Source organism: Schistocerca nitens, chromosome 3 (assembly GCF_023898315.1).
Source record: "Schistocerca nitens isolate TAMUIC-IGC-003100 chromosome 3, iqSchNite1.1, whole genome shotgun sequence".
Classification (NCBI taxonomy): domain Eukaryota; kingdom Metazoa; phylum Arthropoda; class Insecta; order Orthoptera; family Acrididae; genus Schistocerca; species Schistocerca nitens.
In genome coordinates, this window is record NC_064616.1 from 571,590,037 (window position 1) to 572,166,752 (window position 576,716).

Genomic DNA, 576,716 nt, shown 5'->3' on the forward strand with positions numbered 1-576,716 from the left:
TGTGGTTTTGTGGTTAGGAACATAGGGTTATAATGTCGAAGGTTGTAGGTTTATGTCTTGCTTTCGGCAAATATTTTTTCCATTTTCGCTCTTGCAACTGATGCTGATTCTTTCTTATACATGTAACAGAAGTGCGTTCCCCAATATTCGATGTTATTTACATATAAGAGCGTGCTCTCACATAAACGAGTTTCTTTGATCATGTGACTCCAGTCTGATTAACCCTTTTGGTCATGTCTCGTCGGGTAAGGACATACTAAAGAAATGCTTAGTATATTGAAATTCGTTAAATTTTATCATTTGTGATTGCTATACTCATATTATCACAAGCAGAGAGTTTATTTGAGAACAGTGTCGACATCTTCTGTCAATCTGTGGTACCACAAAAGAAAACTGAATGCGCGAAGTCACGGATGCTTCCCTGTAATCTTTGTACCTTCCATCAGCCGGTTAATATCTTCTGAGTTTAGGTAACAAAAATTTATTTGTGCATAGAAAGGTGCATTCGTGAAGGTGAAAACTAAACGTGTCTTTCACAACGAAAGGTAAGTGACATATTTATAACTTTATACATGTTTCCAAATGAGGACATTGTGGTTGCAAGGTTGTAATAGAAATTTGGGACATTAATTTGCTGTCTTTTTAGTCAGATTACGGTGATTTCACAATGCCGCGAGTTTAAGACAGACGAAGGCCACTTACAGAAGAAGAAGAAGTTATAGAGCTCCTTAATTCATCTGAAACTGACGATCTATTCGATTATCCTGGCGATAATTATGATCAAGAGGACAATGATGGAAGTAATGTTAGACATTTTATACCATACAGTATAGTCTAAGCTGAGTAGCCTAGACGCAAAGCCCGCTAACTGTATGATAAGTGACACTGAGATAATCACGAAACACTCTTCCCATCCAAACGACAATGCACTGGCAGCGAGAACGTTATTGTTGCGTACAAATTTGTTACAGTGCAGCCAACCTAAAGCTGAATAAGATAAATACCCATTCTAGTCTTAACAGCCTAAAAGGTAGCTTTGAATGTCCAGATTGGTAAGTCTGATGTCTGTTCACGTGCTTGTGTTCCGGACATGGCATGGCACAAGCCATGCCTATTGGACATTTAGCGGGCTTTGCATCCGAAGACAACATGCAGTTAGCTGCAGTTACCTGACACGTTCCACATCATTACGAAGTGTCGTATTCACGATCTATGGAACAAGAATTGATCTAATCTAATCTAATCTACCGAACACGATTTTCGACAGTCATGTTTGTTCATGCAATTGATATTGCATGTGTAAATGCATGGACTGAATACAAGAAACCTGCATCAGAATTAGGTGTACCTAAAAATAAGACACTTGATTTGCTTCACTTTAGGCCAAGTGTGGTCAAAGTACTGACAAAAATAGATAAGCTACCTGCCAGGAAAAGTGAGAGTCCAACGCCATCTCCGAATCAATGTGGAAGTTCAACCCAAAGCTGATGTTCATTTGGACAACGTCGAGCATCTTCCAGTGGTCAGTGACAAAAAATCGTTTGACAGGCGCAAGAAATCGGGTTGCAAAGGCAGTATCAAATTTTGTTGTGTAAAATGTAATATTCACTTATGTCTGGATAGAAAAAATTGTTTCTTTGATTATCATTCTTCACAAGAATAAAACCATAGTTTATGTATATAATAATTAAGTAAGCTTTGTGTAATTTATGTATTTTGATGAAATAAAAATCAAATAAAATACTTTGAGTTTTTGACTTATACTGCACCCACTTGACCGCAATGCCCTCATTTGGGGACGCGGTGTATGCCCCCTTGGGGGGCACCTCGGAATATTTTATGAATCTGAAAAATCATAAATTAATTCCAAGAACTGGATCGCAAAGCCATCATTTATTTTCAGGAAAAAACTAATTCGTGACTGAAAGGTTTAAGAAACGAAACATGAAACTCCTGCAAGTGAAACAACCAGCAATGTAACTTATATTCACACCTGTTATGAATACTTTGCGGTGTATTCCGAATATGTCGCAATTTCCGAGAGTGTGGATGGGCATGAACCTAAGAGGACAGCTTAAATTGCTGCAAGTGGAACAAGCGGCAATCGTATTTCTAGGTTTGGTTGTCAAAAATACTTTGCTGCTTATTCTGAATATACCGCGATTTCCAATGGTCTGGTTAGGCAGGAACCTACGAGCAACAAGGAGTAGTGACATTTACATTCTTGCTTGTCAAAAATATTTAGCTGTGTCCGGATTGTTAACAACACTTCCGTAAATTCAGCGGTCAAGACAAAGATAGCATCACAAACCAAGTTACAATGATTTTTGAACATAATATAGAATGGAGTTTATGGTGTCTGACTGATTTGTCCCATAATTTCCATACTTCATGTTTTACATCTCTCTAAATGATCATTTAAAGACAACATATACTTAATTGCAGCAAGCAACACTATTCACCAAGAGAACTATTCAGTACACTGACTGCTACAAATTAAAAAAAATCCTTGAATCTTTACAATATGTGAATGTTCCAGAAGCAGAAGCTAGTAACATGAGCATTCATGTATTGAAAATATGGACCAAGTTTTACTCTCCTTCCCTTTTTCACAAAAATAGCTACACTAACAAAATACATTATTTCATGAATCATTTGCAGACAATTTCTTTCCCACAATGTTTCAGATGTAAAAATTCAGCTTTCGTTATGCCTTCCACAGTGCCCACAGAACACCAAAGCTAATTACATCTCTGGCAAACCGCACTCAGGCTCATCTGAAATGAAGCAATACTGTTGACTCTCGCTACCCCCAAATGCTATTGGTTATTCACGTGTCTCCAACCCTAAGTCTGAGCTCTCTTGTCTGTGGATTACGTCTTTGTGTTCTAACGTGATGTGTAAATATCCAGCCCTTAAATGGTCTAAACAGTAGCACATCCTGCAGGTCCACGACTGTTCGTCATTCCTTGACCGTACTATATGGCAGGCAGTTTGTTCCATGTTCTGTAGATCACACTGAAAATTAACATTATGATGTGAAATGTGTCAGTTGATCTAAAGATTGCAGAGGCTATTAGAATATATATAGCTACATGCTGACCATTTACAGATTTTTAACTGACTAATTATTTCTATCCAAGAATTCCTCTACAAAATAGAAATACTTGTGAAGGATAAAGAACTTTAATCTACATTTGAAGACATTCCTTCCGTTTGTCATTCATGTTATTTCATTAGGTAGATTATTAAAGTGTATTGATCTCCTTTCTATGTCAAAGCTAGATTCCCTAGAGGGAAGTGCATGTCACTTTTCCTTCTATTGTTGTTTTGGTGAATAGTCTCACAATTCTAAGGCAAATTTTTTACTTTAAAATGCTAATTTCCTTGCCATTTCACCCAGAATGTTTGCAGGTTCATATTAACATGGGTGACTGTTTGCATTATTTAACTTGGTTTGACTTCAATAGGTAGATCAAAAACGCTGACTGTTATTAGACCTAACCCTTCATAGATGATGACAGCTGTGTCAGCTTCTCCTTTAAAATTACAGAAGTTCGAAAGTGGATTAAGTTTTCACCAATATACAGATTTATGGAACATGTTTTATGCTCAAGAATTATGATATTTTTGGAAAAATGAACAGCTCCTCTGTAAAAATCAATATGGAATCCACAAACAGAGATCCTGCTTGCCTAGGTGCTCCATGAGATCCACAGCACAGTGGACAATGGAGCTCAGGTTGACACTGTGTTCCTTTATTTCAGTAAGGCATTGGAACCATCCCACATTTCTGTTTAATGAAGAGATACAAGCTGACAGAGTATCAGAGCAGACTTGCGATTGGATTCAAGACTTTCTTGCAGACAGAACTGAACACGTTGCTCTTAACGGAACAAAATCGACAGATGTTGTAAGAATTTGCAGAACGACCTGCAAAGAAGTGATGATTGATGAAGGCTCTTGTAGTTAACACTGAACGTAAATAAATGTAACATATTGAAGGAAATGTAACCCATCCACGAAATAAGTGGCTTATAAGGCGCTTGTTCGCCAGATTAATGAGTGTTTTTCATCTATCTGGGATTCCTATCAGGTAGGACTGATAGGGGAGTTAGAGAAGATACAACGAAGAGTGGCGCGCTTCTTGATGGAATCGTTTATCTGGCGAGAGATGCTAAACGAACTCCACTGGTAGACATTACAAGAGAGGCGTTGTGCATCACGGAGAGAGTTACTATTGAAATTTCCGGAAACCATTTTTCAGGAGGAGTCAGACAACATATTACTCGCATACATCTCATGTATTGACCACGAGGAGAAAATTCGATAAATTAGAGCCAATGCAGAGGCTAATTGACAATCATTCTTCTCACATACTATTCGTGAGTGGAACAGGCTTGGAGGGATCAGATAGTGGTACAGAAATTACCCTCCACCACACAGCATTAGGTGGCGTGTGGATTATGATGTAGATGTAGATGAATATTGGAGTACACATGTCAGAACACTGATACTCGATTTGAACTGAAATTCTAGCTATACATTTTCATGTCTTGGTTTCTGCTGTGTTACTTTGACCTGTACTTAACAGGCTACAACAGACTGTGATCATTGGTGAAACGAATGTTGTGCTGTAATCTCGTGTTTACTGGGTGACTTTGCGATGGATTTGCAATTAGGTTGTCCATCACACCTATAGAGTCGACTCAAACCTTAGTATCATTGATGTTACACTTCTGATTTTTATGAATACTACATCTGAACTTTCTTTCATGTGATATGTGATGATTGCACTTCTGCAGGAACGACAGGTATGTTGGGGGAGCCGATAGGTACCTCACTCCAGGATGCTTAATACCCATAGGAAGATGAAACTCACTTCACTAATGTAGTCAACCCATGGCAACTGAAAATGTGTGTGAGACTGGGATTTGAACAGGAACTACTATTCATCGCCGTCAGTTGTGTTAAGGTTGATTCACACTAGACTTTAATAGAACAGAACAGTAGATAATGTCACCATCAAATGGTGTTGTGTATACACTTCAGGGACATCAACATGTCACTTTACTTAGCCCAATACCAAACGACAAAAGTGAGGTTATGAGATTTGATCAATGAAAAAAGCAAAGTCAAAGAGAATTAGAATTAAGAAACTAGCAACTACAAAATTTATTAACAAACGCAGCAAACTTTATAATAGGTGTTCTTGATAAAGTCTGTATGGTAAATTGCTGAGAACAGAAGCAATAATAATCGTTTTGTCCAAATACTCCAAAACATTGACATTTACTTGCTGGCAAAAGTATACACATACTAGGATCCTGTCCTGGCTTCGCACAGGTATGGCTGGCTGACGTGTGTGGCATAGTATAATTTTATTTATGGACCACTGTGTAGAGTTATGATTAACGTTGAGAGAACACCATTAGGCAACTGAATAAATGAGTTAAACGATTTAAGCAATACACCAGGAGGCACCAATGTTGTGTGTTCCATATTGAATTGGCAGCTGGAGTGATACCTCATGACAATGATGGAAAATGTAAGCTACGATGTCATCTTGAGTCAGTGTATCTATTAGTGGAAACCATATCAAAAGCATTACAGTATTTCCTGAGATTAGCCTTCCTGTATAGACACAAAAACACAGCAGGTGTCTTAATTTACAAAACGTGTACGTGAAAAAGATATGTACAAACATATAGGTTCTAGTAATAATAGTTTTGTGTGGCTTTGTGGCAGTCTTTCAGTCAGACACCACTTCATGCTTGCAGTGGGCAACATTTACTTGATCCATGAAGATGCACAGGCAGCACAAAATGTGCAAACTATGAAATGGAAAATGACAATAGGTCACATGGCTGCAAAACTCGAGCAACATGAGCATTTTCTATAAGAATTTGGCCTTAGTAATAGAGAAATTGAGAATAAGACAATATCATGGTCTCTGAATCTCTGCTGACTTTACAAATTTTCTCTCAGATAATAATGACCATTTATGCTTTAAAAAGCTTATATACTGCTTTAGTTTTTATCTGAAGATTAAATCTCTAACCAGGCTAATATATCATAATGTAAGTTGTGTTGATGAAGTAGTTAGTGATATGTAGGGCACTGTATATTCTGTAAACTTAGAATTCTCTGACTTCAAGGTATTAGTTGTACAGATAAATGTGCCACTGAGCAAGCTTGAGCACAAAAATACTCTAAAAAAAGCAAAAACTTCTGTGGAAAACCATGTGCACATCTTTCTGACTCATACACAGTGAGAAAATTATCTGACTGTATATCAATTCCCAACTGTAGATAGCAAATTTGAAGCTGTCTCTTAAATACTTTCTACATTTACAGTCCATTACAAAACAAGGAGTATATGTACAAGCAGGGAATCCTGCAAATGGATCACTGGAGGTATCACTACATCAACTAAAAGGAAGAGAAACCTTTTTTCCTCAGAAAAACCAAGTTTGGCAATAATGAAGAATTTAAGAAGTGCTTCACTAAAAATTAAAATCTCTTTAAGAATGTAGTTAACACAGCCAAAAAACCTCTAACAGAGAACCTGCTCAGATCATCATCAAACAAAACTAAATGCATGTGGAAAGTTATTAATACAAACCCTGATAGAAACATACAGTTGTCAAATAAATGAGACATCAGTTTCCAACTAAAAAGAAATGACTGACTAATTTAAATCCTTCGTCATGCACTGACTCACTGTTCTTCGCACCAAGATCAGGAACAGGGACACAAAAAGTAATTAATGCCAAAATAAAGAAAAAGGAACAGATATAATCCCATGCTGCCTTCTCCATATCTATTATTAGTAAAGCACTGTCCCATTTATAACCTTCTTGTTCCTGAATGGCACAGTTTCAAATAAATTTGAAACTGCAAAAGTCATATCGTACACAAAAAGGGAAGTGAAGAAGATGCTAGCAACTACAGGCCAACTGCAGTTGTCCAAGTATTCAACAAAGTATTTGAATACACCATGGCCATCAGACGAAATTCAGTTTTGAGAAACAGGAAAATTTAGTCTTCTGCACAGTTTGGCTTCCATGCAAAGAAAGCTACAGCTGATACAATACAATAATTCCTAGATTATACTTTAAGTCTTCTTGAGAAAAAGCTACCAATCTGAGGCAGTTTTCTTGATCTAATCAAGGGCTTTGACATGGTTATTCACAATATCTTGCTGCAAACGTTTTATTCCTATAGAATAAGAGGAACTGGCCATGACTGGTTTAAAAGTTATTTCAAAGGCAGGAAACATTACGTTTAAATATGTGAGATCAAGCAATTCACTTTCATGGCGTTCCGCAATGTTCAGTTTTAGGCCTCTTCTTCCTTTGCACAAAGGACCTTCCCTTAAACTTGCCCACCAACAGAACCTCTCATGTAATAGTATAAAAGTACACTCGTGGAAAAAAATGTCTATGTCTGTGTCGTGATGGGACCTCCACTATACCGCTCGTGAGTGCGGTGAAAATAGCAGACGACGACACCGTCTCCTCCACGTTGACCCCAAACGTTTCTTCCCGAGGAAGTTCAAAATTGGCTTCCCATTCCAACCTCTTCAATTTCGTTGACGACTTCCGTGAATTCCGACATTCAAAATGGTATGACGCTCCTTTCCGCCCCGTCCCGTTCAGTCATATTGGTGAATTTCTACAACGATCGAAGCTATAATCGATATCTCACCAACTTTTGATGTGATATCGATACCTATCGTTGACTGACTGTATGCAGACTATGCACACATAGAACTATACATGTGTTGATTTGTTTACTTGAGAGGAAATGGTAGGTTTGTGTGAATAGGGAGGTGACCATATCGTTCCGGTTTCCAAACGTTTAGGGAAATTTTTTGTGGTAATTGAGTAAATGAAATTTTAGTTGCAAAAGAAAGTAACTGTTTAAAGGAATTAAATTTTTCACTCGTCAATAGTGCGTAACCACGTGCAGTAAGTGTGGGCGTGTACAGCAAACAAGAAATGGTTAACACGAAAGATGAAACCACGTCTTCTGCACAGGAAGGGTAAGAGTGTTTATTACTAGATTTTAACTAGACTTGTATCAAAGTTCTCGCCGTTTATTGCCAATGCGTTCATGCTTCAAAATAAATCCCTTCTAGCTGTTACACATAATAAGTCATGTAGTTGAAGAGTTGTGCTCGTACTAATTTTTCTTCTGGTTTTGGTCGCTAATAAAGATGTGAAATCACTGTGGGCTTTAGGGAATGTGTTCACGTCTTATGGTTATGTGCTTGTAACTCATAGAGTTTGATGGAAGGCGATTTTAACACAAATTTGAATTGAAGTATGTAGTGGACCCAATTATAGTGTTTTACCAGGAACCATGTGATATTGTTGCAATTTTTGTTTCTTCAGCTTCATTTATTTCACGAAACATGTCACTAGAATGTCATATGTAGGCCTACTTTACATGATATACATTAGCTGTCAGTATCAGTACAGAGTAATGTAATGTAGGTACTTACCATAACATTTCGTCCCGCTCGATTATCCACAATGGTCTTAGTTTGCATTTGTTGATCTGTATCATGTGTCAGACATTTCGTTGTAGTATGATTTCAGAGCAACTTTTGGATCACAAAAATTAATCATTTTAAACTGTTCACTGTTGATGTAGATGTAGGCTGTAACTGTAAAAGAAATGTGGTGCAAACAGGCATATATTAAAGGTTTTAAAGCAATTTTGTCAAATGGTGCACTACATAATTGTACCTCTTGTACTTATCCCTCCAATTGTTTTTCTGAAGTTGATGGTAATCTATATTTGTATCTTGAATCACTTGTTCCTTAGTGAGGAGCGTCAAGCTCACTCTGTCCATAACAGCTTTCAAGTAACACACACCTCATGACTGACAGTGCCAAATGAGAAGCACCTCTGGTGGCTGAATTTGGTGATCATAGTTTTCTCAAGTTTTGAGTGAATCTTAGTGTCCATGTGTTGATCAATTGGAAGTGTTTCCTTCACAACACATTAGTGGACATTATGTGGTTGGGACTGCTGAATCTCCATGTAAAACCACTGCTATTGGGTCAATCCAAATGAAGTGGTCCAATAACAATTAAGTTGGTTGCTTGACCATTTTTAAATATTTTTTTTTTTTTTTATATGTGATTACCCTATAATTGAGAATTTCAAAACAGTTTTTTAATTACCTTTCACCTTTACTGAATGTCATCCATTTTCGTTTCTAAGCGCGCAATGATGTTTCAGTTTAGAGACGTTAGCAAAAATATGAATATCTCTGCGCTGGTTTGCAATTTGCAATTGACATGATTGTTTTTAGAAAAGTGTCCTCTACAACATTGTCTATTACACAAAATACCCTAAATTCATAAATAACCAGTCAAAATGACCTCCAAAGTTTGGTATCCAAATTTTCAAAGATCTACTTTTTAGGCCCAAAAATAACAAACAAGGAGTGATTTATGAGAGCCTATTTTTTTCCTATAGTTATATATCATACACTACTAGCCTCATATAAAGTAAGAATACTTACAAATGTTATCTTAATTTTTTATGAATTCTTGAAATTTGAAAGTTTTCATTTTTTGTAAAGTTTGGATTTAGTTATCTCAGGTGGGTCTCAATATAAAAATATAATTTTTGCACAGTTTGTTCACCTATATGATAGCAACGTACTGTAAAAATTTCAACATTAATATCTGACCGAAGAGATAATACACATTACTCTACAACTGGTCTTATTATATTAGCGGGATATAATCAATTGTTATTGAAGTTTGGGACTGAATTATATACAAAAAGTGGAAACATCACTGAAATTAACATTTATATTATTTTGACGTACTTAAAAAATTATTTTCAATTAACACCCTTCAAGATGCGACTGTTCCTAAACCTTGTGGTGAATGTTAAGAACACTTATTTCTTCAGACAGCTTCTGTGATATAGAATAAGACCTCCCAGTTGTTGTGATAAGTTCAAGCACTGAAAGTTTCTTTAAAACATTTTTCATTGGTATCCAAACTTTGTCACTAGTAGATTTCTTGAATGATGTTCTTGGGGCAGCCAGGTGGTAAAAATGCACAAAAATATAATTGTTTTCCAATCTTATTCTTTCAACCACTGTCCATCATACACACATGCCACTATGTCATTCAATGTTAAAGACAAGATGTAATTTTACTGACACAATGATCTTCATAAATTTTGGTTTCTGATGTTACATAGCATCGAACTATGTTTTCTGCAATGCCAAGGAATTTGTGGAACTGCCTTGTTTCTTTTATTGCTATACAGCTTTCAAATCTGGTTTGAAGTGTTGTTTTAATATGCAGAGCCCCTTCTTCTTTCTTGATCAGAAAATTGGTAATGCCTTTAATATTATGCTTGCAAAAGACATGCATTTCCTGTACTGTGAGAATTTGGTCTGTGGTTGGTCTTTGTAGGCTGGCTTTACTTGCTTCACGTTTTGTTGTACCTCCTACTCCATCACATGCATTTTTACCATGGCAAGATTCAAAAAAGTGCCATTTAGCCTCCAACCCAAAGTGTACTTTGTGGTTGCACAGATTTGAAAAGTTCTTTTTGTTCTTGTACTGACTATCACTTCCATCTGAAAAGTATATCAGCTTCTCAACCTCGGTAACATTTTCTTTTGTGTAATTTGTTACATACTTTTGAAACACATGGACAGCCAAAGTGTTGTGCTCAAAGTAGTCACTTAGAATGCAAACTGAAGAACTGTAAACTTAATCTTTCTCATTTTTAAAGTAGAGAATAAATGGATGCACTGTTGCCTGGTCATTGACCCAGTGGTACCCTTGTATTGCATCCGGAATCACAAATGTAAAATTTTCTGCAAAATCAGCTAGCACTATGCATTAAGTTTCATGAAATTGTGCTTTTTTTTTCTTTCAAAAACTTACTTTGGATTTTAGAAACATAGTGGTGACTTTTGAGTTTCTGTAAGTTATCAATTAAAGATTCCAAGTGCTGTTCCTGAGATTTAACCACTGTTATCATTTCCGCCGTGTCAGTTGTGACCCACTGTTTGAAGGTCATACTGTCTGGCATTTCCTCCTCATATTCATGAAACAATTCAATAATGGTTTCCTTACCAGTGCATTTATTACACAAACTTGTCATACAATCATAACTGTTAGTGTCACAGACCATTAAATCTAGTAACTCTTTGTAGTTAATATCACTGAGTTTTGCACCCGCAATCATCAGTTTGACATTTTGATGATATAAACAAACACATACGGAGTGTGTCCCTGAGGATCCAGCCAAAATACACCACTTAGGGCAGAGGTCACAAAATTTTGACCTTCCAATTTTGCATTCAGGATGAGAATTTTTGAGAGCTACATGACGTTCATTTAAATTTGACAGCACTAGTTGTTTCTGCTTTATTACTTTAACTGCATTTATAACAACTCTTTTGCTATCTTTGCAACCTGGGCATATTGTACTGTTTTCATCATCTTCAAAAAACTGCTGGATCTGTTTAATTGTTTCTTCACTTATACCTCATCCTTTCTTCTTTCCTAAAACTGGAAGAATGCCTTGCTCTTTCACTAATTTTTGGGTTAGTTTAACCAAACGATGAGAAACATTGAATTCATGAACTATTTTTTCTCTTGACCATGAGTCAGGGAGCAAACTGAAAATTTTAACTTTTTCCTGTTTAGCTGTCACTGAGCATTTAATTTTTAACTTCTCTATTAAGCTGAAATATTCAGTGTCAGATGATGCTGGTGGTAGGTTTTCTTCTTCTTTAGAAATAATGTTGGTATCTGTATTATTAAAGCATGATTCCAAGGCTTTTCTGATTTTGTCTGTAATTTGTTGTACCTAATTTTCAATGGCTACTTAATTTTATTATTTTCGAAGCAGGAGATACATCTAACTTAGAACAAGCAAAATCCAATATGCTAACTGCTTCCTCATTAGTAATATAAATGTCATTAACAAGGTTACATGATTCTGATTCTGGATTTACACAAATATATGTGAGTAACAATTTGGGCACAGGGAATTTCCAGGAATCACATTATGTTTCACTTGGGAAGCTGATTCTATCTCACATAACAAGGACAAATGTTCAAGTTTTATTTCCTGCAAACCCTAGTAATAGGCTTTTTATGAACTTTAAGTGGATCACAGCAATTTCTTCCAAAAATGTGGTTGTACTTCAGAATATATTTCTTCTCATGATAATCACACACTAATGTTACAGAAGAACTTACTCGAAATTTAAACAAAGTTTTTCTAACTTCATCAAAGTCTCCAGAATGAGATTTTCACTCTGTAGTGGAGTGTGCGCTGATATGGAACTTTCCTGGCAGATTAAAACTGTGTGCCGGACCGAGACTCGAACTCGGGAGCTTTGCCTTTCGTGGGCAAGTGCTCTACCAACTGAGCTACCAAAGCACGACTCACGCCTCGTCCTCACAGCTTTACAGAAGGTAGGAGATAAGGTACTGGCAGAAGCAAAGCTGTGAGGACGGGGCGTGAGTCGTGCTTGGGTAGCTCAGTTGGTAGAGCACTTGCCCGCGAAAGGCAAAGGTCCTGAGTTCGAGTCTCGGTCCGGCACACAGTTTTAATCTGCCAGGAAAGTTTCATCAAAGTCATTGACATTTTTCAAGATTTTTGAAACTGAACCGTAAACTGTTTTGTGACACACTTCACTTGCTATCTGTCCAACAGAGCACTGTTCATCCATGGTATTGCATTCCAGCTAATCTCTCAAAATTAATTACAGATTACACACAGAACAAAGCACATAACACATTCTACACTCTCTATGAAGTATGTACATCCACTCTAACAGAGGTTTCAGAACAGACTGGCTACAACAATGCCTCACCCAGCAATAATGTACTTCTACAATGCCTCACCCAGCAACAATGTACTTCTTTATTGACAATAAACCTAAATATAAATGAGCATTTTTATTACCATAGAACAAAAGTGAAAGCTCATATTGTTTAATATTGCATTATTAAAAATAAATAAACTAAATGAATATTGGGTGATAGTGTTAACTAAATATATGTCACAATTCAATTTTATTACAGCGAAACAATAGACCAGTTAAATAGGCAACAGCCATAAGATCAGTTGTAGAGTAATGTGAATTATTTCCTCATTTTCAAAAATTCATATCTTTGTTCGCTGTCAGATATCAGTGTTGAAATTTTTACAGTACGTTGCTATCATGTAGGTGTACAAACTGTGCAAAAATCATATTTTTATATTCAGTCCCACTTGAGATAACTAAACCCAAACTTTACAAAAAATGAAAACTTTCAAATTTCAAGAATTCATAAAAAACTAAGAAAACATTTGTAAGTGTTCTTACTCTATATGAGGCTAGTAGTGTATGATATCTAACTATAGGGGGGGAAGGGGGGGGGATAGTCTCTCATAAAACACTCCTTGTTTGTTATTTTTGGGCCAAAAAAGTGGGTTTTTGAAAATTTGGATACCATAATTTGGAGGTCATTTTGACTGGTTATTTTTGAATTTAGGGTACTTTGTGTAATAGACAATGTTGTAGAGAACACGTTTCTAAAAACAGTCATGTCAATTGCAATGTTGTAACGTAACCCAGTTCAGAGATATTCAAATTTTCACTAATGTCTCCAGACTGAAAAATCGTCGCGTGCCTACAAATAAAAATGGCCCCCACCCAGTTAAGGTGCAACATAAATTATTTAAAAAAAACTGTTTTGAACTTCTCAGATATGGTGCAATCAACATATAAAAAAATTAAAGTATTTAAAAATGGTCACGTAACCATCACTGGCCCTATTGTGAGGAGAAGTCACTTTGGCCACTTTCATAGGCTTTCTTCTTATTTTTGACATTTAGTATGTTCTTTGAATAGCTAAGATGTTCGTATGTCGCATATTTCCTCTGTTAACATACTGTAATTAAACTTCTCCATTGTATCCTCTACACAACCAACACTAACAGCAGTGTTTTACAGATAACACACTCAACAAATTTCTGGCATCTATATATTTCACAAGCAAATTACCTGCTTCAAAACACTCTCTTCTCACACACCAACTTTCAACTATGTCGATTATATGTGATGTCACAATATCATTATGTCTTTAGAAATTTTGTTAGGTGGCATCATGGCAGATGTTTCGCACATGAAACATGTTAAATTACACCAGAACAACAGCTGTTCTGATCTGACCATCTCTTCAGACAGGAATTGAAACTTAAGTGCTGACAGTTATAACCCTACTGCTTTCCCTGCCCTGGCTACTCCATGGGAAGAGGGACAAGCCAGATTTGTAGGAGCAAGACACTTTATTCATTACATCATATGTACTTGAACTGATGGGGATACTTTATCTGTTACAAAACCATTATTTTTTGTGGAACAGTTGAAAAAATGTGGAGAACTTGAGTTGTTAGGAAAATACATCAAGGATTACAATTGATTAGTGTGTCTCCTGCTGCACATGCTGCAGCTCTTCCAGCATGTGAATGTCTGGGTGATATACCAGTGACCATGGCCACACAAAAGATGTTGAATATGATCCAAGGAATCACCTTGCGCTCGAAACAGATGAGGAGGTATGGGCTAATCTTGAGCGGCGAGGCCTGCATGTTGTCCGACATGTTGAAAGGGTCCCAAGGATAATATAATACATATAGGCACTGTTGTGGAAGTCTTTGAAGGAGTTAGTGACAATGTATATATGTGACATGAAACCTTATGCCCCACCACCTGTGAGGTGCTTTCGATGCTTGTCCCTTGGTCACATGTCATCCTGCTGCATGGTGGACACAGAATGTGGCAAGTACGAACGATCGCCCCAAGTAGTTAGTTGTGTTGAACAAGCACCTTCATATGTCAACTACATGTAATACCATCCTCCAAATTAGCTGGTTTGCCCAGTCTTCAAGAAATAAAATAAAATACAGGAATGTAAACCTATTGATCACCTGTTGTATACTGTGGCATGTAAAAAATATCAACGCCCACACCTATTGATACGAAGTCAAATTATGTGAAAGTTCCAGCTATCACTACCACCGCCATTACTGTTTTAATACAAGTTCTCTCACTGCTGTTGTCTCCTGTGATTCCCATGGTACTATCTTTGTGAACCACTTCCCACACCTGGTTGAGGAACAGTTTGCCTCTCCAGCATCTATCAGTTACAAGACACCCTCTTGGGACCATTCTTCCTGGAAAGGGACAGATCAGAGGTCCAACGCCAGCTGATGGTTGAAAGGACTGTGACCTGTGGGTGTCAGGGGTTGCCTAATCTTCACCCATCCCTACACTTGTTGCAGATAGGCCCTCACAAGAAATCCAGCCACCAGAAGCTGCAAAGGAGCAGAAGAAGAATTTTGACAAGGTTACCCTAGTGACCTTGGAGGTGCCATATCCCCCCCTCCTCCCCCTCCACATTATTGGATTTTAAACCTGATGTGATTCCACCACTATCAGTTACAGGCAGTGATCCTGGGGGCATGATCAGCCCTCCTTGCCTCTTGATGCCTAACCTGGACACCTGTAACATAATCATTCAGTGGAACAGTAATGCCTATTGTTGTCACCTGCCAGAACTATACCACTTTATTTCCTCCTCCTGCATTTTGTATTATGCTGTAAGAAATACACTTCACTGATAACCATTCCCCAATGCTCTGTGGTTATTGTACATTCTGTTGGAACTGTGCTGACCCTGAGAGGGCGTCTAGAGAATTCCTTACATCCATTGGCACAGATGTGGTCACTGAGTGGATTCCCCTTTATTAAATGTTGGAAGCAATAGTGGTTTGAGCACTAATGACCTCAGCGATCACCATTTGCAACATTTACATATCTCCAGGCAAGTCACTGAGTACATTGAGTTGACCACCATAATCCAGCAACTCCCCGCCCCACTTTTCTTCTACGTGGGGGTTTTCAGTGTGCACTATCCGCTGTGGCGGAGTACCACTTCATGCTGCACCACCACCCTACAGGGGATTTACATCTCTTTTGTATGTACTTGGCCAACAACGGCCCTAGCCCTGGCCCTTGCAGCACTACTTTCCTTTCCGTGCTGCAAGTCTATCCTTCTACTATTCTTCTTTCCCCTCTGCCTTTCTGTTGGATCGTGGTCTCGGTACCGACCCTGCTTGGATCTGGTTTATAATTTTGGACACTTGGTTGTGTTCTCTCCCATGTCTTTCTTCTGGCACTTTATACAACATTTCATCCTTCATTACATGGTCCCCCTTGTTGACTTTGACCTACCATTCCTCTTCAAAATTTCACGCAGCTGCAGATGGTCTACATCTACATTCATACTCCGCAAGCCACCCAATGGTGTGTGGCGGAGGGCACTTTACGTGCCACTGTCATTACCTCCCTTTCCTGTTCCAGTCGCGTATGGTTCGCGGGAAGAACGACTGTCTGAAAGCCTCCGTGCGCGCTCTAATCTCTCTAATTTTACATTCGTGATCTCCTCGGGAGGTATAAGTAGGGGGAAGCAATATACTCGATACCTCATCCAGAAACGCACCCTCTCGAAACCTGGCGAGCAAGCTACACCGCAATGCAGAGCGCCTCTCTTGCAGAGTCTGCCACTTGAGTTTATTAAACATCTCCGTAATGCTATCACGGTTACCAAATAACCCTGTGACGAAACGCGCCGCTCTTCTTTGGATCTTCTCTATCTCCTCCGTCAACCCGATCTGGTACGGATCCCACACTGATGAGCAATACTCAAGTATAGGTCGAACGAGTGTTTTGTAAGCCACCTCCTTTGTAGCTGGACTACATTTTCTAAGCACTCTCCCAATGAATCTCAACCTGGTACCCGCCTTACCAACAATTAATTTTATATGATCATTCCACTTCAAATCGTTCCGCACGCATACTCCCAGATATTTTACAGAAGTAACTGCTACCCGTGTTTGTTCCGCTATCATATAATCATACAATAAAGGATCCTTCTTTCTATGTATTCGCAATACATTACATTTGTCTATGTTAAGGGACAGTTGCCACTCCCTGCACCAAGTGCCTATCCGCTGCAGATCTTCCTGCATTTCGCTACAATTTTCTAATGCTGCAACTTCTCTGTATACTACAGCATCATCCGCGAAAAGCCGCATGGAACTTCCGACACTATCTACTAGGTCATTTATATATATTGTGAAAAGCAATGGTCCCATAACACTCCCCTGTGGCACGCCAGAGGTTACCTTAACGTCTGTAGACGTCTCTCCATTGATAACAACATGCTGTGTTCTGTTTGCTAAAAAATCTTCAATCCAGCCACACAGCTGGTCTGATATTCCGTAGGCTCTTACTTTGTTTATCAGGCGACAGTGCGGAACTGTATCGAACGCCTTCCGGAAGTCAAGGAAAATAGCATCTACCTGGGAGCCTGTATCTAATATTTTCTGGGTCTCATGAACAAATAACGCGAGTTGGGTCTCACACGATCGCTGTTTCCGGAATCCATGTTGATTCCTACATAGTAGATTCTGGGTTTCCAAAAACGACATGATACTCGAGCAAAAAACATGTTCTAAAATTCTACAACAGATCGACGTCAGGGATATAGGTCTATAGTTTTGCGCATCTGCTCGACGACCCTTCTTGAAGACTGGGACTACCTGTGCTCTTTTCCAATCATTTGGAACCCTCTGTTCCTCTAGAGACTTGCGGTACACGGCTGTTAGAAGGGGGGCAAGTTCTTTCGCGTACTCTGTGTAGAATCGAATTGGTATCCCGTCAGGTCCAGTGGACCTCTGTTGAGTGATTCCAGTTGCTTTTTTATTCCTTGGACACTTATTTCGATGTCAGCCATTTTTTCGTTTGTGCGAGGATTTAGAGAAGGAACTGCAGTGCGGTCTTCCTCTGTGAAACAGCTTTGGAAAAATGTGTTTAGTATTTCAGCTTTACCCGTGTCATCCTCTGTTTCAATGCCATCATCATCCCGGAGTGTCTGGATATGCTGTTTCGAGCCACTTACTGATTTAACGTAAGACCAGAACTTCCTAGGATTTTCTGTCAAGTCTGTACATAGAATTTTACTTTCGAATTCACTGAACGCTTCTCGCATAGCCCTCCTTACGCTAACTTTGACATCGTTTAGCTTCTGTTCGTCTGAGAGGTTTTGGCTGCGTTTAAACTTGGAGTGAAGCTCTCTTTGCTTTCGCAGTAGTTTCCTAACTTTGTTGTTGTACCACGGGGGTTTTTCCCGTCCCTCCCAGTTTTACTCGGCACGTACCTGTCTAAAACGCATTTTACGATTGCCTTGAACTTTTTCCATAAACACTCAACATTGTCAGTGTTGGAACAGAAATTTTCATTTTGATCTGTTAGGTGGTCTGAAATCTGCCTTCTATTACTCTTGCTAAACAGATGAACCTTCCTCCCTTTTTTTATATTCCTATTAACTTCCATATTCAGGGATGCTACAACGGCCTTATGATCACTGATTCCCTGTTCTGCACTTACAGAGTCGAAAAGTTCGGGTCTGTTTGTTATCAGTAGGTCCAAGATGTTATCTCCACGAGTCGGTTCTCTGTTTAATTGCTCGAGGTAATTTTCGGATAGTGCACTCAGTATAATGTCACTGGTGTGTGGTAGTTCGCCCATTGTGGTGTACCTTCCACCTTTTGTGTCTTTCTTCTTCCTTTCTGGCAAACGTGAAACACTAAGAACCCAACTGGGAAGCCATTCTGATGGGGGTAGGCGTAGAGGTTGTCAAGTCAAGTACCTGCACAGTGGTGGCCCCCTGGCCGCACAGGGATCACACTATTGGTGCCTGAGTATGTGGCCATCATGGCTGGAGCATGGGGACTTTGTCCAATGATTCACTGGCCAGGTAGCTGTTCCTGTGGCTGGGTGGCACCTGTGAGGAGAGTCCACGTTCAGAGTGGGTGGCACCAGGGAGAATGACTTGCAAATAAAACAGCTCAAACTTTATTCTGCTTGTTTCTCTATGGCCCCAGCAACCTCTTCTCAAGGAAAGGATTACTTCAGTGTAGAGAGATGTGACACCACAGTTTCCTTCCCTGGGTATGCAATGGGAGGAACACGGGATAAGGGACAAACTGAGAAATGCTTCTCACAGTACTAAGTTTGCTCTAGGACTGACAGGAATTCCTGTTTGTCCATAAAGCCATTATTCTATGTTGAACACCTCGAGGACTTGTTTGAGGAAGTGGCAGCGATTTTGAATTTGAAGATTGGTTCACTTCTGATTAAAACAGCATCCCATGCTCAGTCACAGGCGCTGCTTGCCTGAGACAAACTGGGTGACATTCTTGTAACTGTCCACCCCTCGTAAGTCTCAGTATGGTACATGGTATTATCTTCCACCACAACCTCCTTTTACAGACCCATGGTGAGTTATGTGCCAATTTGGAGAAATAGGGTGTGAATTTTTTTTTGTCCATCATGTCAAATGGGGACCAAAGGACAGTAGGGTTGATATTGGGGTCATCACCTTGGCCTTTGAAGGTGACTCATTGCCTGAAAAGGTCACTGTGGTGATGTATTGATACTACTTGAAACCATATGTCCCCAAACTCCATGTGGTGCTTCAAATGTATGTGATTCAGGCACGTCTTCACACTGTAATGTTAACCCCATCTATAGGGATTGTGGACGTCAATTACAGATGAAGTTCCTCGTGTATCTCCCATGACCCCTAGCCATCCCCCCTTCCTCCCCCTCCTCCCCCCTCCTCCCCCCTCCCCCCCTCCCCCCCTCCCCCCCTCCCCCCCTCCCCCCTCCCCCCTCCCCCCCCTCCTCCCCCCTCCTCCCCCCTCCTCCCCCCTCCTCCCCCCTCCTCCCCCCTCCTCCCCCCTCCTCCCCCCTCCTCCCCCCTCCTCCCCCCTCCTCCCCCCTCCTCCCCCCTCCTCCCCCCTCCTCCCCCCTCGTACCCCCCTCGTACCCCCTCCAAGAAGACCAAGAATACCAAGAAGAAATGTGACTGACTGCATTCTGTGCATATGACGATGACCTTTGCTATGGCTGTGACAACATTATCCACCCTAGTGACAGTACCCTCGCCCTTTGTGCTTTCTACATCAGGTCTTCGGGGCCACTCGACTATATCTGAACTTCTTGTGGTTGGGACCCTCCTACTGTCCCCCCCCCCCCCCCCCCCCTCCCACACACACACACACACACACACACACACACACACACACACACACACACACACACATCTCCCCCCTCCCCATCCAACCCCCTCCAATGTCCTGTTTACAGCCAACTCGTGCAGGCTGGAGTACCTCACTACACAGCAGGTACCAATAACTGCTCCTCGGCTATGCAATACACATTTGCTGCTCACGTGAGCTTTCGAACTAACGTCTCCTTTTTCTCGCAACAACGGCCCAGGACTGGAGTCATGATTCCAGTTTGCATGCCGTGTCTCTACTCTGAACTCCAACTTCTTCCACTGTCGCTGCTTGTCAGGGAGCAATCGTGTAAGCCCCCATGTTGTGTACCCCACCCTAAGATCTGTATTAACTTTCCTTTTTTACCAAAAAACTGTTGACCCCATGGTTTTTCGCCACCTGTTCCTGACCATCCTTGATGCATTTCCGGGTTCAAAAATGGTATATGGTCACGGCCTTTGGTTGACAGATGAACCAAACTGAATTTGTCTATCCATGCAAGGTGCAGCGAACAGTACTCCCCGCTGAACGGATGTATTGCATTATCTGCAGAATTGGTAGCCATCACTGGAGGCCACAATCAAGTTTGTTGTTACACCGGTGAGATATTCTTAATCGGCAGTGACTCCCTGAGTATTCTTTAGGCTATCAACCAGTGCTGTCCTCAACACACGTTAGTTGTGAATATCCAGGGTCTCCTTTCTGACCTCGTTGAAGCTGGATGTTTGCTCGTCTTTGTCGGGACCCCAGATCACATTGGGCTCCCAAGCAGTGAATGTGCTGACCGGTTGGTCAAGTTGGCTACCAGGATGCCAACTTTGGAAACGGGGATACCAGAACTGGATCTTCTGTCGATTCTACACCATTAGCTGTCGAAGGCTTGGAACATGGGAGTAGTGTGCCCTGGTTTCTTCGAACAAACTGCGAGTAATAAAGACGATCACACCCATGTGGCAGTCTTTCCTCCATGCTTCTGGCAGGGATTCTATTGTTATGTCGGCTCCATGTTGGCTGCACTTGGCCGACCCATTGCCACATCCAACGACGTGAGGATCCCTGCCACTGTCAGTGTGGTGCCTGTCTGTTGGTGGCTTACATCCTGCTGTTGACCATCCTATGGCAGAACCTTGAACTTGCTGACACACTGACTTTGGTGCTAGTGGATGGATGACATCAGTGCGGTGCTAGGGGAGGAAATCTGTGTGGTTGATCTGGTTTTACATTTTACCTGTGGAGATGGTTTCTACTCCTCTCTGTGGGGTAGGACACATTGGCCTTGTTGGCCACTTGACGGATTGCAAGAGTGCCCTGTTGCATGCTCCGACCCAGGGGCCTATGGCTGCCCTTTCTCAGTGGTCCAGCTCCTTCCCTTCCCATCTGTTTGGTTCTCCTTATTCTTTTACGCCTGTCATTGGTTTACTGTCTCATTGCCATTGTTCTTTTCCTGAGATTTTATGAACTTGGCCACATTACTAGTTTTCTTGTGGTAATGGCGGATGAGGGACACTGATTGTATGCAGTGAATGAGTCTCCCATTGCATCATAGGGCTCTTCCTGGCTTGGCGCATGTAAGATGGAGGGACTGATGATCTCATAGTGTGATCCTTTTAACCCCATCAATCCAATCCAGTTGAATCCACTTCGTGTAGTAGAGGCCTTCTACTTGACCAGCTTCTTACCAACTATGATCTGTATCTCCTCAGTGTGGTACTCCTACCCACTTCAGTGCTGCCCATGGCACCTTTCCAGCTATCGATCTAATGAGATCTTCCCCCAGTCTCGTGGCGTTACTACATTGATCACTATGTGATCACCTCTGTGACAGTGACCACTTTTTGATTGTCCCGTCACTTCTCTGCCACCACAAGATGGACCGGCTACCGTATTGTGTGCCTCACAGAGCCAACTGGCAGTTGAATACGTCTGCTGTTACCTTTGTCCTCTCTGTCGGATTGCATTGACAAGGTTGTGCAAGACGTCTCTGATGTGACCATCCATGCTGCTGGAACTGCTATTCCCCTTTCTACAGGCCCCCTTCCCTGCCGCCTGGTGCCATGGTGGACCGAAGACATTGCAGCAGTATTTCAGGATCACTAAAGAGCCCTGCAACATTTCGAGCAACATCCTTCACAGATCAACCCAATCACTTTTAAGGAACTCTGTGCCAAGGCATGCTATCTATTTAAATGTAGTAAGAAGGAATGCTAGGAGCACTACGTTCCCTCCTTTGGAATGTAATGGATATTCATCCGAGGTGTGAGCCAAACTCTGTAGTCTTCTGGGTTGCCAACAATCAACAACTTTCCCGGGTCTTGTCCTTTAATGTGCTCTTTCTAATGATGTGTCACTTCTCGCTGAACACCTTGCAACCCATTTCGAGACGCCATTGGCATCCTCTTCTTATCTGGCTACCTTTTTACTGCAGAAATGACAAGTTGAAGATGCCCCCCCTATGTTTCAGCTCTCACCAAGCCGGATCATATAATGAACTTCTCACTGACAGGGAACTGCTTCAGGCTCATCCCTCACCACATGATATGTCCCCATTACCTGATTTAATTCATAATCAGATGATCCGACACCTGAGTGTTACTCAAAGGCTACATCTACTTGGGGCCTTGAACAGCTCAAAGGTGTCTTCCCTTTGCAATTGCAAGGTAGTATTGTTGTCCCAATCCTTGAGCCAGGCAAAAACCCAATGTCTCTTGACAGCTATGGACCAATCAGCCACATCAGTGTCATTTGCAAACTGCTTGAGAGCATGGTTGCTCACTAGGTTGTTGAGTCTCTGGAAGTTTTGTTCCCATATCATTGTTTTTTGGGAGACTGTACAATCCACAACAAACCATCTGATCCAGTTGGAAACAGCTATCCAACAGGCTTTGCCAACTGCTCATTGCAGTGTTTTTTGACCTTTATAAAGCATATGATATCACCTGGTGTGATCACATTTTACTTAACCTCCACGACTAGAGCTTTCAAGGCTCCGTACTGATTTTTAAATGTTAATTTTTATCCCACCATTTGTTCATTTGTACTTCGCTTAGCTCTTCATAGATTCAAGAGAACGGCATCCCATAGCGCTCTGTCGTGTGGATTACATTCTTTCTCATCACAATCAATGGGCTAGTGACTTCTGTAGGGCCACAGGTCACCCTGCGCTCTATGTTGATGACTCTTAGATTTGGTACAGCTCCTACATGGTTGAACTCCAGTTCCAGGGTGCCATCAGACAGGCCTCTGTGTGGACCCTTTCTCATGGTTTCCAGTTCCCTCCTGCGAAAAAGTAGCTGATAATTTGTTCTCATACTATGGTCCATCATGACCCAGAACTCTACTTGGTCACCCGACATTTGAAAGTTGTTGCTTATTTCTGTTTTACGGGCTTCCTTTTGATAAAATGCTGACTTGGCTGCCCTATATTTGTCAGCTAGAGACTAGGTGCATGAGGAAGCTTACGCTTTATGCTTCCTTGCCCACACAGTTTGGGGTGCGGATTGTACTACTCTACTTTGTATTTACGAGGCTCTGGTCTCATCCCAACTGGACGATGGTTACCAGTTTTATGGCTCAGTGGCACCTTCAGTTTTGAAATTACTTAGACCCGGCCCATCATTGTGGAGTTCGTCTGGCCACTGGCGCCTTCCAGACTGACCTGTAGTCAGTGCTCTTGCTGAAGAGGGATCTCATCTCTTCAGTTCTGAAGGTACCACCTCTTGGTCTCCTATGCAATCGCCATTCAACAGTTCCCTGATCACCCAACATATACCACTCATTTCATGTATGAGGGGCATTGACCTCCTGATACTCGCTCTTGGGTGGGATTACCAGTTGGAATATGCCTTGCAGCCATCGGTCAGGGTCTCCGTCTCTGCCTCTTCTTCCTGGAATGTGCTACCTACCCATGCTCCTTCACTCCCCCCTCCATCCCCCCCCCCCAATCCCAACATCCCCATCTCACACCCTCAACCTCCCTGGTAGGTGCCCAAGCCATAAATTAAGCCTGATCTATTTCAAGGTGCTAAAATTTCAATTGCTATCATGATGTTTTGGGGTCTTCTTCAGGAGTTTCAGGGTGCTACCATCTTTTACGCTGATAGCTTTAAAACTGCGGATATGACATGATATGCTTTTACATCACCTGTATCTGACGTCCAGGCTAAGTTCAATTTTATGACCAGCCAGTTTAGAGCTGTTTTATGCTGTCACAGGTGGCAGCTCTGTGCAGTAGATTTTGCACCTTCAGATCACTTACAAATTTAATCATGTAATTTTCCTGCTGTACTGTGTGCGCACAATCAGTAAAATTTTATTATTTGCTGCCCTTCCTGGTGGTGCTACTTTAATGATCAGTAGTGAATTTCTGTGAAATTACTGGTACAGCACCTGGCCTCTTGTTAAAAGAAAATTGGAATTTATCTGAGCTACGCTCAGTAACTCAAGTAACTTACTGAAGAAACCCAGCACATCACAAAGGAAGAAATTAAATTAGTAGTTCAATAAGGTTTTGCCCTGGCTCTCCATCTGTTCCTTATATGTGTTAAGACCACATCCTTAAGCCAAATAAGAAAGATTTGTGAGGGGGGGAAATGGTAATCTTAAGTTAAAAAAAAAAAAAAAAAAAAGTTGAGCTTTCCGAAAATGAACTTGGTCTGAAATTCTAGAAGAGACTGTTGGTTCAGTTTTGTACAAAAAGACACCAGTAAATATAGTAAACTGACAGGAGCTAATAAATGATAGAAATATATGTTTTTCTAAGTCCTTACTGATTAAAAATAAATAAATCACGGTGAGAAACTCTTAACCTTTTACCTACCATCAGCCCTCAGAGGCCCATCTGTTATGTTTAATATCTTCTCTATTAGTGACTTACATTTTATTTTACTGAGTGAGGTGTCATAGTGGTTAGCACACTGGACTCATATTCGGGAAGACAAAAGAAGAAAACCCACATCTGGCCATCCTGATTTAGGTTTTTCCGTGATTTCCCTAAATTGCTTCAGGCAAATGCTGGGATGATTCTTCTGAAAGGGCATCCAATGGGACTAATGATCCTGATGTTTGGTCCCCTCCCACAAAACCAACCAACCAACCAACAATTTATTTTAATGAAATTTTATGACTTTCCCCAATTTGTCAAGTTTGTCACAATTTTGCAAAAAAGAAAAAAAAAAAACAATGGCTTTATGTTGAAGTGTTGGTGCACATTTCCTCCTGTATGGGTCTTGTGGGCCCATGTGGTTAGAAGAAATTTTGCAACAATGAGATGTCTGTCTGTGCAGGGCCTGGTACGTCCTTTGCCATTGTTGACTCACTGTCTTTATTTCAGTGTTCAACAATTCTCCTTGTGATAAGCTCATTTTTAATTCGGTGCATTATTTCATAACAGTTGTCTGTTCTGCAGACAGAAAACGTTAATGGAGAAGAGGACTATCAGGCGAGGAGATAAGGGAATTGTTGGAGCAGTCTTATAATTCTGAAACCCCCCCTAGTGAATGTGAATTCTCCTTTGATAATGATGATGAGGAGGTAGAGGTAGATGTCGCTGAAAACTCAGAACTACACAAAGGTGGCGATCATGAAGGAACCCTTTATGAAGATGGAGAACAATTTAGTGGAAATTCTGTTGTGTGTGACTTATTGTTTTCTCATAATGGGAATAAAATATGGACTACAGCTCCTCAAGCTGTTAGACGGAGCAAAAAGAATGTATTGAAAGAAGACCAGGGACCTAAAAGTTATTCAGTTAGTAACTTTGATAATGAAGAAGCTTTTATATGTTGTTCTTTTGTGTATCCTTCATTGACAAAGTGTGTATTGGACCAACAAGAAAGGTTGAATCGTTGACAAGGACTTGTGTATATAGATACCAGTATGCCTGAAATGAAAAAGTTTCTTGGTTTTCTGATCCTGACTGGAGTTTACAAGTCAAGAAATGAAGATATCAGTCAGCTTTGGAATGTTGAGAATGGCTGATCACTGTTCAGTGAAATTGTCTCACAACTGCTTCCGTGCTATTCTGAAGGTGTTGCACTTACACAGTGCAGCAGCCCAACATGAGCATAGATCAAGTGACAGATTAGAATCATTCAGAGAAGTTTCTGAATTGAGGAAATTACCCGTAGGGATGCCTACTTTCCAGTATGGTGCATGATCGTGAATGGACAATTGGTCACATTTTGAGGTCACTGTCCATTTTGACAATACATCCCATTAAAACCTGGTTGAAACAGAATAAAGTTCTGAGGAATTTGTGACAGTGTGACAAGCTACAGCTGGAAGATGAAAGTGTATTTTGGGAAGGAGGAAGAAACCAGAGCCATGCGATGTGGAGAGAATGTTGTGAAAACCCTGGTGATTGAACTGAAAAGTCTGGACGTCATATCACCTGTGAACAAAGGTGAACTGCTTGCTGATTTTATTACACCTAAAGGATGTGAAGTATACTGTACATTATTTGGTTTTCAACCAGATGTGATGACAGTCTCTTATGTTCCTAAGAGAAACAAAGTTGTTACCATCCTTAGCTCTCTCCATGACCAACCAGTGGTGTCGTCATTGCAAGTAAAGAAGCCTGAAGTTATAATGACATACAGTGCCACAAAAGGCGGCATTGACACGGTAGACTAGAAGACGCAATGCTATTGTCATTATTGTTATATAGTACAATATTTTTAGACAGATTTATGTGGAGGTTGACAGAATTTATTACTCAAAAGAAAGTAGTTAGAATAATACGTGGAGTCAACACATTGTATCTCATTATAATCTGTTTCAGTTTTAGGAATACTAATAGCATACTTTCTGTATATTTAGTTTCTAATGTGATCTGCTGTCAACAATCTGTTTCAATTGGAGAACAAATTACTTTCACAAAATAATATCATAAAAAATAATTGTATCTGTTGACATTTTAATCTGTCTTTAATTCCAAGAGTGGTATTGTGTACCATAAAACTATTTGATAGTATAAGGGGGAAAAAGTTTCTGTTTTAGGATGTTGCTGCAGCATAATGCAACTAGCACGACTCTGATGTGGCTATATAACCACTGACACATAGGCAAGACATTACTGTGACATTCATGTGTTTCTAACATGCGTGCGATAAATGTGGAGACATGAACTATGGCGACAATTTTACCAAATGTGTCCAAACAGGGTAAACATGTTGTTCTTTTCTTGGCTGCCAAAGGACAAACAAGAAGAAACTGGAGAATGAAGAATGTGTATGGGGCAGCACTTCTGTCGAAAACCACCATTGTGTATAAGGGGCACTGCTGGTTCATCATAACGCACGTCCCCATATCACAAATGTTTTAACAGAGAATTTACACCCACTCAAGTGGAAGACATTCAAACGATTGCTTCAGTGCTAACGGTGGTTTTGTCTGATTGGAATACCGATTCTGGACTGTGTGTTCATCAAACGGAAATTTACTGATTGCCCCTTATATGTCTAGTGAATACAATACCTCTTGACAACTGTTCATACACCAAAGAGGAATATTTGAATGAATGAAAAGACTGATAAACTATGTCCCAACAGATAGCTAGCAAGTAGTGTAACATTTCGTGAAATAAACTGAGTATCTACTGCTGAATGACTTGTTTATGATAGGAAATAATGTAGGCAAACCTTCTTTGTCAATCAGTCTGTCTATTAGTGAGTACCATATCAAAATGCCCACAGTAGAGCCTGAGATTAGTCTTCACATGTAGACAGAAAAAACATGGGGGGGGAGGGGGGGGGAGGGGCTTTAATTTATAACATCTTTAAATTATGGTCAAGCTTTGCTGCTCTCTGATATTGTCGTGACTGTGTACTGCACTGCTTGTCTCACCAACTCTCTCTAGTTGACTATCTCATAGCTCCCATATTGCCATGAGGTGACACTCTAAATGCCAGCTAAATATAGAACAGATGACAATACGTAATTTGCACATACATCGTTGTTGTTGTTGTTGTTGTTGTTGTTGTTGTTGTTGTTGTGGTCTTCAGTCCTGAGACTGGTTTGATGCAGCTCTCCATGCTACTCTATCCTGTGTAAGCTTCTTCATCTCCCAGTACCTACTGCAACCTACATCCTTCTGAATCTGCTTAGTGTATTGATCTCTTGGTCTCCCTCTACGATTTTTACCCTCCACGCTGCCCTCCAATGCTAAATTTGTGATCCCTTGATGCCTCAAAACATGTCCTACCAACCGATTCCTTCTTCTAGTCAAGTTGTGCCACAAACTTCTCTTCTCCCCAATCCTATTCAATACCTCCTCATTAGTTACGTGATCTACCCACCTTATCTTCAGCATTCTTCTGTAGCACCACATTTCGAAAGCTTCTATTCTCTTCTTGTCCATACTATTTATCGTCCATGTTTCACTTCCATACATGGCTACACTCCATACAAATACTTTCAGAAATGACTTCCTGGCACTTAAATCTATACTCGATGTTAACAAATTTCTCTTCTTGAGAAACGCTTTCCTTGCCATTGCCAGTCTACATTTTATATCCTCTCTACTTCGACCATCATCAGTTATTTTACTCCCTAAATAGCAAAACTCCTTTACTACTTTAAGTGTCTCATTTCCTTATCTAATCCCCTCAGCATCACCCGATTTAATTTGACTACATTCCATTATCCTCATTTTGCTTTTGTTGATGTTCATCTTATATCCTCCTTTCAAGACACTGTCCATTCCATTCAAGTGCTCTTCCAAGTCCTTTGCTGTCTCTGACAGAATTACAATGTCATCGGAGAACCTCAAAGTTTTTACTTCTTCTCCATGAATTTTAATACCTACTCCGAATTTTTCTTTTGTTTCCTTTACTGCTTGCTCAATATACAGATTGAATAACATCGGGGAGAGGCTACAACCCTGTCTCACTCCTTTCCCAACCACTGCTTCCCTTTCATGCCCCTCGAATCTTATAACTGCCATCTGGTTTCTGTACAAATTGTAAATAGCCTTTCACTCCTTGTATTTTACCCCTGCCACCTTCAGAATTTGAAAGAGAGTATTCCAGTTAATGTTGTCAAAAGCTTTCTCTAAGTCTACAAATGCTAGAAACGTAGGTTTGACTTTTCTTAATCTTTCTTCTAAGATAAGTCGTAAGGTTAGTATTGCCTCACGTGTTCCAACATTTCATACGGAATCCAAACTGATCTTCCCCGAGGTCCGCTTCTACCAGTTTTTCCATTCGTCTGTAAAGAATTCGCGTTAGTATTTTGCAGCTGTGACTTATTAAACTGATAGTTCGGTAATTTTCACATCTGTCAACACCTGCTTTCTTTGGTATTGGAATTATTATATTCTTCTTGAAGTCTGTGGGTATTTCGCCTGTCTCATACATCTTACTCACCAGATGGTAGAGTTTTGTCAGGACTGGCTCTCCCAACGTTGTCAGTAGTTCCAATGGAGTGTTGTCTACTCCGGGGGCCTTGTTTCGACTCAGGTCTTTCAGTGCTCTGTCAAACTCTTCACGCAATATCATATCTCCCATTTCATCTTCATCTACATCCTCTTCCATTTCCATAATATTGTCCTCAAGTACATCGCCCTTGTATAGGCCCTCTATATACTCCTTCCACCTTTCTGCTTTCCTTTCTCTGCTTAGAACTGGGTTTCCATCTGAGCTCTTGATATTCATGCAAGTGGTTCTCCTTTTTCCAAAGGTCTCTTTAATTTTCCTGTAGGCAGTATATATCTTACCCCCTAGTGAGATAAGCCTCTACATCCTTACATTTGTCCTCTAGCCATCCCTGCTTAGCCATTTTGCACTTCCTGTCGATATCATTTTTGAGACGTTTGTATTCCTTTTTGTCTGCTTCATTTACTGCATTTTTATATTTTCTCCTTTCATCAGTTAAGTTCAATATTTCTTCTGTTACCCAAGGGTTTCTACTAGCCCTTGTCTTTTTACCTATTTGATCCTCTGCTGCCTTCACTATTTCATCCCTCAAAGCTACCCATTCTTCTTCTACTGTATTTCTTTCCCCCATTCCTGTCAATTGTTCCCTTATGCTCTCCCTGAAACTCTGCACAATCTCAGGATCTTTCAGTTTATCCGGGTCCCATCTCCTTAAATTCCGACCTTTTTGCAGTTTCTTCAGTTTTAATCTACAGTTCATAACCAACAGACGGTGGTCAGAGTCAACATCTGCCCCTGGAAATGTCTTACAATTTAAAACCTGGTTCCTAAATCTCTGTCTTACCATTATATAATCTATCTGATACCTTTTAGTATCTCCAGGATTCTTCCAGGTATACAACCTTCTTTTATGATTATTGAACCAAGTGTTAGCTATGATTAAGTTATGCTCTGTGCAAAATTCTACCAGGCGGCTTCCTCTTTCATTTCTTCCCCCCAATCCATATTCCCTACTATGTTTCCTTCTCTCCCTTTTCCTACTGACGAATTCCAGTCACCCATGACTATTAAATTTTCGTCTCTCTTCACTACCTGAATAATTTCTTTTATCTCATCATACATTTCATCAATTTCTTCATCATCTGCAGAGCTAGTTGGCATATAAACTTGTACTACTGTAGTAGGCATGGGCTTTGTGTCTGTCTTGACCACAATAATGCGTTCACTATGCTGTTTGTAGTAGCTAACCCGCACTCCTATTTTTTTATTCATTATTAAACCTACTCCTGCATTACCCCTATTTGATTTTGTATTTATAACCCTGTAATCACCTGACCAAAAGCCTTGTTCCTCCTGCCACCGAACTTCACTAATTCCCACTATATCTAACTTTAACCTATCCATTTCCCTTTTTAAATTTTCTAACCTACCTGCCCGATTAAGGGATCTGACATTCAACGCTCCGATCCGTAGAATGCCAGTTTTCTTTCTCCTGATAACGACGTCCTCTTGAGTAGTCCCCGCCCGGAGATCCGAATGGGGGACTATTTTACCTCCGGAATATTTTACCCAAGAAGACGCCATCATCATTTAATCATACAGTAAAGCTGCATGTCCTCGGGAAAAATTACGGCTGTAGTTTCCCCTTGCTTTCAGCCGTTCGCAGTACCAGCACAGCAAGGCCGTTTTGGTTAATGTTACAAGGCCAGATCAGTCAATCATCCAGACTGTTGCCCCTGCAACTACTGAAATGGCTGCTGCCCCTCTTCAGGAACCACATGTTTGTCTGGCCTCTCAACAGATACCCCTCCGTTGTGGTTGCACCTACGGTACGGCCATCTGTATCGCTGAGGCACGCAAGCCTCCCCACCAACGGCAAGGTCCATGGTTCATGGGGTTAACATTCCTTGTGAATCAGTCTATCAGTGGGAAACATATCAAAATCTCTATTCTAATTCCAGAGAGAGCCATAACATAAATCAGAAAAATGTGCTGGATGACTTTAATTTATAGTATGTACTAAATCATATTTTTTTCATTAATATGGTGTGTGGAATATATAACTGACTAATTAGAAACTAATTGCAACAATTGATAAATATTACTTTTCAGAAAAAATGGTCATCTAGACAGCATATACCCATTTGAGACACACACATTCTTACATGATAGTGTGGCAAACATTGATGAAAAAAACTTCGCTATCGAGGTGGTATGTGGTTCTGTGATGTATTGGTCACCTGGGTGCCATGTTCTTTGACTTCCAGAAGGCGTGTGATACAGTTCCGCACTGTTACTTAGCAAACAGAATACGAGCTTACTATCGGAGCAGATTTGTGGCTGAATTCAGAATGTTCTAGCAGATATAATGTCGTATGATGAACTTAATGGGTTCAAATCAAACAGGTGTAAAGATAATTCCTGGAGTACTCTAAGGGAGTGTTATAGATCCATTCCTGTTTAAAATCTATGCGTATTATAAATCAAAGTCTCTAACTGCATTTTTTTCATTCTCTTTGTTACAGCTAGTCTCAGGAACTACTACAGGGATTTTGATATAATTTATTGTTTGTAGTAATGATGAGTGTGTAATGTGTATGTTATCTGTTCCATATTTAATTGGTGTTTGAAGTGACATCTTGTGGCAATGATAGTAAATAGGAACAGTTCTGTTAGACAGGAGGTGGTACCTGGGAGGCAAGCAATAAACAGCCGCCACAACTCCAGAGAGCAGCAAACTTGACCAGAATCTATCTGTGTGTAAAAAAATAAAGTCCCCAGCTGCATTTTTCTGTCTGCAGGTGAAGGCTAATCTCAGGAACTAAGTAGGGATTTTGATATGGTTGTCACTAATAGATGGACCGATTCATGAGAAAGATTTGTATATGTCAATACATATTTTAAAGAAGTCATCTGGCCATACATACATAGTGCTATCCATGCAAAGCTGGGGCAGGTCTCTAGTATAAATTATCTATTGGATAACTTGGGAAGCTCTGTAAATCATTTTACAGACAATCTTGTTGTCAACAGGTAGGTTGCAAAGCCAGAAGACTGTAGTGAAATCCAGGGAGACCAGTAGAGGATCAGTCATTGGCGCAGTGACTGGCAGTTAACCCTGAATGCAAATAAATGTAACATATTGTGTATAAATACATGAACAGATCCATTACTGTTTGATTACGTTATTGATAAAAAATTACTGTAAACAGTAACAGCTGTAAAGTACATTAGAATAGCTGTCTGGAGTGACTTAAAGTGGAATGGCCACATAAACCGATTGTAGGGAAATCAGATGCCTGGCTGTGAGATTCACTGGAAGAATTTTAAGTAAATGTAATTCATCCATGAAAGAAGAGGCTTATAAAACACATGTTCAACTGATTCTTGAGTATTTGTCTAGTGTGTGGTAGTGAACACCCCCACACCTGCTCCCTCCAAAATCTTCACTGTATTGACAGATTGATCTGTAGCATAGCCTGAGGTCTAGGTTAGGTTGGAAGGTGTTGAAAAGTTGGAAAGTCAACAAATGTGAATGTGAAATAAAAGTTGTGGTAGCAAATTGATGAGTGGTGTAGCCTTGTCACCGTTTGCACCTTATTTAACACACTTTGCCATATTTAACCCACTTTTCATTATAAAAACAAAAACTGCAGGGTAATTTCAGAATAACTGTATTATACGATGGACAAAACTCTGACAAGTATTTTAATGACTATTATGAACATATGAGAAATACACCGAGGCCATGACAAGATTCGCTTCTGCCTAGAGCGCAGGCACATAAAGGGCACAAAAGCTGAATTATAAAATGAAGGACATTTTAAGAATTAACCAGGAGAGATACATGAATTCTCCAACCCCACATGGTCCTATCTTCTACCTGTGAGAAAAGGACTTCCCTTGATCCCAGATACGAACGCATGCTGTTGTCACAGTGTCTTTTCGTCCAAGTACCATCATAAAGAAATGGCTACTGACAAACAGGTGTCACATAATTGTGTACGAAGAGTGCACTTGCTTCATACAGCTACTGCCTACTCGAGTGCATGTTCAGCAGTGGAGTTTTTGCTGCTACTTTGCTATGGCACTGTAGGATCTCAAAGGTTTTCGAGTGGGTGCTGAAGCAAATATGCTGTTTGACCGATGGCTTCTGATTATTCTCAGTTTCTGACAACTGAGGACTGAAGTGAAACTATTTGAGCTAGACGTCTTCAAACTATTTCATAGAATAATAGATGAAATGGGAAACAGATCTCACTTGTGAATTGACTTGTCTAATGTCTTATGCATTAGATGCTTTGTAGACAACAGGGCCAATAAATACAATACAATGAGTAAAATTCCATCTCACTTTAATTTCCTGTCAGAAACACCTTAAATGAGAGCTCTTTATCGTATTTTCAAAAATATCCAGCAGATTTTGGTGGCAAATATAGCAGGAACATCGATAAAGCAGAGCTAGTTAATGAAATAGCAGCTTTCAAATTCCAGTAGAAAGAGCTGATGACACAGCTTCCCAGTAGGCTATGTTGAAGTTGTTTTTTCTTTATTTCTCTTTCTTCCAGAGCACGGGTTATGAGATGCTTATTCAAACATCGAAATAGTTTTGAAGTTTTTTATTACAATTCCAGTGACTGCAGCATCTTGTCAATGCAGTTACAGCAAATTAAAGACGATAAAAAATGATTTAAAGTTGAGTGTAAGTGATGTACTGTGTCCTCATTCAACTCTCTTGGTGACAGCATATGACACAGCTGCTAAATTTGACTTCAGTGACATAACCAGTGAGTTTACTCCACTCAAAGCAAGGGAACTGAAAACAAAATTATAATAAAAATGTAATTCTTGGCAGGAATATCTCTTTATTTATAGCCCTTTATCTTGTATTTCTAGCTAATAATTTATGCACTAATAATAATTTGAGGAGCAAATAAAACATTTCTTTACTATACATGTCACTAAAATCAATCTGCAGTAGCTGACATAAAAAATAAGACATACATTTTGTTTTACTTTCAATTTTTATATAATTTGTAATTTATTACTACAACCATACATTTAATTAGTTGTGTGCAATATTTTGCATCTATTGCTGTAGTGCAACCAACTGCTTCCTTCTTTTAATCAACTTGTACGTATATTTCTTTTTCCCCAGTTTGATTCAGTACCTCCTCATTAGTTATTCAATCTACTCATTTCATCTTTAGCATTCTTCTGTAGCATTGCAGTATGTGTTGTTGGTTTCCGCGGTAGGCTTGTATTTTGTAAAATTAGCTTTCAAATATTTAGTCAGCTTTTCAGATTAATGTGTCTCAAAATAATTTCAAATAAATATTGAGGAGATTCCTTTCCATTCCTCTCAGGCAGAGGAGGTAGTCACCCACTACTAATGGTATCATTGGCAATAATTTGTTGAATCTCCTCTGGGTAATGTAGCTCTACCTGGAGCTGCATTTACATTCACATTCACACTCCACTCTGGCAGTGGAATGTACTAATATTATCTGATGATCTTAATTCCCAGTCATGGAAACTATGCAGGAGAAACAACTGACAGTTATTCTTGCATGACATTTATAACAATAATACAGGCTGAGACATGATGTTTGGTTCTCACAAGACCTACACGTGTGACAATAATTGTCTTGTATATTCTTCCTTTGCTATTTTTTTGGTCTCTCTATGCCATTCAGTTTTGTTCCAAACTATTCAGCAAATTCCAAACACCATTTTAGACACACAATTAGTACGCTAATCAGATTTGAGTATTCTGCTATCGTGTTTATGCTTGGCCAGTACACAAGTGCTTCAAACTTGATCATGGGCTGTAATATTCTTCAGATAACATTTCATTCTGTTGGTGAAAAAGAAACATACTTTAGATTTTATTTTATTTTTTCCCCATTTTTTATTATTGTAAGTGTTCACTAGCTTCTGTTCAATAAGCTTAGAAAGAATGCCATGAAGAAATGACTGTAACCTGTGCTGTGTGTCTCACATTTTATACAAAATCTTTATATCAAATGAAATTGTTTTGTTAACTACACACAAAACTCATCCTGATCCAAAGCTAAATTCACTGGATGATGATGATGATGTATATATTTTTGATTATGGTGCTCTGTTACCAATGATCAATGTTATTCTGATCTTTGACAGTTTTAATAAGATAATTAGCGTACTGTGAATCCATTATAAGTATTTCCAACTGATAAGATGAGTGAGGTAATGCAGTCCTAAGGTGCTGGACACACTTTCTGGGTGAGTACAGTTCAAATTCCTGCTTTCCATCCTGATTTAGGAAAAGACATCACCAATTCACTTCTCCAGTCTGAGCTTTTACTCAGTCACTAATCATCATTAACAGGACATTAAGCTCAAACCTGCTTTCCTTTGTTTGTCTCCAACTGGTGGAATAAATGTCCAGAAGAGTACACGTGCAAACCCTTGAACACACTTGTCTTTTCTGGAATGACACTTTGTGCTTAACTGAAGAACCACTATTTCCTACAGAGCTTTTTAATGTCGCTCATAATTAGTTGTAGGAAAGCTGTTTCATGCCATGATAAAAATTTGACAGAAAATTCGTTAAATTTAACATTAACACCTACTTCCTTATCGGTTTCCTCACTCTGCCACCCACCCATTACTTTTAAAGAATATTTGGTCCTGGTAACAGTAATTAGCCTCACTGATTTCCATGAAACTTTCTAGCTTTTTTATGGTAATACATTATTTTAGCTCCTGAGTACTATCATAAAATTGTACATGCCTGAGGCTTTTGTATGTCATTGCTTCCTGTGCAGCTTGTGCTGAGAACCTGAGTGTTGGCTTCCTGTGGTACTGCTTTTAGATAATGAGATTTCTCCTCTGTGGTCTAATGCTCACCATTGCTGGCCTTGAGTTTGAGTCCCAGTGACCATTTCAGTCTTTTAGTGAGGAAAAGGTCTAGAAGAAGATTCACTCAGCCTCACAAGACCAAAAGCTGCTTAATATAATTGTTAGTATGCAAGGCCCCAGCGTCAAATTGAAGGGCTCCTGTCTGGCTGGGGTCATATGCCACATGCCCCACCCCCTTTGTATTGCATGATGGTAAGCATTGTTAAAGTTACTCAAAAATTCTGGACAGTTATGGACAAGTTAGTTCAAACTGTGATTCTGTGTAATTTGGGTTTTTGTGGTTTATGGAAATCACCTCTTCTTTTCCATAAATTGGGCAACTGCTCTGTTTACAAACGTAATCTTGTGTTGTATGATCCTTTAAACTCTCTTTGAAAATAACTCACTCTCTCTCTCTCTCTCTCTCTCTCTCTCTCTCTCTCTCTCTCTGTGTGTGTGTGTGTGTGTGTGTGTGTGTGTGTGTGTGTGTGTGTGTGTGTTTTAGAAATACTCTCATATATTTTTATCATGAATCTATCTGTAACATATCGCTTCTGCTAGTTGGATCTAAAAAGCTGACAGTTATTTATCATGCATTTGACATTTTTATAAAGATGCACATGTTGCTACAACATAGTGAATGTGTGTGCCTCAAACCCTCGTTGACATTCTTGATAGCTGATGAAATTTGTAATTCACAGATCACCAGAAAAATCGAAGCAGGCATTAAAGAAAGAAGCTAAAGAGGCAGCAAAGAAAGCAAAGAAAGAAGAGAGATTACAGCAAAAGGTATGGTATTTTCAGATTCTTTGGTCTGCAAAAGTTTGTTTGTGTATTAATACAATTACACTTTCTTTGCTGCCATTTTAATGTTGAAACTTTTTTGGGGGATGTATAGTTGTACAGCAAGCATACTATCTGCACTATATTATACATGCCCAGTTCAGAGAGTGTGTGCAGAGGCTGGTGAACCACCACTCTGGATTCGACGATGTATCCTTTTGGCTCGACAGGCACTGAAAATCTCAGCGTCACCTCAGTCATTGCAATTTGGTTCAGTGATCCAACCCACCTTCGAACAACTGTTCAGGAATCTGCCCCCAGCGACCAAGCCATTTAGTATACGTGCTACAGACTGTCTCAAAGATTTGGATCTCTCGGGCATGCAAATAGACACCCAGGGATGGAATGCACTGCCGCCTTGGTGTCTTCAGAAGCCCAAAGTGATATTAAGCTTGACACAGTACACGAAAAGTTGTACTTCAGATTTGGTTTTTACAACTTTGTTTTCATCTATTTTAAGTATGTACCATAGTTTGATTGTTATTTATACAGATGGATCCCAACAGGGGAATGCTCTCTTTGTTCTGCAGTTTTCCCTGACATTGTTTTTAAAGTGCGTCTTCCAGAACAATTTACAAATTATGATGTGGAGTTATATGGCATTGTGATGGCACTAGAGAGGGTTCACAGACATCACCGTATGAGTTTTCTTGTGTGTTCCGACTCTCTTAGTGCGCTGCAGGCACTTCACCAAATGTATCAGGTAGACCCACTGATTCAGCTCATCCACGACTCCTTAGAGTGGCTCCAACACCATGGGAAGGAGGTGATCTTTTGTTGGGTACATGGCCACATTGGGATACAGGGTAACGACGTGGCTGATAAAGCTGCCAAGGAAGCATGTTAGGATGGTGCTGTCCATCAATGTCCCATCCCATTGCATGCCATTATCTCATTTTCTGACAGATGCATCATGCGTCAGTGAGAGTCTGAGTGGTTGCAGGTGACAGACAACAAACTGCAGTCGCTCAAGCCGGCCGGGGTGGCTGAGTGGTTCTAGGCGCTACAGTCTGGAACTGTGCAACCGCTATGGTTGCAGGTTCGAATCCTGCCTCGGGCATGGGTGTGTGTGATGTCCTTAGGTTGTTAGTTAGGTTTAAGTAGTTCTAAGTTCTAGGGGACTGATGACTTCAGAAGTTTAAGTCCCATAGTGCTCAGAGCCATTTTGCAGTCGCTCAAATCGACCACAAAGGCTTGGCAGCCTCACCACTCGAAGGAGGTTTTGCTTTCCAGACTGCGCATAGGGCACAGTCCTTTCACACATGGCTTCCCCCTCTTTCAGGAGGATCCACCATTCTGTGAAGTTCATGGCGTGCTGCTTTCAGTTCAGCATATTGTGGCTATGTGTGTCCTGTATACTGATGTTAGGGCAGCCCACGGACTCGCTGGAGATCTCTGCCCACCATTCTCACAGATACCAGTGTTGCAAACAAGAGTGGTGAAATTTTGTGAACGGTCAGGCCTCATCCCTAAACTGGTGGGCTTTAATACATTATAAACTGCTCTGCATGTGGGGACAACCGTTGTCCCCACCCATGAGATTTGCATGTTGACTTTTTGTCGGGACGCTGATAACCATGATGTCGAACACCCCGCCACCCCAACTCATCATCATCATCATCATCATCATATATTATACATTTTGAGATTTTGTTGCTGCAGTGTGCAGGATGTTAAAGTGGCACATTTGGTATAGTAATAAGTAACAGAATGTTGTTTGCAGATGCTGCCTTTAGCATTATATAAAATGGAATTTGACTGTGTGCAAAATTTAGCTCTGAGAGACCCAGGTCAAAATACTAATTGAAATGTGGCATGGGTTGTTCTCAGAAAGAACTTTTCTGGTTCAGTCCATAAACAAAACAAGGAAATCATATCTACTGGAGGTAATGTAACATGCAGGAGGTTTCAAAAGTGGCTTTCCAACGATGTGGACAACCTACTGGTAATTATGCCCATAAATAATGATGAATAGGAGGGCAGTAAATCTCGTGAGTGATGCTGCTGCTTTGACAGGTGACTTGACCTCTTATGAACTGTGAAATGCGTGTGATTAGTCTGGAGCAAGATACAGTGGGTCAGTGTATGGGGCAGTTTTTAAACCTGGATTGTTTGTAGGGGTTTGAGTAATAATTCTGGTGTTCTTGAATGCTAGTTCCATATGGTGTTCTAGGATGTTATCCAGATTGAGTGGGCAGTGATATAACAGTTTGATGGGTGCAGAAAGAGCTTTGTGAAAGATGTTTCTCAGTAAGGGCCATGGCAAAAATTTAAGTGAATGTATGTTAAATTACTTAAGTCTGCAGGAGATACCGAGCAATAAAGGAAATACTTCTTTGTGTCAGGTTTGCAGAGTAGAGCTTTGAGTGCAGTAAAGTTAATGTGGGACTATGTTTGGAGGAGGAGGAGATTAGTATTTAAAATCCCATCAATATTGAGGTCATTAGAGGTGGAGCGCAAGCTCGGATTAGGAAAGGATGGGGAAGAAAGTCAGCCTTTCCCTGTCAGAGGAACCATCCCGACATTTGTCTGAAGTGATTAAGGGAAATCGCAGAAAACCTAAACCTGGATGGCCGGGCACAGGTTTGAACTGTTGTCCTCTCAAATGAGAGTCCAGTGTGCTAACCACTGCGCCACCTGATTATGTTTGGGTTGTTACTGCTTTTTGCTGTAGTTACTATTTATGCAGAAACCAAGTCTGTAAGAGTGAGACTCTTTGGTTTGAAAGTGGCAACATGTGGAAAAATGAAGATACTTTAGTTCAGTGGTTGGTGTGTTTAATGTGGTCAGGTATTTTTATCTAGCCATCAGAGTATTCAATATCAAGATCAAAGAATTTAGCATGTTCGGCTGAAGTAGGTGAATGATACTTGGAAAACATTGCAGTTGAATTGACAGAAGATGACTTTGAGTCACTGTAATTAAGATGTTAATGGCCTGACTGGACCAGATGAAAGCTTTAAGTTAGTATTAATAGGTTATGCAAAGACATTGTAGAAAACTCTTATGTCACTTCCATAGTCATACTAGTCCATTTTTATATTGAAATTGTGGACTTTGTTTCATTGTATATGTAATATTAAAGTTGTGTGTTTTTATTGAACGTTAATAATTCAGTCAGTTATCAAATTCCTGTTTAAAAATCAAGTGGCTATGCATTTTGGAGGAGGAGGAAGAAATTTGTGTCTAACGTCCTGTTGACAATGAAGTCATTAGAAATGGAGCAGAATCTTGGATTAGGGAAGGATGGTGAAGGAAAGTGGCTGTGTCCTTCCGAAGGAACCATCCCGGCACATTCCCTAAGCGATCTAGGGAAATAGCTGAAAATCTAAACCAGGATGGCTGGACACAGGTTTGAACCATCGTCGTCCTGAATGCGAATCCAATGTGCTAAACACAGCACTACCTCCCTCGGTGCTATGCATTTATCAGAGTTATGATGCAAAATGTGTAAAGGAACAGAATGTGTAAAATAAGGGCAAAAATTCTTCATAATGTAAGACCATAAGATGTTCCCTTCATGGCCACAACTTTTAATGACAAAATTATTTTCAGTCTTTTAAACACTTTTTGTTAATAGGTATTACAACAGTAATTTGATTGATCTGTTGCGTTTCAGTATTTTGCGTGTTCTGTTGCAGTCTTTTGTAACAGAATATTGAAAGTTGAAACAGAATGTTATTAGTGTCTTGTGTTTTTTCTCCAAATGATCCCAAATTTTCTTTTTAAAGTGAGAATTTTGCTTCAAGCACAAAAACCTATAAGCCCTATTTTCAGCTTCTCTTTTCAGTAAGAATATGCGTTGCTTAAGCTAAAAGAAAATAAACAGAAATCCATTTCCTCAAAATGTAGCTTACTTTGAAGATAAATTTCTGACTGAAATCGAAAAATTGTGTTGACACAATACCCACTATGAGAAATATACAAATAAAGGAAGTGTTGTAGGTTTAAATTGCAGTACTGAACATTTAGAGATATCACATTTATGGTCTTGAAAATTGATTTTTCTTGGTATGAGATCTGATGTTTTCCTGACATATTTGTAATTTATAAAATTCTCAGGTGCCTGGTGGGTTCTTGTCATAATTACTCTATGATATTTTGGCAAACAGACTATTTGCCATCTTCAGGTGGTTTCATCTGAGCTACCTGAAGATGACAATGAGTCTGTCTGCCGAAATTGTGATGTACCCTTTCTGGGCACCCTAGAATTCTACAAATTGTGTCTCTATATTATGAGAATGGAAGTTTGCTACTCACCATATAGCGGAGATGCTGAGTCACAGACAGGCACAACAAAAGACTCTCTCAATTAAAGCTTTCAACCATTGGCCTTTGTCTCTATGTTGTGCCTATCTGCGACTCAGTATCTCCGCTATATGGCCAGTAGCAACTTTCCTTCTCATAATATTGTTACATTCTATTCTGGATTTTCCATTGCATTTTTTTTATTTGTGTGTGTGTGTGTGTGTGTGTGTGTGTGTGTGTGTGTGTGTGTGTGTGTGTGTGTGTGTGTGTGTGTGTGTGTGCAAGAAACTGATTTTACAAAGGGAAACTTTTATACTTCCTAAGATTTTTGTAGGTAATTTTCTTGCAGTTTCTTGTACCCACATATTTATGCAATGCTGAAAATCCTTTATTATGTGTCTTTTTGTTACAGGCAAGCCAAGATGATGCTTCGGAGCCTGATTTTTGTGCAGGAAAGTATGGTCAGCCTCCAATGATTCAGAGTGCGGAAAAGACTCAAAGGAACTTTGTCCATGTTAAAGATATTAAGGATGAGATTGCTGGTCAGTGTGTTTGGGTTAGAGGTCGTTTACATACTAGTAGAGCTAAAGGTAAGTAATAAACTGACCAAAATTTTGTGTCAGTATCAGTAATATGTGATATTAAGTCCCTTCACATAAACAGGGTGGTCAGAAGCAGTCTGAAAAGCTTGTAAGGTGTTGCATGGTTGGTAGTGCTGAGAAATAACTGTTAAGAAAAAAATCCGTACAGTGTGCCATTTTTGAGTTGATGAGCATTGAATTTAGCCAATCAGGATATTGCGCATGCAAATTCAAGAGGTCCACCAGATGCAGTTAGCGTCAGCTGTTCTCATAGCAGTGATGATAGTGCATAAGACTGCTCAGCCTTTGGCTTGGGTACGATCCTTACTACAATCAAATTTTCAATTATTGTAACAACCTGATTGGCTAACTTCAATGCTAATTAACTGAGAAATGGTGCACTGTATCAATTTCACAAGCACAACTTACCCTGCAGCACCCTTACAAACTTTTCAGATTGTTTCTGACCACCCTGTATATTATGTTGCTTTGTATTGTGTTCCAACTCTTCTTCTTCTTATTCTTCTTGTTATGATTATTATTCTTATTTTCTTTCTTCCTGTGCACCAACTGACTGAGCAGGCCACATGCCTTGCACTCAACTAACACAGCTTAGAAAGGTGGCTTGCTTTCCCTCTCCATATTGACTGTACATTTGATTTTTGAAAGTACATCATTCATATTATTCATGAACTGCTGTCGTGACAGTTGAATGCAATATCATTTTAAGCTGGAATTGTCAGTGTACCAGATGGGTGAAGTTGTGTGGAGCTGAGAACATATTCCTGGGAATGATCCCTGAAGAAATTTCTACTGGTTGGTGAAAGTGGAGAGCCCATCAGTGTACCATTCATCATTTCATAATATTCACTGTCCCATTAAAGGTGACATTGGTCTTAGAGAACAAAGAGAATAGCCACAAAACACTATTTGAGAAGACAAAGATCTTGGTACATGTGGCTACTTAATGGGATTTCACTCTAAGAAAAAGCAGTAAGTTTCACTTATGGCCCAATAACTTTCAACAGAGAAGAGAGCTACACACCTTATGAGGCATAGTGTGGCCTTGGACACACAGGAAAATGCTTAACTGTCCCAGGTCAATGGGAGTAGCCGGTTTGAATGTAGTGTTGGCCCCTTGCACCTGCTAGCACCATTGCATCCACGGTGGGCTGATGCTGTGGCAGGCTGCTTAACTTACCTTTCTACACCTGTGTTAATTATGACCACCTCTGGAACATATTGAATGCTGCTCTCTTGCTTATATGTGGCTTACATCTTAGTTATTTTACCTGTCATAAGATTTAACTCTTGAGGATGATGGCTGTGAAAATTGTTGAAAACATGAGAATTTTATCTCCCTTGCTGTTGCTTGAAAACTGAGAAAATTTTATCTGCCTGTAGTCTTATTTATTAAAAAAAATGTTTTTTATCTGTAACGGTTTGCAGTGGCATTCCTTTTGTGGGTTGATAAGTATCAGTCATGATACAAAATAATCTTGTTCAGTTGCATGTGAGGACAATGAATAATTAATACTCTTTGTTCACTTTCCCCCTCTGTAGTAGAGTTATTCTTATACCTTTTTCCTAAAATTAAAGAAAAGTGTACCAAATGTGATTCAATTTTCAAAATTTTCCTTGTATTTTAGGTGATATGAAGGTTTGCATTAACACAAAGGACATTTCTTAGCTGAGGCTATATTTGTAGACATTATCATTCATTGATCAGTAGTGTAGTCTGTGAAGTGACCTATATTGCAATACTGTGAGCTTAAAATGTTTTATGGATGTAACCTTGAATCATGTATCTGGTTCTATGTCCTACTTTTACCACACAACATATCCCTCATAAACCAATGTTGAGTGTCCACTTACACCTTTCTGCTTCCTGCAATAAGAGCACTCAGTGGTATGCATTACAATTGGTGTTTTGATACAGTACATTGTGTTTACTGATGATGAAAGGACAGCCTAGTGTTTGACAAGGACCTTGTACATTACGCTGGAGGAGAACATAAAAAGTGACTTGGTTAAATACCTCATGGTTGTTCTCAGTCCATCGGTCAGAAAATATGAATAGAATATATCGAACTCCACTGACTTAATACAATTTTTACAAGTATTGCTTATTTTGGGCAGAGACATTATAGTCTGTTCCAGTGTTGTTGCCTCTCACAGATGGGTCTGTGACAGATTTGCAGCTTGTTACCTGGAAATTTGATACACCTATCGCTAAACTCTTGAAACATTTGCTTACATTTGCTTATTTTCTATTCAGTGGAGAGTGAACAAACTGATGACGTAGCTAGGGGCAGCTCTTTGTCACCTGTGGTTGTCAGTACTTTATGTTCACGGAGAACTTCAGGAGAAACTCACTACCATTGAAACCAACCTGTTTATTTTCATATGTAGACAATAACTTCAAGGTATGGATGCAGGGCAAGTGGGATTCAATAAGTATTGTTATCTTAGCTCTATACATCTAGATATTAAGTGAGAAAAAAGACTGACAACTACTGTTTCTCGATTCTGGAGGGATGCAAGAATGCTGCATCACTTGGTCATAATGTTGGCAGAAAGCCCACTCACATCATTCTCTATATACATGGTTTGAGTTGTCACCATATAACATGTAAAAACAATGGACAGGGCAAGCTCGTGCATGGAGCCTCCAGTTTTTCTAACCAGGAAAATCTAACATGCATTACAGTGTCTGAAAACTATTTTAAAGAATGATAAAGTAAGTGCCAGAAAGGCCTGTTTTCTGTCCCAGACCGTGTTGCAGACGAGTTTGCATTGGAATGACTGTGTGGTTCTCACTATATGCTGGTTCTAAATCCAGATGTTCTAGAAAAGAATATCAAATTTTTCTTTTGCGTATGACAACTCCATAATAGACAGAGGTGTTTGTAAGTTATGAGAGTCAATACATCTCATCAACAATCTAAAAGTAGCATATGGTACTGATCTTTGAACCTTCCTTCAGAGTTTACAGCAGAGAAGTTCTAAAAGTTTTACATTAATCTGGTAAAGATGATGGTGGTAGATAGCATAAGAGCTGAGTTGTGATTGCATAATTATATGCTATTTACAGAGTGTATACGACCCGGGACAACCAGGAAATCCGGGACAAACCTGGGAATTTTTTCATCTGGGAGAAAACTGGGAAAAACCCAGGAATTTTTAGAATTCCAGGAATTTTTCATTGTTTTAGTTTTCAGTGAAATTTTTGTCATTTTGGCTGGTAAGAACCGATACTCTACCAAAGGATATCACTGTATCCCACTACTGCAGAATAACACTGCAGTAACAAAACATGAACGAGAGAAAAAAAGAAAATGGAAATGAAACGTAAGTTGCAAAGAAAATGCGCCATATACAACAACAAAACAGTGCTCATACAAGCGTCTGCCAACAGCAAAGTGTGTCAAAGGCTTTATAAAGTCTATGCAATGCTTCATAACAAAAAATTGCCTCCAATGAGCGTGACATGACAACTGTTTAAATTAGATTCGTTTGAGCAGTTGTGGGTGGGCTCTTGCACATGTGCAGTTGCTTCTAGTTGCAGAAGTGTGGCTGGGTGCCACTATCTAGTATTGCCCCGGTTTGGAAATATCGTAGATCTGGGGCTGATGCACAGAGCAGTTTGAGTTGAGGTGGGGAGGTGGGTCGTCTCCACGTGACCTGTGTTTACGTTCAGCGATTTTGTTGTTTCCTCTTTGTTTATTGCCCTCATGTTACATGAAAACAAAACCGATTTTTGTGGTCAGGTGCTAGCAAATGAATTAAAATACATTTGCATAATTACAGAAGGCTGAAATATGTTATTAGTTTCAGATTTTATTTCCACCTTTCTGGCAGTCAAGCATTAATCGCCTTGCAGAATGATGAAGTTATTTTTGTTGGTTTGCTAAAGAGATTTGGCTTTTATTAATCTTTTCCACTGAGGCAGTCAATTTCTTTGAAATGAAGTGTTTAATTTACACTATTTGGCTAGTTTCAACTGTTTGCTGCATTTCAAGTGCACATATGGCATTATGCCATAATAAAGAACCAAACATGAGATAATACAGTACTGGCACTCCAAGAGTGACATGAGCTATGACTGGTCTACAAAAGCGCATCACAATCTCTATTTCAATGCTTTGGAAAGTAACATCTGTAATATGAAAATATGCAGTGTACATGTTGCTGCACATCAAAGTTTCATTCAAAACGTATTTTGTCCCCCCCCCCCCCCCTTCCCCCCTGTTACGTTTTCTGGAGTGCCGGAAAATTAAATAAAACCATAACCATTCAAATGACTGAGTTTTACAGTGCTGAGTAAGAGAATACTGTCACTTAACGTGGAAAAAGTGTATTTTCACCTGGAAGAAAGTGTATTTTTAACCAGGAAATCTGGGAATTTTTTTTTCCTTGTCCATGTTTATACCCTGTATTTAGCACTAATGGGTTAAAATGAACAGAATCACAATAATTTGCATACATAAAATCGTGTACTGTTTAATTTTTTGAGGCTGTCATGTCTTGCGTATTCAGTCACATTTGAACTTAATATGTTTACAGAGATAAGGCAATGAGTGAATCACCAGTATGCAGGTGAATGTGAGTGTTCAGTTGATGCTAAACCAAAAGATGGTTCACATTGAAGACTGGAGTGGGTGTCTTAGGTGTAATTGACAAGGATTAGTGCATCAGTTGTAGAAGACAGCCTTTCATTGTCACAACTTTCTCACTCCAGCATCTTTAAATTTTGTGAACAACTCTCCATGAAATCATCTCTGCCAGTTGTAGTGTAACTTTGTATGTGTCCAAGGGGTTACTGATAATGCAGAAAGACTAAAAAAAGAAGAGCTTTGGGCTTTCATTTGACTTCTTGACCTGGTACGAAACTAAGGTGATGGATGTGAACAGCCATGCAGTGCGTGTGTGCAGGGAGGGGGGGGGGGTTGTGTAGGTATAGGCACAGGCGCAATAGTTTTTCGTTTGTGGTGTCAGATATCATTATTTCTAGAACAGTATCTTGTACTGGGTAAAGTTAATTTTACGCGACTGTATTTGAGCATTCAGGCTACTGTATTCATGAGTGCCTTTGTGGTATATGTAGTAAAAATTCTTTAATATTGCTTTCAGCGTTATGGAAGGTGTTGTTATGATTCTGTTACAGGAAAACAGTGCTTTATTGTTGTTAGACAGCAGGAGTACACTGTGCAATGCCTGTTTGCCGTGGGAGAAAAAATTAGTAAACAAATGGTGAAATTTGCTTCAAAGTAAGTCATTCATCTTCAGTTTTCTGTTTCGTAATTATTGACACTCTTTTCCTTTTGTTGTCATATAAAATCATTTTACATTGTGGAGCATGCTAATATTTAGTTATCAATTATTTTGTAATTGCGGAGAAGGTTGTTAATTAAATATGTGAAAGTGGCAACCTAAAAATCATGCCAAGCACCTATACCACACGAATGCCTTATTTTTGATATCATGTTCATAAGTATTTTTGCCTTCTAAGTGTGCCACTACTTCAGTGTCATAGTCACATATCAGTCCACCAGTGATAGTGCTATTCCAGATTCCTCTTTAGTCTCCCAAAACCTGAAATTAATCGAGTCCAAGATGTATAGAAGTTGGTCAAGCAGCTCCAAAATCGATTTGCTATCTCGGAAAAAAAAAAAAAAAAACTGCTCTTATTATTAAAGAAGAATTTGGCATTGGGCTTTAGTGTGATTTTTATACTTTGAAGCTTGTATTTGCACTGTTACTAGTTTCATCAAAATCAATCAACTCAGTAGCAGTGCATGAGCAGTTAACAGCAGATATCTTATTGCCTTGTGGCAGTTAATGTTATGGATGGAATTGATACAAAAATGAGACTGATGCTGCAAGTTTGTGTACCTACTACATATGTTTAATTAGTTTTTGACATCATTTGAATTTACACATACCTACATTTGTTCCTTCCACTGCTCAAAACATTTCAGCATATTGATGAAAAGCTCTCTGGGTGACTAGGTGGCTAGCAGGGTCAAGATACCATGACATTTTGATGGTTGTCATACTAATCATTTTCTGGTACCAACAGATGATGAGTATGACACTCGTCGAATTGTTTTAACATCTTAACACTATCACCCGGCTGGAAACCTTAAAAATTTTCGTCAGTAGTGTATGGTGGGAATGTCTAAATTTAACGTGTTTCACCATATTGTTCCCCATTTAGCTGCACGGAAGCAGATCTCTCTTAACCATCGAGTGGAGCATAAGAACATTAATAAACTGTTTGTTTACTCGCTCTGACATGATTTATTTGAAATGCTAGACCTTTTGTATACCTAAAACTGTGGCAGTGGTCAAATTCATTACAGTGGTTGAGGTGGATTATCTTTGTATTTTAACACATTGTTAATAGGGAAAAAAATTGTGAAAAGAACTTTCAGACTGAAGTTGCAGGTTATTTTCATCTGTAATAATCATTTTTATTTTTTGATAAATAAGAATTTTTGCAGCAGAGATCACGTGTTTAAGTATTTTTATTTCCTCAGTGACTGGTTTTCACACAGTCTTGCTCCCATCTTTGGATTTACAGTATACCAGGAGAAAAACATTACTGTGACATCTGAATAATTGTACAACCAAGATACAAGTGGAAGAACATAATAACCACATCACTATATTTGTACATACCTTCTGGTAATATTACTGTGCATGAATCATGCAACCATAATGAGAGCACACTCCATTTATAAAACAAAGACGCCACATTGGCTTGTCAAATACTTAAAATGAGTAAATAAAGAGTCCATAAGACCCACAGTGCACACCAAAGTGGAAACGAGTTTGTTTGTGGAGCTGTCATAACTACGGCCCATCAGGAAAGACTCAGCAGGCATGCAGCTTCAGTGTTAATGGGTGGTTATGCTCTTGGTCAACAGGTGCTTGAGTGGTAATGGAAAATTATCTAGTGGTGTAAGGGAAAAAAACCATAAGCATTTTGATAATATCCCACAATAGGGCACAGACTGTCAGTTCATCTGTATCAACAGTACAGTTATATTGTACACTACTACATTTATAGCTTATTTATCCAGGTATATAAATTTTTCTTGTTGAAGGTACCAACACATAGAGACCTAGTTCCTACACTTACAGGATCATCCACAGACTATACCAGAGATGTGGCACACAGACATTCGAAGTGTAAGCCAGTGTCAGTTGACTGAGGAGATACTTTAAGGCCAAACTACCTTAGGATTACAGCTCCAACTCTCAAATATTCTTGGAAAATAATATTGACAGAAAAAATAAAAATGAACAAAAAATAAAATAAAAACATAATATGCCCCAAAACTGTGAGCTGGTGGTATGAAGCACCCATCGATAGGATACCATAGATGTGAGAGACCTGTTTTTGTGACCTGTGCCCAATCAAATGTAACATGAACATACTTAACAAGTAGTATATAAGGCAGGCTGGACATTTTAATTCATCAGTTTCATAGGCATTATACAACCACAACTATTTAAGGTGACGAAGTGTAGGGCAGTTGCTTTGAATTATCAGAGGCACCAACATACAGATGTATTAGAGAATATGACATACTTAGCAAGTAGTATATAAGGTATGCAGTACATTTATACATCACTTTCACAGCTATTCTTAAAACACAATTAAGACTATCAGGTGTAGGGCAGCAGCTTTGGAGTATCAGAGGAACCACCATAGAGACATACTTATTAAGAAAGTTAGGTATAGGGGTGTGTGCCCCATTGGATTAATGACGAATCCAGTAATGATATCCTGGTTATATCGGTGGACTGCCTACTAATGTGCAACAGTAAGGAGCACTACTACAAAGGAAAGAAACATGCTAACCTATTGGAGTACATAATTGAGTACCTAATGGATAAACTATAAAAATCACCCAAAAAGAGCAATGCATCTATAATAATTTATCCACCATTGGGTTCTATGGTGCTCAATTACGTGAGAAGAGTCTTATGTTCTACATCACATTGTTCCAACACTGGCTCACTGTAGAAAAAAGTGTTCTTCATATGTGTCAGTTTCAGTTTTTATACATATTTTATGCAGTTAATTTAAGTTAGCTGACAAGGACCATTCAACTGATGCAGCTTTATGAGCAAGCTCCAAAGTTGCACACAATATTGCAAGAAGTGTTGTGCAATTTTCAGTGGGACCCGTATTCAAATCGTACTTGCTGGCCATAGCAGAGGACCAGAGCCAGGAGGGATAAGAAAACTTGTAAGAGTTTGCCTCTCCAAGCAAACAGTTTCTTGTTGGATCCAAGACGTATGTGGCTCTGGAAAACCAACTGAAGAGAAACGTCAGACTTTCATTGCTTATTCATTAGCACTTTATGAAACTACCAATGTAACTGACTACCTATGCACAGTATGCAATATTTGTATGGGCTGTTGACTCCAAATTACAGGTATTCAAGGTACCATTAGATGTTATACCTGTGGATTACACAACCATATGTTTGAGGTGGTATGTGAATCCAATAAAATCTTGTCTGCCATGGGACAGGCTCTATTCTGCAGTGACGGATGGAGCTCCACGGATGGTTGGGAGTCAGCAAGAATTTGTCTCTCGTGTGAAAGAAAAAAATCAAGACCGAAGCTGAGAAAGATTTATCAAGTGTACACTGTTTTATCCATCACGAGGCCCTTTGCATTGAAAGTGTGCAATATGGCGACATCATGAAGGTCATGGTACAATGTGTGAATTTTGTAAGACATCATGATGTCAATCGCCACCAGTTCAAGGGATTTTTGTAAGACCTTGAAGCAGCATATGGTGACATACCCTATCATTGCACGATACAGTGGATTAGTAGAGGCAAAGTTCTCAACATATTTTTTGCTATTCAGAAGGAAATCACCCTACTTGTGGAAATGAAAGGAGAAATGCAGCCATCGCTCAGTGATGACAGACTTTGCCTTTCTCACTGATATCACAGGATCCTTAAATTTGTCATTTCAAGTAAAGAATATTTTTATTGCTCGCATGTATGACGAAATAAATGCATTCATGGACAAACTATCTGCTTGAAAGGCAGCTCACTGCGCAAAATTCAACATTTTTCGAAAGCCTTTCATTGCTGTAATTACCTCCTTACTCATGTTTTGTGGGTTATCAGCAAAATGTTTTACAACCCTGTCAGTCTTTCTAGACCAGCTTTAGAGACCTACGTAACCAAGAAAATGAATTCGAATTGTTTTGCACACCATCTGCTCAAGGACAGATATTACAACACAACCAATTTGTTAAGGTGGTCCCATGATCTTCATGCAGAAAAGTGTCCAAAGCTATACAGGAATGCTCCTCTATATGTTGTTGTGAACAATTGTTTTTGTTTTGAAGAGGGTAAAAACTACAGAAAGATTTCAGCTCCACGACCCAACACTGAAGAATATTCTGCGTCTTGCAGCAATAATGGGTCTCACTCCAAATATTTCATATCTTGTAATAAAAAGAAACGTCTTGTGATTCTTGAGTTTCTCGTAGTGTAGTTGTTGACTGAACAGTCCACGTGTGTACTGCCAGTTCGTAGTGTCCAACAAGCACAATATTTTGGTGATCAGACAGGTCACCATTATCAGGTGTGCTGACAAACTGAGCATCTGAGGGAGCATGGCCTACTAATATCCCCTGGCCCCGCGAGCCTCTCCGTCCGTGGCCACATATCGGCGGTCGCAGAGACGCTAGGGTTGGCATCTGTAATGGCGTTAATGTAAGTTCTCCGTCCACCCTGGCCCTCAGATGGGTTTGTTTGTTGAGAGTCTTCTTAATTAAACTCGGTGCTGGTTTCCAAGCCTTGCTAAGATTATAGCCACAATCTCAGTTGATGAGATCATCCCTGGTATGATTTTCTATGGCCCCTCTAATGATGCTGTCTCAGTATTTGAAAGTCTGTGCCAAGATACTGGTACGTTCATACTTCATCACATGTTCTCAGATGGACAGTGCTCTATGACTGCTGACTTGTTGGGTTGCATCAGTTGAGTGTGCCTCTGGTGTTCTCCACAACAATCTTCAACTGTGCGCTTTGTGTGTCCAATATACATCATCCCACATTGACATGGAATCTGGTATATACCACCCTTCCTCAAACCAAGATCATCTTTGACAATTCCCAAAGATGCTCGTGTTTTATTGTGCAGGAAAAAGACAGTGTCTACTCAGTGCTTCTTCAGTACGCGTCTGATTTTTCCTGATAGTGCGCACATGTGTTGTATAAAGGCAGTGGCTGCCTCTTCCTCTGTTGCTTCTTCCATCTCCACAGGCTGTACTGTTGTGGTGGGCTGGAGAGGATGCCTAATCTACCATTCTGGGAGACTTTTTTTTGAATACAGTTCTGAGGTGTTCCGGCTCATGGGGCAGTCACTCTGCGTCTGGAAACATTACCAGAAGAGAGAAGGCAGCGATTTGGGACCTGTGTGAGTGCCCTGAGATTGTCGTCATACCTGCTGACAAAGGGAGTGCTACTGTTATCCTTTCCTTCAAGAACTACACTGAGAACATGCAGATCCTGCTAGGTGACAACTCTTACAGGAAGATCAATGCTGACCCCACAAAAAAGGGGGAGAACAAGACAAGGAATCTTCTCAAGGGTGCAGATCCACCAGAGGGTGTCACCGAGAAACTGTTACCTCAAGGACTTATACTCCATTGCGCTCCATTGTCAACAGCATTAGGGCACCTCCCTCTTTACTGGCAAAATATGTGACAGAAATACTAAGCCCGTATTTGGGTAAATACTCTGATCATATTCGCAATTCTGTAGATTTTGTAAAACAGCTTGACAACCTCAGGGAGAAAGGCTTAGATATCCTGGTGAGTTTTTGTGTCATTTTGTTATCCACCAGGGTACCTCTATGACAGTCACTAGAGTTTATTGATGAGAAATTTGATACCAAGGCCACTGATCTTTTCAGGTGTGTCCTGACTTCCAAATATTTTCTGTTTAATGGAGAATACTATGGAAGAAGTAACAGTGGGCAGCCCACTCTCACCTGTGGTCATGAAATTGTATATGAAGTACTTTGATGAGGAAGCTCTAGTGTCAACCAAATGGAAATCCACGTGTTTTTTCCATTATGTGGTTGACATTTTCGTCATCTGGCCCTATCGAAGGGACAAACTCTTGACTTCCTTACATGTTTGACTCCATACATTCCAACATCAAATTCAGTATGGAGATTGAACCAGAAGGAAGATTACCATTCCTATACGCCATGGTCAAAATAATAACTGATGGCACTGTGGGCCATGGTGTGTATCAGAAGAAAATGCACACTGACCTGTATTTGAATGTAAATGCTGCCACCACCCTTGGCAGAGGAATGGGATACTAAAAACACTAGTACACAGGCTGTGTACCATTTCAGATGCAGTGTGTCTGCCCCAGGAGCTGGAACGCCTCAGAACTGTATTCCAAAAAAATGTATGCCCAAAATGGACGATTAGGTGCGCTCTCCACCTCACCACAGCTATACAACCTGTGGAGACAGAAGCAGCCACGGAGAAAGAGGCAGCCACTGCCTTTATACTGTACACTGGCACATATTGAAGGAGCACCAAGTAAAAACTGTCTTTTGCCCACCCAATAAAACAAGAGCATTATTGGTAAATGTCGAAGATGATCACAGTTTGTGAAAGGCTGGTGTGTACCAGATTCCATTGTCAATGTGGGAAGACATATGTTGGACAGACAGTGTGCACTGTTGAAGATCGTTGCCAAGAACACCAGAGGCACATTCAACTGACGTATCTCAACAAGTCAGCGGTTGCAGAGCACTGTTCTGAGAATCACGTGATGTAGTATGAACATACCAGGACCTTGGCACATACTTCCAAATACTGGGGCAGCGTCATTAGAGAGGCCAAAGAAATTCATCGCTGAGATGAACTCATCAACCAAGATTGTGGCTATAATCTTCACAAGGCTTGAGAACCAGCACTGAGTTTAATTAAGAAGAACCTTAGCAAACAAAACTATCTGGTGACCAGGGCAGACAGAGAACTTACATCAATGCCATCACAGATGCTGATGCTAGTATTCCCGCAACTGCAGACACCGATGCATGGCCGCAGACACGGCCACGAGTGTGGACCGTGGTTGGAGCATCTTGCGGGGCAAGGGATTATTAGCTGGCCATGTGCCCTCAGGAGCTCAATTTGTCAGTGCACCTGACGATGGTGACATGTCTGATCACTGAAATATTGTGCCTTTTGGACACTGTGAACTGGTAGTACACCCATGGACTATTATAAAGTATTACTATTTTTCACTTAAACTGAATTCTTTTGTTACATGTATCCTGCCACAATGCATTACTTGGTTATAGTCTCCTCATAACTGGATTTATAATATAAAGTGTTGACTATACACCCATGACTATTTTCCCATACATTTAAGCATACAGCAGACTGCTTCACTGCATGTATGTGCACAGTCTGTGCACCCTGCCTGGTGGGCACGGCTGTGCCTGTATGTGCCCAGCTGCCCTCCAGTGAGTGTGCTCACTGGAACAGCATGTTCTACGTCATAAGATACTTTGACAGAATACAAAGTTGTTCGTAATGGTGATAAAATACATGAGAAGGGTATTGTGCTCTAACTCACAAGACATTTTGACAGAATACAAAGCCATTCAGGAGTCATTTTACTAACAGTGCATTATAGAAAACTAACAGTATTTGTTCCAGGAATATAAATAAAATGGCATAACAGTAATGATACAGTCTGTGGATGGCCTTCTTACCTTCTTATGTAGTATTACAAAAGGGGGGGGGGGGAGGTGTGTTTGCTGGCCTATTTGGGTAAGGTACTGCACAAGCCTTAGTTTTTGCCACCAGAGTACTATCAATACTGTAGTGTGAGCATGAGTTGCCATGCACTGTATTAAAAATTTTTTCTAACGAAAAACATCTTAAGAACTTCCTTTCCTTTTTTTATATGTTAAGTCAGACTGTACTGTATATCAGTAGCACAGGTGGGTTAGCTATGTGGAGTTATTAACATCTATAAGTTTTCTTTATATAAAAACAGGATCAGTGTGACTAAGACAGATACAATTTAATGTAACTTCTTGGGATGACCTACCAAAAAATAAGTTAATTGTATACTAAATGAGTGTATCATATGGGTGCTAGTCATGAAAAAGATTGTATGCATATCGAGACGTATTGACAAATGATTTAGCTGTATTAATTTACGAGATGAAAATGTAGCATAAGTCATCTATATGAAAAGCAAAAGGGAGACATAGTGGCCATATATAACAGTTCATGTTAGAAGAAACTATGTATTGACTATGTATAGGGAACTGCAGCAAAGGAGGCAGGCAGGGGGAAGGGGGAAGAATAAGGACTGTCAATTCTTGTAAGAAAATTGCTTAAAGAGAGAAGCACAGGGGTGGGAGGGTCATAATGGATAGTGGGAGGGGACTGGGGGAGGGAGAACGGGAAGAGGGGATGACAACCTCATCAAAAATGTTGAAGTTATTGTCTGCTGATTCTAATTGGTCATTGAGAATATTTTGATGGCTGAGTGAGGTGGCGCAGTGGTTAGCTCACTGGACTCGCATTTTGAAGGACAACGGCTCAATCCAGATTTAGGTTTTCCGTGATTTCCCTAAATTGCTGCAGGCAAATGCCAGGATGGTTCCTTTGAAAGGGCACAACACAACACAATCTGATATTGCGCTACATCTCTAATGACCTTGATGTCGGGATGTCTTCCTTCCTTCCTTCCAAACATATTGACTTTGATGCTTCAGATGTTTGTATATTTGCATACACTCTAAAATGTGTATAATAGCTCCACAGATGAACTCACTTCCACTGTGAGGCACACAGTTTGTGTTATTGGCTTTTTATTTACTCTGTTTTATATATATTTGACAAGCCAATGTGGCATGTTTGTTTTATGAATGGAGTGTGCTCTTTTTACGGTTTTGTGATTCATACACAGTAATATTATTTCCAGAAGATATGCACAAATATTGTGAGCTGTTAATTATATTTTTCCACTTGTATATTGGTTGCAGATGCCATAGTAATGTTTTTCTCCTGGTGTATTGTAGATATGAAAATGGTAGCTAGCCTCTGTTGAAACTGGTCATTGAGAAAATAAAAATATTTCAATACATGATATTGGTTGCAAAAATTCTTATTTATCACCAAAAATATGAACGCAGCCAGCAACATGTGCAACCTAAATTTTTATTTGTAACAAGTTCATGTAGGGACAGGAAGACAATGTAAAGTACCTCTCTTTGTTATCCAGAATCTTGAATACACTGCATTGCTTTGAGACTACTTTTATACTTTTTGCTCAGACTGTTTTCTTACACATGTGACATATGTCGCCATGTTCTCTGCAGACCATCTACGGTTCTTACTTGTTGTTTCATCTTCATTATTTGACCCACTACTGATACAGGTAATATTTGATCCTGTGCTGTTTACAGGTAATACCTTTCTGTGTATATACACTGAGGTGACAAGTCATGTGAGAGCAATATGCACACACACAGGTGGCAGTAGTATCGTGGACACACAGTATAAAAGGGCAGTGCATCGGTAGAGCTGTTATTTGTACTCAGGTGATTCATGTGAAAAGGTGTCCGATGTTGTTATGGTCATACCATGGGGATTAACAGGCTTTGGACAGAGAATGGTAGCTGAAGCTAGATGCATTGGAAATTCCATTTCAGAAATTGTTAGGGAATTCCAGGACTCATAGGTTTAAGAGTGTGCCAAGAATACCAAATTTCAGCCAATACCTCTCACAACGGACACTACAGTGGGTAATGGCTTTCACTTAATGGCTGAGACAAGTGATGCTTATCTAGAGTTGTTAGTGCTAACAAAGAAGCAACCGCAGTAATTGATGTGGATGTTCTATGAATGTATCTGTCACGACAGTGCTGTGAAATTTGATGTTAATGGGCTATGGTAGTAAACAGGTGATGCGAGTGCCTATGTTAACAGCACGACATTGCCTGAAGTGCATATCCTGTGCTTGTGGCCATATCAGTTGCAATCTAGATGACTGGGAAACCGTGGCCTGATCAGATGAGTCTCGCTTTCAGTTGGTAAGAGCTGATTACGGGGTTTGAGACTGTTGCAGACTTCACAAACCCGTGGACCCAGGTTGTCAACAAGGCTCTGTGCAATCTGGTGGTGGTTCCATTATGATGTGGGCTGTATTTACACGGAATAGACTGGGTCCTCTGGCCCAGCTGAACTGATCATTGACTGGAAGTGGCTAAGTTCGGCTATTCGGAGACCATTTGCAGCTATTCATGGACTTAATGTCACCAGACAATGATGGAATTTTTATGACTGACAATGTGCCATGTCACTGGGCTACAATTGTTCATGATTGCTTTGAAGAACATTCTGGACAATTTGAGTGAATGATTTGGCCACCCAGATTGCCCGACATGAATCCCATCAAACGTTTATGGGACATAATTGAGAGATAAGTTCGTGCACATAATCCTGCACCGGCAAGACTTCCACTGTTACCGGCAACTATAGAGACAGCATGGCTCAATATATCTGCAGGGGACTTCTAGCAACTTGTTGAGTCCATGCCACATTGATTTGCTGCACTATCCTGAACAAAAGGAGATCTGACAACAACATTGGTAGGTATCCCATGACTTTTGTCACCTCAGTGTATTTCACGTTCATAGTGTGTCACTGAGACGGTAAAGATGCTAGTTTGCCTGATATCTTTTCTTGTAACTACTCTATGAAGAATCCATGTATTTATTCCAGTGAAGTGCAATAAATTGTAAAAATCTTGTACAGGTATCACTGTGAAGCAACTTTTACTGAATATTTTCTAGGCATCTGGTCCAGTAAATACACTCAGTATTTCTTTTTATAATGAATTTTATGGAAGATGTTTCAACTCATTCCTATTTCCTACACTTGAAGGAAGCATTCTGAGAAAAAATTTAATTTTTTTGCCTCGGTAAGTGGATGAGGTTTTCATCACATTTTATCATGACAATTTCAAATAGTGATACTTCGTCATTCTTACTGATGTTGGTATCTCTCTTCTTGGGTGGTTCACTGTACCCACTGGACCTATTTCCGTACTCTTAAATATTTTGATAAGGTGCAAATGTGAGGAGAAAATGCATTGTACCATTCCTTCCGTTTGTATGGAGTGGTGCTATAAGCTTCATAAAAGCAAGTTTTCTGCTTGTTTGGAAATCCAATGAATAGTTGTTTGGTATCGGCATCCATGCTGATGATAATTTAATGTCAGATTTATCTGCCTTACTAGTCATGTATGGTGTAAATCTGCATCTGACCTAATTGGGAAAGAGCTGTTCATCAATTTTAATGTTTTGTCTCAGACTGTGTATTAGAGAAGGATTTTTGATGAAATTATTACAAATTTCTGTGCACCAAAGTTAACTTGTCTATTTTAGTGTTATTGATAACACAGGCCAATGATGAAAAACTGTTTTGCTGAAAATACCTTATTCTTATGTTTTTTTTAGGGTGGTAAATCCAAATATGATATTTAAAAAACTATGTCACCCACCATTTCTTCACATTTTACTGTTAAATTTATTAAATTATGCGATTTTTTAAAGAATTTAACAGCTTTTATGTAGTTAAAATAAATTAAAAGGGAGGTGTAATGAATGTAGATGACGTTGGTAGCACTGCTGAAAAACATTTGCTGGCAAAAAAAGTTGGGAGGTCGACGGTTCAATCCCGCGTCCGGCCATCCTGATTTAGGTTTTCTGCGATTTCCCTAAATCGCTCCAGGCAAATGCCGGGATGGTTCCTGTGAAAGGGCACGGCCGACTTCCTTCCCCATCCTTCCTTAATCTGATGAGACCGATGACCTCGCTGTCTGGTCTCCTTCCCCAAACAACCAGCCAACCAGGCAAAAAAAGGTAGACTCTATTTTTGTGTTAACAAATGGTGTTTTGTTTACTGTTAACCTAACCTCACTTTCCCATCTCCTGTACATGTGCTCTGTACAATTTCTAATCGTGGTTGTAAAAGCTCTGCTGACAGTTTTTGTTATATTTGTGGTGAATTTGTGAGTAAAAAACACCAAAGAAGCATTACAGACTTTGTGAAAAAGGTTTCTCTATCATATTTTGTATCTAAACTTGGTGATCAAGATAAATCTTGGGCGCCGCATAAGGTATGTTGTGTGTGTTGAAGATCTGAGAAAATGGTCCAAAAAGGAGAAAAAAGCCTTCAGATTTGCTGTTTGTATGATATGGAGGGAGCCAAGAAATCATTCCGATGATCGCTACTTTTGCAGTGTTGATATTACTGGTCATAATTCGAAAAACAAGAAGATAATAAGCTACCCTAACCTTCCGCCCGCCATCGACCAGTAGGGCATGGTGTAGATTTGCTCGTTCCTGAACCACCAGATGATTTAAATTCTATTCCAACAGAAGTATTTTCTGATGTACAATCTGATTTAGATGAACCAGATGATGATGAATTCCATTGTAATACAGAAAGTCTACAGCCCAAAATGTTTACTCAGACAGAGCTTAAGGATTTGGTTAGGGATCTGGGCTTAACAAAAGAAAAAGCTGAGTTGCTTGGCTCTAGATTAAAAGAAAAGAACTTATTGGCAGCATATTGACTGACTTATTTCCTGTTGTTCCTGTTGGATCATAGGGCAGCAGTAAAGACCTTCCATCTGGTTCTGTAGGCAGCCAAACATTTCACTTCACTCCATGTTTTACCAGCTTTCATAGCTTCTTCTTCCACTGTTCTTTTCCATGTCTTTTTCGGGTGGCCATGTGTACGTGTTCCTTCTGGGGTCCAATCCACTGCTGCCTCTTCAACAGCTCCTTGTTGTTTGCGTATTGTGTGACCAATCCACCTCTGTTTTCTTTCCTTTATTTGTTCACAGATTGGTCGCTGGTTTGTCATCTCCCACAATTCGTCATTTGATGTAACATCTGGCCACCTCACATTTATAATTTGCCGAAGACACCGGTTTATGAAGACTTGCAGCTCGTTTACAATCATGTTTGTTACCTTCCATGTTTCACAACTATACAGGAGGACTGACTTTACGTTGTTATTGAACAAGCACAGCTTGGTTTGTCTTGAGATGTTCTTTTTATGCCAGACAGGGTACAGTTGTACAAAGGCTCCATTTGCCTTCCGTATCCAACTCTTTACATCCTCTTCGACCCCTCCATCTTTACAGATGGTACTTCCTAGATATACAAAGGAGTCTACTTGTTCAAATTCCTTTCCATACACTGTTAGCTTCACTTGTTTCTCAGATAGCATACTCATTTCCTTAGTTTTCTGAACATTTATTTTAAGTCCTGAAATTTCTGCTTCCTCTTTCAGTCTTTCCATCTTTTCTTCCATGTCACGCAATCTTTGCGAGAGCAGACAGGTATTGTCAACAAAGTCAAGGTCTTGAAGCCTGGCTTGAATTCCCCACTGAATACCTCTTCTCCTACCATCAACAACTCTTTTCATTGTGCTGTCGAGTACCAACAAGCACAAGGTAGGTGACAGAATACATCCCTGCCTCACTGCAGCATTTGTTTGGGTTCCCATTGTGTAGCACCCTAAATTCATTCCCATCATACATGGCTTTAATAATATTTATTATCGTTGACGGTATTCCAAGGTATGCCACATAACTCTCCTATTATAAGAGAGTCAAATGCCTTTTCAAAACCAATAAGGTTGAGTGTGTTCTGCCATTCTGCACTCTGCTGAAGTATTATACGCAGTGTGTCGATGAGATCGACACAACTTTTGTGCTCTCTAAACACAGCTTGCTCTTTTCTCAGTTGTGCCTCGGCTGAGTCCTTGATATGATTTAGCATCAATCTACAGAGTACTTTACTTGGTACAGATAGGAGGGTGATGCCTTGCCAGTTATTACAGTTGGTAGTATCCCCTTTCTTCGGCAATTTAATAATCAGCCCTTCTTTCCAATCCTTTGGTATTTTATCTTCTGACCATATCTTCTCAAACAATGGATGCAGTAGATTTAAGGTGGTGTCAATGTCTGCTTTTAGCACCTCAGGTGCAATATTATCCATTCCTGGAGCCTTCCCGTTCTTCATCTGTTTGAGAGCTATTTTAATTTCGGTCTTAGTTGGTGTGACATTGATTCTGTCACTGGCATCTGGAAAATTTCATCGCCTCTCCTTCTCTTCAGGTTGCTGTCTGTTTAAGACTTAAGAAAAATGTTCTCTCCATCTTCTAAGTTGATCTTCTTTCATCATCAACTGTTGACCCTCCTTGCTTTTGACAGGTCTGTTCTTTTTGAAACCTTTTTTGGACAACATTCTAGTGATGAGGTACAGTTCTTTTGCATCGCCCCTTGCTGCGGCTGTCTCTGCTCTCAAAGCTTACTCATTCATCTACTTCCTCTTATCATTCCTCACACTCCTCTTTGAGAGTCAGTAGCTGCATACTCGGCTTGCATTCGAGCTGATCAAATTCCATGTACACTCAGATGTCCAATCTTTCTTCAAATGGTTTTTAAAGCCAAGGACCAGTTTGCTCAAATTGCAATAGATGTCCTTAATCTGAGTCCATGTATCATCAACACTATTTTCACCATTTTCCTGTGCTTCTTGGAGTGCCACGTAGAGGTTCCTTTTCAAACTTTCTATTTGTAGCCATGATTTTTAATCTAAAATTTGCAACAATAAGGTGGTGATCACTGCCAACATCAGCCCCACGTTTATTTCTCACGTTCATCAGCGACCTTCTAAGTTTTTTGCTTAGCGCTATATGATCAGTTTGGTTTTCCGTTCTGTGATCAGGGGATACCCATGTAACCTTATGGCAATTATTGTGTGGGAATAATGTACCTCCAATTACCAAATCGTGACTGGCACAGAAATTTGAAAACATATCCTCATTTTCATTCATTACTTTGATACCATGGACTCCCTTTACATGCTCTAGGCCTTCATTGCTCTTTCCAACTTCTGCATTTAGGTCTCCCATAATAATCAAGATGTCTCTCTTAGTGGTACTTTTAATGGTGTCACTTAAGGAGAGGTGAAACTCTTTTTTTTTTTCTGTTCAGTATCCGAGGTTTCTGTAGGAGCATAGCATTGGATGACTGTGATATTTTGAATGTTTGTCTTAAAACGTGCTGTCGGTAGTCTTTCTGAAACTGGTTTCCATTCCATAAGATTCTTTTTTGCTCGTTTTTGACAAAAGTCCAACTCCATTTCTGTGCTCTGCATCCTCTCCAGTTGGTCTAGAGTATAAAAGGGTGTATCCATCTTGTGTTTGGATTTCTCCAAAGTCTAGCTATCTCACCTCACTAAGTCCGAGAATGTCCATCCTGTAACTCTTCATCTCTTTTGTAACCTGTTTGTCTGCTGGCTTCTCTCAATGTTATAATATTCCAGAAACCTATTTTCGTTGTCCTTTTAATGCAAAGGTCGTCATATTTGAGTCTGTCTGGCTCTTCTTTTCTGCTGTTTCTTTAATCATTTGTTTTTGGGAGTGCCGGTGATTGGCCCACAGCTCCCTAGTGTGGTGGTGGGACTGCCACGGAAGAGCCTCCAGACTTGCCCAATTTTCTTTTAAGGGTTTACTCCCCTAGGGCAGCTGGCTTCCCTATGCCTAAGAATCCCCCCTACTGTTTACTATGATTTGAGATGGCAGGAAAAGGACAGGGTAAGGACAGGCTTGGGATAGGTGAAAAGGACCAGTGAGCTGTTGTGGGACACACTTTGTCTGGCTCCTCCCCGTTGGCCAATCCGACATGGGTGACCCTGCTGGTAGCTAAGCTACTGCCGGCATAGCCCTCAGGATCCAGAGCAGAACCACCATATACATGTAAAGAAAGAGAGAGCAGCAATTTCCAAGTTTTTTTCAACAAGAAGGTGATTTAGTGTACTGCTCAGACATTTCTGGTCTGATGAATGAGTTTGGTATTGAATTCAAAAGGAAGACTGGAGGCTGTTTATTGATTCATCCAAAAATAGTTTAAAGGCTGTTTTAGTACACAACAGTAACATGTATGCATCTATACCTGTTGGAAATTCTGTAAATATGAAAGAAAGCAATGAAAACCTAGAAATAGTGCTAAATAAAATAGGCTATTCTGCTCATGGTTGGATGATATGTGGTGATCTAAAAGTAACATGTATACTCCTTGGTCAGCAAGGTGGCTTTACCAAATTTCCATGTTTCTTGTGTAAATGGGACAGTAGGGCTAGGGATCAACACTGGTGCAGAAAGAACTGGCCTGTGAGGGAGTCTTTAAAACCTGGTGAGAAGAACATTCTATGCAAAAACATTGTAGATTCAAACACATACTCCTCCCATCTCTACATATAAAGTTAGGCGTAATGAAACAGTTTGTAAAGGCTTTGACTAAAGATGGACCATGTTTTAAGTATTTCTGCCAAAAGTTTCCACACATTTCAGAAGCTAAACTAAAAGAAGGCATCTTTGTCGGACCTGACATTAGAAAATTGATGTTTGATGTTAACTTTGAATCCACAATGATCTTAAATGAGAAAGAAGCATGGATATTATTCAAGCAAGTCGTTAACATTCTTAGGACTTGAAAAAGACCCAGAAATTGTTTCTATTACAGCTAAAATGTTAAAGAAGTTTAAAACTTTAGGATGTTTAATGAGCCTGATCGTTCACTTTACGAACAGTCACTTTGATTACTTCCTGGACAATATGGGAGATGTTAGTGAGGAGCAAGGAGCGCATTTTTACCAGGACAGTAAAGGGATGGAAAAACGCTACCAAGCCCCAACACCAACATGATGGGGGACTTCTGTTGGTCACTTCACTGAGAAGTTCGGCAGGCGACTCATCGTAGAAAAAGCTACACAAGAAGCTTCAATGAAAAAAAGAGAAAGAAAATACCAGCCAATTCCAGGTGACAAGTGAAACCTCTATTAACACATATCATTGTTTTAAGTAGCTTACTGTAAATACAAACCATGCTTATGTTGTAACAAAGCGTTTCATTAATTTTCTCGTTTACTGTATAGCATAGGATCTTTATACTATATAATAAAAAGCATATCGCTCGAAAACTATGTGTGATACAAAAAAAAACTAAGGCTAGATTTGGATTCAGGTCATAAAAATCTATAAAGATCAGCTATCAAAGTAAAAAAAGTTTTAAAAAAAATCCTGAGTAAATTTTTATATCAGAATTTAAAAGTTTCATATTTTATCTGAACCTGTCTGTTGTCATTATATCACAAGAGAACTGTGAGCTTTTGATCAAATAAAGGACATAAATTTCATTTCAGAACATGCACATAAAATTTCAGTGAATATGTCTAGCTCAGAAAGGAAGACACACCAGCTGTTGTTTCGACATTGCATATGTGCTTCTCTCTCTGTGGACCAGTTTATATATTTTTAGTGTTGTGTTGTCTATGAACAGCTGCCAAAAATTAGCTGCATTGTGAATTATGAAGTTTCTTGTAGTTTTCCAGTTGCATTTCAGGTATGCACCTAGCACCTAATCTCTCATCTTTTCCAAATTCAGAATGGCCCACAAAAAAAGGTGAAGATAATGGATATCTACCTCTTCCTTTATTGTATTCACATGGCATCCCTACGTGAGCAATGTGTTTTTTTTTATGAAGAATTTTGTCTTGTTACTGTACCAGTTCTTGGTGTAACTTCCGCAGATGCATCAGGACTACTTTCACTTGATTCAGTGCTGTCTGGAGTGCGAGTGTCACTATTAGTTTCTACTTGTCTTTGAGATTCACTACCTTTGGACTCTTACTCTGTAACTTGTTGCAGTTGCTCTATTACTTTCTGCTCAGACAATGTATGAGCCATTTTCGGTGGTTGTATTGTGATTTATACACAACCAAACACTTCAAGCATAGCAAGATGCAGTAATCAGCTCAGAGGCTTCAGCATACATTGTAACATCATATCACACTAAAGTGCAACATCATTGAGGATGTGCAGTGCTCTTGGATGGTATAGGTGCATAAAGAAATGTTAAGTGGTCAAAAGCTGCTGACACAGCTCTAAATATTCAGTGAGAGAAAAAAACAAGTACAGTAACATGTCATTAATTTTTGTAATGTAATCTCCGTTGAAAAGAAATAAGACACAGAAGAAAGTATTGTTGTTGTAGACAAATAAAATTTCAGAATGGTCAGTTTGACAGCTTCCATGGCTCTAGAGTTAATGAAACTTGTAATGTCAAAACAACGCACTTTGAAATTGAAAACAGTAGTGCACAGTAAAGCAAAGCACCCCTCAACCTAAAGGTTGGTTTCAACACTCCATTGCTTTACTTGACCTAGTCCCATTGGAGATGGTACAGACTTGCCTTCCTCCAGCCTTTGAACTGATTTATCTAACCATTTTGGGGGGGGGCTAAAATTTAATGATGTGATTTGGCATTTTTTGTGTGAATTGCCATTTTTTTTTACACTGATGAATAATTCCCAGAGGTGAATAAAATATAAGTGACAGCAAAAAATCTCGGGTGCAACAAAGGGTTGAATCCTAAGCATTCGGCAGAGAACTGGAAAACAGTATGCTGCTTGATATTTTGTTTTAGTATATAAGTTTATTTCAAATGTATTGCCTTCACTAATACATGTCCTGACATTGTAGGTGGACTCGAGTCAACTTTGAGTAAACCATTTTTGCTGTCTGTAGTTGTTGGTCATAATATTATTTTCAGCAACGCTTTAAACTTGTTTGATAATTTGCTGTTGCACGTATAATGTTTTTTACTATCTGACAGATAGTAACGTCCATCTACAATGTCAGCACATGTACTGATGAAGGCAATAAAGCCGAAATGAGCTTATATACTAAAATAAAATATGAACCAGCATACTGTTTTCTAATTCTTTGCATAATGTCCTCCTGTGACGTAATATATGCTGCAGGTTCCACAATAAACTAACTAAACATTTGGGTTTGTTGTTGGACACTTACCATCGTAGCCACAAAGCACATTAATGTGGCATAGCAAATAGTTCTTTCATAATGTGAGTAGTATCATTTCTTTAATGTAAAGGTAGTATATTGCTGTGAGTTGTGTGTTGTAGAGATTATCTTGCAGCAAAACAGTATATTCAATCAAGTTTCTGGAATGGCTCAAAATAACACTAAACATTTAAGAATGTCATAAACTTATGTTTTCAGTTGGCTCATTAATGGCTCCGGAAGTCAGACAACTTGGAGATCATCTTGCTTACAATTGGGTAGTTCTGAACTCTTGAGGGTATAACAACATTTGGCATTTCTAGCATGTAAGATGATGTCAGGTCCGACAAAGATGCCTTATTTTCTATGATATTAGACTTATCTGAGAGAATTTTGGTACCTACTTTGCGCACACGTTATGGTACAGCAATTAGCCATGGACAGTTTTGTAGTGTGCTGATAGAAGGTTCTGAATAATAGTTTCTGCTGCTACAACATTTTGTTCAATGATGACATTATTGCAGTGGACAGGAAATAGATGATTCTCCATTGTTATTTGTTCTAGTTGTTATTACTGTGTAATTTCATACACTTGTGCAACTAACAAGGCAGTTGTTCTCAACACCTTTTTCTTGCTCCTGCGAAAACACCCTTTTCAGCTAGAAACCAATCACAGTGTGTTCCAGATATTTGGATGCACCTGTCGCTGTGAATACCACCTTTGCTTAGCTGCCGGTTTTCATTTGACTGAAATGCAGAATAGGGGGGATGTTTTTCACTGTTCAGTATGTGCTTATGTCTATTAGAAACAGCTGAAACAAAGGAATATGATAATTTCCAGTTTTTCATAGTACAGACAATGTATTAATAGGTATTGAGCAAATGAACAAATTGTCACGGCAGCTATACATAATATTTCAACATGATAATGAGTGTTATCTCATCAGATGTGCTGCTGAAGCTGCCAGTAAGATGAAGTGTGTTCACTTAATGCTTATGGGATTCCCTCACTTCTTGCACCCAAAATTCAGTGACTGGAATCTGACGATCAGACAATAGAATTTAGGCTACTTAGGAGAGTTGGGAGTGCTCGAAAGAGAGAGTAGCAAAGTGAGTGTGGCATCATGGTATGCAGATCGTGGATAGAACACCTGTTCCACTTGTGCAGTTCAAGAAAGGAATGAAGTAAGTCCTTGGCTATAAAATGAACATATTTCTGACAGCAATCAATCATCAATCCACTGGATAATGACAACTGATTCTGTTTGTGAAATACTGTACATGTCTACCATGATAATGTGGCGTATCACTCGAGAACTCTTTCCTATAAGGTCTTGTACACTCTTAAACAAGGAATGTTGGAAATGGCAGTATGTCTAGATCACTCTGATTTCTGTTCTATACAGTGTAATGTAAAAACTTGTAAATTATAGATTGCAGCGATCAGTTGTCCTTTTTAAATTTTATTGTGCAGATCTAGATTTCGACTAGAAGCTAGCCATTCTCAATGCGCTATTATTTTTGGTCAATGCATGTAATTCCCTGTTGGTCGGGCTTCATTCACAGTTCAATTCAGTTCAATGCATGAAATTCCCTGTTGGTCAGGCTTCATCCACAGTTCATTGAACTGAAAATAATAGTGCATTGAGAATGGCTAGCTTCTAGCCGAAATCTAGATCTGCACAATAAAATTTTAAAAGGACAACTGATTGCTGCAATCTAGAATTTAGAACTCAATATAACAGTCGCTGAGTGCAACAGCTTTCTGAATGGAAGGTTCCATGAGGGTAATGTAAAAATGTAGAATGTAGCTCAGTCTGTCCATTTTTTGCTGTTGATAGTGACATACATAAGTTTGAAGTGTTACCATGTATATTTTTTGTATGCTTTTTCCTTTCTTCATTTTTCCTTTCTTCTTTTTTGCTTACCTTGCATGATGATGATACTAGTGTCAGAGCTCTTATTCTACTTCAGTATATACCTTTGAACAATTTCTGATACTTTAAATCTTTCAACTATGGCATTCTTACTGCTGAGATTGGTGCAGTTTCCTCCTTTTCATCCTTCGCCAGTAAGCTCCTGAGATTATGGCTGTGTGGCTTGGTTAATGCTAATAAGTATGTTAGTTACATATTTTGTATGTTGAATTCAGGATCAGTAGTTGATTGTATGACATTCACATGAAACATACTCACTTCATTCATAAAAAATTAGACAAACTTTGTACCTTATGTTGAGATACTGTAATTTCTTTTCTTTTTAGCATAACAAAAGAATCCATAATAGACGTTGAAGCTGTTGTTTCTAAAGTCCCACGTACTGTTGACGGTTGTACTCAGAAGACAGTGGAATTGCATGGATTACAAATTTTTGTTGTCAGTGCTTCTAAAAGTCAGCTGCCTTTGCAAATTGAAGATGCTGCTCGTCCAGTGAAGGATGATGACAACAGTGAAGTAAGTGTAGGTTACACTGAAGCTATGAAACAAATCTTTTGTGATTCAGTCTTAATACACTGGTGCTGTGATGCTGTACACAGGAAAACATTATGGCTGCAATAATAATAATAATAATAATATTTTAGAGTATTCAATTGTTGTTGATTAATCAGGTCTTCTGCCTGTATGGTATGTTGTTGATATATGTTCTCAATGATTTTCAGCAAATAATGTTGTTAATCAATCTTTCTCTAATTGTAAGTCAGAAGGTGGCTTTGAGAGAGAGAGAGAGAGAGAGAGAGAGAGAGAGAGAGAGAGGGAGAGGGGTGGAGGTGTGATGGTGTGTGAATAATGTCTTATGTATGGTGGCCTCTCATCATGAGGAGATACTTCTAGCTAGGCTGTGGATTGGGCACTGTTGTTTCAGTCACTGTCATTTGTTAAGTGGAGATCAGACACCACTCTGTGCTTACTGCAACCAACAATTAACAGTGCACCATTTTCTGACCCAATGCCAATTTTATAACCGTTTACATTTTAATCACTGTTTGCCATCTGAATTATCAGATATTTTAGCAAATACAGTAAGAGCTGTAGATCATGTTTTACTTTTTGTTCATCATAGTGATGTGTTGAAGGAAATTTAATTTTCGACTTTTTGAGCAGCCTGTTCAAAGGGGAAGTGATTATTTTTAGCTATCCCTCTACTCCAGTTGACTAGGCTCTGAATATTATTGACTTCAAATTCGTTCGGTAATTTACCTTTTTAAGTTATGACACAGGCGATTATGACAGCTGCTTTGCGCCCTAAAGCAACAACAAACAAAGAATCAAATATATGGTGGCAGGAAGGGGGGACAAACATCATCCACATTTCCAAGTCTTGGAGTGTTGTTGCAGACAGCAGTGAGGTTCACTTAGTGATAACACATTAAAATATGAGGAAGATCACAAATGTTCTAACTGTTTTCAATTAACTCCTCAGACAACTGTGCATTTGAAAGAAAAATAAAGTTCTTCTATGACACTGCATTAAGTGCTCCACAGCTATAGTTCCAGGTGCTTCCGCTATGCTGAGTACGGTACATGGAACAGTTGATGCTGAGCTGAAGTCATGTTGGTTTGTAGTGTAGTTATAACTCTTATGTGGCTAAGTGATTTTGGTTTTAATGACCATTTTGTGTTTATTCTTCTTAATTTTGGCATTGTGGGCATAAAGTTCTCTTCCCAAATTTATAGAATGTATTTCTTGGATAACTCTGTCACAGTCTCATAACTGCCCCCTTCCCCCCTCCCAATTTGTAAAGGAAATGTGGATTCATATTCATCCAGCCATTTTCCATAATCCCCATAACGGAATAGACCAGGAAAAACAAAGAGTTTATTGCAGTAGTACTACAAAAAATGATGTGATTACAGAAATAGATGTTCTACTAGATAGGTAGAACTAAAAGTTGTAGATAATTTTTTGCTTATGTAGCCCGTGGATCACTCTATCAGTATAAACAAACAGGTACAGAGTTAGTATGTGACTCAAATATCTGGTGCATTTCACTGATACTGCACTTGTAACCAACCCTGCATGCAACAGGCAGCTTACGTATGATCATCCATCATTTGCAGACAGGCGTGAACTGATTTTATAAACGTTATTCCTCATGTTGAAGCTATTAAAATGAATGTTGTTGTTTCAACAATTGATTGTTTCAAGCACAGATGTTGTTCAGAATGCTGCGGGGAAAATGCCAAATCATGATTGTGGTTCTCTTTTCTTGCGCCATTGATTTCACATATCCTTCTTAGGGCAATTTCATGTTCAAGTAACTGGGACATGAACTGAAGATCAACTGCAGTGACGATTTTTTCATCCAAGGAGAAAGGGCCTCAATTTAAACTATTGCTTTATTAGTGCTGAACATGTTTTATGGAACTTCCTGGCAGATTAAAACTGTGTGCCCGACCGAGACTCGAACTCGGGACCTTTGCCTTTCGCGGGCAAGTGCTCTACCTACATGCCTTGCCATGTCTCCACAGTATCCTTTCTTTCAGGAGTGCTAGTCCTGCAAGGTTCGCAGGAGAGCTTCTGTAAAGTTTGGAAGGTAGGAGACGAGGTACTGGCAGAAGTAAAGCTGTGAGGACCGGGCATGAGTTGTGCTTCGGTAGCTCAGTTGGTAGAGCACTTGCCCGTGAAAGGCAAAGGTCCCGAGTTCGAGTCTTGGTCGGGCACACAGTTTTAATCTGCCAGGAAGTTTCATATCAACGCACACTCCGCTGCAGAGTGAAAATCTCATTCTGGATGTTTTATGGAGTTTCTTGGGTTAATTTATACACACATATAAACAAATCAGTTCATTCATTCTATTGCCTTTTTGCAATCCAGGATTTCTTACCATTATGATAATATTATTCATTCTTGGTTTTTACCTCCTTTGAAAAATAACTGGACTGTTTCTATTTATGTTTTGAAATAAAATGTGAGGCTGCATGTTTTCTTTTCACTAAATAATCTGGAATTCCTTTGGAGTTCTGTAAATGACCAGTGAAACTTGAAAGGATTTGTAAAATCTTTTTTTAGTAGTTCCTTGTGTTAAAGGTTTCAAAATTTTGTCAATAGTTTGTCATTTATTTATCTCCTCTATATGAAATATTCTCTTTTGTTTCCACAGGAAGGCCTGAATATTAGAGTTAATCAAGATACTCGCTTAGATAACAGGGTATTGGATCTACGAACTCCAGCAAACCAGGCTATTTTTAGATTGGAAGCAGGTGTATGTAAACTGTTCAGGGACCTTTTATTCAACCAGGTATATTGAACAGTGCCTTTTGTTGTACAAGTATAAGTAGTGAACTTTACTGTTAAAGGAACTATATAGTATAATGTGAAGGAAAATTACGTATGTAAGTTTCCAATAAAACTGACAAAGCAAAAAGTAATGTGAAAATTCATGGAAACTACTCAGTGTCTGTAGAGAAAAGGATGTCTAGCAGATTCCTGCGTCCTGTATTAATTGTATATGAATGTGCTAAAATTACACTGTTCTTAGAAAAATAATACCATGAACCATATAGCAAAGAGTATTTTGCTAAGAAACAAATGTCAAAGGTATTCATGAAACAAACAAGTTTACTTTAGATTGATAAGATTTCAGACTACTGAAACACTATAGGCAAGTAAACTTGCTGCCTTGATTGTGAGTAGCTGTCATTGATGTATAATATGTTCGAGACTTTTGGAATTAGAATAATTAGGATTACAGCTCATGAAGCTCAGCCTGTAAATTTGGTAATGAAAATGAGTGTGGTAATTTATGAAAGATGTTTCGTGCGGAAATAATTTTGGCTTTTGTAAATGAGTGCATTCATTGTAGCTGGACATTTTTGATAAATTTTGTCTTTTTTTGCAGGGGTTTGTTGAGATACATACGCCAAAAATAATTCCAGCTGCAAGTGAGGGTGGTGCTAATGTTTTTACTGTTTCATATTTTAAAAGCTCAGCTTACTTAGCGCAGAGCCCTCAACTTTACAAACAGATGGCTATTGCAGCGGATTTTGACAGAGTGTACACTGTGGGAGCAGGTGAGATGTAGTTGTGTTGTTACATTTTATCATGTTAAATTCTCAACATCTTGTCAAGAACTAGCCACAGTTAGTATTTAAAATGTTATACTTAGTGTTACTTATGAGTAGCTTGGTGATGTAGCTGTGTAAAGAATCAAGGTAGCAACCTAAAGATCTCTGGTTGGAATACTGATATTCAAATCTAGCAGCACTTTTTGTGTGTGTAAAATATAAACATCCACTAATGTTTGGGTCTCTTTGTATCTGACTGTGTTAAGTTAATTCACATACTTTTTCAAAATAAAGGCATACTTTCTTCATTAGCAGAGGACCTAGAAAATCAGCCTGTAGATTTGACAACTGAAAAAGTCATTATATTCTTACATAACTTTCATGTAATGCATGTCTCTTAATGTATTTTATATGAATGAGACTATCTGCAGAGTCATGTAATCTGCTGTTTGCCAAGGAAGATAATATTTGGCATGATAATGTATAATATATGACAGCAAGAAGTTATTTTGGAAGCGTTTTCCAATAAAATATGGTTTTCAGTTGTAAGACAGGGATATTAATCATTAGGAAAGTGTACTGGACAGACTGATCAAAGCAGAATCAACAGTCATGTTAGTCTGTTTTCATCACTTCTTTCCAAAGTTGTTTGACTGCTTGTAGTTGAAAGAAAATAGTTTTCAAACTATGTTACAGGTCTGCTTGCAGTTGATGAACTAATATAATTGTCTTATTATGTTGTCTTCAGAAAACAAGCTTCCCCCCTCCCCCCCCAACCCACCCTCCCTCCCCAAAAAAAAATTAAATAAATAATGAAAATATTAACTGGTCATACTGAAATCTTTGTTACAGTTTTTCGTGCTGAAGACAGTAATACTCATCGCCATTTAACAGAATTTGTTGGACTTGATTTAGAAATGGCTTTTAAATACCACTACCATGAAGTGATAGACACTATTGGGAACACTTTCACACAGATCTTCAAGGGTCTACGTGACAAGTAAGTCAACTATTGAAGGGATTTATGTAGTTGTTTATAACAATGTTAATGTTTCTGTATAACATTGGTATTATCCATTTGTGTGGCTATAGTGCTAAAGTTTTCACATTACTTGCTGCTTCAGCAGGTATGGTATCTAAAACTGTGGTCAAATTTGAGACAATCCCCTCACTGATAAATTGAACATTGTAATTGTATAGTAAGTGCCTGTGCTATTCTGGAAAGCACAAGGCCATTGATGGCAGTGCTAATTTCTTTTTTCCATTCCAAAAAATCTCAAGAGGATACCGTACATTAAGTAGAGATCACTAATTTTTTACCATTATTATTGGCAACTTAATTTAGTTTTCATTTACTATATATTTAGTTACCTACAGTATAACATGTGTGTGTCTGTATAGTGTGTTTATAAAATAATTTGACCTGTTCCACTTGTGTGAGCTATAATTTTCAGGTCATAAAATATGGTTACAGTGTGGAATGCATCATATATTGTAAAACCAAGTACTTAGTCTAACTGATTTTACAACGTGTGGTGTGTTACACTCTATAACAATATTTTATGATCTCAGGATGATTTTTAACACAATCGAAAACAAGTCATATCATTTCCGGTGCCCAGTATTTAGATTTTCCTAAATTGGTCAAGGTAAATGCTGGAATCGTTCTTTTGGAAAGAATTCAGCCAATTTCCTTCTCTGTTCTGACTGACTGATCTAGCCTTGTCAGTATGGCCTTGCTATGTTGGTACTGTGAACGGATGATAGTATTGCCAAGGGCACACAGTTCTATTGTATGGTTAAATAATGATGGCGTCCATTTGGAAAATTCCAGAAGTAAAATAGTCCCCCATTCAGTTCTCTAACCAGGAACTACTCTGTAGGATGTTATCATTGGGAAAAACAAAACTGGTGTTTAGGAGTCTGAATGTGGAATGTTGGTGCCTTTAATTTTGTAGGTAGAATAGAGAATTTGAAAAGACACATTGGCAAGTTGAAGCTAGATATAGCGGACATTTGTGAAATGCGGTGACAGAAGAATGGGACTTATGATCAAGTGGGTACAAGATCATCAACTCAACATTAAACAGGAATAATATAGAAACAAGTATAATAATTAATGAGAAAATAGGGTTGCATGTGAGCTGCTATGAACAGCAGTGCGACTGCATTATCACAGCCATGATAGGTACAAAGGCAACATCCACCACAATAGTATAATTTTTGAAAAGATATTTCTGCAATTTGACTGTATTCAATGTGTTTATGTCACTATCTTTATTTCAGCCTTAAATCATTTTCAGGTGTTCAGTGTCAAAAATTGTCTGATTTCACACATCTTGGACAATTTTTGAAATTGTAACACTTGAAGATGGCCTAAGGCCAAAATCTAGATAGTGAAATAAACACCTTATTTACAGTCAAATGGCAGAAATATCTTTTGAAAATTTTACATGACTATGGCTCCAGAAATAGAAAAAAACAACAATAGTATAAGTTTACATTCCCACTGATTGAAAAAAGGTATGACTAAGGAAAAGAAATTATTCAGATTTTTAAGGGAGAAGAAAATTTAATAGTGATTGAAGGCTGGAACTCAATAGTAGGAAAAGGAATAAAGGGAAAATAGAAGAAAGCAGACTGAGGCAAAGGAGTGAAATTGGGACACCACCTGGTATAAACTGAATGGAGCATAATTAGATTTAAGAATCACGAAATAATGTTTTGTATGTGGAAGAGACCTAGAGACATAAGACGGCCTCAAATATATTACGTAAAGGTAAGACAAATTTCAAAACCAGATTTTAAATTGCAGAAGATTTCCAGGGGCAGATATGAACTGTGACCATAATTTATTAATTATGGACTGTAGATTAAAACTGAAGAAATTGCAGAAAGGTAAGATATGAAGGAGCTGGGACTGGATAAATTGAAAAAAAAAAAAAAAAAAAACAGATGTTGTTGAGAAGTACAACAGATGATTAAGTAACTATTGATTGAAACTGGGGAAAGAACACTAAAGAGCAAAAATTGTCAGATTTGAGTGAGGATATACTGCAAACAGCAGAGGAACAACTAGGCAAAAAGACAAGGTTGAATAGGTATTCTTGGATAACACTCAAGATACCGAATTTAATGGATGATAGGAGAAAATGTAAAAACACAAGAAGCTGAGCAGGCAAAAGGGAATATACACTCCTGGAAATGGAAAAAAGAACACATTGACACCGGTGTGTCAGACCCACCATACTTGCTCCGGACACTGCGAGAGGGCTGTACAAGCAATGATCACACGCACGGCACAGCGGACACACCAGGAACCGCGGTGTTGGCCGTCGAATGGCGCTAGCTGCGCAGCATTTGTGCACCGCCGCCGTCAGTGTCAGCCAGTTTGCCGTGGCATACGGAGCTCCATCGCAGTCTTTAACACTGGTAGCATGCCGCGACAGCGTGGACGTGAACCGTATGTGCAGTTGACGGACTTTGAGCGAGGGCGTATAGTGGGCATGCGGAAGGCCGGGTGGACGTACCGCCGAATTGCTCAACACGTGGGGCGTGAGGTCTCCACAGTACATCGATGTTGTCGCCAGTGGTCGGCGGAAGGTGCACGTGCCCGTCGACCTGGGACCGGACCGCAGCGACGCACGGATGCACGCCAAGACCGTAGGATCCTACGCAGTGCCGTAGGGGACCGCACCGCCACTTCCCAGCAAATTAGGGACACTGTTGCTCCTGGGGTATCGGCGAGGACCATTCGCAACCGTCTCCATGAAGCTGGGCTACGGTCCCGCACACCGTTAGGCCGTCTTCCGCTCACGCCCCAACATCGTGCAGCCCGCCTCCAGTGGTGTCGCGACAGGCGTGAATGGAGGGACGAATGGAGACGTGTCGTCTTCAGCGATGAGAGTCGCTTCTGCCTTGGTGCCAATGATGGTCGTATGCGTGTTTGGCGCCGTGCAGGTGAGCGCCACAATCAGGACTGCATACGACCGAGGCACACAGGGCCAACACCCGGCATCATGGTGTGGGGAGCGATCTCCTACACTGGCCGTACACCACTGGTGATCGTCGAGGGGACACTGAATAGTGCACGGTACATCCAAACCGTCATCGAACCCATCGTTCTACCATTCCTAGACCGGCAAGGGAACTTGCTGTTCCAACAGGACAATGCACGTCCGCATGTATCCCGTGCCACCCAACGTGCTCTAGAAGGTGTAAGTCAACTACCCTGGCCAGCAAGATCTCCGGATCTGTCCCCCATTGAGCATGTTTGGGACTGGATGAAGCGTCGTCTCACGCGGTCTGCACGTCCAGCACGAACGCTGGTCCAACTGAGGCGCCAGGTGGAAATGGCATGGCAAGCCGTTCCACAGGACTACATCCAGCATCTCTACGATCGTCTCCATGGGAGAATAGCAGCCTGCATTGCTGCGAAAGGTGGATATACACTGTACTAGTGCCGACATTGTGCATGCTCTGTTGCCTGTGTCTATGTGCCTGTGGTTCTGTCAGTGTGATCATGTGATGTATCTGACCCCAGGAATGTGTCAATAGTTTCCCCTTCCTGGGACAATGAATTCACGGTGTTCTTATTTCAATTTCCAGGAGTGTATGTGTCTAAAAATTGAGATTGATGGGAAGAGTAAAATAGCAAAGCAGAAACTGCTAGAGCAGAAAAGCAAAGCTGTTGGAGCATGCATGACGATGAAAAAGAAAGATGTCACCTACAGAAGTAAGGAAACCTTTGTAGAAAACAGAAGCAGCAGTACAGATATTAAAAACTAAGGTGGGGAACTCATATTAAGCAAAGAAGGCAAGGCAGAAAAGAGAGAGGAATACATAGAAGAACTATACAAAGGAAACAAACTTGAAGAGCAGAGGAAGTGTATGAAATTGAGATGGTGGAGCTGACACTGCAAGAAGAACTTAATGAGGCTGTGAAAGACCTTAATCAAAACAAGGTATTTGGGGTGAACCACATTCCCTGATAACTATTAAGATCCTTGAGGGAACGTATCATGGGAAAACTATTCCACCCAGCATGCAAGATACTTGAGACAGTTGCAAATACCCAAAGACTGAAAGAAGATGATGAACGTATTACTTTCAATTTCAGAGAAGGTTGGTGCTGACAGGTGTGATAATTACAGAACTACCAATTTAATAAGGCATGGAATGAGATTTTCACTCTGCAGCGGAGTGTGCGCTGATATGAAACTTCCTGGCAGATGAAAACTGTGTGCCGGACTGAGACTCGAACTCGGGACCTTTGCCTTTTGCAGGCAAATGCTCTACTGGCAGAAGTAAAGCTGTGAGGATGGTGCGTGAGTCTTTTACAGAAACCAGACAGCAGTTATAATAGTTGATGTACATGAAAGGGGGCTGATAGTTGAAAGGGAGAAAGAGTGTGGATGACATAGTACTGCCGCACACGCGTCACTTTGAAAGGATGCGCACGTGTCACTGCTGCATCCCTCCTCTCTTAAGGAGATCACGGATTCTTAAGAACGTCTGTGCTGTCCTCTGTGTCCACTGGGCTCTGGCTAAGGGGTCACGCTGCAATGGGAGTGTACTATGGTTTGGAGTGCTTCGGGTGTGAATGGATTCTGTGCCCACCTTCCCGTGTCAAACCATACAGCAACACCAGCGACATTGTGAATTTTTTCCATGTTGACATCGTACATTGGCTCCGGTGCTGGTGCATGCGGTGTTGATGATACTGGTATCAGCTGCTGCTCAGGAACAGGTGACGGAATCCGTGACGATGGTGTCAGAAGCAGTAGAGGAACTGCTGGCCACAGAGGATGGATGCCATTGCCTGCACAGAAGTGGGGAACCAGCAGTTGCAAGTGATCTGCTGCCCAATGTGGATCACCTCGGAGGTGATGGTGTGACATAGGGGGGGGGGGGGGGGGGGGGGTGCCCAGCCGTCCAAGCAAAGTTGAAACTGATCATGGTGCCTTGAGCAGAAGTCATCCTCCATGCTGATGTCGCAGAGGTGCTGCCCCGAGCATTTGGCGATAACAGCTCAAATCCATTTAAAATGATGTCCGAAACTGTATGCCCAGGCAGCAAGACCCATCTGCAAGAGGTGCAGCGATTGCACAGTTTGATGTCCGGATGGAGAGTGCAGGCAGTGTAGCAGTTGACACGTGTGAAGTAGCTGCACCAGTCTCTTCTCACTGAATGGTGTGAAATGAAGCAAGGAGAGAAACTGACTTAAGGCAATGTGGGACGAAGAGTTGGCAACATACTTTTTCATCTCAGTTTTGAATGTTCGTACTAGGCGTTCCACCTCACCATTAGATTGTGGATGGAATGCCAGGGTGAGGATGTGACAAATACCATGGGAATGACAAAATGCCGCAAACTCTTGCAATGAAAATTGTGGACCCTTTACGGACATTTTATTTTGTGGACAAGCCTTCGCGTGAAACGAATTTGGATGAGGCTGGGACAGCAGCAGTTGTGGATGTGGAAACACGGTGAATGCCATATTGAAAATGAGAATATGCTTCAACGGTCAACAGCCAATAAGTGTTAAGAAAGGGGGCAGTGAAATCCACGTGTATATTGTCCCGTGCATGCAATGGCATCAACCGAGGAGGCAGTGACACCTGGGGAGCTGCTAGGTGTGTCGCACACTGTGAACAGGAGACAACCAGGTGGGTAATGTCACCATCAGAGCCAGTCCAAAACACGTGTTGATGGACCAATGCTTTTGTGTGTGATACACCCCAACGATCTGCGTGTAATAAATGGAGAACCTCTGAACAATGCACTGAGGGAATCACTACTCGAGTGGCCGCGTGATCCATGTCTAAAAGCAGAACACCATCCACAACAGAGAATCAGTGTTGAAAGATGTAGTAATTATGGAGTGGTCAGACACATGAGAAGGTGGGGAATCCAGCCATCCATGTTGTACAATTGTTATGACCTTCTGCAAAATGGGATCCGCATGCTAGTTACAGGAAAACCATCAACTGGCTGCTCTGCGGTGACGTCACTGTGGGAACAAAGCCATTCCAACACATCAAATCTTGGGTGCAGATCAACCGGCAGGTTGGGCAAAGCATCAGCATTTGCATGTTGATTTGTAGAGTGGAAATGAATCTCGTAGTGTGAAATGAAAAGAGCCCAATGTTGAATGTGATATGTTGCTTTATCTGGTAATGACACAGGTAGTCTGATTAAGGAAACCAGTGCTTTGTGATCGGTGACCAGGTGGTACGTCACTAAGAAGGGCACAGACATCAACATGGTCTTAAGGGTGCAAAACGCAGTTTGACAAGCCGTTGACCAGTGAAACTGAGTCCCTTTGCACAGCAATGCATGTAATAAGAGCTGCACAATTGCTGGTGCTCCAGGAAAAAATTTACGGTAGTAGTTGACTTTGCCTAGAAAAAAATGGAAGATCCTTGGGTAAAGTAGAACGTGAAAGTGACACAATATTGGAAACATTGATGCAGGGGTTTGAGACCCTCATGAGAGACTTCAAACCCAAGATAAACAATAGAAGGTTGAAAAAATTGACATTTCTCTAAATTGCACTGCAACACAGCCACCTGGAAGACAGAAAATAAGACTACAGAGATTTTGTAAATGTTCCTCAGTGGAGGCACTGAAAACTACAGTAGCATCCAAATAGTTTGCACAACCTGGCACAGACACTGAAAGTTGTTCCAAAAAATGTTGAAAAGGCAACCACAAGTATTGGTACAGGCCAAAAGGGGTACTGACGACTAACATATGGTATCTGACAAGTCAGTTTTTGAGAAATATTGACCACTTGATAACTTCTCAAAGAGTTCATCTGGACACAGTATCTGGTATGTATCCACTATAGCTTGTGAGTTCACAGAAACGTTAAAATCGCCACAGCAGTGAAACCGTCCCAATGGTTTCTTTACTGTAACTAAAGGGGTAGACCATCACTTGATGCAATAGGATGAACAATGCCAGATTGCGAGAGGCGATCTGATTCATATTTGACTCGTTCTCTTAGTGCCACTGGAATCAGACAGGTCCAAAGAAAACGAGGCCGAGCAGGTGGCTTCATGGTAATGCGCGCTTGAAAATTGTTAGCACACCCCAATCCAGGAGAGAACGAAGAGGAAAACTCAAAACATAGTGCATCTAACTGGGTGTACAGCACTTGTTCAGACATTAAATTCATTTCATCTGAAATGGTAAAACCAAACAACTTAAAAGCATCTAATCGAAAAGGATTCTCTGTATCCACATTATCTACAATAAGAAATGTAAGTGACCAGACTACTGACTTGTTGGTCAATAAGGCAGAAAACTGCGCGAGACTAGGAATATTCTTTTTTATTGTAATATACAAGGTGTATTCAAAAAGTAAGGTGACTTTATATTTTTATGAAAAAGTATTTATTCATCAATATTCATGTTATCCCTTTCAAAGACAATACACTTGTGCCAACACTGCTTCCAATCCTCGAAGCACTTCTCGTAAGCACGTTTTGATACAGCCTCGAGTACTTCCAGCAATGTAGTTTTTTATTTCCTCAGTTGTTGAAAATCTTCATCCTTTCATAGGTCTATTTAGTTTTGGGAACAGGAAAAAGTTGCAGGGGGCCAAGTCCGGTGAATATGGTGGCTGAGGCATGATTGTTGTGTTGTTTTTGTCCAAAAAATCTCTCACAAGCAACGATGAATGAGCAGGTGCATTGTTGTGATGCAAAAGCCATGAATTGTTTTTCCACAACTCCAGGTGTTTCTCGCGTATTGCTTCTCGCAAATGGCACATAATGTCAATGTAATACTCCTTTTATTGTCTACAACCTTGAGGCAAAAATTCATGGTGCAGTACACCACAGTAATTGAAAAAAACAGTGAGCAAAACTTTGACGTTCGATCGATCTTGGCGTGCTTTTTTCGGTCTTGGCTATCTGAGATGTTTCCATTGGGACAACTGGGCTTTGGTTTCGATGTCATAACCATGAATTCATGTTTGGTCACCAGTTATGACCCTTTTGAGCACATCAGGAACATTGATGTCATTCAAGAACTCCTCAGCGAGGATGCTCATGTGACGGCTCTTCTAATCAAAGTTGAGAAGTTTTGGATCAAACTTCGCTGACACACATCTCGTGCCCAAACATCCGAAAAAATTGCATGAAACGAGGCAATCGATATGCCAACATCCTCAGCAACATCTCTTATGATAATTCAATGATTTTCCTAAACAATTTTCTTCATAGCTTTGATGTTATCATCTGTTATTGATGTGCTGGGGCGTCCAGAGCGAGGTTCGTCATTGGCACCTTCTTGGCCATCTTCGAAGAGCTTGTACCACTTTTAAAATTTTTTTTAACTTAGAGCAGACTCACCATATGCCACTGTCAACATTTCAAGTGTTTTTACAGCACTGATTTCATTCTTCACACAAAATTTGATGCAAATTCTTTGCTCCATTTTTTTATAATAATCAAAAATTGCCGAGCACATTAAAACACGTTAACCTTTCCATATGTCAAAAACAAATGAAGTTTGCTGTACACTTGAAACTGTGATCGAATGTTCGGGACATGTGTACCAACATAAAAAAAAAACATCGATAATCGAATCTACATTGCTCATGCAATTTGAAAAGTCGACTTACTTTTTGAACAGCCCTTGTACTAACTTTTGTGCCACAGGGAGAAGCGGAGGGGAGTCGGAATCCATATAAGTTTGCGAGTTTAACAAGGTTATCGCAGCTCCTATATCCACTTGTATGCTGTTTACTGGCCTGTTTTCGTTGTTGGTGCGGCTGCTGCTGGTAGCAAGACTGGCCGCCTTGACACTGTGATCGTGTGCAGACTGAACCATATCTTCCACCTGCGAACTATCTGAAGCTTGGTGTGGAAGAGGGGGGTGGATTGCTGATACCTCACACCATGACTCAGTTTGGTTATCCATAGCTCGCAAAACCTCAGACAGCTGTGCAGTAGCTAAAAACTCGGAAAGGTATCGATTTTCACAATGGAGGGCACACTCTCGCGCCTCACGACCCGGAGCTAAACAAATTATAGCATTTCTCACCACCTGATCAGCATACAGCTGTTTATGCGCATCGGACAGAAAATGACAGTGACAACTTAACCCATGGAATTCAGCGGCCCATGCTCGATGGGATTGATGTCGTTGCTTCCTCCAGCTGTAGAGCTCAAACCGGGATGCGTTAACATGGGTGTGCTTATTGTAGTATTTTGGAAGAAGTTCACAAATTTGATCAAATGTTAAAAAAGCGAGATCCTGCAAAGGGGTGAATTGATACAGGCATTCATACATTCTTGGTGATATCAATGAAATGAGCAAGGCCCACATGGAATAGTGTCAGTAATCCCAAAATCTTGAAAGTGTTGTCGCAGTTATTTCTCGTATACATTCCATTACTCAACGGACTCATCGTGCATAGAAAAGGGAGGCGGATAAACCTTGGGGGCTGCGGAGGGCAAAACAGCAGCAAATGCAGACTGAGGAGCGTGCCGGCTAGACAAAACAGAAGCCAATGATTGAAGTATCTGAGTTTGATTGTCTGTGATAGGTGATGTAACACCATGGCGAATGATTCTTGCCGTTTGACGAACTTACGTAAAATGTCCTCTGTAACACCGTTAGCAATTGTGACCATTCAGCAGGAACCAATACGTACACAGATAGCTGGAGCAATACACATAGAGAACTGAGGCCGATCGTAGTTCGGCTAGCCTTAAATAGACTGGGGCCTATAGTGGGCTCTGCTCTCTATCTCTCTCTCTCTCTCTCTCTCTCTCTCTCTCTCTCTCTCTCTCTCTCTCTCTCACACACACACACACACACACACACACACACACAAACAGAGGTTATAATGTAAGGTTATAATGTAAATATCTACAAAAGTAAGAGGGGAAGGAAATGCAGTCAAATTAAATCAGGCGAACCTGAGGAAATTGTGTTAGGAAATGAGACATTAAATAGTAGATGAGTTTTGCTATTTGGGCAGCAAAATAATTGATGGTGGCTGAAATAGATATAATGTAAACTCCAGACTAGTAATATCAAGAAATGTATTCCTGATAAAGAGAAATTTGTTGATATTTAATATAAACTGTTAAGTTTTTCTGAAAGTATTTGTCTGTAGCATAATCTTGAACAAAAGTGAAAAGAGGACAACAAACATTTCAGGCAAGAAGAGACTAGAAGATTTTGAAATAGGGTGCTGCAGAAGAATATTTAAGATTTTCTCGGTAGATCATATAACTAATGAAGTGGCACCAAATCAATTTGGGAGAAAAGAAATGTGTGACAACATTACTGAAACAAAGGAGATGTTGATGGTACACGTTATGAAGCATCAGGTATTCATCTATTTCGTAATGGAGAGAAATGTGGGAGGGGAGGTGCTTGACTACAGCTTGCTGTTTCAAGTAGATATAAGTTGCAATAGTTGTGCAGGGATGAAGAGACTTGCACAGTGTGGAGGGTTGCATCAAACTAGTCTTTGAACTTAAGACTACAATGAAAACAGTTCTGTTCTGTGAAAGCTTACCTCATTGTAGGTGATGTGAGCCCATCCTTATGTGTAGAAGTTTTACCAATGAAGCACCACGTGTATGACGCATGTGTAAAATTGAAGAGTTGCAATATTATGCTTTATATTTTTGAAACTTACAACCAGAAATTAAACAGTTGACGAAAAATGAAAAAAAGACAGTCAGTAACTATATATAATATTTGTGTGTGCGTGTGTTTTTTCTAATTTACTGAAGTTAAGACACAAAGAATCAAGATGTGTAGCACCCTGAATCAAAACACTTTATTTATCAGTCCTGTATCATTCTATTGAATGCTGTCTCTAATTGTGTGTAGAGGGAATTGTAACTGTGTGTACCACCTCTATATTTTTATAAGTTTAAAATTACATACCATTAATTTAATTGTTTGCAATCTCTCACAGTTACGCTGATGAAATAGCTGCTGTAGCACAACAGTTTCCTGTGGAACCATTTCGGTTTATTGATCCACCTCTGAAACTTGAATTTAGTCAAGGTGTGAAGATGTTACGTGAAGCAGGAGTTGAAATGGGGGATGAGGATGATCTTAGTACTACTAATGAGAAATTACTGGGACGCTTAGTTAAGGCGAAAGTAAGTTTGTATTCTATTATTTCCAAAAACATATTTGCAGGCATACACATCCTTTGTAAAAGTGAGATGTATTGAAAATTATTTTTTGCATCTTAAATGAAATAGTATTTTTATCTGTTCTCGTATGTGTGTTATTTTATCAGTTCTGTTTTATTCAGTTAGCTCACGCAAAATAATTTTAACCATCATATTCCTCTGTAGTTACCTCTGCTTCTGTATTTTAACTTCTCTCCCCCCACCCCCCACCCCTCCTCTCTCTCTCTCTCTCTCTCTCTCTCTCTCTCTCTCTCTCACACACACACACACACACACACACACACACACTCACTCTTGGCTTGTGTTGAATGACATGGGTTGTACTTTGAAGTTGCCAACCACCAGTTGAATGTATTGAAAAGTACACAAATTTGTAGCACCAGTCTAATTTCGTTTGTTTCAGTCTTGTACCATTATCTCACTGAGTGCATGAACGGGTCTATAGTATACTGTTTGTGAACTGCCATTGTGTTGATCTGTTTTGACAAAAATTGTCCTAGCATTGCATTTTGGTTAACAGTCATGCACTATTATGGTATGGCAAATAGTTTCTTAGTAATGAGAAAAGTTGCATTTCTGTTGCATGGAGATTTGCTTTAGCACAGAGACTTTTGTAACAATTCAATGTATCATTTAAAAATTGTTAGTTTAGAGCACTTTTAAAGGTTAAAATTGTGACTGAAGCCAGGAACAACAAGCAATTTCTTTGCTATTGAACTTTTTTCCCCCCACTTTTGGCTTTAGACTGAAGCCCACCTTTAGGTGACAGCACTAATCATTTGCTGCACTCCACTAAGAAATTATCACAAAATATCAGGAGGCAAAAGGGTATGGCGTTTAAATTAACCCAGATTAGAGGATAGAAAATTAGAATAATAGTTGAATTGCATTGAATAATTGTGAACATCATATATATTTTAATTTTATCATAGATTACTTACAGATTGTAAATATTGCATAGATCTGAAGATGGCCGTGTAGATTGAAACTGCCTATCATAACTGTCGTGCAGAAGAACTGTTTTTAAAAGGAAGGCCGCTAATCTCTCTGAACAGAAGGTGTCCCCTTATTAAATGTAGAAAGTTTTTTCAGTAGTATCTCATTGCTTTTATACTACTCCTTACTAGAAATCCAAGGGTTCTACATTCAAATCTCTGTACATCATAGGGTTTTACTGGAATACAATGTATCTTTCACTTCCAGTAACATTTTTTATATGATGGGAAAGAAGACAACCTGCATTGTGGTTTGAGTTCCATGTAAACAGTAAGTTCTCTTGTAACTGGCTGTGTGAACTTATTCAGTAGGCAGAGGAAAGCTTCACTTTTATTTTTTAAAGTAGATTTTTACTTTTTGTTGACGTTATCACTTAGAGAGCAACATTTTCGATACATCATTGGTTTTGTTATAACCTTTAATCACTAATAAATTGCGTGGATATACAAAAGTAGAAACAATAGCGGGTTACATGCTAATTAACTCCGTATCTGTCATTCGACTGCCGTGCCGTGACATGCGGCCGGTGCCGATCATAGCTCGGTGGCGCTCCCGTGCTCGGCCAAGCTGCGGAGCGCCTCTATCGCCGTGTTCGCGTACTGACGTCGCGGCACTTTTAAATCTCGTGGCACTGTCACAACACTTTTCCCCCCTTGAAAATAAAAAAACACTCACTTCCTTGGAGACACGGACAGTGCGGAGACATCCATGGCCTCTTGGGAGGCCCCGAGAAGATCCCACGGAGAAACACGAGAGTATGGTCGAAAATGTCCAGGACGGAAGCTTGTGCGTGGAATGTGCCTCCTGGAAGAGATGATGGGTGAAAACTCCGGAGCAGCATCCATAGGTGTCGTGGACCTGGGGGTGTGCTCCGGCTAGATGGGTCCCGGAGAAGGCGGCGTCGCGACTGGGGCCGGTTCCAGCGTACTCGGAAGCGGTAGCGACATCGGCTGCAGCAACACGCACGGAAGATCGGCAGCTGCGACAGCAATGGCTTCTCGGGGTGGTGGAGGCGAAAGAAGGGGCGGTGGCATCGGCGTGGCCACCACTCGTGGGCGCATCTGGTCGTAATGGCGAACAACCATGCCATCATCCGTACGTATTTCACAAAGCCGGCGGCCGCGAAGAGCCTGGACCACCCCTGGAATCCATTTAGGGCGAGATCCATACCCTTGTGCCTACACGTCGGCGCCCACCGAGTATTTTCCCGCACTAGGGGACACAGTACAAGGCCTGACAGGGTGAAGCAGGTGCAGTAGAGTGCGCGGTTGGCGGCCATGCAAGAGTTCAGCAGGGCTGCGATCACCCAGACGCGTGAAGCGATAAGAACTCAGAAATTGCAACAGAGCGTCATCTGTGGAAAAATCACTAAGGAATTTTTTCATCTGGCTTTTGAAAGTGCGGACAAGACGCTCGACCTCCCCATTCGATTGGGGATGGAAGGGCGGTGCTGTAACATGATGAATCCCTTGTCCAGCACAAAAATCACGGAAGGCCTGCGAAGAGAACTGAGGGCCATTGTCCGTGACAATCGTGGATGGAAGACCTTCTAGTGCAAAGATTTTGGACAAAGCCTGTGTCGTCGCCGCAGTGGTGGGCGACGGACATCGAACAACAAACGGAAACTTCGAGAAGGCGTCAATCAACAGTAGCCAATAAGTGCCGAGGAAGGGGCCGGCAAAGTCAGCGTGCACCCGTTCCCACGGCTGCACCGGATCAGGCCACGGAGAGGGCATTGTACGGGGTGCAGCCAGTTGTTGAGCACACTGACCACACGCAGCGACCATGTGAGCGATGTCCGAATCAATACCGGGCTAATAAACGTGCCTGCGGGCCAGGGACTTAGTCCGAGAAATCCCCCAATGGCCTTCATGCAATAGTTTGAGAACATCTTTGCGAAGAGAGGCTGGCACCACGACCCGTGGAGATGCGCCATCCGTGGCCAAAAGAACAACACCCTCACGAACAGACAGATGAAGGCGCAAGGCATGGTAGTTGCGAAGGGGATCCGATGCCCGGCCCTTGGTCCTGTCCGGCCAACCCCGTTGAACAAAACCGATCACCTGACGCAGGACCGGGTCCTGCGCAGTGGCCGACGCGACCTGCGAACCTGTAAGTGAAAAACCCTCGACCGCAAGACGTTCTTCCTCATCAATGTGGAAAAGGAGTAGTTCATCTCGATCGAAAACCGGGTCGGGGCCCATCGGCAAACGCGACAACGCGTCAGCGTTGGCGTGCTGGGCCGTGGGGCGATAGTGAATCTCATAGTGAAAACGAGACAAGTATAAGGCCCAACGTTGCAGGCGGTGAGCTGCCTTATCTGGAAGCGACGCCGAGGGGCTGAACAGAGAGACCAGCGGCTTGTGGTCGGTGATGAGGTGAATCTTAGAACCATACAAAAAAAATGCTGAACTTTTTTAGAGCATAAATGATAGCGAGTGCCTCCTTTTCGATTTTAGAGTAACGCCGTTGGGCATCGTTGAGGGTCTTGGAAGCGTAGGCGATGGGTCGTTCCGACCCATCCTCATACCGATGGGCGAGAACAGCCCCTAGGCCATACTGTGACGCGTCAGTCGCCAGAACCAAGTGCTGACCCGGACGGAACGTGGCAAGACAAGGCGCCGACAGCAAATGAGCCTTCAGGCGGACAAAAGCCTGCTCACACTCGTCGGACCAACAGAAAGGAACGTTTTTGCATAACAGCTGATGCAGAGGATGAGCCACCGCCGCCGCGGATGGAATGAATTTGTGATAATAAGCAATCTTGCCTAGAAACACCTGAAGTTCTGTGACAGTAGACGGCTGGGGTAGAGCGGTAATGGCCGCAATGTGCTGTCGTAGAGGACGTATACCCTCACGGGACAAGTGGAAACCAAGATAAACAATGGAGGGTTGGAAGAACTGTGACTTGTCCAGATTGCACTTCAACCCAGCCGAATGCAGAACCCAAAACTGTGAAAGCAAATTGCGAAGGTGCTCCTCAGTGGAGGCCCCCGTGACAACAATGTCATCCAGGTAGTTGATGCAGCCGGGAATGGAAGCCGTGAGATGTTCCAGAAACCGCTGAAAAATGGCCGGCGCGTTAGCGACGCCAAATAGTAACCGCTGGTACTGATACAACCCACAAGGAGTGTTGATGACGAGAAATTCCTTGGAAGACGCATCTAACGGCAACTGATGGTATGCCTCCTATAAGTCAAGTTTGGAAAAGAACTGGCCCCCAGCGAGCTTGGTAAATAACTCCTCGCCCGCATCTCGTGGTCGTGCGGTAGCGTTCTCGCTTCCCACGCCCGGGTTCCCGGGTTCGATTCCCGGCGGGGTCAGGGATTTTCTCTGCCTCGTGATGGCTGGGTGTTGTGTGCTGTCCTTAGGTTAGTTAGGTTTAAGTAGTTCTAAGTTCTAGGGGACTTATGACCACAGCAGTTGAGTCCCATAGTGCTCAGAGCCATTTGAACCATTTGAAATAACTCCTCAGGACGGGGAAGAGGATAAATGTCAATGAGGCTCTGAGCGTTGACAGTGGCTTTAAAATCACCACACAATCGCAGACTCCCATTTGGTTTAGAAACCACCACGATTGGCGATGCCCCTTCACTGGAGGTAAGAGGAAGGAGAATCCCTGAAGCTGTTAACCTGTCTATCTCAGCCTTGACAGGTGCACGCAACGCCATCGGAATAGGGCGTGCCCGGAAAAACTTAGGGCGAGCTGTAGGTTTAAGAGTAATGTGGGCTTCAAAATCCTTGGCACGACCCAGACCAGCAGAGAACACGGACGAGAATTCAGAACACAATCCATCCAGCTGTTGATACGGAATATCCTCAGATATGAGGTGCACATCATCATCAATGGAGAACCCGAACAACTGGAAAGCATCATAACCGAACAGGTTTTCCGTGCCCGCGTGATCCACCACATACAACGTGAGGGGCCAAACAACAGACTTGTAGGCAGTGGAAGCATCAAACTGGCCAACGATAGGAATTTTCTGCTTATTATAAGTTCGCAGATTTCGCGTAACGGAAGACAAGGGAGGGGAGCCCAACTCCAAATACGTGCGAGAATTAATGAGAGTTACTGCAGAGCCAGTGTCCACTTGCATGCGGATGTCTTGATCCAGAACACGAACAGTAACAAACAACTTATTTGTTTGAGAAAGCACACAGTTAACATCCATGTCCGATGCCTCGTCCTCGTCGACAGGAACTTCAGGGGACTGACACACAGAAGCAATGTGGCCTCTCTTCCTACATGAATTACACGTGGCCCAACGTTTTGGACACAAGGCCCTGTCATGCTGTACGAAACAACGTGGACAAGAAGGAAGTGCGGAACGAACCTGCTTCTGTGGTTGCTGTTTTCGTTGCGAGCGGGGTGGCCCAACGCGACGTCGTTGATGCGAGTGAACCGCCACCACATTGTCGTTCCCCTGTGAAACGGGCAAATTGTCCACGTCAAAAGTGGTCTGTACAGCGCCTACATGACACTACGCGTCTATTTGCGCACCAGCAGTGTGAGACACTTCAAAAGATTGAGTGATGCTGAGAACTTCCGACAACGACGGGTTTGGCAGTTGTGAGGCACGTTGCCGAACTTCTTTATCAGGAGCAAGCCGTAGAATAGCGTCCCGAACCATTGAATCACCATAAGACTCATGATGAGTGTCCGTGACAAACTGACATTTCCTACTCAGACCGTGTAGTTCCGCCGCCCAAGCCCGGTAAGATTGATGGGGCTGTTTACGACACCGGTAGAACGCCATGCGGGCGGCAATGACGTGGGTGTTTTTTCGGTAATAGACTATAATTCACACATTTCTTGGAAGGACAGAGAGGCAGGTTCCCGCAGAGGGGCTAACTGAGATAGCAGCTGATAGATCCGTGGGGAAATCCAAGATAGAAATAACGACTTACACATAGGAGCGTCGACAACGCCAAAAGCCAAGAAGTGTTGCCGCAAACGCTTCTCATAATGCTCCCAGTCTTCAGCGGCCTCGTCGTAAGGAGGGAACGGAGGCGGAGAAGAGGAAGACAGACGATGAGTAAGCGACGTCGACAACGCCTGAATAGCAGCCGTCAGCTGTGTTTGTTGTGCCTGAATAGCAGCCGTCAGCTGTGTTTGTTGTTCAATGAGCACTTGCATAAGCTGTTCCATGTCTGCCCCGACACGAACACACAATTCCACAACGCAGGAAAAAAAATATCCGACCTCGTCGCCAAAAAGTGTTATAACCTTTAATCACTAATAAATTGCATGGATATACAAAAGTAGAAACAATAGCGGGTTACATGCTATTAACTCCATATCTGTCATTCGACTGCCGTGCCATGCCGTGACATGCGGCCGGTGCCGTTCATAGCTAGGTGGCGCTCCTGCCCTCGGTCGAGCTGCGGAGCGCCTCTATCGCCGTGTTCGCGTACTGACGTAGCGGCACTTTTAAATCTCGTGGCACTGTCACAACAGCTTTACATTTAATGTAAGTGGCATCATGTATAAGATGATTTGATCAGCTGATTACCTTATTACAGTGATATTAATGCATTACTGTCCATCAATTATTAAAATTTAAATGCAGATTAAAAATGTTTGTGCATCAGTGAGCATTTTATCTTTCTACTTATCCAGAAATGCTACATCTTATATTAATTACTCTTAAAGACAACATTCTGAAAAACGTGTAAATATTGTTGAATCACTATAAGTGCATTTAACATAAGTTTTTATTTTGCAGTATGACACTGATTTTTATATTCTGGATAAATATCCTCTTGCAGTGAGGCCCTTCTACACTATGCCCGATCCAAAAGACAATGTAAGTTCTACAGTTTATATCTGAGTAATTTTAATTCTGATGATTTGTATAATTTTTTATTTTGATTAAAATATTTCACTGTCTTTGTGCAGCTGTATTTAAACTTGTTGAGTGTGCACAACTCTTATGCTCTCTGAACAAGAATAAAGGATTTACCCTTTCTGATAGTGTTTCCTGGGAATTTGTTTAAATCCGTCCTTACAAATTTGATGGAAAAATTCCCTCAATTAAATTGCTAAAATTTTGTTCTATATGTTTCAGTTTGTGTTGTTACTTAAATAATTATTAATCTTCAGGTTCCATGTGACTGCTTTTCTTTTGTCATCTATTCACAAGTGAATTTTTTTCCTTGCAGAAAAAGTCAAACTCTTATGATATGTTCATGAGAGGCGAAGAAATACTCTCTGGTGCACAGAGAATTCATGACCCAGAATTTTTGACTGAAAGGGCAAAACTACTTGGCGTTGGTAAGTTGTAATTATTTTCTGTTGGACAAACTTATTCAGTTTATTCATCACTTTGTTTGATGTTCAGAGCAAAACCAGTTGTTAAGTTTCTGCCTCCATTGATCATGTCTTCTTGTGCAACAAGTGCCATATTTTGCTACTGTTTATTTTTGCTTTTTTGCAGTCTGCCGTGATTGTTATAAGTTACCTCTGTAAAACATCTCTAAATCCCTGTACTCAGGATAGTTGTATTATGAAACTTAGTTAAACTTCATTGTCATATGAAATAAAAACCACAAAATGAAGACTCCCATTTCAGTGGTTTTTTTTTTTTCTATAGTGTTGCAGATTCAGGTGAAATCCTAATATTTTTCTTTTCCAATATTCTTTCAGATATTGAAAAGATCAAACCTTACATTGATTCATTCCGTTATGGATGCCCACCACATGCAGGAGGTGGAATTGGATTGGAAAGAGTTGTGATGTTGTACTTGGGTTTGGATAATATTCGTAAAACATCATTGTTCCCTCGTGATCCAAAAAGAGTAACTCCATGAGGACTCTGTTATAGAAGGTAATTAAACAATGTCTGAAGTGTCCCCATGTTATTGATTTTTCTATATTTTCACATTCTTATGTCGCTACTAAAGTACCTACTGGATATGTTAAGATTGTACTAATAAAGGTGAGATAATTTTGAAAAACATACGAAGAGGAGCGAACACCACGGCAGTGCAGTTTAGAAGTAAAGAATCCTGTACAACTTTTTTGCTAACTGAAGTAGTTAATGTACACTGGTAAGATCAGTTAATGGATTCATGACAATGTTTTAATACATCCTGGTCAGAGATTATTGTGTTTTGGGGCAGCTTGAAGTATGACCACATAGTATTCCTGCGGGCGGAGAAAAAGGCAGCTTACATCACTTTGACACATCGGTTGAATACATTGCTGGTGAGTGAGGCAACACACAAATTTTGCAACCTCAGAAGCTGTAGGTGCCCAGTGCTAGTGTTCAATAATAGAAATATAGTGCTGCAGTAATGTGACATAGCAAAGGCAGTTCGAGTTTCCCAAAGAGTGATTTTTATGACTGTTTGCTTGCTTTTAAACAAAAAGAAGTATATGAAGTAAATTAGTATTACATTGTGCATTGGCACAGTCAAAATTAATGATTCCCTCTTGTGCATAGCTTGTTCTAATAGATGGCAGGATGCAACTCCTTGATTACATTGAGCCTTGCAAGGAATATCAGAATACAGGATATCCGTCAGGAATGTCTGCAGCAGTGTTCATGATGAACCATCCCAATATTGTGATCGTGAGCTGATGAACAAATATCAACTTTGGTGGTTACACGGATCTTTATGTGAAACAGTTGAATGGCAGATAGATGACAAGAAGGTTTGAAATTTTTATGACTGACAGAGTTTTCCACGTAGAACACATTTTGTGGGCTGTGCGTGCCATAAGGCGAGAGTATGACTTATGTCTTGAGTCATACAGACAATAATTACTGCGTATTACATTCATATGCTCTGGTACATTATTGTTTATCCAGGGTGTCTATGACCCGGGACAACCGGGAGATCCGGGAAAAACCCGGGAATTTTTTCATCTGGGAGAAAACCGGGAAAAACCCGGGAATCTTTTTGAGTTCCGGGAATTTTTCATTGTTTTAGTTTTCAGGTAAATTTTTGTGATTTAGACTGGTAAGAACCAATACTGTAACAGAACAATTTACTGCAGCCCACTTCTGCAGAATAATACTGCAGCCACAAAACATGAACGAGAGAAAAAAAAAACGAAAATAAAACTTAAGTTGCAATGAAAATGCGCCATATACAACAACAAAACACAGTGCTCATACAAGCGTCTGCCAACAGCAAAGTGTGTCAAAGGCTTTAGGAAGACTGTGCAGTGCTTCTTAACAACAAATTGCCTCCAATGAGTGTGACGTGACAGTTTTTTACATTAAATTCGTTTTAATGCAAGATCTTTTAATGTTTCACACGTACGAACATGCGGGCTTCCTGCGTCATCGTAGCTGCGCAAGTGCAGTGACGCCTGTTATCTGGCGCGCTCTGGCAACTGCTGAAACATACCTTTCTAATAGGTCATGGAAAAATATTGCCAATATTGCTTTGAAAAGCGTTACTTTCAAAGTAAATTTCCTTTTATGTAAGATAAACTATGTGAGAAAGTGTACGATGAATTTTTTAAATCACAGAGCGTTTGACTGTCATTTAAAAATCAACTCTTTGGGGATGACCATATGAAGAATTTCGAGCACAGAAGATCAGACATTTACGTCGTTATTAAAAAATTTTACTGGCACATTTATGTGATGTATGACGCGCAAAAAAGATCAACAATATATGTGGAAGCTTAGCTTCTCTTGCAGCTTATTAATCTTAGAGACCAATATTATATGTGATAGCTTTGCTTTTCTTGTAGCAACAATTGTACATTAATTTAAGCCATTAATTTTTCTTATTTGTGTGTTCGCGCTACTTAAGAGTGATCTTGCTATTGGCCGACTACCTCACGTGTCAAATGCTGTCATCAGCTGGCGAGATCAGGTGACATGAACTGTGACTGGCTTACAAAAGCGTGTCGCAATCTCGATTTTAATGCTTGGGAAAGTAACATGCGGTGTTTGGTGGAATACGAATTTATACCTTCGTAACAGAGAGATATGCAGTGTATATGTTGCTGCACATCAAAGATCTTTCCAAAAGTGTTTTTTTCCGCTGAGTTTCATTTTCTAAAGTGCTGGGAAATTCTACGCTGGTGTATAAAACCATAAACCATAAAAGGATTGATAAGTGCCGAGAAAAAGTATACTGTCACTTAATATGGAAAAAGTGTGTTTTCACCCGGGAGAAAGTGTATTTTCAACCGGGAAAAATCCGGGAATAATTTTTCCTTGTCCGTGTAGACACCCTGTTATCCTATAGTGTCCCATACTATTGTTTATAGCAGAGTGAATTAAGAGATTATATAAAGTGCATTTTGCCAACTAATTCCTCAACTATTTTGACCATTGTTTACAAATGAACAGTGTTTTTTTTTTTTTTTTACTGTAAATCTGTATTACACTGTGGGTCGACAGCTTACTTTGACAGTGTGTGATGAGTGCTGTCGTAAACTGTTACACAGAATAAAAGGGCATAAAATGATTTGTTTCTTTGTTTTAAAAAGTGATATCCAAATAGGGTATTTTTTGATATTGCTTACTGGTGTTTTCTTTTGTTGTTCCTTACCGTTTAGCTGGCTTGTAGTGTTGTCACTGCAGTGAACAACTATATGTTCATCAACAAAATGTGTCAAAATATTAATCTTTAAATGACCCTGAAGAAGAGAAGTAGAAGGGAATAGCACTGTGAGGTAACACTTCACAAAAGAATTCTGATATACAGTCAAACCTAAGTATAAAGAATTTCATGGGACCATGAAATATAAATCGTTGTACCAGAGTTATAATTCTAATGAGGTTTTTTTATTTTGACTTGGAGCAAGAAGTCACGTTTTCGTGGCTGTGAAGTACATTACTGTAGCACTTTTCTGATGAAAAATAACATTGAAAGACAAATAATGAAACACATTTTGTTTACTTAATTTATTAATATTGTACCTGTAAAATATCTTGAGTTCGTGTGCAGAAAAATTAACTTATTTTCCTTTGTTTCTTTTTTCTTAAAGGTTCTCTTGTGAATATTGTCTATATCTCCTTTAACACAATCATTTGCTGTGCTGAAACACTGGGGATTGAAGATGCTACTTGCTGAATGGTTTCCAACTGACCTATTAGCTCCATCAGAGTGGGGGTCACACTTATAACATCACTGTCATCATCGGAATCTTCAACAGGCGAATTACCCTTTAACACTTTGAAGATAGATTTGTTGGTTTGTGCTTCAAACACGAACACTTCATAATCCAGTGACAAGTATTCAACTGCTGAAACATCTATCATTATACCAGTAACTGCTGAATAAATCTCCAGGTCACTTTGAATATCATCCTGCATTTTTCATCGACCACAATATTCTCACCAACGACTGGACTTTTGGAAATTCTTGCGTTTTTCCATCAGTTCACAATCACATTCTCGTCTGTGTTGTACAAATTTTCAGGACTGTATTTTTTCTAACAGTTTACACATGGTGTTTTTCATCCAAAATTCTGCATGACCTTAAGATGCTGATTTTTCTTCTCCTGAAATTACTTTAAAATGATCCCATGACTTTCCTTAAATCTTTGCAACCATCCATTACTTGCCTTAAAGTTGTAATCACCAAGCAACTTTGTGAAATCTAAGGCTTTTTAACATATCAACGGACCATCAATTGGTAAATTCTGCGCATGCATATCATTAAACCATTGCAGTGTAGCACTGTCCACATCATCAGCAGCAGCAGCCGCAGCCATCTTCATTCTTTTTCTTGGAGGGTTAAATTTGCCATCTACAAAACTTTCTTCAGTTTTTTATTTTTTAGGTAATGTAGCTAACATTGATTGTGCAAGTCCATACTTCCTCCCCATGTCTACTTGTTTCATTCTGTTATCTATGTCTCTGAGAACCTCCTTATTTGTTTCAGAGTTCCAGCCATTGTCCAAATCGTAGTGAAGTCCAAAGTGTTTACATCAACTAAAAATATTCAGATTGCAAAAATCACGGACATTAGCTATGTGTGAGCCCAACAAAACACTTCTGTCTGCTACTGAAGCTCAAAAATGGACAAACTAAACACTCGTTCAAACAAAGGAGCTCTTTGATGTTTGCCGCTCAGCACAGCTCGCCTGCAGCTGTACGCTTTTCTCTTTACTGCTAGAATAAATACAGTACTGTAGTATGTAGTGAAGTTTCCATAGTAAAGCGCTGAAAGTCTAGTAGCTAAATAAACAATATTTACCGCTATAGTGAGCTTCTTAGAAGTAGGAAATAGTAAATACCTCAATTTTGTCTTCGTTATAACAGGGTGTTGCTAAATTTACTTCATCATTGTAATGAGGGGTCATTAACATAGTACATATAGGAACTCAGCCGGTGCCATATAAAATTATCGCTGTACCCGGGTTTATCGTTGTATTGATAATCTTTATATGGAGGTTTGACTGTACAAGGTTTGTTTGAAAAGTAATGCAGTTTTTCTCCAGTGTCCCTATTGGTTCGAAAATATTCAGAATGGCCAAGTTAGATAAAGACGACTCGTAGCTTTGCAGTGCTGCTTACCTCAGTCTGCTCTGAGCTCTTGCAGCATCATTATTGATATTTATGTAAACTTCCTGCTTGTGTCAGTACACACGATGGAGTAAATGTGTGAATAACCATACATGTTAAAGTTCTGTGCTAAACTCTACAGTAGTTTAACCAATATGTACTAAATTATTTAAGTTTCAAGGTGGTTAAAGATATTAAAGTTTGGCAGCAAAGAGGTGGAAGATGAATCCCATCGTGTGTGGCCATCAGCCAACAAAAGTGGCCAAATGTGTGTCATGTTCATCTTATGAAGACTAATTGTTGAGTGAGTGTGCAGATCATAGCATAGGCTCTTGGGGCCAATCGTGTGAAACCAGTTGACCTTAGATTAACACAGAAAATTACCTCATATCAAGATGAACTTGGAAATTACATTGTATAACTACTAATCTCAGGTTATATGATCATGAACTCGGGCCATAACTGACTGGTGAAATGACACAGATCAAGTGATACTCAATTGCAATCATCAGTCACAATGTAATGACTTTACAAAACAATGCTTTTGTTTCGTACAAATGTGAGTTCAAAAGAAGTAAATAATAAAGAAGTTATTATTGACACAAAAATGTTACATAAATATGTGAATAAAACACACACACACACACACACACACACACACACACACACACACAAACTATTTTTTTTTTTTTTTTTATCTGATAAGGTTAGGTAAACGAAATTGTTAGCTTTGTAAGTAGTGAATGCAGATAATAAGTGATCTTCTTGGAGACAATTTGTAATTAATCTGATTATTTTAAAACATTTTATAGACTTTAATGACGTAATAAGAAAGAAGAATTTGAAAGCTTTGCTGTGAGAAGTTTCGTACATGTAGTTCGACAGCAGTCAGTAATGATTGAACACCTCTTACAGAATGTTTCCGAAGCTCAAGTAGCAGTCACATCATCTTTGTTTATATATATGTCTGGACATTTTGTTTTGATCCACCTTCTGCTTTGACATAAGACCAAAATTTCTTAGGATTTTCAGCCAAGTCAGTGCATAGAACTGTCGCATAGCCCTCCTCACACTACATTTTGCTTCGCATACTTTTTGTTTGTCTGCAAGGCTTTGGCTATATTTATGTTTGCTGTGAAGTTCCCTTTGCTTCTGCAGCAGTTTTCTAACTCTGTTGTTGTACCGCGGTGGCTCTTTTCTATCTGTTACGATCTTGCTTGGCACATACGCATCTAATGCATGTTGTACGATGGTTTTGAATTTTGTTCACTGATCCTCAACGCTGTCTGTTCACATACTCATACAATGCATATTGTACGATGGTTTTGAACTTGGTCCACTGATCCTCAACACTATCTGTACTTGCGACAAAACTTTTGTGTTGAGTTGTCAAGTGCTCTGAAATCTGCTTTTTGTCACTTTTGCTAAACAGAAAAATCTTCCTACCTTTTTTAATATTTCTATTTACGGCTGAAATCATCGATGCAGTAACCGCTTTATGATCGCTGATTCCCTGTTCTGCGTTAACTGTTTCAAATAGTTCGGCTCTGTTTGTCACCAGAAGGTCTAATATGTTATGGCCACGAGTCGGTTCTCTATTAAACTGCTCAAGGTAGTTTTCAGATAAAGCACTAAAAAAAATTTCACTGGATTCTTTGTCCCTGCCACCCGTTACGAACGTTTGAGTCTCCCAGTCTGTATCCGGCAAATTAAAATCTCCACCCAGAACTATAACATGGTGGGGAAATCTACTCAAAATATTTTCCAAATTTTCCTTCAGGTGCTCTGCCACAACAGCTGCTGAGCCAGGGGACCTATAGAGATATCCAGTTACCATGTTTGAGCCTGCTTTAACCGTGACCCTCACCCAAATTATTTCACATTTCGGATCTCTGTCAATTTCCTTCGATACTATTGCACTCTTTATCGCTATAAACACGCCTCCCCCTTTATTGTCAAGTGTGTCTCTGCGGTATACATTCCAATCTGAGTTTAGAATTTCATTACATCTGGTTTCAGCCAACTTTCCGTCCCTAGTACTATGTGGACATTGTGACCGTTTATTAATCAGAGCAGTTCTGAGGCCTTTCTATAGACGCTACTGCAGTTTACTTATTCCACATTAATATTGTCATTCCCTGTTGCGTTTTGCCTACTGCTACCTTGTCGCGGCTCAGGAGGCATCTTGTCGGGCCTAGGAAGGGAATTCTCTAACCTAAAAAACCCATATGTGCACTCCACAGGTACTCCGCTATACCCTTGTAGCCGCTTCCTGCGTGTAGTGCATGCCTGACCTATTCAGGGGGACCCTACATTTCTCCACCAGATAGCGGAGGTCGAGAAATTTGCACCCAGATCTCCACAGAATTGTCTGAGCCTCTGGTTTAAGCCTTCCACTCGGCTCTAAACTGGAGGATCGCAATCGCTTCTGGGAACGATACTACAAATAGGTAGCTCAGATTCCACCCCGCGAGTGAGGCTTTCCACCCTCACCAACTCCGTCAACTGCCTGTATGAACTGAGGATGACCTCTGAACCCAGACGGCAGGAGCCATTGGTGCCGACGTGAGCAACAAGTTGCAGTCGGGTGCACCCAGTGCTCTTGATCGCCGCCGACAGGGCCTCCTCCACATCTCGGATGAGACCCCCCGGCAAGCAGACAGGGTGAACACTGGCCTTCTTCCCCGACCTTTCCGCTATTTTCCTAAGGGACTCCATCACCCGCTTTATGTTAGAGCTCCCAATCACTCACTAGTAAACCCCTCCCCCTGTGGGCCTGCTCGGACCTTGCTGAAGGAGCGGCCACATGTCCACTCACAGGCAGAGCAGGCAATGCCACACGGCCAGCCTCCACATTGACCCTCTGCCTCATGTGCCGTGAACGCCGCTGAACCCGCCACTCCCCTTGGGGAGAGGGTGGCCCAACCACGCCTGGTACCCGCGAAGATGTTTCGACAGCAGCGACCATGGGTGAAGCATGGAACACTTGGGGTGTACCATGTGACGCACAAGACTCCCCACTGCCACTACACTACGAGGCAGCAGCCTGAAGATGGCTGACCGCGGCCATCAGCACGCTCAGCTGTTCACGAACAGTGGCCAGCTCCTCCTGCATCTGTACACAGCAGTCACGCATCCTATCCGTCCTAAGAAATCAATTTACTGTAGAGTGTTAATCAACTTTTAACTAGACTACTAATTCACTAAAGTGCGGCTGATAGCTGACTAAACTGTGGTTACTAGACACTTCTTGTTGGAAACAATGAAAATAGCACTACCTGTCTCTGGACTGTATTCAAAACAAACACTACCACTACTGGCACTACAGCTGGCTAAAGGTACTCTCTCTGACTGTATTCAAAACAAAACACGAAATCTATGGAACACTATTACTAGCACTCGAAAATTAAAGCTTCCTAAAAACAAAAACACATGGAAGAACAAGTGACAAGTAAGAAAAATACAGTTAATACTTAAATTAACACAGCTCGCTGCACAGCAGACGTGACACAGACAGCAGTTACGACGACAACAACGTATTTACATAAAAAACAGTTACAAAATTGGAATTAATTTACAAAATGTGTTTGAAAGGCTGATTTACTTTTAATTTCTTTTAATTTCTCTGGTTTCAGTGTTACCATTCTTATTTCATGTTGCACAAGCAGGCCTGTATTTTTATTTTATGTTTGCTTTTAAGGTACTCCAATATTTTTTTTTTGTAAAATTGGCATTTCATATCAAGGACTTTGTTAGGTAGGATTCTAAGATTGTAGATTCTATAACAAAATTGCATCTTGTGTGTTGCATGCCTTCTTGTAATTAGATGTTACTTTTACTTTAAAATATGTTATGTATTGGTGTCACAGGTAAGTTACCCTATTGTCCTTACCAGCTCAACATAAAAATTCTCTGCTTTGTCTTCATTTTCAATGTCACCAACAAGGAGAACAATATTTTCATTTGAAGTTACAGTCAGCTTCTCATTTAATGATGGGGAGCAACTAGAGCGTTCAGTGTTGTTTAAATCTGTATCAGAACAAGAAATGAACAAGAATGTTATGAATAATATTAAAAATTACGTTTTATTTAGCAAATTAGTTAAAAAAAATATCTGAGCACATTAAAATCTATGCAAAGCACCACTGTAACTTCAGCAAGAAAATCTGCATTATCGTCATATCGGTTGTCAATATGAGTAAATTGTGGCTTCAGGGATGCAGTTGGCTTCTGTCCAATTTTTGTAACAGTAAACCTAGTGCAAGTATCACCTCTGTTTTTATGTATTTCGACCTCAATAAGTTTTGACACTGTTCTTGCTTCAGTTTACAACAACACAAGTATCCATATAAAACTGAAATGTAATAACTGTAAATTGTGTCTTAACATTGTAAGTTTTCATGTGTGAATGTTTTCTTGGTCCTTTCCTTGATAATGTCATATCACATTCTCAAACTTTCCTAGTCATGATTTGCTTCAATATTTTGTGAATTAAAGTCAACATTAATTTCTTTTGAGGCTTTTTGTTTGTAGGCTGCAGTAACTTTATCAGCGTTTTGCTTCCTGTTGTGTCCTTATACTGGGAGAGTATAATTTCCAGGTATAAATATTTTTTGACTGAGGAGAAGTTTCAAGATCATATCTTTTTCTGTGTACTTTCTCAATCTTTGCAATATGACACCTTCATTTATAAATAGTATGTATGTGTGATGTAAGATTAATATCTTTGGCTGAAGCATGATACAGTAATCATTTGAGTAACTGCTTCTAGCAGTGTTGCCAAGCATGTTTTGTGCTAATTTAGATCAACACTAAACCTCGTTCACTAGATTCAAGTTTAGTGTTACACAGTAGAGCAGATTTCTGAACAGAGTTCAGTTTCTGAATGAAGGTAAAAATTGATACCCCCCGTCAGTGATATTTATACAATTAGCCCTAAACCAATGTCTATGATATAGCTGGTGACAGTTTGAACGTGAGGAAAATTTTGGCCAAGCTGATCCAGAAACTATTAACTGACAATCACAAGAACAACTGAGTGGTGATCACAAGTGAACTTTGGAATGTTTACAAATTAAACCCTATTTGCTGGACAGTGTCATTACCAGCATTGAAAGAAAAGTGTTTGGCTATGACCCAGAGAAAGGGTGCCATACTTATGAATGGCACACCTCAGGTTCCCCTCTGAATGAGCAAGTTGAAATTGAAACTCATTGTAACAGTCTTTTGTAGCTCACAAAGAACTCGACCTCAAAGGCAGACAGTCAGTACTAAGAAAGGTCTTCCAAACACAGAAAGAAAATGCCAATACCTGACAGTTGCACCACTACAATACCCCCAGCCCCACCCCTCTACATGTCTGGAAGTTCCCGGTTAAGCTCAAATTGGCAATACTATCCCATCCCCCCGAAAGTCCTTGCCTAGCTCTGGCAGAATTTTTCCTGTTCCTCAAAATCAAGACCGGTTTGAAAGCAATCATCTTTTATGACCAACAAGGGGACTGGATATCTACGACAATGTGGATGCGTACACTGCATGGCAAGATTGCTCAGGAGAATGTGGAGATAATGAAACTGGTGTGCCTGAAATAATTTTAAATTTTCCTAACAATATCTTGGTTTTTACAAATATAATTGCTTTACTTTTTGGACACTCCCCATAAAGCTACATTGAATGAGTTTTCACAGAAACCCAATGGCTTCACACTGTGTGAGCATTTTTAGATTACCCCAAACTATTCTGCTTTAGAAACTCCAAATACAGAGAACTCTCATTTCTGGTGTTCAGGAAGGAATTCTTTAAATTACAAAAATTGCATTCTGTATAGAGCTTCAACAGTTCTTTTGAAACCACATTTGTATATAGATTCAGCTTTTGCGCCCAGCATTGAAAACTGCGTAAGTGTCCCCAACTGCTTTTAAAGAGTTGGTGTAGTTGTTCATGTGCAGTATCACTTATTATTGCCTTTTCATTGTTGTATCAAGTGTTGTATTGTTATAGAGTAACCTATATTACACCAGCACACTTGGATTAGTGGTGTCCAGAATGTGTACACCAACTATAAAATTTTTTTGACCTTTGTTTCAGCAATCTTCAATAGCACAGCAAAAACATGATGATCAGTTCTGTCACTTTTCTGATTGGCTTATATTACCACATCCTTACCAGACAGCTCCTCCATCACATAATCTTTGTGCTGTAGTAAAGACACAATAATCTCCCTCATTCTCAAACAAGGGATATTACCTGCATCTTAAAACAAACTATTACCACTCTGCTTATTATTTGATCATTACTCTGTTAAAAATAAAACTTCCGCTTGGAAAATATAATTTGACTTTCATGTTTTTTTACTATCTTGTAATCACAGCTCACATTGAATGAATTTGTTCATCCATTGCAGAAAATTCTCATTTTTCCTGTTTGTGGAGCAGAATATTTGCCTTCACAAAGTTTTCCACAGCCCTTTGAAGTAGATATTGAATATCACTTTTGTTCTTCAAAGTCATTTCAAAGGTGCTGCTAATAGGAGGTTGCCACTTTTGTGGCACATTGACAAGCTTCATTATGTTTCTCTTGCATGTTTCACTATGCACATATTTTAAAATACTATATTCCCAGTCTCACAAAATACTGTTGATTTATCTGGAGCAAAACTCTGACTTTAAGTTCTGGTGCCCTGCTGTCAGCAATCACTGCGTGCTTCTGCATTTTAGCAGTGCTGAACATTAGTTTAATACATTTTTTCTTGATTGAGATAAAATATCGATTACATTTGTTCTTTTGTTGGATTTCTTAAATTTCGATGGTGCTGCATTGTCGTGTGGGCATCTGCGTGAAACTACTCCACCACACGACTAAAAATTTGGCAGTGAAACAAATTGTAGCTAAATAAGTATGGTTAAAAAGAATGAACGTTGAACACAGAAACTTTTCCAAGGGGTTTTCAAGCTAATTTTCACACAGTTCACTTGATATTAAGTATTTTGTTCATTGTGTAGTGTACATTACAATCTGTGTTTGCAATCAAGACTCTTTATTTGCAATTGACTATTTACATGAAATAGGCTTCTTTGCAAATACATAAATACAATACAGATGATTCAGCAAGTACAGATGTTATTCAGAAAATTAAAATCAGTAATGTGCATGTCAGAGAACTCATTCATACTGCACAGTTGGTTGTTTGTCAGAAGCTTATTAAGTTTTCCAGTGATACTGACCAAGCAGAGAGTGATAATATATGGAACAATCTGAGGATTTCTAGCTTTTGGTAGCCTGTGCCCTTGGTATGTTAAAATTTTCCTTACTTCTGCTATTTTTGTGATGAATTTATTTATGGCAATATATTTTCAGATATTATTGATATAGAAAACAGAGGCATAAATATTAAAGTTCACAGTTGTTAGTACCCTGAGCCAGGAAAAAATAGGACAGCAGTATTCCATAGAGCCAGCCCTACACATACGAACAATCTTTTTATTTTTATTTTGTAAATGTTAATGATATGAGAAGAGTGTCCCCACGTCAGTCAGCCATACGAAATATGTGACTGGAAGAGCCCAAAATGTATCACATAATCACTGCTATTCATATCTTTGTTTCGTCTCTAGATAAGAGACCTGTGGTATGTTTTTGCATACCTTATTAACAGGCTCTTCCCAATTAAATTTTGGTCAGTATGAGTTGTGACAAGTTTGGTTCTCTATATCCTTACACAACCAGTTATTTAGTTCTGTTGTGTTATAACCCAGGTGACACTGAAGATAAATATATTTGTGTTCTGACTGTTTGCTACTGTAGCTTTTGAATTGTTGAATGCTAGTAATGATCAGAAAGACAAATACTATATACTATGTAATTCTGTTCAGACTTCTATGAAAGCAGAGGCAACATACATGAGAAATGAATGCTGAAAATTTTTATATAATTGAAAAGGAATTTCATTAAACTAGTCAAAGCTTCAGTTAAATCTCCTGAAATCTGATTTCCATGCTGTAATACTCTATTATATCACAAACACACTCTCTGAAATTTCGGGTATGATTCATTTGATTTTACTAGAGGATGCAAAGACGGGAACTTTTTGGAACATGATAAAGATAGAAGAATCATTACAGAGGAATTCCTACTCAACCAGAATTATTGAAGAATGTAAGTTCATGTTTTATTTCCCCTTTTGGTGAATTTTCAAAACAACAGACATGTATCGCTGTAGTCACTGATATTATTGTATCAGCACTTTCTTCATTAACATGATGATGATGATGATGATGATCATCATCATCGTGCTTGCAATATGAAACAATTATCATATTGTGAAACAGCATAGTTACAAGTTATAAAAGTAAAAGGCAAATGGGAAGTAGAATCATGAACAGTTGACAGTAACTGCAAGTCAGTTTGAAATTTGAGTAAACTACAGTAAAATGAAAACTTGTACCAACTGCCCTAAAGCCACTAAGAGAGAGTTTATTTCAAAGAACTTTATTAGTGGTGGTTAACACAGATACAAAATTCCTATTTACAAGAACACTGTTTTAGTACACATTGATGAAGGTACTGTATCAATGCATCATAAATGTGACATCACATCTGTTGATTGTTAAATAAGGTTGATTGTACCAGAGACAGATTTTAACCCTGATAAAGAAGTCAAATGTTCCTTTCAAAAAAGGAGTAAACATATGACACACCATTCTAATATCTCTTCATTTGCACATAGTGGTGACAAAGCGGTTTAGCAATAAACACGTGTGTATTATTCAGTGAACATGCAAATAATTACTGGACAATCATTACTTAAAAATCAGTTGTATCAAATGTTAAAAGAGCATTGGAGGGGATTTGTTTTCCCCTGCATCAGTTTTTGTGTTGTAAAGTTAAAACATGATCTACCTATTTAGAAGAAAATTACTGCATTAACTTCCAAGGCAAGTAGGTGCATTGGTGATTGAAGGTGTCATACCAGGATTGATTAACTCTGCTATCCAGGAATAATCAAAGGTTGCCCCACTGATCAGTGTGATTATGAAGATACGGCTTTTTTCCCCTCATCTTCCAGATAGTTGAATGGAGGAAGAAATTGGCTCTGGCCATGTTAATGCAACTATCCAAGAATTTGCCTAAAGTGATTTAGGGGAACATTAATTAGGATGCATAGGCAGAGATTTTAACTTTGTTCCATCTGAATACAAATCAACAAGTTCCTGAATTACTATGCAACCTAACTTGTTGTAGCCACACTGTCTTGTTTTTACTAATGCAAGTTCAGATTGCAGGTATAACTGTGTGTCTGTTGTATGTAAAAGGTCGTTGTCATTAGTTGGCTGGAAAAGCTGTGTTGTGTACTGAATGACTGAAATATTAATTTGAACTAGGACTTTTCAATTGGTGAAGCTGTCCCCAGGGGCTCAGCATTCATTTGCTGGGTACGGGCTTGGCGACCCTGGGGTTCCTGAGCTTGAGGACTGGTAAGCGCCGCCAGTCCCCTGTTACCATAAGCTCTGAGCATACTTTAGCGACCACCGTGAGCGCAGCGGTGGAACGTTGTGTGTCTCAGGGAATGGGGATCTTGGCTTGACCGCCTGGGTCGCGAGGATGGAATAAACCTCTATAAACAACCCCTCAATCTCAAGGTGTGCTGCACGCTGATGAGATGCATGGCTGTTGAGGTGGAACAGATGTTAGTGGGCAACCTCTGGGGAACCTGCCGCACCTCAGTTGTATAAGGCTTACCTAGGCATGCGGGGCTCTGTCCAGGTGGACTTCTAGTTCCCTAGCTGCTCGTGGGACCGAGATGGATCCTTCGAAATCCTCTTTTCCTCCTCCCAGCGGAAAGGATGGGCCACTGGAAGGTTCTAACACCCAGTCTCTCAAGAGGGCCCGTGCTGTCAGCCCCCCTGACTCTGGCACATCTTTAACAAGTAAAGTCTTTAGTAACAGAATGCATTCTGGTAATCAGAACGTGTTTTTTCTCATTGTGAAATGGAAGGAGGGTAGTTTTGAGAACATTTCGCCCTTCTATATACAAATGGTTTGGAGGGCATCTGTGGCTCCTTAAAATCAGTGTAGCGTTTGCTACATGGGACCATGCTAGTGGAAACTTCCAATTCCCAGCAAGCAACTAACCTCCAGCTTCTAAATGCCCTGGGGAGTATGCCATAGACACTGAACTGCACAGCACCTTGAATTATACCAAAGGTGTTGTGACATGCCGGGATCTAGTCGACATTCCCAAGGAAGAACTGCAATGTGAGTGGGCAGTGGAAGGTATCGTTGATGTACAGTATATCATGAGGAGGGTTGATGGCAGTCTTCTCAAATCCGACTCCTTCATTCTGACCTTTACTAGCACGAAACTTCCTGAAGATGTTACAGCTGGTTTCCTTCGCCTTAGTCTGAGACCTTATTTCCCGACCCCAATGCGCTGTTTTAAATGCCAGCGTTTTGGGCATACCACCTTAGGGTGTAAAGGCGAAGTGACTTGTGGCAACTGTGGTAAGGCTGCTCATGAAGGAGTTAGTTGCTCATCTCAAGCCAAATGTATCAATTGCACTGGAAACCACCCTGTATGGAGTAGGGACTGCCGAATATTTTTAGAGGAACGCAAAGTCCAGGAAATAAAAACAACCAACCCTATCCCCTACAGTGAGGCCAAAAAGATCTAAAAGTTGATGCAACCTCCCACATTTGCTACATCTTTTGCATCCATGGTTCAGAAGCCTACTCCAAAAGCCGATGACTCTATGCAGACAGAGGTGGTGAGTGTTGGCACCAACACCTGCAGCTGTCAGTGCACATGCAACGCAGCCAGTGTTTCAGAGCCTGTAGCCCTTCCTCGGACGGCAGACAAAGGTAGAGTGGAAAACTTGGGCCAGCCCCTGGCGCCTCCAACAGCTGAGGATGTTCCAAAGCCCGGTATGGCCATCATCACTCCCACATCCGCTACCCTAAAGCCCACCAAACTGCAGAAATCTGCTATACAGCAGCAACAGCGGGTAAAATCCCGTGGTAAACCGTCTTACCATGCAGATGTCGTTTTACATGAGGCTAACTCTTCCCCAGAGCTCATGGAGTATGACGTATGTGTTGGGCAATCATCTCACCCCATGCCTACCGAGCGAGGTGGTGCAGTGGTTAGACACTGGACTCGCATTCGGGAGGACGACGGTTCAATCCCGTGTGCGCCCATCCTGATTTAGGTTTTCCGTGATTTCCCTAAATCGCTCCAGGCAAATGCCGGGATGGTTCCTTTCAAAGGGCACGGCCGACTTCCTTCCCCATCCTTCCCTAATACGATGAGACCGATGACCTCGCTGTCTGGTCTCCTTCCCCAAAAAAACAACCAGTCACCCCACGCTTGCCCCTCCACCTGCTGCAGTGTCCCTACCCCATCGGAGAGACAGGATGAAGGTGCTACCCCCGTCATAGATGGCTCCCATACTTCAGTGGAACTTGTAGGGGTTCAGGACACATGTGGAGGAACTTCGTCTACTCTCTAAGGGTAGACCACTATGTCTGTGTCTCCAGGAGACTCATTTCCATCCATGATACTCCCCTGAGCTACGAGGCTAAACACTCCACAAAAAGGACGACCTGCGTGGAGAGAGAGCTAGAAGAGGCATAGGTATTTTCGTCAGGACGGACTACCACTCCTCTCCTCTCTTGCTTATGACGACTTTACAGGCCGTCGCTGTGTCCGTGCGCGTGCGTCATCCATTGACTGTTTGTTCGCTTTACTTGACCCACATGATGCACTTGATGAAACAGCCCTCACCGATCTTCTTACACAGCTCCCCCCCAACCATTCATTATTTGTGGTGATTTTAATGCCCACAATGTGCTTTGGGGCTCTGCAATTACCTGTCCCAGGAGCAGAGCAATTGAAAGGCTTCTCCTGTCATCCTGTGCCTACTTGCTCAATGGAGGACAGAGCACTCACTCCTGCACATCGACTGGGTCATTCTCTGCCATTGGTCTCTCACTTTGTTCTCCAGCTCTTGCCGCCATTGCTCAGAGGGAAGTGGTTGCTGACTTGCACGGCAGTTATCACTTCTCAATCTGGATTCACTTGCCAGATGGCATGGGCCCCGAAAGGAGACCACCAAGATGGGTGCTCAGTGGAGCCGACTGGACACTTTATAGCCAGTTGGCCCACTTCGAACACTGTGCGAATGTTGAGGCGTGGGTGGATCATATTACCAAAACGGTCCACCACGCCGCTGCAGCATCCATTCCACAGTCCACTGGCTACTGGAAGAGGCAACCTGTCCCTTGGTGGAGTGCTAAATGCCACTCTGCAATCAGGACCAGGCGTGCGGCTCCGCATCGGTTCCAGTGTCGGCCGACTGCTGAGAATCTTGCAGCCTTTCGGGTGGCGAGGGCAAAATGTCGCCGCATTATTCGTGAGAGCAAGAAGAGGTCGTGGCAACAGTTCCTGAACACCATTAATCGTTCCACCAAAAGTTCCGTTGTGTGGGAGACCATCAGGAGAATTTCTGGGAGAGGAGGGAGGTGCCCCATGGCTTCTGTAATGAATAACGGCACTCTCCACACGGATCCGCGAGACATAGCCCAGACTATGGCAGCGTATTTTGCCACAGTTACTGCAACAACCAGTCAGGATCTGGGTTTCCAGCGCCATAGAGCGGTTGCTGAGAGGTGTAGTCTGGACTTCCAGTCCACCTCTCATGAAGTTTACAACTGCCCATTTTCTATGTGGGAGCTGGATTCTGCATTGTCTGCAGCTCGTGACACACCCCCTGGTCACGACAGGATTCATTACAGTATGCTATGGCACCTCACAAGGCGCAACAAAGAAATCCTCCTCGCACTTTTATTTGCCATTTGGGCGTCAGGTCACTTTCCTGACTCGTGGTGTGAGGCAGTTTTAATTCCTTCTTAAAAACCTGGGAAAGACCGCATGAGCCCGAGTAGCTACTGTAGTGTTGCCCTCACTAATTGCATGGGAAAGACCTTGGAGCGGATGGTCAACCGCCGCCTTGTATGGATGTTAGAATCCCGGCAACTCCTTAGTTGCTCTCAGTGTGGGTTCAGGAGGTTTCGTTCCACCTTCGATAACCTTGCCCTCCTGGAGGTGGCTATCCAACAAGCTTTCCTATGCCGTCACCACCTTCTAGGTGTATTTTTTGACATCAAGAAGGCCTAAAATACCACTTGGAGGCGTCCCAACCTGGAGCAGCTTCACAAATGGGGTTTTCGTGGTTGTCTTTTTATTCAGTCTTTCCTCTTGCCACGATATTTTAGATACCGAATTGGTGATGCCCGGTCTGACCGCTTTGGGCAGGAGAAGTGTTTTAAGTGTCACTGTCTTTGCCATCGCTATTAATAGCATTACCTCCATAGTGAAAATTCCTGTCCAGTGTTCCTGGTTTGTGGATGATTTCTCTTTGTTTTGCTCTTCTTCAAGCCTTGCAATGACAACGCGTCAGTTGCAACTTACTCTTAGACGTTTGGGGCGCAGAAGAGCGGTTTTAAGTTTTCCACTGAGAAGTCTGTATGTGTTCTTTTTCACCATTCTCGTTCGATTTTTAACCTTTCCCGAGTTGTGGATGAGGGACACTATCCTTACTTTTGAAGACACAGTGAGATTTCTGGGGCTCATTTTTGACTCGAAGCTTACGTGGTTACCTCATCTTAAAGACCTGAAACAACAGTCACTTAAGGCTTTGAGTATTTTAAAATGTCTTAGCCACAGTACATGGGAAGCCGACAGGACTTGTCTGCTCCAGTTTTACAGGCCATTTGTGCGATCTCGGCTCAATTAAGGGTGCACGGTGTATGGGTCTGCGAGGCCTTCTTACTTAAAGATGTTGGGCGTTGTGCACCATGAAGGGCTTTGGTTGGCCATTGGGGCATTCAGAACTAGCCCCATACCAAGCCTCTGTGAAGAGGCTGGTGAAACGCCACTTCATATGTGGCGACAGCTACTTACGGTGCACCAGGCATATAAAACTTTGTCCACACCATACACACTTGCATACCATACCATTGCTCAGCTTCCTCTGGCACGGCTATTTCATAACCGGCAACATGCGATGCGGCCCTATGGGATTCGCGCACAGGATTGCCTCTATGCGATGGATATGGCTGGTCTTCATGTTTTATGTCGCGGTTGGAACAAATTTCCACCTTGGCTCCTCCGGAGACCCAGACTCATTTCAGATTTGACTAATTTTAAGAAAGATAGTACACCAGGTTTTACATTCCAATCTGTTTTTGAACATTTTAGATGTGCATCACAGTTTTACCATCGTTTACACTGATGGCTCCAAACAGGAGAATTTCCTTGGCTGTTCTGTAGTGTTCCCTGATCATGTTACCCGGATTCGCCTCCCTGTTGAATATACCGTATTCGCAGCGGAGCTCCACACGATCCTGAAGGCACTGGAGCTGATGAATCGTGTTCGGGGCAATCGATTTCTCCTCCGCTCTGATTCTCTTACAGCCTTACAATCACTGCAGAATCTGTACCCAACTGAGGCGATGGTCCAGCTGATATATGACCAACTCTACCTGCTCCAACGGTGGGGTAAGGTGTCCTCCTGCTGGGTGCCTGGTCATGTAGGAATGTGGGGCAATGAACAGGCTGATCGGGCTGCCAAGGAGGCCTGCAGAGAGCAGGATGTGGTCCAGTGTCCTATTCCCTTGCAGTCTGTCATTTCTGCACTCCACAAGAACTGCATGGAGTTGTGGGAGGAAGAGTGGCTGGCGGTGACGGCCAATAAACTGCGGTTGGTGAAGTCAACAACTCAGCTGTGGCGTTCCTCCTGCCGGTTGCTCAGGTGAGAAGAAGTGACCCTCGCACGTCTTCGGATCGGGCACTGTCCTCTCACACACAGCTTTCTATTACGGCGAGAGGTTCCCCCGTTTTGTGATGCTTGTGGTGTGCACATCTCTGTCCGGCACATTTTTAACAGACTGCATTTTATACCGTGATCCAAGGGCAGAAGCACAAGTTGATGGGGTTCTGCCTTGTGGTTTAGCTAACGATGAGACGTGTGTGTCTAGGGTTTTAAAGTTTTGTGATGTGTCTGGACTCTGGCCTAAACTTTTAGGCTGGAGGTTTTAGTGTATTGAAGAATGTCTGGCTCCTCCCTTTTTTCCTTGCGGTCAGCCAGCCACTTCCATCTGCTATATTGTTTTAGCTCCCTCTACCACTTTCTTCCTGTGTTGTCCATGTTTTACTGCTGACAACATGCTTCGTCCCACGCTTCGGTGTGGGTAGGCGCATATTTTTCAAACCTTGTTACCTGTGTTTTACCTTCTGTTTTATCTTAGTGTTCTGAATATTTTCTTGACATCCGTCTCAATCTGTTACTGAGCGGGTGCTGTAGACCTTGCTGCCGTGCGCCCAAAAAAACCCTCTACTACAATTGGTGAAACTGCGGGAGATTATCAGCATGCACCATAATAACACTTTCACCAGAGAATGACTATAATTTGTTCATCGATACAAACATGAAACTATATATTTCAGTCTATGCTGAAGATTATTTTGTTCAACAGTGAAAGTAAATTGAGGATTCTGTGGAGTGGTTGACTATGGGTGTTGTTCAGACTCCAACTGATTTTTATTGTTCGTGTGACAGATGTCATAACAGAACACATCATTCATAAATAATTGTAAACGTGAACATCATATTTTCTTCAATACACTATTTTTTCCATATTCAGTAATTGAAGACATCAGAAATTGTCATTTCTGTTGTTGTGATGATTATTTAAATTAGGCTGTGTCAACACTGCCCATAGTGTGGGTTCAGTACCAGGTGCTCTTCAGCTCACTTGCAGGCAGGCACGCACAGCTAGTATAGGGTACCCACAAGACAGCTCTATTACATACTTATTACACAGCCACTTGGCCAACGTTGCCCGTGTGCATTTGGCTGTGCAGAACTGTCGTACATGCAATGGCCTGACAGCCCTACTGCTCACAAGTCAGGTGTTTTGTCCATCCCTACCCACACCTGCCTGTGGGTGCCAGTCTGCCTGCTGGCAGGCATGCAAGCTGGAACTGTCTGCCTACTTTAGATGTTGCTTTAACAGTAGTCTAGAGTGTACATCTTCTTGTTTTCAAAATGAATGTTGATATGAAATTTGAATAAAACTGAACTATTGAATAAGCTGTATATAATCTTGCTATATAAGTTGAATGATACTTTTTTACATATGAATATTTTTATGCATGGTTATCAGTAATTTCATAATAATATTTATAAGGAATGACTGTAGATAATTTGATAATTTCACAGTAGTTCCAAGAACTTCTCTCTTTGAGAAGATACCAATTTAGAAATTTATTTTCAGTGCTTATAAGAATCATCCAATAATTCATGATCATTTGGTATCTCTCTCTCATACTGTAAACTGAATCTCGAAAATTTAAAATTAGCAGGTGATTTATTAAATTTCTCTTTTTTTTTTTTGCAGGTGTATGGTATTGCTGTTATTATTAATCAGAATTGAGAGAAATTTTAATTTTGTGTGGCTGCGATTTTAAAATTTTGGACTGAAACGGGTTCCAGTGTAGTGTTGTTAACATAAATACTCGTACTGCTGTGGTTTAAATTTCTTATGTGCCTTTTTTTTAAGCAGTCTTGCACATAAAGTTCATTAATATGCCAAGTGTGAAATGATTTTAAAATAAAATTATTTTTGAAAAATTTGTGTTTATTTATTAAAAAATAAGTGAGTACTTACATATTCTTTATATTTTGATGACTAGAAGACCTATCCTTGCTGAATGTTTCTATAGGAAGTTACTCTTCTGTTTGGTATCAGACAGATGGGAAAATGTGAAAAAAAGCATAGTAGGAGTTTGCCACTCCAAAGTTACACACTATCTCTCTCTCTCTCTCTCTCTCTCTCTCTCTCTCTCACACACACACACACACACACACACACACACACACACACACACACACACCTGTTATTAAATTCCCGTCGGTTTACATTTTGTTGCATAACCGAGTTATAAATATATTGTATGAAATATACTTTTTCACTTCAAAATGCACACAATTATTTGTTGAAAAAACTTGAGTTACCACTTAGTCTTCTGAGGGCACCTTTATTTTATTTGCTGTCAAAGAGAAACTTCACAGTTTAAACTATTATATAACAAAATATGTAATTAATTAATTATGTTTTTACTCTGATAAACATATATGTAAAATATGGATTATGAAATATAACACTACAAACCAATAATGAAGATACAAACGTGTATCACACATAAAATTGCAGTAAAGTCTGCGATTTATGTTAAGAAATGGGCTCACTATCTGCACTGAGTTTTTATAGTTCAGGAATACAGTCCCACTTCCTTCTGAGGACACAATGTTTACTGTCAACAGTTTCCCTGAATTTAACATGTTACAGATGACATTGTTTGAACATATATAGTGTGCATTCTCTAAGACAGGCTGTTCCAATGCTGCCCCTTCAGGTGCAAGTAACACTTGTTCAGCCTGTGGAGTTTGATTACATATGCTGTGGCCTAGCTGCAAGACTGCCTGTATGTTTGCTACTTTTCCACCTGTGCTCCTGTTTACTCCACTGCTCCTGGGCCACCATGTGAACTGGAACTGTGAACTCTATGAGGATCTGAATTTCATTTACAAATTGGTGTATCTATTACAATTTAAATCTGAAATCTTTTCTTTTTAAATCCTATAAATATATTGATGTAAGTATGATAACCTGTTAAACACCCGAAAATAGTGAGTTCTAAAATACTGTGCTGGAACTTCCTGCCAGAATAAAACTGTGTGCCAGACTGGGACTCAAATCTGAGGCCTTAACCTTTCACGGGCAAGTGATTTTGCGATTGAACTTTCTAAGCATGACTCTTGACATGCCCTCACAGCTTTACTTCTACCAGTACCTTATCTCCTACCTTCCATACTTAATATAAATTGTCTTGCATACCTTGTGGGACAAGGACTCCTGGAAGAACGGATACAGCTGAGAAATGAGTTGGGTACAGCATATTCGTAGTAACACTTACTGAAGCAGCTCTCACTGAATTCACTGAATACTCCCAAATCAAGACCTGCTATGTGGGGACTTAATGCATGTAATTTTCTATGGTGATGAGAAGCTTCATGCCTTCTAAACATGGGCGGTGCATACGCTTCAGTACTGCTGTGGGATCATTCTTTTTATTTATTTATTTATTTATTTATTTATTTATCTATATGTCTAGTTCCGTAGGACCAAATTGAGGAGCAAATCTCCATAGTCATGAAACGTGTTAGTACATCCAATTACAACATAAAAGTAATAACTGATAAAAAATAAAATGTTTATGAACCAAAAAAAAGTCAAGCCATAAGTTTAAGTAAGTGCAGTCAACAATATAACATAAGAATCAGCTTGATTTTTCCAGGAACTGCTCAACAGAATAGAAGGAGTGAGCCATGAGGAAACTCTTGTGTTTCGATTTGAAAGTGTGTGGATTACTGCTAAGATTTTTGAATTCTTGTGGTAGCTTATTCAAAATGGATGCAGCAGTATACTGCACACCTTTCTGCACAAGAGTTAAGGGAGTGCGATCGAAACGCAGACGATTTCTGACGAGTATTAATGGAGTGAAAGCTGCTGATTCTTGGGAATAAGGTGATATTGTTAACAAGAAATACAATACAATATGTATTGAGAGACCAATGTCAAAATACCCAGACTACTGAGCGGGGGTTCACAAGAGGTTCGCGAACTTATACCACTTACTGCCCGAACTGCCAATTTCTGAGCCAAAATATCCTTTTAGAATGGGAAGAGTTGCCCCAAAATATAATACCATACGACATAAACGAAGAAGAAAAAGAGAGGAAGTGTGTCTACGAGGCAATTTAGTATGTAGGTGTATGAAAAGAGTTGGATCTGCATGTGTGATGAACCACAATGCACCTTTTTTTTCTATTAGTAGTTCAACATTGTGGGGGTGGGGGGAGGGGAGTGAGTGTGTGTGTGTGTGTGTGTGTGTGTGTGTGTGTGTGTGTGTGTGAGTGAGTGAGAGGGGGGGGGAGAGAGAGAGAGAGAGAGAGAGAGAGAGAGAGAGAGAGAGAGAGAGAATCAAACCCGAGCCGATGAATTGCCAGTTTCTGTCCTTGACCACTGTGCCACGACACTGATACAGCAGATAATGTTCAATGCTCTCTCATACTCTACTCATACTTCTTTAGAGTGTGTTTTACCTTTTCCTACGGTACACTCAGGTGAAATATTCTACGAACTTCAAATGGACATCTACCTGCTTCGACTCACATACTCGGAGCCAAATCTATGAGCCCTGCACAATACTTTACAAGCACTTTCAAAGGAAAATATTGACCTGCTGCTGTGAGCAATGTAGCACCTTTAGGCAGGGGTGACATCACAACAGTGCTGCGTTCCTTCTCTGAGTTAATCATGGCATACATAAAAGAGGATGTCTCCAACAACACTGGGAGATATTGCCTAAACAGTGACATATCATTTTGCCTCAACCACCATCACTTTCTGGCATCTATTTGGATTTTTGAGATCAGGGAGCTGCTTTGCTGCTTGCTCTCCTGTGAGTGGGAGAGCTATTAACCCATCATTGACAGCCTGACTGCTGAAAGTTGCCATACATAAACAAAGCAAGTGCTATTACTACTTGCAGGCATAACGCACGCAGAGAATTTCATTGTTGGTGCTTCCTGCCTATACTCATGACCCATTCCAGAACACTGCTTTTTTAAAAAAAATTATTTAACTTGTAGACTTCTGTCTGTCAGATTTGAGCAGGAAAGTAGTGTCCATCGAGTAAGTATCCCTCTTCACCACTACCTTTAAAAGCACAATATGTGCAATAGGGATTTCAGTGAAATGATCCTTATTTGGGGACAGTTATGCAAATTTGTTCGTCCTCCAATCTGGCAACAGCTTTAATTGTCTGAAGTGTTTCATAATTGTCCAACTCTTGTGCATGGTCTCCATTGACTTTGTTGTCAATGAAAAATAAAACCCCAAACTTCTTTCATTTGCCTCTTGCTCACCCAACTATACATTTAGGATTGTCATTTTTGTTTAGTAATGTGTGTCCAATACAGTATTTGTTATTGGCCCATTACTAGCAAAACTTTTCCCCCCTTGTTCAGAAGATGCATCAAAACTGTGCCATCGTTGTTGATTTGTACATAATCTTGTATATTTTTTCCTTCCAATGGCTTGTTCTTTCTGTCTTCCCTCTTTTTTCGTTGTTATTTTTACATTAGACAGTTCAAGAGAATGTTCCCCATTCTGTCACAAGTAAGTATTCTTGAGACCTTATATAATAGACTGATATTTTAATGTTGGCTTTGACTTCTGTGACATCTGTTTTTTCATTCATTTATCTGCTATATCACACTAATGTGCATCTGAACTAGTGACAGGTGCTGTATAAGAGATATAGGAGGGCAACATGTCCGTCATTACACGAATGGAACAGTTCGGTGTCTCAAATGACTAGTATGTTGTGAGATCTTGTACTGATTGCAGGCATGACAGCAAAGTGCAATATGGGTAAAACATGCAATATGAGCACTTAACATCACAGCTAGGTGTGGGTGTTTGTGGAACTCCCAATTCCGTAGGTCGTACCACTGTGCAAAATGTGTACTGTGGATACCTCAATACGGGATAAACAGCCTCTGCCAGTAAGTTGTCATGGGCAACCATGTTTAAATGACTGGGTCACACGGGACCCCTGAGCCCCACTGTCTCTCACAGGTGAATGATACTGAAGCCTGTCACCTGATACAGTGGATGTGTGTCTTTGCCCAGTGTGTCCTGCAGATTGAGAATGTTTTGAGAAACACTACAGGGATGTGCAGATACTTGTTTGGTCTCCACAGGTCACCTTGAACACGTTTTGGATCCAATTCTGACACGTATCTGTGAAGTGAGGGTCAAGCAGTTGTGGATCATTACTGCTCCCTGACACTTTGGCGTATTGTGGAGTCCATGCCAGGGCATGTCACCATTGTTATCATGGTGAAAGAGGATGTTACATTCTGTTAGATAAGTATAACTAATTGACCCTGACTAATGAGGAGGTATTGAATAGAATTGGGGAGAAGAGAAATTTGTGGCACAACTTGACCAGAAGAAGGGATCGGTTGGTCGGAGATATTCTGAGGCATCAAGGGACCACCAATTTAGTATTGGAGGGCAGTGTGGAGGGTAAAAATCGTAGAGGGAGACCAAGAGATGAATACACCAAACAGATTCAGAAGGACGTAGGTTGCAGTGGTTATTGGGAGATGAAGAAGCTTGCACAGGATAGATTAGCATGGAGAGCTGCATCAAACCAGTCTCTGGACTGAAGACAACAACAACAACAACAACAACAACAACAACTAATTCAAGCACTCATGAGAATACATTCCTCTAAGTGTCAGCCAGTGCATTTAGGGGTGGAGTCAGAAAATTTTCTTGTGTATTCTTGCAGCCATGATGTATGCTGGGATCAAACACTGTTGTCAACTATCCAGTAGGAAGACATAAGATTGGTGTCTCTCGTTCACCGATGGGAGATGGAATGATTGCTGCATCAACAGGCAATCAGTTCATGCATTTAGTGAAATAAGGAGACTGAAAGAAGCAGTCCCACCAAGACCACCATGCTAATAGGATACAGAAAAACAGTGTTGTGATTAACATTGTTTTTCTGTGTCCTATTAGTGTGATGAGCTTGGTGTGAGACTGCTTGTTTCGGTCCTCATATTTTTAGTTAAGATAAAAGTTGGATGGTCATTAACCGTCCAGTGACAGGAAATCATCTAGCTTTCATCAGTGACTCAGGTGGCGTCTGCAACTCACTGTGTGTATGCGTAACATAAAGGAGATGGAAAAATGGTTAACGTGTTTGACTAGTACTCACAGAGACTCAGATCTCCCTACAACTTAGATGTTCCTCAGTTATGTCAAACAAACACTAGGAAGATTCTGCAGCTGGTCATTTCCACTATCTTGTTCCACTGTTCAACTTAGCTGGTGGTTTGTCTTATTGACCCTGACAGGTCGTAAAAGTCTCTCACTCTGTTTAAGTTTTTAATTTTTTCAACACGCAAAAACAAATACAAATTTCTACTTCCATTTGTAGTTATTAAACTATGCAAAAATCTCCATTTTTCCTGGTGGACAATGGCCTGTACAGTAGTCACTGTTTCATCTTTTATAAGTGTCAGTGGACTGCTGTATTTAAGTGGTGTGTGATCAGCATACTACCTGAGATGAGCACACATCGTCTAATCTACAACAGAGAATTTACAGTATAGACATAGGTGCTTGAGTGTAGCTGTAACCATAAAAATTAATTTTTTTATTTTTTTTACCCCCCCCCCCCCCCTCTCTCTCTCTCTCTCTCTCTCTCTCTCTCTCTCTCTCTCTCTCTCAATAACAACTAATATGTAAAATATAATCATCCAAAAGTTAAAGCTTTGTAACTTCACATTCTGTGCTAAAAATTAACGTATTGTCATCACATAATTTACACTTGTGCTGCACAGAATGATATATTGGTGCACTCACTTGAATCTCCCTCTCGCCCCCCCCCCCTCCAAACACACACACACACACACACACACACACATTTATGGCAATGTAGTTTCATTAAACAATAAAGGTTTATACGTTACAAAATAATGTTGATACACTCTCTCTAAATATGTGTGTCTACATGGACTGAACTTCCAGTTGCCTGAGCACATATGGGATGCATTGGGAAGTCATATTGCAGCACTTCCACATGCACCACGACCGTCCAGCTGTTGTGAACCGTGCTGGGGGAGGAAGGGAATGCTCGGACCACAAGAACTCCTTACCAACCTTGTGGCCAGCACGAGACTGTGCATTGCCATCCATAGTTATCACTCTCTATTAAGTACTGTGTTCCACTTTTTATAATGTCTAGGAGGCTATCATAAATTGCGATGACTTAAGTGTAATTATTGTTTTTGAATTAAAGTGTCATTTCTGTTTGTCTCATTGTGTATTTATTCCATTTAACTTATGTACCATAGTGTAACAGTTCTTTCTATGTATGATCCAAGTTTCATTGAGCTATGTTACTTGGCAGTGTCACATTGTGCAAAAGTTAATTTCATCTTTCAAGTTTTGGCCACCAGCATATTTGAAATGCAATTATTTGATTAAGTCCACATGTAAGTGGTCTCAAATTACACCCAAGGTGTACCTTAACAAGAAGTAAAATACTGCTTCAGTACCTTACATATCAAAATTTATACTACACTATTACATATTAAAAGAAGTGTTCCACATGTCATCTAATAATTTTGAGGTAAATCTACACTCACATGCAGTGAGTTACAAATTCCTTCAAACACCCCAGATCATCTGGTAAATCTTGACAAGGCAGTAGAATTCACTGCTCTAATTACTCAACTGTATTAATGGGAATCCTGTACACTTAACTTTTGGGATGATCTGAAACAGAAAAGTCCAAAGGACTGAGGCCAGGTGACCTTACAGGCCGAGTCCAGGGTGTGTTCAATATATCCGTCTCGGATGATGCAGACGAGTTAGATGTCTTATTTCAGGCTAGCAATGAAATTTGAGCCCAATTAGATGGGGACTTAATAAACATTTGTACAAGATGGGACTATATTTAATACTGAAGTCTGCGGTGGCTCGTAACGACAGCTTGTCTGTGCACTCACGATTACTCAGGGGCGGTTGGAGATCTTTTTTCCACACAACTTACCGTTTGCCCCTCCCCCACGCCCAACGTCCTTTTTCACCTTGTACCCTTTCAACCACGTCAGTTTTCGCTACTAACTGTGGTACACACTGCATACAAATCTTGCACCTGAACGCCTCTCCGGGCGCCCCAAGTGGCCGCTACTAATTGCGATACATCCTACACAGGAATCTTACAGTTGTGGCGGCTCTGGCGCCCCTGTCAACTGGGCGCTTGGGCCTTAAACCGGTCCTGCGATTACTGGAACGTTTTTGCTTCCGTTGTCGTGTACTTCCACCTGTTAGCTTTCTGTATGAATTGTGATCCTCCCTGCACATGTAACAGTTTTTTTCGCCAAAAACTTTTTAATGTCTCATAAATTGTCTTAAAAAATAGAAACGAGTTGTTTCTCAATATTTAGCACTACGATTAAGACTTTGAATTATTTTGAGTTGCAGTGGTATGTCCATGTAGCATTTGTTTTAAATTAAAAGCCAGTACACTTCTACGATGATTAGAATTGGAAAGGTCGTTTACGACCGTGGGATGAATGGCGGCGGCTGCGGCGGGGGTTGAGGAGGGTGTCAAATGATATGTCGCTTGGGGGGAAAAATGTTCTCGAAACGGCCTTGCGAGTGACTGTTAAATTATAAACGCACCTATCATTGCGAATGCCACGTCGACAACGTTATGAAATATAAAGCCAGTGTGAACGACATGTGGCAAGTGGAGATGTGGAAGAGTGAGAAATCAATATTGCACGCCCCTCGTGTCAAGCGCTGACAGATAGGCCAACACTGTAAAGGTAATTTCCGTTGAAAATCGAGGCAAGCGCGCGCGCGCACTACGCACCCACCCACGCACACTGGACGAATTCGTTAATTGGGAAGAAATAATAAAATTGATAACAATAATTCGAGAAAAAAGTCTGAGTGAGGTGCGAGTGTGTTGTTCCCGCTTATTGATAATGATACTTATCTATCGAAAGCTGTTAAAAGAGTTGGACAGTTTTGGAACTACACCGCCAGATGACGGCGCCGACGCCGTCGCCGACGGCAAGATGGCGAAGCGCTCGCTGCGGCGTCAGGCACGCTCCGTGGACGCTGTGTGATTTTATTGCGCGCTGCAGAACAACTCGCGTATTTGCACCGCTGGGGAGCGCCGACGAACAGAAGGTATTTTTCTCCATTCTACTGCTGTGGATTCTGTTCTGCATTACTGTTTTTCGTGCGTTTATATTGTAAAGAGACGCGGGGACGCAAGTGGAAATCAATAACAGCCATTCAGTGGACTGCCTACATACGCCGCCAGGTGTTCGGCTAGCCGAGCACAATTCTGGTATATTCGCAGGTCTTTGCTGATTTGCGAACCGTTTTACATCTTCATCTTACGAATATTCCATTTATTTATAACTGTTCAATTTATGACGTGTTGTTAGACATTTTCGCCTTTAGTACAGGAAGTTTGTAAATGACAACGGAAATTCATTGATTCTAAGTGAATGCGATTGCTCCTTTCTGCCAAATGCATTTGTAGGAAGAAAATTTTAAATGGACTTCCTCAATTGCTATATGAGTATGTATCCCAAATGGTACTCATTCCTCAATCTGCGGACTCGTAAAAAATTAATAAAGCTACATTTCTTGTTATAGGCAGTGCGTCTGTATCAGTTGTTACAGCTACTGGCCCGTACATTACCGATAGCGAATTTAATTGAATGATTTCCGTGATACTGACTACTTTAAATCTGTTTCGCCCTTCACTTTAGTATACTGTACTACGCCGCAGGATACCCGCTTACGTCCGTTACTTTTTTGTTTTATTTAGCAAAGACCGGTTTCGGATCAAAATTGAGTGGATGATAGTTTTGTTTGGATTACGATTACCTTGAGAATTGTCTGCTTCACACACACACACACACACACACACACACACACACACACACACACGCAGGGGCAGACGCGCTCCAGGTCCACGCCCACTTGCAAGAGCGTGCCCAGGTAGCGCACACACACACACACACACTCTCTCTCTCTCTCTCTCTCTCTCTCTCTCTCACACACACACACAACATACAGCAAGTTATAGCATGTTGGGCTACTGAAAACCAAATCCGCGTACTGTCGTAGTATATTCTGTAATAAATAACCTTGTCGTAAGATTTATGAAGGCACCTGTTAATGTGTTACTGAGCCAACAGCTCCATGGCGATCTCATTTCACCGAGATAATATTGATCCGATCCTGAAGAGGGGAAAAAAATAATAAAAAGAATAATAGTCTGACAGTCCTTGCGCGTGGTGGTTGTGTGCGATGTCACTAGAGTGCAGCAATAATTACTTAGTGATCTTCGAAATTAATTCGTTCTTAATTGTGTACCGTATGTTGCAGGCGCTTAGACTTTTGGCTGAAGATACTGTCTAATGTAGATATTTCGAGTCGCTATAGTTTGTGCTTTGTTCAAAAGTAGCGCTGTTGTCCATGTGTGGCCTGTAGATTCTTTTTCTAAATTTATTTTTTTCAAACAGAGCCCTTACACGTTTATCATAGATTATCTACGAGACAAAAGCTTACGATGTGATTACTCGATTTCATGATAACGGCTAAATTCGGGGCAGACGCGTTTAATATCCAATGTAATGTGTAGAAAAGGAAATATTCCCTCGATTTTGACTCGTTTTGGTTGGGATTGAGGGGTGGGCTCTCAGTAGGCAACAGCTGCTAACGGAATATCTGACAAGAGACTTCGAAGTTTACACTTTATCAGGTAACAATATAATAATAATAATAATAATAATAAAACAAGTGTATGTGCGCGTGCGTGCATATGTGTGCGTGAGCGCGCGCGTCCTTCAGAGAGAGAGAGAGAGAGAGAGAGAGAGAGAGAGAGAGGAAGGGAGGGAGGGAGCGAAGATGACTGTAATTGATTCTGGTTAGCTTCCGACAAGCATTCGCGTGCATCCGGCTGTTTGATGTAGCGGCTTTTAAATACTAACAGCACATTCGGTATCAATTTACAGCAGTTGTATATTGCTGGAAGCCGTTCTGAACAGTCTGCTTGGCAGACATGGACTTCTACTCGAGATAGAGCCAGTGTGCGAAAGAGTTGGCTCACTCGTTAAGAGCGCACATAAGATAGTTTGCAGGGGAAGGGAGTGAAGTACTTTAAATATTTTGGAGACCGAATGGCGACTTGTAAGTAGCCATAAAACGTTCCAATACCGGCCCTGTTAAAAATCTGCGTAATACAGTCTTTTAAATCATTTTCTCGGAAGAAAAACACCCGATTAACTATATTTTTCCCTTTCTCTGAGAGCTGGGAGGGGTCGTGGCCTCCCCTTATGCGCGGGAATGGGCGCCCTTGCGTGAAGGGCGATGGTTGAAATCCCCGCCCAGCCACTCAGATGGAAGTATTTCCTGTTTTCTCTAAATCCATTAAGTCGAGTGTCGTCATGGCTCCTTTGGAGGAGGACCCGCCGATTTTTTTCCTTAGTCCATTCTTGACCTCAGCCTCTAATTACCTCGCAGTTGACCGAATATTAAACCGTAATCTCTCTTCCTAAATTGCTACGGCAAAGGAAGAGGATAAACACCCATATTAGCCCAGGCAGATGAATTGTAGCCTTGCCGTAACATTAAATTCCTATCGATAATTATACAGCTACGACCGAAATGTGAATTTTAGTTAGCTGAAAAAAAGTGTGTAATGTGACAACTGTGGTCTCCAGGAAAAACATACCTTGCATTATTATGAGAGAGTCATTCCATGTCAACTCACCTAAGCCTCCCTGTTCGACCATCACGGATCTCGACGACATTTGATGTGAACTTTAGCACATGTCCGCGATGAACACTGGTAAAGTTTAACGTTCGTCGAAGCAATACCGGGCGAGATATTGTCACTTTTTTGACTCCATGCGCGACTCTGCGCAGAGCGAGCGTGAATTTCTAGCGACTTTGAGCTGTTATAGCTCGGGCTATGAAATTTGGCCATTTTGTACAACGGTATGCGTTCTCTTAAGAATTTTACCGAGCGAGATGACGGAATGATTAGCACAAAGGACGACGGTTCAAACCCGCTTCCGGCCATCTTAGGTTTTCCGTCATTTCCCTAAAACACTAAATGCCGGGATAGTTCCTCTGAAAGGGCACGGCCGACTTCCCTCCTCATCCTTCGCTAATCCGATGGGACTGATGACCTCGCTGTTTGGTCCCCTGCACCCAAATCACCCAACTAATCTCTGAAGAATTATAATGAAAAGAATTTCAGGAGCCATATTCAGCCAGAAAATTTTAGACAGAATAGCCCGAAAAATTTTCAAAGTTTGGCTCTTATATTTGAGGGACTACAGGTATGACGAACGTGGAACTTGGCTTGTAGTAACCTAACGACACAAGCTTCAAATGGCTCAAATGGCTCTGAACACTATGGGACTTAACATCTGAGGTCATCAGTCCCTTAGAACTTAGAACTACTTAAACCTAACTAACCTAAGGACATCACACACATCCATACCCGAGACAGGATTCGAACCTGCGACCGTAGCGGTCGCGCGGTTCCAGACTGAAGCTCCTAGAACCACTCGGCCTCGCCGGCTGGCTGACACAAGCTTCTCATACGTAAAGTTTCATTTGTTTGTTTGCCAATACTGAAAAATTAAGTGCAAAGTTGAAGATTTTGTAAAAAGTTATTTTCGACCTGATTTTGTTGAAAACTATGTTCTGTAAAATTTTTCAAACTGGGCTCATTAGAAAGACCATGGTTTTAACCGGGTACATAAGTATATTTGATTATCCAACGCGGCCTGATAGTGCTAGATAATTTGAATCAAACTTCCATGCGAAAATCACAACATAAAAAATTGTAACTTTTTGATTGTTGTATCTTGTAGAGTAAACGCACACTGAACATGAAACTTATTACGCAATAGCTTGGTAGCACAAGCAGTGGAATATAAAATTTCATTCATCTACTATTTTCCAACATTATGCATATTCGTCGAAAAGATGACGATTTTTGTGAAGGGGTGAAAATGTGTATATTCGGCACTTCTTTTACAAACCGCTTGTTATCGAAGCTTCAAAAACTCTTATTCGAAACAACGTGTTTTAAGTTCCCCTAGAACAGCAGCTAAACTTTTCAACATGGGTTAACAAAGTTACATAAATTCAGGCAAAGTCACCGGAAAAATAGTCCTACAAATACATATTTCGTTTTTGGTTTCATATATCTCGTTGATTAAAGGCATGATAGACATGAAACTTTGGGTACAACAACATAGTAACATATTGTTTTCTAGTATAAAATACCGTTATGTGCTGCTTTCTAAATTTCTACAAAATCAGTTCAAACTTGATTTTCGTAAAAACTAACCGACATATGTTGTCTGCGCAACGAAAACTAGCCCATTAGTTCCGTATGAAGGAATACTGGGCGAAAAGGAAGGCCAACAAATGTTGATTACGCGTGATCCTAAGTGATCCATCCACGAAGAAGAAGAAGATCACATCCAGTTTGCTTTTAGAAAATCTATTTTCCATAATTGATTCCAAACTAACCAAAGATGGAAAGAGCATATTTTCAAGCATTCAGAAAATCACGTTCGATTGTCCAGTGTGCGCTAACAATACCTGAAAATGACGGCAAATTTGAGGGAAAGTTCCAGGGTTTCTATTTTTAAACTGACAAGTAATATCTCATTATACTGCGTTGATCCATGGAGACGTTGTCTCTACCGCTCCAAGAACATGGGCCGGTAACTCCATCGCCACAGGTGTCACGCCCGATAACCGTGCAATACCAGCCACGGGTCGGTTGCTTCCTTCAATTTCCCAGGCCTCTACTTCGCTTTGTTAATTTAGGCTCTAAAGCCATTGTTGTGGTATCTGTCTGCTTACCAAACCATATGATAAATAACTTATCTCCAATTCTCAAATCAGTAGGAGTATATCTCATAGGTGGCAAACAAAAAGTAACATCACTTTTCAAAAAGGTGGAGCACAGCAATCAGTCGTCCTTTCCTTTCAGGCTTTATTAAAGCAAATCTAGATTTCGGCTAGTCAATGAAATGTGACAAAAGCCCGAACAACAGTAGACTGACGTACTAGAACATGTATTGAAACTCTGAAATAGTGCACTGGTAATGGCTAGGCACTAGCAGAAACCTAGATTTGTTTCAATAAAACCTCGAAGGAAAGAATGACTGACTGCTGTGCTCCATCATTTTGAAGGTCATATCACGGTCCTTGAGTGCATTCCACATTCCTAATGGAAGGTAACTTGATAAACATCAATTTTGATTTTAAGTTTCCGAACACTGCAATATTATTGACACATCAACGGAACAAAGAGATGCGCTGATAAAATTTGTGCATCCCCAAGGCCCGGCTCATCCATTTTATGGGCTCGAAAGACATTATGCTTGTTGGGTACCAGAACAATGCCTCTTTTCCACGCTCTCTGTTCCTTCAATATCGTCCTCTGGCTGACAGTATCAATTTCCAGAAAATGAACTGGAGAAAGTGTCTCAAACATTTCGAAAAATGTAAACTACAATGTTGATAGGGTTAAAATCAAAATTTATATTACTTTTTGCTTGCAGCGTGTAAGAAATACTTCTATAGATTTGAGAATTGGAGACAAGGTACTTATCAAGTGGCTAGGTAAGCAGACAGGTACCACAGCAATAGCATTAGATCCTAAATTGAGAAAGCAAAGTAGAGGCCTGGGAAACTGAATGAAGAAACCCACCCGTGGCTGGTATTGCACGGCTGTGGCGATGGAGTTACCGGCCCATGTTCTTGGAGCGCTTGTGACAACTTCTCCATGCTTGTTGGGTACCAGAACAATGCCTCTTTTCCACGCTCTCTGTTCCTTCAATATCGTCCTCTGGCTGACAGCATCAATTTCCAGAAAATGAACTGGAGAAAGTGTCTCAAACATTTCGAAAAATGTAAACTACAATGTTGATAGGGTTAAAATCAAAATTTATATTACTTTTTGCTTGCAGCGTATAAGAAATACTTCTATAGATTTGAGAATTGGAGACAAGGTACTTATCAAGTGGCTAGGTAAGCAGACAGGTACCACAGCAATAGCATTAGATCCTAAATTGAGAAAGCAAAGTAGAGGCCTGGGAAACTGAATGAAGAAACCCACCCGTGGCTGGTATTGCACGGCTGTGGCGATGGAGTTACCGGCCCATGTTCTTGGAGCGCTTGTGACAACTTCTCCATGTATCAACGCAGTATAATGAGATATTACTTGTCAATTTAAAAATAGAAACCACATGCAACGAAACACGGACAACAGGTTGCTACGGGGATGTAGCCTGTTGCCCTGGTACTTTTCCTCAAATTTTCCGTCATTTTCAGGTATTGTTAGCGCACATTGGAAAATTGAACGTGATTTTCTGAATGCTTGAAAATATGCTTTTTACAGCTTTGGTTAGTCTGGAATCAACTATGGAAAACAGATTTTCTAAAAGCAAACTGAGTGTGATCTATTTATGTATTTTTTACGAAAATCAAGTTTTAGACAGCAGTGCATAACGATATTTTATACTGGAAAACATTATGTTGCTATGTCGTTGTATCCAAAGCTTAATGTCTATCAGGCCTTTAATCAACGAGATACATGAAACCAAAAATTAAATCTTTATTTTTAGGGCGATTTTTCCGGCTAGTTTGCCTGAATTTATATAGCACTGTTAGACCATGTTGAAAATTTTGGCTGCTGTTCTAGGGGAGCTTAAAACACGGTTTGTAAAAGAAGTGCCGAATATACACCATTTTCACCTTTCCACAAAAATCGTCATCTTTTCGACGAATTTGCAGATCGTTGGAAAATGGTAGGTGGCTGAAATATTATATTCCACATCCTAGGGCCACCAAGCTATTGCGTGTTAAGTTACATGTTCAACGTGCGTTTATGCTACAAGATATAAGAATCCCAAGTTTACATTTATTTCATGTCGCGATTTTCGCATGGAAGTTTGATTCAAATTATCCAGCATTGTTAGCCTGCGTTGTATAATCAAATATACTTTTGTAGACGCTTAAAAGCATGGTCTTTCTAATGAGACCAGTTTGAAAAATTTTATAGAACATAGTATTCAACAAAATCAAGTCAAAAGTACCGCATTTTTTACCTTTTTACAAAATCTTTAACTTTACACTTAATTTATTCAGTATTGGAAAACAAATAAATGAAACTTTACATATGAAAAGCTTGTGCCGTTAAGTTACTACATTCCAAATTCCACGTTCGTCATACCTTTGGTCCCTGAAATATACACTACGTGACCAAAAGTATCCGGACATCTGGCTGAAAATGAGAACAATTTCGTGGCGCCCTCCATCGGTAATGCTGGAATTCAGTATGGTGTTGGCCCACCCTTAGCCTTGATGACAGCTTCCACTCTCGCAGGCATTCGTTCAATCAGGTGCAGGAAGATATCTTGGGGAATGGCAGCTCATTCTTCACGGAGTGCTGTACTGAGGAGAGGTATCGATGTCGGTCGGTGAGGTCTGGCACGAAGTCTGCGTTCCAAAACATCCCAAAGGTGTTCTATAGGATGCAGGTCAGGACTCTGTGCAGGCCAGTCCATTACAGGGATGTTATTGTCGTGTAACCATTCCGACACAGGCTGTACACTACGAACAGGTGTTTGATAGTGTAGAAAGATGCAATCACCATCCCCAAATTGCACTTCAACAGTGGGAAGCAAGAAGGTGCTTAAAACATCAATGTAGGCCTGTGCTGTGATAGTGCCACGCAAAACAACAGGGGGTACAAGCCTCCTCCATGAAAAACACGACCACATCATAACACCACCGCCTCCGAATTTTACTGTTGGCACAACACACGGTGGCAGATGACGTTCTCCGGGCATTCGCCATGCCCACACCCTGCCATCGGATCGCCACATTGTGTACTGTGATTCGTCACTCCACACAACGTTTTTCCACTGTTCAATCGTCCTATGTTTACGCTCCTTACACCAAGCGAGGCGTCGTTTGGCATTTACCGGCGTGATGTGTGGGTTATGAGTAGCCGCTCGACCATGAAATCCAAGTTTTCTCACCTTCCGCCTAGCTGTCATGGTACTTGCAGTGGATCCTGATGAAGTTTGGAATTCCTGTATGATGGTCTCGATAGATGTCTGCCTATTACACGTCGTAACTGCCGTCTGCTTCACATCTGCTGTGCAGCGAGCTACGTTAATTTAAGTATTAACAGTATTTTTCTTACTTGTCGCTTCTTCTTCCGTGTGTTTTTGCTTTTAGGAAGCTTTAATTTTCGAGTACTAGTAATAGTGTTCCATAGATTTCGTGTTTGTTTTGAATACCGTCAGAGTGAGTCCCTTTAATCAGATGTGGTGCCTTTGTGCTAGTGTTTGTTTTAAATACAGTTCAGAGACAGGTAGTGCTTATTTTCATTGTTTCCAACAAGAAGTGTCTAGTAACCACAGTTTAGTCAGCTATCAGTCGCCTTTAGTGAATTAGAGCCTAGTTAAAAGTTGATTAACTCTCTACAGTAAATTGATTTCTTAGGATGGATAGGATGTGTGACTGCTGTGTACGGACGCAGGATGAGCTGGCCACTGTTCGCGAACAGCTGAACGTGTTGATGGCCGCTGTCAGCCATCTTCAGGCTGCTGCCTCGTAGTGTAGCGGCAGTGGGGAGTCTGGTGCATCGCATGGTACACCCCAGGTGTTACATGCTTCACCCACGGTCCCTGCTGTCGAAACATCTTCGCGGGCACCGGGTGCGGTTGGGGCCCGTGTGGCATCGCCGCTCTGCCTGTGAGTGGACACGGGGCCGCTCCTTCAGCAAGGTTCGAGCAGGCACACGGGGGGAGCTCCAGCGTTAGGCGGGTGATGGAGCCCCGTAGGGAAATAGCGGAAAGGTCGGGGAAGAAGGCCAGTGTTCACTCTGTCTGCTTGCCGGGGGGTCTCATCCGAGATGTGGAGGAGGCCCTGCCGGCGGTGATAGGGAGCACTGGGTGCACCCGACTGCAGATTGCTCATGTCGGCACCAATGACTCCTGCCGTCTGGGTTCAGAGGTCATCCTCAGTTCATACAGGCGGTTGGCGGAGTTGGTGAAGGCGGAAAGCGTTGCTCGCGGGGTGGAATCTGAGCTAACTATTTGTAGTGTCGTTCCCAGAACCGATCGCGGTCCTCTGCTTTGGAGCCGAGTGGAAGGCTTAAATCAGAAGCTCAGACGATTCTGCGGAGATCTGGGGTGCAAATTTCTTGACCTCCGCTATCGGGTGGATAAATGTAGGGTCCCCCTGAGTAGGCCAGGCATGCGCTACACGCAGGAAGCGGCTACAAGGGTAGCGGAGTACGTGTGGATTGCACATGTGGGTTTTTTAGGTTAGAGAATTTCCTCCCTAGGCCCGACAAGACACCTCCTGAGACGAGACAAGGTGGTAGTAGGCAAAACGCAACAGGGAATAACAATATTAATGTGGTAATAGTAAACTGCAGGAGTGTCTATTGAAAAGTCCCAGAACTGCTCTCATTAATAAACGGTCACAATGCCCACATAGTACTAGGGACAGAAAGTTGGCTGAAACCAGATGTAAACAGTAATGAAATTCTAAACTCAGATTGGAATGTATACCGCAGAGACAGGCTGACAGTGAAGGGGGAGGCGTGTTTATAGCGATAAAAAGAACAGTAGTATCGAAGGAAATTGACGGAGATCCGAAATGTGAAATAATTTGGGTGAAGGTCACGGTTAAAGCAGGCTCAAACATGGTAATTGGATGTCTCTATAGGCCCCCTGGCTCAGCAGCTGTTGTGGCAGAGCACCTGAAGGAAAATTTGGAAAATATTTCGAGTAGATTTCCCGACCATGTTATAGATGTGGGTGGAGATTTTAATATGCCTAATATAAACTGGGAGACTCAAACGTTTAAAACGGGTGGCAGGGACAAAGAATACAGTGAAATTTTTTAAAGTGCATTATCTGAAAACTACCTTGAGCAGTTTAACAGAGAACCGACTCGTGGCCATAACATATTAGACCTTCTGGTGACAAACAGAGCCGAACTATTTGAAACAGTTAACGCAGAACAGGGAATCAGCGATCATAAAGCGGTTACTGCATCGATGATTTCAGCCGTAAATAGAAATATTAAAAAAGGTAGGAAGATTTTTCTGTTCAGCAAAAGTGACAAAAAGCAAATTTCAGAGTACTTGACGGCTCAACACAAAAGTTTTGTCTCAAGTACAGATAGTGTTGAGGATCAGTGGACAAAGTTCAAAACCATCGTACAATATGCATTGTATGAGTATGTGAACAGACAGCGTTGAGGATCAGTGAACAAAGTTCAAAACCATCGTACAATATGCATTAGATGAGTATGTGCCAAGCAAGATCGTAAGAGATGGAAAAGAGCCACTGCGGTACATCAAACGAGTTATAAAACTGCTGCGGAAGCAAAGGGAACTTCACAGCAAACATAAACATAGCCGAAGCCTAGCAGACAAACAAAAAGTATGCGAAGCGAAATGTAGTGTGAGGAGGGCTGTGCGAGAGGCGTTCAATGAATTCGAAAGTAAAGTTCTATGTACTGTCTTGGCATAAAATCCTAAGAAATTTTGGTCATATGTCAAAGTGGTAGGTGGATCAAAACAAAATGTCCAGACACTCTGTGACCAAAATGGTACTGAAACAGAGGATGACAGACTAAAGGCCGAAATACTACATGTCTTTTTCCAAAGCTGTTTCACAGAGAAAGACTGCACTGTAGTTCCTTCTCTAGATTGTCGCACAGATGACAAAATGGTAGATATCGAAATAGACGACAGAGGGATAGAGAAACAATTCAAATCGCTCAAAAGAGGAAGGACCGATGGATCTGATGGGATACCAGTTCTATTTTACACAGAGTACGCGAAGGAACTTGCCCCCCTTCTTGCAGCGGTGTACCATAGGTCTCTAGAAGAGCGTAGCGTTCCAAAGGATTGGAAAAGGGCACAGGTCATCCCCGTTTTCAAGAAGGGACATCGAACAGATGTGCAGAACTATAGACCTGTATCTCTAACGTCGATCAGTTGTAGAATTTGGAACACGTATTATGTTCGAGTATAATGACTTTTCTGGAGACTAGAAATCTACTCTGTAGGAATCAGAATGGGTTTCGAAAAAGACGATCGTGTGAAACCAAGCTCGTGCTATTCGTCCGCGAGACTCAAGAGGGCCATGGACACGGGTTCCCAGATAGATGCTATGTTTCTTGACTCCCTCAAGGCGTTCGATACGGTTCCGCACAGTCGTTTAATGAACAAAGTAAGAGCATATGGACTATCAGACCAATTGTGTGATTGGATTGAAGAGTTCCTAGATAACAGAACGCAGCATGTCATTCTCAATGGAGAGAAGTCTTCCGTAGTAAGAGTGATTTCAGGTGTGCCGCAGGGGAGTGTCTTAGGACCGTTGCTATTCACAATATACATAAATGACCTTATGGATGACATCGGAAGTTCACTGAGGCTTTTTGCGGATGATGCTGTGGTATATCGAGAGGTTGTAACAATGAAAAATTGTAGTGAAATGCAGGATGACCTGCAGCGAATTGACACATGGTGCAGGGAATGTCAATCGAATCTCAATGTAGACAAGTGTAATGTGCTGCGAATACACAGAGAGAAAGATCCCTTATCATTTAGCTACAATATAACAGGACAGCAACTGGAAGCAGTTAATTGCATAAATTATCTGGGAGTACGCATTAGAAGTGATTTAAAATGGAATGATCATATAAAGTTGATCGTCGGTAAAGCAGATGCCAGACTGAGATTCATTGGAAGGATCCTAAGGAAATGCAATCCGAAAACAAAGGAAGTAGGTTACAGTACACTTGTTCGCCCACTGCTTGCATATTGCTCACCAGTGTGGGATCCGTACCAGATAGGGTTGATAGAAGAGATAAAGAACATCCAACGGAGAGCACTGCGCTTCGTTACAGGATCATTTAGTGATCGCGAAAGCGTTACGGAGATGATAGATAAACTCCAGTGAAAGACTCTGCAAGAGAGACACTCAGTAGCTCGGTACGGGCTTTTGCTGAAGTTTCGAGAACATACCTTCACCGAGGAGTCAAGCAGTACATTGCTCCCTCCTACGTATATCTCGCAAAGAGACCATGAGGATAAAATCAGAGAGATTAGAGCCCACACGGAGGCATACCGACAATCTTTCTTTCCACGAACAATACGAGACTGGAATAGAAGGGAGAACCGATAGAGGTACTCAAGGTACCCTCCGCCACACACCGTGAGGTGGCTTGCGGAGTATAGATGTAGATGTAGATGTACGAACCTCTTCAACTGTCGGCGGTCTCTGTCAGTCAACAGAAGAGGTCTACCAGTACGCTTTCGTGCTGTACGTGTCCGTCCACGTTTCCTCTTAACTATCACATCGGAGACAATGGACCCAGGGATGTTTAGGATGTGGAAATCTCGCGTACAGATTTATGGCACAAGTGACATCCAATCACCTGACCACGTTCGAAGTCCGCGAATTCCACGGAGCGCCCCATTCAACTCTCACGATATTTAACGACTACTGAGGTCGCTAATATGGAGTACCTGGCAGTAGGTGGCAGCACAATGCACCTAATATGAAAAACGTATGTTTTTAGGGGCGTCCGGATACTTTTGATCACATAGTGTAAGAAGCCAAACTCTGAAATTTTTTCAGGCAATTTTGTCTAAAATTTTCTGGCCGAATATGGCACCTAAAATTCTTTTCATTATAATTATTAAGTGAACGCATACCGTTGTACAAGATGGCCAAATTTCATTTCTTTCAACAAAATATTTCCCGAGCTATAACAGCTCAAAGTCGCTAGAAATTCACTCTCGCTCTACGCAAAGTCGCGTATGAAGTCAAAAAAGGGACCATATCTGGCCCTCTATTACCTCGACGAACGTTAAACTTTAAAAATGTTCATCGTGGCATGTGCAAATGTTCACCTTAAATGTCGTCGAAATCTTTGATGGTCGAGCAGGAAAGTGTTGCGAAATTAGGGGATTTGACATGGAGTGACCCAAGGTTGGGTCATTGTAGCGATGAATTTAATTTGTTTCTCCTTTGCGTCTCCGTTTCTGTGGAACTGTGACATTTTCTCTTGTCCAAAACACACATAAAGATTCATTTGCGATTAGTGGCCGCATGCGGGAACAATGCTTGTCTGCTTTAATGTCAGTGGGAATTCTGTTTCTTCCTGACTTTCTCAACTTTTGTAGACCTTCACGCATTCTACCTCAAATTTCCACAGAAGTTAAAAAAGATTTCATTGTGTTTTACGGCTGTTATGGGCGAAGAAAACTACTACATATGGCACCTGCTGACGGAAACAGAATCGAATAACAACCAATGGAAAACTGAAACACCAACAATGTTTTCAACCCGTTTTTCATCAAAAAGGGGAATCGAGATATATTGCCCCAGCTTAATTTTTACACCAGTAAAAAGATAAATGATGCAGACATTGGTTGCTAGCGTAACGGAAAAAGGGGAACTTGCTGAAAGTTAGCAACGTTTCGGGGGCATATGAAATGTTCTCATCCTTCTCTAAGAAAGGTAGCAGAACCGACGTGCACAACTACATGCCCTGAGCAACACGTTGCAAGGCATCCAAGATATGCTCAATATAGTTCATGTCTGGGGAGTCTGGTGGCCAGCGGAAGTGTTTAAAATTCAGAAGCTGCTGCCTTCATCTTTACCCCATTGCTCTCCCTGAGCTCTACAAGGACTTCGTGGCAGTCTGCCACGATCTTTGATCTTGTTGCAGAGGCTGCCAGTGCTTTCAGGGCTGCTTGGCTGTCTGAATAAATGAAAATGCTACGACCTCTGTAGCACCTCCGCAAATTCTCCTCCATGCACACCCTGACAGCAGATATTTCTGCTTGAAACACAGTGGCCATCTTTCCTAGAGAGATTGCACCCTCCAGCGTTGGCTGCACTCTGTGTACCCTGGTCCAAACACCTTGGTTTGTTTTCGAACCGTCAGTGTACGGTGTCGAAATGTGTTCTCCCACAGCTCTCTTCTTCCAATTACTACATTGAAAGGCTTGCTGAAGCAGCTGGGAGTTATTATATAGTTGGTCAGCATTTCCCCAACCATACCTATGTCTACCTCACTCACTATTTTAGTGTGAGATCCTGAGTGCCCCAGTGAGTTCCAGTTTTTGTCGGTCTCTAACCTGTGTGCTCCAGCTGCTGCTTTCATCTTTACCCACACGAGTAATGGGGACATGTCCAGCATCGCTTCCATTACAGCGGTGTGCTGCTAATTCCGCCTGTAATGGCTAAGCAGGCCAATCTCTCCACCTGCGCAAGCGCCTTAGGAGCTATCTGCTGTTCTACCCTTTTCCACCACACTATACCTCCATAAGTGATCACAGGTCTTACTACTGTGGTATATATCTGGTACATACTCTTGGGGCTTAAGCCCCAGTTTTTACCACTAGTTCTCCTGGTACTCATTAGAGTACCTTTCGCCTTGGAACAGGTGCTCTTTATGTGAGGGGTCCACTATATTTTCTCATCCAGGATTACCCCTAGATGTTTCACTGCCCCCTTCACTGGCAGAGTTCCATCCAATATGTGTGTTGGATCTACTTCGTCGTAAATGGTACTACAACAGTCTTCTTAGGACTGACCCTTAGATCCTGCTTCCTGTAGCAATTCTGCACAATGTTCGGTGCTCCTTGTGCCATAGCTTTGACTGTACTTGAGATTTTGCCAAGTATTACTATGACAAGATCGTCTGCGTATCCCTGGCAAAAATACTGTCTAGAGTTTAATTTTACAATGAGTTCATTCATCAAAAGGTTCCACAGTAGAGGGGGCAGGACCCCGTCTTGTGGACAGCAACTGGTCGTTTTTTTTTCTTGCATCATGGTGGCTTCTACCTTTCTACCACTAAGCATGGCTGTAGTCCACCGTCAAATGGTGGTCTCCAAGCCATGCACCTATGCTGCCTTAACCATGGATTCAAAGGTCGTGTTGCTAAAGGCCCCTTCGATGTCCAAGAAGATGCAGAGGGCTATTTCCTGAAAGTGTAGTGTTTTCTCCACCTTCCCAAAAAGTTGGTGGAGTGCAGTGTCACGCGATTTTCCTGGTTGGTATGCACATGTTGGTTTATGTGTAGAGGAACTCTAGTTGACCTGCTCTCCCCAACATGCACATTGACCTGTTTTTCTAACGTTTTAAGAAGAAAGGAGGACAGACTGATTGGTCTCATATCCTTGGCCTTGGTATGATTAATTCTCCCTGGCTTTGGAATGAAGATAACCTTCACTGCCCTCCAGACATTAGGAATGATTCCTGCTGCTAGGCTAACCATAAATAACCTGGTTGGTTGGTTTGTGGGATTAAAGGGACCAGACTGCGATGGTCATCGGTCCCAAAATAACCTGCATGGGAATAAGTTCACTCCTGCTTGTTGCAGAAACTCTGGAAAAACTCCATCTGGGCAGGTGACTTTGACGGTTGAAGTGTTCCCACCGCCCATTGGATTTTACTACGGTCAACACATTCTCTGGCAGATTCCCAGTTCTCCCTTCAAATACCTGAAAACCGATATCTCACGGGGATCTCGTCTGGGTCTATGTTGTCTGTCAGAGTACATTGAGGAAAATGAGTCTTGAGGAGTAGTTTCAGCGTTTCATGTGCTGTCCTTGTATACTCTCCATCCTCTTTCGTTAAAGTTCCTCCTGGATTACTTCGTATCCTAGTGAGAATTTTGTGAAGTCTGGCCTGAGCAGACGTACCTTCTACTTCCTCACAGAATACCTTCCTGGACGCCTGCTTTGCTTTCTTAATTGCAAGATTGTATTTGACAAGGGCCTCCCAATGTTCTGCCCATTGTCCTTTCCTTCTCACAAGGTTAAGCAGACTTCGTACCTGTTTCCTCTGTGATTACAAGTTGTTGTTCCAAGATACATTCCTATTCGTGCACTTCTTGGTGATTGAGCAGTTGTCATGGTATGAGGTCATGATGGCAGAGGTAGCCTCTGCTACCTTCTCAAACTCTACTGGATTCCTTATCCGATAGGCTTGAGTCGAGGTCCCTCCTATACGCCTCCCAGTCCATTCTCCTGGCGATCCTATAGGACACGGTCTGTCTAATTCCCCTTTCAGCTTCGAACTTAATATACATGTGGCCTGATGAGGATGGCTCTAAAGCCACATGAATCTCCCCTTGGGCTATCGTCTTATAGTGTGATTCCCCATAGAAATTTGAGCTGCGCATGTTAATGCAAGAGCTCCGAATCAATGCTAATGCGGTGAAGCGGAAATTAGTGCTATGGACGCGAAAGGCAGCAAGCAGTGAAATGTGTTGTTCTCCTCCTAGGGGAACCGGACTCAGACCACCGACTGACAGTCGTAACTTTTGGCTTTCTTTTGACTTGCTTACTCATTACTGGGAGGTCACTATACAATGTGTTACAGTTTCTTCGTTTGTGGCGTACTGTCAAAGCGAGCAAGCGCTTGGAGACCTTTCAGCTACTGACAGCTCTTTCATGGGCGTGGTTGAGCTGGCCAGAGTGGCCGAGCGGTTCTCGGCGCTACAGACTGGAACGCGCGACCGCTACGGTCGCAGGTTCGAATCCTGCCTCGGGCATGGATGTGTGTGATATCCTTAGGTTAGTTAGGTTTAAGTAGTTCTAAGTTCTAAGGGGACTGATGACCGATATGGTTCGGTTCAATATGTACATTATCCAAAAAGCAATATACGGTCAGAAGGGAAACATATGTTGATTACCGAATAAGTATAGCAGAGGTAATCTTAAAAAGTGTGCAACTGCCGGACTAGGAAAAGCTTGGAAAACCATCACTAGGTGAAACGTCTCTCAGACTCCAAGACTATGAGCGCAATATTGGGCCCATTTCCCAATACATATCGATCGGACGGCTAAAAATAAGTGCAAAGTTTACATGAAACACTAAGTACGAAACGAAACGACGTGGGAATGCACATAAAAATGGGATTGCGTCTACCACAATGCTTTCGAAACTACCATGTCATGCAGGACTATTAATGTATAGAGTTGCAGGTATTTTCTCCTCATTGAAATTCGTTCAAGGGGAACAATTCTTCTTGTAATCACGTTTTTTGTTGACAATATCTACGTTTAGGTGTCGTGTTATTACATTCCTTCGAATAAGTCACACATGAAGACACCCATGAGGATTATAATTTCTATTAAAATGTTGTTTGTGTGTAAAAATTTATTTTTATATTCTGGAGTACAATATTGTCTGAAATATTGTATTCCAAAAATATACGTAAAAGAAGATAAAGAATTAAATTAACTTGCTCATACTGAGTAGAAAGGGACGATATGTAAATATTCAACTTGAAGGAAGACAACTTCTCAGCCAATATCGCATTTGTAAAACTTTTATTTACGATGACTGGTTTGGGTAAAACAGAGTACCATCATCTTATCTGTGGATAGTGTATACAAAGTGTAAAATATTAAATTCTGTAAAATAGCATACTATGTTGTAACTATAATACATAGAGTGAGTTATTATTAAACATACTCCGGTAAAGGTTAACGCGAGTACCATGTTACAGCCGTAAATGTACTCCGTATCTTACTTAGGTGGATAGTGGATGTAAGATGCATCGGCATATCAAAGTTAAAGCAAGTGTTTACAATACGTCTCACCACGTGCCAAGTGCATCCGTCCTGTATTACAAGTCACTGAGTACATCACTGATACAAGAACGCCGCTGGCCTGACAGGAGGCGAAAGTTACAAGAGAACATGTTGACATTTAGTGCCGCCAGAGATCGCTTGTGTATTCATGTCATCAATCGCAAATATAAAGGTCATTTTAATAAAATGTCGTAACTTATACTTCACCTGTCTTAAGCTGGATTACGCATGGAATAAGCACTAAAAATGTGTAATTTAATGCTATAGCCTACTTAGCGGCTGTTTTGGTATTCATGTGTCACCATACGTAGATCACGATCTATGGATCGCGGAGTGTAATTTACATTTCACGCTACCTTAGAGCTGAACGTCATCTTGTTTCGCCTGTCTTAAGGTGGATTATGCATGGACTAATCATTTTGCTGTGACCTTTATGTACCTGCATTGTATATCTTGTCTTTGCTTATATCCACGGCCATTATAACGCGTAATTCAACGTCATACTTTTGACATACATGCCTGTTTTACATAACACTTCTAGCGTTCAGTGAATTTTCTTTGTTACCACTGCCATATCATCATCTTCGGTGCGAGATTTTAATGTTTCCCATTGTAAAAGTGATTGAGAATCCAAAATCTTACATAGACGTCGGGCCACGATTCATGTTGTAAATATAAAAACTTTTTTGCGCAGATGTTCTCCTGCAATGCGTTCACCGCTATAAGTATACATCGAAGACACTGGTGTTGAATTTATTTAGAGAAATATAGCCCCTTCGTCATTTACATAATGAGATACGTATGTGTCTCTATACTGTGCGATCACGTCGTCTACTAGGTTTTTGTTGTGCAAGCATATTCTCAATAAAGGTTAGACCGGCCGCTGTAGCCGAGCGGTTCTAGGCGCTTCAGTCCGGAACCGCGCTGCTGCTACGGCCGCAGGTTCGAATCCTGCCTCGGGCATGGATGTGTGTGATGTCTTTAGGTTAGTTAGGTTTAAGTAGTTCTACGTCTAGGGGACTGATAACCTCAGATGTTAAGTCCCATAGTGCTTAGAGCCATTTGAACCATCAATAAAGGTTACTATGCGCTTATTTTGTCCTGTCTCTGATGTTGTACATAAAATAGGATTTTGAAATACGACATAGGATGCAGTTTGTAACTAAATGTTGTCTTTTTCGACTTATTGTTTTACGTCCTTATGGTTACGCATACTCCATCTGTTTCCAGAAAATATTTTAGCGTTTACCTGTCACAAACAATTTCATAACTTTTAGACATTTTTGGAAGGTGACTATCAACAGCATCAAGTAATGTATAAAATGCATGTTTGACCATCAGCTGCTTTTATTTTAAACCCAAATATCGACCGATTTAAGTCATAGACCATCTTCACGGATAAGGGTTAAAATAGTTTAAGCCGCATTATTACATTTACCATTACTTAAATAATGTGTAGAGCATGTCATGAATATCAGTATATAACACAGGACTTTCAGAAGCAACCATACTAATACCAAGTGTACACAGAGCAGTACTTGGTATTAGCATGATTGCTTCTAAAAGTCCTGTGTTATATATTGATATTCATGACATGCTCTACACATTATTTAAGTAATGACAGATGCAATTTTGTGGCTTAAACCATTTTAACTCTTAACTGTGAAGATGATCCATGACTGAAACCGGTCGAAATTTGGGTTTAAAATAAAAACAGCTGATGGTCAAACGTGCATTTTATACAATTTTATAACTGGTATCAGTTACCACATTTAATTAAGATTACGTATTTATATTTGCAATTGACGGTGACCTGAATATACAAACGACGTCTAGCGGCACTAAATGTCGACATGTTCTCTAGTAATTTCGACTCGTGTCAGTTGAGCGGCGTTCTAGTACCAGTGATGTACTAAGTGACTTGTAATATAGTACGGATGCACTTCACACACTTGGTGTAACATATTGTAAATACTAGTTTTAACTTTGACATGCGAATGTATCTTACATCAACTATCCACCTAATTAAGATATGGAGTACATTTATGACTCTAACTGGGTACTTTCATTAACCTTTACTGTGGTATATTTAATAATAATTCACTGTATATGTCATATTTATGAAATTGTATGCAGTTTTCATAATTTAATATTTTACACTTCAAGTACACTATGCACAGACAGATGATGGTAACTCAGTTTTACCGAAACCAGTCACTGTAAATAAAGGTTTTACAAGTGTGTTACTGGATGAGAAGTTGTTTTCCTTCAGCTTGAAGAATTAAATTAGTGTTAACGTCTACAAGAGCAATGTCACGCGAAACATATATCCACATGTTGCCTTGTATTCCTATTGTACCGCGTATCACGCTAGCTCGTTTCGCACGCGACGTCTCCAATCACTTGGGCACGGATTTTGTTGAACTAAATGAAATGGCAAGGAATTAAGACACAAGTACTGATTTCGCTCTGGAGCTAGATTGTATATGTGAGGCCGGCCGAAGTGGCCGTGCGGTTAAAGGCGCTGCAGTCTGGAACCGCAAGACCGCTACGGTCGCAGGTTCGAATCCTGCCTCGGGCATGGATGTTTGTGATGTCCTTAGGTTAGTTAGGTTTAACTAGTTCTAAGTTCTAGGGGACTTATGACCTCAGCAGTTGAGTCCCATAGTGCTCAGAGCCATTTGAACCATTTTTGTACATGTGACCCTGCCGAAATACAACGTCTGTACCAGCGGTACAGGAGGGATAGCCACGTGGTAAAAGTATTTGGGATGTATTATATATCTTGATAAAACGTGGACAGTACAAAAAACAAAAGAAGTTGCTGTATGTGAATGCGAACGGGTATAGCAGGAACTGTAATAAAGGTGTCGTTTCCCTTTTATACGCGTTACCTTTCCGAGCTATTAATCTTATTTATTTGTCCTGTTTTTCAGGTTTCGTAGGACCATCCCAACTGTAACTACTCGGTCATAGACTGAGTCATTACATACAATATTAACGACATACTGAGTAACAAAAGATGAGAAGATTTGCGACATGGTTTACTCACGAGTAATATAATACAGCGAAAGGTTCTAAATAACTACTAGGATCTTCTGTACAGAGTGAGAATGATTGTTTGTCATGGAAGCATTTCAACTTAAATTTGGCAATTTGAAGTGGATCTTTTCTCTTGAGTCGGTGCATTGTTATGGAATCCGCTGAATACTGAACTTGCGGAACAGTGTAAACCTTTCTGTGCAATGTTAAGGAGTCGTTGTATAAGAGCACATTTTTTGCCTCGTGATCACAAAGAGATTTTGAATTAGTTTTTGTCATTAATCATAAGTCCAACGAGAATTTAACAGACTATGGGAGCCCTCTCTCTAAAGCTCTTGTTTTATTTGTCATGAATAACATAAATTTTATGATACTTTGTTGATGAGGATAAAAATAATGGTTAATAAATTAATACAACTGAACTGCTGCAAAAATATTCGATGTTTGTGTGATTCTTGGAGCTCCAATTAGGCTTGATGACAAAACAACGAGTCAAAGCCTTTTGATGTGTTTCTGAGATATTTCCCTCCGCGAGCTTCTTCACAATCTAACTTTTGTAATTCTGTGCTATTACATTCTGCAACACAGTTTTAGGTCAGTTCCCAGGCGACACCTAGAAGCCAAGCTGTGTCGATGCTGGCTGCATCGTGGGGGCCACATACAGAGTTTGGACAAAAATATGGAAACACCGCAAGAAATGCATTCTTGAACATACACTAATGGCCATTAAAATTGCTACACCAAGAAGAAATGCATATGATAAACGGGTATTCATTGGACAAATATATTATACTAGAACTGACATGTGATTACATTTTCACGCAATTTGGGTGCATAGATCCTGAGAAATCAGTACCCAGAACCTCTGGCCTTAATAACGGCCTTGATACGCCTGGGCATTGAGTCAAACAGAGCTTGGATGGCATGTACCGGTACAGCTGCCTATGCAGCTTCAACACGATACCACAGTTCATAAAGAGTAGTGACTGGCGTATTGTGACGAGCCAGTTGCTCGGCCACCATTGACCAGACGTTTTCAGTTGGTGAGAGATCTGGAGAATGTGCTGCCCAGGGTAGCAGTCGAACATTTTCTGTATCCAGAAAGGCCAGTACAGGACCCGCAACATGCGGTCGTGCATTATCCTGCTGCAATGTAGGGTTTCGCAGGGATCGAATGAAGGGTAGAGCCACGGGTCGTAACACATATGAAATGAAACGTCCACTGTTCAAAATACCGTCAATACGAACAAGAGATGACCGAGACGTGTAACCAATGACACCCCATACCATCACGCCGGGTGATACGCCAGTATGGCGATGACGAATACACGCTTCCAATGTGCGTTCACCACGATGTCGCCAAACACGGATGCGACCATCATGATGCTGTAATCTGAAAAAAAAGACGTTTTGCTTTTCGTGCACCCAGGTTCGTCGTTGAGTACACCATCGCAGGCGCTCCTGTCTGTGATGCAGCGTCAAGGGTAACAGCAGCCATGGTCTCCGAGCTGATAGTCCATGCTGCTGCAAACGCCGTCGAACTGTTCGTGCAGATGGTTGTTGTCTTGCAAACGGCCCCATCTGTTGAGTCAGGGATCGAGACGTGGCTGCACGATCCGTTACAGCCATGCGGATAAGATGGCTGTCATCTCGACTGCTAGTGATACGTGGCCGTTGGGATCCAGCACGGCGTTCCGTATTACCATCCTGAACCCACCAATTCCATATTCTGCTAACAGTCATTGGATCTCGACCAACGCGAGCAGCAATGTCGCGATGCTATAAACCGCAATCGCGATAGGCTACAATCGGACCTTAATCAAAGTCGGAAACGTGATGGTACTCATTTCTCCTCCTTACACGAGACATCACAACAACGTTTCAGCAGGCAACGCCGGTCAACTGCTGTTTGTGGTTTGTATATGAGAAATCTGTTGGAAACTTTCCTCATGTCAGCACGGTGTAGGTGTCGCCACCGGCGCCAACCTTGTGTGAATGCTCTGAAGAGCTAATCATTTGCATATCACAGCATCTTCTTCCTGTCGGTTAATTTTCGCATCTGTAGAACGTCATCTTCGTGGTGTAGCAATTTTAATGACCAGTAGTGCATATGCAGATGCTAGATAAGCCTGCAGGTTGCGCTGTTTTCTTTGACCACGAACTGCACCTATGCGGTGTGCTAATTATATTGCAAATGTTAGTAGTGGTCAGAACACTGTTCTGTGTCGTTGTGAGTGCGTTACGTGGGAGCTAAGTGACTTCGGACGTGGGCAAATTGTTGGTGCTCACTCATACGGTAGAGACCTTGTGCCTACTCAGCTAACAACCAACAATACAGAAAGGTTATGCGGGTTCAGGCCTTGCAGGGGACAGTTCTTCAGACGACAGACAAGGAATGGCCATGCTCTGCCCGGTCACCAGGCAGCAACACAGGTTCCACTAGAGGCCGCTGATGCCTTGGATCTCTTCTCCTATGTGGGCAACTTGACCGACAGTAGTACTTGCAGTATCCTGGCACCTGGGCAGTATTAATACCAGCGCCCGAGCTTCGTTTGACCAGTTCGCTCTCAGTGAGTTTTCTGGGCCAGGTGGCGATTGCAAAAGCATTCCCACAAGCAGCATCTGTCTCTGGTTCGCCCACTATGACGGCGACACTGTCCACGTTGACCTTCGCCTCTTGGAACTGCCAACTACACTTAAAGTTTAGTCCATCCCTTCGGAACTTAAGCTTTTGATCATCCTCTCAGGACTTTAACTTTAGGATGTCCCTTCTGGACTTTGATTGTGGCACGCTTAGTATATGGACATTGCATTTTGGAACTTTCAATTTACTGCAGTACCTCTTTTTTTCTGGTATACATGGACCCAGACATTTACTGCTTTCTGAAACAACTTAACCCGAAAGTGGAGCCCCACTCTCTGCCCTATGACAGCTTGAAGTCCAGTTCGTTATAATACTTTGACTGTCAGGTGTATGTGACAGCAACCCACACAAGTTTTTGAGGGTGCACTATTGAAGTTTGCGAGTTACGTGCTCGAAACATCGTGCAAGTACAGTGCAGATTACTGGCAGAAATCTCGATTTTCCAAGATGGCAAGTGCCGTTTGTTTGTTCGTCGAATGGAATGCTTGGATCACGTTTTTAGTGCATCTGTCCTATCCCACAGTACACTGAGGTGGTGCAGAAACTTCCGATATCCACCAGCACCAGCCAGCTGAAATCAGTGCTGGGGCAGCTCAATTAGTACTGTAAAGTAATTTCGCATGCAGCAGCCATTGCAGAACCATTACACCGTCTCTTACACAAAAACATTCACTGACAATGGATTCCAGCATGTGCTAAAGGCTTCCAGGACTTGAAATAGGCCCTACTCCAAGCCATGTGCCTCACTTTTTATGACTCTGCCAAACCCCTAATCTTGACATCTGATGCATCAGACCGTGGGTTTAAGGGGGGGGGGGGGGGGCGCTTTCACGTGTGATTGATGGGCTGAAGTGATCAGTTATATTTTTTCTAAGGCCGTGTACTACGTAACCGGCAGAAGCGACCGACAGCGCGCGACAGCTTCAGACGACGAAACACCACCGCAGGTATAGTTACGGAAGTGCCTTACGTGTGCGACGTCCATTGCGCCGCCTGCCCTCGTTCAAGGCCTAGCTATTTTGCACATATAAAGATACATTGGTGCGATATTTAAATTTCAAAACGGCTTCCTTCGAATCAAGTACCACAGTTAGATTTTCGAGAACAGAAAACGCCAGTAAGGCAAATGAGGTGTGAATAAGAATACAATTGAGAAACATCCGACGTGCGTATGAATGACGCTCAAAATCATGAACAGAAAATGAGGTGCATCAAATGCTTCTGTAATATTTTTTATTTTATACTTTTTGACAAATCAGTTCACAAAACATTTGACTTTCGTTTCAAAAATTTTGTATACTCTACTTCTACAGACAATTTAAATTAACTGAAACGTTTGGCCTTAACACTGACTGCTGATGAATTACGTTCGCAACAATCATATATCAAGAAAATTTCATGGTTGTTCATTCCATTTTATAAGGGATTTAATGTGTGTGATATACTGGGATAGGTACGTTTATACTTAAAGATCAAGTACTTTGGCAAGAACTTAAAAATATACTTAGCGATGCAGTGTCAACATTATAGATGAACTTAATATACAGGACTGTAGCTGAGTCAGTTAAAATACAAGAACTAGCTGGGACCGAACCCACGCCCTTACATTAACCACAATCTCAAACTGAGTACACTAATGTTACACCCCAACAGGCTCTTGGAGATCATGCTCATTCTTTGTATTTAAGATAGTCATTCTTCCGCATTTATCGGCTGCTAAAAGTTCTTGATCATTTAAAATCTGAAGCTCTTCAGCTCATTTACGTGTATTCGAAGAATTTGTCTGGTGGTCTTCGTAGTTGATGGGTATAAATTATGAAATTATCCATGAAGATTTCTCCCTTTGTAAATTTCATGCACAGCGCTCATTTTCGCGTTATTTTCCTAAGGAGAGCTAATTTTGTAGCCTTACTCTCGAGCTACAGTATTCTACAGTTTAGGGGCGCCGTTTTGTATTAACAGCTGGTCGACTCTAAGAAGTCATCTTGCAGAGGGAGATGGTCGCTCGCACGCAGGACAGCCGAGCTTCTCCCCGATGCTGCTGCTTGTTACTGGAGTATCGCGTATCCAGACATCGCTCTCTGTCGGTCGCTCCTGACGATTACGTACGACGCAGCCTAAGACTCTCTCTGCTGCAGAGCATAACTACAGTCTGGTAGAAAAACAAGCCCTAGCAGTCATAATTAGCCTAAAAATGTTTCATGTATAACTCTACGGCTCCCATTTCGCGCTGTTCACGGGCCACAAGCCCTTACTCCCCCTTTTCAAAGTGTCGGCAAGTATTCTGACCAAAACAGCATGCCGCATTCAGCAGTGGACTCTGTTACGTTCAAGTTATAATTATGACATTCAGCGCCGCTCCATGACCCAACATGCTAATGCTGACCTCCTCTCGTATCAGCCCCTGAGGTAGGACCCTGCGTTTGACAAGGATCTCGAAGTTTGCTTACACCTGGAGATTGCCACTGAGGTAGCCGTGGCCACAATTCCATTTGACGCCAAGCTCGTCTCACACACCACAACACCGATGACGAAGCGCTCCACAAGGTACTCCACCTGGCGCAATGCTGTTGGCCGTCAGACCGCAAGCAATACTCGGAGGTCCCAGCCTCTTGGTATGACCAGAAGTAGCTCTCCACCCTCAACAATGTCCTCCTACACCAGGGGGACCACGGCCCCACAAGGTCATGATCCTGGCGGGCTTACAGCAGTGTGTCTTTGACAGGTAACACTGTTTGGACTACATAAAAATGATTGAGAATGTATGCAAAATTTAGTTTACTGACAACATTTATTTTCTCAAAACAAAGACAGACATAAATTATGCTAAACAAGTTTTGAGTGTAAACTGTAAGCAACTAACAGTCGGTTTAAAACCACAGCGGACAAGGATCCTGAGTGGCAGAAGTGAGTCAAGTACTCTTGCCCTAAAAATGTGGATAACGCAATCTGAATTGATCTGACGCTGAGCAGACTTTGATTGATAATCTACAGAAGTTTCTCAATATAAGTGCAGCTGAGAGCAAGTGGCGATTGAGATCTGCACGCTCTGACAAGGCCGGAGCGGCAGTATGTTACCCTGTTTGCTTCGTACAGCTGTGTAACTTGCAACTGGCGAGATGGGTGGGGCGGAGGTGAGACGTGAGGCGGCACCTGTGAATCGATCGCGGCCACGAAAGAAATGCAAAAAACTCACGGTCTAGCGATCAGGCAGACGGATCGAAATTTACTCTCTATTAGAGCCCTGAAATCACGGTAGATATTAGTGTGTGACACATCCGTTCGCTGGTCGTACCAAGGACCAATTTGGCTCACTTATACGACACAGCACACAAGAATATCAAAAGTCAAGACTGGTAAACCAAAAACGAATAAGTGTGCCCTCGGCAAACGAGTAGTCCGAGACGTTTGAAGTCACACCGTCGGTACAGTAATAACTTCACCACAGACTCCCCAGTCTAAACTACTTGCAGGTGAAGTCAGTCTCAGGACAGCTCCCAAGCACCAACCACACACACCAGAGCATCCACCAGAAGTCCCTTCTTACCAGAGCAATGTCCAGCACCCAAATGCTTCGCACCTCTTCTTTTTTCCCACAAGTGCACGAACGACACTGCCTTCACGCCATCTTGAGCCACAGCACACAAGAAAGAGGCGCTAAATCTCCCCTCCCACACGACAACACAAACTCATGTCGAACCAGGGCATGAGTTACGAAACTTGCGTCTCTGGAAAAAAGGAAACTGCCAGTTACTGGCTTTTTTAAGTTTTCATGGAGGGGGTAGATGTTTTTCTAAGTCGCGTCGCTTCCCATGGCAAGAAACGAACAGATACAATCTTATAGATCTTTATCTAAATTACCTGTGCCTTGGAGCTTGTTAGTCCTAGCTATGAGGTGTAATAAAGATTCTGTCTCTATACGTTTCTCAGACGCTGGAGTTTCTTATACAACTGAGGCGGCTGATGGAAGTGGGGCACAGGCCTATTTGCAGTATCAGCGAACATGAAAACTTGTAAATTTTTATTACGCGTGGCTATGCACACAATGACCGGTTTATGACTCCACTGTGTAGATGCCTCCCTTCAGTTCGTCGTCCCCAGCCCAGCCTTCAGCTCGCGCCAGTGCAGGTATAACAGCATTATTCTGCTGAAGACCTGTCTTGACAAGGGGTGCTCTGTCTGCCCTGTATGGCTCTGGGCCTGTTGGGCAAGATTTACTTAGGGATGGGCTCACCGCCAATTACTTCCAACTGCAAACATTCCGTTTCAACGAGCTAAGAACCATAAAAATACCTCATGCTTTTAGCGCCCTACCAGGCTCCATCATCTGCTTAGGCCGTTAACTTTCTAGAGTCTCACTCAAGGTGCATCAGGTTGCAATAAAATTCTTAATAATTTTCCGTATACGACAAATAGGTGAGAGAGTAAGGTGTCCTCTCTCATCTTGTTCTCTTGTACATCGAGTACTAGAACGTTGTGTGCACTAGTCGCCTGGCCCGCAACCACGTCTACTGGTGAGGCATGGATGCAGCAATTACCAACATGTTTACCTCCTACTCCACCTGCCAGAGCAAAAAGGCCTCCCCCCACGTCATTCTTTCCGTGGCCAGACGCTGCCCTCTTGTCCCAGATACTGGATTTGTTAGGTTTTTTCAGGGGTACTCCTGGTTAATCGCCCCAGATGCTGATAGTGGCTTCCCCTATGTCTCACGCATGTTCATCATGTCTGCAAGGCAGACCATTCAAGCCTTTCCCGTCTTTTTTCAATTGAACGGTTCCCAGAAACCATTGTCACAGATAACAGCCCACACTTTGCTTCTGCAGAATTCTCCGCTTTCTGCAAAGCAAATGGTAGAGCGCTGATACATACTGCGCCTTCCACCGTGCTTCTGAAGATCTAACCCAATGCTTCATCCATAACTTTAAATCCTGGCTGTCCAAACTCCACCAACATCACCCTTTCGATGAAGCCCTTACGCTCTTTCTGACTTCTTATTGTTCCATTCCCCAGGACAGATCAACCCCAGCAGAAAAACTATGGCTAACAACATCAGTCGCAATTATCTATCATCCATCCTACTTGTTCCTACCTTTCCTCTTGGCAGTCCAACCGCCACCATTTCCCTCTCCAAGATTCTGTGTGCGTCCTTGTCTTCGCAGAAAGCCGCCAGGGTGTTTTCCTGTGATCGTTTCCAATCTTCTGAGCTGGGGCATGGCTGAGGTGACACTTAAAGCCAGCACAGTGTACCATAAGCGCATTAACCAAATGCGAGGTTGCCATGGTCCTCTTTCTGGGCTTGGTAGTCTACCATAATTATTTGTTTCCAAGTGGGAGTCCTCCACAATGCCCATCCCAGCCACCACTTGCCTGTCTCAGCTCAAGCCTGTGGTTGGCCCCATGGAGGGGCCCTCAGTTGCTCCACACGCTACACAAGTGTAAATGCTGTTGGAGGTGGATCTCAGACCCCCAGCCACCCCAACCTCCACCCAGTCCCTTCCAGGAATGTCAAGATGCTCTACCAACTCTTCTTGCCTTTGGGAGGGGGAGGGAGGAATGCTGTGTTAAGGCTTTGCTTCCACTCAGTCAGCAACTAACAACACAGCTAGATTATGTAGACCTTGCAGAGGACAGCATTTTAGACAACAGACAAGAGATAACTGTGCTTTGCCCAGCAAGCAGGCAGCAACTTAAGGACCACCAGAGGTCACTGGCCCCATGGAACTTTTTTCTCCCATGGGCCTCTTGACCGAAAGTAATACCTACAGTATCCTAGCACCCAGAAAGTATTTCGGCTGGTGCCCAGGTTGTGCTCGACCAGTTCGCTCTGAGTGAGTTTCCTGGACAAAGCGCCTATTGCAAAAGCATTTTCACAATCAAGATCTCACTCTGGAGCCGTTGCTATGACGATGCTACTATCCATGTCGATCTTCGTCTCCACGAGCAGCCAACTATGGATCTACTCCATTCTTGGCCCCTACACCGAAGAGGAGTGGCCTCCAACACCGTGATCAGCAACTGGACTTTGTAGTAATTGTCTTTATTTTTCATCGTCATAGTACCGAACTTTAAGTTTTATGCGTTCCTTTGAGGCTTTAGCATTTACTCGTTCTCTCATGTCTTTTGGAACTATCTTTAGACATTTCCAGGCCTTCAGCCATCAGATGTTATAACTGCTCTTTCAGTATTCAAGAAGTGACTTGTCTTCAATTATTGTGTTCCAGACTACTTCCTATCAGAGAAGATTGTTTATATGTGTTACAATAAACTTCATATTCATTTTATGCCTGGGTCTCTTTCTTGGGCCGGCTTTGGTGGACATATCGGCTTCAGTAACCAAGATAGAGGAAGTGTTTGATGTTTCCGGAGGTACCACATCGAATATCTGTACCGCATGCAGTGAAAGCGAAGAAAACAGCATCCGTTAAGTCACAGAGCTGACGAAAGTGTGTGTTGAGTTACAGAGACAGACGGTCACTCAAGAGGATTGTGACGAAAAATAAGAGGACAACAGCTGTAAAACTCATTGCAGAAAAGAATGTCAGACTCGCGAACCCTGTCAGCACCAAAACAACACGAATGGAGCTCCATAAGCAGGAAACTGCAGGGCGAGCTGTAATGTCAAAACGACAAATCAGTAATGCAAATGCCCATGACAGGAACACGTGACGCCGAAGCCAAAAAACCAACATTTTGGAGCAATGGAAGAAAATCATTTGTTGTATAAATCTTGATGCATGTTGTCTCTAACTTGTGGCCGAAATAGTTCAAATGGCTCTGAGCACTATGGGACTTAACATCTGAGGTCATCAGTCCCCTAGACTTAGAACTACTTAAACCTAACTAACCTAAGGACATCACACACATCCATGCCCGAGGCAGGATTCGAACCTGCGACCGTAGCAGTCGCGCGGTTCCGGGCTGAAGCACCTAGAACCAGTCGGCCACCGCGGCCAGCCTTCTGGCCGAGTTAACGTCCCAAAAGTCGAACATTGTAGGAATTCGTTAATGATTTGGGCAACCATGCCGTAGTATTCCATGGGCCCCATGGTTACCCTACAAGATCACTTTACTGCCAAGGTTTACGTGAACATTTTGGTTGATCAGATCCATCCCATGATACAGTGTTTGTTCCGCAATGGTGATGCTGTGTTCCAAGACGACAGCGCCCCTGTTCTCACAGCTCGCATCGTCCAGGACTGGTTCTGTGAGCTAGAGGACGAATTGTCGTATCTCCCATGGCCCCCACAGTTACCAGAGCGTAATATTACTGAGGCTTTGTGGTATACTTTAGAGAGAAGGGTGCGTGATCGCTATCCACATCCTTAATCGTTAGCTGAACTTTCACTGTTTTGGAGGAAGAATTGTATAAAATTCCATTTAAACTATACAGCACCTGTATCTATCCATTCCGAGGCGAATGGAGTCTGTTTTGAATGTCAAGGGTTTTCCTACACCGTATTAGGCATTGTAATGTCTTGTGTTTGTCCAGTTACTGTGGAATTGATTTGTCAACTCCATCGTGTTTTATATTTTCTGACTTTGTCTTCGCAGCTAAAAATTTTGTGATTTTGATGCATTTCATTAACAACGAACGTTGCCCCACGACGATATTTAGCTGATTCTCATCTTGCAGTTTTTCGCGTTTTACATAATTGTTATTACTGGTATTTTCTTTCAATGTTGCACTGCCTCTACTTACACTGATCAGGCGGACACTATGACCACCTACCTAATAGCCATCATGTCCACCTTTGGCACTGATAACAGCTGCGACGCGTCATGGCATAGAAGCAATAGGCCATAGTAGGTCGCTGGAGGAAGTTGGCACCATATCTGCACACACTTGTCACCTTATTCCCGTAAATTTTGGGGAGGGGCGATGAGTTCTGGCGCTACATTCAATCACATTCCAGATGAATTCGATCGAGTTCAGATCTGGCGAGTTGGGGGCCAGCATATCACTTAGAACTCCCCATTATGTTTTTCGAATCATTCCATCACACTCCTGGCGTTGTGACATGGCGCATCATCTTTTTGAAAAATGCCACTACCGTTCGGAAACATTATCGACATGAAGGGGTGTACATAGTCTGCAACCAGTTTACGATACTCCTTGGCCGTCATGATGCCTTGCACGAGCTCCACTGGACCCAGGGATGCCCACATGAATGTTCCCCAGAGCCGCCGCCAGCTTGTGTCCGTCCCGCTGTACATGTTTCAAGGAGCTGTTCTCATGGAAGACGATGGATTCGCGTCCCCCCGTCGACATGATGAAGAAGGTATCAGGATTTGTCAGACCATGCAATGCTCTGTCACTGTGCCGACGTCCAGTGCCGATGATCACGTGTCCATTTCAGTCGAATTTGTCGATGTCGTGGTGTTAACGTTGGCACATGCATGAGTTGTCAGCTGTAGAGATCCATCGTTGGGAGTGTTTGGTGCACTGTGCGTTCTGACACACTTGTAATGTGCCCAGCATTAAAGTCTGATGTTAGTTCCGCCACAGTTCGCCACCTGTCCTGTTTTACCAGTCTGCCCAGCCTACGATGTCCAACATTTGTAATGAGGGGTAGCCGCCCAACTCCACGACGCCTGGACCTGGTTCCACCTTGGTTTCGCGACATGTTGAAGACACTCACCACAGCACTCCACGAACACCCGACAAGTCGTGCAGTTTCCGAAATGCTCGTCCCGAGCCTCCACGCCATCACAAACATTCTCAGTCAAACTCAGATAGATCGTTCGCCTTCTCTATTCTAAACACGGACAGAACGCTCACTGATAGTACATGCACTGCGCGTGTGTCTGACTAGCAGTCATTCCTCGACAGGTGACACTGCTATCTCCTGGACCGTTTTATATCGATAGTAGGTCGGAGATCATAATGTTCTGGCTGACCAGTTTATTTTTGTGTTATACAGGGTGATTATAATTAAAGCTAAACTTTCAAATCGCTGCAGAAAAAACACCACTGGTCAGAATGACCTCAAATTCCAACGGAATATTATCGGAGAAGGGAGAAAACGTATAGCAGAAGAAAAACAAGTAGTTACAAAATGTAGCAGCAGATGGCGCTGTAAGCATCATAGTTTAATAGTGGTCGACTACAAATGACAAATGAATCATACAACAATGTCTAAGGTGTACGTTTGACGTTAAACAATCTGTTCTAGTCAGTTTGCATGAGTGTACAATTGTGAAACTGTTAGTTACGTAAGCCCATCCACCGCGGCAAGGTCATATCACATCAGATGGGAAAAATCGGTTTTTAATTGCCCTGAGACCAAAATCCACGTAAAAAGCATCACCCACATCGGTTTTTAATTGTCCGGAGGCCAAAAACCGCATAAAAAGCAACAATTACATCGGTTTTTAATTGTCCTGAGCCCAAAAACCACATAAAAAGCATCAATCCAAATCAAATCGGATTATTAATTTCCGTGTGACTGGCGCAAAACATGTTCAATATGAAACTTCCTGGCAGATTAAAACTGCGTGCCCGACCGAGACTCACTTGCCCGCGAAAGGCAAAGGTCCCGAGTTCGAGTCTCGGTCGGGCACACAGTTTTAATCTGCCAGGAAGTTTCATATCAGCGCACACTCCGCTGCAGAGTGAAAATCTCATTCATGTTCAATATGCTGTCCACCGTTCTCTGCAACAAGTTGAAATCGAGAAACAGCATGTTCCACAATTGATCGAAGTGTTTCCAGGGTCACGTTCAGAATGTGTTGCGCAGTGCGTGTCTTCAATGCAGCTAAGTTTGCAATCGGAACACTGAACACAACATCTTTCAGATAGCCGCACAGCCAGAAGTCACACGGATTAAGATCAGGTGATCGGGACGGCCAGGCTGTAGGGGAATGGCGGCTGATAATGCTAGCATTTCCGAAATGGCGCTTCGGCAGCTGCTTAACTGGATTTGCAAAATGCGGAGGCGCACCACCTTGCATAAAAATGATCCTATCCACACAGCCACGCTGTTAGAGAGCTGGAATGACGTGGTTGCGCGAAAGACACTCATAACTCTTACCAGTGACGGTACAGGTAACAGAACAGGAAAACCTGTCTCTTCGAAAAATATGGCCTTATGATAAATGATGCCATAAACCCGCTCCACACAGTGAACTTCTCAGGATGAAGTGGTACTGACTGATTTGCGTGTGGATTTTCCGTTGCCAATATTGTTCAAAAAATGTTCAAATGTGTGTGAAATCTTATGGGACTTAATTGCTTAGGTCATCAGTCCCTAAGCTTACACACTACTTAACCTAAATTATCCTAAGGACACACACACACACACCCATGCCCGAGGGAGGACTCTAACCTCCGCCGGGACCAGCCGCACAGCCATGACTGCAGCGCCTGAGACCGCTCGGCTAATACCGCGCGGCCCGTTGCCAGTATTCGACAATTCTGTGTATTGACATATCCTGTCAGATGAAAGTGGGCTTCGTCTGTCCACAAAATCTTCCACAGCCAATCATTGTCCACTGCCATGAGAGCAAGAAATTCTAAAGCGAAGGTCTCTCTTCCTGGAAAGTCAAAAGGAAGCAACTCGTGCACATGGGTAATTTTGAGTGGATAGCAAAGAAGGATGTTTTGTAGGATTTTACGCACCGTGCTCAAGGGGAATGTCCAAGGTTCGGGCAATTCTCCGTGCTCTACACGTTTGCATACCACCACTCGTCTCCTCCTGCATTGCTGTGGCCACTGCTTCTACTGACTTTGAATTAATTCGTTTCCTCCCTCTACCAGGTTGCATACCAAAAGAACCCGTCTTTTCAAATTTCCGAATCTTTTTCTCCAGACACACGGCAGTCATCGGACCAACGCCTTTTTTCAAACCCTTCAGTGTCCGGAACTTCTGCAGAGCGACGTGTGCAGTCATCAGTTTTGAAATACAGTTTTACAAACAGAGCGCGATCCTGCATGGAGACAGTCATGGCGAACGTCGCAGGCGCGAAAACAGGAAAAGCCGTGTACCTGGAGTGTTGATACCAACTTCAATGGGTCACGTGCATGACGGGTGTTTTCATTTACGTATTCTGACACATACAGCGCCATCTATTGATCAATTTTCACACTATTTTTCTTCTTCTGCCATACGTTTTCCCCCTTCTCCAATAATATTCCGTTGAAATCTGACGTCATTTTGACCAGTGGTGTTATTTCTACAGCGTTTTGAAAGTTTAATTTTAATTATATTCACCCTGTAATACGCATCCTCCCATGAACCATGGACCTTGCCGTTGGTGGGGAGGCTTGCGTGCCTCAGCGATACAGGTAGCCGTACCTTAGATGCCTCCACAACGGAGCGGTATCTGTTGAGAGGCCAAACAAACGTGTGGTTCCTGAAGAGGGGCAGCAGCCTTTTCAGTAGTTGCAGGGGCAACAGTGTGGATGATTGACTGGCCTGGCCTTGCAACATAACCAAAACGGCCTTGCTGTGCTGGTACTGCAAACGGCTGAACGCAAGGGCAAACTACAGCCGTGATATTTCCCGAGGGCATTCAGCTTTACTGTGTGGTTAAATGATGATGGTGTCCTTTTGCGTAAAATATTCTGGAGATAAAATGGTCCCCCATTCCGATCTCCGGGCGGGGACTACTGAGGAGGATGTCGTTATCAGGAGAAAGAAAACTGGCGTTCTACGGATCGGAGCGTGGAATGTCAGATCCCTTAATCGGGCAGGTAGGTTAGAAAATTTAAAAAGGGAAATGGATAGGTTAAAGCTAGATATAGTGGGAATTAGTGAAGTTCGGTGGCAGGAGGAACAAGACTTCTGGTAAGGTGAATACTGGGTTATAAATGCAAAATGAAACAGGGGTAATGCAGGAGTTAGTTTAATAATGAATAAAAAAAATAGGAGCATGGGTAAGATACTACGAACAGCATAGTGAGCGCATTATGGCAGCAAAGATAGACACGAAGCCCACGCCTATCACAGTAGTAAGGTTTATACGTCAACTAGCTCCGCAGATGACGAAGGGATTGAAGAAATGTATGATGAGATAAAATAAATTATTTAGACAGTGAAGGGAGATGTAAAATTTAATAGTCATGGAGGACTGGAATTCGATAGTAGGAAAAGGAAGAGAAGGAAACATAGTAGGTGAATATGGATTGGGGGTAAGAAATGAAAGAGGAAGCCGTCTGGTAGAATTTTGCACAGAGCATAACTTAATCATAGCTAACACTTGGTTCAAGAATCTTGAAAGAAGGTTGTATACATGGAAGAATCCCGGAGATACTAAAAGGTATCAGATAGATTATATAATGGTAAGACAGAGATTTAGGAAGCACGTTTTAAATTGTAAGACATTTCGAGGGGCAGATGTGGACTCTGACCACAAACTGTTGGTTATGAACTGGAAAAAAGGTGGAAATTTAAGGAGATGGGACTTGGATAAACTGAAAGAACCAGAGGTTTTAGAGAGTTTCAGAGAGAGCATTAGGGAACGTTTGGCAAGAACGGGGGAAAAAATACAGTAGAAGAAGAATGGGTAACTTTGAGAGATGAAATAGTGAAGGCAGCAGAGGATGGCTGGAGGATAAATGTAAGGATGTAGAAGCATATATCACTAGTGGTAAGATAGATACTGCCTACAGGAAAATTAAAGAGACCTTTGGAGAAAAGAGAACCACGTGTATGAATACCAAGTGCTCAGATGGAAAACCAGTTCTAAACAAAAAAGGGAAGGTAGAAATGTGGAAGGAGTATATAGAATGTCTATACAAGGGCGATGTACTTGTGGACAATATTATCGAAATGGAAGAGGACGTAGTCGAAGATGAGATGGGAGATACGATTCTGCGTGAAAAATCTGCCAGAGCACTGAAAGACCTAAGTCGAAACAAGGCCCCAGGATTAGACAACATTCCATTAGACCTACTGATAACCTTGGGAGACCCAGCCCTGACAAAACTCTACCATCTGGTGAGCAAGACGTATGAGACAGGCGAAATACCCTCAGATTTCAAGAAGGATGTATTAATTCCAACCCCAAAGAAAGCAACTGTTGACAGATGTGAAAATTAACCAGCTATCAGTTTAAGGTAATGGAAAAACTGGTAGAAGCCGATCTCGGGGAGGATCAGTTTGGATTCCGTTGAAATGTTGGATCACGTGAGGCAACACTGACCCTACGACTTATCTTAGAAGATAGATCAAGAAAAGGCAAACCTATGTTTCTAGCATTTGTAGATTTAGAGAAAGCTTTTGACAGTGTTGACTGGAATACTCTCTTTCAAACTCCGAAGATGGCAGGGGTGAAAAAAAGGGAGTGAAAGGCTATTTACAATTTATACAGAAACCAGATGGCAGTTGTAAGAGTCGAGGGGCATGAAAGGAAAGCAATGGTTGAGAAGGGAGCGAGACAGGGTTGTAGCGTATCTCCAATGTTATTCAATCTGTAGTATGAGCAAGCAGTAAAGGAAACAAAAGAAAAATTTGCAGTAGGAATTAAAATCCATGGAGAAGAAATAAAAACTTAGAGGTTTGCCGACGACATTGTAATTCTATCAGAGACAGCAAAGGATCTGGAAGAGCAGTTGAGCGGAATGGGCAGAGTCTTGAAAGGAGAATATAAGACGAACATCAACAAAAGCAAAACGAGGATAATGGAACGTACTCGAATTAAATCGGGTGATGCTGAGGGAATTGCATTAGAAAATGAGACACTTAAAGTAGTAGATGAGTTTTGCTATTTGGGGAGCAAAATAATTGATCATGTTCGAAGTAGAGAGGGTATAAAATGTAGAATGGTAGTGGGATGGAAAACGATTCTGACGAAAAGAAATTTGTTAACATCGAGTATAGATTTAAGTATCAGGAAGTCTTTTCTGAAAGTATCTGTATGGAGGTGAAACATGGACGATAAATACACTCCTGGAAATTGAAATAAGAACACCGTGAATTCATTGTCCCAGGAAGGGGAAACTTTATTGACACATTCCTGGGGTCAGATACATCACATGATCACACTGACAGAACCACAGGCACATAGACACAGGCAACAGAGCATGCACAATGTCGGCACTAGTACAGTGTATATCCACCTTTCGCAGCAATGCAGGCTGCTATTCTCCCATGGAGACGATCGTAGAGATGCTGGATGTAGTCCTGTGGAACGGCTTGCCATGCCATTTCCACCTGGGGCCTCAGTTGGACCAGCGTTCGTGCTGGACGTGCAGACCGCGTGAGACGACGCTTCATCCAGTCCCAAACATGCTCAATGGGGGACAGATCCGGAGATCTTGCTGGCCAGGGTAGTTGACTTACACCTTCTAGAGCACGTTGGGTGGCACGGGATACATGCGGACGTGCATTGTCCTGTTGGAACAGCAAGTTCCCTTGCCGGTCTAGGAATGGTAGAACGATGGGTTCGATGACGGTTTGGATGTACCGTGCACTATTCAGTGTCCCCTCGACGATCACCAGTGGTGTACGGCCAGTGTAGGAGATCGCTCCCCACACCATGATGCCGGGTGTTGGCCCTGTGTGCCTCGGTCGTATGCAGTCCTGATTGTGGCGCTCACCTGCACGGCGCCAAACACGCATACGACCATCACTGGCACCAAGGCAGAAGCGACTCTCATCGCTGAAGACGACACGTCTCCATTCGTCCCTCCATTCACGCCTGTCGCGACACCACTGGAGGCGGGCTGCACGATGTTGGGGCGTGAGCGGAAGACGGCCTAACGGTGTGCGGGACCGTAGCCCAGCTTCATGGAGACGGTTGCGAATGGTCCTCGCCGATACCCCAGGAGCAACAGTGTCCCTAATTTGCTGGGAAGTGGCGGTGCGGTCCCCTACGGCACTGCGTAGGATCCTACGGTCTTGGCGTGCATCCGTGCGTCGCTGCGGTCCGGTCCCAGGTCGAGGGGCACGTGCACTTCCCGCCGACCACTGGCGACAACATCGATGTGCTGTGGAGACCTCACGCCCCACGTGTTGAGCAATTCGGCGGTACGTCCACCCGGCCTCCCGCATGCCCACTATACGCCCTCGCTCAAAGTCCGTCAACTGCACATACGGTTCACGTCCACGCTGTCGCGGCATGCTACCAGTGTTGAAGACTGCGATGGAGCTCCGTATGCCACGGCAAACTGGCTGACAGTGACGGCGGCGGTGCACAAATGCTGCGCAGCTAGCGCCATTCGACGGCCAACACCGCGGTTCCTGGTGTGTCCGCTGTGCCGTGCGTGTGATCATTGCTTGTACAGCCCTCTCGCAGTGTCCGGAGCAAGTATGGTGGGTCTGACTCACCGGTGCCAATGTGTTCTTTTTTCCATTTCCAGGAGTGTAGTTTAGACAAGAAAGGAATAGAAGCTTTCGAAATGTGGTGCTACAGAAGAATGCTGAAGCTTAGATGGGTAGATCACGTAACTACTGGGGAGTCACTGAATAGAATTGGGGAGAAGAGGAATTTGTGGTACAACTTGACTAAAAGAAGGGATCGGTTGGTAGGACACGTTCTGTGGCATCAAGGGATCATCAGTTTCGTATTAGAGGGAAGCGCGGAGGGTAAAAATCGTAGAGGTAGACCAAGGCATGAATACACTAAACAGATTCAGAAGGATGTAGGCTGCAGTAGTTACTCGGAGAAGAAGCTTGCACAGAATAGAGTAGCATGGGGAGCTGCATCGAACAAGTCTCTGGACTGAAGACTACAACAACAACGCATCCCTTGCATGGGCAACCTGCCTACCCACAACGACGAAGGTCAATGAAACGTTTCCTCAGACCATGGGAGAAACTAACATTCACTGATGAAGAAGCCAGGCTGCAACTATGGAGGGCTGAGATATCCTACCCTCCTGGTTAGAAAAGGTTTTCGTAATCTTTACCCCCTGGTCATGATGAGAATTGGGCAATCTGGAAGTCCTTGAATAGGCTGAGGTCAGCAGTGGGCAGATCATGTTGTGGGGCGGCGGGTGGAATTTACTGTTGATATTTAATGTTTGGTTTAATGTAGAAATTATGCAATTTCCCGGCCAATGCACCATATGTGGGGCGGCGGGTGGAAAATTTACTGTTGTATAAATGTTTGAATGTTGAAACACTTCCCTGCCGTTTATCCATATGTGCGGCGGCGGGTGGAATTATTGTTGTTAAATGTTCCTATTATTTATGCTGTCTTTTGCCGTTCTCAACACTGGCTCTCTAACTACAATATTGGCAACCAGAAAGTGATTAGCAAAACGTGAAGCCTGTAATTAGAATTCCTAGTGCCCACTTCATCTGAGAAACACACTTATAGCTATAGCTTATAGCTCTGAGAAATTAGGAGATTGTCTGGGATTCATAACCAAAAACGATTTTCTAAAAATAGTTCAGTATATTCTGAAAGTCACAGATGAAAAAAAAGAAGAATCCACACAATCTGACTAACAGAGCAGTTCAGAGTCTCATGCGCTGATGCAACTATAACTGTCCAAATTAAATGTTTAAGTGAATGCTCGCCATAATTTGATGATAATGTTCATCAAACGCCACGCTAAATAATGGTAGAATGTCTGTCCCGCGACGGCACGTGAAAATACGACATACGCAAACTGAAGATAGATAATTAAAATCATCCCAGAATTAACACTTCACTCGAAAATGATTTCATGGTTACGCGTATTCCGAGTAACTTAATACGGCATCCGAGGCTGTTTATAGCAATGATACCCACGCGACGCGACTCCCGACACAGATGGTGTGTTATTCGGCGTCTGGAGAGAACTGGGGCCTTTCTTCCTTGCGCAGCGTTCTTATATACACTCCTGGAAATGGAAAAAAGAACACGTTGACACCGGTGTGTCAGACCCACCATACTTGCTCCGGACACTGCGAGAGGGCTGTACAAGCAATGATCACACGCACGGCACAGCGGACACACCAGGAACCGCGGTGTTGGACGTCGAATGGCGCTAGCTGCGCAGCATTTGTGCACCGCCGCCATCAGTGTCAGCCAGTTTGCCGTGGCATACGGAGCTCCATCGCAGTCTTTAACACTGGTAGCATGCCGCGACAGCGTAGACGTGAACCGTATGTGCAGTTGACGGACTTTGAGCGAGGGCGTATAGTGGGCATGCGGGAGGCCGGGTGGACGTACCGCCGAATTGCTCAACACGTGGGGCGTGAGGTCTCCACAGTACATCGATGTTGTCGCCAGTGGTCGGCGGAAGGTGCACGTGCCCGTCGACCTGGGACCGGACCGCAGCGACGCACGGATGCACGCCAAGACCGTAGGATCCTACGCAGTGCCGTATGGGACCGCACCGCCACTTCCCAGCAAATTAGGGACACTGTTGCTCCTGGGGTATCGGCTAGGACCATTCGCAACCGTCTCCATGAAGCTGGGCTACGGTCCCGCATACCGTTAGGCCGTCTTCCGCTCACGCCCCAACATCGTGCAGCCCGCCTCCAGTGGTGTCGCGACAGGCGTGAATGGAGGGACGAATGGAGACGTGTCGTCTTCAGCGATGAGAGTCGCTTCTGCCTTGGTGTCAATGATGGTCGTATGCGTGTTTGGCGCCGTGCAGGTGAGCGCCACAATCAGGACTGCATACGACCGAGGCACACAGGGCCAACACCCGGCATCATGGTGTGGGGAGCGATCTCCTACACTGGCTGTACACCACTGGTGATCGTCGAGGGGACACTGAATAGTGCACGGTACATCCAAACCGTCATCGAACCCATCGTTCTACCATTCCTAGACCGGCAAGGGAACTTGCTGTTCCAACAGGACAATGCACGTCCGCATGTATCCCGTGCCACCCAACATGCTCTAGAAGGTGTAAGTCAACTACGCTGGCCAGCAAGATCTCCGGATCTGTCCCCCATTGAGCATGTTGGGGACTGGATGAAGCGTCGTCTCACGCGGTCTGCACGTCCAGCACGAACGCTGGTCCAACTGAGGCGCCAGGTGGAAATGGCATGGCAAGCCGTTCCACAGGACTACATCCAGCATCTCTACGATCGTCTCCATGGGAGAATAGCAGCCTGCATTGCTGCGAAAGGTGGATATACACTGTACTAGTGCCGACATTGTGCATGCTCTGTTGCCTGTGTCTATGTGCCTGTGGTTCTGTCAGTGTGATCATGTGATGTATCTGACCCCAGGAATGTGTCAATAAAGTTTCCCCTTCCTGGGACAATGAATTCACGGTGTTCTTATTTCAATTTCCAGGAGTGTATAAAGCTGCGGTGCGGACGGCTAAGGGAACGCCTGATCAAATCGGCTCTCCCGACTAGCCGCTGGGCTAGTAATGCACCACTTCAAGTTATTGAATAAATCATCGCTTCCTTTGCTGATGGCAGATGAAGCTCTCAAGTAATCATAATAAAAGTTTGACGTGGCTAAGTTAAATATTTTGGGCGAGAGAATTAATTTAATTACACTGCACGAAGTAGAGGAGCTCTGAACTTGCCCTTTGGAGATACGCTATCACTATAGTTTTATAGTTATTCAAATGAAACTTCTCACATCTTTATGGTTATAGCGGATCTCCATTCTACTTAAATATAAACATCCTAGCCTTGTTTATTAGCCTACTTAATCTATCTTGCTTCCTTAATTTTTAAGACAAAAACCAGAAAATTATGAATTTCAACTAAAATCTTAATTTGTGAGATCCAAAGTACTGTTTCTATTAAATTATTATGGAAAAGGAATCTAAATATAAATTTTTAAGTCTCTAGCTCTTTTCTGTTGCGCCAATGATTTTTACAGAAAAACGTCCAAATTTCGAAAATGGTTAAAGTTATCGAACTGATATTCAACACATATTAATTTAGTATTACTCCTGACATGCTAGAACCATTTCAGGTTATTTACTTGATTTTAAAAGTACTGCGCAACATTTATGACGTCAGAGCTAGTTACAGCGGACTGGCTGGCACACAATGGAAAGACTGATGTGAATTTACTACGGCGTGAGTAGGCTGCTTCCCTACAACGTGCTAACCTGGCAAAATAAGGATACATTGAAGGAAACAAAACCCAATCTGACTGTGGGGAAGAACAGATTGTTCAACATATGCTTCAGTCTCGACTATGTCCAGGCACCTGCACAGAAGATGACCTTCACCAGGCAACGGAAAATGCACTGGAAGTGGCCAAATTTTGGTTAAAGATTATATAAGCTGGGTTGATCTGTCAATAATGGTATAAACAGTTTTTATGTATGTTTCTGGTAAGAGAATTGTTGTGGTTGGCAGGAGAGCCAACACCGTGTTACTAGAGGAGGCCGAAAGGCACGCGTTTTAGCTCACGCAGGCTGGCGTGAGGTCTGGAACAGGACAAGGAAATTAGAATTTATAAAAACGGACGTAGCTGGTGGAATATTTAACTTTAATCCATTAATGATGAATGTCGGTCTGGACGGTACATGATTCACAATATCAATAGTAACTGATAATGGCGCCTTACTAGGTCGTAGCAAATGACGTAGCTGAAGGCTATGCTAAACTATCGTCTCGGCAAAATGAGAACGTAAGTAGGCAGTGAACCATCGCTAGCAAAGTCGGCTGTACAACTGGGGCGAGTCCTAGGAAGTCTCTCTAGATCTGCCGTGTGGCGGCGCTCGGTCTGCAATCACTGATAGTGGCGACACGCGGGTCCGACGTATACTAACGGACCGCGGCCGATTTAAAGGCTACCACCTAGCAAGTGTGGTGTCTGGCGGTGACACCACAAGAATAACAATAAAAAAAGTGTATATTTATACTCAACCTTGCCTGTCTTAGATCAATCTCAAGATAATCACATTGTATAATTGCGTAGGCTTCCGCGGCCAGAGTCAGTCGACATAAAAGTTTTCTGGGTTTGGTACCGCGTCATAATGTAAAAACTACTGCTGCTGGAGAAAAACCAACGTTTCGGCCACGATTGCGGTGGCCTTCTTCTGGAATGACCCAGAAGAAGGCGACTGCAATCGTGGCCGAAACGTTGGTTTTCCTCCAGCAGCAGTAGTTTTTACATTATGACGCGGTACCTAACCCAGAAAACTTTTATGTCGATAATCACATTGGTTCAAAACTAGAAACGAAACTGACAACAAAAATATCTTGCGATCAAAGACTGATACAAACTGTACTGTTTCTAACACTGGATGGTTTTACTCTTCACTGTGGCCTTTTCACACTTTGACGTTAGCATTTTTTATACAACTGAACCAAACACACACAACACGAAAATTTGAAAAACGGGTAAAACAAAAATATTGCACATATCGTGTTGACATTAGACTTATGTTGTTGTACTCGTACAACGTGTAGAAATATAACAAAAATAAAACTTGGTTGTGTCAGGCTGAGAAATTTTCAAGCCTCTCTATCCCAAGTGTTTGTAGTCTACGACGTATTAGTTTACAGGAATTTCGGGAAGGAAGACGGCTTCAACATTATGTCAGGGGTTTATGGGAAGTAGGACGTGACGTTGTGCGCTACTACCATCCATATGAAACAACTGCTCTTAGCCACAATTGCTTTCCTTAATCGCCGTATTGACGATATATCCAAGACACACTGCTCCGTCCGGTTTGGCGCTCCAGGTTGTGCGCGACAACACAATAGTTTTTTAATGAGGATTGGCTCCAGTGTAACCCAAGACAAGTGACAGGTATCCGACCTCTTGCCGATCTACTCAACACTGACGGAATTAATATAATGTTCTCAGGTTTCCAGCTGGGTGAGTACATCGGTTAGAAAAATTACTACTTTGTTAGTTAAATTCGCCGGGAATAAAAACAAGATAACCCTGATAACGTACATACGCTTACTGCAGGCGAAGCGTAGTGATTTCGACCGTGCCGCAGCGTTTGATTTTGAAAGTATCCTGGATAAACAACGGTTTAAAAGTTGGGAGCACGATGAGTTAGCAGCGATCACCACACCTTCTAAAGTACCGAGTGCCGATATAGCAACCGCTTGTTCGGGGAAATGACTACGAGGACCTGCTGAAAAGTAATCCCTTAAAATTTTTTTGTGTGAAAACTCCTAAAGCTTTTTAAATAAAAAACGTTATTAACATTCTACATCTTTATTCTTTATCTGTACATATTTATTTCTCAACATAGCCACTTTGGTGATGAACAAATTTCTCCCAACGAGAGACCAGTTTGTTGATATCGTCACTGTATAATTTTTGACTTTATTGATGTAGCCACAACTTCACCTCTGCTAGCACAGCTTCGTCTCTATCAAATTGAAGTCCTCGAAGGTGTTCTTTAAGTTTTGGAAACAGATGAAAATCGGATGAGACCGAGTCTGGACTTTACGGAGAATGATCGATGAGGGTGAACCCATGTAGTCGGATTGTTGCAGATGTCTCATTGCTCGTGCGTGGTCTGGCATTCTCATGCTGAAGGAGAGGGTGCTCCATGTGTGGACGAACTCTTCGAATTCGAAACTCGATTACAGCACGCTGTTTCTCACGCACCGACATTGTTACGTTACACACCACCACGTCACACGCTACAATTAGGAGCCCTCTAGCGTCAGAAGCCTGCAAAGATGTACACATTAAGAATAAAGAAGTAGAATGTTAATAACGTATGTTTTATTTCCGAAGCTTTAAGAATTTTCAAATAAAATATTCGGAGGCGTTACTTTTCAGCGCGTCCTCATAAATCATATCCTTCATATACCAGAAACTGCTTTAAAACAAGACAATGGACATACATTTCGTCAGTTTGACATGCATAATATTCGGTGACCTGGTAACTAGGTAATCTAATCATTAACGTCTGTGGATTCTAATCGAAACAAACAAACAGTCAAGCAATGCTTCAGAAACACGTCCATCATCTCTTTGATTCAGTGTCAGAAGCTATTATTTCATTGATTGGCGACTCCATGTTGTCCTGTGCACCACGACCAGATAACAGGTTTACTTGAAAAAAAGAGACAGCATTGGTCGTATATTTTTTACTATTGCAAAATCGATTTTCTGTCACTGAGTGACCATCTTCAGTGCTAGAAGTTAAAAATTTTTTTCCACATTACGATCAGAGAGTACAACCACTCTCTGATCGTAATGTGGAAAAAATTTTTTAACTTCTAGCACTGAAGATGGTCACTCAGTGACAGAAAATCGATTTTGCAATAGTAAAAAATATACGACCAATGCTGTCTCTTTTTTTCAAGTAAAGCTATTATTTCAGTACGAAGCACCTGACGAAAATACTGATTGTGCTGTTGTCACTTTGATCATGTCTGTCTAAGACTTAAGTCGTTTACTTATGAGACTCCTGGTTGTTTGTGATATCGTCATCGCCGGCCGGTGCGGCCGAGCGGTTCTAGGCACTTCAGTCTCGAACCACGCGACCGCTACGGTCGCAGGTTCGAATCCTGCATCGAGCATGGATGTGTGTGATGTTAGGTTTAAGTAGTTCTAAGTTCTAGGGGACTGATGACCTCAGATGGTAAGTTCCATAGTGCTCAGAGCCATTTGAACCATTTGATATCGTCATCATCCTCTCCCTATGTTTCTTCGCGCTGTTGCATCATCTTGTCCACAAGTTTGGTTCAAAAGTATCAGTAACATTGATTCTGGGTTTTAAAAAAGTGGATGAAAGTAGCAGGTAATTTGTGAGAAGCGGACGATTTACGACTTCGCTGAGTCAAACAGCAAAGCAAGAATGTTGCTGATTGGTAGCATGACCCCAGGTCGTATACTGTATAATAAAGCAATGTCCTGGCCATGTTATAGTGTTATGTCGAGATTTTAACTTAACAGACATAAATTAGGAGACTTGAGTGTTAGTATGGGTTGTAGAGACAGAGAATAATGTGAACCTGTTCTAATTACCTTGAGCATTTAATCAGGAAACCGACTCGTGAAGCAAATAGAAGACTCAGTTTATTGGCAGAACACTTAGAAAATGCATCATGTCCACAAAAGAGACTACTTACACTATGCTTGTCCGCCGTTTTCTGGGGTACTGCTGTGCGGTGTGGGATCCACATCAGATAGAACTGACGGACGACATCGAAAAAGTTCAAACAAGGGCAGCTCGTTTTGTATTATATCGAAACAGAGGAGACAGTCGCACGGATACGACACACAAATTCGGGTGTGAATCATTAAAACCATGCGGCAAGAGCATCTCACGAAATTTCGATCTCCAACTTTGTGCTCAGAGTGTGACAATATTTTGTTGGCGCCAACCTATGTAGGGAGAAATGATAATAATAAAATAAGATAGCCGGCCGCGGTGGCCGTGCGGTTCTAGATGCTCAGTCCGGAACCGTTGACTGCTGCGGTCGCAGGTTCGAATCCTGCCTCGGGTATGGATGTGTGTGATGTCCTTAGGTTAGTTAGGTTTAAGTAGTTCTAAGTTCTAGGGGACTGATGACCACCGATGTTAAGTCCCATAGTGCTCAGAGCCAAAATAAGATAAACTAGAGCTCGTTCAAACAGAGTTAAGTGTTCATTTTTCTCGTGCACTGTTCGAGAAAGGAACGGTAGAGAAATACCTTTGAAGGTGGTTCGATGAACACACTGGTGTGCATTTAATTGTGAATTGCAGAGTAATCATGTAGATGTAGATTAAGATATAGATGCAAGCAGTTTCATTCGCAATTTTTTTAGATGCAAGCAGTTTCATTTGCAATTTTCGCTCGGAAACTGGTTGCGATGAACTTGCATTCACTGATAGCAACAATTTCTGTCGGGTTTGAAACCGACTGTTATTGGAAGGCGTGAATCTCGCCTCTGACCCCTTTCGGTTCGAATCTTTTAAGGTGCGTTTACATTTGCGCGACTTTAGTGCACTTTGGCGCATGCGGCCTTTGCACGAAGAGGCAAGGAGGCGCATGCACCGTTGCAAAGTCATGCAGGTCTCTGAATTGTGCGCACGGGCACCCCATATCAGACGGGGAGACACATGCGTCTCTTGCGTGTGGGGCAAGCACAGCCCCATAGCGACTAGCCGCAAGACGCGCAGGTGTAAATACAGCTTCACGCTTGCTGTTCTTACGCCGTGTTACATGGCTGCGAGTGGTACATCATTATTTGTAGACAGGTTGGACAGTCCACGATGATACACCAACACATCGAGCAGCTTCATTTGCCGTGTGACGATAGGCACGTCCATCACTATCGCTCCATTCTGTCTCGTCTCCACGTCGAACCGTGCTACTGCGCTGATTCCATACAGGCGACTGGCACACACAGACCACTTGGCGAAGGGTCACATGACGACCTAGCACCAGTTGCACGCCACCTTCAGCGCTCAAAAGCTTCCAGTCTGTTCTTTTAAGTCGTGGACATGACGACCTAGCACCAGTTGCATGCCACCTACAGCGCTCAAAAGCTTCCAGTCTGTTCTTTTAAGTCGTGGGTGCAATTATGTCCGGTGAGCTTGTGCGTTGTAGAATGTGGCGATGACTAACGACTGATACGTTAGCGTACAGGCAAAATTCGGTTCTTGTGTATTACAATAGAGAATTGCTGCCATCTGTTGTGGCTGTAGGTAAAGGAAAAAGAAATAAAACATTAAAATCAGAACAATGCCGAGAGGTCATCAGCTGCCAGAAAAATTTTGACCGTTAATGAAAAACGTGGTCAGACTGGTGCTATCAAAGATGTTGCAACCAGAGGCAGTGGAAACGATAAGAGCTTTAACAAGCGATCTCAATAAGTGTGGTCAAGAAGTATTTAGAGTCTCCCGAATAAACTAACAGAAGCATCTACCGGGTGGTTATAATTAAAATGCAGCTACTCACGGAGGTCCAGTCTGGGCTGTAATTATCGAATGGCAGCGAAACTTAGTAGACATAGTAATGCGTTAATTTCGAATCTATTTACCTGGAAAAAATTAGTTCCAATTTTGGTCACCAGGTGCAAATCTGGCGCTGGACAGCATCTCGTCGACGTCTCCGGTGCTCACATTGAACAAATTGTGTATGCGACAGTTAATAATAAAATCGACATTACGTCTTTCGCGCTTGTTAGACCTTCTCTCTCCACGTCCTGTTCCTAATCTATTACACGTGGAAACATTTCTATACGTCTTTCTCGCATTCGCAGCGCCAAATTTGCATCTGGATACCATACCAAAACTGAAACTAATTTTTTCCAGTGTAAGTCGGTTCCGCATTAACGCATTAGAATATCTACAAAGTTTCGCTGCCATACGATAATGGTAGCCCACACTGGACACCTGTGAGAAGCTGCACTTTAATTATAACCACCCGGTATGTATACAGATCTCCGTCTGTACTACGGTGCTATAGTGATCATCCTCAGCTTAATCAATCCGTACAGCAAGTTAATTCGCAGGCAACTGCTGACTTCGGAAACATCATCCATTGAAGACGTACCAGTTGATGTTACTGGATGAGGATGAGGAAACGTACGGCGCAGCATGCACCTTAGTGTGAGTGGGAAAGGTACATTGCTAAGTATTTTATATGAGAAAATAAGAGAACAAAAATCACCCTTCGCGGAATTGCTGTGACTACTAGTATCGGAGAAACATCACTTGCAGGTTACTTTTTTTGTCTAGGCAGGTATTGCTGAGAAATATGAAGATGACTAAAATATCAAACGAACAAAGCTTGACGGATAATATTCACATGAGTCATAATATAATAACTTAAACGGAGGAACGGGGAAAGTCTGTGGGTGCGTGTTTGTGTGTGTGTGTGTGTGTGTGTGTGTTTGTATCAATCAGCAAACAGTTACAGTGCACTATGGTGCTGCTCTTCATTACAACATGACTCATAGACATAATATGGATGACTACACACAGGGAACTGGAAGAAGGACGAAGTGTGACGAGTGTAGCCGAGGAGTTTGGTATTGATACAGCATTGCTTACCGTGCATGGGGGAGAGTTCCGAACTACAGACACTGCTGCCCGAGGGTGAGGAGGTGGTCGGCCATGATCAATTACAGCAGGGGATGACCACTACAGTGTGCAAACGGCAAGAAGTGACCCACGTCCAACAGCGGGTGCAATTGCAACCACATTTAACAGGACTGTGAGGCACGCAATCTCACGCTCCATAGTGGCGTGGCGACTTCATGAGGATGGCCTTTTTTCCCAACGACCAGTACGTTGTGCTACGTTGACACCCACACATCGAGGGCACCGTATGCGATGATACCAAGAGCATAGGGAAAGGACCAACGAGGAGTGGGGTTGTGTGCTCTTCTCAAATGAGAGGAGATTCAGTCAGAGCAGTGATCTGGATGTTCCGTCATATGGCGAGAGGTGGGAACATGTAATGATCCCAGCAACATTGTCAAGCAGTATCGTTTTTGTGTTCCTGGTGTTATGGTGTGGGGAGTCATGATACTGCAATGGCGTACTGACCTCCGGCTCCTTGAACACGGTGCACTGAACGGCCAACGTATTGTAACACTGTACTCCTTCCCCATAGTCGTCTTTTCAGGGGTGCATTCGGCCCTGACTTCATTTTTATAGATGATAATGCGCGAAATCGCGAAGAGTGCAGGTGGATGAGCTCTTGGAATGGGAGGATATTCGGTGAATGGAATGGTCTGCCCGTTCTCCCGACCTAAATCCCATCGAGCATGTGTAATATGTACTGAGGAGACGTACTGCAACACGTTCACATGCACCACGGACCATCCATCTCTTGTCAAGTGTGCTGGTGTAGGAATGGAAAGCCCCACCACAAGAACTCCTTACCAACGTTGTGGCCAGCATGGGAGCACGTTGCAGAACATGTATCGCTGTCTGTGGTGATCACATACCCTATTAAGAACCATGTACCAGTACCTACATCTACATCCACACCCCGAAAGCTACCCGACGGTGTGTGGCGGAGGGTGTCTTGAGTCCCTCTATCGGTTCTCTCTTCTATTCCAGTCTCGTATTGCTCGTGGAAAGAAAGATTGTCGGTATGCATCTGTGTGGGCTCTGATATCTCTGATTTTATCCTCATGGTCTCTTCGCGAGATATACGTAGGAGGGAGCAATATTTTGCTTGACTCCTAGGTGAAGGTATGTTCTCGAAACTTCAACAAAAGCCCGTACCGAGCTACTGAGCGTCTCTCTTGCAGAGTCTTCCACTGGAGTTGGAGTTTATCTATCATCTCCGTAAGTAACGCTTTCGCGATTACTAAATGATTCTTGCCTACTCCGAGATAATTTATGGAATTAACTGCTTCCAGTTGCTGACCTGCTGTATTGTAGCTAAATGATAAAGGATCTTTCTTTCTATGTATTCGCAGCACATTACACTTGTCTACATTGAGATTCAATTGCCATTCCCTGCACCATGCGTCAATTCGGTGCAGATCCTCCTGCATTTCAGTACAATTTTTCATTGTTACAGCCTTTCGATATACTACAGCATCATCCGCAAAAAGCCTCAGTGAACTTCCGATGTTATCCACAAGGTCATTTATATATATTGTGAATAGCAACGGTCTTACGACACTCCCCTGCGGCACACCTGAAATCACTCTTACTTCGGAAGACTTCTCTCCATTGAGAATGACATGCAGCGTTCTGTTATCTAGGAACTCTTCAATCCAATCACACAAGTGATCTGATAGTCCATATGCTCTTACTTTGTTCATTAAACTACTGTGGGCAACTGTATCAAACGCCTTGCGGAAGTCAAGAAACACGGCATCTACCTGGGAACCCGTGTCTATGGCCCTCTGAGTCTCGTGGACGAATAGCGCGAGCTGGCTTTCTGTTTGTCTCATTGCGTACTTGTTCCAGCTACATCCTGTACCATAATGTAGTAGTTGTTTATATGTATGGTTCCAGTTTCATCGAGCTATATTAGTTTGCAGTGACATATCATGCGAAAGTTACTTTCATTCTTATGTTTTCCACACCAGTCTGTTATTGGTCAGAAGAAGAACAACATTTTTGTTAATTTGCGCTTACAGTAATAATAGGATGACTGTATGAAGTGCTTATAGTTAAAACTTTCAGTTTGGTGCACTGTTTATGCACAATGCGTCACTGACTGGAATATAGTTTACTGGTTATTGGGTGTTATACAATTTATTTTCCTCCTCATCGCTATTAGTATTTGTTTGTATTCTGGTAATGTTGTTATTAATTGGGAAAAAAATTCAGTTCGGCGATGGGATTAAAACAGCAACGCGAAAGTAACTATAGTGGACGTTTAGCGTATCCAGTTTTTGAAAAGCGTGTGCACTGGTGTGTATAAATTATCTTTGCTAATCATTAAATTACATGAGAAAGAGTGATAATGCGTGCACAAAAGTAAGTTAAAAACGCTGTAACTCGTGGCAGTGGTACGTATACAATGTTTCTAGCTATGGGCACTATATGGGTTACCCACTGATGGGACGCAAAACATCAACACGGGATGTGATGCACTTGCACGGCAGTATAGGACACTCGACGGTTCCCCATTCCAGACCACGAGTGATTAAACTGAGAAAGCCACGACCGCTTCCAGCTGGTGTTTGGCTGAAATCGGGAATCAGTCAGCTGACGTCTCCTGTTCGCTACTTTAGAAACGTCGTATTGGATTCATCGTATGTCATTGTTTCCATATTAGAACACGCGTGTTGTGACAGTATGACGTTTAAACGCAACGGCGCATTAAAGATTATCACAAACACGTCACTCTAGGGACGATTTGTTATAATTAAATGTCAGTTAATGACAGATCAGCTGCAAAAGTCCTGATGATAATGCCCGAAACTGTAAATTATCGCTTTCGTCATGTGGTTAGAGATGCTCCGTTACGGAGTCGAAAAAAGTAGGTTTGCGTCCTGATCTATATTAATTTTTTTTTCATATTTTCTTTTCTAACACATTGTAAATTGAGTTCATGGTTCAGAGTAGTTTCAGGGGTAATACAAGGCTGCAACCTGTCTCCACTGTTGTTCATATTGTTTATGGATCATATGTTGAAAACAATAGACTGGCTGGGTAAGATTAAGATATGTGAACACAAAATAAGCAATCTTGCATATGCGGATGACTTAGTTGTGATGGCAGATTCGATTGAAAGTTTGCAAAGTAATATTTCAGAGCTAGATCAGAAGTTTAAGGACTATGGTATGAAGATTAGCATCTCCAAAACGAAAGTAATGTCAGTGGGAAAGAAATATAAACGGATTGAGTGCCAAATAGGAGGAACAAAGTTAGGACAGGTGGACGGTTTCAAGTACTTAGGATGCATATTCTCACAGGATGGCAACATAGTGAAAGAACTGGAAGCGAGGTGTAGCAAAACTAATGCAGTGAGCGCTCAGCTACGATCTACTCTCTTCTGCAAGAAGGAAGTCAGTACCAAGACTAAGTTATCTGTGCACCGTTCAATCTTTCGACCAACTTTGTTGTATGGGAGCGAAAGCTGGGTGGATTCAGGTTACCTTACCAACAAGGTTGAGGTTACGGATATGAAAGTAGCTAGGATGATTGCAGGTACTAGTAGATGGGAACAATGGCAGGAGGGTATCCACAATGAGGAAATCAAAGAAAAACTGGGAATGAACTCTATAGATGTAGAAGTCAGGGCGAACAGGCTTAGATGGCGGGGCCATGTTACACGCATGGGAGAAGCAAGGTTACCCAAGAGACTCATGGGTTCAGCAGTAGAGGGTAGGAGGAGTCGGGGCAGACCAAGGAGAAGGTACCTGGATTCGGTTAAGAATGATTTTGAAGTAATAGGTTTAACATCAGAAGAGGCACCAATGTTAGCACTGAACAGGGGATCATGGAGGAATTCTATAAGGGGGCTATTCTCCAGACTGAACGCTGAAAGGCATAATCAGTCTTAAATGATGATGATGATGATGATGTGGGACATTCTTTCTCATGTAACATAAGTATGGCCCGCAATATTCGGAGTTATTAACAAATAAAAGCGTTTTCTCTCAGTATTGAGTTTCTTCGATTTCGTGACTTAAGTCTGATTAAAAAACGGAAGGAAATTGCTGCGAGTGAAACTACCAGCAATGACGTTTATATTTTTTTCTTATTGCAAATATTTTACTGTTTTTTCCGAATATGTTGAGATTTCTGTGAATATAGTTAGGCAGGAAACTAAGAGCACAGCTGCGAGTGAAATGAACAGCAAATCATATTTATAGTCTTGCTTGTCACCTATACTTTGCTGTTTATTCGGAAAACGTTGCGATTTTGGAGACTGTGATATCGCAGGAAACTACGAACACAGCTTAAATCACTGCGAATTACAACGAGCTGCAGTCACATTTATAGGCTTGCTTATCGTAAATATTTAGGTGCGATTGAATCTTCAACACTTTCGTAAATTTCGTGGTCGAGACAAAAGATCGCACCATACAGCGAGCGAGAGACATCACGTGACCGATTTCCGAGTTCGGCCGAACGTCGACAGCACGCCGTGGTACTTCCTCATTTTAATCCATCGTTTCCAGACCACTCAACGCTTTTTTGAGGTAACACATCCCACTGCTGGCCAAGAGCCCTTTGGTCCCCAGCAGCTGTCTACAGTGGCAGTGTAGGACAGGAAGCTTATAGCTTCCTGTCCAGTGCGTCCCATGCATATTCTACATTAAATCCGGGTAGTTAGCTGGCACCGCCAGGGAAAGGATGACATGCTGATGCAGGTACTCGTCCACCAAAACAGGTCTGTGTGGTCTGGCTTTGCGGTCCATCAGATGCAATCCGCGTACATACTGCCTCATAAAAGAGATGAAGCACCCAGAAGACATGGCCGAATGTCAATGCAGCTTCATACACCTATACAACAAGGGCGGGTATGTAAATTATTAGCGTTGTCATTGTCTGTGACAGGTAGAACAGCCACAAGAGTAAATTAGAGTTGTTCCTGTTTATTTTTGTTACTAGGCCTGGTAGGGTACGTAAGGGACGTGAACAATGTCAGATGTTGAGTAATCACTGTGAAGTATACGCAGAGACTGCATACTCATGTGAGACAGCATTATCAGCACCCGACAGATTTCAAAAGAGACTCATTGTGGGGCTGTATTTGACTGGCAGTTCGAATCGTGCAAATCGAGATTTTTGCAGTATTTGAATGTGTTAGCGGTCCGATGTTGGACTGCATGGGAGTGTGAAGGAGGCATAGTCGTCTTCAAGGTCCCGGGTGACCACGTCCGACCACCACAAGACCGGATGGTCGTATTGTGCACCGAGCACATCGTATTCCTCCACATCTGCGCCTGACATCTGAGAACAAGTAATGGACTCCCTGCAGCATCATATGTCATTCCGCATCTTTGGCCAGAGACTAACAGATGCTGGACTAGGAATGGCTGTCCCATGCATAGGCTACAGTTAACACCGCAACACCAATGGCTGCATTTCATGTGATACAGTACCAGAACGGATGGACTGTTGATGAATGGCGTCGGATTGTATTCAACGATGAATCGTGGTTCTGCACTATCGCAGATGACCATCATCGGCGAACATGGCGGTGACCTGGGGTGAGGTCACATTCTTCCAATGTTCTGGAGAGTCACAGCGATTGTATTCCATGGGTGTGAGGAACCATCTGATATGACTTAGGGTCATGGCTGGTAATGATTGAGGGAGCTCTGATTGCACAACACTACTTCACAGACATTCTTCATCCTTAGGTGTTACCGCTCATGCGGCAGTATCGTGGTGCTATTTTTGAACATGACAGTGCTCGTTCCCGCGGGCAGCAAGACCCCCACGTCTATGGAAAAACTGTAGAAATGTTACAAGGGCACTGACGGGAAAAAAGTTGCAGCACCAAAAAATAATTAATGTAGAGTAATGAAATTTTGAGAATAAATTTGTCTAGGTAACATATTCAAGTGATTAACATAGCAAGATCACAGGTTAATGTAAATGCGAGATAAGCCATTTCAAATGTGACATGCTGGTAGAATAATAACCGGTGTAACCGCAATGATATTGAATGCAAGCATGCAAATGTACATGAATTGTTTGTGGAATGGAGTTCCATGTCTGTTGTACTTGGTCGGTCAATACTGGCACTGTTAATGTTGTGTGTGGATGCGCTGCAGTTTTCGTCCGCAGATATCCCATACGTACTCGACTGGAGACGGACTTGGTGATCTAGCAGGCCAAGGCAACATGTCGACACTCTGTAGAGCATGTTGGGTTACAACAGCGGCATGTGGGCGAGCGTTATCCTGTTGGAAAATACCCCCTCAAATGGTGTTCATGAATGACAGCACAACCGGTCACATCACCAGACTGACGTACACATTAGCAATCAGGGTGCGTGGGATAACCACGAGAGTGCTACTGCTGTCGTACGTAATCGCATCGCAGGCCATAACTCCAGATGTAGGCCCAGTGTATCTAGGTCGCGGACATGTTTGCTGCAGGCGCTCACCTGGCCTCCTTCTAACCAACACACGGCCATTACTGGCACCGAGGCAGAACCACCTTTCATCAGAAAACAAAATAGACCTCCACCCAGCCTTCCAATGAGCTCTCGCTTCACATCACTGAAGTCGCAAATGGTGGTGATTTGGGGTCAGCGGAATGTACACTACAGCGTTCTGGCTCGGAACTATCCTTGAAGTAACCGTTTTGTAACAGTTCGTTGTGTCACTGTGGGGCCAACTGCTGCTCAAACTGCTGCTGCAGATGCAGTACAATTACGACACAGTCATAAGCCGTACATGACGGTCTTCCCTCTCGGTAGTGCCACGTGGCTGTCCGGGGCCCGGTCTTCTTATGACCGTACATTCTAGTGGCCACCGTTGCCAGCAATCAAGTACTGTGTGCTACATTCCTGCCAAGTCTTTCTGCAATATAGGAGGAGGAAGTTCCAGCGTCTCGTAGCCCTATTACACGACCGCACTCAAACTCAGTGAGGTGCTGATAATGGCGTCTTTGTCGTCTTAAAAGGCATTCTTGACTAACTTCAACTCACCACGTCCAGCCTCAAAAGTACTAACGCCCACGCCCGTCACCGCGTGTATTTAAAGCAAAAAGACGTCAACCGACTTTCGTTTATGTTGCACAATTCCTTCTTGGCGTTGCGACTTATTTCCGTCAGCGTAACTTGCATCAAATACTGCAATACCTCACTCGATCTCTAAGGTATTGGAATGGAATGTTCCGCTAAACTACAACTGTTCTCAGTACGTAGGATACATCCTTCTCCATAGAGCTGATGGAGGAGGAGGAGGAGGAGATTAGTGTTTAACGTACCGTCGATAACCAGGTCATTAGAGACGGAGCACAAACTCGGATTTAGGTAAGGATGGAGAAGGAAATGGGCCGTGCCATTTCAAAGGAACCATTCCGACATTTGCCTTAAGCGGTTTAGGGATATCACGGAAAATCTAAATCAGGATGGCCGGACTCGAGTTTGAACCGTCGTCATCCCGAAAGCAAGTCCAATGTACTAACCACTGCGCTAGCTCGCTCAGTATAAATGTGCTGTCGATGGAGGCGAAATCGTAAGTGTATGAAGTACAGAGATCATTTTGTTGCTTTCCTGCAGTGTTTGGTCGCAATGCCTGTTAATTATTACAGCACAGTCATCTCGTTATACATTTGCAAACAGCGCCTGCACGAACGTGGCGAAAGTGCGCTTTGTCAGACACTGAGCTGGTCAACCGTCGCATACGTGGGTTCCCGTCTGCACTCTGTGGTGTGTCTATAGGACACAATACTTCGATTATCTGGGGTTTTCAGAGCATTCTGCATTCCGAAATACAATGGGGATGTCGAGATGAACACTTTTAATGAAAGTAGGACTCCTGTATGTAAAAAGACAGAGGCCTCTGATTATACAGAGTGAGTCACTAAGTATTGCCACCATGAATAACTCAGAAAGTATGATAGGAGCTGAAAAGTTTGTGGGACAAATGTTGCATGGGACAATGGGGGCCAAAATATGACGGTTTTTTGTTGCTAGGTGGGGTCACTTCAGAGATATGAAGGTCAACTTTTTTTTTTTAATGTGATGCTATAGTTTGCTACTTATTTTCTGATAGCAGCTATCGAGACGAAACCAATGATGTGTAACAGTAAGGTCTTTGAAGGTCAACGAAGGTCACAAATGTGGCATGAACCTCCATTTACAGAAGGTGTTCGAAGTGATGACCATTGGTATCAATGCAGTACTGAAATCTTCTTGTCATGGATTGAGTGGTATTCCTTATTACATCGGCACTTATCTAAGCACGTGCTCTGACAATTCTCTCTCACATATCTTCAGGTGTAGCTGGAACGTCTTTATAAACAATGTCTTGTACGAATCCCCATAAGAAAAAATCCAGAGACGTCGAGTCTGGCGAACGAGCCGGTCACGACACATCTCCTCCGCGTCCAATCCAACGATTTGGGAATGCCTCTGCAACTTATTTCTAGCCATCAGCGAAAAATGTGCCGGACACCCATCATGTTGATACCACAAATGGTTCAAATGACTCTGAGCACTATGGGACTCAACTGCTAAGGTCGTTAGTCCCCTAGAACTTAGAACTGGTTAAACCTAACTAACCTAAGGACATCACAAACATCCATGCCCGAGGCAGGATTCGAACCTGCGACCGTAGCGGTCTTGCGGTTCCAGACTGCAGCGCCTTTAACCGCACGGCCACTTCGGCCGGCTTGATACCACATTCTGTTCTTTGTTCCTAAAGGTATTTCTTCCAACAGACCTAATGTTTCTTGCAGGAATGTGGCATACTTCCTATCATTAAGATTTCCTTCGATGAAATAGGGGCCCATAACTTTGTCCTCCGGAATCCCACACCATACAGTCACCGACCACAGTTTATGGATTTTCAGTTGCCCAATAACGTATGTTATGCAAATTAATATTTCCATGGTTCCTTAATGTAGCCTCGTCTGTAAATAAAATCAAATTAATAAACGTGTCATCCCTCTGAACCTGAAGTTGAGCCTATCGGCAGAATTCAATGCGACACATACAATCCGTACCAGTAAATCCTTGGTGGAGACTGATTTGGTAAGGATGATATTTATGGCCATGCAGAGCGCGAACAACACCACTCTGGCTCATGCCAGATTCCCTTGCGATTTGACGCGAACTAACATAAGGATCTCTAACCACAGTGGCAAGAATACCAATTTCCGTTTCCTCGTTAATAACTTTCCTTTGCCGGATATGTTTCCGATGCGTTAAAGATCCAGTTGTTCTCAAATTATCATACACGTATTTAAATTTACGACGTGTAGGGTGAGTACGTTGAGGATATATTTCAGCGTATAAGTGTCTTGCTCTCACTGAATTTCGTTGGCATTCTCCATAAATGAAAAGCATATTGACTTGTTCTTCGAAGGAATACATAATTCACATTAGCTTGATTCGAGGATGCTAGTCTTACCGTTCCTACCAGTTTTGTATTGCGAAACCGTCGAATGGTGTTTGCATGTCAATGGCATGTTAGATGGATGCGCCGTATTCGACGAATATTTACTATTCGCACGATATACGTAAGAGAATTGTCAGAGCATGCGCTTCGATAAGTGCCGAAGTGATAAGGAACACCACTCAATCCATGATAAGAATTTTGCAGCACTGCACTGATACCAACGGTCATCACTTCGAACACCTTCTGTAAATGGGTAAATGGACATTCATGCCACCTTTTTGACCTTTGTTGACTTTCAAAGACCTTACTGTTACACATCATTGGATTTGTCTCGATACCCGCTATCAGGAAATAAGTACCAAACTATGGCATCCCATTAAAAAAAAAAAGTTGACCTTCATATCTCTTACGCGACCCGACCTAGTATCAAAAAAACCAACGTCATATTATGGCTCCCGTTGCCCCATACAACATTTGTTCCACAAACTTTTCAGCTCCCATCATACTTTCGGAGTTATTGTAGGTGGAAATACACTCCTGGAAATTGAAATAAGAACACCGTGAATTCATTGTCCCAGGAAGGGGAAACTTTATTGACACATTCCTGGGGTCAGATACATCACATGATCACACTGACAGAACCACAGGCACATAGACACAGGCAACAGAGCATGCACAATGTCGGCACTAGTACAGTGTATATCCACCTTTCGCAGCAATGCAGGCTGCTATTCTCCCATGGAGACGATCGTAGAGATGCTGGATGTAGTCCTGTGGAACGGCTTGCCATGCCATTTCCACCTGGCGCCTCAGTTGGACCAGCGTTCGTGCTGGACGTGCAGACCGCGTGAGACGACGCTTCATCCAGTCCCAAACATGCTCAATGGGGGACAGATCCGGAGATCTTGCTGGCCAGGGTAGTTGACTTACACCTTCTAGAGCACGTTGGGTGGCACGGGATACATGCGGACGTGCATTGTCCTGTTGGAACAAAGTTCCCTTGCCGTTCTAGGAATGGTAGAACGATGGGTTCGATGACGGTTTGGATGTACCGTGCACTATTCAGTGTCCCCTCGACGATCACCAGTGGTGTACGGCCAGTGTAGGAGATCGCTCCCCACACCATGATGCCGGGTGTTGGCCCTGTGTGCCTCGGTCGTATGCAGTCCTGATTGTGGCGCTCATCTGCACGGCGCCAAACACGCATACGACCATCATTGGCACCAAGGCAGAAGCGACTCTCATCGCTGAAGACGACACGTCTCCATTCGTCCCTCCATTCACGCCTGTCGCGACACCACTGGAGGCGGGCTGCACGATGTTGGGGCGTGAGCGGAAGACGGCCTAACGGTGTGCGGGACCGTAGCCCAGCTTCATGGAGACGGTTGCGAATGGTCCTCGCCGATACCCCAGGAGCAACAGTGTCCCTAATTTGCTGGGAAGTGGCAGTGCGGTCCCCTACGGCACTGCGTAGGATCCTACGGTCTTGGCGTGCATCCGTGCGTCGCTGCGGTCCGGTCCCAGGTCGACGGGCACGTGCACCTTCCGCCGACCACTGGCGACAACATCGATGTACTGTGGAGACCTCACGCCCCACGTGTTGAGCAATTCGGCGGTACGTCCACCCGGCCTCCCGCATGCCCACTATACGCCCTCGCTCAAAGTCCGTCAACTGCACATACGGTTCACGTCCACGCTGTCGCGGCATGCTACCAGTGTTAAAGACTGCGATGGAGCTCCGTATGCCACGGCAAACTGGCTGACACTGACGGCGGCGGTGCACAAATGCTGCGCAGCTAGCGCCATTCGACGGCCAACACCGCGGTTCCTGGTGTGTCCGCTGTGCCGTGCGTGTGATCATTGCTTGTACAGCCCTCTCGCAGTGTCCGGAGCAAGTATGGTGGGTCTGACACACCGGTGTCAATGTGTTCTTTTTTCCATTTCCAGGAGTGTAGTTGGTGACTCGCCCTGTATAATTAGGGAAACATGACATGCGGAACTGAGAACAAATTCCTTGTCTTTTTAAACTTACGTCTGTACGTCTCAACAGCCGCTGTAACTTTCTTGCATGAAGTTATTTGTCCGCGTAGGCGAAATCTGCTAATTACTAAATAATGTAATAAGGTGTTTATCCCAAAATTAAGCAACAGCCTACACAGGAAAATGACTTCCTTCAAGAAATTACTTGTCTTTTTTCGGATCATTCTGTGCAGGACATTTCTAGAAAGCTGTAACAGAGTTTCAGTTCGTTAGGAATGATCAAGATATATAGAACTGTACAGACTTCTTGCACAGTAAAGTTGCAGGCCGATGTGATGGATTCACGATCTGTGGCTGACGGTTGGTAGTATATTTGCATTGTGCTTCAACAGCTGTATAAAAGTGAGAGCTTTATTCCCAGGAAGGTAAACTCCTGAAACTTAATGAAACTGTATGTCGTTCAAGTCACTTTCGCCGTGGCATGTTTCTGTGTGACAGTGAAAATTGTATCAGACAAGTGGTATAGTCACAAACATGATTCTGTTGATGTACTGGTGTACTACAACAACCCCTAAGGCATGAGTTCTAACAGCATTTGTTACCAAGTGTTCGCAACAAGTGATTCCTTATCTTTCCATTTTTGATGCCATACCCTGCTGCTACAAAATAACAGGGGTAAAATTTCATAGCATCTTTAAGTTAGATTAGACACCGACATACACCGAAGAGCCAAAGAAACTGGTACAGCCGCCTAATATCGTGTATGGCCTCCGCGAGCATGCAGAAATGCCGCAGCACGCCGTGGCATGGACTCGACTATTGTCTGAAGTAGTGCTGGAGGGAACTGACACCATGAATCCTGCAGGGCTGTCCATAAATCCGTAAGAGTACGAGGGGGTAGATATCTCTTCTGAACAACTCGTTGCAAAGCATCCTAGATATGCTCAGTAATGTGTTCATGTCTGGGGAGTCTGGTGGCCAACGGAAGTTTTTAAACTAATAAGAGTGTTCCTTGAGCCACTCTGTAGAAATTCTGGACGTGTGGGGTGCCGCATTGTCCTGCTGGAATTGCCCCAGTCCGTCAGAAAGCACAATGGACATGAATGGATGCAGGTGATCAGACAGAATGCTTACGTACGTGCCACCTGTCAGAGTAGTATCTAGACGTAACATGGATCCCATATCACTCCAACTGCACACGCCCCACGCCATTACAGAGCCTCAACCAGCTTGAAGAGTCCCCTGCTGACATGCAGGTTCCGTGGATTCATGAGGTTGTCTCCATACCCGTACAAGTCCATCCGCTGGATACAATTTGAAATGAGACTCGTCCGACCAGGCAACATGTTCCCAGTTATCAACAGGCCAATGTCTTGTTGGCTGGCCCATCCAAGGCGTAAAGTTTTGTGTCGTGCAGTAATCAAGGGTACACGAGTGGGCCTTCGACTCCGAAAGCCCATATCGATGAGGTTTCATTGAATGGTTCGCACGCTGACACTTGTTGATGTCCCAGCATTGATGCGGAAGGGTTGCACTTCTGTCACGTTGATCGATTCTCTTCAGTCATCATTGGTACCGTTCTTGCAGGATCTTTTTCCGGCCGCAGCGATGTCGGACAGTTGACGTTTTACCGGATTCGTGATATTCACGGTACACTCGTGAAATGGCTGTATGGGAAAGTCCCCACTTTATCGCTACCTCGGAGATGCTGTGTCCCATCGTTCGTGCGCCGACTATGACACCAGGTTCAAACTTGCTTAAATCTTGATAACCTACCCTGGTAGTAGCAGCAACCGATCCAACAACTGCGCCAGAGACTTGTTGTCTTATGTAGGCGTTGCCGACCGCAGCACCGTATTCTACCTGTTTGCATATCTCTGTATTTGAATATGCATGCCTATACCAGTTTCTTTGGTGCTTCAGTGTAGAACACATTTATCTTTTAACTATATCCTTGAAATGATTAACTTAAGAAAAAATAGCCGTACATCAATTTAATTGATTATCGAATGACATAGACTGCCTGGAAAGCCGCGCGGGGTAGCCGTGCGGTCTATGGCGCCTTGACACTCCTGTCGGAGGTTCGAGTCCTCCCTTGGGCATGGATGTGTGTGTTGTCCTTAGTGTAAGTTAGTTTAAGTTAGATTAAGTAGTGTGTAAGCCTAGGAACCGATAACCTCCGCAGTTTGGTCCCATAGAACTTACACAAATTTCCAAATTTACTGCCTGAAAAAGCCCCAATTGATTTCTTAGTCCACTTTCTTCCTATCCACTATCACCTGTTCATTCAAAGTGACATTTGTGGCTGATGAAATTCAAGCTATTTTCAGAACTCGTCACCATCATAAATACATAAACACAAAGGTTGGACAAAAAATATGGAAACTCCGCGAGAAATACGTGCTTGAATATAAATGCCTGAGGGTTGCACTGTTGTATTTGACAACGAACGGTACCTGTGGAATTCCCTCAATGCGTTTCAAGTATCAGTGTTGGTCAGAACATTGCACGGAGTAGTTGTGAGTGGGGTATGTCGAAGCGGATTTGAACTGGGCAAATTGTTGGTAGCCATATGGTGGGTGCTTCCGTAGTCTCTGTTTGGTGTTTGAAGAGGAGCCGTATTGAAGATTTATATCGCATACAGAGAAAGCGGCGAAACGTCATCCTCTGTGTCGTAACGCGGACGAAAGTGTGATCGTGACGGACGGTCACTGAAGAGGATTGTGATGAAAAATAAGAGGACGACAGTTACCAGAGTCATTGCAGAACTGACTTTCGCACTCGCGAACCCGGTCACCACCAAAACAACACGAAGGGTGCACCAGAAGGAGGGAATTTCAGGGTGAGTAGTAATTTCAGAACCACAAATCAGTGATGCCAATGCCTGTAACAGGAAAATATGATGCCGAAGCCATAAAACCTGGACTATGGAGCAATTGGGGAATGTCATTTGGTCAGATTAGTCTCGCTGCACACTGTATCCAACTTTTGGCCGCGATTTTCTCCCAAGAGTTAAACATGGCGGGGTTTCGGCGATGATTTGGGCATCTATACCATCGTATTCCATGGCCCCGTTGTTACTCTGCAAGGTCGTATTACTGCCAAGTACGATGTGACCATTTTAGCTGATCATGTCTGTCGCATAGTACAATGTTTATTCCTCAATGGTGATGCTGTGTTCCAGGACGACAGGGGCCCTGTTCACACAGCTCGCATCGTCCAAGACTGGTTTTGTGAGCACAAGGATGAATTGTCGCAAATCCTGTGGCCGCGAAAGTCGCTAGATCTCAATATTATTGAGACTTTGTGGTCTACTTTGGAGAGAAGGGTGCGTGATCGCTATCTACCTCCATCTTCGTTACCTGAACTTGCCACCATTTTGCAGGAAGAATGGTATACGACTCCTCTGAAAACCGTCCAGGACTTGTACCTGTCCATTCCGAGACAACTAGAAGCTGTTGCGAGTGCCAACGTTTTCCTACGCCGTGTTAGGCTTGGTAATGTCCTGTGTTTGTTGTGTCTCCATATTTTTGTCCATACCCTGTGTTGTGTATATAGTTCCGTATAGTCAGCGCGTACACAAATTTCCCACTAGAGCGCGCCCCGCTAAGCACAACAGCGCAGGCGCAGCGCTCGTCCGTCTTCGCACTACGAGATGGCACTGCCTTAGAGACGGACCAAATTCTGCTTCCGCCGATCCGCGTATTAATATGTAACGCAGCCAATGAGATTGCTGCTAACGTAGAACTTTTTCTCCTTGCGGATCACACTCGCGCAGTGATACCTGGATGCGCGAGGTATTATAACGAGTGTACAGACCTCCGATTAGTCAGTCTGCATTTGTCTACATTTATCTTCACCTATCTGTACCAGTCTGCATTAGTCTGTACCAGTCTATAGTCAAGTTTCAGACTGCGCCTAATAAGATTACCATATTCCTGTACATAGCCATGAAGATAAAAGTATAGACACTTTGTCAAGTATCAGAGATATGTGAGAATAAGATTAACATACCAAGACCAAAGGAACTTCAGATTGTCAGTTGTAAACAGCATCCAGAATCAAGTTACGTAATTTCTGTGCTTTTTATTATTTTAATAAATGTGTGTGAAAAATTAATCAAGTTCTGATTAAAGTTGGTCACCGTCATTCTGCCACTCTAAGGGTGCAAGTGGCATTTCTATCGTCTGACCTAACGGCAGAAGATAAATACGCCACGATAAGACTACGAGACATATTGCTGACACTCGCCTACTTCGTTAGAGCGACAAGTCAAATAATCTGATGGTGTGTGTACCGAAGGTCTTACAGTACGCACACCACACCCTGTCGGTGTCTGAGCGGCTAAAGGAAATAAAGTCGTCATCCACACCGAACCGTAGTGTCTTATCGGCGTCCGAAAGTCTTTTATTTGCAACCGCACTTATTAAAATTTTGTAAACTCTTCTAACCCATAGATCTAAACGGTAGGGGTGCCACTCACCCAATTTTGTCTGCTGAAGTCAGACCTCGTAATTTACATTCCATAGACTGAGAACCAAGATGCCGATCATGACTAGATTTTAACGCAAAATTTCTTGACACATTCTTGATAAGTTACGCAAGTTACACCTTTCAGTCGTAATTAATGAAACGGATTTTGTGAATTCTTTTTGCGATACTCATCCGCAACATTGGGAAGTCAAATGAAGTCGTGTTAGAATTTATCGCCAAATTCTGCACACTGTTTAAAGTCAGTCATATATTTCATTTATCAAATGTACTTTAACCCGCAATGATTTTACAACATGTTGGCGTGCTACACTTCTCAGTGCAATAAGCTTTGCATTGAGTGCTTGTAACTACACTCCTGGAAATTGAAATAAGAACACCGTGAATTCATTGTCCCAGGACGGGGAAACTTTATTGACACATTCCTGGGGTCAGATACATCACATGATTACACTGACAGAACCATAGGCACATAGACACAGGCAACAGAGCATGCACAATGTCGGCACTAGTACAGTGTATATCCACCTTTCGCAGCAATGCAGGCTGCTATTCTCCCATGGAGACGATCGTAGAGATGCTGGATGTAGTCCTGTGGAACGGCTTGCCATGCCATTTCCACCTGGCGCCTCAGTTGGACCAGCGTTCGTGCTGGACGTGCAGACCGCGTGAGACGACGCTTCATCCAGTCCCAAACATGCTCAATGGGGGACAGATCCGGAGATCTTGCTGGCCAGGGTAGTTGACTTACACCTTCTAGAGCACGTTGGGTGGCACGGGATACATGCGGACGTGCATTGTCCTGTTGGAACAGCAAGTTCCCTTGCCGGTCTAGGAATGGTAGAACGATGGGTTCGATGACGGTTTGGATGTACCGTGCACTATTCAGTGTCCCCTCGACGATCACCAGTGGTGTACGGCCAGTGTAGGAGATCGCTCCCCACACCATGATGCCGGGTGTTGGCCCTGTGTGCCTCGGTCGTATGCAGTCCTGATTGTGGCGCTAACCTGAACGGCGCCAAACACGCATACGACCATCATTGGCACCAAGGCAGAAGCGACTCTCATCGCTGAAGACGACACGTCTCCATTCGTCCCTCCATTCACGCCTGTCGCGACACCACTGGAGGCGGGCTGCACGATGTTGGGGCGTGAGCGGAAGACGGCCTAACGGTGTGCGGGACCGTAGCCCAGCTTCATGGAGACGGTTGCGAATGGTCCTCGCCGATACCCCAGGAGCAACAGTGTCCCTAATTTGCTGGGAAGTGGCGGTGCGGTCCCATACGGCACTGCGTAGGATCCTACGGTCTTGGCGTGCATCCGTGTGTCGCTGCGGTCCGGTCCCAGGTCGACGGGCACGTGCACCTTCCGCCGACCACTGGCGACAACATCGATGTACTGTGGAGACCTCTCGCCCCACGTGTTGAGCAATTCGGCGGTACGTCCACCTGGCCTCCCGCATGCCCACTATACGCCCTCGCTCAAAGTCCGTCAACTGCACATACGGTTCACGTCCACGCTGTCGCGGCATGCTACCAGTGTTAAAGACTGCGATGGAGCTCCGTATGCCACGGCAAACTGGCTGACACTGACGGCGGCGGTGCACAAATGCTGCGCAGCTAGCGCCATTCGACGGTCAACACCGCGGTTCCTGGTGTGTCCGCTGTGCCGTGCGTGTGATCATTGCTTGGTTCAAATGGCTCTGAGCACTATGGGAGTCAACTGCTGAGGTTATTAGTCCCCTAGAACTTAGAACTAGTTAAACCTAACTAACCTAAGGACATCACAAATATCCATGCCCGAGGCAGGATTCGAACCTGCGACCGTAGCGGTCTTGCGGTTCCAGACTGCAGCGCCTTTAACCGCACGGCCACTTCGGCCGGCATCATTGCTTGTACAGCCCTCTCGCAGTGTCCGGAGCAAGTATGGTGGGTGCACCTTTCATCCATATACAAACACTCTCTTGTTCACTTATTTTACGATGATTTCTTGTTCTTAAATAAAATGACTGGTTAGATACAAAATATGACAATCCCAAATCTCTATTATACACTTCTCCAACATGAAAAGTACGGTAAGATATTACATCTCTTGCATTAAATGCTTCCAAACCAGTAACATGGAGGTTCTTTTTTCCATTTCCAGGAGTGTATATTTAAGAGGTATGTTGATCGATTCACTGATTTTATACCGAACACTATTCGTGCCGTATATGATACACAAACTGGAATCAGATCATGAAGCGGAGATTCTAATGGATGGAGTTTCAAAAAATTGTTCAAATGGCTCTAAGCACTGTGGGACTTAACAGCTGAGGTCATCAGTCCCCTAGACTTGGAACTACTTAAACCTAACTAACCTAAGGACATCACACACATCCATTCCCGAGGCAGGATTCGAACCTGCAACCGTAGCAGCAACGTGGTTCCGGACTGAAGCGCCTAGAACCGCTCGGCCGCAACGGCCGGTGATGGAGTTTCCTGGAAGAGTATTCATGCAGCTTTGTGGCAGCTTTTGGTAATTGCATAAGAGATGTCTGTCAGTGTAAATGAAACAGGAATGACTCAGACGTAATCCACTTGCTGGATAATTGTATAATTGTGAGGAAAACCAGGAATAAAGGCATGCCGTAATCTTTAGTTACTGCAGACGTCAACAAAACGTCTACCATCTCCTGGACAGAGAGCACATAAGTCTATATTGTAGCACTGCGCCGCCTCAGATCGTTAACAATTGTGACTTAAAACAATAATAATTATTATCATTATCGATCACATGTTTTACAGACAGTTTTTATTGTGGATATGTGCAGATATACCTACGGATATGTGTATCGGCGCAGGTGTTTATCCGTAAAGTAGTTATTAATACTATGAAACACGAAAGGCCTTCATAATGTTCTGAAAAATATTGCTTATTTGGTCACGCCCCAGAATTAGGCTTCGTGGGCCATCTTCCTGTGACAGCTAAAGTTCGCAAACATAGATAGAATGACGTGCGACTTTAGCTGAAGTTACAAACGATACAAAAAATGATGACATGTAGAGTGTTCACAAAGGAAAGTGTTTCCTTTTAGTCACGCAGCAATAGTTACGATTAACTACAATTGGAAATAAAGCTTTTTACGTGAATATCATTACATATAACAACAGATGAAAAATAAAGTTGGATTTAACGCTACAATCTAATATGTGCATAACTGATACTAAATTTAACAGAGAGGAAAATTAATTTTTAGCTTGAGATACTATATAACAATTCTAAATTCGATTTTATTTTTCGCCTGTTGTTAGACGTAACGAGATCCACGTACACCTTATCTTCATTTCTCAATAACTGGAACTGATTCTGCGTGACATAAAAAGTATTGCTTTCCTTTGTGAATACTCTGTGAGCCATCATTTTTTGTGCCTTTTGTATCTTTGAGATAAGTAATATCTGCGTTTATGCCATTCAACTGTCATCTGGTGATGTCGGCGGCTCGTGGTCTTGCGGTAGCGTTCTCGCTTCCCGGGGTCCCGGGTTCGATTCCCGGCGGGGTCAGGGATTTTCTCTGCCTCGAGATGACTGGGTGTTGTGTGTCTTTCATCATCATTTCATCCTCATTCACTTGCAAGTCGCCGTAGTGGCCTTAAAGGACTTGTGGAATGGCGGTCGAACCGCCCCGCGAGGAATCTCCCGGCCACCAATGCTCATTATTATCCGGTGATGGCCTAAGAGACCGAAAGCCGATTACTTGCCGAAATAATACTTTGCAAAACATAGAAAAGTATTTATTATTGTTTTCGCATTCTCCCATGCACAACAGGAAATTCAGTTAATGCTATATAGTATTTATTTTTGCGCACAGACCTCTAACCATAAAATAAGTGGGCGTTACCAGACGTCTTTGCAAAATCTTACAAGTCAGTTTCTCCACAATGAAGTTGTGAGTTACTACACAACTGTAGAACACTAATGAAGAAAAAAAAAAAAAAAAGCCGCAATTGTAAGTTTAGTCATATATTTCATCATCGTGGATAATGGACTGGATTAACGATGATTTAAAAAAAGCACTTGCAACTGCAGCTGTTTTGTTCCTCATTCAACCTTTCTGTCCATATACCCTTCACTGGTCGCTTTCAGGTGGCCACACATGTCTCAGCGTGCTGAGTGCGCACCTTCGCACTAATTGCATGTGGCTCAATGACCGGGAGCAAGTCTTTCAGTTGGACACTTCGGCGATTTGCGTGTCCCCAATCTACACCAGTTACCCAACCGAGAAAGAGTAATCCGAACTACGTGTCGTTCCTGGCGACTGCTGATATTGTTGAGAGATGAAGGCTGGGTTAAAAGTAGACTGAAAATTTCCGTGGTCCGACCGGTATTCTATTCCGCGGCCTCTCGATTTACAGACATGCGCTTTATTTCCAGACCATCGGGCACAAGACCTTCACACCGGGCGCACAATATCAACACTAGTCGGAGCTGTTTCGAATCTGATCGCTGAAGGGAAAACACGGCATGACGAGCGGCCAGATCTGCGAAGGCCACACCCTGAGTAACATTAGTCCTGCTGCTGCAAAATGTTATCAAGATCAGTAACTGATCAGCACGGGGAGGAGATCAAACAGCGTGCTTTTGCTGATCACGAGCCTGTGTACCTCACTGACCTAGTAGATGCTGAAATTCTCCAGTGGTTCTTCGTGAAAGGACCGACCGAACATTTTGTGTGTTCACCGTTTACATCTTAATGTAGTTGCATGATATTTAGCATCTCTTTTGCTGCGGTTGTATGATTTCTCATTCAATTATTGCGCGATGGGCCGCAGTGGGAACAAACAGTAATTACAATGTCATGAGTCATGTTTCGAGTGGCTGTTCTGTCATTCTGGTTTAAATTTCTGCAAATTACTCATAGAGGATACCAGCATGCTCTCTCACTGCTCTATGACCAGTTCATTGCTCAATCCACATTTCAGTAGCTGTTTCAGCTGTAGCTAACTTGGTGTCAACAGTGCGTTAAATAAAAAAAAATTAAATCCTACGTCGTATACGAATACCAGGATGATTGCTAATAATAGGTCACGCTTATCGCTCTCCTCATTCAGAATCTGATATAAGAAATCTGAAATTACTGTAACCTACAGCAATAAATAAACACTTTTGGATTTACAATATTTACTGGTCATCAAACATTAATATAAGTTAAATAGACGGATACTTATATCCAGGAAAATTAAGGTCACAAGAAAATAAAGAGAGTAGAAGGAGCCGCGCGGAATGGCCGCGCGGTTTGAGACGCCATGTCACGGACTGCTCGGCCCCTCCCGCTGGAGGTTTGAGTCCTCCCTCGGGCATGGGTGTGTGTGTTGTTCTTAGCATAAGTCGGTTTCAGATAGTTTAAGTAGTGTGTAAGTCTAGGAACCGATGATATCAGCAGTTTGGTCCCTTAGGAATTCACACACATCTGAACATTTTTTAGAGTCGAAGGGAGTGAAACTTGAAGTCCATGAAGTCAGAGTCTGTCACATGATGTAATCAGTGACATTTTATATAATGTGAGCAAGTTGAAGGATTTCCACGCGATGTAGACCTCGGTAGCACGAATATCCCGAGGAAATGTTCCCCGATTTCTCTCATGTAGTCGAGTACTGGTGACAAGAGTCAAAGTCCAATAACGGTACAGCAGTGCGAGACAACGAATTCGGCGAGTCGAGCGGGACGGAGCGGTGACGTAATCAGTAGTTCAGACGGTCGCTTAGTTATTCTAACCCCCTTCTAAGTTCCCAAGAAGGTTAGAACAAAGGGAGATGGAGTTACCTATGCTGAAGCCAGGGGGCGCGGCAGTCCGCCATCTTTTTGAAACCAAAACAAGAGTTGCTCCCTTAAAACCTTGTGTGAAACTTGCCCTCTCTATTTAAAGCCACCAAATCGACAGTCACATCTGGGTATGTACTTATACACTACATATTTTCGTGGAGGAATAGACAAAACCAACTAGTTGAGAACTTAATTTGTTGATGCTAAATTTATTTAATTAAGTATTGACTATATCGTGGCAAAACAGACGATATTTTTAATTTAAGTCGAGCTATTAGCGGTACAGATAGCATAAGATCCTTCTGATCATTTCACTACGAAAATGTACGATTTTCAGAATGTAAACAAATGGTTCAATTGGCTCAAGCACTATGGGACCTAACATCTGAGGTCATCAGTCCCCTAGACGTAGAACTACTTAAACCCAACTAACCTAAGGACATCACACACATCCATGCACGAGGCAGGATACGAATCTGCGACCGTAGCAGCAGCACGGTTCCGGACTGATGCGCCTAGAACCGCTCGGTCACATCTGCCGGCGAATGTAAACGCTAAATATTTAGTTTGACGAACACGACAATATCGTATGGATATTCTTTGTTGAGTTTAGGTGCAATTAAGCGTTATCACTAAAATCAAAAGTTTGCACGTAATGTCAGGTGAAGTCTATCTTTGTCTCTCTCTCACACATTTTTCCCTTCCGAGAATGTTTAGGTCATTCTACACACTATCAATTTCGTTTGGCAATTTTGAACAATTGGGAATACATACAGGGTGATTCACAAAGATATGCTTATATTTTAATATGTTATTCTGCAAGTAAAGCTAAAGAAAAAAGTTTGTATAAATATAGGTCCGCAAATGTTTAGTTACGGAGTTACGGCTAATAAAAGATTTTGCCTGAAATTTTGCAACTTCGCTTATATGAAGCCAGCGCAAAACTGTAGGAGGTTAAAGTAAAGCACGATTTCCATTTACTTTGTTTTTATTGATCTGCTGAATCTAATAAAACATGTCCCAGACGTGTATCTGCAGTAGTTTTCCAGAACTTCCAGAGAAGTTCAGAAATAAAGTCTTGTTTAAACACTTACTCATAACTTTACTAACTACTAACTCAAAGGAATTACATGGACATGAATATTGCATCACTCGTAAAACCAGATGCCCCACTTTGCTATCACTTATTGTTCTAGGACGTGGCAAGCAAGTATCAGATATAATCTCGATATAATCATATGCTCTTGTAAACTGAAATTTCAGTGTTAAAGCAAAAGATTTCAAATCTGCGCCAGATTTTATAAATAAGCACTGAATTATACTCTTCATTTCTGTAGTTCTTCTTCTGCAGGACCTTTATCACATAATTCAAGCGACGATTTCGCGGTTTGACAGGCGACAGTTTGCCTGCCGGCACTCGATTTTCTTCCTGTTTTGCATGTTTACTTCACCCACAGCTTACAACTTTTTCTTGAAATGGACAACAGTGACAGGAGGTGGTACGTCTAAAATGAGGAAACGTCTTTTGGCAACACTAGAAAACAAACAGATGCATGAAATTAGCATTACATGTCAAAGTTTTTGATGCACATAAATTATTATTACATTCTGGAGCAGCACTTCCCAAAATAAACTCGTCCAACGTAACAGTTAGTACGGAGCAGAACAATCATACATGAACAAAGAAAAACGATTAACATGTTGAAAATTTCAAATGAATAATTTGTTGTCTAGTCACAACATTCACTCACTGAATTATCTCAGACGTAAATAATTAAGTATAATATATCATGCATAGACAGATGCTATGACATCAGCTGCCGACAACCGAGAAAACAAGCCGAACATCAAATTCTCTCAAATAAATCATACATTGAAACATTACAGTCATTTACATAAAATTTGGAGCAACTTACATTTTGTGTGTATGAGAGAAATGATTTTAAAAAACCGAAAGGTCTCGTGCGATTATGCTGTATTTTACTGATGTGCTACATTTCGTCATAAAGCCTTGATCCACAGGCTTTACCTTGCTCTTTCTTTCATGAGCCTACGACGAGTCCCTGTTTAAACCAAAAGTATTATTTTATCTCAAGCATTTACCTGTAGAAAGTAACAGCAGGCTTTCAGTATCTTTCACAATCCAATGGGCCTGCATCATCGAAGACATCTCTTAGAGACATTATGTAATGAAATACAGACTTTCAATTTCTTTTACAATCCAATGGGCCTGCATCATCGAAGATATCTCTTAGAGACGTTATGTAATGAAATGCAGATTGCGGCTATGGTATTTTAATCATGTATTTATTGTGATGGATCATTTAGGATACAAAGCCACCTTCAGACGATCTCCGAAAGTTACATAATATTATTTTTCACTTAATTATAATGTTGGTTATCGTATTTTCGGATATACAGATTTGATACTTACATCCATATATAATCAGTGGTTGTTGTCAATCTGTATTGTGTAACAAATGGTGTAGATTTAGGACTCCTATGCTATAAGCTGTTGTGCGACTGCTACGGTCGCAGGTTCGAATCCTGCCTCGGGCATGGCTGTGTGTGTTGTCCTTAGGTTAGTTAGGTTTAAGTAGTTCTAAGTTCTAGGGGACTGATGACCACGGCAGTTGAGTCCCATAGTGCTCAGAGCCATTTGAACCATTTTTATAAGCTGTTTTGTGGTTTGGTTCCGTTGTTAATCGTCTTTTTTTTATTTTTATGATTTCGACGTTTTATCGTCGAATTTGACAGATAGACAGTTGTGCCAATTGACCAAAGATGCTATAATCGTTATAGCTGCTATGTCAAATTTGACAATAAGACGTCAAATTATAAAAAAAGAAAGATTAACAACAGAAGGAAACCACAAAACAGCTTATAGCATAAGACTCCTAAGTCTACACCACGTTGTTATACGATACAGTACAGTACCCTATCCACTCGTCAAATAAAGCCGTTTTCTCGGATTGGTACACAACAGTTGAAGCAAATCGTATTAATGTAGTTTATTACAGTGAGTTAAATTGACAATACTTAACTTTGCGTATTCACAAAGGTGACTCGCAAACAAATGGCGACATGCAAATAATCAGTGTCCTTCGGTACAGACAATTTCAATGCAAGCAAAACAATTCAGTTCATAAGTCACATATACACTCCTGGAAATTGAAATAAGAACACCGTGAATTCATTGTCCCAGGACGGGGAAACTTTATTGACACATTCCTGGGGTCAGATACATCACATGATCACACTGACAGAACCACAGGCACATAGACACAGGCAACAGAGCATGCACAATGTCGGCACTAGTACAGTGTATATCCACCTTTCGCAGCAATGCAGGCTGCTATTCTCCCATGGAGACGATCGTAGAGATGCTGGATGTAGTCCTGTGGAACGGCTTGCCATGCCATTTCCACCTGGCGCCTCAGTTGGACCAGCGTTCGTGCTGGACGTGCAGACCGCGTGAGACGACGCTTCATCCAGTCCCAAACATGCTCAATGGGGGACAGATCCGGAGATCTTGCTGGCCAGGGTAGTTGACTTACACCTTCTAGAGCACGTTGGGTGGCACGGGATACATGCGGACGTGCATTGTCCTGTTGGAACAGCAAGTTCCCTTGCCGGTCTAGGAATGGTAGAACGATGGGTTCGATGACGGTTTGGATGTACCGTGCACTATTCAGTGTCCCCTCGACGATCACCAGTGGTGTACGGCCAGTGTAGGAGATCGCTCCCCACACCATGATGCCGGGTGTTGGCCCTGTGTGCCTCGGTCGTATGCAGTCCTGATTGTGGCGCTCACCTGCACGGCGCCAAACACGCATACGACCATCATTGGCACCAAGGCAGAAGCAACTCTCATCGCTGAAGACGACACGTCTCCATTCGTCCCTCCATTCACGCCTGTCGCGACACCACTGGAGGCGGGCTGCACGATGTTGGGGCGTGAGCGGAAGACGGCCTAACGGTGTGCGGGACCGTAGCCCAGCTTCATGGAGACGGTTGCGAATGGTCCTCGCCGATACCCCAGGAGCAACAGTGTCCCTAATTTGCTGGGAAGTGGCGGTGCGGTCCCCTACGGCACTGCGTAGGATCCTACGGTCTTGGCGTGCATCCGTGCGTCGCTGCGGTCCGGTCCCAGGTCGACGGGCACGTGCACCTTCCGCCGACCACTGGCGACAACATCGATGTACTGTGGAGACCTCACGCCCCACGTGTTGAGCAATTCGGCGGTACGTCCACCCGGCCTCCCGCATGCCCACTATACGCCCTCGCTCAAAGTCCGTCAACTGCACATACGGTTCACGTCCACGCTGTCGCGGCATGCTACCAGTGTTAAAGACTGCGATGGAGCTCCGTATGCCACGGCAAACTGGCTGACACTGACGGCGGCGGTGCACAAATGCTGCGCAGCTAGCGCCATTCGACGGCCAACACCGCGGTTCCTGGTGTGTCCGCTGTGCCGTGCATGTGATCATTGCTTGTACAGCCCTCTCGCAGTGTCCGGAGCAAGTATGGTGGGTCTGACACACCGGTGTCAATGTGTTCTTTTTTCCATTTCCAGGAGTGTATATAGCGGTTGTATGAGGACTGGTTTTCCACTGCCCGCGGCTACGCGGCACGGCGCTTATATTTTCTTTGTATAGATGTCACTCCTGTCGTGGTGTCGTCCTAGTCAGCATACTGTTGGCTGACGTCGTTTCACAGCCCTCTCTGCTGTAACGTTTCAGGCCGACGTGCTGGAGCTTGTCGTTACCCAGCAACATACAGACTGACAACGACCACTGATGAGATATGGACATCAGTACCAAATTTGCATAGAAAATACGATTAACCAGCATTATAACAAAAACTATTCTGTGACTTTCGCAAATGGTCTGAATATGGCAACCTAACCGAAAAAAATCCATCAAGAATACATCATTAAACTACTATAGCAGAAATCTGGATTCTATGACATAATTCCCGTTTCTGTTTATACATCCGCAGGTCACACAAGTAACCATTTTTACACAATTTTATTTTTGAATTTCGATGAATAACACTGCAGTACACGCACGCTACTTACAATGTTTTGGTAACAGACATATGGCGGGGTGCGTAAGTCGATGGCTTCACGTTTTCGGAGTTAAGAGTATCTCCATAGATATTAATTTCTTGTTAGTTCCTCAGGCTGCCGAACTGCGTTGCTGGCGGTGACATCGCAAAGCTACTGCCGCTGGTGGCGCAGCCACTAAACTTACACTCATGAGGTGAAACATTATGACCACTGCCCTCCGCGAGGTTGAATGCCTCCTGGCGGTGTAGTGGGCACGTGACGCAGTAAGGAAAGAATGTAAGCGGAAGATAGACGAATGGGCAGTCATTATAGCGAAGATACGGGCTGCAAATGTGGAAATCCACTGAAATAAGCGGTTTTGACAAAGAACATACTGTTATGGCGCTGCAACTGGAAATGAGAATCTCTGAAACGGCGAAGCTGGTCTCCTATTGGCATACTATTGTCGTGAGCTCCTACGGGAAGTGGTTGAAGGATGGTGAAATAAAGAGTAGGCTGTATGGTATTGGACGACCACGTCTCATCACAAAATGTATAGGTCGGAGGATCCCCCACTGTGTAATGGAGTATTGGCAGCGATCTGTGGCAGGTCTGACGACAGAGTTCAATGCTGGAGCAGGGAAAAGTGCTTCGGAGTACTCCGTTCAAAAGCCATTGTTGAACATGGAGCTCCACATCACACTACATCTACGTGTTCCTGTGTTGACCCAACTACATCGTCAGTTATGATTGCAGTGGGCACAACATCACTGAGTTTTCGCCGTGGATCGGTAGAAACGTGTCGCCTGTCGAATGAATCGCGTTTCTTGTTACACGAGGTCAGTGGTGTCATCGAGTCGAATGGTTGCACGAAACATATATTTGGCCACAGATGCAGACCGGTGAGCGCAGAATTATGCTTCGGGGTACATTGAATTGGGCTTCCATGGGATCTATTGTCGTAATGGAAGACACATGACAGTAGTGAACTATGTGAACATTATTCCGGACCACCTTTATCGCATCATGCTCGAAATGACCCGTTTACCGTGACGATATCTTCCAGCAGGAGAACTGTCCGTGTTGCGAGGTTAGAATCGTGCTACATTCGTTGGAGTGGAATTAGAGTGATCTCAGATTGATGACTTGAGCAGCAAATGTGCCTTATCTGTACCCACTGGAACACATATCGGGCGCCAGCTGCGTGCCCGTAAACCACCATCCCGTAATTTGCTGTAATTGCTTAACCTGTGCGAAGACGTCTGGTGCCACATACTTCTGGAATCCTGTCAGGGACTTGTAGAACCCGTGCCATGCAGAATCTCTGTTTTACTGTGTTTCAAAAGTGAAAGAATACGCACGCTATCAAACAGGTGGTCATGATGTTTTGGCTTATTGGTGTATGTGTCAATGGTACCTGCCATAGGCGCATCTCCGTCATGGGTCTTCGTGCATCGAAGGCAAAGATATAAGATGAATCAATATTTTATAGATATGCCTAATCATTATCAGCTAGCTTATTTAATTATTTAGATAATATACACTACTGGCCATTAAAATTGCTACACCAAGAAGAAATGCAGATGATAAACGGGTATTCATTGGACAAATATATTATACTGGAACTGACATGTGATTACATTTTCACGCAATTTGGGTGCATAGATCCTGAGAAATCAGTACCCAGAACAACAACCATCTCTGGCCGTAATAACGGCCTTGATACGCCTGGGCATTGAGTCAAACAGAGCTTGGATGGCGTGTACAGGTACAGCTCCCCATGCACCTTCAACACGATGACTGGCGTATTGTGACGAGCCAGTTGCTCGGCCACCATTGACCAGACGTTTTCAATTGGTGAGATATCTGTAGAATGTGCTGGCCAGGGCAGCAGTCGAACATTTTCTGTATCCAGAAAGGCCCGTACAGGACCTGCAACATGCGGTCGTGCATTATCCTGCTGAAATGTAGGGCTTCGCAGGGATCGAATGTAGGGTAGGGCCACGGGTCGTAACACATCTGAAATGTAACGTCCACTGTTCAAAGTGCCGTCAATGCGAACAAGAGGTGACCGAGACCCGAGACGTGTAACCAATGGCACCTCATACCGTCACGCCGGGCGATACGCCAGTGTGGCGATGGCGAATACACGCTTCCAATGTGTGTTCACCGCGATGACGCCAAACACGGATGCGACCATCATGATGCTGCAAACAGAACCTGGATTCATCCGAAAAAAATGACGTTTTGCCATTCGTGCACCCAGGTTCGTCGTTGAGTACACCATCGCAGGCGCTCCTGTCTGTGATGCAGCGTCAATGGTAACCGCAGCCACGGTCTCCGAGCCGATAGTCCATGCTGCTGCAAACGTCGTCGAACTGTACGTGCAGATGGTTGTTGTCTTGCAAACGTCCCCATCTGCTGACTGAGGGGTCGAGACCTGGCTGCACGATGCCTGTCATCTCGACTGCTAGTGATATGAGGCCGTTGGGATCCAGCACGGCGTTCCGTATTACCCTCCTGAACCCACCGATTCCATATTCTGCTAGCAGTCATTGGATCTCGACCAACGCGAGCAGCAATGTCGCGATACGATAAACCGCAATCGCGATATGCTACAATCCGACCTTTATCACAGTCGGAAACGTGATGGTACGCATTACTCCTCCTTACACGAGGCATCACAACAACGTTTCACCAGGCAACGCCGGTCAACTGCTGTTTGTGTATCAGAAATCGGTTGGAAACTTTCCTCATGTCAGCACTTTGTAGGTGTCGCCACCGGCGCCAACCTTGTGTGAATGCTCTGAAAAGCTAATCATTTGCGTATCACAGCATCTTCTTCCTGTCGGTTAAATTTCGCGTCTGTAGCACGTCATCTTCGTGGTGTAGCAATTTTAATGGCCAGTAGTGTAAGAACAAGTTTCACGAGTGTGTGATTGTCGGTGGCCTTATGAAATAGATTAAAGTAAAACTATAACTTTTTTTAGTATGCAACAGAAGTTTCTTGTTTTCATTTCAGAACGTTACGCTGAGGACGCATCAGTGGAAGATTGGTGCGGCGTAAGACCAGCGTTCGAGGGGCATCTTTTATAGCGTAGCCTACTGCTTTTCCACCAGTACCTACAAGTAGAAGTCTAGCTCGCTGGTGTAACACCTTCGAGCAGGCTTTCAACAGCGAGCTCCGAAGTTTCTTTGTATAGAGTGGGAAGAATTTGATGCCACAGTGAGCAGACGGGAGAAAGGATACGAGAAAATTGACAGTACGGTAAAGAAGAAGCTAAAATTGTGGCGACGTGGAAGCGGAAGCGCAGCCGCCGCAGGCAGCAACTACGTGAGAATGGACGAATGCTCAAAGATACAGGAAATTACGCCCCAACGGGCTTCTGCCAGCGCTGGTTCCGCCCACAGCCCGACGCCGGCGCCGAGGCAGCCCTCGTGCACCAGTTCGCCCAGCTCTTCCGGGCCCCTCGTGTTCCCGACCTCCCCGCCACCTTCGTACGAGCACGTGCTGGCTGAGGTAAGTCCTGCTCTCTTACTCAAAATATACTATTTCTTACTACGTCGGCTCCAAGACCAGGCGCGGTTCCAGAGTCCGGTTATTGGGAGGGAGTCACAGTTCATTATACTTACCCCACCTCCTCCCTCCCAAATTAATCTTACCGTCACCCCTCCCCCCTTTTAACGTGCCACAGATGCCTTAGATTTTAATACCAGTAACAAAACTAACATGAACTGCATTTTCTGCCAGTGTTAGACGGAACATTTCAACAATGTGAAACGGGGAACACTTTCCTGAAGGTCTACGAGGCGGGAGGGGCCACGCGATCAGTGACATGGCGCCTCAAACCGCGCGACCACTCCGCGTGGCGCACCGACATAGTTACGTTACACACCGCCATGTTCCACCCTTCAGTTCGGAGCCCTCTAGCGACAGAGGGCTGCAAATATGCAGACACGAAGAACAAAGATGTAGAATACTAATAACGTTTGTATTATGTAAAAAGCTTTAAGACTTATTGTGTAAAAAAATTTGGAGACATTACTTTTCAGCGCGCTTGTACCAAAGTTTGCACACTATCATTTAATAATAAAAGTAAAATGTGAAATGTTTTAATATAACAATAACAATAAATTGTTTAGTTGCAATAAAATGTATTAAAAGTTTAGCTTGAACATCTCAAATAAGGCTTTGTTCCGAAGCAAAACAAAATATGAATCAAGCAAATGTTGCTTAGCTACCAGGGGGATATTAACCAGCATGCGGATATATAAACATCCACACCTAGGCAAGGGATTATAGTGGCATTCCTTTCTTTCCGACGTGTCTCCGGTGAACGCGGGAACGTCAACTATGGTAACTATATTACCAAATGTGTCCAAACAGGATCAGCATGCTGTTATTATTTTGTTGGTTGGTGAAGGATCAACACTGGTAGACACCCATCGGAGAACGAAGAATGGTTGTGGGGCAGCATGCCCGTCGAAAACCAACGCTGTGGAATGGTGCGACAAAGGGTGCTGTTGCTTCATGACAACGCGCGTCCCTATACAGCAAATGTCGTAATGCAGAAGATGTAGTGTTGGCAGAAGAGCCAACACTGTTTTTTTAGAGGAGGCCGAAATGCACGCGTTTAATTACACGCTGACTGGCGTGAGGTCTGGAACAGGACAATATCTTTAGAATTGTTAATAAAGTACGTAGTTGATATAATACTTAACTTTAATCCACAATTGTAGAACATCTCTCGTTACGGTACATGCTTCATAATATTAATTATCAATTGAATACGGCGCCTTGCTAGGTTGTAGCAAATGTAGCTGAAGGCTATGCTAACTATCGTCTCGGCAAATGAGAGCGTATTTGTCAGTGAACCATTGCTATGAAAGTCGGCTGTACAACTGGGGCGAGTGCCAGTACGTCTCTCTAGACCTGCCGTGTGGTGGCGCTCGGTCTGCTATCACTGACAGTGGCGACACGCGGGTCCGGCGTATACTAATGGACCGCGGCCGATTTAAAAGCTACCACCTAGCAAGTGTGGTGTCTGGCGGTGACACCACAGAAGATACGACAACTTAAATGAGAGACACTTGCCGGCCTTTGTGACCGAGCGGTTCTAGGCGCTTCAGTCAGGAACCGCGCTGCTGCTACGGTCGCAGGTTCGACTCCTGCCTTGGGCATGGATGTGTGTGATGTCCTAGGTTAGTTAGATTTAAGTAGTTCTAAGTCTAGGGGACTGACGACCTCCGACGATAATTCCCATAGTGCTTAGAGCCACTTGAACCATTTTTTGAGAGACACTTGGACACAAGCCCTATAGTCCTCATCTCCCCTCCATCACGCCCCCCTCCCTCCCCGCCCCCATGCGATTATCACGCCTTCAGTCCCTTCAGAAAGACCTTGAAGGCTCGATTATTCCTGTCGGGCAAGAATGTGCAGCAGACGATTAAGGACTTGTTCACATAGTATGACACGGTGTTCTACCAAACGAGTATGTTCAACCTGGTGCATCGGTGGAACGATTGACTCAGTGCTCACGGTGATTTTGCCCACTGTCATCGTGATTCTGGACTGTACGGCCTTTGATCGCCTCTTATATTATTATACGAGGTGTTCCACTTATCTTGATCACCACAAATAACTTATTGCCCAAAAGCAAAATAAATATATCAGGCAGATGTTGTTTAGCTACCAGGAGGACATTAATCAGCGTGACTGGTGTTCTTGTAACTTCGTTCGCTACGAAGATATGAACAGCAGTACGTTTATTTTAAGTAGCACTCTATGTTTTATTATTCGAGAATCCACTTCTTATCCTGAAGATCCGTTCAAAGACATATCACAGAGTGTCACTTACGTAAACATGACGTTGTTAAAAAGGTAACTCCAAATTGTCTTCGGTTTTGTTATAGTAGTACACAATGCAGATATCCCGGGGTAAAGTAACTTGTCCATTTGCCGGAGTTGACAGTAAACAAATGGAAACACAAGGAAAATGCACACCGGTAGTTCAGTCAACTGTCAGTCAAACGCGTACCTGCAACCACTATAAAAGAAAAGTAATGATGATGCAGTTTTTAATCCTGCATACAACACATCGTTTAAAAGTACTGCGGTACTGTACTACATAACGAAACATTACTGCTGTCGCTATTGCCGGCCGGTGTGGCTGAGCGGTTCTAGGCGCTTCAGTCTGGAACCGCGCGACCGCTACGGTCGCAGGTTCGAATCCTGCCTCGGGCATGTATGTGTGTGATATCCTTAGGTTAGTTAGATTTAAGTAGTTCTAAGTTCTAGGAGACTGATGACCTCAGATGTTAAGTCACATAGTGCTCGGAGCCATTTGAACCATTTTTTTGCTGTCGCTATTGTGCTCACTTATATACATTCTCCATAAACGAGTACAATTTCTACCTTCTCATCGCTGCTATACCATCAACTGGAGACGGTGAACTGAATGACCGGCGTCCATTTTCGTTGTACTTCCATTTGCTTACTGTCAATACCAGCAAATGAACGAGTTACGTTACCCCAGGTAGTTGCACTGTGTGCTACTACAGGAGAGTCAGTCAGTTTTGTGTTACTTTTTTAATAACGGCATATTGTCGTTAACAGTTCAGTGTGATACGTTTCTGAACACGTCTTGAGGAGAGGACGTCGATTACCGAATCAAAAATTTAGAGTGCTATTTAAAAAAAGACGTACTGCTATTCATATCTTCAAAGCGAACAAAGTTACTAGAACAGCAAGCATGCTTGTTAACGTTCTCCTGGTAGCTAAATAATATTTTCTTGACACGTATTTTATTTTGGGCAATAAGTTATTAGGGGTGGGGAGGATAAGCGAACTACCTTGTATAATAATATTAAGGGCGATTAAAATGTTTCCCATCGAGGGCCGTACAGTCCACAATCAGGATGCCAATCAGGCAGAATCACCGTGAGCATTGAAGAAATCATCCCTCCGACGCCTCAGGTTGAAGAAAACATTTGGTAGAACACTGTGTCCTACTGTGTGGAGAAGTCTGTATTTGTCTGCTGCAGATTCTCGTCCGACAGGAATCGTCGATCCTTCAGTGCCTTTCTTAAGGAACCGAAGGCGTGATAATCTCATGGGGCGAGATGAGGACTGTAGGGCGGGTGTTCGAGCGTCTGCCACTTGAGTTGGCGTAACTTCTGCGTTACGACTTTTGCAATATGGGGACGCGCGTCATCATGAAGCAACCATTGCACAACGGTGGTGTTGGATGGACACTGTGCCCCACGCACAGTCTTCATTCTACGATGGATGTCTGCCGGCGTTTGGCCTTCGGCAGCCAAGAAAATAATAACAGTACGTTGGTCCTGTTTGGACGCATTTGATAATAACGTCGCCATAGCTCACGTTTCAGCATTTGTCACACACAAGTCGGAAAGACACGAATGCCACTGTAATCTCTTGCCTATATGTCGGTGCTTATATACCTGCATCTGGGTCGCGCTACATCGCATATACGCTGCAGCAACGCCCTGAAACGGAAACTTCTTGATTGCCCCTTATAATTATATTTTGTTGAACTCAGTGCTTGGTAAATCGCATTAGCATTCATTTCAAGATATTGCACTTCAGAGAATTACGCTATTTTAAAATACTTTGTCCGAAAGTTTGAGACGTATTTTATGCGACGTGCAACTGATATAAGTACTATAATAACAACAAATGCTTGAAACTCTGACGGCGTTGTAGTTTACACAGTATAAATTTGTTGTACGCAGTCACCATTCTCAATGACCCGTTACTTTTGTGAACACTTGTCTTTAACAGATAATTTTAAATCTGGGGAAATTACAACTAAAATAATTGTGCTTGGTTGCTAGACAATTCATGAATTGAACAGCATTTAAAAAAATTCAGGGGTTAAAACTATTACGGAAGTGAATGAAATGTCCCATGGTCTGCTGTAGCTGTAAATGTTCAGGTCACTTATAAACCCACACAACCGGTCTCGCAACTTTTAAGTAGCATCTTCTGGTGCAAATATCTATACAAAACAGTTTTCTAAATTAATGCTTTGATAATGAGGAGTTTCAGTTATCAGAGATATCTTAAAATACTGATTGACTAGACTTAAGCAAGGAAGAAAATATTTCGCATCAAGCTATGAACCTGGTGTGGATCACATATGCCCCACAAGAACAGGCTTATATATACTTGATACATACAGTTTGTAAGTTTATACCAAAAGAAAATTACTTACAAATGCTGTCATAGGCTACAGAATACCGCAGAGTAACAATTGGTGTGATAGGGTAAAGTTTTCAGCCCTCCTCAATTGATAAAAAAACCATCGTCAATTGATAAAAATACCATCGTCAGTGATGAATGTCATGTCTAAAAACGAAAGAATGGAATTAGGAATCAGAACTGATCCTTAATTAAGAAACAGTGAAACAGTTACCTAAATGAAATTAGATGGTACCTCTCTACTGATCTACGTCGAAGCCAACGTCTTGCTCCATCAATAGCCTCCCCATCATTCACGTACTGTTTCTCACGGATTGCACCCTTCATTGGGTCAAGCAGATGGAAGTCGGATGGTGCGAGATCCGGGCTGCAGGGTGGGTGAGCAAGAACAGTCCAACGAAGTTTAGTGAGCTCCTCTTGGGTGCGCAGACTTGTATAAGGGTTTGTGTTGTCATGAAGAAAGAGAAGTTCGTTTGTTTCGACGAACACGCTGAAATTGTTTCTTCACTTTCTTGCGGGTAGCACAAAACACTTCACAGTTGATCGTTGCACCATGACGGAGACATCAAAGAATAATCTTTTCAGAGTCCAAGAAGACTGTCCCATAACATTCTCGGCTACGGGTGCTGCTTTGAATTTTTTGGCGGCGGAGAGATGGTGTGGCGATACTCACGGACTGCCGTTTAGTTTTCGGTTCGAAGTGACGAATCGATGTTTCATCGCGTGGGACGATATTCGACAAAACAATCAGCCCTAGTAACGCGCAAGCTATTCCGCACAGATGGTCCTTCGTCGGTCTTTACGGTCCTTTACTATGTGGTGCCCAGTGGGCACACACCTTAGAATACGCCAACAGGTGGACGAGTGTGTCAGCGCTAGCAACAGGGACGTTCAGTTGTGGAGAGAGATGTTTGAATGTGATCCGTTGATCACCTCGAATGAGAGTGTCCGCACGTTCCTACATTACAGGAGTCACAGCTGTGTGCAGCCGGCCGGCATGCGGGATATCAGGCAGGTTTGATCGACCTTGTTGCGACAATGACAGACGCCTCGCCCAACGACTCACCGTGCTTTTGTTCACTGCCAGGTCTCCGAAGATATTCTGCAAGCGCCTATGAATTTCTGCGATGCTCTGGTTTTCCGCTGCTTGGAACGCACCTCCATTACAGACTCCATTTTGATGGTTATTTATAGCGTCGCCACCAATCGGAACTTAATGAAACTATAGGGGCTGAAGCGGGAATATTCTACGATGTCCCGCAACAAAGTTTGCTTTTTTTCAACTGATATTTGGTAAGAAAGAAACGTGTTGCGTTACTGATGCACGCCGCTCGTAGAATGCCTTGGAAGTTTCGAGACCTTCTACTTTATTCTTCAAAAGTTACATGACAAATCTGAAAATTTATGTCTGTAAAAACAAAACAATTTGACTAAAAGTTTTTTTTTTGGGGGGGGGGGGCGGGGGGAGATGTGTCGTGTACCCAGTGACTGCCCCACTCTCCCCCGTTCTCTTGGATCCACGCCTGCCGAAGGCGAGCTACTGTGGTCGCCCCAGGACATGTCTGCTGTCAGAAGGGCAAGGAGCACAATTGATTGACAACGCTTGTTCGAGTTGGAGAAACAGTTTTGTTGAGGGGCGACACCGAAACAGAAATCGCTACTTGACTGCAGCATGAGGAATCAGTCGAAACGGAACTCATAGCAATCAGATTCGGACTGTAATTTGGGAACCCACGCCAACGCGGTAAAACTATTCCAATTTCGTTATCTTGTAAGTGTACTTTATTTAAAATCATCGAGTGTGTGTTATAGTAACATCAGTAAAAAATTTATTTACACCGTGCAAAGTCTAGAGGTGTTCCAATTGACCTATCTCACCATCAAAATTCAAACTTCCCGCAAAGGGGGGCTTGGCACGGAGGCGCGGCACTCTCCCGTGATCTTGAGTAGCGGTACTCACGTCATCACCTGACTTCAATCGCGACACTGTGAGAGGTCTAGTTTTCTGCGAGAGGCTGTGTTAATGTCAGTTTAATACTTCACACAGTCCTCGAAGTCGTGGCAGGGAAAAATAAATAAAATGTTTGACAGTGTACAAAGCGTGTTAGAGCAGAAAAGTTAATGTTTCAAACAACGAGACAGGGTCACAGGGTGCGCCTCTTGCAACTTACAGTATAAACATCAGGATACGATCATTGTCCTACGGTACAGGTGGCGAAACTTTAAACTGAGGTGTGCAGTTGATCAAAACGTGTATATTTAATAGGATCGTCGCATGTGCTCGATGGCTGCACGCATGCGGTATTTTGTTTTCAATGTATGGTAGGTGAGAGATGCGGTGAAAATCTTTTCGAGTTCTATCGGATGAAGTTAGTGGAGCTTTTAAAGTTGGTAATATTTCTCTGTTGGATGCTACAGAATTACGAAGACAGATGTGAATGGACGCAGATCTGTAGTACTTGTATGTAGTTTTGGGGGGGGGGGCAGGGGCGCACTGCAGTACGGTAGAAAAAATCATTGTCCTTCTAACAGTTCCGGTTTCCATTGAATGGTTAAAACACCGTCCTGTCGTAGTAACGCAGTTTCTACATGGGTTGCAGAAGGTAGCAGATATATTTCCCCCCACTCCTACTCAGTTGCGATTTAAATTGGAACGATCAGACTCGTAAAGCTGGAGAAATGGCAGCAGTTGCATGGGGGCTAATTAAAACGAGGTTGGGAATTTACTGTAGCCGATCGGCTCGAGAAAGGTGAGTCGTTTCGAGATATGAGAGTGCTAGAAATTTGATGCATTAGTGTCTATAATAAAGGACCTCGCCGTAGGATCCTACGTAGATATGTGCTTGAATGCTAGGACTTGATTCATTATTGGATGCTGCCTTTGTAGTGGATAGCGTATCACTAGAGATCTGAAAAGCTAGTGTACATTTCTTACGACATCATCCACTGTTTGGGATCCTTCTCAATCAAGCATCGCCTATAGCCCAGTCGATATATCACGGAACCTTTGACATGGCATAGAGAGAAAGCTTTACAAATACTGCATAAATATCTAGCCGTGATGGCTTGAGAGGGTTGAAAATATCGGTTTCATAACACGTTCCTTAGCAGAATAATTTTTTAAATTGGGAACATCTGGTTTATAAAGTATGTGCTTGTGTTCTGAGATGTGTATAAAGGATATGACTATGTCCAGTGGTACGGAAGGCTTGGATTTGACGTGGAATACTGTGACAGCAAAGGGGTGAGTAGACTATGTGAAGTAATAAGAATGGTACAGATATTTCTATTTCCAGAGCCGTAAGAAGGGTATATTTTGGATACTTCGCTCATTGTTGAATGTCATTCAGTTGTAAGTATAGCGATCAAATATATATGTGTTCGATTTGGTTGGATGATTCTGTCTATATGAGGCCTGTGGTGGGAATGATTCAAGTTTCCTGCTGATAGTGGGAGGCCATCTGGACGGAGAGGGCTGTTGCGATGCGGAAATGTATTTGACTTAACCGTGTAGTCGTCTAGACGACCGAGTAACGAACTAATACTTAGTATGTGTTGGACAGCTTTCGAGATCGAGTGGGAATTTGACAAGATTGAATATGGATGTGTGTTTGCGCCTGGCCATTATTCTGTTATCATGTAAATTATTCGCTCGAGTGCTTCTTCGCATTTGACTTCTTTATTTAGTTGAGAGGAGATCGATTGTCGAGTGTGCATCTAGCAGGTGGAAGACACGTTTTCCGGTTGTCTGGATATGAGAAAGACGTTATTAGACTTTGTAAATTATAGGGCGTGATTTGGAATCTGCTAAATCACGGAAATCTGTATTCGTGTGTGGAAATATCGGTTTAGACTTAAATGTGTTCGGAGAGGTGATGAGTTTCTAAGTCGAACGTGAAAAACTATATAGATTTTGACTCATAAAACTGGACTTTGTCTATTTTCGTGAAAAATAGGACATTTATTTTGATCGGAAATGTTTTGCTTTATTATAGGAGTGAAGTTGATGTAAATAATAATCGAACGCTGAACAGTGACTCTCGTCCGGCCCTGCTCGAGCGTACTACGTGACGTAAAAACACAGTCTGTGAACGCGAGGCGTTGTGGGGCTGTGTCAGCGATGATTCGCACGCATTAGAGACGAACAGGATGTACTTGAAGGGGAAAGCGGGGCTTTCGCGGCTAGGCATTTCGGCGAGGCGGGTGCCGTGTGACTGTTAGTGTACTTGCTCGATCACGTAGTTTGTGATTGTATATGGATGAGAAGGCAGTCTTTTCGGACGAGGATGTCCCACTGGCTTCGGTTAGGGTGATTTTTTAGTAGGTGTGTGTAGTGAACTCTGACGTCAAACACGGATAGAAGGTATATGCTTGGAGGTAATACACTTTTTTGAACTCATCTCAGTCGAACAGCAGGATCTAGTGAGTTGAACGTTTTTCCCCTAGCTTGTAGATGTAGTGTAGAGTTTGAGAGTTTCTGTCGCTGGTTTCGAGTGGTATAATTTTTCTCCCAAACAGGATAACACGATGTCAGTTTTTTTGCGTAGTACTGCGGTTCTTGGGCACTGCTATGCATATAGTTGTGTAATTAGGACAGATCTTTGTGATTAATTATGTAATTAGGATGGATATTATGGTTAGTTTCCCGCATCTGGAGAGTTTCCATGCGTTAGGGTGGTGCACTTAGGCTTTCCATCCAGTAGAATCAGGGTTCGAGTGGTTGATGAGTTTTACTTGCATTGAGTATTTGTGCATTGAATTATTTTCAGGTGTTTAAACGTTGTGAGCATGTTTGCATGCATTATTTCAGTGATGTGCATGGTGTGTACTGGATTATTTCGGTTGGGTTGTTTGAGGGTGGAGACCGGACAGCGAGGTCATCGGTCTCATTGGATCAGGGAAGGATGGGGAAGGAAGTCGGCCGTGTCCTTTCAAAGGAACCCTCCCGATATTTGCCTGGAGCGATCTAGGGAAATCGCGGAAAACCTAATTCAGGATGGGGGCCGGACACGGGATTGAACCGTCGTCCTCCCGAATGCGAGTCAAGTGTGCTAGCCACTGCGCGACCTCGTAATTTATGAATTGTTTGCGTCTGTACAGATCAGCGTAATGCATTATTTAGGAGTACTTTCGAGATCTGTAAACTGTATATTGTGACTCCAAGCACGTTAGGGTCAGTGTTTTCGCATCAGCGTAATAACTAAATTACGTGAAATACGTAGCTAAATAAATTGTCCAAAAAATAAATCAATTACGCTCGTTCCTCTCTCCAGTAGCCCGGAACAGGCTGATTCGTTTTCACACCTATTTTCCGTCCGTCCAGACTGCCCGCAGGGTAAGTGTTTTGTATCAGCGTAATAAACAAGGTGACATACGTCCCTCGATGTATGTAGGAAATGCGGTTGGATGACCTTGAAAAGTAGTTGAAACTAGGTAATTGAAAGCGTAACGAGCCCTTTTCTTACCAATGTAAAGCTTTGTGGGACTTCGGCCCCACGTAAGGCTGGCCCAAGGGGACCTTTCTAAGGGAAAGTGAGAATGTTTGTGTTTGGCTGACGTCAGCGTGTGTTTAGGTTAGTCGCCTGTCGATCGTATTATCAGTGTGCGACACACACATACAGCCTGACGACAACGTGACATATCGCGAAGCGCAGCCTCTTGTGGCGGTAACATGACACTAATACTGTAGATAATAAATTTAAATAAATTATATTCGAATTGAATGTAAGCTCTTAGAGTAAAATTGGTGAACTTTTTCTAAGATTATGGCGAGGACGCTTGATGGTGGTACTTCGTATAATTGTTTAAATTCGAAATTCCAAGAGGATGGCGAACACACTTGATGGTAGCACTGCATCTAATTGTTTAAATAAAGAATTATGTCTACTTCCTAGGAAGAGGTGACTGAGGTTAGCGGAGGTAGCTCAAGCGCCCTTTATTTCCGGCGATTTTCTTAGGTTAGTAGAGGTAGTCCAATTGATTTATCTTCCTGCCAAAAGCCGCAATTTTGGACAACGGCCACACACTTGATGGTGGTAGTGGCTCTAATTGTTTAAATAAAGACTTGTGTCCAGAGCTGAATGAGTGTATGTAATACAGCTATCGATATCTCAGCCTCTTGTGGTGGTGAAACGACACTAATGCTGTAGGTAGATAATAAATTTAAACAAAATTACAGACATTTATAGAAGTATAAACAAATTTAAAGAAATTTATATAAATTATATTGGAATTGAATGTAAGCTATTGGAGCAAAAAATTCGAAATTCAAGGATGATGGCAAACTCATTTGATGGCGGTACTGTTTGTAATTGTTTAAATAAATACTTATGTCCAGAGCTGAATGAGTGCATGTATTAGAGATATTAAAAGACTGAGAAACTGATATCTCAACCACTTGTGGTGGTAATAAAACATTAATTCTGAAGGTAGATAATAAATTTAAATGAATTTAAACAAATTTGTAGACGTATAAGGAAATTTATACAAATTTAAACAATTCTATAGAAATTATATTCGAATTAAATGAGCAGCCTCTACTGGGGGCGACACCATACCAAATCGACTCAACAAAATTTTCCAAGAGGATGTCTAACAAAATTGATGGTGGTACTGCTTGTAATTGTTTAAATAAAGACTTATGTCCAGTTCCTGGGAAGAGGTGACTTAGGTTAGTGGAGGTAGCCTGAGTACCGTTTCTTTGCTGCCAGTTTCTTAGGTTAGTAGAGGTAGCCCAACTGTCCTATCTCCCCACCAAAATTCAAACTTCCGGCTAGTTCCTAGGACGATGTGACTTAGGTTAGTGGAGGTAGTCCAACTGCCCTTTCTGTCCCACCATTTTCTTAGGTTAGTATAGGTAGCTCAATTGACCTATCTTCCCGCCAAAATTCAAACTTCTCGCGAGTTCATAGGATGGGGAGACATAGGTTAGTGGAGGCAGCCCAATTGACCTATCTTCCCGCCAATTTTGGATAACGGTTCTCATATCTTCAGCTGACGTCAATCGCGGCATCAGCTGACGTCACGTACTTGGGTCACGCACGCCATCTTGGATAACGGTACTTTGGGGTGACGCCACCCCTGGGTTGACGGCGGCCCTTGGGGTGACCTACTTTGGTGTGACGTTCTTGTTGCTCCACTACTCATAGTTACTCTGCAAGGTCGCATTACTACCAACGATTATGCGACCATTTTGTCTAGTCAGGTCCATCCCACAGTACAATGATAGTTCCCCAAATGTGATCCTGTGTTCCAAGACGGCAGGGCTCCTCTTCACATAGTTGGCATCGTCCAGGACTGATTTTGTGTGCATGAGGATGAATTTTCGCATCTACCCAGGTCGCTACATTCACCAGATCTCAATGTTATTGAGCATTTGCGGTCTACTTTAGAGAGAAAGGTGGATGATCGCTATCCACCTCCATCATCGTTAGCTGAACTTGCCGCTATTTTGCAGTAAAAATTGCATAATTTTTCGCTGAAAAATTTACAGGAACTGTCATGCATCCAGTTCGAGACAACTGGAAGCCGTTTGAAGGGCAACTGTTTTCTTGGTCATAGTAATGTGCTGTGTTTTTGGTGTTCCTATATTTCTATCCATCCCCTGTAGCTTCTCGTAGCTGCTATGCGTTACTTATTTTGTGGACGAGCTCTCGATGTGTGCACTCTCATAATCTAACGGACAACCTGCTGCAGGTAATACAGTGCAACGTTCCCATTAGGGTCCTCGTATTAAACAAACAGGCAAATAAATGCTAACTGGTGTATTGAGCACGCAAAAATATATCAATCCTGAGTAAAAGTTAACTACATTTACAGTTATATGGTATTTAATTCTCTTTCGAAAAGCGCCGATGAAAGACACAATATTGGATTAGTAATCCATTTGTATCAAAGTCCTAATCAGGTTAAGTTACACTTCTAAAATGTTCTACATCCTTTCGCTGAGCGATGAATTTGGAGAGTGATCTGCAGCTGTCGAAGACGGTTGGAGGCGCTCGTCATACTGCTTGGTGAGAGGTCGGCCCCAGAAGTAGATCCATTGACTCACCAATTGAACTCTAGCTGACTATCCACTTAGCTTTGTTGTCGTCGCCTTGTGCATCTGTTTGGATCGCGGCACGTGCCGCGTCTCTGGAAGTTTTTGGAGTCTTAACAGCGTTTCACAGTATGCCATCAGTGGACGTTAATTGTTATTCTTAGGGGACGTCTTTTGAATGGCTGTTCTAGTTCCGCCCTAGAAAATGGATGAAAAATGAAGCTTTGATTGCCCCTAAAGACGCAGGAGGTCTGGCCAGCGTAAGGACGTGCGGCAGTTGGGCCTGTGCCCGAGTTCGCCGACTAGACGGTTCCGCGATGTCTCAGATGTTTGATAAAATGACGTAGCGGTTTCCAGAAACCGTTGGCAAGGAGGTAAGATGTCGGCAGCGACGTGATGTTCCTGCGGGGGAAAGTCTCGTGGAAGGTGGAGTGCCATTCTCAGCACCACATTCTGTATGCTGCGAAGTCCCGCACCACCGCTGTGTTTTCTAGAAACAGCCTTGTTGTGGCTTGGTTGGTTGATTTGGGGGAGGGACCAAACAGCGAGGTCATCGGTCCCATTAGATTACGGAAGGATGGGGAAGGAAAATGTCTGTGCCCATTCAAAGGAACCATCCCGGCATTTGCCTGAAGCGATTTAGGGAAATCACGGAAAACCTAAATCAGGATGGCTGGACGGGGGTTTGAACCGTCGTCCTCCCGAATGTGAGTCCAGTGTGCTAACCACTGCGCCACCTCGCTCGGTGCGTTGTGGCTTTATACGGCACGAGACATAGGTAGCACTCCTGTCGTCGGGCCCTGCAGTCCCGTAAATACTCGGCGTGCGGAAGGATACTGCAGTGCTCCGGTTCTGCATATGTGGCTGGCGCACCAAAATAGTGCTATAGGGCGGTTGCCTCTGCCTGTCCACTTCGCCCTCTGTACGTCGGAGTGGAACTATGTCGTCATCTCGGTACAAACGCCTGTTGCGCCGCCAACCCCGCTGACTTAGTCGCGTGGAGCCTCTTTGCCCTCTGGATACAGCTGTAACTTTCCGTTACGTACAGAAACTCACATAATACAAAAGGAATAGAACAGCTGTGTGCCATTTCTTTCACTCAAACCAATAGCTATGGAACTACTGCTGCTGTTTTGTAGCTCCCAAACAATAAATAAGAACAACATAAATTAGCTATTTCATACTAAAAATGATCACATGACGTAGATTTTATGGAGCTGCTATCTCTAGACGAAGCACATTAATCGCAAAATCCTCGGAAAATTTCAGTAATGAACGAGACGAAAGGGAAACACCATATTCTCTCTGGGTTTGGCAGGCAGTGCAGCGAATGAGACATACTTTTCCTTGTCTGAATTGTCAACATGCACCAGCAGTTCTTCCACGTAGCTGCCTGTTACAGCCACAGAAAATTTCCGAAGATTGTTCCTATCAACAAAAAATGTTCATTATATCTATGGATACGGCACATCAAGTGTACCAAAAGTACTGTGTGTGTGTGTGTGTGTGTGTGTGTGTGTGTGTGTGTTTCCAAGCTGGCTACAACGTACATTATCGGAATGAATTCGTCATGGATACAAAGATCTAGTGCAGTCATCACGATCCATGCGTCTAGCTGCGAATGGATCAGAAAAAATGATGCTGTAAAACCTCCATCTGATGATGAGCCTACAATGGCTCGAAAACTAGTTAATGGTGCAATAAATCGTATCAAACTGAAAAAGTGACTGGTTGCCCATTTCATAACTGCAAATAAAATTGACGTTGCTAGTTGACTGAACTTTTGCCCAAAAAAGAAAAGAGGGATGAGGAATTTTAGTCTGAAAATTATTTGTATTTTCAAAAGGTGACATTTCCATATACAGGGTGAGTCACCTAACATTACCGCTGGATATATTTCGTAAACCACATCAGATACTGACGAATCGATTCCACAGACCGAATGTGAGGAGAGGGGCTAGTGTAATTGGTTAATACAAACCATAAAAAAATGCACGGAAGTATGTTTTCTAACACAAACCTACATTTTTTTACATGGAACCCCGTTAGTTTTGTTAGCACATCTGAACATATAAACAAATACGTAATCAGTGCCGTTTGTTGCATTGTAAAATGTTAATTACATCCCGAGATATTGTAAACTAAAGTTGACGCTTGAGTACCACTCCTCCGCTGTTCGATCGTGTGTATCGGAGAGCTCCGAATTACGTAGGGATCCAAAGGGAACGGTGATGGACCTTAGGTACAGAAGAGACTGGAACAGCACATTACGTCCACATGCTAACACCTTTTTATTGGTCTTTTTCACTGACGCACATGTACATTACCATGAGGGGTGAGGTAAACGTACACACGTGGTTTCCGTTTTCAATTACGGAGTGGAATAGAGTGTGTCCCGACATGTTAGGCCAATAGATGTTCAATGTGGTGGCCATCATTTGCTGCACACAATTGCAATCTCTGGCGTAATGAATGTCGTACACGCCGCAGTACATCTGGTGTAATGTCGCCGCAGGCTGCCACAATACTTTGTTTCATATCCTCTGGGGTTGTAGGCACATCACGGTACACATTCTCCTTTAACGTACCCCACAGAAAGAAGTCCAGAGGTGTAAGATCAGGAGAACGGGATGGCCAATTTATGCGTCCTCCACGTCCTATGAAACGCCCGTCGAACATCCTGTCAAGGGTCAGCCTAGTGTTAATTGCGGAATGTGCAGGTGCACCATCATGCTGATACCACATACGTCGACGCGTGTCCAGTGGGACAGTTTCGAGCAACGCTGGCAGATCATTCTGTAGAAACGCGATGTATGTTGCAGCTGTTTGGGCCCCTGCAATGAAGTGAGGAGCAATGAGGTTGAAACCCGCTTCATCGGTAAACAGGTAGAACTGCAACGCATTCTCTGTTAATGCCCATTGACAGAATTGCACTCGATGATTAAAGTCATCACCATGTAATTGCTGATGTAGCGACACATGAAACGGGCGAAAGCGGTGACGATGCAGTTTGCGCACGACACTACTTTGACTCAGTCCACCGGCTCTCGCAATGTCCCGTGTACTCATGTGTGGGTTCATGGCAACAGCAGCTAACACACCAACTGCACCCGCTTCTCCTGTGACGGGCCTGTTACGGACCCGTTTGAGTGCTACGACCATACCTGTTGCATACAGTTGGCGGTAGATGTTTTGCAACGTGCGGCACGTTCTGCATACACCCTGCAGGCTTCAGCTGCATTTCGTCGACACTCGCCATAGATGAGTATCATCTCCGCCTTTTCAGAGTTCGAATACACCATGGTCACAGTTCCTACAACACTACACTATCACAGACGTCTGGTAACACGGTGTACTACAGTTGGTCTGCGTGCGGAGACGAATGCAGAATAACAATAGCAGCAAGCGCTACATGCGGACACTGCGACAGCTAGACCAAACCACAACAGTGCACTACAGCCACACTCGTAAACACGGTCGTCATCGTAAACATGTCCCTGCAGATGCTGCTCGCCGACCGTGACCCGTGTTTGTTACAACACGCAACTGAACGTCGGAGGTTTCAAGCGTCAACTTTAGGTTACAATATCTCCGGTTGTAATTAAAATTTTACAATGCAACAAACGGCACTGATTACGTATTTGTTTATATGTCCAGATGTGCTAACAAAACTAACGTGGTTCCATTTAAAAAACGTAGGTTTGTGTTAAAAAACGTACTTCCGTGCATTTTTGAATGGTTTGTATTAAACAATTACACTAGCCTCTCTCCTCACGTTCGGTCTGTGGAATCGGTTCGTCAGTATTTGATGTGGTTTACGAAATATATCCAGCGGTAACGTTAGGTGACTCACCCTGTATACTGAAAAGTCACCCTGTATATGAGGCATGAATTCCTAATGCTTAATGGACCATTTCGTGATGATTATGTCTTATTACAAGCGAGACGAAATCATTAAATTCCCCACCCCCTCACTCTCCCCCTTCGTGTACCCACTCCCACCCCACACCCACCCACCCACACCCACCCACCCACACACACACACACACACACACACACATACACTTTGAATGTACACAGCAGCTATAATTGGATCTACTCTTTCATCTAGACCTTTAGGCGAGACTTGAAATGATCTACAAACTACTTAAACGCCCGTATGCAAATTATAATGTCACAAACTGCTGTATTGACGTTGCAATGCAAACAGATATTATGGAAACACTAAAGTGTGGTACATATGCATTCAAAATATTCATTATTAATGGTCCAAGGAAGTCATTTAAACGCAATTAAGTGTCAATCCATTAAACTGACTGATATTTTTGTTTCGGTGCAAGATTTTCACCTGTTTCTAGCTACAAAATAGAAATTTCTGGCTGCGAGAAAGTTATGCCTGCATTGAAAGCATGACAATGGTTTTATTGCATCATGCCTTGCAGAGTTCTCCCACATTTTGACAACCCATTTGCAAGATTAAAAAGTGGGCAGTAAAAAAGAAGAACGCCAGCCGATTTAGTGCCATTTTTAAACCTCTTCAGAACCACCATAACTGCACTGATAATGAGGCTCAAACATTTTCACCCCAGTGACGCAAGAAAATGTCACTGCGCGTACCCATTGCGTATGCGAATAGGCTGCTTCAATCTTAACAACAGATGTTCTGGAAATGAATTGTAAATCGGTTATTTTCTAACAGTATGCCTCCTCCAGAATAGACTGTCCTTCTCTTCCAGACAATATTCTTTCCGGTGTTAACATGGCATGTGTTGGTGGGTACGATAATGTTGGACTCAGATGTTCGACAAACATAGTACGAATGTTATTGCAATCTCGGTTCTTCTACAATTTCGAGGAAATTACTTTACAATCAAGTGCGAAGGCAACTTTTGTTTTGAGGTTCGATAGGTAGCGAAATAGAAACCACAGTGAATTTCAAAAATCTTTTATTTGCAACATTTAGCTACATCTTTCAGCTACTTCTCTACATAGCCACGGCCCCGACTGAGACATTTGTTGCAGCGTTGTACCAACTTTCCAGTAACCTCATCATAGTAGGCAGCCGCCAGCGCTTTCCGCCAATTCTCTACGCCGTTCTGCAGCTCGTTATTTGTGTTAAAATTTTCTCCTCTGTTGAGTGGTACTTAAGATAGGTAAATAAATTAGTGAAATCAATGTGAAGTAGAAATTAGAAAATAAATGAAAAACTTAGTTTAGTTTAGAAGAGTTACACACTGGCAAGCAGCGGGCAGAGCAGCAGTGGCAATGACCGGCGCTTGCAAGTCAGCACGTTCAGAAGAAGCCATCGCCCTCCCCACATATGCGGAAGCTGTCGATTCAGCCGTCAGGGCATCGCCCGACCGGCTCACGTGTTTCTCAATTGTCACATGTGATCAAAGGCCCTCGCCTACATTCCAAGAGCCAATGACCGACGTTAAGAAGAGTCTTCGAGAAGCTTTTCAACGTGACAGAAGAGGCAATGACCATGAAGTCGTTCACCTCCAGTGAACTGAAGTAAATAAATATGCGAGATGCAGTGGGCCCGACAGTAGTTTTCAGTTCAGTTTCGGTTCGAGTTCAGTTCCAGTACAGTTTAGTTGGTGCTGAAGACCGTAATGCAGGAAGAGACTACATCGTACACAGAAGCACCAAGTCCGCCGCTGCAATGGAATAGCAAGCAGCAGCCTTGCCGCCAGAAGACAGAAGTAAGAATGTATTTGAAGACTGATTTTACGTACCCGGGTGACTCGTGAGGACGGGATGGAGACGGCCTCACATCAGCAGTCACCTGTGCGCTGGTGATGAAGATCTGACAGCCGAAGACTAGCAAGCTGGATTCCGTTGTTCGAGTCCAGGACACTGGCCTTCCCTCGCCGCGCCGCTCCGCTGGCCGACGCACAACACTGACACATGCGGCCGCATAGAGAAGAGAAATACTGGGACGCCACATCCAAGGTATCACCATCCAATTCACAACTTCGTTCTCAACAGTTAAATGGGCCTCCTCACGACGTGCGTCTCCAGTCAGCTGGGCGAAACAGCGACACGAGATACACATCGCCAGGCGTAATCAGACGCCGCTGCTCACGCAGCAGAAGCCTTTGCAAATGACACAGCTGCCGCTCTCCCAGCTAGAACAATCCAGTAAGGAAACCATTGTACAAATCTTTCAATAAAAGTTATCTTATATAAATATGCTGTTTCACTCTACCTCATACCCGAGCCAAGTAAGAACCCACCCTGCCCACATGTTGTTAAGAAAGAAAAAGTAATTTATTTAGTGTTTTACACCCTGTCATAATGCTTTAGAATAAAATGCCCTTTGGAGTAATGCTCATCCTGACAAATGACTAGCATCAAAAGAGGTTACCCAGTTACATTTGGTGTCAGAGAAAAAACCCTTGGCTCAAAATGAGGTGTGAATGACTGTCACTAAAGGTCCACAGTTAGTATTGTTTAATGTGTGAAAGGATAGAGGTTTACATAGCAGTCGTAATATTTTCTTTATTTAGAAGTGTATTCTCTCTCATAATTTTAAGAGTTTGTCGAAAATTTTTAAACATCTTTTTTTCAGTGTAGTAAGATTGTGTAACTAATAGTTTGTAAAATGATGACACAAAATCGTACAAAGTCAGAGTCAGCAGTACAAGTGGTTTCTACTGAGGAAGCTATTCAGAGCTTAGTTAATCAAATAGCACAACTTAAAAATGATAATAATGCATTATTTAAAGTTGTGTGAGGTTAGGCAAACCGGTTCAATCCCTCCTACCCTAGATTCCTCAGCAGCAGCCTTGGTAACTCCTTTTTCAGGTAAACCTGGCGAGGACATAACAGCCTTTCTTGATGATTTAGTAGCAGCTGCAAAGTTAGGATCATGGTCAGATGAACAGCTCTTACAAATGACAAAGCTAAGATTGATAGGAGAGGCTAAAGCACACGTATTATACCATGAAGAATTACGGAATGCTCCAACATTTGAGGAATTGAAGAATGGATTACTGAAACGTTTTCAAAACCAGAACAGCTGTAGATTTTATAGGGATAAATTAAACACTATCACTCAGAGGCGAAACGAGTCGTTAGAAAGCTTTGTAGATAGGATTAGAAAAGTTAATATTAACACCTAACAGTTGACAAATAGTGATGAAGCAAATAAATTTATTTTACAAGAGGCAGAAGGTAGAGCTCTGGATACATTTTTACGTGGGTTACCTCCTGAAACGTCCCGTCGTGTCAGGGCAGAGTTTCCTAAGAAATTAGCGGAAGCTGTATCTGTGGCGACGGCTTTCGAAGAAATAGACATTGCCACCAGATACAAGATGAAGCGAAATGTATTTTCAGCAGGAGTACGATGTTTTAGGTGCGATCGACAGGGACATATAGCAAAAAATTGCAGACAACCTCAATGCACTAATTGTCAAAGAATAGGTGACACATTCAAGGAATGCAGGTCTAAGAAAGTTTTTGGAAACAGAAATCAGTTAAACTCAAAAGGGAATGTCGGAGCCGCCGCCAGGCGTTCCCAATAAAATTTTATGCCATTAAGGCGAATGTGAAGGCGGAATGCTGGCTATCTGCTACCATACAGGATAAAGAGGCAAGGATACTGGTGGATACAGGCGCAAACGTATCAATAGTAAGTAATGAATGCATTGGAGAAAAGAAATATGACCCTCCAAGTTATAGATTGGGTGGGGTAGGAGGAGGTACAGTCATTAGGATGTACATCATTGATTTTCTATATACACGGAGTACAGCCCTCGTCACACGCCATTATTATTATTATTAATTTCAAGAAGATGTAGAAGTGGTAACAAAGGTAACTGATGGGTACGACGCGATCCTAGGGCTGGATTTCCTGAATAAACATCACGCTAAAACCGACCTCAGACAGCAAATTCTAGAACTTAGCGGAATAGTGTTTCAGCTAGGTGACACCGCTGCAAAGGGCCCGCTGCCGCAAGATTTCCCCAACCGGAAGGAAAAATCAACTACACTGCGTGCAACGTCCTTGAAGGTTGATTCGCGGGATAAGATACCATTTGGTCCACGAAAACTTTTCTGGATGACCGTTGACCCAGAGGTACCTACAGATACAATGTGTCTAATAGAGCCATTAGAGGAAAATGAGGAATTAGATGTATCACATTGTTTTGTACATCGAAGTGTTGTACGGGTTCAAGACATTGAGGGAGAAAGAAAAGTACCGGTACATATTGACAATTTCGGAGTGGAGGACAAAGAATTTACATAAGGGCATATTAATAGCTACAGTCAGTAGTTTTGAAGAAGAAGATTTCATTTGGTCAGATATTACGGATGGTCAGAAGCCAGACACCTATAAAACCGCATTACGCCAGAAGATTGAGCATTTGAAAGGAAATTAAAAAAAAAAAATGGTTCAAATGGCTCTTAGCACTATGGGACTTAACATCTGAGGTCATCAGTCCCTTAGAACTTAGAACTACTTAAACCTAACTAACACACATCCATGCCTGAGGCAGGATTCGAACCTGGGACCGTAGCGGTCGCGCGGTTCCAGACTGGAGCGCCTAGAACCGCTCGGCCATCCCGGCCGGCTGAAAGGAAATGATAGAGACACGATATAAGCAGTTTTAGTTGAGTTCCAAGATTTATTTAATGCAGAAGGTACACTACATGAAAGGGCAAGTCCACCAGAGATATCTGAGGAAATAGCCAGTGAATTTAAAACATTACACTACTCATACGAACAGTTGAGAGGACAGTTGCGTCAGTTACAAGATACACTTCTGCAGACCGTTAAACGAGCTAGCCGGCCGGGGTGGCCGAGCGGTTCTAGACGCTACAGTCTGGAACCGCGCGACCGCTACGGTCGCAGGTTCGAATCCTGCCTCGGGCATTAATGTGTGTGATGTCCTTAGGTTAGTTAGGTTTAAGTAGTTCTAAGTTCTAGGGGACTGATGACCTCAGATGTTAAGTCCCATAGTGCTCAGAGCCATTTGAACCATTTTAAACGAGCTAAACGTGGATGGGTGGACGCAGGAGGTAAACTACTAAAGACCATTTTCGGTACAGCGGATAACGAAGATATTAACCAGTTAAATAATTCATTACAGAACATAGAGAGTACCGCGAAATTAAATAATGGCGCTATAGAATGGCACACAACAAGATTAACGGATTGGAGCAAACAGTTTTTACTAATACCAAGGTCATCAGGAACCTCACCCAAGAATTAAACGATTATCTTCTAGCTACTACTGCTACGCTGAATGAAGCCTTAAAAGTCATACAAACAAGGCTCGATATTGTGGATAAGAAACTTGCAGTAGGAAGATCGCTTAGGCTACTCACAGATCAAGTGATAGATGCATGGCTAGCAGCGTAGGAATTAAAGGAAGCCATCCACTATGCAGCACAGGGACATTTGTCACCCACGTTACTATCACCGGTTACATTCATCTCATTATTAGTTAAAATTGAAAAACAATTGCCAGAATCACTAAAGTTAATATTTCCTGCAGATAAGAAACATTTACCGCAGTATTACCACTTAGCTACAGTACTAGTGGACACAGATAATGCAAGAATACGAGTTCGTATATCTTTCCCTGTTACAGATAAAATGGGTATATATGATTGTTACAGAGTACACTCATTTCCGGTAAAATGGGGCAAACTAAATAAATTTGTACAGTTCCGAACACACCAGGTATTTTAAATCTCCCAAAAAACAAATACCAGCACGATAATGACAACTTCGGAATTAAATAGTTGCCTATCCGAACAAGTTATTATATGTCCATCTCGCGCAATCGAATTACATACCAATAGTTGTGAATATCAACTATTTTTCGAACAATCTGACGCCACCAATTGCCCACGCGATATATTAACTTCTACATCATGTTCTTTCGAGCAAGTAGAAAATCACTGGTTATATGCAGTCAGTAAACCAACTAATATTTTTGCGCAATGTTTCGAGAACGGTGTAGCTACAACATTACAACATTTTGAACTTCATGGAAACGGACTAATAATTAACGGCACGTTTTGTTCCATCTCAGGAGTGAATTTATATTTACCCGCAACAATCACTGGTACAACTATTGTCAATTCATCCTTCCCTCTCATTTATTGGCCAGAAAAGGCCATGCAAACATTTCCTACACAAAAACTATCCTACCTCAATGACTCCCTTGACAGTTCCCTTCTGAAGTCATTAGATATGTTCATAAACTCACAGCAAGGCAAAATTGATGCCAGTGTTATGATGAAACATGTCTTATAGTTAAAAAGTGAACACAAAACTAAAATTATAATGCTAGGAACTGTATATCTGGAACCTTTGTGTTGGCGTTTCTGCTTTGTGCAGTTTTGTTTTATTTAAGACGAAAAAATAAACCAAATAATAATATACCACTTCATCAAATCCCTGTTAACCAGATACAACACTCTTAACTGGTGTACTTCAGTGGTTACTTTTGAGCATTAGTGTTTTAATTTTGTTTATTGTACTTTAGTCTTTATGAAACAGTCTCATGTTAAAATAAATAATACTGTTGAATAGATATTCTTGCATTAATATAGGGCAGATTAAACAAGTGTTGCTATGTATTTTTCTAACTGAAAAATCTATTTCTGTTTATTCATTGTCATCAAGATTTGTTACACTTACTATAACGATTTATGTGTGAACTATGTGATTCATGAGCGTACAATGCTTTAGTAAAGTGATAAAGTATTTTCAACATACTTAATGTGAAGCATGTGTAATCGTCTAAGTCGAGAGTTTTCATTGCTTGTGTTAGTGCTTTTGCCGTGTGAAGAGTGGAGGAATGTCGAGTGGTAAATTCGAGGGCAAATTTATCCAAAGAGTGGAGGAATGTTGAGTGGTACTTAAGATAGGTAAATAAATTAGTGAAATCAATGTGAAGTGAAGTAGAAATTAGAAAATAAATGAAAAACTTAGTTTAGTTTAGAAGAGTTACACACTGGCAATCAGCGGGCAGAGCAGCAGTGGCAATGACCGGCGCTTGCAAGTCAGCATGTTCAGAAGCCTTCGCCCTCCCCACATATGCGGAAGCTGTCGATTCAGCCATCAGGGCATCGCCCGACTGGCTCACGTGTTTCTCAATTGTCACATGTGATCAAAGGCCCTCGCCTACATTCCAAGAGCCAATGACCGACGTTAAGAAGAGTCTTCGAGAAGCTTTTCAACGTGACAGAAGAGGCAATGACCATGAAGTCGTTCACCTCCAGTGAACTGAAGTAAATAAATATGCGAGATGCAGTGGGCCCGACAGTAGTTGTCAGTTCAGTTTCGGTTCGAGTTCAGTTCCAGTACAGTTCAGTCGGTGCTGAAGACCGTCATGCAGGAAGAGACTACATCGTACACAGAAGCACCAAGTCCGCCGCTGTAATGGAATAGCAAGCAGCAGCCTTGCCGCCAGAAGACAGAAGTTAGAATGTATTTGAAGACTGATTTTACGTACGTGGGTGACTCGTGAGGACGGGAAGGAGACGGCCTCACATCAGCAGTCACCTGTGAGCTGGTGATGAAGATCTGACAGCCGAAGACTGGCAAGCTGGAGTCCGTTGTTCGAGTCCGGGACACTGGCCTTCCCCCGCCGCGCCGCTTCGCTGGCCGACGCACAACACTGACACACGTGGCCACACAGAGAAGAGAAATACTGGGATGCCACATCCAAGGTATCACAATCCGATTCAAAACTTCGTTCTCAACTATGAAACGGGCCACCTCACGATGCGCGTCTCCAGTCAACTGGGCGAAACAGCGACATGAGATACACACCGCCAGGCGTAACCAGACGCAGCCGCTCACGCAGCAGAAGGCTTCGCAAACGACACAGCTGCCGCTCTCCCAGTCAGAACAATCCAGTAAGGAAACCATTGTTCAAATCTTTCAATAAAAGTTATCTTATGTAAAAATGCTGTTTCATTCTACCTCATACCCGAGCCAAGTAAGAACCCACCCTGCCCACATGTTGTTAAGAAAGAAAAAGTAATTTATTTAGTGTTTTTCACCCTGACATAATGCTTTAGAATCAAATGCCCTATGCAGTAATTCTCATCCTGACAAATGACTAGCATCAAAAGAGGTTACCCAGTTACACCTCATAGCCAGCGGTTCACATAACAAAGAGATGAAAATCAGAGGGAGCCATGTCTGGGTTGTATGGTGGGTGATTAAACACTTCCCGTGCAGGAGCGTCTTTGTTGCAGATGCATTGTGGTAGTGAGCTGTCTAGCATTTTCATGATGAACGATAATAATTAATGACAACATTCGTCAACAGTTGCTCTGAATTGCCCTTCTTAAACAATTTTCTCAAATATCATCGGCTGGCACTTGCTTCCTTCCCTGACTGCCTGTATCATGAACGTCTCTGTATGTCGTGCTTCAAAGTTCCTGCATCATTGCCGTACTTTACTGTCACACATGGCAGTTACGTTATGTGGACTGCAGGAAATCAGGTGAAGCATGAAGAAATCGAATGACAAAACGCATTTCACACTTGGTGGGAGACTCTATTGTTCTAGGTATCTTTATGTGCTCACTGTGTGTTCAGAAATGAAAACTGCGATGTGACAGGATCAACTGGTATACTAAACACACTGCGGCAGGCTTTTTTTTTTTAAAAAAAAAACAAACAGTTCATACACAATGTTCGCTCGAAGTGTCACCTCTGATTTCACTGTAATGTTTTGTATTCATAACATTACATGAAATGAGGTGTAAAATAGTTTTGAAGGGTACAGATCCATACAAATACACAAAATTTTACTTCTGACATTATATCTGTAGCTTTCTACTTTGCATAAAATGGCTCTTTGGAGGGGAAGGAGAATATGACCGATGATTGATAAAGAAATTCAGGATTCAGTTTAAAAATCGCTAATTTCACATGTTGATATCGTTCACAACTGAAAAATAAAATTAATCGTTTATTTATTCTTTTAAAGTTGTAGCCTTTTATTTGGGCAATTAAACAGCCTGTATCTCTACGTATATCTTGTTAACACTTTTCGTCTTGGTATAGGGTACAATGGGGCTATTTCGCTCGTATCAACTGTAAGTCCTACATAATATGACACAAGACTTTTTAAAAAATATCTCAATCTGCCATTGTGCTATGTTAATTGCCAATACGTTCCAGTATATAAAACGTCTAAATTCCTTCACACGAACAAATTACTAAACGAAGAAGGCAGAAATCTCAATATATAAAAGTAGTGGGGGCTTTCCATCCAGTGAAGTGGCTTTTCCGCCTAGTGTATTTCAGTGAGAAAATCACATGCATTTGCCACAAGTAAACATTTTTCGTCCTTTTGCGCCAGCACGCACTTCGTGGAACCATGTAGCAAAGAGAAGCTGCCTATAACACTTGTTGCTGCTTGTTTCATATCTTCCTCGGTCCATGAAGTGCTTGGATTTTTTCTTTTGTATGTACGGATCACCCGAAAAGAAACCAAGGAAACGTGTTCTCTAGAATTTAGCAGTAAAACATCAATTAAATTAATAATGTGACTGAGCGGAAATAGCCCCACGTGCACGGGTCGAAATAGCTCCGAGTGCAAATCAGACCTCTGTGGAAAAAGCCAGCAATATTTGTTCACACACACACCGCATAATCTGTGTTCTTATACAAGTGACAATACGAGATTAGAATTTCACGTTATTGTGCATGGTACACCTTAGTTTGTTAAGTTGTATGACTTTACTATGGCAATAATCCATCACAGTTCCCTTACTGTCCTGTCAATAATGTAACAGAGAACACCACTACTACAACCACTTGCGGGAACACAGAGATACTGGCACATACTGAAAACAAAACGGCCTTGGCTCACTGAGGAACTAGCGCACTGTTGCAACATTTCTTACATCAGGCGGATTAGCTCCCAGAGTGAAATAGCCCTGCTGTACCCTATAATAGTTTATTGTCTTTGCAACTTACTTCTTATATTACGTCTACTAAAATTGCCATTATCCATCCCTACATAACCATATTATCACTCATGAGGGAATAATGTTAATATGCTTCGTGTTTGTGCAGACTGAAAAGTACTCTGTTTCGTGTGTACAACATTGTTACTGCTATAATTGTTATTACTGATTTCGCCATTACCTAAAAGGAGCGTTCAATAAGTAATGCAACAAATTTTTTTCTGAAAGCAAACTGGTTTGATTCAAATTCAAATACATCATATTATTCCCCACTCTTTTGGCTGCAAAACCCTATTTTTCAACGTAATCTCCGTCCAGTTCGACGGCCTTACGCCATCTTACTGGGAGGACCAGTTGTACCACTCTACTGGTCGACATCGGAGCCAGCGTCTTGGTGCATGAATACCTCCCCATCATCCATGTACTGCTACCCATGGAGTGCATCCTTTATTGGGCCAAACAGATGGAAGTCGGAAGGGTTCGAGATCAAGGCTGTAGGGTGGATGAGAAAGAACAGTTCAGTGAAGTTTTATGAGCTTCTCTCGTGTGCGCAGACTTGTGTGAGGCCTGGCGTTGTCACGGAGAAGGAGAAGATCATTTGTTTCAACGAACACGCTGAAGTCATTTCTTTCGTTACCTGAGGTAGCGAGGCTGTTCGTTACACCATGAGGCGGGATATCAAAGAGGATAACTCCTTCGACAAAAAATTGTCACGGTCAGCCTTGTAATGCGCAAGCAATTCCACACAGATAGTCCTTTGTTGGTCTTTATAGTCTTCTGTCAGGTGGCAAGAAACCCAGTGGGCACACGCCTTTGAACACACCAACTAGAGGACGAGTGTGTCAGTACTACCAACAGAGACGTCTAGTTGTGGAGCGAGGTGTTTAATTGTGATCCGTCGATCACCTCGAATGAGAGTGTCCCCTCGTTCCAACATTACAGGAGTCACAATGTGCGCTGCCGACCGGCACGCGGGAGATCGAATTGAATTCAGAATTCAGAGTCTTGTCCAACGACTCACCGTGCTTTTATTCACTGCCAGGTCTCCGAATACATTCTGCAAGCGCCAGTGAATATCTGCGATGCTCTGGTTTTCCGCCAGAAGAAACTCAATGCCATCTCTTTGCTTGGAATGCACCTCCGTTACAGATGCCACTTTGAAGGCAATGAATAGCGCCACCACCAATCGGAACGCAATGAAACTACAGGGGCTGAACCGGGATTATCCCACAATGTCCCACAACAAATTCCTCATTTTTCAACCGAAACTGGCCGAGAAAAAAAAAGAATGTTGCAGCTCGTATATTCTGCCAACACCACTAGATAGCTCACCAGAGAAAATATTAGTCGCCTCCTTAAAAGACCGCACTGTTCGCTTTGGAGCGCTGTAGATGCTATGTATTGCGTACCAGGTAGCCATGTGACCCTCCACAGCTGGCGTATGTCATGACTTGGATGTGGTGTACTTCTGCCAGTCTGTTATATGGAGCCGGCCGGTGTGGTCGAGCGGTTCTAGGCACTTCAGTCTGGAACCGCGCGACCGCTGCGGTCGCAGATTCGAATCCTATCTCGGGCACGGATGTGTATGATGTCCTTAGGTTAGTTAGGTTTAAGTAGTTCTAAGTTCTAGGGGACTGATGACCTCAGATGTTGAGTCCCATAGTGCTCAGAGCCATTTGAACCGTTTGTTATATGGAATCAGCGCGGTAACATGGCTCGACGCGTATACGTGATAGAATGGCATAAAGGAGCTATCGTTTGTGGATGCGACCGTAAATGAAGTTATCCGATTTATTGGCGTAACTGGACGGAATGTCCAACATGTCTACAAGGAATAGTTTACCACTGTCAGCCGTGTAACATAGTGTAAGGACAGTGGTTGTAAAAAGAACACAACTGACAGGGACCAGAACGAGTCTCACATCTTCTCGGTGACAAATGGTTTCAAACGTGACAGGAATTGCTACTGTCAGTGAACGTAAGTCCAACACAACCAGTTTCCAAGCGAACATTGCGAAGGGAGCTAAATGCAATGCCTTTTTCAGTTGGGCACCTCGAAAAATTCCATTGCTCACAGCGGTATGTAAAGCTGCACGTCTTCAATGGGGCGACTAACAAAGATACTGGACGGCAACTGACTGGATCCGTGTTGTGTAGACCCACGAGTCACGATTTTGTGTTTTTCAAACACTACAAGGTGTTGAGTGCATCGAGGGCCCAATTAGGCGGTTAATCTGTAGTGTGTGGAGGGTGTATTTAAGACCAGAAGTTTTTCCGTGACGTTTTGAGGGTGTTTCTCGAAACATGACTGGGGCCCACTCATTTAGATTGCCGTGATCAAGAACCAGGATGTTTATCTCAACGTTTTCGCTGCCTATCTGACGCCCTTTCTTCTACGTCTTTATGAGGAGTGTTGTCTAGACGTTCCCCTTTTCCAAGATGACAATTGCCGTGTTTACAACGCTGCATGCATACATTCCTGGACTGACGAACGCTAAGATACCCTTTTGCACCTCGACCAGCTCCTGGACACCCGATCTTAATCTCTTCGAAAATGTATTGGATCGGATTGAAATTTTCACCCGTAGCAGAGAATACGCTGATATGAAAATTACTGGCAGCACTTGCCAGAAAAAGCAAAGGACCTTAGTTCGGGCCTCTGTCGGACACACAGTTTTAAGCTCCCATGGAGTTTCAAATGTTCAAATGTGTGTGAATTCCTAAGGGACCAAACTGCTTAGGTGATCGGTCCCTAGACTTACATACTGCTTAAACTAACTTATGCTAAGAACAACACACACACCCATGCCCAACGGAAATCTCGAACCTCCGGCAGGAGGGACCGCGCAGTCCGTGACATGACGCCTTAAACCGCGTGACAACTTCGCGCGGCATGGTGTTTCATTATCTTGGACTATTTGAATGTACAAGTGAAGCGTATAAATCAACGTTCGCGAAGTTTGGTTGCTCTACGGTATCTAATCGTCAATGAATCACATCAGCTGTATGTAGCACACCTGAAGAAACATAAGGCTTCCCTTCCTCGCCGAAATGAGGCCATTATCAAGGTGATAGGCGATGATATACGGTATCAGCGTCGTGTTTTCTGGGGGATGATTAATTTTTTGTCTGATGTGCTTACTATTATCATTACTACTAGTAGTGTGTTTAAACTAAAACTAAATTCCGTCCGAACAGGCCCCGGAAGGCCCAGCGGTACCGACCGATCGCCGTGTCGTCCTCAGCCAATAGGCGTTACTGGGTGAGGATGTGGAGGGGCATTTGGTCAGCACAGCGTCTCCCGGTCGTTGTCAGCTCTCGTGACCCATGCTGCTACTTCTCAGTCAAGTAGCACCTCAATAGGCCTAACAAGGCTGACAAGGGAACCTCCCCATCGCACCCCCCTCAGATTTAGTTATAAATTGACATAGTGGATAGGCCTTGAAAAACTGAACACAGATCAATCGAGAAAACAGGAAGAAGTTGTGTGGAACTATGAAAAAATAAGCAAAATATACAAACTGAGTAGTCCATGTGTAACATAGGCAACATAAAGGAGGACGATAGCAGATGAGCGCCGTGGTCTCGTGGTTAGAGTGAGCAACTGCGGAATGAAAGGTCCTTGGTTCGAGTCCTCCGTTGAGTGAAAATTTTACTTTCTTTATTTTCGCAAAGTTACGATCTGTCCGTTCATTCATTGACGTCTCTGTTCACTGTAATAAGTTTAGTGTCTGTGTTTTGCGACCGCACCGCAAAACCGTGCGATTAGTAGACGAAAGGACGTGCCTCTCCAATAGGAACCGAAAACATTTGATCGCAAGGTCATAGGGCAACCGATTCCTCCACAGGAAAACACGTCTGATATATTCTATACGACACTGGTGTCGGCATGTGCGTCACATGACAGGAATATGTTGTCGACCCACCTAACTTGTACACTTGGCGAATGGGTAAAAAGATTCTTCTACCTTGCCCGATTTAGGTTTTCTTGTGGATGTGATAATCACTCCAAAAAAAGTGCGGAAAACATAAGAGTTTGTCACATAAACTGCATCAAATGAATGCAACAGTTTCAGAGTCGCACAGTTTTCCCTGTGCTCTGTCAAAACATATGTTTTCTACGTTTTCAAATGTTTCCGTGCGTAGACCATCAAATTCTGTATATGTCCAAGCAAATCTGAACATGTCCTGGAATTTTGGAGAGCGAAGTTGATTATGTGTGAGTGGCTGAACTTTGATAATTATCTGAAAATAAAAAATTAAAATTTTCACCCGAGGGAAGAACTGAACCAAGGACCTCTCGTTCCGCAGCTGCTCACGCTAACCACGGGACCACGGCGCTCCTCAACTCACATTCTCCTCGATGTTGCTTACCTTGCGCATGGACTACTCAGTTTGTATATTTTGCTTATTTTTTTCATAGTTCCACACAACTTCTTCCTCTTTTCTCGATTGATCTGTGTTCAGTTTTTCAAGGCCTATCCCTGTGCCAACTTATAACTAAATCTGAGGGGGGTGCGATGGGGAGGTTCCCTTGTGAGTGCATCCCGTTTGCCAACAGCCGTCGGCAGACCCTGACGGTTTTTCATCGAAATGCTAGCCAAGCCCTGCATCGCTTAACTTCGGTGATCTGATGGGAACCGGCGTCACAAAGCTGTTTACCAGTATCATGATTAGTTTCACCTTTATCACCATGATCACCACTGCTACTACAGTTACTATCGCTATTACTATAATCACCACTATTTTCCTTCCTCAATTAATTCGATCATTAGTTATCATAAAACGAAGGCTTCCACGCCCGGATGTCTTAGCTGCTGCTGAGTCTACCAGCTTGTATGGCCGGAGTCCATTAAACTGTTCCGTTCGTAACGTTTTTTCCACGGTTGCTCTGAAGGTGCTACTGATTGCGCGGAGACGGTAAGTCTCATCGGAACCAGGAAGACTACCGAAGATGTACAGCACAGCTCTGGACGAAACTTTAGGAACAGAAAAGTTTCAAGGACCATTGCCATACAACCTGGAAGACTCACTAGCAGCTCAATCCTTAATGGTCACCGTTATCTTTCAGAAGTGCTATATTTAATCCATTCGTTTATGACACTGAATCTGTCATGAAATTAAACTATTTGGCAGTCATTGTCTTAATTGATTTCGTGGGTACAGGACAATGCGCCAACTTTGTTATCTATCTAATTTTACCGAATTTCACTTACTTTAACCAAGAACATGCAGCTTAACTCCGAATAGGTAAGTCCAAAATTTATAGTCCCAGAATTATTACTAATGCGTTAGTTGCAATGATCCTAAGTGCCCAGTTACTTCAAAGAATAGTACTTCTTTGGATTCGTCTTAAGGACATGACTGGTAGTTTAAATCTGTGGGCCAGCCCTCCTAAGACATAGTCCACGAATGAAGAAAGTAAATTGTTATGATAAACACTATAACGATAACTTCAAGGTGAAAATATACAAAAAGTATACAAATAATGTATTAAATACTGACATAACTGACCAGTTTACTTGCTCAGTATAGGGGGCAAAACTCCATTTTTCATCTAGAAACATTCATAAATATGCAACGTATGATTGTCTACTTAAAAGTGTACCCTCACCTTGCGCTGTAAGCATCCTTTTACATTTAAATAGCTTTATTTTTGGCACGCTGTTGAAACCGGAACTTTCGGGTCATATGACCGTGGTCCACGAAACTTTATTGTTCGTTAACACGAGCACTTCTGAAGTCCAACGCAGCTCTGGACGAAACGTCAGGAACAATAATGTTCCGTGAACCACTACCAAATAATTCGCAAGTTTTACAAGTAGCTAAGATATCCGGTTGTGAAAGCCTTCATTCATTGTATGCTCTTGAAAGTTCTGTGCTTTCGCACAATTGTGGAAATTTTTTTTTCAAGAACTGTTCAGATATTTTGATCGATTTCCATTCTGTTTCGTCAAAGAGCAATATGAGTAGGTCGTTGGCATATGCCACGATGAAGAACCCTCGTTTTTTAGTCTCCAAAAGCAGTTAACGCTCCGAAAGATAAGCCTACAGACCACCTCCTGCCTCAAAGACCCCTCTGGAAATGAGTGTGACAACTCACCACCTGATTATTCCAGTAGTTTACCAAATAATCATACACCGGATTCTGACGCTATATCTATTATTAACAAGAGAACAGCAAGGACCAACAGAGACTGCCAGAATCACAAGGATATATGGTATGATTCCAACAATATGTTGAAGTATGTACAAATTCGGCTGCGTGTATTCTCGAATGTTCTGTAGATTTATCGCCCAATCCATATCATATTTGATGGCGTGAAACTATAACTAAGAGGTTTCTTCAAGGTATTGCCACTTACCTGTATCATAGACATTGCACGATAAGTTGGAGTGTGCATTGGATCTTTATCTGACTTTAGTGTAAGAAAAACTTCATGTACCCATTTGAAAATATTTGGAAATTTCTTAAAAGTTATATGGTTCGGTCGTTACGGCAGCTATTTTATGCGCCAACTTTTTAAGTATTTCTACTGGAACTGCGACTGTTTCGAGGACCCTACCGTTCGCAGATTATATATCACTTTAACCGCTTACCTTAAAAATAAAGAAACCATTCTTAGATGATTTTCAAACAGTTCATAAAAGCTCTCGTTTATTTGACTTTGCACAACACGCACATACGTTACAGAGCTCCAGCGCCGAGGCAACCCTGTGGACGAAACAGTGATGGTTTGTTACAAGGTGGCAATAATACTCTACAGCACAGTGACTAGCTGGCTAATGTAAGACCCTGCATTGTCCACGAGTTATGCTCCGTTGCTATCACTAATAGCAGTTACGCGAAAGCTGCAAAAATAAAACGTTCTTGTGATTATCCTGATCGGATGATGAAGGGTTCCTTAGACTTGTGTAATTACTGGCATTCCTTCATTTAAAAAATATTTTGAATGGATTTAGTTAACGATCGAATTTAGTCGAATTAACTCAGGCTATGCTGGGGGAATTACATTGGGAAACGAGGCACGGAAACTACGAGGGACGTTCCATGTTGATTTACGCCTTATTTTTCCCGATCATTTGTTGTGCTGCATTTGACTCATCATTACAGTCACAAAGTATGCAAGATGTATCAAAAAGAATCATCCATTTTTAAAAAGAATCATAAATATTATTTTATTTGAGGCGTGTGTGTGAACAACTTAGTGTTGGAAAGAGCAAACTCTCGAGTTTTACACGGTTCCCGATAGGTAGCAGCAGTATGCGCCCACTTCAGTTGTAGTAAAAATGGTGTCAGGATAACAGAAAGCGTTTTGTGTTCTATGTTTTACGCACTGCGGGTCAGTAATAACTGTTCAGAGTGACTTTCGTACTAGGTATGGCGTGGATCCTCCTACAGCACAGAGCACTAGACGATGGCATGAACAATTCCGAGAAACAGGTTGTTTGTGTAAAGGCAAATCGCTGAGCCGTCCCCGAGTGTCTGACATAGACGTCGAACGCATCCGCCGTAGTTTCACAAGGAGTCCGTAGAAATCCGTTCACCGTGCAGCTCGACAGCACAACATGCCCCCGATGTCCGTCTGGTGTGTGTTGCATCGATGTTTACATATGAAACCATACAAAATTCAGCTACTGCAAGCTCTTCGTGAAGGTGATAAACAACAACGTGTGGAGTTCTGTAATTTCGTTCTTGGCAAGATGGAGGATGAAAGTTTTCTTCCACGCTTAGTGTTTAGTGACGAAGCAACATTCCAAATGGAAAGATGAACTGGTGTAATGTGAGAATATAGGGTACGGAACAACCGCATGACGTTGTACAACATGAGAGGGACTCTTCAAAATTTAATGTGTTTTGTACCGTTTCACGGGAAAAGGTGTATGGTCCATTTTTCTTTGCCGAGAACACTATTACAGGAAGCACATATCTCGATATGCTTGAGAACTTTCTTTTCCCACAGTTGGAGACTGATTCGAACGACTTCATTTACCAACAGGTTGGGGCACCGCCACACTGTAATCTAGAAGTGCGGGGTTTGTTAAATCAAAGGATTTGACCTGCAATGTATTGAACTGGGGACCTAGAAACGACGGAGAGGCTTCGTCCCCGCCGTAGCCCACAGTGGTACACAACCACAAAAGAAGCTACAGCAGTCCACTCACCCCACCGCCGCCCCACACCGAACCCAGGGTTATTGTGCGGTTCGGCCTCCAGTGGACGCCTCAGAAACGTCTCACGCCAGACGAGTGTAACCCCAATGTTTGCGTGGTAGAGTAATTATGGTTTACGCGTACGTGAAGAAAGTGTTTGGACAGCAATCGCCGACATAGTGTAACTGAGGTGGAATAAGGGGATCCAGCCCGCATTCGCCGAGCCAGATGGAAAACCACCTTAAAAACTATCCACAGACTGGCCGGCGCACCAGACCTCGACACTAATCCGCCGGGCGGATTCGTGCCGGGGAGCGGTACGCCTTCCCGCACGGAAAGCAGTGCCTTTTAGCGCACGGCTAACCGGGCGGGCCAATCAAATGATTACTGAACGATGAATCCGTGGCACTGGACCAAATGCTTCAGCTTTACATTACTGACTCCAACGTCACCGGACCTGAGTGTATGTGATTATTTCTTATTGAGGTTCATAAAAGACTCTGTTTATCTGTCTCCGTTACCAACAATAATGAATGAACTGAGACATAGCATAACAGCAGCTCTGGAGGCTGTAACCCAAGAAATATTTGCAGAGGCGCAAACTGTGTTCAGAGAGGATAAATTAAATAAAGTGGGTGGTGGTGTGTTTGTGTCTGTTGGTAGTAGTTTATCTTGTAGTGCAGTTGAAACAGATAGTTCCTGCGAATTACTATGGGTAGAGGTTGTACTGAACAGCCGTACCAAAATAATAATTGCTTCGTTGTACCGACACCCCGACTCAGATGATATAATAGCTGAACGGTTCAAAGAAAACTGGAATCTCATTACAAATAAGTACCCCTCTCATACAGTTATAATTGGTGGAGACTTCAACCTACCCTCGATTTGTTGGCGAAAATACATGTTCAAAGCCGGTGGTAGACAGAAAACATTTTCCGAAATTGTACTAAATGCTTTCTCTGAGAATTACTTTGAACAATTAGTTCATGAGCCCCCACGAATTGTATATGGTTGCGAAAGCCCACTTGACCTGTTAGCCACAAATAATCCTGATCTAATAGAGAGCCGGCCGGAGTGGCCGAGCGGTTAAAGGCGCTACAGTCTGGAACCGCACGACCGCTACAGTCGCAGGTTCGAATCCTGCCTCGGGCATGGATGTGTGTGATGTCCTTAGGTTAGTTAGGTTTAAGTAGTTCTAAGTTCTAGGGGACTTATGACCACAGCAGTTGAGTCCCATAGTGCTCAGAGCCATTTGAACCATTTGATGTAATAGAGAGTGTCATGACGGATAGAGAGATTAGTGAACACAAGGTCATTGTAGCGAGGCTCAAAACCATATCAACCAAAATCACTAAAAACAAACGTAAAAATGTCTATTTAAAACGGCAGATAAAAATTCGCTTGATGCCTTCCTAAGAGAGAGTCTCCATTCCTTCCAAGCTAATTATGTAAGTGTAGCCCAGATATGGCTCAAATTCAAAGATACAGTATCGACAGCAATAGATAGATTCATACCGCATAAGTTAATAAGAGACAGGACTGATCCACCATGGTACACAAAACACGTCAGAACACTGTTGTAGAAGCAACGAAAAAAGCATGCCAAATTCAGAAGAACGCAAAATCCCCAAGACTGGCTTAAGTTTCACGGAAGCTCGAAATTTAGTGCGGACGTCAATGCGAGATGCTTTTAATAGTTTCCACAATGAAACATTGTCTCAAAATATGGTAGAAAACCCAAAGAGAATCTGGTCGTATGTAAAGTACACCAGTGGCAAAAAACAGTCAATACCGTCACTGCGCGATAGCGATGGAAATGTTACCGATGATGGTGCCACTAAAGTGGAGTTACTATATACAGTTTTCCGTAATTCCTTCACGAAAGAAGACGTAGTAAATATTCCAGAATTCGAAACCAGAACAGCTGTTAACATGAGTGACATAAAAGTAGATATCGTAGGTGTTGCGAAACAATTCAAATCACTTAAGAAAGGCAAGTCTTCCGGTGCAGATGGTAGACCAATCAGGTTCCTCTCAGAGTATGCAGATACAATAGCGCCTTTCTTAGCACTCATATACAACCACTCACTTGGCGAAAGGTCTGTACCTAAAAGACTGGAAAGTAGCACAGGTCACACCAATATTCAAGAAGGAAAATAGGAGTAACCCACTAAATTACAGACCCATATCACTGACCTCAATTGGCAATAGGATTTTGGAGCATGTACTGTACTCGAACATTATGAATCACCTTGAAGAAAATTACTTATTGATACATAACCAACAGGGATTCATAAAATATTGTTCTTGTGCAACACAGCTAGCTAGCTCTTTATTCCCATGAAGTAATGAGTGCTGTCGACAAGGGATCTCAGATCGATTCCATATTCCTAGATTACCAGAAGGCTTTTGATACAGTTCCTCACAAGCAACTATTAATCAAATTGCTTGCATATGGAGTATCGTCTCAGTTGTCTACATCTACATCTACATCTACGTGATTACTCTGCTATTCACAATAAAGTGCCTGGCAGAGGGTTCAATGAACCACCTTCAAGCTGTATCTCTACCGTTCCACTCTCGAACGGCACTCGGGAAAAACGAGCACTTAAATTTTTCTGTGCTAGCCCTGATTTCTCTTATTTTATCGTGATGATCATTTCTCTCTATGTAGGTGGGTGTCAACAGAATGTTTTCGCAATCGGAGGAGAAAACTGGTGATTGAAATTTCATGAGAAGATCCCGTCGCAACGAAAAACGCCTTTGTTTTAATGATTGCCACTCCAATTCACGTATCATCTCTGTGACTCTATCTCCCCTATTTCGCGATAATACAAAACGATCTGCCCTTCTTTGTAATTTTTCGATGTCATCCGTCAGTCCCACCTGATGCGGATCCCACACTGCACAGCAATACTCCAGAATAGGGCGGACAAGCGTGGTGTAAGCAGTCTCTTTAGTAGACCTGTTGCACCTTCTAAGTGTTCTGCCAGTGATACGCAGTCTTTGCTGTGCTCTACCCACAATATTATTTATATGCTCGTTACAATTTAGGTTATTTGTAATTGTAATCCCTAAGTATTTAGTTGAATTTACAGCCTTCAGATTTGTGTGACTTATCGCGTAATCGAAATTTAGTTGATTTCTTTTAGTACTCATGTGAATAACTTCACACTTTTCCTTATCCAGAGTCAATTGCCACTTTTCCCACCCTACAGAAATCTTATCTAAATCATTTTGCAAGTCGTTTTGATCATCTGATGACCTTACAAGACGGTAAATGACATCATCATTTGCAAACAATCTAAGACGGCTACTCAGATTGTCTCCTATGGTTCAAATGGCTCTGAGCACTATGGGACTTACTTCTGAGGTCATCAGTCCCCTAGAACTTAGAACTACTTAAACCTAACTAACCTAAGGACATCACACACATCCATGCCCGAGGCAGGATTCGAACCTGCGACCGTAGCGGTCACGCGGTTCCAAACTGACTCGCTTAGAACCGCACGGCCACCCCGGCCGGCAGATTGTCTCCTATGTCGTTAATATACATCAGGAGCAATAGAGGGCCTATAACACTTCCTTGTGGTCGCTAATCCCTTATTCATCACAATACTCACTATTTGTGCAGGATTATTTGTTTCTAAAAGGTCAAGTATGCTTTCGCAACTATTTACGCTTCGAGTGGGCTCATGAACTAATTGTTAAAAATAATTTTCTGAGAAAGCATTCAGTACAATTTCGGATGACGTTTTTGCCTGCCGCCGGCTTTAAACGTATAATTTTTCCATCATATCGAGGGTAGATTAAAGTCACCATCGACTATAACTGTATGAGCGGGGTACTTATTCGAAATGAGACTCAAGTTTTCTTTGAACTGTTCAGCAACTATATCTTCTGAGTCGGGGGTCGGTAAAACGATCCAATTAATAGTTTAGTCCGATTGTCAGGTATAACCTCTACCCATACTATTTCACACGAACTATCTACTTCAATTTCGCTACAAGGCAAACTACTTCTGACAGCAATAAATACTCCACTACCAACTGTATTTAATCTACCTTTTCTGAACACTATTAGATCGTTTGAAAAAATTTCGGCTGAATTTATTTACGGCTTTAGCCAGCTCTCTGTACCTACAACTATTTGAGCTTCACTGCTTTCTATTAGGGCTTGGAGCTCTGGTTCTTTTCCAACACAGCTACGACAATTTACAACTACAATACCAATCGTTTCTACAACTACCTTACTGTGTTTTACGTACCCACTTTTAGACGGACGTCCCTTCTGTGGTTCCCTGAGACCCTCTAACCTAAAAAACCGCCCAGTCCCTTCCACATACCCCCCGCTATCCGCGTAGCCGCCTCCTGTGTGTAGTGGACTCCTGACCTGTTAAGCGGAACCCGGAAACCCACCACCCGATGGCGTAAGTCAAGGAATCTGCAACCTACACGCTCACAGAACCGCCTGAGCCTCTGATTCAGACCCTCCACTCGGCTCTGCACCAAAGGACACAGTCGGTTCTATCGACGATGCTGCAGATGGTGAGCTCCGCCTTAGCCTCGGAAGCAAGACTGGCAGTCTTTACCATTTCCGCTAGCCGCCCGACACCAGACAGAATCTTCTCCGATCCAAAGCTTCACACGTCATTGGTACCGACACGGGCCACCACCTGCAGTTGGCTGCACCCTGTACTAGTCATGGCATCCGGAAGCACCCTTTCCACATCCGGAATGACTCCCCCCGGAATGCACACGGAGTGCACACTGGCTTTCTTCCCCTCATTGGCAGCCATGTTCCTAAGGGGCCCCATTACGCGCCTAACGTTGGAGCTCTCAACTACCAGCAAACCCACCCTCTGTGAATGCCCAGACCTTCCTCTGGAACGGGGTGGACGACTGCATCCGGCTCAGAGACATCGTCAGCCACAGACAACGCCCGAAACTTGTTCGTCAAACAAACGGGAGAGGCCCTACGATTGGCCCCTCGGAAAGTTTTTCTCTGACTGCCAGACTTTGGAATGATCTCCAACTTGACCACGGGTGAGGGGTCAACCTCAGTGTAGGCAGTACCCGGGCGGCCACAGCAGTGGACCGATCGGAGGACATGTGGGACATGCTCGACGTCCCTCGCATCCCCGTGTTCGATCCAACACATTGACGCCCCTTGGCAGCATCCTCAACTATGTGACGGAAGCTAAAGCATCCTGGAGCTGTGATCGAAGGGTCGCCAACTCAGCATGCATCTGTACACAACAATCACAGTTCCTATCCATTACTGCAGTCGCTCCTGTTTGAAGCTGGATTCGTGATTTCCTCTCAGAGAGGTCACAGTTCATAGTGGTAGACGGTAACTCATCAACTAGAACAGAAGTGATATCTGGCGTTCCGCAAGGCAGTGTCATAGGCCCTCTGCTGTTCCTGATTTACATAAATGATCTAGGTGATAATCTGAGCAGCCCCCTTAGATTGTTTGCAGGTTCAAAAATGGTTCAAATGGCTCTGAGCACTATGGGACTTAACTGCTGAGGTCATCAGTCCCCTAGAATTTAGAACTACTTAAACCTAACTAACCTAAGGACATCACACACATCCATGCTAGAGGCAGGATTCGAACCTGAGACCGTAGCTGTCGCGCGGTTCCAGACTGTAGCGCCTAGAACCGCTCGGCCACTCCGGCCGGCGTTTGCAGGTGATGCTGTAATTTACTGTCTAGTATAATCACCAGACGATCAATTCCAATTAAAAAATGATCTAGAGAGAATTTCTATATGGTGCGAAAATTGGAATTGGCACTAAACAAAGAAAAGTGCGAGGTCATCCACATGGGTACTAAAAGAAATTCGATAAATTTTGGGTATACGATAACTCGCACAAATCTAAGGGCTGTCAATTCGACTAAATACCTAGGAATTACAATTACGAGCAACTTAAATTGGAAAGACCACATAGATAATATTGTGGGAAAGGCGAAACAAAGACTGCACTTTGTTAGCAGAACACTTAGAATCTGCGACAATCCCACTAAAGAGAGAGCCTACATTACACATGTCCACCCTCTGCTGGAATATTGCTGCGCGGTGTGGGATCCTTACCAGGTAGCATTGACGGAGGACATCGAAAAAGTCCAAAGAAGGGCAGCTCGTTTCGTGTTATTGCGCAATAGGGGTGGGTGTTTCACTGATATGATACGCGAGTTGGGGTGGCAGTCACTGAAAGAAAGGCGGTCTTTTTTGCGGCGAGATCTATTTACGAAATTTCAATCACCAATTTTCTCTTCCGAATGCGAAAAAATTTTGTTGACACCCACCGACGTAGGGAGAAATGATCATCATAATAAAATCAGAGCTCGAACGGAAAGATTTAGGTGTTTCTTTTTCCCACGCGTCATTCGAGAGTGGAATGGTAAAGAAGTAGTATGAAAGGTTCGATGAACCCTCTGCCAGGCACTTAAGTGCGAATTGCAGAGTAACCATGTAGATGTAGATGTAGACATGCTCGCTGCAGTGTGGGAACATTTTGAACACCGCACTGAAATACGCCGTGCACCTGAAGGGGGGGCATACTGAATACCTATGAATAGCTATGAAAAAAAAAATTTTTTTTGAGTTTCCCGATCATGAAAAACAAAATTTATTGTATACGTTTATTAGTTTCAGAAATATAGATGTGCCATATGGGATGATTCTTTTTGATACATCCTTTATAGCACCTTGGTCTAATTGAAGGTAGCGGGACGATCACCAGAAGTGTAAGCCCTGCACAATACAGCCAATTTCGAAATGCTGTCATCGCGTGAGCAGACAACACAGAGTGTGATCATCAAGGAGATTGCTGGACGATGTGGTTTCTGTCGGACAGCGTAAAAACTGCGGATATTTACACGCAACTGGTGGCAGTTTGTGGAGAGTGTGCACCGTCTCGAAAAGTGCTCTTGCGACACGACAACGCTCGCACCCTTACGAGCCGTAAAATCACGGCTGCCATCACTGAAATGGTGTTCGAGGTTCTGCCATATCCACCTTATTCTCCTAACTTGGTCCGTTTAACTTCAGTAAGGCCTCCTCGAACCCCGTTTCTGGCGTCTGTCGCCCCCACCCCAGGACAGCTGCTCGCAGTTTCTGTAAGTCTGTGAAATGGCATCCTTGCAGAGGTTTCTGCATAGCCCCGAACAGATGTTAATCAGAAGCTGCCAAGTCAGGAGAATACGCTGGGTGTAGCAGTATCTGGAAACCTATTTTAGCGATGGCAGTGGTGTTTTTCTGACTCGTTTGGGGACGAGCGTTATCCTTTTGAAATAGCACTTTTCGTGACGGTGCACACTCTCCACACACTGCCACCAACTGCATGTGGATGTCTGCAGTGTTTACACCCTCCTTCAAAAAAAAATGGTTCAAATGGCTCTGAGCTCTATGGGACTTAACTGCTGTGGTCATCAGTCCCCTAGAACTTAGAACTACTTAAACCTAACTAACCTAAGGACATCACACACATCCATGCCCGAGGCAGGATTCGAAACTGCGACCGTAACGGTCGCGCGGTTCCGGACTGTAGCGCCTAGAACCGCTCGGTCACTCCGGCCGGCTACACCCTCCTTCCACAGAAACCATGTCGTGTAGCACGCTGCTTGACGATCACACTCCATGTTGTCCGCTCAAGTAATGACGGCTTTCGGGAAATTTGCTTGTACTATGCAGGGATTATACTTCTAGTGATTGTCCTGCCACCTACGATAATACCAACGAACTGCATATTTGAAACTGTGATGATCAATGAAATGGCGAACCGTTAAAGATGAGAAAAATAAAGTGGAAATCCATAGGGGACGCCCATCGTAATAGAAGAAATTTAGCCGTTTTGGCAGCAACACTACTGACGATGACCTGTGTAGGAAGGATGTAAAATACAAATTAGCCATACCGAAAAAAGCCTGACTGAAAAAGAAAAACTTGTTAATATCGATAGAAATTTAAGTTTAGGAACCTTTCTGGAGGTCTTTGTCTTGAGTGTAGCCTCGTATGGAAGTGATAAGTGAAAGAAAAATAGTGTACACAGGAAGGGAATGGAAGCTAGAGAAATGTGGTGCTGCAGAAGGATGCTGAAGATTAGATGAGTAGATCGCTGATGAAAAGGTATTTACTGCAATTGGGCAGAAATTATATTAATAGCAAAACTTGATTAAAAGAAAGGATCGGCTGATAGCATATATCCAGAGACATCAAAGAATGATTAAATTTGTAAGGGAGGCAAATATGTGTGTTTGTGTGTGTGTGTGTGTGTGTGTGTTCAAATGGTTCAGATGGCTCTGAGCACTATGGAACTTAGCTTCTGAGGTCATCAGTCCCCTAGAACTTAGAACTACGTAAACCTAACTAACCTAAGGACATCACACACATCCATGTCCGAGGCACGATTCGAACCTGCGACGTAGCGGTCGCGCGGTTCCAGACTGTAGCACCTAGAACCGCTCAGTCACCCTGGCCGGCTGTGTGTGTGCGTGTGTGTGTGTGTGTGTGTGTGTGTGTATGTGTGTGTGTGGCGGATGGGGAGGGGGGGGGGGTGTACGAATTGCAGGGACACCAAGGTTAGGCTGCGGCAAATAGGTTTAAATGGGTGTAGATTGCAGTTGTTACGCAGCGATGAAGTCTTCCACAGGATAGACCAGCAGGCAGTGTTGCAAGCTCGCCTTCCCTCTTGAATGTGCTACTGGGCGTATCCAATCATCCATCCCTCCCCACGGCAGTTAGGCAGTTAAGTGCTCAACCGTGTAGCGCTCATGATTTGGCACTGGCTGGCAGATACCGCACTAGTCGCAGCTGTGCAGTGCCTGGGGTCGGCCTCTGGCGAACACCAGGTCATCGCTGCGTCTTCTACCGACAGGTACCACGCACCCATCACTGTCGTAGGAGCACGCCCTATACCGGCCGAAATTTCCCGGCGTGATAGAAACACTTATCGAAAACTAGTCATTTTCTTCTGTTCGAAATCACTCACATATTGTTATTGGAGCCTTTGACGTAAGTGGTGTGAACAATAACTTGTTTTCAAGTTTTCATTGCGTTTGACGGCTCTTCACAAAACGAGTTTGGCTCAACACTATCATTGCTGAACACTCTAGAGAGGGTGCTGCTGAGCCTTGGCGCAGTCCAACATACGATTCTGGTTCGGGGGATGGGAGGGTGAGGGTTTAACACATTTTTTATTCTATCTCCTTTCCCTCCACTCAAATATAGCTTTCTGTCACCAGCGTTTAATGTATCGCAGAGTCTAAGAATTTGATAATAATAATAATAATAATAATAATAATAATAACAATAAAAATCTAAAAGAATTTAATATAATAACGAAATGTTTAATTTCAGTGACATATAAAAATCAATACAATAATAATAATAATTAATTTTTACCAGCTTTATCATAACTTCCAAGGAATTGTAATTCAGCATTTTAGAAGCATTCATCTAAAAATTAGAGTATTACATGTATCGTGCAATCGGTTTAAGAACTGTAATAATAAAAAAATGTTACAATTTTGACAGCATCGTAATTTACACAATATGAAATCGAAGTGTGCACTCAACAGTATCAGTATTTCGCTTACCACTACGTCTGAGGACACAGCACTACATCTTAAGGCTATGTGAGCTTGTAAATTGAGGGGTCTAGTATTTATATCACTCGTTTCCGACTAAGATCGGGATGTCAGTCATCCTGGTATTTTCCTTAGTAGAGGGTCTTCCCCTTTCTGCCTTGCGTTATCCAACTTACTGAGATTTTTCGGTTCAGCTTGTGGATTCACAAACCGTGTCGGATTTGTTGTTGACAACAGTTACTGTCAACCTGTGAACTGGAGCCTTTTTCTCAATGGAATGCTTGTTGCAGCCGGACAGGCCGGAAGCACATCCTTTCGGGCTAGCCATCAGGAGAGAAACAAACACTACTGGCCATTAAAATTGCTACACCACGAAGATGACGTACTACAGACGCGAAATTTTACCGACAGGAAGAAGATGCTGTGATATGAAAATGATTATCTTTTCAAAGCATTCACACAAGGTTGGCGCCGGTGGCGACACCTACAACGTGCTGACATGAGGAAAGTTTCCAACCGATTTCTCATACACAAACAGCAGTTGACAGGCGTTGCCTGGTGAAACGTTGTTGTGATGCCTCGTGTAAGGAGGAGAAATGCGTACCATCACGTTTCCTACGGATTGTAGCCTATCGCAATTGCGGTTTATCGTATCGCGACATTGCTGCTCGCGTTGGTCGAGATCCAGTGACTGTTAGCAGAATATGGAATCGGTGGGTTCACGAGGATAATGCGGAACGCCATGCTGGATCCCAACGGCCTCGTATCACTAGCAGTCGAGATGACAGGCATCTTATCCGCATGGCTGTAACGGGTCGTGCAGCCACGTCTCGATACCTGAGTCAACAGATGGGGACGTTTGCAACACAACAACCATCTGCACGAACAGTTCGACGACGTTTGCAGCAGCATGGACTATCAGCTCAGAGACCATGGCTGCGGTTACCCTTGACGCTGCATCACAAACAGGAGCGCCTGCGATGGTGTACTCAACGACGAACCTGGGTGCACGAATGGCAAAACGTCACTTTTTCGGATGAATCCAGGTTCTGTTTACAGCATCATGATGGTCGCATCCGTGTGTGGCTTCATCGCGGTGAACGCACATTGGAAGCGTGTATTCGTCATCGGCATACTGGCGTATCATCCACCGTGATGGTATGGGGTGCCATTGGTTACACGTCTCGGTCACCTCTTGTTCGCATTGACGGCACTTTGAACAGTGGACGTTACATTTCAGATGTGTTACGACCCGTGGGTCTACCCTTCATTCGATCCCTGCGAAACCCTACATTTCAACAGAATAATGCACGACCGCATGTTGCAGGTCCTGAACGGGCCTTTCTGGATACAGAAAATGTTCGACTGCTGCCCTGGCCAGCACATTCTCCAGATCTCTCACCAATTGAAAACGTCTGGTCAATGGTGGCCGAGCAACTGGCTCGTCACAATACGCCAGTCACTACTCTTGATGAGCTGTGGTGTGGTGTTGAAGCTGCATGGGCAGCTGTACCTGTACACGCCATCCAAGATCTGTTTGACTCGATGCCCAGACGTATCAAGGCCGTTATTACGGCCAGAGGTGGTTGTTCTGGGTACTGATTTCTCAGGATCTATGCACCCAAATTACGTGAAAATGTAATCACATGTCAGTTCTAGTATAGTATATTTGTCCAATGAATACCCGTTTATCGTCTGCAATTCTTCGTGGTGTAGCAATTTTAATGGCCAGTAGTGTAGATAGTAATTTTCTAGAACTCCTTGCCATTTTCAAGACTCTAGGTTCTCGTGCTACTTTAACTCCTAAATCGTAGCTGAGAATTTAAAAGCTTTGACTAAAATATTCTTTGGGTAGTCATGGTCCAATGTAACCCCCGATCCCATCTCTCGGATACGAACGTAATGGGCATACGTGTACGGTAACCCTGTAATTTCTGGTACATTATACTACACAGCCTTCGATTTGTAATTCATTTTCGCCATTCTTTACGACTGTTACAATTTTTTCAAGCGTTAATGTACACCTATTAGTGGACATTAATATGTGGTGTTTTCAATCTTCGCCTTTATGACAGCTTTAACTCCGCTCGCGAATGTCTGTGGAGAAATGGCAGCCCATACTTCCTCAAGAGCCGGAATTAGAGAAGGTAGTAATGTAGGACGCTGGGGTCTAGAGCGAAGTCGATTTTCTAACTCACCTCAGAGATATTCCACTGGCATCAGGGCGGGAGTCTGAATCCGTCAATCTTTTCAGGAATGATCTTGTACACAAATGATTACCTCAGAGATGCTGCTTTGTGACAAGGTGCATTGCCATGGTAATACAATCCTCTAACTTCTGCTCTACTGTACGCAGTGAAAAATGAAGTAAAATGCTTTCATACCCTTCCACATTTAGCGTTTCCTTAAGCGCAATGATGGGACCACACCCCAACATCGAAAAACACACCCATGCCGTAAACAAAACCTTCATCGTACAACTGTTGGCACTACACATGATGGTAGATAACGTTCTCCAAGCATTCCCAAAACACAAACCCTTGCGTCGAATTGTCACAGGATACAGCGCGACACTTCACTCCAAAACACTCGTTTCCAGTCATCCATTGTGACGTCACTATTTACACCATATGAAATGTCGCTTAGCATTGGCTACAGAAATATGTGGCTTATGAGGAAGTGCTTGACCATTGTATCCCATTCTTTTTAACTCCCTACACTCAGTCGTTGTGCTAATTGCGCTGCTAGTAGCACCTTGGAACTTTCGAGTGATTCCTTCTGCTGATTTCATGCCATTTTTACAACCACCCTTCGCTATGCTGGACGGTTCCTGTCCGTCAGTACATGATGTCTACCTGGTGTTCATTTAACTGTGGTTGTTCCTTTTCCCACTTCACAATCAGGTCACCAAAATCGACTTTGGCAGTTTTAGAAGGGTGTGTGTAGTCCACCGATTTCCCCTGACCGACTCATTCTGCTGTTACTGCTTCTCCACTGACAACACAATAAGGCTTGAGTGCTGCCTTACCGTATAAAACCTCTTCCTCGCTCTAGGGACTGAGCTAGGTGCCGCAGATGTTAAAGACTATGTGCTCGTATTCAGGAGGGCGATGGTTCCAATCCCAGTCAGGCTGTCCAGGTTTAGGTTCTCTGTGATTTCCCTAAATCGTGTAAGGCGAATTCCGGAAAGGTTCCACTGAAAGGCCATGTTTGATTACATTCCCCGTACTTCCCGTATATGAGCGTGTTCTCCGTCTCTAATTACTTTATTGCCGACGGGACATTAAACCCCAATCATACCTCCTCCGCTGTGGGGAGCAGAAGCCACCGCTCACACTCATCTTCCTATGTTCACAATGCGTCTCAGGATACAGAATTAGTATGGACGCTAGAGCATCGCCATTGCGTACTGCAAACATGTTAAGCGGTAACCTGGACTGATGACTCGCGGTATATGTTGGTAGTCGGCGGCGGTGGCCTAGCGGTTCTAGGCGCTTCAGTCCGGAACCGCGCGACTGCTACGGTCGCAGGTTTGAATCCTGCCTCGGGCATGGATGTGTGTGATGTCCTTAGGTTAGTTAGGTTTAACTTAAATTATCCTAAGGACAAACACACCCATTCCCGAGGGAGGACTCGAACCTCCGCCGGGACCAGCCGCACAGTCCATGACTGCAGCGCCCTAGACCGCTCGGCTAATCCCGCGCGGCTATTTAAGTAGTCCTAAGTTCTAGGGGACTGATGACCTCAGATGTTAAGTCCCATAGTGCTCAGAGCCATTTGAACCATTTGGTAAATGTTGGTACACGCTCATGATAGCGCACGAGTTCCTTAACAACCACGTGGGACTATGGATTGCTTTTGCTAGCAGTGTGCCGTTGACACAGAGATAAATGCCGTTGTGGCGGATGTTTACATAGGCTTTATGACTCGTCCTCTATCCTTTCTGACCGGTGAGGACTAACATATAGACGAATTTGTATTATGTACATACGTCTGTCTGCCTAATCATGGCCCTCTCCTCCTAGACACACTCACAGGCGTCCTGTGTCTTTAGCAAGACATTCTCATTGCCTTATAATTGTAGCAGAAAGGCTTTAGAAACAGACCTCAGCGCTGTTGACCATATCTGGAATACCAGAGAATGATATAAACGCTCCTCGGTCCCAAATCCAACTATTTTCCAAACTGGTTGTTGTAGCTAGCATTATCAACTCCGATTTAGGCAAAATAGCATCCCATGACAGCTCTACCGCCCTGTCTTGTGTTTACTGCGTTAATTTGTTAAAATGTTAGCAAGCGTGCCTCTTGATTCCTTTGGAAGGTGTGGTCGGTTGCCAGATCACTTCTGACAACAGTGAGGAAGTAGCTGTAGTCAGCTACTTCAGTGTTCAGTACACTTTAAAGTTCACTCTTCATTGTATAGATGTTGCTCCATGATTTCAGCGTCTGCCCAACCTCAGAGAGGATTCTTTCGTCTGTTTCGCAAAAACTGTAATTTTCCGTGTCATCTTGGCGTTCGTAGACCCGTCTCTCTAACCTGGATCTACACGGACGAGTGATACAGGTCGAGCATTCGAGAGTGGTTGAATGGTGTCTGCATTTCGTAACTCCAGCTCTGTGTTTCATCCACTAATGGTGTTTTGTTTGATCAAAATGTGATTTCATTTGCACTCATTAGGCAGGCAAAAGTACTAGAATGTAAACTTAGTTAAGCGTGGCGAAAGAAAAATTGTGTCTGGACGTGTCCGTAATCAACGATCGAATGCACTTGTCCGATCTGCTAGTGCACCTACTCGTAGTATCCAGCGGATATCCTAGTAGCGGAAAGTGACTATCAAATAATGTAAAATTAGTCGATATTATTCATGATGGACAGTCGACTAAGGATAAACACTGAGAATAGAATTGCTTTCAGCGGGCATGTACAGCAGCGCTGTTGAGACAGCGGGTGACAAACCAGCGTGCTTGAAATGGGCACGGTAGGAACCAAATTTCTCACTTTGCGTATAATATAGTCCCAGTTATCTTATACCTCATTGTACTCTGTGACTAAAGGCAGTGCGAAAGCAATGAAAGTTGCCGGCCGGAGTGACCGAGCGGTTCTAGGCGCTTCAGTCTGGAACCGCGCGACCGCTACGGTCGCAGGTTCGAATCCTGCTTCGGGCATGGATGTGTGTGATGTCCTTAGGTTAGTTAGGTTTAAGTAGTTCTAAGTTCTAGGGGACTGATGACCTCAGATGTTAAGTCCCATAGTGCTCAGAGCCAGTTTTTTGTAATGAAAGTTGTTCATCTGGAACGTGTTTCATTCGTCTTTTTGACGTACAAGAGTTCTGTGATTATCATTGGGGTGTTTTCATATCATGGACTGGGCTGTCTGCTACGTTCTACGGAGACTTACTGTCAAAGCGGATACTTTAACGTTCTGGAAGACCAAGCAATTTCTTTTATCATGTACACTCTAAGACAGAAGCAACCACAGATCACGAATTATCCAAATCGGACCGAAGTCGTTGGATGTGATGTACATGTACAGTCAAACCAGTAAGTACTGTATCAGAAAAATCGGATTGTTTTTTCCAGATAAAGACTTTCACAAATTGAGCAAGTCAATAATGCACTGGTCCACTTCTGCTCATTATACAAGCTGTTATTCTGCTTGGAATTGGTTGACAGAGTTGCTGGATGTGCTCCCAAATCTTGTCCACTTGGCGAATTAGATCGTGAAAATCTCGGGCTCGTTGGAGGGCCCTGCCCATAATGCTGCAAGCGTTATCAATTGGGGAGAATTCCGGCAACCTCGCTGGCCAAGGTAGGGTTTCGCAAGCACGACGACAAACAGCAGAAACTCTCGCCCTGTACAGGCGGGCATTATCTCGCTGAAGTGTATGCCCAGAATAGCTTACCACGAAGGTCAACAAAACGGGGCGTAGAATATCGTCGACGTAGAGCTATAATGTAAAAGTGCCGCGGATGACAACCAAGGGTGTCCTACTATGAAAAGAAATGACACCTCAGACCATCACTTCTGGTATGGCGGGCGACAGTCAGGTTGGTATCCCACCACTGTCCGGGGTGTCTCCAGACATGCCTTTGCTGGGACCGGGACTTACTTCAAAGCGGGACTTGTCACTGAAGACAATTTTACTCCAGTCAATGCGATTCAGCCAGAAGATGTGTCTGGAGACGCCCCGGAAAGTGGTGGGGCGCAAACTTGATTGTCGCCCGTCATACAGTCCTACAGCCAAGAGTGATGGTCCTTGGGTGCCATTTCTTTACATAGCGGGACCACTTTGGTTTTCATACGCAGCACCCTTACAGCACAGTTGTTCGTCAACGATTTATACGCCCCGTTTTGCTGCCTGCATTGGCAAACCGTCTTGGGCTTACATTTCAGCAAGAGTGCTGCACAGAGTGAGAGTTTCTACTGCTTGTCTTCGTGCTTGCCTAACCCTGCCTTGACCGAAAGGTCGCTCTCCTCAATTGAGAACGTTTGGAGCATTAAGGGCAGAGCCCTCCAACCAGCTCGGGATAATGACGATCTGACGCGTCAGTTGGACAGAATTTGACACAATATACCAACAGATAGCCGTACCGTAGGTACAACCACAACGGAGGGGTATCTGTTGAGAGGCCAGACAAACGTGTGGTTCCTGAAGAGGGGCAGCAGCCTTTTCAGTAGTTGCAGGGGCAACAGTCTGGATGATTGACTGATCTGGCCTTGTAACAATAACCAAAACGGCCTTGCTGTGCTGGTACTGCGAACGGCTGAAAGCAAGGGGAAACTACGGCCGTAATTTTTCCCGAGGGCATGCAGCTTTACTGTATGATTAAATGATGATGGCGTCCTCTTGGGTAAAATATTCCGGAGGTAAAATAGTCCCCCATTCGGATCTCCGGGCGGGGACTACTCAAGAGGATGTCGTTATCAGGAGAAAGAAAACTGGCGTTCTACGGATCGGAGCGTGGAATGTCAGGTCCCTTAATCGGGCAGGTAGGTTAGAAAATTTGAAAAGGGAAATGGATAGGTTAAAGTTAGATATAGTGGGAATTAGTGAAGTTCGGTGGAAGGAGGAACAAGACTTCTGGTCAGGTGACTACAGGGTTATAAACACAAAGTCAAATAGGGGTAATGCAGGAGTAGGTTTAATAATGAATAGGAAAATAGGAACGCGGGTAAGCTACTACAAACAGCTTAGTGAACGCATTATTGTGGCCAAGATAGATACGAAGCCCACACCTACTACAGTAGTACAAGTTTATATGCCAACTAGCTCTGCAGATGACGAAGAAATTGAAGAAATGTATGATGAAATAAAAGAAATTATTCAGATAGTGAAGGGAGGCGAAAATTTAATAGTGATGGGTGACTGGAATTCGAGTGTAGGGAAAGGGAGAGAAGGAAACGTAGTAGGTGAATATGGATTGGGGCTAAGAAATGAAAGAGGAAGCCGCCTGGTAGAATTTTGCACAGAGCACAACTTAATCATAGCTAATACTTGGTTTAAGAATCATGATAGAAGGTTGTATACATGGAAGAACCCTGGAGATACTAAAAGGTATCAGATAGATTATATAATGGTAAGACAGAGATTTAGGAACCAGGTTTTAAATTGTAAGACATTTCCAGGGGCAGATGTGGACTCTGACCACAATCTATTGGTTATGACCTGTAGATTAAAACTGAAGAAACTGCAAAAAGGTGGGAATTTAAGGAGATGGGACCTGGATAAACTGAAAGAACCAGAGGTTGTACAGAGTTTCAGGGAGAGCATAAGGGAACAATTGACAGGAATGGGGGAAAGAAATACAGTAGAAGAAGAATGGGTAGCTTTGAGGGATGAAGTAGTGAAGGCAGCAGAGGATCAAGTAGGTAAAAAGACGAGGGCTAGTAGAAATCCTTGGGTAACAGAAGAAATATTGAATTTAATTGATGAAAGGAGAAAATATAAAAATGCAGTAAATGAAGCAGGCAAAAAGGAATACAAACGTCTCAAAAATGAGATCGACAGGAAGTGCAAAATGGCTAAGCAGGGATGGCTAGAGGACAAATGTAAGGATGTAGAGGCTTATCTCACTAGGGGTAAGATAGATACTGCCTACAGGAAAATTAAAGAGACCTTTGGAGATAAGAGAACCACTTGTATGAACATCAAGAGCTCAGATGGAAACCCAGTTCTAAGCAAAGAAGGGAAAGCAGAAAGGTGGAAGGAGTATATAGAGGGTCTATACAAGGGCGATGTACTTGAGGACAATATTATGGAAATGGAAGAGGATGTAGATGAAGATGAAATGGGAGATACGATACTGCGTGAAGAATTTGACAGAGCACTGAAAGACCTGAGTCGAAACAAGGCCCCCGGAGTAGACAACATTCCATTGGAACTACTGACGGCTTTGGGAGAGCCAGCCCTGACGAAACTCTACCATCTGGTAAGCAAGATGTATGAAACAGGCGAAATACCCTCAGACTTCAAGAAGAATATAATAATTCCAATTCCAAAGAAAGCAGGTGTTGACAGATATGAGAATTACCGGACAATCAGTTTAATAAGCCACAGCTGCAAAATACTAACACGAATTCTTTACAGACGAATGGAAAAACTAGTAGAAGCCGACCTCGGGGAAGATCAGTTTGGATTCCGTAGAAATACTGGAACACGTGAGGCAATACTGACCTTACGACTTATCTTAGAAGAAAGATTAAGGAAAGGCAAACCTACGTTTCTAGCATTTGTAGACTTAGAGAAAGCTTTTGACAATGTTGACTGGAATACTCTGTTTCAAATTCTAAAGGTGGCAGGGGTAAAATACAGGGAGCGAAAGGCTATTTACAATTTGTACAGAAACCAGATGGCAGTTATAAGAGTCGAGGGGCATGAAAGGGAAGCAGTGGTTGGGAAGGGAGTAAGACAGGGTTGTAGCCTCTCCCCGATGTTATTCAATCTGTATATTGAGCAAGCAGTAAAGGAAACAAAAGAAAAATTCGGAGTAGGTATTAAAATCCATGGAGAAGAAATAAAAACTTTGAGGTTCGCCGATGACATTGTAATTCTGTCAGAGACAGCAAAGGACTTGGAAGAGCAGTTGAACGGAATGGACAGTGTCTTGAAAGGAGGGTATAAGATGAACATCAACAAAAGCAAAACGAGGATAATGGAATGTAGTCGAATTAAGTCGGGTGATGTTGAAGGTATTAGATTAGGAAATGAGACACTTAAAGTAGTAAAGGAGTTTTGCTATTTGGGGAGCAAAATAACTGATGATGGTCGAAGTAGAGAGGATATAAAATGTAGACTGGCAATGGCAAGGAAAGCGTTTCTGAAGAAGAGAAATTTGTTAACATCGAGTATAGATTTAAGTGTCAGGAAGTCTTTTCTGAAAGTATTTGTATGGAGTGTAGCCATGTATGGAAGTGAAACATGGACGATAAATAGTTTGGACAAGAAGAGAATAGAAGCTTTCGAAATGTGGTGCTACAGAAGAATGCTGAAGATTAGATGGGTAGATCACATAACTAATGAGGAGGTACTGAATAGGATTGGGGAGAAGAGGAGTTTGTGGCACAACTTGACCAGAAGAAGGGATCGGTTGGTAGGACATGTTCTGAGGCATCAAGGGATCACCAATTTAGTATTGGAGGGCAGCGTGGAGGGTAAAAATCGTAGGGGGAGACCAAGAGATGCATACACTAAGCAGATTCAGAAGGATGTAGGTTGCAGTAGGTACTGGGAGATGAAGAAGTTTGCACAGGATAGAGTAGCATGGAGAGCTGCATCAAACCATTCTCAGGACTGAAGACCACAACAACAACAACATCCAACAGCTCTATCAATCAATGCCAAGCCGAATACTGCTTGCGTAAGTGCCAGAGGTGGGAAAATGCGTTTCTGACTACCCCAGTTTGTGAAGGTCTTTCTCCTTAATAAATCATCCAATTTTTCTGAAATCGTAATTATTTGTTTGTCTGCACATGTACATCACATCTACCGGTTTTCGTTCCATTCGGATAATTTCTTCGTGGTGCATCGGTGTTTTTTTTTCTTAGATGTATTTTCAGTGCAATACTGCTACGTAGGTAAATGGGGGTATAAAATCTATCGAAATACAATTATTTTGTAACGAACCACTGGTCGCCATTGGTCATTTACTCCAACATAATCAGAAAAAGCACCTAACAACATCTGAAATTTTGTTGGTTGAGTTAAGCTTCACCCTGTTCGTGGAGAAAGCTATTTATAACTTCACATTCAGTAACTTAGGTTGGACTGAATGCCGCTAGTTTCAGCATCGGAATCATGCCTACAACTTGTTATACTGTCTCGTAGAATCGAGATTACTCTGGTTCATTTTATTCATCTGAAGACTGCTCACGAAAAACTCTGTATGGCAAATTTTATAGTATGTTGAATCTTTCCCTACATTCTCCTAATATTTTCATCTCTACGTAAATGCTATATCTGTAGTATCTAAAAGAAATAAAAATTACATTGAGAAAAGACAACTGGAATAACCTAGTTGCTGGTATGGTTTATATGCCGTGTGAACACTTTTCAACAAAACTTTCGGCAGACAAAATGTTCAGCCAAAGACCGGCTAGAACGCACGTCGATGACTTATTTTAAATTAAGCACTCGAAAGAATAAGAGTGGAACTATTCCACAATACGGTTTACTGTAGCTGAAGCCACAACGGCCGGCCGAGGTGGCCGAGCAGTTCTAGGCGCTACAGTCTGGAACCGCGCGACCGCTACGGTCGCAGGTTCGAATACTGCCTCGGACATGGATGTGTGTGATGTCCTTAGGTTAGTTAGGTTTAAGCAGTTCTAAGTTCTAGGCCACTGATGACACCAGAAGTTAAGTCCCATAGTGCTCAGTGTCATTTGAACCATTTTGAAACCACAGCGAAATTAACATCATCGACTAATATACATGGGATGTGGTACATGCAAGGCTCCTGACACGTGTACACTGCACAGAAGCTTGCGTTATTAGAACTGGACCGGAGATCAATAGAGGTTAGTTCATTCACGGATGAGTAACAATTTACACGGTGACAATTATTGAATTATATGAAAAAAACGTAAGTTACTTACAAACTACGGCCTGTAAACACTTTATTCGACATGTAAACGTCACTACAGATATTTGGATTTAGGTTATGACATGATCAATGTGCCTGCCATCATTGGCGATGGTGTGGCGCAGACGAATAGCGAAATTCTGCATGACGCGCTGAAGTGCCGGAACATTGATGTTGTCGATGACCTCCTGAATGGCTGTTTTCAGCTCAGTAATGGTTTTAGGGGTTATTGCTGTATACCTTGTCTTTAATATAGCCCCAAAAAAAGGAGTCGCATCTGTTCACTCCGGAGAACATGGCGGCCAATCGAGGCGCATGCCAGTGGCCTCTGGGTACCCCAGAGCCAGAATGCGGTCCACAAAGTGCTCCTCCAGGACATCAAGCAATCTACTGCTTCTATAGGGTCGAGCTCCGTCTTGTATGAACCACATATTGTCGAAATCAGGGTCACTTTGGATAATGGGGATGCAATAATTTTCCAAAACCTTTACGTATCTTTTGGTAGTCACAGTGCAATCAAGTGATATCGCACCGATTATTCCGTGACTGAACATTGCACACCACACAGTCAGCCGCTGAGGGTGAAGAGTCTTATTGATCACGAAATGCGGATTCTCAGTCCCCCAAATGCGCCTATTTTGCTTGTTGACGAACCCTTCCAAATGAAAGGGGGCTTCGTCTCTAAACCAAACCGCGCATGCGCATAGTAATTCCCATGATGCTCCGCGGCCAACCGTGCAGTTTCGGTGTCCTAACGCAATCCGTTCAGAAGTTATGACGATTTTATTTCATGTAGTTCAATAATTGTCATCCTGTAACTTTGGAAGTACTGTAATCTGGGGAGAATCCAAAACTCATTGTCATACATCAAACATATACGAGAACGGATGCCACCAGGCAAGACACGATCTGCTGTACACGGAGTGATTCAGCTGCCGCTACCGATGTCGCTTTATGCAGTCCGCAATGCTATATCTGGCCTTCAAAAACAACGCGCTTGATTTTCATGTTCTCTCGCTCACTACGCGCTAACTGTTAATACTAAAACTAAAACTAAACTAACTCCGTCTACAGGCCGCAAGCGACCCATCGGGACCATCCGACCGCCGTATCATCCTCAGGTGAGGATGCGGATAGGAGGGGCATGGGGTCAGCACACCGCTCTCCCGGTCGTTATGACGGTTTTCATTGACCGGAGCCGCTACTATTCGGTCGAGTAGCTCCTCAATTGGCATCACGAGGCTGAGTGCACCCCGAAAAATGGCAACAGCACGTGGCAACTGTTAATACTACAGAAAAAAAATGAGCAGGACCTTTTTGTAGGAAACTGAATGTGATTAAATCTTATTCTGGGATACGTTTTGCAGGAGACCACGGTTTTCGAGTTGTTCAAGACAAACGTACGACAGTGACCTCCAAACGTACCTCCACCCCCACCGTCATCCCTCACTAGTCAGGATTTGTAGTACGTTGTTCATCGCACTCCATCCTACCACTGTGCAAAAATTTCCGACTACTCGAACTATTTCCGATATTCGACCTTTTTTGGTCTGTATTGTAAGTGCTCGACTAAGTCGGTGGCATAATAAGGCCAGTAATGAAGACCGAGAAAAGGTCGATTTTGGAAAATAATTCGCCAGTCTCAAATTTTTGTACAGTGGTAGGGGGGAATGCCATGAACAACATACCAGAAATCCTGACCAGTGGGACTGGGAAGCGTTTTAATGTCAGTTTTGTACGTTTTTGTCGAATAACTCGAAAACTACAGCCTTTAGCGAAAACGTATTTCAGTACAGAATTTAACTACATTACATTTTCTACAAAAAGATTCCGTTAATTTTTTTCTATAGGACTAATAATTTGCGCGGAGCGAGAGAGAGAGAGAATATGAAAATCTTGCACATTGTTTTTGAAGGCCAAAAATGACATTTCGGGTTGCATGAAACGAGATCAGTAGGGGCAGCTGAATGGCCCTGTATATGATACAGAGTATTTTTAGGCGGACGTGCAGAACTTCGTGTCGTTCCAGGTGCTAAAGGTATTGATTTCGTGCGGCGAAATAATTCTATCATTATCATCATCGTGTCATTCCACAAGGAACAGTGACTTTAAAAATAGATAGAGATGCTGTTTTAGATCCTTATGTACGTCCTTATTCTGAAGCAGCAGGTGGTGATTTATTATTACAATAATACAATGATCGATAGCACAGGGCCGGCCGCGTTGGCCGAGCGGTTCTAGGCGCTTCCGTCCGGAACCGCGCGTCCGCTACGTTCACAGGTTCGAAATGTGTGTGAAATCTTATGGGACTTAACTGCTAATATCATCAGTCCCTAAGCTTAGCACTACTTAACCTAAATTATCCTAAGGACAAACACACACACCCATGCCCAAGGGAGGACTCGCACCTCCGCCTGAGACCGCTCGGGTAATCACGCGCGGCCGCAGGTTCGAATCCTGCCTCGGACATGGATGTGTGTGATGTCCTTAGGTTAGTTAGGTTTAAGTAGTTCTAAGTTCTAGGGGACTGATTACCTCAGATGTTAAATCCCATAGTGCTCAGAGCCATTTGATCCATTTTTTGACAGCACAAGGGTTTATATTGTGGATGATTTTTTTCAGCAGAAAACAATTTAGCACATGAACTGAGTAGGTGTGCAATAAAAATTTGGGCATGGGAGGAGAGTAACAGGTATTCTGGATCGAATTTTATCTTTGACCTTTGGATTGCTTACATAGAGGGGTAAAAACATGATGTCTCATCACGCTCCTCCGCTCTATTAAGTCATGGCCCCATTCTTAAGCAACACCTCTCCCTCTCCTCCTCCCCTCCCCCACCAGTCCCCACCGCCCCCAACTTCCTATTTAAATCTTGGCAAAAAGAAAAGCTAATTAGAGAGTTTTTAAACCAGTTGCATTATGCATATTTTAACTCCACCAGTCACAGCTCACTATTTGGCGCCATATCTGTTCGTCCAATGACATTTCTTAACACCTCTCTAAGCTCGTTCAATTTTTTTTGGAAATGGTCCAATCAAACAGCTATAGCCAAGGGTTTCGTATAACTGGTGGCCTAAATCTGCGATGTTGGTAGGATCTCTTATTAGAAATAATATTCTAGTATTAGTGAGTATAAAAATCTATGAGTCATTACCTGATGTTTTTAGAAGTTTTTGAAAAATGTGCACTCTACCAATCAGAATTGTGTGGGTGTATACGATAATAGGTTATTAATTTAGCTGTAGAAATGTCTGTAGCTTCAAATCTTGTCTCTGAGAAACTATTAAAATACGAAATAAAGCTAGCTGGGCATAACGCTACCATCTGCCTGAGGTGTCTACAAGGTCAAAACACATATATTTATGTGTATACTGCTCAGAATAGCTCTATTCAAAACAGAAAATCTATCAAAATAAGACAGTAATATCGTCTAAAAATGCTCATAATATAATGTTTCCCCAATTTTGCCCACCAAAAACGAAGACAGCAAAAGGTGAATAACAACCCATATTTGTCAGAAAACAATGACAATTCCAGTTTTTCCAGTGTGCAGCGTAATGCATCATCATCTTCTTCCCTGAAATGGTGGTTGGTGAAATCAACCATTACTGAAAAACTCTTAAAAAAATTAGGTGCCCAAAATTCGATTTTCGTACCCACCGTTCCTCTAACATTATTTACAATAACAGATGCTGCTCACATCGCAGATGACACTAATAATAAAATTCCGTAAGCAGACAAACTTCTTTCGCACAAATACGTAAGACTCCCTTTCAAATACACTGATCAGCCACAACATTATGGCCACCGACATACTATCGATATAAACCCATCCAGGCAATAGCAGCGTCACCTGGCGAGAAATAACTGCTAGTCAGACACACACATGGTGCATGTATTATCAGTGAGCGTGCTGTCCGTGTGCGGAATAGAAAAGGCGCACGATTTATCCGAGTTTGACCTAGGACAGATTTTGATACCCCAGAGGCTCGGCACAAGCATTTTGGAAACTACACCACTTGTTGGGTGTTCGAGGAGTGCTGTGGTGAGTGTCTTCAACACGTGGCGAAACCAAAGTGAACCCACGTCTAGACGTCGTGGTGTTGGGCAGGTTGTTCACCCGAGATCTCTTTCGTTATGGAATACGCCTGGAGAAATTGAAGAATCACAAATACAGAAGAGATAATTCTATTATGTTTTTTTATGTAAATTTCTCTCGCTAATTGCGGTTCGTGGCTGCCTCAGTACATCTTAGAGTTTCGATTGTGCTGAGTGTGTAAATAGCCTACACTTCAGCCATCTGTGATGAATTGTCCAGTTATTTGGCAACTTGTCAATACAGTGAGTCATCACAATTATTATTACTAATAAATTACGTAATTGTGTTTAAACCAAATTAAAGCTAAGCTACAGTTGAATATGCTCTTATTAACAGACATCACACAACACTTCACTTATCATGCAGTTTTTGCCTCTTCCTCACCACTGGCACTACTGCCGTCCTTTCAGTCCTCATCATCATTCGCATATTCCCTCTCACTCATCCCCTCTTCTGTTGACATTTATTATACATTTCCAATAGCTGCTCTGAACTTGTTTAGTTCTACCCTAGATATATTATTCGCGACTGTGTTCAGTAACTGGAATATATCAGTATTCCTCGTTAGGTACTTCATTTTTCGCTAAGTGGATTCATGTCTCCTAGCTTCCACATGGAGTGGGCGATTCTAGCAAAACTGCTGACAGTACAGTAATTTTTCACCCTTTTGGGCCTCTGATGGTATGGAAAACGAACTGCCATTTGGAACAGCGCAAATATGTCTGACGCCATGCAGACAGTCCGCAATTGCCATCATTACTGCAAAAGAACGATGTCACGTTCAGCCCATCCTCGTAATAGGAAGTTTTTCTAATTGGCATATATCCAAAAAATTAGACAGAAAATTAGTGTGGCTTAGAGAGGAGTCGAGAAATGTGACTGGACGAGCTGATATGTCAGTAAAATACTGAGGTGTAACTAGGAGAGGTAAATATGTGTGTTTGCTGTAGTGTAATAGAATGACCTGCTTCCAAGAAATTAAGTATAAAAGGGGTGGAGCCGGCCGGTGTGGCCGAGCGGTTCTAGGCGCTTCAGTCTGAAACCGCGCGACCGCTACGATCGCAGGTTCGAATCCTGCCTCGGGCATGGATGTATGTGATGTCCTTAGGTTAGTTAGGTTTAAGTAGTTCTACGTTCTGGGGGACTGATGACCTCAGATGTTAAGTCCCATAGTGCTCAGAGCCATTTGAACCATTTTTTTATAAAAGGGGTGGAAGAGTTGGGCGAGTTGGAGGATGGGGGAGGGCGAAGGGGAGTGGCTAAGGAAAGAGGAGAGGAAGGGGAGAGGTGATGGGAATAGAAGAGAGGAGGAGCGAATGGTATGGGTGAGGGAGAAAGGGGATTGGTAGTAAAAGGTCAAATTTGGTACAATTTCACTATAGAGCTTCTTGTATGGTCCAAAGTCGCTATATCCTCCTAGTGTAGTGACTAGGTCGACCTTATGACCTAAACTCCATAGATGAAGTTTTATTGAACTGTCACACCAATTTCAAAGATGTCGCATGTTCCAAGAAAGTCATTTTCTATGAAAGCAGAGGGTGACAATTATTGAACTATGTGACATAAAATCGTCATAGCTTCTGAACGGTTTGCGTTAGAACATTCAAACTGCATGCGGGACATGATGGGAGCCAGTATGCGCATGGGCGCATTTGGGGGAGTGAAATTCCGAATTTCGGGATCGAGAAGTCTCTTCACCCTCAGCGGGTGACTGTGTGGTGCGCAATGTCCAGTTACGGAATAATCGGTGCGATATTCCTTGATGGCACGGTGACTACCGAACGGTATGTGAAGGTTCTGGAGGATGACTTCATCCCCATTATCCAAAGTGACCCTGATTTGGACAAGATGTGGTTCATGCAAGACGGAGATCGACCCTGTCGAAGCAGAAGAGTATTTGATGTCCTGGAGGAGTACTTTGTGGACCGCATTCTGGCTCTGGGATACCCAGAGGCCGCTGGCATGGGCCTCGACTGGCCGCCATATTCTCCGGATCTAAACACATGCGACCCCTTTTTGTGGGGCTGTATTAAAGACAAGGTGTGCAGCAATAACCCCAAAACCATTGATGAGCTGAAAACAGCCATTCAGGAGGCCATCGACAGCATCGATTTCCGACACTTAAGCGGGTCATGCACAATTTCTGTATTCGTCTGCGCCACATCATCGCCAATGATGGCAGGCATATCGAACATGTCATAAGCTAAATCGAAATATCTGTAGTGACGTTTACATGTTGAATAAAGTGTGTGCACGACCTAGTTTGTAATTAACTTAAGTTTTTTTCATGTAGTTCACTGTCACCCTGTATTTCCATTTCTTTTTTTCATGACTTGCATTTTAGCTTTGGCTGAGTATCGTCATGTTCAATAGAACGACTATTTGAGTTACCATTTGTGACGCGACAGTCACATATCTTTGTACGATGTTTGATTATTTTTCTGTTTGCTTCTTGGCTATTTTTGAGATAAGTCCACGACTTGATTACTCAGGAAGAAGGCCTCACAGTTTCTTGTTAGAAACGAGCGGGCCCAGGTGTTAAAAATTCAGCTGCAGTAAGCCCCTGCTCCTTGCTTTGTCGGCAAATGCGGTTTTCTCTTTGAAGGCAGTGTGCCGCTAAGCCACTGCAATTCCTAGAGTATCAATGAGCGTGATGAATTCACCTCCTTGTATGCAGATCCACGAATGGGCCACCACTGCTCTGTTCGGACTCTGTGAGAAAAATTCATCGTCTTTCACTTCAGATTTTGTTACCCGTCCAGTGCGTCTTACTCGCCACCGTGCCTCGGCGTGAAGGGATCGACGAATGAGTGGAACATGGTTAACAACTGATGGCTGCCTCTTGCATAATCAGATGCGTTCTGCGAGCCAAGAATGAAATTCTTCAGGGTTACCTTGTATTCAAGTAAATAAAGCAACTTATTGGTGATCATATTGACAGTAGGATTAAGTTATCTCTTCCATGCAGAGTTTCCTGAAAACGTGGGGAGTGAGGTTTATAGGAAGATAATTTCAAACACTTGGGATCCTGCTGTGGAGGGAGTGGGACTTCTGGTCCTGGTGCCAAGTGGGTTGCACACTTGTTGACGCCGATTAGGGCGACCTTAATCTAGTGGCGATTGACGTGGTCTGGAGCACGTTTGCTGAGTTTAGAGTAAGTGCCACATATCACGTTAGCGCTGTCTACTTTCTGAGCAGCTCACAATGTGCAGTATTTGATATGCAACTTATATTGCCTAATTAATTATACTGCTTCGTGCGTTTTGATCCTATTTGATTCACATTTGCAATCTTCACATATTAGAAAAGCGTGTTTCAAAATTTTAGGTGATTTCTTAAAATGATTTTTTGATACCTTCTGCAGGCGCCCGGTGGTCCCGGTCGCCTACAGTGGACTGGAGGCCGAGCGGTGACCTCTCCAGTTGTCAGGATGCTAGGAAATCACTGTGGACGGGTCAGAAACGCCAAAGAAACATTATTAATTCATAATACCTTTATTCCTGCTGAGTACAATGTGGCTTGGTGATATCAACGACCTTCCCCGACTCCTCGCTGACTCGTAGCGATGACACCAGCTCCGGGCCGCGCAGTCTTGTTAGCGCAGCGCCGCGTGCTGTGACGTAGCGAAGGAATGTCCTTACTTCGTACTTCGGCCGCGCGTGGCTGGTGGCGCCCGACTGGCCGGCCGGCTCGGCTGCGGACAGCAGGAGGCTCCGGATTGGAGTCCTGGCGCTGTCGGCATGAGAAGCGTTCTCGTAGTGCGGAGTGTACTCTATCCCACTCCGTCTTCTTCCCTGCTCCTCCTGGTGGCTCGTCCGCGGTGGACGGGCGGAACGGGCTGCAGTCCCTCAGCGTCGTCAGCTCATCCGGTTGTGACGGCGGACGCACAGGGCCTAGGCTCCGCACGATCTCGATGATGGCTCACTGATGTGGTCAGCATTGGCGGCGAGCGAGTCTGCCGCGATGTATGTTAATCCTGGGTTGATGATTGACAGCGGCAGCAGAGAGGACCAGAGCTGGTACTGTCCCCTCACGTCTGCTGCTGGATGGGCCGCCCTTACTGCAACATCTCCTTAATAAAGATTAACATGTCGATCACCGAGCTGAGCGCTACGCAGCGACCCAGTACACATCCAACTGCAAGTCTAACTGCGAGTGCCTTGTTGCTATCAAAGCTGGCGTATTTAAAGGAAGCACGAGCGACGTCCTGACGTCATGCTCGTTTGTAATGAACGCATTTGTTCCACTTATACTGCTGATTCATCTGTCGTACTCGCCCCTTAGGTGTTCTTGCGACAGAGATACGTGTTGTTACGGCAGACTTACGCGGAGTTGTGAAATACAGTACAGCTGACGCTATACCTCTGTCTTGCACTCTACGAAAGTCTCCGTCTAACACAAACCTGTGTGCTAAGCAATTCTCTCTCGCCTGTTGTGTGTAACCAGGCCATTGCCCCTGCGTGACGACACATTCCATACATGTGCAATCCTCTTACCTCTTGGCTAACCTACTGCCTCTGGCTCTCGGCATAGGCAGCGAAACTTTGGCAATATTTCACGTTTCCAACTCTTTACTATTCCGCAGCACTACACTTCAGCTGAAATTTTCTTTATTTGACGCAGAAATTCGGCCTCAGGACATTTTCAAGTATATTAAACGGAAACATTGTACAAGTCAGCTGAAGGCATCGCAAACTCATTTAAAAATTTATCGCAGCCGCAGACCCTGTCGCAATGAAGATTTTAGATGACTTTGCACTCGTTGTGTAGGAGCAAGTTTTCAATAAATTTTACGAGACTTTATGTTCATTCCTTTCGAAACATTCTCTGTCATTTTAATGTGGTATGTGCTCAGATCTTAAAGTAAATAAGTGACTCATTAAACTAAGACGATTTGAATTTGACAACCAAACATTTGTCCTACAACTAATCCTGGCTAAGCAAGCATCTAAAAATAAATATAGTCAGTTTATCTGCATTTCTAATTTGTTGTTCCACTGTGACGGTATTTCGTTGCAGTACAATGACTAATCCTTCTGATCATTCGACTTATACACAGATATTGTGATAAGGTATTTAAGTGACGTATAACAAGCATTCACTGTCTTCGTCTAGCACGCTATTGATGATGTCATAAGCAAAGTCTAACTGCAACCACATGCCCCAGCCAGAAACAAACGATACGTACGGTTCATGTCGACCCTATGACATCTGCAACAATCCGACGCCTTGGGTTCGCTGTCATCGCTCATATTCCATACAGTCCCAGCTTGGCCTCATCCGATTTTCATGTTTTTCCAAAACTTAAAGAATGCCTTCGAAGAATTCACTTTGATAGCGATGAAGCAGTACAAGCAGAGGCGAGGTTGTAGCTCCATCAACAAAGTCAAACATTCTTCAGTGACAGTATCATCAAACTGATCTCTTGTTGGGAGAAATGTGTTCGTCGACAGAGTGACAATGTTGAGAAATAAATGTGTAGACATGAAGAATAAAAATGTAGAACGTTAATAAAGTGTGTTTTATTTAAAGAGCTTTGAGAGTTTTCACGTAAGAAATCCGGAAAAATTACTTTTCAGCACGCCCTCATATGTTCTCTACCAAACTTTCACCAAATGCAGGGTGAAGAAACTAAGACAGGCTATCCCAAATATATCTAGAATGGATAAATATATCGACGTGCGGCTTTCGCCAAGTTAGAGCGAACAATACGGCGAACTTTTCTGACGTTGGCAAGTAATTGTTATTACGACACTGACTTTGTTTCTTATTCTAATGGAACTATATTTTTTTATGTGGCATTTGAAAGAAGCTTCTAAGAGAACTTCATGGACATAGCATGTATGGAACTTGATCAATTACCGAGCGAGGTGGCGCGTTGGGTAGCACACTGGACTCGCATTCGGGAGGACGACGGTTCAATCCCGCGTCCAGCCATCCTGATTTAGGTTTTCCGTGATTTCCCTAAATCGCTCCAGGAAAGTGCCGGGATGGTTCCTTTGAAAGGGCCAGGCCGACTTCCTTCCCTGTCCTAATCCGATGAGACCGATGACCTCGCTGTTTGGTCTCTTCCCCCAAACAACCCAACTTGATCAATTGGTATCAAGATAACAGCACTGCAAACCACTGTCCCACTGCATAGTGGGCCAGCTCGCTTCAAAACCTGCATAGATTAGAAACAGAAAAAGTTACGCTTACCAACTTTAGTCCCACGAAATCTTGAGAAGATTGCACTGACGCATTTTTGTCCAGTGGTGCTGCGGCATTCCAGCTTGAAGTCAATATGATACGTGCCGTGACAACTGCCGGTAAACAGTGAATCGGACAGCGACACATTTTTCAGATTCACAAAGGAATTACAGACCTTGGCCACGAGTGGGCTTTGATTGAAATCAATGGGGAAAGTTGAAAATTTGTGCCTAATAAGCAGGAGACCCGAGTTCGAATCCCGGTCCAAATTTTCATCTTTCCCCACTGATCATCAATACCTACTCTCAGCCACGGTCTGTAATTCCTTTGTGTATTAACTCATAATGGCTGCTGGATCAAAAATGGTGTCTCTTGTTTCGGACAAGTCCGAAAGAACAGACACACACACACACACACACACACACACACACACACACACACACACGTGTGTGACCTGTTTAATATATGACAGCGATCCTATTCAGTTGTCAGGATAAAATAAGACGGGTAGCGCTCACGAAGGTATGTTCATTACATTTTTAACCTCTGTAAAACTAAACTGATACCAACATTGTTCGAAATCTTTGGCTAAGAAATTACCTCTGCGTGGCACCATTTTTCTGAATGGCTCTCCTACTACCGTAACAGTATAGTTAACGAGCTCAAATGTATTTGCTTGCGCATATTTGCACGTTTTTAGTAGACAGTCATTTGTCTGCTGTACTTTAGTGCCTTACTGCAGACAATTCTTGTGAATATTCTTCATAGCGAGTACGGCGGCAAAGAATTTATTAAAAGTAGGTGGAATCTTCCACTTTTCATGTATTAATTTTATTTGTTCACAACTACATTCATGTTCAGAAAAAAAGCCAGAATATCTTGAACGGCTAGAGCTAGGACGTTCACATTCACTGGACACCTATATTTGTATGTTCTGAATAAATGATTACCATTTGATTCATGTCGGCCGGCGGGTTCAAGGTCAAAATCGATATCGCGGCGCACCACCGCATACCTGTAAAATGTGCCTGTGGCTTTCATTGTCGACATAAACCGTAGGTAATGGATCAGAGTGACTTGAGCAGATGTGGAGGACGCCTCGCAGACGTATGAGCGAACCGTACCGCCAGATCAGTCTGAAAAAGGCGCATTATTGGCATGAGAGAATGTGATGCATGTATCCGGGAAATTGCCGCTCGTGTGGGGCGATGTGTTTCGGCAGTGCAAGTGATGTATGCAGAATTATATATGACGGTAGTATCTGTTCCCGAAAGAACAGTTACCGTGGATGACCATGCAGCTTTGCTAGAAATGAAATGATAATTAAATGGACACCCTAGCTGCAAACAGGCGTATATGTACTTCATTGGGGACATGTTGAAAATGTGTGCCCCGACCGGGACTCGAACCCGGGATCACCTGCTTACATGGCAGACGCTCTATCCATCTGAGCCACCGCGGGCACAGAGGATAGTGCGTCTGCAGGGACATATCCCTTGCACGCCCCCCGTGAGATTCACATTCCCAACATGTCCACACCACTACATTCGTAGTGCGCCTCATAGATGTTTGCCCATCATACCCATTACTCGTAGCAGATTAGTCTACCAAGTCCCGTACGAGTTCAGGCATAGCGTGTGCGTTCGCACAAGAAGGTCAGTGGCCGGGAAGACATATTTTAACTATATATGACGGTAGTATCTGTTCTCGAAAGAACAGTTACCGTGGCTGACCATGCAGCTTTGCTAGAAATGAAATGATAATTAAATGGACACCCTAGCTGCAAACAGGCGTATATGTACTTCATTGTAAGCAGGTGATCCCGGGTTCGAGTCCCGGTCGGGGCACACATTTTCAACATGTCCCCAATGAAGTACATATACGCCTGTTTGCAGCTAGGGTGTCCATTTAATTATCATTTCAAGTATGCAGAATTATTCACGGAGGGCCGTGGAACACGACGAGATGTGTCAGGTCGCACCACTTAGACCATCCCCCGAGAAGATCGGCATCTTATATGAATGACACTGCAGGACGAATCTGCATTCTCGTCGGTTCTGGGGCAACAGTGGAGCGGTATAACACATTATACACTATCAGGGGTGACAGTCCGTCGCCATTTATTACGGCACGTCGTCCACTTCTGCGCCTGCCTTTGACGAATGTGCAGAAACATGCGAGACACAGTGGTGTATGGAACGACGTCACTAGGGACAGGAATGGCATCACATAGTGTTTTCGGACGAATCCACGTTCTGCTTGTTTGAAAATGATGGTCGCATTTTGGTTCGTCGCAGACCGGGGGAGCAGCATCACAGTGAATTCGCACAAGACATACAGAGCAAACTCAAGGCCTTATGGTGTGGGTCCTATTGGTACAACCAAAAATCACAGTTGGTGGTATCCAGGGCACTGTTACCAATGTCACCTACGTGAATAACATGCTGCGATCCGTGGCCATACCCTTTCTGCATGACACCCCAGGCGCCATTTTTCAGCAAGGCAATGCACGACTACATGTTGCTGCACGAACACGTGCCTTCTTGGTGTCACAGGAAGTCAGCCTTTTGCCCTGGCCCGCCAGATCACCAGACTTGTCGCCACTAGAAGATGTATGGAATATGGTGAAACGATGGGTGCAGTGCTGTGACCAAATGCCAGCCACCAGAGATGAACTTAGGAACTAGGTGAATGCAGCGTGGATGGCTATACAAAAGGACGCCATTTGAGCCTGATACGCGTCGATACCATCACGCATGGAACAATTTATCAGGGCCCATGGCGGACCCTGTGCCTAGTAGGCAACAGGACAGATGCTGAACCGAGTCGACTGAAATGCTAATCATTTCTGCAGAACATACTAATGTACATGTCCTGTGAATACAAAATCTCTAATCGTTCTAGGTGTTCTGTTTTTTTCTGAACATGAGTGTAGTTTTAGCCTTCTAGGCCATTCTCAAGTGACATTGTGGTTCTGTGCAAAATACAATATACGAGGGTGGGTCAAATGAAAACCTTAATTTTTTAAAATATTATTTATTGGGCAGAAGTGGTACAAAGCTGTATCAGTTTTCAACATAATCTGACGCTCAATGCAAGTCCTCCAGTGCTTACAAAGTGCATAAATTCCTTTAGAAAAATATTCTTTTGGTAGTCCGCGCAACCACTCATGCACCGCGTGGCGTACCTCTTCATCAGAACGGAACTTCTTTCCTCCCATTGCGTCTTTGAGTGGTCCAAACATATGGAAATCACTTGGGGCTCAGTCTGGTGAGTATGGTAGATGAGGAAGACACTCAAAACGCAGGTCTGTGATTGTTGCAACTGTTGTATGGGCTGTGTGGGGCCTTGCATTGTCACGTTGCAAAAGGACACCTGCTGACAGCAATCCACGTCGCTTTGATTTGATTGCAGGCCGCAGATGATTTTTTAGGAGATCTGTGTATGATGCACTGGTGACAGTGATCTCTCTAGGCATGCAGTGCTCCAAAATGACGTCTTTTTCGTCCTAAAAGAGAGTCAACATAACCTTCCCTGCTGATGGTTCTGTTCGAAACCACTTTGGTTTTGGTGATGAGGAATGGCGCCATTCCTTGCTCGCTCTCTTCGTTTCCGGTTGTTGGAAGTGAACCCAGGTTTCGTCCCCAGTAACCATTCTTGCAAGGAAGCCATCACCTTCTCGTTCAAAGCGCCGAAGAAGTTCTTCACAAGCATCAACACATCGTTCTCTCATTTCAGCTGCTGTGGCACCCATCTTGCAGACACTTTGTTAAACTGGTGCACATCATGCACAATGTGGTGTGCTGACCCATGACTAATCTGTAAACATGCTGCAATGTCATTCAGTGTCACTCGGTGGTTTTCCTTCACTATGGCTTCAACTGCTGCAATGTTGTGTGGAGTCACAACTCGTTGTGCCTGATCTGGACGAGGAGCATCTTCCACTAAAGTCACACCATTTGCGAACTTCCTACTCCATTCGTAGACTTGCTGCTGTGACAAACATGCATCACCGTACTGAATCTTCATTCGTCGATGAATTTCAATAGGTTTCACTCCTTCACTACGCAGAAACCGAAAATAGAACACTGTTTTTCCCTGGTGCAAGTCGCAAGTGGGGCGGCCATCTTTATACTGATACTGCGACGGTATGTATGCATCTGCACTATGCTGCTACCTACAGGCAATTCTGCACGCTGTTTGCAGCACACTTACCAGCTTACTGGATAACGGCACGAAATTTCGATTTGTTATTACAAATTTAAGATTTGCATTTGACTCACCCTCGTATTATGTTACCTTCGCTGTTGGAAATTTAATGACGTGAATGTAAACATATTTTAAATAATTTTACCTGCAATAGAAAACTGCAATGCCAAGCTGTCAAACCAATAATACAGCATTTGTGAATCAAACCGAATAGAAAACACAAATTTAAAGAAAAACACAAATTTAAAGACGCTGGCAAAGCGTGGAAAATGCCACCATTTTGAACTATTGTGCAATAATGCACTGTGTTCTGTGATAATGTCCAATACCGAGATCACTCCACGTAGTTTTTGTGCACGCATATTGCATTATCGAAGCTGCTCCATTGTCGATTGGTCGGCTATCTGAAGATGCACGGGAGTTCGGAATAAGGATATCCAGCATCACCGAGAAGATTTTGTACGCAATATTCCTGTGAGAAAACGATGCACGGCTTCTGACATCTTCGGAGGTAAAGATTTGCTTTTCAAAACATCTTCCAGTACATAATCCGACAACGATCCTTCTGAAAGCGATAATGATGCAAGCGTCGAATGTGGCTATGATTTCGATTGAAAAATGTAAAATATCGAACAAAAGTTTCAGTATGGCAGTTTTGACTCCTAAACCGTTATCAGCGACCTCAAAATATCTTATACCCAAGGTTTAACTCGAATTCAGTGAATATATAATTTTTAATCCGCCAAATTAGATCCATCGTTTTGAATTTGGAATTCCAACATCGCATTCGTAATCAGCAATGCCAAAAATAAGAAAACAGTTTTGTATGATTTTTACATCCATTTTGCTACTGTGTCCAGGTTTTGAAGTGAGTTGGGCCACGGTGTGCCGTCAGGAGAAGAGGTTACAGAAACGTCTGCCCTATTATACCAAATGTAAACAAACACGTGACTCAGGTACGATTCGTGTGTTTATTATCACGGCTGCCATACAAAGTGGCGGAAATGTTGACCTTGAGTTTCTACTCGCTAGAAAGTTATTCTGGAGCAACAATTCTGCGCGTTGAATTTCATCTGGAGTTAATGGCAGCACAGGCCCATGTTACAAGGCGTTTCATACCTCCGGGAGTCGTTGATGCTTCCTAATAGACCTCTTGTTTTTGTTTTCGCCGCAAATAAAAGTCTAGAAGTGCCATGTTTGGTGAGTGTGCAGACTATTTCGCGTTTCCTGGACGACCATTCGAGTGCTGTCCAGATATTCTCTTAAGAAAAATGGCTCTAAGCATTATGGCACTTAACATCTGAGTTCATCAGTCCCCTAGACTTAGAACTACTTAAACCTAACTAACCTAAGGACATCACACACATCCATGCCCGAGGCAGGATTCGAACCTGCGACCGTAGCAGCAGCGCGGTTCGGGACTGAAGCGCCTAGAACCGCTCGGTCACAGCGGTTTCTCTTAAGAAGGTCTGTCATTACATGTGGAGAATGGGAGGGATATCCGTCATGTTTGTACGATATTGACTGCCTTATGTCCAGAGGAATGTCTTCCAATAACTTCGGCAGCAGCATATCTTAGGAACTCGAGATAGTTGAGCGTATTAATATTTTCATCAATAAAAGAGGGACCAATGATGCGGTTCTAGAAAAACACGCACCAAACGTTGACAGACCATGCGCGTTGTTTTTATCCACTTCTTTCAGTTAGAGTGGATTTTCAAATGACGATCAGTGCATATTACGAAGACTGACTTGCTCTTGGTTTGTAAACGATGCTTCTCCCTTAAGCAAAATTTTTCATAGATATCCGGCATGACTTTGTGCGCTTTTCGTAGATAATATTCGGATAATTGTATCAATTATAGAAGTCGTTGCCATGGAGCTGTAGACGCAACGAAATGTGAAAGGTATGAAGTGTGATGGACTGTAGTGTTCGCAAAACACTCGTTTGATTGATCCCTCTCGTACTTCCGAGATGCCTCTTAGTGACATTTGCATTACGTGTAACTGCTGCTAAGATGTTAGTTTCATTTCTTTCATCTGTTGCTCTTCTTTTTCCTTAGCGTATTTTATTCTCCGCACTTTCGTTTTCTAGAATATTTTTTCTTGTGTTTGCAGAGAGAGACAAACAGTGAGTCCTCGGCACGATCTGGTCACTTTCAGCATATAACCGCACCGCTGCTTTAATGCTGTGGCGCCACGCGTCATAAACTTTATCCACATTTTCGATTGTCGTGTACATTGCGAATGGCTCAATAGCATTACGAGTAAGGTATCTGATTGCTACAAGAGCAGAATACAGAATGATAGGCTTCAAGCGCACAGGTTAACACAAGAACTATTTCTAAGTTACATTCGGTATGATAGGGCAGACGTTTGTGGAACATCTTCTCCTAAAGGCGGAACAGTGGTTTGCGGCGCTACTATCTTGATATTATTTGATCAAGTCAGTTACGTGTGATGTCGTTGAAGTTGTTTCACAAGCTTGTTTCAAATGCCACAGAAAAAAGTATATAGTTTCATTAAAAAAAATAAAGTCGGTGTCGTAATTCAGTGATATAAACGATAAAAATTACTTGCGAAGGTCAGGAAATTCGCTATACTGTACGCCATAACTTGGCAAAAATCGCACTTCGGTGTGTTTGTTCATTCTGGTTACACGAGGGGCGTTTAGTAAGTAATGCCACATATATTTTTCTGAAAGCAGGTTGCTTTTATTCAGGATTCCAATACACCACATTATTCCCTACTCTTTGACTACAAAACATTTTTATCTCGGTTCAGCGCGACGGCCGTACGCCACCTTACTGTATTACATGGTACCACTCTACTGGTCGATGTCGCAGCCAACGTCTTGCTGCATCAATAACCTCCCCATCATCCACGTACATTCCAGTAGCGGGTACTTTTTTCTTGCAAGTGCGAGGTAGAAGATTTTGTTTTATTATTTTGTGTATATAGTTGACAGTATGTTGAATCCAAGTTTTCGACTTCCAAAACCCTCAGGACAACTTTGTGAGGCCAGAAAACCAAGAAATTTTGGCACTTTTTTCAGGTGTTCACCTATTACTCGGAAATTATGCATCCTACTGAAAATGTTACCCTTACCAAAATGAAAGAGCATTAAATTTTGCGTCTAATGGTCTGTTTAAATGTAAAAATCGGAGCAGTCGTTTGGCTGAAATCAGTTGTCAAGTTCGTTCATTTTTACCAACCTTGCTAAAAAGTCGGCTCCAACGCCTGTAACTCAAAGACGGCTACTCCAAATGAAAAATGTCAAGTTATCAAAGCTGCAGAGAATGAAAATTTATGCTACAAAAGCACCTACACTCATGCTCATAAATTAAGGATAATTGCAAAAAAATGGTTCAAATGGCTCTGAGCACTATGGGACTCAACTGCTGAGGTCATTAGTCCCCTAGAACTTAGAACTAGTTAAACCTAACTAACCTAAGGACATCACAAACATCCATGCCCGAGGCAGGATTCGAACCTGCGACCGTAGCGGTCTTGCGGTTCCAGACTGCAGCGCCTTTAACCGCACGGCTACTTCGGCCGGCGGATAATTGCAGAATGTGGTGCCACACAACGTGGCATTACACAAAACTGGCGCTAATAGTATAGGCACATAGGGAACACACACTACACAGATCTGTAAGTCCAAGGTATTGGTGATAAGTTGAGAAAACCGTCCCGAAACACATGTGCTACAAAACGCCACTGTTTCCTGCGCATGTACCCCGACATCAATATGGAATGTGATCACCATTGACAAGTGCACAGGCCGCGCAACGGGTTGGCATACTCTGGATCAGGTGGTCGAGCAGCTGCTGGGGTATAGCCTCCAATTCATGCACCAGTGCCTGTCAGAGTTCCTGAAGTGTCCTAGGGGTTTGAAGACGTGCAGCGATACGTCGACGGAGAGCATCCCAGACGTGCGCGATGGAGTTTAGCTCTGGAGAACAGGCAGACCACTCCATTCGCCTGATATCTTCTGTTTCAAGGTACTCCTCCACGATGGCAGCTCGGTGGGGCCGTGTGTTATCATCCATCAGGCGGAAGGTGGGACCCACTGCACCCCTGAAAAGGCGGACATACTGCTGCAAAATGACGTCCCGATTCATCTGACCTGTTACAGTTCCATTGTCAAAGACATGCAGGGGTGTACGTGCACCAATCATAATCCCACCCCACACCATCATCAAACCACGGCCTCCATATAGGTCCTTTTCAAGGATATTAAGGGGTTGGTATCTGGTTCCTGGTTCACGCCAGATGAAAACCCGGTGAGAATCACTGTTCAGATTATGCCTGGACTCGTCCGTGAACATAAACTGGGACCACTGTTCCAATGACCATGTACTGTGTTCTTGACACCAGGTTTTACGGTCTCTCCTGTGACCAGGGGTCAGTGGAATGCACCTTGCAGGTCTCCGGGCGAATAAACCATGTCTGTTCAGTCGTCTGTAGACTGTGTGTCTGGAGACAACTGTCCCACTGGGTGCGGTAGAGTCCCGAGCAAGGCTATCTGCAGTACTGCGTGGCCGTCTGCGGGCACTGATGGTGAGATATCGGTCTTCTTGTGGTGTTGTTCACTGTGGACGTCCTGTACTGTAGCACCTGGACACGTTTCCTGTCTGCTGGAATCGTTGCCATAATCACACTTTGTGGCACACGGATGGCTCGTGCTACGATCTGCTGTGTTTGAACGGTCTCCAGGCGCCCTAGTATTCTACCCCTCATAACGTCATCAATATGTGTTCTTTGAGCCATTTGCAACAAAATGGTTCAAAATGGCTCTGAGCACTATGGGACTTAACTGCTGTGGTCATCAGTCCCATAGAACTTAGAACTACTTAAAGCTAACTAACCTAAAGACACCACACACATCCATGCCCGAGGCAGGATTCGAACCTGCGACCGTAGCGGTCGCGCGGTTCCAGACTGTAGCGCCCAGAACCGCTCGGCCACTCCGGCCGCCATTTGCAACACAGTCACCATTAGCACGTCTGAAAACGTCTGCACACTTACTTGCTGCACCGTACTCTGACATGCACCAACACACCTTTGCGTATGTGAACTGCTGCCAGCGCCACCGTGCTACGACCGCAGGTCAAATGCACCGCATGGTCATACCCCGAGGTGATTTAAACCCGCAAACCGCCCACCAGAGTGTTGTTTCACCCTGTATCAGCATTATCCTTAATTTATGAGAAATACTGTAGTTTTTCCGTTTTAGGCACTAGTAAGCGTTCAAACATTTGAAAGTCAAAGTAATTCCACTTTGTAGTTTTTCTTTTAGGCCATAGTTATTCAGTAAAATGAAATTTCCAGTGGGAAGGCGACTCTCTAATGAGCGCGTTTGTGTTCTCTCTATGTATATTTTTAATTTTCTTCATTCATTTGTATTTTTATTCGTTTTTATCCATGCCTTAATTGGTAAGAGTGGGTTGCTAAAATGAAAACCAAGTATGTATTTACTTATGAGTAATATAAAAATTTGTACAAATCAACAAATAAATGGGCATGACAATATTTAAAAAAACAATTTAAATATCAGAAACTAACATTTTATTAAATTTCAATCCCTTAGAGGTCGTTTGGGAGACTGCGGCAAGTCCCGGTCCAGTGTCCGATCTTCAGGATCCATTGCGGCACCTTCGCCAACTTCCTTGTCTTGGAAGATATATTCTATCTCTTCTTCATCCTTGTCATGCCCAATTTCTCGGGCGTTCTCGCAAAATAAGCCACAACAGTGTTTGCACGTCGAGGAAAAGTTCAGTCCAGGTTTGCGACATCCACATACTGCTGTGCATCCTGTTTAGCGTGCACAGGAAACCATCTTCAGTAGCGTATATGGTGCCGCATGTTTCGTCATTGTCACGGGAAACAAGTGTGATGAGTTTCTCTTCCAGCCCCATTGGCATGGATCAGGTTTCTTCCCCAGCCAAGATTGCACTTGATGGTAGGTAGGATCACAATGAGTGCCACCTTGCAGCGTCAGATGTTAGCGGTAGCCTTTGATGTTTGAAAGATTTCCTCGGGGCAGACTTAACAAGAAGCTCTTACATGGGCTCGTCAAAAGTCGAGCAGTTCGAATTCCCGCATACTGCCAACATCAGCTGTTCTCCTGTCTGAGCTATTAAGTCTTGAGAGACTGGAGGTTTAACAAATTCAGCAGCTTGCACTTTGAGGTGTGGCTGTTGCTCCATAAGGTTTAGTAATTTCCCTTTTCTTTAGCCAAAAAAAGAGGATGTGGTGTCACATCTGTGAAGGTATGCCTGGGAAGGGCGAATCCAGGATCGAAATTGAAATAATTAATGGAGTGCAACACTCCCGCTGATTTCTCTCTTCCCGATTTATGGAAGCACAGGTTATAGTTGTTTCCTCGACCCTATAGGAGAACAAGCACGCTAATGTCTTAGCTTACGATTGCCACACTGTCAGACTCAGCAACTTGGCGAATAGCGAATAGCTGTTTCCACATGTAATGAATCGGCATCTTCTTCTGTCAGTATCATTTGAATACCTCCATTGTCAAATTTCCTCACGTGCATAAAAATCAAGTGGTTCTTGTGGTTCTTATTTGCGAGAAACTTCTCCGGTGCGACTGCAGAATTTGTATCTTTATCGAAAATGATATCTGGTGAAGAACCTGATGCCTTTAAACGGCGAGATCTTTCAGAAGATTTAGTTCCCCTTTGCGAAGCTTCACTTGGGTAGACAAAAATTCAGAAGTTGAACCTTCTTTCCCGATCAATGTTCTTGTCAGACTCCACAGCTGTGCAGGCGGACCCTACCATGAACCCTCCCACGGAGAAGAAAGTATTCAACCCGTCAGTTGTGCAGATGTTAAAATTAGAGTTATCAGGGATGAGCTGGACAAATGCTACATTGGTTATGTTAGGATGCTCAGGTCGTGCAGTCGAGGACGTCTCAAACAGGGAAGCTTCCATTATTGGAGTTGCGAATCCAGTTGCACTAAGAGTGTTGATAATAAGTCTTGATCCGAATCTTTTGTACTGGAATGTACTGAGCCCAGTCATTACTGAAGACAGGAATGACGATGGTCTTACTGCAGAAATCACTGCATATTACAAAGAAACACACTTTTTTCATTTATATAGAGTTCATTTTGACTTACAAAAAACAACAAAATTGAATGACTTTCACTTTCAAGTGTTCAAATGGTTCAAATGGCTCTAACCACTATGGGACTTAACATCTGAGGTCATCAGTCCCCTAGACTTAGAACTACTTAAACCTAACTAACCTAAGGACATCACAGACATCCATGCCCGAGGCAGGATTCGAACCTGCGACCGCAGCAGCCGCGTGGTTCCAGACTAAAGCGCCTAGAACCGCACGACCACCGCGGCCGGCCTTTCAAGTGTATGAACGCTTAATAGCGCCTACAATGGAAAAACTAGGTGCCTTTGTAACATGAAATATCATGCCCTATAACTCTGATAACTTGACTTTTTCATTTTAAGTAGCCTTTTTCAGTTACAGGCATTGAAGACGGTTTTTTTTTATCTAAGCTTGTAAAAATGAACGAACTTTGATAACTGATTGCGGAAAAACGGCTGCAACGATTTTGACATTTAAATAGGTCATTCGACGCAAAATTTAATGGTCTTTCATTTTGCTACGGGTAACATTTTCATCAAGATGCATAGTAATAGGCGAAAACTTGAGAAAAGGGCCTTGGTTTTCAGGCCACAAAATGTTGTCCTAAGGTTTTGGAGGTCGAAAACTTGGATTGGTTCAAATGGCTCTGAGCACTATGGGACTTAACATCTTAGGTCATCAGTCCCCTAGAACTTAGAACTACTTAAACCTAACTAACCTAAGGACATCACGCACATCCATGCCCAAGGCAGGATTCGAACCTGCGACCGTAGCAGTTCAGCAGTTCCGGACTGTAGTGCCTAGAACCGGAAAACTTGGATTCAACATACTGTTAACTATATAGACAAAATAAAAAATAAAATCTTCTACCTCATGGGTTGCAAGCAAAGGGCCTTTTTTGTGACGGCGTTATTGGACTAGTACTGCTTCGCATGGACTGCATCCTTCGTTGAACCAAACAGATGAAAATCAGAAGGTTTGGTCTTCTTTTAGGCGGCAAAGAACTCAGATGGCACACACCGTTGAGCGCCCCAACTGGTGGACGAGTGTGTCAGCACCACCAACAGAAACGTCCAGTTGAGCAGCGAGGTGTTTGATTGTGACATGTCTATCACCTGGAATGAGAGTGTCCGCACGTTCCAACTTTGCAGGAGTCACAGCTGTGCGCGACCGGTCGGCACGCAGGATATCGGGCATGTTTGCGCGATATTGTTGCCATAATGACAGACGCCTCGACAACGACTCACCGTGCTTTTGTTCATTTTTAGTCTCCGTAGACATTCTGCAAGCGCCTATGAATATCTGCGATGCTCTGGTTTTGCGCTAAAAAAACTTAATGGCAGCCCTTTGCTTGGAACGTAACTCCGTTACAGACACCATTTTGAAGGTTACGTATAGTACGGCCACCTATCGGAAATTCATGAAACTATAGGGGCTGAAGAGGGAATGTTCCACGATGTCCCACAACAAATTCCGAATTTCTTCAACCGCAACTGTCTCAGAAAAAATCTGTTGCATTACTTACAGAACCCCCTCATATTTGGGGTGCTCTGTCTTAACTGCCCCGCCCAATGTAAAGGGCAGTCAAGTGAAAACGAAGTAGATGGAAAAAAGTAAGTAAACAATTTATAATTTCAAAAGTACTCTCCACAACTTCTAATATCTTTAACTGTGAAGCAAGACGGTCAGTGCTATCGTGGAGAAATGGTTGCGGTTGCCTACGGAACCATGATTGCACACAGGCGTGCCTCTCTTCGTCGGTAGCAAATCGAAGGCCACGAATGTCTTTCCTCAGGGCTCTAAAAATGTGGAAATCGCATGGGGAGGGATCGAAACTATATGGGGGATGTGTAAGGAATTGGCAGCGAAACTTCTGCAGCGTGGTCGAGACAAACTTGGCAACATGCCGGCAGGCAAAGTGGTTCCGTAGGCGATCGCAGACATTTTTCATGAAGGCATTGACCGTCTTGTCTCACAGTGGGATAAATGTATTAACAGTTACGACTATTATTTTCAAAATAATGAATTGTTTACTTACTTTTTCCATCTGTCTTCATTTCATTTGACTGCCCTTGTGCATCCAAATGTATCAGAAGTTGTCCAACTTCTGTTAACACCATACCGCACTACCCGACCACGTCAGCAGATTATTAGCTTTTATACGAAAAAATTGCATCACAGTAATATCTTATATTTTACATTAAAGTTTCTTCGGTACTTATTTTTGGTGAGTTATTCCAGAACACAAAAAATGTCCCTGTAAAATCTTGCAGTCACTTTCTGTGCGTTTGTTTGGAAAACAGAAGAGGCGCTTCGCGAATTTTGGTCGACAAAAATCACCATTTTTGAAATTCCTCGTTTGTTTTTTAATGGTTCCCGTAAGCTGTTGTAGTCTTTAGTTCTAAGACTGCTTTGATGCAGCTCTCCGTGCTATTTTATCTTGTGCAAGTCTGGCCATCTCTACGTGACTACTGCAATCTTCATACATTTGAACCGAGCGAGGTGGCGCAGAGGTTAGCACACTGGACTCGCATTCGGGAGGACGACGGTTCAGTCCCGCGTCCGGCCATCCTGATTTAGGTTTTCCGTGATTTCCCTAGATCACTTCAGGCAAATGCCCGGATGGCTCCTTCGAAAGGGCACGGCCGATTTCCTTCCATATCCTTCCCCAATCCGAGCTTGTGCTCCGTCTCTAATGACCTCGTTGTCGACGGGACGTTAAACGCAAATCTCCTCCTCCTCCTCTCATACATTTGAAGCTACTTACTACGATATTTAAGTTTTCGTCTTCCACTGCAATCAACACTTCCTTTCATAACGAACTTCAGTATTCTTTGATGCCTCAGTATACACTATGCGATCAAAAGTATCCGGACACCCCGAAAAACATACGTTTTTCATATTAGGTGCATTGTGCTGCCACCTGCTGCCAGGTACTCCATATCAGCGACCTCAGTATTCATTAGACATCGTGAGAGAGCAGAATGGGGCGCTCCTCGGAACTCACGGACTTCGAACGTGGTCAGGTGATTGGGTGTCACTTGTGTCATACGTTTGTACGCGAGATTTCCACACTCTTAAATATCCCTAGGTCCACTTTTTCCGATGTGATAGTGAAGTGGAAACGTGAAGGGACACGTACAGCACAAAAGCGTACATGCCGACCTCGTCTGTTGACTGACAGAGACCGCCGACAGTTGAAGAGGGTCGTAATGTGCAATAGGTCGACATCTGTCCAGACCATCACACAGGAATTCCAAACTGCGTCAGGATCCACTACAAGTACTATGACAGTTAGGCGAGAGGTGAGAAAACTTGGATTTCATGGTCGAGCGGCTGTTCATAAGCCACACATCACGCCGGTAAATGCCAAACGACGCCTCGCTTGGTGTAAGGAGCGTAAACATTGGACGATTGAACAGTGGGAAAACATTGTGTGGAGGTGACGAATCACGGTATACAACGTGGCGATCCGATGGCAGGGTGTGGGTAGGGCGAATGCTCGGTGAACGTCATCTGCCAGCGTTTGTAGAGCCAACAGTAAAATCCGGAGGCGGTGGTGTTATGATGTGGTCATGTTTTTCATGGAGGGGGCTTGCACCCCTTGTTGTTTAGCGTGGCACTATCACGGCACAGGCCTACACTGATGTGTTAAGCACCTTCTTGCTTCCCACTGTTGAAGAGCAATTCAGGGACGGCGATTGCATCTTTCAACACGACCGAACACCTGTTCATAGTGCACGCCTGTGGCGGAGTGGTTACACGACAATAACTTCCCTGTAATGGACTGGCCTGCACAGAGTCCTGACCTGAATTCTATAGAACAGCTTTGGGATGTTTTGGAACGCCGACTTCGTGCCAGGCCTCACCTACCGACATCGATACCTCTCCTCAGTGCAGCACTCCGTGATGAATGGGCTGCCATTCCCCAGAAGCCTTCCAGCACCTGATTGAGCGTATGCCTGCGAGAGTGGAAGTTGTCATCAAGGCTAAGGGTGGGCCAACACCGTATTGAATTCCAGCATTACCGATGGAGGGCGCCACGAACTTGTAAGTCATTTTCAGGCAGGTGTCCGGACACTTTTGATCGCGTAGCGTGTATGAAATAAGGATGTTACATACGTCGTTCTATTCTGGAAAATTAGCTCAAATATGACTGTGATGCCCGAAACATGTCGCGCTTGTCGGAATATTAAAGGAGCATAAAACAGCCGAGGTGGAGCAATTGTGCCGGCCGGTGTGGCCGAGAGTTTCTAGGCACTTCAGTTCGGAACCGCGCGACCGTTACGGTCGCAGGTTCGAATCCTGCCTCGGGCATGGATGTGTGTGGTGCCCTTAGGTTAGTTAGGTTTAAGTAGTTCTAAGTTATAGGGGAGTGATGACCTCAGATGTTAAGTCCCATAGTGCTCAGAGCCATTTGAACCATTTTTGGAGCAATTCTTTCATATATACTAAGATACCAAGGAATAGTTAATTTGATGACACATTCGTCCTCGTGATATGGACCGAGCAACTGGCTTGGTGACATGGTGTGCCATTGGGTATACAAGACGAGCTCCACTGGTTCGCAAAGCCAGTTATTTGGTCAGCAGCTGTTACATTTCTGACGTGTGAAGACCAGTGCATGTGGTCGGTCCTCGAGGGCGCCGTGGAGTTATCTTCTAAAAAGATAACAAGGCCGTATAGTGCCCATGTTGTACTGATTTAGCTCGATGCAGACGGTATTTGACTGTTGTCCTGACCATCATGTTCTCCATATTTCACAACCATTGAAAACATTTGGTCACGGGTTGCCGAAGGACTAGCACACTGCCACTAGCTAGCCACTATGATCGAGTCTGGCCTGTCTCGGGTGCAGAGCCATTGTCGTTGCCGGCGGTGACAGCTACGTGTTGTAAGTTTCACACCTTCTGTACCCACTGTCATCTAGAAATTAAATCGTGTATTATTCCACTGTACCGTGTACGCACAAAATAAAATTTCGTTATTTCGTATTCTTACTCCTGTTGCAACTTTAATGGCGAGCAGTGTGTAAAGATAATGGAGAGTAATAGGTTCAGAAGGGATTGCAGTACGCCAGTAAGAGATACGCAAAATTTAACTTTTGTTGTTATTTCGTCGTTAGTTGCTTGTAATATTATTTTAATTTTCACGTTTGGTATGCCTATATCCAACCTCATACCATACACGTTTCGGGAGATGCAAGAGCAGTTGAACAGAATTGACAGAGTGTTGAAAAGGAATGTAAGATGAACATTTATGAAAGTAAAACAAAGGTAATCGAATGTAGTCGAATGAAATCAAGTGATGCTGAGGGAATTAGATTAGGAAACGAGACACTCAAAGGAGTCGATGAGTTTTGCTATTTGGGCATCAAAATACGAGGGCTTGCTGAAATGCAATGCCTTCGAATTTTTTATGTTAAAACTCTTCAAGTTTTATAAATAAAACAAACTTTATTAATGTTCTACGTCTTTATTCTTCACGCCTACACATTTATTTCTCAACACAGTCACCCTATCGACGAACACATTTATTCCAACGAGAGACCAGTTTGTTGCTAGCGTCACTGAAGATAGTTTGAATTTGTCGACGGAGCCACAACCTCACCTCTGCTTGCACCGCTTCATCACTATGAAAGGGAAGTCCTCGAAGGTGTTCTTTAAGTTTTGGAAACACATGAAAATCGTATGGGGCTAAGTCGGGACTGCATGGAGGATGATCGATGACAGAGAACCCAAGGCGTCGGATTGTTGCACATGTCGCAGCGCTCTTGTGTGGTCATGCTGAAGGAGAGAGTGCTCTATATGTGGACGAAGTCTTCGAATTCGAAACTCGGCTACAGCACGCTGTTTCTCACGCACAAACACAGTTACGACACGTTACAGTTCCGAGCCCTCTACTGGCAGAGGCCTGCAAATATGTGGGCATGAAGAATAAAGATGACTAATGCTAATAACGTTCGTTTCATTTAAAATGCTTTCAACGTTTTCACGTAAGAAATTGGGAGGCATTACTTCCCAGAATGCCCTCGTAACTGATGGTGGCCGAAGTAGGGAAGAAATAAAATGCAGACTGGCAAGTCTCAAGAAAACAATTTCTGAAAAAGAAATATTTGTCAGCATCCAATGTAAATCTAAATGGTAGTCTCTTCTGAAAGTATTTGTTTGGAGTGTAGCCTTGCATGGAAGTGGAACGTCTGCAATAGGCAAAAGGAGAGATTAGAAGCTTCTGAAATGTGCTTCTGTAAAAGAATGCTGAAGACTAGATGGGTATTACGGTGTGATTCAAACAAGATACAAAGAACATATCAGATGTTGGAAGTATGAAACAAACCATTCCACATTTGCAGAGCATTTAAAACACTACAACCATCATCCTACAAATATGGAACAAGAAATGAAAATAATGAGTATAAGCAACCATGACAAACATCTTATACAAATGCAAGAAAACTTCCACATCCAGAAATCCATAGCAGAAAACAAACTTGTGATAAATGAACAAACACACATCAGCACAGGCTCCCTACTACACTTAGTAAAGGAAATGATAAAAAAAAAGAAAACTCTTCCCCACATCATCTGGAGACACACACACACACACACACACACACACAGCACAAAAAATATATATATCACACCAAAACACACACACACACACACACACACACACACACACACACACACAAACGCACACACAAATGCATACACGAACAGACCACAGATACTTCAATAGTTACACTCATAAGTTGGGCAATAACATTCGATCTTTGGCAAAAACATTTGACAGTCGGCAACAGAAACCAAAACATAGCTTTAAAACAAGCGTTCAGTGCATAGTGTTGTGGAATGGGGGAAAAAACCGCAAATTGGCGTTCATAAGAAGAAGAACAACACCAGAAATGCAACAGGAGCGTAATATGTAGGAAATTGTCCACGCAACCTGTAAATACAGTTCAAAACATTACTAATTAATAGGAAATACCAACCACCAGAACTCTTTATAACCTATAGGCACAATGACAAAAATGTAAATAAAGTAGCTAACATATGTACATATTCCAGGCCACTGATGATGCCTTGCAGAAAATAAAGGCGAAACGCGTATGGCACTAAAATTGTGTTTTATTCAGTTGCTGTCAGACGGTCCATAAGTAAAAATTATTAATATACCGTAATATTACACGCAACTGAGGAAGACAGGACTATGAAAGACTAGATGGGTAGATGAAATAACAATAGAGGAGGTGCTGAATCGAACTCAAGGAGAAAAGAAACTTCCTGGCAGATTAAAACTGTGTGCCCGACCGAGACTCGAACTCGGGACCTTTGCCTTTCGCGGGCAAGTGCTCTACCAACTTTTTTTTTTTTTTAACAGTAACAAACATAAACTGCTTCTAGCACTTGTTCTTTAAATATATAAGACGATGACTTTATAAAATAAAATTTTTCTGGGAAACGTAAATAAGTGGACTTTTTTTACATAATAGTGAAAAAAAAATAAAATAAAATATCCTGCTTCTGTCAGTACAAAACAATAACGTTCGACGTTCCTCTTTTATGCGCGTACCTCGCTGATTCCGTCATACCTCGCGTTGGTGTCGGGTACGTCTTCACGTGTGTTTGTGGATCCTCTCCACTGTCCTGGTCCTTTCTTGTTCTGCTACTTATAGACAATAATTACATTCTCCTACCCGGGACACCCCAACTGGGTGGGGGATCAAGCAAGGCACTCCCTAAAAAATTTGCGTAATATGATCGATATCTCGGATGTCTCATAAGCTGTGAGTGGTGTTCCTGTAGTAAGGCCCAAAAGTCAAGCACATTCTTACTGGCGTCTCGGAAAAGATAACGCACAGTCAAACCTCGAATCCAAGTCACTGCGTTTGTCTTCGTTCGGGGATAATACGTCCTATCTGGGAGAAGTAGTGTGCGTGGTTCTATTGTTTGCGGCCCCACCCGAAGGAGGAAGGCGATCATTTTTTTGACCAAACACCATACGTCCGCCGAAGGACCGCATATCAGGCGATGCTCCTCAGTGTCTATAACATTGCACTGCGGACACAGTGGCTCGTCCGCCATATGAATTGTATGCAACCTGGAACGAGTCACGTATTTCCCATTGACCACCTGATACCACAGTGCGCGCGTTCCCGTATCAAGGTGTGGGTGGTGCACTGTACGCCATACCACTGACCACGTAACCGTTGGTTGGCGGCGCTCTACGGCATTATTCGGCCGTCGTCGAGTCAAGATGTGATATACATCACGTGCCGTTGCCGTCCTGGTATTTGGTAGTTCCATATGTACATAACTGTGTTCCACAAAGAAGGTTCGCATATGGGCAAGCGATGGTGAGATGTGAGCCACCGCTACCGGAGCCAAACGAGAAGGTGGAGCGAGTTCGTCTATCAAGCTGCCCGTCAGACTTGTCTGGTGTCGTGTCCACATCTTTATCATCGTGGTTACATAAATAGCCACTGCTCGGTCGCGTACGTGGACTAGTCCAAGACCTCCACGACTACGAGGAAGGGTGAGGGTTTCGTATCCTACCTTAAAAAGCAGACCTGTGCTCACAAAATATCCTAGTGCCGCCAGGATTCGGCGGGCCAACACCACCGGCATAGGAAGAACTTGTGCCAGGTGGGGGATGCGAGAGGCTAGATAAGTGTTGGCAAAGGTGACCCGTTGTATCATATCCAGTGCCCTTAACCTGTGACTTCGGACACTCGCACGAATTGTTTGCAGAAGATGTCTGTAACTCAGTGCCGCCGTGCGTCGAACGTCTGTAGTGAAGAGAATTCCTAGGCATTTCATCGTGGTGATCGGCTGTAATGGTGCTACACTTCCTGTCGGGAGTCCTCTCCCGATGTTCATCGCTCCCGACTTTGCCATGTTCAGGCGACTTCCCGTAGCCATACAATACAAATTAATCCAATGCAGGGCCGCTCTTGCCTCGTCGCCTGACCGTGCTAAAAACACTAGGTCATCTGCGTATGTTCGGCATATAAACTTGTTGTGCCTTATCGTCATTCCTTGGAGTCGATTCCGGAGCCCGCAAAGCAGCGGCTCGACAGCGATGGCATACAATATCGTTGACAGCGGGCACCCTTGTCTGACCGATCGTGAGATGGTGATGGGCCCCACCAAGCGTCCATTGATGAGCACTTTGGATGCGGCTCCGTGGAGTAGTCTCATGACGACGGTGACAAAACTTTCCGGAAACTTCATTTTCGTCATCACGTCCGAGAGATAAGCATGACTCAGCCTGTCAAATGCGCGATCGAAGTCTATCGATACCAATACACCCCGGAGACGACATGTTGAAGCCAGTGCGATAACATCGCGGTAGTCGCTGAGTGCCGTTTGTATATTGCTAGCTCCTACTAGATGGGTTTGGTCGAGTGATATCACTTGGCGTATCACGCGTTTAAAGCGTGCTGCAAGTATCCTGGCGTAGATCTTGTAGTCGCAATTAAGAAGGGTCAGTGGCCGGTAGGCCTGTATCCCTGTGCCGCCAGATGGTTTGTGGATGGGGATGATCATTCCTTCCACGAAGGTGGGCGGAAGAGGCACGTTGGGAGACATCAATTCGCAGTACATGGCAGTCCATCGTGGAGTCATGAGATCTTTAAATGTACGATAGAACTCTAACGGAAACCCGTCGGGCCCCGGCGATTTGTGCGACGCTCCCTTATCAATCGCTTCCATTACGTCGTCAACTGTGACTTCTCCTGTTAACTCCAGGTTGGCCGACTCGTCGAGACACGCGGAGAGCGTTCGTCGGACCTCATGAAAGACTGCCTGATCGTGTTCCGCTTCTTCATAGAGATGACCGTAGTGTTCCACGAAAGCGTTGGCAATGTCTTTTTGCGTTGTCATGCGGCGACCATCTGGCAGTACGACCGTCTGTATTAAGGTTCTGCGACTACGTTGTTTTTCTCTGATAACGTGATACATCGACGGGGATTCTCCACGGACTCGTTCAAAGGCCCTTGCACGGATTGCGACACCCTCCAGTCGGCGGCGCGTTATGGAAATTATTTGGGCCTGTGCTCGTTTTATACCTGCACGACGCTCCTGTGAAGGTGCTTGTACAGAAAGTTCGCGGAGCATCGTGAAATAAAATTCCGTCGTGTATCGCCGCCACATCATCTGCTCCCTTCCGTATGCAATTAACGCTCGGCGCAATGCAGGCTTAACGCATTCCAGCCACCACTGCAACGTCGTCGGATATGTCGGGAGGCGTCGTTCACACACATGCCAAGTGTCTTCGACTAAGCGTTTGCACTCAGGTTCCCTAAGGTGTGCTGTATTCAGTTTCCAAACACTGCGACTCCTCCACACTTGTTGACGACTCAAGGAGACCGTGCATATATATATGCTATGTGATCTGAAAAGGCGACAGGCCACAATTCCGCATCGAGGATCGCAGGTTCGAGACGACGTGTTACGTAGATGCGATCGAGACGACTTGCAGAGTGACTCGTGACGTAGGTGTATCCACGTCTGTCGCCATGTATCTTCTTCCATGTATCAATGAGATTCATGTCCTGTATGAGTTGCCGCAGCTCCGGGCACGAAGTATAACGTGGGTGTTGATCTTTTGGTGCGAGCACGCAGTTGAAGTCGCCTCCAAATAAGACATGTTCATACCGACCTAAGAATAGTGTTGCAATCTCCTCTGCATAAAATCGGGATCGGTCGCGCCGTCTGTCTGACCCCGACGGTGCGTAAATGTTAACGACCCGTACTCCCAGCACTGTGAGCGCCAGTCCTCGCGCTGACGGCAGGTACACCACGTCCTCGGCTACTATGCCGCTACGTAGAAGTATCGCTGTTCCGCTGCCGCCGTCAGTAGTAGGTGTAATGTACGTATCGTACTCATAGAGGTCGGGGAAGCTCTCAACACATACTTCCTGCAGCAGAACGATGTCGACGTCTGACGCATGCAACATGTCTCGTAATAATTGCAATTTGACAGGCGTTCTGATCGTATTAATATTAATAGAGGCTGTTCGATATGCCTGCCGCTGTTCCTCAGTGCGTAAAGCGCACATGAACGCTTATGGTAATTTGTGTGCTTCTGCCCGGTGACAGTCTGCATCTTCTGCGCGGTTAACATCCTGTGGACGCAGCACTCGCCATTGCGGGTGCGTCGTCGGTGTGGGGGTCAGTATCGGAGTCGTCGGCCCAGTTCCTGTGCTGGAGGTCCAGCTCCCGTCGTGTCTCTTCTGCCGGGCTGACCGAAGGCGGTGGCGGTGCTGCGGTGGGTGGAGGGACTCCTTCCGTCGGCTTTCCGTCCGGTGTGTCTGTATTCAACCCCTGTGGAGCATAATTCGCGTCGGACTGCTGTGTGGGAGGTAGAACCTCCCGTTGCGCATCCGGATGCACTGTATCGACGTTACACCCAAGTCCGTCTGACGTGGACTGCAGTAAGCAGGTATCCGACGGCGCTAGCCGTCGTTTCTTGTGGCGCTTCGGCGATCGTTGTTTGCGCGTGTGCGCCTCCGTATCCGAGTGCGGAAGTGACTCCCGGTGCTCAGGGACGAAAGCAGCTGTCGGCACAACAGCAGGATCAATTTCCATTTCTCCTACCGATCCTTTCCGCTCGGTTAAGTGCGTCGACGGCGCCGGAGCGGCAGAGGTGTGCGTCGTTTCGTCACTGGAGGCGGTCCCCGCCGCAGTCGGTTGCCGTAAACTGTCAGGATTTGGTAGCTGGTCATTCTTCGGGATGGGATCCGTTCGAAATGCGTCCGCATACGTTAGTGGCAGCGGCGTCAACGTGGACGGAGGTACGGGTTCGCCGTTTGGAACTTGCACTATCCTCCGCTGCATACATTCGGAACGGACGTGGCCCTCTTTCCCACAGCCTGAGCATGTTTTGGGTTGTCCATCGTATATGACTATAGCTCTGCATCCGCCGATGAACAAGTACGAGGGTACATGTTGTGTCAGTTCTATTCTGATTTGACGCACCCCATTGAGAACGGGGTAAGTCGTGAAGTTGGACCATTTTTCCTCAACGTGGCTAAGCACTCTTCCATATGGGCGTAAGGCGTCAACGACCAAGTCAGACGGAACCTCGAAGGGAATTTCTAAAATACGTATGTTTCGTAAGCCCAGTCCTGCATGATCAATAGTTACTTCTCCAACATGTCCATCAGAGTGCCGAAATTTGAGTCCATGTTTAGTATCTCGGATGATTCTGTCACATACTACATCGTTAATCAGCTTGACGTAAACAACACTGCTCACTATGGAGAGGTGGATTCCGATAAGTTCGTTGTAGTCAAGTTTAACTTCGTCTCGTAGGAACCTTTCTATTTCGTAGGCTTTCGGTCTCGCATATTCATTCGAAAAACTAATCTTGAGAGTCGACTTTCGGTATGCATGTGCCATTCTATATCGAGTCGTCTAAACGCGCGAGTACGCCGAAGAGGTAAACAACTGCGCGAGCGCGAACTTCTCCGGCAGGGACGTAAACAGACGTCCGTGCCGTAGCACCGCCGAAGGCAGACTGTCAATTGAACTGAGCTACCGAAGCACGACTCACGCCCGGTACTCACAACTTTACTTCTGCCAGTACCTCGTCTCCTACCTTCCAAACTTTACACAGTTTTAATCTGCCAGGAAGTTTCATATCAGCGCACACTCCGCTGCAGAGTGAAAATCTCATTAAGAAGTTTGCAGCACAACTTGGCTAAAAGAAAGGATTGGTTGATAGGACACATCTGAGGAATCAAGGATTTGTCAATTTGTTAATAGAAGGAAGTGTGGAGGGTAAAAATTGTAGAGGACGACGAAGGGTTGAATACAGTAAGCAGTTTCAGATAGACATTTGGTGCAGTAGTTACGAAGAGGCGTGCACAGGATAGAGTATCGTGGACTGCTGCATCAAACCACTCTTCAGACTGAAGACGACAACACAAGTGGCAAGTTTTGTAGATGCTGTTCTCGTGTTTTCTTGTTCATTTTCGTTTTATGGCTGTCCTTTTGCTTTCTGTCATTCGAGTTTTCATTGGAACAGCAGTAATTATGAACACTATACTGCCGGCCGCTGTGGCCGAGCGGTTCTAGGCACTTCAATCTGGAACCGCGTGACCGCAACGGTCGCAGATCCGAATCCTGTCTCAGGCATGGATGTGTGTGATGTCCTTAGGTTAGTTAGGTTTAAGTAGTTCTAAGTTCTAGGGGACCGATGACCATGTTAAGTCCCATAGTGCTCGGAACCATTTGTACCATTTGAACATTACACTGAGTTGACAAAAGTTGTGAAATACATCCATTTGCCCGGCGTAGTGCAGCAACTTCACAAGTTCCTGAAAGCTCCTGCGTCTATAGCCGCCCATAATAGTGGAAGTGTTACCGGTGAAAGATTTTGATTCACTCGAACTCCAGAATGTTCTTCAAACCGATCGCGAACAGTTGTGGCCGGGTGACATGGCACATCGTCATTCATAAAAATTCCATCGTCGTTTGGCCTCATGAAGACCACGAATGGCTACAAATGGTCTCTTAGTAGCCGAACACAACTAGAGGATCCAGTCCAGTTCATGTAAACACAGCCCACACCATTATGAGAGCAGCATCAACTGGCAGAGTGCCTTTTCGACAACATGGGTCCATGGCTTCGTGGGGCCTGCACCACACTCAAACCCTACAATCAGCTCTTACCAACTGAAATCGGGACTCATCTGACGAGGCTACGGTTTTCCAGTCGTCTAGGATCCAACCGATATGGTCACGAGCCCAGGAGAGGAGCTGTAGACAGTGCCGTGTTGTTACCACAGGCGCTCTTGTCAGTCGTCTGCTGCCGTAGCCTATTAACGCCAAATTTCGCCAAACTGTCCTATCGGATACGTTTGTCGTACGCCCCACACTGATTTCTGCGGATATTTCACGCAGTATTGTTTGTCTGTTAGCACTGACGACTCTACGCAAACGCCGCTGCTATTGGTCGTTAAATGGAGGCCGTCGGCCACCGCTTTGTCCGTAGTGAGAGCTAATGCCTGAAATCTGACATACTCGGCACGCTTTCGACTCTGTGAATCTTGAAATACTGAACTCCCTAACGATTTCCGGAATAGAATGTCTCATGCGTCTAGCTCCAACTACCATTCTCCCTTCAAAGTCTGTTATTTCCCGTCGCACGGCTATAATCACGTCGGAAACCTTTTCACATGAATTAGCTGAGTAGAAGTGACCCTTTTATACCTTGTGTAAGCGATAGTACCACCATCTGTAGACTTGCATATCGCTGTCCCTTGACTCTGTCACCTCTGTGTAGTTTACTTCATTCAAAACGTAACATGAAGTAATCGATTGTTTATATTTAGTGCTGTGGTAATGAAAATTCGAAAGACAGAAAACAGAAATACAGCTAGAAAACTACAGTACTGGCCGTTAAAACTGCTACACCATTAAGATGACGTGCTACAGACGTGAAATTTAACCGGCAGGAAGAAGATGCTGTGATACGCAAATGATTAGCTTTCCAAAGCATTCACACAAGTGTGACGCCGGTGGCGACACCTACAACGTGCTGACATGAGGAAAGTTTCCAACCGATTTCTTATACACAACAGCAGTTGACCAGTGTTGCCTGGTGAAACGTTCTTGTGATGCCTCGTGTAAGGAGGAGAAATGCGAACTATCACGTTTCCGACTTTGGCAAAGGTCGGATTGTAGCCTACAGCGATTGCGGTTTATCGTATCGCGACATTGCTGCTCGCGTTGGTCGAGATCCAATGACTGTTAGCAGAATATGGAATCGGTGGGTTCAGGAGGGTAATACGGAACGCCGTGCTGGATCCCAACGGCCTCGTATCACTAGCAGTCGAGATCACAGGCATCTTATCCGCATGGCTGTAACGGATCATGCAGCCACGTCTCGATACATGAGTCAACAGATGGGGACGTTTGCAAGACAACAACCATCTGCACGAACAGTTCGACGACGTTTGCAGCAGCATGGACTATCAGCTCGGAGACCATGGCTGCGATTACCCTTGACGCTGCATCACAGACAGGAGCGCCTGCGATGGTGTACTCAACAACGAACGTGGGTGCACGAATGGCAAAACGTCATTTTTTCGGATGAATCCAGGTTCTGTTTACAGCATCATGATGGTCGCATCCGTGTTTGGCGACATCGCGGTGAACGCACATTGGAAGGGTGTATTCGTCATCGCCGTACTGGCGTATCAACCGGCGTGATGGTATGGGGTGTCATTGGTTACACGTTTCGGTCACCTCTTGTTCGCATTGACGGCACTTTGAACAGTAGACGTTACATTTCAGATGTGTTACGACCCGTGGCTCTACCCTTCATTCGATCTCTGCGAAACCCTACATTTCAGCAGTATAATGCACGACCGCATGTTGCAGGTCCTGTACGGCCCTTTCTGGGTACAGAAAATGTTCGACTGCTGCCCTAGCCAGCACATTCTCCAGATCTCTCACCAATTGAAAACGTCGGGCCAATGGTGACCGCGCAACTGGCTCGTCACAATACGCCAGTCACTACGCTTGATGAACTGTGGTATCGTGTTGAAGCTGCATGGGCAGCTGTACCCGTACACGCCATCCAAGCTCTGTTTGACTCAATGCCCAGGCGTATCTAGGCCGTTATTACGGCCAGAGGTGGTTGTTCTGGTTACTGATTTCTCAGGATCTATGCACCCAAATTGCGTGAAAATGTAATGACATGTCAGTTCTAGTATAATATATTTGTCCAATTAATACCCGTTTATCATCTGCATTTCTTCTTGGTGTAGCAATTTTAATTGCCAATAGTGTAGAACAAGAACACATGTAGACTAGCATCTAAAAACACTGCCACTGATCATACGTTTCTAGAAAATAAAGGCGAAACGCATATGGCATGAGAAAATTAGTTTTATTTAGTTGTACTTACACTTACCTAGCGTGAAAATTATAAACGTAATACTATTAAGTTCACTGACAGTTCTTGATACACTTCGCTTGGGTGTATTCAACAAATATGTCAAGCTCGCAAAGGAATCTCCAGTAGTCAAAAAGGGCAGAGTTATTGCGAATGTCTCGACCATGCGTAGCGCCCTATGCACCGATCTGCGCGTCCGCCAGCACCCCACTCCGCTCTGCGCGGCGTTGCTGTGTGACGCGGATGCAAGTTCAGCACTTGCAAGTTACCGTGTGCATGTTGCAGAACCGCATGGCGGCGGCGCAGGCAGAGAGCTCTGCGGCCGCAGCAGCAGCAGCATCGGCGGCGCAGCAGGAAGCAGGCACCCCCACGGGCAGGACGGAGATTCTTCACAAGTCCAGCAAGGAGTTGTACCGCGCCGTCGCCGCGCAGTGGGGCATCACCTGCAAGATGAGTGACCACTGCCGCTGCCTCGACTGCCAGGTCTGTCTGCACTGCAATTCTCTGGCTATGTTCTCATTCTTCTAACGTGTCCCACCCAAAACACTCCTCTCATCCGTACCTCAGAGATTCCGTGGGGTCGCGCAGTGTCGGCCTAAATCCACACACCCATCGCTCCGCGGATTTAAAGGGGAATTAATTCTACCTTTCAAATCGATCCAAACAAAGGTCACCATCTTCATTCTGACACGCGAGACAGAGTCCTGTTACCGTCGTCACCACGTTTTGCATTGCATGCTGAGCTTTAGTCTCGTTTATAAAGTCCCGCTTGCCAACAGCGCTCGGCACACAGTTGCCGCTATATATATTTAATGTTTATTCTTACAAGGGAACCTCCCCATCGCACCCCCCCTCAAATTTAGTTATAAGTTGGCACAATGGATAGACCTTGAAAAACTGAACACAGATCAATCGAGAAAACAGGAAGAAGTTGTGTGGAACTATGAAAAAAATATGCAAAATATACAAACTGAGTAGTCCATGCGCAAGATAGGCAACATCAAGGATAGTGAGAACTTCCGAGCGCCGTGGTCTCGTGGTTAGCGTTAGCAGCTGCGGAAGGAGAGGTCCTTGGTTCAAGTCTTCCCTCGCGTGAAAAGTTTAATTTTTTATTTTCATCACTTTTTGGGAGTGATTATCACATCCACAAGAAAACCTAAATTGTGCAAGGTAGAAGAATCTTTTTACCCATTCGCCAAGTGTACAAGTTAGGTGGGTCGACAACATATTGCTGTCATGTGACGCACATGCCGTCACCATTGTCGTATAGAATATATCAGACGTGTTTTACTGTGGAGGAATCGGTTGACCTATGACCTTGCAATCAAATGTTTTCTGTTCCCATTGGAGAGGCACGTCCTTTCGTCTACCAATCGCACGGTTTTGCGGTGCGGTCGCAAAACACAGACACTAAACTTATTACAGTGAACAGAGACATCAATGAACGAACGGACAGATCATAACTTTGCGAAAATAAAGAAAGTAAACTTTTCACTCGAAAGAAGACTTGAACCAAGGACCTCTCGTTCCGCAGCTGCTCACGCTAACCACGGGACCACGGCGCTCCTGAGCTCACATCATCCTTGATGTTACTTCTCTTGCGCATGGACTTCTCAGTTTGTATATTTTGCTTATTTTTTTCATAGTTCCATACAACTTCTTCCTGTTTTCTTGATTGATCTGTGTTCAGTTTTTCGAGGCCTATCCACTGTGCCAACTTATAACTAAATCTGAGGGGGGTGCGATGGGGAGGTTCCCTTGTAAGGTTTGGTAGTCATTGTTACACCACGGTTTGGTGCTGGTAGAGTCACAACAGTCTATTGAATTTAGAGGCAATGTGAGAGATTTGAACAGTGGATTTTATCCCATAAGGTTCACACTAAATAATCTGGATGGCCACCGTGCCCTGGAGAATCTTCAATATACTCCACGTTCGGTTTTGCGATATGTTGGAGGTAAGGCCGTCTGATGAGCAATTACCATGAATGCGCATGACTGGCTCTGCGAAGATGAAAGAAGTAATAGTTGGAGGGAGTTTGCGATGTATGCACTGGGCGTTTGTTTTAACTGGAGACAGCTAATATATCGTATGAAAAAATGTTCTAGGTGAAAAGAAAATATTTGTAAACGGGACATACATCTGTCCCACAACTGGCCACTTCCTAAGCACCCCTCCTACTCAGGAGTCGTAAACATTTTATTGTAAAATGGGAATCCGCCGTTTCATAGAATGGGAATCCGCGTTATTCGGATTCTGCAGCAAAATATACGTGCTTTGTACTCAAACCATTGTTTCTCTTTCGTGATAGATGGTGCTATAATCGTCAAATATGAAGTGTGCCTGTTTTTGCAATTAAGAACCGAAACTTTTGATTCTACATTTCATTTACAGCGTAAATGTAAACCCTTGTGTTCCAACAGTTGAGATTTATTTTCGAAATTTACTTTAGTGTTGCAAATGTGATTTTACAGTACAAATAATACGGCTAGACATTGACATCTCTGGCAGATAAGCTACTTGTATGGTAACGTAGTCTCTGTTCCCTATTAGGTTGATTGTGGTGAGTCCCCAAACCACTGAAATGCTTGATTTCGGTGTCCGTCCTGGAACCCCACTATCAGGGTGAATGATTTCGATCTGTTTCCACCCAACCACAATAACTCTTGCACTGACCGCTACTCGGCTACCAGCGGAATACAGACCACAGGCATTGTGATGAGGTAAAACGTCCATAAAGTGAGAGTGACAAATGCACCTGTCCTGGATATTCACAGGAATCACGAACCCCAATGGTGAGAGGCAAGGGGACTTACCGAAATCAAGCGTCCTGACGGAAACAGAAAACTATTGCTTTTAAGTCAGTGTCCCTGGGCCACGTGCAACATAGTTTCTAACCGACCGTGAAATGGGTAACCATATTGTGCTACACAATCAAATTTGTAGCTCTAAAGTAAATTACGAACACAAATGTCAACCGTTAGGACACAAAGGTTTACAATTTCATCGTAAATGAAACGCAGAATCAAATTCATCGTTCTTAATCGCGAAAACAGGCACACCTGATATTTGTTGATTACAGCGCCATCTGCCACGAATGGGAAGCGACGGTTAGACTAAACAGTAAGTATTTTATGGCGTAGAATCCGAATATGAAATAAAATGGAGTGGGGGTTCCAATTTTAAAATACAAGGCTGACTCCGCCCACACAGGAGTGTGGAACATTTTTTTTTCATACGATGCTTCGTTTTCGAGATATTTACTTGTCCCAAGTTAAAACGAACACCTTGTATATACCGGGTGGTTATAATTAAAGTGCAGGTACTCGCGGAGGTCCATCGTGGGCTGTAATTATCGTATTAATGCGGAACTTGGTAGGTATGCTAATGCATTAATGCGGAACTGATTTACGCTGTAAAAAATTAGTCCCAATTTGGGACACCAGTTGTAAACCTGGCGCTGTACACTGTATGATGATATGACATCCATGCTGTCATTTGACAAACCGCAACTGGAGTGAACAGTGTGGCTATCGAGAAGAGAGTCTGTGTGCTGTTAATGAAACTGTTTTATGTGAACGGCAGCAATTACAATGCTGCATTGAAAAAATATTGCCGACTGAAAGATCTGTGGAGAGGCACAATGTCATTAAATGGTTTAAAGAAGATGATAATGAAAAACGAAAACACGGATGAGCTTAATGTGTCAACTGGAAGACTAAAGCGTCTTTCCCCAGCAGAAGTAATTACGAGGTTGCTGTTGCAGTAACTGGCAATGCAGCACGTACCTATGGTAGTACTAGTGCTCGTGCAGTGTCACGAGAATTGTCTATCCCATGGTCAACGGTACAGATCGTTTCGCAGTCTGTATTACACTGGTACCTGTATAAGATCCAACGGTGCTGCAACTGAAATCCTATGATACACGATAGATACATTCTGAATTTTACCCTTTGGTTTCTAGCACGGATCGAAATTGATAACATGTGGTCGGCAAATAGTCTGTGGAGTGAGGAGGCACATTTTACGCTACATGATGCAGTGAATGCATGAGAACTGCCAAATTTGGGGTACTGTTAAACCGTGTGTTCTGCGCGAAGAGCCACTGCACTCGCCGTATGTGACTGTGTGATATGGATTCACAAGCGCCTGTATTCTGACCCCATTCTTCTTTGAAGATAATACGCCCAGAGGGTCTGTCAGTTGTACTGCGATGTCTGCACTTTATCAAGACCTCCATGTACAGCATGCGAGTCCTACTTTGGAAGAGTGCAACTGTGTGGAAACCACTGTTTGGGGAGACGTTTGGTCTCTATCTGATCTGAACGCTCGTACACAGGAACACGCAGCTCAGATTCCACCGGAACTGCTGCTGCCTCTAGTCGACGTCTCTAGAGATCCTATTGAACAAAATGTTGAAGCAGTGGTTAATAAAACATTATGCCTTTCTCAGACGTTAGACTTTTTTTGGCCACGTCCCGCTCCTAATCCATTACAAATGGAAACATTACCCTACGTTTTTCTTGCATTTTCAGTGCCAGACTTGCACGTGGTGGCCAAAATCGGAACAAAATTTTTTCAGTGTAAATCATTTTCACATTAACGCATTAGAATACCTACGAATTTTCACTGCCATATGATGACTACAGCCCACACTAGACTTCTTTAAGTAAAACTTGCAGCTGCAGCAGAGTCTTGAAACTGTCAACTGTATAAGGTTTTCTCGCATTGATAGGAATTTGGTAAACCAGGTGTATAACTGGTAAACTGACATTGCGTCTCTGTACATGCGCCACAATTTCACCACAAGTACTATACATACACCAAAATTATGCCACGTATTCCATAATTACTGTTCATGCCCCACAGTTCACAATTACGCCACTCATACGCGTCAAATGGCTCTGAGCACTATGGGACTTAACATCTATGGTCATCAGTCCCCTAGAACTTAGAACTACTTAAAACTAACTAACCTAAGGACATCACACAACACCCAGTCATCACGAGGCAGAGAAAATCCCTGACCCCGCCGGGAATCGCGCAGAACACACGGTTTAACAGTACCCCAAATTTGGCAGTTCTCATGTATTCACTGCATCATGTAGCGTAAAATGTGCCTCCTCACTCCACAGACTATTGCCCGACCACATGTTATCAATTTCGATCCGTGCTAGAAACCAAAGGGTAAAATTCAGAATGTATCCCCGCGCGGGAAGCTAGAACGCTACTGCACGACCACGAGCTGCGGACTATACGCGTCAATTACACCACAAATACACTACGTTTTCACTGTACATACGCCACACGTACACCATACATACACCACACAGACATCGCGATAAGATACTTTGACAGTATAAAATAATGACGTCATAGCATAGCTTGTAAAAATATAGTCGAATGGAAACTGGATACAAAGCTAGCAGAGTAGCAGGATGCCAAATCGGAAATTGACAGAAGTGGCAGGATAGACCAAGATGCACGTGTACCAGCCAAATAAAGAAATGACAGATGTGTAAATATATCTTATCTTGTGGAAGTGCTTTTGCGTTTAAAAAAAATTATTGGAGTGCTGTGCATTAATGATTCCTAAATAGCTGACACCAATATGTGTTGCAGTGAGAGTTAGATTTAAAAATGGCGGTGTGAAATACTCTGATACTGCAATGTGTGTGCCATCTTAGCAAATTCCACAGAATGGTGGTAAATATGAACGTAAAATACTTTTGTCATTACCGTTTGTATAAATTACACATAAAATGTTAGTCTTCCAGAGGAATTGTGTGTGTGGGTGTGTGACTGAACCGACAAATGGTAGCCAATATTAACGTAACTAATGCCTTTTGTATCCATCAATAAAGAACAGGAGACTTTCTCTAAGCATTCCATAAATATCGACACTCTGTAGCGCGTGTACATTAAATATTATGGTGCTGTGAATATACCTTAGCGATTGCGTATGTTACAGTATGTTTGCAAGCCTCAGTTTGTCAGAAGAACGTACTGTTGACTGCCATGTATGTAAACCAGCACCTATGCCCCAACGCAAGGGTTTTTATCGAATACCGTCAAGTAATTTTAAATCACAGGTCTTAACAAAAATGAACCAGTGCATCAAATGCAGACTATCATCTACCTGTCTATACTTTTTAATTATCTAACGAGTAAATCGAGACACTGTTGCATCGTGTCCAGGAGCATCTACTGGATCTATTTTCGTGTGTGAAGCTTCGATTTATAGCTATAGTATTTACCCTACACAGACAAGGTACACTACATTGTACTGCTGCACTGCATTTGCACCGAAAATGATGTTAGCATGTCCACATGTTGCACTTGTCAATTGTGTCCAGCCATAAAAAGTGAGGCAACAGACCAAAACGCAACTTTAAAAAATTATAAAACTAGCTGCCTGATATTAAGATAACAAATCTTCTTTTTATTAATTGCATGGCTCTCTTTAACAAATTTAGGGGTAATGCCTACAGTATGATGTACTGTGGGAAGACCGATGACTTCGCTGTTTGGTCCTCTCAACCGAATCAGCCAACCAACTCTGGAAAGGAAGAAAAACATTTACTATCCACAATGAGTCGATGTGTTTTCTGCAAGCACTAAGAAGCATAACCACTTCCTGTCTTTGCCATCATCGCATACTAAACTGATACCTTCAGCAAAAAAAAAGTTCCATATATCTGAAATTTGATTCGTTCTGCCACGTGACACCCTCACCAAATGTAGAGGACACACATTGTGGTCATGAGCACCCTGTAGATGAGCACACTGTAGATGGATCTTCAGATGTGAAAAAAGTCATTTTATGAGTAATTTTTTCCTGATAATATTGGAATAACATGCATCTTGCATCCATGTACACGTTGGTACCACATAGTAACGCATACCTGTAAAATAACATGGAGATACACTGTACAGCAACAGGATGTCACTCAGCCAGCGAGCTCCATACTGAGTGCACTTCAGGAGGTGCTGCATCCTCCACCTGACTCAATTCACCAGCCACACCACACGCACATGGGGATGTTAATAGCCTCGATGATACAGATCAGTTAACATGCCTGCCAGCACGTGTCTTGACACAGTACGCTCTCATTCCAATTTAACGATACGAAATTTATATAAACTGTAAGTATTGAGATATTTAATTTGAGAACTAAGTGTATGCGAATTGGAAAGCCAAAATAAGCACACAAATTGCTCAACTGTAGTTCATAGTATACTATTGTGATGGCACTGTATCACACTCCAGATAAAACACAAAGAATCAGCGACATGTGTGCAGAATTAGCTAGAGTTTGTCTGCTACAGAATTAGCTAGCGTTTCAGTCTGCTAGTATTTGCGAATATATGTATATGTAAGCACTGGACTGTTTTACCAAGCTTCCATCATATTTTCTTGTGATAATGATACTCCACATCTATTAATTCAACATGGTAAGTGTCCCAGGCTGACGATCAAATCCCGCATTTTAAACATAACGCACCACGATAATCCGAAATGTGTTATGCTGTTGATAAATAATTATAGAGTGGATCGACATGACAGGTAATCATACGTATTTTTACGAATGCTTATTGACATTAGCGTAATGTGGTAGCACAGTTACACATACAGTGTTCAGCATGAGAGCACTAAGCTGACACAACGAAAAGCATTTTTATGGTCATGTGACCACCTTATGAGCTCTTAATAGGTAATACGGTAAGTCTGCTCTGCACCTGGACTCTTTTAGGTATCTATGTCTTTGCTAGCAAGACAATCAGGTCTCTAGAGATGTGTAGCTATTCTTTGCATTCCCATAGTTGCTGTCATGAGACAATGGTTCTTATTACATTTTGTACTTATTCTTAATACTATCAAAGAAAACCGCTGGGAATGTGGTGCCTTTGCCAGCCATAGTAACCAGAAATAGCCATATGTTGGAGTACTGCATTAAAGGATAAACGAAAAATCTGTTAATAAAGTTCCATTCACATCTTGATCTGCTGAAAAGCTATGGTCACATTGCATCTAAATGTGGTGGACTTAATGCTATACACCTACTCCTATGCAAAGAAGTAGCGGTTTAGCAAGTTAATAGATGACTACCATTTTGCTCTGAAATAGAACCTTATAGCTGCGAACAGAATAGATCATTAGATCATGTGTTTGACCCTGTGCAAAGACCAACAAAAAATATTTACAGCTGTACACTAATGCAATCACCTCCATGCAGTATCTGTTAATAAATAACTTACAAAACAGCCGCTGCGTAGTGTTTGATGATGTTGTGCTGATTGTTTACTGTAGTAACAAGCCCTAACACGGTTAATATCTTATGTATACGACAAGGAGAACTGGAAATGGAGGACACTGAATTCAAGAATCGAAAAAATGTAGTATATGGCTTCGATAATTGCCATGAAGGAAGAATTTAAACTCCAGTTGGATAAAGGAATGCATTAATGCATAAGCAAGGTTTACATGGTGCTTTAAAAACAAGGAGATATTAGTATTTATTGTAAATAGGAATGATAAGTAGCCATTCGTGGGAGTACTGGCCGAAAAATGTTGAAATATAGACCATTTACTGCATTAAGGGGATGCACAAAAAAAATCTGTTCATAAAGCTCCGTTCACAACCGGAGCTGCTTAGAAACGATGGCTACATTGCATCTAAATGCGGTAGACTAGTTGTTGTACACCTAGCAACATAACAACCGTTTGTAGGGTCTAAAACAGATGGAATAACAGCTTTTAACGCTAATTTGTTGCAAAGAATTGTAAGGTAAAGCTCTACTCAGCTACATGACGTTGGAAGCAGAAGCGGCCCAGGGCATCATCTTGCTGGCACATTCCAATGTGGCGCCTCTCTGTATGCAGTAAAATGCCACTGTGGTAATAAGCCCCTAAACACGGTTAACGTGTTGTGTATTCGGAAAAAGAAAACTAGAAATGGAGAACACCGAAGTGAAGAAATGAAGAAATGGGGTATGTAGCTTAGACAAATGCCATAAAGGAAGAATATAAACTGCTATTGGAAAAAAGAAGCTATTGCAAATGCACAAGGAAGGTTTATATATAGATATAGACTGTAAATATCAATCGAAAAAAGTCCTACCTTGGAGCACTGATCAAAAACATGTTGGATTCAAGACCATTTACTACATTAAGGGACGCACGAAAAAATCTGTTTACAAAGCTCCATTTACATCTGGATCTGCTTAAAAAGGATGGTTACATTAAACCTAAAAGGGCCAGACTAGATGAGGCACACTTATCAACGTAACAACTGATTACAGAGTTTAAAACCGGTGGAATAACAGCTTTTAATCGTAATACGTCTGCAAAAAATTGTTACTTTGAGGTTCCAGATGGCTATACGATGTTGGAAGCGATCCACGGCAGTAGATGTAACGTGTTATTTGATGTACATACCTCATCTGGGAAGTGTACTCTCTTTTGATGTGTTTAGTATGAATGCTGATGGCCGAATAAGCCAAGGCTTTTCTTCCGCACGATACTGCACATGAGCACACTGGACTCGCATTCGGGAGGACGACGGTTCAAACTCGTGTCCGGCCGTCCTGATTTACGTTTTCCGTGATTTCCCTAAATCGCTTCAGGCAAATGCCGGGATGGCTCCTTTGAAAGTGCACGGTCGACTTCCTTCGCCATCCTTCCCTAATTCGAAGGGACTGATGATCTCTCTGTTTGGTCGCCTCATCCCAAATCAACCAACCAACCAACTGCACACATTGTGAGAACGCACATGCTATATCTCAATAATGTGAACACTGTGGCCTGCTCGAGCTCCAGACATTATGCTTATGCTTGTACTATTAGATACCACTGCACAGTGGGTGCCAGGGACTGGAATCACGCCACAGTGTTCACATTATTGAGAGATCGCAAGTGCATTGATACAACGTATGCAGTATCACACGAAACCAGGGCCTAAGCATCGACGGCCATTGGCATTCGTATTAAACACATCACATGAGCTTGAGCCTACCAGCGCAGGGCGTGGAGGCTTGAAAAAAAAAGTTCACTTTCCATATGAGGCATGTACAATTCAAAAATTATGTCTGCTGACGTTGACCGCTTCCACTTCCAACGTCGTATATTCACGTAGAACTTTAAGGTAATTTTAAGGTTTTTGCAAACGATTTACCATTAAAAACTGTTATTCCATCGTATTTAAACACACAAAACAATTTTTATCTTTCCAGGTGTACAACATCTAGTCTGTTACATTTAGATGCAATACAGCCACCCTTTTTAAGCAAATCCAAATGTGAATGGAGCCTTATAGACAGATTTTTTTTTCGTGTCACCCTTAATGCAGTAAAGGATCTCAAGGCCAACATTTTTCGACCAGTACTCCAATGCATGGCTACTTACCATTGCTATTTATAGTCAGTGCTAATATCTTCCTGGTTATAAAGCAATATGTAGAACTTGCTTACGAATTTGAAATACCTTCTTCTTTTTCCAATTGCAGTTCATATATTTCGTTTATGGTAGTTGTCTAAACCATATACTCCAGTTTTTCGTTTCGTGTCTTTGTTGTCCTCCATTTTCAGTCCCCATTTTCGTATGCATAACACATGAACCTTGCTTAGGGCCTTGTTACCCCAGTAGACATACTGCAGAAAACTGTTAAACACCACGCAGCAGCTGTTCCATAACTTATTCGTTAACTGCTACTCTGTGGAAGTGACTGGCACAGAGTACAGTTGTAAACAGTATTTGTTGGTCTTTGCACCTCCATTCAGTTCCAAGGCGTAAACTGGTAGCCATCCACTCGCTTGCTCAACTGCTACTTCTGAGCATAGGATGACATCTAGTCCACCACATTTAGATGCAATGCAACCATCCCTTTTTATGCATATTCAGAAGTGAATGGAGCTTTATAAACAGATATATCGTGAATCCCTTAATACAGTAAGTGGTCTCGATTCCGAAATTTTTCTACCAGTACTACAATACATTGTTTTTTTCTGTTACTATAGTTGACAAAAGCACTACATTGCTAGCGGTTTTGTTTGCTAGTGTTAAGAATACGGACAAAATCTTGTCAGAGTCTTTGTCTCTATGACAGTAACGATAGGAATGCAAAGAATAACTATACATTTCTAGTGTGTTGGCTGTCTGTTAAAGCTATGGGTACCTAAAGGAGTCCAAGTGTCGAGCATACTTGCTGCATTATCCATTAAGATGTTATAATCTGATCACATGATCATGATATTGCTTTTCGATGTGTTAGCTTAGTGCTCTATCGCTAAACATTGTATGTTTAAATGCGTTACAGTTCCACCACGCTATGCTAACGTCAATACACATTTGTAAAAATAACTGCAATTACCCATCATGTACGATCCAATCTTTAAATATTTATCACTTGAATGACATGTTTCGGATTTTCATGGTATGTTATGTGCATAACGCAGGATTTGTTTGTCAGGCTGGGAGACTGACCAGGTATGATTAATAGGTGAGGGGTATAATTATCATGAGGAAATATGTTGAAAGCTTATTTTGCTATGAGGTTGGTTAACCCGTTCAGAATACTGTGAACTACTATTCTGTAGTCTGTGTACTTATTCAGGGTGTTCCACTCGAAAGAGGCCACACAAGCAAATATTTGAGTAAATTACACTTAAATGCTTCGCATAAAAATCAGGAGATGAAATGAAATGAACATGGCACATCTTGTTCATGGAGAAATAAAGGTGAATCGCAAAAGGTACTGGAAGTGACCGCCATTAACTTGTAAACACAGTTGAACACGACGCTGCAGATTCTCGAAAGTTGCTGCCAGAACCTTTGGTGTCACTGTCTGGATTTCACGGATGATGTTCACTCATAAATCTTCCATGTTGTGTGGTGTGTTCCTGTAGACCTTGCATTTTAGGGCACCCCAGAGGAAAAAGTCAGATTGTGTTAAATCCGGTGTTCTTGGGGCCACAGTCCTTTTGAAATCATTCTGTTGGGGAAAAATGATTCGATTTCAACCATGGTCACTCAAGATGTGTGGCATGTGGTGCCATCCTGTTGGTACCAGCTGAGGATAACTTCTTCATTGTCCAACTGGTTTACAAATTCCGGAAACATTTCGATGTAAACTGTACTTGTCACAGTACACTCGAAAAAAAATTAGTCCGATAATGCGACACTTTAATTTTGCACAGAACACGCCAGGGGTTGCTCGATCAGAGCATGTGGATTTTCGTTACACTACAGACGTGTATTCTGAGAGTTTATCTAGCCAGAGAGGTGGAACCACGGCTCATCACTGGACCATGTCTATAGCAATATTCCTGACCTCTGAGAAAGAAATTGCTGAAACAAATGGCAAAAATATAATGCGTTTGCGTTTGTCATTGACATTCAGTTCCTGAACGACTATAAACTTGATGGATACATGCCGGCTTTCTTCGCAGCTCGGTGACATGTACTCCATGACATTCCGCTTCCTTAGGTGAACGTCGAACAGACTTTGAAGGAGAGGCCAACAATTGTTGTTTCACGTCAGACACTTTTTCTTCTGATATTTACTTTTGTATTATAGCATTTAGATGGTATATGATGTTTGCCAAACCGTTCAACAAACATTTCCTGACATATCTTAATGGAACCAATAATCCAATATTGTTTCACAAGAAACACGCACTCTTCGACAGAATAGCGATACATTGTCACCAAACATGTTGGATCAAACGATGTTGCAGAATGCAGTATTGCCACGTCAAACGTCACAAATCATTCGGTGCAATTTCAGCGAAACTATTACACATGTTTGTGGGGCCTCTTTCGAGTGGGACACCCCGTAGAAGGCTTTCCAATTCAAGTAATACTGTATTATTAATTACGTGAACTGTATACCACTAAATTGGAATGAGAGCGCACTGTCTTGAGACACCACGTGCCGGCCAGGCATACTATCTGACATGTATCGTCAAGGCTAGCGACATCTCTATGTTCGTATGTCGTGGCTGGCGTGTTGAGACAGATGGAGGATGCAGCACTTCGCACAATGCATTCAGTATGGAGCTGGCCAGCTGTGTGACATCCTGGTGCTGTACAGATTTTGTGTTAATTTGTAGTATAGTGGTGACACATACACTGGTGCAAGCTCCACACTATTCTAGCATTCTGAGAAAAAAAGAAATTATAAGATGACGTTTTTCTTACCCATCTGGAGGGCCGTCTACAGTGGGTAGCTCACTGACAGCTTTGTAAGGTGAGGTGATCATTATGTCATCAACGCTTTTCCTATGCATTCAGTAGGCATGTCACGTGACAGGCTGAACGATGTTGCTGATACATGGAACAGTTTTTGCTGTTGGAATCGCTTTTCTCTGCAAGGATTTAAAACACAGGCAATGGTCATGCTTTGTAGCGCTTACAGCCAACAAAATACGGCGGGTAGTAAAACTTTGGTTTTCTTTATAGTGGTGATAGTGCCCCTAAGCATTTTAAGAGCACCCAGCCATGCAATTACTCAAAAAGAGTTATATTATTTTAATGCCAGGCAGCTAATCAGTTTCCTTACTGATTGTATTTTGGGCTATTTCACAACTTTATATGGCTGGTCACAGTTGACAAGAGCGACATGTGTACATGCTTACAACATTTACAGTGCTCCAACAGTGCAATAGTACATATTTGTCTTCTTACAGGGTGACAATTATTGAACCATATGAAAAAAAAAACGTAAATTGGTTACAAACTACGGCGTGCGCACACTTTAATCAACTTGTAAACGTCACTACAGATATTCGGATTCAGGTTATATGTTAGATATGCCTGCCATCATTGGCGATGATGTGACGCAGACGAATAGCGAAATTCTGCATGACCCGCTAAAGTGTCGGAACATTGATGCTGTCGATGATTTCCTGAATGGCTGTTTCCAGCTCAGCAGTGGTTTTGGGGTTGCCTTTAATATAGTCCCACAAAAAGGAGTCGCATGTGTTCAGATCTGGAGAAGATGGCGGCCAATCGAGGCCCATGTCAGCGGTCTCTGGGTATTCTAGAACCGGAATGCGGTCCCCAAAGTGCTCCTCCAGGACATGAAACACTATCCTGTCTTGCATGAACCACGTCGAAATCAGGGTCACTTTAGATAATGGGGATGAAATCATCTTCCAGAACCTTCACATACCGTTCGGTAGCCACCCGAAGGAATATCACACCGATTATTCTGTGATTGGACATTGCACACTACACAGTCACCCATTGTGGGTTAAGAGACTTCTCGATCGCGAAATGCGGATTCTCAGTCCCTCAAGTGCGCCAGTTGTGCTTATTGGCGAAACTATCTAAATGAAAGTGGGCTTCATCGCTAAACCAAACCATATTCACATCAGAGCCCTGGTCAGCAATTCTGTGGACAATAGTGTTAGCGAAACACAACCGCTGTTAAATGGCCCTGGGGCTTAATGGCTGATGGGTTTGAATTTTGTATGGTAAGAGATGCAGGTCTTCAACAACATTTTGTCGTAGTGTCTCCCGATTGATTCCCACCTGTTGTGCAGCTCGTCTTAAGGATTTACTGGGGCTAGTTTGAACCACGCCACATGTCTTCTCGATGTTTTCAAGTGTTTCACCCCTTTTGGATGACCGACTTTGCCAACACTGTCATCACGAACACTACCCGTTCTCTCAAACTTGCAAATAAAGTTCTTGATTTTTAGCACACTTGGACCGGTTGTCTTCAGCTTGAAGAAAAGCTGAAAATCATACATTCTTACGTTGCACCCACTCGACAACTTAACGTTTCTTATACACTTCTTTGTTAAATGTTCGCTTGTAGTCACACTTATTTGATTTGATCACTTTCTCAGTCAATAGATCTGGTCTGGGAGGCCCTTGTTCCTTTGCAGATAACTTTTCCTATGAATTTCCCTTTCTGTTAGTACTTAAAACAGGTTCAACGGAGTTCATGTTGATATTACACATGAATGCTGATTCCTCCGCAGTTTACAACCAACTCTAAACAGAAACTGCCGTTTGTGGAAATGATTAAATTCAAGTAGTACTGTCTACTGACATGATCACTTGACTACAACTGAAGAGCTGAGAATCATAAGGACCAAATGCACATGATTGTCGGAACATCAGACAAACCAGTGAGACAGATTTTTTTGAATGTTCATGTATACACTGTGGGCCTTCAGCACATATAAACCTGACCCATCATAAGATGAACAGATGTCAGAAGTATGAATAAACGCTACAGTCTCACAATTGACGATGATGTGGTTTATGGTTCTCAGCGCCTCCAATGGAAAACTGTATGATAAAACCCAAAACTTAAGTTACTGCATACTTAATATACGACACAGAATCCCACAAAATATGTTTTTCTATGAGTATAACTACAACATATAATGACGTCCAATCTTAATTTTACTGTACAGTGAGTGAATTGGCGTATCTGAGAAGTGTGCTACCGTCAAGCGGAATTTATGATAAACGAACGGGGATAAAAGTCTGCTGCAGTTTGCTGCCACCTGGTGGCTCAAAATGGCTCTGAGCACTATGGGACTTAACATCTGAGGTCATCAGTCCCCTAGGCTTAGAACTACTTAAACCTAACTAACCTAAGGACATCGCACACATCCATGCCCGAGGCAGGATTCGAACCTGCGACCGTAGCAGCAGCGCGGTTCCAGACTGATGCGCCTAGAACCGCTCGGCCACAGCGGGCGGCATCTGTTGGCATTGATGTAAACTTGTAGTTGAGTGTTAAGGGCTAACTGTGCACACCGTGACCGTGCACGTTTTTTATAAAATATTTATGTATTTGGCTCATAAGGCGATTACGTCAGGTCCGTTGCGCATGCGCAAATGCTCCTTAAAACGTGCACAACAAGTTTTACGGCGTCTAGAGGAGTACCAATGTAGCATAGAGCAGTACATTTAGTATCGTGCGTTTCAGATTACCGCACTTAGATTACGTTTAATAGGATTCAAAGAAGACTAACAAATAAATCCGCAATGTGTCATAAGGTACGATGTTCACAGGCTCTTGTGCTCTTATACAACAGCCGCCACTGGTCACGTATAATTTGAATATTATTATGCCATTAGATTTTGAAACTAATAGACATTATTTTAATATCTGTATATTCCACAACTGCAGGGGCGTTGGTACAGAACAAAAAACTAACGTATTCATATGTGTTGAGCACCTGTTTTCAAAACGAGAGTGAAGCATTACTGTTTGTGTCCCGTTCGTATAATACAGTTCTGCCCAAACGCGTTTAATTTCATTGTGAGGTCAGGTAATTAAAACAGTATAGCTGTGTGTAGAATGTTTTTTTTCTTTAAGTAAAAATTCAGCATCTGTGAAAGTTACAAACCTGAGCAAAGTAAATGAATGATTAAAAACTCCATTTACGGTAGCGACAGGACTCTCATTGAAAAAATTCGGGTAAAAACGCAAGGTAGGCCACTTTCGAATCTAAATCTGCATAAGGAAACATAACATCGATGCTGTAAGTTCAATCTGGAAATTTACTAAAAGAACTAATGGATTTGTGGCTGTGAAGAAAACAGTGCTGTTTATTGTTTACCTTGTGTGTTATTTGGGAAAAATTTTCATTGGTGTAAGACCGGAGCAACTGATATTGGTCATATATGATCTAAAATGAAAGTACATGGAATGTCAAAGCGACACATGAATAATGTTCTGTGTCCTTCATTTCTAGGCAAAACCAACATTCAGCAGAAATTAAATTCGTAGTATAGACAAACAATTGACAGCGACAACAAACAAGTAGAAAAGAGGAGATATATATTTAATTTAACTGTAACTGTATGGCTGAGTGCCTTAGGGATGCTACTTTGTGAAAATTCATTTGTGTGTACAACCGAAAATTTCAGTTCAAGAGTGACAGATTTACTTGCCAACGAGAAGAAGCGGCGAATGGATTTCCATACCGTACCTACTAATTATTTGAGACTGTCTTCCCAGAGTCATGGAGTTGCTGTATTTTGGGAGTACAATGCATTTGGTTTTAAATGTTGGTAATTTGTTTAAATTTGCTTTCCAATATCCAGATTACAAGTTCAAATTATTTTTGCGTGCTCAGTTATTTCTCGTACAAATGGCACTCATATTGTATAGGACATTTTCTGGCAGCTGGCCGCGAACGTAAGCAAACGAGGACTTAGGCCGGTCGATGGAAGAAGAGCGGTGCGGGGGAACAACCACGCCTTCCTCTGGGCTGGCAGCCTGCGTCCGCGTTCTGCACACCTGCGAATGGTCATATGGATCGCTGATCCCATATGGTGTTGTGAGAATCGTATTCGAAACCCGTGACACATCAAGATTGGTCTCTGGACTCATTCCAAAAAAAGGAAAAGAAACATCGAGCAAGCACAACACAAAGCAATGCTAAGTACGCAAAGCATTCGGCAACGGCTTAGCGCAATTGTTTGCTGCGGTTGGCTGTCCTGTAAATGTGGTACAGGTCCGCCCTCTGCCGTTATATTACGCAACCGCACACCAAAACACACCATACTGAAAACTGTCACGTAAAAAAGTGTCCGCATGTGCCCCACGAGCAGTGAAGAATTGTGCGGTCGATATGTACGGGCGGGCGACATTTGCGTGTGCGAGAAAGAGTTTCGGAGTCGCTGTTATGTTTTATTTCTAACGCAGACACGAGAAAAAGATAGCTGAGCAACAACTCTCTCTCTCTCTCTCTCTTTCACTAAATCGTATACATTCACTTCCTATTGTATCATGTTCTCCAGGAATATACGAAACTCTTAGTTTGCTTAACAAGAGCGCCGTTACAATAATAATGGTTCAAATGGCTCTGAGCACTATGGGACTTAACATCTGTGGTCATCAGTCCCCTAGAACTTAGAACTACTTAAACCTAACTAACCTAAGGACATCACACACATCCATGCCCGAGGCAGAATTCGAACCTGCGACCGTAGCAGTCGCGCGGTTCCGGACTGAGCGCCTAGAACCGCTAGACCACCGCGGCCGGCGCCGTTACAATAAGTATTTGTTTCTGTTTCCCTATACATTTTACTTGATACAATATATTATGAAATATGTTAATTATTGACAACATTTCCTAATACCGAATGAAGGCTTTTCTTTTTGCGCCGCCAGTGGAATGCCCCAGTGGCCGTCGCAGATCTTACGTTAATAGTTAACACCATTTTGTGGAATATGCCATGACTTCATGCACGCAGCAGTGTCAAAGTATCTCACCTTGCCATTTTCTTTTAACTCTACCACTCACTACAGCGCATGTGGGTGGCAGCAGTTCGGTATTCTTTAATGCACAGCACTCAAATATTTTTTAATGTAAATGCATATCCGCAAGAATGGTTATATTCACGCGTCTGCCAATTCTTTTTTGGCTGGTACGTCTGCATTTTGGTCCGTTAAACCAATTTTACCAATTTCCGATTTGGCATATTATCAAATTGGTAGTTTTATAGGCAATTTCCAGATTTGGCACCAGTTGATTAACATTTTTACAGACTATGCTGTGAGGTCATTATTTTATACTGTCGAAGTATCTTACCACGGTGCAAGTACGGCGTACGTACGATGCAAATGTGGCCTGTTTGCGGCGTAAGTGAGGTGTAAGCAGAGTGTAACAGTGTTGTAATTGCGGCTTAATTGCATTTACGGCGAGAGTAATTGTGGCGTAATTGCGGCGTAAGTTGTTTATGTACAGAGTCGCGAAGCAAATTTACAAATTATACAGCTAATTTACCAATTTCCGGAATTGGCGCCCTACCAAATTGTCAATTTCCCACCAATTAAAAAAAGACGTGATGCAGCTGAGAGTTACAAGACAGTGCTGCTGCTGCAGCAAGTTTAACTGCCGGCGCTTTATAAACTGTGTGCTGTTATTGATTGACAGGGCTTAAAAAGTTAAAAAAAAGAAACATATTTATAGGATATGTTTCTATACAGCTCCCCCCTCCCCCGCACACATAGATGGACGGAAAAGACCGCAGCGCCAAACAGCAGTTGTGCAACATGTCCGAAAGTTGGCAGGCGTGTTTCTATATCTAAAATATAATATCTATTCAGATTTCACGCCAGTTGCATAAGAGTGGCGCCACTATGAGGATGCAATCTGTTAGCTTTAATTACACGCTGTAATACTCGTGAGCGTTAGTTATCTTTGAGATTGGACGTCGTGAGTTGATGTTACTCAAGAATATCTTTAAGGCGACAAATATGCCATTATCTATACCTCACTCAGTTTGAACAACGTTGTGTAAAATCTCTACGAGATTCTTGGCGGATGGTTCTGGCGAATCGAATTGCATCTGCAGCAGCAATCTGAGCAGCAGCTGTTACAAATCGGTTACTTCAAGAACAGCACCGTGCCAGACGCCCTACAACATGTGTTCCACTGACCCCAAATTTCAGTGGCGTCAAGTGAGAGCTCATTGGAGGGCAGGGTGGAAGGCTGTTGTCTTTTCTGAGGTTCGGCCTCAGTGGCAGTGATGGCCATGTGTTGGTTAGAAGGAGGCAAGCTGAGGGCCTGCAACCAATCTGTCTGCATGCTGGACACGCCTGGAGTTATTCTCTGGGGTGCGATTTCGTATGGCAGAAGGAGCACTCTCGTGGTTATCCTACGCAGCCTGACTGCAAATTTGTGTGTCAGCCTGGTGATTCGTCCTATTGTGCTACCATTCATGAATACCATTCCAGGAGGTGTTTTCCAACGAGATAACGCTCGCCCACGTACTGTTGTTGTAACCCAAAATGTTCCACAGAGTGTTGAAATGTTACCTTTGCCTGCTCGATCACCAGATCTGCCTCCAATCAAGCACACAGGGGACATCATCGGGTGACAACTCAAACATTACCGACAAACAACATTAACTACCTTTGTATTGACTGACCAAGTGTGATTGCAGGCTTTCTCAGCGTATGAAATGAAATCTTCTCGAGTGATCATCTGAGCGGTATCATCGTCTTGTCGCAATGTTTCGATGAGTTTCGAATGCATCGTTTTCAAGCAAAGTTACGGGATGCTGTGTTCCACATATCTATATACACTACTGGCCATTAAAATTGCTACACCAAGAAGAAATGTAGATGATAAACGGGTACCATTGAACAAATATATTATACTAGAACTGATATGTGATTACATTTTCACGCAATTTGAGTGCATAGATCCTGAGAAATCAGTACCCAGAATCACCACCTCTGGCCGTAATAACGACCTTGATACGCCTGGGCATTGAGTCAAACAGAGCTTGGATGGCGTGTACAGGTACAGCTGCCCATGCAGCTTCAACACGATACCACAGTTCATCAAGAGTAGTGACTGGCGTATTGTGACGAGCCACTTGCTCGGCCACCATTGACCAGACGTTTTCAATTGGTGAGGGATCTGGAGAATGTGCTGGCTAGGGCAGCAGTCGAACATTTTCCGTATCCAGAAAGGCCAACATGCGGTCGTGCATTATACTGTTGAAATGTAGGGTTTTGCAGGACTTAAATGAAGGGTAGAGCCACGGGTCGTAACACATCTGAAATGTAACGTCCACTGTTCAAAGCGCCTTCAATGCGAATAAGAGGTGACCGAGACGTGTAACCAATGGCACCCCATACCATCACGCCGGGTGATACGCCAGTATGGCGATGACGAATACACGCTTCCAATGTGCGTTCACCGCGATGTCGCCAAACACGGATGCGATCATCATGATGCTGTAAACAGAACCTGGATTCATCGGAAAAAATGACGTTTTGCCATTCGTGCACCCAGGTTCGTCGTTGAGTACACCATCGCAGGCGCTCCTGTCTGTGATGCAGTGTCAAGGGTAACCGCAGCCTTGGTCTCCGAGCTGATAGTCCATGCTGCTGCAAACGTCGTCGAACTGTCAGTGAAGATGGTTGTTGTCTTGCAAACGTCCCCATCTGTTGATTCAGGGATCGAGACGTGGCTGCACGATCCGTTACAGCCATGCGGATAAGATGCCTGTCATCTCGACTGCTAGTGATACGAGGCTGCTGGGATCCAGGACGGCGTTCCGTATTACTCTCCTGAACCCACCGATTTCATATTCTGCTAACAGTCATTGGATCTCGACCAACGCGAGTTGCAATGTCGCGATACGATAAACCGCAATCGCGATAGGCTACAATCCCTCCTTGATCAAAGTCGGAAACGTGATGCTACGCATTTCTCCTCCTTAGACGAGAAATCACAACAACGTTTCACCAGGTAACGCCTGTCAACTGCTGTTTGTGTATGAGAAAGCGGTCGGAAACTTTCCTCATGTCAGCACTTTGTAGGCGTCACCACCGGCGCCAACCTTGCGTGAATGCTCTGAAAAGATAATCATTTTCATATCACAGCATCTTCTTCCTGTCGGTTAAATTTCGCGTCTGTAGCACGTTACCTTCGCGTTGCAGCAATTTTAATGCCCAGCAGTGTAGTTATTCAATCGCTGAGCACTTCTGCAGACGGACCAATCACGTGTTGGAGGAAAGCGACGCGGCCGGTCGTGGGAGATCGCTGCGCGGCCATGGCCCACACACACACACACACACACACACACACACACACACGCACAGCCGGTCGGGGTGGCCGAGCGGTTCTAGGCGCTTCAGTCTCGAACCACGCTACCACTACGGTCGCAGGTTCGAATCCTGCTGTCCAATATGTCTGCGGAAGCCGCCACCTTCAGAACGGAGGGAGCGCTCCTGATGTATTGCCTCAATTGCGGAATATCACGGTACGTTAAGCTGAAATCGATTACCACGGTTTACTACATTGTTGCGCAGACGTATTTCCACTGCCTCTTTGACAACTGAGTGCCAGGGACCATTGGCGCTACATAGCTTCTTCGTTTCTCAGATTTGGAGGTGTGTCTATCGTTGATACTAAGCTCTGCTACCTCGGACTTGTTTGTCTCTCCTAGTCGTACGTTCCTCATACTCTACGTACGGTACTGTGAGATATAGCGCTGTCTGCTCAAAGTACTGCATCCCACATTTTACTCTATACTTTAGATACCTGGCGTCTGCAGGTCTAGGTTATCTTTGATCGAACCGAATATGTCCTTAACTATTCGTGTTGCGTCGAAGACTGTCGTTATTTTGTGTTTTTTTTTTTATATTCTTGCACTCTTGGGTGACGGTGGCTCAGCATGCGGCAAGAAATCCACAAGTTTCACTTCGTGTTCTTCTGATTTGTCCTCCCGTCTCTTATCTGTAGGTAAGGCGCATCTTCCTTGTGCCCTGTTGTAGCTGTTTCTGCAGGAATTTTTCTGCAGTTGTTGAAAATACTGCGTTAAGGTATTTCTGTGGCAGATGGACCTGGCTCTTTGTAATAAGGTGATTTGTACCGAGCTAAGATGCGCTGGATGGTGACAACTCCAAGCATAAAGATATATGAATGTTTTGTATCTTCTACCGTAGACCGAGTTTATCAACGTACCATCCAGATTTGTCTCGATCAAAATGTCCAAGGGGGGTAAGCATCCGTTCTCTTCTACCTACATGTTGAACTTGATGCTGTCATGTAAGCCACTGAGATGATGTAGGAACTACTGCAGGTTTTCCTTTCCATGTGGCCACACTAAAAGAGCGTCATCTATGTATCAGTAGAACACCTTTAGTTTATATTGGGTAGTTTTCCGTGCTACATCTTCAAAGTGCTCCATGTAAAGTTGGCAATACCTCGAGCTAAGGGGGAAGCCATGGCAACATCATCTATTCGCTCAAAAGAACTTCCCACCACATTTGAAGTAAGTGGTGGTTAGCACATGTATGAGGAGTTTGACTGAGTCACGTAGAAGTGACCCCCAAGTAGAGCTAAGGAATTATCCAATGCCACTTAGGTGAAAAGGGTCATGACATGAAAGCTGAGTAGTAGGTCCATCTCATCCTTGCGTAACCCTTGAGACTTTAACAAAGTCTGTCGAGTTCTTGACATGATGTGGGCAAAGACCACGGGTGGCTTTAGCAGCTGTGCTAGACGCTTTGCTAACCCATATACTGGCGAATTTATGGTGTTCAGTGTAGGACGCAGTGGGACATTCTCTTTATGGATCTTCAGAAGGCCATACAGTTGTGGCTTTGCTGGTGTCATAGGGTAAAGTTTCCTGATGGTGCTTCCGTCCAGCTCCGAGCTGTTGGGGAGACTGATGGTCTTAGGTGTAACAGAAGTAGTTGTGTCTTTCTCCACTTGTTTATACTCCAGATCTTGCTGTAGAGTGTCGATCCTCTGTCAATAATTTCTGATTTCAGTCACACTGTCGCATTTCCTTTATCTCCTACTGTGACCACTATATGTTTGTCATCCTGAAGGGCCAGCAGTGCCTGCGTTCTGCTGCTGAAAGGTCAGCATTTTTGATTTCTCGTGAAATTTGCAAGTCTCCCTCCTCACTTCATCCGTGGCCTCCAAACGGAAGGCCTGTATGGCTTGCTTGACGTTGCTTATGTTGTAACGTTTTGGTAACGTTCTTGGAACTGGAACAGAGTTTAGGCCTTTCGACTGCCTGGAGATCGTTGACTCATCCAGTCCCCTTTCTGCCAGGTTGATGAAGGTCTCAGCATTGCTAGTTTTGTCGTCCTGCTGTCGAGCTCCCAGAATCAGAGAACATATTGCATTGTTTATTAGTGGCTTTCTTCTTGCAGAGCTCACTGCTTTCGTAAATGTTACCATTCAACTACTCCCAGGTATGTGTTGGGAGAGTAGAAGTCAGGTACAGTTGGTGATTGAGTAAAGATCTCGCTCTCTTGTTGAGGTCTATTCTTAACACGGCTGTGCCCCCCCCCCCCCCCCCCCCACCAAAGCTGAACTAGCCTGTGCAAATTGTCCTGTCTGTGCTGACAGTATGCCGTCAGTTAGCAAACTGCGGCATCACTTCCTAATCCCGGCACCTTAGCAAGAAGGCCAATGTGCTGAACAGCTTTCCCTTCTTGATCAGAAGTTTTGCAGCATCATGTAGCTGCATTCTCCCCATAGAGGTGCAATATATGTAGCTGCAAGCTTTCTCGGCATATTCCAATGATGAAATCTTCCAATTTGATCAGCTGAGTGGTGGCGTTGCGCTGTCGCAACGTTTCGATGAGTCTCGCAGTCATCATCTTCAAGCAAAGTGTCGAGGTGCTGTGTTCCACCTATGTGTATATTCGCTTGACCGCTGTCCACTTCTACAGGCGGGCCAATCCCGCCTCCAGAATGGGGTACCACGTTGGTAGTGGGGGAATGCAATGCAACTGGTGGTGCGAGATACTGGCGTGGCCCAGGCATGAGTATCATGTCCCAGTTGATGTCCATTCTGTCTGCAGACGCCACTGCCTTCAGAAAGGAGTGTTCCTGTTGTATCTTCTCAGATGTGGAATTCCATGCTGCACTAAGCTGAAATCTGCCACCATGGCTTACTAGATTGGTGTGCAGCTTATCGTATAATGGGATTCTGTAATTTTGAAAATATGGCAGGAATGCTCCGTTCTGAAGGCAGCGGAGTTTGCACACTGATCGGACACCAACTGGGACTTGACGACTGTCCTAGGGCAGCGACGCGGTTCTGCACCACCAGTTGCATCGTGTTCCCTACCACCGATGCAGCACGCCCTTCTGGAGGCTCGTGATTGGCCCACCTGCGAAAATGGACTGCGGTCGAGCGACTATATAGATAGGTGGAAAAAAGCATTCTGACACTTCACTTGAAGATGATGGTACGAATCTCATCGAAACATTGCGACAAGATGACGCCAACACTCATCTGATTACCTGAGGAGATTTCATCACTAGAATATGCAAAGAAAATTTGCAATTACATATATCGCACCTCCAAGGGGAAGATGTCCAGCACAGTTACGAGATGCTGCAAAAATTTCGAATCAAGAAGGGAAAGCTGCTCAGAAGACTGACCTTCTGGCTAAAGTGTCGGGATAAGGTCGTGATGCCTGAGTTTGATAATTTACGACATCCTGTCAGCACAGGCAAAACAAGTCGCATATTATGACAGGCTAGTTCGGCCTTCACGTGGGAGCACATCAGTGTTACCAGAATGGAGCTCAACAAGAACACAAGATCTTTGCTCCCTCACCATGTGAGCCGGTCTTCTTCTCCCCCAGAACATACACGGGACTCGCAGAATGGAGCTCAACAAGAACACGAAGTCTTTGCTCGCTTACCACCTGAGCCTGTCTCCTTCTCCCCCAGAACATACATGGGACTGGTTGGATGGTAAAATCTATTCAAGCTCTGTGGTCTACAAGAAGAATGCTACTAAGAAACAATACGACAAGTTTCTCTTACTTCCGGGGACTCGACAGTAGGAGGACAAAATGAGCAATGATATGACCGTGATCAACCTGTCAGAGAGAGAACTGGATGGGCCAACAATCTATGTGGTGTCAAAAGGCCTGGACTTTGCTCCAGTTCCAAGAACCTTACCAAACGTTACAACATCAACAACATCGAGCAAGCTATATGGGGACTGCCTTCTGAGGCCGCTGAGGAAGTGAGGAGGGAGAATTGCAGGGTACTCAAGAAAGGAAGAATCCTGAAGAATAACATTTCGGCTTCAGAACGCAAGGCACTGCTAGTCCTTCGGTCTTAGCAGCAGATAAAGGAAATGCGACAATGTGACTGAAATCAGAAATTACTGCCAGAAGATCGACATTCTGCTGTGAGATCTCGAGTATAAACAAGTGGGGAAAGACACAACTACTTCTGTTATACATAAGACCATCATTCTCCCCACCAGCTCGGGGCTTGACAGAATCACCGTCAGGAAACTTTACCCTATGACACCAGCGCCACCACAACTGTATGACCTCCTGAAGATCCATAAAGAGAATGTCCCACTGCGTCAAACGTTGAACACCATAAATTCGCCAGCATAAGGGTTAGCCAAGCGTATAGCACAGCTACTAAAGCCACTCATGGTCTTTGCCCACATCGTTTCAAGAACTCAACAGACTTTGTTAAGGTCTCAAGGGTTACGCAAGGACGAGATGGACCTACTACTAAGCTTTCATGTCATGACCCTTTTCACCCAAGTGCCATTGGACGATTCCTTAACTCTACCTGGGGGTCACTTCTACGTGACTCAATCAAACCTTTCAGACATGTGCTAACCACCACCTACTTCAAACGTGATGGGAAGTTCTATGAGCAAGTAGATATTGTTGCCATGGCTTCCGCCTTAGCTCGAGGTATTTCCATCTTTTACATGGAGCACTATGAAGATGTAGCACGGAAAACTGCCCACTATAGACCAAAGGTTTTCTGCTGATACATAGATGACGCTCTTGTAGTGTGATCACATGGAAAGGAAAACCTGCAGTAGTTCCTATGTCATCTCAGTGGCATACATGACAGCATCAAGTTCAACATGTAGGTAGAAGAGAACGGATGCTTACCCTCCTTGGACATTTTGATCAAGAGAAATCTAGACTGTGCTGGGAATCTCGGTCTAATGAACGAGACGCAAATGGACATACATCTTAATGCCTGGAGTTGCCACCATCCAGCGCATCGTAACTCGGTACTACACACCTTATTACAAAGAGCAAGGTCCATCTTCCACAGGAATAGCTTACCGCAGGAGTTGCAACAACTGCAGAAAAATTCCTGCAGAAACGGCTACAATAGGGCACATGGAAAATGCACCTTACATACAGAGAAGAGGTGTGAGGACAAACCAGAAGAAGGTGAAGTAAAATGTGTGGCGTTGTTGCCATGTGCAGTGCCACTGATAACCAAGATCGCAAGAATGTTCAAAGGAACACCAAATAATGACATTCTTCCATGCAAAATGAGAAGTTAAGGACATACTTGATTCGACCAAGGATAAGCTAGGCCTGCAGATGCCAGGTATCTACAGTATCGAGTGAGAATGTGGGATACAGTACATCGAGCAGACACAGCACTGTATCTCACAGCACCATACAGAATATATCAGGAACGCACGACTAGGACACAAACATGTCCGCGGTAGCAGAGCGCAGCGTCAAAGATAGAAACACCTTCAGATCTGAAAAGCGAAGAAGCTATATAGCACAAATGGTTTCTGGGACTCAGTTGTCAAAGATCCAGAGGAAATACGTCTGCACAATAATCTAGTAGACCATGATAATGGATTTCATTTTAGCACACCGTGAAATTCCGCAGTTGAGAAAATACATCAGGAGTAGAGTCGTGCATGACCGAGTAAGCGAGCACTACTTCCGCTTTGCTTCAGGCTGTTCTGCGGCAGCTGGGTTGTGTAGGGTTTACTCAGGAGCATTTCCTACTTCTCTCTGGGGGGTGGGTTTGTGTGTAACATCTTCATTTGCTTGTGTGTCTTGGGTGTGGGTGGGCACGAATTATCTCCTGTCTTTGGTGCAGATTCCGTCTTATTTAGGATTATTTACATTACCGTTCCAGCATGGCAATGGGTCGCGCATAGCGTTCGCTTGGCTGATGCGGCGCTCCAAGGTTTCGTATCAGGGGATTGCCGGAAGTTCCAGTCCTGGTGTAGAATCTTCGTGCTATCTGTTGATGTCGTTGTGGCACTTCCAGTTCATCTGCGGCCTCATGGATGTACCGCTGCGGGAACTGCGGGGGAACGTGGAAAACACGACGAAGTACCTTATTTTGTAGCGATTGAAGGCGCTGAAGATGTGTCTTTGCCGTGTTGCCCCATACCTCGCAGGCGTAGTCAAAATGGGGCGGATGTACATTCTGAATATCAGTAGACCGTTTGCTATCGAGAGGTCCGAACCTTCGTTTATGAAGGGGTAAGGTGCCCCTATCCTTTGAGACACTTTGGTGCGGATGTCGTCGACGAGGAGCTTCCATGTAAGCTGCTTGGCCATAGTCACTCCGAGGTATTTAACGGAGTCCTGCCACTGCAGTTCTGTTCCATAGAGCCGAAGGTTCCGAAGATGACGAAGCCGGCGAGGACCAGGTCGCCTCTTGGTGAAGATGATAGTTTGCGTTTTCTGCGGATTAAACCGGATACGCCACTTCGCCGCCCAGTCTTCTAACGCATAGCAGGCACTCTGCAGGCGTGGGACAAGTACTTCGAGCCATTTTTCCCTGGTGTAAAGCACTGTGTCATCAGCGTAAGTGGCTTTTTCTACGCGTGGTGGTGAAGGGAGGTCCGAGGTGACGACGGAGTAAAGGACCGGCCCAAGCACCGAACCCTGTGGAACTCCTGCACGGATAGGTCGTGCCGTGGAAAGCGCATCACCGACTCTGACTGCGAAGGTGCGTTGTCTGAGGTAGGCAGCAACGAGTTTGACGTATGCCCTGGAGAATCCTAATGCGTGGAGCTTCCAAACGAGGCCCTGGTGCCACACGCTATCAAATGCCTTCGTCACGTCGAGAAGAACAGCACTATAGAACTCTCCGTTGTTGAAGGCCGTTGTGATGTATTCAGTTGCCCGAAGAATTTGCTGTGTTGTGGAGTGTCCTGCTCGGAAACCAAATTGCTCCGGAGGGAGGATTCGGTGGTGGTCCAGGATGGTGTGGAGTCGCTTCAGCAGGAGCCTTTCAAAGAGTTTGCTTAGGTGTGACAGCAAGCTGTTTGGTCTGTAGCTGGTGGGTAGTTGCCTGTTCTTCCCAGGTTTCGAGACAGCCACCATGATGGAGTGCTTCCATGCCTCTGGGTATGTTGCCGTGGTAAAAATCCAATTGAAGATAGCCGCCAATCGTACTATGGCGGTCCAAGGGAGTTGCCGTAACGTCCTTCCCGTGATGTCATCACAGCCGGGTGCTTTGTTGGTGGGCAATGCCCGGATGCCGTCTTCAACTTCAGCAGGTGTTACGGGAGGGATGGGGTCGTCATCTGCGCCATCTTCTTCGCGGAGGACGTCTGCAACCTCGTCTTCGATTTCTGCAACCCGCTGGGGGTCTACTCCGTCATCCAGCGGTCGGAGATTCGTTTCAAAAACGTCCGCCAGCATGTCTGCTTTATCTTCCGATCTATATGCTGTGCGGTTGTCCATCGTCAAAGGCGGGATCCGGCTTCTTCTGTTGGTAAAGAACCTGATCGAGTTGAAGTTCACAGAGTCGGGCGTAAACGATCGGAGCTTCGCAGCCCACTGTTGATTGCGATGTTCGATAATGGCCGCCCTCATGTCGCTCCGTAGTTGATTGATGCGCCTTTTAAGTTCCGCAGCACGCGTGAGACGCCACTCACGACAAAGTCTATTTCTGGTTCTTATGGAGTCCAAGATGTGCTGAGGCAGGCCCGGTGTTGGGAGATGAGGTGGCTTCGGAGGCGGTGTGGCCAGGTTCAGTGCGTCTGTGATGGATGTGGTTAGCTGTTCGACAGAGGCCTCGTTGATTTCGGCATTGTGGTGTATGACGTCGATGGAGAAGGCGACACAGTCACGAAATCTATCCCAGTTGGTGTGCTTCAGATTGAGGCGTCCTGTAGAAAGTTCCGGAGCAACCTGTAGCTGGAATAAGATCGGAAAGTGGTTGGAATTCATCCCGTGTATCACTTCCGCCGTCATATATTGTGGAATGCCCTTTGTAATTGCCAATCTATGATGTCCGGTGTTCCAGTAGACGGGTAGCAAGTCGGCTCACGAGATGGGACGAGCACACCCTAACTGGATAGGCTGCCCGCACTAGTCTAGTGACAGAGCATAGAAGCCGTGACCGAATACGTAGCACGTAACTTCAAACACATAGCACGTGTTATTATCCGTGTGAGACTGCAGCCAGTACGGGCTTCTCATTTGTGGTGTGTCTCTCTCTGTAATCATGCAGCGCGAGGAAGCCAGTGCAGTAAGACGTAAGATTGAAACCAACGTTTACACACTGAAAAAACGGGAAGGTTTAAAAAGCCAAGTATGGAGTATATTTCTGTTGGTTGTAGACGAAAACAGTGCGTCTACTGGGTACGTATCGTGAATGAACTGCTCCACATTATCATGTTTCCTGTCGGGAACCACTCATTTAAAGAAATACTTTGCAAGAAACCTCACAAAGATACAGCTCCTTCAGGGATACCGGCAGTAATAAAAATTAGTATTACAGCAAAGTGTGTTCCAATGTGTGCTTAAGATATGAGACCTTTTAATGCTGTTTCCGGTGAAGGTTTCAGAGAACTAGGCCAAGAATTAATACATCTAGGTGCTCATAATGGAGAAGTTAACGTGGCAGATGTCATGCCACATCCATCTACTATAAGCAGACATGTTAAAGAACAAGCTGATGCAATACGAAACAGCATAATGCCTTCTGTTATTGCGGAAGTTTTTAATAAAACATGTGCTGAGACAGTTGATATGTGGACTGATTCGCATAATCAGGTGCACTATTTGACGCTTACAACACATTACATTAACACAGATTGGTCTCTTGTGAACAATGTTTAATTTACAACAAAATTCCCGGACGTTAAGAAGATGGGAGTAAATATTATGAAAGAAATTGAAGAGAGGATGGCTGATTGGGACAGTTCGCCGGATATGTTGCACAGTTTTGTTTTTGTATCCGACCAGGGTGCCAATGTAATAAAGGCTTTGGAAAATCACGAAAGGATTCCTTGTGCTGCTCATTGTATAAACACAGCACTTAGCCATACTTTCGATGAAGATAACTTCTTGTTAAATCACGTCCCGAGCATCACATCAACAATAAATACTGCAAAATGCATTGTAAGGTACATTAAGAAAAGTGTCCTCTGCTCATCTTTGAAATCATCGTTGAAACAAAAGATCTTCACACGCTGGAACAGCTTGTACACTATGCTGGAATCCTTACACACTCAGTATAACGAAGTTGTTGCTTTACTGACGGAAAAGGACTCTGCTTACAGATTGCAAGGATATGATAATGAGCTTGCAGGAAAAATTGCACATTTTCTGAGACCATTTAAAGAGGCCACAGATGAATCAGAAGGCGAAAAAAAATCGACAATCCAGTTAGTTCTTCTTTGGTTTCACAAACTGCAACAAATTTGCAGTGTCAATGACACTGACTGTCAGGCGAGTAATTACTGCAGTTAAAAGCACTGTTTCACTATGATACGCGATAGATTTATAATTAAATAGCGTAATTGATGTGTACTAACAGATATGTATTTTTTAACAGGAGGTACAAAGGATTAAAAATCGAGCCCTGTCTTTCGTTTGTGAGAAGATTGTGACCACTTCCGCACATAAAATTGCTACGTTTCTTTGGCCGTCTTTCCGTAATCTTAATATGCTTGAAATAAATTAAAGGCAGGAAGTTCTTAGCAATGTGCGACAAATGTGTGTTACTTACGCAAATACAACATGCAATCATTAACATAATCGTTTTTGCATAGTTAGTGTATATTGTATTATAGAGAAACGGGAATGTTATAATTCGTATTTCATTAACGTAAAACACCTCGTTTTTACGGGAACGTTTCGATGATTACCACATCAGTTCTGTATTACTTGTCTCTTTTGCTTATTATCATATATCCTTCAAGTACTGTGTCATCACCACCCAGAAAGAGAGATCGTTTCAAGGAATGGAGGAGCAACAGATCATCCGCAGCAGACGAAGTAGATCTCTACGTTTTAATGCATCCCGGAGATGATGATGACATCTGAAAGTGGTGGAGCAGACATAAAACAGATCTGCCAGGCCTGGCTGCAGTTTCCAGACGTATTTTACGTATCACAGCAACAAGCGCACCTAGTGAAAGATGCTTTAGTAAAGCCGGCATGTTACTAACAAATCGCCGCAGCCAATTAAATCCGGAAAGCGTTAGTGATTTACTGCTGATCAACAATAACTATAATTTTGTTTCTGTTGCAAACAAGTGAAATGTGTGACAAGTTGCGTCTGTAAATGTTGAATGTTCTTTGTATGCTTTCTTTATGAAGATAATTGTCTTCTAGATTACAGGTTCAGCACTTATTTAATGGTTCCTATTAATGAAAGAAAAAATATATCTACTGTTTGGAAATGAGACTCGTCTTCTATCCGCGATTGTATTGATATCATTTTACTTTCCAAGTGCTTTATGAATTTAACTGTGTCACGTACTCGTTCTTGGAACGTTACTTTTGAATTAAAAGAGAGAGAGAAAGAGATAAATACATTGTTTGTGTGTGTGTGAGAGAGAGGGAGAGACAGACAGACAGACAGACAGACAGGCGTTGGATTTGTACAGCACAGTGCAGCGAGCCGCAGCGAGGCGAGGTGAGACGTCAGCGGTGACCAGTCATGCTCGGTTATCCGCGTGTCCGGAATCCGGACAGCAGACATGGGGCGAGTACGTGACCGAGCCGAGTGCTGTGGGGCCGGACACGAGCGGCTCGGTCCCCCCGTCAACAGGCGAGCCGCGACCGGTCAAACATTGAGCGTTGCAGCACTCTAATCAGGAGAACTCCATTCTGAAGGCGGTGAAGTCCGCAGACAGATTCGACAGCAACCGGGACTGGACTCCCATGCCAGGGCCAGGCTGTGATCTGCCACCACCGGCCGCGTTGCGTTCCCCCAGCACTGACGAAGTACGTCCTTCTGGAGGCACGTGATTGGCCCGCCTCCAGAAGTGGACAGCGATCAAGCGACTATGTAGATAGCTGTAAACAGCAACCTGACTCTTTGCTTGAAATGATGGATAAAAAACTCATAGAAACGTTGCCCCAACGTTGCCCCCAAATTATTGGGGGGGGGGGGGGCGCCCTCCCCTCGCCCCAAACGAAATTTTGAGGAGGCTTGGGCCCCCTCAGGCCCCAAGAAGTCGGCGCCTGTGCTCACTGGTCTGATGATATGGTTCGTGTAGGCATCTGGGAGGCATCCTGCACGTCTGCTCGAGTCACACTCATCAATTACCTTCGTTTTATAGCGGCAAGCAGAGCCACAGGTACATTTTACTGGAAGGTGGTGTTGCGCCGCAATATCGATGTTGACCTTAAACCTGGTGGCTGCATGGTTCAAATGCTAATCATGCAGTCTGTAGCGCAGTAGTCGCTCATTTGTTTTGTTTTGAAAGCAACCATCCGTTCGTTTAGTAAGCTGGTCAGTCAGGCTCCGGGTCTCGGCTGATATACGCATACTACTACAGAGCGGCAAGTTAAGTGTTTAACATTTTCCGTGTTTTCCTCGCAGTTTATTTATTAAATTTTGTGCGTGTTTCTCTGTTTAAGAGGTTTAATCTCGCATTTTTAAGTGTAAGTTCATTCAATCTGTAGTGCAGTAATTGCTCACTGAACAGCCAGCTGTGTAGCTCATTAACGCATCAGCGTCCATTAGTGACGTATCACAAGGGTAGCAAGTTGCATATCTAGAATTGTCTGCTTTTATAGTTCATCGGTTAGTCTTGCTGGTATGGCTAGGATCTGTGCATGCTGAGTGCGTACGCAGGAGGAGCCGGCCACAGTTCGCGAACAACTGAATGTGCTTTTGGCTACAGTCAGTCACCTTCAGGTTGCTGCTTTGGGGTGTAGCGATGGCGGAGAATCTGATGCGTCGCATAGAACACCTCAGGTGTCGCTTGTTTTGCCCATGGGCTCCTCTTCCCAGGCACCTCCTAGTGCACCCGAAGTGGTGGATCCGCCCTCACATCAGGTTGCGGAGGATCAATGTGGAGACTGGGCGCCTGGCCTCGCCCATTCACATGTGAGTGGACAGGTGACCGTACCTTCAGTAGAGTCTGGGCAGGCACGGGTGAGGGATGGGGGGGGGGGGGGGCAGTTATTGGGAGCTCCATTGTTAGGCGATTTATAGAGCCTCTATGGAAGTAGATAGCGTTCAGGGCTGGAAAGAAAGCCAATGTGCACTCGATATGTTTGCCAGGGGGCCCTATCCGAGATGCGGAGGCGGCCTTGCCTGTGGCGATCGATCGTGCAGGGTGCAGTCATCTGCATATTGTGGCTCATGTCGGCACCAAAGACACCTGTCGCATGGATTCTGAGGCGATCCTCGTTTCGTACAGACAGCTGGCGGAGGTGATGAAGACTGCTGGCCTCGCGCATGGGGTGCAAGCATATCTCGCAATTTGCAGCATCGTTCCCAGAGTTGATTGCGGTCCTTTGGTTTGGAGCCGACTGGAGGGTATCAACCAAATCCTTCGTCGACTCTGTGACGGTCTTAGCTGCAGATTTCTAGACCTGCGTTATCGCGTGGAGATTTGTAGCACTCCCCTTAATACGTCAGGGGTGCAGTACACAAAGGAAGCAGGTACTCGAGTAGCAGAGTACTTGTGGAGTGCAGATGAGGGTCTTTTAGGCTAGGCAGTAGTTTGAGGTGCTCTGATGAACACTCATCTGCCGATATGCAGCAAAGAAAGTCAAACGGCGTTCAGAATAAAGGCATTTCGACTGTCACAATTTTATCAGTAAACTGTCGAAGTATTCGTAATAAAATTCCCGAATTTACTACCCTCCAGGAATTTTCTCGCTCTAAAATTATTCTTGGGACCGAGAGATGGCGGAAACCCGAAGTGGAAAGCTCTGAGATATTAAGTGAGGCATGGAACGCATATCGGAAAGACAGATCCGAGGACATAGGAGGAGTGTTCATTGCAGTTGACAAAAATATTGTATCTATTGACGTCGAAGTTGAGTGTTACAGTGGAGTCATCTGGTCAAATGTAACAGTTGTAGGTGAAACCAAGTTAATTGTCGGACATTTTCAGCGGCCACCCGATTCTACTGTGACAACTTTAGAGTCATTCAAAGAAAGTCTACTTTCAGTAGCGCGTAAATACCCAGATCATGCAATACTAATTGGAGGCGACTTTAACCTGCCGAGTATTGACTGGGATGTCTATGGATTCATTACGGGGGGTACAGATAGACAGTAATGCGAAATACTTTGAACACGTTTTCTGAAAATTCTCTTGAACAGCTAGGTCGGCAACCCACTCGCAATGAAAATATCTTAGAGTTCGTAGCTACAAACAGGCCGGATCCTATCGACAATGTCACTATAGAAACGGGGATTAGCGATCATGGTGTCATTGTAGCAACTATGATTACGAAAGTTAATAAATCATTTAAGAAGACTAGGAGAATGTTTCTGCTACAAGCAGTTATTAGCATCTCGCTTTGACAGTGAATTGGTATCACTTAGTTCCAGTGAGATGGATGTAGAGGAATTATGGGCTAAGTTCAGCAGATTTTAAATCATGCTCTGGAGAGTTATTTGCCTAGTAAGTGGATAAACTATGGAAAAGACCCACCATGGTTGGTTGGTTTGGGGAAGGAGACCAGACAACGTGGTCATCGGTCTCACCGGATTAGCGAAGGATGGGGAAGGAAGTCGGCCGTGCCCTTTCAGAGGAACCATCCAGGCATTTGCCTGGAGTGATTTAGGGAAATCACGGAAAACCTAAATCAGGATGGCCGGACGCGGGATTGAACCGTCGTCCTCCCGAATGCGAGTCCAGTGTCTAACCACTGCGCCAACTCGCTCGGTGGAGACCCACCACGGTTTAATAACGAAATTCGGCGGATGCTGAGGAAGCAGAGGCTGTTGCACTCTCAGTTCAAAAGGGAACGCACAAATAAAGACAAGCGAAGGTTAGTAGAGGTTCGTGCGTCTTTGAAAAGATCTATGCGCGAAGCATACAACGACTACCATTGTCACACCTTAGCAAAAGATCTGGCAGAGAACCCGCGAAAATTCTGGTCTTATGTAAAATCACTAAATCACTTCCATTCAGTCCCTTGCTGACCAGTCTGGTGTGGCAGTTCAAGACATCAAAACGAAAGCCGAAGTTTTAAATTTCACGTTCAAGAAATCGTTCACACAGGAGAATCGTCCAAATATGCCGTTATTTGGCCATTGGACAGACTTGACGACATAGCAATAAGCATACCTGTTGTAGGGAAAGACTTGAAAGCAAATAAATCGCCAGCCCCGGATGGAATCCCAATTAGATTTTACAAAAAGTACTCTACAGCATTGGCCCCTTACCTAACTTGCATTTATCGTGAATCTCTCTCTCATCTCAAAGTCACAAGCGACTAGAAAAAAGCGCATGTGTCTTCAGTATATAAGAAGGGTAAAAGAACGGATCCCCAAAATTACAGACCAATATCCGTAACTTCTGTTGCTGCAGAAACCTTGAACAAAAAAATCTTCAAATGTGTGTGAATTCTTAAGGTCCAAACTGTTGAAGCCATCGGTCCCTAAGTCTACACACTACTTAAACTAACTTAAACTAACTTACGCTAAGGACAACACACACACGCACCCATGCCCGAGCGAGGACTTCAACCTGCGACGGGGACAGCCGCCCGGACCGTGGCAAGATGCCCTAGACCGCGTGGCTACCCCCCCGCGGCAAACTTTGAACATATTCTCAGTTCGAATATAATAAACTTTCTTGAGACTGAAAAGCTTATGTCCACTGATCAGCATGGTTTTGGAAAGAATCGCTCGTACAAAAATCAGCTTGTCCTTTTCTCACATGATATACTGAGAGACATGGATGACGGACAACAGGCAGATCCCATATTTCTAGATTTCCGGTAAGCATTTGACACGGTGCCACACTCCAGGCTGTTAACGAAGATACTAGCAAATGGAATAAGTTCACAGATAGGTGAGTGGCTCGAAGGCGTCTTAAATTGTAGAACTCAATACGTTGTCCTCGAAGGCGAGTGTTCATCAGCGCAAGGGTTTCGTCATGAGTGCCCCAGGGAAATGTGATAGGACGCCTATTGTTCTTTTTATACATAAATGATTTGGCTGACAGGTGTAAGTAAATGCGGATGAGTAGGAAGATCAAACCCATAATGTTCAGTTATGGTATTACTAGGGTCTTGCTTGGCACAGTCAAGACGCTGAAATATCTAGGCGTAACGTTGCAAAGCGACATGAGGATGAACGAGCACGTGAGAACTGTGGTAGGAAACGCGAATGGTCGACTTCGGTTTAGTGTGAGAATTTTAGGAAAGAGTGGTTCACCTGTAGAGGAGACCGCATACAGGGCGCTGGTGGAACCTATTCTTGAGTTCTGCTTGAGTGTTTGGAATCCATACCAAGTCGGTCTGAAGGAAGACATCGAAGCAATTCAGAGGCGAGCTGCTAGAGTTGTTACGGGTAAGTTCGATCAACACGTAAATGTGACGGAGATGCTTCGGGAACTCAAATGGGAATCCCTGGAGGGAAGGCGTCGTTATTTTCGAGAAAAACTATGGAGAAAATGTAGAGAACTGGCATTTGAAGCTGACTGCCGAACGATTCTACTGCCGCCAACATACATTGCGCGTAAGGGCCACGAAGATAAGACTCATACAGAGGCATATAGAGAGCCGTTTTTCTCTCCACTCTGGGAATGCTGATGCCGACATCCGCGAAATTCTTGCCAGTCCACAGCCATTCAAAAATAAATAAATATATAAATAAATGGCTCTAAGCACTATGGGACTTAACATTTGAGGTCATGAGTCCCCTAGACTTAGAACTACTTCAACCTAACTAACCTAAGGACATCACATACATCCATGCCCGCGGTAGGGTCGAACCTGCGACCGTAGCAGCAGAGCGATTCCGGACTGAAGGGCCTAGAACCGCTCGGCCACAGCGGACATATCACTGCCATTCTACTACTAAGAGAGACAGCTAAACCAAAGTCATTGCACGTATTACAAGTACAGTAAATAAGCACTAACGCTTAGGAATAGCATCAACGTAAAACAAACAAGTCCACTAATTATCACTTTGACACAAAGCTCTAAAAAAAGTAGTTCACTCGATTCAGAATCTAAGTCTAGTCGAGGGGCGCTAGCTAGCAGGACATCATCTGTGAAGCAGACACTCATAGTCCAATGTACAAAGGAAGGCAGATTTGTGTTTAATGGCCAGTTGATTAGGTCGTTAGAGAGGGAGTAGGGAAGGATGGAGAGGAAAATCTGTCATGCCATTTCAAAGGAAGAATGCCGGCCTTTTCCTTGAGCGACTGGAAATCACAAAAAACCTAAATCTGGATGTCAGACGAGAATTTCAACCGTCGTCCTCCCGAATGCGAGTCCAGTGTGGTAACAACTGCACCGCCTCTCTCAGAGCTCTCTGCAGAGCTTTCGGCCGGTCTCGTATACAACTCGTCGACAACTTGCTGGTAACTCACAGACAACTCACTGTCTGTGGGCCAGGTGTGCCCCTAAATGCCCAACGAGTGGAACGATACTGTCATGCTCTCGTTCAGTGCACGTGACTGGGGCTGTAAAGTAGTGCGGCTACGTTGGCGTCCTCTGGCAGCCTTTTCACCATCCGTTAACCGGACCAGAAGTACAATGGACAAAATAATTAAAGAGTCACTTTTTGAAACAGCTTCATTTTCCCCCTCTGCGACACAGAAGTTTGAAATTTCTCTCGAAGGTGCCTACTACCTTCCTACGTAAAGATGCAAAAGTGTGGCATTCTGCAACTTCACCCTCGGGATGGGTGACGCTTCAAACATCTAGGTGTCGACATATACGAAAAAACCCCAGAGCTTCGTAATTTATGTGAGGTGTAATGTGGATCACTGATATCAAATCGGCACCAAATTTCGCCAAAATTCTACGCAACGCCACCGTGGACGTGTCACACAATGGGAAGGTTATCACATCCCCATTACCCACGTCTCGCCCCTTCTCTTGAAGCATCTGCAATGGAGGCCAGAACTGTGGCGCCCAGCATTGAAATCACGCTGTTTTCTTGTGGGTAGGCGAGGAAAAATTTAGGCACATCGCAGCTCAGAATCAAAATGGTTCAAATGGCTCTGCGCACTATGGGACTTAACTTCTGAGGTCATCAGTTCCCTAGAACTTAGAACTACTTAAACCTAACTAACCTAAGGACATCACACATATCCATGCCCGAGGCAGCATTCGAACCTGCGACCGTAGCGCTCGCGCGGTTCCAGACTACAGCGCCTAGAACCGCTCGGCCACTTGGGCCGGCAGCTCAGAATCGACACGAAAAGGCCTCAGGAAGTGGAATAAAGGGCACCTTGAAACCACCCTTCCCTTTGAGGAGTTCATTTACATACATTTCGACAAAAAATGCCAGCTTGCAGTGAGATGTGCAACAGAGCGACGGTCTTGACAACCTTTGCAATTGATGACACCCTCTGTACGATTCAGCTCTCCCCTAACGATATCGTGAGTCTGTAATCCCCCTGAACATGATCTGACCCCTTTGGAATGTAACACGACGGCAATTTTTGCTCTGGTATACAGGGTGAAACCATTGCTGTCCGTTCAAAACCATTCGACGAAATCTGAACATGATCCAAATCAGCAACATGTTTACGGTTTTTCAGCTCTCCTGCTTCACGCCCTTCTGTGGTACGTTCGTCGGTAATTTGACATTGGCTCATGTGTAAATAAGATGGCAAAGGGTCCTTCTAATATCCCCGATTTGACAGTACCCTCATTTCCACCCCACAACTTTGGCGAGCACTTTAAAAATATACCTGTACAGAGACAACCCTTGACCGATTTCTAGTCACCTGTGGGCAAGCAACCCCATCAACACCACACAGATTCTGCATACCCCCATGCAGATGCTACAGCAGCAGTATAGTGCCACTGAGCAGGAGGTTGTCAAGTGGTTGCCTGACATAATAATCGGTCAAGTGTTGTATTTGTGCAAGTACATTTTTAAAGCTCTCATCATAAGTGCGTGGCTGGCACTGAGAGTGTTGCTTAACTGGGGGGTCTTAAAGGGACCGTTTTCCATTTTGTTTGTGCACGAGTCATTATTAAGGACATTGTTCACTGTTTCTTCTGTTCCTGCATGTATGCTTGGATTGATTACAATACTAGTGTCATCTGCAAAAAGAACGAATTCTGTTTGCTGTATGCAAGATCGTTTTCATACATGAGGAACAACACCTAAGAGTGAGCCTTGGCGAATCGCATACGTGATTTCTCCCCAGTCAGGACTATACTGGTCGAATTACTAAGCATAACTTTCTGCATTCTTTTGTTAGATACGACATTATTCATAAGTTTTCTATACCGTCAATCGCATAAAACTGCAATTTATCTACGAGAATACTGTGATTCACACTGTCAGATGCCTTTGATAGGTCGCAGAAAATAGTAATTGGCGCTTTTTTTTAATTTAATGCTTGTGAAATTTGGTGAGTGAACATGTAAAAGGCATTCACCTTGTCAAAAATTTTGGAAAATGATGTCAGCACTGAAGCAGATCGGTAGTTATTGACATCTCTCCTATCACCTTTCTTAAATAGGGCTTGACAACGTCATATTTCAGTCTCTCTGTAAAAATGCCTTGCGTTAGTGATGCATTGCCTATTTCAGATAAGACAAGAGGATTCAAGAGAAGGGGTGAGGTATGCATAAGGGGCTGTGACGACCTTCCCATCATGTGACACGTCCATGGTGGCGTTGGACTAAATTATGGTGAAATTTTGGGCCAGTATGTCATCATTAATTCACGTTACACATCACATGAACTTCTTAGCTCTGACCTTTCCTTCACATGTGTTGGCACCTTCCTGTTTGAAGCATCACCGAGCCCAAGGGTGATGTCGTGGCGAGCCACACTTCTGCATCATTACAAAGGAAGGTTGTAGCCATCTTTGAGCCAAATTTCACACTTCTGCGTCAAATGGGGGAAAACAACAGTAGTTTAAGGACGTGTCCTTTTAATTCTTTTGCGCAGCGTACGTTGTGGGTGCACTGCTTCAGTCTGCCACGCAGGCAACCCTACAGACGTGGTTGTACGGCGGGAGGTCGCGGTACCCCTTGGCTACAACACAGGGCTAAACTTTCAGCACTCCAACAAAGTAGCAGTCGAACCAATTTCAGAAAGATACCGGAATCCCACCACTGGACAGCAATGTGTACCCCGTTAACACTTCTTACACCGCCTGCATCTCGCTCCTGACAGCTTCCGCCGATGAAAAAACAGGAGTCTGATACTAAAATGTAGTCTTCCACGGCCCGAAATATCATGTCCATTATAATTATCCGGGCTGTGATGCCGTGATCGGTTGATGAATTCTGTGTTAATACCCAACGTTTCGTCTCCGACTGCGGGAGACATCGTCAAGGGGGTCCGTAGCTCGATGGAAGGTCCAACACACCCACTGGCTCGCTACTGACTGTCGCTAAATTCCGTGTCCGCACGCTCCCGCGCCGCGGCGTGACGTCACGTGTTTTGAAAACGTCAGTGCAATTGGCCGCTCTCCGTCACCGTCGATCGCCGTTGCCATCACCCAGTAGTTGACGGGTGGTACACATCTTCTTTAACACCGGAATCTATATACCGTTTAATTTCACGCCCTCCTCCTTTCGATTGAAATTGTTAGGGTGTTTAGCGATTTCGATTGCCTCCCTGTAGAGCCTTTTGTAATATCCGCTTGTGGCCGCTAGTACTTGCGTCTCCTCGAAACGAATATTGTGGTTCCCTGGCTGGAAAGCATGCTCCGCAACAGCTAATCGTTCTGTTTCTCCTCTTCTACAATTGCCCTTGTGCTCTTCCAAACATTTAGAAACAGTTCTTTTAGTGGTACCCACATAAACATCTCCACAGCTGCATGGGATCCTACACACTCCAGCTTTTTCCAATGGTTTGCGAGCGTCCTTGGCAGGCTTAAGGTATTCCTGTATCTTCCTGGTGGGCTTGTAAATTACGGTAACATTCCTCTTCGTCAAGATCCCCCCTATTCTTTCCGTTACATTTTTAACAAACGGCAGAAAAACCTTAGATTTTGCAGTAGCCTGTACGTCACTATGATTTCTGCGTGGCTGCCTCAACGCACGTTTTATTTCGGCGGACGAATATCCGTTCTGCATTGTGGAGATGTTCCATCTCAGCGTCGAGCAACTCAGGTTCTCAAATATTTCTAGCTCTGTCCGCTAACGTCTTGATAAAACCCCGCTTCCATTGTGGGTGGTGGTTCTAATCCCGGTGCAAATAACGGTCCGTGTGCGTGGGTTTGCGGTATACTGAGTGGCCCAAACTACCATTTTTGTTTTTAAAAACAAGCACATCGAGGAAATGTAATTTGCCGTCTAACTCCTCCTCCATTGTAAACTGAATTCTCGAGTTTACACTATTCATATGTTCGTGGAACCGGCTTAGTTCCTCCCTGCCCTGTCTTCACAGCACAGACGTGTCATCCACGTATCGGAACCATACATTTGGTTTTTTGCTGGTAGTACCTAAGGCCTGTTCTTCGAATTTGTCCATAAAGAAGTTTGCAATTACGGGACTTAGGGGGCTTCCCATAGCCACGCCATCCGTTTGCTCATAAAACTGTTCATTCCACTTGAAGTATGTGGTCGTCGAACAACACTTAAATAGTTCTGAAATATCGGCAGGAAAAATTCAATCCAGCTGTTCCAATAGATCATTAAAAGGAACCATGGTAAACAGCGATACCACATCGAAGCTGACCAATATGTCCTCCGGCTGCACCACTATGCCATTCAATCTGCTGATGAAATGTGTCGAATTCTTTATATAAGAGCCCGAACGGCCGACATGTGGTTTTAACAGCGTAGTCAAAAACTTGGCTAACGAGCAGGTGGGCGTACCAATGACACTTAGTATCGGCCTTAACGGCACATTTTCTTTATGAATTTTGGGCAATCCATAAAGAAAAAATGGCTCTGAGCACTATGGGACTCAACATCTTAGGTCATAAGTCCCCTAGAACTTAGAACTACTTAAACCTAACTAACCTAAGGACATCACACACACCCATGCCCGAGGCAGGATTCGAACCTGCGACCGTAGCAGTCCCGCGGTTCCGGACTGCAGCACCAGAACCGCTAGACCACCGCGGCCGGCAATCCATAAAGCCTCGGTGGTAGCGCAACCGAATTGCAGAGACCTTTCTGTACACTCTCTTCAATGGAGGACTTTTTTATTAACCGCGACACAGTTCTGAGAACGTTGTTAGTGGAGTCCTTATTCAGCTTCCTATATGCTTGCGGATCCAGTAGATCAGTAATTTTACTCTGATAGTCGGCCACATCCTTAACCCCCCGCCAATTGCACGGACGTTTTCAAAACACGTGACGTCACGCCGCGGCGCGGGAGCGCGCGGACACGGAATTTAGCGGCAGTCAGTAGCGAGCCAGTGGGTGTCTTGGACCTTCCATCTAGCTACGGACCCCCTTGAAGATGTCTCCCGCAGTCGGAGACGAAACGTTGGGAATTGACACAGAATTCATCAGCCGACCACGGCATAACAGCCCGGATAATTATAATGGACAAAACAGGAGTACAGTTCAACGTCAGTAAGGAAATCTTCCGTCATCTGCGTCATAGGGTCCCGCGGCCGTACGGTGCTGCCAGCAGCTGCCCAATTTGCCTTCCGCGCATACGCCACTTCGGCCCTCTCTGGAAAATTCCAGACCCTGACATTGCAGAACACCGTGCCAGCCCCAGAAGTCAGTGATTTTAACTCACGATGACGATGGCGGAGGCAGCTGTCGAAAGCTCGAGTGGTTTATTCGAAGTAAGGCAGCTTCTAAACAGAGAAGATTTTATTGTGCCGGCCACTGTGGCCGAGCGGTTCTAGGCGCTTTAGTCCGGAACCGCGTGACTGCTACGGTCGCAGGTTCGAATCCTGCCTCGGGCATGGCTGTGTGTGATGTCCTTAGGTTAGTTAGGTTTAAGTAGTTCTAAGTTATAGGGGACTGATGACCTCAGATGTTAAGTCCCATAGTGCTCAGAGCCATTTGAACCACCAAGATTTTATTGAAATAAGCGAAAAAGTTTCAAAAAAGACCGGAAACAAATATAATTTGCCCAGCCTTTCCGCCGGCCGCGGTGGTCTCGCGGTTCTAGGCGCGCAGTCCGGAACCGTGCGACTGCTACGGTCGCAGGTTCGAATCCTGCCTCGGGCATGGATGTGTGTGATGTCCTTAGGTTAGTTAGGTTTAAGTAGTTCTAAGTTCTAGGGGACTGATGACCACAGCAGTTGAGTCCCATAGTGCTCAGAGCCATTTGAACCCAGCCTTTCCGCGCTCTGACAAACGCTGTCCCTTCCAATCGAGCCCTTGCACGCTCACTAGAAGCTATGAGTTGGCTATAATAATGGATAATGGCTGAACGGAATTCCACACCTGCACACAGTAATGTTTCTGTCAGCATGACAGTGCACCCTGTCATAAAGCAGCAGCTGTGAGGCAATGGATTGTGGACAGTAAAATTTCTGAAATGAACTGGCCTGCCCACTGTCCCGACATGAACCCAATGGAACACCTTTGATAGTTAGAACGCCGACTTCCTCCAGATCGCAACGTACATCACTAGATTCTGTGGTTTCGGCTCTTGAGGAAGAATGGACTGCGATTCCTCCACAGACATTCAGACACCCATTAAAAATGTCTCTAGCAGAATTCAAGCCGTCATGAATGCGAGTGATGGACACATACAATGGGCAAAAGAATTAAAGGGTCACTTTTTGAAACACCTTCATTTTCCCCTTCTGCGATACAGAGGTTTGAAATTTCTCTCAAAGGTGCCTACAACCTTCCTACGTAAAGATGCAAAGTGTGGGACTCTAACGAAGTCCTCTAGCAGTCGAACCAATTTCCGAAAGAGACCGGAATCCCACCACTTGACAGCAAAGTGTACCCCGTTAACACGTCTTACACCGCCTGCATCTCTCTCCTGACAGCTTCCGCCGATGACAAAACAGGAGTACAGTTCAACGTCAGTAAGGAAATCTTCTGTCATCTGCGTCACACTAATAGATGTCCAGAAACGTGTGATCAGAGAGTGTAAATTGCTGTTAATGACGTATAGCCGCATGGGCCTTCAAAGATAAATATGCTCGTTCAGTACTGCCTCTATTCAAAGGATGAAACGTCAGAATAAGTCAGCTAAATGCTATGCTTAGGGTTACGCTATTGCAGGAAGTGAAACAACTTGCAGAAGAAAAGGATCTCCTAATATTGTGAATTTAGGAACGGTTCACCAAAAAAGGCAAACTGCCATTCATATTAGTCACAGCTCAAGTAATAATAGAGGGGAATGTCACGACAATGGCTATCATGATCTCTAATAAGGGAATTATAGTGGTAAACATTGATCAAATTTGTGGTGGGCATGGCATAACTGTAGAAAGTGTGGGCGAAACCAGCGAATGTTATGTTACGAACATGTACTTTCAGTGTAGCCATAAGATACGTCCTTATGTTGAACATCTTAATAAGGCAGCTATACTGGGACGTACGTGAAAATAGAATTCCATTCTGGATGGTAACATCAAAACCAAGCTGTGGCGTATTGGAAGAACAGATGAAATGGGGTGGGATATACAAGATACAATACAAGAAGTAGGCTTACTTGTAATTAAAGAACCATTCAATCCACGTACATATCACAACCTAGTAGGTACTCCACCAAACACTGGCGTTACCCTTGCTAATTTGTAATTACGCCTTTTCTGTTGTATTATGAAGACAAGTTGATGTTCCTCCAGTAGCGAATGACCACATTGTTATTGTAGTTGCACTGTTCAATTAGAAGCACGTCATGAAAAATCATGTTCCAACGAAGAGTAGTTAAAACATACGGAAAGCAAACTGGGAGTTGCTGTAGTCTCAGATCAAGATGCGGTAACTAACGGTGTAGGGTTTGATGTGCAGGATAAAGCGGGAGAGTTGGTGCATACAATTCAAATGCCAATAAACCAAACAATCTCAGTAATAACTAATAATAGAAAGAAAATTAAAACGCTGTGGATCAGAGCCCTACAAAGTATTAGACAGAGAAGAAGGCAGAACACCAAACGGTACCAAAAGAGACTGGGAGTAGAAGAACGCACCAGTAGCCTGGAACATTAACCAAGGGATTGAGCAACAATACAACAAAAACGAGATTGTAGCGCTAGGAAGCGTATGTTAAAGATCAATTCCAGCTAGATATTTGGAAGATGCCCTACAAATTGTAACAAACTAAATAAAATCACCAACTGTCTTTTCTACTTCGAAGAAAGAGGATGGGACGTTAACTACTGACTAGGGGCCTTCAGGCGGAGTATTAATAAAGGATAGATCCGCTTTGGCAAAGATGTTGAAGCTACGGAACAGCAGCGTCATCTAGGTACAGAAATGGAAGTTCTCTACAGAAACGACACAGTTGTAATCCTGTTTACCGAAGAAAAAATATGAGGCACAATACTGAAACAGGAAAAAGAACGGAAGGCGCCAGGTTCGAATTCAATAAACACAGAGATACTACGGGATCTAACCAACGGCTTTGTTCTATACCTTGTGGCACTACTAAATGAGTGCTTGTTGCTAGACAGGCTACCTCGAATATGGAAAATATCAGAGGTAGTTATCTTCAGAAAAGGAGTAAGGCAAACAGGCCAATATTCTTGTGACATACATGATGTTAAACGCAAGAGAAACTACTATGCATTAGCCTGTTCAAAAACAGAAATTTATTCAGTGTGAACGAATCTCAGTTTGTATTCAGAGAAGATGTGCTGTTGTATTTGACTACGAATGGCACCTGAGCAACGTCCTCAATACGTAACAAGTGTCAGTCGCCGTCAGAACAGTGGTCTTCGTATTTGTGAGTGCATTATATCGGAGCTAAGTGAATTCTAACGTGGACAAATTGTTGGTGTTTGTATGGTGGGGGCATCAGTAACCAAGTGCTAAACATATCATAGGAAAGATGGGTAACTGTCATAAGGATAGACACAGCCGGAGCTTTCGGTAACCTACCCTGTATGCTGGCTAGCCCGCCTCTCGAGACTGAGGCAAACAGCCTAGAACTATTATAGAGAACAGGAAGCTAATTAAATTGGTTTGAGGAAGTTATCGCAAACCATGAAACTAAATAAAGTCGACGGGGATCTGACCTGATGCCAGGGCTCTAAGATATTAGCCTGGAAACTCTGCTACAGAAAATAGATAAACTACCTAAAGCAAAAATATGCATCACATGCAGGATGAATGTAGTAACAGGAGCACTAGAACCTAGTTAGAAGTAAATAGTCCAGATTTTATGGCATTGCTGTACGCTTGGAGCTCAGGAAACAGAAGAACCAAAAAATAAAACGAGATACATGGAGCTCGAATGGAAGTTGTCATGAACATTGAACTCGGTTACGAGAATAACTAACAACTTAACTAAGAGATGTAAGGTAGGAAGGTAACACATAAAGATACTGAAACTATTTGCCGACAAACTATCAGTCTCAGTAACAAAATTGCAACGACTGGCCAAAACAAGTTCGATATATCTCTACAGACTATCAGGTTGTATCACGAAGCTATAGTTTCGTTTACAGTAGTCTGTTGATTAATCCAAAGTTAAAGGAGTATCAAGCAGGGTTCAGGAAAAGCAGATCATGTATAGAACAAGTCATAAACTTAAAGCACACCTTAGAAATTAGGAAAATCAGAAGCCTGGAATATGTGCTAACATTTGAAGATTTTTAAAAAAAGCGTATAATTCTATTGATAGAACTGCATCATAGAACATTTAAAAGAGCTTGGAGAAGACAGGGAAACAACAGAAATAATTAAGGCAACTTTAACAAACACAACATCAAAAGTAATGTATATGGGAGAAATGACAGAAAAGCTTGAAATAAATTCAGGGCTAATACAAGGAGATGGCTTGCCATCCCTGCTTTTTAACTGTGCGTTGGTGAAATTGGTTAGAGTTAGCAGGAAGACTATAAATACTAGCGATATAAACTAGGAAAAAAGTCAAACAAGATCACTGAAGATTTTGTAGCATTTGAAGATTTACAGCATTTATTACAGACTCACTTGAAAGTGTACAAGGAAAAGTCACAAAACTTTCAACGCCAAGCAGCAAAAGTAGGATTACAAAAATGATTTGAAGAAACACAGTTCATGACAAACATCATTAATTCGTCTCAAAATCTTAAAACAAATAACACAGTTCCTAAAGTATACTGTTTTAAAACTTAGGAGAATGAATATTAAACAACACGAAGGAAAAGACAGCAACAGAGACTAGAATACATAAGATGGAGAGGACCTTTCAAATAGCAAGAAACAGCTATATGAAAAAATCTTTATCCTCTCACACAAAACTGAAAAATTAGGAAATAGTAATCAGACCAGAAATACTCTATGGAGCAGAAACTCTTGAACTGACGCAATGAGAAAAAGGATATTCAAATTCTGTGGATGCATATTCAAGATGAATAATGACAGAGTAACTAAACGACCCTTTGGATTACTAAACAATTACAAATACAAACACACATGGCTGTGGGAAATAAGAAGATGTATGTATGGAAAATGTAGGAGTCGACTTGGACGCAACAAAAAACAATGCTTTTAATGATCCAATAGAAAGGGCTCTCCTTCAGGACATGAAAAAAGCAAGAAATGGAAGGAAGTTTACACAAGAAGAGAAGGAACAACATCTTCGAAGAATGAAAGAGGTGTGGGAGCAAAGGGAACTGCAGTTCAAAACAAAAAAGAAGAAACGATGTTGATCTCTCGTACGCTCCAAAAGGGTTATTCGAAGTAAAAAAAAATGCTAATCTCTGTGTAACTACTGTAACGTACATCCATTTGAACCTACTTACCGTATTCAAACCATGCTTCCCTCTAAACACTTCCCTACACGTCACATTTAGAATCTCTTGATGCCTCAGAATGTGCTCTACCAACCTATCCTTCCTTTGCGTCGAGTTGTGCTCTAAAACTGTTTTCTTCTCGATGACATTCAGTACCTCTACCCATCTAATTTTCTTCTTTTATAACACACCATTTCAAAAGCTTCTACTCTCTTCTTTTAAGTACACGTTTCAGTTCCATGTAACGCCACACACCAAACAAATACTTCTAGGCAAGATTTCCTAACACTTAAATTGACATATTTCTCTTTTTCAAAAAATTTTTGCTTCCTATTACCAGCCTGTATTTTATATGCTCTTTACGTGTGCCGTCGTCAGTTATTTCGGTGCCAGAATATCAAAACTTGTCAAATATTTTTTGTGTCATCACCTGAATCAGTTTGGCTACACACCATTACCATTATTTTACTTATTGTCATAGCACTTATTTGTACCTACACTACGAGAAGAACATAATGAGGTCTGTTTTTATTCCCACAATAATTTTTCAGTCAGTTCAGTGATCATTTAGCCATGTACAAAGATCAACAAAGATTCGGCAAAAACAGAACTTTCAGAACTCTTTCTCTGCTTCTCCATGAGATCTACAGTGCTGTAGATATCTGCGTTCAGGTTGATGCTGTGTTCCTTGACTACAAAAAGGGATTTGACACAGTCCTGCACTGCCGTTTGGTGAAAACAGTTCGAGCTTTCCTAGGTTTGGACAGAATTTGTGACTGCATTCAAGACTTCCTTGCAGATAAAGCTCATCACGTCACTCTTTATAGAACAGATGAAATGATAATTTCAAAAGTACCGCAAGGAAGGGTATCAGGAGTGTTACTGTATACAATATATAAAAATGATCTAGTAGACAACAGCCTGCTTTAGGCTGTTCGCAGATGATGCAGTTGTCTGTGAGATAGCTGGAAAGTTAGAATGAGATTTTCACTCTGCAGCGGAGTGTGCGTTGATATGAAATTCCCTGGCAGATTAAAACTGTGTGCCCGACCGAGACTCGAACTCGGGACCTTTGCCTTTCGCGGGCAAGTGCACTACCATCTGAGTTACCCAAGCACGACTGACACCCCGTCCTCACAGCTTTACTTCTGCCAGTACCTCGTGTCGTACCTTCCAAACTTTACAGAAGTTCTCCTGCGAAACTTGCAGAACTAGCACTCATGAAAGAAAGGATATTTAAAATCTCACTCTGGGAACATCCCCGAGGCTGTGGTTAAGCCATGTCTCCGCAATATCCTTTCTTTCAGGAGTGCTAGTTCTGCAAAGTTCGCAGGAGAGCTTCTGTAAAGTGTGGAAGGTAGGAGACGAGGTACTGGCAGAAGTAAATTTGTGAGGACGTGGCGTGAGTCGTGCTTGGGTAGCTCAGATGGTAGAGCACCTGCCCGCGAAAGGCAAAGGTCCAGAGTTCGAGTCTCTGTCCGGCACACAGTTTTAACCTGCCAGCAAGTTTCAGCTGGAAAGTTGTACATGTCACACCAATACCCAAGAAAGGAAGTAGGAGTAATTCACGAATTACACACGCTTATCTCCGACATCGATTTGAAGCAGAATTTTGGAACATATACTCTGTTTGAACATTGTGTGTTACCTCGAGGAAAGCGACCTGTGGTCACGCACGGATTCAGAAAATATCGTTCTTGTGAAACACAAACAGCTATTGTTTCTCACGAAGTAATGAGTGCTGTCGACAGAGAATCTCAAATTGATTCCATACTCCTAGATTGGTTCAAATGGTTCAAATGGCTCGGAGCACTATGCGACTTAACTTCTGCGGTCATGAGTCGCCTAGAACTTAGAACTAATTAAACCTAACTAACCTAAGGACATCACACACATCCATGCCCGAGGCAGGATTCGAACCTGCGACCGTAGCGGCCGCGCGGTTCCAGACTGTAGCGCCTTTAACCGCTTGGCCACCACGGCCGGCATACTCCTAGATTGCCAGAAGCCTTTTGACAACGTTCCTCAAACGCGGCTTCTAAGAACTTTGCGTGCCTGTGGAGTATCGTCTCAGTTGTGCGAATGGATTCGTGATTTCCTGTCAGAAAGGTCACAGTTCATAGTAATTGACAGAAACTCATCGAGCAAAACAGAAGTGATGTATGGCGCTCCCCAAGGAAGAGTTATATGCCCTCTGGTGTTCCTAATCTGTATAAACGATATAGGAAGTAGTCTGAGCAGCGTCTTACGGTGTTTGCACATGACACTGTTATTTACCGTCTAGACAAGTTCTCAGAAAACCAATTGAAAAATGATTTAAGTAAAATATCTGTATGGTGTGAAAAGTGGCGATTGACCCTTAATAATGAAAAGTGTGAGATCATCCACTTGATTACTAAAAGGAATCCGCAAAATTTCGGCTACACTATAAATCACACAAACCTAAAGGCTGTAAATTCAACGAAATATGTTGGTATTACATTTTCGAATAACTTAAGCTGGAACGATCACATAGATAATGTTGTGGGGAAGGCGAAACAAGGACTGCGTTTTGTTGGCAGAGCACTGAGAAGATGCAACGGATCTGCTAAAGAGACTGCCTCCACTACGATTGTTCGTTATCTGCTAGAGTAATGCCGCGCAATATGAGATCCTTAACAGATAGGACTGACGGAGGACATCGACAGAGTACAAAGAAGGGCAGCCCGTTTTGTATTACCGCGAAACATTGGTGAGAGTAATGCACATATGACAAGATGCAATCATTAAAACAAAGGCGTTTTTCGTTGCGGCGAAATTTTTTCACGAAATTTTAACGTTCTTCTCCGAATGCGAAAAAAATTTGATTGACACCCACGTACATAGGTAGAAATGATCATTGCAATAAAATAAGAGAAATAATTTCTCTCGCGGAAAGATTTAAGTGTTCGTTTTTCCCGCGCACTTTAAGAGAGAGGAACGGTAGAGAAATAGTGAGGAGGTCGTTCGATGAACCCTCTGACACGCACTTAAGTGTGAACTGAAGAGTAACGATGTAAATGTAGGTAGATATAGATGTAGCAATGCCAGAAGACTGTAGTCATTAGCGAGAACACCTACAGAGGATTGATGAATGGTGCAGGGACTGGCAGTTGACCCTGAACATAAATAAATGAACAACTGTAGGAGAAGAAAATCCACTACTATACAGTTAAACTATTCATGACAAATTGCTGAAAACAGTAACTACCGTAAATTGTCTAGGAGTAACCATTCGGAGCTACCTTAAGTGGAATGAACACATAACACAAATAGTAGGAACAGCAGATTCTGGGCTGAGATCCATAGAAAGCATCCTAAGGAAATGTAATTCATCAGCGAAAGAACTGGCTTACAAAACATTTGTCTGACCGATACTTGAGTACTGCTCATCATTCTGGCACTGTCACAGGGTTATAATAAAAGCAGAGTTAGACAAGGTCCAAAGATGAACAGTTTAATTGCCTCGAAACCGTCGCGCTGGTGCTCAACAAAGTCCAATGGCAGACGCTACACGAGAGGCGTTGTGCGTCCTAGAGAAGTTTACTATTGAAATTTCGGGAGAGTATCTTTCGGGAAGAATTGGACAACGTATTATTTTTTCCTATATATGTCTCGCAGAATGACTACAACGGGAAAATTCGAGTAATTTGAGCTAACAAAGAGATTTACTGACACTCATTCTTTCCACGGACATTTCGCGAATAGAACAGGGGTGGGGGGGGGGGGGGATCGGTTACTGGTACTAGAAGTATCCTCGGCCACTCACCGACATGTGGCTTGCGGAATACAGTTGCAGGTAGAAAAGGCGTGACAGCGATACATTTATAAGAATAGTAGAGCGTACCTGATTTATATCCATGCCTCTCATTCTTAGACAAAATACGATGGTGATATCTCTCTGGCCACGACCACATTTCATTTTCAGAACAATCCTTGTCGCAAAGTGATAGCCGATGCAGTCACAGAAGCTTTGGAGAAAGATTCAGGGTGACAATTATTGAACTGTTTGAAATAAAATAGTCATAATTTCTGAACGGTATGCGTTAGGTGTTAGGACGTTCAATCTGCACGGTTGGCCGCGGGGCATGATGGAAATTAGTATGCGCTGTATGGCTTCGTTTAGAGGCGAAGCCCACTTTCATTTGGGTGAGTTCGTCAATAAGCAAAGTTGGCGCATTTGGGAGACTGAGAATCCGCATTTTGCGATCAAGAAGTCTCTTCACCCTCAACGGTTGAGTGTGTGGTGTAAAATGTCCACTCTCGGAATTATCGGTGTGATGTTCGTTGACAACACAGTGACTACCGAACGGTACGTGAAGATTTTGGAAGATGATTTCATCCTCATTGTCCAAAGTGACCCTGATTTCGGAAGATGTGGTTCATGCAAGACGGAGTTCGACCCCATCGAAGCAGGAGAGTGTTTGATGTCCTGGAGGAGCACTTTGGGGACAGTATTCTTGTTCTTGGTACCCAGAGGCCACTGGCATCAGCCTCGGTTGGCTGCCATATTCTCCGGATCTGAACACATGCGATTCCTTTTTGTGGAGCTATATTAAAGACAAGGTGTGCAGCAATAATCCCAAAACCATTGCTGAGCCGAAAAACAGCCATTCAGGAGGTCATCAACAGCATCGATTTTGCGACACTTCAGCGGGTCATGCAGAATTTTGCTATTTGTCTGCGCCACATCATCGCCAATGATGGCACGCACATTGAAAATGTCATAAGCTAAATCACAACATCTGTAGTGACGTTTACATTTTGAATAAGGTGTGTGCACGCCGTAGTTTGTTACTAATTACGTTTTTTTCATATAGTTCAATAATTGTCACCCTGTATTATTTTGGTCGTGGTTGGGTCCTCATGTGGACAGACAAGAAGTCGAAGGAACGTCACATGTGGTGAATGCCCAAAGATACTGAGATACAGATGTACGTCTCTTCAGAGATGTAGGTACTCTAGCTTGTTTCTTCCAGGTAGAAAATGTTATGCTGGACGAATTTCTTACAGGTGAGGATAAGCTCACGGGACAGAATTTAAGCTACTGTCTTAAAAGAGCTTAAGTGGTCGCCATAGAGCGACGTAGTTGCTGTAGAACTGGTGCCAGATGGACATCTTATCCTGCACCACTTACTTAAGTCTTACGAGAAGAACGCGGCAAGAGTCATAACCCGATTTCCCAGAAACTTGGCTCAGTGGGAGAGGAGTCAAAATAAGTGAACACGAGTCTCGGTTTATACATAGGCACTCGATCCTTTCTGTGAAACCGACACGTTTTCGAGGTACTTTATGTGCATTTTAGCGAGTGAACAGTGAATCCGAAACCGTGGCACACTGGCTAGCTTCGCGGCTTCACACTTTTTGCGTCCCGTGTTCCCAACCCGCTTTTAATTTAATTTTTTTTTCATTTATCTACACATGTTCGTAGAATGTTACTACTCGAATGTTTTCCATTGTATATTGAAACAACGTTCTCCTTATTCGTCTATTAATTGTAGTCTGGTGAATGAATTTAAAAAATAAATGAATGAGAAAATTATTTGAACTTGTTTTAGGTTAAATTTTTGTAGTGTATCTTGATTCATAATCAGCTGCAAACAGCAGTTTTCCGAAATGTGATTCGTTACGTGTGGTTTGCCACAAAATTATTGCCAAGGCATGAAATCTTCCCGAGTGAGATTCATACAAAGGAATGCCACCGTGGCAAACCTGCCTTCTCACTACGCTATTGGTGTTAGGAATTTCTATGTTTAGAATGTTTCTACGACCGGTATCAATCAAGGGACTGCACCAAATCTTTCTGAAGAAACATAAGAACAAAGTATAAGAATTGATGTAAGAATGAAATATAAGAATATGAGAATTTAAAAAGGTTGTAACGCTTGAAAATACCACAGACACACACCTCACTCACACCCACACACCCACCCACCCACCCACACATATATATATATATATATATATATATATATATATATATATATATATATATATATATATATATATGGCACTGTGAAACCCAGTTGTAATTTTACACCAGCCGCTGTGGCCGAGCTGTTCTAGGTGCTTCAGTCTGGAACTGCGCGACCGCTACGGGCATGGATGTGTCTGATGTCCTTAGATTAGTTACGTTTAAGTAGTTCCAAGTTCTAGGGGACTGATGACCTCAGCTGTTAAGTCCCGTAGTGCTCAGAGCCATTTGAACCATTTTTTCTTTTTTTTGTAATTTTACAATTAATGTAACGCCCTTGTATCCCCTAATTTGATAAGAAACATTCGTGTAGTAACCTTCTACGGGTATGGGTAGATAAATGAAGAAATAAAATAAGTAAAAAGAATAGTCGGGTTTCGAACACGGGATGCAAACCTGACAGGCCGCGACGCTAGCCATACTACCGTTACTTACCTCAGATTATCGAGCTCTAAAAGGAATCTAATTTACGTCGAAAACTTTGACGGCTGTTTTCTCAAAAACGGTCGAATATCCAGGGATAAGCCCGAGACAAGTGTTCGCTTATTTTGACACCTCTCCCACTGAGCGAAGTTTCTGGGGAATCGGACTATGGCACTTGCCGCGTTCTCCTCGTTAGTAGTGAAGAAGTGTGCATGTGACAGCCAGTTGTAGGGAATCAGTGCATTAAGACGGGTGAATGTGGATGTGTGGCAAAATGGCAGAAAGGAGGTACCGTGTTTGGACGTTCCCATGGCCATAACGTGGACGAAGTTCCCTGTTTAGCGCGGGCTGTCCAACTTGTTTGCAAACTAAAATGTGACATTCGCAGACCGGTAACATAGTTAAGAACAGTAGACGTAAAAATATCCTAACCGAATGAGGCGCAGGGATAGTATCACGCCTTGTCAGTCACTTCTAAGCTTCACGGTAATTGCTGCTGTCAGTAAAGGTAGGCCCATTACAACCACTTTCGAGTGAACACATCACATTTTGGAGTCGACTACCTCACAGAAGGCTATCGTTCATGGCGGCACACAAAGCTGCATGTCTTCGATGGACCAAAAAACAAATAAAATGGACACTGGCTGATTGAAGTCGTGTAGTTTGTTTCAACGATTCGCGATGTTCTCTCGTTTCAAAAGATGGGCGGCCCAATAAGGCGGTTAACTCGCAGTGTATGCAGTGTATTCTTCAGACTGGAGGTGATTATGTGATGGTTTTGAGTTATTTTTCGTACCATGACTAGGGTCTACTCATTCAGGTTACCTTGAACATGAACCAGCGCATTTGTTTCAAGATTCTCGTTGATCAAGTGTTCACTTGTCTTTTACATCTTCATCGTGTTGAAATTTACATCTTACAAGAATTCGAGTGTCCCCCTAAATCATCACCAGATCATAATCCTATAGAAGATGTGTGGTACTACTTGGAATAGAGCATGAAACATCAACGCACTTTTGTAACTCTGCGATAGTGTTCCAACTTGCACAAAACTGAGAGTCTGACACAAATTATGTGCACTGAGCTGTGCGACTACTCTCCTTTATGGTGATAGCAAAGAAATTGGCCAGTAATTGTCTGCTTTGTCTCTCTCAACCTTTTTAGAAAGTGATTAACAAATATTTCAATCTGTCAGGAAATTGACCACACCTGAAAGACACACTACACAGGCAATAGAGTACGAAACTAGTACAGAAGGGTCCAGAAAAATGCGAACTCTCTTTGGTAGTTAACATCTTTGGAACAAAATGACGTCACATTGCAATTATGCGCGTTGGGGTAGTCCATTGTTTTCTCAACGGATCTTGGCGCGCGTTTTCCAGTAGATGACAGCGCAGCAATAAATGAAGTAAGATTGTCATTTGGACAACGCAAGGTCGTATTGAGTGCTACTGGAAGTACGAAAACATAATGAAGGTACAACGGCAATTGCGTAATGCGTACGGAACTCAGCCACCAACACGTACAACAATTTATCGTACTCGGGAGAAATCTAAGCCAACGGTACTGTTCAGGATGTGCATAAGGACAGGTCGGGCCAGCCAAAAACATCAAGTCCGGTTCAATCCCGCGTCCGGCCATCCTGATTTAGGTTTTCCGTGATTTCCCTAAATCACTCCAGGCAAATGCCGGGATGGTTCCTCTGAAAGGGCACGGCCGACTTCCTTCCCCATCCTTCCCTAATCCGATGAGACCGATGACCACGCTGTCTGGTCTCGTTCCCCAAAACCAACCAACCATCAAGTCCGGCTTCCAGCGGTGCTGTGTTGCAACATTTTACTAGGTCACCTCAAAAATCTGTGAAGCAGGGTGTACGTGAAAGCGGGGTAAGCCGATCAAGCGTACGACGAATTCTGAAGGCTACAAAGTGGGAAGTGTGCATTCGAGGATCGCTGCATGCTATGAACGAGGGCGACCCGGATCGAAGAATGGAGTGCTTCAAGTTCAAATGGTTCAAATGGCTCTAAGCACTGTGGGAATTAACATCTGGGGTCATCAGTACCCTAGACTTAGAACTACTTAAACCTAACTAACCTAAGGACACCACACACATCCATGGCCGAGGCAGGATTCGAACCTGCGGCCGTAGAAGCATCGCGGTTCCGGACTGAAGCGCCTTGAACCGCTCGGCCACAACGGCCGGCTGCTGCAAGTAGTTGGAAGACATTCTTCGCGAGGATGAACTTTTTTCAGGGATGCTTATCTGGTGTGACGAGCCGCAATTCAAACTGAACGGTACTGAAAATCGCCACAACTGCCTGTACGCTTACGGGCACAAAGAAGGTAATCTACCGGGTGTTAATGTGTGGTGTGGTCTGCCATCGCATGGTTTCATTGGACCATTCTTCTTTGAAGGTACTGTAACTGATGTGGTGCATCGTCATATGCTGCAAACATCGATTTTACCTGCCATCCGAGAGGTGTTTGGAAATGAAAGATTTTACCTACAACACGATAGCGCTCCGCCTCATTACCATAGATTTGTTAGAGCCTACTTGGTTGAAAATCTACCTGGACGAAGGATAGTTCGAAGAAGGGCTTTTGAGTACCCACCACAGTCTCCTCACCTTACACCTCTTGACTGTTACCTATGGGGTACCTTGAAAAACGCAATTTCTCAATAGAAGCAGCTACGATAAACCATCGAGGTGTCCTGTGCGGTTATCACACAGGCACACCGAATACACTGACAACCGTAGTGCGGTCAACAGTTCAGCGGCATCACCGTTGTTTTGCTGCTAATGAATGTAATTTTGAACACACAAAACAACCTCCCCCCCCCCCCCAATCCCTCCGTGCAAGAATTGTAACGGTATAGCATTCTGTTCCATTAATATTGACTATCAAAGAGTGTCAACATTTTTCTGGACCCCTCTGTGTATGGTGCCCTGGTCTTCATAATCCTACCTGAAATTTCATCATTCTCACTGGAGTCTTTATTCTTTAATGATGCAATAACTGATTCATTTTCATTTTTGCTTGTTTTCTGAAACTGCATGTGATGTAGTTGCTTCGGAACACAAGTTTTCATGAGTTCTACATATTTACCTGTGCCAATTTTGATTTAGCTAGCCGACCATTGACAAGATGTGATTGTTAAATATTTTACACAACTCTCGTGGATCAACAGTTTCATTTCACACAAGAGAAATTTAATGTGCTGAACACCCACATTCTTCCTTGATACCTAATGTCACGTCGTAGACCATTACAGCAGCCTGTAAGCCTCGCAGACGGTCTTGCCTGTCTCGTCATATGCTCACCCGTTTGTTCGCAATACGAGTTGTGTTACGTAAGATTTAGATTCTGCATTAAGTTCATTATATTCCGCCTCCATAGTTAAGTGTTCAAAGAATCAGACTGCCATGCGGAGGATCTGGCTTCGATTCCTGGTACTGCCAAGAATGTTGTCAGCCTCATGAGGCGAATCGAGGAGCTACTTGAGTGAGAATTAGTGGCTCCAAGGTCTGGGAAGCCGACAACGATCAGGAGGACGGTATGCTGGCTCTAAGCCCTCCATAAGATGCAGGACATAGTGACAATCCAGTAGGTTCTATATGATTTGTAACTCTGCGCAGTCACAGTTTGTGGCATGAACGGGGAACTGCCATTTCATTAGGTACTTTATTTCGTCTATGCACTTGTCAGAAATGTGGAGAAGTCATATCGTTCTGTGTGTACTGGAAGTAGCCTTACTTCTACATAACTAAATAGACGACATCCTGCAACCAATAGATGCAGTGAACTGGTAGATTCCGTCTTCCTAGAATCACGAAAGGCATTCGGCACTGTACCACATCCTCGACTAGCCGACTATTAACCAGTATACGATGGTACAGAGGATCTTCGTAAATATCTGAATGGATCAAGGGATGTTTGACTAATAGAAAACGGTGCGTTATAGTGGACGGCGAATATTCCACAAAACCTAAAGTAACATCGGCTGTTCCCAAGGAAGCGTAATAGTACCTCTGATGTTTTCAATACACATAAACAACAGATAGGATGAGCAGCACTATAAGAATATTGGCTGACGATCGTGTTGTCTATACGCAAGTATCGCCATTGAACGATCGTAATGAAGTGCAAAAAGACTTAGACAAAATTTCCATTGCTGTAATCAGTGGCAGCTCTCTTTGTAGGTGTATATACATGGTGGTCGGAAACAGTTTGGAAAGCTTGTAAGGGTGTATCAGGGTAGACTGTGCTGAGAAATAATTGTTAAGAAAAAAGTTCGATACGTTGCGCCGTTTCCAAGTTAAATCACATTGAAGTTAGCGCATCAGGCCGTTCCGCGAGCAAATTGAAGCGATCCGCCAAAGATGGTGTCGCCAAACGTGTTTTCCGTTTGGTTTCCTAAAACCATACAAGAGAGCGATACAAAAACTGGACATGTGACCGTAGTGAGGATCGAAACAGAGACGAAGACTAAGCAGTCTCGTGCGCTATCGTCTACGCTATGAGAACAACTGCCACTAATTGTATCTGGCGGGCCGCTTGAATATGCGGGCCCAATGACCTGATAGGTTAACGTCAATGTCAATTAACTAGGAAACGTCGCAAAGTATCGAATTTCTTCTTAACAAATATTTCTCAGCGCAGACTATAGTGCAACACACTTACGAGCTTTTCAGATTGTTTATGACCACCCTGTATGTAAGACAATGCCTATAATGCAGAGAAAGAACTCCATGGTGCCTGTTTACAAGATTAGTGGTGAACATCGTGAACACGTCACATTGTGTAAGTATTTACACTGAAGAGCCAAAGAAACTAGTACACCTGCCTAATATCGTGCAGAGCCCCTCCCTCCCCGAGCACGCAGATGTGCCACAACACGACGTGACATGGACTCGATTAATATATCTGAAGTAGTGCTGGAGGGCATTGACACGATGAATACTGCAGGGCTGTCCATAAATCCGTAGCAGTACGAGGAGAAGGAGTTCTCTTCTGAACAGCATGTTTTGAGGCGTCGCAGATATACTCAATAATGTTCAAGTCTGAGGAGTTTGGTGGCCAGCGTAAGTGTTTAAACTCAGAAGAGTGTTCCTGGAGCCACTCTGTAGGAATTCTGGACGTATTATCCTGCTGAAATTGCCCAAGTTCGTGGGAATGCACAATGGACATGAATGGATGCAGGTGATCAGACAGGATGCTTACGTACGTGTCACCTGTCAGAGTCGTATCTAGACCTATCAGGCGCCCATATCACTCCAAATGCACGGGCCCCATCCCACTGCAGAGCCTCAACCAACTTGAACAGTTCCCTGCTGACTTGCAGGGTCCATGGGTTGGATTCATGAGGTTGTCTCCATACCCGTACACGTCCATCCTCTCGATACAATCTGGAACGAGACTTGTCCGACCAGGCAACATATTTCCTGTCATTAATAATCCAATGTCGGTGTAGATGGATCCAGGCGAGGGGTAAAGCTTTTTGTCATGCAGTCATCAAGGGTATACGAGCGGGCCTTCGGCTCCGAAAGCCCATATTGATGATTTTTCATTGAATGGTTCGCATGCTGACACTTGATTGCCCAGCACTGAAATCTGCAGCAATTTGTGGAAGGTTTGCACTTCTGTCACGTTGAACGATTCTCTCCAGTCGTCGTCGGTCCCGTTCTTGCAGGATCTTTTTCCAGCCGCAGCGATGTCGGAGATTTGATGTTTTACCGGGTTCCTGATATTTATGGTACACTCGTGAAATGGTCGTACTGGAAAATCCTCACTTTATCGCTACCTCGGAGATGCTGTGTCCCATCGCTCGCGCGCCGACTATAACACCTCGTTCTAACGCACTTAAATCTCGATAACCTGCCATTGTAGCAGCAGTAATCGATCTAACAACTGCGCCAGACACTTGTTGTCTTATATAAGCGTTGCCGACGGCAGTGTTGTATTCTGCCTGTTCTGTATTTGAATACGCCTGTACTAGTTTCTTTGGCGCTTCAATGTAGGAGTAATATTAAGAAACAGTATGTAATGGCACAATCTTGTAAAAGAAGTATTAGGAAAAACGGATAGAAGAGTTATATTTGTTGAAAGAGTTCTGTGAAAGTGCGGTGCATCTGTAAAAGAAATCGCATACAAGTTGCCGGTTCGATCAGTTTTAGAGTATTGTTCCAGTGTCTGGCGTCCTTATCAAGTACGCATAAGAAGACATCGAAAGCATTTAGAGACCCGCCGCTAACAGGTCGGAAGAGTTCATACGAAAGTGTAACAGAAAGACTTGGGTGACTTAAATGGGAAACCTGGAAGAATGACGAAGTAGTTCTCGCGAGAACCTCTTTTGGAGGAAGACTGTGCGACTATTATACTGCCACCAACGTGTGACAAACAGAGGGATCACAAGAAGAAGATAAAACGGAGATAGGATTCGTACAGTCATTTTTCCCTCAATCAGTACACGAATGGAATAGGAAAGGAAATCGGCACTATTGGTACGATGTACCCTCCGCCAAGCGTTATATAGTGGCTTGCGGAGTATACAGGGTGTCCCAGTAGGGATGCTCAATATTCATGGATATGATAGGAACGATGATTCGGAGCAAAAAATTCCAGTAAACATGGGCTCTAGAATGCACACTTTAAGAGCTATGAGCAGTTTTTCATCTTCGACGCAAACAAACCTCTTCTGCCACAAGTGTTTTGCTTGTCATGTAGTGGGAGGAGGTAGAACGAACCAAAACAAGAAGAAATCGTCCAGTAAACATGTGCAATAAAATGCATACCTTAAGAGCTATGAACACTTGTTCAGTAGAAAAGATGTTTCACAGTAGCGAAGATCAACAAGTGCTCACGCACTTTGGAGCCCATGTTTATTAGACCTTCTTTGTGTTTTGGTCTATACTATCACCTATCAGAAGATGGAAAGCAAAGAGGCTGTACTAGTATCGAGGATCAAGGAATGTTCATAGCTCTTACGGTATGCATTTTAGAGCCCTTGTTAACTAGACTTTTTTTACTTCGAATGATTGTTCTGTCATAGCCGTTAATATTGACCATTCCTCTTGGGACACCCTGCATATATAGATGTAGGTCATTGAAAGCCATTCACAGTAGTTGATATACGACAGCGTAGTTATATTCCTAAAGGAATTAAAATATCAGCCACAAAGATGACATGATGCACTAGTCTTCTCTCCAGCTTGCGCCATACCTAGAGATTAGTGGAAGAGAGACCAAGCGTCTCCGTGATCCTCGGCAGATTGCAGGCCTCGCAGTTACATCTACTTCTATGCCCCACAAGCCACCTTACAGTGTGTGATGTAGTGTACTTAGTCTACCACTGTCACTTGCCCCCCTTTCCTGTCCCAGTTGCGAATAGTTAGCGAGAAGAACGATTTCTGTTAAGCCTCTGTGTGAGCTAGAATTCCTCTGATTTTACCTTTATGGTCGTTTCGCGAGACATATGTAGAAGGAAGCAACATGTTCGTTGAATCTTCTAGGAACGAACGCTCTCGGAACTTTAACAGGAAACCACACCGTGATTCAGAGCACCTCTCTTGCACTGTCTGCCACTAGCGTTGGCTGAGCATCTCCCGTGGCGCTTTCACGATTGCTAAATGAACTTGTAACGAAACGCGCTGCTCTTCTTTGGTTCTTTTCTATCAATGCTACGGATCCCAGACTGACGATCAGTATTCAAGTATTGGTCGAATGACAGTTTCTAAACTATCTCCTTTGTGGGTGGACTACGTTTCCTAAGGATTCTTCCAATTAATTTCAGTCTGCCTTACGTGCGATTAGTTATGTCGGCGTTCCACTTTCAATCACTACAGACGCATCCGTATTTTATGCACGTAATTGCTTCTGGTGATTGTTTTGCAATCGTGTAATCATACGATAATGGGTCTCTCTGCCGATTTCCGCGTGATACGATAGATTTATTTATGTCGAGGGTCAATTTTCAGTCCCTGCACCAAGCGTCGATCTTTTGCAGGCCTTCCTGCATTTACCTATAATTTTCTAGCGCAGCGACTTCTCTGTATACAACAGCATTGTCTGCGAAAAGCCTCATGGAACTTCCGACGTTATCCACTAGGTCATTTGCATTTACTGTGAAAAGTAATGGTCCAATAGCACTCCCTTGAGATACACCCGAAGCTACGTTCACGTCATTGAGAGTGACACACTGTGTTCCGTTTGCTAGAAACTCTTCAGTCCAGTCATACAGCTTGTCTGATATTCCTTACGTTCTTATTTTCTTATGTTCTACGTCACTAAGTTCCTTAAACCTCTCCATGGAAGCGAGACAATTGTACACAGATATGCCGAACAGTATTGATTATTTCAAACAAATATTAAATCCCTGATAAAGTATATTTGATTTTCATGATCTCAAGGCATTCATTATTGGAACTCACGTGACTGACTGATTTCAATTATTGGAGTGTTACATGAAGAGTTTTTAAAGAAGTTTGAATACTGAATTCGCAAAGACTCACGTCAGATACCGAATTATTTGTCAGACTGTTCACGCTTTTGGCTGCCGATGTGCGTCACTATTTGCAGCTTCAGTTGATAGAACTGCAGTGTAGGACTCCACTCTAGGATCGATTTATTCAAACGCGGAATTTGAGATTTTTAAAAAAATATTTTCTAAACTAATGTCCCCGAATGCACAAAGACGCTGTGGCAGCTATTTCAGTATTTTGTTCAGCCTTCTCCTACTATGAATAAAGTCTCGCCACTGTTCGTGTTTAACAGACATTAATCTGCCTACGTGAGACTTGGTAGCTCAGCACATAATGATCAGGTTATAAATCCAAACTTCTGTTGTTCGATCTCCAACCGATCTCCGGATTCTTCCCGACACTCAGTGCATCTTGCACCTCTGGAAATGATTTTTTTAGTGGTAAGAATACCAAATTGCGCTATGGTTAGGAATCCATGCTAGGCTATATGTGTGCCTATAAATTAGTGGGTAAGTTATTTCAAACGTTAGAGGAAGACACGGACACATCAACTAAAATATTACCATGTATAGTAGTAAAGCAATGTGGTGTTGAACTGAACCTTTTTGTTGAGGACAGCTTTATTTTGAGTTGTGTAGCTCCATACGTCTGGCTGCAGGTTCCAGATGCACTGAAGCGCCAAAGAAACTGGTATAGGCATGCGTATTCAAATACAGAAGTATGTAAACAGACAGAATACTGTGCTGCGGTCGGCAACACCTATACAAGACAACAAGTGTCTGGCGGAGTTGTTAGATCGGTTACTGCTGCTACAATGGCAAGTTATCAAGATTTAAGTGAGTTTAAACGTGGCGTTGTAATCGGAGCATGAGCGATGGGACACAGCATCTCCGAGGTAGCGATGAAGTGGGGATTTTCCTGTATGACCATTTCACGAGTGTACCGTGAATATCACGAATCCGGTAAAACATCAACTGTCCGACATAGCTGCGGCCGGAAAAAGATCCTGCAAGAACGGGACCAATGATGACTAAAGAGAATCGTTCAACGTGACAGAAGTGCAAACCTTCCTCAAATTGCTGCAGATTTCAATGCTGGGCAATCAACAAGTGTCCAGCGTGCGAACCAGTCAACGAAACATCATTGATATGGGCTTTCGAAGCCGAAGACCCATTAATTTACCCTTGATGATTGCACGACACAAAGCGTTACGCCTCGCCTGGGCCCGTCAACACCGACATTAGACTGTTGATGACAGGAAACATGTTACCTGGTCGCACCAGTCTCGTTTCAAATTGCATCGAGCAGATGGACGGTTACGGGTATGGAGACAACCTCATGAATCCATGGATCCTGCATGTCAGCTGCGGACTCTTCAAATTGGTGCAGGCTCTGTAATAGTGTGGGGCGTGTGCAGTTGGGGTGATATGGGACTCCTGATACGTCTAGATACGACTCTCACGGGTGACATGCACGTAAGCATCCTGTCTGATCACCTGCATCCATTGATGTCCATTGTGCATTCCGACGGACTTGGGCAATCCCAGCAGAACAATGCGACATCCCACACGTCCAGAATTGCTACATAGTGGCTCCAGGAACACTCTTCTGAGATTAAACACTTCCGCAGGCCACCAAACTTCCCAAATATGAACATTATTGAGCATATCTGGGATGCCTCGCAACGTGCTGTTCAGAAGAGATCTCCATCCACTCGTACTTTACAGGATTCATGGTGTCAATTCCCTCCATCACTGCTTCAGACATTAGACGAGCCGATGCCACGCCGTGTTGCGACACTTCTGCGTGCTCGCGGGGTCCCTACACGTTATTAGGTAGGTGTGCCAGTAAAAGGGAATCAAAAAGTTTTCGTTTGAGGGCATTGCTGCAGCATACAGGGAACGTAGCGCGACTCCAATGAGGGTATTAAGCTTCGACGTGTAAGCAAGTGATTAGTGTGTCATTCGTGTCATTCCGATGTGCGTGCGGTAAATGTGGAAACGTGAAGTATGGCAACGTTATTACCAAATGCGTCCAAACATCAACAATGTGCTGTTATTCTTTTCTTGGCTGCCGAAGGACAAATACCTGTAGACATCCATTGGAGAATGAAAAATGTGTATGGGGCAGCATTATGGAATGGTGCGCCAGGATCTGTGTTGGTCGCGAGTCGACTCAAGACGCCGGTCGATCTGAGAGATCAGCCTCACTCAAGTGGGAGACACTCGAGCACCCGCTCTTAGTCTTGATCTCTACCCATGAGTTTATAACACTTTCGGTCCCTTAAAAAAGGCCTTGAACGGCCGACGATTTCTTGCGGACGTGGATATGCAGCAGGCAGTTACGGACTTCTTCGTGCAGCAAGATACGGTGTTTTACCAAACGGGTGTCTCCAATCTGATGCTCTCGCCTATTTTGCATGATTGTCCCTTACAAAATCCACACGTGTATAAATTTTCAAACATCACAGCTCTGAGTTAAATGCCTGTGTGTATACTGTTTTCTCCTACAAATAGACCTCTTTGGTCTGTTCATTACATTACCATCAACTAACCCACTTATTCGGTCAAGAGAGATACTTCCTACATTGATGGGCGTACAGAAGTTGAAAGTAAACCCTACTGATGGACGTAAAAGTGAACTGCGATATTCGACTTTGAGAACCGGTCCCTTTCTAGTGATTGCGCGTCTTCCACTGTTTCCCACTTACCTTCAGCTCATACCCATCTCTTTCATACACTTATTCCATAGGGATTAGTTGTAGGGAAATGCGAAACGTTGGCCAGACACAGATTTATGCCCGGTGTGCGAACTCGTTCCAGGAAAGCAAATACTGCCCAGATCTGTTGTAGATGATGGTTCAAATGGCTCTGAGCACTATGGGACTTAACTTCTGAGGTCATCAGTCCCCTAGAACTAGAACTACTTAAACCTAACTAACCTAAGGACATCACACACATCCATGCCCGAGGCATGATTCGAATCTGCGACCGTAGCGGTCGCGCGGTTCCAGACTGCAGCACCTAGAACCGATCGTCCGCCCCGGCCGACCTGTAGGTCATGTATGGGAGACACTGGGGAGACGAATTGCAGCCCTTCAGCTGTGAGGAATGAGGTCTTGCACCATCTCTTAGAGAAAATGCCACGTCACTTCCAAACATGTGTGGCAGTTAGGGTGACCATACCTCCTAATAATTATTTTTGTTTCAGTGGAAAACTTTTGTTTGTTTGTTCACTTTTCGTTCTATATGTATCTTTGTTTTCAATACTTTTCTTATTACTATACATGAAATCCAATTTTTTTGGATGTGTATTAGACTAGATCTACAATTTATTCTTTTTATGTTGTGTTTCTCCCCTACTACTTTCGAGTATTGCTCATCCTCAGGTGGTACCCATATAAAATTAAGCCATCACAAATATACATATACATATACATAGATATACATTTGCTGATGGTATGGACACTATTTGCTTAGTTTTATGAGGTCTTTAATGTTGTTTATGAACTATGAGCTTATTCTGCTTTGTCATATTTATGATGTTAGTGCACAGGTGTCGTATTATGTAACTATAATTATCATGGAGATATAGTCTTTGGTCACATTTCATTATCTTTAATGAAAGTCGATTTCTTATTGAAGGTAAAATTTAGGGCCGCCTTTTGTTCTGAATTATCTACGCACTGGAAAGAATATTTCCCTAGTTCTCAATACATTTTTTATTTCGAAGCTCGGTTCCTTCGTTAAAAATGCACTTTTTTTGTCAAACGCCCATAGATCTGTCTTCTCTGAAATGTTAGTATAGCTCCCCTCTTTAATGCTACGAAGACTTGAAAGGCTACTGCTTATGCTTACTGTAGAGTGTTGTTTTTCTCTACGATGCGTAGATTTGTTTATATGCTCTTTTTATCTTGTACAAAACCTGTTTGTCGGATATAGAACATGTCCAAGTTGCTGCATTTAACTTTGTATATTTCTGACTGACAGTATATTTTAGATTTGTCTATTCTGTGAATTACGTTCATTCGTAATTTATTTTCTGTGGGAAAGCTAGTTTTAAGATTGTGGTTATGAGATGTGTACCTTATTTTTCGAGGAACATTCTTCAGGTGCGGTACTGTAGCGCAATTTTCTTTCTTCTTTCTTTCTATTTTTTCAAACGTTATTTCTTCATTTTCATTTGCATACTTGGCCTCAATTTTATTTCTGTACATTTTATCGACTATGTTAGTCCTGTTGCCATTATTGGCAACCTTAATTATATTCAGTTCTGTCTTCACGCTTTCTCTAGGAAGGGGGCAAATGACGTGATCTATCAGGGCATGAAAATGTACCGCCTGATGTGCTAATGAATGACATGATGAATCATATATTATACACTCAATTGTGGTTGTATTACATAACACGTCAAAGTTATGGATAACATTATTATTAGCTGTTTTATGTCTAGAGAGTTGGTGCTATTTTTTGTTTCATATTTGACGGTAAATTTGATGTTGTGTATTTTATTAATTTGTTCGTAGAATTCATTAATTTTGTCGGTGTTTCATTACAGAGAATGACGGTAGCATCGATTTAGCGTAGGACCCTGCGGACTTTTCTCCGAAAATTTATTTTTTTAGTGATCTAAATAGCAGAAAAAAATAACTCGCCACTCTGGTGGAATACACATATAAAAATCCATCTCATGTAATTCATTGCAGCAGCGGTATACCATATGCAAAAAATCTAAATATATGTTTTGGAAACAACTGAATTTTAAGTATCAAGCAATCGAGCGTTACTGTATTCTGTGGCCTACCCGACACACTATTCAAACAATATATTCTCATTTACTGATTACACTTGACTTTTCGTAACTGGAGCAAAATTTTTTTAATGGTTTCTTCAAACAACCCCACTTGGAAGCCAGGATGGTTCCTTAAACTACGCCATTTGCGATTCGTTTCTAGATCCTGGGTTCGTGCCATATATCATTCTTGACACATCATTCCTTACCTAAACAATGAAGGCGTGTACTTAACTTAGAAAATCAGTCATAACATATCATTAATCTACCTGGTAATTTGACTATATGTACGTAAAACAAGCACTGACATGCAGGAAAGCTGTTGAATGGAAATTTCTAAGTGCAGTAGGACAACTGTGCTACGTAAAGTATAGTTTTATAGTTTGGTACAGGGCACCATGGCCGGCCGCTGGTGGCCGAGCGGTTCTGGCGCTACAGTCTGGAACCGCGCGACCGCTACGGTCGCAGGTTCGAATCATGCCTCGGGCGTGGATGTGTGTGTTGTCCTTAGGTTAGTTAGGTTTAAGTAGTTCTAAGTTCTAGGGGACTTATGACCTCAGCAGTTGAGTCCCATAGTGCTCAGAGCCATTTGAACAGGGCACCATGTTTTTGATTCCACATCGATCCTCTAGTTTTTTATCAAACAAGAGTCAGAAGAGCTCCGTTAGCCAAACAATGACATGAACCGCGATAATGTTTGTAAAAATTTAGAATCAGCTGTTTGGCATTCGCATGTTGTATAGGTGGAGCAGCTGAATCGGTGAGTCTGCAAACAAGCAGGTAGCCAACCCGCAAAGGAGACATGTATTGAAATGATTCACCAAACAAAGGCGCTCAAAAGGTTTCTGTTAAATGTCAAGTAGTGTTTCGAAATGTTGCCCAGTCATCGAACTTGTGTCTGATATTTTGCCTTCTTATTTTCTTCACTTGGATACAGTAACGTATTTAACAACCGATATAACTTACCTTTTCGATAAGCAAATTTGGCTAAATTCCTGCCAATACTGCAAGCAAAACACACACACAGACACACACTGAAAGCTTTGGAAACTACATCGATGAAATTCACCAAGCTCGTATCTCTGACGTAGTGGAACTCCACCAAAAAGTATGCAAAATCAAGCACTTTCAGTAAGTGTCAGATATCTACAGTTTTGTGAAAAATACGTTGCTATGCCGTAAAAAGTTTAGATTCAGACCTTCACAGCACTTCCTCAGGGTGCATTTAACTGCCGTTTGACGACACAGCGAGCTGATGGAGAACACTTCTTATAAATTCCAATAATTAACGATTCTGACCGTGGCTGCACAAGATGGCGCAGTAATCGAAGAGAGGGGGTTCTGATCCCAGTACGGCCATCCTGAGTAACCTGCAACATCCTCGCTAGTGGTTTGTAGGCCTCCATCTTCGGCACATCGGTGATAGCCAACTTGCTGAACCACTCTATCCATTCGTTTATTTACACCAGATATCATAGTATCTTTAAACTAATGCTATATTTTCACATCAGTGCATGTAGGAACAATTCTTATGTTTCTTTAATCCGTGTTATGGTCCAGCAAAAACAGTCGATTGTTTACTGAAATTGGTTTAGTTTATCTGAATCGGACTATGTGCGCAGAAACTATGCATCTGCAAAATCGCCTTTCCATACACACAGATCTCCGGGCGTCTAATTTCCTCAATGAACTTGACGACGTAAACACAATAAATAAATTCCTAATATTTCAATAACTGGTATAAGACATTGAAAAGAAGTCTTCCTCAAATTACAGTGCGCAAAGGTAAAAGTATAGAGGAAGCTTAGGACTGGTGATCATGACAGCACTCTGTACATCTGGACCTATCTTATTATGTCACCTAATTCCATCCAGTTAAGTGGGTGCTTCTTTACCAAAAAGAAATTCACAGGCTTCTGATTAATTTTGAAACAAGCACCACGAATAGAAAAATTAATGGAAACTCACTTCCATTGGATTACTATACAGTATAACTTTCACTCTGTAATGGTGATGAAAATTAAGAAAAAGACATACATATTTCGCCATAAGGACATGTTTCGATATTCTCAACCAGCGCTCGCTCGTGAGGGTTCTAGAATCCCAGAGCAACGTTGTTCAAAGACCACCCCACTAACTTTAAATTAGCAAGCGATCTGCTTACGACGTCTTTTAATAGTCATACAAGGTGGAGGATGCTCCGTCATGTCCAAGAGATACCTCAGTTATGTGGCAATGTCGTTACATCAAGCTGCAGATAATAGAGGAAAAGGTGTAAATATGGACACCCTCTTTTGTTTATGATTTAAAGGTACTTAGTTTTGTAAAAATTCTAGATTTTATACCTTAATTAACAACTATAACAAGTTTAAAAAATGTTGAGAGGCGAAACAACGATTAGTATCCATTATTTCTATTCGAAAACAAAGATTTACAAAAAGCTTGTAAAATGGAACTTTAAAAAAATGGGAGTGCAAATACGGGCATCCATAAAAAGGTGCGAGAAATCTTTTGAAATATTTTAATGCAATGGGTTAAAACAATACAAAATGGTAGACTAGTCTACAAAAACCAACTTTCGTACATTTATGCATAAAATCTGAAATTATTTACGGTAATGATAAACGTAAGTAGCTCCTTCACAGCCAGCACAATCTAAGTGTGTCCACATTTGGCACATAACACATTTAATCTACATCTCTCCTCTCCTGTCTTGAGAGAACTTTTTATCACAAAAGATGCAATTGTATCACTTGAGTCTGGTGTATCCCCATCGTTCACATCAAGCTCATTATCACTGTCCACAAGGTGAGAGCTGCAGGAGCCTGAAGAGCCCGATGATAAATCAGATAGTTTTGTAGAATAAACTTTCTGTTTTTGAAGGCCTTTAGAATTTGCACCTCTGTCAGCAGGGTGGCTTCTAACCCCAGAGAAACTCAACGACGTCTTCTTGACATCACTTTTGTCAAGCGACTTTTTCAACTGATCTGTGTGTGGCGTTCCAGTGACGCGGCAGGCAGTCGCTGCTTTATGTCCCTGTATTATGGTTTTCTCCTTAATGCTGGGGACAGGAGATATGTAGAATGGTGAAATTGCATTTGTTTAAGTCCCAGGAGAAGTCGCTGGTGTTTCAATGACTTCGTCAACTGGCATAGCTAGAGCTTGATGTGGTTGTACATCAGGATAACTCGAAGAAGAAGCAGATGACGTCGATGGTCCATAGATAGTAAGTAGAGGAGCATGTGATCCAGAAACATTAGGTCTATGTTCCTCTGTGGAGCAATTTTTCCTGCAACCAACTCAGCAGCTATGAAATCAGCGTCGGTGAAGATGTAACGGTTCATAGGGTGTAACCCAATTACTTTGAATTTGTTTATTGATATCTCAGCTGATTGGGTACAAAGGTAGGCTTGGCCAGAAACCTCCATAAGGTCGTAAGGTGTGAGAGGATGCCCATTGTGATGCAACCATATTCTCACTGCCTCGTTGTAGTACGTTTTCAGAGGTCCCATGAAAGTCATATCTAGAGGCTGCAGTTTATGGGTTCAATGGGGAGGAAATGATATGATAGTCACGTGGTGTTCATTCACCAAGTCAATCACATCTGGATTTCGAACGTGGCTATAATGACCATTCAAGATGAGGAGAACAGACCATTGTTCAGTCGGACATGTTTTCTCAATGAAATGAACAAACTATTTGGTGAACAAATTGTTTTGAACCCATACTGATGGATAGGTTCTAACAATTGCACCAAAGGGGTAGCCTCTCATTAGAGCTTGGGACATGTTCATTCTAGGGAAAATTATCATCGGTGGGACATAATGTCTTGAAGTGCTCATAACTGTGATTGTAGTCCCCCTTTCTGCAGACGTTAGAGCTTCAATTTATTTCTTCCCTTTCATCCCCATCACTTTTGGAATTTTTCTTTGGACAATGGACAGGCCTATCTCGTCCATGTCATACAGTTGGTCTGCTGGATATGAGTGTTTGTGGAAAGCGTCTGCCAACAAATCAAAGAAAACCGTCACATTCTCTTTATTGAAGCCTAAGGCTCTGTCATATGAAGTTCCACAAGGTTTGCGAATTGAAGCCGGTCCGTGTGTTTCTCAAGAAAAAAGTGAGCGCAAGCTCATCCTGCTTCTCCTCCTTTGAAAGGGGTTATCAAACTATTTCACTGGCAACTGAAAATGCCATTCTTCTCAGATCCGCCAAAGTGCATCCAAAGAATTTTTGCTACATCTCAAGGAGATAAGAAACGAGCTGGTTTTCGAGGTCTGCGTTTAAAATTGGTTTCCTTCCAAACTTTGTCTCTTGAACTGCTTGCTCAGGGATTTTATCAAATTTAAGGAATCTCTGCAAAGTGGTACGAAGCACTCCGGATGTTCTTGCAGCATCTTTCACAGAAGCCTCCATTGCTTTCACAGCTGCTATGGCATGTACCATCTGAGACTTATCCCACTGATGCCTCTGGTTCTCACAATCAAGTTTTACATAGAAGCCCCTGTCTGGAAACACCTTCCATTGACGCTACAGAGCATCAAAGCGATAGGCGCCGATGCCTGTAAATGTATGTGTACACAGGTTGATTCGGCCATGATGTTGCAAACTTTATAGGATGAGGGTGAAGTGTAAATATATGAGTTTGAGGTAAGGGTCCTTGTACCGGAAACGAACGAGTCGAAAGCTATAGGCAGAAACCGTTCTGATATCTCTGACAATGAGGTACATGTACTGGAACTGTTGTTGCTAACATTGTAGGGTAGGTTACTTTCAGATGTGGTAGTATAGACAAACACAAGAAAAAGGTCTAGTAAACATGGCTCTAAAGTGCTTAAGAGCTATGAGCTTTGTTCAATACAGGAAATGTGTTTCATGGTAGCAAAGATGAACAAGTGCTAATAGCTCTCCTCAGGAATGTATTTTAGATCCCATGTTCAATGAATATTTTTTTCCTTCTTTTAGTCCATACTACCACCTCTGAAAGTCGCCTATCCTGCAGTCTTAGCAATAACAGTACCAGTATATGTACTCCACTATCAGAGGTATTAGATCTGTTTTCGCTTATAACTTCGATTCGTTGGTTTCCTATACACGAACCCTTACCTCAAACTGATAAATTTATCCTTCTCCACCATTCTACAAAGTTAGTAACATCATGACGGAATCAACCCGTACACGTACATACATTTACGGGCGCCGGCGCCTATAATATTGACGCTCTGTGGCGTCGTTGGATGACGTTTCCGGACTTAAATTTGTTTTACTGTGGTTCCCTTTCCAATCTCTACAAGCGTGCAACAGGAATTGGGGAACATCCTGTACATATTCCGCAAGCCACCATACGATTCTCGGCGGGGAGTACGTTATACCACTGCTGCTTTTCCCTTTACCGTTCCACTCGCAAATGGCGCGTGGAAAAAATAAATATCTATATGCTTCCGTATGAGACCTTATTTCCCTTATCTTGTCTCTTAGAGGAAACTGTGAGTACAATATGAGGAATAATTTTAGAGACGATAATAAAATTACTGTCTTCTCTGGTAGGTAGCACCTACAGTTTCTTCATATTTCGTATGGAATAACGAAAGAATCGCGTCGTGTATGAGCTCTTTTCTGGGATGGAAAATTAATCTCATAAACTCTTGGACAAGGTGCTGGCTATGCATTGCTGTTGTAGCCAGATCTGGGTCACATGCACTCTCTTCGGTCGCTCGTATGCCAATCGATATAATAAGGATGCAGTACTTGGCATGAGTAAGACAACAAAACAATTGAACAAAAATTTCTGTGGAGCAGCGGATAATGACTTTAAGGACTTGATTGAATACACGTTAGGCATACAGGCTCGACTGGAAGATAATTTCGTGTGCAATCCAAATGCTAGATACTAGCTGAGGGGTCAGTCTTTCTTATAACTATCAGTTCCTGTACATCTCAAGATCATTACTGTTTTCTTTCATGATTAGATTAAATGGGGGGACAAGGAAGTGGCTAAGTGGCGTGGGTAATGTTAACTCATAGCAAGCTGCCCCTGATTAATATACTGATTTATTATATAATACGATCCTCTCACTACTTCACAAATACACTCCTGGAAATTGAAATAAGAACACCGTGAATTCATTGTCCCAGGAAGGGGAAACTTTATTGACACATTCCTGGGGTCAGATACATCACATGATCACACTGACAGAACCACAGGCACATAGACACAGGCAACAGAGCATGCACAATGTCGGCACTAGTACAGTGTATATCCACCTTTCGCAGCAATGCAGGCTGCTATTCTCCCATGGAGACGATCGTAGAGATGCTGGATGTAGTCCTGTGGAACGGCTTGCCATGCCATATCCACCTGGCACCTCAGTTGGACCAGCGTTCGTGCTGGACGTGCAAACCGCGTGAGACGACGCTTCATCCAGTCCCAAACATGCTCAATGGGGGACAGATCCGGATATCTTGCTGGCCAGGGTAGTTGACTTACACCTTCTAGAGCACGTTGGGTGGCACGGGATACATGCGGACGTGCATTGTCCTGTTGGAACAGCAAGTTCCCTTGCCGGTCTAGGAATGGTAGAACGATGGGTTCGATGACGGTTTGGATGTACCGTGCACTATTCAGTGTCCCCTCGACGATCACCAGTGGTGTACGGCCAGTGTAGGAGATCGCTCCACACACCATGATGCCGGGTGTTGGCCCTGTGTGCCTCGGTCGTATGCAGTCCTGATTGTGGCGCTCACCTGCACGGCGCCAAACACGCATACGACCATCATTGGCTCCAAGGCAGAAGCGACTCTCATCGCTGAAGACACGTCTCCATTCGTCCCTCCATTCACGCCTGTCGCGACACCACTGGAGGCGGGCTGCACGATGTTGGGGCGTGAGCGGAAGACGGCCTAACGGTGTGCGGGACCGTAGCCCAGCTTCATGGAGACGGTTGCGAATGGTCCTCGCCGATACCCCAGGAGCAACAGTGTCCCTAATTTGCTGGGAAGTGGCGGTGCGGTCCCCTACGGCACTGCGTAGGATCCTACGGTCTTGGCGTGCATCCGTGCGTCGCTGCGGTCCGGTCCCAGGTCGACGGGCACGTGCACCTTCCGCCGACCACTGGCGACAACATCGATGTACTGTGGAGACCTCACGCCCCACGTGTTGAGCAATTCGGCGGTATGTCCACCCGGCCTCCCGCATGCCCACTATACGCCCTCGCTCAAAGTCCGTCAACTGCACATACGGTTCACGTCCACGCTGTCGCGGCATGCTACCAGTGTTAAAGACTGCGATGGAGCTCCGTATGCCACGGCAAACTGGCTGACACTGACGGCGGCGGTGCACAAATGCTGCGCAGCTAGCGCCATTCGACGGCCAACACCGCGGTTCCTGGTGTGTCCACTGTGCCGTGCGTGTGATCATTGCTTGTACAGCCCTCTCGCAGTGTCCGGAGCAAGTATGGTGGGTCTGACACACCGGTGTCAATGTGTTCTTTTTTCAATTTCCAGGAGTGTATGTGTTAGAATTGGCACAGTGGCTTTGTTATTTACCTAACGTGACATATACTTCAAGAATAGGACAGCAACGATACAATTCAATCAGATGCAGCCTAGCTTATCGGGATACAGACTAAAGAGATAATAAAATTATTTTCACACACGTGACTTAGTTAAGCTACAGTGATCCATTTGGAGCCTATAGTGTATTTCAGAGTAATTGGGGGGGGGGGGGGAATTCACAGATGTGCCCTGTGCATTTATTGCTACCACATATAAAGGCACAGAAAGTAGAACCCAATGATGACCAGAAATCGTCCATATATGTAGATAACCATCTTCCTTGCTAATTCTTCTTTTATTATGTGCTACAATTAGTATCATAGGACTGAACATGTACACAATAGCCAGTGTGGTGCAGGATGAGCACATATCAGTTAGTTATGAAAAATTAATATAGCTTTCTCAAGATTCCGTTTAGTCAGGCGTATGGAGGCTCAGTAAATTTAGGACGAAACGATTTGTGCAATTAACATGGTTTAAATGAACTACGACTGAGTTAGAGAGCATGTGATGGTGGGTGGCCAGAATCTATTAGACACACAAAGAATTGAGTGTAGACCAAACAAATAAATGAATTGGAATGCATAACTTGTGGCTAGAAGGAAGGGAGAATGTAGCCAAAAAATATAACATATCTTCATACTACGAATCCCAGTGGTCACTACTTAGAACAAAGCATGCTACACAGTGCACCTAAAAATCATACGAAAAAAACAGAAAAATTCCGACTAATCATGGTTTGTGGACATTAAATGCCATTGCAATGAATAACTGATCTCAACTAAGCGAAATATCAAATCGAGACGGTTCTACATAATACATTATCCAAACACACCCATTACTTACCAGCCCTGCTTGGACAGTGAGCCAAAAGCCAAGTCTCCAGTGTGCTGGGACCCCAGTCAGCTGGAGGGGGGATGGAAGAGGCACCTGCCAATACTTGTACCTTGCGTCAAGTCGAAGCATTCACCTCCTGTCCCTGAGCTATGTCTCTGGTCCACTGTCCCCCCCTCCCCCTTCCCAAGTAGTCCAAATACTATGTTGGCAATACAGCCCAATGACATAGGACACACTCTGACTACAGAGGAGTGTGGTTCAAAACATTCACTAGTTCTCGGTTACACAACCACACACACAAAGGTGGGAAACGAGGAGGAAGTGAACTGCATAAAGGGTAAATAAATAAATAGACACATGAGCATCCTTCCTTCCCAGAGGGAAGGCGGGTGAAATGGTCACAAAGAATGCTTATAGGGAGAAAAATGTCAAAGACAAGTTGATGGAAACAAATTGCTGCACAAATTGCATACAGCTTTAATGAAAGAGTACATACTGATACCTTTCAGTACCGTTAAATAGTTCATAAAGACTTAAAATGAGATAAATTTAGAAGTGATAGGTATCTTTTACTGGTCTTTAACAACTAATTTTTAACATTGATTAGCAATAATGTGACTTCAATAATAGTAACCGAATTTTCTTTCTGAAAGGATTGAAAGGACCTGCAGACAACATTCCTGCAAAATTACTAACATTTTCAAAAGTTCTTTATACCGGAATAACTAAGTTTTGGCTCTGTTAATTGAATTGAATTTTTATAATGAAATTGCAACTGACAATTCATGCAATTAGTATGCCTTCATTCAGAGCTATTTTAGAATTAAGTGCGTATTTTGAAGTATACAAGAAGCACCAAAAGATACTCGTAAATTGTTTTTTTCCATTCTAAAATTATTTTCAAATGACCCTTCATCACATGAATGTAATGATTTTATCAGGGTATTCGATTTATCTTTGTGGTTGGGTCCTTTTCCTATTTTTCTACACTTCCCTAAGTAAATGCTACTTCATTGCCACCCATATACAATGCTTCATTTGACATCGTGTTGTAATCTGTAACCAGCAGAAAGTTTAGCTGTACATGTACAAAATGGCAGCTGTTGTCTGAGGGTGGTGTTGGGAATCACATATGCAAGTTTTGATACATCTAAGGAAATTAATAACTCTGATATGTAGTGGCAAAATTCATGAAGAGGTTTGTAAAAACTCGTTAACTACTTCAGAATTTTACACAAATAATTTTTATAGTAGCCTAATACACATTATATTTACTTTAATAGATGAAGACTGACATTAGCAACATGTTAAGCATACACTATTTTAACATTGACTGTTATTAATCTTGTATATCTACCTTTTTTCTCAACAAAATATTTAACTTTTGGCTTCCATTTTTGTTTATTTTTGCAGAGCCGATACTTTGACTGTGAATATGACCAGAATGAGCAAGAGAAAACTGATGGAGGGCTTAGTGCTGGAACCCCAATGTTCATCTCTGAAGTCATCCACGGAACAGCCTGCAGCATTCTTTGAATGCATTTTCATTGCAGAAAGGCCTAAAATATCAAAAAGTAATATAAAAATTTAAAAATAATAAATATAAAAATATGTCAATTGAACTGCTTATATATGAAATGCAGTAATGTAATACATAATCTGCTTCATTGTTTTAACTATATCATGAAGGACAAGTTCCACTATATTTTATTCTTTATATGGGTGTGTTTTATTGTAGCTAATATGACATGTTATGACAGCAATACTGGTAGACACAATATCAAAATTATATCTGGAGTTTTTCAGAGTTGTAATTTTACACAGTTTTTCTTTGAAGTCTGGTATTAGAAAATATAATGTGGGAGGGAGGGTGTTGGAAGACACCCTCACACAAGCCACCAACTAATTATACATAATCTATCAGTTTCTCATCATATAAAAAATGAATGTAGTTTTTACATTCAACAAAGGTAATAATGAATGCAGACAGCATATCTTAAATTCATCAATTGCAGACAGTCTTTTTCTGAATTCTAGTTAATCTCATATGGTGAATACCAGTAACAAGCTGTCAGTCATGCTTTTCTAAATATGTGTTCTATGTTAACAGTGGCTATATCTATAGAAACTTTGTATGTTGTGTATGTAATCATAAAATCTCAGATGTTGTAAGGAAAGGTAAAATATCCAGTAAAGTCAAAATTTGCATATATGATGTAAGTGATATGATATATTATGACTATATATTAAGTGTCATGTATTTTATATATGTCTATAAATCTGAACAAGAACAATATTATCACCAATTTGTTGTGAAATCAGACAGACAATTATTTCACTCATTTCATATTCTCTGGAAAAAAGTACAGACACATAATGGTTTCACTCATTTAATATTCTTCATAAAAAAGTATATGAACCAAAGCAACATATTTTCTGTTGCAGTCAGTTAAGTTTCATTAAGACAAAGGTTGTCATACTTCCCTGAAATGATGGCATGGGTAGTAACATTACTTATTTATAATTCAGAGACAGCAACAATGAGTGAAAGAAAACACTGGTGAATGTTGTTTGCTCTGTGGTTATTATGCAGAGATATTAGTCATGATGTTCAGCCAAAATCTCTTTAAAATGTTACTACTTTTTAGTTTATTAGAGAAAATAAAGACAGTTCATGTCACTGTAAAAATAGTGCAGTAATATTTCAAATGATTTAGTATATATTATACATGTGTAGATTACTAAATGGTACTATGTATTTATCCAGACATTTACTGTGTGTATCTTTTCCTGCTTTGGATGTTGATGTTGATATTGATATTGGGCTCACAAAATATTTGCAGTAAATGACTGCATTATTGAAGTGGCACAACACTTTATCTGACCTATATGGTAATCATTGATGTGCTGCCTCTGACTTCTGTAGTGTGTAGTCTGTAATATATAAGATATACAAAATTCTGAAAGCTCTATAATATCTTTTCCGAGGTGGAAATTGTAGCTAAGGTCTGCAATTTATAAAAATATATATGTTGTTTATACAGGATGATCAGAAACTTTCTGAAAAGCTTGTAAGGGTCTTGTAGGAAAGGTTGTGCTAAGAAATAATAGTTAAAAAATTCGAGTTAATGAGCACTGAAATTAGCCAGTCAGACCGTTGTGTGTGCAAATACAAGTGGCCCACCAGATACAATTAGTTTCAGTTGTTCTCCTAGTGGAGGCAACAGCACATGAGACTGTTCAGCCTTTGGAGCAGTTTTGGTCCACATTACCATTCCATGTCCAATCATTGTAAAACTCTCTTGTTCAGTTTGAGGAAACAAAATTAAGAACACATTTAATGGCACTTTTTCTGATGGGCCACTTGAATTTGCATCTGAAACGGTCTGACTGGCTAATTAAATCAGAAATGGTGCAACTTGCTAAATTTTTTTCTCAACAATCAATTCTCAGCACAACCTATCTTGCAAAACCCTTACAAGCTTTTCAGACTGTTTGTGACCACCCTGTATATGTATTTAGTGTACTGAAAACGTGGAAAATTGTAGTTTATAATTGTTATACTATTTTGATTTAGTTTGATAATTTATCATGAAGGTTATTTGTAATGTGAACCAAAGTAGTAGCTATAAATTGAATACACATACCCATTCTGCATTCTATTTTACAACTCTGCTAAAAAGATAATTAAAGAAAGAAATTTTGGAGTGACAGAGCAGCCAGTACAGATAAAGAGCTTTTAAACATGAGAGAAGAGTTGATTTACAAACAGTGATTAACTACAAAATTTATCATAGACTGTCAGCTACATTCAGATGTAGAACTGTTGTACTCCAAACAAATACAGAATAGGTGACTCATTTAAAACCTCTAACTCCTATAGTTTTGCAGCTGGTGATTTTAGTATTGGTGTGTCTAAATTTAATAAGCAAAACAGCATGCACTATAAATACTAACAATGTACTGAAAAAAATGAAGGACATGCATATAACAAATAAATCATTTGTTAAAATGTAGCTTTTATTATTTCAATACATTGCAACTGTAAGTAACAAGTACATAAAAATCATAGATCTGAATTTAAACTTAACTACAATTTCAAGATATAAAACTGCATTCACCAGAAATATTAACTATTTTTCACATCTAAAATAAATATACAGCAGTTTTTGTAAATGAGATTCCCTTACCAGGTAATACTTCACAGTTGTTCATAATAGTAAACATTTGTCTATGAAATGAACTTTTCAGGTAAAGTCTTTTTTAATATTCATATCAAATTTCCACAATAATATTTTTTATTCCTATCCTAAGATTTTTCATTGAAAACACACAAAGAACATATCTCAAAGGTATCTGTGAAGATCTTTATAAGTATCACATTTGGATCTGTTTTCATTTACAGGATGTGCTTAACCACAGAAACATATTTGTTAATAACCAAAAAAGTAGCTGCAGTTGAAGGAATTGGACACTAATCGAAAATTTCACTTAATAGTACATTAGAAATATGTTAAACCATTTCTTTAAGTACCATACTTTCTAAAGATATATTTAAAATAATCGTAAAATGTGAGTAGGTGCTCTGCCTATAACGGCAAGGAGTATCATTACATATAATATCAATACATAAAATTATATTTCTTAGCACTCATTGATATCTTATTGACCATCAGATTGTTGGTGCTACAAGAGTACTAAAGCCAGCCTGCATTAATCATATAATATGTCTTGTGTTAATAAAGGAAACACACTTCTCTCTACCTCTATTGAACTGAATAATTCTGAAGACAGTTTCATGAAATATTAACATACAAAAATGAGTTGCTTGTGTATTTCACTATGCGTAAACAAGTAGTTCAGTTACAAAATGTCTATTGTACTAACTATTCTTTCGTTATGGATGATCGTTTTTTTATTGTCCTCTGATGACTGAAAATGTGTTTCCCTTGTTTTTTTCGTAATTTACTAAAGTTGCTGCAAATTATCCTTTTTTAACTATTATGGAAATTTTGTAATGTAATTAGAAGAATTCAGAATTATAATACATTACTAGAATCGTTTCTTTGCTGAAATACTGACAAGCATGTTATGTGTGTGGTTTTTATACTGAATAGATAATAAAAACAAGTATGCATTTGCATAAAAGAGTATTTAAGTAGGCATCTCATTATTAAAAGTGCAACACAAATGGGAATCCTATAAAGTATTTGATTGATATACACTCTGAATAAATTGTAGGAAGTAAAAGTTGCTGTTTATTACTATTCTTAATTCTGTAAATTTATTTTCAATTTTGAACACTGAAGTATTACAATAATCTGCCATTCACTTATTTTAAATTTCAATGAATATTCGATATATATTATTTCCCATCTAGACCTCTCTCTACCTACAATGATTCCAGTTGATGCATTATTATATGCCATATGAATTTATACTTCTCCTTTCTCTATTTCTCAGTGACTTCACATGCACCAAGTTTTAAATATTCCCAAGTAATATCTCTAATTTGGCAGCAATATGTTAACTACTGCTTATTTTTCATTTTGTTCTTTAATACATCTGATAGTTCGATTTCTCATGAATTGGGAAGTACATATGCTTACTGTGCTGCTACTGTCATGCAATCTCCACTGTATAATACTGTTGCAACGTTGTTTATATCATGATGACCTTGTTGCAAACAGTTTGAACTAGCATAAAGACATAGAGTTTTTATACAAATTAACTGACTTATTTACAGGCTTTCTCTTCTGATACAGAATATGTTGAATAAATTCCTTTTTTTAAAATGGGAAAATTCAATTGTTGTATTTAAGTTCCACTGTAATGTATCATTTATTTGAAAGTGGAAATTGTGTTAGTGCTAATATTTGTTACAGAATGATATGCTTGAATCAATTTACGTTTCAGACTTGACATCTACTTGAAATCAGATCATATGATCTACCTCTGAATGTAACTATGGAGGCAACAGGAATGAGCAGTATTTATATTTTTATGCGAATGCTTGACTGTGCTAAATATTACTTAGGCAGGAAAGAAATGTTTAGCATATACTTTTCAGATTTTATTTGAATTTTATATGCATGTTTCAGTCTGTGTATTTACTTTATATGCAATATTTTCAATGTTGTTGATGCATACCATCAGAACACTAACATCGTAACATTTTATATGCATGTTTCAGTCTGTGTATTTACTTTATGTGCAATATTTTCAATGTTGTTGATGCATACCATCAGAACACTAACATTGTAAGAACTTCTGTGAAAGACAAGAATGCCTAGATATACTGTTGTTAATTATTATTAAATGAATGAATATCTGTTAAGTTAAAATACTTTTCTTTATTACAAATTTTAAATATCTCAGGTCAAGTACAAATGAGAGGTAGTGTGAAACTGTATTACTGAAATAAAATCTACACATCTGCAATGATCTTCATTACAGGAAAGTGTATACTGAAATACGTTGTAGAATTTTGAATGCAGAAGGATTTGGATTGCATTTTGCACCTGCTAAATAAGGATATAACAAATATCTATTACAACAGGGAAACGTGTTCAGAGAAATAATCTGTTGGTAATCAATAGTGCATTGTATCAAATTTCAAACAAATATTTAAAATACTCTAAAAATTGAAAGTTTGCAGAATTATTAACAGAAATCTAAAAGTATTTGTGTGTTTTACCAGCAGAGCCAATAAAATCACAGTCTTGATGATGCTAGCAGGAGCAAATAAGAGCTAGTAAAATTAAAATTTGGGTCTAGAGCTACTGAAAAAGAGTTACAATATTTGTCATTGTTAATTTAAATTTCAGTGGAAGACTCAGGATTTGGATAAATTGTTATAAAGGATGTTCTACTAGTTTAGAAGCTGTAGGTTAACCTACACTAATACATTCTCACAAATAACAGAAGGGATTATTTTGTAAACATATGGTCAACAGTCTTAAAATAATACATTTCTGGCACATAGGCAAAGTCACAAATAAATTACATCTCAGCTAACATTTGTACCTTTCAATAACAATGTACCTACTAAGAATGAAAATTTTATTCAAATAACGGCTTTTAATGAGGAAAAAAGTATAATTTCATTCATTAAACATTATAAAGAGACAAACACTTCTTGAAATATCGCAGAAGGATATTATTGTTTGATAGTTGATCCAATCTTCAAAAAATTTCTCTGAATAGAACCAAGCAGGACAGTTTTATTAAAATAAATATGTAATTTGAGTACAAACATGGGATTGTGAAACTCTGGTGTAGAGAGCATGTTGAATGATATTGGGAAGTTATGTGTAATTTCCTGAAAACATGCATTAAGTTTGATGGAGACTGTGTTCAATACTTTTATGTGCACATGTAAAGAGTTTGAATTACATGGAGGTCATCAAGCATAGGGCCGACAGGGGAGATACTGTGCTGGAAAACATAGATAAATAAAACAAGTCAGTAAGTCTCTTTTTCCATTGTATCTTGGGAAATCATTAATTTATAACTGAGAGATGCGAAAGCCTAATACACAATATTACTAATGATATGCATGACTGTCTTATTTGCGGTTATGCGTTTTCCTAAAATAACATTGATTTAAATGGAGGTAGGTAAGGCTAGGAAAATGATGTGCCATGTTGTTAAAGGCACTGAATATTCCTCTATCAGAAAAACTGGTTCCTCATTGGAACTGAATGGAAATATTAAAGAAAGATTAGAATTGAGTGCACTTCTATGTTAATTAAGATTGTAGGGTGTAATTGCCCACTTAATCTTTTGACATGAATCGAATTTTTTGATGTTGAAGGATGGTCATTGAAAACTCTTCCAAAACTTATTTGTAAGAACGCAGTTTCTAGGTTAACTTCTCATGATCGTGGTTCACAATCATACAGAATCTTTTAAGGGACATCATATTCGCCATTGACTGTAGAAATTATTTATTTCATAATCGCAATTTCGGCCATTGGGGTATTTTCTAGTGGTATTGCAAAATCTGAAATAATACAAAAATGAAGTACAGAATATATATACAGAACTGCACAAACATGTCATGTAGGCAGTAGCAGGGGAAGGTGGGGTACAGTGTAGCACAAAAATTATTTTTTTAACTCGAAAACTATGTTTGTGAATACATTACTCTTTTAGATGTTGTTCTGTAACAATCATATAAAGCTCAAAGACTCAGTAAGGCTTTGAAACTGTTCTAACTATTTTGAATATTAAATATAAATATAATTTGTTACAGTGTGTCTCTTGTTGGTTTTAGTTTTCTTTTCCTGTATCATCACGCACTGTCTCAAATGATCCTCAAACAGTATTTTAACTGGCTTATCACTTCTAATGTTATTTATTACCCTCTTCCTATTTTTTGCTTGCTCATTCTTTCATCAGCTCTAAGGAAACCTCGGAAAATGTCAGGACCAACAGAGTCTTAGTAGAGAGCGTCTTCCCCAGCTGGTATATTGCGCAGAAGGGTCTTTCTGTGACTCATGTTGACCCCCATCATTGTCAATCGCTTCCAGAACAGGGATTGCACTGTTCACATCACTATAGCATTGCTACAGTGAACCACACATTAAACTGTTACGCTGTGCCCCACAGGACAGCTTTATATAATTTTGGAAGTTTTGAAAAATGTGCAGAGTATTATATTATTATAAAAATTTACTTCACGTACCTCAAAGCACATTTTCATCACCAGACAACAAAGATGAATTTCAGTTGCTTCCAAAGTATGCTGGCCAGAAGTGCTGCAAATGACAATTGTAAAAATGTTAAACAAAAAGTTACAAACGTGGTAACTTAAAAATCTAAATGTTACACTACTAAGTCCCGTGTTACACTCTATCCCACCTTCCTTGACATAACAGAAATGGTGAAAATAATACATCACTTACATTTTGCTTCAGTACATGGCAGGTGTTAGAACCCTCCAACATGTGTACATGTCATAATCAAAAATAAGCGTTTTCACTGTAGGAATACAGTAATATCAAACGAATGCGAAGCTGTCTATGTTGTGAAATGATGTAAATGATGTGAAGTATTTCCTATGTTAACACCCTTGACATAAATAACTACAAATCTATGTGCTAACACTCTGTTTACTTGTGAACTAAGGCTGTTGGCGCGGTAATACATTCATATTCTGACTGGCCATGCACTTATCAGAGACAGTACATTCTTGTGACAACAATTGTAAGCTTCATATCATAACATCTTTTTACATCTGTTTCCAATATACAGCTTTCTATGTGCTGATATAGTCTTAAGGTGCAAGGAGACAGGATAGACAAATTTCTTTATAACAGAGTAGAGTAGATATACATGTGTTATCTGTTAAAATGGTCCCATACTGACTTGGGTCTCACACTAATTTGACTTATATCGGAAGTATTTTAAGCTCTTTGGAATTTATTATTATACATACACACGTTTTTACATAACTACAATACCCATATTAAGGCTTGGTAAGAAGAGACATACTGTAATTATGAGGTAGCATCTTGTATTTTATTGTCCAAATTTACTGTACTGTACTGTTACATAGTTCCAATGTATACTTTTTCCTTTGTTGTTATTTCATCCCCTCACTCTTTATGTGTAGGTGCTGGGCTATTAGTGATACAATATTCCATTCTTCAGTCAACAAAGTAAAAAAAAAATACATAGCAAAGAATGAGAAGAAACATTAGGGATGTTTTTCTGTTTTAAATTAAAAATCAGGTACAGACTGGGAAAAAATGTAATATATACATTTAAAGACACGTCGCATAATGGTGAAATCCTTCCAAGCAAAAACATTGAAGAATGGCACTTTCAATTAAAATCTGGCTGAGAAGTCTTTCAGGAGGACAGAATATGATCCATATGGTTGAGAGGTGTGGACGGAAAAGTTAGGGTTCAGTTAGGTAAGCAAATATGGAGATGAAGGTAGAGGTTTTGGGTGGGTGGTAGGAATACAGAAGGTGGGGAAGACAGAGGGTGAGGAGGAGTTTGGTGTGTGGATAGAGGTTTGGATGGGTGGTGGGAATACAGAAGGTAGGGAAGACAGAGGGTGAGGAGGAGTTTAGTGTGTGGGTTGGGTGTGGTAACAAGAGGGATGAGGATGCATGGAGAGGGAAAAGGAGAGAGAAGCCCTAGTGTGTGTTGGGATGGTTAGGAAAAGTTAAAGTTGGTATGAGAGGTAAATATTGGGGCTGATTTCACTGTGTGTGAGAGTGAGTTGGTTGAAGTTTCACTGGGGTATGGAGTGCGTACAGGTTTATGGATGGTGGGAAGTGGGTTTGTAAATGCAAAGCAGTGTACACCCAGAAAGCTATATGTTGTCAGCACATGTACAAAGACATTGTGATATGAAGTTCACAATTGTTATCACTGGAATGTACAATATCTGGTAAGTGCACAGACAGCCTGATCTGTGAATGTTTTTTCTCGCAATGGAAACAACGTGTTAGAACACTGACTTTGAGTGATTTATATGAAAGATGTTAACACTGGTAACATTTCACATAATGTACACCTTTTAACAATGTGTAGAACTTTTCACTTGTTTGATGTTTCTGTATATCTAAAGTGAAAAGGCTTAGTTTTTGCGACGACATGTATGCATGTTGGAGTATTTTAAGGTCTGACATGTACTGAAGCAAAATGTAAGTGATGTATTATTTTCACCATTTATGTAATTTTCTACTGTCTATATGACATGCTTGTGCAGTTCTGTATATGCATTCTGTGCTTCACTTTCGTAGAATTTTAGCTTTTGCACTACCATTTGAAAATGCCTCAAAGGCCGAAATTGTAACTGTGAAAGAAATAATTTCTATAGTCAATCGAATAACATCCATTTATTTTATTTTTAGGAGCTGCTTGGGGCCCTAAGTTTGAGAAATGGATGTATTACTGTGGCTATCTGTGACACAGTCCTGGAAAGTATGCTCTCATATCTTACCAAGCAGTACCACCAGTCACTGTCTTAGAGAACTTCTATGAATTCTACATGTTTTTCAAAGACTTTCAAATGATTGCTACACAGCTCCTCTCACTAATTACATTATTTTCCTTTTCTTGCCAATATAGCTTCAACAAGCTCCATTCAGTACTACAGTGACAAATATCTTTTACATGCTTTATGATGAGTAAGAATACTACTGAAGATTTTTCTCTTCAGTATAATATTATAATTTATTTTCTCTCTATCATCATTAATTATTATCTCATGCTGTATTTTCTGCCAGAAATTCGTCCTATCATATTTTTCCCAGCGAACCTTAAGTTTCATTAACTGAAAGCCAAATGTTACCACTATAAACTAGTGCATCATACCGTTCTTCCGCCTGACAGCAATGATTATATGATACATCACCATTGAAACAACATGTTTTATATGAAGCACCCTAATGTTGTTTCCCTCTTCTCCCTGATATTCAGATTATTTCAATAACTTTACGCACAGAAGAATTCTGCCTTTGTTACTATTTACTTAAAAACATTTCTTATGAATGTGACAAGGACCTATGTTACTTTATTTTGGTGTAGATCTTTGGCTCACTTCTGTATGTATAATTCTCCTAACTTAACATTACTAATCATTTTGAAACAAGCCAGGAGCTAAAAGTAAATGTTTTAACTTGGACTTCTGGGAAATATGTTATCTGATTTATACTGAGAAATTACTCTAATATTTAAATTTATTGTCATAGTATATTCAACAAATTAGTTTATTGTAATATTGGATAAAACGATATCAAAAATATTTTACAAGCCATCAATACTCTTCCATTCATGTGAATATTTTCTTCTATTTTCAAGACAAAGTCAATGTCTTTCAATTTTTTGTGCTTTTATGAATGGCTTACCACTCTATGGAACTCAAACGAAAGTTTGAAAGTTCAAAAATACCTACAGATTTCGGCAGAGAAAATCCTATGATGAGAAATTTACTACTATGTGAATGATGGACCAGGAAACACATTATACCAGAAATTATAAATAGTTAATGGATCGCATCATGATACACTGTATACTGTAAGATAGTTAACTTTTTTACCTGATACTCTTGCAAAATGCATACATTAACTTCAGATGCAACCTGTGAATAAGAATGGATTAATTTAACTGTATCATTCATGTTTTCTGTCTAGCAGTTTCTAATTAACATTCATTGGTATATATTTAAATTAAATTATGTATGCATTCTAGCAGTCTTTCTAATCATATCTGTTATTATTCTAATACCTAAAAGGATTGTGTGTCATGTATTACTATGTGTATAATACTTATGTTCATAAAATAAATTAATGAGAAATTGTAATTTACAACAATACCATTACAAGAAATGAAATTTATAACCAATGACGTGTTATGTTCCATGAATATATTACTCAGGTTTTGTCTCTTTATTATGTTAATTTAATCTTCATTAGTGTTCATGTGTCAATGTGAATGATTTTGTGTATTTGGCGAGAAAATAATGATACTGTCTAATCTAATTTTTACAGTAGTTGAGGTCAGTTCAGAGATACCAAGTATGCTTGCTGCTCAGTGTAGGAAAGTTATTTATTTTCAGATTTTTATTGGTAAGTTTGTATCTCTTCATCAACTATGGATTAGCTGAGTCTTTGGGCAATTTTTGTAGTACATACAATACCTTTCACAAGTTGAATGCAAATATTGTACCAAGGCAGGTTGAACAGTGGTTAGATTATGGAATTCTCATTCAGGAGGATAATAGTTCATGGTTACATCTGCCCATACTGGTTTAGGCATTCCATTTTTTTTTTCAAAAATCCATTATGGAGGATTCTGGGGTTGTTTCAATGACAAGAACACTAATGGTTTCTTCTGCCATCCTTCATGTACTCAAGCTTCTACTCTGTGTCTGTTGACCTACATTACTGGGGCAACATTAAACCCTAATCTTATATGTTTATTTTTTGTAAATATTCTATTTAAGTGAAAGTAGTCATGTGAATAATTAACTATCAAAATTTAAAATTAGTTCAGTTTCCTGATGATTGTATTTCAAGGCATTCTACAGATTAATCATTCATACTTAAGTCTATATTTCACTCTCAACTAGCATTTATCAAGAAATATTGAATGTGGTCCACTATTCATTATTTCATGTCTAGTTGTTACCCTACTGAGAAATATTTTAAGAGACTCTACTCATATGAAGATTGACATTTCATTGTCTCCAGCTTGTGAATAACATACCTACCTATTCTGTAAAAATTGTAAAAGATGTCAAATTCTTTAAATATCGACTGAAACTATATTGAAAACACCTGACCACTGGTGCAACTTCTAATGCAGTGAGACAGGCTACAGCCTGCAGAATTTTAGTTGTCTAAAATAAACCAAAGAAGTTGCATGTACTCACCTCAGTGTAACATTGCGTCACTGAGCACATTATTTTTTTAGCATGTTTGTAATCAAATTGGCACAAATAATGAAATTTAACAAATGGAAGCTGGTAGAATATTAATTAATAAGAAGCTTAATGTTGTGGCTAACATATATGTTAATGGATGTGGTGTCAGTTGCCTTTGCTGTTAGATTCTATGAAGATAAGTAGTCCTTCTGGTGTAGTAGCTTTTAATGTAAAAAACGTTTTCCTGTTTAAGCTTTCTTCTTCTAAGTAAATTTTAATTTATTTTGTTACATTTTATGTTTCTAAAATTTTGCACAAAATTCTACACAGAAAGCTCAGTTAAATTGTGCAGTCTGTTGACTACATTTTCACAAATTAATTCTTTTGAAACAAATTTTGTTGTATGTAAACAATAAAATATTATTGTTCAGGCAGTACTTGAATTAACTCATATTTCCAGAGAAACTGTTTTCTCACAGGAAATTACTTAACACAAAACACGAGTAAATATGATCTGCTTTACATAAGCACCTGTAATGCATATTGGAATTTATCAGGGGAAAATATTCATAATAGATTCTGACTGGCACTGGTGACTTCCACATGAGAAATATATGGGTATTTTGTGAATATTATATATTGATCATGCAAACATAATTGTCAAATTGCTACAGTTTTGGAAATACCATTTTAATTAGAAACTATTCATGGGCCTAGATATATTTTATAATATTATACAAGTATCTGAAGTTAAATGCAAAAAAATTATGAATGAATTCTTTTTGCGCACATTTATCTGTGAGAATATTGTGTAAAATGTGAAATATTTTCTTTATCTATACTGTAAAACAGTCTGTGTTAAAGTACTCTTTGTGGATGCATAAAACTCTTGTTTCTTCTATACCTCTGACATTAAAATGACTCCATTCCTTTTTATCCATGGGTTGGTTCCTTTTAATAATACATATCAAAAATTCAAAAAAAGTGAGGTGATGATAAGAAAAGAGTTGTGTTCCAGGTCATGGATAACTGCAGCATGGTTCCAAAAGCTGCAGTACGAAGATATTCTTTTGTAATTTGGATAAGAATTCAGAACACAATTTGCTATAACCAATTACATTTATTACTGTTCACACGACACTGTTTCAAATGATTATATTTCCGTTATAATGTGGACTTATATCAATAAATAAATCATGGACGATATGTATGTGCAACTTTGTCTTCTGCAGCCAGCTAGTACCACATGACACAAACAAATATTTTACCACAAAGCTCAAAGTTAAGTGGATGCTCTGAGTTGACAAATGAACAGTATTATGTAAATTCCTTTGGGTGATCACAAGGTGCCTTCTCCAGTTGTATTTAAATCGCACAAATCTCTTATACACTGAACTATGCAAATATCACATATTAGGAGATGATAAGTGTTAAAAAAAGACACCACATGTAAAAGCACATTATCAACAGTGGCGTATTTGATATATAATTTGTAATTACTAACATATTCCAAATAGTTTTTATTGTGAGTAGAGCACTATTTTGACTTACGGTTCTATTATTAAAAAGTTTCTTAGTAAAAAGTTTCTTAGCAACCTACAACTCTGTCACTGTCAACATGTGCTCACTCACTCTCTCTCTCTCTTTTTGTATGACCCCATCCCTCCCCCCCCACCCCCCACCCTGCAACACATACTCCAAAACACAGTATTAACTTAATATTAAAAAATTACAAATGGTATATAAATTTTCCCATTTTGGGAGTATATATATCGTGACTTTGGGGCCGAAAGCTGGGGGTGGTAGTACCGCTACTTACTTCTGCCAGCCTCCTTCTACCCACATTTCTGTCACCCTCCCTTGGCCACCTCTTACTTTTTTCGACTCCACGGGTATTAATTAGGTTTCATGGCCTAAGGGTGTCTTTCCCATCAAAACACTTTATCGATAATTTGTCAAAAAAGCAGGTGACATGATTAAGCTTCATTACCTTCAAACTCAAAGTTCATACTGAATGACATCAACATTAAATGTCCCAGTGAACTATCACAGTCGAATCTCTAGGCAGGAGGAACTTTGATGTCTACATCTGCAACAGAAAGAGGTATTAATAAGAAGACCCAGATTTTCAAGTGTAGTTTCATGAGTAGGATTAAAAAACAATATATTCATTACTGTTAACACGAATGACATAAACATATCTGTAAACTGTCTCATTTCATGTCATTATATGAAAGAATTGTTCAAATGGTCTACAGAACATGTAAGTAACTAACCAACTACAGATGTGTACCCATGTTTGCAATTCACTGTCAGGCAACGATGGAGTAGAAGAAATTAAGGAGGAACTGGAAAAGATCGAGTGTCACTGGACCAAGCGAAATGTGGTGCAAATTAGATTGTGTCCTTTTTAGATTGGAAAATGTGTTCTATGTCTTTGGTGACCCTGATACAAAGCAAAAAGGAGTTGGGTCCTTAGTAAATAAATAGAAACATTGCTTGTAAATTATCTGCATTAGAAGGGCCATCCCACAGAATAGCTCCATTGTTTCGCAATATGTTTCCTAGATACAAAATTCATACTGTGCAGGTCTATGCTCCCACTTCGATCTACACAGAGCGATGGATTGGGTCGTTTTATAACAGCATCACTGAAAGATATGAGAAAGGAAGGGATTATCACTTTAAATTAGTTTTGGCAGTTTTAACACTAAAATAGGAACACACAGTTACGGTAAAATGGTAAGTGATAAGTATGGGATAGGCAAGAGGAATGAGAGAGGACGGTGACTAATGAAATGTGAAAATTTTCCAATAATGGCTATAATGAACACATGTTTCAAAAAGCATCCTAGCCAGAAACATACATTGAGAAGCTCCACTTTCAACGTTAAAAATGAAAAGGGCTTTGTATTGTAGAATTGTCTTCACATTGTTAAAGACGTCTCTGATTTAAACAAATTCAACACTGACAGAGGGCACCAGCTGTGAATAAAAGTACTGAGATAAATGCAAGAAATAAAAGGTATAAACTTGTGACACTGAATAGAAATACTATTTATCATATAAAACTTCAAGACAACAAAGAAAGCGTCCAGCAAGCCTTCTAGGAAAATAATTAAAGATTTGGCAGAATAAGATCTGGAAAAACAATTGTTTCAAGTGCATATGAGGTTGGCGCCCAAAGAAAGAATTAAAATCAACTTAGAAAAATTAGTGAAAAAACTAGAAATTTACTTAGACTGAGAAGGGGAGTGAAAATACAATCTGATCACGACATGATAGATCATTGGAATCTGTGTAAAATTTTTCAGGAAGGACTGGAGATATCTATATCTGCATCTACATAGATACTCTGATAATCGCAATTAAGGGCCTGACAGAGGGTTCATTGAGCTACCTTCTCAATAACTTTCCATTATTCCAGTATCGAAAAGTTAGCAGGAATAACGAACACCTATATATTTCCGTGCGAGCTCTGATTTCCTTTATCTTATTATGATGATGGTTTCTCGCTATATATGTCGGCGTCAACAAAATATTTTCGCATTCGGAGGATCAAGATGGTGACTGAAATTTCGTGAGAAGATTCTGCCGCAACGAAAAACACGTTGTTTTAATGGTGTCCATCACAAACAGTGACACTCTCTATCCTATTTCGCGATAATACAAAAGCTGCTGCTCTTCGTTGAACTTTCTTGGCATACACCGTAAATCCTATCTTGTAAGGATCCCAGGCTGCACAGCAGTACAGCAAAAGAGGACAGACAGCCATAGTGTAGGCAGTCTCTTTAGCAGATGTGTTACATTCTCTAAGTGCTCTACCAATAAAACGCAGTCTTTGGTTTGCCTTTCCCACAACATTTTCTACATGTTCTTTCCAATTTAAATTGTTTGTAATTGTAATTCTAGGTATTTGGTCGAATTTACACCCTTTAGATCAGACTTATTAATCGTGTAAAGAAGTTTAATGGATTACTTTTAACAGATGACCTCACACTTTTCATTATTTAGGGTCAGCTGCCAATTTTTGTACCATTCAGATATCTTTCCTAAATCGTTTTGCAATTTTTTTTTGTCTTCTGATGACTTTACTGCACGATAAACGACAGCATATTCTGCAAAACAAGCTAAGACGGCTGCGCAGGCTGTCTTCTACATCGTTTATATAGATAAGGAACAGCAGAGGGCTTATAACAATACCTTGGGGAACGCCGGAAATCGCTTCTGTTTTACTCAATGACTTTCTGTCAGTTACTACAAACTGTGATCTCTCTGACAGGAAATTACGAATTCCGCCACATAACTCAGACGATATTCCGTAAGCACGCAATTTCACTACAAGTCGCTTGAGTGGTACAGCGTCAAAAGCCTTTTGGAAATCTAGAAATACGGAATCAGTCTGAAATCGTTTGTCAGTAGCACTCAACACTTTGTGTGTGTAAACCGTTAGTTGTGTTTCACAAGAACGATGTTTTCTAAATCCGTGTTAACTGTGTGTCAATAGAGCATTCTCTTCGAAGTAATTCATAATGTTCAAACACAATATTTGCTCCAAAATCCTTCTGCATATCGACGTGAATGATATGGGCCAGTAATTTAATGGATTACTCCTACTACCTTTCTTGATTATTGGTGTGACCTGTGCAACTTCCCAGTCTTAAGGTATGGATCTTTCGTGTAGCGAGCGGTTGTTTATGATTGTTAAGTATGGAGATATTGCATCAGCATATTCTGAAAGGAACCTAATTGGTATACAGTCTGGAGCAGAAAACTTGCTTTTATTAAGTAATTTAAGTTGCTTCACTACACCGAGAGTATATACTTCTAAGTTACTTAAGTTGGCAGCTGTTCTTGATTCGACTTCTGGAATATTTACTTCGTCCTCTTTTGTCAAGGAATTTCGAAAGGCCGTGTTCAGTACTTGTAATGCTGCTTTCACAGCAGTGTCGTCGATAGTATTTCGATTGCTGCCGTCCGGAGAAGCCATTGTCTGTGTCTTTCCACTAGCATACTTTACATACGACCAGAATCTCTTTGGATTTTCTGCCAGGTTTCGAGATATAGTTACGTTGTAGAAACTATTGTAAGCATCTCGCACTGATGCCCGCTCTAAATTACGAGCTTTTGTAAATGATCGCATGACATGCTTTTTTCTTTGTTTCTGCAACAGTGTTCAGACCAGTTTTGTGTACCAAGGGGGATCAGCTCTGTCGTTTGTTTATTTATTTGGTATAAATCTTTCAGTTACTGTCGATACTATTTCTTCGAATTTAAGCCACACCCGTCTACACTTACATTGTTAATTTGGAAGGAGTGTAGATTGTCTCTCAGGAAGGCATCAAGTGAATTTTTATCTGCTATTCTGAATAGGTACTTTTTCGTTCATTTTTGGCTAATTTGGGGTTACAATATTCAGTCTCGCTGGGACAACCCTGTGTTCACTTACCCCTGTGTCCATTTTGATGCTCGTTATTAGCTGACTGTTATTTATTGCTAAGAGGTTAAGTGTGTTTTCACAACCGTTTACTACTCGTGTGGACTCGTGAGCTAACTGCTGGAAATAATTTTCAGAGAATGTGTTAAGCACAATTTCAGTTGATGTTTTATGTGTACCTCCAGATTGAAACATATATTTTCGCCAACATATCGAGGGTACGTTAAAGTCATAACTGTATGAGTAAGGTTCATTTCTGAAATTAAACTCAAGTTTTCTTTTAACCTTTCAGCAACTGTATCATCTGACTGGAAGGTCGGTAAAACTATCCAATTATTATTTTATTCCGTTTGCCAAGAACGACCTCTTCCCACACTACCTCACAGGAACTATTTACTTCAATTTCGCTACAATATAAACTACTTTTAACAACAACAAACAAGACACTGCCAACTGTGTTTAGCCTATCCTTCCGGAACACAGTTAGGTTCTTCGCAAAAACTTCGGCTGTCTGGCTTTACCAATCTTTCAGTGCCTACAACGATTTGAGCATCAGTTTTCTATTAGCTCTTGGAGCTCTGGTACTTTCCCAAAACAACTACGACAATTTACAGCTGTTACACCAACAGTTCCTGTATCTGCTTTATTCCTATGTTCGAATTGCATCCTTGGAGACTGAAGCCCTTTTTGTATTTCTACGAGACCCTCTAAACTAAAAATCGCCCAGTCCACGCCACACAGCCCCTGCTACCCATATAGCCACCTTCTGCATGTAATGGACTCCTGATCCATCCGAAACCCCCTCACGCTATGGCGCAATTCGGGGAATCTGCAGCCTACAGAATCGTCTAAGTGTCTGTTTCAGATCCTCCAATTAGACCTGTACAGAAGGTCCACAATCGGTCCTGTCGACTATGCTGCAAATGGTGAGCTCTGCTTTCATCTCACAAGCAAGTCTGGTTGTCTTTACCACTTCTGTTAGCCACTCGAAACCAGAGATACTCTCTTCCGATCCAAAGCAACACACATCATTGGAACTGACTTGATCCACCACCTGCGCTTGGCTGCACCCTGTGCTCTTCATGTCATGGCATCAAGATGAACTCTTTCCACGTCTGGAATGCCCCACTTTGTATGCACATGGATTGCACATTGACTTTCTTCCCTTCCTTGGCAGCCATGGGCCCCATAACACACCTAATGTTGGTGCTCCCAACTATTAATAATCATACCCTCTGCGACTGCCCAGATTTTGTAGGCTGAGAGCTTCCCTCCAAAACAAGACAAGCGACTGTATCTGGCTGAGCGACAGTGTTAGCAACAGACAGTACCTGAAAGCTGTTTGTCAGACTAACTGGGGAGGTCCTACATGCAACACCCAGGGAAGTCTTTCGCCGCCTGCCACACCATGAGGCGACCTCCCACTAGACCACTGGGAGTGGTCAACCTCATTGCGAGCAGTAACTGGGCTGGTCACCAGAGTGGGCAGATCAGCAGATTCAGCACATGTTGACATCCACTGGATATACACAGTTGACCCACGACAGTGATGCCCATCCACCCAAGCTTCAAGCTGTGTAACTGAAGCCATCACAGCCTGGAGCTGAGAAGAGTTACCAACTAGGCTTACATCCGCACACATCTGTTGCAGTCCCTGTCTGCACTAAAGACCATGGAAAACTGCTACACAGACAAGCAAGGACAATCAACACGTGCTATGGAACTCGGCTGCAGACACGAAGGAACACACAACAACTGGGTCTATTAAATATTAAATTAACACGCAGAAACTCAAGAAATTAAACTAGCAAAGCACACAGATGAAACTATACAATTTTCTCCTGGTTAGGCACTCATAAAATTCACAAAACCGACTACTTCCCTGTGGCTGCTTGTGTCTCTGCTGGCTGCTACTGACTGAGGTAGATTTAATGAAAAACATTGAGACCTTTCTAAGATCCACTTTGCTCATATTGACCAGAAATATATTATTGTAGTAGAGGAAATAGTGGTAGACGTACCGAAGGAGAGGAAATTCTAAATTTCATCAGGAATCTTTGCAAACACCTGAATTCAAAACAAAAGCTAATTAAAACATTATCTGACCCCTGTGCTCCACACAGAGTTTTGGACTATTTCCTTTGGAAGTCAAATGTGTTACTGATACCTTGTAAAAAATGGCACTGCATATGGTTACAGTGACCTGTCTGTTGAGATTCAGAAGTTTGTTAGTGAGGAAATTCCAAATCAATTTTCAAAAATCTTTACTTCATCTATTGAACATGATGAATCCCAACCTCATAGGAGTGATAATACTGCTCCAAAAAAATAGAATCATTCATAATATAAAAAAATTATTGTCCCATAAGCCTAATCTGTTTTTACAAGAATATTATTAAATCATATCAGTCACATCACTACCGCAGCTCAACCCATTGAGCAGCAGGATTACTCCGCAGTTTCTGTGCGATGGACCATATTCTTGCTCTCTGGTAAGTGACAATACAAAGTAACTGGTTTCAGAATGCTTATGTACAGCTTTCGTAGATTTTGAAAATATCTTTGATTCAGTTAGCGATCCTGCTATAGTGCAAGCCTTGGCTGAGCAAGGGGTGGGGACAGTGTATAAAAAATTTTGCATTGTATATATGGAACTTCTAAGGCTTTTGTTAGCGTTCAGGAACCCACTCAAGAGTTCCCAATTCACAGAGGAGTGATAAAAGGTAATCGTATCTCATCCAAATAATTTTCTGTCGTCTTGGAAATCGCAATGGCAATAGTGAACTGGAAGGAAAAGGCTTTGGAATCAATGTAAAAAGACTTAACAACCTGAGATTTGCAGATCACATTGTACTTTTAGAAAATGATTGTGGTGAACTACAAACAGATGTCAACTTGGAATGTCAGGCAGGGGGACTGAACGTAAACCTTTTCAAGAAAAAACTGATGTCTAATGAATGGAGTATGGTAGGAAATGTATAACGCAGGAATGCAGTACTGGACACTGTCAGAGAGTGCATTTATCTTGAGAAGCTTGTAAATATGTTGGGAGGCACAAGATCTGAAATTTTTGGTTGTATCAAGCTAATCTGGTAAGCATTTGGAAAACATTCAACTATCTTCAGATCAAACATGGTAGTAAAGCTGAATTCTTTTTATCTGTGTCTTCCCTGTTTTAACTTTCTGCTGGGAGACCTGGACACTTCATGAATAGAAAAGATGAAAACTTAGATCTGCAAAGCAAAGCATAGGAAGTTGTAGTTCATGAAGTGTTTATTAATAAATTTGACACAGTTGCAGTACATATGTACTACGCCTGTGACAGATTTGTTAATCAATGATTCATGAAATATTAAAAATGTTGCTGGTCCTGTGTCAAAAAAAATGTTGAAACTGAAAAAAAGAAAGGGCTACATTGGGATTTATAAGAAAAAAACGGCAGAAGACATTAGATCAGTTATCAATGTCAAGAACATCCAGGAAAGAAGAGTCACAAGGAAATGGCAATAAGCCTGCAATGTTGCCAGAAAAAATGATGACTATTGGACAAAGGTGGTGCTGGAATGAAATCTAAGAGACAGAGACAGAGACAGAGGAAGACCACCAGAATGATGGGACAAAGACCTGTAGATGATCATTGGAGTCAACTGCTAGAATATCAGCCAAGATTATTCCTCATGGACCATGAAGTTGCAGACATACAGGACCTCAGGATCTGGAGAGACCACATCTTTTAATGATACAAATAACTAATGGTATTGACTATTCTACATTTTGTATATTTAAATAATGAGTAGATCCTGTTTGTTAGGGTTCTGATATGGGTATGTACTTAGTTGTGGTACTAAAATAGGTGGCTTATTAACTAGTTAGTGGTTGTATTAATACTTACACAAATGTCAGAGTTTAACTAAGAATTATCTGAGCCAACACTACGATGATAGCTTTAAATAATGTAAACCCATATATATGCTCTTAAGGGGACATTGTATGTCCTATGCTGCCAATGTTAAACTATCGAATTTTGTGATCCATTATCTTGGGAACTTTTTAAGACACCAACTTAAAATTTTCCATAATTACTAAATGCACCTTTCTAGATACACTGAACTAGAGTTATTACTAAAATTGTATTGTGGAGCTTGTTATCTTTTTTTTACAAAAACTCAATTTTTTGATAGAATAAATGAACAAAATGAACATAAAAACGAAACAACTCAGGATATTTTAATTATTCTAGTAACATATGTGTCGAATATCACACTTGGCATGCTGTGAAAATTGCATGTCTCTACCATCAGTACTTTTTTAGGAAATGGGTCATTTATTGCAAAAAATGTAGTGCAGAGCTATTGAGGTTTGAAACCTTTTTTATTACAAATTCTTATACAGACTTACGTTTCTGCATTTATGCACTAGAATTGCCCTGACCCATATTCTGTGTCTTCTTCAGTATCACAACAGCCCAGTGCTTGCCTCCTCCTTTTCTTTCTTGCTTCTTTTGTCATTTGCTGAGCAGCTAACTCTGCTTCATGTACATGAAACTCATCCAGTACCTGCAGTCCTTTAGCTGTGTTCTGTCCAAATCTTACCCCTAAATTCTCCAGAACCTTAAGTCTATCATAGTTCCCACCTTTAAAAGTTATTATAGCATCAGACACTGCTAACTATAGAGTCATAATGCCAACAAATTCATTTTTAGGCACATGGCACCACACAACATTGTTGGAGGACTCATTCACATTCTTGGTATTCCCATGTAAACGCTTCTTTAGTAGCTCAGGATTTGCCAAATCTCTGTAAATATGTTTGATTGCCTCCATTACTGCCAAAGGAAGAGAATGTTTATGTGTAAATTCATGCAGGGTGTCATAAATTCAGCTTACCTATTTTTACACCCAGTGTTTGGTGGAGGTGGACACAAAGCATGACATAATTTTTCATTGGTTGATATTTGATGAAAGATAGTGCTCCACACAGCTCTTTTCATCTTCTCTACAGTTATCACTAATGGCCTTCCCATCATATTCCTGTAATTTATCAATAACTTTGTCCGTTAGTATTCCAGCACATTTTATTGACTTGCCATCAGACAGTTTTGGGTTACCCAGCTTGGTTTTTAGGTTACGCAGACATGTTCCCATCCTTTTCTTGACATGCCCTATAGACTCAAGTTTTTGTATAGGAACATCTTATGGCTTACTGTTTTGTACTGTAATGAAAGCCTTGCTGTCTCCATCACCTAAGTAATTCACATATCTGACACCCCTCTCCTTCTGCGAACTTCACTGCTAGCGCACGTGTTTTCAAGTACTTCAGAAGAAAATGCAGGTCTCACATATCTGTTACCCGCAAATTGGTGCTTCTTAGAGTTACCTTTACGCTTAGTCATTTTATTTATGTATAAAAAGCAATGAAAGTTAGCTTACTACAAAAATAGCCGATAATCACGCTACTTTCAACAAAAACTAGTATCAGAAACAGAGGACTGATTTGTTTGTTCGTAATGCCAACTACTGAGACGTAGCAGTAGGCACAAAACAAAGCAATTCACAGTCTTCTAGACTGTGTAGTTCCCAAGGTATGACTGCTCACCTGTGGCAGTATATGCGTAGCCGTGAAATTTGACAGTCACACGTCAACATTCAGAACATTATTTGAAGGTCTCACGACTGTCTGATTTTAATGTATTGTATACAAAAATGTTCATGAAAGTCCAAAGTACATTATGGAGTAGAAAACAGATTATGTCGAATTTCAACGAATTTCACATACAACTGACAGAAAGTACATACTCTTGTTGTGGGAATTGGTCTGCTGGGTTTATGAGACAGCCAGACAATTGTGTATTTAGAAAAAAAAATCATGGAACATATGAATACCTAGCTAGGTCAGTTAAATAATACTGGAGGGAGGTAATATATCATGTTGATGCATAAGTTCGTAGTGTTTTTGTTTCGTATGTTGGTATTTCAGTAACTATGGGTTCATTTATAGGGTGCCATTTTTATTTGTAGTTCACCATTGCTATTTGAGTTTATATATTGTCATTTTGTCATTTGGAGATAGTGAGTGGAGCTGTGGACATTAAAATGGAGTACCAAGTGGAGGTATAGGAACATTTCCAACATGTTCTTCTGTTTGAGTTCAGCAGAGGGGTGACAGCAGCGCTGGCAGCGAGAAACATTTGCACCATATATGGGGATAATACTATTGGACAGAGCACAGAAAGAAAATGGTTTTCTCGTTTTAAGGAGGGTCATCTTCACATCAGTGAACCCACTTAGTGAACTCTACACATTCAGGAAGACTTTTGGGGTTTGGTGAAGATCATTTAAACGCATTAATCTATAATTATTCATGTCATTGTACTAGAGAATTGGCAGATGTGATGAACTGTGATCATTACCCCATCATGTGACATTTGCTTGCAGTGGGGAAGGTAAAAAATTGGGTGTGTGGGTACTGCATGGTCTAAGTCAAAATCCCAAAATCAGCAGGTGTGCATCTGATGGGACAGTGACAAAGTGGTCTACTATGAATTGCTTCCCCGATATGTGACCATTACTACTGAAATTCATTGTCAACAACTGAGACGTCTTATAGAGGCAATCCATAAATAACAACCAGGAAGACTGTGCGAAGTGATACTACTCCACAATAATGCACGCCTCCCTTCTGCCGACAGAGAACACCATATTTTAGTTGGGTTGGGAAGTCCTTCCACACCCATTTTATTCACCTGACCTTAAATACTCAGATTTTCATCATTTCCACTCTCTATCTAAAATCGTTCAAGGATTTTCCTTTCCTGATGAAAATGCACTCCGAGAAGAGTTCTTTGCTCCAAAAGCACAAGATTTCTACAGTTGCAAAATTGGAAAATTACCACAGCATTGGCAGACTGTTTCAAGTAGTAAAGGAGAATATATTATTGATTGCTAAATTCTCTGTTATGTGCATCTTTTGTGTTTACTAAACTTATGAAAAAAAGCCATAACTTATACCACCACCTAAGATACCTGTGTGTGTGCGGGGGAGGGGGGGGCAGAGGGGAACCTAGTTTTCTTTGTCTTTGGGTTGTAGATGTAGAATGCTGATACTTGAGTCATTAACATGGTGCTTTGTTTCACGCAGGTGTGTTGCTATTACTGATGTGTAGAACATTTTGTTCCTCAATGTTACCATGTTTTAATCTGATGTCAAATGATCTGCCTGTGTGAGGTACGTACTGGGCCTTATTCTTTATAATTTAGAAACGACATTTTCTGCCTTGATTGTTATTAAAAGCATGTATGTATTTAAGATCCATTTTAGGGATACTTTCTGTTCTCAAAATGTTGTGAAAGCTTATTTAGCAACCTTCATGGAATATACAAAATACTGACTCACTCAGGTAAATATGCTGTTGAAAACAGAGATCATGCTATTGCAAACGGTGTCATTTCGGATAGTTCCAGTTTGATTTCTTTGTGTTTTTGGAGTGTTAAGGGAACAGAATGGACTCACAAAACGCAATAAGACTTTTAGCATGGATACTCCTCAGTGGCATTCAGTGTAACTCTAGAACAAATTTTCTTAAGTATTGTTCACAGGAGATGACCTAGAATGAAATTTATAATGAAATAAATGCCGACATGAAAGGGAAATGTATCTGTTGGCAAGAATAAGTAGAGATCCGGCAGTAGTTGCACACAACAAAACTAAAAAAAAAAAAACATCGAGGAACATGCACATAATGTCAGAAATTAGTAATTTCAGCATCAAGCATGAGGCTATATGGAATGTAATGAGACAAGAAACAGGTCAGCCAGCCACAGAACAGGATAACATCACTACTGAACTGAATGAAGGGCTATAAATGATGTGTCAAAGTGGCAAATAAATTTAATAAGGCTTTCTTAAATATAGTAGAAAATATAGGGACAAACACTTCAAGAGAAACATCGCAGCTGTATGTTGAAAAAGCAACTCTGATAAAATGCTATCACAGGAATGTACGAGGGTCACTCCAAAAGAAATGCACACTATTTTTGTAAAAATACAGTTTTCATTCTGCGTGTGTGAAAGTTTTACAGTGTGTAGATACATCCTTCCCGCTTGTTTTCAAACTTAGTTCAACCTGTTCCCATGAGTGGCGTCAGCACAGCACGTCTTCAAGATGGCTACTACACTTGACGTCCGTCAGAAGCAACGTGCTGTCATAGAATTCCTGTGCTGTGAAAACGAGACAGTGGGAAACATTCACAAGAGGTTGGAAAAGGTGTATGGAGATGCTGCTGTCGATCGCAGTACAGTTAGTTGGTGGCCAAGCATGTTACATGATGAAAGCGGGCACGACAATATTGAGGACTGTCCACGCAGTGGCAGGCGTCGTACAGCACACACTCCAGACAATGTGCAGAGAGTTAATGAATTGGTGTCTGCTGACAGACGCATCACAGTGAACGGTTTGTCACGCTACGCTGGGATAGGGGAAGGAAGTGTTTGCAGAATACTGAAAGTGTTGGCGTTAAAAAAAGGTTTGTGTCAGTTGGTTTCCCAGGATGTTGACAGTGGCTTACAAAGAAACAAGCACACGGTATGCAGCAAACTTTTGAAACAGTACGAGAATAGTGGACATGAATTGTAAGAATTGTGACAGGCGATGGAACATGGCTCCATCATTTTTTCACTAGAGACGAAGTGGCAATCAATGGAGTGGCATCACGCAAATTCACCCAAGAAAACAAAATTCAAAAGCGCACCTTCTGCTGGAAAAGTTATGGCTACAGTGTTTTTCGATTCCGAAGGACTCTTGCTTGTGGACATCATGCCAAGCGGAACCACCATAAATTCTAATGCATATCTAACGACACTGAAGAAACTTCAAGCTCGACTGAGTCGTGTTCGATCACATCGGCAAAAGCAGGATGTTTTGCTGTTGCACGACAATGCACGACAGCATGTCAGTCAAAAAACCATGAAAGTCATCACAAAACTCGGATTCACAACACTGAAAAACCCGCTTTACAGTCCTGACCTCGCTCCAAGTGACTATTATCTCTTTTGAAACTGAAAGACTCTCTTCGTGAAACTAGGTTTGAAGATGATGACTCTCTTGTGCACGCTGCCAAACAGTGGCTCCAACAGGTTGGTCCAGAATTTTACCGTGTGGGTATACAGGCGCTGGTTCCAAGATGGCGTATGGCAGTTGAGAGGGATGGAAATTATGTGGAGAAATGAAAATATTGTTCCTAAGGGATGTATGTACACACTGTAAGACTTACAAACATATAAAATAAAAGATGGATAAAAAAAATAGTGTGCATTTCTTTTGGAGTGACTCTTGTATCACCAACTTCTCCTTCGGAAATGAAGAAAATTATATATTCTTTCAGAAATAAAAGCTCATCTGGTATTGATGGTGTTTTCAATAGAGTATAAAGATTTCTCCCCATATAATAAGCCCTCTCTTATCTGAAATATGCAATGCATCACCAAGTGAATGCACTTTTCCAGAGAGACTGAAGAGTGTCAAACCACTCTTTAAGAAAAATGGTAGGAGATATGTCGATAACAAACAACCTATTTCATTGCTGACATCATTTTACAAAATTTTTGAGAAGATAGTGTATTCTGTAATAGTGTCTCATTTGAGCAACTATAATATCATCAGCAAATCACAGTTTTGGTGTCAGAAGATTTGCTCTACTGGGAATGTCATTTGGGTGCTCACTTACAAAGTTTTACAGGCATTCAATAATAAAACAGCACCAAATGGTGTTTTCTCCAACTTATCTTAAGCATTTAACTATGTGAAATCATAGATAAATTGAAGTTTTGTAGGACTGATGATTTAGCCAGCTAATGGAGAATGTCATATCTAACCAAAAAAAAGAGAGAGAGAGAGTTACCTAGTAATTCAACCAGTGTAGTACAGGGACATAGTTCTGAGTGGTGAAAAATCACATATGGAGGCTATAATGCACCTCCCTTGTAACTGTTAATTAATTTTATGTTTATAATGCACATCAAAATTTGAGAAAACATTAAGTTTGACAGGCAATAAATATGTAAGTTGAAAGAAAAAGCATCAAACAATTGTAAAAAGTTCACTTACAGGGGACAATTTTGACCTCTTATGCTCGGAACTGCACAAAACCATGCTTAAAACAAAATTCGATCATAAAAAGACAGTGGTCTGAGTCACTTTCATGCGAAACGTTGTTTTCTACCACAAGTGACATTTTAATACAGAGAAACAAATTAAAAAGATACCACTACCATAGGAAGGAACTATACACAAATCATTGAGGTCAGTGTATCATTATATTTTCAATCATCAGTGCTAAAACCTTCAGAACAAAGTTATTATAATAGCCTAAAACACACATGTCCTACACACCTGACCAGTGCTTATATTACTTTTCATAGCACTCACCAGAGATTTTGATGAAGTGACTAAAACATAGTGGAAGAGAACAATGTGGACATCTCACTTGAGCCACAGTTTTACATCAAAAATCACTTTCGCATTCGAACAGTCCAATATCAAAAGTTACACTAATTACATATTCAAGTGGTGATATAGGGATGTCAATGTCATAACCTGCCTCCTGCCAAGCATGTTGCAACATAACCATATGGGTTGCTGTAGAAAACTGATTGTAAATCACGGAGTGAAGTTTGATAATGTATCTTTGTTATTGGTTTGACACGTTCTAGTGTTACAAAATCAGCAACCCATTTGATATAGAGCTTATGTTGCCAAAGGAAGTATAAATCAAGAGGCTAGAAATATTTTATTGTTTTTAGTGGCAATATCTTCAGTCTAACATCTTTGTTCAGAAAACTTGCACCTAGAAGGGTACGATCTGTATGACCTGTCAAGAAATTGCACATCGCACAGCAACAGACTCTTTTCACTTGTTACATGTTCGAAATTAGAAAAAGTTTCATGTGTTCTTTAGTAATTTTTCCACTTTTGCTTGTCTCCACATTAATGTTTCATGGGCAGGTTGTTTCAAGTTTCTTTGGAATAATTGGGTCAAAGATGCCTTGTGCCTCTTGAAGTCAGGTATACAACTTGTTTGCAAATCTGCCTGTCACTGATAAAGGTACATCGTTTGTGTAGCTTTGGGTAGGGCTATGTACAGACTGCAACACATTAGCTATAGTTTTCTCTCCTCTGTGAGACAATGTTGAAGGTGAAGGCATTGCATACTGTAACTGACGCTGGTCACTGTTCCAAAGAGTTCCTTTCTGCACACCCAGCTCCATCATAAACATGTTCACTTCGTCTACATACTGTTGTGTCCTTACACATCCTCTACAAACTTTTGCGCCTTCTGACGTATACTATAATTTTATTTTATGTCGTTAGGTATGACAAATGTAGTAATATACCTGAATGAAATACTATATTAAGCCTTAAGTCTGCCAATGAAGGAAATCGAAGCTCTGAAATTGTCCAAGCAAAGCAGTTTAAATGCTCCAAAGTGCTCACATTTGCAGATGCCAATAGTGCACTGTAGATCCATAAGACCTTGCTCTATCAAATTACAATATTATATGCTCTTTTATAGCTTGTAATTGCGACAGTCTGGTACCTTTGAGACACGTTCCTGCTCTCCTTTTGCAAAACACATAATTTAGATTTATCTGCTATTTGATTTGCTTATAGCGTCTCATTAGTTTGCTATAAGAATTGAAGACACAATTGAAAGTAGTCTTCATAAATGTTCTCTAGTACACTGTCATCAATATCTTCTAATGCACTGTCTGGCTGGAGATAGTTCATACTCATTTTGCTGGGACTGTTCCTGTTGCAGTGGGGGTGAACATCATGTACTGCTTGAACAAACACCTTCAGGTTCAGGTTCTTCTTGTTCTTCAAAATCGGTACATCTATCAAGCATACCGTCATGTACATCTGTGTCATCCCCATTATATTTCCGAATTATTATGTTATATCATATATCCACAAACTCTCTATCCTCTACCCTGTTTTCATACCCATCTGTCTCACATATTTGCACCACATTCACATGATTAATTCTATTCATAACATCACAGTGTTTACATAGTAACCCACATGCCAACATTCTTAGAGATACATGCATACTGCAGCTATACCATTCACACAGTTCGAGCTTGTGTTAGTGCAGCTACAACATGCCACTGTCTGATGGCACTAGCAGACAAATGCTGAGTTTTGCATCCAAATGACACAGATTGTATTTTTATGATTGAATGTTAGTATAAGCATCGTTGTGTGCAGTTCTGAGCGTTCAAGGACAAAGGTGTCTGCTGCTAGCTTTTCAAGAAAGCATCAGCGCCCAGCAGCATAGTTATATGGTGTTGGAGGTCTGGGCTGTGAAATGACAAGGCATGCAGATAATAGTTCTTCTGTCTCAAAAGCTTTTTTTATTCATCCCTCCACATAACATTTCACGTGTAGTTTCAAAGTGTCACAAGTAAATATCAAAACATAAAATTCAGAATGTAGCCGATCACGTACTGCAAGCAGTTTCTCTAGATGTGAACACAAGTCATGTTGAAAACAGTATATACAAATGTGAACTGAAATACATAAGACTAAACCGAAATGACTTAACTGGCACCAAACAACCACATTATCAAACAAGTACTTTGTTCCAGAACATTCCATAAGTCCAAACAATATTAAGATAACATCAATTTTTTAAATTATATATCAGATATAGTTTATATAGTGTCACTTGAATGTATATAATTATTTGAAAAATTTTAGTATGGTAACAATACCTGATAACAAAGTTTACAAAAGTGGCATATATAAAAATTGGAAACATCTTGTTCTACTGCAATAACGATAACATGTTGATAGTAAAATAAATAAAAATATAAATAGAAACATATGTTTTGTTTGCAATTAAACTGAAATGGTAAAAATTATAAGAATAATGGAGATTTATTTTCAAAGCATTTGCTGTTAATTATTTCTCAAGCAATTTTCACACTGTGGAGTCGAAGTGTAAGTATATATCGGTATAGAAAACAGAAAATTATATTTGCACCTGATGACTGGAAAAAACTATGAACATCCACAGTTATTAAAAATATAATTTACTTATGAAAACCAATTCATGTCTGGCCAGGGTGGTATTGTATAGTTTGTAAACTGAACAAAAGATCTGTAAAATCCTGATTCATTACAATATCGCCCTTACACAATATTGGACACAGAATGTTACAAGACTGTATTATTATAGGTGACATACATTAAAATTATTTGTCTAAAAAACTTTTAACTGAAGTTGAATGTTCTGGTTCAAATAGCTCTGAGCACTATGGGAATTAAAATCTGAGGTCATCAGTCCACTAGAACTTAGAACTACTTAAACCTAACTAACCTAAGGACATCACACACATCCATTCCCGAGGCAGGATTCGAACCTGTGACTGTAGCTGAATGTTCTGGAAATCTATGAAGTTTAAAAAGGTCTGTAGAAACTTCATTATAAAACTTGGAAATACATAAAGTGTCATGGTGGAAATATGTTGCATGAGACATCAAAGATTGTACAGAAAGTCTATAAATCCTTTGTAACCACATTTTGGTTAAAATTACTTTTGAATAGCAGGGAGATATAAAATTTACAAAACTCTACCATATGAATTGTAACAGGTATATATGAAAAATATATTTTCAGGTATCAAAGAAAACATTGACTGTTCTCTAATGTGTCAGAGATAAAAAGATTAAGTTTACTTGACAATTACATTACTTCTTGAGATAATAGCTTGTAATGAAAGATGAATTTTTAAGATACAGTACTTGAAAAGTTATAAACTCTATTTCACATACATAACATTAATATAATATTATCTTGGTACTCGCCACTAGATGAGTTCCTTTCTTCTCTTTTCATGAGTGGTGTCTCACACCAACTGCAACCTTTTTCATATAGTTTTATGGATATTTGTGTGTGTGGTATTCATTGGGTATGGAGCTAATACAAGTTTGGTTTTTCATCTGAAAATATGTCACAATTGGTCTAATTAATGAGGAGGATTGGTATTCAACAATACATAGAATACATTAATACTTCCTACTGTCTGTCTGGGCGTGGATGTTCTAGTCAGCAAAAGCAAGAAAAATATTAAAAGATAGGTTTGTCAATAATTAGTTAAACATATGCCTATGACTCAGATTTCAACAGAGAACATTTAGGGTTAAGAATTCAGAGTCATAGATTTTAAAGTTCAGTTAAATATTCAATATTCCATTAAAAATAAAGTCATATGGGTAAAATTGCATTGCATATCACATATAATCCGATGACAAAGTATATTTACATAAACATATGATGAAGTATTATTAAAAATTTTATCTAGTGAAGTGTGGGGACCTGAGTTTCTTTCATTCACTTGTGTGCTGACCAATTTCACAAACAAATCTAAGAAAATATTATCAGACTTGCGCTGTTTGAGACTTTTTTGACATAGTACCTGTTTCATTGGTTCATGGGTGTCGTATAATGTTGTACGCTGCACATAATTATTCTACGTTAGTGGTAGGTATTTGTGAGGCACTGTAATCCCCTGGTATACATTTGCCTGACAGATGTGCTGTTTACAGAGTTAGTGGTGGAATGACTTGTAATTTCACACATTGGACACTGCTGCTGTGCGTTTATCCGTTTCCTTGTAAGAGGTATTCCCCGTTAGTAACGTTCATTTTATATAGGACTGATGCAGGCATAGTATAATTACTGAACCGTGATTGGATGTGAACAGTGGACGTTGTACATATCTGGAAAGCTATATTGTGCTCGTATCACACAGAGCCAATGTTATAAGGAAGTAGTTTTTTCGTTTTACAGTTCGATACCATAGTTTATCGTAGAGAAACCGTGAAGAAGGATGTATGTCATGTGCTTGAAATATATTTCTTTTATCGGAATATTGACAGGGCTGTATTCCGTACGACTGATAGGTTGGAAACTCAAGTGATATGATATTATAGCCGTTTTTTAAGTGTGGAACGTTGTACCCTTAGGAGTACGTGTATTTATGTTCTCTCTCACCAATACCTTCCACGTACTGGTCCTAGACTCTAAAACAATACTTTAAAGTTGATAGCATGGTTGATTTATGTAAAACTGCTACGAACTCCATCAGTCTGGAACTCCATCACGCATAAAAATCACCAATTTCTTGTTCATTTTAACTGACTGCTATTACATCAAAACACTTTCAAATCTGTTACTATACATCAATAGGCAGTGCTAACCTCCTCGACATGGGCACATATCGAGAAATCTTGTACACTTAGATGGACGAGGACTCGGCAAGCTCCATTCATTCACTAGACTCGGAATGTAGCGGTCTACTTCTGGTCAGTTGCAGATAAAATCAGAAATAGTGCTGCAGGGTGGGTTGGTCAATGACACTGTCGGAGATCTTTCAGTCTCTTGTTTTATCCTAAGACTGCGAGAATGCTCTGTGACTCCCATCTGCATAGAGATAGAACGTAAATTAAGCACTATGTTCGAGGTGTTAGAATTATGTAGAGTGCTGTATGTGTTTGAGAATTAACAATGAATGCACAGTCATCTGCCTACATTCGCAATGGTTCAAATGGTTCTGAGCACTATGGGACTTAACATCTGAGGTCATCAGTCCCTAGAACTTAGAACTACTTAAACCTAACTAACCTAAGGACATCACACACATCCATGCCCGAGGCAGGATTCGAACCTGCGACCGTAGCGGTCACGCGGTTCCAGACTGAAGCGCCTAGAACCCCACGGCCACACCGGCTCGCCCATTCGCAATGACACTCTCAAAGTGTGATATACAGGACATAAAATCCCGTCTGAGGCCTGCGATCATTTTTACGTTAATAATTGGCAATCAATGCTGTACAACCGCAATAAAGTCATGAGATGTTCAATCGACTCTTTTATTAGAACATGTTACATGTTTCGGGATTACGCCCATCTTCAGACATCTGTTACAAAAAAGTACAAAACATAAGTGAACAGCACACTCAACACGTCTCAACGTTACAGACGATGAGATATGGTCATATGAGTTACATACCACAAACTTCAATTCCTTCCTAACCAACCAGGCGTACAGCCTTGACAACTCAAAGAAAGTGTCGAATAACATATGACTGCAACACAAGCATTCTTGAAACAGAGCGTAGTATACTGACGGGAAAAAAGTCAACTGGCTGCGAAGCAGCCTTGGTAGAAGGCACTGCATGGTCATGTGCTCCATCTGTACACATGCAATTTAATAATAATATACTCAGCATCTAACAGGGTGTAATTACGACTGTCAAACGGAATAGTATTTCCGTATACATTAACACTGAAGGATTTAATTTTTTTTGAACTCCAAACTTTTTTTACATTGCCATACTACGCCTATAGCCAGCAGTGGCATTAAGCACAACTCAAACCTTGTGTCAATATAAAATAAATAATAGGGGGGAGGGGGGGGGGAGGTCCTTCATGAATGAACTTTTCAACCTCTCAGATATCTAAAAGAATACCACCAAATTAAATGTAACCAACATTATCCATCATAAACTAAAACCCTGTGTTCAGATCGCGTACAGAAACGCCTTAGGCGCTATCTGTTAAAGCCAACGGCAACCACATCAGCGGCAGCCATCTGCCTATCGAATTACAGCCAGGTGATACTCATGGGCCATGATTGCCCAAATAGTGAAGAAGGGGTGGTTTAGCTATCTACTGAAACGTGGAAAACATGCTGTTGCAACATTGGTCGGTGTTGAAATTACTGTAAAGTTGCTAAAATTGTTCGCTCTATCAACTGTGATGCTTATTATATCAGTACATCAACGGTGTCTTTTCCATCCCATCCATCAACTGGCACGCTGTTGGTTACCACATAATGATTGACTGACAACGCTTGTTTGAGTTGGAGAAAGAGTTTTGTGGAGGGGCATCGCCTATAACCCAGTCGATCTATCACTGAACCTCTGACATGGCATCGAGACAGAATGCGTTACAAATACTGGGGAAATATCTAGCGGCAGTGGCGTGAGGGAGTTGTGAATACTGGTTTCATACCACGCTCATTAGCCGAATCAGTTTCAAAATTCGGAAATTTTATTACGAGGTTGCACCATAGGCAACCTGTAACTGCACTGTTGTTCTGATACTATACACTCTGGCGATCAACGGCTGTATTCAGTGTCACGGTATTTCTCTGAAAAAAAAAAAAAAAAGAAAACTTCAGAGGTAATGGATAACTCGATTTATAAAGTGGGTGTTGCTCTTTTAACATGGATACTTGTATGCACCTGTAGAACCAAGACCGCTTGTAATGGTAATATGGTTATGTTTTATAACATGTCATTGTTTGTAAGACGATTACACCTCTCTTTCTAAGACACAGTGGTACCACTCGCAATAAAACTTATGAGACATGTCCACCCATGGTTGATTTTCGGTCAGTATTATTTCATATCGCCAACAATCAGTTATTGACTAAGTATTGTACTTAGTAGTAGGGGATATGTGATAGGTTCGCCTTGAGAATCCGGCTTATAAAGTATGTGTTTGTGTTCCGACATGTGCAAAGGAAATGACTATGTACAGTCATAAGGAAGGTATGGATTTGACGTGAAATACTGTGATAGCAAAGGGAGGAGTATGTCAGGTCATAATAATGGTACAGATATTTCTATTTCCTGGCCATAACAATCAGCAGGGTGTATTTCTGATACTTCGCTCATTGTCGAATGTTGTTCAACTGAAAACGCAATCCTAACATGTAATTGTAAGTAGTGTGTGTGTGTGTGTGTGTGTGTGTGTGTGTGTGTGTGTGTGTGAACGAATTAGTAGGATGATTGTCTATGCATGCTTGGTGCGGCAGTGGCCTGTGGCGGGAATGATTCACGTTCCCAGCTAATGGCAGGAGCCATCCAAGTGGAGGGTCCTGTTGCAATACAGGAATGTAGTTGACTTAACCATGTAGTCCTCTAGACGGCCGAATAGCGAACTAGTACTTAGCATGTGTTGGACAGTTTTCGTGATCAGGTGGAAATTTGAGAAGATTCAATATGGATGTGTGTTTGCCCTGGGCCATTATTCCCTCCCATGTAATTGTTTGGTTGACTGCTTCTTCACATTTCGCGTCTTTATTTAGTTGTGAGAACATCGATTGTGGTGTGTGCATCTACCAGGTGGAAGACACATTTACTGGTTCTCTAGACGTGAGAAACACCTTATTTGACTTTGTAAATTATAGGGGTGATTTGGCATCTGTTGCATCATCGACGTAAATATTCGTGAGTGAAAATATTAGTTTCCTCTATTTTCTCTGTTCGAGTTTTCATGTAAAGGTCTTCACGAATGGGATATGTTTCTCTCTGCTAATCATTTGTGATCGGTGGGGGTACACTTCGGTGGACGTGACAAAATAATGAGATGCGAGTGCAGTCAAACTATAAACTATACCGATTTTGCTCATAAAACTAAATGAAAATGGATTTTGTCTACACTCCTGGAAATTGAAATAAGACCACCGTGAATTCATTATCCCAGGAAGGGGAAACTTTATTGACACATTCCTGGGGTCAGATACATCACATGATCACACTGACAGAACCACAGGCACATAGACACAGGAAACTGAGCATGCACAATGTCGGCACTAGTACAGTGTATATCCACCTTTCGCAGCAATGCAGGCTGCTATTCTCCCATGGAGACAATCGTAGAGATGCTGGATGGAGTCCTGTGGAACGGCTTGCCATGCCATTTCCACCTGGCGCCTCAGTTGGACCAGCGTTCGTGCTGGACGTGCAGACCGCGTGAGATGACGCTTCATCCAGTCCCAAACATGCTCAATGGGGGACAGATCCGGAGATCTTGCTGGCCAGGGTAGTTGACTTACACCTTCTAGAGCACGTTGGGTGGCACGGGATACATGCGGACGTGCATTGTCCTGTTGGAACAGCAAGTTCCCTTGCCGGTCTAGGAATGGTAGAACGATGGGTTCGATGACGGTTTGGATGTACCGTGCACTATTCAGTGTCCCCTCGACGATCACCAGTGGTGTACGGCCAGTGTAGGAGATCGCTCCCCACGCCATGATGCCGGGTGTTGGCCCTGTGTGCCTCGGTCGTATGCAGTCCTGATTGTGGCGCTCACCTGCACGGCGCCAAACACGCATACGACCATCATTGGCACCAAGGCAGAAGCGACTCTCATCGCTGAAGACGACACGTCTCCATTCGTCCCTCCATTCACGCCTGTCGCGACACCACTGGAGGCGGGCTGCACGATGTTGGGGCGTGAGCGGAAGACGGCCTAACGGTGTGCGGGACCGTAGCCCAGCTTCATGGAGACGGTTGCGAATGGTCCTCGCCGATACCCCAGGAGCAACAGTGTCCCTAATTTGCTGGGAAGTGGCGGTGCGGTCCCCTACGGCACTGCGTAGGATCCTACGGTCTTGGCGTGCATCCGTGCGTCGCTGCGGCACGTGCACCTTCCGCCGACCACTGGCGACAACATCGATGTACTGTGGAGACCTCACGCCCCACGTGTTGAGCAATTCGGCGGTATGTCCACCCGGCCTCCCGCATGCTCACTATACGCCCTCGCTCAGAGTCCGTCAACTGCACATACGGTTCACGTCCACGCTGTCGCGGCATGCTACCAGTGTTAAAGACTGCGATGGAGCTCCGTATGCCACGGCAAACTGGCTGACACTGACGGCGGCGGTGCACAAATGCTGCGCAGCTAGCGCCATTCAACGGCCAACACCGCGGTTCCTGGTGTGTCCACTGTGCCGTGCGTGTGATCATTGCTTGTACAGCCCTCTCGCAGTGTCCGGAGCAAGTATGGTGGGTCTGACACACCGGTGTCAATGTGTTCTTTTTTCCATTTCCAGGAGTGTATTTTCTTGGAAAGAGGAGATTTATTAACATGGGGAATGTTTTTCTTTAATAGTAGCTTTATTATAGGAGTCGAGTTGATGTTAAATAATCAAGTGCAGAACGGCGGGAAAGTTTCCTACGAAAGGGCGGTTCTACATCGGCCCCTGCTGGAGCATCCTACATGATGATAAACAAAAGTGTTTTCCATCCCAGAACGAGAGGCATTGGGGACCTGTCTAATGTGTGACAGCGGCACCTCCTAGCCATTAGGGGCAGCTGCACCAGTATACTTTAGACGACGAAGGTGCATTTGAAAAAGCCTCCCTTTTATCTCCTAGTTAACTATACCTGCTTTTGTGTTGGCGAAGAGCGATCGTATCAAGGCGGGCAGCAGCCAGCATGTGTGGCAAGGATGCTGTTGTAGTAGCTCCCTCTTTCCTTCCATCCCGTAGTTGGATTTTCGGCAGTTTGTGATTGTACATTGAGGAAAACGCAAGTTCAATTGCGGTCTTTTAGGACGACGATTTTCTCCAGTACCCGTTACAAGTGTTGGTTTTTTAACAATTTCGAAGTGTAATTAGAACTGTGACGCATTTTTTTCCATCACCTGTTTTAGCGTGTATTGGCTTCGTTTAGCTGGGCTGTAGGGTGATTTTTAGTGAGCGTCTGTAGTGTACTCTAATGTCAAATAGCGATAGGTGCTGTATGCTTGCAGGTAATACACTTTTTTTAAACTCCTCTCTGTCCAACACCAGCATCTAGTCAGTTGAAGGTATTTCCCACCAAAAAGAATAAAGCTTGTACCTTACTCCCCAGCCTTTTCCCCTAGCTTGTAGGTGTAGGGTAGAGTTTGAGTGTTTCTGTAGCTGATTTCTGGTGGTGTTACCAGATATTTTCCAAGCAGGATGACACCAGTTGTATAGTATCGTCAGTTTTTGCGGAGTATTGTCGCCCTTGTGTAGCGCTATGCGTAAAGTTGTGTAATTAGGTCCGATCTTTGTGATTAATTACGTAATTAGGATAGATATTTGCGTAAGTTTCGAGTGGTATTGCGAAATTTTTTCCCAGCAGGATATCACTAGTTGTATGGTATCGTCAGTTTTTGCCCTATATTGCGATTTTAGGCTACCCTTGTGTAGCGCTGTGGGTATAGTTGTCTAATTAGAACCAATATTTGTGATTAATTACATAATTAAGATCGATATTTGCGTCATTTTCGGGTGGTATTGCGAATTTTTTTTTTTTCCCAGCAGGATAAGACCAGTTTTATGGTATCGTTAGTTTTTGCGACTTTAAGCAACTCTTGTGCAGCGCTATGCATATAGTTGTGTAATTAGGACCGATATTTGTGATTAATTACGTAATTAGGATGGATATTTGCGTCAGTTTCCGGACCAAAATAAATAAAGTACACTAACCTAACCATTCTTCTCCCGCGTCTGGACAGTTTCCATGTGTTAGGGGGTGCACTTAGGCTTTCCATCCAGTAGAATCAGGGTTCCAGTCGCTCATAAGTTGCGTTTTGTACATGCACTGAGTGTTTGTGCACTGCATTATTTTTGGGTGTTTAAGCGTTCTGAGAATGTTTTCATGCATTATTTCGAAGATCTACGAGTAGTTTGCAGGGCTGTGTGCTGTGTATTGGATTATATCGATAATTTACGAATTGTTTGCATCTCTGCACATCAGTGTACTGCATTATTTATGAGTAGTTTCCTGGTCTGTAAACTGTATATTGTGACCCCAAGCACGTCAGGGTGAGTGTTTTGTATCAGCATAATAAATAAACTATGTGAAATCTGTCCCTAAATAAATTGTTCAAAAAATTAATAAAGTACATTCCTTCCTCTCTCCAGCAGCCGAGAATAGGCTGATTGCTTTTCCCGCCAGTTTACCCCTCCAGACTACCGGGGGGATGAGGAGGCTGGGGCACACATGCAGCCGAGAAACACGCATGACATCATCTACATCTACATCTACATGATTACTCTGCAATTCACATTTAAGTGCTATGCTTCTATGGACTGAACTGCATGATCAAGTGACCTATCGCGGCGCCCTCTAGCGCTGAACTCAAAACTAGGTCAGTTCTTTGGTCTGGTGGATCGGAGGCAGTTGTCTTTTGAGTGGTGGGAGCTGAGATAGGTGTTTCCATGCATTGTGGTATGCAAAGCATTTATTTGGAGGACCACATTCTTCCTCTTCATTTGTTCAAGCATTAATGTTCGCTTCCATTCTTCATTCAGTGAGCTGTGGATGCACTCCTCGGCTGAATGAGTGCATGTAATACAGCTATTAGGCTTCCCCTGTCTGGCACCAACATTTCCTCATGCTCCTTCCACACCAACAACTCATACCTCAGCCTCTTGTGCTTGTAACACCAAACTAAGCCAATAATGCTGTAGGCAGATAATAAATTTAAACCAATTTATACAAATTTAAACAAATTATATTCGAATTGAATGATACCATGAGCAGCCTCTGGTGGGGGCAACACCATACTATCTCCCTTCAGCTTCAGGAGTAAGCTCTTGGAGCAAAACTCACTCCAAAATTCAAAATTCCCGCCCATTTTTCAAGAGGATGATGCACCATCATGCAAAAAAGTCGGAAAGGGGGAGGGGCGGGGGACTCGTAGAACCACATAATTCAATTTCCCTCCAAAATTCAAACTTCCCGCCAGTGGGACGTGGCAGGGGGCATGGCAGAGGGGCGTGGCAAGGGGGTGTGGCAGGAGGTGTGGCAGGGGGCGTGGCAAGGGGGCGAGACACTATCCCGCCAAAAGTCGCCATCGTGGATAACGGTACTGGCGTCATCGGCTGACGCCACAGCTGCCATCTTGGATAACGGTATTCGCGTCATCAGTTGACGTCACGGTCGCCATCTTGGATAACGGTACTCGCATCTTCAGCTAACACCACGCCCGCCAACTTGGATGACGTCAATGGGGCCGCACCGCTGTAGTTACTCTGCTAATAACTAAATAAATATCTGCCGTCACATCATGCCACTTGCGGCATATTTAGTACACTCCTTCTTTAGTATAATAACAAACCATGTAGCCAGATGAACACTGCGATTACGAGATACCGGCAACTGAATATGGCAGAAAGAACGCGATGGGCGTTTTCGGTCGCTACCCTCTGAGGTCAGTAACTAAACAAATATATGCCGTCACAACATGCCTATTTCCGCATGCATCTTTCGGTAGTTACTTTCGAAGGTCAGTAAGTAATTAAATATCCGCCATCCTGATGTGTCACTTGATGCATACGTATTACACTCCTTATTTAGAGAAGATAGGTAAGTTGTTGCTAATGTTCGATAAGTATTGGTATTACAATACCTTCTTAGCAGCTTACTTCTGGGCAGTTTGCTGATTGGTGTTAGGCAACGTTGAACCTATCTGTGGCAGAGGACAATGTTCTACATTTCTGGGAAAAGACATTAGTCAGGCAATACCAGAATTTTGCGCGTCCCACTGTCGCTGAAGAAGAGATTGCAGAGTTTGAATATCTAGAAGGATTATTGTATGATAGGAGGCAATTATGGACCCATTAGTAATGTGTAAGAACCATTTCACTCTCTATCTGAAATGCGATACCAACAGAATGTTATCAGTAGATTGTACAGTTCAGAGTTTAAACGAAGAAAGGGATTATTTGCAGTGTTTACGTAGCAAGCAGAAAAAATAACTTAAGAATTACAATGTTACCACACGAAGCTACGATTCATTTTGAAATTACTACAACCACGCTGTTTCTGACTTTTGAATTTGACATTAAGAACAGATGTTACAACTAGTGGTAAAACAACAAAATAAAAATAGTTGGATGTGTTGATAGCTACCAATATTAAGGATTGACAGTAGTTAAGGGTAAGGTAAGAACAGAAGAAGGCACAAATACAAAAAATTATTGCAGAGTTATTAGAGATGCAGAATAATGTCCATTGATTAAACGATATTACACTAGTATGGTAGCAAAATAAACACAAACTGTTAAGTTTACAGTTTTGCTCGCCCTGCTTTATCTAATACACTCCTGGAAATTGAAATAAGAACACCGTGAATTCATTGTCCCAGGAAGGGGAAACTTTATTGACACATTCCTGGGGTCAGATACATCACATGATCACACTGACAGAACCACAGGCACATAGACACAGGCAACAGAGCATGCACAATGTCGGCACTAGTACAGTGTATATCCACCTTTCGCAGCAATGCAGGCTGCTATTCTCCCATGGAGACGATCGTAGAGATGCTGGATGTAGTCCTGTGGAACGGCTTGCCATGCCATTTCCACCTGGCGCCTCAGTTGGACCAGCGTTCGTGCTGGACGTGCAGACCGCGTGAGACGACGCTTCATCCAGTCCCAAACATGCTCAATGGGGGACAGATCCGGAGATCTTGCTGGCCAGGGTAGTTGACTTACACCTTCTAGAGCACGTTGGGTGGCACGGGATACATGCGGACGTGCATTGTCCTGGTGGAACAGCAAGTTCCCTTGCCGGTCTAGGAATGGTAGAACGATGGGTTCGATGACGGTTTGGATGTACCGTGCACTATTCAGTGTCCCCTCGACGATCACCAGTGGTATACGGCCAGTGTAGGAGATCGCTCCCCACACCATGATGCCGGGTGTTGGCCCTGTGTGCCTCGGTCGTATGCAGTCCTGATTGTGGCGCTCACCTGCACGGCGCCAAACACGCATACGACCATCATTGGCACCAAGGCAGAAGCGACTCTCATCGCTGAAGACGACACGTCTCCATTCGTCCCTCCATTCACGCCTGTCGCGACACCACTGGAGGCGGGCTGCACGATGTTGGGGCGTGAGCGGAAGACGGCCTAACGGTGTGCGGGACCGTAGCCCAGCTTCATGGAGACGGTTGCGAATGGTCCTCGCCGATACCCCAGGAGCAACAGTGTCCCTAATTTGCTGGGAAGTGGCGGTGCGGTCCCCTACGGCACTGCGTAGGATCCTACGGTCTTGGCGTGCATCCGTGCGTCGCTACGGTCCGGTCCCAGGTCGACGGGCACGTGCACCTTCCGCCGACCACTGGCGACAACATCGATGTACTGTGGAGACCTCACGCCCCACGTGTTGAGCAATTCGGCGGTACGTCCACCCGGCCTCCCGCATGCCCACTATACACCCTCGCTCAAAGTCCGTCAACTGCACATACGGTTCACGTCCACGCTGTCGCGGCATGCTACCAGTGTTAAAGACTGCGATGGAGCTCCGTATGCCACGGCAAACTGGCTGACACTGACGGCGGCGGTGCACAAATGCTGTGCAGCTAGCGCCATTCAACGGCCAACACCGCTGTTCCTGGTGTGTCCGCTGTGCCGTGCGTGTGATCATTGCTTGTACAGCCCTCTCGCAGTGTCCGGAGCAAGTATGGTGGGTCTGACACACCGGAGTCAATGTGTTGTTTTTTCCATTTCCAGGAGTGTATTATTCAGTTCTTTCCCATTGCAATCTTGATAATTATTTTGCCATGCTTGGTCCACTCATTCTGAAGGACAGTATACGATATGGTCTTCAGCCCTTAGCGTGTCAGATCGTGCCTTCTTGTTCAGCCAGTTTTTGCCAATTACTTCTTCTGGTTAGGGATCTCTGCCTTTATTCGATATTAGACAAACTTTGTATAGATTTCTTCGGACTCCTGACTCAGATGATTCAGTTATTGAAGAGTCCAAAGAAAACTGAGTCTCATCACAGATATGTACCCCACATATTCATTTACATATGGTGGTGACTTTAATCTACCCTCGATATTCTAACGAAAATAGATATTCAAAGCCGCTGGTAGATATAAAACATCGTCAGAAATTGTACAAAATGCTTTATCCGAAAATTATTTTGAGCAAATACTTGAGGAGCCCACTCGATGTGTAAATGGTTGCGAAAACATACTTGACCGGTTAGCAGCAACATACTTGACAACTTAGCAACAAATAACACTGGACAGATAGGGAGCATCATGACGGATACAAGATTAGTCACCGCAAGGTCGGTACAGAAAGAGTGACAACCGCAACATCTAAATCCACCAAAAGTAAACGAAAAAATATTTATTTAAGGAAAGGGTATAAAAATTCGCTTGACGCCTTCCTAAGAAACAGTCTCTACTCCATCCCAGCTATGTAAGGGTGGACCAGATGTGGCTGATAGATTTATACTGGATAAATTAATAAAAGAAGGTACTGATCCCCCATGTTACACGAAGCAGATCTGAACACTATCATAGAAGTAACGAAGAAAGCATGCCAAATTTGAAAGAACACAAACTCTCCAAGATTGGCGATGCATTACTGAAGCTCGACACGTAGCGCGGACTTCAAGGCGAGATGCTTTTAATCCGAGATTCTTTCACCAAAGAAAATGAAGTAAATATTCCAGAATTAGAATCGAGAACAAGTGTCAACACGAGTAGATATCAGTAGATATCTTCAGTGTGGCGAAGCAGCTTAAAGCACTTAATACAGGCAAGTTTCACGGTCGAGATGGCATACCAATAAGGTTTCTTTCAGAGTATTATGATAGAGTAGCCCCATACTTAGCTATTATATACAACCGCTCGCTCGACGAAAGATCCGTACCAAAAGCCTGGAAAGGTGCACAAGTCACATCAATACTCATTGTCGTTCTCGTGAAACAGAACTAGCTCTTTATTCGCACGAAGTAATGAGTGCTGTCGACAGGGGATCTCAAATTGATTCCATATTTCTAGATTTGCAGAAGGCTTTTGACACCGTCCCTCATAAGAGACTTCTAATCAAATTGCATGCCTATGGAGTATTGTCTCAGTTGTGAGACTTGATTCGTGATTTCCTGTCGGAAAGGTCACAGGTCATAGTAATCGAAAGAAAATCATCGAATAAAACAGATGTGATATCCGGCGTTCCCCAAGGATGGTTTATAGGCCCTCCACTGTTCGTATCTATATAAAGAATTTAGGACACAATCTGAGAAGCCCTCTTAGACTTCTTTTGCAAATGATGCTGTCATAAGATGAAAACCAATAGCAAAATGACTTAGACACGGCATCTGTATTGTGTGAAAAGTGACAATGGTCTCAGAGTAAGGAAAAGTGTGAGGTAGTCCACATGAGTACAAGAAGAAATTCGTTCAGTTTCGGTTACACGATAAAACACAGAAATTTAAAGGCTGTTAATTCGACTAATACCCAGAAATTACAATCATGAACAAGTTAAATTGGAACGATCACATAGATAATGTTGTGGGTAAGGCAAACCAGAGATTGCATTTTTATTGGCAGAACCCTTAGAAGATCCAACAGTCTACTAAAGAGACTGCCATCACTACGCTTCTTCCTCATCTACTAGAGTGCTGCCGTGCTGTGTGGCATCCTTACCAGACAGGACTGACGGAGGACATCGAGGAAGTCCAAAGGAGGAGAGGTCGTTTTGTATTGTCACGAAATAGGATATGATACATGAGTTGAGATGGCAGTCATTATAACAAAGGCGTTTTTCACTGTGGCGAGGGCTTTTCACGAAATTTCAATCCGAACTGTCTCCTCTGACTGCAAAAATAGTTTATTGTTGCCAACCTACATGGGGAGGAATGGTCATCATAATGAAATAAGAAAATACAGAGCTCCTACAGAAGGATTTAAGTGTTCATTTTTTTTCACGCGCTGTTAGACGGTGGAACGGTAGAGAAATAATCTGAAGATTGGTCGAAGAACCCTCTATCAGACACTTTAAGTGTGAACTGCAGAGCAGTCATGTAGCTGTAGATGTAATTACTGACGGAGGTTTTGTAATACCTGATACTCTTCGTCGCACCCGATGGCTCCTTTCAACGTAGTTTTCAATGACAGCCTGCTTGAGCTGTTTGCCTTTGTGTTCCACCTCGTTTTCTGCTACGCCGGAAAGAGGTAGCTATTTTCGCTTTGATAATGTTCTAGTCCGACTATGTAAAGAGACAATTTTTCTTCTTTAATTTTGTGTCCTATTTTCATACTAAAGACCTTTTAAGTCACAAAATTCTGCAGATTGTTTTTCAACGATTTCTCGAATTTTGACTAGAACTGTTGTCGTTATCATGACCTCGGCAGTGCACCCATTCAGGTTGAGGGGTCTTTTCTAGTAGAGCGCACCTATCCCCAGTATTCGAACTCGGAACCTTTGCCTTTTGGTAGCAAGTGCTCTACCATCTGAACTACCCAAGCATGACTCACGACCCGTCCTCACAGCTTTAATTCCGCCAGTACCTGAAGTTCAAGTTATGAAACGTCCCCTTTGAAATATTATACAAGACTGTGCTTAAACTGATACACAATATTTTTAGCGCAACGCAATCTGACTTTCAAAAATCCCTACAAAAGAATGGCCCTGACTAACATTAACCTATACGTTTCACAGATCACTTACCTCACAAAAATCTTGGTTACTCGAACTACTGCAACACAGCGAGCGCCACTACTGCCAGCTAAATAAAAGATTCTAACTACGGAAGGCACTAACTACTGATAGGCATAGTTAGCAAATGAAAGATTTTGATAGAGGACAAACAATGTATTTACCTTAATAGTGTTGAAAAATCATAATATACATAACAGTTCATGACAACCAGTCTTACAAATTTCAAAACTCCGCCATCTCTCTCCCCACATCCACCACTACTGGCGGCTCACCTCCAACTGCGCAACGCTATGCGCTGTTCACATCCAGCTGCCCAACACTACAATGGCAGACAACAATGCAAACTAGCCACAGACTGCACACAACACAGCCAGTGATTTTCATACAGAGCGCTACGTAACGTTGCCAATAAGAAAACATAAACAGCCTACTTACATAGCCCCCCATGCTCCCCACAAAAAATTTTACAAATTTTTTGGGCAGTGGCCAATAATGACTTGATAAAATTTTTCATAATTACAATAACAAAGAAATAAAATGCACACACTTATTGATACAATGTTGGTCAAAAGCTAAAATTTTCTCACAGTCCATAAAGACAGTCCTGATCATTCATCACAGTAAAATTGCAGTGTTTTTCTCAGTCTGAGCAGTAAAAGAAAATGCACACAGAAGTAGAGGATTTCCATGCAGTCTTGAAGAAGTATTTTGTCCTTCCAACGGAAAGACAGTGCTGACTCTCGACATGCAGACAGGTAATGGGCCACAACAGAGGAAACCCACAGCAGAGTCATTCGACGTTTTGAAGAATATTGGTAGGTAGGTCATCACAGAGCAGACCCACTATAGTCTTGGTAGAGAGTATGGTATTGGTGGGCCACCAAAGGTGAAGACCAACTGCAGTCCTTGTAGGAATAATGGTACTGGTGAATCAGCAAAGATGTAGACCCACTGTAGTCCTTGTGGAAATAATGGTATTGGTGGGTCATCAAAGATGCAGACCCACTGTAGTCCTTGTAGAAATAATGGTACTGGTGGGCCATCAAAGATGCAGACCCACTGTAGTCCTTGTAGAGACGGCCAGCAGCCATCTGTTGCGACTGTGCAGGTGCACAATCACCATCGAAGAGTCTTGCGGAGAATATAGGAAGTCCATAAACCACCACTTGTGCATGCACAAAGTTTTTGGAATTGTCCTTAGAAGTCTTGCAGACAATATAGCAAGTCCATAAACCACCACTTGTGCACTCACAAAGTTTTTGGAATTGTCCTTAGAACCAGCAATGCTGTTATCCAGTCCCTTGCTGAATTATTAACACACGTGCCAACGCTAACGGTCCCTACTTCTCACATATTGTCCATATACTATGAGCAACAGAAACGTGTGCAGTGAAATGGAACTTACAAGTTAATAATATGATGAACTGGTGTCAATTACAATTTTATAACATAAGAATACAATTACAAAGGTACAAAATACATCATTAAAGAACATAACAATACAGATAACATTTGTAGTACAAGCTTTACAAAAGAATCGAAATAACATATACATCAGTCTTACAGGAATTATGACATGAGTACATACATAAAAGATCAGAATAGCTTTCGAAACATCAACTTCACAAATGAACATTAAAACAAAACAGAATAAATAATGTCTAAACATCTTTACAAAGAAAATAACATATTATTAATGCAAATTATATTTGAGGATAACAGTATTCCTCATCATAGTGAATGTAGCTTAGTACTAGAAAAATTCTACAACATAAATCTTATTAGCTAAACACATAAAAACAGGAAAAACACAAATACACGAGGGTACACAAACATATAGGGGAATAATAAAAAAGGAAAGGTCAGGGTTTGTTTTACTGCAGTATTTTGCAAACAAAACTTTCTTTACTTCTTGGAGATCTCCCTTCATTCATCATTATTCCCATAAAGGCCTATCTATACCTCCTTTCTGTATTCTATTCATATTTCTTTCAAAATAATTATTTCTCATTGAACAATACTCATTTTGGCGCATATCTTTTTCATATAACGTCTCAATGCATTCTTTCCCTGTTATCCATAGTCAGTTTCTTATATAGCCTACCCCATCTTAAGCTAACTTAAATCTACTGAGCTCAGATGCTAAACTAAGGGACGAGGTAATGCAGCAGCACAAAACTATTAACACAAACAGCAATGACAAAAAAATGGAAATTGGCAAAGGAAGCTACAGTAAATCTAAATTACCAAGCAAATGCAACATTACAACTAATATGAGCCAATGTGCAGCAACAAGAAAAATAAATCAGTAGTAAAACTAGCTTAACAGAGTAATACAAAGTGAAATTTAGTAGCACTATGCCTGGCAAACAGCAGCAGCAAATGCAATAACTTATATCTAAACATGACGAAGCTCAAGCAGAAAAAATATTACAGTAAAAATGGCCATGTTTAATACCTATGTCACATCTTAAAACTAGAGTGATGCATCACCTTGAGTTACTCTAGCAGATAAGTTACCAACCTGTTAAAAAATTATTTTTGCGGTTCCTGTGAAGGGAAATGTCTATTTGTGCTCTCTTTTCTACGAAAGTACATCATAAAATTATTCTTTACTGGGTCTGTAGACAGAAAATAGTGATATTAGTACATCTATTAAATTTTATTTTAACCAATGCTGCTGCAGCTAGAAACTTGATGTTAAACAAAATGAGCAAACTCTGAACTAGAAAGACAATAGATGTAAAATGTTTCTCATCATTTCATTAGGCATTTTAGTAAATATCATAAATTAAAAGCTCCACAGTATAATCATACGTTTTCAAGTTTGAGCGTGTCGTATTTGCGATGCTTTCTACAAAGAAATGTCAACAGCGAGGATAATGGCCTCTTTTTTTTTCTCCACCTGTGCCTCTGAAAGGCACACACTAATGGCTTTTTTCCAGGCGATTGTCGCGCAGCTGGGTGCCCACGACGCATTACGTGAAGGTGGTCACTTAACTTTCTTACCGAAATATTTACGACAACAGTGACAGTCTTATAGAAAAATTTCACAGGTCGAGAATTTGCGTTACAAATGTGTAGAAACAAAATCCTATCAATATAACAGAGTCCAAAAAATTTTCAGCGGCATTGTGATACATTCACGCATGTACACACATTTCATAACTCTTTAAAGTACGATTCTCAGCTTATTGATCATAAACGTACCTCAACAGCATAATACACATCGTCATCGCAATAATAACATCATAACAGATCAATCACATCTCAGAATCGTTGCAGCTTCTTTCAATAATTTCAAAACCTAAAAAAAAAATCTCTGCTCATTTCAACAGTGTCTTCTACCTCCAACGTACTTTAAAAATCATGCTCCCTTACCAAATACATCATTCAAAGCTCTCATAGTATCACAATGGTTCCAAAAAAATATGAACAGTTCACAAAGTACAGACAAAATACAATTTCATAAGTGTGAAATTATCCAGCTGTGTAATTACATAAACATCTGTCACTGATGTAGTAAAAAAAATGTTTCTTTCTCTGTTAAATAATCAGATAGCTGTGTAATTTATGTGTTAGAGAAATATGGTACCGATGTGTAAAGTTGTATAAGCAAATACCATATTAGCTAGGGCTCCTTGTGCTTGCCAAACACATGGTACACAAAGTAAGCGTGTACCCCCCTGAGGATTAATGTAATTATATCCTCAGGTGTTACAGATTACAGCAATGGAATGAAATGTATCACGGAAAACTTTCTTTGTAATTCAAAAATGTTGAAAAATAAATGGTTTAAGTACAAAATTAATCACTCAAATACGTGTCCTGTAGCGCTAAATGTGCGTCTTGCTGTAAGATAATCTCTGTGGAAGTGTCGTAGTTATTGTCCTCCGAAAGCTAAGTTCTGCAGAAGCCAATGTACTTACCTCATGATAAACAAAAGTGAAATGCTTTGCGTATAGATATCTTAGTTATTACACTTATTCCTGTGATGAAGAAAGTACTGCGCTGTAACGTATTGTTGTGCTACGGAAAAGGCTGTCTCATTGTAGCTATACCACAAAAGTTAGTACTAAAACATGTTTTCCTTTCCAGAAGAATTCAGAAAAACTGTGCAGATATAGGCAAAAGCAGCAATGTAAATTGTGTCACATATTAGTAGCGTCGTGATATAATCGTGTAGCTGTCAAAAAAACCAAATACTAAGTCATCTTTAATCTCACAAAAACTACTTCAAATAAGGAATGTCTTTTCAAGTAAACCAAAATGTTGCATTAAATTCTCATTAGCAGTATATGTTCTAAGTATGTAAGCCTTATAGTCGTTACGTAATCGTGCAACTAACAAGCAAGAACGTACACACACAGTGGTGTAGACTTTCATCTAAAAGACAAGCTAATGGACACTGCTGTATGGCCCAAAAATGTTGTAATTAAGCGTTTTTTGTTCCGGAGACCATCCGTTATGCCAATAAAATAGATTATTAAGTTAAAAACAAGGATCAAGGATCACTGCACAAGAATGTTTCTAGTACTGAAAACAATATGCCTATAATCATTGCAAGTGTAAATGTGCAGTGCATAAGAACCAAAATGGATCTCCTATCATTTTTTATAGAAGAAATTAAACCAGATGTTTTATGTATTTGTGAACACTGGCTAGCTGAAGCAGAAGGTGATTTCTATAAATCTGTTGAATACTTAGACATGGCCAGTGCTTGATTTCGAAGAACTGCAACCCACGGTGGGGTCTCTGTGTATGCCAACAGAGATCATAGCATCAAGGAAATTGATTTAAGAAGTTTTTGTGTGGATTTTGATCTTGAATTAGCTGCACTGTTATTAACAAATATTGATTTAGTTGTTGTTTCTGTGTACCATTCACCAGATGGTGACTTTGAGAATTTTATTGGACATATGGAGAACTGTTTGTGTTACCTAACACGCCTAAAGTCAAAAATCGCACTGTGTGGAGATTTTAACATACACATAGGTGATGGAGATGCCAGAGAGAGGGTCTTTATGAGATTAATTACCAGTTATGGGTTGTTTATTGCAAATAAGCTCCCAACAAGGGGTGGTGCATGCCTGGACACCATAATCACCAACCTCAACATCTGGGATTATAAACTCAGTGTAGTTGAACCTATGATAGCAGATCACTGTGCACTAGTAATGGAAACCAGTATGAGGAGCAAACCGCAGATAAGCACATGGCATTCAAATTACACATTCAAAAGAAGATTTGTTAAAGAAGAGAGACTAAATGATCTCAAAGCAGCTCTATCTTGTGTAAACTGGCAGCAGAAAATTGCAGAGTTAGTAGGCAGTAATTCTTTCTTATGTCTGTTCCAAACCTTAAAAGCAATATTTGATGACATGTTTCCGGTAAGACCAGTGAAGAATCCTCTGTACAAATCACGAGGCAGGCAGAAAGTTATCAATGTGAAACAATGGTACACCGCCGAGCTCAATAAATTGAAGTGTATTGTAACAATGTGCAAGGACCGAATGAAATCAGCTTTAGACATTCCAGCTAAAGAACTACATCACCGCAACTACCTAAAAGCCAGAAAAGCTTATAGGAAGGCAGCAGAGGAAGCAAAAAAGAAATATAATGATACATACATTAAAGAGGCCTAAAATCCTTGTAAAGCTGTCTGGAACCTTGTAAATGAGAACAGAAAGAAGACTACCTCCTGCTTAAATTCGTGTAGCCCTGATGACTTCAATGAATATTTTGTCAGAATAGTGGAAAAGACAGTGAGTGAAATTCCACACTCTGATCTAGATCCAACTGCAAACATAAGAAATGCAGACAGTTGCAGTATTCAAAACTGGAAGGAAGTACACCCTGAAGACATGATAAAAATTGTGAACTCCTACAAACACTCAGAAAGTGTAGACATCTATGGCATGTCCCGCACACTGCTAAAGAAAATTATTGCAGAATTAGCTCAGCCACTAGCCATAGCAATAAACAAATGTCTATCTTCTGGTGTCTTCCCAGACTTCCTTAAACTGGCGCGCACAGTATCACTATATAAGAACGGGGATCTTTGTGAGGTGTCCAGCTTCACACCAATCTCAGTGGTACCAGTACTAGCCAAAGTTACTGAGTCTGTGATGCACCGCCAGGTACTGAATTACTTTGAGGAAAACAACTTATTCCAAAACACACAGCACGGATTCTGCAAAGGGAGATCAACAGTGACAGCCACACTGGACTTATTAAAAACAATTCGACAGAGTTTTGAAGAGAGAGAGAGTGTGGCACTGACACTCTGTGACCTCAGCAAAGCCTTTGACTGCATCTCACACATAACACTAACAGCAAAGTTAAGATGCTATGGTGTAGGAGGTGTTGTTCTATCAACACTCCAATCTTATTTGGAAAACCGAAAGCAGGTAGTATCAGTGCATGGAGCAACTTCTCTTGAACAAAAACTGGAACATGGAGTGCCCCAAGGATCAGTCTTAGGACCTCTCCTATTCCTCATATATGTCAATGATATGAGCTGTAATAGTCAAATGTTGCAGTTTGCAGATGACACTACCTTTATTGCCAAAGGACATACAGCCGCAGAAGCTCTTGGTGCATCAAATTTGATGTTTGAAGAAATAAAAGAATGGTTCGTAATAAACAAAATGAAGATCAATGAAGAAAAAACCCAACATTTGATATGTAGTCTAACCAACATTGAAGACCAAGAAAACATGGAGACTGTCAGACTACTGGGCTTCAAGATTGACAGCAAACTCTCCATGAATGATCACACTGCATATGTATGCACCAAACTTTCTTGTGTGATATACCTCCTGAGGAAGCTGAAGAGGGTAATAACTGACCAGTTTCTCACAATAGTCTACCATGCACTCTTCCACAGCCACATTAGCTATGGACTGTTGTTGTGGGGACACTCCTCAGGCAGCAAAGATGTGTTGCTATTACAAAAAAAAAGCCATCAGGATCATATCCTCTAGCAAAAGACTGGACCACTGTAAGCCTATTTTCACCAGGCTAGGCATAATGACTGTCATTAGCCAGTATGTGTTTTTCTCCCTCATGTATATAAAAGAAAATCAAGGGAATTTTAGCATAAGACAAGAAATACATAATCATGACACTCGCTGTAAGAGGAACATTGAAGTGCCAAGGTGTCGCCTATCAAGTACACAAGACAGCTTTCCAACAGTCGCCCTAAAAATGTACAATCAACTGCCTCCAGAAGTGAAATCCCTGCCACCTGAATTATTTCGGAAAAAAATTGCTCAGGACTTGAAACAACATCCACTATATTCACTGGAAGAGTTTTTCAACAGCAGCTCTACTGAATGGACAAAATAATAAATATTGTTATGTTTTATATATAATTTTGCCTAAATTTAATCCCTTCTTATGTTAACTACACATTTAATTTTGTGTTTTACTTAAAGTACATATTTTGCCATAATGAAACTTTGTGTGTGTGACATTTTGCTTTATGGTATTTTCATTTGCTGCTATGAAGTTTTACTTTCCTGTTTAGTTATATTTCATTCCCGCTATGTTCTAGGTGTTTTTGTGCACTGCATAAATATTTTCTTTTATTTGTAATATAAATTTTGTATATGGTGTTGTATAAATGTTAGTTGATAAACATTGTATTTGTGACGCAGTCTGTCCAGCCATGGCTGGTAAATGACGAAGACATAGTAAAGTAAAGTAAAGTAAAGTAACACTGTGTCCTCTGCTCACTATCACAATGCAGAGGTAATTAGCGTCTAAATATGTTCCCTAGGTTCTAGACTGGATAGTTAACTTCAAAACATTATTGCATGATAACAGTTTCAAAGTGTGACAAATTGTACTAGTAGCGTGAAGTGAAAAATTTTATAGGAAAGACTAAATTAAAAAACAAATTATCTCTCAATAAACGGTTTTACATGTGAAATGTGGTGTAAACCTTTACTCTTCCTAGTACACAGAGTTTCAACTTGAACGCAATTATCATATGGTATACGTCGGTAAAGAATACTGGAATTTTTCTCAATGTTAGCGTCTATGTTATTTTTCTCTGAGCCAGCCGGCACACGTGGCTGCCTGCGGTGCGGGTCATTGTCTGCTATCTCTTTGTTGGCGTGCGTCGTTATTGGGATTAGGAGACCTAACTTCTACAAATTCACCTTGACGAGAAGGCCCTGCCCTGTTTGAAGCTCGCCAGTTCTGATGCAATTCAGGTCTGTCGTTACGATTATATCGTCTGTCGTCATGTCGGTAGATTCCATAGTTTCTTTCTTGCCGGTCATGTGGTGGGGAATTTCTTCCTGAATCGTAACTGCGCGCTGAACTGTTGCGTCTGAAGTTATTCTGTCTCCCTTGATAATAATTGTTTTTGTTCCCATATTGTCTGTTTCTATGGTAATCTCTGTCATATTCATTACTACGGAAATGCGATCTTTCTCTGTAACTATTATTACTCTGCCAGTGGTTGTCATATGGGTGGTGTCTGTTTTGGTCACGATTTGCGTTGTAAGAATAGACTTGTCGTGTCCAGTTATTGTTTCTGTCGTCACGGAATTGTGACGGATGTGACCTGTAGTGATTCTTTTCCCGTTTTCGCATCCCGCGACTGTCTGTGTCAATTTCTAATTCTTGCAAGAGTCCCTGAAAAGCTTCAATGTCGTCTTTGCAACGTCCTGCCAAAATAATATGTCGCAAATGTTCAGGTAATTTGATTAAGCAAATGCGGATGAGTTCTGAGGGGCTATATGGGTTTGACAGGTACTGATTCTTGTGCAACATGTCTTCAAAATATTTCACAAGACTGGAAAATTCAGATTGTTCGAAATGTTTCATCATTATGATGCTATGTTTTACTCGGTCTTGTGTAGCTTGAGACCAATATGCTGGGAGGAAGGCATGATAAAATTCTCCTTCACTGTGGCAATCGTGAATGACCGATCGCATTCTTACAGCTGGTTCATTCTCTAAATAGCCACACATAAATTCTAATCTGTGCTCTAATGACCAGTTGGGAGGAAAACAATGAGAGAATTGATGAAGCCACGCTTGTGGATGAATGTCGTTGCCAGAATTCTTAAATGTTTTGAATTTACGTGTAGTGGTAAACAGATTATAGTCAAAATCATCATTTCGGCGAGTCGCATGTCGGTCATTGTTACGTCGTTTCGGCGGTTCCATCTCAAAATTCGGTGTACCTTGCCAATTTCTTACATAATTTCCGAAGTGCCCTGTGTTATTATTTAGTGGATGTGCCGTATTTCTATGTCCCTCTTCCCGTATTGGGGAGCGAGTGTCCTCTGAAATACGTAATTCTTGTATTACCTGTGTCAGCTGATCTTGTAATTCCCGGATTTCTCTTTGGTGTTGCGTATTAATTTGATTCTGATTTTGTTTGAATTTCCTAATTTGTTCGCACTCTTCTGTGTCATTAAAGACTACCGGTTTTGTGTCATTCAGATTATCATCTACCTTCGTAGATAAATTATTTAACTGATCCGAAAGTTCAACTATTTTCTGTGATAATGAACTAATTTCCTCCATGTGTCTTTCTGAACCAATTTTCAGAGCATCTACTGTGTCCTTTAAGTTTTCCTGAGTTTTTGCAAGTTGCGTAACCGAATCGGTAGATGCAACTGAGTCAATTTTAGCTTGCAAGGTCTCATGATTTTCATGAACAATAGTTTGCAGTTCTTTTATGGCTGCTTCGTGATTCTGTAATGCATTTTCATGACGCGAAAAAATAGTTTGGAAATGCTCACAAATTTGTGTTTTTACGACATTACAGACTTTATGACATTTCGATTCAATGTTATGTAACTCAGTAGTTAAATCTTCACGTGTTTGTTCAAGCGTGGTGTCTAACTTCCGAAGATTTTGTTCCATTGTGTCTAACTTTTGAAGCTTTTGCTGTGTTTGTCTCTGATTTTGTTCCATTGCGTCTAACTTTTGAAGATTTTGTTCCATTGTGTCTGACTGTTGCTGTGTTTGTCTCTGGTGTTGTTCCATTGTGTCTAACTTTTGAAGGTTTTGTTCCATTGTGTCTAACTTTGAAGCTTTTGTCCCATTTGTTGCATTAATTGTAATAACAATGCACTGGTGTCTGAAACATGTTCCTCAGTGCTATTCGGCAATGCATTTGAACCGGCAATATTCGCATTTTGAAAACCAGGAAATGTGTCTTGACTTATTTGAGAAAACGGCGAGGACGCAAAACCTGAATCTACAGTATTTGCAAGATTGTGTGCTGTCATTTCGGATTCCTGAGGCAGGCTGTTGCCGACCGATCGATCGATAATGCTTCCCTGTTCACTAATTGTTTCACTGCCTACACCATTATTTGCAGCCCGCTCAATTTCCCTACGCACAATTACCAAATTACTAGTTTGAACATTAGTTAATTCATTACACGGTGGCGCTAACACACTGCTTTCGACTTCACTGTCATTTCTCAGTTTACTTTGGAGCCTAGTATTACGTTTTTCACACGCCATTATTGTCACAATATTTCACACGACAACACAGAAAAGCACAATTTGAAGAGCAAAATAAGAAAACACATTAACATAGCATTGAAAATAATATCTCGTTAATTGCAAGCGCAGCTGCAAAATACTTGGTGCAAATCTACATGCATGTCACAACTGTTTTACTGTACAACAATGAAAGACTGCAACTACAAAGGAGTTCTCTCTACAATTACGCGCTAGCAATAAACAAAAGGCTGCACTAATTGCACAAACTGCAAGAAAAAAAATCAGAAGATTCCAGTGAGGTAACATTAACCTATACGTTTCACAAATCACTTACCTCACAAAAATCTTGGTTACTCGAACTACTGCAACACAGCGAGCGCCACTACTGCCAGCTAAATAAAAGATTCTAACTACGGAAGGCACTAACTACTGATAGGCATAGTTAGCAAATGAAAGATTTTAATAGAGGACAAACAATGTATTTACCTTAATAGAGTTGAAAAATCATAATATACATAGCAGTCCATGACAATCAGTCTTACAGATTTCAAAACTCCGCCATCTCTCTCCCCACAGCCACCACTGCTGGCGGCTCACCTCCAACTGCGCAACGCTACGCGTTGTTCACATCCAGCTGCCCAACACTACAATGGCAGACAACAATGCAAACTAGCCACAGACTGCACACAACACAGCCAGTGATTTTCATACAGAGCGCTACGTAACGTCGCCAATAAGAAAACATAAACAGCCTACTTACAAAGTCTCGGTATGGCACACAGCTTTAATCTGACAGGAAGTTTCATATCAGTGCACACGCTACTGCAGACTGAAAATTTAATTCTGGAAATATCCCCCAGAGCCGGCCGCTGGGACCGTGCGGTACTAGGAGCTTCAGTCCGGAACCGCGTTGCTGCTACGGTCGCAGGTTCGAATCCTGCCTCGGGCATGGATGTGTGTGATGTCCTTAGGTTAGTTAGGTTTAAGTAGTTCTAACAAGGGAACCTCCCCATCGCAGCCCCCTCAGATTTAGTTACAAGTTGGCACAGTGGATAGGCCTTGAAAAACTGAATACAGATCAATCGAGAAAACAGGAAGAAGTTGTGTGGAGCTATGAAAAAAAGAAGCAAAATATACAAACTGAGTAGACCATGCTCAAGATAGGCAACGTCAAGGAGAGTATGGGCTCAGGAGTGCCGTGGTTCCGTGGTTAGCGTGAGCAGCTGCGGAACTTGAGGTCATTGGTTCAAGTCTTCCCTCGAGTGAAAGGTTTACTTTCTTTATTTTCGCAAAGTTATGATCTGCCCGTTCGTTCATTGACGTCTCTGTTCACTGTAATAAGTTTAGCGTCTGTGTTTTTCGACCGCACCGCAAAACCGTGCGACTAGTAGACGGAAGGACGTGCCTCTCCAATAGGAAACGAAAACATTTGATCGCAAGGTCATTGGTCAACCGATTCCTCCACAGGAAAACACGTCTGATGTATTCTATACGACACTGGTGACGGCATGTGCGTCACATGACAGGAATGTGTTGTCCACCCACCTAACTTGTACACTTGGCGAATGGGTAAAAAGATTCTTCTGCCTTACCCGATTTAGGTTTTCTTGTGGATGTGATAATCACTCCCAAAAAAGTGATGAAAACATAAGAGTTTGTCACATAAACTGAAAATAAAAAAATTAAACTTTTCACGCAAGGGAATACGTGAACCAAGGACCTTTCGTTCCGCAGCTGCTCACGGGACCACGGGACCACTGTGCTGCTGAGCTCCCACTATCCCTGATGTTGCCTACCTTGCGCATGGATTACTCAAGTTTGTATATTTTGCTTATTTTTTTCATAGCTCCACACAACTTCTTCCTGTTTTCTCGATTGATCTGTGTTCAGTTTTTCAAGGCCTATCCACTGTGCCAACATATAACTAAATCTGAGGGCGGTGCGATGGGGAGGTTCCCTTGTAAGTCTAGGGGACTGATGACCTCAGATGTTAAGTCCCATAGTGCTCAGAGGCATTTGAACCATCCCCCAGGTTGTGGCTAAGCTATGTCTCCGCAATATACTGTCTTCCAGGAGTGCTGGTTCTGCTAGATCTGCAGGAGAGCTTCTGTGGAGTTTGGAAAGTAGGAGACGAGGTGTGTATTGTACTGTGTGTGTATTGAACCGTGGACCTAGAAACAATGGAGAGGCTTTTTCCCGTCGTAGTCCTCAGTGGTTCACAACCCCACAACAGGCCATAGCACTCCACCCACCTCACTGCTACTCCACACCGAACCCAGGGTTATTGTGCTATTCGGCCCCCAGTGGATTCCCCTCCCTCCCCCTCCCCCCCTTCCCGGGAACGTCTCATACCAGGCGAGTGTAGCCCCAATGTTTGCGTGGTGCAGTAATTATGGTGTACGTGTACGTGGAGACTGTATTTGCGCAGCAATCGCCAACGTAGTGTAACTGAGGCGGAATAGGGGGAACTAGCCCGCATTCGCCGAGGCAGATGGAAAACTGCCTTAAAAACCATCCACAGGTTGGCCGGCACATCGGACCTCGCCACTAATCCGCCGGGCGGGTTCTTGCCATGGACCGGCACGCCTTACTGCTCGGGAAGCAGTGCATTAGACCGCGCGGATAGCCGGGTGGGCAGGAGACGAGGTACAGGCGGAATTAAAGCTGTGAGGAGCGGTCGTGAGTCGTGCTTGGGTAGCTCACAGATGGTAGTCTGGCTTCGGCGGCCGTGCTTTGCGGATGTGCTGTGTTTACATCGCGGCTGATGCTGGCCGAGCGCTGTTGTAGTGAGTTTAACGCCGTAGAGCGTTTTCACTGTTACTTGTCATCGACTGTCTGTTGAAAGTGGTAATGGCTGAACTAGTAAGAAAGGATACGTTGAAGTTTATGTTCGACAATAATTTTTCAAGACCCAATTCGTTTGAAATAGAGAGATTTATGGAGGAGACGGTTAAATTAGCAGATGATGATATCATTTGAATTCACCCATCAATTTGCAGTAGTACTGTGTTTCTTAAGCTGCAAAATGCGATCAAATTGTTGAATCATGTGGAGGTACCTTCAAATTGAAGCATTCAGACGGCAATGTAGGTGAAGTTAAATTTTCCCATGCTGGATTTGGTATTACAACCATCCGTGTTTTTGAACTGTCATTTGAAATAACCGCCGAGCAAATTAATTCACTTTTTAAGCCTTATGGAACAATAATAAGTAATGTTGCCGAGCGGTGGTCCGCTGCTCATAAATTTCAGCCTCTCAGTGGTGTTCGACAGATTAAAATCGATATAGTAAAGCATGTTCCACCTTATGTCAATGTCTGTGGCTTTAGAGCTATCGTGATATGTGAGGGGCAACCACGAACGCACGCAGGTTGTGGTTCTGCGGACATGTTCGCGCGCAATGCCTGCAAAGGCGAGTTGCGGCTGTACGCACGACCTCGGCCACGAACACAGATATCAAGAGACCTGCCTGCGAGAACCAAATAGCTGACAGCCGAATGGAAATAAAAGAACAGGAAGCCAATCAAGAGGCCATCATAACTGAACAACCAGCACAACAAGAACACTGCAACGCCGCCGAAGTTGCGCATAACAGCTCCCAAACAGGCGCCCTGAAGATGGCCATAGCTAGTGAAAAACATTCTGTGCCTGATATCGAAAGTGTAGAGACAAATGGCAGACAAGTAGACAAACATACAAAGGACAATAAAAAACGCAGGATTGTTCACCAGGGAGCGGACGAAACTGCACCTGCCGTGCGAGACAAGGCCAAGCAGGTGCGACAAAAAATGAAAGACATACCACCAGAAACACATGACAGCAGTCAAAAAACGTTAAAGAAGTCACGAACAGGAGAACCGTCAGACAGTGGAAATAACAACTTTGTGTCCCCCGCACATACAAAACTGACTGCAAAGAGTAAAACAGTAACTGAAAAACAAACTACAGAAGAACCACAGAGAATAAATGAAAAACGGAAAGACATTTATTCCCAAAACTGAGCTCATGATATGGAAGATGAGGACCACGACCACGACATTACGGAAGTCACTGATGCACCGAACCTTAAAATTAGCGAAGAAGAATCTAACCAACAACGAGAAACAGACACCGATGATGAAGCAGATTTCTATTAAATGCACATGCGAACACTGCAAAAGAAAATGCATACATATAGACAGTACGATAGAAAGATAGGAAATCAGATATATAACTAACTTAAATTCAAACTAATATGACAGCATTACAAGCACACAGGATTGCAACATTTAATATCAACAAGATACGGAGTACACTGAATTTGAGGAATCTCCAGGACGTTATATATGCAGCAGACATCGATATCGTATTATTACAAGAAATGACAGATATCGAACTGAAGCACATAACGGGCTACAACGCTGTCTTTAACCAAATGGTTCAAATGGCTCTGAGCACTATGCGACTTAACTTCTGGGGTCATCAGTCGCCTAGAACTTAGAACTAATTAAACCTAACTAACCTAAGGACATCACACACATCCATGCCAGAGGCAGGATTCGAACCTGCGATCGTAGCGGTCGCTCGGCTCCAGACTGTAGCGCCTAGAACCGCACGGCCACTCCGGCCGGCTGTCTTTAACCCCGGTTGCAATAAAGAACTCGGAATGGCGAAATAATTAAAGAAGGTATCATAGTCCGTAACGTTGACAAATTGCCCAACTGTAGAGGTATAGCTACCACAATCAATGACACCAGAATCAAAAATGTTTATGCACCTTCTGCCGTTTTCTTTAAAGAAGAGATGGTACCACTTTTCGGAACGGGCCATGATCACATAATATTTGCCGGGGATTTTAACTGTGTTGGCCATACAAAAAACCAAACGCCAAACTTTAATAAATCACTGGAGCTTGAAAACATTATCAATGAGTTAGGACTTGTTGACACGTGGGAACATAAGCACGGTGACATGCCAGGTTTCACACCTGTCACTAGCCATTCTCCGAGCCGTTTAGACCGGATCTACACAACAGCTGATTGGAAGCCACATGTCCTACAGTCGGAAATACGGCCAACCGTATTTTCCGGTCGTGCTGCGTACATTTGTACCATCAACTTGGAGAAACAGGGAACCTGCAAAGCAAGGGGACAGTGTAAACTTAATGTTGCCCATTAATTAGATCCGGCGTGCCGCACATCGTTTGAACACTACGTGGGATGAATGTGAAAAACGATTCCCGAAGTATAACTCACCGCTCATTTGGTGAATAAAGTGCGCCAAACCTGCAATAACGAGAACTATGAAAAACTACTCTCCCGAGAAGAATGCCAGGCAAAAGGAAACTGTAGGATTTTATTTCCTAACTGCGAGAATATGCGTCGATAATTGAAAATTATGCACAGATTAGAAGAATACTAGCAAAAATATTAACTTTAAAAAGAAAACAACTTGAAGGCTGCAGAATTAGGACACGTCTGCAAAACACCGTCCACAATGAAGCGACCTCCATATACCATATGATACAAGAAAATAAAAGGAAAATAGGAAAATAATTACGAAGATGACAACCACTGACGGACGATTATTGACTAAACAGTGCGAGATAAAAGACGAATTCCACTAGCATTTCTAAGATCTGTTAGCCACCAAACCAACAGTTAGCCTTCTGCCGCCGAGCAGTGTGTCAGCAGTGCGCATGTAGCAGCAAGTGGCTTATTTAGCGTTCATATAAGTGTTGTAGTCAAGTTGAAAATTTGTTTGAGTGTTCTTAGCGCACTTGTTTAGTTAAATCCGTCAAACCATTGTGTAGTTTCATAATTAGCAGGGGCAGATTTGCATTTAAATATCTGCGACGTGTAAAGTCGCGTAGTCGTCTGTCATTTGTTTATTTCTTTCAAATAGTCTTTGTACGTTACTGACAGTACAGTTAGCCTTCTCCCTCCGAGCAGTGTGTCAGCAGTGCGCAAGTAGCAGCTTTACTGCATTTACTAGGCAGTCTTGTATTTTAATAACCATTTAAATTTTGTGACGAATTGTTTGTGCTCTCTGTAGATTAGTTCAGACGTTCTTTGCACAACAGTATTCAGCATGGATAGAGACTGCGACTGCTGTGTTCGGATGTGGGCTGAGTTGGCATCCCTTCGCTCCCAGCTTCAGGCAGTGTTGGCTTCGGTCACACAGCTTGAGGCTGTTGCCAATGGGCACCACTGTGGGGGTCTGGACGGGGGTTTGTCGGGGACGGCCAGCTCGTCCGACACATCCCCCGATCGGACTACGGCTGTGGTTACCCAGGATACTGCCCACATTGAGGCTGACCCCTCACCCCTGGTAGAGTGGGAGGTCGTCTCGAGGTGTGGCAGGGGGCGAAAGACATTCCAGAGGGCTGAACGAAAGGCCTCTCCAGTTTGTCTGACGAACTGGTTTCAGGCTCTCTCTCTGGCTGATACTGATCTTCGGCTGGACATGGCTGCTTGTCCTGTTCTAGAGGTTACCCCTCAGTCTGCGAGATCCGGGCAGTCGCAGAGGGTGGGCTTGCTGGTAGTTGGGAGCTCCAACGTCAGGCGCATAATGGGGCCTCTTATGGATATGGCTGCAAGGGAGGGGAAGAAAACCAATGTGCACTCCGTGTGCATACCGGGGGGAGTTATTCCAGATGTGGAAAGGGTCCTTTGGTGAAGACTGCCAGTCTCGCTAGCGGGATGAAAGCAGAGCTCACCATCTGCAGCATCGTCGACAGGACTGACTGCAGACCTTTGGTACAGAGCCGAGTGGAGGGTCTGAATCAGAGGATGAGACGGTTCTGCGACCGTGTGGGCTGCAGATTCCTCGACTTGCGCCATAGGGTGGTGGGGTTTCGGGTTCCGCTGGATAGGTCAGGAGTCCACTATGCACAGCAAGACGACTACACCGGTAGCAGGGGTTGTGTGGCGTGGACTGGGTTTTTTTTTTTTTGGGTTAGATGACCTCGGGCAAGTACAGAAAGGGCAACAGCCTCAAAGGGTGCAGGGCAAAGTCAGGACATGTGGGGACCAAGCAGCAATCGGTATTGTATTTGTAAACTGTCGAAGCTACGTAGGTAAAGTACCGGGACTTCAAGCGCTGATAGAAAGCACCGAAGCTGAAATCTTTATAAGTACGGAAAGCTGGCTGAAGTCAGAGATAAATTCTACCGAAATATTTACAAAGGCACAGACGGCTTTTAGAAAGGATAGACTGCATGCAACCGGTGGTGGCATGTTTGTCACTGTTAGTAGTAGTTTATCCTGTAGTGAAATAGAAGTGGATAGTTCCTGTGAATTATTATGGGTGGAGGTTACACTCAACAACCGAATTAGGTTAATAATTGGCTCCTTTTACCGACCTCCCGACTCAGCAGCATTAGAGGCAGAACAACTGAGAGAAAATCTGGAATACATTTCACATAAATTTTCTCAGCATGTTATAGTCTTAGGTGGAGATTTCAATTTACCAGATATAGACTGGGACACTCAGATGTTTAGGACGGGTGGTAGGGACAGAGCATCGAGTGATATTATACTGAGTGCACTATCCGAAAATTACCTTGAGCAATTAAACAGAGAACCGACACGTGGAGATAACATCTTGAACCTACTGATAACAAACATACGCGAACTTTTCGACTCTGTAAGCGCAGAACAGGGAATCAGTGATCATAAGGCCGTCGCAGCATCCCTGAATATGGAAGTAAATAGGAACATTAAAAAAAGGGAGGAAGGTTTATCTGTTTAGCAAGAGTAATAGGAGGCAGATTTCAGACTACCTAACAGATAAAAATGAAAATTTCTCTTCCGACACTGGCAATGTTGAGTGTTTATGGAAAAAGTTCAAGGCAATCGTAAAATGCGTTTTAGACAGGTACGTGCCGAGTAAAATTGTGAGGGACGGGAAAAACCCACCGGGGTTCAACAACAAAGTTAGGAAACTACTGCGAAAGCAAAGAGAGCTTCACTGCAAATTTAAACGCAGCCAAAACCTCTCAGACAAACAGAAGCTAAACGATGTCAGTCAGCGTAAGGAGGGCTATGCGTGAAGCGTTCAGTGAACTCGAAAGTAAAATTCTATGTACCGACTTAACAGAAAATCCTAGGAAGTTCTGGTCTTACGTTAAATCAGTAAGTGGATCGAAACAGCATATGCAGACACTCTGGGATGATAATGGCATTGAAACAGAGGATGGCACGCGTAAAGCTGAAATACTAAACACCTTTTTCCAAAGCTGTTTCACACAGGAAGACCGCATTGCATTTCCTTCTCTGAATCCTCGCACGAACGAAAAAATGGCTGACATCGAAATCAGTGTCCAAGGAATAGAAAAGCATTTCCTTCTCTGAATCCTCGCACGAACGAAAAAATGGCTGACATCGAAATCAGTGTCCAAGGAATAGAAAATCAACTGAAATCACTCAACAGAGGAAAGTCCACTGGTCCTGACGGGATACCAATTCCACTCTACACAGAGTACGCAAAAGAACTTGTTCCCCTTCTAACAGCCGTGTACTGCAAGTCTCTAGAGGAACGGAAGGTTCCAAATGATTGGAAAAGAGCACAGATAGCTCCAGATTTCAAGAATGGTCGTCGAGCATATGCGCAAAACTATAAGCCTATATCTCTGACATCGATCTGTTGTAGAATTTTAGAACACGTTTTTTGCTCGCGTATCATGTCATTTCTGGAAACCCAGAATCTACTCTGTAGGGATCAACATGGATTCCGGAAACAGCGATCATGTGAGACCCAACTCGCTTTATTTGTTCATGAGACCCAGAAAATATTAGATACAGGCTCCCAGGTAGATGCAGTTTTCCTTGAATTCCGGAAGGCGTTCGATACGGTTCCGCACTGTCGCCTGATAAACGAAGTAAGAGCCTACGGAACATCAGACCAGCTGTGTGGCTGGATTGAAGAGTTTTTAACAAACAGAACACAGCATGTTGTTCTCAATGGAGAGACGTCTACAGACGTTAAAGTAACCTCTGGCGTGCCACAGGGGAGTGTTATGGGACCATTGTTTTTCACAATATATATAAATGACCTCGTAGATAGTGTCGGAAGTTCTATGCGGCTTTTCGCGGATGATGCTGTAGTATACAGAGAAGCTGCAGCATTAGAAAATTGCAGCGAAATGCAGGAAGGTCTGCAGCGGATAGGCAGGGTGCAGGGAGTGGCAACTGACCCTTAACATAGACAAATGTAATATATTGCGAATACATAGAAAGAAGGATCCTTTATTGTATTATTTTATGATAGAGGAACAAACACTGGTAGCAGTTACTTCTGTAAAATATCTGGGAGTATGCGTACGGAACGATTTGAAGTGGAATGATCATATAAAATTAGTTGTTGGTAAGGCGGATGCCAGGTTGAGATTCATTGGGAGAGTCCTTAGAAAATGTAGTCCATCAACAAAGGAGGTGGCTTACAAAACACTCGTTCGACATATACTTGAGTATTGTTCATCAGTGTGGGATCCGTACCAGGTCGGGTTGACAGAGGAGATAGAGAAGATGCGAAGAATAGCGGCGCGTGTCGTCACAGGGTTATTTGGTAAGCGTGATAGCGTTACGGAGATGTTTAGCAAACCCAAGTGGCCGACTCTGCAAGAGAGGCGCTCTGCATCGCGGTGTAGTTTGCTGTCCAGGTTCCGAGAGGGTGTGTTTCTGGATGAGGTATCGAATATATTGCTTCCCCCTATTTATACCTCCCGAGGAGATCACGAATGTAAAATTAGAGAGATTCGAGCGCGCACGGAGGCTTTCCGGCAGTCGTTCTTCCCGCGAACCATACGCGACTGGAACAGTAAAGGGAGGTAATGACAGTGGCACGTAAAGTGCCCTCCGCCACACACCGTTGGGTGGCTTGCGGAGTATGAATGTAGATGTAGATGTAGATGTAGATGACAGGGACATCATCTAAAGGATACCGGGTAGACTCAGTCCGGTGGAAGCCAGCACCGATATAACAGAGGACGAAGCAGCAGACGCCATACTGAGAAGTCTAAACAGCAAATCACCTGGACCTGATGACATACCTGCTGAACTGTATCAAATTTTTAGACAGAAAACGGCAGTGAACGTGACGTGCATATGCAATGGACTCATGAATCCCAATACTCACGTCTCGAGAGAGTTCTGTGAGGGGACCGTGGTCCTAGGCCCCAAAAAATCAGAAGGCAAGGGCATTGGCAATCTTAGACCTAGCCCTTTACTGAACAGTTATTACAAAATCTTCGCACGAGTCGTCATGCAAAGACTGCACTCCGTAATTAACACGGTTACAGGATCCTACCAAACAAGTGTTGGCAAACATGGACAGTTTTATCGAACCTTAAATGACTACAGAGATATAATACCCATAGCGGAAATTTGCAGAATAAGATGTACCATAGTGCCACTTGATTTCGTAGAAGCGTTCGATAGAGTAAGCCATTCATACCTATTCAGCATAATGCGGGAAAGGAATTTTCCTCAGCAATTTACAACCACCATCATCAACTTGCTAACGAATGGTACATCTAAATTCAATATAAATGGACAACTAAGTAGCCCAATCAAGATTAGTAGCTCGGTATGACAAGTCTGTCCAATGTCCGTGATATTATTTGCAATGGGAATCGAACCTCTCCTGTTCAATTTAACGCAGGTCCTGCAAGGATTACAAATACACGGCGAAAAAGTAACGTGTAAATCATCTGCTGATGATGTCGGATTCCTGGTAAGAAGTGAACAAGAAATAGACACTGCACTTCAAATTATAACGAAGTATGAACTTGCATCCGGCGCTAAGCTAAACAGGGCAAAGACCAAAATTTTGACAATCGGCCGTAGAGATGAAATCGGAGCTCAAGAACACATGAAAAGACTTGACACATTGCCGGCCGCGGTGGTCTAGCGGTTCTAGGCGCGCAGTCCGGAACCGCGCGACTGCTACGGTCGCAGGTTCGAATCCTGCCTCGGGCATGGATGTGTGTGATGTCCTTAGTTTAGTTAAGTTTAAGTAGTTCTAAGTTCTAGGGGACTGATGACCACAGATGTTAAGTCCCATAGTGCTCAGAACCATTTGAACCATTTGAACTTGACACATTGAAAAGCCTCGGCACAACATACACGCGCAATATACTACGAACAGTTACTATCAACTACAGAAGAATATTAACGAACATGTGAGCGTGCATCCACCAACAAAGTCGACGGAATCTAGACGAAGTACAGAAGGTACAGCTAGAAAATACGTATATCACGTCCAAAGTGAACTATGTCTCTGAAATACTGCCATTACCGCAAGAAATCGCGAAAAGAATGCTCGATTGTGGTCTCAATCTTATCGATATCTACAGTAAAGCATAAGCCCGCTATAACTGCAAGACATAGACTGTGGAAAGAATCGGCAAGTAATCTAGTTTGTAACCTTCTGAATGAAATAGTCCCGCCCAGTCTTGATCCACCTGTCGACGTGCACCACATCCCGAATGAGACCTCTCACCTCAAACATTTTCTCATTGAATACAGCTACATTAACAACAATTCTCCACAAAGACATGTTCAAAGTTAAATAAGTATACAAGACAATGATTGACAGGAAACCCAGAAACAGCATACAGCAAAAATTTCGACTATATAACTGGGATAAGATCTGGAAGAATATTTGGGATCCACGATTACCGACTAATGTGAGAGCCAAATGGTACTTTGCTGTAAATAGGAAAATTCCAACTAATTCTAAGTTGCACGCCGTACATCTGGTAGAAACACCAAACTGCACTACCTGCAGCCTAACCGATACAGAGAAGCAAAGATTTACTTGGGACAAAACAGAACACGTCTGGTACATATGCTAGCAATTATACTCGGAACCTCTCATGATGCCATCACACCGAGTCACCTACTCAATTCTGAGGGCGTACGCTACCCCAATGCTAAAAGAAATGCTGCCAATTTGTTAAGATGACATACAGTTGTCTATGTGTTGAACAAGAGAAGAAAGGAGTAAAATTCAACATCATCAGCTTGAACAACTGCACGATTATCGAATAAAATTTGCGAATATCCTCAAGAAAATCTTGATGCAGATGCGTACGTTTATGAGTCATGCTTTGACTCTAACCATATATTTTTATTTATTCATGCCTTTTATTTCAAAAGTTTACTTTAACGTCTACAAAAAAAAAATAACGCTTCTGTTAGTGCTTTGAAAGACATTCATAATTTATTCAACTGCCGGAGAAGGCATATTATGTTCCCGTAGATACAATAACTCATTTAACAAAGACAGATGAGAAAATTTCCTACATAGAAAAAAGAGAGACAGAGCAAAGAGCTGCAAAAGAAATGACAGCCATTTAAAATTCTTCTTTGAAATCTAACCGGAAAGAAGGACCGGTTTATTTTACATAAAAAAAGATGGAAGAGCACCAGACCACAAAAGGCGAATGTCCCGAATTCGATTCTCGGTCTGACACACAGTTTTAATCTGCCAGGGAGTTACGTATCAGCGCACACTCCGCTGCAGAGTGAGAATTTCATTCTAGATGCGTCACCGTCCAACGAGAGCATTTGCATGTCCGCCGTCGCCGCATGTGCTGTTTGTTTTCTTCCGGTCTGACATTTTTCCGTTGTAGGGTGATAGCGTTAACTTTGCTACTACAACGTAATGCATTTCAAAGGATTTTCGGACGATGGCTATCCCATTTACTATCGCCCAGGTGATCAAAAGACGAAACGTGAGCTATGAAGACGTTGATTTTAATGATTTTGCAGCCGTCTCTGTCTTCGAGGAAGTCACCAGTATTGTGAGGCATTCTGTTTGAAGGGTGATTGTGCGTCGACTCCATAAATGGTGGCAGAAAGAAACGGGTGGAATACAACAAAACGTAAAATTTCACCTACAACTAGTAAATGCAATGTCTTGCATAAAAGTGACTGATCGGAATGCTCAGTCAGCGTCATTTAATAACGATGTAGGCATAGTTGCATTACATCAATACTTGTTCAATAGATCAAGAATACAACATTTCGTAATGATGTGTAACGCGTCAGTTTAACATAAGTTTTCATTAGACAATGTTTTTATACAGTTACTACTTCATATATAAAAATTCATCTATTGAGTAAATGAATTTTTAGGTATGAAGTAGTAACTTAGAAAAGAGTGTTGATATAGAATTTGGTATCCGTGGTCTTCAAAGTACGTAAAACATTGATAAAGAGAAGTTCTTGATGGCCAGAAGTTACGTTGTGTCATATGTTTCAAATGTCTACACAAACGGAAGGCACAATACAAACCCTATTTCAGTTATGTCTGCTATGTAAAGTGCAAATATAACAGCACGACTTTTAAGTTCGGCTGCGTTCTTAACAACGGAATTGTCCGTGTTTATGTGGCCGCAACTGATGTAATCGGAAATTACACAAATCAAAATAAAATATTCTATGCCCTCAGAGGTGCCGAGAGAGGAAGAATGAAAAGTATTCTTAGAGAAGTCGCTCCAAGGCAGTTGTATCATAAATTAAATTACCTCTACGACGAAAATCTTGGGTAATATGTAAGACGTACGCAGATAATACGATTTGCAGAAAGCTGGACAGTAAACTTTTTGTGATCATGATTTGGATAAAATACCGTACGGAGGGCTATGCGTCAAGCGTTCAGTGAATTCGAAAGTAAAATTCTATGTACCGACTTAACAGAAAATCCTAGGAAGTTGTGGTCTTACGTTAAATCAGTAAGTGGATCGAAACAGCATATCCAGACACTCCGGGATGATGATGGCATTGAAACAGAGAATGACACGCGTAAAGCTGAAATACTAAACACCTTTTTCCAAAGCTGTTTCACACAGGAAGACCGCACTGCAGTTCCTTCTCTAAATCCTCACACGAACGAAAAAATGGCTGACATCGAAATAAGTGTCCAAGGAATAGAAAAGCAACTGAAATCACTCAACAGAGGAAAGTCCACTGGACCTGACGGGATACCAATTCGATTCTACACAGAGTACGCGAAGAACTTGCCCCCCTTCTAACAACCGTGTACCGCAAGTCTTTAGAGGAACGGAAGGTTCCAAATGATTGGAAAAGAGCACAGGTAGTCCCATTCTTCAAGAAGGGTCGTCGAGCAGATGGACAAACCTGTAGACCTATATCTCTGACGTCGATCTGTTGTAGAATTTTAGAACATGTTTTTTGCTCGCGTAACATGTCGTTTCTGGAAACCCAGAATCTACTCTGTAGTAATCAACAAGGATTCCGGAAACAGCGATAGTGTGAGACCCAACTCGCTTTATTTGTTCATGAGACCCTGAAAATATTAGATACAAGCTCCCAGGTAGATGCCATTTTCCTTGACTTCCGGAAGGCGAGCGATACAGTTCCGCACTGTCGCCTGATAAACAAAGTAAGAGTCTACGGAACATCAGACCAGCCGTGTGGCTGGATTGAAGAGTTTTTAGCAAACAGAACACAGCATGTTATTCTCAATGGAGAGACGTCTACAGACGTTAAAGTAACCTCTGGCGTGCCACAGGGGAGTGTTATGGGACCATTGCTTTTCACAATATATATAAATGACCTAGTAGATAGTGTCGGAAGTTCCATGTGGCGTTTCGCGGATGATGCTGTAGTATACAGAGAAGCTGCAGCATTAGAAAATTGCAGCGAAATGCAGGAAGATCTGCAGCGGATAGGCACTTGGTGCAGGGAGTGCCAACTGACCCTTAATAGACAAATGTAATGTATTGCGAATACACAGAAAGAAGGATTCTTTATTGTATGATTTATGATAGCGGAACAAACACTGGTAGCAGTTACTTCATTAAAATATCTGGGAGTATGCGTATGGAACGATTTGAAGTGGAATGATCATATAAAATTAATTGTTGGTAAGGCGGGTGCCAGGTTGAGATTCATTGGGAGAGTCCTTAGAAAATGTAGTCCATCGACAAAGGAGGTGACTTACAAAACACTCGTTCGACATATACTTGAGTATTGCTCATCAGTGTGGGATCCGTACCAGGTCGTGTCGACGGAGGAGATAGAGAGAAGATCCAAAGAAGAGCGGCGCGTGTCGTCTCAGGGTTATTTGGTAAGCGTGATAGCGTTGCAGAGATGTTTAGCAAACCCAAGTGGCAGACTCTGCAAGAGAGGCGCTCTGCATCGCGGTGTAGCTTGCTGTCCAGGTTTCGAGAGGGTGCGTTTCTGGATGAGGTATCGAATATACTGCTTCCCCCTACTTATACCTCCCGAAGAGCTCAAGAATGTAAAATTAAAGGGAGTCGAGTGCGCACGGAGGCTTTCCGGCAGTCGTTCTTCCCGCGAACCATACGCGACTGGAACAGTAAAGGGAGGTAATGACAGTGGCACGTAAAGTGCCCTCCGCCACACACCGTTGGGTGGCTTGCAGAGTATGAATGTAGATGTAGATGTACTACGGTACCTCAGTCAGAACGCAGAAGACAAATACATCCAGCGTGTAATCAAAGCCGCTTCAGGTCTTAATGTTTTGCCCCGAATAGGTTACTTTGTTACAAACAACAACAACAACAAAAATGGTTCAAATGGCTCTTAGCACTATGGGGCTCAACTTCTGAGGTCATCAGTCCCCTAGAACTTAGAACTACTTAAACCTAACTAACCTAAGGACATCACACACATCCATGCCCGAGGCAGGATTCGAACCTGCGAACGTCGCGGTCTCGCGGCTCCAGACTGTGGCGCCTAGAACCGCACGGCCACTCCGGCCGGCACAAACAACAAGACAGGCAACTTTATATTTCGTCGCAACAGGGTGCGCAGTTCGCAAGCAGCCGGAAGTGAAGTGAAACAGCGTTTATTACTAACGCTGCAGTAACAAATTTACAGAAGAATTCTATTTGTACTCGATATGGTAAGATCCACGCATGACGCCAAATCAGTTGTTCTTTGTCTGCATGTTTTAAGCAATATGAGTTAAAGAATGCGTCAAATGGCCAGCCGTGTCTAGGATCGTAGTCGGCTGGAGATGAGGTAGTATATACGCTGTTTTAGAAAAAAATTGTGGTGTGAACTTGGGGGAATACTCGGACAACCTGTACACTGACAGTGTATCTGACAATGCCTCTTTTAAGGACCAGTGTTCGGCTACACGCCGCTTGTTGTGCTCACTTCATGAGAGTTATATCTGTGCATCTCAAGAAACGAGACCTTCCGAAGTTCAGCAAGTAGTTTATTATGAAACTTCCTGGCAGATGAAAACTGTGCCGAACAGAGACTCGAACTCGGGACCTTTGCCTTTCGCGGGCGGGACGACTGGTGAGTCGTACTTGAGTAGCTCAGTCGGCGCTGGCAAGGTAGTTCAACGTGTTCGGTTAACTGCTCTCTGTAATAAAAAACTGAGTTAACGGATCAACGATGAACTTGAACATGTGTTCCCCCCCGGACAAATGCAACGAACATTAACGAACGAAATGAGATCAGCAAGAGCACCTGCCCGCGAAAGGCGAAGGTCCCGAGTTCGAGTCTCGGTCTGGCACGCAGTTTTAATCTGCCACGAAGTTTCACATCAGGGCACACACTGCTGCAGAGTGAAAGTTTCATCCTGAAGTTTATTATGGCGGGAATGGCTGCAATGGTTTCTGCAAAGAAGTGGTAAGAAATGCTCTGCATTTTTCAACGTTTCATCACTGTCTTGATAAACAGCGCAGTGATGTCACGTGCGCAGGAATCGTTGGACGTGCTAAATCAGTTTCACACGAATGACCATTCGCTGTAATATACAGATACATCCATAAGCGATCTGAAGATCATATGCCAGCCTCAACATTATACGAAACGGAATAGATTTACTGGCTTTTCAAACCGGATGTACAAGAAATAAGAGAACAAATATTGCTGGAAATTGATATCGCCCAGAATCCTTTCCATGACGAAGATTTTGCTACGCATATGTTAAGGAGATATACACCATTTGTGCCTTTGTAGTCTGGAACTACCATAGATCTCCTGCCCAAGGGAGAAGACATGAAAATGTGCAGCAATGCAGCAGTGAAGAATTGGTTCGGACAGATCAAAATGATATCACTCCTTCACTTCAGGAAACAGGAAGTCGGACGGCTCTTAGAGATCATGGAGACCGTACGGTCGCAGGTTCGAATCCTGCCTCGGGCATGGATGTGTGTGATGTCCTTACGTTAGTTAAGTTTAATTAGTTCTAAGTTCTAGGCGACTGATCACCTCAGAAGTTAAGTCGCATAGTGCTCAGAGCCATCATGGAGACCCGGTACGATCTGTTTTCAGAGAGTTTAAACTCAGTGGTTCCAATTCAGTGTAACACGTTTCAGGATAGTCGAAAGGGAAGAGCAGGCAGAAGCAATCTGAAAATAATGATGGCCCAACTACAGAGAAATTCTGGTGAAGAAAGAAGAAGAAAAAAATTTATTTTAGACAGAATTTTAATGTCGCAGTCGTTTAGTATTCTGTGCATGGTTACAAAGAAATTAAGTGCTCAGGAAGTAATAACGTTCCTGACTGTGTAATAGTATGTTTAAAGGACGGCTTGCTCAACTAATCAGCCCACTATGAAAAAATATGCGACGTAGATTTTGTCGTTGCTGTTTTCCTCGGAACGGTTTAGCCACAAAAAGAACAATTCTTGCGAAGTGAGGATCATAAATCTCTCTTCGATATAAACTGGCTGATAAATGTTGTTATACATTATTTTGCAGGAATTGTTCGGCGTCACACTGACTCTCAGACAGCCCGCAGCATTGGGAAAGGAGAAAATTGTAGAAATAATTTCATATATCAGAAGATTTTCATTCCAATCTATGTAAATGGCAATCACTGGTGCCTGGTTGCAGTCAACATGGAGCTAAAAGAAACAGTGTATTTGGATTCTTTACGACAGCTAAATGGGCAAGGTGAGGAATGCCTGTCAACGTTTAAAAACTTTTGTAGGTCGTGGAATTACTTGTCTATGTTCGATAAAGTGACCTGCAGGGACTTTTTAGTTGGTTGTGGTGGAACATTCAAAGCAAATAGATAGTTGGAACTGTGGACTATTTGTCATTATTTATTTGAATAACATGGCTGTAGGAAACTAACTCACCGAAGGCGTAAATCCATCAGATGCAAGAAAGTTTTGGCAACTGGAGCTCTTAAGGGTGTCTGTAAACGTGAGCTGCAGATGTCTTTACTGTGGTTTAGAAGGAAATGATCGCTAAAGGGTGAAATGCCGAAATGAGGGCGATCATTACATGATGAACGCTGTGAAGGTTTTTGCAGTCTCAACGACGCAGAAAACTTTCAGTTCACTTGTAAGGTGTGCAACGCCGCGCCTCTTTCTCAGTGAAAAATGTGATTCCTCACCTCTCTGCAAGCGGAAACACTACTTATCAAAAAGGGTAACGCATTGAGCTTCAAACCTCTTGGTTGATGTGGAAACTACAGCAATTCTGTTACAGTTCTTTCCAACAGAGCAGATGCATTGTCAGTGTCAGCCACAGGTGCATTTCTACTATCTGTGTAATTAAGTGATCGGATGAAATCTAGTAGAGTGTCGAGTACAGAGATTAATTATGTTGGAAAGGTTTTGACTTGTGCCGTTGCTTACCCTAGGTTCTCACACTATACTATGTGATCAAAAGTATCCGGACACCTGCCTGAAAATGACTTTCAAGTTCGTGGCGCCCTCTGTCGGTAATGCTGGAATTCAGTATGGTATCGGCCCGCCCTAAGCTTGATGACAGCTTCCACTCTCGCAGGCATATGTTCAATCAGGTGCTGGAAGGTTTCTTGGGGAATGGCAACCCATTCTTTACGGAGTGCTGCACTGAAGAGAGGTATCGATGTCGGTCGGTGAGGTCTGGCACGAAGTCGGCGTTCCAGAACATGCCAAAGGTGTTCTATAGGATGCAGGTCAGGACTCTGTGGAGGCCAGTCCATTACAGGGATGTTATCGTCGTGTAACCACTCCGCCACAGGCCATGCATTATGAACAGGTACTCGATCGTGTTGAAAGATGCAATTGCCACCCCATAATTTTTTCTTCAACAGCGTGAAGCAAGAAGGTGCTTAAACATCGATATAGGCCTGTGGTGTGATAGTGCCAAGCAAAACAACAAGGGATGCAAGCCCCCTCCATGAAAAACACGACCACACCATAACACCAGCGCCTCCGAATCTTACTGTTGACATTACACACGCTGGCAGATGACGTTCACCGGGCATTCGCCATACCCATACCCGGCCATCGGATCGTCACACTGTGTACCGTGATTCGTCACTCCGCACAACGTTTTTCCACTGTTCAATCGTCCAGTGTTTACACTCCTTACACCAAGCGAGGCGCCGTTGGGCATTTACCAGCACGATGTGTAGATTATGAGCAGCCGCTCGACAGTGAAATCCAAGTTTTCTCACCTCCTGCCTAACTGCAATAGTACTTGCAGTGGATCCTGGTGCATTTTGGAATTCCTGTGTGGTGGTCTGGATAGATGTCAGCCTATTATACAGTACGACCCTCTTCAACTGTCGGCGGTCTCTGTCGGTCAACAGAGGAGGTCGGCCTGTACACTTTTGTGCTGTACGTGTCGGTTCGCGTTTCCACTTCACTATCACATCGGAAACAGTGGACCTAGGGATGTTTAGGAGTGTGGAAATCTCGCATACAGACGTATGACACAAATGACACCCAGTCACCTACCACGTTCGAAGTTCGTGAGTTCCGCGGAGCGCCCCATTCTACTCTCTCACGATGTCTGATGACTACTGAGGTCGCTGATATGGAGTACCTGGCATCAGGTGGCAGCACAATGCACTTAATGTGAAAAACGTATGTTTTATGTGAGTGTCCGCATACTTTTGATCACATAGTGTAAATGTGGCACACTGATAACTCACCAGCTCCTAAGTACCGTGTTCCTTGTGTTGCGATCAGTGACTGCTTTAGGTCCATTTGGATAGTGGAACAGCAAAAATTATGGATCGCTTCCCTTCCCCCTCCACAAAGCAACACGAGTGCATGGTAACCGTATTCCTAAATACATTAAAAATATTATGTAGTGATAATATTTTATCTCCATTAAAATTTGAATTTGGTATGTGTATTACCTTTCTCTTCTCAGAATTTGTCCCACTTCAGAGCAGGTTCCGCCTGTTTGCATATCTTCAACTCAATAATATCTTATGGAATAACTTTCCAGGTTAACTTGCCACTTAGAAATTGATTGCGGAAAAGTGATCAATAAAATAACATGTGGTGTTCACCCACAGACATCAAGTAGGTACCTCTTCAAGGAACGAGGCATTTTAACTGTGCCGTCTCAATACATAAGCAGTATGCTCACTAATGAAATTCGTCGTAAAGAATCCATCGCAATTTAAGAACAGTGAGGTCCGTACCTACAACAGTGGAGGGGGAAAATAACCTTCATTCTCCAATATTAAATCTGCCAGTGGCTCAGAAAGGAGATTCATATATTAATTCCAAAATCCGACTTACCATATTTTGTGAGGACGTTTGCAGCACCTACAAATGGATGCCGAATTGGTGAAGACTGCTAGCCTCTCACGATGTGCGAGAGCTGTTGTAGCATTTTCTACCGTCGTTTGGCACCAGGTGTAGAGATTAAACCAGAGGCTCAGACGATTTGACGATGCTGGTTGCTGAGTTATCGACCACTGCCGTTCGGTGGAGAACTGCAGAACCCTCCTTAATAGGCCAGGTGTGCATTACGCGCACAAAGCAGCTAGCAGGGTATGAAGGGCATATGTGGGAAGATAAGAAGATGAGCTGCACGTTTCTTCACGGGAAGGTTTAGTAAGACCAGAAGCATCAGGGATATAATCATTCAACTACTCTGGTACATACTACAAGACAGGCGTTGTACAATGTTCATGGCGATGTATTTACTGTTACGTTCCTAGAAGAGTCAACCAGCGTATTGCTTCCTCCTACATATATCTCGCGAAAGATCGTAACTCCACAATTATAGAGATTTGAGCTCATACGTAATCTATAAACAGGCATTTTTCCTACTATCATTAGCGACCGAAACAGAAAAGAGGGGAAATGGTAGCGGTACACGGAATATCCTGTGCATACACTCTATAAGATAACTTCCGATAAAAAAAGTTGATAGATGTTCGCGATTAATTCTGCAGCTGTTTCGCACGTGCACCTTGACATTGAGATGGTATAAAACTGTACATATGTTCCTAGCATGGAAATGCAAGCATGCTGGAGAGCAGTAGCAATTGGACAGAAAAGACACCAGAGAGCTTTCCAGATGGTGAAAGAATATCCTTGGAGGATAACAGGAATGCACGCATAGCTACATTTTGCTTTAACACCATCGCTCAAACGATATTTCTTGTCACGAAAACTGTAGCAATGGGTTGCAGGAGTTAAATCAGAAATATCAACCAAAATTGTTGATTGGTTGTTTGAGTGTTTAAGGAGATCAAATCCTATTCACCCCCCCCCCCCCCCCCTCCCGAGCAGTAACAGTGTATCCATTCTGTCTATGAATAGAATAAATTTTGTGACGAAGTGCAAGAGAGCTTTCAGTGTTTGTGTAGTGTGTATCTGAGGTTGATTGGTTTGTTTGGGGAAGGAGACCAGACAGCGAGGTCATCCGTCTCATCGGATTAGGGAAGGACGGGGAAGGAAGTCGGCCGTGCCCTTTGAAAGGAACCATCCCGGCATTTGCCTGGAGCGATTTAGGGAAATCACGGAAAACCTAAATCGGGATGGCCGGACGCGGGATTGAACCGTCGTCCTCCCGAATGCGAGTCTAGTGTCTAACCACTGCGCCACCTCGCTCGGTGTATCAGAGGCAGAACGTTGGAACTGGCCAGGTATTCTCCTAGTGGTGTGTGGAAAACCCCCTAAAACCCACATTAAGGCTAGCCGGCACACCAACCGCCGTCTTTCATCCAAAGAGGCCAGCGCATCTCCCCGACCCGGAAGCTCTTCTAACCAGGCTGCCGGAGGCGGCAAAACAAGCCAACCAATATAACAGGCGCTACGGGGCCTCTGGCGGTATCTGACGTTTGTTGTTGTAGTCTCCAATGCTTTCGTATTCATTCGTGTGGAATGATACTTGTTGTTATCCGTTTTTGTCAGGGTGGACGTTGAAACAGTTTAGAAACCAACGTTACTTAAAACGAAAGACAGCAACCGTGACCCAACTGAACTTGCATTGGTGCCTTCAAGCAGAAGCTAGATCAGCACACATCTGTATATGTATTTGTATTTCTTTATTGGTCCTGTAAATCGTGTTTAGGTACATATTTTGCACAAACGATGTAGGACAAGTCAGGTTGGTACAGTATATATACAACATCAAACACATTGTTATTTTGAAAAGATAAATAATTAAAAATTATTGAATACATGTTGAATCTTGATGACAAAATGAATATAATGAAATAAAATGATAGATTGGTTAAGAATATTTGAGCAACTACACTATACTTTTCTGTTACTCTAAAAACTCGGAAACAGAATAGAATCAGTGGTCAAGCAAGTACTCTTTCAGTTTCACTTTAAACTTTTGTAGATTTTGCATCTGTTTCAAATAGGATGACATCTGATTGTACAGCATTATGCCAATATGTTCCATTCCTCTCTTACAAATGTTTGTACTTACTGTATTGACATGCAAATAATGCTTCTGCCTAGTATCATGAGGGTGGAAATACAGTTATACTTGAAGATATTTCCATCTTTTGAAATAATTCCTTTGTGAAATTTAATATTTCATACATATATAAGCAAGGAAGAGGCAGTATATTGAGATCCTCAAATATTGGTCTACAAGAGTCTCTGTACTTAGCATGTTTTATTATTCTAACAATCTTTTCCTTTAGCGTAAATGTTTTGTTTGTACCTACAGAGTTCCCCCAAAAGCTAATGCCGTACATCAGCAGTGACTGAATACTGGCATGGTACATTCTGATCACTGATGCACGGCTTGTATTTTGTGAGAGGATTCTTATTGCCTGCATAAGTGTGTTGAACTTTTTATTTGCGTGATTAAGATATGTCTCCCAATTTAGGTTTTGCTGAATATGTATAGCTAAAAACTTTGTATCGTACACAGATGAGACAGTTTTTCCATCAATTTTAAAAATCGGTCTTGGAGGATGTAGTTTCTGTGAATTGTAGAAATTGACTGTCACTGTTTTTTCACTATTTATTATTAGCTTGTTTGTTCTGAACCATTGTGTTAAATTTTGTATTATACCTGTAGCTATTTTTTGTAGGCTTTCCTCACCACATGATTTGATTAGGATATTTGTGTCATCTGCAAAAAGTACTGTTGTCCCTTTAGTTATTTTTTCTGACAAATCATTAACATAAAGAATGAAAAGAATTGGCCTAAGGACTGACCCTTGAGGAATTCCATATGTAATGTTTTGCACATTACTGTAAAAATTACAATTTTTTTGTGTTTTTATGTCTTTGTATTTTATTTGAGTGATCTGTTGATGGTCATGAAGGTAGGAAAGTATCCACTTGTTTGGCAGGCCTCGTATTCCATAATTACCTAGCTTCTACAACATAGTATTATGATCAATTACATCGAAGGCTTTACTAAGGTCAAGAAATATGACAGACACATGTTGCTTGTTACCTACAACAGGTAGAATTTCATTTAAGAAGGTATAAATAGCTGACTGTGTTGATCTGCCAGTTCTGAATCCATGTTGCATGCCACTTATTATGTTTTCTTTATTTAGAAAGGCTGTCAGCCTCCTAAGAAATAGTTTTTCAGGAATTTTGCCAAAGCCTGACAATACTGATACAGGTCTATAGTTTGCAGCTTCATGTTTGTCCCCTTTCTTGGACGGTGGTGTCACTTTTGCCATTTTCAGATTTTTCGGGAATATACCACTCATGAATGATGAACTGAAAATATCCGTTAAAGGTTCTATGATAGATGTTACACTTCCTTTGATGATAATATCTGGTATTTCATCAGTACCTGCTTCATACTTATTGGGTAACCTTTTTATAATGACAGATAATTCCTCAGGTTTTGTAGAAGACATAAATAGGGTTCTTGTAAGAATTTTTGTATCTGACTGGAGCGTGTTGCTGTCTGGTTGTGAGTTGTAATGTTTGGTAATCAGGTGGTGTGCTACATTAGGAAAGTAGTTGTTAAATTTATTAGCCACTTCTATGAGGCTGATTATTTTATTGTTGTTTTCATGAAATTCTATATTTTTGTGGGCTAATGATGTAGTACCTGTTTCTCTTTTTATGATACTCCAGGTTGCTTTAGTCCTATTCCTAGAATTTTTTATTTGTTTGTCATTTTCAATTTTCTTTGCTTTTGTTATAACTTGTCTAAGTATTTGTTTATATTATTTAAAGTAGTTGATTAATACAGGATTTGTGGTTTCCTTTGAGTATTAATTTAAGTTCGTTTTATTCTGGCATGATATTTTTATTCCTGTTGTGATCCATTTATATGGTTTTTGTGTACAGTATTCATAAGTGACGTTTGTTTAGGAAAGGCTATTTAAAAAAAAAAATGTTTGTACATGGCCATAAATTTATCAAACTTGACATCTGTGTTGTTTGAACTGTAAACATCAGTCCAGATTTCTCTTCTCAAGAGAGAACAAAAGCAATCTATGTTTTGATTATTAAACTTCCAGACAATAGCTCTTGTTTTCTGGGCCTCTGTGTTTCCTGGAATAGCGATTGTTAGTATTTGGGCATTGTGATCACTAAATGCAGTGTTTGAAGTCTGTGTGTTCCAGGTATATTTCCAAAATGGTTCAAATGGCTCTGAGCACTATGGGACTTAACATCTGAGGTCATCAGTCCCCTAGAATGGTTCAAATGGCTCTGAGCACTATGGCACTTAACTTCTGAGGTCATCAGTCCCCTAGAACTTAGAACTACTTAAACCTAACTAACCTAAGGACATCACACACATCCATGCCCGAGGCAGGATTCGAACCTGCGACCACAGCAGTCATGCGGTTCCAGACTGTAGTGCCCAGAACCGCTCGGCCACTCTGGCTGGCAGTCCTCTAGAACTTAGAACTACTTAAACCGAACTAACCTAAGGACATCACACACATCCATGCCCGAGGCAGGATTCGAACCTGCGACCATAGCAGTCGCACGGTTCCGGACTGAAGTGCCTAGAACCACTTGGCTGGCGCAGGTATATTTATCTGTATTTACAAACACCTGATCTATGGTTGTTGCAGAAGTAGTGATTATATGAGTTGGGTTAGTTACAGTTGGTTTTAGGTTAAAGGACTTCAGTAAATCTTTGATTTCATCTTTAAATTTACTAGGTTTGGAGAAATCGACAATGAAATCTCCACATACGATAATATTTTTTTGAGAGTGTTGAAATCCTCTAACAGCTCTTCCATATGATTATAAAAAACTTTTCTATCACCACATGGTGACCTATATACACAGACGATTTACAGAATTTGTAGTTGGCAGTTTTATTATTGAGAGTTCTACGTCTCTTTCTTTAGATAAGCTGTCAAATTTGGTTATGTTAGTGAAGTCTATATCTTCTCGAACGTATATGCACCTACCACCATGCCTGAGTACTTCTCTACAAAACGTGCCAGGTAATTTAAACCGAGGTAGGTGTGCCAGTTCTATCGTGTCTTTATTTAGCCAGTGCGTTTTTCAATGGTACAATTCTGTCCTTAACGGGTTTTGACGACGATGAAATAGTGAAATTCCAGTAGAGAGCGTTACAAACCATTTCTTAAATGAAGAAACGAAAACAACCAGTAAATCCAAGTGTGGCTGCTTATACAGTCACGTCTCATGGACACCCTACAGTTTACATCATTGATGGTTAAAATGTCTGTGTTCATACAATGTCTGCATCTTCAAAATACAATGTCCTTCAGACTCACATGTGGGCTAAAATTATATAATATTTGTCTCCCTGTGTGGGAACCACGAATTGCGCGAGTATAAGGACTGTGACTGCGCGACATATGGTAGTTTGGATAGGTCCTGGAAGCGTGCTCTGATAGCCGAAGTTGTTAAAGCGGCCGCTCGTGATATAGTCGGAAATCCGGCTTCGAATCGCTGTCTGGCACCAATGTCCATGTGTCGCAAACAGCTGACATCAATGCATAGTCGCAAAATAGGAAGCTATTTCGTAATATCCTACAGTCCCGTTACCAAGACTACACACAGTCATTTTGCATATCCCACGCTGTCTCACACCATTCTGAGACCTGATCACTTCATACATTGGGACCGATGACCGTCGCAGTCTGGTCCCTTTAATCCCCCAAAACAACCAACCAATCAACTTCATACATTCAATTTCCAAATTAAAAGTGATTAAATTAAACGTCCTTTTGGATTTGTGATTTTTGTCTGTTGCAATATTCTATTTTAATAAACACGTCTTTCGTTCTTAAATACCTTTCGGATACATTATACGATATAATACATCAAAGTATTTTGAAACAGCAATATCAATTACGATAAAATTTGAAATGCTTCGTTTTCTCTGACTGTGACTGCCAATCTGTGTAACCATTGGATACATTTTCTGGAGGACGTGTTGTGGCTTTGGACTGAATCCTTTATTCTTGCACGCAGATCTTCAAAAGTTTGGATACTCATCCTAAAACAGATGAAAAAGTTATAACAATCATACCTACAGTCCTCAGAAAGTATGAGCAGTTCTCAACATGGTATCCTATGATTGGATGAAGCCCCTGCATCCTACTTCTTCTTTTTTTCCGGCGCCTATTAAAGAACATGCATTTAACTACTTTTTGCGCTACTTGTTTGATTCTCCGTCAAACTTAAGGAACGTTTGTCATACGGCTGTCGCTACAGCCCGTCAGCTATTGTCGGTACAGGCTATAGCGCCGTTTCACGGCAACCGTGTTAATGTGAAAAGTGCCTACCCGGAAGCCGTACATGAAATGATCCTTGCAAAGGAAGAAACTCCCCATCGCATTACCCCCCCCCCCTCCCTTTTCACATTTAGTGGTAATATGGCCCATACGATAACTCGTCATAGAGTGAACAAAAATGAAGCATGAAAATGGAAAGAAGGTGTACTGAACTGTGAAAAAGAAGCAAAATAGAAACAGTCAACGGTCCAGGAACTACAATTGCAATAAAGAGCAGTTTAAAAAAGCAACGGCGTTGTCGGTAAATGGTTATTGGTGTTGGAGGTCAACCGGGCGAGACGTGTTCAAAACTCGTGGATGAAGGGCAACAGGTGGAAACCATATTTCTGGATTTTCGAAAAGCGTTTGGCACCGTGCCCTACTGTAAACTTTTAACGAAGGTATGAGTATAAGGAATAGATTCCCAGGTCCGTGAGCGGCTCGAAGACTTCTTAAGCAACAGAACCGAGTACGCTGTCCTACATGGTGAGTGTTCATCAGAAACAAGGGTATCTTCAGGAGTGAATGCTCCAGGGAAATGTGATAGGATAGTATTATTTTCTATATACATAAATGATTTGACGGATAGGGTGAGCAGCAATCTGTAGTTGTTTACTGATTGTTCTGTGGTGTAGAGGAAGGCATTATTGTTGAGTGGCTGTAGAGTAGTTTTTTCGTTTGAAGCTTATTCCGTGAGATATTTTGTCCGGTCATGATCAATGGACCACCCTGTATAGTCATTACAAAAAGGTACATGTAAACTGTGCATACTAACAATGTTTGATAATTATTACATTATAAGCAAAAATTAATTGGAGTAATATGCCTTGTGTGTATACACCAAAACTGTTCTAAATATGTTCAGCTCTCTAACAGCTAGGAGAAAATGACATAAGAACCTTGAAACTTTGGTGTTTGCAATAAACAACATTTAACTTGAAATTATGGTAATACAAAAACTGAAATGGTGTAAACAAAGTGCACCATTAGTGTAAGTTTCATGAAATGGGATAGATGCACCATTTACCTTACCATTTCCCATGACTATAAAGTTACCAGTTAATTAAATGAACTGTCAGACTATTAACTTTGCTATCTACTAACAGAATATGAATCACAAATACTAAGTTCAATAATAATGTTTTACTCGTATTATATGAATGCATTGTGTCTGTTCTGTCGGTGGCGCACGAAACATGTTACCATTTTGTTTTTGAATATAAACTTTATTGTCAATACAATCTGAAAGGAAGAGCCGTCCATGGAGATTTGTTCTAACTCAGCACATGCTCAATATGTCCACCATTTCGTTTCCTAACTTCATTCAAACGAATACTGAAGTTAGTGATTACCCTACGGCACATGTCTTCCGCAATTTCACTGCAAGCTTGAAGAATAAGTCTTCTGAGCTCCATTAAATCACGTGGACGTTTCGGGAAAATTTTTTCGTTTAGGTACATGGATTGGGGTCTGGACTATTGGGGGGCCAATTTTGTCCGTCATTGAAGCGTCCTGGAAACCTGAGTGAAATGATCCGCATGTCGAAATGCTCGTGTAAAAACTCCAACACAATGTTTACAGTATGTGGCCTTGCTCCATCTTGCATGAACCACTGCGTGTTGAGGGGTAAGGCAGTAGCAAGAAGCTGTGGAATGAAGCTATTGCGAAGCATGCTCAAATAATGCTCGCTGTTCACAGTTTCTTCAAAGAAAAAGGGTCCAATAAGTCCATGACTGGAAATTGCTGCCCACGCTGTAATCCTCGGAGCATAATGTTGTCTTTGATGAAGCACTTGTGGGTTTTCAGTGCCCCAAAAGCGTACATTTTGTTTGTTAACCACACTGTCTAAATGAAAATGAGCCTCTTCTGAAAACCAAACGTTGTTGAGAGTTTCTTCCCTATCCTCCCCATTGAGCAAACAGTAGTGTCTGCTGCTTGTGTTCTTCAGTGAGCTTCTGTGCACAGGTCATCTTGCGTGGGTACATATGGCGGTCACTTTTAAGAATGCATTGAACGGAGCGTCTGGATATTCCCAGTTGCACTGCTGCCTTTCTACACGATTTCCTGGGACTTCTGTGTACAGCAGCTCATACCGCTTCAATATTCTCCGGCGAACAAACAGGCTTAGGCTGAGGTCACCTCGCTTCCAATACTGTTCCTACCTGTACAAATTTATCGCAACCTGTGGATGGGCTTCCTGCAAGGTTCAAAAAATGGCTCTGAGCACTATGGGACTTAACTTCTGAGGTCATCAGTTCCCTAGAACTTAGAACTACTTAAACCTAACTAACTTACGGACGTCACACACATCCATGCCCGAGGCAGGATTCTAACCTTCGACTGTAGCGGTCGCGCGGTTCCAGACTGAAGCGCCTAGACCCGTTCGGCCGCACCGGCCGGCTTCTTGCAAGGGACCCATCGTGTGTTAAATTGTTCTCGAAAACGCCTCTGAGTCACAACAAGGCTTTTCGTTTCATGAAAAAGTAACACAATTGCCCATCGTTGCTATGTTTCCAGTCTTCCATTGTCAGCCATTGCTGCTTACTAGTCTCCTAGCGGCAGTATCGTGAATTACACGTCTTTTCGCAACTCATTTGTTTTTCCAAGCTCTGCTGGTGCTACTGTAGAGATCCCAGCAGGATCTCTAATGTGCGTCGTAAATCGTGAAAGAAACAATTGTTAACACATTTCGTGTGCCACAAGGAATCTCCAGCTGTGATACATATTATGTAAACTGAAGGTGGAGGTGGTAGAAAGGAAAGGAAAGAGATGGAATTATTGATGTAAACTGCATTGGGACTTTTTGCAGATTCAGTGGCGATGAGTGAAAATGTGTGCTGGACCAAGATTCGAAGCTGGGATCTTCCTTGCACATGTTGTAACAGTTTACTATAGTATGAATCAGTGCTCTTATGGAGCTGCTAGAATGGCAATTGTGGTCCATAGAAGAACAACGACAAATATCCATCATAGTTTTAATGAAACACTATGACACTAGTGCAGAAATAACTACTAAAAAGCTTAAAATAACAATACTGCTGTCTTGCTGTAGGAGGGGTTAGTTTTTTCTCTCCACTGGTCAAGGTGAGGCTCATGGTATGGCATGGTGCTGCAATGGCTGCCACGTCGTAAGAACAAGTGGGGAGAGGAGTAGTAGGGAGGGACAGTGGCCTCACAGAGACTCAATGCATTCTGCATGTTGGGCAGGGGAGTAAGGAGCAGACAGGAGTAGCTATCAGACTCTCTGGGTGTGACACGACAAGCTATAATACAGGGAATGGAATTCATGTGTTATGGGTGGTAGTAGGGATATTGGTACCTTCAGTTCCATGATTCAAAGTCAATATTTGTGATGGCTGAGCTGAGAAGCAGGTGTAAGGCAGATTTTGTTATATCCATAGAGGTCCAAGGATAATGCAGGAAGAAATGGCTAATTTTATAGAAATTAGAGACTTGAGGAAATAGACATTGATGTCAGGACATACAGCAGAAAAATACACAGTTTGCTGTAGGGTCAATGGATAGGTTTGTGTCAGTTTCACTGAGCAAAGAAAATGGAGATTTCAGTAATAATTATAAGGGCCAATAAAAAATTTGCCATCTGAGAATGTTGCTGCAGCAACGATGCAATCTTATATGTGACTCTGATGCAGGTATATAAGTACCAACAGGTAGCCAAGGAATTAGTGTGACAGTAATGTCTTTCTGATATGCATGCAGTAAAAGCAGCAACATGAACTGTAGCGACATTATTACGAAATGTTTCCAAACAGGACCAACATGCTGTTATTCTTTTCTTGGTTTGCAAAGGACAAACACTGGTAGACATCCACTGGAGAATGAAGAAGCTGAACGAGGCAGCATGTCTGTCAGAAACCACTGTTATGGAATGGTGTGCCAAGCTCCATGCTGGTCACTATCTGACACAAGATGCTGGTCAATCTGCGAGGCCAGCCTCATTCAAGTGCCTGGCACTAGAGCACCTGACCTATAGTCCTGATCACGTGATTATCATGTCTTTGGTCCCTTAAAAAAGGACTTGGAGGGTCAATGATTCCTGGCAGATGGTGATGTACAGCAGGCAGTTACAGTCTTCTTCACACAGCAGGACATGATGTTTTACCAAACAGGTATCTTCAACCTGGTGGATTGGTGGGATGACTCCATCACTCTGATTTTGTGAGATTGGCTTACTGGTTCTGGACTGTATGGCCGTTGAACAGAAACTTTTTGATTACCCATTATATAGAGGGAACTGAACTCAGTCCCTTGACTGCAGGGAATGTATGTGTTTGGAGCATAATACATACTGATGCGGCACTAGAAGAGATAGTCTTTTCACATTTTAATTCTGTGAAAGGTACTGAATTTGGCTTGCTGCAGATCCACAGGAATTACAACTAGTGCTGGTAACAAATGATCATAATATGACCTTAACCTGCCATAATGTATGAATACAATATGATCTACTAAGTAACTATATCTCAGATTTTACAGGTGACGTAAGCTGCAAAATCTGGTATGAGGCCTTATAAGTTAGAGAAAACTTCTTAATTTCTTCCATTTTTGATTGCAGGAGTCCTCAGCAACATGCAGTCACCCTGTTGGCAGGGAAGTAATAGGATGCTTTTATTGCTTTAAGTCTCTTGGCTAACCCCTTAGCTTTGCCTGAGTTTATACCTGCTGGTGGCTTTTCTTATTCAAAAGAGGAGCTTGTCTTTCATCCATACATGACCTCATAAGGAGTGTGTTCAGTTCATCCATGAGTGTGATTATTACAAGCAGACACAATGTGTAACACATATTTATCCCTATCATTGTGAATTTTGTTAATGTAATTAGAAGGAATTTTCATTCTTGAATGAGATTTTCACTCTGCAGCGGAGTGAGCGCTGATATGAAACTTCCTGGCAGATTAAAACTGTGTGCCGGACTGAGGCTCAAACTCGGGACCTTTGCCTTTCGCGGGCAAGTGCAAGTGCTCCACGCAGTTTTAATCTGCCAGGAAGTTTCATCTTCATTCTTGTCTTGTGGGCATTCTCAGCCCTCTCATTTACTTTGGGATGAAATGTTGTTGTTCACAGCTTCTTTAATATGTAGAAGTTTGCAGAATTACACAAATACGGAAGACATAAAATTAGCCCCTTGGTCTATAAGAATTGTATTAAGGATTCTGAAAGGTAGAATCAGGTGAGCGTTGCAGGTTTTTGCCTTTGGTTCCCTTGTTGTGTCAGTAACTGGAACAAGAACTTGATAATGCAAAAAATGACTGATAGTTGGGTAAACTTGTTTATGTTCTTGTGTTGTTTTTGCAAATAATCCTAGACTGTCCAAAGCTACCATTTAAACAGGTCTGGAGGCCTCAGATAGGGTTTGCAGTGGAGTTATGGGTCTAGTCTGTTGTTCTATCTGTGCACAATGAGTGCAAGCATAATGTAATCTTCAACATCACATTTTTGGCAATGCCACTAATATCTTGTCATTCTGTGTATAATGAGCACCCACTTTCATCTACACAAAGTTTAAATTCTGTCATGAAATTGTGTGATAATAGGGTGCTGGAGTGCTTTTGGTATTACCAACTGATTTCCTTGTGGAGTTTTACAGTATAAAATGCCATTTTACAATACAAATTCAGGAAGAGCAGCAAATTGCTGACATTCTGTATCTCACACCTGCACTTTTTGCAATTTTGCAACAAGTACCTTATCTGTTTGAACCACACAAACTTTCACTCCTAGGGTACTGGCATTTTACCAGGCTTATCATGAACCTCATAAACATATTTGCTCAGCTTTAAAGCCCATTATGTCTGCTGACTCCTTTAAATTTAAAAGGCACAATAAGGCAGTGTGATCAGTGACTACTGTGGAACATATGCCATAAAGGAAGTACTTGAAGTTGTTTACTTGGGAATGTGACCACATTCTAAGAGGCCATGTCCAAAAAGGAAGGTGTGAAGTGACTGTTGGAAAGTTATTTACTACACTGTGATGCTAAAGGAGGACTGTAAACAGGTCTAACATAGTTGGTCAACATTGTCTGAGTGTCTGATTCTACTTTTTAAGTGGATGGCAGCTCTTTCTTTGTCTACAGTTACTCTTGTAATTCAATGTTCTTAAAAACAATAGCCATTATCTGGTCTTGCAAATCTCTGAGTAGATCACTATCACTCACTTGCACACTAACTTCCATTTGTGAGCATGCAGTGAACCATGTGTCCACTCAGAACTGAAACAAAATTTGACTTTTATCCAGACATAAGCATAACAAAGAACCAAGGCAGCTACACCCCTTCCAGAATGCAGCACCTTCTGTGGTGATGGCTGCAGCCTTGATGAGACTTATATCACATGTGCTGTATAGAGATGGTGATGAGATGTGACACTGAGGATGTTGGCAATGAAGTAAGGCCCTCAGGCAGCTCAATGTGAAGTGTGGGCTGCAATGAGGGGAAGCTGGGCAGTGGTCTAGTGGCATTGACAGGCTGCAGGCAGCCATTGGGCAGCATGGCGTGGAAGCAGGGTCTCTGACAACACAGCATGTAATATGTGGGCATGTGGAAACTGCTTGACGAGCAGCCAACCTGTCAGCATGTATACTGGTGGTAATGACAAGGCCTGGCTAGATTTGCCCAATACGGCTAATAGAATGCACCAACACAGCACTGGGTGGCTTGGTCAGGTAGTTAGTAGCAGCAAGGTTTTTGAATCAAAAAGTTAATCGAGGTGAAATTACTTGTATTCCAGTATGCTATACAATAGGGCATGTCCTAGAGTTGGAAAACAGACCGCCAACCAGTCAGGACAATCATAGCAGGTGATGTTCAATAACAAAATACTGTCTCAGAACCATCAGGACAGAATGGGAAGCAGAGATGTCAAGTTTAGCCGAAAGCCTCAATTGGAGGAGGCTTTCTTGCAAACATGGTCCAAAAGCAGATCATAATCATTTTTTATCACACACATATGTGGTGTGAACAAGTTTATATTAATTATAAATGTACATTTAACTGAAGCTGCACGTTAAATAGTTCTAATACCTTTTACTTTCATATGTTGGAAAACTTAGGCTCGTTTGTCATTTGAAATTTTGGGCTATTATGAAAATAAGAAACTCTATATTACCCAAAATCTTATTAAACTATTGAAATTTCATTAAAAGAAGAGTCAGCTGACAAGAAAAATGATTATTTTTAAAAGTGTTTCCTTAGAGGAAAAACTTTGCTTGATGGAACAACACACATTAAAACTTGTGGCAGTTGTCAGCATATAGCCCCATTTAACAGAAATAAAGAGATGTGTGTGGCATTGTTAAAAATTCTTGATGCTTTAGTGGAAATTGGTCCACAGAGAGAAATAAAATCTCAACTTCAACCTCAAATGCCCCCATTCAGGGCAGGGAGCATGATGTTACTGCCACTTGCTGCACAGACTAAGAATACATTATATAATAATACAAGGATTTTTGACCACAAAATGTTTTGCATCTAACTATTCCTTAACTTCCCATCAGCTCCAAATGAAAAATTCTTCCATTTCCAAAATTTTTGTACTGCTGACCCAGAGGGCTGTGAGTTTGTTGAGACATTTTCCCAAACAATGTTATATCTCACATCCACATACTCTATGTGCACTGTGATGAATATGGCACCTTCCTCCCTGTGTGAGGCATGTGCTATGTGCTACAGTCTTCACCTCCTGCTTATGTTATACACTTTTATTCAAAATAAATTAATTTTTCCACATCACATTTAACACTCATCTGAGAAATATGTCACTAAACATTTGACAAACATTTTAATTTATCAACAGTACACCAGTAAAAAATTACAAAGTTAACAACTTCACTAACCTCACTCTTAAAGTATCAAATGAAAAAACCAAACAATAAAAAGAAATAAAATTGATGTCCAGCACTCACCAGGGAACCAGTGAAGGGCTCTCCCTATGCTGCCAACACGAGGCATGGCTTCCAACAGTGGTACTATCCGCACTGCGGATGCCTGCCAGGTGTTTGCAGAAGTGGATTGCTCAGTGTGAGGAGGGGCCCTTCCCCACAATAGGATGATATCATGGACCAGAATGGAGATACAAGGTGCTACAAACCATTTCCAGCATTTTCAACCTGTCTTCTACAACAACAGACTGAGGAGATCACTAACATGCTATGGACAGGCTCAGGACAGAGTTGGCAACCATTGCAAGGGAGACTATGAACCTGTGGTGCCGGCACAGGTGCAACCACCTATGCTTGACCCACAAATTCCACAGTGGTGTTTTGGGATGCAGTGCCCCACATTCATACGAGAGGGAAGGTTAGGGGCAGCACAATGTAACCACTCAAACCAGAATGCATCTTCTTCCACACCAAGGCTGAATTAGCTGGAAATGCTGCCCCATTTGTGCAGTGGCCACCTCAGCCAGTGCAGAATACTGCCACAAAAAGTAATGCATAACTCCATCAGCCATTGTAAAAAGTGAGGGTCGGCTATTAAGAAAACATAATGAAACAAACAAGCAGCTTTTGGTACTACTTGACATAAAAAAAAGAGAAGAGGGAAATAAAGTCCTGGTTTTCAGTTTAATGTTTTCCTATCCTATGGACTGAAGTGTATGCTGGCTTCATCAACAAAATCATTGTTTGGATAATATTCCAGAAAACTGTCCATCTTTTTTGTTTGTTGGCTATGTGTAGTATGTTTCTGTCTTGTAATAGACAGACTCAAAACTGAACCCAAAATAAAAGACAGTACAATAGAACAACTAGCACAATTTCTTAGGGTTTTGTTGGTTGATTGGTTGGTTTTGGGGAGGGGACCAAGCAGTGATGTCATCAGTCCTGTTGGATTAGGGAAGAATGGGGAAAGAAATCAGAAATGCCCTATCAAAGGAACTATCCTGGCATTTGCCTGAAGCAGTTTAGGGAAATCATGGAAAACCTAAAACAATATGCCCATTAGAATTTAGTTTTCCATCTTCAGGAATTAAAGTTTTCTCTCCTTTCAAAATTTTTAAAACCTTCTATTTATTACTGTTCAAAATGTTTTTGATACCTTTTGTGTAAGATTTGTGAAGTTGTTAATTTTATCATTTTTATGGGTGAACTGCAGATAGATCAAAATGTTTGTCACATTTAATAGATTTGCTACTATAATTTAGAATTCATATAGTCACATCCTACAAAAGCAAAGACACTGTGACTGTAATGACAGACAATTCTTAGTGACATATTTGTTAGATTTGTGTGAAATGCTGTGTGGAAAAATTAATTAGGCTTGATATTGATTCTTTGCATTATTTCAAGTAGGAGTTTATAACATACGGTGAAGACTGTAGCACATACCACAGAACTTGTGCTGGGCCACATTCATTATGGTGCACACTGAATATGTGGATATACAGGTCAAGCCGTAACACTGTTTGGGAAAATGCCTAAACAAAATTCTGCCACTTCTATGTGTCAGAACTACAAAAATTTAGGAAGACTGAGAATTTTGCATTTGGATACAAAGCATTTTGTGGGCAAAAATCCTTATATTATTATATAATTTAATCTTAATCTGCACAGTAAGTAGCAGCAAAATCTTCCTCCCTGCTTTGAGGCTGTTGTTAAGATATTGTTTCTCTTTGCGGGTGAATTTCCACTGAAAAGGCAAGAGTTTTTAGCAGTACCACACATATCTCTTTATTTCTGTTAAATGGGGCTATATGCTGTCTATGTCCACAAGATGTAATGCTTTTTTAGGGTCAGGCAAAGTTTTCCTGTACCATCTACAAAAATAATTTAAAAAGATTTTGGGCAATATAAAGATTCACTATTTCATAACAGCTGAAAAGCTTAAATAACTAGCATTAAAACTATTTAAAATGTGATTTCAGTTAAAGGAACATTTCCAATTAATATAAACTAGTTCACCCCATATGTAGATGTGAATAACAGAATGATTAGAATTTGCTTTTGGACCATGTGTGGGAGAAAGTTGTGGCTGGTCACCATCACCTGTGATCCAAGCTTTCAGTGAAACTTGATGTCTCCTCTTTTGACTCTATCCTGGTAGGTCTCAGACTCTATTACACTGCCTGAACAACACCTGCCATGGCCCTTCTGACTGGTTGGTAGTCTGTTCTCCAACTCCTACTGTATGTTGTGTATTGGAATACAATTAATTTTACCTTACTTAACTCATTTTTACTAAAAACCCTCTTTGGGTGTCCACTTTACTGGTAAACATCCCAGATGCCACTCAATACTTGTACACTTATAAACTATGGAGAATATAAATCTAGATTAATGAATAAGGATTTTAAATCTGCCCCTCAGGAAAGTGATTCCAGTGTCTTAACAATTGCACTATTATAATAAATTTAATTTTTAATGGGAACAACATGAAAGAGAACAAAGTATTCAAAAATATAAAAGTGTGTTCTCACCAGTGATCTTTACACTGTCTGGACATATAACTTTAATCTCTGAGCATAGATTGTGAAGTAGATTACCTTGAATGTCTTAACATCCAGATTCTTGCAGATATCAGTTATCCATAAAACCCATCATGTTGTAATTTGGCAAACATTTTTTATTGTTCTGTACATGATTAATGCTTTTTACTTATCTTTTGTTATGAAACTTTTGTCATTTACTGTAACTGTATCCAAAGCTGAGAACTATCATATTAGCAAAAGACTATATTATTTGTTTACAGGATGGCCACATAACCAGAAAAATTCTTCCTTCACATGTTATGAATTTTACAGTGTCTCTTATGGTTCCATTCTTGCACATGGTAAAAGAAAATTATTTCGTGTGTTTCATATGTTTACTGTGTATATCAAGCAGTAAAAATTGATATTTGGAACATTATTGCCAAAATCTGTTTCTGTCTCTTGTATGCATATCTCTGTTGTCAAAATAGACCAAATTTAGTATTCAGAAGTTCAGAAAATCTTCCTGAAAATTCGATATTTAATATCTTGAGAGAAATAAATTGTAACCTCTCTATATGGCATTGCTGGTAAGCAGTTCCTCACTTCAGATATCTACCATGTATATCAGTTTTCGCTACACATGTCCAGTTTACTTGAGTTTGATGTGAAATTATGAAAGCCACGTAGGAGAGTTCAGTTTTTTGTGGTATGAACTGTTTCTTCTTATTCTCTTTTCTTTTCCATGGACTGAGAGAAAAGTAATGCTGGACCGTACTATCTGTTTTGTTTTCAGTAAAGGAGAGACATCAAAAGTGGCAGAGACATTGGAAGCTTTGATATGTGTCTGAATGATTCAAGTGAGCAAGGTATGTCAAGGTGAATACAGCAGGAATGTAATGGAAAGAAACTAATTAACCAGAAATCTTCACAAGCAGATTGTAGAAGTTTAAGATTATCTTTGTCTTATCCATTCAGTTTCCAAAATGAATATTTCATATGTGCTGAAAAATGTGACTTAGAGACTGGAAGAAAAAACTACTCCAAAAACAATGTGGAATGTTTGAAGTTCATTCTTTAACTCTGAAACATACACTGCTTGAGAAAGAAGAGAAAGACAGTAATGATGTTGGTAGAAAGGTTGCTGCATGTATTAACAGTGTTTTGTGTTTAGTGGCTGCAGAAGCCAATTATCATCAAGACTGCTATGCTAAATTAGTATCGAACCCTTCCCCTGTTCAATAAAGACGTCACCCTCATGATAATAATTTCGATGCTGCTTTCCAAGAACTATGCAATTTTGTAGCTTCTTTATAGGAATATCAATTTTCACTGAATGAATTATCGCAGAAAGTCAATGAATGTCTTCCATAAGGAGATAAAAAGACCATAAAAAAACAAATTGACTGAACAGTATGGTGATGGAGTCCTGTTTGCCACAATGCCAAAAGAAAATGGCCATTGTTTGTTTTCATCGCAGTGTCTGCAAACTGTTGAACCAATGAGACAATTAACAAGTTCTCAATGAAGAAGATGAGTGAATGAGAATAGTTGAAGCAGGTGCAGCCATCATCCATGAAGATATAACAATAACTCCTTACAGCATTTCCAATTATCCACAGATATCATTAACCTACCTTAGAATGCTGAAGTTATGGTTCCAGAAACTTTACAAGAATTTGTAAAGGGTAACATCATGTTAAAGATGAAGGGTAGTGAACTACCCTATTTGAGAAAATGTTCAGCAGTATTCCAAGCAATTGTGTCAACTACGAGGCCTCATTCATTCATCTCTCCATAAAAACTTGGTCTTGCTGTGTACTAGTTTCATAAAATTGAATCAAAAAACATTGTCTCAAACTGCCTCAAATATAGGTTTCTGCTATTCCTATAGTGGTGTGACTTATTTGAGACTTCTGGTGCTGAATTCTGGAAACCAGGTATTTCAAATGATTCATTGTCACATTTTGAGTTTGATAATGTGGATGTCAGTGGTGGGTAAAGGTACCTTCCCATGGTGTGGCTGGAATCAGGTGTACAACCCCTGGGTCAGCTGTAGAAAATCTGAAAATAACAAAACTCTCTGTCATGCCCAGATCTAATGAAACAACAAACTCCAAAAAAAACATGCTAACATTCTGAAGGCAGGATAGAGTTCAACTGGAGACATTGTTCTGCGAAATGTCTAGTCAGAAGGAACATTAACTAAGGCATCAGAGCCTTCCAATCATAATTTTGCTTGGATGATGGGGAAGTTCTTACAACAACCTCCTATTCCAATATGGAAGGTTTTTATGGAGAAAATCACAGCTGATGAACCTTACAATCCATCACAGGTATTAGCATTTCCATTCACCAACAAACCACCCACAGGTTATAACACCATAAAGTTGGGAAACAGTTTGGAACCTAGAAAGTGGGGTTGGAGGGAATCAAAGTATTCCCTCTCTCCAATTCATATGGAATAACCACCAGCCCCAGACAGGATATTACTACTGATTTCTTGCAAAATTCACTCAAGGCTGTAGATGAAAATGCAAGTGTGTGAAGGCTGACTTACATTGCACAACAATTTGTAACAGCTGCTGAGGACAAAGCTGCACTGATGTAGCTTGCAGTGATTTGGTAGAATATTTGGAGGATGGTATTATGTAAATAATTATATGCAACAAAAGAACACTGTCTTGGCACTGAACATCCTACAGAATTAACAATACAGAGATTCTGGCAAGCTATTGGGATAGTGTCATTAAGGAATCAGTTAAAATTAAATTGGCAAGTACCTTTATAAATAGAGAAGAAAGAACAGGGTGAATGCTACCTCACCCTTTGATGATTAATTTTTGCTATCAACAACTTCTGGCATTGGTCTCATGTGTTTGTGTGATGGCACTAGTGTTTACAATGTGGGTGTGTGTTATCTTTCTGGAACTGTTCTGCAAACCGAGGTTTTAAATTCCATTGTACAGCACTTACTTGCCTTAAGAATGACAGGGTGTGCTCATGTTGAAGTATCAGCAGTTGTTGATGACATGATGTGGTTGCATTCCTGTAAGTTATTTGAACATTGTATACACCAGGAGAAATTCAGATTTCACAACAGCTTATTTGTTGAAAAGATATTGTGGCATTTTAGTTCTGTACATGTTGCACATATTTCCATTGTAAATATATTATAAGGATAGTAATTGTTGATTAATTCTACAGTAATTCTTAGTTGTCATTTCAAATGATTTTGACTCCAATATAAATATTAAGGTGTATAATATTATACAAAAAACTATATATCAGAATTGTTCTGAATCAATAAATGTCAGTTTTAACAGGAATTTCTCTCTCTCTCTCTCTCTCTCTCTCTCTCTCTCTCTCTCTCTCTCTCTCTCTCATTACCTTCACATTTTAGTACTAATGTTTATGTGTTACACATACACTGAGGTGACAAAGATAATGGGATACCTCGTAATATCATGTTGCACTTCCTTTTGCATGGCTTAGTGCAGCAGCTCAACCTGGTAGGGACTCAACAAGTCATTGGAAGTCCCTTGCAGAAATACTGAGCCATGCCATCTCCATGGCCATTCATAATTGTGAAGTGTTGCCAGTGCAGGATTTTGAGCACAAACTTACTTCTCAATTATTTCCCATAAATGTTCATTGGTTTTTATGTCAGGTAATCTGGATGACAAAATCATTTGCTCAAATTGTCCAAAATGTCCTTCAAACCAATTGTGAGCAATTTCGACCTGGTGACATGGTGCATTGTGATCCATAAAAATTACATCGTTGTCTGGGAACATGAAACCCATAGATTGCTGCAAATGGTCTCCAAGTAGCTGAATGTAACTACTTCCAGTCAGTGATCAGTTCAGTTTGGCCAGAGGATGCAGTCCATTCCATGTAAACACAGCCAACACGCTTATGGAGCCAACATCAGCTTGCACAGTGCCTTATTAACAATTTGGGTCAATGGCTTCATGGGGTCTGTGTCACACTTGAACCCTACAGTCAACTCTTACCAACTAAAATTGGGACTCATCTGACCAGGCCATAGTTTCCCAGTTGTCTAGGTTCCAACTGATATTGTTGAGAACCCAGGAGAGGTGCTGCAGGTGATGGCATGCTGTTAGCAAGGGCACTTGTGTTGGTCATCTTCTGCCATAGCCCATTAAAACCAAATTTCACTGCACTGTCCTAACGGATATATTTGTCATACATTCCACATAGATTTCTGTGGTTATTTCATGCAGTGTTGCTTGTGCGATAGCACTGACAGCTCTACACAAATGCCACTGTTCATGGTCATTAAGTGAAAGTTGTCAGCCAGTGTGTTGTCCCTGGTGAGAAGTAATATCTGAAATATGGTACTCTTGGCACACTGTGGATTTTAGAATACTGAATTTTCCAATGGCTTCTAAAATGGAATGTCCCTTGCATCTACATTCAACTACATTCTACATTTAAGATCTGTTAATTCCCACTGTGTGGACATAATGACATCAGAAACCTTTTCACATGAACTACCTGAGTACAATTGACAGCTCCACCAATGCACTGCCCTTTTATACCTTGCATCCACGATACTACCACCATCTGTATATGTGCATATCACTATACCATGACTTTTGTCACCTCAGTGTATATTTCTGTGTGTATAAAAGGCAAGCAGCTGCCCTGAAACAGAAGGAAGAATTATCTGAATTAAAACTGAAGTTGAAAATTATGCCAAACTTATTGGTTAGTGGATTTTTAATCTTCTAGATAGAATGTCTCAGAAACTAATTCTTAAAACACTCATATGATCTTTGAGCATAATTTCATTAGAAATATTTTATGTCATAGATGTGTTCAAAAAATGAACCATTTTCCATAAAAATTGAAAAAAGGTAATAAAATTGTATTAAGGGGTGTGAGAGGGGGATGCTCATCCGGGGAACTTTTCTGTTTCTTACTACTACATCCCCTATGAGTGTTTTCCCACATTTTGAAAACTTTATAAATTATTTCCCCCCATTTTTCCTAATTTGCTGGGGTATAGTATAGTAGTATCTAATTTACAGATGTCTGCTGCATCTTACGACTCTATTTTGCATGAAAATGGAATGTGTCGTAAAGCAGGGCCATACCCAAGTCTGAGTGCCAAAGTGCTCAGTCCTAGTTCACACTTCTCCCACCACCATACTGAACTGTCTGAGCGCAGGGAGGGGAAGAAGGAAAACAGTGAACATGCTACATTTAAATGGCAGTAAAGTCATGTATGACTTGGTTTTATATTTCACATTTCTCGACAGCATAGATCACAAACAAAATAAGTTTTCAGTATTAATTAATTATTTTTGGTGTTCTGAACACAATATAATTTTTATTTGGTACAGGCTGTTGGCACATTGAGAAATACAGATGATTTCTTGAGGTTCTGAACTCAAGTTGTCACTGAACTGTGACTTATTTTGTTACATAATAGAAAAAATGTCTTTCACAATATTACGTTGATCAAAATATTGTAGTACTTTTGCATCACCATTATGGAGCTTGGAAAATCTACCTGAGAAAAGCAATGTAGATTTCCTGGACAGTTTTAATGTAAAAACATTTGCAATTAATACTGTACTCGCCTTGCAGGTCAGTCAGTTACATCTGCAGATGCACAGGGGCACTTTCAACTGAAATGGCAAACGGTCTCGAAAACAGATGTAAGATTGACAGTGTCCTCAAAACCTTTATAAAACTATAATTGTAATTCTTGAAAGGCCATAATGAATTCTTCAAACCTCACATTTTCTTTTAAAATGCATCCCCATCAAACGAGAAAGGAGTTACCTTGCAAGTCCACTTAAAATACAAAGTCTGCTATCCATTCCGGATGCTCTAATTTTCATTCCTGCACTCCTTTTTCCTTCATATATTCATCTGTAGCGAGACTTAAATAAGAAAAAAATTCATTTCAGGCATGACCCTTAACTTAATCAACATACTTTGCTCTACCGGTAATATATGAAGTCTCTATACTCCTTGTTCATTTCCATTGAAAACTGTTCAACTGAAAATGGAATAATGGGTACACCTTCAGAAATTTTACTGTTCATACCAACAATTTCTTCAAGTGCTCCATGGCTGCAAATTTAGCACATAGTTCTTCTTGATGTACAGAACAATGAATCCTGCCTGTTGATCATTGTAATTTTTTGCTCTTTCATTGTCATCTAAGAGTGTAAGGGTAATGGATTTTGGTCCAAAAAATTGATTTTTCAATAATATTGTTTTCTTGATCTACACAGGTTAATCTATGTTGTGCCTGAATTTTATCATGATAGCAGCTTTAGAAATGCCTTTAAATTGTTAAACTGATTAACTCTGCACTGGCGGCCACTCCCACCTTTTTTGACATTTGGGAAACTGCTTGCTTCAGCAGAATTTTTGTCAGTGTGAAGGCTATATTCTTTCAATATCTTTGGCTGACATCTGTATCTCTGGCTGACATCTATATCTTTGCCTGAAAACTTTCTTGCGTGTGGTGTATTTACGTTTTGACAATACTAACACATATTAGTAGGTGGGAGGTTGAATTCTCAGACCTTTATGTGGAAGTCAAGATTTATGCATGATGGGTGGTGGAAAAACTGTGTTTAGGAAATTGAGGTTTCATGGAAATTGATTTACCAACAAACAAGAGGAAACAGCTCGAAATGAAGAACATAAGCTCTCAGCTTCAGCATCAGAACTTGGGACAGGAGAATTGTGCAGGTGTGTGGATGTAGTTGATATGGATTCCCTGGATTCAGACATATTGATTTAGAGCTTCTCTGCCAGGCTATAAAGTTTTCATGTTCATGTGTTAGCTGTAAAAATATGGAATGCATGATTGTTGTTGAAGAAAGAAGAGTGGGAATAGCTTGTGATTTTAAATTAATTTGTAATTCATGTGGCTATGAATTTTCATTTTACTCCTCCAAAGTAACTGGTGCTGGTACCTATGAAAGCAATTTTAGGTTAGCATGTGCTCTGGGAAGCATTGGACAGGGCAGGGAAGGAGGTAATTTATTGTGTGGTTTTCTGAAAATGCCTCCACCTTGTGCAAGGTTTGAAAAAATAAATAAAGAAATGTCTGATGCTGTATGCGATACTGCCAAAGTTTCTATGAAGAAAGCAGGGAGGAATTGGTGGAAATAAATAAAAAAGAAATAGATCCTGGGGTAGATATTCATGACAGCGAATCTCCTACAAATCTTACTGACCTGTGTGTGTCTGTAGATTGGACCTGGATGAAAAGGGGTCACACATCTCTCTATGCTCTCTATGGGGTTGCATCTGTTATTGGTATTGACTCAGGTAATGTTTTAGACCCAGAAATTATTTCTAAATACTGCCACCAGTGTGCAACAGGGAAAATGTCCAAACTGAAGACAGTGAGAAACTTTGGCAGGAAAGGAATGCAGTAGCATACTGTAAAAATTGTAGTGGCTCAAGTGGGGGCATGGAGGCTGTTGCAGTTGTGAGGATGTTCTCCAGATCTGAGGACCAGTATGATTGTAGACCTACTAAATACCTTGGTGATATGGACTCCTCTTTGTTCAAAGCTCTAACAGACAAAAATCCATACAATACAAAAATAGAAAAATTGGAATGTGTTGGCCACATCCAAAAGAGGCTTGGCAGTAGGCTTCGTCATTTGCTGAAAGAGAAGAAAGGTGAAGTACCTGAGGATGGAAAACCACTAGGAGGAAAAGGCAGGCTTACTCTTAAAGAATGATTCTCTTCAGTTATTTTATGGGAGAGCTATCAGGAAAAACACACATCATTTAGAGGCAATGAGGCAAGATGTGTGGGCAATTTTTTCAACAAACTATCCACTGACCAAGCACCAGTGCACAATCTGAGTCTGGTGTAAGTTCAACAACATAAATGAGACATATTCACATAAACACTCATTACCAGAACCTTTTATGAATGCAATTAAGCCCATATTCAGGTTTCTTGCAAATCCTGATTTGTTGAGGATGTGCCTTCATGGAAAGGCACAAAATGCAAATGAAAGCCTCAATAATTTAATTTGGATTAGATGCTCAAAAAGGACAGTCTGTGGACCTGAAGCACTCAAAATAGGTGTCTGTGATGCGGTTTTATGTTACAATAACGAAAATAATGGCAGAATTGAAGTGCTGAAGAGAGTTGGTATAGATCCTGGTGTGTTTAAAATGAAAGCATATTATACCATCGATGAGAGCAGGGTCAAAAAAGCTAACAGATCAGTGTCTTACCTGCAAATACAGGCCAGGCAGATTTGAAGGGGAAAGAAGAGAAACCTGGAGGATGAGGAGTATGAGTATGGAGGATTTTAAAACTGAGGTAGAGGCATGAGAATAAAATCTTTGAACCTCATTTTCTCTGTTTCAAATTTTTTGCATTATAAGAAGTCTTTTCTCAAAAAGTATATGTGCTAATGCTATGAAATTTGAGGAACTGTTTGCAACGTATTGCTGTCTCGCTGGAACAAAAAGAAAAATATGAGATCCTGCAATTATATTCTGATATTTAGATGATTGTATGTAGAAAAAAGTTAATTTTGGATGTGCAAAATTAAAAACTCTGTTAATAATACAATTTGTACCATAAATTAATAATTGAAAATTTTGAGATTAATTGCATGGTCTGAATTTGAGTTATGGCTTTTTATAAAAAAGACAATAAAAAATTAAAAATTCAGATTTCTGGCAAAATATTAATCCTGCATATTTTATTATATTTTTTCTGTTGAAACACAGTTCGTTTGCTTTAAACACGCAAAATTTTAGATTTGCACATTAATAAATATGGCTGTAATGATTTTTTAAATAAATGTTTACATTTTCCATTACACCCCCCCTTTCAATTCTTTCTGCATGGTACTATAACATTGTTTCGTAGCAAATACTCAGTACCCATCAATTATGCAATTTGAGATTTCTCATCCCCGTCTTCTGTTGTTTCCATTCATTTTAAAGGATTGTGATGATAGAGAACTAGATTGCCTCTGTTTGTGCAAACAGCCACTGGACCTATGAACATCCTTCATACTTTGAACAAATAACTAAGGGTAAACAGTGCTGACATGATGATTGTGCTGTACTCAGAAAATTGTGCCAACTACAATATGTCACACCGTAATGCTAAATGAAATGTCGCATTGTTCCAATAATGTCTGAGCAAAGCTGAGTGAGAGGCTGGGCCTCAGTCTGCACATGTCCCACACATGCTGCATGCATGAAGTTTGCCATACCTTGCAGTAAACCATAAGGGAAATAAAGCAAAATGGGTTTTCTGATCAGCCTGTCAATGTCTGAATCACATTAGAGTTCTGAAATGACACGTCAGGACTGTTTATTTTGCTTGCACTAGTTTCAAACAGTTCAGTCCATTCTTCTCCAGGTATCTGGAATGTCCAGTTGTGGTTGACTCATGCTGATGCTGGATGAGAAAGGATTTTCTTTTGCTTTCTAGTCACACTGCATGGCATAGTTATCCAAAAAACAAAATATGAGTGTCTTTGGCCAGCACTCTCAGACAGCACCAGTTCAACTTCCAGTATGGATAGAGATCAATGGATCTAACTCATTACTAATCATAAAACTCTTTTATGTCATAATGGCAAGTACATATGAGTGGGCACTGCATAGTACTTCAGTTGAGTGCACTTTTGCACACTAAATAATCTTTCTGAAGGGATGGACTAATGAAGGTAAGTATGTTCTTGTATGGTAACTCAAGAGGAATATACTCTGTACCTTTCTGTTTTTCTTGATTGTAGCACTAATCTCAGTTTTATTGATTTTTGCTGTATGATGTAGCCTAAATAAAATTATATAATGTAACACTTTTTTCAAATTTTGTTGTAGGTTGCTATGAGACTTGACTGCAATTGATATTTCCTCTTATTTATATAAATTAACTACTAAAACTAGAATCTTATAGACACAATGAATATCTGAGATGTACTTCTTCGGATATTCCTGGTGACTTGTTGATACCTTGAGGTGTCAGGTATTCTGATGGACATCAGCAAAATTCATGGACAATATTTCGACAACTTGACTTGTTATTTTCAACAAGTGCTACCTGAGACTGTTCATTGAGTATAACAGGTCAGGTATTTAGGAGTATGGTCTTCTCCTTCCATGATGTGGAGGGTCTGTACCAGAAACCTCGTTTCATCATACTTGAAAAGATTGAGTTGTACACAGTGCTTGGCAATGGCTGATTTAGTTTCCTGTCTTAATTGGGTATGCCTCTGATGTTCTTTTCATTTGATGTCTACTGTCTACTGTTAGCCCGCATCTCGTGGTCGTGCGGTAGCGTTCTCGCTTCCCACGCCCAGGTTCGATTCCTGGCGGGGTCAGGGATTTTCTCTGCCTCGTGATGGCTGGGTGTTGTGTGATGTCCTTAGGTTAGTTAGCTTTAAGTAGTTCTAAGTTCTAGGGGACTGATGACCATAGATGTTAAGTCCCATAGTGCTCAGAGCCATTTGAACCATTTTGAACCATGTCTACTGTTGTAGTTGTTTAGCCAATGTATGACAAGCCACACTGGCAAGGTATATTATAAATTCCTGGTTTTCATAGTCCCATGTCATCTTTTCACATTTCACAGTAGTCCTCTCATTTTGGTAGGTGGTCAGAACACACAGCTGATGTTATGCTTCTAAGAATCCTGCTGATCTTGGCAGAAATAGATCCCACACTGGGCAGGTACACCATGACCTTTGACTCATCTTGCTCGTCTTCTAGATCATATGGCAGAGTGTATGGTTGAAGGGCCTTCTGAATCCTGTGTACCCGTTCCTCCAGAACAGTGATTGCAGATGCTCTATTTAAGCAGCCAAACTATCTGTGTCTGACAAGGTGTGTGTCTTGTGGACCAATGTCTTCAGATTTCCACTCTTCTGCACTGAGTGGTGACAGCTGCTGGCTTGCAGGTGTAAATCAGCGTGTGTAGATACGTTTGCAATACACACTTTGGTCAAATAACCCATCTTCTCTTCTTTTGACAAGTACATCCAGAAATGGCATCTTGCCATTCTTTTCCATTTCCATGGTGAACTTAAAATTTGGATGACATAAGTTAAGATAATTCCTACTGTGAGACCCCATATCACAACAGTATCATCCATATACCTGAAAAAGCATTTGGTTTGTATCTAGCCATCTGTAATGTCTCCACTTCAGATTTCTATATGAACATACTGGCAACGGCTGGAGACAGATGGCTGCACCTTCTCTCTGCTCTTAGTATTGGCTTCCATACAGAAAGTAAATTGACATCAGTATATACTTTAACAGGTCCAACAGAGCAACATCAAATTCCTCTGCACTCAGTTCTAATGAATCTTTCAGTGGCAACTAGTGAACAGGGATATAGTACCAAAACTGACCCTTATGTCGGGTTCTGTGATATGTAGTTGCCTGAGACGTTGCAAGAATCTGACTTGCGGATGTGGTGATTACACTTTCAGGTACATTGGTGTGTCAATGTTGCTGACAGTTGGGTGCTATGACATGCCCTATTTTTGTACTTTTCGCAGCCTGTATAGTCTAGTGCAACTGGCACTCTCAGTAGTAGTTGTTTGATGACCTTGCCAGGCTTACCAGCTTATGTAGGGTCACATTCCAAAAGTCTGTATGCAGGGTCCTCCAGAAGTTGACACACTGTCTGATCATTGTCAGTCTGCTGCAAAACAACTGCGGAGTTACCTTTATTTGCTGGCAACACCACAATGCTGCCATCCTCCTGCAACCTCTTGAGCGCAACTTGAGGTGTTCAATTTTGGAGGTTTTGTTTTGGTGAGTGCCCTGCAGGTCTCCTGGTGAGTTTCTTCTGCCACATTTGGTGGAAGTATGTTGGATACGTGCTCTCCTGCACTGATGAAAGATGAAGTGGCACATTTCTAGGAGTTGTTGTGAAGTTGACACCCCTGCTGAGTACCTTCAAAGTGGTGTCTTCAAACTGTTTACCGTTTAGCTTAATCACAATGTGAGGTCCTCCATCTGCTGTACTTTTTTCTCATGCAGTCAAACTTCACAGACTGGCATTCTGCAGCATTGTTCTGCCAATATGTTCATGGAGAGATCTGAAGAGCAGGCATTAGAGACAGCTCAGATATGTGGATGATACCTTTGTGGTCTGGCCTCTTGATAGGGAGAGGTTAAATGAGTTTCTGGATAATCTGAACTCATGCCACACAAATTTTAAGTTCACCATGGACACTAGGACAGTGGACATCAGAGCTGGAGGTGATTAAGGCAGGAAACTAAATCAGCCATTGTCAAGCACTGATTGGAACTCAATCATCCCAGCTATGGTGAAACAGAACCCAGATACTGAGACAAAACTGTAAGAGAGTCTACATAGATAAAGTTGAAGGAAACCTATCATGAATCATCACACTGGGTTCTAACTCAGTAGAGCCTGATCTCCTGCATGGAAGTTGCTGAAAGCGCAATGGGGGCAGCAGCAGAACTCCACAAAAAGAAGAACTGAGGGTATGAACATGTGGAACAAACCTGAGGCAGAGTACCAGGTGCACCAGACTGAAAATGGAACATTGCAGAATGCTTCTAGCGGGAGTGGATTGCAAAGGGAGCTAGAACAGCAGACCTAAAATGGAATGCCAGTGCACAGATAGATGGACTGGACCAAATACAAAATACAAGCACTTGGCCTAAGAATGTTTATAGTGGGAGTTGGCCACAGTGGAAACACCTGGAACTGCACCAGACTGAAAACAGAATGCCAGTGTGCAGACAGGCATGCTGAACAACAGAGGGAATGCCTAAGGATGCTGCTAATGGGAGGGACTGCAACCAACCATTGAAGACCGTAGGTGTACTCATACATACTGGATCCATATGTTCGACAAGCAATGTCAGGTAGCAACTCATGTTGTTGAAATATCATGCAGAATGACACTGATGTCTGACAGATACTTGACACCTCAAAATATCAATATCTGAGATGATTGTTCAACATGCAGCTTCAATTACAAATTTTTATATAACCATGTGTCTGATTTTTAAGCTGTAAGAGGGTGTTAGATTAGTGTTTACTGTCACAATACTGAAGAGGTCATTGTAGACAGAGAAAAAGCTTGGAACGGGAAAGGGTGAGGAAAGAAATCAAACATGTCCTTTTAAATAAATGAACAATCTTGGCATTTGAATTGAGCATATTTAGTGAAACCATGCCATACTTAAATCTGGAGGCTTAGACAGGGAACTGAGCTATGATCTTCTTGAATGTAAGTCCATTGTCTTAATGACTGTGCCATCTCTCTTGATTTCAAAATATGGCACATGTGTACTGAGAAATGATGTTGAGCATGTGGGTCAACAGTTTCATGTAGATTTTTTGGAGCCGTCTGTGATACATTTTTGATGTTATCATGAGTGAAACTAGCATTAGTCCACAGTATCAATAAATTTAATGAGAAGTTATCATCCAACCATTTCCAAAATTCCAGCCATCTAACTGAAATTTTGGTCTTATGTTAAAGCAGTAAACAGGTCAAAACTATTTCTCCAGACATTCAGAGATCATTATGGCATGTCAATGGTGGGTGACTGAGAGAAGACCAAAGTACAAAATTCCTTTTCCCAATGTTATTTCACTGAGGAAGATCATACTGCATTTCCCTCTTTGAACCCTTGCACAAACATCAAAATGACAGGTCTCAAAATAAGTGACTTTAGAATAGACAGTTAACTAAAACCATTTAACAGAAGAAAGACAGGACTGGATGAGATATCTATATACTTCTATGTATTGAACTTGTTCCTCTTCTAGCAGCAGTGCTGGAGGAGCAAACCATTCTTAGAGACTAGAAAAAAATATGCAGGACTATCCCACTTCTAAGAAGGATAGTCAAACAAATGAAAACAATAATGGGCCTATACCACAGACATCATTGTGCCATAGAATTTTAGGACATATTTTGTGCTTGTGTATTGTGGCACATGTTGACACCAAAAATCTCCTATATATGAATAACATGGTTTCTGTAAACAAGAGTTATGTGAAATGTAATTCACCTTGTCTGTCCACGAGACCCAGATGGTAGTAAATATTTGGCACATAAGCTGATGCAATGTTCTGTGACTTCTAGAAAGCATTCAATAAAGTTTCACACTGTCACCTACAGAACAAAATACGAGTGTATGGAATCTCATACCAGCTTTGTGACTGAATCTAAGTGTTCAAAAGAACAGAACACAGCATTTCATTCTTAAATGAGAGAAATTATCTGACACAAAAGTAGCTTTAGGTATATCTCAAGGAATCATTTTAGGACCATTACTTTCCTCAATGTATATAATTTACCTAGTTGATAAGATTGGAAGCTCAATGAGGCTGTTGGCGGATGAGGTTTACGGAGAAGCCACAATGTTAGAAAATTGTAAATAAATTCAGGAAGACCTGCAGAAGGTAGACACTTGGTGCAGGGATTGATGGTTGATGCTCAACATTAACAAATGTAATGTATAGCAGACAAATAGACTTATCATTGTATAATTATGCAATTGCAGATCAATCACTGGAGATACTTATACCCATAAAATATCTGGGGGCACCTATATGGAACATTTTAAAGTGAAATGACCACTTTAAATTAATTGCAGGAAAGGTAGGTTGAGGTTCACTGAAAGAACCCACCTATGAAAGAGGTAGCTTATAAAACCTTTGTTCGGCCAATTCTTGAATATTACAGAATGAATTTGTCACTCTGCAGCAGAGTGTGTACTGATATGAAACTTCTTAGCAGATTAAAACTGTATACTGGACCAGGACTCAAAGCAACTAAGCTACCCAAACACGACTCTCCACCCATTATCACAGCTTTACTTCCAACATTAAATCTTCTACCTTCAAAACTTCATGAAAGTTCTCCTGCATAATGTGCAGGCTTAGTACTCCTGGAAGAAGGGGTATTGTTGAGGAATGATGAAGAGGGGTCATGAGTCATTTTTGGATGGCTCAGTTGGTAGAGCACTTGCCTGTGATATGCGAAGGTCTCAGGTTTGAGCCCTGGTCCAGCTCACTTGAATATTGCTCATTGGTACAAAAGATCCACAAAAGAGCAGTGCATTTCACCACAGGTTCATTTAATAAGCACAAAAGCACAGATAAATTCTCATCCATCTCCATGGGCATGCAGTACATAGCAAGTGTTATGTGGTTTACAATTAAAATTCTGAGAGCATACGTGTATAGAAGAATTAACATGTCTAGCAAAATCAACCAATATATTGCTTTGTCTTGCATACATCTGGCAGAAAGACCATGGAGATAAAAATAGAGAAATTCTTTCCATACACAATTTGCAATTTGAACAGGGAAGGTGGAAGTGACAGTGGAACACAACTTCACCACATGCCATGTCACATGTGGAGTACAGATATAGATGGGTGGTTTGGAAATCATTTAGTGCATTCATTGTAAATAGCATGAAATGTAGCAGGTCTGATAAGTTGGCAGCATGACAGTATCTTCTGTGGCTGTTTAAAACTGCAGATGGTAATTGATAAACTAATATTTGCTAAGGTGTAAATTATTTCTGGCACACTTTCAGTACTTTAATGTGGTATTTTGTACAATTATAAATGGGAACTAATATTAGGTATTTTTCATCATAATGTAGTTAACTACAGGCCAATGGCCTTGCCACAGTAGCAGCACCGGTTCCTGTCAGATCACAAAAAAAAAAGAGCTGTTGGGCTGGCTAGTGCTTGGATGGATGACCAGTCAGGGCTGCCAAGCTCTGTTGGCAAGTGGGTGCACTTTAATGGTTACTAGAGGTGTAAAAAGTTTGAAGTAAATCCTTGATCCAATGTCGTGGCCTCCCCTTGTGAGAAGTAGCAGCTCTGGTCATGAAAGTTGATGGCTGAGAGAGTGGTGTGCTGACCACATGATTCTCCATATCTGCATCCAGTGATGCCTATTGGTTGATGATGACATGACAGTTGGTCAGTACCATTGGGCCATCCAAGGCCTTCTCAGACACAGATGTGCATAATTTAAGTTCCAGTTTCAAAACGCTGTAGAAAGGGAACCATTGCTCAGAATGACATCAAATTTGAACAACACAGTATTGACACATTGTAAACATCATGGAACAAAAAAATTCAATGTAAATGTTACCAATAGATGGTGCTGTGAGAGTATTAATGTAAAGGGCGTTGACTATAGATGACAAATGAATCATAATACGATGGCTATGTTTGAATTGCACATTACACCATCTAGACAGTTCAATGTGCATTACTGCTCTAGTTTGGCAGTCAGCAGTTGCGGCATTGTTAGTTAGGTAGGCCAGTCCATGAAGGTAAGGACATACCACACAAGAAAAATTGGTTTTTAATTGTTATGGGACCAAAAACCATCTAAAAAGGAAAAATATGTAAGTTTCTAATCATCATGAGACTGGTGCAAGACATGTTGAATATGCTGTCCATTGTTTTCTACCACAAGTTGAAATCAAGAAACAGCATGTTGCACAAAATATCGGAGTGTCTCTGGGATCATGTTCAGAATGTGTTGCGCAATGCATGCCTTCAGTTCAGCTATGTTCATAATTGTAACAATAAACAAAACATCTTTCAGGTAGCCCCCCCAGCCAGAAATCACACAGATTAAAATCAAGTGGTAACTTTTTTTAATAACCTTTAGTGTCGGGAACTTCTACAGTTCTACTGGTACACAGTCACAATAAAAGAGCCTTACCAGCAGTGTGTGATCCTTCATGGAGACAGTTACGCTGGGCATATTGGAAGCAAACTGAAAAACAGCCATGTGCTTCACGTCTGTTGGTGTGCATATTCTGATGCTTACAGTGACACCTATTGGTAAAATTTTCATGAAATTTTTATTTGTTCCATGAGTGGTCAAATATGTAGCTGACTGCCAAACAATTCTACTGCCGCCAACACACACCATGCATAAGGACCCTGAAGATAAGATACAAGGAATGAGGGCTCATGCAGAGATGTACAGACAGTTGTTTTTCCCTCGCACTATTTACGCTGGGCATATTGGAAGCAAACTGAAAAACAGCCATGTGCTGCACGTCTGTTGGTGTGCATATTCTGATGCTTACAGTGACACCTATTGGTAAAATTTTCATGAAATTTTTATTTGTTCCATGAGTGGTCAAATATGTAGCTGACTGCCAAACAATTCTACTGCCGCCAACACAGACCATGCATAAGGACCCTGAAGATAAGATACAAGGAATGAGGGCTCATGCAGAGATGTACAGACAGTTGTTTTTCCCTCGCACTATTTGTGAGTGGGACAGGAGGGGAAACAACAAGTAGTGGTACAGGGTACACTCTGCCATGCACCATACAGTGGCTTGCAGAGTATCTGTGTAGATGTAGACGTAGAATTTGACATCATTCTGAACAGTGGTTCTCCTTTCTACAGTCGTTTGGAAGTGTAACTTTAATTATGGAGATCTTGTACTTTCTGTTTATAATAAGAAAATATCTCCGATGTACAAGAAAGGTTCTAGAATGCTTAATAATTCATGATTTTCCCTCACCTTTTGTAAGTTCAATGAATAGCACAGTTGGCAAATAGGATCAGCATTTCTGTTAAGAAGCACACTAAAGAAGTCCTGTTTTTTTATGTCAAGTTGTAAAGTCTGACAACATATTCTAGTAAAGTGTGCTGAATTATAAATGGACTGGAAGTTACTTAAATGCTGCCATGGTACTCTATGTGAAAACATGTAAGCAATTTTGTACAAGAAACTGTTTCTGGGTGTGTACTTAAAAGCAATAAGCTTCAAAAGCTTTGTAGGGGTACCAAAATTGTAAGTTATGAAACCTCATTGTTACAAGTCCAGCTTCAAGGTGAATATGTACAAAACCCTTGAAAACTGTTTCTTCAGCATCTCCATGGAAGCATCCCAAAATCCTTCTCCAATGACACACTATCCAGTTTTGTCCTTAGCTATGCTTCTTCACCTTTCAACTGACAAACAGATCAGGTGAATGGCTATCGGAATAAGAATACCCCTGTCCTATGCCAACCCCTTCAAGACTGCATAGAAGACAGATTTGTCAACCCCAAGAGGATCAGCCCCTGACTTTGTATAGTTTTACTGATGATATCTTCATGACCAGGACTCATAATCTCAGGGTGAAGAAGAACTGCACCTACTTCTACATACATACTCCACAAACTGCCATATTGTATGAGACAGAGGGTATTCTATACCACTACTAGTTATTTTCTTTCCTATTCCCCTCACAAATGATTCTCTATGTGCCTCCATACAAGCTCTTATTTCTCTTATCCCCTCTTCATAGTCCTTATGCAAAATGAATGTTGGCTGCAGTAGAATTGTTCTGCAGGCAAAGAAATAGTGAAAGTTGTATCTTCTAAATTTCTGGGTTCACATATTGATAACAAACTAAACTGGTCTGTCCACATCACTGACCTATGTAAAAGACTGAATTCAGTAGCATTTGCCATTTGCTCAATTGCATCTGTCTGTGACATGGAAACAATCTAAACTGCATATGTTGGTTATTTCCATTGACTTATGACATATGGCATCATATTCTGGGGAAATCAACCACAAGCAAATAAAGTCTTTGTTGCACAGAAGAGAGTTATCAGGATTATGAGCAGAGTGCATCCTAGATCTTCTTGCAGAAATTTATTCAAACAGCTGAGGATCCTCGCCATGCCTTGTCAATACATCTTGTCACTAATGTGCTTCGTGAACAAAAATTATGCAATTTACAAAATAATAGTGCGTACCATGATCACAATACAAGAAGAAAACATGATCTTCACAAAGATTTAAAAATCTCAGCATGGTACAGAAAGGAGTTCATTATTCAATTATAAAAGTGTTAAATAAACTTCCTGTCCATATCAAATCAGTCACTGGGGATCTTACTAAATTCAAAATAGAGCTAAAACTTTATCTTTTGGATAATTCTTTCTATTCTTTACAGGAATTCTTTGATAATGTGTAATACTTCCTGAATTTGTGTCTAATTTCATGCATTTCTAATAGAACTGATTATGTAGATTAGCTAATAGAACTGATTATTTAGATTAGCATATCACTTGTTGGCAGAATATTTTTAGATGAATTACTTTAAATTTGTTTATGTAATCATCTATGCCATTACTGCACTATTATTTACGCAGTCATCTGTGTCATTACTGTACTATTATCTGTGTTGTTATCTGAATTTTTGTGTGTAATTTTTTGACATGTGGATGTCCTTTTTCATGTATCTGCTTATATATGTTAAACTGGTTGCCTCATGATCATCTACATGTGGCTATTACTGTAATAACCTAAGACGTTCTACATCCTAATGATACATTCTCGTTAAGGATCCACGGAACTAGAAAATAAATAAATAAATATGAAATAAATAAAAATAAAGCAACTTAAAATTCCAGTTCTCCAAATTTTCTCAGTAGTGTTCCTCAAAAAGAATATCACCTTCCCTTCACAGAGGCCCAATGGAGTTCCTGAACCGTTTCCATAATACTTGTGTGTTGTTCAAACCTACTGGTAAATAACCTAGTAACCCGCCCCTGAATTGCTTTGATGTCTTCCTTTAATCTGACATGGTGTGGATCCCAAACACTCAAGCAGTACTCAAGAATGGGCTGCACAAGTGTCTTATATCTGGTCTTCTTTACAGATGAACCACACTGTCCTAAAATTCTTCCAATAAATCAAAGTTAGCCATTCGCCTTTTCTACTAGACTCCTAACATGCTTGTTCCATTTCATATTGCTTTGCTATGATACACCAAGATATTTAATCAATGTGTGCCAACCACCACACTATTAATACTGTATTCGAACATTAAAGGATTTAGATCATCAAAATCCCAAGCTGGTTGGGGGACACTGTCCACAATGCTCCAAATGTTCTCAATTGGGAAGAGATGCTGTAACCTTGCTGGTCAAGATAGGGTTTGAGAAGCACAAAGACAAGTAGTAGAAACTCTCACTGTGTGCAATCAGACATTATCTATATGACATGTAAGCCCAGGATAGCTTGCTATGAAGGGCAATATAATGGGGCATAGAATATTGTCGATATACCACTGTGATGTAAGTGATGATAAACGAAGGGGTCCAGCTATGAAAAGAAATGACACCCCAGACCATCACTGCTGGCTTTCAGGATATATGGCAGATGGCAGTTGGTTGGTATCCCACCAGTGTCTGTGGAATCTCTGGACACAACTTCAGCCTAGAATCTCATTCACTGGAGTAAAATTATCTTCAGTGGTGATTCTTGCTTCAGACTGAGTCCTGGTGACCAGTAAAGACAGGTCTGGAGATGCCACATGCAGTGGTGAGATACCAACCTGATTGTCACCCGCCTGGCTGTCATCTGTAGCACCCTTACAGCACAGCAGTAAATTAATGATATTGTAGGCCCTGATCTGTTGACTTCTTGGCAAACCATCCTGCATTTACCTTTCAGCAAGATAAGCCTGCCTGCTATTTCTCTTAAATAAATCATCTATTTTTCCTGATATTGTAATCATTTATTTGTCTGTACATCTGCATCACAACAACTGATTTCCATCCCATTTGGATAATTCCCTTATGGTGCACCATTTTTTTATGTTAAAATGTATATCTGCTCCAACACCAGCCCCCAGTAAAATCCCTCCTGTTTTCCTGTCCTGTAACTTCTCCAGTTTCCAAATCTGCAAACTAATCTTCAAGGAAATCTGTCTGCTTCCTTCTAACCAGCATAGCTCTCACATCCAGAAAAGTCAGAAGCACCCTCCCCATTACCCATTGCCATGCCATGCCAAAGGTGTGGACTCCAAGACCACAACTTTGTCACATGAGGCCTGGATACCACTCTCACACTGCCCATTGTCATTTTCTGTCAGCCCCTTAATCTTCACAATATTTTTTTCAAACTGTATGACAATGTCAGACCACCATTCCTACCCAAGGTTCTTACTCCTTCAACTGTCCCTACTGTAAAATTTGCCCCATGCACCTGCCAACCACCACTATTCCAGTGCCAGTACTGGTAAATCATACAGCTTGAAATACAAAGCAACATGTGAATGTTAAATATGGAGCAATATGTCAAAGTACTCATGTCATTCACTGCCTGTGATGTGTTCACTGGATAGCTTTTTATGTAAGGATGGAAGAATGCATAAATGGATGTTGAGGAACTGTCTGCCACAGGGATGTCAAGTATCCTCTTATTGAGAATGTTCTAGAGATCAGAGTACCTTCTAACCATACAGGCCATTTGAATCCTCACAGCCAGTACTAGTTTCCCTGAACTTTAAAGATGGGAACTTACTTTCCAATATATCCTATCATTCTCCACTTGCTGGATTCATGCTCAGTTAGCTTAACCACAACCATCCCCCTTCCTTCCATTATGGGTATTTGTTCTTCTTTCATTCACACGCTGTATTCCATAAATTTGATCACAAAAGAGAACCTCTAGGGACATGAAATGAGTCAAGTTATATATTAACATGCTACTTTTGTGAGGTACATTAACATCAAATTATGACTATCACTAATCTACTCACACTGAGAATAATGGCAATTACTTCTAGATTGCTTTAAACATGTTTATGTATAGTGTATTCATAAACATGAGATATATTCATACAGTAGATAGTACTCATCAAAACTAGTAAAATAGTCCCATAAACATGCATGGTGAACATTAGCAGGAATGGGTCCTTGACTGGAAATGGAGGAATAAGGGACTATGAATAAGTTTCCAGAAATGCATTGTTTCGACAGTAGATGGTGCTGATGAATGAAAATTCCTCTGACCTTGTGTCATGTGTTGCAGGCTGTGTGCCTGACACAGCATACTGTAAGCAGCAGAATGGTCCAGTATTCATGTTGGGAATGAGCCGAGGTGGTGTTTTTGTGTAGGCAAGTAGATGGAAATGATCAAGAGGCAGCACAACTATATCAAAACAAGTACTCTCACAGACACCAACCATATCACACATCATTTCAAGCCATTTTTTGACATTTGTATAATCATGTGTCCTTTCAGACAGACAAATGTACCGGGAGATGGTAGACTGTGCTTACACCAGATTTGGAGGACTGCATTTTACAGGATATTGAGACAAACTCTAGTACAAACTCCAGGTAAGTGGCAAAAGAGTGTGGTAATCCATAACGCAACAAGTGATCATGTACATTGCATCCCATGGAGGCCAATTTGGACATCTGTTGTGACATGGATGTGATGCAGCTGTATAAAGTGTTTAGGACAATTTGTTGTTGTTGCACACACATACCATCCATTTCCACACATGTGTTCATAGCAGCTTTTTTCCTCCATTTCCTATCAGGAATCCATTCCTGCAGTTTTTTGGTTTTATTAATGGTCACCCTGTATATCCAGAACCAAATATGGTTTGAGGCTAGGACCATTTTGTCCTACAACAGCCATCTGCCTGTTGATGCTGCAGAAGGTGCTGAATGTGGTTACCACTCAGTCTTACAGATCCTTAAGTCCTCCTTCCCAAAGAATCACAAACTCATGCAATCACATCTGGCTGCCCTTGGATTTTGTCACATGTTTGGTACTTCCACTCCTGCAACATGTGCAAGTTGCTCACAGGTATGGAAAATGTCAATGCCTTGTATTGCCCCATGTGCATCATGAAATGTTTGTGTTAGATACTGTCATATGAGACATAGAAAGTGGGGTTGGGTCCCATAATGTGTAAACCATATCTGTTATCTTTCCTGAAGAGTAGCATTCACCAATAGAACAAATACTTTGTCATATATAATTTGGTTATTAACAGAATCTCTTAACTTGTCCAGTAAAGTGTATGGATGTAAGAGTGTCACACATAGTTCCTATCTATGCATTGCTACTAAATTGAACCTGATGCCTTCCTTCCATAATAGCTTGAAGATCTCTATTTGCCCCCAACTTGGTTATTGTGATAGTTTATTATCCCATTCTGGACAAATTCCACTTCATTCATTAATAAAATGCAAGCTGTAAACTGTGGCTTTTCACCACTGTGTCTCATGATCTACTGCCAGAACTGGAATCTAGAGACTGTGTACACAGTGTAAGTGATGTGGATGAAGTAACTGCTCATGCAGAATTGTCCATGCAAAGAATGTGGTTTATGCATTCTGCAGCTCTATTTGTTCAGACACACACAACCAATAAGATATGAACAGTGAACATCAACATGAGGGCAGCCTACACCACAGAGCACATCTACATCTACATCTACATAGATACTCTGCAAGCCACCATATGGTGTGTAGCAAAGGGTACCCTGTACCACTTCTAATCATTTCCTTTCCTGTTCCACTCCCAAATTGAGCGAGGTGAAAATGACTGTATATATGCCCCCATATGAGCCCTAATTTCTCGTATCTAATCTTCTTGGTCCTTACACGCAAGGTATGTTGGTGGCAGTAGAATTGTTTGGCAATCAGCTTCAAATGCCAGTTCTCTAAATTTTCTAAATAGTGTTTCTTGAAAAGAACATCGCCTTCCTCCAGGGATTCCCATTTGAGTTCCCAAAGCATCTCTGTAACACTTAAGTGTTGTTCAAATCTACTGGTAACAAATCAAGCAGCACACCTCTGAATTCCTTTGGTGTCTCCCTTCAATATGTCCTGGTACACATCCCAAACACTCAAGCAGTACTCAAGAATAGGTCACACCAGTGCCCTATATGCTGTGTCCTTTACAGCTGAACCACTCTTTCCTAAAATTCTCCCTAAAAACTGAAGTCAACCATTCACCTTCCCAACCACTGTTCTCACATGCTTCATCCATCTCATGTCGCTTTGCAACATTATGCCCATACATTTAAATGACATGACTGTGTCAAGCAGCACACTAATAATACTGTAACTGAACATTACAGGTTTGATCTTCTACTCATCTGCGTTAACTTACATTTTTCCACATTTAGAGCTAGCTACCATTCGTCACACCAACTGGAAATTTTGTCTAAGTCATCTTGTATCTTCCTACAGTCACTCAACTTTAACACCTTACCTTACACCACAGCATCATCAGCTAACAACCACAGATTGCTGCCCACCCTGTCTACCAAATCATTTATGTATATAGAGAACAACAGCAGTCCTATCACACTTCCATAAGGCACTCCTGACAAAACCCTTGTCTCTGATGAATGTTTGCCATTGAGGACAACATACTGGGTTCTATTATTTAAGAAGTCTTTGAACCACTCACATCTGTGAACTCATTCCATATGCACATACCTTCGTTAACAGCGTGCAATGTGGCACCATGTCAAATGCTTTCCAGAAGTCTAGAAATATGGAATCTGCCTGTTGCCCTTCATCCATAGTTAGCAGTATATCATGTGAGAAAAGGGCAAGCTGTGTTTCGAATGCTGATTTGTGGACATAAACTTCTCAATCTCAAGAAATTTTTTTTATATTCAAACTGAGAACATGTTCAAGGATTCTGCAGCAAACAGAAGTTAGGGATACTAGCCTGTAATCTTGTGGTTCCATTCTTTTACCCTTTTTATATACTGGAGCCCACTCACTTGGGACTTTGTGCTGGGTGAGAGATTCACGATAAATGCAAGCTAGGTAAGGGGTCAATGCTGTAGAGTACTCTTTGTAAAATCCTACTGGGATTCTATTCAGACCTGGTGATTTATTTGCTTTTGAATCTTTCAATTGTTTCTCTACACCAGGGATGCTTATTACTATGTCATCCACACAGGTGTCTGTCTGATGGTGAAATGATAGTATGTTTGTACGATTCTCCTGTGTGAATGATTTCTTGAATGTGAAATTTAAAACTTTGGCTTTTGTTTTGTGGTCTTCAATTGCCACACCAGACTGGTCAACAAGGGTTTGAATTGAAATCTTAGAGCCGCTTAGCAATTTTACATAAGATCAGAATTTTCTTGGGTTTTCTGCCAAATCTTTTGTTAAGGTGTGATAGTGGTAGTTGTTGTATGCTTTACGCATAGGTCTTTTCACAGACGCATGAATCTCTACTAACCTTCTCTTGTTATAATTTGTGCATTGCCTTTTGATCTGAGAGAGCAACAACCTCTGCTTCCCTACCATCCACCGAATTTTGTTATTAAACCATGGTGGGTCTCTTCAATTGTTTATCCATTTACTAGGCACATAACTCTCCAGGCCACGACTGACAGTCTACTTATACTTTGTCCATAATTCCTCTACATCCATCTTACTGTAACTAAGTGATACCAATTCACTGTCTAAATGAGATGCTAATATCTGCTTATCTGCTCTATTTAGCAGAAACACTCTCCTAGTGTTCTTGGTTGATTTATTGTCTTTCATAATCATAGTTGCTATAATGACATCATGATTGCTAATCTCCATTTCTATACTGACATTGTCAATAAGGTCTCACCTATTTGTGGCTACAAGGACCATGATATTTCCATTGCATGTGGGCTGTCAAGATAGCTGCTTAAGACAGCTTTCAGAAAACATGTTCAAAAGTATTTCAAATGACTCACTGTCTGCATCCCCAGCAGTAAACCCATAGACATCCCAGTCTATACTTGGTAGGTTAGTCGCCCGCAACTAGTATTGACTGTAGACTTTCTTTGAATGACTCTAGAACTGTCACAGCAGAATTGGGTGGCTGGCAAAAACATCCAACAATTAACTTGGCTTCACCTACACCTGTTATTCGTGAGCAGATAACTTCACTGTCACATTCAACTTCAACCTTATTAGGGACAATATTTTTGTCATCTGCCGTGACCACTCTGCCTCCTATGGCCTCTAATCTGTCTTTCCGATATATGTTCCACTACTCATTAAATATCTCAGTGCTTTCCACTTTGGGTTTCAACCAGCTCTCAGTCCCAAGACTAATTTGAGCGGGAGAACATTCCTGGATGACATTAAATTTGGGAACTTTATTATGAATACATTGACAGTTTACCAATAAAATTGTGACAGTCAAAATGCCTTTATTCTGAATGCCATTTGACTTCTGTTGCTGCATATCAACTGATGAGTGTTCATCAATGCACCTCAAAGTATAGCCTAGCCTAAAAACGCTTATGTGCACTCCATAATTTCTTTGCTACCCTAGTAGCTGCTTCCTTTGCTTAGTGCACCCCTGACCTATCAAGGTTGAGGTTGGGTTGTTGTGGAGGAGGAGACCAGACAGCAAGGTCATCAGTCTCATTGTATTAGGGAAGGATGGGGAAGGAAGTCGGCCGTGCCCTTTCAAAGGAACCATCCCGGCATTTTCCTGGAGCGATTTAGGGAAATCACAGAAAACCTAAATCAGGATGGCCGGATGCGGGATTGAACTGTTGTCCTCCTGAATGCGAGTCCAGTGACCTATCAAGGGGAGTCCTACAAATTACCATATGATAACACAGGTCTAGATATCTGCAGACTTCTGGAAAGCATTTGACATGGTGCCCCATCACAGAGTCGACAAAGCCTTTGGTTGAGACCTTCCACTCAGCTCCAAATCAAAGGACCCCAATCAACTCTGAGAGCAATGCTGCAAATTGCAAGCTCTGCTTGCACAGCCCATGTGAGGCCATCAGTCTTAACCACCTCCACCAGACATCTGTATGAACTGAGGATCACCTCAGAACCCATGTGACAGGTGTCATGGGTGCCCACATGAGCTGCAACTTGCAGATGACTGCAACCTGCATGCTTGATAGCTGCAGGCAAGGCCACCTGTACATATCAGATGAGGCCACCAGGCAGACATACCAAAGTACATTGGCTATCTGCCTAAGGGGTTCCATAACATGCCTAACATTGGAGCTCCTAATAACTAGTAAACCCCTATCCCTGTGTGCCTGGTCAGACCCTGCTGAAGGAGCAGCCACCTGTCTACTCACAGGGTGAATGGGCGAGGCCAGGCAGCCAGTCTCCACCTCGAACAACACAAATGCATTACAACACACCAACCACCCTGCTGTGAGGGTAGATCTGCCGTGTAGGTCCAGAAAATGAGCAGACTATGCAACCAGACCCTGTTGTCCTATCCATCAACCAGGGAAGACACAACTGACATGCATCTGGACATTAATGGCAAAGTGAGATAGAACACCATCATGGAGCAGCCACATAACCCATTGAGTCACCAATGACACTTTTTCCAGCCGGGGACGCAAAGTCACTAGCAAGAAATGCCAATAGTCCCAGCCTGTCAGGCAATGTGGAAGGAAGGCTGGTCCCAAAATATGGTTGGCAATTACCCTGGTCCACACATTTTGGCTGCACTGATGCTGATGATTCGCTGTCACAATACTATCCCACAGATGACTGTTATGAAAGTTAACATATCACTCTGTGTAAAGGTGACCTCATCAATGAATGGAATGGATGATGCAAATTCCAGAATCATGGTTGCCTGGTGAAGAAACCAGTGACAAAATTGGTCCTGAAGTGGAAAGTCTGTTTCTAGTAAACCCTGCACATTCTGTAAATGATAAGGGTAGTAACAATTGTCATAGAGAATGTTCCACATGGTCATCTGGATTACCCTGTAGTGGTGGGCCAACTGCCTGGTACTGACATGGCAGTTGCCTTCCATAGTGTTAATCACATTTTCCTGCAAGTCTGGTGTCTGAACATTTTGGGTACACCCTTGATGATTTTCTGCTTCCTGAAATGACCCTGTCCAGACATTGAATGATGTGGTTGTTGTCAGCAAGGATAGGTCTCCTGGTACAACCTTGCTGCCCACCATGCATTGACATTTGCCTTTCTGTATGTAAACACCACATCAGCAAGCTCTCAATTTGAACACAGAACCATTGCGTACAACACTCTATCACATCCACTGAAAGGTGAGTCAGCAAGAGAAGTGAATTGAACATGACATTACTAATTACTATGGCAGGAGAAGGTGCTAGGGCATGAGGAACAGTACTCTCCTCTAGGAGGAAACCATGCATACTGTAACTGGGGCTGCGTGATACAGCGCGTAGACCACAGTTTCTGTAACAAAGAATGATTGAATAAACAGTCTCTAGCATGGAAACCATGCATTTCCATACATAAGTTCATTATACATTTTTTGTTCTGTATCCCCTCATCAATCAATCCCTATGGTTTGTACTTGGTGGAAAAAATCGCCAATTAAAGCTATACTTTAAAACCGCTGTAGAAATAACACCACTGGTCAGAATGACATCAAATTGCAATGGAATATTATCAGAGAAAGGGGAAAATGTCTGGCAGAAGAAAAATAAATAGTTACATAATGTAGCAATAGATGATGCTGTAAGCATCATAATTTATTAGTGGTCGACTGCAAATGACAAATAAACCATACAACAATGCCTAAGGTGTATGTTTGGCATTAAACAAACTGCATTACTCAGTGTGCATGGGTGTATAGGTGTGATACTGTTGGTTACATAAGCCCATCCACCATGGCAAGGTCAAATCACATCGGATGGGAAAAATCAGTTTTTAATTGTCCTGAGGCCAGAAACCACATAAAAACCATCAATCAAAATCAAATTGGATTTTTAATTTCCGTGTGACTGGCTCAAAACATGTTCAATATGCTGTCCACCTTTTCCTGCAACTAGTTGAAATCGAGAAACAACATGTTCCACAACTGAGCAAAGTGTTTCCGGGATCACATTCAGAATGTGTTGCGCAGTGTGTGCCTTCAATAAAGCTAAGTTTGCAGTTGGAACACTGAACACAACATCTTTCAGATAGCCCCACAGCCAGAAGTCACATGGATTAAGATCAGACGATCAGGATGGCCAGGCTGTAGGGAAATGGCGGTTGATAATTCTAACATTTCTGGAATGATGCTTCAGCAGCTGCTTAACTGAATTTGCAATATGCGGAGGTGCACCATCTTGCATAAAAATGATCCCATCCATACATCCACACTGTTGGAGAGCTGGAATGACATGGTTACAAAAAAGACACTCATAACACTTACCAGTGACGGTACAGGTAACAGGACTGGAAGCACCTGTCTCTTCAAAAAAATATGGCCGTATGATAAAAGATAACATAAACCTGCACCACACAATGACCTTTCCAGGATGAAGTGGTACTGGTTGATTTGCATGCAGGTTGTCCGTTGCCCATATTCAACAATTCTGTGTATTGACCTATCCTGTCAGATGGAAGTGGGCTGCGTCTGTCCACTAAATCTTCCATGGCCAATCATTTTCCACTTCCATGCGAGCAAGAAATCCTAAAGCAAAGGTTTCTCTTGCTGGCAGGTTAGCAGGAAGCAGCTCATGCACGTGGGTAATTTTGAATGGATAGCAAAGAAGGATGTTCCATAGGGTTTTATGCACCATGCTCATGGGTACGTCCAATGTTCGGGCAATTCTCTGTGCACTACACGTTTGCACAACAGTACTCATCTCCTGCTGCATTGCTGTGGCCACTGCTTCCACTGATGTCGAAACTGTTCATTTCCTCCCTCTACCAAGTTGCACACCAAAAGAACCCATGTTTTCTAATTTCTGAACCATTTTCTCCAGACCCACGGCAATCATTGCTCCAATGTCTTTTTCCAAATCCTTTAGTGTCCGGGACTTCTGCAGAGCGATGTGTGCACAGTCATGATTCTTGTAATATAACTTTACAAACAGAGCATCATCCTGCATTGAGACAGTCATAGCGAATGTCACAGACGTGAAAGGTGGAAAAGCCATGTACCCTGAGTGTTTACACCAACTTCAGTGGGTCATGCGCATGACAGGTGTTTTCATTTACATATTCTGACACATACAGCGCCATCTATTGATCAATTTTCACAATGTTTTTTTTTCTTCTGCCAAATGTTTTCCCCCTTCTCTGATAATATTCCATTGCAATTCGACATCATTCTGACCAGTGGTGTTATTTCTACAGCGTTTTGAAAGTTTAACTTTAATTATAATCACCCTGAAATTCTGGGTGGTTAAAATTATAATTCTCTATTTAACACATTATAACACAAAAACTAATTACCATTCGAGTACCAAACTTGATAGCATTAATGTAAAGGACATGGCGAAGAGAAATAATACAGAATCAGTTCAACTGAAACACTTTTAATGTGCTGCTATGGCACATCATACCATTACATACCAGTACCATTACTGCTACAAAAGGGGCTCAGTATGGTGCCCATAGGTGTCCAGAAGAGTCTGAAAGCAACAGGTTGCATTCTGTACAGCAGAGCTAAGAATGTACGTAGGTATGCTGGCTACTTCTCATGATATGCTGCGCTTCAGATCAGCACATGTGTGAATGTTCCCTTGTAAACCCTATGGTTCAGGTAGTCCCACAATTAGAAATCATGGGGAGTGAGATCAGGTGATCAGCTGGCCAAGCATTTGGAAACAATTGGCTGATAATTCGATAGTTTCCAAATGTGTCTTGGAGAAGCAGGTGAAGTTCATGAGCGATGTGCGGTGGGGCCCCATTTGGTCCTTGAGTGCCAACCTGTTCAAAAAATAATGGGCCTATGATGAATGTAGCCATTAAGCCACACCACATGGTGACACATTCGCCATACAGAGGAACTTCAAGCACAGTGACTGGAGGTGAAGAGTCCCACAGTTGGAAATTCTATGTGTTCACCTCACCTTTCAAGGAAAAATGAGCTTCATCTGTCCATAGGATGGTCCAGGGCTAGGCCTCATCAACTTCAATCCTTACGAGAAAGTGGAGAGCAAAGTCAACACATCATTGTGCATCCTGTGGTGCAAGCTGTTGTACGGTATGGATACTATTTGAGAATGGTTCAAAACACCTTCCACACACTGGACCATGGGATGTTCAACTGTCATGACACAGTATGTGCATTGCCTGACGATCGGGAATTGCATGCTACATTGTCTGCCATAGCATTTCATCAACCACCTGTGTTGCAACTGGTTGTCAGCCTCTTCCTGGAGCAATGCAAAGTTCTCCAGCTGATTTAAACTTCTTCATCATCCTCTGCACAGCAGGTGGAGAAAGAGGACCCTTCTGTAATCCTTTCAGAAGTCAATATTCTCTAAGTGCAGCTGTAGCCTTACTGTTGTTTTGATAATAGAGCTTCACCAATAATGCCCTGCTCCTTTTTTCCATGCTCATGTTGACACATCTACAAGTGCAGTGCAATTGGTCAGGTGTATGAGACTATGAATCATGATGACTGATCACAGCATGTGGTGGCCACAGTTGGGAGTGGACAGTGGCACTGTGATGCATGGAAATCATGTGCCCCATACTCTGGACATTAATGCTACCAAGTTTGGTACACATACAGTAATTATTTCCCCTGTTATGTTAAATAGAGGAAGTTTAATTATAATCACCCAGTATATGGGGGAAATGTTGTTACCAAAAATCTCAAGTCTTGACTGGTTTACTGATAAACATTTGGACACAAGTGTTCCACGTCTGGATGATCTCTTCATATTACGTCCAGCTTTGTTGTCAAATATGAGGCGTCTAAGAATCATTCATACTTGGTTCGCTAGACAATCAAATCAAACAAGTTGTATGAATGAGTTTTACTACAAAAAGAAAAACAGACAATACTTAACTTTCACAATTACATAAAAGTGTCGTAAGCAAAGGGCGACATACAAAATAAGCAATATTCTTCAATATAAACAATCACAAGTCTGTGCTACATAGAAGTTACAAGCAAGGTAACTATTGTTGACGCTTCTATCCAAGTCATTAGTCTTGAAGCTGTTATTTGTCTGGGATGTCACCAGTCAGTTGTGGCGCTTATGTCCCCTTTGCATCATGGCTGCTGCTATTGCATTGTCATTCTGTAGAGGGGTTGGTCAACATGCAATTGACTGATGTCTTCTCACAGCCATCTCTCCTCTATCATTCCCAACTGTCATGCTGGTGCTTGACTTTACGCCATAACATTCATTCCCTCCCCCTTCGTAAGTGATGTATTTGGGCCATGACAATAGGAGGGGAGGCTCTGTGTGACTGGATGCTGTGGCTGCAGGGGAAATCAGACTTCCAGCTGTACCCCACCATCCGGCCTTCACTCTGGCGTTGGAAAGCGTGGGAGTTGAATGCACACAAGAGGGTATGGACTTGGATACCCACTGTGGGTCTCTGTGCTCTGGCACGCCCCTGCACTTCGGCATGCGAGTGCACCACTCTCTATAGCATGTGAAGTCCACAGTCAATCGCGTTTCCTGTGGTCATGTATGTTTGCAGCCACGGGGTGCTACCCCAGGAGTCTGGTACTTACCATAGTTCGCATGTGCATTATGGCCATACTGTGTTCCAGTTCTGTGTGTTAAGTACATACTGTTGTTGTTTGGAGTGTCCCTGCATTGTTGTTGTCTCACCGTGTTCATCACCTCAGTTTTTGCTTGCTTGCCTTGTGTTGCGTCCTGGTCGGTCGTCGTGTCTGTCATCCCCTACTTGTTTGTCTGCCACATCTGTTTGTTGTTAGCAATACCTCCAGTGGTTCCCCCATCTGGTGGCTTTGTGTCTCCATTCTCTGTCATGTGCCACATGACTAATCTAATCTAGGCCACAGGCGACAGCAGTAGAGTCCTCACCGCAGGCACCTCCCTCGCGGTATTGGCGTGGTACAGCTCACAGAGAGCAACGTCACTGAGAATCCTCTTTGTCTGCTGTCTCTATAGCTTTGGAGCCACCAGTCACCCCTCGTTAGCAGTCATGTGGGTCACTACTGTCTTGCCTGCAGTGCTTTTCTGCCCACTCTTGCGGAGACTGTCCCCATCGCTGGAAGACATGCACGCTCTGTCAGAAAGATGGCCATCTCTGATCTGTCTGTCACAGCCACTCAACCCTCTCCTGCCCCTCACCCACGCGGCATCAGGATACCATGCACATGCTGCAGTCAGTTGTTCCACTGGACCCCCACTGATGTGGAAGTTGTTCCTCACACTCCACATTTTTAACGTGGACGGTTCGTTTCAAGGTCGATACGGGGGCCACTGTCTCCTTGATCAATCTGGTGATGTACACACAGTTGGGTTCCTCGGAGCTTTCTCACACCTCTTGGTGATTGGTTGAGTATGCTGATGGTTCTATCGCCCTCCGTGGATAGTTCTTCATGCCAGCCACCTATAAACACGTTCCCCAGATCCTGACCCTACTGGTGGTTGACCATCTCTCGGCTTCAAACATTTCTGGATTCGATGCCCTCACACTGTTCGGCTTTTCGATTTCTGATGAAGTTAAGGTCTTTTCCACTGCCAGCCCATTCCAGGATATCTATGATCTGTGCTCAGCCTATGCCTCTCTGTTTCAATCTGACTTAAGAGAGTGCTTAGGACTTCCAGGTGCACATTGCTCTCCACCCGGGTGCTCAGCCGCGGTTCTTCAGGGCTCGCCCCATTCTAATGGTCTTATGTGCAACAGTCAGGCAAGAGCTCGATCGACTGCAGGCTGCTGGCGTCATTGAGCCTCTGAAAGTGAGCATGTGGGTGATCCTGTTAGTGGTGATCAGGAAACCCAATGGCTCCCTTCGCCTATTTAGGGATTTCCAAGTTACAATCCATGCCCAGTCCATGGTTGAAACTTATCCCACTCCCTGGCAGGAAGACGTTCTCGCCAAACTTGTGGGTGGCGAGTGGAGGCTTACCACCAATTACCCTTAGATGAGGAATCCCAGAACATCATTGTCATCTACACGCCTTTCAAATTATATAAATACAAGCGCCTTCCATTTGGTATATCCTTGGCTCCGGCCATTTTCCAGAGGTACCTGGAGCAGCTCACATTGCCCATTCTGGTTTGTGTGAATTATCTTGATGACATTTTGGTCACGGGCCGTACATGGGACAAGCATTTCCAAAACCTTCGAACCTTATTTCACACCCTTCAGGCCATGGGCTTACGCTGGATCAGTAAAGATGACATTAGTTCGTTGGGTCACAACGTCGCTGCCATCAACTCCCTTCCCTGCCCCAAGGATTTATTTGGCCTCCACGTTTTTGTGGCCAAGATTAACTACTACTTAAATGTTCTACACCAGGTTGCTGACATTGCATAGGCCCTCAATCGCCTGCATAGCAAAGGGGCGCCTTTCAAATGGACTCCTGCCTGTGATCAAGCTTTTCTCCATTTGAAAACTATGTTCAAGTCTGTCCCGTGCCTGGCTCCCTTCTCTCTGGACCACCCATTGGCTGTGGCAGCTGATGCTTCAGCCTATGGTATTGAGGCAATTGAGGCAGTCCTGGGTCACAGGAATGAGGATAGCTCAGAACAGCCCATAGCGTATGTGTGGATGAGATCTTCATATTACATCTAGCTCTGTTGTCAAATATGGGGTGTATAGGAATCATTCATACATGGTTCTCTAGACAGTCAAATCAAACAAGTCATATTAATGAGATTTATTACAAAAAGAAAAGAGACAATACTTAAATTTCACAATTACTCAAAGTGTCGCAAGCAAAGGGCGACATATGAAATAAGCAATATTCTTTAGTATAGACAATCACAAGTCTGTGCTACATAGAAATTACAAGCAAGGTAACTAGTGTTGATGCTTCTATCCAAGTCACTAGTCTTGAAGCTGCTATTGAACTGAACTGGGGCATCGCCAGTCGGTCATGGCACGTATGTCCTCTTCACATAGGGGCCAATGCTGTCACGTTGTCATCCTGGAGAGGGGTCAGTCAGTGTGCGATTGGCTGATGTCTTCTCACATCCCTCTCTTCTGTATCATTCCCGACTGTTGTGCCAGCACTTGACTTTACGCCGTAATGCTTCAAATCCGAAACTTGATTACACCACACTTATTCTCGTTCTTTTTTTTTTTTTTTTTTTTTTTTTTTTTTTTTTTTCCCCATGTATACACTTATTCTCACACACTGACGTTGTTACGTACACACCACCATGTTGCATGCTGCAGCTTGGAACTGTCAAGTTGCATAGAGCAGCAAATATGTAGACATGAAGCATAAAGATGTAGAATGTTAATAGGACTTACTTTATTTCAAAAGCTTTAAGTGTTTTCACATAAAAAATTCATATGCATTAATTTCCAGCATGCCCTCATATAATAACACATAAAGGGGAAAGTTGTTAGGAAGAAACTCGGCTGATTTACTTTAAAATGTTACATTGTACTCTGGTAAGTATTAGGATGAACATAGACTACATATTTTAATATATATGTAATATAAAAATATATATAACATAATATATATAATATACAAAGAGGAAAGATGTTAGCAAAAATTTCAGAAAGTTCTTGATCGATTTACTTCACATTTTTACATGACACTCAAATAAATATTCAGACAGACAGAGACTATATACACTCCTGGAAATGGAAAAAAGAACACATTGACACCGGTGTGTCTGACCCACCATACTTGCTCCGGACACTGCGAGAGGGCTGTACAAGCAATGATCACACGCACGGCACAGCGGACACACCAGGAACTGCGGTGTTGGCCGTCGAATGGCGCTAGCTGCGCAGCATTTGTGCACCGCCGCCGTCAGTGTCAGCCAGTTTGCCGTGGCATACGGAGCTCCATCGCAGTCTTTAACACTGGTAGCATGCCGCGACAGTGTGGACGTGAACCGTATGTGCAGTAGACGGACTTTGAGCGAGGGCGTATAGTGGGCATGCGGGAGGCCGGGTGGACGTACCGCCGAATTGCTCAACACGTGGGGCGTGAGGTCTCCACAGTACATCGATGTTGTCGCCAGTGGTCGGCGGAAGGTGCACGTGCCCGTCGACCTGGGACCGGACCGCAGCGACGCACGGATGCACTCCAAGACCGTAGGATCCTACGCAATGCCGTAGGGGACCGCACCGCCACTTCCCAGCAAATTAGGGACACTGTTGCTCCTGGGGTATCGGCGAGGACCATTCGCAACCGTCACCATGAAGCTGGGCTACGGTCCCGCACACCGTTAGGCCGTCTTCCGCTCACGCCCCAACATCGTGCAGCCCGCCTCCAGTGGCGTCGCGACAGGCGTGAATGGAGGGACGAATGGAGACGTGTTATCTTCAGCCATGAGAGTCGCTTCTGCCTTGGTGCCAATGATGGTCGTATGCGTGTTTGGCGCCGTGCAGGTGAGCGCCACCATCAGGACTGCATACAACCGAGGCACACAGGGCCAACACCCGGCATCATGGTGTGGGGAGCGATCTCCTACACTGGCCATACACCACTGGTGATCGTCGAGGGGACACTGAATAGTGCACGGTACATCCAAACCGTCATCGAACCCATCGTTCTACCATTCCTAGACCGGCAAGGGAACTTGCTGTTCCAACAGGACAATGCACGTCCGCATGTATCCCGTGCCACCCAACGTGCTCTAGAAGGTGTAAGTCAACTACCCTGGCCAGCAAGATCTCCGGATCTGTCCCCCATTGAGCATGTTTGGGACTGGATGAAGCGTCGTCTCACGCGGTCTGCACGTCCAGCACGAACGCTGGTCCAACTGAGGCGCCAGGTGGAAATGGCATGGCAAGCCGTTCCACAGGACTACATCCAACATCTCTACGATCGTCTCCATGGGAGAATAGCAGCCTGCATTGCTGCGAAAGGTGGATATACACTGTACTAGTGCCGACATTGTGCATGTTCTGTTGCCTGTGTCTATGTGCCTGTGGTTCTGTCAGTGTGATCATGTGATGTATCTGACCCAGGAATGTGTCAATAAAGTTTCCCCTTCCTGGGACAATGAATTCACGGTGTTCTTATTTCAATTTCCAGGAGTGTATTTTTTAAATATTTACAGTATATAAATATATGTAAGATATGAAGGGGAAACAATGTTAGCAAAAATCTTGGAACATTCTTGACTGGCTTAATTCAAATTTTTACTCGATGCTCTAATAAAGATTTGGAATGATATACGCCACACATTTTTTAAAATTTTATGGTATATAAACCACATTTGGTTTTAACAGAAAACAGAAAAACTGTGTTTATGGCTTATTGGCTTATGATTACCCTTTCACAGATTAAAACTATATGAAATACTGTCGTTGAAGTTATTATCCTCACAGATCCAGCAGTTCGACAGGTCTCTTTCCCAATCAATGTTTTGTTTCCTATAACAATAAATAAGGCTCAAGCTTAGATAGAGAAGGGGAGAGGAGACGGACAAAGGGGGAGGGGGTGCAATGAACATAGGGAGAAGGGAGGAAGAGATGGACAGAGAGAGGGATGAGGAGGACAAGGAGAGAGATAGGAGTTGCGCAAGGACGAAGAGAAGGGGAAGTGATGGACAATGAGAGGGGGAGGGGGAGGAGAAGGGCAAAGAGAGAAAAAGGAGGGTTTGGGCAGAGAGAGCAATGAGAAGTAGATTAGAAAGTATATCCAATTCTCATACATATTTAACAAGTGCAAAAGCATTTCTGGGTTCACTAGTTATCAGTGTTGTGAAATCAAAAAAATGGTTCAAATGGCTCTGAGCACTATGGGACTTAACATCTGAGGTCATCAGTCCCCTAGACTTAGAACTACTTAAACCAAACTAACCTAAGGACATCACACACATCCTTGCCCGAGGCAGGATTCGAACCTGCGACTGTAGCAGCAGTGCGGTTCTGGACTGAAGCGCCTAGAACCACTCGGCCAAAACGGCCAGCTGTTGTGAAATCACTACCACCATATCCCAACTCAGCAGTGCTGAATGTAATAATGATTATTTTTTATGTGTGATACAATTTTATGGTTAGAAAAAGAGACTAATATCTACACTAAAAGCCTCTGAGAAAATTGCTCTAGAGACGTAATCAAGTAGGGCTAAACCCAGGACAAATGGTATCATGTAGTTGCTGTGTTTCCTAGTACAATAGTGACATCATTTTCGTGGGATGAAGAAGCTGTTTCACAGCCAATACAAAGGCAGGAACAAGCAACTGAAACTGTAAATTACGCATTAATAAACATCAAGAAGAAACAGTTATTCATGTAGCACAAAAACTTGTAACATATACAATCAAATGGGTGCAAATTGTTGCCACTGATGTCATTGTAGCTACAGCGAAATTCAGTTACTCAAAATCAGAAGACTTGTATGATCTGTCAAATTTTGTTATTAAAAGAATAGCAGACATTATACTACCACCTTTGTGTAATAACTTTAATTTTTATGAGTTGTTCTTTTCCAGTCTGCTTAAAGGTAATAGTAGTTGTCTCTCTATATAAAAAAGAAGACAAGTCATGTGTCCTATTTCTTCTGTCCTATTTCTCTTGTACCAATACTTCTGAGAATAGTAGAACATTGCATGCACCAACAAATTTACAAATATTCCATCTGCAATGGAATACTGACAAGCACTCAGTATGGCTTCAGGGAAAATTCATCTACACTGTTGATAACTACCAGCCTATTTCTCTTGTGCAAATACTTCTAAGAGTAGTAGAACATTGCATGCACCAAAAAATTTACAAATGTTTCATCCGCAATGGAATACTGATAAGCACTCAGTATGGCTTCAGCGAAAATTCATCTACCCTGAAAACTGTTGAAAATGTTCTTTCAACAATACTCAGTGCCCCTGAAGCATAATCACAAGTTGATGCCCTATTGATTGAACAAAGCAAAGCCAACCTAAGAATTTCTAATATCTGGTGTAAAGACAATGAATTAACTATAAACCAGAATATAACTGAGAAAGTTATTTTTAGTTTACACAGTACTGAAAATAACTGTATGTTGCTTAAACTTCTGGGTGTACACTTGTATTCCAATTAACTTGTAACCTCCACAAAAATTGTGCATGCACTAAATTATCGAGAGTCATATACCTGTTACATAATCTTAGAGCATTTGTGAGTGAAAACATGATGCTCAGCTCCTATTATGCATTCTTTCATAGTCACACAACATAATGGATACTGCTTTGGGACAGCTGCACTGGGGCAAAAACAGTTTTTATATGGTAAGAAAAGGCTATCAGATTTGTAGCAGGTAATTTCAAAAACAATGTAGCTTGTAGGCCACTTTTCAAAAAGCTGTATGTCATGGCAGTCCAATCATTATTTATACTTAGTTGCCTCATGTACACAAAAGAAAACCAAGACAGCTATGAATTAATGCAATCATTTCACTCTCACAAAACATGTCACAAAGAAAAAATTGATGAGCCCTTTCAAAACTAAGAGTAAAACTGTTCAATGCACTGGCACTAGAAGCACACACCATATTCTTAAAAATGTTCAGAAATGTCCTACAAAGTTGGCTCAAAAAGAAGGCTTTCTACGCCATAGAGCAATCTTTTGATTGTGCAAGAGAAGATCTAACATTTTAACTTATACTCATTGTATGTTTGTATACAAATCTAAATGATTTAACTTTTTTCTCTGTTATTATTATTCTCTCCATGGCAGAAGACAAAGACATGCAAATACGAGGTGGAATTCAAAATTTTTGGGACTGGTGCTGCCATCTGGAATGTAGGAGCAGTAGATCCTTGCATCACTAGGTGACGAGAGCTGCATATCTGATGAGTCAGTGTGCGGAGTGGCATTCAGCTGGGAGGATGTGTTGCATGTCCTGGGATTTCCATAATACTCTGTGTTTGGTGTGTGGAAATTTTATGACGGATCCGCAAACAGAACAGCACATGTGTATCAAATTCTATGCGAATCTCAGGACAATTGCTACGGAGACCCTTGCAATGATTCAACTGGATTTACAGTTATGACCCAAAGACAAAGCAACAATCTTCCCAGTGGAAGAGCCTGGGCTCTCCAAGACCCAAACAAGTGAGACAGGTGAAGAACAAAGTGAAGGACATGATCATCAGAATGAGATTTTCACTCTGCAGCGGAGTGTGTGCTGTTATGAAACTTCCTGGCAGATTAAAACTGTGTGCCAGAGTGAGACTTGAACTCGGGACCTTTGCCTTTCGCGGGCAAGTGCTCTACCAACTGAGCTACCCAAGCATGACTCACACCCCGTCCTCACAGCTTTACTTCTGCCAGTATCTTGTCTCCTACCTTCCAAACTTTACAGAAGTTCTCCTGCGAACCCTGCAGAACTAGCACTCCTGAAAGAAAGGATATGCAGAGACATGGCTTAGCCACAGCCTGGGGGATGTTTCCAGAATGAGATTTTCACTATGCAGCGGAGTGTGCACTGTTATGAAACTTCCTAGCAGATTAAAACTGTGTGCCGGAGCGAGACTCAAACTCGGGACCTTTGCCTTTCACGGGCAAGTGCTCTACCAACTGAGCTACCCAAGTACGACTCACGCCCAGTCCTCACAGCTTTGCTTCTGCCAGTATCTCATCTCTTACCTTCTGCAGGGTTCGCAGGAGAGCTTCTGTAAAGTTTGGAAGGTAGGAGACAAGATACTGGCAGAAGTAAAGTTGTGAGGACGGGGCGTGAGTCGTGCTTGGGTAGCTCAATTGGTAGAGTACTTGCCCGCGAAAGGCAAAGGTCTCAAGTTTTAATCTCACTCCGGCACACAGTTTTAATCTGCCAGGAAGCTTCAACATGATCATCGTTTTCTTTGATACCAATGGAATTGTGCACAAAGAATTCATCCCACCCAACCAAACAGTGAGTTCTGCGTACTACTGTGAAAACGTGTGGTGACAATGGCATCACGACAACATGCCCTGTTACACGTAATTGCTCACCAGGACCTTTATGGCAAAGAACAACATGGCGGTTATGCCCCACCCACTGTATTAGCCAGATTTGGCACCTTGCAACTTCGCCAACTTCATGCTAGTCCCAAAACTGAAACTCAAGTTGAAAGACCGTTGGTTCGACACTCTACAGAGGATTCAAGAAACATTGCTGGCAGTGATAAACACCCTCAAAGAACAGGACTTCCAGAAAACGCTTGACCAGTGGCAGAAGTGCTGGGACTGGTGTGTACATGTAAATGGAAACTACTTCGAGGGTGATGGTGACTATTAGTCCAAAGTAAGGTTTTAAACAGATGGCAGCACCAGTCCCAAAAATTTTGGATAGCACCTCATATGCAAACATGTATGTAACAAAATTAGCAATACTTTCAGTCCACTAATCACTAAATACACACATCAAAAAATGTCTGGCATCACCTCAGTTCCGAGAGTTACAGAACCTGTACAGAAAATTGGAATAGAGATCAACATAAACATCATTTCCCCTCTTTCTATTGCTCATGAAAACCACACATTGCATGTTGTACCACCACACAGTGGGACCTTCAGAGGTGGAGGTCCAGATTGCTGTACACACCAGTACCTCTAATACCCAGTAGCACGTCCTCTTGCATTAATGCATGCCTGTATTCGTCATGGCATACTGTCTACCAGTTCATCAAGGGATTGTTGGTCCAGATTGTCCCACTCCTCAATGGCGATTCGGTGTAGCTCCGTCAGTGTGGTTGGTGGGTCATGTCATCCATAAACAGCCCTTTCCAGTCTATCCCAGGCATGTTGGGTAGGGTTCATGTCTGGAGAACATGCTGGCCACTCTAGTTGAGCAATGTCGTTATCTTGAAGGAAGTCATTGACAAGATGTGCATGATGAGGGTGCAAATTGTCATCATTGAAGATGAATATCTCATCAATATGCTGGCGATAAGGTTGCACTATTGGTCGGAGGTTGGCATTCACGTATCGTACAGCCATTACAGTGCCTTCCATGACCACCAGCAGCGTACATCAGCCCCACATAATACCACCCCAAAACATTAGGGAACCTCCACCTTTCTGCACTCACTGGACAGTGTGTAAGGTGTTCAGCCTGACCGGGTTGCCTCCAAACAAGTCTCCGACGATTTTCTTGTAGATGGTACATGCAACACTCATAGGTGAAGAGTACATGATGCCAATCCTGAGTAGTCCATTCTCCAAGTTGCTGGGCTCATCTGTACTATGATGCACAGTGTCGTGGTTGCGAAGATGGACCTCGCCATGTATGTCGGGAGTGAAGTTGCGCATCATGCAGCCTATTGCGCACAATTTGAGTAGTAACATGATGTCCGGTGGATGCAAGAAAAGCATTATTCAACATTGTGGCATTGCTGTCAGGTTTCCTCTGAGCCATAATCCAGAGGTAGAGGTCATCCAATGCAGTGGTAGCCCTTGGGAGGCCTTAGCGAGGCATGTCATTGACAGTTCCTGTCTTTCTGTATCTTCTCCATGTCTGAACAGCATCGTTTTGGTTCACTTCAAGATGCCTGGACATTTCCTTTGTTGAGAGCCTTTCCTGGCACAAAGTAACAATGCAGACACAATCGAACCACAGTATTGACTGTCTAGGCATGGTTGAACTACAGACAACATGCATGAGCTGTGTACCTCCTTCCTGGTGGAATGACTGGAACTGATCGCCTGTCAGACCCCATCTTAGTTTAGTTATGTCTGTCTAATAGGCGCTGCTCATGCGTGGTGGTTTATATCTTTGGGTGGTTTTAATGACATCTCTGAACAGTCAAAGGGACTGTGTCTCTAATACAATATCCAGAGTCAACATCTATTTACAGGAGTTCAGGAAACCGGGGTGATGCAACACTTTTTGTTATGTGTGTAGAATCGTAACATCACAGAAATTCATTACATATATTTGCCCATTTACTTCCACCTCAGGCATCCTCAATACTGGCTATTGCATCTGCTTCTTCAAGGTTACTATAGACATCAATAGCATACAAAATGCTAAAAGATGAAACAAATAGATAAATTAATTAAGTGAGTCGTTTAAATTGGGATATTTGCCAGTATGACTCTGTAGTATGATAATTCTTGTGATTTACATATGGTATCTGACTTCCTGGATTATAAGTCAGTGTCTACTGATTTCTTGAAAAAGTTTAATACAGTTGAAATTTCTGTACTGTTATTTTGCTTTAACATAAGTAAAAATATAAAAACTGTGATTGACAAAACTTTTGCACAATTTCTCATGCAAAATTATTGAGAGATCATAATTTAGGTATTGGGATGAGATAAAATATGAGGAAGGTGTGTTGAGTGAAGGGGAATAGTGAGAACATGTGTGAAATATGGAAATGGTGTGTCTTCTTGGCTGAAACTTCCAGTTGACTATCCACTCACAGTTACGTGTACTCACAATTACAGATGTTAATATTTGTGAGGTCGTGAAGTTTTAAAACTAAATATATATAAATAGGACACTCACAGTCAAATCATTATCTATACATTTTTCCTAATCATATTAAGCAGACGTAAAGATGATACCATCAATTATGCCTTCAGTTATTTCTCTCTCATGCCAAACAGAACTAAGCTTGTATTGCAACTCTACTGATCTTCCTTTTCATGAGTCAATAAACTCACAAGTATACCAACCTAGATCTTATAACAAACAGCTATAGAGATTATGTGAGTAAAATATAAATGATCAAAAATGACGAAAAATTTGATTCTATCAAGTAGCGATACAAACTAGAGAGACACACAAATTACAAGAAATCCTTAAAGATCCACTGTCCACTTCAGTGAACTTATTTTAGAAAATAACACATCACTTGGTGTGTGTCAGTCTCACATTTCTTACACTGCTTTACAACACATACCTCTCATAAACTAGATTATAAATTATATATCTAAATTATATATCAACACAACACCAGTTCTGTGACTAGTCTCAATCTTCATCCTGGAAACAAAGGATGTTACTAGGAAAAGTCCTGTATTAAGCTATTGGTCAACATCCAACTGAGAACTAATTACATATGGTGTCCAACAAGATTCCTTCCTAGAGCCCTCTTTTTATTACATGTAGCAACAACCTCTCATCATCAATATTGCCAAAAGCTGTACTGCATGCAGTGTGGAGTATTGGTTAGCATTACTTGTCATTTAGTATTTATCATTTCTGGAAGATTCTTGAAATTTCTTATGTTTTTATAAACAACAGGACTCTTTGTCCAGAAGTTCATTTCTGTTCTAGCTGTATGTTGGAGTTTGTAACCAATGTGCTTTCATTGTTGACTGCTCTATTTCAGTGATAAACCTGTCTTCAGATTTGGGACTTGCTTCTAGTTATGACATGACAATATTACCAGATGCTAAGTTTATTTTCTTTGCAGAGGATATAAACATTTCAATAAATAGCAAATCAAGTATAATTTTATAAAGAATGGCCAATGAAACTGTCATGGATTTAGACCCCTCTTTATGAAAGGTAGTAGGACAGATATTAATAACTATTGATCTGCTTTACTATTTCTTCTAAAAAGCTTTGGAAATGATAATGCATTTCAGAATGGTTGAATCCTAGCAGTCTAACCTCAGCAGTTTGAAGCACTGTAGCTATGGACTTGCTGGTAGGAATTTGTAACTGCAGTTACTGACAATTTTGATATTGCAATTGTAATGACTGATTTTGGTGTTAAAGGCAGCACCTTCTACTACACCATAATTGGCATTGGTTTCTTGCAGTCATAGTTAAGTGTCTCCATTCTTTTCTTCTATATTTTTAAGGTTTGAATTTATTGAGATATTTGTAATTTTGAAGTGCCATGTAACACTGCTTTTAAAGTTTAGCTGAAATTTATATAATGAACTATTTTTATTTGTACCATTTCCTATGTTCAAAATCTAGCAGATTAGAATGTAACAACTATGACCCTGTTACAGTATGATTCCTCTATTAAGAAGCTTTTATATATGTCAACTATAAAATGCGGTCTACGTGCTAAAAATAAAAAAAAAACTTTTATTGTCAAAATATGGGCTATGTGCCTAACCTTCATCAGTAAAAACTAGGCTATTCAGTAATCAGTGTGAAAGCGGTTTAAAACATTGCCACTAGAATGCACCACATGCTAAGTGCCACCTGTTCTGAAACCAAATCCGGGCTATGTGCCCATGCTGTTGTTTTTAGTTTGAGGTTCAACTGTGTTCAAGCTGCAGTGATTAGTCCTGTCTGTTGAGTTTACTATTGTGGTTTATGTGATGGATGAAACAAGAAAATGTCGGAAATAAATAAGAAGCTAAGAGCTGAGAGAAAACTATATGAGAACAAGAACGTTAGTGCACCTCAAAAACAACTACCACCTGATCAGGTAAGTGTATATGATAACTTTAACGCCTTAGGACTAAGGCTTTTTGAAAGAACTTACCTTGATCATGATTTTTCTGTGGCATTTTAAGCTAACCTCTGTTTAGATTATGCAGATCATGTTAAGTTATGTCTGACTTGCTTCCTGGACTATAGTAAACCGACTAACTGTGCAGAGTAGCAAACAAACAGGTTATTTGTGGCAGTCACAGATTATTTAATGTCTCTAATCCCCATGTCTGTTTGTTATAGGTTTCATGCCAGTGCCACTATCAATGTAGAGACATTGCATTGGAACACAAATGAAACATATTCAATCAGTTATACAAAGTAAGTGATAATTTTAAGCAAAACTTCTATTTGATGGGAAATGTAAGTGTATGCAATGTTAGAAGGAGGCGTCTTCTCACGAAGAACCCGAGAAGAGTCACAGGTAGGCTAGGGTTTTCTTGCAGTTCCTGATGAAGGCGGACATTTTCCAGTTTGCAAAAAAACCTTTCTGGAAATACACTGAATTACCAGGCAAAGAGTGGAAACCGTGGCAAAAGCAAAAAAGAGTGATGTTGTTACCTACATTGAACATAGGGGGAAATTAAAACAAAGAAAGGAAATATACAGCAGCTGATATAAAACATGTTGTTGAACACATTAAAAGCTTACCCAAGGATGAAAGCATCACACAAGGGCTAAAAGCTCCCTTCTATTTTTAAGCCAAGATTTAAATTACAGCAAAGCATATGAGGCTTTTGTTACACTTTATCCGAACACATACATTAGATATTTGTACTACAAAAAGGTATTGAAAGAACAATTTTCCAAACTGAGATTTCACTGACCAAGGAAAGATACCCATAACACATGCGATGTGCTTAAAAGTAAAATGTTGAACGACTCAACCAATAGAGCTGTAAATCATACTTCACTAAAATTTCATCATAGATGCACTGAAAAAGCTAGAGCAGAGATGAAGTATGATCATATATATTCTACCACTTCTGTGAGTGATAGAAGCACAGTATCCATAGATTTACAACACGTTTTCTCTTTGCCGATATTGTGACACTGCCAAGTGTATTATTTATGTCAACTTTCTTGTTACAATTTGGGATTGCATACGGTAGATAATCCAATAGATGATCCGATACTGTCAAATGTTTTCCTTTTCTAACCACTATGATGAATGATGATGACTTTTATGACTTCTCCAAAGTAGCTAAAGAACACCTCATCACAAAAAAGTTAGAAGTTTCCAAGGCTGTTTGGCTCAAATTTTTCAAAACCAACCCAGGAAAAGTCTTTACAAAAAACATTCCATGAAGTTGAAATGTGCATTCAAATGAATGTATTCAAAAAAGGTGTGAAGATGGATACCATAAAAGGCTTAGTTTCACCAGCTGTGACATAGTCGCGTATATGAACAGTGGTCCAATACTGTCAAATGTTTTTTTATTCCAGTCTTTGATCACAATACCAGTTGCTGTGTTGACTATATTTATATGTTTTGATGCTGCCATTATTTCCTTATCACTTTAGGACATAGTGTAAAAAAGTTCTGAGGATGGTCATTATGGACTAAAACCAGTCATCGTCAAAAGAATTGATATTGTGATCAAAGACTGGAATAAAAAAACATTTACAAAACATAAAAGGCTTAGATCTATCCTAGCTTGAACTAATAGGCAGATTGAAAACAGAGAAGAAGGAGGACTCAAGAAAGATGATAGCTTATCTCAAACTAGAAAATAAACTATTTTACCAAAATCTGACTGAGTGAACACAGCAGCTGTTTATTGACTGTAACATTGTAATATTTTGTTTATAAAATATTGGTAAATTAATACAAAATGTAACTTTTTAAACTTTGTAAAAGACATTTATTTCAGAATAAAACTTGTAAGAACACATTAATGTGCTTGATTTTTTCTTTGTTCTTTAACTAGTTTGTTTGCAAACACAGCACTTCTGTGGGCCTAACTGACTTTTCATAATAACATGGTTATTATAGAAAAACTGTAAACAGTAGTTTCCAGATTTTAATAATAGTAAAATTATTATTATTATCCTTCCCACTCCCCTTTGTTTACAGATATAAGTGGTAGACTTAGCCTACTTTTTATGTTAGAGAGGTTGGCACATAGCCCTGTTCTTATTTTGTTCTGTCAACAATTTTGTTTTGTTGTTGTTAAATGTTTTACAGTAACTTTACTCTAAAAACATTTGTAGATTAACTATCTTCATTTGTTTAGGCTATAAAAAAATAAGGATATCAAAAAGGATTGCTTTCTGGGAGTTTTTTTACGATTTCCTCAAAACAGCTGTTGTAGCACTTACCAAGGATTTTATGATTAGTCAACATATATGTAAGTTAAATAATACATTTACTTGTTCTTAGTAAGCATAGTCATGTAACTGTTTGTCATTTGTCATAGGCCTACTATTATTAACATCACCTACTGGCAAAATTGTTTAATTTGTTCCATGTCAAACTGCTTGTTTCAATCCAGGTGCTAATCATGTTATGAGATGGAGTGGGAGGTGACAGGGTACTTTATACTGATTTTGATACATAAATTTCTCAGCTTCACTGTGTTGTTGGAAGGTATGACTTTTAATGCTTATCTTATATTTTATGTTCCATATCACAAATTTGATGATGTTATCCAGAAACTTGTGATGATATGATAAATAAGGGACGGCACTGGTGACCAAGATAAGCATATCACTACTCGGTATAAAACCCCAGTGTTCTATTGAATCCAGAAGTTTTGAAATGGTTGTAGTAAAGTAGAAAATCAAAACTATCTGGCAAACAGCCAGTGAAAGTAATATTCAAGCCTTATGTGAACTAGTGGAAGGTGATCCCAGCATTACTGTAGCCAAGCCTGCATCACAGATGGGGATAAATGTTGGAAGTTTCATTACATTTTTATCAGACACACTTAGGCATGGAAAACTATAGGTGAGGTGGATTCCATGTTCTCTCACAAAGGAGCAACAGAATCTACAGAAAGGAATCTGTTAACGACTTCTGAATTGTTTTGAAATAGAAAGATAAGCTTTTGTGTACTGTATCATGACCTGTGACAAAACAAGGGTCCTTCATTATACTCCACAGAACAGGAATATGAGTATGGAAAGGAGAAAAAGTGGACAGGGGGCACCGATTAAGGGAAAAACTTGACTATCACCTGGAAAGTTTTGGCATCTATGTTTGGGGACTCAAATAGTGTATTTGCTGATTGACTACCTGCATAGGTGGAGGGTTGGTAATGTGGCCTACAATTGCAAGGTGACGACCTGCATGGGTGGAGGATGGTGAATATGGCCTACAATTGCAAGGTATTGGATGATGCCAAGACTGATTATTGCAATAACTGATGTCAATAACCAATTCATTATGTCCTCTCCTGCACAAAAGTGCAGTCCACACCTGCCCCAGATGATCATTACACATTAGGTACACTGAAAAAGACATTAAGGAGGCAAAGTTTTGAAGACAATGCTGTTATCGAACAGTGTGTGCAGTTGGCTAGTGGGGCACCCATCTTCTTTCTTCCATGAAGGGATCCGAAAACTTCCTATCTAATGGCAAAAATGCATTTCTGTTGGTGGAAACAATGTAGAAAAGTAAGGCACTACACTCGTATCACCAATAAAGCTGTGTTACAATATTCTGGTTTATATCTGAATGACCCTCACATATATGGCAGAGATCATTATTACATGTTTGTAGTTCCCTCAATTCCAGAGGGTCATATTCCTTTTTGTCTGAACTTCCCCTAAATATGTGGGACACAGTCTTTGTCTTGTTAAAATATGTAGCATGCTTCATGTGGTTTTGATGTGGAATATTCTTAACTGCTCCCAGATGTTTAAGAGCAATGAAAGTACTCATTGCCCCTTATAATGTACCTCACAATCCCTTTACCACCTAGCCAACTGATTCTTAAAATGGAATCTGTTATATTTCTATGATTCAGTGATAACCTGGTCCTTGTCTAGGTACCACATGTTCAACTAATGTAATTCATCCCATACCTGATTGGCTAGTTCACCAAGTACATTCCAAGTATCACACACAATGATTACATTATTCTATTGTGGAATGTAGTAAATAATCTCTCTGTCTCTACCACACTGTTAGTCTCTTGTGTCAATTATTCCATTCTGCAAGTTACTCTGTTCTGAACACAACAGAGTATAATGAACCAGAATTATGGGGTTCTAGTAGATTATGATACAAAGTCCATTAAATGAAATTTGCGATTCCATTCTGTTTTCAGCCATGTTTTACCTAAAATTTAAAGTCTGAAGTACAACAGGTAGCCCTAAGGGATTGGTGTGTTATCCGGAAATATTTATTTAAATTTCACACTTTCCCAAGTTTTTCTGTAATACTTTTCAACATTATTTTTGATTTTAAATTTTAAACGATTTTTACTATCTTAGAAATTCGATTTGTTTTATTTGACCATAAATGGCATATATTTTGAACTTTACAATATTTTGGTTATGAAATTTCTCACAATATATCATTATCTATTAAATCAAGAACTGTTATATTTTTTCACAGGGAAAATCAATTTTTCTTAAAAGCGTTCATATGAAAGAAACTATAAAATGTTTATTATTTGGGCAATGTAACATACACCACACTTTTTACAACACTCTATTTAAAAATTGTGTACAATAGTATCCAATTATTTTCATTTTTACTAATCTCAAGAGTCGTGTTTTCTTTGTAACTGTTCTCTCATGTATGGAGAAAACTATGAATGAATGTTAATTTGACATGTTGCCAGCTCTGGAACAATCTAGAACTTTGTGCTGTAATATATTGTTTGCCATACATGCCAATCGTAGTTGGTCTTTGGTTCAGGCTCATGTTGTTCACTCTTTGCTTAGACACAAAGGTGTAAGCTGGCCTGTGTGCTGTGAACAGAATGTGTGCCAAGTATGATTTTTTTTGTTGGAAATTGTAATTTATATTGAAAATAAATTTGGAATGTCTTACAAATTTGGACAGCGATCAGTATGTGTTTGCTTGAAAGAAGACTCTCTAGCAATGGGCAGAAAACTGATATATGAATTTGATTGCTTTGGCAAGTATCGATGTGGGTGGAAAATAAAAGAAAATGTGATCAAAATGTGATTGAGTATCTTCACCAATGTGAAGGCGAGATAAGGTCAAAAACCATAAAATTTCATTATTTTGAAGCAGATGGTTTGTGAACATGATAAAAGAGATGAAATCATCCCCTGGACAAGAAAAAAGTTTTGAGCTACAAATACAGTCATGAAATAACATGAGTATTAAATTTTTTGCTTCATTCTATCATCCAGTTTAGAATTGTTTTTTAACATTCCTATTTATGACTGTATATGACTGGCTGAAGAACTGCAATTGAATATAGATGAACTTTGTAATCATGACTTTTAAATGGATATAGACAGCAGCAGTGTTAGAAGTGCGTGGTCATGTAGGGATTCTTTAATTGTAAAGGTGGCTAATCACATTTCATGATTGAGATAAAGGAAAGAAATTTGTTTCAAGATGTGATTAAAAAAGAGAGCATCAGCATGACAATGCAAATAATTTGGACATAATCTGGGTCTGAACACTTTGGGCTAAGCTTCCTAAGAGAAAAATTGTGAGCAATGAATGAAAACTGGAAGTCCAATTCAAACAATGTGCCAGAAAGAAAGGTGAGATACGTAAAAAATTGCAAAATGTCTATATTTTGGATCAAAAGGTTTGTGAACATGATAAAATAGATGACAGAAAGTGAGGACATGGTTAATGAGGCAGTGTGTGTGTGTGTGTGTGTGTGTGTGTGTGTGTGTGTGTGTGTGGGAGGGGGGCAGGGGGGGGGGAGTAGATCAGAAGTGAGTCAGGATACAGACCATTCAGAAAGTGAAAGAAAACCACATCAGGGCGGTTTTTGTTGAAAGCAATTTTAGGTTGAATAGAGGAAATGGAATCTAAAATAAAATCCAGTAGTGATCTTTAAAATCTGAAAAAAAAAAACCACCGAACACATTGAAACTAAATTTATCAAGAATCTCTCACCCAGCACAAAGCCCCAAGTGACTGGGAAAAAAAATGCAGGCTACGCCTCTATGTATAAAAAGGGTAAAAGAACATGCCTGCAAAAGTACAGACCAATAAACTGCAGAATTGCTGCAGAATTCTTCAACATATTCTTAGTTTGAATATAATAAATTTCCTTATACTGACAAGCTTATGTCCACAAATCAGCATAGTTTTAGAAAGCATAATTCTTGTTAAACTCGGCTTGCCCTTTTCCCATGGCAATAGGGAGATTCCATATTTCTAGATTTCTGAAAAGCGTATGGCACAGTACCCTTGTTAATGAAGGTACAAGTATATGGAATCGGTTCATAAATATGTGAGTGGCTTGAAGGCTTCTTAAGTAATGGAACCCAGAATGCTGTCTTCAATGGTGAGTGCTCATCAGAGACAAGGGTACCATAAGGAGTGCCCCAGAGAAGTGTCAGAGGACAAGTATTATTTTCTACATACATAAATGATCTGGCAGACAAAGTGGGCAGCAACCTGCACTTGTTTGCTGATGATGTCATGGTGTATAAGAAGGTGGCAAAGATGAGTGACTGCAGAAGGACACAAGATGACTTAGACAAAATTTCTAGTTGGTGTAGTGAATGTCAGCTAGATCTAAATGTAGAAAAAATGTAAATTAATGTGGAGGAGTAGGAAAAACAAACCTGTAATGTTCAGCTACAGCATTAGTAGTATCTGGTTTGACACAATGATATTGTTTAAATATCTGGTCGTAATGCTGCAAAGTGGTATGAATTGGAACAAGCATGTGAGGACTGTAGTAGGAATGGTGAATGGTTGACTTCAGTTTATTGGGAGAATTTTGGGAAGTGTGATTCATCTGTACTAGTGTGACCAATTCTTGAGTGCTGCTCGAGTGTTTGGGACCCATACCAGCTCGGATTAAAGAAAGACATCAAAGCAATTTAGAAGTGGGTTGATAGAGTACTTACCAGTAGGTTCAAACCACATGCAAGTGTTATGTACATGCTTCAGGAACTCAAATGGGAATCACTGGAGGGAAGGCAATGTTCTATTTGAGGAACAGTACTGAGAAACTTGAGAAAACCAGCATCTGAAGCTGACTGCAGAATGGTTCTACTCCCACCAGCATACATTTCATGTAAGACCCATGAAGATAAGAAGCATGCAAGGGGCATGCAGGCAGACATTTTTTCCTTGCTCTATTGGCGAATGGAACAGAAAAGGAAATCACTTGTAGTGGTTCTAGGAGGTTACAGTCTGGAACCGCATTACCGCTACAGTCACAGGTTCCAATCCTGCCTCAGGCATGGCTGTGTGTGATGTCCTTATGTTAGTTATGTTTAAGTAGTTCTAAGTTCTAGGGGACTGATGACCTCAGAAGTTAAGTTCCATAGTACTCAGAGCCATTTGAACCTTTTTGAACTTGTAGTGGAACAAGGTACCCTCTGCCATGCACCATACGTTGGCCTTCAAGTGTATATGTAGTTGTAGATGTAGATGCATCTGTATGATCCCTATTTTCTCTTATCCTCATGGTCCTTATGCCATGTGTATGTAGTAGACGTAGAAAACAGTAATCAGTTGAAAAGTTTTAGGGATGAAAGAAATCAGCAAATTTGTACTCAAATTTCAGAATTAAAGAATCATTTGGAGGCTGGCCTAATGGCTGTGGATTCCAGAATAGATTTCGTTGAAAACAGAATCATAGTTTTAGAAAATGAATTTTTCAAAGAAAATTCTAAGCAGGTAAAGGACATTAAAGAATAAAGACTGCAAAAAAACAGTAAAGGAGAGAATTAGTTGTTCTGGTACTGAAACAGTGGGAAAGATAACTAAATTAAATGAAAAAATAAATTAAGTATAACAGGCTGTAACAAAAGATGTAAATGTGTTAGATAAAAAAGTAAATGAAAATCAGGAGAATATTATGTCTAGAAATGTGTGTGTTAACAATGGTATCATGTGGCCAACCTTACCTGTGAAAGCTTTACTTGTGACAACTTGCACCCTGTTGATTGCTTGCAACACTGTAAAAATAAGTTTGTGTCTGTCATATCAGATAATTTAAAGATTAAATTTGTCTAAAAGTTTCTTGAAGTGGTAACATTGTCATGGCCTAATCAAAGTTTTGATCAGTAGGTAACATTTAGAGATTCTGAAGTTTTTTAAACAAATTTTGGTCAGAGTCTGAACAAGCTAAAATTAAGAGTGAATTTCTGAATGGGTCTGTTGAAAGAGGGAGAAATGGAACTATGAAAGATTTTTGTACAAGCCAATGAAGGACATTAGTACATTTAGATAAACCTTTTGATCAAATGATTTAGAGAGATACACTCAAAAGAAGTTTTCCTTAAAGATTACAGTGGGATTTAGTTCATGGGCCAGATGATTCACTGGGTCAGTTTTGAAATATGTAAACAAATTAAATAGGGCTTTGGAGAGAAAAATACCCAAGGTTTAGCCAAGATAATTATCACCATGAGAGATGGAATTGTAGGTTGTGGCGACCATTGACGGCCAGTAACTGCCACCTACAAAGTGCAGAGTAAACTGTCTTTGGGGACTCATTGTTCATTGGTTCAGTCTTGAGTACTTTGGTTACGATGTGTGCGTTGTGATTTTCTGTAGTGTTTTTCTTGTGTTTTGTGTAATTACATGAATCCCTTAGCAAAAGGGCTTGATCATAATAGGTTGAGTCTTCTGTGCGTGGTCAGTCATTATAGGCAGAAAACCCACATTAGTGCCCCTGAGTAGCGAACATACGTTGCATTAGCTCGCTGTGTACCACTGGTTTCGCACCAATAGACAATGTCACAACCTCCAGTTTTTCCGGCACTGCAGCACACCGCGGCCGCAGAATGGACATTTAACTGTGAAGCACAATGCTTTACCCCATGTGCTACTAATACACTGGGAATTTTCATATTTCCGGCGTTTGCTTCGACCGGCCAGACAACCCTAACCTCCGCTGGCACATCACACTGGGCACTGTACACATCGGCGCAGAGACCTTCTACGGCATTCTACGCTCGACAGAATGCTCCTCCCGCACAAGATCCCAGAAACCCCTCACCCGAGTTTCCATCGCACAACATGGGCCACACGGCTGTCCAGTTTTGGGGTCCACATGCATGGCCTCCCCCTCCTCAGAGCGGCCCACCGTTTAATGTGTCACCCTTCATGCCGGTTGAAGGGACACTTGCATCAAACCTGCTAGTCTATGTATACGCCTACCCGTCCTGCCACCCCAAGCACACCCCATCCTGCCGCCCCATGCACACCTTGGGCAATGCACCTGCCATGGTTCTGCCCTGTCGCTTGGTGCTCAATTGCGATTTCATGCCTCTGCTCGAGATTTCGTCTGCATCGGCCATTGATCTTTCTGCCCTGCTGTGCTGTGCTCGTCGTGTGGTCATACAGATTTCCTGCCTACAACGAATGGATATCACGTCTCGCCTGCACAGCTAATGGTCGTTCAACGCAACACATCGCCCGTCACTGAGGCACAGTTCACACCAGCGAACACCGTGCAGCATCCCCATATGATTCGTGCCTTTCCTACACCCCCGCAGGCACTGGTCCTAGATCGTTTTCTGAAGCTGCCGCCATTACAACCGGACAACCCAATGACATGGTTTGCCTTGGTGGGCAACATGTTGGACATACACGGTATTGCAGACGACAGCACTCGTTTTGAGTGTTTAGTGGGCCACCTGCATGACCACCCTGGTCTCATCTGTGACTTGTTGCTGAACCCACCCAAGACCAACAAATATGCCTCTGCCCGTGCACTACTCATCGAATGCCTTTCTCGTCCACCAGCCGATATGATTCACAACATTATTTATGACGAGACTTTAGGCGACAGAACCCCATCACAGCTGTGGCGACACTTGCGTGCGCAGGTCAGTACCGAGATCTTGCCAAACTTAGCGATCTGGGCGTTGTCGTTGGTGAAGCTGCTGCAAGAACTACAATAACATTTGCTCCCACATATAGCAGCGTCACTTGAGGATAAACTACGGCTGGCAGACCAGGCACACGCCATTATCCGGCACCGACACCTCCCTCCGTGCAGCACAGTGCCTAAATACCACCGATGTTGATAATCCTGTTAATATACTTCCACCGTTGGGTGGTAGAGGTCGGGCGTGTGCCTATCGTGGACAGCACACAGAACAGCAGCCATCTAGCAGCCAAGACCAGGAATCGCGAGCGGGCTGGCACCGACCTCTCCCCACCCCAATCGGGCCAGCGTCTGCTCTCCCCGCCTTCCTCTTGCCTGACGCTTTGGCTGGCGGGACGAGTACAGCTGACTCACGCATATGCTGGTTCCACTCCACATACAGGGACACCGCTCGCAACTGCCGCCAGCACTGCACATTCCCAAACGCCGCATGCGGGTCACAGTAGACGCCCACGGCTTGCGGACACATGCAAGGGCGCCCACAGATGTAGCATTCTGTCAGATCCCTCAACTTATGAGGACATCTGTATGACTTGGTTTTAGTTTCACGCCGGTATTTTCTCGTCGATGCCGGAGCAGCCGTTAGTGTCATACCTCCCACATTTACCGTAAAGGACACAACACCAGCCAAACTGTTCCTTCAAGTAGCAAATAAATCGCCACTTTGTGTCGACAGTTGGGCCGAGTTACCTATTGAACTCATACCTGGCAAACAGTTCACTTGGTCCTTCTATATGGCTGACGTAGAAGACCCAGTATTAGGCATTGATTTCCTTTTTCATTTTGGACTGTCTCCAGACCTCTAGTATGATGCATTATTGCACCACACCTTGTCCACTCATATTGTGTGTTCAGTCGCCTCCTCGCCCCCTCCTCCCCTTCAGCTTTCCGACGATTTCGACATGGCTCTCATCGAGTGTTCTTCATTTACGGACAGCCTCGCAACTTCCATCGCCCAGCTTCAATCAGAGCGCTCTGCAGTTGACGATCTCCACGCTCGCAACACCGAACCGAACCGCGCCATATCGCCAGCTACGCAGGCCCTCACCGAGGCACGATGCCTCGTACAATGCCTGTCAGCGCCGCCAACCTCCGACATCGGCGACGCACCGCATAGGACTTTGACGCCGCCACGCCCTGACACTGGAGACGCACCTCGTGGAACTTTGTCGCCACCGACGCGGACAGCTTCCCCGGCACATCAGGTTAGTGGCTCTCACGTGCTACCGATCCCCGTTCGCGACGGCCCCCGAGCGAGTTCGCGAGCCCAGCTAAACACTGTCACGAATTGCACGACACACGAAATTGTCACAAGAGACGGGCCACCATTGCGTCATAAAGTGCGCCGACTCCTTTTTCGTCCGTCGGACAGTAACTGGTCTTCGCCCATACATTTAGTTGGGTGAAGGTCACGGTTAAAGCAGGGTCAGACATGGTAATTGGATGTCTCTATAGGCCCCCTGGCTCAGCAGCTGTTGTGGCTGAGCACCTGAAGGATAATTTGGGAAGTATTTCGAGTAGATTTCCCCACCATATTATAGGTCTGGGTGGAGATTTTAATTTGCCGGATATAGACTGGGAGATTCAAACGTTCATAACGGGTGGCAGGGAGAAAGAATCGAGTGAAATTTTTTTTAAGTGCTTTATCTGAAAACTACCTTGAGCAGTTAAACAGAGAACCGACTCGTGGCGATAACATATTAGACCTTCTGGTGACAAACAGACCCGAACTATTTGAAACAGTTAACGCAGAACAGGGAATCAGCGGTCATAAAGCGGTTACTGCATCGATGATTTCAGCCGTAAATAGAAATATTAAAAAAGGTAGGAAGATTTTTCTGTTTAGATTAAGTGAGAAAAAGCAGATTTCAGAGTACCTGACGGCTCAACACAAAAGTTTTGTCTCAAGTACAGATAGTGTTGAGGATCAGTGGACAAAGTTCAAAACCATCGTACAATATGCGTTAGATGAGTATGTGCTAAGCAAGATCGTAAGAGATGGAAAAGAGCCACCGTGGTACAACAATCGAGTTAGAAAACTGCTGCGGAAGCAAAGGGAACTTCACAGCAAACATAAACACAGCCAAAGCCTTGCAGACAAACAAAAATTACGCGAAGCGAAATGTAGTGTGAGGAGGGCTATGCGAGAGGCGTTCAATGAATTCGAAAGTAAAGATCTATGTACTGACTTGGCAGAAAATCCTAAGAAGTTTTGGTCTTATTTCAAAGCGGTAGGTGGATCAAAACAAAATGTCCAGACACTCTGTGACCAAAATGGTACTGAAACAGAGGATGACAGACTAAAGGCCGAAATACTAAATGTCTTTTTCCAAAGCTGTTTCACAGAGGAAGACTGCACTGTAGTTCCATCTCTAGATTGTCGCACAGATGACAAAATGGTAGATATCGAAATAGACGACAGAGGGATAGAGAAACAATTAAAATCGCTCAAAAGAGGAAAGGCCGCTGGACCTGATGGGATACCAGTTCGATTTTACACAGAGTATGCGAAAGAACTTGCCCCCCTTCTTGCAGCGGTGTACCGTAGGTCTCTAGAAGAGCGTAGCGTTGCAAAGGACTGTAAAAGGGTACAGGTCATCCCCGTTTTCAAGAAGGGACGTCGAACAGATGTGCAGAACTATAGACCTATATCTCTAACGTCGATCAGTTGCAGAATTTTGGAACACGTATTATGTTCGAGTCTAATGACTTTTCTGGAGACTAGAAATATACTCTGTAGGAATCAGCATGGGTTTCGAAAACGACGATCGTGTGAAACCCAGCTCATGGTATTCGTCCACGAGACTCAGAGGGCCATAGACACGGGTTCCCAGGCAGATGCCGTGTTTCTTGACTTCCGCAAGGCGTTCGATACAGTTCCCCACAGTCGTTTAATGAACAAAGTAAGAGCATATGGACTATCAGACCAATTGTGTGATTGGATTGAAGAGTTCCTAGATAACAGAACGCAGCATGTCATTCTCAATGGAGAGAAGTCTTCCGAAGTAAGAGTAATTTCAGGTGTGCTGCAGGGGAGTGTCGTAGGACCGTTGCTATTCACAATATACGTAAAAGACCTTGTGGATGACATCGGAAGTTCACTGAGGCTTTTTGCGGATGATGCTGTGGTATATCGAGAGGTTGTAACAATGGAAAATTGTACTGAAATGCAGAAGGATCTGCAGCGAATTGACGCATGGTGCAGGGAATGGCAATTGAATCTCAATGTAGACTAGTGTAATGTGCTGCGAATACATAGAAAGAAAGATCCCTTATCATTTAGCTACAATATAGCAGGTCAGCAACTGGAAGCAGTTAATTGCATAAATTATCTGGGAGTACGCATTAGGAGTGATTTAAAAATGGAATAATCATATAAAGTTGATCGTCGGTAAAGCAGATGCCAGACTGAGATTCATTGGAAGAATCCTAAGGAAATGCAATCCGAAAACAAAAGAAGTAGGTTACAGTACGCTTGTTCGCCCACTGCTTGAATACTGCTCAGCAGTGTGGGATCCGTTCCAGATAGGGTTGATAGAAGAGATACAGAAGATCCAACAAAGGGCAGCGCGCTTCGTTGCAGGATCATTTAGTAATCACGAAAGCGTTACGGAGATGGTAGATAAACTCCAGTGGGAGACTCTGCAGGAGAGACGCTCAGTAGCTCGGCACGGGCTTTTGTTGAAGTTTCAAGAACATACCTTCACCGAGGAGTCAAGCAGTATATTGCTCCCTCCTACGTACATCTCGCGAAGAGACCATGAGGATAAAATCAGAGAGATTAGAGCCCACACAGAGGCATACCGACAATCCTTCTTTCCACGAACAATACGAGACTGGAATAGAAGGGGGAACCGATAGTGGTACTCAAGGTACCCTCCGCCACACACCGTCAGGTGGCTTGCGGACCATGGATGTAGATATAGTTGTAGATGTAGAGAAGGACGGCACAATGCGCCTCTGTGGCGACTGTCGCTGCCTCAACACGCGGACTGTATAAGACAATTATCCGGTACCTCATATACAAGACTTCGTGCAAGTACTTAGCGGAGCACGCATTTTCAGTGTCTTGGGCTGCCGCAAGGCTTATTTACAGAGACCCATGGAACAGAGTGACTTACCAAAGACAGCACTGATCATACCTTTCAGCCTCTACGGATTTTGTTACATGCCTTATTGTCTCAAAAACGCGGCCCAAACTTGGCAACGTTTAATGGACTCACTTCTGTTTAACTGCACATATTGTTACGCATACCTCGACGACATACTCATTTTTTCCTCCTCTGACACAGAACACGAACTCCACCTGGCCGCAATACAGGACTTATTGACACGTAACGGAGTCGAGATCGATAATGACAAGTCACAACTCCACTGCACCACTGTCACTTTTCTGGGGTACACCGTCTCCTTGGAAGGTATACACTCTCCTCAGGAGTGGGTTGACTGCATTCGCGATCTACCTCTCCCAGTGTCATTTCGTGAATTACATCGGTTTTTAGGAACTATCAATTTCTACCGGCGTAACCTGCCGATGGCGGGAGCAATTCAAGCCCCTTTGACTGGCGCATTGGTCGGGAAACAAACCTCGGGCAATCGCCGAGTACAGTGGTCTGACAACATGGTGAGAGCTTTCGAAGACCTTAAGTCAGCGTTAGCACTTGGTGTCACTCTTGCCCACCCTGTGCCAGATGCCTGCATCTCTATTACAGCAGATGCAAGTGTTTTTGCAATCGGTGTAGTCCTCCAACAGCACGTCGGTGACATGACGTGACCACGCCGTTTTTTTTTTTCCAAAAAACTATCTACGGCTCAACATAAATGGTCAGCATTTGACAAAGTATTGCTTGTGGTTAATGATGTGTGAAGAGGAACCGCTATGATGAGAGTTCATGGCAGTTCATCAATATTGTCTTTTTGTAAAAGGCAAAGGAATGATGGTAATTAAATACTCATTAGAAAGTGTATTCCAATTTATTCAATTTTACCACGTCAGAGTAGTAGAACACCTAGTTTATAGGAATTTATGAACTTTTTTTAAACTGATCTAAATATAGCTTGTTATGTTATATATGTATTATTTCCTAGTGTTGAAGAATTGCTAAGACTTATGCTTGTATGCCCAGCTTCAAGGTGCGAAGAGGAATGCAGTTTTCCTGCTCTTTGACGACTGAAGAACTAACTGCGATCAACAATCACACTGCAGAGGCTCAATCACATAGCAGTTTGCAAAAGTTGCCGTTGGATCAAACAGACTTAAGAAATGTTGCTAGAATATTTATATCCAGTTCTGACAAAAGGAGAAATTTATTTGTATCACTATAATATGAACTTTTGAAGATTATTTTACCTTACTCTCTTGAAACCACATTTAATTATCGTCTCTGACTTTTTTACTACTTACATTTTTCCCCTAGTTTTCATAGTTTCCCATTTATGTTCTTAAATGTATTTTAATGTTTTAAAAATAAATAAAATAAAATTGAGTATGTAGTAGACTATTTATTTACATTTCCAATAAAAATCAAGCAGAATTTAGTTTCATAAACTATTCAATTTGATATAGTTTCTGCAGTTATTTAGAGCATAATACACAATAATTGTACATGCATTGTCGATATATTTAAATGTTAATATTATATAACTTCTTTATATTCCATAATCGCAAAATACATTTTAATCCAGTCTTAACTTTGCATGTATTAGGAATTACTTTGAAATACAAGGTGATCCAAAAGCCCATTAACATTTCAAAATGCGCTAATTCACTGAATAATGTAGATAGAGAGGAAAAATTGACGTACATGCTTGAAATGACATGAGGTTTTATTGAATCCAAAAAAGTGTACAAAATGACAAATAGATGGCGCTTCATATGATACAAAAGCAATAATTCGCATAACAAAAGATTTTTAGCAAAGACAATTTACTTTACAAGATATGCTCAACATGTTGGCTGCCATTCATCAAAAATACTTGTAGTCGAGCGACAATGTTGTGAGCAGCACTGTACAGCACATCAGGAGGTATCATGAGAAATTGTCATCGGATGTTGTCTTTTACTTCTCTAATGAGGTCAGACAATCCCGGTAGACTTGAAATTTCAAGTAACTCCACAACCAATAATTACACGGATTGAGGTCTGGGGACTTGGGAGGCCAAGCATGAGGGAAGGAAAGTGGCGTCTCAGCACACAATCCTCACCAAATGATTTGAGCAAGAGATCTTTCACATGCGTAATGATATGGGGTGGAGCACCATCCTGCATAAAAGTCGTACGTTCCAGTATGTGTCTATCAGCCAGGCTAGGGGTGGTGGGATTTTCTGTAACATATCGGCATACTCCACACATGTCACACTGACAGTATGAAATGCAGCACCACGAAGAAAAAGGGTCCAATTACGATTGATGTAACCAATCCACACCACACTGTGACTTTCTCGTCATGCAGCGGGGTTTCTGTGAAAGTTCTAGGATCTTCGGTAACTCAACTTCTGCAACCGTGGGTGCTGACAGATCCTCAGAGTGTGAAATGGGCTTCGACGGTCCACAATATATTAGACAACCAATTGACATCGTCCCCCATTTTTTGAAGTGGTCACGCACCAAATGCTCTCCTTGCCACAAAATTGGCGGCTAACATTTCATCATGACGCTGGATTTTGTATGGATAGCATTGGATGATACGCCTTAGTGGTCTCCAAACAGTAGTACATGGAATGCCGGTTTGAATTCACAAGCACTTACTTCACCATGCTGATATGAACCCGCTGAAGCCTCCATTTCTTCCTGAAATGCCCGAGCAGCATTAGTACTTGTGTCTGGTCGCTCACTATGAGCCGATCATCTAAACAACCTGTGGCTTCAAACTTCGAGATCATTTTCTTCACAGAGACATTTGTCACAGGACCTTAATCCATTCGAATACCCTTCTTATGGCGCCGGCCGGTGTGGCCGAGCGGTTCTAGGCGCTTCAGTCTGGAACCGCGCGACCGCTACGGTCGCAGGTTCGAATCCTGCCTCGGGCATGGATGTGTGTGATGTCCTTAGGTTACTTAGGTTTAAGTAGTTCTAAGTTCTAGGGGACTGATGACCTCAGATGTTGAGCCCCACAGTGCTGAGAGCCATTTGATCCATTTTTGAACCCTTCTTATGGCGATAGGATCGTAAAGCTGCTGTAGCGGATTCTCTGTTCTGATAGTAAAGCTTTACTAGCAATCCCTTTTCTAGTAAAATCTACATGCCCCAACTGCTGGCGCATCTGACTCACTCTCTCACTACAGCTCATTTTACACACGCTTCTAATGCTATGTCACAGATGTGTTGGTGTCCAGTGACATCTGTTGGCCAGTTTTTTTACTCGTTCCTGGTTTCAATAAAATCGCATGTCATTTCAGGCATGTCTGTCAATTTTTACCTCTCTACCCACATTATTCCGCGAATTAGTGCATCTTCAAATGATAACGGACTTGGGGTCATCCTGCGTATAGTCTGAGGCATCCAGAATGTTCCAACACGTGGTTTCAGATACTAATTTTTTTCAAATGTTTGAAAGGATGTCTCCTGTTCAGACAACCTTGTCACATATACCTTATCCATTAAATGGTCCCTCCTCCCTCTGATAATGCAGTTGAAGAATGTACAATTACGACATGTAGCTGAAGTCAGGACGTGTAAGGATATTTCAAGTCTTTGCTTACTTTAACTTAGACATATCTTACTCCAGTAGTTAAAGAAATTTGTACTCTCCCATAATGTAGGATGTGAAGTTTATTAATGCATTTACAGAGAAGTTCAGTAAATTACAGTTGTGATGTTAACCACATGTGAGTCTAAATGGGCACATAAAATTATGTGAAGTGTCATATCAGCTGTAAAGAGTGTAGATATATGGTGCAACTGAATACCACACCTGGAAGACTACGTAGATAATTTGATCATCTTCCTCTTCTGGATCAAACTGAGTGGCAATGTGTTTGAACTGAAATGCTCCTCGTATATAGGGTTGTACAGATTTGTCAGTAAAAGCTCCAGCAACACAGAGTTTCTTCACAAAATTATGAAAATATTGTCGGTTGATAAAATTTTAACTGTTGCTTGCCCCAGGCACCGTCATAACTGTGGGCCAGGGATGCGTTACGAAGCAAGTGGCCACATGGGGTGCCAAGCTGAGAATGGCTTCAGAGGCGTGCAAGTGCAAAAGTTGTATACAAGGTATATTGTAATTAGTAGTGAAAACTGACACGGGTGAAAGTGCATGATTAGAGAAGGAAAAAAATTCCAGTAAATATAGATCCACAAAAGAGTAGTTTGCAAGACAACTGAGAATTTGTGGTTGCGAACGCTTGCTGAGTGCAGTATCAAATTTTCTCCTTGTCAGTACAAACTTATTGAATATGTAAAATTTTCGATTACATCCCTGTCTAATTAGGCTTAATTTTTCCCGATGGGCTGCCTAACAAGATATAAAATATAACATTCAGCATATTGCATGTTAAAATGTAATGTACACTTTTTTCCGTTAAAGTAGGCACTCAACGAGCATACTTGAAGTCAATACTGCACACTTTTTGTAGCGTATCAAGACCACTATATACACCCAGTGAACACGATTACTACATATTTTACAAACATTTTTTTTCCTTAAATAATGTTGTCGATGTTTGTAATGCATGATTTACAGTGCTGCATAATTATTAGGACTTTATTCCTTTAATGCTTTTCGAATTAAATTTGTTATTAGTAGAATGTTTAGTAAACCAATCAAAGAGACCGTGTATTGCAAAGTGTGTTACCTAATAGTGGTTAGGCTTGTACTGACACAGTTTGCATAAGTATGTGCTCATAGTAAGATGTGTCTGGTTGGCATAGTGTCTAAGGCTGTAACCACTCAGCTGATAAAATGGAGCCGGATTCTGTTCTTTCCGAAGATATTAGCCTCAGACGAAAGCTAGTTAATGAATATAGATTTCTGAAATAATCATTGTTAAATGTTTTCACGTGTTCGACTGACTTGAAACTGCCCTGAGTCCAATTACTTACTGTGTATCTTGTTGTGTGTGAATGAAAGTCGATGAGAAACGTACCAAACTGATGGTAAATCTAAAACTATAATAACCAGTGCTATTTCACTGCTCTGATGTTTTGAGTGTAATCGTAAAACAGCAACTTTCATTAAAATTATTTTCGATTAGGATTTTAACGCCTTTAGCCATGTATTTATCTCACAGCGTATTTAAATTTACCTACAAACAATGACTGAGTTTCATTTAAATAATCAAATCAGTACCTTCAGTACAAAAAGTTTTGAGACTAGATTAACAAAAAATAGAGAAAGGTTAAGTTTAGTCCTTTTTTGGGAAGTTGTTCAACTCGCCCGTGACATTAGTTTGAACACTGGTTATGTCGTCATAGCGTTGACATTTCATATGAGTTTCTGCACTTATCGTTTTGTTGTAGGTTCGTATTGATAGACCAAGTCTTGTCACCCGTGACGAGAAAAGAATTGTGTGCATTATGAATTTCAGACTTCTTCAAAACTTCTGGAGAGTGTCTTGAACTCTTGATTTAGAGATGTTGCACGACTACCATTTGTGACACAACAACGTTGGACACACTACAACCGCACGTCCAGTACTTAACACTGTCTGCTCACAACTGCTCGAATGCACGTTTGTTGTTTACAGTTGTTACTTCAAAGTGCCACCGTATCTATTGCGCTGACCCCGCTTCTACTTCAGAATCACAATCAGTCTTGGAACTTCAACGGAGAATGTATGGCGTGTTCTGATTACTAGAAACTCAAATCAGAAAATATTCAGAGTCAATGACAGATTTTGTCTTTTCAGTGCATAGTTTCAAACATATTACCAATAAAAATACTTTCAGGTTAAGTTTCGAATGGAGTCGGTCATAGCCTCTCTCTCTCTCTCTCTCTCTCTCTGTGTGTGTGTGTGTGTGTGTGTGTTACAAACAATTGTGTCTTCAATGAGGGTTTGCAAAGCAGTTAATAAATGAAGTGTTTAGATTAACGGCCGTAGGTCCGGCGTGTCACATGTCTGCATATTCACGATAGCTTTGTCGATAATAAATGTTACAAAAAGGCAGTCAGCTCACAATGTAACTGTTTGTTAGGAAGTATATTAGATATAGTGACGATTATGGACAGATAACTTTTAGAGTGTTTTGGCAGTGAAAGTGTAGTAGTTAAATTTTATTCCAAATTCATAATAAATGACCGTAATAATAAAACAATAACCCATTGATCTTACGAAAGTCGCATCACGGTACTAGCAGTGTAGAATGTTCAGATGAATAATTATAAATCTACAAATAAACGACTCTTGTAGTCCATAGATACATAGGTTACTTCAAAACGTATTCGTGTAATAGGACCTACGTGAGTTTATGTTTAAGGGTGTGTAGATAGGGGAAAATCATCAGAATGTAGTACAGCAGGGACAAAGACGTGTTTATTAACCAGTGAAAGGAGAATAGAATAAATAAATAAAGATTTCCATTTACATAAACACAGTTAAACATTCAAAAGTAAAGACAGGTAATTTAGCATGTAAAATAAGTTTTCGTCTGCAGTATTGAAAATGATGCTGAACATAGAATGTTACTAGTAGTACTTAGCAGGCCCTTCTTTTCCCTTTATACCCTCTTGCACTCTCACTGACATGGATTTCACCAGAGATTCTGTTGTTTACGTTGTAATTTTACGCCATCAGTCTAGCAGATGGTTCTTTAGCTAATTTCCATTGCATGTCTGATGATTCGTCACATTTCTCTAGAGTACATTTCACGAATTCTCTATTGGACTAGTGCAATGATATCGCTGTCCAGCGAGGAGTGCTATACAATAGCCACAGCCTTGTATCTAGAACTACATGTTTTGGAGCATTATTTGTGTGAAAATATAATCCTCGAAAAGATCCATATTATTCACACGTCTGACTATATGTGTTTTTAGGATATTTATGTTAACCTAGTGGTCGTTAATTCCATCAATAAAAAACAATACCCCCACACCATTTTCAGTCATGCAGCCCTAGATTAGTACTTGAGGCTGTAATATTTCTCTCTTCAAGTTCACAATTCTTTTTTCTCTACACTGTTAGTTGCCCACTTGACTTATACAGATAAAATCGACTCTTGTCAGTAAATACAACCTTCTTATAGAAGGTTGTCTTGCAAGTGCAACGCGCTCCCTTCCGTTGATTTTACTGATGTTTAGTTTTCTATGAGCTGTTCAGCCCTCATACCCAGCTTCAAAAGCACATTTCTTATAGTCTGTGCTGAAACACTTTCCTGTATGCATCTGAACTACAGTAGCAAGTTTGGAGCGCTTAATTTTGGATTTTTCTTGACTTCTCTAAGTAGCTGCCGTTTTTCCATCTCGCAGAGAACATCAGGAGGATCACTTCGTGATTGGTTTTCGTACGTTTTTATTCACATTAAACGTGCATATAATGGTATTCACGGTACTGGTAGCTCTGCCAATGGTTTCTACGATTTCTTGAAAAGGTTTTCATTTCCAAAACAACCTGATGCAGGTTTCGCTGTCTTATTCTGTATTTCCTCGACGTTTTCGACCCATATGCCGTAAATACCGCGCAACGGCTGTGAAAACAGAGAGAGATCTGTCCACTACAGTGGCTGAAATACAACTGCACAAGGAAAGCGCGAGTGGCGTGTGTTGATACAGCAGGATCCTGGGATCTTGTTTACTAGAGGACTACTTGTCTGACATCAACTATGGCATGACTTTAAATTACGTGGATTTGTTCACAAATTAAGCCATACATGAAGCCAAATAACGTTCCATTACTAGATGTAGGTATTAACCAATATAAGGAAATAATTATTCTTCGTTTATTAGCTATATTTTTTACGCTTATGCTTGTTATATTCTATGCACTAATGTCAGACGAATACTTTTTGTAGTGACTGTAGAGCAGTGGTTCCCAACCTTGAGGTAAAATGAAATTTTCTGAGGAGTAAAATTTAAATGATTCGATTCTGTTTCAGTCCTGAAACTAAATTATTTTTAAAAGATCACTAGTATTATCAGAGTTTTGTAGGACTCTAATGCTGATTACATAATTTATCAATACTTACTTTTCCTCAATTGAATTGATTTACGAACAGTAAGTATAGTGCGCACATTCAAACTTGTTTGATTTTAAATGGGGTTGCAGTGTGCTGGTCAAGCAAGTGCCACAGTGGAGAGGAGTAATGCAGGGGAAGCATGTTTTGTAACAAGTATGTACACTTTGACACACACACACACACATACACACACACACACACACACACACACATGCACAAGCTGAATATCATTCATCTTTCATCATTTTAAAAATGAAAGTGTTCCAATACATTCTGCAGTTTAGTTGGGGCCAAATTTGGTGATAATGGAGGGAGGCGAGGCAACAGATGGGATGTTGAAGGGAGGGTGGGAGTACTAGCTAATATCTGATTGCAGCCAGTGGTAATGGCCTAATAAAAGTTGGGAACCACTGCTGTAGATAGACAGGGCCGTTACAGTGCCTGCAGCAAGTTACGAATTCTTTCAGACACCCCAGAATCATGTCGAAAATTGTCACGAGACTGGACAGTTTGCTGCTCCAGTTCGTCAAACACATCAATGGGAGTGCCATAGGCCTACACTTCACTTCTGAGATGACACAGAGAGAAAACATTTGAGCACATTTATCAGTTTTCAACAACTTTTGTGGCAGATTTTCTAAAATTTAAATACTTACTAGTGAAGTTTCTTCACATACAATATACAATTTACACAGTTGAACAGCGTCTTATGTTTGATACAATACAGAATTTGGAATTTTTTGTATTTCTAAATTATTTTTAAATTGTACAGTTAAAATTTCCATAAATAAATTAAAAAATAACAGAAATTTTGTATTTTCATTGTTTTGATCCATTTTAAAAGACAGGAAATTTTTATTCAAAAAATGGTTCAAATGGCTCTGAGCACTATGGGACTTAACTTCTGAGGTCATCAGTCCCCTAGAACTTAGAACTACTTAAACCTAACTAACTTAAGGCATCACACACATCCATGCCCGAGGCAGGATTCGAACCTGCGACTGTAGTGGTCACGCGGTTCCAAACTGAAGCGCGCTAGAACCGCATGGCCACACCGGCTGGCAAAATTTCTATTGAAGCTGGAATAATGCAACAGGTCTAGTTCATTCTGATTTAATTAAAAGCTTTTAAAAATCTCAGGAAAACCCCTAAATGGAAATGAATTATGTCTTTTTTATTATTTAGGATTGGAATAGACATTGGAGTAAGATATAGAAATTTATTTGTGGTACAGTGTAGTGCCTATGCAGTTTTTATATAAAAAATTTCCATAGTCCATAGATTTAGATGTATAACTAAATGTCAAAGGAAAGGCAGCTGATATCTGTGGCAGTGGGAAGGGGGTAGGGGGGGGTAGCGCAGAAAAATGTTCTAAAACCAGTATTGCTAGAGGCAGATAAGAATTAAAATTAACAAGAAAGGATGACCAGGCAAATGTGAGACAGATGCGACAAGCTGTTCAGTGATGCGACAGCTGCGGATGTCGGCTGGTCAGCGCTGGGAGGTCATCTGGCGACTCCTGACCGCACGCAGCGCCGGCTGCGCCGTGAAGAAGTACGCCAGCTCGAAGCAGCTGAGCAGGCTCACTCCCATACACAGCCCCAGTAAACCGCCGACCGACGCTGCAACACATCACACGCCCACAACAAACTGATGCTTTCCTTTTCATATAGCACCATCAATTAGGAAATTTTATCGTTACATGCGACCATTTTAGGTAAGGCTTTACTGTGAGACTGGTGTTGATAGCAATCAAAACTACAAATTTACTGTTAGCTAAGCCTGGTTTAAGGCGACAAAGCAGCAGCTTGGGGAACAAAGCTGAGAGGGGTATGAAGAATTCTCTTGGTTACTATAAACGTATTCGAAATGTAAAATTTTCGGTCAAGTTTCCACCTACTTTAGTTCAACTTCCACCTAATGTCTACCATAAGAAGAATCACAATACTGCTTCAGAAAGTTGCCTGGAATATTTCACTATACACTCTCACCTGTTATTGAATGTGTTCTATGTGTTGTCCCACCATCTGGATGCAATACTGCTGTAGTTCTGCAGTGGTTACGAATTGTGCCACGTGCCACTGGATCATCTTGTAAATCTTGGCGAGACTTACAATTGGCTGATCCAGTTTTTTAGCCATATTAATGGGAGTGCTGTACACATCACTTTTGAAATGACTCTGGTCATAAAAATCAAGAGGACTGAGGTCAGGTAACCTAGGAGGCCAAGGGACAGGTCTTGCTCAACGTATCCATCTTGTAACGTATTGGAATGGAGTATGTCGTATTACATCAGCAGCAAAATGTGCCTGTGCCCCATAATGCTTATACAACATTCCTCAACATTGTGCAAGGCATGGTAGAGCAGGGGGAAAATTTGAGCCCCATTGGGCGGGTACTAAATCGAAAAGTCAACGTTTCATCCATATTTATACCAATCATGACAATATTTTATACTGAAATTAGCAGTGGCTCGTAAACACAGATTCGCAATAAACATGTTTAACAAATGTTTTTAGCTTCTATTATAATACACTTTCGCCTTATTAACCCTAGGTAACTAAACCCTTAGCATCCAGAAGTGCCGCAACACAACGTGGCATGAATTTGACTGATGTCTGAATTAGTGTTGGAGGGAACTGACACCACGGATCGTGCAGGACTGTCCATAAATCCGTAAGAGTACAAGTGGGTGGAGATCTCTTCTGAACAGTTTGTTGCAAGGAATCCCAGATATGCTCAATAATATTCATGTCGGGTGAGCTTGGTGCCCAGTGCAAGTGTTTAAACTCAGAAGAGTGTTCCTGGAGCAACTCTGTAGCAATTCTGGACGTGTGGGTGGTCACATTGTCCTGCTGGAATTGCCCAAGTCTGTCGGAATGCATAATGGATATGAATGGATGCAGGTGATCAGACAGGATGGTTACATATGTGTCACCTGTCTGAGTCGTATGTAGATGTATCAGGGGTCCCACATCACCATGTAACACCATGTAAAAATTATAATTAAATCTCCTTCCCATATTATTTCTTTATAATCTTTAGAAAGAAACGTCATAACGTTTCGAAGGTATAAAAACTTTATTTTCTACTTTTTACTTTTCCATTATTAAGTATATTTCTTCCACATAAATTTTGTGAGAAAGAGGCAAAGTTCAATTTAATGAAACTGACACATAAATAAAAGAATGTTCTAGTCTTCATAAAATTTAATTTCCTTTTATTACAGTTACAAAGCCAAATAATTTTGCAACATAGGTATCAATTAATTTTTATTAGATTTTGCATCATATGAAGGTTAATCTGAACTATCAGCTTGAATGATTTTAAAACTCATACATAACTGAGGATGATTTGGATGGACTCACTGATCACCAATACTGATACTAATTTCAATATCTTTATTAGAAATATTTAAATTTTTTTCTTTTCTCATTCAATGGAAAAGAATAAAATTCATGTTCACTTATAAACATTAAAATTTCTAATTATTTTGAAAGATTAAAAATTCTTTAGTTTATATCCAAAGATTAAAATTTTTAAAATTCATTTGTAAATTAACTGTTGCATCAGCACTATTAAAAGTTACCAAATTATTATTTTAATCAGTAATATTTATTTCTGACTCCTGAATTCTAATTTCATGAACTGGAAAGACTGAAAGATATTTTGTTTCATAAAGTACAGGAGTGCCAAATTCTAAATTAGGTTAAAAGAAGCAATAATATTGGTTTCTTCATGAAAATATTTATCTTTTCCTACAAGCATCCCATCAAATAAATTAAAATTTATGTTTATTAATTGAAATTGGGTGACTTTGGTAAATTATTAGCAATATTTTCTTGTTAACTTCAATAATCTGACTACTAAAGTAAAATATTTCTCCAGTATTATCTTTTATATCTATATATAATTTAACATAATTTTCCATGTTATTTTATTTAAAATTTCATCTTATTTAGTATGTGTATTAGGTCTTCTAGAATGAATAAATTTTATGATCGGTGGGAATTATTGTATTTTCTCTATCACAATATAATTTATTACTTTTTAAAGTAATCGTTGGAGTTAGAAAAAGTTGTATAAAACCAATTACTGTGACTTATGGGAACAAATAATCTTTTTTCAAGGACTGATGAATTACTTTTTAATTGCAATATGTGGCTCATTTAATATTAATGAAAAATTATGCAATATTAATAAAAATTATTTAATAAAATGAAAACTGACTAGGAACAAAAATCACAATTGCAGAATATAAATTAATAATAAACATTGTAAATTTTTACCATATCCTATTTGTTGTTCTATAAGAAAGTTGAAAAATATAGACAGGGTCTTTGACTTTGTTACTTTTATTGAAAATAATGATGCAATTGTACCATAAAATAAATGTAGAGATAATTCACTTGGTTTACTCTCGAAAATCAAGATATAGATAAAGAATATTTTACTAGAGGAAGACACAAAGGAATAAATTGCTTTTATGTAACACAAACATTTTCAGGAATACCAAAACAATTAGTTCGAAACAATCAAAATTTTTAAATGCTTGCAGATAAGATGATACAAATTTAAATCATATATGTCATGAATTTGTTGGTGGTGATTGAAAATTAGATGATTTTCAAGAAATGTAGAGTAAATATTGGAATAATGAAAAATCTGAATTAATTGCAATAGATGAGAAAAGAAAAATATAGAAATAAAATTAAAGATTTTTTAGAATAAAAAACATAAAAACATGAATATATGGAAATATGGAAACATAAAAATATAATAACTTAAACATCTGAAAGGAAAAACCATAAGAATATAGAAACAAAAAACCATAAACATTAAAACCACAAAACATAAAAATATAAACATAAAACATTAAAAATCATTAATAATTTCTTTATTAAATGTTTGACAAATATGATGCTGAAGTTGTTAAGAAAGGCTAGACAAAATAAGAAGAAAGCAGAAGAATTAAAAGAAGAATTTTAAAAAGTAAGGAAACAACATTAAGCATCATATGAAAATGTAAAAATGATCATCCTTTATTGATGCAACACAAACACTAAAGAAGGATTTGGATGTGAAGGTGATGATCTACTAAAAGGTATACACGAAAACAGAGAAGTAGAAAAACAAATGATTCCCTATAATCATCATAAAAACGTAGAAGAATTTGGTGATTGACCAATTAAACATGTGATTATATATTAAGTGAATGAAAAATACAAGATGCATTGAATAAATATGAAGAAAAGGTTAAAAACAGAAAAATCTTAAAAGATGAAGAAGCAAATGTTAAAAAAATAAATATAAGTATGAGGATGCTAGAATAAATCAACCACAGTGAAGATTAGGTTTTGGATTAAGGCTTGTCTTAATGAGGCTCGAACTCGGGACCTTCGCATTTTGCAGGCAAGTGCTCTACCATCTGAGCCACCCAAGCATGACTCATGACCTGCGGGTTCCCTGGTTTACAGAAGAGTTTCTGTGAAGTTTGGAAGGTAGGAGACGAGGTACTGGCAGAATTGAAGCTGTGACAGCAGGTCGTGAGTTGTACTTGGCTAACTCAGATGGTAGAGCACTTTCCTGTGAAAGGTCCTGAGTTCGAGTCTGATCTGGCGCACAGTTTTAATCTGCCACGAAGTTTCATATTAGTGCATATTCCACTGCAGAGTGAAAATCTCATTCCTGTCTTAACATTTAAATTTGTTGGTAAATGACCAGTAAAATTTGACGGAAATAAAATTAGTAATTGGTGATAGGACATATGAGGGTATAGATGTTTCAGTGTATCTTTTAACTAAAGAAAAATTACTATAGATGGTATAGGTCAAAATTTAATAGTACCAATTTATCAAATTATGCTGATATATTATTTCATTCAAAATCATTATATTTTGAAAAGAATCCAAATAATATGAAACTGGGTACAGGGATTAAATATAACAACATGGTACAATAAATTGTGGGCATCTATTTCCCAAAATTATCATTGGATTTAGACTCAAGTGTAGGTGTATGAACAGGCGAAAGATTACAAAAATATGTAGAAAAACCAATTGAATATATTTACATGAATGATGTTAGAGATGTAATCGATAGATTAGCTATTATTTATGGAGAAGTATTAGCTGGAAATAAAAGTTCTTTTTACGAACTAGTTCATATAACGAAGCTGTTAAAAATAAATTTAACGATTTTAATATTATAATTCAAAAAGTATACCTTATTTAATTAGATTTCTGAAAGATTAACTCATACTTTTTGGGAATCAGAAAAAATGGTAAATGTCAGTAAAAATTTTAACAATAAATTTAACATTTTAAAAGCATCTTCCTGGTTATAATTATTGTGGTCCAGGAACAAAATTAGATGAGAGATGAGCTAGATGTGATCAAAGAATATATAAATTGGACAAAGGTTGTAAAAAACATGATGTTTTATAGAGATAATGAAGAACTAGGAAAAAGACATGAAGCAGATAAAGAAATGGCAAAAGAAAAAATTAGCACTGAACATTCAACATTAGGAGACAAATTTGTAGCAACAGCAGTATGAGGAATAGTGTTTGCATAAAGAAAATTAACTATGGGTCTCAATGAAAATGGTTGGAGATTGTAAAGTTTTTTGAAAAAATTAATTTTAAATAAGTTAATTTTTAAATTTTTTTAATATTAAGTTTTTCAACCAGAATTCATTTTATTTAAGCCTCATAAAATTTTAATCTATTAAGGGAATAATTTTCGTATGGAATACTCGTGGCTGCCGAGTGGTAAAACTAAATGTAAGGCAATTAAAATTAAACAAAATATTGAACAATGAAATAGAATTGATAATTATTTAACAGATGCTCAAAAAAGAAAGAGAGCTGTAACACTGGAGGAAATTTACTTAGAACACTAAGTATATCTCTTGAAAGAAAATTATTCAAAATTTAACAAAAATAAACATTAAGGCCGATTTCTTCCTTTATTAATGGCTGCATTACCATATGAGTTGAAAGTCAACTTCGCTCCAGGCCCCACCGTCCAACATCACTACCTTCTATGGTTTTGGCTCTTGAGGAATAATGGGCTAACATTCCTCCACAGCTATCTAGGCACTTGATTGAAATCGTCCCCAGCTGAGTTCAAGCCGTCATAAAGGTGAATGGGGGACAAATCCAATATTCATGTCCACTAATAAGCGTCCAGAAACTTTTGATCAGTTATTGTATACATGTCAACTATTATTTCTTTTTAGTACCGACGTTTCAAACACTTGTCCAATACCGTCTTACTGCGCGAATATTTTTACGATGGTGTCATTATTGGTAAGTAAAACAATTTCACATGAATTATGATGATAGTCGTTGCATGTTGTACTGTCACTACACTACAGAATGCGCCACAGGAAAGCGAACAGTTTAAAAGCTATATGAATCATTTATTGTTAGTTAGTGCCTTACGAAAAAAATAAAGGAACGATAAAGGCATACCGAGCAGCCCACGCCATGTAGAGTAGACATCCCTGCGGTATCGGGTGCCCACCAAATCCACAAAGAAGACATGGATCAGCATCATTTCAGAGACAGAACTGTCATTCACACCATCCCTGCGAAACAGCACAAAAACTATAATTTCATGTAAACAGACGGAATTACACTACTGGCCATTATAATTGCTTCACCACGAAGATGACGTGCTACAGACGCGAAATTTAACCGACAGGAAGAAGATGCTGTGATATGCAAATGATGAGCTTTTCAGAGCATTCACACAAGGTTGGCGCCGGTGGCGAAACCTACAACGTGCTGACATGAGGAAAGTTTCCAGCCGATTTCTCATACACAAACAGCAGTTGACCGGCGTTGCCTGGTGAAACGTTGTTGTGATGCCTCGTGTAAGGAAAAGAAATGCGTACCATCACGTTTCCGACTTTGATAAAGGTCGGATTGTAGCCTATCACGATTGCGGCTTATCGTATCGGGACATTGCTGCTCCCGTTGGTCGAGATCCAATGACTGTTAGCAGAATATGGAATCGGTGGGTTCAGGAGGGTAATACGGAACGCCGTGCTGGATCCCAACGGCCTCGTATCACTAGCAGTCGAGATGACAGGCATCTTATCTGCATGGCTGTAACGGATCGTGCAGCCACGTCTCGATCACTGATTCAACAGATGGGGACGTTTGCAAGACAACAACCATCTGCACGAACAGTTCGACGACGCTTTCAGCAGCATGGACTATCAGCCCGAAGACCATGGCTGCGGTTACCCTTGACGCTGCATCACAGACAGGAGCGCCTGCGATAGTGTACGCAACGACGAACCTGGGTGCACGAATGGCAAAACGTAATTTTTTCGGGTGAATCCGGGTTCTGTTTACAGCATCGTGATGGTCGCATCCGTGTTTGGCGACATCGCAGTGAACGCTCATTGGAAGCATATATTCGTCATCGCCATACTGGCGTATCACCCGGCGTGATGGTATGGGGTGCCATTGGTTACATGTCTCGGTCACCTCTTGTTCGCATTGAGGGCACTGAACAGTGGACGATACATTTCAGATGTGTTACGACCCGTGGCTCTACCCTTCATTCGATCCCTGCGAAACCCTACATTTCAGCAGGATAATGCAGGACTGCATGTTGCAGTCCCGGTACGGGTCTTTCTGGATACAGAAAATGTTCGACTGCTGCCTGACCAGCACATTCTCCATGTCTCTCACCATTTGAAAACGTCTGGTCAATGGTGGCCGAGCAACTGGCTCATCACAATACGCCAGTCACTACTCTTGATGACCTGTGGTATCGTGTTAACGCTGCATGGGCAGCTGTACCTGTACACGTCATCCAAGCTCTGTTTGACTCAATGCGCAGGCGTATCAAGGCCGTTATTTCGGCCAGAGGTGGTTGTTCTGGGTACTGATTTCTCAGGATCTATGCACCCAAATTGCGTGTAAATGTAATCACATGTCAGTTCTAGTATAATATATTTGTCCAATGAATACCCGTTTATCATCTGCATTTCTTCTTGGTGTAGCAATTTTAATGGCCAGTAGTTTAGATTAAACGTGTAAGAAAATACTCTCGAAGTTCTTTTTAATCCTGATATGCTTTGAACACTTCTTCGTGAAGTGGCCCGTGACTGCTGAGAATGTCATCTACACTGGACGATCTACAAATATCGTTGAAAAACTACAATGGTGAGCAAAACTTCCCGACGAAAGTAATTTCGCATGATGTGTCACTGGCAAGTACCACACCTCGATGGAACTTAGTCTTTAAGTAGAAAGACCCAATACGGTGTAATAAAGAAGGTAACAGGAAGAGATACTCAATGAGACGATCAGAAATGACGTTTTTATTCAAGGACAGTAATTACACCCAAGTCACCGCGATTTATGGTGGTTCCCTGGACATTAAAAAAGGCGGAACATGGTTCTTAATAGGGTGTGTGAGCACCACGGACAGCAGTGCATGCTCTGCAACTTGCTCCTGGTTGGGACTGCTGAAGAACCTGCTTTTCTTCCCTTAATTCCTGGCCTCTTCTTTATTTCTACAATGGGTGTGATTTGTCAAGGTTTAATTTAAGATGCGGCAGCAGATGTTCCTCCCTCGACTTCAACATTAGCCTTTCCACTTCGAGAAGTCACGGCTCTTGCCGATGGTCCATTGACTGGATCATTAGGTACATCCTTAATTATTCCTTTATTGCTGGCAATGAAATCTACATCCGTGAAAATTGAGGGTTTAACGGATATATTTCTGTCACCGTAGACCCATTGACTGCTATCCTCCCTGTCTGGAACTGTAGATAGACTTTCCCATTCAACTCGGCGATGTCCATGTTTGTTACTGGACCTGCATTTTCCCTCATCCATACGCGTACCAGCTCATAATAACCGGCTTTCAAAGGAGTCATGAAAGTTCTATCCAGCGGTTGCGTATTGTGGGAGACATGTGGAGGCTGACAGAAGGTTTTGACATGGTTTCGCGTGCGAGATTTAAAACACAAATTTCTGAAGTGGCCTATGTTCTTTTCTCTAACATTTTTCATTGCTATTTGTATAGCAGACTCATTCCACTGCTTTCGAGCTCGTGAAGTCATTTCTGAAGCAATTCCTGTAAGTAAAGCAAGCTGTGAAAGTACGGCACAAATGTGGAATACCATGGTACAAATACGGAATACTGGTATTCCATTTTAGTGACACAGCCAAATTGAAATTCAGAAACGCAAATAAAAACGAAAATTAAATTTCAGTCGGCAACAAATATGCCATTTTACGGCTTAATGTGTTAGCTAAACGTCTGTTTACAAAATATATTAACAATTTATGTGTTGTGACAAGAACGAAACTGAAGACCAGCAACCTGCCACAATTATGTCTCCTAGTGAATTCGTGAAAATGGCTTCACTCACTCGCAATGGCTGCCAGCTGTAATACGAGTGCATCTCAAAGCAGTCTACAGTTGCTGAACGTAGTTTTTAAGCAGCTAACCAAAGTACAGAACATACAAGGCGACAAATCATAGTATTCCATATTACTGTCCCTATGCCACATTTGCACCTGTTCCTCTAGTAAGTAAAACATGCAATCTGTTCATGATCATAGCAAACAAAATCGTAAGAGAAAACCCATATTGTTGCGGTGACCACTGAAAATATTTAAGAATAAAACGAAACGCGTCTGGTCTTAATGAAAGACCCATTACAGCTGCAAAAGACGGTAATTAACCTATACAATTTGTAATTATAAGGTCTTATCGCCTGAGGGTATGATGTTACAGTAGGTTGCGCGCTTTATATCAGACGAAAATGAGTGAGAGAGTTATTGGCAGCTTGCGGCACTCACATGAGGTGATCGGAAGCCGGGTAACGAGCCGCCTTCAAGATGCCAGTGGACGCCTCGGCGAGATACTCCACTGAGGAGCATTCCGGGGCGCAGCTGCAGCTCTCACCCTGCTCCGCCTCCAGTTCCTCTGAAACGTCAAAGCACACTACACTCAACAGTAAACTGAGACGCGATGTGGACAAGAACAATGCTCATAAACTCTCAGACGTATCCTAAGTGCTCAACACAAGGAACCCAGTCTCCAAGATAATGGTTAGAAGCTGAGTAATTTAATTTTGATCTGTTGAACATATCTATAAAGTGTTATTCGTAAGTAATTTCGGGGATTCAGAAGGCGACTGCCCGAAAACAATAAGACATTCAGAAAATAGACGTACAAAGTGGTTGTAATTAAACTGTCGCTTCTTGCAAGGGACTCTATGAAAAAGGAGTGGCTGTAGGACTGTGAAACTTTGAGGAAACATTCCAAACGACATTCGGAAGATAGATAACGAATAAAACGTTGAAAGAAACACAATTTCCACACGAGAGGGTAACATTTGTTAATTGCGTACCATGTTCACGCCCCAGGAGACAAACGTTGCTCAAGGAGACGACCACCTGCGTCCACGGCAGCGTGGAAACGCGTCAGAGAGTCAGTTTCACAATTGTTCGCAGCAGTGTTCGGACGGTGGAAATGTTCAGGTGTCGTGACACATCTCGTGCACTACTTGAAGATTCTACGTTGCGTCCAGCAGCCCCAGCCATGGCAAAAGTAACTTCTTCACAATCGCCAGCCAATTCGAACTTTCGAGTCATGTTCTTCAACCCCAGTGCGGAAAGAGGACCTCTCTGTGTTCCTCCAATGCGTATACTCGCGAAGAGCACCAGCACTATTGCTGTTGTTTTGATAAAACAATTTTACGAGCAAAGCCCTGCTCACCTTGTCGGATCTATGTTAACTGTCTGCAACTCTAATGCACACTGATGCACGTACGAGAGTTATTCGGAAAATAAGGAACGATCGGTCGCGAAATGGAAACCACAGTGAAAATCCGATGAAGTTTTGCACAGGTGTGTTGGGCAGTGTCTGTAGTATGCCCGTCGATCGCATTACGTCGTTCTTTTTAGTTCTGAGCACACGGGGAGCACATAAAGATACCTAGAACAATAGTGTCTCCCGCCAAGTACGAGGGCCTGGTGAGAAATTTCGCCTGAAGCTGTGCAGCCATAACTGTCGTGCGGCTTCTTCTTCAAGACAATTCTCAGCAGCATTCTGCAGGGGCAACGAAGATGCTCCCACATCATTTTGAATTAGAAATTTTTGATTACCCACAATACAGCCCGTATTTCTCTGTCTCTGAGTTTCATCTCTGCTCACGTGAACCGCTGGCTATGAAGACATTTTGGCACAGACAACGAGGCCAGCGTAGAGAATTGGCGGAAAGCACTGGCGGCTGCCTTCTATAACGAGGGTATTGGGAAGTTGGTACAACGCTACGACAAACGACACTCCAGTGACGACTGAGAATTGAAAACCACGCTCTGACACTGAGATATTATTACACGGGACACAAGCGCGGAGTGGCCGGACTGTTTGGAGGCGCCATGTCAGTGATTGCAGGGCTACTCCCGCCGGAGGTTCGAGTTTTCTCCCGGGCTTGTGTGTGTGTGTGTGTGTGTGTGTGTGTGTGTGTGTGTTGCTATTAGCGAAAGTTAGTTTAAATAGTGTGTAAGTCCAGGGACCGATGACCTCAGCAGTTTGGTCCCATAGGAATCCAAATATTTTTGAAAGGGACATAAATATTTATTTGTTATTATAGGAAACTGAATTTTACGGCATTCCCAGTTCTTCTCAATCTTTCATCACTATACAACATAATTTGTATAACTTTAACAGAAGCTTTTGAAACGTGGAGTCACAGAAGAATGTTTAAAATAGGATGGGTTGATCGAATAGCTGATGAGGAGGTACGGAATCGAATTGGGGAAAAAGAAATTTGTGGCAAAAGGTGACTAAAATAAGGATTGGTTGATAGCACACATCTTCTGGCAGGAAGGAATCGTCACGTTTGTAATGGAAGGCTATGTGAGGTGTAAAAATTATAGAGGGACACCAAGGACTGAATAACGTAAGTAGATTCCAATGGATTTAGGTTGCCGTGGTTATGCAGAGATGAAGAAGCTTACATGGGATAGACTAGTGTGGAGAGCTGCATGAAACCTCTCTTCAAACCGAGGATCACAACAAAGACAAAAAATGGTTATTTTTAATGGACGGTAACGGAATTCAGTAACGTCTACTGTCACACCATTTTCACTCTTTAACGTCCGAAATTTGCTCTCGGTAAACAAATCGCTGTCCTTCCCTCTTGTTTTTCAACCACCACATAGCCGCCGAAAGCCAGAAACTATGCAGTATGCTACCATATTAATTTTCTTTTGTAAAGGTGCTGGAGCACTGGCTCCTAAGACACACATCTTTAGTTTGGAAAAAAACTGCAAGAGAAAAATTTCCCACCGTTGTGCAAACATCACGAGCTCACATACAGCGTCCAGTGATGGAGAAGGTACGCGTATTTTGCATAACATCGTTCACTGCATGTTGTTGAGAATGGGTTCCGAACCAAACGATCTGTGTGTGTGAAATCGTTAACCCAACGACATATTCAACAACGGCTGCCACATATTATGAGTGAACCATGGAACAAAAGGACTGCTATTCAGGTGATTGGTAGGTTGGTCCTGTTGCAATATGTCGATAGTAGAGTCTAGATTTGTCGCTCCGAGGGGTGTTGAGCTCTCCACACAGACTTCGCAGATGTCAGGCAATCACATGGGGCTTTTTTGGGTCAAATGGTTATTGCAGGGGGTACGATGAGAGATAAAGACTGTGATCATTTTATTATTGACTAGTGGCACTTTTAGTCGTTTCCTTCTCCACCAGAAATGTCATTTCAGTAGTACAAGTGTGCAACCCACATGACTTCTATTATGCGAATTAGTTGCAGGACCAAGACGATCGACTGCATTTGACGCCATAACTTTGAAATTGCCAGCATGGGAGCGTGTAGTGAATGCCATAATGTAAGAAACAGCGTGTGAATGGACACAGAAAAGGGGACGCTGAAGTGCTTGCTTCTGTTTTGGGGAAATCTTATCTCGGATCGCGAGCTATGGGCAAAGCGGACTGACCTAGAAGAGCACTGTTTCCCACTGTTGAGACTTTACAATTGTGTTGCAGCCACGATGCTGATGACGTATGTCGATGGGTGCTTGCTTTTGTAAGAGAACAGCCAGAATAAAAATCTGAAGCGGAAAAAATTTCTAAATTAATTTAAAGGATATATTGCATTTCGTTCTATTTTATTACACAGTATATTAAAAATTGAATTTGTAATGACGTCAATAACTATCTGACTAGTGGTTGGCTTAGGCCAGTTTTGTCGCGAGAATGATCTGGAAGGATCATTCTGATTGGTCATTCAGATCAACAGCCAATCAGAATTATGCGGTTCCCGCGTGTAGATAGATAGGCCGAGAGGAGAGGAGCATCGGGAGAGTCGCTCGCTAACCTGTTTTCGAGTAACGCCATGCTAGATGTCTCCGCGAAAATAGTATGACAAATGAAGAGCTAGTAAGATCATTTAAGACAGAATGTGTCGTGCCTGAAGCGGTTTAAGTTACGAACATTTTGAGGAAAGTGTGATGTTTCGGAACTAATTAGTTGAAGTTTTGTGAGCGTGTGATCTTTTGGTCGTAGAGACAATTCCGCATGGCATATTCCGTGTTCTTGATGCAATACTTTGGCGAGCACTTCTGACATAGAAGACCATTGAAACGACCGAAAGTTAAACTCGCTAATAGTGGTGGGTCAGTGTTAGATTGCAAAAATTAATCGGGACGGACTTACAGGAATTCTGGCTGCTTTTACGTGCGAAATATGTTGGATAGACAGTGAACTTTGAATGATAGAGTATTACCACAGTAAATACGAACTTGATGTCATGTCATGTGCTTCCTTATGAATAAAAACGCGATAATAGAATTTTGAAAAGCTTACTGCAGTTAAACTGCACTCTCCCATGGTCCAAAATTTGTGAAATGAACTTACAGGAACTGATTTGCAACTTGAGTTACGCGGCCTCTGTGTGGTAGGTATTAGGTAGTGGTTTCATCAGCGCTGCTTTACACTGCCTAGCGTGTATCTACTACTGCAGAGTGGAGGGACACCGGAAGGAAGAAATAAAGAGATAGGTAAACTGTTCGATGAAAGTGGCTTGAGAGAGAGCGAAGGAGACGAAAGAACGACCGACCGATCCCGCCCCGCCGCAGTTGGCAGAGGGACACGTCGCCAGCCGGCTTTATGCACTAGGAAAAAATTTTCTTTCGCTAAATCTGCGCCTCCGTGAGAAAAATGGTAACCTTCTTGCCTTATACGTCCACCAAGGAGCCATATGGTAGCTCCTCGAGGGCGTAAGCTTGGTTTCGACGCGCCCCGAGCCGTCACCCTGTAGGCAAAACCGAAAGACATTTGCTGGTCGCGTGTATTGGGTAGTCTGTCCACAAGAGACGAAAATGGACAGCGTGGGACAAGGAGTCAAGAGGAGGATAACTGCTCACGGGGAATCATCTATTGGCTGGCACTGATATATAGTCAGCCAATGATAAGAAATGACGAGAAAATTCCAGACCTCCGGAAGAGCGAGAGAGGCGAGACCTGCGTCAAAAACCTGAGAGACAGAGAACGGAGAATGAGCGTACTGTCAGAAGGGTGATGGCATTCAGACGACCTTTTCAAGAGACTGAGGAGTGAGATTTCCTGATGTTTCTTTCGAGAGACTTCGTGTTGGGACTTAATCTCAAGATTTGGTAGCCGCGACTTGGTTTGCACTTGCTCTTGGTGCTGATCCGTTCCTCTGATGACTTTAGTCTACTCCATTTTGCTTTGGTTCCCATTCCACTCTTTACTGCATTTTATTCCAGTCCGTTGCTTATTCTCAGGAGCATTCTAATTGGTTCCATTTCCTGAAGCCACTATCTCAGCTGATGCTACTTTTGCAGTTTGATTACAATACTGATCTAAGTTTTGACTCTGTCAACGAGTCATTATCATCACCACCGTCATCCGATTAAAACCTGATTCCTTGGGTGCCGCTTCTGTAATTCGGCTCATGCACAGCCCCGGGAAACCTATCCTTTGAATGGTAAACCTTCCGGCCTCGCCAGTGGACCACTGTGCTAATCCTCTCGGCCTGCACAACTTTGACAACTGTTAATCATCTGCCTGGCGCTATCCACTCACAGAGCATCGAAGTTACTTCTATGCTCTATGTGTCCGCTCACAGAGGTGAAGAACACGAAAGAACCCCACCAATAGGCAACTCTGCACCGCCAAACATCGGTTCAAGACTTCAGTGAAATCTAACTGACAAGCCAGCTGCTCAGACAACGCATTTGTGATATATTTGTCCATTCCAAGCGCCAAGACACACTTTATTCAATGATGTTTCTCTTTTTGTTTTTATTTAAATAAATTGTTTTGACATTACTATCTGTTTTAACCTCTCAGTCATTTCGATGTTTCGCACACATCCATTGAAGGATGACTTTTGATTTAATTAATGTTGATCAAGCTTGACACCCAGCAAACGAGAAATCAATCATTTTTTTCCGTATACTTCCGCCACAAGTTCCCATTTACCACATTTCAGCACCCAGCGTGGTGCTCGGTATATGCGAGACTTGCCACAAGCGCTATATGTAAATTATTGTGTTCTTATTTATTTTTAACTTAAAAATTTAAGAGTTCACGTAATTCGTTCCTTTCACATAGTTCAAACATTCGACTTTTACCCACTGTGTATTCGTTTCAGAAAGTCTTTTCCGTACTGACGTAGATTAACCCTATTTTATTTAATACTGCCCCATAAGACAAAGAGCACTGCACAGGTGCACTGGTCGAATTTGCAAAGCAATTTCAATTTGGCGGAAAAAAATGGAACTACGCACCACGAATGAATTATCCGAATTGGACGGAAATCGATAGATGTGATGTGTATGTACGGGCAAACAAAAGATTTCAGTTCCAGAAAAAGTGGATGATTTACTCAAGAGAAAGAGCTTCACAAATTGAGGAAGTTAATGGCGCGTCGGTCTGCCTCTGGCACTTATTGGGCTTGGCAATTACTGATAGAGTTGTTGGATGTCCTCGTGAGTTATATCGTGCCAAATTCTGTCCAACTGGCGGGTTAGATCGTCAAAATCCCGAGCTGGTTGGAGGACCCTACCAATAACGCTCCAAACATTCTCAATTGGGAAGAGATCCGGCGTTTTTGATGGGCAAGGTAGGCTTTGGCAAGCACAAAGACAAGCAGTAGAACTGATCATTGGGGCTCAATCTGAAGTACGTCCAGGCCGAAGACGTGTCTGGAGACTCTCCGGACAGCGATGGGACACCAACCTGACTGTCGTTCACCGTACAGCCCACCAACAAACAGTGATGGTCGGGGTACCATTTCATTTCATAGCAGGACTCCTCTGGTTGTCATCTACAGCACACTTACACCACAGCGGTACGTCGGCGATACTCTACGCCCGGATCCGTTTTGTTGCCCTCCATGTCAAGCCAACCTGAGCTTTCATATCAGCAAGATAATGACCGCTCACAAACGGCGAGAGTTTCTCCTACTTGCCTTCGTGCTTGCCAAACCATACCTTGGTCAACAACGCTGCCGGATCTCTGCCCAACGGAGAATATTTGGAGCATTATGGACAAAACCCTCCAACTAGTTCGGTATTTTGACGATCTAACACACCAATTGGACAGAATGTGGCACGATATCCGTCAGGATGACATCCAACTATTCTATCAATCAACGGCAAATCGTATAGCTGCTTGAATAAGGGCCTGAGTTGACCAGCGCGTTGTTGACTTGCTCCATTTGTGAAACTCTTTCTCTTGAAGAAATTATCAATTCTTCTGAAATTGTAATCATTTGTTTGTCTGCACATATACATCACATTTACCGATTTCCATCCCGTTCGGATAATCCCTTCGTGGTATATCGCATTTTTTTCCCTTAGACCCAGGTACGTAAGATATACCCGTTAAGTAAGTGCAATCCGAAGGAAACCATTTATACATGGAAAAGGTGAAGACATTTCTAATTTTCATGGAGTAATATATTATATCTTTTCTTGAGAGTGAGACAGTCACATCAGTACCAAGATAGAGTTTGTTTTTGACTTCATTTGACCTGTTCAGTGAGAGAACTGATTAACTGGCTACATATTAATCGAAATAGAGGGGATACATTTTCTACTCTTATCTCAGAAATCAAGTACAATTACCTCTGTGTTTCTGTAGACACTTCAAATCGAGGAAGCCACACTTTCTCTTTCCATCTGAAACCAAAGCAATTATGTCCGTGTAAAAAGGACATTGCTCCTTAGAGGAATATCTTGACATGATTGAAATCTTAGAAAGTTACAGGAGTGTATAGTATTATAACACCATATCTGTTATAATGTTAGACAATTGAGAGGTCGCTAATATGTTATGAAGTAATGGTGCTAGTCACTTTACGCAATAAAGCATATTTTCGTATAAAGTCTTTAAAAAGATTATAACCCGTTTAGACCGCAAGTTGATCTTCAGGTGTCGATTCAGAGCTCAACGCTGATATATAAATATTCCTATGTCATTTACTTTGGTCTTCTAATGGATGAATATCTAAGTATGTTGATTAATAATATTCCATTTCTATTAATGGTAGAGTCACAAGAAATAAGTAAATAGTATCTCTACAAATAATAAGCCACGTTAGCTGGCGATCGGCTTCAGTTAAAACGTCGACTGTTTTGCCAGAAGCAGGAAACAGTAACTGTTGAATCACCAAATACTTGAAGAAAGACGTACACACTATCAATGAATGGAATAGGAAGAATATATGTAGAATTGGGGCTAAAGAGAAATGTGTGCACCTACTCCCATAACTGAGAGGTCAATGTATCTGACACCACACGAAAGGCCGGTCCGCTCAGCCTTATGAAGTATGCTGAGGAACTTGAAGGAGAAATTACGTATCCGATTTCGAAAGCCCATGTTATCAGCAGGAAGAGGAGTGTACTAACAACATTCATTTTTTTAAGAAAATATATTTTCTTCCACGCATTTCGCGATAATTCTTGGACACATAAAACTCTAACTAGCCCAAAGAAATCTAACTTGATTTCTCTTTCGCTTTGCCCAATTAATTACGGATTATCCAGTATTTCGTCTAAACCTCGAGAAGTGCTTTCCGTAATGCATCATTTAAGATATAAAACGGGCACTACAGGGTTATCGCTCTGAATTCTATGGAGTATCTGGATCTTGCGAAAGACTGCAGAACGGTTCTGCTATGTCCATATCAACGTAAATCTTGCGTAAGAATCGCGAACACAAAAGAAATCAGGACTCGAATAGAAGCATTCAGAGAATCGCTTTTGTCTAGTTCCAGTTACAGGTGTAACAGGTAATGCAGTGACTAGCAGGTATGCAACGTAAGCTATGGCGAATTCCATGACACTCTCCTTCTTGTTTCGCGATAATAAAAAACGAGCTGTCCTTCTTTGAACATTTTCGAGGTCCTCTGTCAATCCCGTCTGATGTGGATCCCACACCACACAGCAATACTCAAGAGGAGAGCGGACAAGCGTAGTGTAAGCAGTCTCTTTAGTAGATCTATTCTATTTTCTAAGTGTTCTGCCAATAAATTGCAGTATTTGGTTTGGTGATCATGCCAGTTTAAGCTATTCGTAATTGTAATCCCTAAGTATTTAGCTCAGTTTACAGCCTTTAGACGTGTGTGATTCATCGTGTAACTGAAATTTAGCAGATTCTTTTTAGTGCTCATGTGGATGACTTCACGCTTTTCATGATTTAGAGTCAATTCCCAATTTTTTTACTATACGAATATCTTGTCTAAATCATTTTGAAATTCGTTTTGATCATCTGATGACTTTATATGGTAGTAAATGACAGCACCATCCGCAAACAATCTAAGAGGTCTGTTCCGATTGTCTCCTAAATCGTTTATGTGGATCAGGAACAGCAGAGGACCCATAATACGTCCACGGAGAACGCCGGATATTACTTCCGTGTTGCTCGATCACTTTCCATCGGTTATTACGAACTGTGACCTTTCTGACAGGAAATCATGAATACAGTTACACAGCCGGCCGTGGTGGCCGTGCGGTTCTAGGCGCTCCAGTCCGGAGCCGCGCTGCTGCTACGGTCGCAGGTTAGAATCCTGCCTCGGGCATGGGTGTGTGTGATGTCCTTAGGTTAGTTAGGTTTAAGTAGTTCTAAGTTCTAGGGGACTGATGACCACTGCAGTTGAGTCCCATAGTGCTCAGAGCCATTTGAACCATTTTTGAACAGTTACACAACTGAGACTATACTCCATAGGCATGCAATTTAATTAGAAGTTGCTTGTGAGGAACGATGCCAACGGCCTTGCCGCAGTGGTAACACCAGTTCCCGTCAGATCATCGAAGTTAAGCGCTGTCGGGCTGGGCTAGCTCTTGGATGGGTGACCATCCAGTCTGCCGAGCGCTGTTGGCAAGCGTTGTGCACTCAGCCCTTGAGACAAACTCAGGAGCTACTTGATTGAGAAGTAGCGGCGGCTCCGGTCTCGTAAACTGACCTCCGGCCGAGAGTGCGGTGTGCTGACCACATGCTCCTCCGTATCCATATCCAGTGACGCCTGTGGGCTGGGGAAGACACGGCGGCCGGTCGGTAAAGTTGGGCTTTCCAGGACCTGTTCGGATGGAGTTATGGAGTTTTAGTTTTAGTTTGTGAGAAACGGTGTCTAAAACCTCTGGAAATCTAAAAATATGGAATCAATTTGAAGTCCCCTGTCGATAGCACTCATTACGCGGGGAGAATAAACAACTGAATCCGTGTTGGCTACTTGTCAATAAATCATTTTCTTCCAGGTGATTCATAATGTTCGAGCACAGTATATGTTGCACATTTCTATTGCAAAAAGACATTAGTGACATGGGTCTGTAATTCAGCGGATTACTCCTATTTCCTGTCTTGGGTATTGGTATGAGTTGTGCAGCTTTCCAGTCTTTGGGCACGTATCTTTCCACGAGCAAGTGGTTGTATATGATTGCTAAGTGAGGAGCCATTGTACCAGCATATCCTGAAAGGAACCTGACTGGTATACAGTCTGGACCGTCTATTTCTCAGTTTGCGTCTGAGACGCTTGACTGACTCAATGCAGGACCGCGCACTGAACAGTGACTGTGTACTAATAGCACTGCAAAAGTTCAAGGGTATGAAACATGGCGTTGGTGCGATGCCTGGCAAGGGTCTGGAAAAAATGATTACCAAATTAGAAAAGACAGGTTCTTTTGAAGCGCAATGTGGTAGAGGAAGGAAACAATCACCCTACGTCAGTAGAAGTTGTGGCCGCAGCACTACAGGATGCATTAGGTTTCTCAGTGGAGCATTCATGATGCGAAGAGCTCGATCGAGGGGGTACCACAGATTCTCGATTGGGTTTTAATTCGGGGCGTTTGATGGCCATGGGACTATGGTAAACTCATCCTGGTACTCTACGAATCGTGCACGTACACTGCGAGCAGTGTGACAAATTGCATTGTCCTGCTCGTAGATGCCACTGTGTTGAGGAAAAACTGGTAACATGTAGAGGTGGAAATGTCCCCAAGGATAGATCCATTCGTGTGTTAATCCATTGTGCCTTCAAGAATGTTGAGACCACTCAGGGAATGCCTCGATAACATTCCTCAGACTATAATGCCCCCTCCTCGGGCCTGGACCATTCTGACAATTGTAGCAAGTTGTTTGCTTTCAGAAGTTTCACGCCGTACATGCCAACGGCCATCAGTCCAATGGTGCATAAAACGTGATTCATATGAAAAGACCACCTATCGCCACCCAGTAGCAGTCCAGTTGCAATACTGGCGTGCAAATGCCATTCGTCGTTGCCAATGAACACTAGGCAGCATGAGTGCATGAAAGAGGCGCCTAATGCGGAGACCCATACACAGCAACGGTCACTAGACGGTCGAATAGGAGACACTGTTGGTAGCCCCTTGGTTGATCTAGGGATCAGTTACTCAACTGTTGCACGTCTATTCACCTACACACGTCTGTAGGTTGGTGCACCACAGACGCCTCAGCATCGGTTTTGGATGTGTCATTTTGCCATACATGGTGTACTTTAACGATGGCAGCACTCTATCAGCTTACAAATTTAGCTATTTCAGAAATTCTTCCACCCTTTACCCGAAAGCCAATAACCATGCTCTTTTTCATGTCAGATAAATCGCTCGGTTTCCGCATTACGTCCCCCTGACATGTTTTATGTACCCCCCACTGCTAGTGCAGTGGTCCTTGCCGTTGGTGGGCAGGCTTGCTTGCCTCAGCGATACAGATAGCCTTACCGTAGGTACAACCACAACGTAGGGGTATCTGTTGAGAGGCCAGACAAACGTGTGGATCCTGAAGAGGGGCAGCAACCTTTTCAGTAGTTGCAGGGGCAACAGTCTGAATATTGAGCAAGTAGTAAAGGAAACAAAAGAAGAATTCGGAGTAGGGATTCAAATCCATGGAGAAGAAATAAAAACTTTGAGGTTCGCCGATGACATTGTAATTCTGTCAGAGGCAGCAAAGGACCTGAAAGAGTAGCTGAACGGAATGGACAGTGTCTTGAAAGGAAGATATAAGATGAACATCAACAAAAGCAAAACGAGGATAATGGAATGTAGTCAAATTAAAGCGGGTGATGCTGAGGGAATTAGATTAGGAAATGAGACACTTAAAGTAGTAAAGGAGTTTTGCTATATGGGGAGCAAAATAGCTGATGATGGTCGGGGTAGAGAGGATATAAAATGTAGACTGCCAATGGCAAGGAAAACGTTTCTGAAGAAGAGAAATTTGTTAACTTCGAGTATAGATTTAAGTGTCAGGAAGTCGTTTCTGAAAGTATTTGTATGGAGTGTAGCCACGTATGGAAGTGAAACGTGGACGATGAATAGTTTAGACAAGAAAAGTATAGAAGCTTTCGAAATGTGGTGATACAGAAGAATGCTGAAGATTAGATTGGTAGATCACATAACTAATGAGGAGGTATGGAATATAATTGGAGAGAAGAGAAATTTGTGGCACAACTTGACTAGAAGAAGGGATCGGTTGGTAGCACATATTCTGAGGCATCAAGGTATCACCAATTTAGTGTTGGAGGGCAGCGTGGAAGGTATAAATCGTAGAGGGAGACCAAGAGATGAATACATTAAACAGATTGAGAAGGATGTAGGTTGCAGTAGGTACTGAGTTATGGAGAAGCTTGCACAGGATAGAGTAGCATGGAGAGCTGCAACACACCAGTCTCTGGACTGAAGACCACAACAACAACAACACTACTAGTGACCCCACCTGCCTTCTGTGAGTGGTTATTGCTCGTTGACGTCGGACATTGGCGGTGGTCACATTAATGTGACTGGATCCTGTAATCTAATCATGCATTCTTCCTACTATACTGTGTAGACACAATAAGTAAAATTTCGCTATTTGCTGTCCTTCCTGTTGAATGGGCAGCACTGCAGCTTTAGGAAGCGGCTGACCAGTGTCGTAGACGTGGAAGGGCAGGCAGGCGCAGAGATGCCACGTGCGGTTGTTGCGGCAGTCGTGGCGGCAGTTGTGGCTGGAGTAGGCGCGTTCCAAGTCGAGCGGCCGCTCCTCGCGCAGCAGGCAGCCGCGGCGGCCCGGCCGCTCGAGCTGCGCCGCCTGCGTCGCGTACATCAGCTGCGGCTGCAGCGACAGCAGCACCTCCTGTCCGGGGGACGCCAGCCACGCCGCGCTCGTCTCCGCCGGCACGTTCAGCGCGTCGTGCACCAGCACCTGCGCAACACACGCTCGCCTCACTTACCGTGCGTTTGCACTACGCGGAACAGCCTCTCACAGCAGTTTCGCGAGGCAAGTCACCCTAGAATCTCTACTGCGAAATGTATTCCGCGAGGCCGACTCGTGGCGAGGTAGACCCCAGTCGATCGTTGGGTGCTAAGCGAAGATCCTCACCTCCCTTGTATTGCGCACTGTTATCATCACTAGTGTTACTTCTGAGTCAAGGAACAAGGAGGAAAGCATACTCACCGTCAAATTACACACTGAAGAGCCAAAGAAAGTGGTACACCTGCCTAATATCGTGCAGGGCCCCTGCGAGCACGCAGAAGTGCCGCAACACGACGTGGCATGGACTCGACTGATATCTAAACTAGTGCTAGAGGCAACTGACATGAATCCTGTAGGGCTGTCCATAAATCCGTAAGAGTACGAGGAGTGGAGATCTCTTCTGAACAGCACGTCGCAAGGCATCCTAGAAATGCTCAATAATGTGCATGTCTGGGGAATTTGGTGACTAGCGGAAGTGTTTAAACTCAGAAGAGTGTTCCTAGAGCCACTCTGCAGCAATTTTGGACGTGTGGGGTGTCGTATCGTTTTGCTGGAATGCACAATAGACATGACTGGATGCAGATGACCAGACAGGATGCTTACGAACGTATCACCTGACAGAATCGTTTCTAGACGTTTCAGGGTTCCCATATTACTCCGACTAGGCAACATGTGTCCAATCATCAACAGTCCAATGTCGGTGTTGACGGGCCCGGGCGAGGCGTAAAGCTTTGTGCCTTGCAGTCATCAAGGATACACGAGTGGCTCGGACGCTGACATTTGTTGATGGCCCAGCACTGAAATCTACAGCAATTGGCGGGAGAGTTGCACTTCTGTCACGCTGAACGATACTATTCAGTCGTCGTTGGTCCCGTTCTTGCACGATCTTTTTCTGGCCGCAGCGATGTCGCAGATTTGATGTTTTACCGGATTCCTGATATTCACGGTACGCTCGTGAAATGGTCGTACGGGAAAATGCCCGCTTCATCGCTACCTCGGAGATGCCGTGTCCCATGGCTCGTGCGCCGACTATAACACCACGTTCAAACTCACTTAACTCTTTATAACCTGCCATTGTAGCAGCAGTATCCGACCAAACAACTGCGCCAGACACTTGTTATTTTATTTATACATTGCCGACCGCAGCGCCGTATTCTGCCTGCTTACATATCTCTGTATTTGAATATGCATGTCTATACCAGGGGGACAACCCATTACAATCGGGAGAAAAGAGAGAGTGTGTGGAAGGAAATAAGCGCGATACTACAGAAGAAAGTCGCAACTTTATAATATTTTTGTTTCTTTATTTTGATTTCACTTTCCCATTCAGGGATGGGCTGGCAGCAGAGATTTAGCCGCTGTTAACCTAGTTTGTGAAATATGAAAATGATATTAAGTACAAATAAATATGAGAGAAGGATATATTATTAAAAAAAAGGTATTGCTAATGCGATAAAGTTGATGTTATGTGGGGAGCTGCTCGGAGGCTATGAGAAGGAGGAGAAAAGTGTTTAACGTCCCATCAACAATGAGGTCATTAGAGACGGAGCACAATCTCTGATTAGGGAAAGAAATCGACCGTACGCTTTCAAAGGAAACATCCCGGCATTTGCCCCAAGCGATTTAGGGAAATCACGGGAAAGCTAAATCAGGATGGCCGGACGCGGGTTTGAACTTTCGTCCTCCCGAATACGAGTCCTGTGCTAACCACTGCACCACCTCGCTATGTGGCGCCTATGAGTTGCGAAAGATGATGCTCAAGTCGTTTCTTGCTTTGATCATTAGCTTCAGGTAATGGGTAGGGGAAGACATTATGGTGGAGCAATAAACTGTCGAATGAAAACACCTTCAGCGGTCTAAACTTGCAGTTATTTTATTTCAGCAACCCTTACGCCAACATTACGCCATCTTCCTGATCGACTTGTAGGAAGAATCTCACGTCTGGTCCAGTCAAAATAGAGGCCAGCATTCAGTGAGTGGTGTCCGTAGACTTTGGAACAGTGATTCCTTCGACGATCACTTGCCGACTCATACGATCGAAGGGATTGCTGTGTCAAAAATCTATGAATACTAGTCACTGAATGCTGGCCCCTATTTTGACTGGACCAGAGGTGGGATTCTTCCTACACGTCGGTTAGTTGGCGTGGAGATGGCGTAATGTAGCGCCGAAACTGGTTGCTCAAATAAAATAACTGGAAATTGAGACGGCTGAAGGCGTTTTGATACGACATTTTATAATGAACAGCAAAGGTTTCGCAACCATCCGTATAAAGATGGACTTAGAGAGATATTATGGTGGTAAGTAGACACAGGATGAGAACAGCAGAGGTAAATAAACTGGAATTATATATATGGGGATTGATATAAGAAATGACCGCTCATTTGGGGTCGTATAGAAGTGAAAGGTAGAGGAACAACAACAGCTGGATCACTGAATGATATGGGCAAATTATGTACTGTACACACACTGCTGGTCAATAAAACAATAACACCATAAAGGCGAGATGGAACAAACGTTAAAAGGGTATGGATATGCAAATTATTACTACTTGTATTCCATTATATCTCTATAAAGCAGGAAAGAATAATGTCACCTATACTGTGTATACTGGATGACTAGAAACAGCCTGGAAAGCTTGTAAGGGTCTTGCAGGATATATTATGCTGAGAAATGATCATTAAGAAAATAATTGATACTTTGCGCCGTTTACGACTTAATTAGCGTTGAAATTAGCCAATCACTCCGTTTCGCGTGCGAATTCAAGCGACCTGCTAGACAAAATTAGTGACAGTTGTTTTTGTATCACTCTCTTGTTCGGTTTTAGGAAACCAACCGCAGAATACGTTTGGCGACATCGTCTCTGACGGGACCCTTGAATCTGTGAGAGCAACTGCCTGATTGGCTACTTTCATTGCTAATTAACTCGGAAACGACACAACGTATCGAATTTTTTTCTTCACAATTATTTTTCAATATAACCCTGCAATGCCCTTGCAGGCTTTCCAGACGGTTTGTGACCACTCTGTATGAAGAAAGATTACACAGCGGGTTTTTCATTCAGATAATGTATTTGAATGTTGGTTGTTTGTAAGAAGATCGTATTACGCCTCGTGTAAGAAGGAATTCGGAATTCGACATCGGCATTGTCATGGCTTGTCTAGAATGTGGCTTCTTGTTCCGCGACAGTCTGCTCGTGTTGGTCAGGATCCCATGACTGCTGTTCAAATACGCAATCAATGGATTCTGAAGGGTTATACTTAACGCTAGGCAGGATTTTAAGAGCCCCATAGGATTAGCGCCTGAGAGGATAGACACTGTCTGCTCGAACGTGAGGTCGTATCGCTGTGTCACATGCCTCGAGTCAGGAAATGGGCTTGTTTGTAGCAACACATTAATTCTATTTTAGTAAGTGCGTTGTACACAGGCTGTATGAAAATATATCTTTTTTCTGCGACTCGATCCCGGATCGTCGTGATGGTGTTAGTAACTATAACTTTGCAAAATTTACCACCGTGATGATGATGTGAAATCGAAACCAGTAGTGGGTAAAAGATACATTTCCAGAAACTTTATGAAATATTTATTGGCTGTTGACATCCGCCATATAGAAATGATTGACATTTGATACTGCTTCGTTCATTGACATACGTTTATTTATAAAAAGCTAGATATCTCTCCATTTTCTCATGGATAGCACTGATTACCCCCCTACCCCATGAACCCTGGAACTTGCCGTCGGTGGTGTGGCTTGCGTGCCTCAGCGATACAGATAGCCGTAAAATAGGTGCAATCTCGACGGAGGGGTATATGTTGAGAGGTCAGACAAACCTTTAGTTAATGAGGAGGGGCAGCAGTCTTTTCAGTAGTTGTAGGGGCAACAGTCTGGATGAGTGACTGATATGGTCTTGTAACATCAACCGAAACGGCCTTGCCGTGCAGATACTGCGAACTGCTGGAAGCAAGGGGAAACTACAGCCGTAACTTCCCCCGAGGGCATGCAGCTCTTCTGAATGGTTAAATGATCATGGCATCCTCTTCGGTAAAACATTCCGGAGGTAAAATAGTCCCCCATTCGGATCTCCGAGTAGGGACTATTCAGCAGGACGTCGTTATCAGGAGAAACAAAACTGGCGCTCTACGGATTGGAGCGCGGAAATGTCAGATCCCTTAATCAGGCCGGTAGGTTAGAAAATTTAAACAGGGAACTAGATAGGTTAAAGTTATACATAGTCTGGATTAGTGAAGTTCGGTGGCAGGTGGAACAGGACTTCTCGTCAGGTGAATACAGCGTTATAAAAACAAAATCAAACATGGGTAATGCAGGAGTAGGTTTAATAATGAATAAACAAACAGGAACGCGGATAAGCTACTATGAACAGCGTAGTGAAAGTATTATTGTAGCCAAGATAGACACAAAGCCCACAGTCACCACAGTAGTACAAATTTACACTATGTAATCAAAACTATCCTGACACTCTCAAAAACATACGTTTTGCAAATTATGTGCATTGTGCTGCCACCTACTGCCAGGTACGCCATATTAGCGACCTCAGTAGTGATTAGACATCGTGAGAGAGCAGAACTCACAGACTTCTAACGTGATCAGCTGATTGGGTGTCACTTGTGTCATACGTCTGTATGCGAGATTTCCACACTCCTAAACATCCCTAGGTCCACTGTTTCCGATGTGATAGTTAAATGGAAACGTGGACGAACACGTACAGCACAAAAGCGTACAGGCCGACCTCGTCTGTTCCCGGGTTCGATTCCCGGCGGGGTCAGGGATTTTCTCTGCCTCGTGATGACTGGGTGTTGTGTGATGTCCTTAGGTTAGTTAGGTTTAAGTAGTTCTAAGTTCTAGGGGACTGATGACCATAGATGTTAAGTCCCATAGTGCTCAGAGCCAACAACGACCTCGTCTGTTGACTGACAGAGACAGCCGACAGTTGAATAGGGTCATAATGTGTAATAGGCAGACATCTATCCAGACCATCACACAGGAATTCCAAATTGCTCCAGGATCCACTGCAAGTATTATGACAGTTAGGCGGGAGTGAGAAAACTTGGATTTCATGGTCGAGAGACTGCTCATAAGCCACACATCATGCCTTGTTGACAACTTGGGTCCATGGCTTCTTGGGGGCTGCGCCACACTCGAACCCTACCATCAGCACTTACCAACTGAAATCTGGACTCATCTGACCAGTCCACGGTTTTCCAGTAGTCTAGGGTCCCACCGATATGACCAAGAGAGGTGCTGCAGGCGATGTTATGCTGTTAGCAAAGGCACTCGCGCCGGTCATTTGCTGCCTTGGTCCATTCACCACAAATTTCGCCGCACTGTCCTAACGGATACGTCTGTAGTACGTCCCACATTAAGTTCTGCGATTGTTTCATGCAGTGTTGCTTGTCTGGTAACACTGACAACTCTACGCAAACGCCGCTGCTCTTGGTACACTATTGACACTGTGGATCCCGGAATACTGGATTCCCTAACGTTTTCCGAAATAGAATGTCCCTTGCGTCTAGCTCCAACTACCATTCCGCGTTCAAAATCTGTTAATTCCCACCGTGCGGCCATAATCACGTCGGAAACCTTCTCTCATGTATCACCTAAGTCCAAACGACAGGTCCGCCATTGCACTGCCCTTTTACACGTTGTGAATGCGATACTACTGCCATCTGCATATGTGCAGATCGCTATCCCATGAAATTTGTCACTTCACTGTGCCATTTTTAATAAGGGGACTCTGAGTCGATACTATTAAAGAACGACTGCTAGCTGCCCCGGAAAAGGCTTCACCATCAAACATTACCCCATACCGTTACCGTTCCAGTAAAATAAACGATATAAGTCTGATCAAGGGGTCCACGTGATGCCATCTGACAGCTCCTTCGTCTTCTGCTTACATCGTCATAGGACGACAGTACTGCAGAGTCATTTTTCTAGCACACCACGCAGTTGTTATTTAATCTTTGCTTTCGAAACTCGAGCTACTACTTGTAAACGAGTAGCTACTTCGCTGTTCTTACGGGGCTACGTGGAATCCGCTTTATTCCTGCCAGAAAGTGGCTGTCCTTTACAGGGAAGTCACAATGCTTAGTTGTAAAAACGGATCCTCAGTATTAGAATCGCTGCTGAAGGGATGGACTGTGAAAGGGGGCTAAAAACGTTTGTTGTCCAGAATGAGGCCGAACTCTACTGTTCTCGCATCCATTACCATCTATGGTATGCTGTTGCACCGATAACAGCGTATTGTCTATCCTTCCACCTGCATATACAGTATTAAACATAATCTAAAGAGCGTAGTGAACTCGAAGCATAATGTGAGGAAAAAATATTATGACGAATGCGGTTAACTTAGAAGATCGTCTGACACAGTCACTCGTCACGCCTCTAAGTTCTCGATATGAGTGACTTTCATTTTAACAGTGGTAGGACATTCCTTCCGCAAGAAGTCAAAATGTCTTTCGTAATAGAACTGCCCGTCTTTTCCAACATGCTTCACTTGCATAAACATGTCTCAAGCATGTCAACTGAATGAAATCCGTCTTAGACAACGTATGAACGAGAGAACCAATGTCAAGAGTGCATATTTGTAGTACTGTTCGCTTTCGATTCATCCACTGGTACGGAGACCTTCCTAAGAGATAGCGACACGACGGCCTGTTGAAACGCTATGTCTATGCCTTGGTCTGCTCATTGATAGTTCGTTCGTTCATTATTTAATACTAACTTTACTCTCTGATCTTAAAATTCATACAGACTAACTTGTAGTCTAAAGTTGCCTATTCTATCATTAATACTAGAAGCACGCAAATGCGAATACTGATGTACGGGGTGGGGCAGATAAAAGTGGCCCGGAAAACAGAGTTACAGGGTACAAAGAAACACAGCAGAAAAAAGGAAATACAGTACTAACCCGACTATAGCAGACGTTGAAAGTGACCACAATTCGTCTCTTGGCACTTCTGGGCCCGGGTCAGCAAGCTGCTGAAGGCGGATCGAAGCTGGACTGCTGGAATTGCTGCAAACTCATCCGAAATGTTCTGCTGCAGTTCGTGAAGACTATGGGTGTTGTTTGCGATACACCTTAGACTTGAGGGCTTCCCACATAAAGTAATCGCACACTGACAGATCAGGTGACCTGCGTGGCCCGCTAGGGCCGCAACCAGCCTGTCCTCTTCTAACAACTCTGTCAGGTGTGAAGATTGTGTAAATGTGCTCCACGGTTCGGCTGGCTCTGTGGACAGTTGCCCTGTCCTGCTGGAAGTGACTGTAGGTATTTTCCTCCTCCTTTAATGCTGCCACAAATGGTTTCAAAATGTTACCAATGTAATGCACCGAAGTCAGCGTCTGATGAATGTATTAGCGGCTTGCAGACATTGCATACCAAACCCCAACATTCTGATCATGCAATGGTTCTTTCGAGGGTTCTCCGCTGCCCAGAACCTGTGATTCTGTAAGTTGACATAACCACTCATGTGAAACCAGGCTTCATCAGACATAAATAGCAGATGTAATTCCAAGCCATTCATTGTTATCTCAGTGAGCAGCCACTCACAAAACTGGAGGCGCTGAGGAGCACAGCTGGTTTTAATGCATGAACAACAGACACTCGTTAGTGTTGCATGTGCAGATCCAGGTGGAGTAATTGTCGCATGATCGACGTGATATGCCGGTCTCTGAAGCATTTTCTGATGAACTGCGGCGACATTTTCTGATGTGCAGGCACGTTTCGGAATGTTTTCTGACTTGTTCAAAACGGATCCTGTGTGACGTCATTTTCGGACTGAGCGTTTCAGCAAACAACTAACCACACGGTTTCCACGATTTTGTTGTCGCGTAACATTTAACAACGAACACCCACTGCTGCACTAGTAAAATCGTCCTCTTTGCACTGCTCCAATCACACTGACAGCCCGCGCTACCCTCTGAACCGGTGTGGATCACGTGGCGGGCGTACACGTGGTGAGCTCGTCACGGGGTGTGGCTATATGCGTAAGTTCACGTCCAGTCGCATCAGCCTCTCCGGGCCACTTTTATTTGCCACACATGTATATAGATATCTAATATGTAGGTACATGTTGAGAACTGTTCTACATATCTTGAGGTAAAGCAAAACCACAGCTATTCATAGTTGCAGGAGGCAATATTCTCTCACGACGAAGTGTATCCACAGACATCGCTTACTTCAGTAAAAAAAAACAAGAGAAATACAACGTGTTTCAGTAATGAGTTACCGACGACACTCGTTTCGAATAAAGCAAGTTAATATTCCACGGGGAGGTCAACGTTTTACACATCCATTGTCCTGTGATTTGACAATACAACATTGGAACAAAAAGGTTGTATTGAGAGTTTAGAGACGAATGTAATCATAGAGAAGTGCAATGAAACCCTAATGACGTATTGAAACGTTGTTAATGAGACTGTGATCTAACTCTTTTGTGATCTATCTCCTTTTTCTTTTTCGGAGAGCAAACATCACACAAGGGGAGGCCACGACGTTGGGATCACGGATTTACTTCAAACTTTGTTCACCTTATAATGTAACTGATGTATCTGTGCGTAATTGGCGACCGTCGTAGTTCATAGTTGGCTACTGGTATTAAAAAAACTTGCACCTACACTATCCGTTCTCGCTACATAAGCAATGTCTCACCGCTACGCAGATTGACAGCCATACGGGGCCTGCCTCTGTGTCTGCAGCTCGAAGTGTAGAAGTGCGAAGTAGTCCCGGGTACCTTATCAGATTGCATGTATAAGGGATTTCGAAAATCACGACAGGCACACATTTTGAGGAAAACTCTGTGCGTTTCTTCATTTACTTGTCGATAGCTATAAATACGTTCGTTCTAATAATTAAATCTAATTGAAAAAAGTAAATAGTCAAATAACATGAAATTCACTAAAACTTCATGCAAATGCATGTTTTTTTTTAAATTATATTGCCTCTCATATGTCTTAAAAATTAAATAATATGAACAGCGATGAAAAAAATATAGATTAAAAATTAAGTGTGAGCAGGAATCGAATCGTCGCCTCATACATCTTCCTCTTACGAAGCTCAAACGCTAAATATTTCTTCTATTTCTTTCTTTTTTTATCAGAGAGCTTTAAGGGATGAGGTCATGGGTTGAAGGAGGCAGGGTGGACAGATGTCGCAACCCAATGCCTGGCCACAATGTCTCCTCCCTCCCGTTCCTAAGGATGTGGTCGAAGGGATTAAATTGTTTTTTCATCATTTTTTATTTTTCAGATTTTTAATTGATTGTTTTGCTTTTTTGCCATTTATAGGTGTAAAACACAACATACAGAAACTAAAGATGCCATTCAACACAGCCAAACGTAAAACGACTCCGAACGCCGTCTAGATTTAAAAAAAATTCATTAACAACAGAAAAACGAGACCCTGCAACGGTCCAGTTGGCGTGTATCCAGGTCGGCTTCTCGCTAACTTAAAAACGAGATATAGTCTCCTGAGTACATCCGGCATGAACGTAAGTTCCTGAACGTTGAGCCATCTTCTCATTTCACTTCTCCCACCCGAAACACCCCAGCTAGCCGGAGGGTCCGTGAATAACGAACCTAAGTAATTGGAAAAACATGTTCTATATTTCACAGTGTCGCCACAAGATCACATGTCGCTCTTGCAGTATGTACAAGAAGTCTATGACGTCCTTTTCATCAGTGCGATACAGATAATAAGTCGCCACCCGCTTTATTCAGTTTATGGTGTTGTCCTGGAGGTGGGAAACTATACTGTGTCAGAGAACAGTAGGTCGTCAGCTTTGATAGCCGTATCCACCGTACGCAATTAAAAGAAGAGCATTTTGCTCGTTAGAAGCCAACAGTCGACTGCCTTGCCAGAAACCAAACGATGCTCGTCGGAGTCGACGACCGCGCAGTGGGGCAAATCTGCGTCGACCAGGTGAATAGAGGGCAGTCGTTGACGCTTTGGGAATGATCCGTTCACCACTACATACCACAAAGCACGTACCTCTGTAGGGAGAGAGGGAAGATGAACCGCTCTCCATATTCTCTGCCTCTGTATCGCCGGGTACTTATGTTCGACCATATTGTAAGATTTGTTGCTGAAGGAAGCTTCGACATTCGTCTTTCGTTGTGTGCAGTATGGTCTCCGGCAAACTGTCCTGGACGTAACTGTAATCGACGAAGAAGTCCCGAAGGTGTGCGAACGGTGCTGTGATGTGGCCAACACTGACTGGTGGACGGAGTGCATGGGGGACCACTTCGTTGATCACAGCGCCCATTAATGTGACGTGCTCGATTCGCTAATAGCGTTGGATCGTACTAAGAAGTAACACACCCGCCCTGTTCCTCACGTTTATGACTCCGATACCTCCCCCTCTCGGTGGCAGCGTCAAGGTACCGTAGTGGATTCTAAAGAGGAGGTCAGCACTCTCAAAATGTCCGAAGGCTGACTGTAGTCTTGACGCGATCGTAGTGGGCAACTGCAGTATGTGTGCCAAGTGCCTTGTTTTTGGAGCCATATAGATGCTGACATAATGCGCGCTGGAATATATCTGTGGCTCGCAGTGCATATTGTCTTACTATTGCCCGAATTTGTCGCAGTAACCGTCGATAATTATCCGCCGCTGTACGTCGTATGTTTCCATGGAACACCACTTCCAAACACGTGAGAGTGGGGACCTTGGTGATGGGCACTGCTGTCCTTGGTTACAGTCTCTGCCCACTTCCATACATCGGGTCTTCAAAAAATAGTTCAAATGGCTCTGAGCACTATGGGACTCAACTTCTGAGGTCATTAGTCCCCTAGAACTTAGAACTGCTTAAACCTAACTAACCTAAGGACATCACACACATCCATGCCCCAGGCAGGATTCGAACCTGCGACCGTAGCGGTCTCGCGGTTCCAGACTGCAGCGCCTAGAACCGCACGGCCACTTCGGCCGGCTACATCGGGTCTGTCGTAGGTTAATGACACTACCCGTAACCGTTCCATACTGCTGAAGCCATCCTAGCGCTGCCTGGATTTCATCTCACCTGACTAAAAGAACGCTGTCATCGGCGTATGCGCGGCGTTGGAAACATGCGGTCCGTACTTAGACGCCTTTAATGCGTCATCGAAGGCCGTATAGTGCAGGTTCAAGAGCGATAGCAAATAAGATGGCCGAAAGGAGACAACCTTGCCACACTGAACGCCGGATCGTGATAGGTTCTGAGCTAGCGCTGTTCACCAAGACTGTCGAGTGCTCGTCTTGAATCAACCTCGATACCGTGTCCACAGACGTAAGTGGTATTCCCATCCGTTCCATGATCGCGCGGAGGAATACATGGCCCACTCAGTCGAAAGCGTGATCGGAATGCACTGCCACTAGGGCTCCTCGTAATCTACCGACCCACATAAGTGCTATGACATTACTGTATTCCCCCTAGCGCTCTGTGTCTATTGCTCTTCCCACCTAGACATGTTTGACCTAAATGTATTTTGTCCTTTATCGCCGCTTGAAGACGGCCATGAAGGATACGTGCAAAGATTTTGTTATCTGCGTTCAGTAATCTCAAGGGCTGGTAGCTTCGTAGTCCACGACCATCACATGGATTTGGAAAGGATGTCATGGTACCATCTGTGAACTCGGTAGGAACCGATAAGGTTGTTGTTGTTGTGGTCTTCAGTCCTGAGACTGGTTTGATGCAGCTCTCCATGCTACTCTATTCTGTGAAAGCTTCTTCATCTCCCAGTACGTACTGCAGCCTACATCCTTCTGAATCTGCTTAGTGTATTCATCTCTTGGTCTCTCTCTACGATTTTTACCCTCCACGCTGCCCTCCAATACTAAGTTGGTGATCCCTTGATGCCTCAGAACATGTTCTACCAACCGATCACTTCTTCTAGTCAAGTTGTGCCACAAATTCCTATTCTCCCCAATCCTATTCAGTACCTCCTCATTAGTTATGTGATCTACCCATCTAATCTGTACCGATAAGGTACAGGTTGATAATTATTGAATTATATGAAATAAAATCGTCATAACATCTGAATGGTTTGCGTTAGGACGTTCAAACTACACGGTTGGCCGCGGGGCATGATGGGAATTAGTATGCGCTGTATGGTTTGGTTTAGCGATGAAGCCCCTTTCATTTAGATGGGTTCGTCAATAAACAAAATTGGTGCGTTTGGGGGACTGAGAATTCACATTTTGCGATCGAGGAGTTTCTTCACCCTCAACTGGTGACCGTGTGGTGAGCAATCTCCAGTCGCAACAATCGGTGCGATATTCCTTGATGGCACGGTGGCTACCGAACGGTATGTGAAGGTTTTGGAAGATGATTTCATCCCCATTATCCAAAGCGATCCTAATTTCGACAAGATGTGGTTCACTCAAGACCCCATCAAAGCAGGAGCGGGGTTTTATGTCCGGGAGGAGCACTCTGGGGACCGCATTCTGGCTCTGGGCTACACAGAGGGCCGGACGGAGTGGCCGAGCGGTTCTAGGCGCTTCAGTCTGGAACCGCGGGACCACTACGGTCGCAGGTTCGAATACTGCCTCGGGCATGGGTGTGTGATGTCCTTAGGTTAGTTAGGTTTAAGTAGTTCTAAGTTCTAGGGGACTGATGACCTCAGATGTTAAGTCCCATAGTGCTCAGAGCCATTTGAACCTACACAGTGGCCTCTGGCATGGGCCTCGATTAACTGCCATATTCTCCCGATCTGGACACATGCGACTCCTTTTTGTGGGTCTATATTAAAGACAAGGTGTACAGCAATGACCCAAAAACCATTGAAAACAGCCATTCAGGAGGTCATCGATAGCATTGATGCTCCGACACTTCTGTGGGTCATGCAGAATTTCGCTATTCGTCTGCGCCACATCATCGCCAATGGGGGAAAGCATATCGAACATTTCATAACCTAAATCCGAATATATTTAGTGACGTTGAATAAAATGTATGCACGCTGTAGTTTGTAACTAATTTTCGTTTTTTTTTTTCATATACACTCCTGGAAATTGAAATAAGAACACCGTGAATTCATTGTCCCAGGAAGGGGAAACTTTATTGACACATTCCTGGGGTCAGATACATCACATGATCACACTGACAGAACCACAGGCACATAGACACAGGCAACAGAGCATGCACAATGTCGGCACTAGTGCAGTGTATATCCACCTTTCGCAGCAATGCAGGCTGCTATTCTCCCATGGAGACGATCGTAGAGATGCTGGATGTAGTCCTGTGGAACGGCTTGCCATGCCATTTCCACCTGGCGCCTCGGTTGGACCAGCGTTCGTGCTGGACGTGCAGACCGCGTGAGACGACGCTTCATCCAGTCCCAAACATGCTCAATGGGGGACAGATCCGGAGATCTTGCTGGCCAGGGTAGTTGACTTACACCTTCTAGAGCACGTTGGGTGGCACGGGATACATGCGGACGTGCATTGTCCTGTTGGAACAGCAAGTTCCCTTGCCGGTCTAGGAATGGCAGAACGATGGGTTCGATGACGGTTTGGATGTACCGTGCACTATTCAGTGTCCCCTCGACGATCACCAGTGGTGTACGGCCAGTGTAGGAGATCGCTCCCCACACCATGATGCAGGGTGTTGGCCCTGTGTGCCTCGGTCGTATGCAGTCCTGATTGTGGCGCTCACCTGCACGGCGCCAAACACGCATACGACCATCACTGGCACCAAGGCAGAAGCGACTCTCATCGCTGAAGACGACACGTCTCCATTCGTCCCTCCATTCACGCCTGTCGCGACACCACTGGAGGCGGGCTGCACGATGTTGGGGCGTGAGCGGAAGACGGCCTAACGGTGTGCGGGACCGTAGCCCAGCTTCATGGAGACGGTTGCGAATGGTCCTCGCCGATACCCCAGGAGCAACAGTGTCCCTAATTTGCTGGGAAGTGGCGGTGCGGTCCCCTACGGCACTGCGTAGGATCCTACGGTCTTGGCGTGCATCCGTGCGTCGCTGTGGTCCGGTCCCAGGTCGACGGGCACGTGCACCTTCCGCCGACCACTGGCGACAACATCGATGTACTGTGGAGACCTCACGCCCCACGTGTTGAGCAATTCGGCGGTACGTCCACCTGGCCTCCCGCATGCCCACTGTACGCCCTCGCTCAAAGTCCGTCAACTGCACATACGGTTCACGTCCACGCTGTCGCGGCATGCTACCAGTGTTAAAGACTGCGATGGAGCTCCGTATGCCACGGCAAACTGGCTGACACTGACGGCGGCGGTGCACAAATGCTGCGCAGCTAGCGCCATTCGACGGCCAACACCGCGGTTCCTGGTGTGTCCGCTGTGCCGTGCGTGTGATCATTGCTTGTACAGCCCTCTCGCAGTGTCCGGAGCAAGTATGGTGGGTCTGACACACCGGTGTCAATGTGTTCTTTTTTCCATTTCCAGGAGTGTAGTTCAATAATAGTCACCCACGACGGTCCCATTAGAGAAGGAAAGATGAGGTACAACTCAAGAGGGAGTCCATCCAGTCCAGCAGATTTGTTTAACGCACCACACTTTAGGGCAGCGTCCAGATCATCTGCTGTGATTTCAGCTATAAGGCCGTCCACTCCAGTGGGACGCTCAGCCGCTGGCATTTCGCGAAGCACGTCTGCGAGTTCTGCTCTGTCCAGTTGTTCCTCCGCATAGGAACCATGATGGTGATGAGCGAAAGCACGTACAGTATCCTTCTGCAACGTGATCCGCGATCCATCGGCCATTTAGACATCCCGTGTAAGTGTACTTCGCCGCTGCCTCCTTTCTCTCACTACGGTGTATTTTGTAATGACGGCCGTTCGTTGCGTAATCCATCGAGCAACCTCGCATATACTTTAACTCCTTCCGTCTTCACTACCGTAAGACGCAGCAGTTGTGCTTGATACGGTGGACAGTCTGCTTACGGTCCGGAGACGGTGGTTGCGTCCGTAATTCACGTAGGGTTGTGAAATAAAATTCGGAAGTCGCCCGTTGCCAATGTGACTTATCTTGACCATACCGTGTGACGGTTCTGCGTAAAGCCGGTTTAACATAGCAAAGCCACCGCTTAAGCGTTGAATCGTACGCACGTTGACACCGTTGACATTGATGCCATGTGTCTTCAACCTCCCGTAAACAGTTCTCATTACGCAGGTGGGTAACATTGAGATTCCACGCCACCGCTTAAGCGTTGAATCGTACGCACGTTGACACCGTTGACATTGATGCCATGTGTCTTCAACCTCCCGTAAACAGTTCTCATTACGCAGGTGGGTAACATTGAGATTCCACGGAACCCTGCTGCTCCATGTCTTTTGGCGAGACAGCGGCGGAGCAGATGTAACCCTGGTCGTCGGTAAAGGCCGCAGGCCACACCTGCGCGTCAATAGTCGCCGTGCGTAGCCCACGTGACATATACACCCTCTCGAGTTGATTGGCTGAATTGATCATAAAGTACGTATATCCGAGGCTGTCGCCGGGCGTCATTCCCCAGGTGTCATGCAAGGCAAGATCCCGGATCAGTGTCTGTAACGCCGGGCAAGGGATTAAGTGTAGGCGCAGAACGAAGTTAAAGTCGTCACCGACAATGTAATTCTCCTGACGTCCTCGAAAGATTGGCGACACTTCCTCTGTGTAAAAGGATGTGCGTTCGCGTCTCTTCCTCAAGTCAAACGGTGCCCAAACATTCACCAGGCGGACATCTCCTACAGTCAGGGCAAAACCACAGCTCGCTGGTAAGTATTCCACATCCTTAGCCACTATTGCTTCTCGTAATAGTATGGCTTGCCACCGCTTCGTCGTAACCTGTTAAACGATAGACGCCATAACCATAAAACTAAATCGGGGCATTGTTTCTTATCTCCTACATAAAACTATGTCGTCCGCTGCCCACAGCATTTCTTGCAGCATTTGCATCTTTACTGGGACGCGAATACCATTGATGTTAGCTGTATCAATAAGGTAGGCGTGTGGCATCGGCTCTGTTGTGCACTGCTAAAAAGTCGCGCACCAACGAAATGGCTGTCTACGAAGCATTCCCCCTGGACCGGGACCACACGACACCGCCTCATTGGCCGCCGTGAACAAGGTCCCCAACCGACTCGTTGTCGGTGGGAGCCAATGGCTGAACGTCGACGTACTGCAACGTTTCCTGTCTTTTCGTCTTCTGTGGACAGCTGCCGCTTCTTTCGCTTCTTTGTCAACCGCTGTTTTCGTAATCGTGCCTCCACGTCTGCTGAGGGATGCTGTTCAGTGCAGTCCTCTTGCGGATCCGCTTCCACATCTGAAGATGGGTTCGATTGGAGTGTGGGAGGACCGTGGCTCCGCAGATGTTATGGGGTGTCTGGCTGATGGTGTGACAAGGTCATTTGTGCCGTCAGTGACGTGGGCTCGGGGACGATACTCGTAGACTATATGGGCACCGGCCTGTCATAGAGACTAAATATCTCGAAAAGATCTTGACCAATTTACTTAACATTTTTACATGATGATCTAGGAAACATTCGACATTCGGAAGGACGTAGGTTACATATATTTAAGTAAATCGGTCAACAACTATTCAACTATTAAGGATTTTGCGCTGATTTTTACACGATACTCTAACAAATATTTGGACGGACATATATATATATCAGTAAGACGGCCGGCCGGAGTGGCCGAGCGGTTCTAGGCGCTACAGTCTGGAACCGCGAGACCGCTACGGTCGCAGGTTCGAATCCTGCCTCGGGCATGGGTGTGTGTGATGTCCTTAGGTTAGTTAGGTTTAAGTAGTTCTAAGTTCTAGGGGACTGATGACCTCAGAAGTTAAGTCCCATAGTGCTCAGAGCCATTTGAACCATTTTGAATCATCAGTAAGACGGTCAAGAACTTTTTGAGATTTTTGCTAACAACGTTTCCCCTTTATATACAAAAAGTATATTGCCTACGTACTACCGACTGTTTACTAGAACATCGTGTAAAAATTTTAAGTAAACTGCCCAAGATCTTTTCGAGATTTTTAGTAAAAAGGTCTCGTCTTTATAGTAAACAGCTCAAGAACTTTTAGAGATTTTCTTGTGCAAAAATTTCGAAAGGTTTTTGATGATTTTACTTCCAGTTTTTACACGATACTCTAATAAATGTTTGTTCTATTTTCTTCCCCGCTGTCGGTTTTAATAGAAAACAGGAAAGCTATATTTATGGCTTATCAAATGGTTCAAATGGTGGTGAGCACTATGGGACTTAACATCTATGGTCATCATTCCCCTAGAACTTAGAACTACTTAAACCTAAGGACAGTACACAACACCCAGTCATCACGAGGCAGAGAAAATCCCTGACCCCGTCGGGAATCGAACCCAGGAACACGGGCGCGGGAAGTATGGCTTATCCGCTTATGATTAGAGCACTGCTATGGAATCTCAAACATCGAAAACTTTGTGAACTTACCCGTTCGCCGATTAAAACTATGCGATATACTGTAATTGAAGGTACTATCCTCACAGATGCAGCAGATGGAGAGGGCTTTCTCATACCCCGTATGCCAATGCTCTCAAGTGATCCAACCATTCATTTTAAGTGACCTCAATTCCCAATGAATTTTTCGTTTGCTATAACAATAAAGAAGGCGCATGTTCAGGGAGAGGGGGAAGAGAAAATGGACAGGGAGGGGGGAGGAAGAAATGAACATAGAGAGTGGGAAGGAGAAGATGGACAGAGAAAGGGGGGAGGAGGTGATGAGCAGAGAGAGTGGGGAGGAAGAGGAGATGGACAAAGAGGGGGTGGAGGGGACTGACCGAGAGAGAGGGGAGAGAAGGGGTTGGGTACTTATATTCAATTCCCATACATATACAGCAACTGTGAAGCATTGTCGGGTTCTCTAGTTAATATAGAAACGTAGTTTCTATTCAGTAACAGCTTACCTTAACACCATGTGATGCCTCCGTTGTGGTAACATAATCATTGCGGTCGTCTTTTATCAGCATGGACAAGCCCATTTGGCGCCCGCAAGCGCTCATCCTGACAACATCGTTTAGATTGTCTGCACTGTTTCTAAAAGGAAAAAAAGATAAGACTAATATTATGTAGAGATCTCAGACGAAAAGCGCGAGAGTAGAAGAGAAAGGATGTAGAGGTCCTGGGATGGAAAGAGGAAAATGAAGTCCATGAAGGGATTGCCCGTCGTCTTAAAGAGTCCATAACCTAAGAAGAAGAAGAAGAAGAAGAAAAGGATGTGGAGCATGTGCAGACAGAATATCTGGGGCGGTACATAAAGAATACTTGCAGCGAAGAGAGTACGGGTGGCAACGATTATAGGCTACGAAAGACCCAACAGACAATGCTAGCGAGACAGACGACAGTAGTTGCAATCTGACGATGTGACACAGGCGAAGACGTAACAACGTTAAGTTGGCTAAATGCAGTGTACTAACTTAGGCTAGGTAATACACTGGACTTGCTGGCTACTGCAGCAGATGAATCCTATAACCTAGGCATTGAATAATACTAACCACTTCATTATACAGGACACAACATGCACATACAAACACACATGATAGAGGTTCAAAGACCCTAGAATAGTAAAATTATAAACAAGACCATAATTAAACCTGACTGATGATAGTCACTGGAGTGTCACGACAAAAAGTGAACATTAGACAGTAACGTTAGATTATAAGACAAATATAAAAATAGAGGGCCACAACGCTGCCCTCTAGAGTAGATGAAAAATAGAAACTAACCTAGATGTATGATCATGACATCTGAAGGTAAGAGGATCAAGGTATTGCTGAGGTTCTCGCCTTTGGATGGCGAGTAGTAGTAGATGCGGGTGGAGGTTGTCCAGGAGCGTAAGTTTCAGTGTATTTCTAAGGTACTCCCTCCTGCACAGCATTGGTGGGGGCAGTCTATAAATCTAAACTCTTTCCCATCTTCCTATTTTTCTATCTTTGAAATACATAAATTGTTAAATTTAAGCCTTTCTGTATCCCAGCTAGTTTTGTTTCCATGTATATGTTAAAACACTAAGGAACCACATAACCTTCAATTTGATATCGCGAAAACATGATCTGTCTTAGCCATTAGGTTGCATGTCAAATGAAAATGGCTGCATATTAAATAAAGTAAAAAATCACACAGAATCATTGCAAAGCATCTCAGCTTATAATAAACTATATGGCCAAAACTCTCTCAACATCCATTCTCGGTCTTCCCAACGACCAAAATTACTTCGGGCTTCCGCTTGCTGCCTTTTTAGTAAACCAGACCGCAGTGCGAAGGTTGGTTTGAACACCACAGTGCATTGCTAGGTATGGTCCTACTGGTGGCGATAAGCAGTTATCAACTCCTCAACCTTTCAACTGACTTACCCAACCAGTTACAGGGGGAGCCAGGGTTTAAAGTTGACCCCAAATCACTAGACATCTAAGCATTTTTCGTGACATGTGGCAACAGAACAGATAAGTGAAAAATAGTCCAACAGTCAGCTTGGAACTGAACCTCGGTTCTTTGCGTTTGGAGTGCGATACTTAGTCACTGAGCACACTTACAGCCTCCGTTAGGCTGCAGAGGCTCTCCATTCCGTTCTAACATATGGTTCAAATGGCTTTGAGCACTATGGGACTTAACTTCTGAGGTCATCAGTCCCCTAGAACTTAGAACTACTTAAACCTAACTAACCTAAGGACATCACAAACATCCATGTCCAAGGCAGGATTCTAACCTGCAACCGTAGCGGTCGCGTGGTTCCAGACTGCAGCGTCTAGAACCGCTCGGCCACATCGGCCGGCGTTCTAACATAATACTAAAGGCGAAATGAGTTTCCCTTGTCTCTTGAACACGGTGCGCAGTTGTTGAGTTTTTAAGTGGAATGTTCTGTTGTGCCGGTCGAAGTGGCCGAGCGGTTCTAGGCGCTACAGTCTGGAACCGCGCAACCGCTACGGTCGCAGGTTCGAATCCTGCCTCGGTCATGGATGTGTGTGATGTCCTAGGTTAGTTAGGTTTAAGTAGTTCTAAGTTCTAGGGGACTGATGACCAAAGAAGTTAAGTCCCATAGTGCTCAGAGCCATTTGAACCATTTGTTCTGTCGTGCGGTTAACGCTTTAGTTCATTTCAAACGCGCCCAATATGTCTGAGATCTCAGCTTTGATGCCAGTCCTAAAATTCCACCTAAACTCCTTCCCCAATCAAGCTTTGCGGGTAACCACATCATGATAAATATACAGAAACTGTGCAACTTCAACCGCTACCATTATGTAGAAACCGTCCTGTTGTCTAATATGGTTTCACGAACACCACCTCCCATTTTTCTGACGACGAAAGCTAGTGATCTG

The 576,716-nt window shown here is 42.1% G+C and overlaps 3 protein-coding genes, 1 non-coding gene and 1 pseudogene across 5 annotated transcripts; 3 read left to right on the top strand and 2 right to left on the bottom strand.

Annotated features, from left to right (window-relative positions):
• Positions 1–7,757: 7,757 nt before the first annotated feature.
• On the top strand, positions 7,758–113,440 carry LOC126248481 (aspartate--tRNA ligase, cytoplasmic). Of its 2 annotated transcripts, XR_007545492.1 has the most exons (14): positions 7,758–8,047; positions 37,136–37,223; positions 41,938–42,115; positions 47,274–47,376; positions 68,353–68,542; positions 71,191–71,328; positions 71,929–72,100; positions 72,947–73,094; positions 84,048–84,237; positions 90,999–91,079; positions 91,435–91,546; positions 91,919–92,099; positions 96,130–96,339; positions 113,208–113,440. XR_007545492.1 is itself a non-coding variant. In XM_049949499.1 (13 exons), exons 1-12 carry the CDS (start codon positions 8,004–8,006, stop codon positions 92,080–92,082), a joined length of 1,608 nt encoding a protein of 535 aa, XP_049805456.1. In that variant the 5' UTR covers positions 7,758–8,003; the 3' UTR covers positions 92,083–92,099; positions 113,208–113,440. The 2 variants fall into 2 exon arrangements, 1 of the variants encoding a protein (XP_049805456.1); XM_049949499.1 differs by lacking the exon at positions 96,130–96,339.
• Positions 113,441–121,527: 8,087 nt separating this feature from the next.
• On the top strand, positions 121,528–377,150 carry LOC126249662 (uncharacterized). Its single transcript, XM_049951342.1, has 4 exons — positions 121,528–121,661; positions 200,492–200,989; positions 294,334–294,531; positions 372,009–377,150. The coding sequence occupies exons 2-4, from the start codon at positions 200,810–200,812 to the stop codon at positions 372,129–372,131; spliced, it is 501 nt and encodes a 166-aa protein (XP_049807299.1). The 5' UTR covers positions 121,528–121,661; positions 200,492–200,809; the 3' UTR covers positions 372,132–377,150.
• Positions 268,188–268,262, bottom strand: Trnat-ugu (transfer RNA threonine (anticodon UGU)). Its single transcript has one exon. It is a non-coding gene; the product is annotated as a tRNA-Thr (tRNA).
• A 156,987-nt stretch (positions 377,151–534,137) lies between the features above and the next one.
• LOC126249344 (pickpocket protein 11-like) lies at positions 534,138–574,382 on the bottom strand. The gene is made up of 5 exons (XM_049950998.1): positions 574,308–574,382; positions 556,105–556,381; positions 543,484–543,610; positions 540,124–540,239; positions 534,138–534,268 (listed from the first exon to the last, which is right to left on the bottom strand). The coding sequence occupies exons 1-5, from the start codon at positions 574,380–574,382 to the stop codon at positions 534,138–534,140; spliced, it is 726 nt and encodes a 241-aa protein (XP_049806955.1).
• On the top strand, positions 552,955–553,072 carry LOC126250003 (5S ribosomal RNA; annotated as a pseudogene).
• Positions 574,383–576,716: the final 2,334 nt, after the last annotated feature.

Excerpts from the sequence above, each read along its gene's own strand:
- LOC126248481 (XM_049949499.1), top strand. The coding sequence starts at position 8,004 with ATGGTTAACACGAAAGATGAAACCACGTCTTCTGCACAGGAAGG. Across the intron at positions 71,329-71,928 it reads GGGACCTTTTATTCAACCAG|GGGTTTGTTGAGATACATAC; the intron begins GTATATTGAACA and ends CTTTTTTTGCAG. Across the intron at positions 91,547-91,918 it reads GGCAAAACTACTTGGCGTTG|ATATTGAAAAGATCAAACCT; the intron begins GTAAGTTGTAAT and ends ATATTCTTTCAG.
- LOC126249662 (XM_049951342.1), top strand. The coding sequence starts at position 200,810 with ATGGACGAATGCTCAAAGATACAGGAAATTACGCCCCAACGGGCTTCT. Across the intron at positions 200,990-294,333 it reads ACGAGCACGTGCTGGCTGAG|AACCGCATGGCGGCGGCGCA; the intron begins GTAAGTCCTGCT and ends TGCATGTTGCAG. Across the intron at positions 294,532-372,008 it reads GCCGCTGCCTCGACTGCCAG|AGCCGATACTTTGACTGTGA; the intron begins GTCTGTCTGCAC and ends TTATTTTTGCAG.
- LOC126249344 (XM_049950998.1), bottom strand. The coding sequence starts at position 574,382 with ATGGGCTTGTCCATGCTGATAAAAGACGACCGCAATGATTATGTTACC. Across the intron at positions 543,611-556,104 it reads CTTCCACGTCTACGACACTG|AGGAACTGGAGGCGGAGCAG; the intron begins GTCAGCCGCTTC and ends TTGACGTTTCAG. Across the intron at positions 540,240-543,483 it reads CCGGCTTCCGATCACCTCAT|GGATGGTGTGAATGACAGTT; the intron begins GTGAGTGCCGCA and ends GCTGTTTCGCAG.